General features: G+C 43.7%; 5 protein-coding genes and 4 long non-coding RNA genes across 21 annotated transcripts; 3 read left to right on the top strand and 6 right to left on the bottom strand.

The window, feature by feature from the left end:
• Positions 1-89,329: 89,329 nt before the first annotated feature.
• Positions 89,330-118,266, bottom strand: LOC310690220. 2 transcript variants are annotated; one of them, XR_014517993.1, is made up of 3 exons: positions 117,537-118,266; positions 113,619-113,716; positions 89,330-89,519 (listed from the first exon to the last, which is right to left on the bottom strand). It is a non-coding gene; the product is annotated as an uncharacterized lncRNA (long non-coding RNA). The 2 variants fall into 2 exon arrangements; XR_014517994.1 differs by lacking the exon at positions 89,330-89,519 and adding an exon at positions 112,876-112,962.
• On the bottom strand, positions 94,277-95,081 carry LOC310690219. The gene is made up of 2 exons (XR_014517992.1): positions 94,966-95,081; positions 94,277-94,935 (listed from the first exon to the last, which is right to left on the bottom strand). It is a non-coding gene; the product is annotated as an uncharacterized lncRNA (long non-coding RNA).
• Positions 118,267-172,464: 54,198 nt separating the features above from the next.
• LOC310690251 (uncharacterized protein) lies at positions 172,465-175,690 on the bottom strand. The gene is made up of 2 exons (XM_083468939.1): positions 175,281-175,690; positions 172,465-173,182 (listed from the first exon to the last, which is right to left on the bottom strand). The coding sequence occupies exons 1-2, from the start codon at positions 175,550-175,552 to the stop codon at positions 173,077-173,079; spliced, it is 378 nt and encodes a 125-aa protein (XP_083325065.1). The 5' UTR covers positions 175,553-175,690; the 3' UTR covers positions 172,465-173,076.
• Positions 175,691-227,273: 51,583 nt separating this feature from the next.
• On the top strand, positions 227,274-480,420 carry TPK1 (thiamin pyrophosphokinase 1). 9 transcript variants are annotated; one of them, XR_014517943.1, is made up of 10 exons: positions 227,300-227,431; positions 231,403-231,468; positions 272,660-272,734; positions 321,175-321,244; positions 347,559-347,631; positions 379,927-380,022; positions 399,664-399,810; positions 428,141-428,252; positions 461,906-462,048; positions 479,465-479,588. XR_014517943.1 is itself a non-coding variant. In XM_083468889.1 (10 exons), exons 2-9 carry the CDS (start codon positions 231,426-231,428, stop codon positions 446,851-446,853), a joined length of 696 nt encoding a protein of 231 aa, XP_083325015.1. In that variant the 5' UTR covers positions 227,300-227,431; positions 231,403-231,425; the 3' UTR covers positions 446,854-446,858; positions 479,465-479,591. The 9 variants fall into 9 exon arrangements, 7 of the variants coding, with proteins under 7 accessions (XP_083325013.1, XP_083325015.1, XP_083325012.1 ...); XM_083468889.1 differs by lacking the exon at positions 461,906-462,048 and adding an exon at positions 446,774-446,858 and having other exon boundaries at positions 479,465-479,591; XM_083468887.1 differs by lacking the exon at positions 461,906-462,048 and having other exon boundaries at positions 227,274-227,431; positions 479,465-480,420.
• LOC310690210 lies at positions 374,674-403,327 on the bottom strand. 2 transcript variants are annotated; one of them, XR_014517981.1, is made up of 4 exons: positions 403,062-403,327; positions 384,491-384,593; positions 376,231-376,520; positions 374,674-374,821 (listed from the first exon to the last, which is right to left on the bottom strand). It is a non-coding gene; the product is annotated as an uncharacterized lncRNA (long non-coding RNA). The 2 variants fall into 2 exon arrangements; XR_014517982.1 differs by lacking the exon at positions 403,062-403,327 and adding an exon at positions 386,001-386,356.
• Positions 393,025-396,386, top strand: LOC310690156 (zinc finger BED domain-containing protein 5-like). Its single transcript, XM_083468815.1, has 2 exons — positions 393,025-393,358; positions 394,260-396,386. Exon 2 carries the CDS (start codon positions 394,438-394,440, stop codon positions 396,316-396,318), a length of 1,881 nt encoding a protein of 626 aa, XP_083324941.1. The 5' UTR covers positions 393,025-393,358; positions 394,260-394,437; the 3' UTR covers positions 396,319-396,386.
• Positions 445,686-455,213, bottom strand: LOC310690213. 3 transcript variants are annotated; one of them, XR_014517984.1, is made up of 3 exons: positions 454,581-455,213; positions 453,616-453,777; positions 445,686-446,006 (listed from the first exon to the last, which is right to left on the bottom strand). It is a non-coding gene; the product is annotated as an uncharacterized lncRNA (long non-coding RNA). The 3 variants fall into 3 exon arrangements; XR_014517985.1 differs by having other exon boundaries at positions 454,938-455,213; XR_014517986.1 differs by lacking the exon at positions 454,581-455,213 and adding an exon at positions 454,174-454,535.
• A 1,122-nt stretch (positions 480,421-481,542) lies between the features above and the next one.
• On the bottom strand, positions 481,543-485,304 carry SEC61G (SEC61 translocon subunit gamma; the record flags this gene model as incomplete). Its single annotated transcript, XM_083468903.1, has 3 exons — positions 485,156-485,304; positions 483,957-484,056; positions 481,543-481,649 (listed from the first exon to the last, which is right to left on the bottom strand). The coding sequence occupies exons 2-3, from the start codon at positions 484,048-484,050 to the stop codon at positions 481,543-481,545; spliced, it is 201 nt and encodes a 66-aa protein (XP_083325029.1). The 5' UTR covers positions 484,051-484,056; positions 485,156-485,304.
• A 3,402-nt stretch (positions 485,305-488,706) lies between these two features.
• Positions 488,707-496,172, top strand: LOC310690272 (uncharacterized protein). Its single transcript, XM_083468972.1, has one exon. The coding sequence runs from the start codon at positions 489,271-489,273 to the stop codon at positions 496,048-496,050; it is 6,780 nt and encodes a 2,259-aa protein (XP_083325098.1). The 5' UTR covers positions 488,707-489,270; the 3' UTR covers positions 496,051-496,172.
• The last annotated feature ends 80,544 nt before the right edge of the window (positions 496,173-576,716 follow it).

Here is a 576,716-nt window from a genome sequence, read left to right as displayed (position 1 = left end):
TGCCTCTGAAGATGGTTTGTAAAATTCAGTTTGTGTAGAATTCGATGGCCAGGTTGCTCACTGGGGCAAGACGGTTTGAGCATATTACACCAATCCTAGCCCAGCTGCACTGACTGCCAGTTAGTTTCTGGGCCCCATTCAAAGTGCTGACTTTGACCTACAAAGCCTTAAACGACTGAAGATTGCAATACCTCAAGGATCGCCTCTCCCCATATGAACCATCTTTGACCAGGTGACATAGACCCCATTTCTGAACACAATTCAAAGTTTTGGGGCTGACCTTTAAAGCCCTAAATGGCCTTGGCCCTGTATACAAGAAGGATGTTGGAAAATTCCGACAAAATCAAGAGTGGAAATTGCCAATGTTCACTTACTCATTCCATGTCCAGGACAGAAATCCATTCAGTGAATACAGTATTATTGCTTTCAGTCCACAAGTGATACGTAATTGATTACACCCCCCCCCCCCACCATTTGCATTGTGTTCCTTTTGCTTCAAATGCAACGATGCAATGACAATGCAATATTTGTAATATATGTAAGTAATTATGTAACTTACATAAGTTAGATGATTTCACTCCAGTGGGCAGCAAGATGAAAGATGTAGTTTTGGGTGGAAGACGAACTGCAGTGGAGCGTAGACAGTGCTGCAAGCAACAAATACAGGGTAGAACAGAAAACAATGTCTTCTTGCACCTTCACTCTCCAATGAGATGAATTACTGAAGAATTTTCTTATATTTATGCCTTCAGTGTTTGATGGGTCTGGGAAGCTTGCATAGCTGTTTGGGTAGAAAGCTCTACCTTATTTCGGGGTAGCCTGTTTCACTTCTAAATTGTTTGTGGGATTGGTGATTTCATACAACCTCTGATACCTACATTATGTGCTGTATGGATTACTCTGCTGCCAGTGGATCTTCTCTTGCCCGCTCTGTGAATACAGTGGTACCTCATGTTAAGAACTTAATTCGTTGTGGAGGTCTGTTCTTAACCTGAAGCTGTTCTGAACCTGAAGCACCACTTTAGCTAATGGGGCCTCCCGCTGCCGCTGTGCCGCTGCTGCCCGATTTCTGTTCTCATCCTGAAGCAAAGTTCTTAACCTGAGATAATATTTCTGGGTTAGCGGAGTCTGTAACCTGAAGCGTCTGTAACCCGAGGTACCACTGTATATACATTCCCCACAGAAATTGCCCAAGTCAGAGTTTTGCTTCCATAAGTAAGCAGCTTAGTTCTACAGAGCACACAACTCCCTTGTTATTACAGCTGTCTGTTTCCCGGCACAATTCAAAATGAAGCCTGACATGGCTTGAGTCTAGGCTGTCTGAAAGACCATATTCCTTTGAGATCTTTGGGGGAAGCCCTTCTCTCAGTCCTGCCTCCAGGCATGCTTGGTGGAGGCGTGGGGAAAGGCCTTCTTGGTGGCTGCTCCCAGGTAACTTTGGAATTTCCTCCCTAGAGAAGCCAGACTGGCTCTCTCCTTGTTGTCCTTCTGCTGGCAGGTGAAGACTTCTTGTTCTGCTTTTGTTGTGATTGTCTACTTGTTTTTAATAGATCATTTGTGTGTGTGTGTAGTATTGATTCTATTAATCTTTAATTGTCTTTTTCTTCTATTGTTTTTAGCTGTTCCTATTTTATCTGTAAGTTATCTTGCCAGTGACAAAGGCAGGGAATGAATGAATGAATGAAAAATCAATGAATGAATTAAAATGAATTAAATGAATTAAAAATCAATCAATCAATCTACCGTATGTGTATACTGCTTTTCAGGCAGACCTCACAAAGCAGTTGAACAATAAATAAGCTTTTTAAAAACAATAAAAATTAAACAATAATAAGCTTTTTAAAAAAACAACAACAATAATAAAATGGAAAAGGCAACTTGCGTTACTGCTCCCCCCCCCCCCTTCTCTCACAGCAGGGTGGTTCTTAAGATGCCAAGGCAATGCATTGCAAAAACCTCTTTTTCTTTCTGCCAAGAACAAGCTCTAGAAATACCATTCATTCCTTTTTTTCTGTCCTTTTGTGGCTTTGATATGTTAAATACATTGCAGCCATGCCTACCCAGACATTTTTGTTTCTGTGTGAATAAACACTGGAGTTTATTGGATTATTTATTTGTGGAGGGACTTGGATCCCCATCGTGAAAACCAGAGTGAAAAAGCAGGAGCCTGACACTTTATTTATACTCCGCTGTATGAGGCAGCGGGAGCCCCCCCCCCCCCCCCCCGCAGAGGCAAAACTCTTGCAGGTCTGGCATCTTTAGCAGTGTGTCAATGAAACTCTGCATATCCTCTCGGAAATAAAAGTCCTTCAAAGAGAGAACAGCACAAGCTCTGTCAGATTTCATTTCTCTCAGTTAAGCTTCTGTGCGATCCCATCCTTAAGGTTCAGGCGCATAGAGTTCAAAAATGAAAAGTCAGAACTAAATATGTAACCTAAGGTTTTAACTTGTTCACAATTCATCACGTTCTTTCTATGAAATAAAATAGCTTTCAGTGAGATTCTAAAGTTGGCAGCTTTCTCAGTGCCAGTCTCTTTCAATTCTATGGCCCTTATTATTGACAACTGGTTTAGTTGAACATCAGATGGAACTGCTGTTTCTCTAGCAGATGAAGGATAATGTTCTCAGATCCGATGCCTGTTTGAAACACTTATCCATCATCATAATAATCACAAAGAAAATAATGGATATTCACAATGCCCTAATCCATTTTTTTAAAACTCTACCTAAACTAGACTTTGTTTGTAGGAAGCTGTAACATCATGAGCCTCTGCTGCACCATTATGTGTCATGAGCCTGGGCTCCTGTTTGTGTGCTACTCTTCACTGATCATGCACAGGGTGGTTGTTTAAACCATCTCCTCATTCGCTTAATAGCTCAGATAAGCACTTTAGCTCAGATTCTTGCTATGTTTTTCTTAATAAGCAAAGGACAAGATGGCTGGTGAGCAGAGTTGGACATATAACTTGCTTTAATGTGCACCTTATATTATTTGTGCTTTATTTGTGCATTGTAAAATGTTTTAGAAATCACAGGGAAGAGCCTTGTGAGGCCTTGATGGGCTTAACAAAATTAACAGTGCTTTTAAAGGCCAAAAAATACACCTGAGCTTAATATCTCTCTAAACATATTAAACGGATAATGTTCTCTCACATTAATTTTTAACAGCAACTACCAACTCTTTAGGACGCGGGTGGCGCTGTGGGTAAAACCACAGAGCCTAGGACTTGCCGATCAGAAGGTCGGTGGTTCGAATCCCGCGACGGGGTGAGCTCCCATTGCTCGGTCCCTGCTCCTGCCAACCTAGCAGTTCGAAAGCACATCAAAGTGCAAGTAGATAAATAGGTACCACTCTGGCGGGAAGGTAAATGGCGTTTCCGTGCGCTGCTCTGGTTCGCCAGAAGTGGCTTAGTCTTGCTGGCCACATGACCCGGAAGCTGTACGCCGGCTCCCTTGGCCAATAAAGTGAGATGAGCGCCGCAAGTCAGTCACAAGTGGACCTAATGGTCAGGGGTCCCTTTACTTTTACCAACTCTTTGTCCTATTGAATTAGATCCACTGTGGTGTCTTATCGTACAGCATCAAAACAGTTGCCCACATGATGGCATTATGGTATGAATAGTGTATTTCAGATCAGAAATCCTGATATCTATAGGGAGAAGTAAGATGCCCTGCAGGGGATTTCAATTTCAGGAAGCCATGAACCTTCCTTTGGGCTTGTTCTAAGTTTTTTTGAAGGCTGGCAGAGATATAAAGACCTTTCCAAAATTTGTAATCAGTCCAGTAACGTGGAATTAATTTCCTGGTTGTTCACTGAATGGCTCCCAATTTATCTGATTGTTTTTGTTTTTGTTTGTTCTTTCTTGGGTTGATCATGAAGTCTCAGGCCTTACTCATGTCTTTTCGTAATTAGATGAGGGAACCAGGGGTTTTCTTTCTGCTCCTCAAAGTTCTCCAAGGATCAAGCGGGAGGTGGGGGCTAATCCATGCTTGGAGGATGCACAACACCTTTGGAGACCTCTGGGTGACACCACTGGATATGCAAGGATGTAGAAGTGCAAGGAAAAGCCTTGCAGGTGCTGTTTTTGACTCTCAGCATCTCTCACACACACACACACCCAATATCAGTCTACAATGTGGAAAAAGGCTGATTCCACACCCTCACTCCTGATTGGTGACTGGACCAAATAGTTCCGGAATTTGATGCTAACTGAACAAAAACTGTGTTGATACTGAGTTATCCAATGAGGTATCAGCAAAAGTTGAGAAGATGCCTCCACCCTGTTGCCTCCCCTACTACTTAGTGTCAGCAGCCTCTGTTCAAACCAAGCATCTTACTAAACTTGCTGTGAATGTGTGAGAATTGTTGGTGAATGAATAGTTTTCACTATCTGCTGATTTAATTCAAGAGCAGGGATGGACAAATCAGTATAAGTTCGTTCCATTCCATCCAATTTCTGTTTTCCCAAAGTTAAGTCCCAGGGGCATCACAGAAAGCTCAAACATAGACAAAGGCTTGTAGGCAGCATACAGGTATGTTTAACCATATATCTAGGATTATTAGGCAGAAATAAGGACACACGGACCTCTCAAATAATAATCACCTTTAAATAGATATGATTTTCATCCTTTCGTTTCATCAGTTCCAAAAGGAAAGCTGTAAGATGGCACTGAAATAATTGTGAAAGGCACTCAGATTTTGTAGAGAGCTTTTGGCTGCTTTGATCTTGTTTCCTTTTTGAAAAGCAGCAAAAAATTTACTTTTGACAGTTTGCCGGCAAAAAATGATTGAACAGTTGGCTAGTACAGTCTGAATGGCCCTGCAGGAGTTAAGACTTGGCAGCATTTGCTGGGTTTAGGAGCTCCTAATTTTGAAATCAGCTTAGAACATCCATTAATCCCTTCCTTCTATATGCAGATGTAGACTTAATCTTCTGTTATCAGAGGCAGAATCCAGGAACCACTGTCTCTTTGAGAAGTCTTGAAGGAACAGACTTAATACAAGAGCTGAGCCAACATTTCTCAGAATGCATGATTTCTGAGGGGAAATGTCTGACATATTTCTTTCCTTCCACCACCACCCCTAGGTGGAAAGGAAAAGAAGAACAGTGTGAAGAATTTTCTCCAAATATTCCCCACAATTTGGGGGGGGCAGCCCAGTATTGTGAAGGGTGGCCAGGCTACCAACACAGTTGGAAAAATATATGAGGAATTCTGAAGGAAGCTGTAATGTATGCATTAATAGGTAATACTGCTAGGTTGGCAGAAGCTGGGACAGAGCAACGGGAGCTCACCCTGTCATATGGATTCAAACCGCCAACCTTCCGGTTGGCAAGCCCAAGAAGTTCAGTGGTTTAGACCACAGAGCCACCCGCGTCCCGTTTGTATGTATTAATACGGCTCCTTTAAGAGAAGCAGCTTTGACCCACAAGGCTAGCTGACTCAGAGGTATGATCTGGCTGGAGATGTTGGTTGTCCAGTTTCCTCAAGAATGTTTATCTAACTACTCACTCAGCTTATACAGTAGTAAGTTTCTGCATGAACAACGGAAGACAACACAGAAGCCAAAAGAGTCTGGATAAGATTTGGGGGATGTATAAAGGGGTCTTTATACATTCCTAAACTGTAAGGATTCTCTGGTGCGTATAAGAAATATGGAAGTATTGATGTATGTATATTGCAGAAATATTTGTATTTCTCATAAAAAACATTCTTAATTTGAATGCATGGCAAAAGTCCATATATTGGACTTTGGGTTAGCCCAGAAGAAAATGAGAATTGGTCTAAAACATTTGCAAGAATTCAAATGAGAAAAAGTGGGGTAGAGAAAGAAAACCGGGGGTGGGGGGAAGGAGGTTAAATGTGATTATGGAATCAAGAAAATTCATGAGTTGAATGTCGCCAAGGGGTGCAGTACGAGTCAAAGGACAAGGAGGAGAAAATAAAGCAGAACCTGCTAAAGAAAATATGCTTTCAAATTAGAAAATAATGTTCCCTGAAATCCTTTGTTCTGCTTGCCATATTCAGTGTGATGAAAACGCTGCCACTTTAATGAGTTTCAAGTCTTTCAAAGGGAAGTATTTAAAAATGAAGTCAACATATGGGGGAGGCAGGTGGTCATTTTCTTCAATAATGGGCTATGATATGAGTTCATTTAGAACACTAAATTGAATAGAAGAGATTCCAAACACCATAAGCAGAGGAAGCAAAACCATATCCACGTTTTAAATGGTATTTGGAGGGTGGTGTTTTGGCTGAAGATGCCGGTCAATAGTTATTAACTATTTCAACAGGATTTTTGGCTTTTAAAAGTGTGTGAGGTTTTGGTTTGTTTTTGTTCATAAAACATTTCAGAACTAGAGTCTCTATGAGGAGAAAAATGGAAGAAGAGAATCTGCTTGTTTGATTGACAAGCAATTGAGGGGTTGGGGGAATGAACAATAATTTTCAGACACCAGCTTCCATCTCGCCGCATGGGTCTCAGCAGGTAACCGAGTAAAGTGTCTTGAGAAACGTATCTCATCAAATGTACCACAAAAGTTTATGGGTGTCTGCTTTTTAGCATCATTTTCAGGAGGGTCCAAACAGATAACATCTGACAAGACTTGTGGCATTTACATAGTATTCAACATATAATATTATTTCTTTTTGAAGGGAAGTAGATTTAAACGTAGCAAAGTATCCAGACTATGAGAATGATTGGGCAATGTAATCAGTTGCTGCTAGAGAAGTTGTGGAATTTCCTTCCCAACAAGTTTCAAAGTTGTGTTAAAGAAAAGTCAAGTGGCAATTCTGAAAGATGCATTCCCAGTGCAATCTCACTCATGGCTACATGGAAGTACGGTAAGTCCAATTAACTTCAGTGAGGTTTACTCCCAGGTACTATCAGTGACTTTCATATCAGCTGATGACATTAAGAGTGTAGAAGAATTTTTAAAGTTTATTGTTCCATTTATTTTCTTCATAAAAAGCTTTACTTTGTTCTCCATTTGTTAAAATCACATTTCTTGCATTATTCATTTGTTAGAAACCACGTTGCTTTTCATTACTCACATTCCTTTAGAGTGTATGGGTTTCTTTTTCTTTTGATCAAAAAGCAAGGCAGATTACTAGCCCATTTGTATAGTTCATTTGTCCAGTCTGACTGAATAATGCTAGAATTGCAAAGCACTTCACACCTTTTTTTAGAATCTAGCCTCACTCTTTTGCCAAGAGAAACCCTGTTTTAAAAGTGGCCTTAGCTGGTTCAGGAGTCATTGGCTCAGACAATGCAAAGTAGTCCATGTCTCTGCTGGGAATTCTTGGCTGGAGTTTTGAGACTCGACGATAGTAACAGGACCTTCCCTGGCTGTGGAAGCAGTAGTGAGAGGGGCTCGTGATGCAGTGGGGCTTCTGGTGAAGTTAGTCCATCTGTGAGTTAGTACTGAGGGCAACCCGCTCTCAGAGCCTTTTCTGAACCCCCTGAACATGTGGGCTTCATGACAAAGTGCTGCAGAAGCAATTGCAAGCAGTAGCTCCAACATTATAGAATCATAGAATTGTAGAGTTGAAAGGAAGCCTGAGGGTCATCTAGTCCAACCCCTCTGATTAAAAACTCCAAAGAAGTAGAGTCCACAAGGGATTCCACTCCACTGTCAAACAGCTCTTACTATCAGAAAGTTCTTTCTGATGTTGAGTCAGAATCTCCTTTCTTGTAACTTGAAGCAATTGGTTCGAGTCCTACCCCCCAGAGCAGGAGAAAACAAGCTTGTTCCCTCTTCCATGTGACAACCCTTGAGATATTTGAAGATGGCTATCATATCTCTTCTCAGTTTCCTCTTACCCTGGCCAAATTTGCGCAGCTCCCTCCACCATTCCTCAGAAGGCTTGGTTTCCAGACCCTTTATCACATTGGTCACCCTCCTCTGCACATGTTCCGGCTTGTCAATCTCCTTCTTAAATGATGGCACCCAGAACAGTTGGGGATTTAACCGAGGAAGAATAGAGCAATATTATTAACGTATTTTTTGCCCCATAAGACGCACCTGACCATAAGATACACCTAGTTTTTAGAGGAGGAAAGGGGAAAGCCCTGTTTTGGGGGGGATCAGCTCACAGTGGTGCAACTTCTTTTGCAAAGGGGAAAAGCCCCATTTAAAAAAAAAATCAGCTCAAAGTTGTTGAGCTTACTTTGCAAAGGGGAAAAAATCCTGTTTTTATGGGGTTCAACTCACAGTTCTGCAGCTTCTTTAGGAAAGGAAAGGGAGCCATTTCTACAGTTTCCAGACAGATAATCTAATCAGCCAGTCCCATGTCGCTGGGGAAACAAACAGCCTCTGTCTGCAGAACATTCAACAATGGAGGCCTGGGCAAGGGGCTGGGGCAGGAAAGGGAGCCAGTGATCAACCACATATTCGCTCCAGATATTTCCCCTTACTTTTTAGGAGGAAAAAATGTGTCTTATGGAGTGAAAAATATGGTACTTCCCTTGGTTAGCACACTGTACTTTTGTTGATGCAGTGTAGAATAGCATTAGCTTTTTTTGCTGTTGACTCATGCTAAGATTGTGGTCCACTAAGACCCCTAGATCCTTTTCATATTAATCATAGAATTGCAAATGTAGGTTGGGGGCAAGCCAGGTGTTCCCCCATCCTATATTTGTGCATCTGGTTTTCCTGCCTAAGTTCAAAACCTTGCATTTGTCCCTATTGAAATTCATTTTGTTCGTTTGGGTCCATTTTGCCCATCAGTTAAGGTCATCTTGAACAAAGTTTTGTCTTCTGTCACATTAGCTCCCTCCCAGTTTAGCATAATCTTCAAATTTGATGAGTATTGAACATTATCAAGTTCAATATATGTGAATGGGTAAATCCCCAGGAAATCAGGGTGAACAGCCCTCCCCATTTTTAAAGTGGCCACCCCTTCCCCCTTCCCACCCCTTTTCAGTTCCAGTGACACTGAGGGAGCTCTGGTGCTCTCCCATGTGGAGAGTAGCAGGGCTCTTGTGGACTCTGGATACCTAAACCTGTCTGGTGATTGTTGAGAGGCATGAAGGCGTGGGGGGTGGGGGGAAAGAGACCACATGATGCAGTGAAATCTTCCAGTAGGAATGTCCCTTGGAAGACTCACAAGACTTCTCTCTGGGAACTGTTTTTTGAAGGCCGCTGTCCCACTTCTAACCCTCACTCCTTGGTTTCTATTTCTATTTAAGCCACCATGATTGCAACTCCCCCAGAAATGCCTCAGCTGTGGCGCCATCAGATTTATTTCCACAGAGGCAAAGTGAGAGAGCAGCAGGAATACAATCCATTGAGCCAAAGCTATTACGGCTTTGAAAATAGACCCCTTTTTTTGCCAAGACAGTGCACCAAGCATTGCATGGGGCTTGTGTTGCTCTTTCACAGAGGGCTTATTTTCCTCCTCAGTACTAAATAACTCAAAACCTGATGACTGTTTGATGGTGGGAGGCAGAGAATGACTCCACTTTGATCCTCATATTAACCCAGACAAGAATTTAGCTTGGCAAGTTCTTTTTGCCCCCTGCTAAAAATTAATACTCACCATTGGCAGGTATGCAAATGGGACCTATCACAAATGTTGGCGTGTGTCCTTATCGCCTACCAGAGGTGCCAACCAGCTGCATTGACCTCTTCTAAGATACTAAAAGTTACATTTCCCCACCACACACACACTTTCTGCTTTTTCCCTTTTCATCTGATATTCAATATTGCATGTCCACTGAGCATGCCCTGACCCCACTGGATAAACAGAGGAGGATTGTACCCTTAAGTTTTAAAGATTGTTCGGGAATATCTCAAAAATCCCCATATGAGTTATGATACAGCATGTGCTCAAAGTTCTTCACATACATAATCTCATGAATCCTAACAACAACAACAACCATGTAAAGTTACCTCCATTACAGATGGAAGGGGACTGAGAATGAGTGATTTGCCAATTTCCCCTTATTTTGCTGTGTTAGTAATTTAATGCCCACACTATAGCAAACACATTAATAACAGTACTGATAATGTTGTTAGTAGAGGTCCCAACAAAAGAAGAATGGCTACAGAAACTAATGGAGGATGCAGAAATGGTGAAACTTACCAGAAGAATAAGAAATCAAGATAACAAACTTTTTAGAAAGGAATGGAAATGGTTTATTGAGTATTTACAAACTGTAAACAAATCAAGACATTGGCAGGATTATTGTAAAAACTGGCAGTTAACTGTGTGTGCGTGTATGAATAAAGGAATAAGTTAAGGCAATTTGGAGTATGCAGGAAAGGATGAAAATAAATGTAAGGAAGGGAGTCAAAGTTGAAAATGTTAAAATAATGGTTAAATAATTGTTGTAATGTATATAATTGAAAACTATAAAAAATAAAAAGAGATAATGTAAGCAACAAATGCCAGTGAGTAAAAAATAGATATTTCAACACTTTAAAGTCTCAGCATAATTATTAATGTAACAGTAGAATATGATACAATATGCACCCTGTTGGATCCCTGCAACATGAAGCATACTTAGAAATTTATTTCATTCTCACAAGCAATGCTTTCTGTCAACCTCTTAATGAAGGAGCAGCTTGTTGTTTTGTTGCCATATGGAGAGGGAAAATTGATCGACCTAATTTCTCAGCAAAGTCCGCATACGCAGCCAAGAATAGGGAAGGGAACCAGTCATACAATGCAAACTTCCTTCCTGGCTCAAGGCAGGGAGAAGACTTCAGAATTGCAGCAAAAAGCTCTGCTTTTTAGGCTGAGAAAACAAGAGCCAACATCTCTGTGAAGAGGTGAATATAAGTGGTAGGTTTGGTATATTCTTCTGTCCATTGCATATTATGGTGATGCTTTTGTAGTTTTCATTTTGATGTAGAAACTGCCCACTTTGGTGCTCTAGGCAATTTTAACTCTAACCACCCCATTACAAAAATAAAGTATTATGCCACTCCTCCTAAAATTATGAATAAAATGGAGGCCAATGCTTAGACTAAAGAATACAGAGTCTTTGGCAAATAATATTGATGGAGGATTGCCACAAAATATAAAGCTGGAGGCCATAGATGATGAAATGGAGAGGGCCTTCACATGGGCACCTGGAGGAGTGAAACAGCCAGAAGCTGGAGCTCTGAAGTTGGAGGAATGGAATGAAACCATGGACAGAAAGATTAAGAAATAACATGAGCTTGCAGAGATAGAGCTGAGAGAGAAAGGACTCTGCGTACAATTTGGAGTGAATTAAGAGGGAAAACTGACAAGCCTCTGACAACACTCCTGGGGGGAAATGGAGGAAACAGTACGTCTTTTTTCTTTTCTAAATGGGTGGAAAATAATGGCCAACAGAAAATGGGATTGGAAGCTATGGAACTGAGTGTCAATTAATGATTATAATCATTATCAGGATATATTATAGTTGGTATGCCAGCCTAAGTTGGCAGAAAGCATTCTTTGCCAGAGAGGACACCTGAGTACTCCTAAATGGTGGAGCTGATCTTTCAGGGTTAATGCAGCTCTGTCCAAAACAGGCTGAACAAAAGAGGCTAGTGAAATCTTAGTAGCATCCCTTTTGAAAAAATTTATATACTGTAAATTGTTTCTCTCAGAATTCTACCAATGTTTTGCCTGGGCAGGACTCTTCAAATTCCCCTCAGATTTACCAAGAACTCTCATCACACTTAACTGGAGCATGAGAGTTGACCACTACTTCAAAGTCAACTCTGGGTCTATGGGTATAATATATTCCATGCTCTTAATGCCTATCATGATCAGGGATTGTATTTTCACACATCCCTTGCTATTCCAAACATTATGAACCTGTACAAATAACTCCTTTTGTCACCTCTCCCTTCTACCATGCTGTTCCCTATGCTTGGAGTGCTACCCCTTCCACAAGGTCTCCAACGGTTACTGTTTAGCAAAGCTTTCTCCAAATTATCCTTTTCTCGTTTGGACTAGATGACCCTCCGGGTCCCTTCCAACTCTACAATTCTGATTTCCTCTCTTGCACTGCCACCACCTGACTCATCTCCCCACGCCTGCCATCTGCCTTTCTCAAATCCCATATGCTGAAGTTTCAGCCTGAGGCAGGAACCAGTGGCAGAGCTTCATGCTCCAGCACCGGGGGGCGGAGAGGAGGCAGGAGTGGAGCTGGCGCGCATCCTGGGTGCATGATGTGCCACCCGTAGGGGCGTGGTGCACGTCCTGGGGGTGTGGTGTGGCGCCTGTAGGGGCATGGCGCCCAGCACAAGGGAGGGGCAATCGCAATGGCATCCCGCCGGGATCACACTGTCGGGGGCGGTGCACTTTCCCCCACGCCTCTTCCTCCACCAGTGGCAGGAACAACAGTTATTTCTGAGTTGCCAACAGGATTTAAATAAATGTTAAGATGTAATTGTGACAATGCTTAGTGCTGGTTTTGTGCTACAAAGCTCCATTTAAATAATAGAAATGGTGACGTTTAATTTTCTTTTAATGTCAAATGGATGGATAGACGAATGGAGTGGTGTGTTTCTCACCTTGGATAGGTCAAATGATGTTGCTTTATTTTGCTTATTGATTGTCAGATGCTAGCCACGTGGTATCTCTTGCTGTCTGACTGAACCCTTAGAAGCAGGAAGCCACAACACAGTTATATAGAACTTAAATAAACTGCTAACCTTCTTCCTTCACCTTTTCTTCTCTCAATGAAGACCCCTATGTTTAAACATACTGTATAATAGAACAGGTCATAAAGTACTACTCACAGTTTTGGTGAGCAGTAGATCTAGGGGTCTATTGTATGTTTAAGCCCCTCATCATTACTAGCTAGCAGGATATCACCACAAGGCAGGGGAGGTTTAGGACCAGAGTTTTCCTTGAAAGACAGTTGCAACTGGATCCAAATGCAGTCCCAGGATTTTAACTGGGACAGCTTGTCACCCTGACAATGTAAAATATTTCTACACTGGTTGCCAGTTCGCTTACAAGTCCAGTTCAGTGTGCTGGCTTGTTTGTTCTTGTTTTTAAATTGATTTTTACTCATTTTATTGTATATTTTATTGTTGCTTTGGATTTTAAATTACACTGTACCCTGCCCTGGGATAAATATTTATGAAGCATAATTCAAGATCAATGAAATTTCTTAAGAGAGACTTTGCCCTTCTCTAGAAAAAAAAAAATCAAACTTTTCTACTGATGTGTGTGTGTGTGTGGTTTGCTTATATTTTATATTGTTATGGTATTATCTTGTTAATAGCTATGAAATTTCATGAATAGTGGCATACGGCATCCACCCCTGCAAGCAAGTGAATAATAATAATAATAAAATATAGTAAAATATATCATCTCTGTCTGATGTCTCGTTTATCTCAGCTGATGGTAACAATGAACTACTTTCCCCCTTAACTCTTATCAATAAGTGCCCTAATGCTTATTTTCTCAATTGGGATTTTAAAAAGAAAGGAGAAAGAGAAAGAGAAAGCAGGGTAGGGGGACTTATTTGGTAGTACTTCAAATTCCCATCAGAGTTTCATTTTAATGAAAGAGAAAATTAGAGGACCGCTGGAAGCCACAGGTGAGCATTATACAAAGACATGGCTGAGCATCAGTGATCAAATCCAAAGCAATTACAAGGGGTGGATATGGAGCAGAGTGCCTGCCAAGGGGCGACTTATGTTGATTATCCTACTTGGCAAATGTAAACTCTGCCTCGTGTTTGCACATTGGGCGGCTAAGGATTGAACTGATAGCATTGCATTCAAAGCCCCCTGATGCTCTCCTGCCCCCATAATGCTTTGGCTGGTTTCATATGGGATGAAGGTTGCACCATTGCCCACAAGATCATTTCCAGCCAGAAACTTTGAATTATGACAGACCTTGATAAAAAATATATGTAGGAAGGCCACGAAGTGTTGTGCCATTGCAGATATGTGCCATAAACAGGCAGCACACCTGAGAATAAGTACTGTCAGTTCATCGGAGGGAACAACTGGGTGTACAACTGTGTGTGTAAGATGAACAATTTGAATATGCAGTCTGAAAACTGCCTATCTGCTTTCATCAAAAACTATCCTGAATATATGACACTTACTGAAGAAGGTCACTGTTACTCTTATTTGACAGATGAGGGACATAAGCAGTGGACAGATGATAGATGGAAGCTAAGTATGAGTTTCCCCCAAAACTTGAGGAAGAGTTGACATTTGAACTAGTGTCTCTCATCCAGCTTTCTGTTCCCTTGGCCACAGTCATTACCAATCCCTTTTCTAGGGTTTAAAAACATTTTCCTAGCTGGAGGTCTGGAGCAATTCCCATTCACCAGAAGAGAACCTTAGACTTCAATATAGGCAAGGTGCGACCACCCATGTCCTGGGATGATATAAGAGACAAGTAAAGTTCTCTTCAAGGGGCCTTCAAGGGGCTCCTGAGGTGGTATGGTGGCTTTTCACAGTGTTTTTGAATTGAATGAAATGATTGCCTCCTCTTAGGCAAAGATCCAAAGCTCATTTCTTGGAAGTAAATTCCTTTGAAAACACTGATAAGATAACAGAGTATTACAAGGCTCTGTGGTATTTCAAGCTGTCCATATTGTTAGTAGATTTGTAACCTGTTCAGGATAGCATACATAGGATCAACCAATTTTGTTTTATGAGAGGTTATGCTGAGAGATGTAATTTGCTCAAAGTCATCCTGTGAACCTCCTGGCTAAGCAAGGATTTCATTCCAGGTCTCTGAAAGTCACACTGAACATCCTGGAAGAAACAGCAATTTTTCATCCATTTGGGAATGGAAACATGCAATCTGATACAGTGAAACAATGTACAAAATAAACCAAAATTTAAAAGTGGGATGGTACGGGTATATACATTTGTTATTGGAATAAGAAACCATATTGGAATTTGAAGATATTTGAAAAAGCAGCAATGGAAGTAATTTAAAGGAGACATATGAATGCCCTTAGATAAGAAAGCAGGATAAATATTCCTGTAAACCCTCTGCAATATGTTACTAAGAATATGGATTTGTATGTATGGGGAGAGCATGAACTACCAGTGTAAAGACAATTTTGTGTTTGCTTTTTTAAAATGATTTTTAAGGAGATTTTTTTAAAAAAAAGAATTAATGTAGTTCTAATAATTAGACAGTCTGGTGACACCTATGTATTGAGTTCTAATAGTGCCTTTTTGGGTCCATCTGTTCATTTCTCATGGTATGTAATGTCTTGATGATGCACACACTTCATCACCAGAAGAAGCGCCTGAGGACTCCAGGGGTGAGTGGGGCTGCCTACCTGGACTATGTTGGAAAGCAGGCTTCTATCACCACCTCTCAACCAAAGATTTCCAGGGACCATTGCTCAAAGCTCCAGAGGGAACCAGAAGAAGCCACAGAGTTAGCAGGTGAGGGCATTTCGGTATGAAATGTACATATTACAACTCCTTTGCAATGCAGGAATATGCAGCTGTCTCATATGGGGATTGAACCTGCAACCTTGGTGTTATCAGCTCCATGTTCTAACCAACTGACATATTTTAAGTGTTTCTAAATGGTCCTTTGTTGTTTAGTCATTTAGTTGTGACTGACTCTTCATGACCCCCTGGACCAGAGCACGCCAGGCACCCCCATCTTCCATTGCCTCCTGCAGTTTGGTCAAACTCATGCTGGTAGCTTCGAGAACACTGTCCAACCATCTCGTCCTCTGTCGTCCCCTTCTCCTTGTGCCCTCCATCTTTCCCAACATCAGGGTCTTTTCCAGGGAGTCTTCTCTTCTCATGAGGTGGCCAATGGTTCTTAGGCTGAGCAAAATAGGTGATGCTGTTATAAACTTTGAGACAACAAATCCTTTGCTTCTCGCTTCAAAATGTGATTATTGATCTCACCAGTTTTGCCCTCTTGTAATTACTATTCAGATGGGGTAGTAAAATAGACTCATTAAGCTCCACAAAAGGAGTTTTGTTTTAACTCAACATTTCTTTATGGAAGAAATGACTAGAATATGGCTTGAATGAAATCAATGGAAGTGCTTGAGATGAACTGATGGCATCACCAAATGATGGGAACTGGGGCTGTATAGAATTAGAGCCAGGTCAATTATTTAACTTTCATCTTGAACTCATTTTTAACAAAACAAAAAAATCCTTCCAGTAGCACCTTAGAGACCAACTAAGTTTGTTATTGGTATGAGCTTTTGTGTGCAGGCACACTTCTTCAGATACAAAGCTTTAAGAAATGAGGATATTTTGTCAAACATTTATCCAATCATAGTTATTAAATGGTGATAGGCCCACTGTAAAATATGAGTCCCAAATAACATAGAGTGCTACATACAGCTGGAAACATGATACAAATGAGCAACGCACAACTTTACACACATCCCAAAATCACTTTGAGATAATCTGAGCCCTTATCTCTGTTACCTTTTTGTAAAAAGAGGAGCTTCCCTTCTAACAACAACCAGCTGAACTCCAGAGAGGATACGTTGGTTTTCTGTGTGCTATCATGTTCCGTTTCTCTTAATGTTTTGTTGTTGTTGTTTGCCTGTTAATAACTCTGAAGAGTTATTAGCATGGAAGCAAAGTTTTTTGGTCATGCTTTCATATTTGTCAGCTTCTCAACATTTCTGAATGGCCAAAGAAAATGTCATTCCTGTTTGGCTTTTCTTCCCCTGCCCCATAAACACAGCTTCTTGATTTATGATCAGAATTAAGGTGTGCAAAAGCATGGAACAAATCTTGAAAGAAGAATAAAATGGAGCTGTCTCAGAAATGCCCCAAACTGAATCAGGACCTCTGAAGCACTGTGGGAGATTCAGGTATTTGGGTATATTTTTTAAAATGATGCAGACAGCATTGTGTGCAAAACAGTGAAACATCTCTCCCCAGGCACAAGTTTTTATGAACTTATGTTGTCAGTTGTATTCTTTTTACTGTCATTTGTTCTGGGCCTTGAGCTTTTGAATGGCCTCATCCTTCCTCTAGCCGCCAACATGGTGTTAACATTTGTTTGAGGTACTTTGCTACACAATGTATGTGTAAAACTTGGTTACATGAATGTGTGAACTAACTCAGCTGACAAGCAATCATCTGAAATTTCTGTTGGTTTTATATCTATGCTGGTTCATTCATACACACACACACATGCAATCTATTTAATGTATGATGTCCCTATGAAAGTACTATTGATTTTGGATTTCATCCTGCATTGATATTTTTAGTATTGCTATGATTTATGGCTAAACAAATAAAAATATTTACTTGCAGGTCACTTCTTGACACTGCAATCATCAAATAATGGGCATGCATGTATGAGTTGCTGCTAAGTCTAGCTCAGCTGATTACATAGTGATATTTCTTTCAGGGCTAAGTTACTTTTTTAAAATCCAAAATGTGATGCTAAAATCATAATTTGTTTCTTAAAATTAACAGTATAAACAATTCTCTCTCCTCCCCCAAAGTACCTTTTATTTCATGTTTAAAACTTGTTGCAAGAAACTTCCTTGCGATATTACTTCTTTCTAATATCACTAGTAGGTTTGCTTATACCTTAGAACTTATCATCCATGGAAAAGATAAAACCTCTGTAAATAAATTTGATGTAAGAAAATAATGAGGTCTGCTAATTATGTTCACCCCTGTAATTTAATAAAACTGTATCCAATAGATTTTTAAAATTAGATTTTGTTTGCCTGCATGTAGTGTTTGTGCAGATCATTAATTCTGAACCTCCTGACACTATGGGCACAGATGAGATCTAATAAATTATTGTACTACTAAAGTAAATTGAATTTTGAATAAGTCATAGCATGGTTTTAATCCTATCACCATGTCAGTTGCGTCTACTGTTTAGTTTATTAACCTTTAGCAATTAATGTACATTTTAATGCATTGATAAGGTCTACTGTCTTTCAAATCGCATCTACCTTAAGACAGGTTCATGTTGGTATTATTATTCACAATTGTGCATCCCATTGCTCATCCTAAAGTGCTTGCAGCACGACACTTCTGAATGTGTGTTGCTCATCACATGTGCCCCTGGCTTCCCTGAGCAACTGCATGTGCAGTTAGGCCACAACTGCACCCCCAGCCCAAAGAGTCCCCTCTCCAATATCCAAGTACAAATTAGGAAATAAGAAAAACAATAAAATAGGAGGTAGAGAAAATGTAGAGCAGAATAACCAAAGGCAGCAGATTTATCCCTGCAAAGCAAAAGAACCATATTCTTATTTCCCTTTTTAAATAATGTTCTTTTCCTCTATTGACGGTCCAGGTAGCTCCAACAGCCATATTTCACAGCTAAGTAGAGAAACAGTATAATTTTTAAAACAATATTTGTACATTAGCAGCCCTTACCATTTAAGAATTTAGTTTCACAAAAGTTTGGAGCATTTCCCCCCTTTGCACAAGTAGCCAAAATAACTTTTAAAAAATACTTACAATGCTCACATATAAGGAGAGTCAATAAGCGTTTGAAATATTAAGTATGTTTGCCTCCATGCTAACCACACTTTCCCCTTTCTTTCAGATTTAAGGCCTTTATCGCTATCTTAACTCCATGAATAGGTATAGGAAATATAACGCTGACTGACTTTCTTTCATAGAATCTTAGAGTTGGAAGGGACCCCAAGGGTCATCTAGTCCAACCCCCTGCAATGATGCAGGAATCTCAGCTCAAGCATCCCTGACAGGTGGCCTTCCAACCTCTGCATATACACATAATCTTACTTGCATGTGGCCTTTACAACCAAGGCTCAAGGCAGATTACAACATGAAAAAATACATAACAACAACACAACCAAAGTAGTCATAAACAATAAATAAAACATTAAAAAATACACAACCAAATTGAACAATTTCCACAAGATCTAAAATAAAGACACAAAACAACAGCAACAACACACACACACACACACAATAACAAACCTAATCAACACCCCAGCCCAACAGTCTGTTCAGAAGCCTCAGGTTTTGTAGCTGGAGAATATGAGTCAACTCCTAGGGGCCGGGGTCCCTTTGGCTCCCTTCAATCCAATATTTGAGAGGGCCACTCCCCCCAAAAAGTTGATGGGCATTGCCATTTAAGTGGTGTGCATGTGCAATGTCATGGGACTGATTATGCACAGCGGGGCTTACCTGCCCCCAATATTTTATTCAAGTTGGCACCCATGAGCTGGAGTCAATCAGGGCCAGGTAGAAAAAGGCCTACAAGGCAGGGAGCGGATCTTCCAGGACCCACAGTCAAGATGGTGGTCTAGCATCATAGGTCTCCAGTTTTCTCCTCCTCCCCACCACTAGCAGAAATCACTGGAGGAACGCTGTCTTGTATACGGCTGCTGCAGCATTGGCACATCCTCAACATTCTCATGCCCATGCAAATGTTCCAAAACTGGGACCCACCTCCAGTCCCACTGCAGAAGTAGCAGCAACACTTGTTCTCTGCTGTATCATAAAACTTCGTGTCCTAGAGGGACATGCTCATAGATGGACCTCTGTACATAATCCTGGAAGCCCTTTAGCTGTTCAAGGGTCGTAACCTTTTCAAAACATTATGAATCTTTCAACAAGCTTCAGGGTTGCATTTAGCCATTGTGTTGTTTTTCCTGGCAATCGGGATGTAACATCCTATAATCAGATCATAGGATTATGCATTAACAAATCACACCTTTCCATGTTTGTTTGGTTACATCATTATAGATGACTGGTGTGTCATTGATTCAACATTTTTTTGCTTGCAAATGGAACTGGCTCAAGTTCATTAAACCATTGCTTGCAAAGCTCTAAAACATGGTGGTAGCAGGAGATGGGCAATTTTATCAGCTGCATAAGCTTTTGTAAATATTTAGTTCAGCTTTGTGCTTAAGTGATCCCAGGATTAACTTTCTCCAACATGTGAGTTTTAATATGCAGCCCAAACTGCAATGCAGTTCATTGAAGAATCTCAGACTCATTGTACTGAACCATTTCCCCCATCTATTTAGAGCAGGATGAGCAGCTAGCTAGAAGCTCATGGGAGAAATCCCTCAAAGGTGCCACTTAGGAAAGACAAGAGTGCGGTCCCTTCCCAGCTTCAGATGGTACATGATCATTTCGGTACATTTCTCGGGAGCCCTTGTATCCCTGATGCTTACATTGAACAAGCAACCAGAGTGAACTCTCTCTATATATATATGTGTGTGTGTGTGTGTGTGTGTGTGTGTGTGTGTGTGTGTGAATGAAATTTAACCAGGCTTATATCCAGGAGAAGCACTTTGATCCCAGCTGTGAATCTTGCCCACTATCAAAACCTTGTTGTTCCTCTCCTGGTGTCCCTTCATAGTCAATCTCAAGAGGGAGAACAGCGTGACTGAAAGCCAATCATTCTGGAGCTTCTCCCCTACCTTCCATTTAAGTGGCAAAAGTACTTGCAAACCAGGAGTTTAAAATTTCCTCATTTCCCCTTTTCTAAAATGAATATTGTTCATATATTTTTTAAAAAATTGAGGGGAATGTTTTTAAGAAGCTATTTCCAAAACTCTTTTTTCATCCTCTTTTCACTTTGTTCATTGTTTATCCTTCCTCTTTTTATCTGCTAAACCTCCGTGCACTCAGTCAAAGAGACGGATTAACCTGCAGCATAATAGGCACATGATTCAAAAACCATCTGATGTCAGGTTTGAAAGGGGGACTGGAGAAGTCAATTTATATTCCCAAATAGGAGACCTTGAAAAAAGAAAATCAGAGTCAAGAAAGGGAATGATGTCATCCTGAGATAGCGTTTTTAATCCAAATTCGGAGCAGGTGTGTGGATATGCGAGAAGAGGCATACAAGAGAAGGTTGCTGTGCCACGGCTTGCTTTGAAGCCTAGCAGAATGATAGAAGCAACTTATTTGGCATCACCGGGATCTTGAGCTCTTAATTCCGATATGTGTGCTTCAGGCTGATCAAGAGCGGCCATCTACATCCAATTGTTCAGAGGAGAGGGATTTAGCTGGCAATCACCACCACAAGATACAGCCATTTTATTCACAAAAGCAGAAGAAAAATGAGTTTTCATCACACAACAACTATGTCTTTAAAAAAATATATTTTTATTATTATCCTAGAGCTGTGTGTTAGCTGGCCAAAAGCAACTCCGATGGGGCATCATTTTCCAACACAAGCATGGCTTCTGCTGTGTGGGGAATATCATGCTGTGAAAATATGTGTCAAGTTATAGATCCGGAGCAGGATAAATCAGGGATTACCAACTTCTGAATTCTCAGGGAGATAATTCAATTCTCAGTGGTTAGGGAGATGGATTATCCGGAAGTGTATTCTCTTCACCCAGCCTGGTTCTTTGCTGGGGGTCTCAGGCCTTTTAATAAAGACAAGACCACCTAACGGAAGCTGCTCCATTTTTACTGAGCACGTGGCCTAGGCAAGTTTGGAGCCTTGCATACAAAATCCAGAGCAAAGAGATAACTTTAAAGTGCAAAGAATCTGTCTCTCACACAGTTTTTGAATATTTTATGACTATGGACAAAATGAAATTTATTTGTGGTCCAGATCTGGCCCAAATGCCACTGGTTACCATTCCTGGCATAAATAATAGCAAGAGACTGATTTGTGCTATCTCTTTAGAATGGAGCAGACCTGAAATAGTAATGGCCTTTACTCTGCCATAGACCTGCTCTATGGCTTCAGTTTCCTCATATGATCCCCTTTGGGTTGATCACTTTTGGCTAGCAATGTGATTTGTGGAGCTGGCATTGCACTACCCAAAATCCTGTCCGAACATGTCTCTCTCTGCCACCCATCCATCTCCATCTTTACCCTTGAATTGTCAGCCATATTCTTCAAGGTTGTCATTAACTTCTTTTCTGCACAAACTAAATCTCTTCCAGCTTGTTTTTATGCATGAAGGAAGAGCTCTCATCTTACATGGACTTTCAGCTCTCTGTACCACATCAGCCTTTGGAATATATATCCTTCAAGATGATAGTGGTTCACCTTTACCAATATATAATAAATCCCTTCTGCTATCAAGCTTTGGATTACTGCTGCACTGGATGCTCCATGTTCTGACTTTTATCTCACTACTTCAGCTCTCAAAACCTGGAAATGATTAGACTCTGTCCACTCCTAATAAATCTCCAAGGACCTAAACAATGGCATGTTCCCTTTGCCAAAATGATGTTTTAACCCAGGATTAGGAACAGTAAAAGGACATGTTTGTGTCTCCCATCTCCAGAATTCGCACAGTGCATTGCATGATAATTAACTGTTTATATACTATTTGAAGCACATTGTGCTGTTGGCCCTTTTATAAAAATGGCTGTGATGCCAAAGGTCTCCAGAATACATACATATTGGTAGTGGTAGGGTTTCCCCCCATTTTCTTGTTTCTATTTCTTGTTTCAAGCATCCTATTGCCACTACCATCTTCAGTGCTCACCTTCCCCCTGTCCTATCATGCTCTCATTTAAAGATATGTAGGGCTGATTTATACATTACATGAATACTATTGTTTCTGTTATGTGCCCCCCCCTCCCCATGCAAATCACACTTCTGCCTTGTGTAGTTAAAGGGAAAGGGAAAGGACCCCTGACAGTTAAGTCAAGTCGCGAACGACTTTGGGGTTGCGGCGCTCATCTCGCTTTACTGGCTGAGGGAGCCAACGTTTGTCCGCAGACAGTTTTTCCGGGTCATGTGGCCAGCATGATTAAGCCGCTTCTGGCGAACCAAAGCAGCACACGGAAATGCCGTTTACCTTCCTGCCAGAGTGGTGTCTCCTTTTCATCTAATTGCACTTTGACGTGCTTTCGAACTGCTAGGTTGGCAGGAACTGGGACCAAGGATTTGAACCACCGACCTTCTTATCAGCAAGTCCAAAGCTCAGGGGTTTACACCACAGCGCCACACCTTGTGTAGCTTGGGCAGAGTATATTGAAAGACACCATAGCTGTGACATAAGCTGAGTCATATGTATTTAAACTGTGCCACAATCCCTTATTGCAAGGATTCTGTTAAGAGATTTACTGCCTTTCTTCCTTTATCACACCCCACCCAGTCTTCAGATGCAGCTGCTAATACTATTTCCTTCTTATCTCTGTATCAAATTTCCTTGCTTTGCTAACAATCAAGCCTTTCAGTTCCATTAATCTTCAAGGCTACCTTGATCTCCTGCTATTGAGTGCCTCTGGAAGAACTCTAAAGAACAGGCAGATTTACTTAACTACAAGTGAACTAGGCTTCCCCCAGACCAAGACTGACCGTATCCATAATGTGGCATTGATGTTTTGGTATCGTTCATGTTATCCTGCCATGCAGAGTCCTACAACTTTCTTGACTTGTTAAGACACTCCATAAAAAAACTAAAATAAACCCTCTTTTCCTGTTCATACCATTATGTGGGCAAGAAGGAAAAATAACAGCATATGTTAATGACAGGAGTTCAGAAATGGGGTGCAAGTGTGTGAACAGCAGGTTGTGGGGGGCACTGGCCCCACCTATGGAGACAGTGCAGTTAAAATAATAAAGGCCTTACAGGCACGTAGGCAGCAGGCTTCCCACTTCCGCAGCATCCCAGAGTTTGAGGCCCTTTCAGTTTATTTTCTTTTTCTTTCTGCCTGTCCGCATCCCACTTCATTCCTTTATTTCCGTCTTCTCTCTCTTGCTTCATCTGACCTTCTTTCTCCCTTTCTCCAACATTCACTTGCTTCCTCATCCCCTTTTAACCTGTCTCTGCTGCTTTACCCATATTTCAAAATTTTTCAATGTCAAATGTTTTACAATTGTTTATCTATGCTGTAAATCGCCCAGACTGGCTGGGTTTCCGCAGCCAGATGGGTGGGGTATAAATGATAAAATTATTATTCCTTTGATGACTGCTGCTGGACTGGGGCATTGGCCAAACCAAGCAGCAAATCTCGCATGGTGTGGAACAGGTGGACTAGGAGGGCAGCCAACGGACATGCAGGAAAGGGAGTGGGTGAGCAAGCTGGCTGACTCGAGGGTGAACAGCTACTGCTGTGCTCAGGGTCTGGCCACCCTGTTTTGCCACCTGAGGTGAAATGGGAAGGTGCATCCCCTGCCGCCACTGCCACTCCCTGCCACTGCCACCGCTTCACTTGCCACTGCCCCTCGACGGAAGCCTTGCTCACTGGGGTCAAGGGGTGGCAGTTCCTCCTGCTTCTCTGGTGCTGGCAGCAGGGGCGGGGGAGGTGCCTGCAGGGGCACCACCCCTGGGATTCCACCACCCAGGCAGCTCCTCCTCTTCCTTTGGATGTGGCTGCACATGGTTGCCAGCCTGCTCTGCCCCCTACTTTCCTTCCAGGCCAATTGGAGGAAGCAGTGCACCACAATAATGCTGCACAATCAGTTTTGGGTAGAAAAGGAAGAGGAGGAGGTGATGGCATCAGCAGAGCGCTAAGCAATGATGGTAGCTGATCAGCAGCAGCAGCAGCTCAAAGATTTAGGGTGAGGCTCCAAGACTTTGGCCACCTCATGAGAAGAGAAGACTCCCTGGAAAAGACCCTGATGTTGGGAAAGATGGAGGGCACAAGGAGAAGGGGACGACAGAGGACAAGATGGTGGGACAGTGTTCTCAAAGCTACAAACATGAGTTTGACCAAACTGAGGGAGGCAGCAGAAGAGAGGAGTGCCTGGCGTGCTCTGGTCCATGGGGTCACGAAGAGTCGGACACGACTAAATGACTAAACAACAACAGAATCAAAAAGGTGATTGGTCTTTTAGTGAATGTTCCATTTTAACTCCTTAAGACCAATGAAATGTCTGCTGGTCAGAGGGACTAGTTTGATTGGGTAAACAGTTCTGACTGAAGTATATAAAAAGGGAAGTGCAGCATGGCTGAGAGGGAGTCAGAGTCTGTGGCGCCAAACTGAGGATGACAAAGAGGCTAAGCCAGAGCAAAGTGGACAGTTGCTGGTGGCAGCAGGCAGCTGTTCAAGGGAAAAGAAGCTGAAATCGCTGAAGGCTAAAGCTGAGAAGATCTGCAGGGAGAAAGAGACTCCAGCAGCAGTTCTCTAGGAGAGTGGCAGATGTTCACAAGAAGCTGGCCAAAGGAAGATTCCCATGGGAAAGAGAACTGTTTGCTTAGAATAGGGAAAATAACTACTGTACCATTTTAATTTTATATTAAAAAGTATCCTTTAACATCTAATTTGCAAATAACCTTTTTGCATGATATTATAAATATGTTAATAAAGTATATATTGGTTTGAATTTTAAATTTCAGTCTCCTATTCTGCTTGTCCTAAACTCAACTGATCTGTGTGCACACATTTGTGTATGTGCTGCTATGTGAATAAGAGAATGTTTAGAATTTAATAGCGACAGAAGAAACTAAAGAGTTGAGATATCTAAGCAGGTTTCATTGTGGTTTGGGAGTTCTACCTGTGGGAACTGTAAAACTGATCTCATCACGTGCCTTGAAGAGCAATTCTTTATAGAGAAAAATATTTTCTGAAATGTCTTGAAATTGGGTGGTAATGAGCATGACTAAGTTACTCTATTTCAGTGGTTCTACTCTGGGTAAAACTTAGTTGAACTTAGTTGAATACCACACCTTTTCCCAGCCTCCTGCCTTTTGGGCCTAGTTCTCATTAACAGCAGTTAAGGTGGTCAATTTTAGATAAAGTGTGGACTTTGTCATTTTGGACCACAGGCTACTGGATGTTCCCTCTACATGTACATCCTTGGTGCCCTGACCTAGATGCTGAAGAGGTCCAGCTCAAAAGTTCTGGAGACACTGGCCCCAGTATCTGCCAGCAGTCTTGAGAACTAATCTACTGCACATTTTACCTGGCAAATGACCATGTTTAAAAAGCTCCAGCTAGTTATTCACAGTGTTAGCTGTGGCTAGAAAACATTTAGTCTCACCAAAATCATCTATGTATCATTTAAATCACCTCCCTGCCATATACCTGTTTTAATACTGCTCTCTCTCCATCAGTACCTCCATGCAGTAAAACCAGGGAACGCTCTTTCGCTTCATCTGTTTAAGGAAGCTGTGGTTCATTTAATACAAAGGGGGGTGGGGACACGCTTTCAAAATGTCTGAAATAAGCATTGTGTAAATATATATAACCAGCAGTTGTGAAGCATTTCCCCCTATTAGTGGATAACAAGAATGGGACTTTCTGCAAGTCTTCAATTCATATGTTAAAACAGAGCTTTATTCTGGCAAAAGTACCGTATTTTTCGCTCTATAACACGCACCAGACCATAACACGCACGTAGTTTTTAGAGGAGGAAAACAAGAAAAAAATATTCCAAACGAAATAGTGGATATATGATTTTTGTGGTTCATGCTATGGCCACAGACATGTGATCTGACAGTGAGTTTGGAGTAGCCCAATGCAAAAATCCTGAGGATCCATGTGGATCCATGCTTTGTAACCACGGAGGAGGGAAGGAAGGGGAACCATGGATCCTCTGCTCACGACTGCAGCAGATCCCCCCCCCCCGCCACCTGTGCTCCATAACATGCACAGACATTTCCCCTTACTTTCTAGGAAGAAAAAAGTGAGTGTTATGGTGCAAAAAATACGGTAACTGGCAAAAGACATTTCAAAAGACAAATAAGCTAACTGCATGAAATGCACAAGGAGACAGGAAATGAAGACTAGGTCACCTGATCAAAGTCTGAAGTTACTTTTTGTTTATGTACGATCTGCCTTTGCTGTGGGAGCGGCGCCATTAAGGCAACCGGAAACTGGAAGCCCTGTTGGTTTTCTTTTCTAATATTGCCTAACACTTTTACTCATCAGCCCTTTGCCTGAACCCCATGACAATAGATTTCTGCTGAGCAAAACAAGGGGTGCCATGGTCTATGAAAGAGGCTACTTTTTACCCCAAAAGGCAAAGCACTTCTTGGATTTTTTAAAAAAATGACTTTCCAAAATTTCAACAGAAAATATACACATCCTTGGTAACAATTTACTGAAGCAACCTAAATAGAAGGCAAGCATAGTTAAATATGTCCAGATGTAGGTTGGGAATCTTAATTATTAATTATATTTATATCCCAACCTTCCTCCAAGGAAGGTGCACATGTCTATTTTGTGCTCACAGCCATGCTGGGAGATCCATTAGGCTGAGAGAGAGAGAGAATGGCCCACGCTTTCATGACTGAGTGGGACTTTGAATCCAAACAGCTGATCCCTGCCCCCTGAAATGATGGGGGAAAGTGGAGCGGAACACCTGAGGTTCGCACGGATTTTTGAATTTCAGGGATGGTTTGAATTCCCCACTTTTTCTAAAAATAATAGGGAGTTCTGAATCCCTAATTTCTGTCCTTTGATGTCCACACACAGAAGGTACAAGTTCAGAAATAGGATGTAGCTCCAAAGGAGCCCCTTGAAGCTTCTGTCGTCTTGTGGGGAGAATGTCTGGCTGCAGCTAACTATTTGTCTCAAAGAATGTTATTTAAAGGTTCCTCAAGGTTTTTTTTAATTGAATTCTAAGATTACTCACAAACATTTCACAGATGTGGAGATGAGGCCAGAAATTGCTTCTGGTTTTTCACTCCCTCCTTAGGAGGAACATGAAGGAGGCACTTTATGATCCAATTAGTGTCTCCAGGAACTCTCTAATTGCTTTGTAAAGCAGTACGGCATAGTGGAGGGGAAGGAAACAGAGGATGGTTAAAATATCGAAAAATATATGTAGATATTGTTTTCACTGTGCCTTCATCTCACAGCAATCTCGGGGGGGGGGGTGGATCTCAGCTACTGTTTTGTGTAAGGCACTTTTTTGACAAGTGTGCCATTGAGATTTGCTCAGGAATATGGGGAACAGCATTATTTATCCCCACTGGAGAACCCACTCTCTTCAAGTTTCTTCAGTGAACTCTTTCATCTTCCCAAATAAGTTTCTTGACAAGAAGCAATATTCCAGTATGCAAGAAAGGTGCCAGAAACTGCAATCATGTCACATGAATCCCTTTTAAATTAGGGTATTCATTACCAAACCAAATGTTCATTTTTAAATGTTATTTTGCAAGCTAGGTTGTTGTGCTATTTTGCCCATTATCCCAGGCATTGGATGCAAAACAGTTTTGTTATTGCAGTAGTGAGGCCAAGGACAATCAAAGAAACATTTCAACATTTCAGTGCAGTATGGTATCAAAGTTGTAATCTATTTATTTGTGGAATAAAGATAGATACTGAAGACAATCCTAGTGGTCATCCAGAATAGCCGTTCAAACAGAAGAAGAAGAAGAAGAAGAAGAAGAAGAAGAAGAAGAAGAAGAAGAAGAGTAGTAGTAGTAGTAGTAGTAGTAGTAGTAGTAGTAGTTTGGACTTGATATCCGCCTTTCACTCCCCTTAAGGAGTCTCAAAGCGGCTCACATTCTCCTTTCCCTTCCTCCCCCACAACAAACACTCTGTGAGGTGAGTGGGGCTGAGAGACTTCAGAGAAGTGTGACTGGCCCAAGGTCACCCAGCAGCTGCAGGTGGAGGAGCGGAGACGGACGCGAACACGGTTCACCAGATTACGAGTCTACTGTTTTTAACCACTACACCACACTGGCTACTTTAAAGTTCTCCATGACATATTGTCATGAATAGGGATTTTCAGCTCTAACTAATATGGAAGATCAGAAACAAGAAAGCCTTCTTTGTGTTGATAAGGAGATGAGAGTTTGTTTGTCTCAGATTAGACTTAATATAAATGAGATTACCCGGCAAAAGCAAGCTCACACCTCTCGTTGAGTTTGTGTAGATACTTAAAGTACATATGTAAGAGGCTCATTTATAATTATATTTTGGGGATGATTCGTTTTCTTATGTAACTGCATTGTTTTACAATTTCCATGATCATATCATAAAGCAGTTGTGTTCCATGTTGTAAATCAAACACTGCTAGGAGTTGTTTCTTTTTGCTTTGCAATGTGTTTCTTATGAATAATAAACAAATCAGTGTGGCGTGAGTAGATTTTTATTCTGAAAAATGCTTGAGAACCTCTGGTGCGATGTGTAAATGAGACATGTTTGGAAATACATGGGCCATGCAGACACGTTCAGCAGAAAGCCAGGCTGGGCTGTCGTTTCCTCCTAAGTGCATACCTGGTAGCAACCTGGTTTGTCAGGCAAGACAATGGGTCTAACTGCTACCATTTTTGAAATGCAATTTGTTTGCTGGTTGGCTTTAAAAGTATATATTCTGCTCCATTGTTTCAGTGTGGGCAATTACTTAATGCACACTAGTCACTAAAACGTCAAAAAACCAACCTATCTAAAAAGGCTAGGTGAATAGGAACGTCTTAATCTGATACCTAAATGGTGACAAAGGAGGTGACAGTCAGTCTTCCTGGGGAGGAAAATCCACCAAAGGAAGGCAGCAGCCAAAAAAAGCCTTTCCTCTGGTTGCCACCCAGCCTACTTCTAGAGACATCTGGAGAAGCGCATTGACTGCTGACCTGCGCATGCATGTAGGTTAGTTAGAAGAGCAGACTTTCCTTGAACGACCTTTAAAAAAACTTTGCTCCAAGTTGGCAATTTCTTGCTTTTGATTGAAACAAATACTTTTAGTTCCCCAAGGTTTGGTTTGGTTTCTATTGAATTGTGCTGGTATCATATCAAACCTGACATCGCAATCCACTGACCCTCTTGAATATTCTAAAGTAAACCAAATTCAAACGTACACATTTGCTGCAGGAGAAGCACATAGCAGTAATTCAGAGCTAAGTAAAGAAGAAAGGTCATTTCCAGTTCCATTAAGTAGAAACAAATTTTGTCTGCAAACATGAAACCTAACACTAAATTAACTTCTGGCAACTTTTAACATTCTTCACGCATATCTTTCACATTCTATTTGATAGACAGTACTTGAAACCAGCCCTATTACTGAACTTGCTCTCCATTTTCTGTCAGATGCCCCTTGACATTGTAAACATGGGTCTATGAGCCAATTTAGATGAAGCATTCACCAGCTCTCTTTTTATTTTGATCAAAAAGCTTGACCTCTGTTTTATAATTCCTAAACCTGTATCAACTGCTCCTTTGAAAAACAAAAACAGAAAACAAGCCCACATACAACTCTAAGAGAACAGAGCTCTTTCTATTTTAATACAGATGTTTAACATACACCATCTTTCCCAGTGATTTATTGCATTGTCTTCTGGGCAGAAGGTCTGATCAGTAAGCAAACCGCATTGCCAGGATTCATGGCCCATGTTATAATGAATGCAGAAAGAATCAGTGACAAGCAAATCAAAATGAAAGGGAAGGGGGCAGGGGAATCAGTAGCATGTGAAATAACAGCAAAGTGGCCAAATGCTTAGGACCTTCAGGTAATATTTTTTATTAATAATAATAAAATAATAATAATAATAATAATAATTATTATTATTATTATTATTATTATTATTATTATTATTATTATTTTTTTAAATTTATATCCCACCCATCTTGCTGGGTTTCCCCAGCCACTCTGGGCAGCTTACAACATATATAAAAACATAACAAAGCATCAAACATTTTAAAAAAAAATCCTATACAAGCAACAAACAAATAGAAACCAATAATAACAAAAATAACAATAATTGTGTGTTCAGACCCAGAAACCTCCCCCCTAAATAAATTCACACATGACTCAAATTTTAGTTTTGGTTTTTGGCAGAATTTAGGCCACAAATTTATTGATTACAGAAGGTGAGTGATTGCATAGGCTCTGGTTCAACTAGCTCCCTGCACTCTTGCAGGCGGCGCTGACCCAGGGCACCAGCATAGGTCAGCCAAGGGTGAACACCTGGGAAGGTGAAAAGCCAGGAACAGACTATGTTCACCACCCAGATGCCCCCCTGGACTCAGGCAAGGGCACAACCCCCTCTCGAGGGTTGACCAAACCAATTGAGTCCCTGGATTCCTTTAATGGAATACACTTCCTATAGGGATGGCAAGACCGCTCTCCCATCCCTACCACCTGAATCAATGCCTATCCACCACACGAGCACCGCGCTCACCACCAACTACTCACACCTGTAACCAATCCCTTAACCCCGCTGACACGGCGGTCAGCCACAAATCATTCCCAATCACAGACAGATGAACCCCATCAAGCCTGTAAAGGGACGCATCATGGAAGGTAATGCCCTGGTGACGGATCACTGTCCCACCCAAGGCCAGAACCTTCTTGGCCACTGTGCTCTGCATGCGCCTCCTGGCTCTCTCCAGCTGGGCATTGGCTACCTCGCCACACACATCACTGCAACAGCTGCAACCAAAACATTTTGAGTCCAGAAAGAGCTTCCTTCAACTCTTCCAAGTCCTCCTGCATGCGGGTCCGCAGGCTCAAGCTGGGAGCTTCCAGCAAATTGTTCTCACCCAGCTGCACCACCATCGCCGCAGGCGTGCCTTCTGCAGACACCTTCGCCCACACCATCAGGAGAGGCTCCTCCCAACGCATTCCTCGTCTGGACACCCAGGAGACACACACGCGGTCAGGGAGCCCGAGCCTGCATACAAATCAAGACTCCCCCCGCTCCTGCCAGCCCAGTGGACAATGCTGTGCCTGACTAGCCAGGCGTGCAGGGCAGGCGAACCTAGGAATGAATAAAACAACATTAATAACTGCACCTCAGCGCCGCATCTGAACATAACCCCTGTATGCATCAGATTTCCAGCGGCCCAGATCCTTGATCCTTTCGACGGACAGGCCCCAGTGCGCAGCGGTAGTAGCTGCACAAATGCAGAAAGAATGAGGTGCAAACTTACTGGCCAGCAGGCCCAGAAGGGTCATGAACCTCGCACCCTTCGCTCACATCTGAAGGACCATGAGCCTCAAAAACAGTAGAAGAGATGGAGAGGCCAGGCTGCCTCCCAAATTGCTGGGCCAGCATCTCAAGTTCTGTATTAAACCTAGTCATGGCAGCAGGGTCTGAACCAATATTAGCCATAATTGCAGTCAAGCGATCTAGTGTAAGCTGAGGGACCACAGGGGCTGGAGCTGAATGCAGTGACTGAGATAGACCTCTAATCACCCTCTTAGAAGGGAGAGCAGGACTGGGATTCCTTTTAATAGGCATCTTGATCCCTTCCTTAACCGGGGTGGGGGGGGGTACTAAATCAACGTTCACACAATGCCAATGGGACCCACACAGACTAAGATGGAGCTCCAGCCAAAACTAGGCAGGGACGAACCTCTCTTTGCAAAGGAACCCAAAATGGCAGCCAGAATGAAAGAAAGGGGTTTCCTGCCCTTAGACAATACTCAACCAGCCTTTACTCAAAAGGGGGACACAGAAATCAGTATTGAAATGGAAAGGGATCTCTCAATGCAGCAAAACTACTCAAAGCGCCGAACAAAAGCGCCCAGAGAGCAACAATCACAAATTGCCCAAAGTCACGTTAGCTAAAAAAAAAAAAAAAAACCCAAAGCTGGAGCTGCAGCCAAATTAGAGGGACACCAGCTGAATGGGCAGAGATCAAAGGGCAGCGGCAAGCTCCGCAACCACGAGCACCCAGGGGCCGGAGCCCCCGTGGGGCAAAGCCCTGCTAGAAAGAAGGGAAGGAGAAGGGAGGGAGGGGGAAGAGGACAACTCAAAAGGGGAACAATAAAGAAAGCATTAACAAAAGGGGAAGAATAACGGAAAGAAATCACCAAGACGATCCGTTTTTAGCCAGTTGCCCCAACCCAAGAGTTGTTGCAGCAATGTCCCTCCAGCCTCCCAGGAGGACACAAAGTGGCTTCAAATTAGTATGAAGGTAAGTACAAATATGCATCCATGAATACAAGGGAATAATACAAAAATGAAATTAAAGCAACAGCAACAATGTAAATTTTAAAAAATGTACTGCATATTTTGGGTCTATGGACTGCAATAAAGTTTTGTGTATGTGTGTGTGTGTGTGTAAATAAAAAAACAATACAGTGACATGCATTCCAAATTCTACCATAATAGGATAGTGGATTTTTACTGTGGCCCTTATTGCTAACATAAAAAATATGTGAGTGCCAAGTCAAAACAAATTTATTTGATTTTTTTAATACCGTAAAGAAATATCATTTTGAGTCACTATTTCCATGAGGGCTAAATATCACAGCTGTAGTCCAATGGCACACAGTGTAAGTCTCTCCAGTGTTTGGGCAATGTCAATGTGGCTGCAATGAACAAATGGCCAATTAATTGTTTCGCTTTTATTTTTGATTTCAACATCCAAGTGTTTTTAGTTAGCTTGGACAAAGGGAAGCAAATGCTTCAGTAAACGGAAAGCCACATGATGATTCCAGACAAATCCACTAAAACAACAAACTTTGTTGAAAAACTTTAAAATATAATACATTTTAAAAATAGAAAACAAATCTTAAATGTATGGGTAACCCTGGAAGGCATTGGGAGAAGGAAAGACATTGCTTTGCTGTCAACTCTGGAAATCTTCAGGCAACATTTGTATGGGGTTTGCAGTTTGGTAATCTCTATTGGCAGTCTGGCTCCTTTGTTCTGAAACTAGACCTAAAGAGAAGAACTGAGAGCCTGAACCACTTCCATCATTGTTCAGCATCTGTACAGGATTTGCAGCTGGGTAATTCCCCATTGCATGACTGTTCCCCACTGCACACCAGGGAATATTACTTCTTGATGCAATGCAGAAGTTACCAGCTGGTGATGGAGGCTGCCTCATCATCTCCCACCATAATATGGAACTGGGCAGTTGCTTACCTGGGACGTCTCACAAAACCCAGTTCCATCAACAGCAGCTTGCTGGTAATGAACTGGATTATCTCCTGGGAGTTCTGGTACTGCGAAGTATAGAGGTGCTCTCCTGGTTAAGTGTTGCTGAGAGGTGGCTGCCAGAATAATCCTCCTCCTTAGCTTTCGGGATAATGGAAGTTGTGTGGCTAGCAGCTGCATGTTGATACTTGGGCTGCTCCCTGGACTGTTTCTTGGGCTGCTGCCCAGGCTGCTTCTTGGACTTCTTCTTCTGTCACAGTGGCTATAAGGAGCTGTAGCACAGTTCCTGATCATTATCTTGGAACCAGTCCTCTTTCTTCTAGCTCTTCTGTTCTGAAATCAGGTGTGCACGCGATCTTCCTCGACTCCGATGCACCTTGCCTCTCTGGTCTCATATCTGGGGTACACAATATCTTCAAATGCCTTTTTCAGAAGCTAGACATGGACTTCCTTATAAGTGGTCCTTTGTTGCCTCTCTCCTCTGACTTTGGGGCGGCTTCCTTCTTGGTTGGGGCTTTTCATCCTGCAAAAACTTTGTTGAATTGTCTCTTTAAATTTGAAGGTTCATTATTGTTCCACAAGATGTGTATTTCTTTAAAGGCCAGAGCAAATGACGTGACCTAGTTTTACAGCTGTGAAGCAGTACAGCAGGTGCTGTTAAGTTGTGGCAATTAAGCTGTTGGGTGTGGTATATAAAGAGCAGCATGTAGCTTTCTCAGTACCCTGGTGAATGGGTCATACTTATTGATATATTGTAATTTAGTGTAAAAGGAGTTTTTGTTATTAAAACCTAGCAAAAGTTACTTTTGCGTTTCTTGAATGTGTGGTCTCCCTAGCATGCCTTCTGCAGCGCAACTAAGTTGATTTTCCCTTGAAAATGGATACTTGTTTGCCCAGGATCACTCTATTGGCTCAGTCATTTAGTATACCACTAAATATGCAACTTGAGCAGTAAGACTATCCACAGAGGAGCAGCAAAGAGGAAGATGGGTCAAGTAGGGTCAAAGGATTACAGCTTCAATGTATGAAGAGCCCTCCACAACTGTTCCACAGGTGGGCTGGGAGTCTGATGGCATCTTCCCCCATCCTGATTGCTTGAGGCACTGGGACATGTAATGGTGATGATGAGAAAGTATAAGTTGGTGCAAAACTCACTGGAGGGGTGTATGAAATCCTTTCCTGCGTTGTAGCGGGGGGAGGGGAGTTCAGCAATTTATGGTGCAGCGGCTCTTGCTGGAAATGACTGCTCTCAATCCAGCTCCTCTGTCTTTGCACCATAGGCTATATTATAGCTTAAGCTCCAAAGTAATATATCCATTAATGTCAAATCATATCAAACATTAATATCAAAATGTGCACTTTGACAACCCTATTTCATATAATTAGATACAGATGGCAAGAGCAGGAACCACACAGAATAATGGTGTCAGACTACAAGGTAAAGTTTTCTGGGGGGGACGATAAGAGTATGCATACCCCTAAACATTTTGTGAATCTAAGTTTGGCCTTATTGAGGGGCAGTATTTCAATATGAGTAGGAAAATGAGAATACTACACCTCTGAACAAAACTCTTGGGGGGGGGGGAATCCACAGCTGTAGGAAACAAAACTTTCATCAGATTTTAGTTTTATCCAACATGCACATATTTCAATCTCAGACCCTCCAAGTGTCCCTATTTTCCACGGACAGTCAGTCCTGAATATACAGAAGCTGTCCCAATTTCTGATTTGATCCCAGAATGTCCTGCTTTTCCTTAGGATGTCCCTATTTTCATCAGAGAAACATTGCAGGATATGGAGTTATCCTACACTTGAGCCATCTAAAGGCAGTCCTGTATAGGGAGGTTTTTTAATGTTTAATGTTTTATTATGCTTTTATATATATTGGAAACCTCCCAGAGTGGCTGGGGCAACCCAGTCAGATGGGCGGAGTATAAATAGTAAAATTATTATTATGGAGTAGGGCGTCCCTATTTTCATCGGAGAAATGTTGGAGGGTGTGCAATCTATGTTGAGTAGTTAAAGAGAGTGAAAACCTTCAGTAAATATGTTGTTTTCCTGCAGCTCTGAATTCTCATCTCCTTTTTGTGTTACCATGAGATATATATTTTTCTTGATGTGGGGAGAGGGTACTCATAACTTTTAAATGTAAACCTCTGTGAAAGAGACTGTGTGGTATGCATCTAAAGGGAAAACACATTGTCCTTGATGACTTGTGATCCTTGAACCCAAAAGAACAGCAATTCATCATGATGGTCTCATTGCACTTTCTTGACTTTACCTGTGCCACTTGTAAACTATGGATTGCACAGGCTGATCTATGTAGGGAGCTGGTGCTGCTGCTTAGGAATAGGGCAGTCAACCAGCTGACCTTTCCAGCACCGTACAGCAAGGAAATAAATTTCAGCAGCCTATCCTTTTGTGAAACTGAATGACCTGAATATGTTTTATGTGACTTTAATTTGAATCGGGGCATATCTCTTCCCCCCCCCCCCATAATCATACTAGCATTTTGCAAACATATTTCAAGGAATGCTTTCCCACTCTATAATACCTCCAGAAATAAAGGCCTTACATTTGGGAATGATAAAGGTGAAAGAAGACCTGCCTCTACGGTAAGATATCCTTTCAGCAAATATGCAGCTGCTGATAAGCAATATAGGTAAATGATATGACAAGGAAGCAAGAGGCTATTATAGTCGGTGCCGTATTATTACCTATCTGGAAGATTTATTTGGCCAATATACTGACACTGAGGAAGCTTGAAATAGTGCAGTGGGCATGCCGCAAAAAATATAGCACAGCGTACGCTTCATTAGTAGAGATGCTCCATTTTACTAGTGGGGATTGCAGAGGGAAGCGAAGCTAATGATTTAAAATGACAAATCTGGTTGGGAGGTAGACCCACTCTGTGCTTGTGATTTGTCACAGCTCCACATGATTGATGGGACCATCTAAAATTAGTGATAAGAGAACCTATAAAAATTTTGGAAGCGGCATTCACATTTTTTACCCTCCAAAACCAAATATATTTTAGATTGCTATGGGTCCTTTCTCATTTGTAGTGTCCTCTGGGTTTTGGTCAGTTTAGAGGCCAAGATCCAAATAATGACCTTAGGCCTCTTTGGTCTAAAATACCTTTTCTATTTTGAATCTTTCACACACACACCCCATACATTGCTTTTGAAAATCTCCATTGCAAAAGAATATTGTCACGCATAGTTAGGCACTGCTCTTAAAGAAACACGAGTTCAAAGTACCCCTTAACCGTAGGTTTCAAGAGTGCCAAAAGGATTTTCTGATTCTGGTACACTTAATGGGTCCTGGGCCCTCTGGCTCTCAGCCCCACCTGAAATCTATTCACAATAATTCATTTCACAAAGGCAAAACTTGCTGGAGAAGCTGAGTACAAGACAGAGGTGGGGTCTGAACCACAAAGCTACTCCTGCTGCAACCGGTACACCCTGCTTCAAACTAAGCTCCTATTTCCCAGACGGGAAATCTTGCCCAAGAAACTAAGTACAAGGTGTATAAGCCCCAAAACACAAAACCATGCCTTTTAACCCCCAGTCTTCTGCTGCAAACCAGACAGCCATTTCACAGAGAGCAAGCAAATTAATTTCTTTAAATCACCTCTGAATAAAATCTTCTAAGATCAGCAATTCCCCCAAATGAAACAGAAAACAACAGAACAGTTCAACAAGGTTTCTGATATTAGTGCTGCACAAAATAATTATTCTGCTTTCTTTCTTTCTTTAACCGTTGTCCTTCAATTAACAATAAAAGAAATTACACTAGAAAATTATCATCAAGGCGAGAGAAAATTCCAGTTAAATTCTCATGGGTCAGGTGGCGGGTTTTTTGTTGCATTTACCATTATTTCAAGGTGGTTTGGGGGTTTTGTGAATGCTCTTTCATTTATTCGACAAATATTATGATGTCCTTGGCTAGGCATTCTTGTAAGCTCAGGAATTCATAGGGGCTGCTTACCATGTTCCTGACAACTGTTCACATACTTATTTTAAGTGGAGGTCTTTTTACTTCGAAAGATGATTTTAAAAGGTAAAGGGAATTTTTGTCCTTAAACACTTCCTGGCTTCCATGCTTCAATTAAAATCCAGGGGTCACTTCTCCCTTTGGGCTTTTTCAGATCAGGAAGCATGGGCAACAATTAAGGATGCAGAGCTCTGGAAAAACTTTTTTTTGGGGGAGAACAAACACTACTCCTCAGCTCTCTTGTAAGCTCAACCCAACACTAAGGCCCCATACACACTATATATTGAAACCAGTATTATACCAGTTCAATCAGGCATGGTTTCCCCCAGAGAATCCTGGGAACTGTTAGAATGGGGTGGAATGCCCATGGAAGCTGAAACTCTTAGACTAGCCATGCTTTTCTGGTTAAAAACTATTTTTAAGCAGGTATCAGATTTTCTCCTGACAATTTTGGAAGAGATGGACCCAAACTCATGGAGGCATGAAATACAGTCACCTGCCACGAGTTTGGGGTTCTCTACTTTTCTTTTGATGCAAGGTTTTGAGAGAGCTGAAGAATGAATACTTCAAAAGCTTAGGGACTTTAAGATGCAATCACGACCTGCTGTAATCAAGACTTGTCAATCCAGTAATTTGTATGCTTCCTTTATTCCATTGAACTTATCTCTTTCAAGATATCTGGTAGACCTACCAAACATTAAAATGAGGGTAGCCTTCACACAGGCAAGATTAAATGTCCTTCCACTAGCAGATTGAATGGGCTGGAACAAAGGAATTCCTGAGAAGGAGAGAGTTTGTGGTTGCAACTCTGTGTCCATAGAAGATACAACTCATGCACTCCTTGAATACCCTTTTTATAATGATCTTAGAAATAACTATATTTACCAATTGGAAGGTCATCCCTAGAAAGACTCTTTCTTTTTTTTTGCTGTCCAATGTAGAGAAGTACACATCCTTCAGAATATCAATTTTTCTTGCTAAGGCTCTACAAATCCATTGTATTAAACTTAAAGGGGGATATGGGAAATATAAATCTCTGTTGTTGTTGTTGTTATCATCATTTTCATATGTATAGTGGCTGTCTGCTAAAACACAATAAACTGACTTGACGTCTTTGCTGATGTATGCTTACCAGAAATGGCTTCATGTTGGGGGAAGTGGAGGGATGAGAGAGTTGCCGATTTGGGCCTCCACCACCACCACCTTTGCTGCTGCTCCTGGGAGTCGCAGACGTCAGGGTGGTGGGGGAAGAGGGAAGACTATTGTGCTGGGTCCAAAGGAGGGAGCCAGGCCGGCCGGCTGGCTGAGAAATAGCGGCAGCACCAGCAGCAGTAGGGGGGGGGCAAGACAATGGGGTCACCGCCACCACCACCACTTGTGTCCCTGTTGAGGGAGGCTGTGACTCTTCGGCCTGGTGGGCCCCTAGCCATACATGCCAAGTAAAAACAAGAAGGAGGCTGCCTTATGCTGAGTTAGACCATTAGCCCAAGTAGCTCAGTATAGTCCCCACTGACTGGTAGTGGGTCTCCAGGCAGGGGGTCTCTCTCAGCCTATTTGGAGATCATTACCTGTGATATATGTGCCTTCTTCTTCTTCTTCTTGTCTCCTGCTGCCACTTCTCACCAAACATTTATTTGCTAAACTTACTTGTTGTGAGTTTAAACTAGAATAATTCCATGTATATCACCTTTAGCTCATTCGAGCAAAAAATAGAATACAAATTAGACACATATATAGATGCTGAAACTACTGGCCTAATTATCTGAATGAGAAGAGGCTCATGCAATATAATTGGTTTGTTGGACATGGAACTGGGGGTATAACAGTTCAAGTTTTAGGATTCATTCTGGAAACTACCTATTTCTTATTGTACTTATTCTGGAATTAGATTGTTGTATTGAACCTAGGAGGAATGATGGAATCATGGATATATCTGTGCATTTAAAAAACATTTGAGAGGCTGTCTGGAGTAAGAAAAGTCTAATTGAATAAATGAAATTAGAACTCTGAGGATGAGTTCAAAGAGTCTTCGAAAGAAAATTAAACCCAGCACTGACATGTCCTTCTGTTGTGCATGCAAATAAGTATTTTGGTATAGTAATTCCATATCTATAAGAGACAATGCTGACACATTAGAGTATAGGATCAGGAGGGTGATATTAAATTACCTCCCTTTCAAAAAGTACCATGGAATTAGCCAAGTTTTGCAAATTTTCATTTAAATAGTATTAGACACACATTTTAAAATAGCAAAGTCTGTTCGCTGCGTGCAACTGATTAAATGGAAAATATAAATCCTTTTGAGCCATATTTGAGAGGGGTTTCTTTTTACACAATTTTGGCACATCATTAGTCCACTACTGCTCTCAGAAATTCACAGAAAAACACAGACAGTTGGAATCAACAGACTGGAACCAGATTCTAGGGTAAACAAGATCTTAATATTTCCTTTTGTCAGCCGCTGTTTCTTAAAGTTGTGTCAGCAAAACTGTTATTTTCTTTCATAGAGGAGATCTGCACCACAAATATAAACTAGCTTAATAGTACAGTACTAGCTCCCAATCTAAGATCTGAAAACTTCCTAAATACAGAAGACAGACAGACAGACAGACTCTGTGTTGCAACTTTTGACACTTTCATATTATTGGAACTGCAGGGTTTGTCTGTCTGTCTACTGCCCTTCATCCAAAGATCACAGGGCACTTCACAACATAAAAATACAAAATGAAAACACAAAAGACATTAAAAAAACAAAAACAAACCAACAACCCATGTATCATAAACACATTTTAAAGGCCATTGAATGTTAATCAGCCAAAGACCTGGTTACAGAGAAACAATTTTACCTGGTTCCTGAAGATATGTAATGAAGGTGCCAGGTTAGCCTCCCTGGAGAGAGCATTCCGCAAAAGGGGAGCCACCGCAGAAAAGGCCCTGTTCTCATGTTGCCACCCTCCAGACCTGTCGCAGAGGAGGCACACAAAGAAGGGCCTCAGATGATGAGCACAAGGTCTGGGTCAGTTTATATAGGGAGCCGCAGTCCTTGAGGTATTATGGTTCTGAGCCATTTAAGGCTTTATAGGTCAAAACCAGCACTTTGAATTGGGGCTGGAAGCTAACTGGCAGCCTGTGCACTCAGGCCAGTATTGGTGTAATATATTCAAACTATATTGCCTCAGTGAGCAACCTGGCCACTGAATTCTGCACCAGCTGAAGTTTCTGAACGTCTTTAGAGACTGCACCACTTACAACACATCACTTATAACCTAGATGTTATCAGAGCAGATATGTGTGCAGCTGGGCTGCCAGTTGAAGCTGATGGAAGTCACTCTGCACCACTGAGGCCACCTGAGCCTCAAGTGACAGCAAAGGATCCAGGAGTAAGCCCAAACTACAGGCCCACTCCTTCAGAGGGAGTGTAACTTCGTCAAGAGCAGGCACCCTCCCATTCATCTGGTCTAGGGAACCACCCACGAACAATGCCTTAGTCTCATTATCTGGACTGAGCTTCAGTTTGTTGACTCTCACCTGGCCCATTATTGAGGCAAGACAACAGTCCAGCACATCCATTGCCTCACCTGCAGCTTTAAAGGAGTAGAGCTGTGTGTCATGAACATATTGCAGAAGCATAGAAGCCACCCACCATTTCTTCTCCTAGTCCTCCTCCCCCATTCACAAAAATAAATGTAAATGAATAAGTTTAAAAATAGATATTATAGAAATATACTCACACCACGCCTCTCCCTTAACATTTTTTAAAAGGTACTCAAACAAGCAACCACACTATTCTCCTGGCAAAGAATGAGATTTGAGGTATGCCTAAGGAAACAGCTTCCAGCCTGCACAGACTGTGCTTCAAGTCAGTCCTGCTAGACCAGTGTTTCCCAACCTTTTTTGGGCAAAGGCACACTTGTTTCATGAAAAAAATCTCGAGGCACACCACCATGCCAGATGGGGAAAGGTCACTTTTTACTTATGTAAAAAAAAAAAAAAAATAGTAACAGCATAGAAGGTAATGGTTATCTCTTTGATGTCTGATGGGAGGGCATTCCACAGGGCGGGCGCCACTACCGAGAAGGCCCTCTGCCTGGTTCCCTGTAACCTCACTTTTCACAGTGAGGGAATTGCCAGAAGGCCCTTGGCACTGGATCTCAGTGTCTGGGCTGAACGATGGTGGCGGAGACGCTACTTCAGCTATACTGGACCGAAACCGCTTAGGGCTTTAAAGGTCAGCACCAACACTTTGAATTGTGCTCGGAAAGGTACTGGGAGCCAATGTAGGTCTTTCAAGACTGTCGTTACGTGGTCTCGGCGGCAGGTAGCAGCGCTCACAGCTTACGGACTGCACCGTGTAACAGGTGTCTGGCCCAGCAGCCTAAGGCGGACAAGCCACTGAAACAGGCATTCAGAATCCATTCATTTCATAAAACCTGCAGGGCTCAATCTCTGTGTTTGTGTGTGTGTGTGTTTCTGTTTTGCCCAAGGGTCTGGGGGTGGGAGAGAGCTCTTTAGCATGATGCTTTTAAAACAATTAAATTATCAACAAACAAACCTGATGATACGAATAGCAACGTCAGGTGCTACCGGGGGGGGGGGGGAGAAGGGGGCCTACTCGGAAGTAAATACTGTGTCCAGGCGCAATTAGCACTGATTTAAGGTGCACCAAGACTGCCTAAAAACCTCACCAAAGATATGCAACAAAGCGCTTCGTTGCAGAGGGGAGAGTTTGTGCACCGTGGAGGCTGGAGGGCTTCTATTCTACATGCGGGGGTTGGGGGGGCGAGGAAAATGTGCTCCGTGGGGCGTGGGGGGGCGGGGAAGGCAAGAAAAGGAGCTGAGCTCTAACTATAGGCTCCCACGCTTGAGCAGGCCCGACTCGGTGGGGCGGACCACCCTCTCTCCTGGAGGAGGAGGAAGAGGAGGAGATTCCCATCCATGGCGTGGCCTCCCGCGCTCCTGAACGGGAAATCTCTGCAGCCCAAGACTCTCCGCAAGGCAGCTCCTCCCTTCCTGCCTTGAGCCGCTGCCAGCCGCGCCCCCCTCCCCAGTTATCTGCTGCCTGCCAAGCCCCGCCCCTCTTCATTGTCCTCCCCTTCTGTTTATTCCCCTTCCTCCATCCCTCGCTTTTTTCCCTCTCTTTCCTTTTTTTTAAAAAATATTTTCTCTTCCCCTTCTTTTTTTCCACCCTTTCTTTTTTCTCTTTCTCCCCCCGCCCTCCTGGGTTAAAGGATTTGAGCAATGGGTCTGGAGGTGGAGCTCGTCGGAGGATTAGCCCGACTCGCCCGCCTCCCTCCCACGGCACACTAGGCAACGTCCGGCGGCACACTAGTGTGCCGCGGAACACCGGTTGGGAAACACTGTGCTAGACCAAGTCTGAGACTCTTGTTGGCCCTCATAACTACAGAGGGCTGGAAGTAGTTCCCAGAAGCCTTCCCAGAAGGGGATGGGAAAGAAGGAAAGTTTCTGTAGTTTCCTGTTGTCATCATTGGAATTACCCACAGGAGAAGGGGGAGGGACAGTAGAAAAAGGAGAAAATTGTGTCTAAGCAGCAGCAAAGGGAGACAATTGCACCTAAAAGAACCAAATTAGGGTAATAGTCTTTCAATTAAAGCAGAAAAAAGCCCTCTCCCCCTCACCTTTTCAGCTGAAATTAAAAATCATAGAATCATAGAATCCTAGAGTTGGAAGAGACCACAAGGGCCATCGAGTCCAACCCCCTGCCAAGCAGGAAACAGCCATTCAGAATAGTCCCCAGAAAGCAGATTTAGTGGGTGCTCTTTTTCACACTGATGAAAGAGCATGTGTGTCCCTTCATTCATTTAACAAAAAATGATTGTGTACATGAACACAATTTTTCGGTTTTCATATGAGGCCAAGTTAGACCACCGGTAGATAGACCAGAAACGTTGCTTTTGCCAATTCATCTTCACTCACTCTTTCTTCATTCAACCTGTCAGACGTTACTGGGAAACAAAGGCAACGCTGGGGCATGACAAATAGATCCTGTGATTGGTTCCAACATGCCACAAAAAAGTAGAACAAAATATCTTAATGTTTTCCTCTTTCCCTTCATCCTTCATTCAGCAGAGACTTACTGTCATTTGTAGAGGTCACTGGCCTGTAGAGCATCCAGGGGAAGTGGGGAACTTTTCCCTGATTCTTCAAGTGCGACTTGAAAAGGCTGTAATATTTAAAGAGGAGGCATATCTGCACCACACATGTAGACTGGTTAATAGACATTTCTTCTCCCTGGGGAACCTTGGAAAATGTAATTTTGTCATGTCTCTTCAGAATCTCTAAAAGAGAATTCTCACCCGCCCTTTTCATCAAGGTACAGTTCCCAGGATTCTGTGTGGTGGGGGGGGGTCATATCAGTTATTGGTTTTATTACTCATAAAACCAATGTAAGGTCTCTTCCAGAGTGTCACCATTTGGGGGTGGGATTCAACTACAGAGCAGCAAATTGAGGTTGTGCAATATTTGATTTGGAGGTTTTACACAACAAAACCATTTCTCCGAAAGATCATACTTTCTGCAGTAAGGGAAGTGGTGGGGAAATACGCTACCTAGAAAGGGTGTGGTAATGTTTGATCCATCGTCGAAACTCCATACTAACAAATCAGAAAAAAATCCTTGGTAAATGCCAAACTTCTTCTAACCTCGCTGCACACAAATCAGGATAAATGCTCATCTTAAGAGTGCCATACTATAAATGTCTGCTCAGAAGTAAGTCCAATTTAGTTCAATGGGGTTTATTCCCAGGAAAAGATGTAGAGGATTGCAGCTTCAGTGTCTGTTAGCGATGATAGTTTTGTTGTTGTTGTCCAGTATATATGTGTGATATCAGGGAGGACACCAGAGTCAAGCTTTGACTCTTCTTAGCCCCAAGTCTACATTTTTAGCATATTGTTAAATGTGCTACATATTGTTATAGATTTGGGAGAGGGACCCCCCTAAATCCTAGAAATTAATAAATGGTGGGATTTTGATGATTTGGGATGTGAAGGGAGAAATACAAACTGCAGAGGAATTCCTGGGCTAGCCTATGCAAAACAACCTGGCCAAGCGAGGGCCAACAAGGAACAACAGAGGGCCATTGAGGGCCACTGGATATGCAAGAGAACTGTCCTTCCCCCATGCCCTGAGGTGTGAACAGGGACAGGGGTTTGGAAGGTTGCCAGAGTAACTGTGTGTTTGAGATGACAGGAAAAAGGAGTCTGGTAGCAAGGGGTTCTGGGAAGGAGGAGGAGGAAGAGAGGCTGGGATCTATTTGGGGGCAGGCTGGCTGAAGGCTGGCTGGGAGAGATGCCTTGGACTCCAGGGCTGCACTGCTGTAGGGGACAACCCCTCTCGAAGGGACCAAGCTGTGACATCTGGACTCTCTCCATGCAGACGGAAGGTGTAAATAGGTGAATAAACTATATTTCTTGAAGCTAGGACAGTCTCTGCTATGTCTCAGTTCTCCAAAGGAGCACAGACCCTGGGGAGTGACTGAAGCCCCCCGGGCAGAGAGAGAGGGAGGCACCCAACTTACGCCTTTGTGAAGCCTTTCATCTCTTTGTTCTAAAAGTAACTACAGAAACGGGAAGGAAAAAAGGATATGCTTAAAATTATACTCCCACCAAATTGATACAAAGCAGAGAGTGTGGGAGATGCAGCTAAAGGAAGATAAACTGTCATGTAGACATAGATAAGGTTCATGAAGCTTGACATCATAGTCTAAAGGGTATGACAGGTTTTCTGACCCAAATGTTTTATAGCGCAGGTCCAAAGCCATAACTTACTGTAGTTCCAAAGGTGATCAGGCAGAGCAGTGAGCAATATAAAAACCAATAAATTGTTTGATAATGTCTTTGCTAGGGTAAAGGAGAATTTTGATTCCATTTGCATTTAAAGCCAAATTTAACAACTCCGCATTTTCTGAAACAATATGAAAAGTGAAAATGAGTCATCCTTCAAAATTCACACATCTGAATGTTGTGATAGCTTTCGCCATCCAACCAAAAAACATTTACAAAAATGCATACATATGGGGAAAGTGTACATATGCATGTGCAGGGGAAAGAAGACAAATATACATCTGTCAGAGCTGCCCGAGGTCCCAGCTCACAAAGGACCAACGCCAGTTCGTTGTTATATACAAAAGTCTTTATTGAAGTTCAGTTTCACTTCCACAGCCGTAGCGTGCAGCTCTACGTCTGAAACTCTAGACCGCCGAAGCTCCGTCTGAATCTCCTCCCCCCAGACACCAGTTTAAGACTCTAGCCTTGCTCCACCTCTTCCTTTGCTCCTTCCTCCTCTGGTTCCGCCTGCCAGCTGGGGTCTCGCCCTTCCTAGACTCTTCTGACGCTGAGTACCCTGAGTCTTCCCCTGCCTCCAGCAGGCTTTAGGACCTGGTTCCCAATCCGGGTTTTCTGCTGTCCCACGCGCCTGTACATTCGAACTTGGCGCGCGCGCCCAGCCGGCGACCTTCCTCCTGACCGTTACACTGCTCCTGTCACTGCTTCCCCCTTCGGGGGGGGGCTAGCTGGACCCGACCGCCCCTCCGATAGAGGCGTGGTCAGTCCTGACTCATCTTCTCCCCCTGCTGGAGGAGATGCTGGCCCTGACACATGGGACTCTTCCCCCCCACTACGCTCTGGTGGGGAAGCTGGTCCTGATCTCCCACTGCTGCTTTGGGAGTCCCCGCTGGCCCCTTGTTTCTGGTGTGTCCCCCCTGGGACCCCCCTTGCCCTGACCATCGGCGCCTCCTTCTGGGAATCTTCTGATTCGCTGGAGAAGCTCATGGAATCTCTCGGGTCACTGTCATACTCCCCTACGCTGCCCTCAGATTCTTCCCCTTCGCTCTCCATTTCCTCTCTCCCCTGTGCCTCTGTCCCTGAGCCCCTGACAACATCATATTGGGGGAAATTGCTTATGTGTATGTTAGTCAAAACAGCACACAGAAGTGTGTTGATTGGGGGGGACACACTAAAATTCTGAAGAATTTTGTGGGAATTAAAAAATGAATTTATTGTGTATAGACAAAGGCCTTTACAATGAACAGCAGAGGGCAAGAGCAAGGCTGTCCTCCGAAATCAATTTTTTTTGCAGAAATGTGGAAAACTGAATTTAAGCTTGGGGAAATGAGAAACTGAGAGAAACAAATTCTTCCATCTGAAGAAGTGTGCATGCACACGAAAGCTCATACCATGAACAAACTTAGCTGGTCTCTAAGGTGCTACATTTTTTTTACTTTTTTATATATTTATTCCATCCCTAGTCAGTAGTGTAGCATGAGTTGTTGGTGCCTGGGGTGGGGCAAGTGTTGCGCCCTCCTGATGGGCTGGGCAGCTGGGGGGAGGCATGTGTGAGGGGGGGGCTCTTCCCTCCCTCCTCAGTGAGTGGTGGTGCCCCCTCCCCTCCCAGTGGTGAGGCACAGGGCTGGGGACACACTGGTAGGGCACCCATGCTGGGAGAGCTGGGAGTTGCCTTCGTGCACCCCACTGTTGCCCACTAGCCATGGCCCCCACTACTGGTGAGGTCAGCACCAGGAACACTGCATGGAGGTGCCATAGCTCCGCTTACAGCAACCGCTGCGACCCTGGCTCAGCTTCCACCGCAGCCTCCCCCTCCCCCTCCATGGGAGCAGACCCTTCCAAACAGTTCTGTAAATTAAAAGTTCCTAGTTAATCACAGGAAGGATCCAAGCAAAACAGCATACTTGCTGTACCAAGCAAAACAGTATACAATCAGCAATACCTGGCTGTGAATGTGTCCTTGGGCCTAGATTAAAGCACCTGTGTCAAAGAAAGGATAATCCAGAAGTTACTCATTCCTGAACACAATAAGTATAGAGAGAATAAAAGTGTTGTAAAACTGAAGTTAAAAACAACTGTAAGCAGGAACAAAGCATTCTGCCAGAAAGCAATGCTCCAGAGATGGGGAGAAAGCAATGCTCCACAGTAAATACCATCAACTGCAGGAGTGAAAAATGCACACCATGCACTGAAGAATCAGGGGAATGATTTGATTTGAAAAGTCAATGTGAGTACTGAGGAAAAGAAAGCAATTTTGGACACACTGCAGAAGGATGACCACATAGGGGGAAATAACAGAGTCTTGCAGCACATAAGACTAACACAGCAATCCATACTATAGGAAGCCACCAGCTCAAAAACCATTTCATCCAAACCCCACTCAGCAACAGCTAGGAGGGGAAAGCACCCAAGGAGAAGTGGCACCCATAACAATACCTTTGCCACCATCTAATATGGACACCCCCTACCCAAACCAGGCATATCCCACCCCACACACGCTCTGCCTCTTGCAAGTTCAAGGCATTGACCATGCGCACTTCTGAGGAAGTCATGTTTACGAAAAGACTTTCAATAGTACTTTGGTGTTTCACAGCTGACCATGTAAATCTTGGTCTGATCAGGAGCAGGTACTTATGCAGTCTGAATTTACATATCTCTTGGTACATGTCCTTTTCACATAAAAAAGAAGTTAGTATTTTATTAGAACTCTATCTTTCTTGTCTCAGAACTATAATAATCTTTAATCCCTTGCTTCCAAAATGGTTATAAACTGTGGTGTGTTGCTGGAGTTGCCCATTAAATCTAGATGTTAAACATCAACTAACTTGGAACAGCTCTGAGAAAAAGATGATATGAGCAAAACTGAGCTCTATTCATATTTTATATTAAAATGAAATATTTCCAGATGAATTATGCCAAAAATTAGCCCACCTGAAGGTTCTCAAAGATCAGGACACTCAAGTGCCCTTTGTAAAAGCACTGTGCTCTGAAGGCACCCTGATGCAACGATGGAAGAGTTGCATCTAAGAACAGAACAATTTTCTGATGAACACACAGTCCTATGCCTTATGAAATAGCCGGGATTAGGCTAGGAGAGAGGAAATGTCAGTTAGATCTCTTATGTATTTAACTCTAAAAAATAGTAAGAATGGAAAAAGCATGTAATTATGGTGTTACAAACAGTGATGGGTTGGAACTGGCAAAAGCAGGTAAGATTCAACTGTATTGTAGCATCAATGTGCTGATTTTCTATTCATTTACTTCTGATTTATGCTGGTTGTACTGTGTCAGAATGAAGCCTACAGTAACATGATCTGTGAGAGATGATTTAAAATATCTTGACAAATGCTCAGGAGTGTATTAATAATTTAAAAACATATCTTTCTTCTCTCTTTCTTTCCCAGGCTTACAGAGCCTGAAACTCGCAGACTTCCAACATGCTTTTGGAACAGACTGGTTTTAGCATAGATCTTCCATGGCCATAAAAGCCAAGCATAACACCTGCACCCCCATATTCCTGCATGCTGTGCAGTGCGTGGGAAGGTGCCCTAGCCTCACAGAGTCCTGGCAGGGAGGGAGATAGATAACACACGACTCATTTTCTGACACACACACACCTGCAGAGTTTTCAAGGAGCACTGCCCCAGCTGTCCTGCTCTGGAAGATTGTTGCTGTAGGGCAGACATCCCCAAACTCGGCCCTCCAGATGTTTTGGGACTACAACTCCCATCATCTCTAGCTAACAGGACCAGTGGTTAGGGATGATGGGAATTGTAGTCTCAAAACATCTGGAGGGCCGAGTTTGGGGATGCCTGCTGTAGGGCTGGGTAATTCCCACCCTTTCCTTGGTGCCATGCTATTTTTGTTGTGGCGGAGGCCTCATTAGGGAACGTGCACCTCAGTTTAAGAACAGTTTCGGTTTAAGAATGGATTTCCGGAATGGATTAAGTTTGTAAACCGAGGTACCACTGTACATATATGTCTCTATGTTTTCAGCTGTTCTTATTTTTTCCTGTAAGCAGCCCTGATTCCCTGTCACGGGAAAGGTGGGGTATAAATAAATAACCAAACACCAGCAAAAACAGCCTTTGGCCCCCAATGCCCTGGCAGAATCCTGAGGAGAGAGGGAGGTAACACTTGTGGCTCATTTTCTGACACCCAGTTGCAGACTCTTTAATGCCTAGTGTCACATGTGATGAGCCACCAGTGGGCTGTCACAGACCAAAGGCTCCAAAGGAGACGCCCTTTGAGCGGCTCCTTCCTCAGGGCTACGATGCAGACCAGGAGTCTTTTGGGACAGCCCTTCATTACTGCAAGGAGCATTAAGGCGCCACCCCTTTTCTTTTATTCTTAATGCGTATTTATGGGAGAGCTGGCAGGGAGTGATTGATGGAGGAACCTTGGGAAAGCGGAGGAGCTCCTGTAGGGAGGCTGTGCTTGACGCCAAGACGTCTTCTGGTGAGGGCTGAAATTAAGGGGCAGCAACTTAGGTAGGAAAAAGCTGTTAATGAGGCAGGAGAACTAGGAATTGAAACCAAACATTTTGGGGAACCCAGAAACTACTCAGAATACACTGAAATTAAGGAAGGGGGACCTGGACCGCAATGGGTATTTTTTATATTAAAAAATCCCAACCCTCTGCCCCCTTGTATATTTGGTCAGGAGCTCATTTAGAGAGTGATTGAAGAGATAATAATAATAATAATAATAATAATAATAATAATAATAATAAATTTTATTTATATCCCGCCCTCCCCAGCCGAAGCCAGGCTCAGGGCGGCTAACAACACTAAAATAGTGCAACATTATAAAAACATCGTAAGAATTAATTAAAATCAAAATTGATGGCAACCATAAACTAAAGTATTGTAAAGATTGCCAAAGGAGGGAGTCAGGCTGCGCCCTGACCAAAGGCCTGGTGGAACAGCTCTGTCTTGCAGGCCCTGCGGAAAGATGTCAAGTCCTGCAGGGTCCTTGTCTCTTGTGACAGAGCGTTCCACCAGGTTGGAGCCGCAGCTGAAAAAGCCCTGGCTCTAGTTGAGGCCAGCCTAACCTCTCTGTGGCCTGGGACCTTCAAGATGTTTTTATTTGAAGACCGTAAGTTCCTCTGTGGGGCATACCAGGAGAGGCGGTCCCATAGGTACGAGGGTCCTAGGCCGTATAGGGCTTTGAAGGTTAAAACCAGCACCTTAAACCTGATCCTGTACTCCACCGGGAGCCAGTGCAGCTGGTATAGCACTGGATGAATGTGATCCCGCAGCGAAGACCCCGTAAGGAGTCTCGCTGCGGCATTCTGCAACCGCTGGAGTTTCTGGGTCAGTCTCAGGGGCAGCCCCACGTAGAGCGAGTTACAATAATCCAGTCTGGAGGTGACCGTCGCGTGGATCACAGTGGCTAGGTCAGGGCGAGAGAGGTATGGCGCCAACTGCTTAGCTTGGCGGAGATGAACAAATGCCGCCTTTGTTATAGCTGCAATCTGCGCCTCCATGGAGAGGTGCTTAACGGACGGTGCTGGCACTAATTGCACCCCCGCAAGAGATGGGAGTTGCCCCCTCAATCCCATATCGTCCCGTCCCAGCCAGAGGACCTCTGTCTTCGAAGGATTTAACTTCAACCGGCTCCCACGTAACCATCCAGCCACAGCTTCCAAGCATCTGATCAGTGTGTCTGGGGCCAAGTCAGGATGGCCATCCATCAACAGATAGAGTTGGGTGTCATCAGCATACTGATGGCAGCCCAGCCCAAAACTCCGGACAAGCTGCGCGAGGGGGCGCATAAAGATGTTAAAAAGCATCGGGGAGAGTATCGCACCCTGGGGCACTCCACACACCAAGGAGTGGCGGGATGACAGTTCCCCCCCAAGCGCCACCCTCTGTCCCCGACCAGAGAGAAACGAGCGCAGCCATTGAAGGACTGTGCCCTGGATCCCCACGTCGGCAAGGCGGTGGTCCAGAAGTTCGTGATCGACCATGTCGAAGGCTGCTGACAGGTCTAGAAGAATCAGCAGCCCCGACCCGCCTCGATCCAGCTGCCTGCGGAGATCATCTGTTAGGGTGACCAGAGCCGTCTCGGTCCCATGACCAGCGCGGAAGCCGGACTGGAATGGATCCAGAGCCGATGTTTCATCTAGAAACCTACCAAGCTGTTCAGCAACCGCTCTCTCAATCACCTCACCCAGGAATGGAAGATTCGAAACTGGGCAGTAATTGGATAGATCTAAGGGATCTAATGATGTTTTCTTTAAGAGCGGACGCACCACTGCCTCCTTCAGTTCCCCTGGGAATGTCCCGGTGCCAAGGGACAAATTGATGATATCCCCCAGGGGGGCCCGCACCTCGTCTGGACACGCTCTAATCAGCCAAGACGGGCACGGGTCGAGAGGACAAGTGGTGGGCTTTCCAGCTCGGAGGAGTCTGTCCACATCGGCTGGGGATATCCAGTCAAAGTGGTCCAATACTGGACCCGAGGACAGTCGAGGGGCCTCCAGTTCCTTTATTGTATCCAAATTGGCAGGGAGGTCATGGCGGAGCGACAGGACCTTCTCTGCAAAAAAGCTCGCAAATGCCTCATGCATCACACTTAAAGATGGCAACATGCATCACACTTAAAGGTGCCAATACTCTGTTCTGGTGAGTTCTCTCAGGAAGAAAAAGCACAGCCCCATATCAGATTCCATACCCACTTTTCTGGCACTGCTACTTGCAGCCATTACTCAGTTCTACAGAAAGAGAAACGTTATTGTATCTGTCTCACAGAACAGTTACATGCTCTCTGCATGTTTCCAGTGCAGCTGCTATCTGCTTGTGATCCTCTATGGTTAAACGGATTGCACTGGCTGATCAGCAGAAGTGCTGCTGGGCTAACGGCCATGCAATACATGGCAGTGGGCTCATCGTGTCTTCCTGGGCTTACTTGACCATCTGCAATCCACTGTCTGTATTTTGCAATACACAATTTGCATTAGACATCAAGGAATAAATTGGTATTGCTAATAATAATTTATATATATGATTTGCCTTTTTCCTTGGCAGGGACTCAAGGCGTCTTGCAAATGAAATATGAACAGCTAAATACATAATTTAGGCAGGGAACAATCATAAAAAAAAATAATTCAACATCATATACACACACACAAATAACTACAATAAAAACAGCACTGCACCAGACCCTCAATAAGAGCAATCAGTCCTCAAAAGCCTGTTGGAACAAGAAGATCTAAGCACTGTTGAAAGGCAGCCCCACAGAGAACATGTTACAGTAATCCAAACTGGATTACTGGCCCACCCATGAGGCAAGGTCAGGCAACTGCCTCAGGCAGCAATATCCACCAGAGATCCACCAGAGCAGCAGATCCTAATGTCAATATTTCTCTCCCCCCTCCCCCATTCCTGATGTAGATCTTCCCTCACCCCTTCTTCACTGGTAGGGACGGGGACACCATTTTGGGGTCTGTTTCAGGTTCCAAAATGTATTGAGCTGGCCCTGGATGTAACGAAGGTTCTCAGAATCTCAGGGGAGGGTAAATGGGGTGAACAACTTTATGCTCACAATTGCTTTGTGAGATACAAGTTAGGCTGAGGGATCGTGATGAGCAGAAGATCATCCAGTGAGCACTGCAGCCAAGTACTGATTTGAATCTAAGGCTTACACAGCTCACTACACTAACCTGGCTCTGAAAAAGACAACAAAAGTAATTACTCTTTAACTGAACAAATAACTGAGATAAGCTTTGGACCTTATTTCCCATGCAAATGGAAATCTCACAAATTTAATACTATATCTTTAGTTCAGTACACATATCAGACAAAAGGTGTGGTCATCAAGTTTTCTTCCTGTTTCACCATAACAGAAGTCAACGAGGCACACTTCCAAGGAAAAAAGGCTACCTCTGGCTTCCAATTGCTGGTGACTGTTATTGTTAGTGAACATTTTATGACCATTTATTTTTATATACTGCATATCCCAGTTAAATTGTGGAAAGGAGGAAAAGGAATTATCTCTAACTTTTACTACGTATTAAGCAGAACATGGAAGTTCTCACAAACATGGTAGGCAGATATTTATGCTTCTTGCTGAACTGGTCACACAACTTTGTAGTTCACTCCCATACAGAAGGGCTCCCGGGCTTCTATGTCACAGCTGAGTGTCAGACAGCCTTAGAATCTGGAGAAACGAGAAAATAATTAAATCCAAAGTGAGCTTGTTTTCTAGGCAGGCTTCCCAAAAGTCACTCAATTCTACAGTCATAACAAGTAAATTTACTGTCCCATTTATCACTGCTGGCTTAATCCAAGCTGAGCAGTATTTCAACAATGGCAGAAATGCAGAATTGGCTACGACGTCCTTAAACTTCCACACAACTTCTAAAAGTTGTAATAAGTGAAGGTCTGGAGGGCAAAAGAAACTATCAGAATGCAATTTATCCTATGTATCTCACTTTGGAGAACAACAAAGAGAAGTCCATGTGTAGCAACCGGGAGATCACCAACCATTTTGCACCATCAACCCCATCAGCCCTAAGCAGCAAATGGCAGGACTGCAGCCCACAACTACCCGGAGGACACCAGGCTGGGGACGTCTGCAGTAAATATTGGTGCTAGAGTTGCCACTGAATGTTACCTAAAGTAGAATTTCAAGGTAAATCTGGAGATACCTTTTTGGCAAGACATTTGAGGGACACTGGTAAACAATTATTTAGTAAGGCTAGCACAGTTTCCCACTAGGCTTTGGTGCATCTTGAGATTACCATTGGATCCAGCCTGATGCAAAATTCAAGGCAAATGCAGATATCTCTGCTGAAGAAAACATGGGAGAATTTTGAAGGAAATGTAACACATTTTTTTATAAGGGCAGCAAAATTTCTCAGGGGACGGAAGGAGTCCATTTATCCTTGATATGTCAGATCAGCAGTGACTAATTCTTCTGAGGTCTGTTGTTGATTCTGTACTTTTTAAGAGCTATTTTTAGTTGTTTTTATGTGAATTGCCTCAAGACTCCTGTGGAAGGCAATTAAATAAATTAAATAAATTAATAATGCTGTGGCTTCACCTACTGTAGCAGAGGAAAACTACACACACACACACACACACACACACACACACACACACTTCTTCAGAATCTCTCTTTGGTCAGATAGAAATGGGCAAAACATGTAAACACTTTGGATAATCCACAAGACCAAACTGGGATGCTAAAGTTGTCTAGCTAAGGGAAGGGGGTGTGGCATCTGGATTTTAGCAACCTCTTTAATATGCAAAATGGCATTTACTTCTTGTTTGGGAAGAAAACATTTTATTCATTCATTTATTTTTATTTTCATAACTTATATACTGCTTACCAAAGCAAAATATCTAAGTGGTTCACACGAATTACAAGCAAAATCACAAGTGAAAAGCCAGGCCTTAATTTCAAAATACCATAAGAATCTGATAAAACATTAAGCAAAACACTGGAACAGAAATATGGGCATGCGTATGAGCAGTTACAGTACTTTGAAGAAAAGACATTGTGAGTGACCTTGTGGTGAAGATGATCTCTGCCCCCAGGTCTGGTCTTGACCGGAAGGATACAGTGGTACCTCGCAAGACGAATGCCTCGCAAGACGAAAAACGCGCAAGATGAAAGAGTTTTCCGTTTTTTGAGTCGTTCCACAAGACGAATTTCCCTATGGGCTTGCTTCGCAAGATGAAACGTCTTGCGAGTTCTTGCGAGTTTGTTTCCTTTTTCTTAAAGCCGCTAAGCCGTTAATAGCCGCTAAGCCGCTAATAGCCGTGCTTCGCAAGACGAAAAAACCGCAAGACGAAGAGATTCGCGGAACGGATTAATTTCGTCTTGCGAGGCACTACTGTACTGGAATCAGCAAGGGAGACCCACATGACCTGAAGGTGCTGCTGTGCAATGCCAGGTCAATGATTCACAAGACAGCTGTCATCCACGACTTGATCATGGATGGAGGACTTGATCTGGCATGTATGACAGACCTGGTTGGATGAGACAGATGGGCCTGTTCTTGCTGCTGCTTGTCCACCAGGTTTCTCTTACGCACAGCAACCCAGGCCTTGTGGGCGGGAAGGGGGTTACAGTGATTTTTAGGAAGTCATTAGCTTGCACCAGGCATCCTATTGGGAAGACCCAGTTTTCTGAGTGCATTTTCTGAAAGCTGGGCAATAGGGGGCAGTACAGGATTCCTTTTGGTGTACCAGCCTCCCCGCTGCACCAAGGATAACCTGTCTGAGCTGCTTCAGGTCGTGGTGAATGTTCTCCTGGAGACACCTAGTTTGGTTGTCCTGGGGGATTTTAACATCCACGCCGACATGACCTTACAAGGGGCCGCTCGGGACTTCGTGGAAAGCATGGCCTCCATGGGGCTGTCCCAAAATAAGTTTTGCCCAATTCACAGACATGCCTTAGACCTGGTGTTCATCTCTATGAATGTGGGTGATCTGACACTAAGTAAAAGCAAAACAAAAGAAGTGCCATGGTCAGATCACTTCCTGGTGCAACTGGACATCTCTGCGACCCTTTCCCTCTGCAGGGAGGTGGGACCAATTCAAATGGTCTGCCCCCTGGACAGCCCCATGGTTTTCCCCAGAGCTGAGGATGATGAAATAATTGCTGAGACAGCCAGAGCACTGTTGACAGAAAACTCATTCTGAATTGGACGGGACATGGGTTAGAGCTCAACGTTGAGCCTACCAAGTGGCGACAGCGATGGTGAAGAGGACCTTCTTCGCCGCCTCTATTGCATCTGTAAATTAAAAATACAGCTTTTGAACAAAGTAGTGATTATTTCTCGTCTTAATTTGGACCTTCTCCCCCTGGAATTGTTTGTGAATTTAGCTTTCCAAGTCAACACTATTTGGAGTGTATGAGAACTCATCTTCCTCCAGGGAAAAGCAACTGAAAGTTTATCATTTGAAAACCATCTCTCTTGCCAAGTTTTTAAGAAAATGTGTAAAAACAATTTAGGATGGATATTGTTCAGTGAAGGGACTGATTCAATGCCAATTGAATAAGGAATTTTGCATGTCGGTTTGTTCTTGTTTTTTTGTTAAGTATTCTGTGCTCTCATTTTCTTTTTTCCTCCTTTCTTTCTTTCTTTCTTTCTTTCTTTCTTTCTTTCTCTCTCTCCTGTAATCCACCCTGTGGTCTTCAGATGAAGGATGGTATATCCAGCCATTGCGCGGAGTGTAGCCAGCCAGCAGGGACATTATTGAACAACATGGGTCCTCAAGCTGAATTCTGGTATCTCCACATAGGACCAAGGGAGACCTCTCCCTGAAATACTGGAGAGCTGCTATGAGTCAATGTACACAGCACTGGTCTAAATGTCTGTCTCAGCTCCATAGGTCCCTTCCTAGGCATGGGGCCCAAAGTCAATGGTAGCACATCTGCCTTGCATGCAGAAGATCCCAAGTTTCAGCCTCTGGCAGGTGCCCTTCTCTCTTAGCCTGAGACCCTAGATAGCCACTGCCAGTCAGAGAAGGAAATATTGGGTTTGATAGGCCAGTGGTGTAAAACAGCTTTCTTTGTTGGTAATATTATGGTGAACTGCCCAGACTAATGGTCCAGCCAGTGATAAACCAGCTTCCTATGCCCCTTCTCAGTCATGTATTAAGGCCATTTGGGTGTATATTGCCAGCAGCAACAGCAGCAAGAGGGGTGGAAAATAATAATAATAATAATAATAATAATAATAATAATAATAATAATAATAATAATACTGCCACAAACTGGCTGATATGCCCACAAGGTTTGGCTGGATGGTTATATAAAAATAAAATTACATAACCCCACAAGGCTGCACCACTCAAGCTGGCTGTTTCTTATTGTTCGTGGTTAGCACGTGGAAATAATAATAGTAATAAATCCTAAAGTCAGAAGCCTGGCTGATATGGTCTCTCTTTTTTTAGGATGGCTAATAAATACTAGTACTAATAGTAATCATTTTAAGCAATGAGAACAGAATGAAATTGTTGTATTGTATAACTAGGCTGTTGTATAGCTTGGTGGTTGGTGGCTGCCGAGCAACTGGGCTGTGTGCAATGTACTCACAAAGCACACACACAAGACAAAGTACGAAAAAAGACAGATACAGAAAACTGAACACAGCTGTAAATATACCTTGCCAAAAACTAGAGCCAAAACTGGAGGATTGGAATACTAAATTGCAGAGAATAAACATTTTATTTCAAAAAAATGAAAAGACTTGGATTGATTGGGAAATGATAGGAAGCAAACACGAGCAGAACAAATGCCACCAACCCCATCAAACACTTTCTATGAGACAGAACTTACAAAAGAGTTCTCCGTTTTAAGACTTCACCACTTCCCCCAACCCAAGAACTACAGATGAGAGTGCTGTGTGGGGCGAGATTGTTCTTAGCTCCAACTCTCCCTTGCCTCATCCTGGTGTTCTTCTTATACAGTGTTGCAATTAAAAAATGTGTCAAATTAAAAATTGGCACAAATTGTTACATACTGATTCAGAATAACCCAACTTGCTCTGAGGGGATTTATAACTGCTTCAACCCAATCTGAACGGGGCACAAATTGACCCAATCGAGTGCACAGCATCCTGAGTACAAACAATAATAAAGTCTCCTTGTGTATAACTGCATTACTTATAATTATTTATTCACCCATAATGTATTCTGGAGTGTTCACTTGATCCAATCAGTTGGCCTCTATCTTTGACCTATAATATTTTGTCCAACTTCAACCAACCAAGAAAACAAATTGCATGCAATAAATCTGTGCAGGATCAAAGCTTTTGCTGACTAACCCAATGGTTTTCACTGAGGTGCTCACCATTATAAATAAAGCAACCCTCTGAAAGACAGTTCTTCCAGTTTAGAAAGGTGTGGCTGAATTGTTGGCAGATTTTTTTTTATCATTCACAATGTAAAAAGCTTTCAGTCTTATCAGGTGCTGAAGGGCCTGAAAGCAAAGGCTGGGAAACATGAGGAGGATCCCTGACTCAGAAGAGTAGAATGAATTCCTGGAACAGCAGAGTGAACAAAAGGAGACAGGAAGAACTCAGTCTGGGACTCAGTGGAAGACAAAAGACCTGGAGAGAGAAAAATAAGGGAGGAGAGAGAGAATGAAGCATATAGGGGCTATTGCCAGTAATATTCTCACCTGAAAAGAAGCCCTTAGGAAGTTACCTTGAACTTCAGACTCAGGTTATCTGTCGAAAATGAAGACTGTTAGTCTATTACCTATAAGGTAGTTTTTGTTTACGTGGAGTCTTGTTTTAAAGCTCTTTGGCCTTGGAACTGTTTAGATATATGGGCTCCATATATTAGCTTCTGCATTGCACTTGAAAAGCAAAGTTATATTGTGTTCTTTCCCTCTAAAATCAATGTTTTCCTTTATCGTGGAAAAAAATAGAAGTACTTTGAAGACACAAGGTTAGACAATTATACTAATGCATTCCCACAAGCCTAGCAGTAAAGCAACAATACTTTTTCCCTAGTTTGCTCTTCATGCCCCCACTCAGAGTATGCCATTCATCTTTACACAATTTACTAGAAAATCTCTTTAAAGATTTACTAGGAAATCGCTTTGCAGTCGCTTTGAGAATGTCACCACCCCTCCTGATGACAGTGAGGAGCACATCCATGGGCTGGGCTTCTCTGGCTCAGTTTGTTCTAATCCCATTCTAACCATCCCATTTCTTACATAGCAGCAACCAGTTTCCCACTGATTGACTGGTGTGATGTGTCAGAAGCCTCCTGAGAAACAGAGGGAGGAAGGCTTTGCATCAAGAGACCAAGCTGCCTCTCCTGATTTAGATCTCCATGTTGCAGTTCAGTATTTTTAGATTCTGGTCTTAATAATCTTATGAGAAGCCTCTTTCAATGGCCATATGAATTAACTTTGAAATGTGGTAAGTACCCTGGTGTGCTCAGGGGACCCCTCTGCCCATTGTGCTCAGCGACACTGCAGACGTCCACCCTGAAAAATTATTATGTCCATCTTCGGACTGCTAGAATCATCTTTGAGATGCTGGTGCTGTGAATGTTGGGCCAGCCAACAATTAAATGAGGGAGAGAAACTGCTTTCTCATGGCCTAGGCCTTACCCTCAAGTCCAAGCTTCTTAAATTTGAAACCTGAAATTTCAGGTTAGGCACCAGCCTGCCACAGGATACAAAGATCCTGACACCAGGATCATATAATGAAGCTGACAGTGGGACATTTGGGGACAGACTAGAAGAGGTATTGCTTCACACAATTTTTATTGTGTTTTTGTTTATTGATATGGTATTTTTGTGTTTTTATATTGTACACTGCCCTGTGATCTTCCGATGAAGGGCAGTATAGAAATTTAATAAAGAATAAAAGAATACTACACATAGAAATGCCATGTCCTTGTTTTTCAGCTTCCCATTGGCATCTGGCTGGCTACTGTGAATACAGGACGCTGCACTAGATGGACCTTTGGTCTGATCCAGGACTCTCTTATGTTCAGTTCAGTGAGATGTTTCAGGAAAGGGACCTCCAGTTTTGTTTTTTCTCCCCAAAAGATTTTGTACTCAAACTGCTGGGTTCCTCCAAGCCTGCTGTTGTCTGCCTATTTTGCATGGATAGTGTTGCTTTAAATACATATGTTTCTATGCTTAGAGGATGTACTTACGTAGGTTAGAAGATTGTTTCTTGCTTCTTTCCAAATAACTCTGGTAGTGGCTTTCTGTGGCTTGTATCAGCCACAGAGGGGGGCCTTGCTGTGTATTTTCGGCACAACTTCAGGAGAAGTCACAAAGCTATCTCCAAGCTGCCATCCGTGTGCTTGAAGTCCCGATTCACTCATAAACCCAGCAAGCTGCCAGCACTGAGCAATCAGAGAAGAGGAGTAAGTCCTCAACACTGACTAGATCTCCAAGGGAAGAGTGATGCTCCACAGGCAGCATCATAAGCCTACTGGGGGAACCAGAAAACCATGTCTAAAGACATCAAAACACAACACCGCAGGTTACATCCTTCCTAGGGATTGTGGTATTGACCCATCTCCGAATGGCTAGGAGTATCCAGTGGAGAACAGGCACCCTATGGAGAGCAGAGCATAAAGCATGCCAAAGTTCTTGTAATTATCTTTTTGATTGCTGAAGCACATAGAATAGTTTTCAGTGAGCGACTTTAAAAATGGCTTGCTAGTTGACAGCAGGTAGCTCAGGGCACCACTATTGAAGGAGCTATTGAAGGAGCTGTCGTGAATGCTTTGTCTTACAAAATATAACCCATGAAATAGACTATACAGTGGGGGGGGGGTCTTTAGGAGTCAACACTTCTAGGATGCCTAGAAACCACAGAGCCAATTGTGTCACGATTTGGGTATCACTGCAGATATCATATGGGTGGCTGCTGAGTTTCACCCATTTGGTCTATCAAGCTGCAAAGAATGGTGGGGCACGTTCCTCTTGCCTCTTTTAAGAAAACCTTCTGATTCTTACCTAGGAAAACCAAAGGACAGAGTTTGCAGATGTACACCAACTCAGGTAGGAGATGGGGGGGGCTGATGTCATCACGATGTCATGACTTTGCATGTGAAGTCATGACATCACATGCAGGCGTCATGTGGCAGCCCAGTTTCCATGGCCAGCGATGCTGACAGCTCTTCCTCCTGCTGTTGCTGCCATTGGCAGAGGGCTGCTTCCCCTCCATGGCAGCAGGAGGAGGTGGAGCTGCCATGAGCCACCACGAGCCATTGTGCCCGCATTTCCAGAAGCCACCAATGTATTTCTAGAAGTGCACTTCTGGTGCCAGCTTCCAGAAGTACATTGGCGTCAGTGGCCTAGCAGGCCTGCTATCAGCAGGCAGCCTAGTGGCGGCAGCCTAGCATGCCTTGTGGTGGTAGCCTGGAGGCCTTATGCCAGTGGTGTGGCAGGCCTTGTGTTGGCAGTCTGGAGGTCTCATGCCAGTGGTGACTTGGCATGCCTTGCGGCAGCGGCATCAACTACTGCCCATCAACTTTGGTGGGGCTCAGCCCCATCAACTACATGGGGGGGCTAAAGTCACTTCAGCCCCTTGGATTTGGTGTCCATGGTGATAGAGGAACAATATAAATTTGTTACTGCCTTTAAGGAGCAACTAAAAGTCCTGCTCCTTAAGGAAGGTGGTGAAAAGAGAGGGAACTCCTTCTTGTTATTTCCTCCTCCTTAAGGATCTCTCTCACTCAAAGGAGGTATCTCCCCAAACTTCCCCACTCTAGGCAAGGATCATCATTTATGGAGGGCAAGGGGCAGTCCCCTTCTACATTTATAGGGAGCAGACTTGTTACAACATCTCCTCTGGCTACTGGTCTTTTTCTGGACACAACTGAAAGTGTTGGTTGTGACCTATAACACCCTACATAGCTGAAGCTCAGGGTATCTGTTAGCTGCTCCCTCCTTGTTCTTCCACTCGCAGGTGAAAACCTTTTTGTCCCAACAGGTCTTTGGGAACTGATTGCTTTTAATGAAAGGGCTGGTGCCAGGCATCTTCTTGTAGTCATCATTTGTATGGTTTTAAAAATATGTTTATGCACATTTTAGTGGCTCTTATTTTATCTGTAAACTGCCATGAGTACCTGTTAGCTAAAAGGTGGGGTATAAATTAACAACAACAACAACAAATCTGTGAACTGCCCTGAGACCTCCAGGTATAGAGTGGTATATAAATTCAATAAACAAATGAACAAATAAATAATACATTTCAGAGAACATGTGGTTACTCCTTAGTAACAACTATATCTATGGCCAGCTGTCTGTTACTACACAGAGTGGCTCTAGTACAGAACAGTGGCAGACCTACATTTTGTGGGCCCTGAAGCTTGAACTGTCACAATCAACATCAAGGTCTAGGTAACCCCTGTTATCTTCTTCAATGTGCTACTGACTCTCAAACTCTGGGAATGTTGAAATAGATACAAGAACAACAAACTCAAATTGGGTCTACTATACCCAAAACTTTTAAGCAGTGTCAATTAAAGTTGCTTCTGGGTCCCTCTAGGTTTAGGGGCCTTAAAGCTTAAGCTTCAGTCGTTTCCTAGTAGAACTGCCCCTTAAAGAGGCCTATGTCAAACGTATGCATGCAAAAGTCTTGCATTGCTTTAACTGCCAAAGAGGGGATAGCTCTTCTTGTGCTGATACTGCTATAGCTTTTGGGAGGTTTTATATATAGAAAAAATAAACCTAGCAAGTGCTCTTAAAAATTGCAGTGCTTTATCCTTTCATCTTTGCATGTAGTGCCTAAGAGTGGGTCTTTGACTTTGCCTTTCCCCTATCAAATCTCTTTCCCCGCTCTTGATCTAAAATAGTAGCCCTGCCTGAACCCAAGCTGCCTTCCCTTGAGTGCTTTGAAATTTCAGCAAGTTGGCACATGACTTGCCCCTTTGCCACTGTGCCACCTGCCCATCTGCTTGATGTACATCAACCAACTCCAGGTAGCAGCATATCAGAGGTCTTGCTTGGTCTGCACTGTTGGACAGATACAGACATGTTTAAAAGCTGGAGAACAACAGCTAACAGCTGTTGGCATCATGCAGTGGAGAGGCAAAGTATACTTTATATATGTCCTATACAGTGCTATTTTTCTAGAAAAAGAGGTGCTGGAACTCACCATGAATGCCTCCTTCTTTCTCTTAAAATGGCAATGACACCCACCTGAAAGATGCCAGAATTGAGTTCTGGTGAGTTCCCCTTGGAAAAAAGCCCCGATTCTATAAATGTACCTTAGCTTGACCTGACGTTGCCATCTGCTGTGCAGCCACTATTTCCCCCTGTGTTCACTGCTTTCGTGCATCATCAGAAGGGCTCTGAAGTCCACGCATTGCTCTTGCAGGTCACAGCATATAGAAGGAGCCCAGGCAAGTACATGCTGCAGAAAATCAGGTCATAACCTTTTGTCAACATAGCTCTTAATTAATTATCCTGAAAGGCTCCTTCCAACTCAGTCGCATGCTTAATAGTTAGCTTGGCCAAATTACGAGAACACACGTTTCCCAATTTATAGGGAGCTGGATTTATTGCAGAAAGCGTGACTGGCTGACTTTTCAGTCTGCCAATGCAATTGCCACAGCTGTTGCATCTCCTATTTCACAGGAAGCAGTAAAAGGAAAAGAGGGACTTGTGTCACATCAGTATGCACGGAACGATGCCTTCCTTCCTTAAACTTCCAGGTTACCCACAGTGGAGAACAGAACAAACAACAAGTAATAGAATGTAGAGCTTTAGCACACAAGCACCTAGGCTCCACCCTGACAGAGAAAGAGTCATGGGCTCACATTTCTTCCACATTAAAACTTGCTATATTATTCCCTGCCTAACCATACCACACACAGAATGAGTTTTAAGGCAAAAGTCTTTTTCAGGCCTTACCATTCTGAGAGAAGGAAATGCATGAGAAAGGGGCAGCAGTGAGAAACTCACTCATTCTGCCCCCTTGATCTTCCTAGCACAACCATCTCATGCATCCATGGATGCTCCCAGCATGTCTTAGAACAGTGTGTTTACTGGGGATGGGAACAGCAACAAGAGGGCGGAGCTCACATGCTCCTCCCTCCTCTCCTCTCACATTATCTCTTGACACAAAATGCTAATGCCGGAAGAGGGCATTACAAGCCACCCCAATCTCTGCTGAGTGGGGCACAAGATTCCTGGGGTCTGGGCCCTCCACCAGGGTCTGTGTTCCTTTAGGAAAATAGGCATAATGGAGACTAGCACATACAATACAGTATATGGTTTATTTTACACATATATACGACCTTTAGTCTTCAGTGAAGGGGTATTCTGCTCTGGTCAGACCTCACCTGGAGTACTGTGTCCAGTTCTGGGCACCACAGTTCAAGAAGGACACTGACAAACTGGAACGTGTCCAGAGGAGGGCAACCAAAATGGTCAAAGGCCTGGAAACGATGCCTTATGAGGAACAGCTAAGGGAGCTGGGCATGTTTAGCCTGGAGAAGAGGAGGTTAAGGGGTGATATGATAGCCATGTTCAAATATATAAAAGGATGTCACATAGAGGAGGGAGAAAGGTTGTTTTCTGCTGCTCCAGAGAAGTGGACACGGAGCAATGGATCCAAACTACAAGAAAGAAGATTCCACCTAAACATTAGGAAGAAGTTCCTGACAGTAAGAGCTGTTCGACAGTGGAATTTGCTGCCAAGGAGTGTGGTGGAGTCTCCTCCTTTGGAGGTCTTTAAGCAGAGGCTTGACAACCATATGTCAGGAGTGCTCTGAAGGTGTTTCCTGCTTGGCAGGGGGTTGGACTCGATGGCCCTTGTGGTCTCTTCCAACTCTATGATTCTGTGGTGCACAACAGAGTGACAACAACAATGCCCATTTACACCACAAAGAACTCATAACCCACCTACTTTCAGCAGGCAGAAACACCATAACCAGACACTGGAGAGACCTGTCAGGAGTAAGCATGGACCAATGGTACGAAATACTATGGGAAACAGCCCTACTAGAAAAATTAACCAACAAACTGAAACTGACACGGGGACAAATAGAAGAAGACACCTTTACCGGGGTATGGCTCCCCTTTATCACATACACAGCCCAACAAGACAATGACAAATTAGAAACTGTGACAGTTGCTCAGATCATTTGGGCAGGATTATACTTCCACTGCTGTTTCTGGATAGGACTTAAAAAGATATGCAAGGAAGCCTCCTGTGCCATGTTAGATGGAGAAGCACTGGCTTTTAGGACACACACTTCCAGATGTTGAGCTATAACCCATTTTATATGAACACAGGAATCCTGTGTGTAGAAGAATTTATAATAATATTCATTATTCACTATGTGTGAACACAATGAATAAACCTCCCTCCCAGAATGTTATTATAGTGACACCTCTGCCTTCCTTGCAGGGGCGGTGTGGTGGGGGCAGGCCGCCCCGGGTGTCACCACTGAGGGGGGTGACAAAATGCCGGGTGGCACTCACCATGGGGCCTGCAGTGTGCCTGAGTTACACGTCTCTCCTGGGAGTGACATGTTGGCTTGGGTGCCCGCCGGCTCTGCACTGCCCCCAACGGTCCGCCCGCCACCTCCCCCTTAGCTGTAGGGCAGCTGAGTGAGAGGAGGCAGGCAGACTCCTCAGATGCGTCCTGCCCCGGCTCACCCCACCCCGTGGGCAGCTGGCCCCACTCCTGGGCACAGGGCAAGCGCGCCTCCCCAGGCACTCAATCAGCTTGCTCCACCGCTGCTTCTTTGAAATACCCCTTCAAAATCCATCTTCCGGGGTGGCGCCATCGGCAATGGCGGACTCCCTCTGAATTGGAGGGACTAGCTCCGCGCGAAACGGGTCCTTTCCGCTATGGCGAAGCGGGGACCCTTTTAAAAATCACAGGCGGATGAAGCCTGTGACCATGGGACTCGGCGGGCACCCTTAGCGCCCCTCCCACCCCGCAAAGGAACCCACTGACGGGCTCCGAAGCGAAGAGGGGGAAGTGTACTCAGAAGCTCTGTTGTGTGCTTTTTATGAAACAAATGCCCTACTGGAACAGTTACATGAGAAGATGAATTCGATGGCTGATTTGGTTAGAAATTTTGAACAGACAGTGGGAAATTTTGAACAGGCAGTGGGAAATTTTGAACAGACAGTGGGAAAATATGTGGAGCCCACCCAGGAATTAAATCAGGAGTGTGCCTTGACAGAACAAGCCCAACAGGAATATGAACTTTTGGATTTGACAAATGAACTTGGAAAAAGCCAGATTTGGAAAGAAAAAGTTTGGTTTGGTCTGGAAATGGGGGGTTGGATAGACCCTCCTATACAGGGATGTTTGGGCCGTGAGATGTTTGGGATTGTGGGGGCTCTCAAATTTGGAGGGATTTTGAAACATGTCTTTAAATACCACATGGAATTTAGTGTCGATTATGGAAAAGGGGTTGATCTGTCGAGAAGGGTCAAAAATATTGCTAAGCTTGAATTCCCACGAGTGAAACGAGCAGGAGACAAGGGAAAATACAGTTACAAATATGAAGAAGAGCTGCGGAAGGGACATGGAAGAGACTTAAGGGCCTCGGATATTAGGATACCAGGTTAATGCGCCAGACTGATGGGATAATGAGGACTGACAAAACCTGGGACCAGGAGGAAGGGACGCTGGATGAAGATTGGATTTGTTTTTATTTCTTTTTTTATTACTAGGACTGTTTTACAAAATTGATGAATGTTAGAAAAATGTTGGAATGAAATTAATCGGCTTTAGTAAAAATGTTTAAAGAATTATGCAAGAATATTATGGTTATAAGAAGTTGGTAAAAATAAGATTCAAGTTTTAAGTTTCAAGGTTTTTTATAGTAAGACAAGATTAAAACAGTTTAAGGTAATGTAATGACAGAATATTATAAAATATGGAAAGGATTTGCTGTGACAATTAATAACCAAGATACAAGGAAAGGGAGGAGGAGGTCAAGGAAAGAGGGTAATGATAGCTGAGGAGTTGAAAATAATGGATTTGTTTTTAAATGTTGGAGGTGTGTTTTTGTCTTTTTTTCTTTTTTCTTTTTTTCCTTTTCACTTATTTTGAATTTGTATATGTATAGCTGAAAGTGGCTTGTTTTCCCCCCCTTTTTCTACTTTGTTTTGCTTTTGTAATTCTAAAACTCAATAAATATCATTTTTTAAAAAAAAATAAATCCATCTTTGCTATTCATATTGCTTAACCTCTTCATGTTTGCTCAGGAAACGTGGGGCTCCCCAATGCATATGTGCCTGTTGTAGGGAGCATTTGTCAGAAAGACTAAGTGGGAGAAGCTGTGGCTTAACCCTTTGCCTGCCCATTGCTTTTCACATGGAGCTCTTTCCACTATACAGTTTTTCCCAGTCCATATATACTTCTGGTATTGGAATTTACCTTTTGAAAGAGGGGAGTGGAAGAGAAGCAGATGGGAAGGGGGTTGGGGGCAAGATTCAGCAGACAGAGAAAGGGTTAAGCATTCCTTTTTAAAGAGGTTTAATAGCTATCCCATCTCCCCAGGGAATCCTGGAAATTATAGTTCATTGGGGCAGGAGCTAGAAATTTCTAACAGAATTCCCAGCTTCCAAACTACAATTCCCAGAATTCTTTGGATAAAGTCATGGCAGTGATAGTGGCAAGTGGCTACTGGTGGCTTCACCAGTCAACTGTCCCAGTATGCAGCAGCAGCAGGAGCAGCAGCAGGAACAGCAGCTAGTGAATTATAGAAAGAAAGGGGCAAATCTACCTGTAATGACTTCTCATCACACATCATCTATAACAGTACATGAGAAGAGAGATGTGGGGAGAAGATGCAAGATTGCTGTGCTTGGTGATCCTTTCTCATGCATAGCTTGGAACTCAAGAGGGAATTTTCAAGGTGACGAAATTTTATCCCCCTTTTTTTACCTGCTCTGAGCCTTCAGGATGCAGTGGGCTATAGACTGAAAAATAAATGTGAATAAATTCCAGTGTGAGAAATGTAAACCACAGATAATTAGAAATCTAAGCATAAAAGTGGCACAAAGTCACATTTCTTATTTATTTTCTTTCATTATTCCTTTCCTAACTAAGAATGAAAGAATTCCCACAGTGCTCAGGTGCCTCATAGTTTGGGCTAGGCTGTTTTATTTATTTTCCAGACTTGGTTGCAGCACAGCATTAGCATAGTCACATGTATCTCTCTCCCTCTTGCTATGATCTGAATGTATAATATGCTTGTAAACTAATATGGAAAGTCTTGTGTTGAAGAGAAAGATAAGACTGCAATATATTCTGGGTACTATGTAGGGAGGTGGAAAAAACAAAGCCACTTTAACCTAGATTGTAAAAGTTTGAACGTTTATTTATAAGGCAATCCATGCGCTAAAATGGGCTTGCAATAGGGTACTAAAATAGCTACCTTAAAAGCATTTCATCTTTCTATTTAAGGGTGCATGAAAATGTCTGTGTAGCTGCAGGAATCTGCTACCCAGTGCAAAGGAAACTAACACACAGCTGAAGGAGCCAATTCACAATAACAAAGCATGCCATTTTTCTAACAACAAGGCAAGGACTCTGGCCAGATTTGAGAAACAATGGAATTTGAACAGCCACATTACCCTGAACTGTATATATTTGCATTTGGATAAAGAGTAAAAATGTGCTTTGTCCTTCAAATTATCTTGGGATCCTCTGTTTTTTTGGCCTGCACAACTTGCAACCCCCCAAGCTAAATGCATTCCTCTACCACCACGATCCATGTATGGCAGCCCATCTAACCAGAGCCTGGGGGAGGGGGAAGTGGGGGGGGGGGAGAATGGCCAAGTCCCTGGCCAACCACAAAACGTGGCTGATGGGATGCATTCAGTTTGGTGGAGTTTGGGTTACACAGGCCTGCCTTTGGGCTTACGCATTTCCATGGGCTCCCTGTTCGGATATAATCTGAAAGACAGCGGCAGTAACTCTCTTTCAGTGGGACTTACGTGAGAGAAGTTTTTTCCTGGATGCCGTATGCTTTTGTTTGTTACTATGTTATGTATTTTTGTGTTTTTATATTGTAAACCACCCTGTGGTCCTTGGATGAAGGGTGGTGTAGAAATTTCATTATAATAAAAATAATTGCCAGTGGTCGCGTGCTCTGTCTTCTTGAGTGTACCCACAATAGTATTAGAGACACACCTCTGATAATTCTCCATAGTTAAAATGGAAGCACTACATTGTGTTTTCCCATACATTTTATTATGAACCAAATGGAGATGGAACTCAGTGTATCCCTATCCTACCTTTAAAAAACATGAAAAAGGTCAGGCAACCAAAGATCGGCGTTGGCTGCCATGCTGACGATGATACAGAGATCATTGCACAGAAAAATGACAGGGTTTTACAGGTTTAGCACAGCTTTACACCAGAGATGTGGCGTGCGGGAGGGGCAGTGGCCCTGGGCGCACAGTCTTGGGGGGCACGTGAAGCAGCGCAGGCACCTCCCACAGAGATCCTCATCATGCCCTGCTGGGCTCTGGCAGCGAGGGCGGAGGATGCTCTTCCCCCTCCGCTCCCCACCCACCGGGCGAGAGAGCGCCTACCCGGGGCGTCAGCGGCGAGGGCTGGGCACGCAGACTGTCCCCTCCTGGTGCATGTGTGCCTGCACCCACCCCAGGCACTACGCCCCTGCTTCACAGCAGCTGCATTTGGTACTTGTGGAGCCACAGCAGTACAGTAGCCTCTCCATAGAGTGAACTCCTTCTCCCATGTGGACCTGTGTGCAGCCAAAATGGCACCATTCACACAAAAGAAGGAGGTATTGGCAGACTCAAGGGATCCCCAATCTTTGCAGAAAATATTGGGGGGGGGGTCATAGGCCCCTCCAAAATTGATGGGCATAAATAAATAGCACCGGGACAGCCCTGCTGGCCGACACTCACTCGCATGCTTCCCAGCCTCCGTCGGCTCCCTCCCCGCCCCAAACCCTTCAACAGAGCGGCGCCGAGCGGCACATGCACGCGAGAGGTCCAGGGGGCAACAGGCGCAATCCACTCTTCTCCCTATCCCACCCCTGCCCCTCCGTTGCAGGCCTGCGGGTGGGCAGGGAGCCAACAGAGGGGAAAGGGCTGTGCGCCGCAACTCCTCTCCCAGCGCAGCTCTGCTGCTGGGCAGGGCAAGGGCTCAAGGCAGGGCAGGGCAGCCGGCGCCCAAGGTCCTCTCGGTTCTGGGTAGGTATTGCCTGACGTTCCCAAGTCACCCACCTCAGGGCTTTTTGGATTCTTCAATGACTGTAGTGCCAAAGATAAACTTCCCTTCCCTAAGCACTTTAGTCCTGCTGTAAAATAGCCTCCCTCCCCATATCAGCTTAAAAAAAACAACCCCACAGAGAACACTACACACTTAATGTGACATGCAGTTAGGTCCTCAGAATGTGTTTAATTTCAAGAATATTTTATGCAAAATTTCTTTTGCTGGTTTCCCCCCTTTCATTTATATACAATCTTTCATCTTCCAGGGACCATGGTTCTCCTCCTGCCCATTTCATCCTCACAACAAGCCTGCAAGGCAGGTTAGGCTAAGAGATGGTGCCTGGCTCCAAGGTCCCCCAGGGAGCTCCATGGCTGAATGAGGGTTTGAACCCTTGTCGCCCTGGTCCAAGTCCAACACTAACCATTAGGCCACCACCTGGAAGTGGGGAAACTGTGACACATTTTTACACAATCAAAACAACTCCTTGCAATGTTTTGCTCAGTACCATTTGTGTCTATTTCCAGCATGGCCTACTTTTTAAATGTTTCAGTCTAAGCCCTAACATTTCATCCATGGTATCATTTAATGTCACTCTGCATTATGCACCTTCAAACAGCATTCTTATACATGCACACGTCTCTCACTGACCTTTTCTCAGAATGTCTGTGGATCCCACATGAGGCCCATAAGAAAGGAAGAGGGGGCAGGCAAGCTAGAGGCATAAGGTGCATAGGATCGGAGCAGGTAAGTCCCACAGCCCCCGCCCCCATATTTTATTCAAGTTGGTGCCTCTGGGGTGAGTGGGGGGAATCCTAAAGGACTGGAGACACCAAAGACAGCCAGTGAGGACCATGTTTATTGGCCAGAGAATGCTGGCTGGCTGTGGGGGGGGGGAGGAGGGGCAGAAAAACAGCAGGAAGGGGAAATAAAATAGATTATCCCGGAAAAGGGCATGGGTGGGTGGCTGGAACTCTGAACAGGAGCACACTCACTGCAACATTTCTTACACACTCTACTTGTTCTAAACAAATAAACAAGCAAGGTTTCTAATCACGAGGTTTCGAAAGGGTCCCATAAGGAATTCCACATGAGGAGGCATTCCCTTAAAAAAAAAAGTTGTTGCACTACTGAACAATTTTCTCTATTTGAAATAAAATAGCTGTTGTTTTCACCCTGCTAACCTCCTTGCTTCAATATTATGTTTTTAAGGATTTAAAGTTGTAACTTGGTCTAGCATCGCTTTGTAGGCATGAAAAGTGGCCTATAAATAGCTGTTAGTCTGTTGCAGCAGACATACAATCATGCAATTGTAGGGTTGGAAGAGAGCCCAGTGGTCATTAAAGACTAACATCTCTCCACATTAGAAAACAAAACAAAACACAAAATGGTCCTGTGTTATGATCATTAGATGGGGCTAAGGCAGAATTGTGTGTGTGTCGTCGTCCCCCCGGCCCCCCGCCCCTCACCCAGCGTTGAGAAGATTGCAGCCGTGTGTGCCATTATTCTGTTTGGTATTGTGGTGAGAGGGTAGATGCTGTGGGTTGGCGCATTGAAACTGCGTGAGGCAGTGGAAGACAGGCGTGCCTGGTGTGCTCTGGTCCATGGGGTCACGAAGAGTCGGACACGACTAAACGACTAAACAATAACAACATGGTGAGGTGAACACATTCCTTGAGTCAGAGGCAGTCAGCAAGCCCATACCATGACTGGGATGGGGTGAGGTGAGATGGGGGGCTTGCCTCCCTAACTTTTCTTCACCCCTCCCCAAATGTTTTACAAACAAATAATTAAATCATCAGCAAAACGTTTGTTTAAAGGGGCGTTTGTCATGCTTCTCTCTCTCTTTCTCAGAGGCCAAGTAAGAGCTTCATCAACCTCATGAACCCCAAAATTTCAGATCCCCTCCAGGATTCAAAATTTTGGGGTTCATGAGGTTGATGAAGCTCCAAGCAAACATGCAGGTATCCTACCTAAGCCAGTCAGAACCGTGCATTGTGGCAGTTTGCTGTTTCAAGTCTGCAAAACACAACCATGCCCACTTACCTATCTAGCTTGCAGCTATGGGGGGGGGGGTGTCTTTTTTTGTATGTTCTGATTTTCACCTTTTGAAATATGGCAACCTTAAATTATGCCAGACTACGTACTGATAATAATAATGGGAGGGATGGGGAGAAAAGAGCATTCTGGAGGCTTCTGTTGAACATAAGGGCTGCTTGGGGAGAGGGGGAGATTTATTAAGCTCTTTTCTCGTGTTTGTCTCCCTAACTTCAGCATATTCCAAGGCAGCCTTCCTCTGAACCTGGAGGTTCCACCTAAGAATCAATTGCCAGGTGTCTTTCCTATTCCAGGTTCAGAGTCAGTCTATGTGCTAAAGGAGACAAACAACAGAAAAGCATCGCTGGCCTCAAACCCTCTTTGTGGGCTTCATTCTGCGTCTGGAGGCCATTGTGGGTAGCAGGGTGCTGGACTTGATAGGCCGTGTGCCTGGTCCAGCACAGCTGCTCTCATATTCCAGAATCTTCCTTTCTGTCTGATTTCTTGAGACCAGTTTACTTTTTCTAACTTGTTGACACAACTGAGTGCTTCAAGAACTGTAGCAACCCCCACTGTTCTGACGCAGGAAGGTTTTTCTTCTGCATATAATACTACTGACAGAAAAACAAAGCCTTAGATTGTGGACCATGCGCTATGCTACGTGTCAGTTGCAACCCCACTGTACTTACATTCTACATCTGGCTTTGCGATGGACTAATGCCCCTTGGGGGCTGCATGTAGGACAATCTGCAGATCCCGCTAGCACTCTTTCCTGTCCCAATTTTGCTTTGCAAAGCAGCAGCATGGCTGTGGGGCAATCTCTGCTGCTGCACAGCATGGGAAGGAAAGCGGAGGAACTGCTTTGCATTCAGAAGGTCCCAAATTCAATCACCAGCATCTCCAGGTGTTGAGATGGATGTGGAAGGTAGGATAGGGTGTGCTATTTATTAGCTACCCTTCCTTTTGCTCACTTCTGTGAGATTAATGTCTAGTTAACAGAGTTAAAAGTATACCACCCCTTGCAGCATTAACATGGAAACATGGGACAAAGCTGTGAAGCTTTCTCTAATTATTCAGGATGCCTTTGGAAGACTGGATCGTTCCCTTTATTTATCCCCCTAAACAAAATAACAACACAGAAGCCTGTAGTGTAAGAATAGAAAAATATTGTTTACTTACATAAAGTTGCTGACTCAATTCAAGCCAAACCTAGCAATGAAATAAGTCAATCAGAATATACTTCTTGATTACAAAATACCGTATTTTTCGCCCTATAGGGCGCACTTTTTCCCCTCCAAAAATGAAGGGGAAATCTGGGTGCGTCCTATGGGGCGAATGCAGGCTTTTGCTGAAGCTTGGAGAGCGAGAGGGGTCGGTGCGCACCGACCCCTCTCGCTCTCCAGGCTTCAGGAAGACATCCACAGCCTAGGCAGCCCTGCGGGAGGTCCCGCGGGGATGTCTAGGCTGCGGATAGCAGCCTGCTTCCCGGAGCGTCGGGCGCCCTGAAGCAGAGCACCCCCCGCGCCAGGCAGACATCCGCAGCGTGGGGAGCCTTGCAGGAGTTCCCCGCAAGGCTCCCCACGCTGCGGATAGCAGCCTGCTGCCCAGCGCGAGGGGCGCCCTGAAGCAGAGCGCCCCCCGTGCCAGGTAGACATCCGCAGTGTGGGGAGCCTTGCAGGAGTTCCCCGCAAGGCTCCCCACGCTGTGGATAGCAGCCTGCCGCCCAGCGCGAGGGGCGCCCTGAAGCAGAGCGCCCCCCGCGCCAGGCAGACATCCGCAGCGTGGGGAACCTTGCAGGAGTTCCCCGCAGGGCTCCCCACGCTGCGGATAGCAGCCTGCTGCCCGGCGGGCGGGGCACCCTGATGCAGAGCGCCCCTCGCGCGGGGCAGACATCGGCCAGCCCCACAAGCTCGGGGGACAGCAGGGAGGCGCAGCGCCGCCATCCCGCTGTTCCTCGACCTGGTTCTGTTTCCCCGACCTGCTTTTGGGGAGAAAATAAAGGGAATTTTTTCCCCTTTATTTCCCCCCAAAAAAACTAGGTGCGTCCTATGGGACGGAGCGTCCTATGGGACGAAAAACACGGTACATGGTTAAGATCAGGCATGTCCAGCTCCCTAGAGACTGTGATCTACTCCCACTATAAAAAAATTGGCAGTGATCTACCCATTGGATTGACCGAAATTTTTGAGGTTTTGGGGGGGAGCCTTCACCAAAGTTGTTGAGCCTTTTCCCCACTGTTGACCAGTTGGACATGCCTTGTTTAGATCAGAGAGGGTGCCTGTGCTGAGGTGGACACCAGATCTAGTCCATCTAGTCTAGCATCCTGTTCTCACAGTAAACAACCAGGTGCCTATGGGAAGCCCATCAACAGGACTCCCCCCGCCCCGCAGTTTCCACTAAAGGTCTGACTTGATAAAAGACAGCTTCCTATGTCTCTGCATGCAGTCACATGCAAATTCTGATGCCATGCCTGTGCCAAAACGAGCCTTCTTATAGCTCACCCTACAGGCACATTTTCCAGGACAAAAGAAACAGCGCTGTCTGTTTCCCCCCAATCCATGGCTGATAAATTCATTTGGAGAAGCAACTGTTCCTGGCCAAACTGCTAACTGGGGTAGGAGGGAGGTCTCACTCCTGTTCATTGAGTTAGATGTTGAGAAGGAGTGGGAGTGATTGAGGCATTTTTCATCTTCTACCAACTGGAGGGCTTTAAAATGTTTTCATTCACACTCAGACATTAGTCTACTCTACTGCATTTGATAATTTTGCTGCATATCATCCAGCTACTTCACTTTTTTGGTCAGAAGTGTGAAATAAGAAAAGGTGTAGGAGGGCATAATTTTGAAGGATCAACCGCTAATCTTCAATGGTCCATAGAGCCTAGAGTCCTTGCTGTCTGCTACCCCAATTATTCTGCCTTATCCAGACAACTGAGAAGACATTTAATATCTCAGTTAATGCAAAATATTTGAACAGCAAAATTTAAGGGGAAGAGGTCAGTTATTTTTCTTCAGGCAAAAAGTGATTAGCTTCTATTTTTACTCAAGTCAGTGACATCTTTTCTCCTGACTCCAGGACAACTAACCACAGTGAAGTCTTCACATCAGTTAATTAGTCTGCATTTTGCTATGTACTGTACTTGTGGCACCTCTGTTGTGTTCTCATTCCTTAGATGTTTTTACGGAGGGGAGCAATGCAATAAATTAAGGCAGAAGTCTGTCTTGTTCCTATAATGCCAGGACTCCATGAAAATTCATGGGGATCATGTAGCAACATTTGACAAGTTCTTTGAAATACTGTAACGGAATCTAGAAACACCCTCTTGTTCTGAGGTGAGCACTACAAACTTCCAGACAAAGCACTATAAATCTTCAAAAGAAGTGGGGGGGGACCCCAAACACTGGGATTCTGTTGCAGTGATGGGATTAAAAGCAAAACAGTCATGTTATAAATCCAGCTAATGTCAATTTCCAAACACTGTTAACTGTGGGAAGGCTAGACTGTGCTGTTCATTTTACAAAAGAAAGGACCTGCATATTGCAAACTGTCAGCAACAGACCTCATGAAACCTGTAGGGCACTCTCTTTGTACAAGGCAATGTTTTTCTTTTTAAAGTTTCAACCTTCAGGGTGCACTTTCCAGATCAACCAGGCTGCCAAGAGAGCCCCAAGTGTCTGCAGCAAAATGATTCTGTGCTGCAAAGAACTCTGGGGCATCTTCGAGGGAGAACATACCGTTCATTTAGACTGCAGTTGGCAACTGCTCGGGAAGAAAACAGTCTGGATTGAGTTTCTTGTTTATCTTGCTTTTTTTCTTGCAGCTGTCTTGCAGAAAAGCTAGAAGTAAAGCAAATTTGCAGCCTCAGTTGCATATTTCCCTCCCTTTAAATGTACACCTTAGGTGAATAGACAGATTGACTGTGCACTGAGATTCTCTCTCTCTCTCTCTCTCTCTCTCTCTCTCTCTCTCTCTCTCTCTCTCTCACACACACACACACACACAGAGAGAGAGAGAGAGAGAGAGAGAGAGAGAGAGAGAGAGAGAGAGAGACAAACCATCAGAACTGTTGAGCACCACCCCCTGAATCTACCATCAAAGCCATTCTCATACCTCTCTGGGCTCCTTTGGAAAGTTGCTGGGAAATAGTCAATAACACCAGTCCTAAGGGATCTGTACTGGCTCCCAGTACGCTTCCGAGCACAATTCAAAGTGTTGGTGTTGACCTTTAAAGCCCTAAATGGCCTCAGCCCTGTATACCTGAAGGAGCATCTCCACCTCCATCATTCAGCCTGGACACTGAGCTCCAGCTCCATGGGTTTTCTGGCAGTTCCCTCACTGCGAGAAGTGAGGTTACAGGGAACCAGGCAGAGGGCCTTCTTGGTAGTCATGTCTGCCCTGTGGAACACCCTCTCAGCAGGTGCCAAGGAGATGAAGAACAACACAACTTTCCTAAGACATCTGAAGGCAGCGCTGTATCAAGAAGTTTTTAATGTGTTTTATTGTGGTTTTATATGGGCAGGGTATAAATAATAAAATTAATAATAATAATAATAATTCTGACTGAGGCAGCTCTGTCACTGTGCCCCACTTAGGACTTTCCAGCCCTGCTTTCCAGGCCACTTTGGCCTTCTTCTTATCCAATAAGAACTGAGAATACAGCCAAAATACATTCAGATACCCCCTTCACCTTGGGAACTGGTTATACAGGAAGATTAGTAGCAATGGCCAAGTTCAGGATCAAAGTTACCAGAATCTAAAACTTATTTCGCCAGACTAAAGGAAATTATTTTGGCTTGCCTCCAAATCACTCATATGTTCTGCTTGAGAAGAAGCTTCCAAATTTTGCTTTAGTGAAATTTTGGTGGGAACTCTATTTCCACTTTTCATCTAAGTCCGATAGGTCAGCCTGAAGCCAGCATCATAAAAAATTGTGAAGGCTGGACAAAATAATTTTGCAGGTCTTATGCTGCTCCAACACTACCAAATGGCCATCCTTGATTTAAATGCTGGCTTTAAATGACACAGGCCACTCAGTGCTGCCCAAGGTCCTTATCTTAAGGGAACATCAACTTTTAGCAACAGAGGGAAGGGTTGAGGCCATTTATCATTTCTCCCATGAGTGCTGGGCATCTTCAGATACAAGCAGAAGAGCCAGAGACAGCCCAAGGACAGACCTCAATATTCTATCATATGGTTATGACTGCTGTCACAACTGAAGCCTTTATATTAATTATGATTATTTTATATTAATTTGGTATAACTGTGCAATGTTGATTTTTGATGTTTGTCTCAAGCACATCACTGAGATACATGCAATAAATAAATGAACCTTTTATTGACAGTCTCCAGTGGCCAACACAATGGCCTTTTTATTATTAATTAAAAATGGCCTTGATGCTACAGTGGAGCAGATCTGGAGGAGACATTCAGAGCATCATCTGCTGGTGCTCTAGAAGGTGAATTTCAATGAGACACTGGACCCGAAAACCAAGAACCCTTGTGGCATTGGCATTAGGCCATGCTGAATGAGGGCCAGCACTGAACCAAGAGTCTGAGCCTGTGGCCTGGCCAAGTCAGCTACTTTGGCTCTCACATATGCAGGCCTCAAGGAAATGGAGTGTGAAACATTGAGCCATGAGATTGACAGGTGCTATGAAGCTTCTTGCTATGAAGCTTCTGACAGGACAGTCCTGATATAAACCCAGTACTGTGACCACTTGCCCTTGCCTTGGCAAGGCAACATCATGTTCAGCCTTCTTCACCCATGCCACAGCTCCAGCTCCACAGCTAAGGATCAACTGTAGCTTTTGGCAACAACCTCCAGCAGCAGGTGAAGACTTCTGCACTACCAGATGGCCTCACAGGTGTTGTGCTGGAGAAAACACTTTTCTGTGATGGGGTTTCATTATGTAAAGAATGAGATTAGTTGAAACATGTGGGTGAGAGTTCCCTTATCTTTCCCTCACCCCTGCTAGCATGCAACAAAGGAACAGGTCTGCCCAGTGCTAATTTTCCAGCGCTACAACCTAGCCAGACGATGCCCAAGGTAAACTAACCCTGCTCAGTAGGACTGCCCCCACCCCTGAAAAGTCCCCCAGACCTGAGGCAGGAACACTTAGATATGTTTCTGGACACGCTTGGGATTCACCAAGAGCCAAAGATCCACTTCTTGTCCTCTGAGCCCCAAGCCTAGACGTTACTCAGTACTAATAACCAAGAAGCCAGGCAGCAGATTTGGAGGCAACGGTTCCTGTAAGGGCTGATGCACACTTACCTGTCTAGGCACAGCCTGTGTCCAAGCCCTCACCCCCCCCTTACTGCTTCCCCCAGGAAAACCTGGTCTTTAATGCTGAATCAGAACAAATGGCAATTCAGATTTTCCACAGATTCCTGTTTGCTTCAATTCAGCATTAAGGAATGGGTTTTTGCAGGGAAAGTGCTGAGACAAAAAAAGGGGGGCACTCTGGCAAAGAGCTTTAAACTGAGGAAAGGCAAGTGTGGATGAACCCTAATAAGCAACACCAACAAATAAATGCAGGTACTTTATTAAGAGATAACAAAGCTGGACAGAACCCCTTTTATGTTAAAATTGCACTTTAAGGAATGAAGGAGCCTTTGAGAACAAAGCCATTAGAGTCCTGGACCCCACCAGCAAGCTGCATCCTGGCATATGGGGTTATGGCAACAAAACCCTTCCGTTGAATCGGATCAAAGGCCAGTTTTCATACAGCAAAGCCGGGATCCTCCCTCGCCCTTTATCCAATCCAGGCCTTGGACCCATTTCCCCCAGCACTGGGAAAGGTGGCAGCAACTGAGTGGATTTCTGCCCAGCCAGGGTGACCTGGAGCAGCCTTGCAGCAGACTCTCCCCACAGGTGGCGAGTTGGGCTAATTAAACGGGAACTTTTTCCTCAGGAAGACTGCCTCCAGAATCCAAAGTAAAAAGCCATTAAAATGAGCCCAAGTAAGGATGGATTCTTTACAGCTGTTACCTGCTCTCCTGACAGTGACAGAGTTCAACTTTGAGACAATCAGCAAAATTTAAGCAGGATTACTAGAGGATCTATTGTTCACTATTTAGATTTTCAAAGCCCCTGTGCCAGCTGGAATCACTGGGATTCACTGCTATTTGAATAGAGTATAATCAAAAGCCACCTGCAATATTCCAGCTGTGAGCTGAATTTATGTATTTTACGAGTCCCAGTGCAGAATTGAGGACAGCCTTCGTACGGAAGGGCCGCACTGGTTCCTTTTGATTGAAGTGAGGGCCGCAACCTCGCCATACTCTAGCTAACACAAAGATCAATGCAATTTTGATCACATGCCCATTTGTCAAAAACTCTGCATATTTAATCTGTTCCAGAAGTCGCTGCACAGCCTGGTTTGTATGGGCAGAAATAACTGCCCACCCTCTCCTTTTCTGCAATGACAGCAATGCAAATAAGTATTCTACTTCAGAAGCAAATAATGTCAGAAGCAAATTTGATCAAGGAAATTGTCATTCACAGAGCACATTCTTACCACCAACTCTCTGGTTGTTCAAGCAGGCTTTTAAAAATGTAATGTCAGGAACTTCTGCAAAACTCTGATCTCCATGGAACAAACAGAATATTCCGTGGCTTAGTAACCAACTGTATGAATGGGCTTTTAATGCGAAAGCTCTCGTAAAAATGAATCCCATCAGTACCTCTGCATTATACCGATCTCTGAGATAGTGAGCTTTATTGGGTTTTTTGGGTTTTTTGTAAAATAACTGGCAGCACTGAAGAGCAAAGCAAACAATTATGCCCTAAGCAACCAGTATGACTTGGAATAGAAAATAAGGCACTACACTGAAAAAGAAGAAGACAAAATAGGCTATTATTTCAACCACTGCAGGAAGGTATGCCCAGCTACCAGATGGAGAGGGGGGTGTTTATATTACTGTGCAGATTATAGTGCTTGAAGTGCTAAAAGTACTGATGTGGGTAATGCATCCACAGCATACATTCCTCTACAGAGCTGGGATCAAATGCTCCGTGGGGCAGAGGGAACTGAGCTCTCTGGTGCCACGGATATACAGCCCCCCCCCCCACTTTCTCTTCTGAGAGTTACAGGCATAATCCAGCCAAAGGTGCATTTTTAAAGCCCTGCTGGTTTTGATGGAAGCTTATAATTAATGTGTTTTAACTCTCTCCCATTGTATACTGTGGGACCAGAAAGAGCAAACTGCTGGATTTCTGTGTCTGCTGGATTTCTGAAACATGGTCGGATCATTTTAAATTTTTATTTTTGCATTTTCCATTTTACAAACCATAACAACAACAGCAACACAGATATCATATCCCCCTTGACCCCCTTTGTGGATCCTTATGTTTACATTTTCAGTCTGCATTTTATTGCTAACTCCAGTTATTATACATCCTTAATCAGTCCATGGTTCAGATTTTTGTTACAAGTCTTCTGTCAGACCTACTAATAAGTGTAATTGTTTACAATATTTTTTCAAATATATTTTATACTTGCCCCATTCTTTGTTAAAGTTTGATTCTTCCTGGCTCCTGATTCTTCCTGTAAGTTTTGCAAATTCAGCATAGCATTGTTTTACCTGCCACTCCTCCTTGGTCGGAACTGTATTTTCTTTCCATCGCTGGGCCAGCAACATTCAGGTAGCTGTGGTTGCATACATGAACAATTTATTCTGGTCCTTCAGGATCTCTGCACCTAAAATCCCTAAAAGGAAAGTTTCTGGTTTCTTAGAAAAGGTTATTCTCAACATTTCCCCCCAAATCATTATATATCATTTCCCAGAAAGTTTTTACCAAGCTTTCTGGTCCTGTCCTTACACCCACATCCAGATATGGCGGTTGTCATTTGCTGGCCTACATATTTAGTGCAACCCCTACTCTCCAATGCAGGACTCAAGCCCACAACCATGAGATTAAGAGTCTCATGCTCTACTGACTGAGCTATTCTGGCTGTGATCTAACGCATGCGCAGAGCAGGGTTGAGCTCTAGATAAGCTCAGTTCTCACTGGGCTGCTTGTGGGGAGGAGTTCTTCCCCTTAGGTTTCCCCCCCCCCATTGATTTTTTGTACATTTTGGTTTCCCTCCAAGCTTACCAGTATTTTTCTCTTATGGTGGCCAGTGCAGTTTTCACTACATAAGCGAAGGCACTCACCCCTCAACATCAGAAAGACAGTGAATAATATGAATTTGGCCCGTCCAAGAAGGGATCCCCCCCCCAAATCAGAAGTTGAATGTGGGGGGGGGGGCTCTAGATGGAATGTTCAGCCCTAACGGGAAGAAATGTGAACTTAGCAATTCAGCAATACATTTGCTTCAGAATGCAAGATGCTTTATATGGGGGCAAGGGGACTCCACAAGATTAGTATAATGTTCATCCAATTGGGCACTTAGTGAGACTCCCTAAGCATTTTATCATTCAGGTCATAAGGTTTAATTAGCATATTACAGTTTGGCCAAATGAACAGCACAGAGATGCAGAAAAATAAAATAAAAAATCTTTAAATCCTAAAAATAGAATCCCATAAATCTTCCCGCTAGGGATGGAGCACACAATCTGTTCCACGATGCTCAGTGGCTGGAAGATGTTGCCTGAGCGTCGCATTAGGATTCTAAACAGCCAAGGAACTCAGCTGAATATATTTCACACAACAGCAGAATATCCTTCCCTCCTTGGTTCTTGTCACTGGAAGTCACATCCTGGCACTGAGATCTCATAAAGAAGCCCATGGAAAGCAGCAAAAGGGATATGTCACATCCAACAGGAGCATGATGAGAAGGGGGCATCAAAGGTGGGAGCAAGGTTTGGCATACCACTTGGTGTGGTTGCTGTGGGTTTTTTAGTCAGCCTTTTGTGTGCGAAAACCATGAATCCCTGAACCTCAATCCTCCTCAGCGTAACAGACATTGTGGCTGCACTGGATTATTGAGAAGCAGCTCATAAAATCCACACAGCACCTTCACAGCTATTGCTGTTTCTAGGACACCAGCCAACAGAAACATTTTTTTTCCAATTCAGAAAAGCACACCATGCACTGGAACCTTTAAGCTCTTGCCTTTATTGAATCTGGATGCCATCTGAGAGCCAAGCTAGGCATGAAGTTAACTGTGAATGCAACTGATGAGTGCATGTTTGTTATGTAAATGGCAGCCACAGGGAGGTCTGGGCAGCCTTGGTCCCATGCTAGGGGTGTGTGTGTGTGTGTGTGTGTGTGTGTGCGCGCGCGCGCGCATTAGCAGCCCGCAAAAAATCTAGTAGCCTATGAGATGTGCAAATCCCTCATGAGAAATTTCACAAAACTTTTTGAAACTTGTTTGAATTTTCCATTAGATTACTGACCAATATTCCACCTAAAGTTGCAGGGTTTCACCTGAGTGGAATACTGCAAATTCTCCTTGAATTTTGTTTTGGTGAAATTTGGGAGTGACTTCATAAGAAGATGGATTACTCTGGGATCTCTGTCAGTTCAATTATTAATCTGATGCCAAAGCAAGATAGGCACTTTGAAACATCCATTCCAAACTTAGCAGGGGAATTGGGGTTGATGTAGAAATTTGTATATTCTGCATGCTGCCTTCATGCCATTTTCAGAGCTGCTGCTGAGGACAAGGTGCTGTTTAGGGGTGATATGGAAGCTTAGCCAAACAGCTCGCTGGAGAGCTTGGAGTCAGTCATAATCACACAGCCTAACCTGCTGTGTGGTTTCTTGCAAGGATAACATGGAATTCAGATCTCTACATGGGAATTCTATTTCAATCCTCACTATTGGAATTCAGACAAATGGGATCTGGAGAGGTGCCAAGTTGCCACCCACCCAACAGCAGGATCACCGCCTCTTAACTGGGACAGGATCAAGGCAGGAAAGGCAGGAAGGACAGGGCAGCAGCAAGGTTGGGGCTTTCTCAGCTTGCTTCAACCAGTGTACAGCCCTGACCTGGACGCCACCCTACCCATCCCCCAGGCTGCTAAGCAGGGATGGATCACCCCTTTTCACTGTGCCAGGCATGGCTGCCAACCTTCCCTTTTTTTTGCGGGAAATTCCCTTACTCCAGCGCCATTTCCTCCCTGCTTCCCGCTGCCATCCCAGATTGTTAGATATCCCCTAGACTATCCTTGGGACAGGTGAGGCTGCTGATCCCTTATTTTCAAATCTGAAACTTGACAGCTATGGTCCCAGGCAAAACACTGCCTCCTCCCCACCACCCACCAAAGCCTGTCTCGCCAAGCTTGTGCGGCTTTGTCACCGTGGCTTCTGGCCAGATCTCACCGGAGTCTGTTGCCAGTGACACCACCCCACAGGAGTCCACCGCCCCAAGAGGCTGCTTCTGTCTGCCTCGTGGGCAGGCTGGCCCTGTTGCTAAGCAGGAAGGACAACTCTGCAGTTGGGAGGGTGATAGCACAACTCCATTTCACCATGCCAGCCACTCCTGGGGCTGGGGAAAGCCAGTCAATGTGCCTAGCTATGAGCAGGGTTGGCCACAGTAAGTCTTTGCTTTCAGGCAATGGACACCCCACCCCCACCCCAGCTTGTCCATGTTGCCACTCCACACCCACAGACCCATTGTTCCCCCCAATCTGCTGTGGAGCTGTCAGCAGTGACCACTGCCTAGTTTGCTATTGCTATCACTTTATTATTTGGATAAATTTGCATCTTGGAAGGCAATAGGAGGCATTGCTGCGGGGATCGTCAGCAGCAGCAGGTCCCCTCAGACAGCCCTTGCAATGCCGCCACTTTGCTCCAAAGGCAACAGAGAAGGTTTAAGTTTAGCAGCAGTTGGACTGTTAAACACAAAGCAAGATTTTTCTCCCCAAAGTGCTTTTTGAGGCCAGTTCACCCCCAGTGCCTTATTTAGGAAGGATCCTAGGCCACAACATCGGGCACTTCTTCAGAGCGAGACCTTGTGGGGTGAGGAGAAAAAGCAACAACCACCACATGGTTGATATGGAGGTGTTAGTTGGCGCACAAGAGGGATGGTGTGGCGGTTGCTTGACTGCTTGGCAGATAGCAGAACATCTTTTGGTGGCCTGGGGTGGGCATGACATGCCCACAGAGAGAGGCAGTGGGGTATTCTGGAGGAAGGACGAGGGCAGAGAGCTCATTTCTTCTTTTTGCAGAAAATTGCCAGGGCATGCAGACATACCCTTAGACTCTGGGGCTATGCAAGGTATACACAAAGGACCACAATGTATGATATAACACATCTTTAGAAAAGTGTGTCTGAGTGGATTACACTTAAAGAGCAATTTGCAGGAGGGCTTCCTGGAAAAGCAGGTTATTACAGAAAGATGGTTATTTATGTAGCATTTTAAAATGTATTGATTCATCTTGGTGAGAAAAAAGAAAGAAAGCATTAGAACCCAATCTTGTCAATAGGAAGTCTTTATTCAAAAGATTTTTTTAAAAAACCTGTTTTCCTGGAATACTTATCAGTAAAAGGAATGAAAAATGACAGATTACACTCTTGTTTGATATAGCCCGTCATTACTTCAAAATTACTGAAGGACAGTGGAATTTCTGGGAACAAGGATTAGCCCGCATGGCATGTACTGCCGGTACATAAATTGCTCCCTGTGCTGAGAAGAGAGCCTCATCCCTGACATCACATCTTCGTCCCTCTACCATTCGCACAAACAAGAGACAATGGAGTGTGCCTCCAGGGGTGAAGTCAAGCTGCTGTGTTAGCAGCACCAAAGTGACCTTCCTGGGGTGCAAGCCTGGGCCATGTGTCTGGAGGTCCTGGGCTGTCCAGATGGGCCTCACTTGGGTGTGGTTCAAAGGAAAGCAGAGCAAGACATTTGGCACCAGCTGGCTTCAGGAGCTGCCAGAAGGAGGTGTACAAGGTGCCATCCAACCGCCTTAGGGACTCCATTCAGGATTTGTGTAGAGTTTACTCCTTAGCCTTTTCTCCTTCCAAAGATGTCCTGCAAGGCAGCAGAGATTTAACACCAGAGTCTTCCTTCTCCAAGATGGACTACCTTCCCAGGTGGATGAGCCACAGAAGCCCCTCACTTCCCTCTACAACATGTGCAGAAGCTGCCTTCTTGACTGTCGGACCCACTATTGGTCTTGTCTGCACAATCCACCAGAGCCTGTCTTGACATGCAGGCAGGGACGCAGTGGGGGGGGGGGGACCAGGGAGGCCATGGCACACAGTGAAGATGCTGGCTTCTGTGGGGATCCCCATCTGACCCAGATACATCCTGGCAGGCCCCGTCCCCAGCTCCCTGCCCTACCTCCAGGGTTCTCTGGGCCCCAGAGCCTGGCCTGGCCTCGCTGCCCCAGCCCTCTTGCTGAATGGCTGCCCAACCAGTGCTTGCTCGCGCCTCACTTGGCGTGCTCCCTGAAAAATGAGTGGGCATATAGGGACATTGTGAGTGGGCACAGAGGGCAACCCCAGTGCAGCCTGGCCTGGCACTCCTTTCTGCAGGTGCCTGGGACTTTTGTCTGCCAAGGGCCTCATTGGCTGGCTAGGCAGTGCGGCCCCGCTTGACTCAAGGGGTCACTCCGGCAGCTTTGGTGTGAGGGCTGGGCTGGCACAGCAGACCCCATTCACCATCCATGCCCCAGGGCACACACCTGGTGCCAGAATACCACACTGTGTCACTTCATGCAGGGAAGTCCCTAAGTCACTGAGGGTTTGAGACCCTCACTTGGTTTAGCCAGCCAGCCGAAGCTATTTCCCAGGGTGTGGCCACTGTCTCATGTTGACAGCTTCTAGGAGCCAATGTTGACAGCTGAGTGCAGGGTGAGGACCAAAGGTGGACAAACTACCCGAGAAGGAGCACAATGTGTCCCCCATCAGAGGTACTACCCCTCCCCCAGCACCCCATACACCACGTTCCTCTAATGAAAGACTAGCTAACTGGTCAATTGATAATATGCTCCCAGGCAACCTCAGCTTCCTCCATATAATGAAGCCTCAGCAATGCATAATATCAATTTTGGCATAATAGTCGGCCAGAACAAGACTGAAACTCCCTCACTGTGGAAACTTTTACATGACCAATGTCTCTTGACAAAACAAACAGCAGAGGGAATCGTTAGCTAGGGTTGCCATACATCCAGAATTTTCTGGACACGGCCAGTATTCATATCTCGCAAACAGCGTCCGGGGGGAAATTGTTGAAATGTCTGGGAAAATCCAGGTGTATGGCAGCCCATGTCAGAAATGTAGTTTTTGGTGAATTTCATTTTTTTAAAAAAATCAAAACTCCTTGCCAAAAAAAAAGCTCCATTACTTTTGTGTCCAAATTTTTTAAATATGGCAGCCCTACTTAGTAGAATCATCACATTGGCAAAGGAAGTTTCTTGTTCGAATGCCATAATTGGTATACTGGTTTGGTTAGGGGAGACAAGAATTCAGGCTGTAGCCCTGCCAACTGACTGTGGATGAGTGTGCTGATAACCTACTTGTTATGATCTCAGAGAAAGGGAATTGCAGTCTGGAAAAGGCAACTTGAGTGGAAGGAGCAGGAAGTTGTCGAGTCATAAGACTCCCGACTTTGCCATCTATCCTAATAATATTGATATACACTCCAACAGACAAGAAGGGAAAATTCATTATGTTAGCCCAAATGCAGGTATTGCAAAAATGTTCCCAGGTTAGAGGCCAAAAACTCATATCCTGCTAGCAATCTGTTTTCCAAAAGAGCAAGGACAGCAGTTGTAGACCTCATAGAATCACAGAAGTGTAGAGTTGGAAGGGAACACGAGAGTCGTCCAGTTCAACCCCCTGCAATGCAGGAATCTTTTGCTCAATCTGGGTCTGGAACCCACAAGCCTGAGATTAAGGGTCTTGTGCTGCACCTACTGAACCATCAGAGCACACTGAGATGGTTGGGGAAAGTACAGTCTACTGAACGATTCCTGACACTCCCCAGAGGAGGAAGAGACATGTGGTGGTGGGAGGTGACTCCCTACTGAGTGGGACAGAGGCAGCATTGTGCAAAGGTAGAAGGAAGTCCTGGAAGGTATGATGTTTTCTAGGTGAAAAGATTCACAATTCAAGTAGTACTCATGGGAGACTTCAACTACCCTGATATCTGCTGGAACTCAAACTCTGCCAAGAATGTAAGGTCCAACAAAGTGCTACATTGCCTTGCTGGAAATTTTATTTCTCAGAAGGTGGAAGAAGCAGCAAATGGTCATCTATCTTGGATCTGATCCTCATCAACAAGGAGGAACTGATTGACAAAGTGGAAGTACTCAGAAACTTGGGAGGAAGTGATCACGTCCTCCTGAGTTTGATGATATGCAGGCAAGGGAAAGCTGATTGTAGTTGGACATACACTCTGGACTTTAAGAAGGCCAATTTTAAAAAGCTGAAGGAGATGCTGGGTGTGATCCCATGGTCAGAAACACTCAATGAGAAGGGAGTCCAAGAAGAATGGGAGTTTCTGAAAGGCAAAATATTGAAGGCCCAAATCTTCTTTGCCAATGACTCGTAGCCAAGGAAGATTGTCGGGATGGGTTTTTGGAAGATGTCTGTGCGTGAATTTGCTTTATGTGTGTAGATCAGTGTGCACTGACTTTGCACTGTCTTTGCAGCAAGTCTTTGCAGTAAGGCTCTATTCCAGTGGTATGAGGATCACGACAACCGGTAGATTTTTATCTGCTGCAGCCTTAGAGGCCCCAATGCAGACAATTCCAGCAAGCAAGAAAAGTGGGAGGCATCTAAAGAAACCAGTGTGGTTGCATAAGGAGCTGTATTATGGGAAGATCTCAGTGGGCTGAATCAGTGGACAAGACCATGGTTGTTAGGTGGTTAGCTAAGGTGAGTGGTGGAGGGATTGTGTCACCATTCTACATTACTTATTGTTTTGAAGTGGTATCATTTCACTTTCTCCCAATTACATTCCCTCAGGGTTATGCTGCTGTTGGTGGCATTAGCCACAGGATCCCTCTAACAGTATATACATAATAATCTCTCTCTGTCTAAAATGTTCCCTGAGGCCATCTTTGAGATCTAGAATTATTCCATTTAGAAAGTACTATACAACAGAAATCACTGCTGTTAGAAAAGAAAAGTGAAATGTGATCAGATTTCATTCATGCATTCTGAAAAGCAGAAGTACTGAATTTGTTTTGACATGTTTTGTAATTTACTGTTCATTGAATTTTCACAGTTGAGCTTAGATTTGGGTGTTGATTTGATGTTTATTATCAGCTGCTTTGGCACAATCCACCACGGAAAAGTGGCACAAAGATTAACTCAACTACAGCAGGGAATGGAGGGAGTTGGTGTGGAAAGGAACTACCTGATGCAAGAAGCCTTGCTGGCAGTACTTCTTGTCTACCCTCCCAACATTTATCCATTTATGACTCTCATTTATTTAGTGGAATAAAAAGAGAATTGTGTTATTTACCAGTGAACTCAGGACAGTTTACAACCTAAAAGCCAGAACAAGCAAAGGTGGGAAGGAACAAAAGAGAGAATTATCTCTTCTGAAAGTTCTGAGCTCCTCTTCTCTTGCCCCTCAAGGCCCACAGGGCTTTATGTGACCCCTGGGAAGATGGGAATACTGAACACTTTCTGGTTGTCGTTGGCTGTCTTTGGGGAGAAATGATGGCATGAACCCCTAGGCCTTTTCCGCTCTGAAGCGCTGCCCAGTAAGTGGAATTCAAAGTGACTTTGGAGGATCCTGCTTGCACTAAACATCTGTTAGAAAATCAAAAGAAGGTTTGCTCCAGGTTTGGGGCAAGTACTCTTCGGTGAGAGAGCTTCAGCAGAGAATTAAAATCACAAAACATGCAGGTTCTGTCTCATAACACTCTATGCAGCAGCACCTGAACATACCTTAACAAGCACCTCTTTGAGTCTGCATGTGCCTTAAGATCAATAAGAAAAATCCTCAGCTGGGCCCCACAACCGCCCCCGTTCATGGAGGCATTGTGGAGCAGGGCTTTTTCAGGTGATGTCCCACTGCTATAGCATTTGCTTCCTAAGCAGGCTCACTAGACACCCGTATAGTCATCGCAAATCTCCTCAAAAGTGTTTTCTTCTCTCTTTTTTTAGAAAAGGCCATGAGAAAGTAGGCTTTTCATGTCTGAATTGGGAATTGTAAGGAAGCATTTTTATTGCCTTAAGCTGCAGGGTTTTGATTAGAGGGATGTTAAGAAGAGGGATCTAGATGGCAGTGCCTGACTGTGCTGGTTGAATGGTGCACTTCAGGAGAAGATTTGAAAACCAAGCATTTTATCTCCTCAAGGCATCTTGCTGCACCTAAAAGCCATTTGCAGTCTGGTTTGTTTCTTTTTTGGGGAAATATAATTGAACTTCCTCTTTAGCTCACACCTGAGATGATTCCCTCTGCTGTGCCAAAGCAGGTGGTGGTAGTCTCCAGCTCTTCTAATAGTTTTCTCCTGCTCAGTCTGCTCTGTAGAGATGTTTCAAGCAAGTCTTGGCCATTTCTGTTTTTAAAAGAACAGAATTACAATTCCAGCTTATTTATTTTATGAAAGGTCATTTTTGTATACCTTTAAGAAAGAGTTGTCAACACTTAATACATTGTTCAACGGGCATATTGAGCTGCAATCCTAACCACACCTATTCAGAAGTCCCATTATGATTTCAGGTAGGGTGAGGCAAGAGGCTATGAGTGTTATTTCTTAGGTTACTGGAAAACAGCCCAGGTATCAGTAGTCCAGGCTACGGGAGGGCTGGGTTGCATGATCACAGGAATTTCATCAGAGCTATTGGAGCACATGCAGGGGCTGCGGTTCAACTGTGCCCCCTTTCATGGATTCCAGGTGACCAGGTATGGATCTGAGCCCCATCCTTGTAGCATCCTCATCGTTAGCCATGGCCACACTGGAAGGTACTGCTTTCATTAAAGGGGGCCAGCCCTCTGGAGTGATCTCCCGCAGTGGATGGGCGGGAGCATCTCCACACTGGAGTGGAGCCCTGCAAACTGTCATTGCCAAATCCTTGGGCCACTGGTCCCCCGGGGCTATCTAGTTCTTGTTCTGGCTTCATCACCTGAAGAAAAGGAATCTTGACTCCTGGTCCCTAACACTTAGCATCAAGCTACATATATCTCTTTCTTCATCTGTATGATTTGGACAATGGAGCAGGGGGCTGTGTAGTATTCCTGCTGAGAATCACCCACCCACACACAAAAGCTTTTATTTGTCTTGAATGAAAAAGTTGCAGACTCTGGGCTTGCCTGTGTCATCACATCTCATATGACATGCGGCACCATTGAAGTGTTTGGAACAGTCAGTGTACAAAACTTTGACTTTGCAGTGTTTAGTTACATAGCTTAATTGAACTGAATTGGACCTCTTTTAAAAATGAAATATATATCTGTATTATCCCCCAATGAAAATGCACAAAAGTAGAGTTTTATATCCATGCCTGTATCAGCTGACTGACACTAAACTAGTCAAAGGAATTAAAGATGAAGGTCTATGGAAATGTTCAGAAATCTGCTCGCCTTCATGGCATGGCAGCGTCGCTCAATGGTGGAGACTCCTCCTAGGCCTGGATGTGGGATCCCAAGATTGGCCTCCTGTCTGGATGGGGGGTGCGGGCATAAGCCCACGCTGCTTATCAGGACTCGGGTCCTAGCCTGCACCCAAGATTGGTGAATGGGGGTGCAGGCTTGGATGTGGGCTGGGCTGGGGGGAGAGCTGATGGAGCAGGAAGGCATTCCTCAGGTCCGTGCCCTGACTATTTAAACAACTCGCACCTGGAGCCCCTTACCTGTTCCATTCCTTGCTGGGTCCCCTACATACCCTCCCTCAGTTCAAGTGCTTACTTTATGACCCGGCTCTGGCTAGCGGGGTCACCATATTCTGGGGCCAGGTAGGAATTTGTCCACCAGGCAAATTGCTTCCAGCCTGGTGGTTTTGCCTACCTCAAAGCAACCGTCACAACTTGTTTGGGCATTGGGGCAATCTCATGCTTGGATGGAGGGGAGGTTGGAGTCTGTGCCTGCCCCTCCAAATGTGGGTGTCCTGTTAGAGGGATCCGGGCAGAGGGCCTGGGCCAACAGCACTCCCCCAGATGGCGGTTACTGCGGGTGTTGCCCTATTTAATGCAAGTCTTAGGAATCCCTGCTTGGATTGACCCGAGGGCAGGCCATTGCCCAAGCCAAACCTCTTTCAACTGTATTCAATAATGTTGTGGCCTGTTTGAATCCAAAAAACTAGTCTCTGTTATCTTTGATTTGCTGGGGGTTGGGGCCTGGGGAGCACTACGCCTAGGCCTGCAACTGTTCAGAACTGAAACACATGTACAAGATGCCTTGATTCATGATCACACTGCAGAATAATAGCTGCCAGTTACTGAAGCAGAAACAAATTGAAAAGAAGATGTAAAATTTGTTTTGAAGAAAAGTATATGATTGCTACATCCAGGACCAGCCAAGGCATTTTGTTGCCCAAGGAAAAGGACAAGATACCCCCCCCCCCATGTACAGAAACCAACCATATTGATAGTTGACTTATTTCAGCTCCAGGGACGGTATTGTAGCACCCTGCTTGTGGTTAACGCTTAGCTGGAATGAAATATTCAACGCAGCAACAGAGAAATTAAAAAAATAATTTATTTGTCAGACAAATAAATAAGAGGCACAGTGGTATATGATTACCAAGCTCTGGCCTGGCCTCCTGCCATTATGGCCAGCACTTATATTTCCTTAATCCACCCCCCTTTGTTCCTCCTGTGGCTGCCTCTGTTCAATCAGCCTGCTCGAATTTCCTATTGGCTGATTGCTATAACCAATTTTAAGATACACCCATATCCTTCTGTCCTTATATGGAATACAAAGAGCTATATATATTGTTACATCTATAAATGACAAATAAGTATTAATATATCTTACATGTGTCTCAACAAGGAATCTTAATTACCAGCTCACCTCTTGCCCTCCTTGCCCTATTGCCTTCTAAAACAAATGGTTAATAATTTTAAATTTTTATCTTGAACAGATATCAGAGACCTTGGGTTCATATTCTCATGCATCATCAATGAAATATCTCCTTTTGGAGGTCTTTAAACAAAGGTCTGACAGCCATTTGTCATAAGTGCTCGATTGGCGTCTCTTGTCTGACAGGGGGCTGGGCTCAATGGCCCCTGTGGTCTCCTACAGCAATATGACTCTATGAAATAAGAATTTAACATTTCTTTCTTTCTAGATCCTTTGCATAATTACATTTAAGCCAGGATATTTCATACATTATCATAGATAGCTTTTTAGAAGGATAAACTTCCTAAAAGTAACAAGGAAGGAACAGTTTACAGCCTCAAAATAAAATAGGAAAAAAAAGCCTCTTCCCCTGTTCACACTTCCCCCCTTCTCCAGCCGGTTTGTTTTCCATGTGCTCTTGGCCTTTTGACCTTAGGCTCAAGTTTAAGGCACATGGTTTTATTTTACTGTTTACCAAACTCTTAATTATGTAGGGTCTGTGTAACCTTGGTCTTCAGCCTGTAATTCCAGCTTTTACGACTTTGAGAATTGTTTTCTGCTATCAATCAAAGGGGGGGCCCCTTGTCTAGGAGGAAAAACATTGCCTGTGTCCTTTAAACAGCTGGCCTTCTTGCCTGGCATGAAAACTTTTGAAAATCTTTAAACTCTCTCTTTAATTTAGGAACCTGATCAAGATATAAGCCAATATATGCCTTGATTAAAAATGCAGTCTATATTCAGATGCCACAATCCCCCCTTTCAAGCTCAAGGACCTTGCTACCAAGCGTCCTTGATAGCTTGATCTTCCTGAGTTAAAGCTCTGTATAGGGCCATGATATGAGGTAGAGTTTCATTCGAAATCATCTTGCTAATTGTACTTCTAAAACATGAGATGATACATGGCATCATACATAAAACCATTACTACTACCGTCAAGAAAAACAAGCAAGACAATAGTATCCCTTTGAGTCCTGTGACATTGGGTAACCATCCCATATCCCATCCTTCCCATGTTTGTACTGGGACATGTGCTATATTCTCCATCTTTGTGGCCAACACACGGATTGCCTCACCATTATCAGAAATGTTAAAGCAACAGGCATTCCCTGTCAAGTTCAAGACTCCACACAGGCCTCCCTGCCTGGCAAGTACATAATCCATTCCCATTTTCAGCTGCAAAATGGTGGCTCTACTTTCATCCAACTGTTGTGCAATAAGTCTCAAACTCTGGGCCGTTGCATTGGTTACAAGTTCCACTACTGCTTGCAATCGAATTATTCTGTTTAGATTATAAATAGGATCCCATGCCCCTTGTATGAGCTCACCAGGATTCCAGGAGGCAGGATCATAATAGGCTATAATGCGCTCTGGTGGCCAATCATCAGTATCGCTCCAACTTTGGGTACTTCCTCCTGCTATATGAGAAATATACTAGTGGGCAAAATCCACATTGGTGGTAATACCCATCCCAGGAAACAAGTCCCACTCCATTTGGAAGGGAGTTTCTTGTATGCCCATTCTCCACATATCCACCACAACCATCGGGTCTGAGGGTTTTGGTATGTGGAGTACAGAAGGCGAAATATCAAAAGAGGTATAGAGTTCACAGTGCAGTATGTTAGATTGCCTTTTTCTGTCACAGTTATGTTCCATACCACTTTCCATGCATGAATAAAAGGAGGTGCACAGGGCAAGGTATTCCGAGTTCGATAGGTAGTACCGTGTGCCCAGGTATTCTTAATATAATCCCAAGTATAGTGGCAATGAGAAGAGCCTACCATGGTAGAATCAGCTGCATCTGATGATTTATGTACACAGAATTCCCCTTGTACAGGTATAACTCGTAATGGTTTTGTTGAGTTCCATCCGGGGAAATTCTGTACTTCTGTTTGGTGTAGCATTTCGCTTACCATACCAATGACATTTAATGGTATTGGTAATAAGGGCATACCTCCCTCTGAATCATCTGGCCCAAGAGAGCAAACAAGGCAATCGGTCCTATTTGCACATTGGCTACCTTTTCGGCTAAACCTACCCACATATTGTGGTCATGACGGAATCCATATTTAGTAAATTTGGTCAGATTCAAGGACCCTTCCCCTTCCCAAGGGATCAGGATTAATAATAAAATCATGTTGATGTCTAGCATATGCATTCCTTCCACAAAAGATTACCTTATTGTGATAGCATAAATATTAGTCCCAATATAATTCCCCCAGTGACAGGAATGGGGAACCACCAAGACCAAAACATATATCCCAAGGATCCCCAATGTGTAATATCTCTGATAATTGTTCCACAAGGGGGCAGTCAATCAATTGTATAAGAGAATCTTCCCTTTCACAGTCGCTGGTTCAGACGCTCCTCAAGCTTCAGGCGTGCGCAGGTCAGCCAGCTTCCAGGTTTGTGGCTGCAGCAGGCCGGTCGTCTAATGTTGCCCGTGACCTAGCCCGTTCCCCGTAGGGCTAGATACAGGGGTTTTTGGAGAGAGTCAATTTTAAAGGATTAGAGGGGTCACCTTTGCACGTCCAACTGCCTTCGGACTTCTTCAAACGGGAGTGATGAATCCAGGGGGTCACCTCAGCTACCTTCACCGCTGTTGGAGTAAAGAGCAAGACGGTGTAAGGTCCACGCCACTTAGGTGCAAGTGGATCACGTTTCCACTCTTTCACCCATATGCTATGCCAGCCTGGAGCTGATGAATCGGCTTGGCAATGCTGCACGGCGTGCGCTCGAGGGCCCACCTGTTAAGATAAAAAAAAACAAACAAACACGGGAGAGAGACAAAAACACGGGAGAGAGATTGCACTTATCCCTGTGTCACATGGTCTCCTATTTGTTTGAGGTCAGTTGGAATATCCTGAACAAAGGAGGGCGGCCTCCCATACAGGAGCTCAAAAGGTGACAACTTAAGTCTTTTTGTGGGTGTGCACCGAACACGAAACAGTGTTATGGGTAACACGTCTACCCTCCTGAGACTTTAGACATATTAGTGGGCTTCTGGCATGCCCTGCAGATACCTTGCACAAGCGTCTGGCGATAGGTGGTAAGCCTGGCCAGGTGAATTGCATTGTTTGGATCCCAATTAGGATCTTCCAAGGGAAAGTTGTCCTGGAGATGACGGTCAATATTATAAATATTTCCCACTCTGGCCTGCTCACGCAAATATATCTGTGCCTTTTCAATTATGTCTCTCCTTTCCTCAGTGGTGAAGAGAGTATTCAGGAGCTGGCGACAACCTGTCCAAGTAGGACTGTTAGTATTTACTATTGAAGTCACCAAGTCCATCATAGCCTGAGGTTTTTCTGCGAAAGATGGGGTGTTTTCCAATTCATCAGATCCGTAGTTGTGAATGGAATATACTGGAGGATCGAAGTTCGAGGTGGCCGTGGTCCGGGTTGCCCGTTAACCAGCACAGGCTCCTCAAGTGCATCAAATACTCTTCTAAGAGGGGCTACTACGTGACCTTTTTCTTCGCTTTGCTCTAGGGACCTCAAATCATAGGGGATGGTATCTGTCCCAAGGCGTTCTTTTAGCAGCTTTATACGCCTGGCTGTATTGCTTGCTGACCGATTAAGGTCTCCCTGTAACTTCTGTAATAATTCTCTAGGACTTGGATGTACAGGGGTTTGGGGTAGGCAATCAGTTGTTCCACTAAAGGAGACTGTAGATGGAGTTCTACTGGGACTCACAGGTGGAATAACCACTTCTGCTTGAGCTTCATTATAGGACTCCAATGCCTCCTGAAGATATTTTTCATAATCTATCAAGGAATCAAGTTCTGTGACTCCACCCCCATTATTCATTCCACTTTCTTGCCTTGGGGTTACAACTGGTGGAGGGTTTGGATTAGGCTCCCTTCGATGTGGAGCATAGGGTGGAAGCACCTCTTCCTCTGGTCCCTCAAAAATAGGTTTGAGTTTATTTGGCAAGATTCCTTTCCTAGCTTCGGCTTTTACAGCCAATAATTTGCATCGTTGGACTTTGCATTCCCTTATCCATGGAGGATTTTTATTTAATGTGCTCAGCCAAGAATCTATATATGAAAATTGTTCTGGGCACCCTCCAGTTTCTTTGGCGATGTTAGACCAAAGTTTGCTTACTAAATTTATATCAAAGGTTCCCTGAAATGGCCATTCAGTAATTTCTTTTGGCCACTCTAGTTCACATAACATTCTCAAGCGTTCTGGCGTCATTTTGACTCCATATGCCCCTGAGAAGGCTTTCTTAAAATTATTTAACATACATTCAAAAGGTGTATTTCCCCCCTTTGAACCCCCAACTCCCATTGTATGGCCCTGTGAAGTATCCACTCAGTCACTCACACACACACCTTACTGGGAAACGAAGTAGTACTCACTCCACACTTAGGTCAGCTACACATTGTACTTTCTCACACATGCAATGCGCCAGATACTTCACCACACACTACCTCCCATTCTTCCCTTTTCCCTACACCAGATCACCATCTGATGTACCCAGCCACCTAGCGTACTCAGTTCCCCTTTACTGAGACGCAGAAGTTTGATCAGGACTTCTCTTCCTCCCAATTAATTGGAGGGCCAAAACCCCTTAGTGCACTTACCCTTAGCTGGTTCCCTGTTTATTTCTCTGGTCCCCCCCGGTCCGTCGCCGTCAGTGGGCAGGGTATCAGACAGACGAGACTGCTGCGTTCCCCTGGAAAAATTTTTCCAGTGCGCGCTGGGTAGGCACAGTTGTCCTCTCTCTTGTACCCCGCTCAGTGAGGCGAAGGGGCTGCGTTCCAGCAGACCACTTATCCGAGTCGCAGGCACCATAAAATGTAGCACCCTGCTTGTGGTTAACGCTTAGCTGGAATGAAATATTCAACGCAGCAACAGAGAAATTAAAAAAATAATTTATTTGTCAGACAAATAAATAAGAGGCACAGTGGTATATGATTACCAAGCTCTGGCCTGGCCTCCTGCCATTATGGCCAGCACTTATATTTCCTTAATCCACCCCCCTTTGTTCCTCCTGTGGCTGCCTCTGTTCAATCAGCCTGCTCGAATTTCCTATTGGCTGATTGCTATAACCAATTTTAAGATACACCCATATCCTTCTGTCCTTATATGGAATACAAAGAGCTATATATATTGTTACATCTATAAATGACAAATAAGTATTAATATATCTTACATGTGTCTCAACAAGGAATCTTAATTACCAGCTCACCTCTTGCCCTCCTTGCCCTATTGCCTTCTAAAACAAATGGTTAATAATTTTAAATTTTTATCTTGAACAGATATCAGAGACCTTGGGTTCATATTCTCATGCATCATCAATGAAATATCTCCTTTTGGAGGTCTTTAAACAAAGGTCTGACAGCCATTTGTCATAAGTGCTCGATTGGCGTCTCTTGTCTGACAGGGGGCTGGGCTCAATGGCCCCTGTGGTCTCCTACAGCAATATGACTCTATGAAATAAGAATTTAACATTTCTTTCTTTCTAGATCCTTTGCATAATTACATTTAAGCCAGGATATTTCATACATTATCATAGATAGCTTTTTAGAAGGATAAACTTCCTAAAAGTAACAAGGAAGGAACAGTTTACAGCCTCAAAATAAAATAGGAAAAAAAAGCCTCTTCCCCTGTTCACACTTCCCCCCTTCTCCAGCCGGTTTGTTTTCCATGTGCTCTTGGCCTTTTGACCTTAGGCTCAAGTTTAAGGCACATGGTTTTATTTTACTGTTTACCAAACTCTTAATTATGTAGGGTCTGTGTAACCTTGGTCTTCAGCCTGTAATTCCAGCTTTTACGACTTTGAGAATTGTTTTCTGCTATCAATCAAAGGGGGGGCCCTTGTCTAGGAGGAAAAACATTGCCTGTGTCCTTTAAACAGCTGGCCTTCTTGCCTGGCATGAAAACTTTTGAAAATCTTTAAACTCTCTCTTTAATTTAGGAACCTGATCAAGATATAAGCCAATATATGCCTTGATTAAAAATGCAGTCTATATTCAGATGCCACAGTATAGCCAGATATGTTTGTGGGTGAAAAAAGCTCTGTCCCCCCCCCCCCCAAGCATCAGATCCCCAGAGAGGGATGCCTCCTTCTCTCAACATGGGAATCTCCCCATCTAAATTACTAGAGCAGGACATAGTTCCAGCTAAAAGAACAGTAACCTGTAAACTAGAGGAGATGGACTTGCAGCAGAAAATGGTGTTGGGCAATGGTACCTGCTCACGTCAAAACCTTGGCTTATTACCCCTCTTAAGGATCCCAAATTATTTGAATTCCTTAACTTCTTCGGCTCATAGATATGCCTTTATAAAGGCAAGATTCAACACCTTCCCACCGAACGTGCTGAGAAATAGATTTTCCAATGGACAGATATCGCTCTTATGTGATTGTAATTGTGGGGCACCGGAATTGTTGCATCACATAATTCTTGATTGTGCTTTTCACTCATCGGCCAGGAGCAAGTTTCTTGCTCAATATCTAAAGGGAATCGCCGGTGATTCGAATGAAGCCAAACTGAGATATCTACTAAATGATGAAGACCCCCTAAGATCACTCACGGTTGCCAGATTTTTGATCAGCGTCCTATCCCTAAAGAAGAAAAACGGACTCCTGTGCGGCTCGGATAACCCTTTTAAACCATGATCTATGTTTTAGGATGTAACTAGGTGAATCACCATTGATGTCTCTTATTAATTTATGAGCAGAGGGCGATGTTTATGTTGCAAATTTATTGTAATGTATGTGTTGGTCCTTTGCTTATTTTGCTTTGGTTCTCATCTGCTGCACTATAAAGTATGAAATGACGATTGCTTGATGCAACACAAGTATAACTTTCCAACATAACAGAATGAATGCCCATTAGAGAGTGGGCACTGTATACCCTTCTTGCAAATTTTGTGCAAGCAAATCAGGATGAATGCTCAGAAAACCGGCTGTGTGTAAGAGAAGTGACCGGCTATTTCTTTTGAAAAGAGTATTTATCAGAACAAACACAAGAGCTGAAAAACCTCACACAGGCCATGCTTGCACAAAACCCCAAGGCAAAGCATGGCTTAGTGTGAACATACCCAGTGTGCAGGCTTCAGGGAAGGAGAGCACACTTGCATGGGTCTTCTTCCCCAAGCCCTTCAAGTCAGTGTAGCATGGCAACTGAGCCAAGGTTTGGCTTAGCATGACATCTGTTGTACAGAAGGAAAAGGGGGGAGGGGGTTGTTTTCCTAGAGCACCACCTCAGAAAGTGCTTCTTTTAAAAGTGAAAGTTACCAGCCTGGTTTCAGATATTTGCTGTAACGTTTATTCTGCTCAGAAAAGAAAATGGGTTATACTTGCATTCACTTTGCATTGCTGGAATGAATAAAAAATATCTTTGCTCACAAATGGAAACCAGTTCCAAATATATTAGACTTCCTCTGGATGAAAGGTTCCTATACTCCTGATCTGATGGTATGCTATTAGGCTGAAAGCATGGGAAACAGAAATAACAGGCTGTCAATCCTTCCCTTTGTTTGGTGAGAAAACAAGCAGAATAATATAGCTTTCCAATGAACAGGTAACAAAAAGCTAGCGTATGAGTGATTCACAAATGTGCAGCTAACTGATACAACTCTTCGCACTTTGGACTAATGTCTGAAGGGGTCATTGCATCTCACACACCTTCCTAATGCACCATTTTCCCCTGTGGTCATTACAATGACACTCTGAAAAGCAGTTGTGTGAGCTGCTCTCATGCCCTCTCTTGCCTAAGAATACATGAAACCTGTTCTTTTTATTTCTGTGGAAAATTCTGCCTTCTCCCATGCATTCAAGGCATTTACTGGCAGAAGCAGATATGCCTGTTTACAAAACCAATCCAAATTATTGTTGTGCATTGTGTTATCATCTGCAATTGACTTATTTACACATCATGTCCCCTATTCAAAAGCAGCAACTTCTCTGTAAGCAGGAGCTGAATCATCGTTGTGCATCACATGTGCAATTGGCTTATTTACACATCAGAATGCACATTCACTCATTGTTTCTTTTGTGCATCTGTTAACAATATTCTCGGTGTTCAGGACCTTTGACCACAACTGCAAATGTATGAATTTCACTTTGGGATTAGAAAATCATACAGCATTTGTCTCTTCTCCCTAATATCTTAACCCACCTTGAATCACTCATATCAGGAGCAATATACTCCTTGTTGCGTCTATTATTTTTCCAGCCAAGCAACTCTGATTCTGTTTAATACTCATGGTTTTAAATGTTACTGCTTTGTTGCTTTCAGCCCACATACTTTGTCAGAAAATGTCTTCATCTTCTCTTTTGCCTTTATTGTTTAACAATTTTGGGATGTTCCAAAAAAACTGAGAATCCACAAATGTTGAAATATCACAAGAATGCAGATATGTATAAAGAAGGCTGATCGCCAAAGAATTGATGCTTTTGAATTATGGTGCTGGAGGAGACTCTTGAGAGTCCCATGGACTGCAAGAAGATCAAACCTCTCCATTCTGAAGGAAATCAGCCCTGAGTGCTCACTGGAAGGACAGATCCTGAGGCTGAGACTCCAATACTTTGGCCACCTCATGAGAAGAGAAGACTCCCTGGAAAAGACCCTGATGTTGGGAAAGATGGAGGGCACAAGGAGAAGGGGACGATGGAGGACGAGATGCTTGGACAGTGTTCTCGAAGCTACCAGCATGAGTTTGACCAAACTGCGGGAGGCAGTGGAAGACAGGAGTGCCTGGCGTGCTCTGGTCCATGGAGTCACAAAGAGTCGGACACGACTAAACGACTAAACAACAACAACAATACAGTGGTGCCCCGCAAAACGAATGCCTCGCAAGACGGAAAACCCGCTAGACGAAAGGGTTTTCCGTTTTTGAGCTGCTTCGCAATACGATTTTCCCTATGGGCTTGCTTTGCAAGACGAAAACGTCTTGCAAGTGTTCCGATTGTTTTTCACTCCCCCCCCCCTTTTTCTAAGCCGCTAAGCTGCTAATAGCCTTTTAGCTGCTAATCCGCTAATCCTTTTTAAGAAATACTACAAAATTGATGAATGTTAAAATGTTGAGGTTTTTGTAAGAAAAGGTGATTACAGCGACAAAAGATTAAGTAAAAGAAAAGAACAACAAGGGATAGATTTGATAAAATTAATTTAGGATTTGCTGAAATAATTTTGGAAACTGGGATGTAGAAAGGGGAGGTTTGGGGGAGTCCGAGAAGTGAGGTTTATGAAAAAAAGGAGAGGAAATTATACATGTTTGTTTGTTTCTTTATTTGTTTGTATTGTTTATAAAAATTTTGTAAAACCAATAAAAAATATTTTTTAAAAAATCCGCTAATCCTTTAATAGCCGCTAAGCCTTTAATAGCCGCTAAACCGCTAATAGCGCTAATCCGCTAAGCCGCTAATAGGGTTGCTTCACAAGACGAAAAAACCGCTAGACGAAGAGACTCACGGAACGGATTAATTTCGTCTTGCGAGGCACCACTGTATGTATTGTGCTGTTCTCTAAAAGGAAGGAAGGAAGGAAGGAAGGAAGGAAGGAAGGAAGGAAGGAAGGAAGGAAGGACCTCCAGAATTTTCTGAACAAGATTTGCAACTGATAAAATTGCACCATTTAAACAGAATTTCACTTGTGCTTCTTGTGATAACTGGCTTTCTATTGCAATTATAGTAGCTTGCACTGCCACTGTTGTGAGCTGAGGTATTTTAAATGCAGAGGTATTTCATGGATCTACTTAATATCTACATATTGCCCTTGATATGTAGATACATGATGTATTTTAAAGCATCTGCTTAATTGGTGTATGTGTTTTGAGAGCAAAATAGTGGAATAAGCATGCATTCTAGTACCCCAATTGAATCCCTGGGTTTGCTTAGATGCACAAAGCTCTTGCCCATTTAGTTTAATGGAAAGGACAGGACCATGTGAACAACAGAAACAAACAGGACAGCCAATTGGGTAGGGCACATCACATCTCTAAAAGAACTGAGTGGATCCAGCTATAATAGAAAAAATTGAGGCATTTGCCGTGCAAAAGAGCATTCTGGGCCATGTAGAATGTACCTTCTCTTTTCATTTGTAAAAATACCATCAGTTGAAAAGTCGTGTCCTCCCTAAAAGAGGGCACGTGTCGCGGTGAGACCTGGAGACTGACCTCCTGTGTTGTGGGTGGGTTGGATTGGTTAGCCACAACACCCGATTGGTATGTCCCTCAACGTTGGATTCAATCTGGCCAATGGGGTGCAGTCTAAACGGATCGAGGGACCTATATATACCCATGCATGTGACCCAGAGCTTCTTCTTTCAGCTCATGCATTCGGAACACCTGCCCACCTCTCCCTACTTTTAGGGCTTGTTGCGCTTGACCTTGCTATGCCGTCGTGTGTTGTCTCTCGTTGGGACAGGGGCACGGCAGGAATTTTCCCCACTTGGCTGATTGGCTGTTGCCATTTGGGTTTCGCCTGCCACGTAGCAAATTGTCACAACTTGTAAGGTTGCGGATAGGCTCTGATTCAGGTGATAGGGGTGGGGAAGTGGTCTCCTCATCCCTATGTGAAGGGTATTCCGTTAAAGAAATCCAGGGACACAACTGGTTTGGTCAACCCCTGAAAGGGGGTTGTGCCCTTGCCTGAGTCCAGGGGGACATTTGGGTGGTGGACATAGCCTGTTCCCGGCTTTCCGCCTATCCAGGTGTTCACCCTAGGCTGACCTATGCTGGTGCCCTGGGTCAGCGCTACCTGCAACGGTGCAGGGAGCTAGTCGAACCAGAGCCTATGCAACCATTCACTTTCTGTAATCAATAAAGTTGTGGCCTAAATTCTGCCAAAAACCAAAATTAAAATTTGAGTCATGTGAGAATTTATTTAGGGGGGAGGTCTCTGGGTCTGAACACGCAAAAAAGCTGTTCATCTTTTTTAAAGCAGTATGTTGGCATAGCCTTGTCTGATAAATAACAAGTTCCTATTTCTGCTGACTTTCTGATTGGTATTTTATGGGCAGTGGCTTTAATTCATAAAATGGGTAGATAGAAAATCTTCACTTTGAAATAAATGTTTGTTTTCAGTGTCAGCTTGCCTTTCATAACACCACACACTTGCAGCGGGATAGCTTGGCATAATTCTGGAAGGAATCTGCAGCGACTGACGTCTTCTCAGCCAGAAAAGAAATGAATGAGTTGCAACCTACACATCTAATTAAAAAGAAGAAGCCTAATAGACACAGAAAAGTTAATCACAAGCACAAAGAAGCCACCTCAAGCCTTGTTTCTTCTTGGGCGTGGCCATGCCTCCCCTCTCCCTTCTCTGCCTCTGGTGCTGCTGGTCTGACAGGGTCCTGAAACTATCTTCCATTTTCCCAAAGAGCTTTGTTCTGATCCCATTGGAGCAAGTTGAAGGTGTTCTGGCTAGTCAATGCCTTTTCATTAGATTTTGAGGTTTGAGCTTTTTTCAAGTTTTAAGACCTCTCTGTCTTTAATTTTGTTGTGCAATGTGTGTTGCCCTGTGTTTTGCTTTGTATTTATATTTTAACCATTCTTGTGTGTGTTGCTCACAGAACTTTGATTATGGGGTGACAAAGGGAAAGTGTAAAATCACAAATGCTTATTTAAAGAAACTGCAAAGCATGTTTAATCTATTTTAGTATTTTAATTCTTGTATGTTTTAAAGTAGGGTTGTAAACTGTTCTTGATTTTACTATTTTATCTTTTGTAAACTGCTCTGAGTAGTTGTTGTTTTTACAATCAAGCAGTATATACATTTTATGAAATAAATTAATAAATAAACCTCTTGATGGGTGTAGATAACTGCCCATCAAAGCCTGTTAGCTCACAATGAAGTTATGCAAAAGATGGTTATAGCTAAAGAAGAACATAAAATGACTTTCTGGATCAGGCCAATTGCCCATCGAGTTCAGCCCTGTGCACTTGCAGTGCCCAGACAGATGTCTGTGGGAAACCAGGGAGCAGAACATGAGCGCAATGACACTTTCTCCCCTCCTGTGGTTTCCAGCAACTGGTATTCGGAAGCCTTGCTGCCTCCAGCTGTGGATGGCAGGGCAGAGCCATCCCGGCTAGTAGCCATTGATCCTCCTCTCCTCCTCTCTGAATTCCTCCTCTCTGAATCCTCCTCTCTCTGATCCTCCTCTCCTCCTCTCTGAATCTAATCCTCTTTTAAAGCCATCCAAGTTGGTGGCCATCACGGCCTCCTGTGGGAGGGAGTTCCATAGCTGAACTGTCTCTTTACTTGACGCAACCTAATTGCGCTTAGGTTGCAAATAGAAGGTACTGGTGGCTCCTGAGTATTCCAGGAGACCTGTAGATGGCTGCAGAATCTTATTTTCTACTACAGGGTAGGGGAACATATGGTCCTCCAGATGTTGTTTGTGTCCTGACATCAGTCACTACAGTTTATAAATGTTTTATTTATTTCAAGTTTTAAAGGTTTTATTTAAAAAAAATAAGTACAGCATCCCAACACGAGTCTATGGGCTACAAATCCATAAGGCATAGCAGAGATCTACGATACATGTCTAGATGTAAACTAGGTTGCTGTTCCAAGAATCAGCACAAGTACCTACACTCTCCTTTTGAAGATCAGGGTGGGCATGTGCTTGATGTCCCAAGCCTTGGCACTGAGCAAGCAAGTGGGCCATAGAGGCTGCATGTGAAGGGTGCGCTCACACTGGTGCCGTTGTCTCCATGTCTTGGAGACATGCCAGAATCAATGGAGCCAGACTTATCCCTAAGCACCTCCACAAAAGGGGATAGCTCAGAAGGAGAAGGTGCCTGAGAACTTCAGCAGTTCCTCACCCCTTCCTCCAGATCCAGGTCTTTCCCTCCTAAGCAGCTAGGGCTCTCCTGTGGGCCAGACTCCTTCTGGGGTCCCCAAATCCCACCCCCAGCCAGCCTGCTACCACCTCCCCCAGGGTTAAACTATTCCAAATCTCTGGTTGCTTCTCACTCCTCCTCCTCATCTAGCCAGCCTCTCCCAGACATCTCCAGAAGGCTCATACCAGAATGATACTAGTTTCCCTTGACTCCATCCACTATGGCTTATGGTTAGCAATGATGGAAGCTACAAACCTGTGGCATCCAGAGAGCCACAAGTTCTGCAACCCAGGTTGAATAGTTTAAAATGCTGGTTTGCTTTCTCAGGTTCTACACAAAGGGGGTAGTGCTGCCAAAGGAGATTTTCTACGTTGTTTGTAATACCATTCGGATGCTTCCATGTGTGCAATCAGCTTTCATCTGATCAGTTTCATAGTAAGGCTTCAAACAGTGCCCGTGGCATACTTTCCCTTGTTATATGAAGTTTGGTATACCTTTTTTTGGTTGGAGAACTGCATCACAGATTTGGAGAAGGGTAACTTTTTAAGGATAACTGCATTTTGGGAAGTTCAAATTAGGTCAGCTTGCATTAAAAGAGACCTGAACCTACTGACCTCGTTATCCCTTACCTTCAGTTTGGAGAGTCATTGCATGGGGCATCGGCCTGCCAGTCTAGTAGTTCATGACCACGACACATTTCAGAAGCATTTCAAGTTTACTGTTTGACCTTCGGGGCATGGAGTTAACCTAATGGTGGGTGGGAAGAGTTTCAGTGCCCAGCACACACGTGTGATGTCACACGGCAGAAGCAGGTCCAATGGGACCCACTGTGGCCTCCAGAAGGCCTGCCGGAGCCCTCCCTAGCTGCAGATAGGCTGGATGAGGCCTGTTGTAGCCACAAGATGGCCTGGCGGGCCTGTCATGGTCTCAGGAAGGCTCCGCCTGCAGCAGACGCAGAGGCTCCAGCTCAGTCACCACCACGGCACCAGCATGGGAATAGCAGGATTTTTGTGGGGGGGGCAGGCTTTTGTCAGTGGGGGCAGAACCTCATATTTGTATTTTTTATTGTTTTTTATTTATTTAGGGGGGCAGGTGCCCCCCCTTGGCTACACCCATGGGCACCAGAGAGAGGAAAGGAGTGGTGGGTTGGGGCTGGGCACCCACAATCAAAATTGCATGGGTGCCCAGGCACCCAGGGGCCCCCAGAGATGGTGCCAGTGATTTCTGGGATTAGATGCTCTCAAGCAAAATTTATGCTCTAGTTCTTGAATCAGGTATACAAAAGCCGTCTCTAAAACATGATTCTCCATGTGAAGGCTAAGGAAGACAAGCAATTGCTGGAGATTCTGATGTGAGCATGACAGACATGATAGAGAGCTTTCCACTGTCCTTATCGTTTCCGACCTAGCTGTTCCTAACTGTTCCTAAAGTTCCAAAGCAGGACATGCTAGGGACACACTGTGACATTATCTCATACAAATATCTGTACTAGGGGCCCAAGACAGTTGACACAATCATTTTGGGTGTATGTGCAGTGATGATGGAGCATATAGAAATTGCTTTTCTGTTCACTGTCCATCCCTTGCTTGGCATTTGTTGAGCCTGGTGGATTAGGAAGCATTTTAGCTCGGTTGCGGGTGGGATCTGTAATCTGCAGTCAGCAGCATCCACTCTTATAACCTATTGCAACTGGGTCAAGAGACAAGTTTCTATTTCTTGTGATACATGGCTTCTTCACAGATGTTCTCCCTCTCTCTTTTTCCCCTTTTAATGCTGTTTAACATTCTGGTATGTATTCCCTGGCCTATTTGTTGGATTAAATATATAGCCTTAAGCAACAGAGAAAAAGCCGACACATTTCTCAGTGTAACCTTAAGATGTAATGTGCATTTATCCAAAATCGGTACCATTTTTCTTCTTTACCTGAGACATTTGTCATCAATCTTTTGAAGTGAGTCAAGTGGAAATCTAAGTTGTCATTCATGCATAATATTATATCCACAGCTTACTAGCAGCAAATGTTTCAAATCAGCTAACTGAAGCCTTGAGCATCTTGCTCTTACTAATGGAACTTTCCTCTTGTGCCATGAGTGTCATGTTAGTGAAGAATAAACTTAAAAACCTACCTTCCAGTCCTAATGCCTTGGCTTGGGGAAATGGTACACTAAGTAATATAGTAGGAGGAACATGGGTTAGCCTATAGACCTAAAAGATTAAAGCCACATCCATGTGCAGGACTGCTGTCAGCACCTGCAAAGCAAGAGCGCACCACTGAGGCCTTTCCCAGCCTGGCCATCTAAGCAGAACCAGCCAGCTGGATCAAGCCACCATTTTAATTCCCTACAATGTGGTGGAGCATTGTGGAGTGAGCATTGCTAGTGTCTGTTGCTGCCTTCTGTTGCCATCAGGTGAGCCTGCCAAGGCCCACCTGAGGGCACTTTGCCCAGGGCCCCCTAAAACTTGGATCTTGCTTAATCCATGTGCTTAATCCTTGGATAATCAGATTTGCTTGTTTGTTTATCTGGTTCCTGCAGTACTTGTACACCCACTCGGATCTTCCACACATCGTGGTCCACAAAAGTAAGAATTTAAAAGCAGGAGAGCAGAAACAACTAGCTCACTTCGTCTGGTTCAATCTATCTAGTTCAGCATGGTCATGGCCCAGGATTTAGATCCAGGAACTTGTGATCCATAAATGAATCCTCGGACCCTGAAGATCAGGAAGACCTTCTCTCCCTGGATTTTTTCTTCAGGAATTAGCCCCCGGGGCAATCTCTCCGCTACTGAAGGTGAAGATGGATCATGGTGCCTCCAACCCCTGCTCCCAACAATGTTTCCTTGCCCATATCCTCAGACACTAATCACTCCTCCCCAGAAACTCCCTCTGCTCTTGAGACCCTACCTTCACGACCACACCAGTCCCAGAGGTAGCACAGGACAACACACCCTCAGTGGAGCACACACCACAGGAACAGAGCAAGCACCATTTGGCCAAGACCTCCACCTCCCAGGACTGGGCACCTGCCTCCCCTAGGGGTGAAACCAGGCTTTATTTCACCTGAGTCAAAGACCCAGGTGCCTCAGTTTGGCACCCCTATGCACATTTGCGTGCACGCACGCACGCACGCACACGCACAGGCTGGGAGCCTCAATGGCGCCTCTCTGGAGGCTTCACCTGGGGCAAAAAACCTGGCTACCCCCCCCCCAATAGCTACGGCTCTGTATCTCCAGCTGGACTATTCAGCTAGAATAGCGGTCCAGGGCTCTGGCTCCCTAACTAAGGCCCTGCTGGTTGACCTACTTGTGTCTCTGGTTTCCACAGTTCTGTAGCAGAGGTGCTGACTATAGATCTCCACTGCCTGCTGCTTGCCCACCTGTCTTCAGAATCCTGAAGTCCACGGAACCCCAGGGGCTTTCTAGCACCATCCACTTCTGCCTGTGGGCATCAAACATAACCAGGAGAGCCATTCTATTTCTGGGTAGGGCCAGTCAGGTGCCTCTGGGAAGTCTGAGGAGACATGGCAGTGGGCAGTTGTGAAACTGGCAGGCATGTTTCCAGTCCACATGCATAAACAGCTCCTTTGCATACCACTTCTTTTTTTTACATTTGGCAGCTACGGAGAGTGGCCAGGAATAAGAAGTAAACAATGGAGTTACAATTGTTGCTTCCAAAATTGGGTGTGCATAGGAGCTGAAATCACCCGAAACCTCACATTTAGAGTTGTATAAACAGGGACTATCCGTTTCTTTGCACAGTACATATGAAACTGTACAATAATGTATCAGGTGCCCAGTGACAAAGCATTGCAAAGGTAATCCAAACAAGTACCAAATTGCTGTGGGAGACATAGATGATGAGGAGAGTTTCATATATAAATTCATATAGTCATAACTGTAGAGTTTCCCCTCCTCTTCCTCAATATGAGGTTGTGATATGCCTCTGGGGAACTGTGGGATTCTACCTGTGTGAAGTCAAATTGCTGAACAACAGATATATCAGTTTATGAACACTGTCAGAGAGAATCTGGTTTTTATCCCATAATCTAGATGCCAATGCGACTTTTCATTGTGCTTGGACAATTGCCTCACCATCATTCAAACAAACATCCTTGCTGTGGCTTTTGTATTTTATATATCGTTGTGATTTGCCATGATTATTGGAGGACCTCTATCATCTTCACCTTCCATTGTGTACAGAAATATCTCTTCTGCTTGTCTATCATTTACTCTTTCATCCCTCTGAGTTTGCAGAGACTAAGTAAAGTGATGCGCCACAAGACATCTGAAAGAAACAGATAGTGTTTCTGCTTGGCAGGTTTAACTTCCAAGACAGCATGCATTTTGCCATCAATGCAGATAATTTTGATAGGTGCCCTTGTGGGTAAAAATGCTTCCCGATACTGCTAATATCAGACTGTGTTGTACTTTAAACATACTTCCGCTCTTTGAATGACATTAGACCCACTGTGAAGCAACAGGTACAAGCAGACTTAATGTGTGACACTTATATTCAGTTGCAGTTTCAGCACAAAAGGTCTTTTATCTTCATGAGTAAACAGTACTTTTTGGCTCCATAATAAAATGTGTTCTTCAGAAAAAGAAAGAGAAGAAAGAATACAGAGGGATAAACCCCCAGCTTTGATTAAGAACTACTTTATGGACACTTTTCTCCTTGTCAGCTAAAATAAAGGGTTTTGCAGCTGAAATCAGTGGTGCCAAAGTGAAGAGGAGACAGGGAAAATCAGACCCTGTGATGAAAGCATATTTGTTCTGAGAAATGTGTGTTATTCTAAGTGAGCCAGTATTATACATGAACCGTAACAAACATTATGATATCACTAGAGACAAAAATCTGCTTGGGTGGGATGTATTATTTATACTGCCAATGAAACTGCTGGAGTTAGTCGACTTGCACAGTTAGATATATTAGGTGTTCTGAAAATACTACTATTAATAAGCAGTTTGCTACACAAACTTACTATACAAGAGGGAATAAGTCTTTTATGCACCATGGTTTATTGGGAATGCATGGTGGATTAGCAGTTCTCTCTCTCTCTCTCTCTCTCTCTCTCTCTCTCTCTCTCTCTCTCTCTCTCTGTACTGGGTGGCATAGAGACACTCTTGAAAATGGCTACCAAGTTCTTGAAAATGGTACCGAATTCTGCCCTGTCTCCCCGCCACATTTACAAACAGCTGTATTCTTTTTTGTCATCTTCATAGGATGTGCTTCCTTGCCTCTGCTCACCAACACTGGCTGCTGCCATCAAGAGCAGGGAAGTCCACCCCCATGGCTCCCAGAACACATGGCTCCCTCTTTACTGCTTCAACCTGAATTGCTTCTCTGAAGATTAAGTCAAGCACCACCTCATTCCCTTGTACAAAGCTTCTGGGCTCTTCCAATCAGCACAGTTTTTGTTGTGTAGAAATGATATCCCTACACCAAAGAGAATCTTTAGGATCAGATTGCCAGATCCTGCTTAAGCACATGACCTGAAGACTTTCCTCTTCCCACCTATAGCAACTGCAAGAGGTCTTCATCCAAGGCCCTTTTCAGCTACCTCAGATGAAGTACAGCTGGTGGCTGTGAGCAGAACGAAGTATTCAGTAGTGGCACAATTATAAGGGTACCCATGAGCCATTGGGTCTATAACTAAAAAGCCATTGCGATGCACCCAGGGAGCAACAGGTCGTTCTGCATCCATGTGGCTCACGTGAGAACATGAAACTGTTTTGCTATTATTATTAAATTTATTTATACTTGCCTTTCCCCCTGACAGAGACTCAAGGCAGTTTACAGATAAAAATAATAAGAACAGCTAAAAACATAGGGGGGTGGGAATCATTTAAAAACAATTAAATGAAAGAATTGATAGAATCAAAACTATATACAGTAGAAATATAAACATATATTAAACCATACAAATAATTACAATTTTAAAAAAGCACGGCACCAGTCCTTTCAATAAAAGCAGTTGGTTCCCAAAAGCCTGTTGGAAAAAGAAAGTCTTCACCTGCCAGTGGAAGGAAAACAAGGAGGGAGCCAGTCCAGCTTCTCTAGGGAGTGAGTTTCAAAGCTGGGAGCAGCTCAGTCAGTCTTGCAGGTACCACTCCTCCCACCTCAAACACCGCTGCCAGATTTATAGTGATTGACAATGCAACCCTGTTATCAGGGTACCTAGTGTTAGGGGTACAGTTATGTATGATTGAGGAATCCACACAGCAGTTTTTGAACTTTATGAATTTGCATGCTATCGAATGATTCAAAAACGAGTATGTACATATTTCATTACAGTACACGGTTTGCATAAACAGTACATATAATTAAAATTATTATATGTAATTTACTTAGCCAGATGCATCGAAAGATTGTAATGGAATCAACTTTCATTTGAAAACTGTGAAACACGAGTGAAATGGGTGCGGGGGCCGGTATGTGCACAGAAATCTGCCCATCCCTCAGTCTGATACATGTCAACTGAGAAGTAAGTCCCCTTGAGTTCAGTGGGACTCACTCAAAGGTAAGTCTGTACAGGACTGCAACCTTTACAGGTGCTCCTTATCACTTTCTGCTAATATTACCTTCATGGTAAAAAGAGCATTAATATAAACTTGTTTTTACAGTAGTTGAACTTACTGCTCTTTCTCCATCTAAATTCTCCATCTATACAGCATTACACACCAAAATTATAAATGTTCTAGCACATTTAAATTGTGAATAGTAGCCATGGATGTATGGCAGCAGGCAGTGGAGTTGACAAGCCAGTATTTCATTAGTTGTCCAAATTCATCATACTATATGCATGAATAAATTTCACTTAAAACAGTAAAATTTCATGCACGTTTTAAAAAACACCTTTAAGATGGCTTAGGGTAAACAGAGACTGCTAAATATCATTTTACATATGTCCTTATATCGGGAAGGGTACATTTTTCACAGTTGCTCTGAATTTTGCATCAAAACAAGATGGATATGGAGCCATCTGATGCTAAATCTTGTTCAGGTGTTTAGCATCTAATTTAATAGAACAGCATGTGATATTCCAGCAGAAAACTCATTAAGGAAATTTAAGATTCAGAGATTTGAGAATCCTTAGTGCCTGTCAGACAGTGAGATGCATTCAAGGGGATATTTTGGTCAGGAAGCATTCCTTCCTGCCACCAGGGCGCTATTAATTTCACCATGAAATTGTTGCCTATCATTCTCAGCATGCATCGCATAAAGAAACTTCCCCTATCTTACTGTTGGGGAGGAAATTTAGACTTAATCTGTAAGCAGTTCAAAGAATGAAGAGAATAAGAGAGCATCTAAAGGCCCAGTTTTAGGCTCCTGTCAGGTAGTCCAGCCCATCCCTGCCCTGCCCTATGCTGGCAATACTCCAAATGCAAATCGTGTGGGTAAGGCAAGGACAAAGTTGGTATGGGAAGGAAGGAAGCCATTCTCTTGGCCTTCTGCTTTGCAGACGTTGCAGCTGTATGGTAAAACCAGAGCGCAGGGAAGCAGCTGCCACACTGCAATGGCAACATGCAAATCAGGCTAGAGAGAGATTGTCACATAGGACCATAGCCACATCTGGTTATGTGCATTCGTGTACATTTAGAAACCATTACTAGAATGTACATTTCACAGAGAGCAACCAATCAATTGCTCAACCAAATCACCTCAAATACATTTTTTCAATTAATTTGCCTTAGATCACCCAAATCAGTTTAATTAATTTAGCCATTACTCTGCTCCAATTAGTGGCATAGGAAGGGGGGTGCAGTGGGTGTGGGCCGCCCCAGGTGTCATCACTGAGGGGGGTGACAATAAGGCAAAAATATGTGTTTTATTTTTTTTTTAAAAAAAACACATTTTTTGGGTTCATGACACTTTTTTGAAAAACAAGTTTAATAACTTCGTCTGACAATTAATTAACTTCAACAAGTCAACATAATACGTATTGAAATTTTTTAGTTCAGTCAACAAACACAACAAAATGCAGCAGAACTCGACTCTGTGTAGTGGAGAGCGTATGGATAAAGAAGAGAAGGTGTTTCTTTCCGCCGATTCGCCGAAGTCTGTTTCTGCAGTTTGTACTCAAGTGAGACGTAAACAACCGGTGACTCATCATCATTCAACCCGCAACCAATCCTATCTGCGTCATTCTGTTGAGTTAGTTGTGAATTATTACTGAAGCTTATAAGTGTTGAATTTATTTTTGTTACATTTTTTAGTTCATTGATTCATTGTGATCATCCTCTTCTCTATGATATTGAGTTTGGTAAGTAACGTAAACATTACTTGCCATGCTATTTGTCTGTATACTATTTGTTTGTATTTGGGTGAGCAATTGATTGGCTTGCTTTCGGTGAAATGTAAATTCTAGTAATTCTGCATCACTTCTCCTGAAGAAGGCCACACCAAGCCACCTGCTCCTCCAGAGGCAGGCCACGCTGGCCTCCACCATCTCCAGAGAGGTTGTGCCACGTCTCCTGATGTGCTGCAGACAGGGCATGCCTCCTTCTGTTTGTGGACCTGCGCCGCAGTAGAACCAAAACACACCTGTCTCTTGGTCCCTCGCTCTGACGTGACCAGTCCAGGGGAGCAAATTCAGGACATTCATGATTGGGAACAGAAGCCGGGGCAGCTTCTCCCAATTCGTGATGTCTTGAAAAAATTGGAACACTTGAGGTGTCTTAGTGCCTCAGTCTTTTTTTTAAAAAAAAAATAATAATTTTTATTGAATGATTTTATGTTACAAAAAAAAGACCAATACAACCATACTACCACTAAATATAATTAAGAAAGAAAAATTACATACATCAATATCAGTCCTATCTGGATTGCCTTTCAGTTTCCTGGCTCTCATTCAGTCCATTACTGAGGCAAGACACTGGTCCAGCACATCCATTGCGTCACCTGCAGATATAGAGGAGAAGTAGAGCTGTGTGTCATCAGCATATTGCTCCAGAAGGATGCCATGGTCGAGTGTGTCAAAAGCCTCTGAGAGGTCAAGGAGAATTAACAAGGACATATTTCCTCTGTCCCTCTCCCAACAGAGGTCATCGTACAGGGCAACCAATGTAGTTTCTGTGCTAAAATTGAGCCTAAACCCCAATTGAAATGAATCTAGAAATTCAGTTTCCTCCAAGAGTGCTTGGATCCAGTTTGCCACCACCCGCTCAAGAAATTTACTGCATTGATGAGCAGAAAATATGTCTGGTTTGAAAAACGTGTTAAAAATCAGATTTTGAGGAATCTGGCTGAAAGTATGAAATCTCAACCTATTTGAAAATAATTATGTTAAATTGTGGAAGGAGGTTAAGAAAGAGTTGGAGATATGGGAGAGAATGAAGCTTTCCCTGCTTGATAGAATTTCAGCCATTAAAATGAATTTATTGCCTAGGATGCTGTTTTTATTCCAATCAATCTCAATTGTAAACAATTCAAGCTGCTTCAAAGAATGGAAAAAAGACATTTCTAAATTTATCTGGAGGAGGGAAAGCCAAGAATTAAGCATAAAATTATTATAGATATAAAAGAAAGAGGAGGCTTTGGTCTGCCAGACTTGCAAATGTATTATGAGGCAGCTTATTTGTGTTGGTTAAAACAGTGTTTTTCAACTAGTGTGCCACGAGATGTTGCCTGGTGTGCCGTGGGGAAAATTTAAAAATTCGAAAGATTTTTTTTTTAAGTCAAATTTTCGATTGGGGCGCCGTCCCCAGAGGGAGGCGGGCGAGTCGGGCGGCGAGAGGCGGGGCGGCGGCGGCGAGGAGAGGCCGCCCAGCGCGGGGCTCTCGCCGTCTGCCTGCCTGGCTACCTGCGAGCTCGGCGGGCAGCGCCTCCATCCGCAGCGCCCGCCTCGCGGCTCTCATTCCCTGCCCCTGACAAAGCTCACCCAGCCAAGCCGTGCTCTCCTTCCTGCCTCGCTTTGCTGCCTCCTCCCCCCCCCCAAAAGCTTGGAGGTTCCCCGGCGCCAACCCGCAGGTTTGACCCCCTTCTCACACCTGTTCGCGCTCCTTGCACGGAATGGGGCGGATGGGGAGGAACAGGGCTCACCGCTGCCTCCGCTCGCCCTCCCCCCCTCCGCCGGCGGTCCCGCGATTCTTGGTTTTTTGGCGGTTGGCACAGAAGGAAGGCAAGGGGGAGGGGAAAAAATTGAAACTTACACTTTCGTGCGTCCCTCCCGGCGTGACGCTGCGCGCTGACGTCACGGGGCTGTAATGGTGGTGCGCCTCGAGATTTTTTTCATGAAACAAGTGTGCCTTTGCCCAAAAAAGGTTGGGAAACACTGGGTTAAAAAACGGGTTGCATTGGACAATGCAGACATCCTGGATTTAAAATGAACCATGGAAAGAGAAGAAGGGAAGCCATTGGATATTTTAAAGTTTGTAAAATGTTTATTTGAAATTGTAAAACAGAAAATTTAATAAAAATGATTATAAAAAAGAAGTTTACTGCATTCATTTATTGCTTATTTGTAAATAAGAACTTAAGAAGCCCACCCTCACACTGGATCAAAGACTTGCCAAAGTTTAAATGATATTAGGGTTGCCCTGCATCCTCTTTTCCCCAGACATGTCCTCTTTTGGGGGGGGGGGTAAAATTTCAATCTGGGTGACTTTTTAAATTTGCCAACATGTCCTGGTTTTTGCAAACAGAGCCAGGAAGTGTGTGTGCAAGTATCACTCTTTACCTTTCCTATCTCTATGGTGGATGCTGGGATTGAACTCATTATCAAATGGTGCCGTGGAAGGTGAGGGGCTTCGTGTCCTCTTTTTTGCTCTAAAATGGCAACCCTAGATGATATATAGTTGGAAAGATGCTTACACAGCCTGCTATTGTTTCCCCCTTTCCTACAGTATTTCTTCTAACTTTTCATAATGAACAGCAGCTACTTCTCTTCACTATTGCCTGTACTCAGTTTGGCTGCCTTTGCAGTTTGCTGCTGGATTCTCTTTAATTCAATCGTACCCCCTCAGCAAGGACTAATTGTCCAATTAAAAGCTACATCTTAATAGAAATCACCAGGCACCCGCATTTCAAATCACAACATCTTAAACTGCTAATTGTGGTAATTACTATCATTGGAAACATTGCTGGTTCTTGTATCTGAGGAGCCTGGTCCTCTGCGTCCTCATGTCAATAGCAGCATTCTCAATGTGCTAATGTACATTAAAAAACCAGCCTGCGTCAGGATGTGTAGCCAGATCTTATGCACATTTACACAGAAGTAAGTTGCCTTGGATCTAGCAAGACTTCCTGTATGAGCCCACAGGACAATCGCAGCAAGCAGGTCGGATGCTGCTCCACTTGCCTTCGTTAATGGAAGTGCCAATGTCACTAGCAAGAAGCAGGACTTTTACAGTTGTTGGCCTCGGGCTCTAGAATACCGTCCCGGGTGATGTGTGGCCCAGCTCCAGTCTGGCCTTCCTTTAGAGAGGCTGCAATACAACTGTGGGTGCTTATTTGATTTGATTTATTATATTTCTATGCTGCTTTTCATTCAAATGAATTGCAAAGTGGCTTGCAAGCAACAAATAATAATTACATAATAGAACATTATAAATATTAAATCATATAGAATGATTAACAAATCATCAGCAAAACAATTACAATCTATAAAGCACTATTGGTAACACAACTAAAAAAATAAGCTAAACAGCACAATTACAACCAAAATCTTATTACAAGCATTCATGACCTATAAAACAATGCTAACTTTAACAAAATAACAACCAAAAAATAAACCAAGCAATGTTGAATTCATACACACATGGAAAATTTAATAAATACTATTTTTAAAAAAAGAATTCATATACACATTCTCCCCACCACATGGCTCTTAATCTTCCACTCTATTCAGCTCATTAAAATGGCACGTTGTGTCCTTTTTAGGTGCATGCACATGCACTGGGCGGTGGCAAGGTGTGCAAGGCCAACAGAATCCACTGTGCCCGGCCAGCCCTCACCACCAACGCTGCTGGGCGCACATACACAAGGCAAGGCAGAGAAGGTTCACAGAGCCCACGAGCCAGCTCAGCCCTGGCCACCAAAGCCAAGCGGGGCTGCACTGTGCTCCTGCCCGCCCCTGCAGGGAAGAGCCTGGCCAGCCAATGTAGCCCTTAGCAGGCAAAACTCCCCACCACCACCACCACGCTGGCCAGGCAGCCATTCAGTGAGGGGGCCAGGGATGCGGTGGCGAGGCCAGGCCAGCAGGGCGGGACAGGGATCCCTGGGGGGGGGTGCCTGGCTCACGAAAATCATGCACCTGCGCTCTGGCTCCTCTGCTCCTCCATGCTACGTCCCTGCATTGGAATATACAGACACACAATGCCCCTTCTAAAGGTTCCTTAGGCTGGAGGTGGGGCAGGACAGGATAAACCAAGCCCCCCATGATGACAGACGAAGTATCTCTCCCCTCACTGTTCTACCTCTGGAATTAGCTCCCTTATGAAGATGAAGCTTACTTTCCCCCAGTTGTATTCACTGCATACTGTATTGGTGGATTTACATTTCTGAGCACAGCTCTGCACAAGATTAGCCATACCGTACTCCTTTTTTCCTTCTACAGACTGTCTCTCTTCATCACAAAACGGCTGGAAGCAATTAGTGCTACTCACCTGCCTCAGCTCCAGTGTTTCCTTTACAGCTTAAGTGTTTTCCAAATATGTAAACAGTTATGACTTCTGCAGTGATTTAATTACAGGAAATGAGAGTGATTGCCATCACATGTTACCTGCGAAGATTTGAAGGTGTGATATCTCTGCTGTGGGGAAAGAAAGGCAGAGGCCATCCATCACACTGGCTGTCCCTATCGCCACCTTCCCTGCTTGGTGAATATTTTAAAGGTAGTGCAGTTAAATGGCCTTTGAAAAGAGTTATGACTCGGCGCTCTTCCTAGTTTTGTACTGAACTGTTATCATCATAGTTAAGTAGATTTTGAATAAGGAGGCAAAATAACTCAGGGACGGACTTTTAAGGAAGTCGTTTTTAAGCTTTCCTCCTCTGGAGAGTCTTTCCAAATCAAGACCAGTCTGCCTAGGATGATAAACACACAATGTAAGCCAACACATAAACTCTGCACACATAAACTCCTGGGTTTCAGAGGCTTTGGGGGTGTGGTGGGAGGGTGCTGGCCACCCTTAGGATGCTCATTATCACCAGGCACAAAGGGAGAGGGCATTCAACGGTGGGGGAATATTGACTGCAGACAGCAACATGTCCTTCTGAGAAGCTTGTCTGCCATTACTTGTATTTTGATTGTTAAACCCCCAAGAAGCCTCCAAGAAGCTCCAAGTCTCTTCCAGCTTCCTTTTGTAGGGAGGCTGTGTGCAAAATATATGTTTAATGTGCATAAAATGTTTGTGGAGGTTTACATTTGCAGAATATCTGTTTTGCAGAGATCTGTAGGAAGCATTGAAGGTGCTTGTGCAGCTAAAGCTGCAAAAAGGGGGTGATGTCTTTATTTAAGTGTTTCTGTTAATTGATGACTATCCACTAAACACAACAAAATACTTTGAAATGTTTTAAAATGCATTGCTTTTTTCTGTTTAACCTTCAAAGCAGATCAGGAGTTGGATGCTCAGTGAGATTCCAACTCCTGATCTGCTTTGAAGGTTAAACAGCAAAAAGCAATGCATTTTAAAACATTTCAAAGTATTTTGTTGTGTTTAGTGCTTAATATAAGTTTACCAGACGTCCCCGTTTCCTGGGGACAGTCCCTGGATTTACAAATTAGTCCCCTGCCAAAATCCATCTATTTAATAGGAAGTTGAAAAATGTCCCCGGATTCATTGAAAAAAATCTGGTAAACTTAGCTTAACGCCCCCAAATAACTACACAACTATTCAACCCACCTTTTCATTTATAAGTACATGGATTTGTGTTTTTCGCATGTATCCAAAGACCCATTTCATTGTGATGATAATAGTCGCAAAGAAAAAAACAGAACCTGCCATGTATTGCTGATGAATAATCACAAATAGTTTGAAATAGAGGATGCCCCCCACGCTCCTTAAACGTTTGCCCCACCCCTTCTGAGAAGCAAGGATGTCATTGCAGACACCCCAAAGGCCAGACTGGTATAAAATATAACACTCACCTTGGAATACTCTCTGCATTTGTGAAAACTGCATGCGCAGCTCAAGCAGCATGTAGCTTCCCTCCCCTCCCACCATCTCATGGCCTTGTTATCAGTGTTATGCAAGCAAGTGTGAGGATTATCATTCACCAACATGGAGCTTTGCACCGGTGTCTCTAAATTGGTTCCAATTCACAGCCAGATGCGGCTTTTGACAAATTGGCAAGCCCCAACGGAAAGGATACTTTGGACCGAAAGATAATGCATAACAAGTCTAGAAGCTTAAGATGAGCTGAGTTATGCATCTCTACACAAGAGCCAAAAATAATGTTTTTCAAGGTTCTTGATCTAAGCTTCCTAACAAGTATAAATTGGTGAATTCTAATTAGTAATTACAGCATTTGGTCGTCCTTTCATGTGTTTTAGATTAAAAGACTGCCTTATTTATATATATATATTTGAAGAACTGTAACACAGTAGTTGCACACCTGCTAGAGACCTCGTTCCTTGCTACTCTGGGGGGGAAATTAATTATATTTCCTGCCTATTAGAGGAAATGCTCTTTTAGATTTTGGCATCCTTTTCAGTCATATTCTTTACTCATGATCTCAATGTGGCTTGTTATGTCCACCGTGTTGAAACTCTTCTCAATCTGCTGTGGTTTTATATCAAGTTAGAATGATGATCAGATCCTGATTTTTTTGAAGGCCTGTGGGGGCCGTAGAGGCCAACAAAGAGCAGGAAGGACTGTTGGCTTATCTACAGTACAGACTTAAACTTACGCAATTGTCATCCCCTGTGAACTGAAGTTCTGTACAGTACATATCTGTACAATAATCATTTGTACACTCAGTCACAATTTCCATGACTCTTTAGGTAATTTCTGACAGTTTAGATGCCATTAAAACGCATCCCTTTGTAGTGCAGATATGGCCTTACGAACATGTTTTCACATCTATGTTGCAGCCTATGCTGCATAATGTGAGGTTCAGTGCACATCATGGTTCAATGCACAACATAATAAGGAAGCACATCTCATCTACACATGTGGTTTGTGGTCTAACACAGCCCACCCATGAAAGACACTCCAACATACAGGATAAAGGATATGCTCTCAAACCATAAACAGAGTGGTCATTCTATGATTAAGATCTTGCAGAACTGAGATACAGGCTAGGACTTGATGTAGACTGAACTGACATCAACAGGAAGCTATTTGAAAGCATCGAGTCAGAATAGGCAAGCAGATCAAAGTCAAAACAGAGGTCAAATCCAACATGTCCAGAGATAAAGAGCAGGACGCAGGCAGAGGCCACAACTGTTGGCCAGTCTACTGGAAGCCTCTTCCGGCTCTTTTTGTAGGGCTGCAGGGAAGCTGGGATCATCTTGGAAAAAGGGGTCTGCTTTTAATTAAAGGGTTGGTGCCATGCTGTTTTTATTGTGGTTGTCTTTATGTTTTTAATAGAACTTATATGTGTACAGTTTTAATTCTATTAATGTGATTATATATTATATATATATATATATATATATATATATATATATATATATATATGCAGGTTTTGGTGTCCTCGGGTGTCTTCCCGTGTAAAAGTTGGGGTGTCTAGGCGACGTTTCGACGAGGTCTCACTCGTCATCTTCAGGCTGGTGCTTTCGGCTTCTTGTTACTGGAACAGAGCGGGATCTCAGTGTTTGAGTTCCTATAAATACTGTAGAGGGGTGTGGTGTATTGCCTCAAAAGTTCTGGGCAGAGGGGAAGTTCCCAGGCTAGTGTTCTTTTCTTCTTTTGTTCCTTAATTACTTGAGGGATATCTTGAGTGATTTCTTGAGTGATATTCTGAGTACCACTTAGGTGGGTCATTAGGTGTGGATTAGTTGCTAAAGCCTTCGTGTCTTGACCTCTTGAATTTGTGAAGAGTTTTTCTGGGAAGATGGCTGTACTGCACTTAGTTGTGCTTTGGCTTGGCTTCGTGTATAGGGGCGAGCTGTGGTTTTGTGCCCTGTGCCAGCCAGATCTGTGTAGGGATTGCAGGGGGGTGCAGCATCCGGAGGTGCCACTATGGTTTGGTTACTGGATGGTGTCTGTAATTTATCTGTGGAGAGGGTCTGGGTTTGGGTCTGGTGTGGTTGATTGGTGGTGGCGTTCTGTGTGCCTCTGGATCTGGTGTCGGTTTTTGTGGGGAGGGCTAATTTCCAGATGTCTGGCAGGCGGGACGTGTCGTCACGCTTGTTCATGTTGTGAGGGTGTTTCTCTATCTCGATGGCTTCCATGATTATTCTCTTGTGGTGATGTTCCATGTTAAAGAGCAATTTGGAATCTGCAAAATTAATTTCGTGTCCTGTTTCTTTCATGTGTTGGAAAAGAGAGGAAGATTTTTCTTCTTTTTTGACGGCATTCTTGTGTTCTGCGATACGTGCATTTATTCGTCTGTTTGTTTGTCCAATGTACGTGGCTGGGCAGACTTTGCAGGGTATTTCATAGACCCCTTGGTTTTCCAACTGGATTTTATCTTTGGGGTTTCTGAGGATATTGGCTATTTTTTGGTTGGTGCAAAAGGCTGTTTTGATATTGTGTTTATGGAGGATTTTGCTAATTTTATCTGTAGTGCCCTTGATATAAGGAAGGAGGGCCATGCCATTGTTTTCTTCCGTGTCTTGGTTTTTGGGGGGTGTTTCTTTTTGGATTAGCTTCTTAACCCTGTTTTTCTGGTATCCATTGGCGATTAACACATTTGAGAGATTCTGTAACTCAGTTGTCAAGTGGTCTTTGTCAGCCAGGCGTTTGGTTCTGGAGATGAGGGTCTTGGCTACGGAGTTTATTTGTGCAGGGTGGTGGTGTGATTGAGCATGTAAGTAGCGGTTGGTGTGTGTTTTTTTCCGGTAGATAGTGTGTCCTAGGGAGCCATCAGGTTTTTTGTAGATTAGGACGTCAAGGAAGGGAAGCTGGTTGTTGGCTTCTATTTCCATAGTGAATTGTATTTTGGGGTGTAGGCTGTTGAGATGTGTGAGGAAGCTATCTAGTTTTTCTTTCCCGTGTGGCCAAATTACAAAGGTGTCGTCAACATATCTGAGCCAAAGTTTGGGTTTGTGTTCTGACTTGTCTAAAGCATTGGTTTCAAAGTGTTCCATGTACAGATTTGCGATGACCGGTGAGAGGGGTGATCCCATAGGTGCTCCTTCTATCTGTTTGTATCTTTGTCCATTGTGGATGAAGTACGTGTTGGTTAGGCAGTGGTTGGTCAGGTCCAGGATGTATTCGGGGGGATTGTATTTGTTTTGAATGGCTGTCAAGGCTTCATTAATGGGCACTTGTGTGAAGAGAGATACAACATCGAAGCTCACAAGTAGGTCATCGGGATGTAGGTTTTGCTTCTTTATTGTTTCTATGAACTGGAAGGAGTTTGTAACGTGTGAAGAGATGGATTCTGCATAGGGCTGAAGTTGCTTAGCGAGAAATTTAGCGAGATTTTGTAGAGGTGAGCCTATGGAGCTGACTATTGGTCTGAGTGGTGTTCCTTCTTTGTGTATCTTGGGGAGGCCGTAGAGTTTGGGGCATCTGGATGATTTTTCTCTGGGGATGATTCTTAGCTGGATTTCTTCACTGATAGGAGATTTTCCAACACATGAAAGAAACAGGAAACACCCCCCAAAAACCAAGACACGGAAGACAGATAAAATTAGCAAAATCCTCCATAAACACAATATCAAAACAGCCTTTTGCACCAACCAAAAAATAGCCAATATCCTCAGAAACCCCAAAGATAAAATCCAGTTGGAAAACCAAGGGGTCTATGAAATACCCTGCAAAGTCTGCCCAGCCACGTACATTGGACAAACAAACAGACGAATAAATGCACGTATCGCAGAACACAAGAATGCCGTCAAAAAAGAAGAAAAATCTTCCTCTCTTTTCCAACACATGAAAGAAACAGGAAACACCCCCCAAAAACCAAGACACGGAAGACAGATAAAATTAGCAAAATCCTCCATAAACACAATATCAAAACAGCCTTTTGCACCAACCAAAAAATAGCCAATATCCTCAGAAACCCCAAAGATAAAATCCAGTTGGAAAACCAAGGGGTCTATGAAATACCCTGCAAAGTCTGCCCAGCCACGTACATTGGACAAACAAACAGACGAATAAATGCACGTATCGCAGAACACAAGAATGCCGTCAAAAAAGAAGAAAAATCTTCCTCTCTTTTCCAACACATGAAAGAAACAGGAAACACCCCCCAAAAACCAAGACACGGAAGACAGATAAAATTAGCAAAATCCTCCATAAACACAATATCAAAACAGCCTTTTGCACCAACCAAAAAATAGCCAATATCCTCAGAAACCCCAAAGATAAAATCCAGTTGGAAAACCAAGGGGTCTATGAAATACCCTGCAAAGTCTGCCCAGCCACGTACATTGGACAAACAAACAGACGAATAAATGCACGTATCGCAGAACACAAGAATGCCGTCAAAAAAGAAGAAAAATCTTCCTCTCTTTTCCAACACATGAAAGAAACAGGAAACACCCCCCAAAAACCAAGACACGGAAGACAGATAAAATTAGCAAAATCCTCCATAAACACAATATCAAAACAGCCTTTTGCACCAACCAAAAAATAGCCAATATCCTCAGAAACCCCAAAGATAAAATCCAGTTGGAAAACCAAGGGGTCTATGAAATACCCTGCAAAGTCTGCCCAGCCACGTACATTGGACAAACAAACAGACGAATAAATGCACGTATCGCAGAACACAAGAATGCCGTCAAAAAAGAAGAAAAATCTTCCTCTCTTTTCCAACACATGAAAGAAACAGGAAACACCCCCCAAAAACCAAGACACGGAAGACAGATAAAATTAGCAAAATCCTCCATAAACACAATATCAAAACAGCCTTTTGCACCAACCAAAAAATAGCCAATATCCTCAGAAACCCCAAAGATAAAATCCAGTTGGAAAACCAAGGGGTCTATGAAATACCCTGCAAAGTCTGCCCAGCCACGTACATTGGACAAACAAACAGACGAATAAATGCACGTATCGCAGAACACAAGAATGCCGTCAAAAAAGAAGAAAAATCTTCCTCTCTTTTCCAACACATGAAAGAAACAGGAAACACCCCCCAAAAACCAAGACACGGAAGATAGATAAAATTAGCAAAATCCTCCATAAACACAATATCAAAACAGCCTTTTGCACCAACCAAAAAATAGCCAATATCCTCAGAAACCCCAAAGATAAAATCCAGTTGGAAAACCAAGGGGTCTATGAAATACCCTGCAAAGTCTGCCCAGCCACGTACATTGGACAAACAAACAGACGAATAAATGCACGTATCGCAGAACACAAGAATGCCGTCAAAAAAGAAGAAAAATCTTCCTCTCTTTTCCAACACATGAAAGAAACAGGAAACACCCCCCAAAAACCAAGACACGGAAGACAGATAAAATTAGCAAAATCCTCCATAAACACAATATCAAAACAGCCTTTTGCACCAACCAAAAAATAGCCAATATCCTCAGAAACCCCAAAGATAAAATCCAGTTGGAAAACCAAGGGGTCTATGAAATACCCTGCAAAGTCTGCCCAGCCACGTACATTGGACAAACAAACAGACGAATAAATGCACGTATCGCAGAACACAAGAATGCCGTCAAAAAAGAAGAAAAATCTTCCTCTCTTTTCCAACACATGAAAGAAACAGGAAACACCCCCCAAAAACCAAGACACGGAAGACAGATAAAATTAGCAAAATCCTCCATAAACACAATATCAAAACAGCCTTTTGCACCAACCAAAAAATAGCCAATATCCTCAGAAACCCCAAAGATAAAATCCAGTTGGAAAACCAAGGGGTCTATGAAATACCCTGCAAAGTCTGCCCAGCCACGTACATTGGACAAACAAACAGACGAATAAATGCACGTATCGCAGAACACAAGAATGCCGTCAAAAAAGAAGAAAAATCTTCCTCTCTTTTCCAACACATGAAAGAAACAGGAAACACCCCCCAAAAACCAAGACACGGAAGACAGATAAAATTAGCAAAATCCTCCATAAACACAATATCAAAACAGCCTTTTGCACCAACCAAAAAATAGCCAATATCCTCAGAAACCCCAAAGATAAAATCCAGTTGGAAAACCAAGGGGTCTATGAAATACCCTGCAAAGTCTGCCCAGCCACGTACATTGGACAAACAAACAGACGAATAAATGCACGTATCGCAGAACACAAGAATGCCGTCAAAAAAGAAGAAAAATCTTCCTCTCTTTTCCAACACATGAAAGAAACAGGAAACACCCCCCAAAAACCAAGACACGGAAGACAGATAAAATTAGCAAAATCCTCCATAAACACAATATCAAAACAGCCTTTTGCACCAACCAAAAAATAGCCAATATCCTCAGAAACCCCAAAGATAAAATCCAGTTGGAAAACCAAGGGGTCTATGAAATACCCTGCAAAGTCTGCCCAGCCACGTACATTGGACAAACAAACAGACGAATAAATGCACGTATCGCAGAACACAAGAATGCCGTCAAAAAAGAAGAAAAATCTTCCTCTCTTTTCCAACACATGAAAGAAACAGGAAACACCCCCCAAAAACCAAGACACGGAAGACAGATAAAATTAGCAAAATCCTCCATAAACACAATATCAAAACAGCCTTTTGCACCAACCAAAAAATAGCCAATATCCTCAGAAACCCCAAAGATAAAATCCAGTTGGAAAACCAAGGGGTCTATGAAATACCCTGCAAAGTCTGCCCAGCCACGTACATTGGACAAACAAACAGACGAATAAATGCACGTATCGCAGAACACAAGAATGCCGTCAAAAAAGAAGAAAAATCTTCCTCTCTTTTCCAACACATGAAAGAAACAGGAAACACCCCCCAAAAACCAAGACACGGAAGACAGATAAAATTAGCAAAATCCTCCATAAACACAATATCAAAACAGCCTTTTGCACCAACCAAAAAATAGCCAATATCCTCAGAAACCCCAAAGATAAAATCCAGTTGGAAAACCAAGGGGTCTATGAAATACCCTGCAAAGTCTGCCCAGCCACGTACATTGGACAAACAAACAGACGAATAAATGCACGTATCGCAGAACACAAGAATGCCGTCAAAAAAGAAGAAAAATCTTCCTCTCTTTTCCAACACATGAAAGAAACAGGAAACACCCCCCAAAAACCAAGACACGGAAGACAGATAAAATTAGCAAAATCCTCCATAAACACAATATCAAAACAGCCTTTTGCACCAACCAAAAAATAGCCAATATCCTCAGAAACCCCAAAGATAAAATCCAGTTGGAAAACCAAGGGGTCTATGAAATACCCTGCAAAGTCTGCCCAGCCACGTACATTGGACAAACAAACAGACGAATAAATGCACGTATCGCAGAACACAAGAATGCCGTCAAAAAAGAAGAAAAATCTTCCTCTCTTTTCCAACACATGAAAGAAACAGGAAACACCCCCCAAAAACCAAGACACGGAAGACAGATAAAATTAGCAAAATCCTCCATAAACACAATATCAAAACAGCCTTTTGCACCAACCAAAAAATAGCCAATATCCTCAGAAACCCCAAAGATAAAATCCAGTTGGAAAACCAAGGGGTCTATGAAATACCCTGCAAAGTCTGCCCAGCCACGTACATTGGACAAACAAACAGACGAATAAATGCACGTATCGCAGAACACAAGAATGCCGTCAAAAAAGAAGAAAAATCTTCCTCTCTTTTCCAACACATGAAAGAAACAGGAAACACCCCCCAAAAACCAAGACACGGAAGACAGATAAAATTAGCAAAATCCTCCATAAACACAATATCAAAACAGCCTTTTGCACCAACCAAAAAATAGCCAATATCCTCAGAAACCCCAAAGATAAAATCCAGTTGGAAAACCAAGGGGTCTATGAAATACCCTGCAAAGTCTGCCCAGCCACGTACATTGGACAAACAAACAGACGAATAAATGCACGTATCGCAGAACACAAGAATGCCGTCAAAAAAGAAGAAAAATCTTCCTCTCTTTTCCAACACATGAAAGAAACAGGAAACACCCCCCAAAAACCAAGACACGGAAGACAGATAAAATTAGCAAAATCCTCCATAAACACAATATCAAAACAGCCTTTTGCACCAACCAAAAAATAGCCAATATCCTCAGAAACCCCAAAGATAAAATCCAGTTGGAAAACCAAGGGGTCTATGAAATACCCTGCAAAGTCTGCCCAGCCACGTACATTGGACAAACAAACAGACGAATAAATGCACGTATCGCAGAACACAAGAATGCCGTCAAAAAAGAAGAAAAATCTTCCTCTCTTTTCCAACACATGAAAGAAACAGGAAACACCCCCCAAAAACCAAGACACGGAAGACAGATAAAATTAGCAAAATCCTCCATAAACACAATATCAAAACAGCCTTTTGCACCAACCAAAAAATAGCCAATATCCTCAGAAACCCCAAAGATAAAATCCAGTTGGAAAACCAAGGGGTCTATGAAATACCCTGCAAAGTCTGCCCAGCCACGTACATTGGACAAACAAACAGACGAATAAATGCACGTATCGCAGAACACAAGAATGCCGTCAAAAAAGAAGAAAAATCTTCCTCTCTTTTCCAACACATGAAAGAAACAGGAAACACCCCCCAAAAACCAAGACACGGAAGACAGATAAAATTAGCAAAATCCTCCATAAACACAATATCAAAACAGCCTTTTGCACCAACCAAAAAATAGCCAATATCCTCAGAAACCCCAAAGATAAAATCCAGTTGGAAAACCAAGGGGTCTATGAAATACCCTGCAAAGTCTGCCCAGCCACGTACATTGGACAAACAAACAGACGAATAAATGCACGTATCGCAGAACACAAGAATGCCGTCAAAAAAGAAGAAAAATCTTCCTCTCTTTTCCAACACATGAAAGAAACAGGAAACACCCCCCAAAAACCAAGACACGGAAGACAGATAAAATTAGCAAAATCCTCCATAAACACAATATCAAAACAGCCTTTTGCACCAACCAAAAAATAGCCAATATCCTCAGAAACCCCAAAGATAAAATCCAGTTGGAAAACCAAGGGGTCTATGAAATACCCTGCAAAGTCTGCCCAGCCACGTACATTGGACAAACAAACAGACGAATAAATGCACGTATCGCAGAACACAAGAATGCCGTCAAAAAAGAAGAAAAATCTTCCTCTCTTTTCCAACACATGAAAGAAACAGGAAACACCCCCCAAAAACCAAGACACGGAAGACAGATAAAATTAGCAAAATCCTCCATAAACACAATATCAAAACAGCCTTTTGCACCAACCAAAAAATAGCCAATATCCTCAGAAACCCCAAAGATAAAATCCAGTTGGAAAACCAAGGGGTCTATGAAATACCCTGCAAAGTCTGCCCAGCCACGTACATTGGACAAACAAACAGACGAATAAATGCACGTATCGCAGAACACAAGAATGCCGTCAAAAAAGAAGAAAAATCTTCCTCTCTTTTCCAACACATGAAAGAAACAGGAAACACCCCCCAAAAACCAAGACACGGAAGACAGATAAAATTAGCAAAATCCTCCATAAACACAATATCAAAACAGCCTTTTGCACCAACCAAAAAATAGCCAATATCCTCAGAAACCCCAAAGATAAAATCCAGTTGGAAAACCAAGGGGTCTATGAAATACCCTGCAAAGTCTGCCCAGCCACGTACATTGGACAAACAAACAGACGAATAAATGCACGTATCGCAGAACACAAGAATGCCGTCAAAAAAGAAGAAAAATCTTCCTCTCTTTTCCAACACATGAAAGAAACAGGAAACACCCCCCAAAAACCAAGACACGGAAGACAGATAAAATTAGCAAAATCCTCCATAAACACAATATCAAAACAGCCTTTTGCACCAACCAAAAAATAGCCAATATCCTCAGAAACCCCAAAGATAAAATCCAGTTGGAAAACCAAGGGGTCTATGAAATACCCTGCAAAGTCTGCCCAGCCACGTACATTGGACAAACAAACAGACGAATAAATGCACGTATCGCAGAACACAAGAATGCCGTCAAAAAAGAAGAAAAATCTTCCTCTCTTTTCCAACACATGAAAGAAACAGGAAACACCCCCCAAAAACCAAGACACGGAAGACAGATAAAATTAGCAAAATCCTCCATAAACACAATATCAAAACAGCCTTTTGCACCAACCAAAAAATAGCCAATATCCTCAGAAACCCCAAAGATAAAATCCAGTTGGAAAACCAAGGGGTCTATGAAATACCCTGCAAAGTCTGCCCAGCCACGTACATTGGACAAACAAACAGACGAATAAATGCACGTATCGCAGAACACAAGAATGCCGTCAAAAAAGAAGAAAAATCTTCCTCTCTTTTCCAACACATGAAAGAAACAGGAAACACCCCCCAAAAACCAAGACACGGAAGACAGATAAAATTAGCAAAATCCTCCATAAACACAATATCAAAACAGCCTTTTGCACCAACCAAAAAATAGCCAATATCCTCAGAAACCCCAAAGATAAAATCCAGTTGGAAAACCAAGGGGTCTATGAAATACCCTGCAAAGTCTGCCCAGCCACGTACATTGGACAAACAAACAGACGAATAAATGCACGTATCGCAGAACACAAGAATGCCGTCAAAAAAGAAGAAAAATCTTCCTCTCTTTTCCAACACATGAAAGAAACAGGAAACACCCCCCAAAAACCAAGACACGGAAGACAGATAAAATTAGCAAAATCCTCCATAAACACAATATCAAAACAGCCTTTTGCACCAACCAAAAAATAGCCAATATCCTCAGAAACCCCAAAGATAAAATCCAGTTGGAAAACCAAGGGGTCTATGAAATACCCTGCAAAGTCTGCCCAGCCACGTACATTGGACAAACAAACAGACGAATAAATGCACGTATCGCAGAACACAAGAATGCCGTCAAAAAAGAAGAAAAATCTTCCTCTCTTTTCCAACACATGAAAGAAACAGGAAACACCCCCCAAAAACCAAGACACGGAAGACAGATAAAATTAGCAAAATCCTCCATAAACACAATATCAAAACAGCCTTTTGCACCAACCAAAAAATAGCCAATATCCTCAGAAACCCCAAAGATAAAATCCAGTTGGAAAACCAAGGGGTCTATGAAATACCCTGCAAAGTCTGCCCAGCCACGTACATTGGACAAACAAACAGACGAATAAATGCACGTATCGCAGAACACAAGAATGCCGTCAAAAAAGAAGAAAAATCTTCCTCTCTTTTCCAACACATGAAAGAAACAGGACACGAAATTAATTTTGCAGATTCCAAATTGCTCTTTAACATGGAACATCACCACAAGAGAATAATCATGGAAGCCATCGAGATAGAGAAACACCCTCACAACATGAACAAGCGTGACGACACGTCCCGCCTGCCAGACATCTGGAAATTAGCCCTCCCCACAAAAACCGACACCAGATCCAGAGGCACACAGAACGCCACCACCAATCAACCACACCAGACCCAAACCCAGACCCTCTCCACAGATAAATTACAGACACCATCCAGTAACCAAACCATAGTGGCACCTCCGGATGCTGCACCCCCCTGCAATCCCTACACAGATCTGGCTGGCACAGGGCACAAAACCACAGCTCGCCCCTATACACGAAGCCAAGCCAAAGCACAACTAAGTGCAGTACAGCCATCTTCCCAGAAAAACTCTTCACAAATTCAAGAGGTCAAGACACGAAGGCTTTAGCAACTAATCCACACCTAATGACCCACCTAAGTGGTACTCAGAATATCACTCAAGAAATCACTCAAGATATCCCTCAAGTAATTAAGGAACAAAAGAAGAAAAGAACACTAGCCTGGGAACTTCCCCTCTGCCCAGAACTTTTGAGGCAATACACCACACCCCTCTACAGTATTTATAGGAACTCAAACACTGAGATCCCGCTCTGTTCCAGTAACAAGAAGCCGAAAGCACCAGCCTGAAGATGACGAGTGAGACCTCGTCGAAACGTCGCCTAGACACCCCAACTTTTACACGGGAAGACACCCGAGGACACCAAAACCTGCATTCCTGTACCCGTGAAAATCTACGAAAACAAATATCTCACCTCTACGGGGAGGAAACCTTCCAGCTGACAAGAACCTACGAGAAACTAGAAATCCGAAGAGCCACCATCTTATGTGATCTCTTGTTCCTACGCAACTGCCGAGACAACAACTTAATTCCCACATGCTTCCAACTTAAATTCCACTCTAAAACCCCAGCTACCGAAAGGATCCTGAAACGAACTGAACTATCCCTAATCAGAAACGAACTACATAAGAAAAGATACCTACTAAACCAAACCAACAAAGATCTGCTCACTCTTCACCTCAAACTCTGTAACAAAATCCACCCTGCACTCTGGGACAAATGCAAACAACTAGCCGTCTGGAGAGCTGAAACTGAGACCTCACATAAGACAGACACACACACCAACAAACTCCACAAACTAGAGAGACGCCAGAAGCCCAGCCACCCTCCACAACAACCCATGAAACAAACAGTACATAACATATCAGACAGGATCCTCACCTCAACTGAAACCAAAGTACTCTCCAAAGGTTTCAACTTTGCAGTTACCCCGAGACGCATCCCCACGGAAAACATCATATGCGGAGTCGAAGCTAGCCTAACCAAAATCAACCCAGATGAAGCCAATAAAATCAGACTTGAAGTCACCAACATCCTCTGCTCCAGCAAACCACCCAGAAGCAATTTACACAAAGAAGAACAGAAAGCACTCACCAACCTGAGGAAAGACAACAACATAATCATTCTCCCAGCAGACAAAGGTAATGCCACTGTTGTGATGAACACATCGGACTACCAAGCAAAACTATCAAATCTACTCCAAGACCCTACCTACCAACCTATAAAAACAGATCCCACCACCTATCTGGAAAAAACCACCAAATCCAAAATAAAAGCCTCTCCTATCAGTGAAGAAATCCAGCTAAGAATCATCCCCAGAGAAAAATCATCCAGATGCCCCAAACTCTACGGCCTCCCCAAGATACACAAAGAAGGAACACCACTCAGACCAATAGTCAGCTCCATAGGCTCACCTCTACAAAATCTCGCTAAATTTCTCGCTAAGCAACTTCAGCCCTATGCAGAATCCATCTCTTCACACGTTACAAACTCCTTCCAGTTCATAGAAACAATAAAGAAGCAAAACCTACATCCCGATGACCTACTTGTGAGCTTCGATGTTGTATCTCTCTTCACACAAGTGCCCATTAATGAAGCCTTGACAGCCATTCAAAACAAATACAATCCCCCCGAATACATCCTGGACCTGACCAACCACTGCCTAACCAACACGTACTTCATCCACAATGGACAAAGATACAAACAGATAGAAGGAGCACCTATGGGATCACCCCTCTCACCGGTCATCGCAAATCTGTACATGGAACACTTTGAAACCAATGCTTTAGACAAGTCAGAACACAAACCCAAACTTTGGCTCAGATATGTTGACGACACCTTTGTAATTTGGCCACACGGGAAAGAAAAACTAGATAGCTTCCTCACACATCTCAACAGCCTACACCCCAAAATACAATTCACTATGGAAATAGAAGCCAACAACCAGCTTCCCTTCCTTGACGTCCTAATCTACAAAAAACCTGATGGCTCCCTAGGACACACTATCTACCGGAAAAAAACACACACCAACCGCTACTTACATGCTCAATCACACCACCACCCTGCACAAATAAACTCCGTAGCCAAGACCCTCATCTCCAGAACCAAACGCCTGGCTGACAAAGACCACTTGACAACTGAGTTACAGAATCTCTCAAATGTGTTAATCGCCAATGGATACCAGAAAAACAGGGTTAAGAAGCTAATCCAAAAAGAAACACCCCCCAAAAACCAAGACACGGAAGAAAACAATGGCATGGCCCTCCTTCCTTATATCAAGGGCACTACAGATAAAATTAGCAAAATCCTCCATAAACACAATATCAAAACAGCCTTTTGCACCAACCAAAAAATAGCCAATATCCTCAGAAACCCCAAAGATAAAATCCAGTTGGAAAACCAAGGGGTCTATGAAATACCCTGCAAAGTCTGCCCAGCCACGTACATTGGACAAACAAACAGACGAATAAATGCACGTATCGCAGAACACAAGAATGCCGTCAAAAAAGAAGAAAAATCTTCCTCTCTTTTCCAACACATGAAAGAAACAGGACACGAAATTAATTTTGCAGATTCCAAATTGCTCTTTAACATGGAACATCACCACAAGAGAATAATCATGGAAGCCATCGAGATAGAGAAACACCCTCACAACATGAACAAGCGTGACGACACGTCCCGCCTGCCAGACATCTGGAAATTAGCCCTCCCCACAAAAACCGACACCAGATCCAGAGGCACACAGAACGCCACCACCAATCAACCACACCAGACCCAAACCCAGACCCTCTCCACAGATAAATTACAGACACCATCCAGTAACCAAACCATAGTGGCACCTCCGGATGCTGCACCCCCCTGCAATCCCTACACAGATCTGGCTGGCACAGGGCACAAAACCACAGCTCGCCCCTATACACGAAGCCAAGCCAAAGCACAACTAAGTGCAGTACAGCCATCTTCCCAGAAAAACTCTTCACAAATTCAAGAGGTCAAGACACGAAGGCTTTAGCAACTAATCCACACCTAATGACCCACCTAAGTGGTACTCAGAATATCACTCAAGAAATCACTCAAGATATCCCTCAAGTAATTAAGGAACAAAAGAAGAAAAGAACACTAGCCTGGGAACTTCCCCTCTGCCCAGAACTTTTGAGGCAATACACCACACCCCTCTACAGTATTTATAGGAACTCAAACACTGAGATCCCGCTCTGTTCCAGTAACAAGAAGCCGAAAGCACCAGCCTGAAGATGACGAGTGAGACCTCGTCGAAACGTCGCCTAGACACCCCAACTTTTACACGGGAAGACACCCGAGGACACCAAAACCTGCATTCCTGTACCCGTGAAAATCTACGAAAACAAATATCTCACCTCTACGGGGAGGAAACCTTCCAGCTGACAAGAACCTACGAGAAACTAGAAATCCGAAGAGCCACCATCTTATGTGATCTCTTGTTCCTACGCAACTGCCGAGACAACAACTTAATTCCCACATGCTTCCAACTTAAATTCCACTCTAAAACCCCAGCTACCGAAAGGATCCTGAAACGAACTGAACTATCCCTAATCAGAAACGAACTACATAAGAAAAGATACCTACTAAACCAAACCAACAAAGATCTGCTCACTCTTCACCTCAAACTCTGTAACAAAATCCACCCTGCACTCTGGGACAAATGCAAACAACTAGCCGTCTGGAGAGCTGAAACTGAGACCTCACATAAGACAGACACACACACCAACAAACTCCACAAACTAGAGAGACGCCAGAAGCCCAGCCACCCTCCACAACAACCCATGAAACAAACAGTACATAACATATCAGACAGGATCCTCACCTCAACTGAAACCAAAGTACTCTCCAAAGGTTTCAACTTTGCAGTTACCCCGAGACGCATCCCCACGGAAAACATCATATGCGGAGTCGAAGCTAGCCTAACCAAAATCAACCCAGATGAAGCCAATAAAATCAGACTTGAAGTCACCAACATCCTCTGCTCCAGCAAACCACCCAGAAGCAATTTACACAAAGAAGAACAGAAAGCACTCACCAACCTGAGGAAAGACAACAACATAATCATTCTCCCAGCAGACAAAGGTAATGCCACTGTTGTGATGAACACATCGGACTACCAAGCAAAACTATCAAATCTACTCCAAGACCCTACCTACCAACCTATAAAAACAGATCCCACCACCTATCTGGAAAAAACCACCAAATCCAAAATAAAAGCCTCTCCTATCAGTGAAGAAATCCAGCTAAGAATCATCCCCAGAGAAAAATCATCCAGATGCCCCAAACTCTACGGCCTCCCCAAGATACACAAAGAAGGAACACCACTCAGACCAATAGTCAGCTCCATAGGCTCACCTCTACAAAATCTCGCTAAATTTCTCGCTAAGCAACTTCAGCCCTATGCAGAATCCATCTCTTCACACGTTACAAACTCCTTCCAGTTCATAGAAACAATAAAGAAGCAAAACCTACATCCCGATGACCTACTTGTGAGCTTCGATGTTGTATCTCTCTTCACACAAGTGCCCATTAATGAAGCCTTGACAGCCATTCAAAACAAATACAATCCCCCCGAATACATCCTGGACCTGACCAACCACTGCCTAACCAACACGTACTTCATCCACAATGGACAAAGATACAAACAGATAGAAGGAGCACCTATGGGATCACCCCTCTCACCGGTCATCGCAAATCTGTACATGGAACACTTTGAAACCAATGCTTTAGACAAGTCAGAACACAAACCCAAACTTTGGCTCAGATATGTTGACGACACCTTTGTAATTTGGCCACACGGGAAAGAAAAACTAGATAGCTTCCTCACACATCTCAACAGCCTACACCCCAAAATACAATTCACTATGGAAATAGAAGCCAACAACCAGCTTCCCTTCCTTGACGTCCTAATCTACAAAAAACCTGATGGCTCCCTAGGACACACTATCTACCGGAAAAAAACACACACCAACCGCTACTTACATGCTCAATCACACCACCACCCTGCACAAATAAACTCCGTAGCCAAGACCCTCATCTCCAGAACCAAACGCCTGGCTGACAAAGACCACTTGACAACTGAGTTACAGAATCTCTCAAATGTGTTAATCGCCAATGGATACCAGAAAAACAGGGTTAAGAAGCTAATCCAAAAAGAAACACCCCCCAAAAACCAAGACACGGAAGAAAACAATGGCATGGCCCTCCTTCCTTATATCAAGGGCACTACAGATAAAATTAGCAAAATCCTCCATAAACACAATATCAAAACAGCCTTTTGCACCAACCAAAAAATAGCCAATATCCTCAGAAACCCCAAAGATAAAATCCAGTTGGAAAACCAAGGGGTCTATGAAATACCCTGCAAAGTCTGCCCAGCCACGTACATTGGACAAACAAACAGACGAATAAATGCACGTATCGCAGAACACAAGAATGCCGTCAAAAAAGAAGAAAAATCTTCCTCTCTTTTCCAACACATGAAAGAAACAGGACACGAAATTAATTTTGCAGATTCCAAATTGCTCTTTAACATGGAACATCACCACAAGAGAATAATCATGGAAGCCATCGAGATAGAGAAACACCCTCACAACATGAACAAGCGTGACGACACGTCCCGCCTGCCAGACATCTGGAAATTAGCCCTCCCCACAAAAACCGACACCAGATCCAGAGGCACACAGAACGCCACCACCAATCAACCACACCAGACCCAAACCCAGACCCTCTCCACAGATAAATTACAGACACCATCCAGTAACCAAACCATAGTGGCACCTCCGGATGCTGCACCCCCCTGCAATCCCTACACAGATCTGGCTGGCACAGGGCACAAAACCACAGCTCGCCCCTATACACGAAGCCAAGCCAAAGCACAACTAAGTGCAGTACAGCCATCTTCCCAGAAAAACTCTTCACAAATTCAAGAGGTCAAGACACGAAGGCTTTAGCAACTAATCCACACCTAATGACCCACCTAAGTGGTACTCAGAATATCACTCAAGAAATCACTCAAGATATCCCTCAAGTAATTAAGGAACAAAAGAAGAAAAGAACACTAGCCTGGGAACTTCCCCTCTGCCCAGAACTTTTGAGGCAATACACCACACCCCTCTACAGTATTTATAGGAACTCAAACACTGAGATCCCGCTCTGTTCCAGTAACAAGAAGCCGAAAGCACCAGCCTGAAGATGACGAGTGAGACCTCGTCGAAACGTCGCCTAGACACCCCAACTTTTACACGGGAAGACACCCGAGGACACCAAAACCTGCATTCCTGTACCCGTGAAAATCTACGAAAACAAATATCTCACCTCTACGGGGAGGAAACCTTCCAGCTGACAAGAACCTACGAGAAACTAGAAATCCGAAGAGCCACCATCTTATGTGATCTCTTGTTCCTACGCAACTGCCGAGACAACAACTTAATTCCCACATGCTTCCAACTTAAATTCCACTCTAAAACCCCAGCTACCGAAAGGATCCTGAAACGAACTGAACTATCCCTAATCAGAAACGAACTACATAAGAAAAGATACCTACTAAACCAAACCAACAAAGATCTGCTCACTCTTCACCTCAAACTCTGTAACAAAATCCACCCTGCACTCTGGGACAAATGCAAACAACTAGCCGTCTGGAGAGCTGAAACTGAGACCTCACATAAGACAGACACACACACCAACAAACTCCACAAACTAGAGAGACGCCAGAAGCCCAGCCACCCTCCACAACAACCCATGAAACAAACAGTACATAACATATCAGACAGGATCCTCACCTCAACTGAAACCAAAGTACTCTCCAAAGGTTTCAACTTTGCAGTTACCCCGAGACGCATCCCCACGGAAAACATCATATGCGGAGTCGAAGCTAGCCTAACCAAAATCAACCCAGATGAAGCCAATAAAATCAGACTTGAAGTCACCAACATCCTCTGCTCCAGCAAACCACCCAGAAGCAATTTACACAAAGAAGAACAGAAAGCACTCACCAACCTGAGGAAAGACAACAACATAATCATTCTCCCAGCAGACAAAGGTAATGCCACTGTTGTGATGAACACATCGGACTACCAAGCAAAACTATCAAATCTACTCCAAGACCCTACCTACCAACCTATAAAAACAGATCCCACCACCTATCTGGAAAAAACCACCAAATCCAAAATAAAAGCCTCTCCTATCAGTGAAGAAATCCAGCTAAGAATCATCCCCAGAGAAAAATCATCCAGATGCCCCAAACTCTACGGCCTCCCCAAGATACACAAAGAAGGAACACCACTCAGACCAATAGTCAGCTCCATAGGCTCACCTCTACAAAATCTCGCTAAATTTCTCGCTAAGCAACTTCAGCCCTATGCAGAATCCATCTCTTCACACGTTACAAACTCCTTCCAGTTCATAGAAACAATAAAGAAGCAAAACCTACATCCCGATGACCTACTTGTGAGCTTCGATGTTGTATCTCTCTTCACACAAGTGCCCATTAATGAAGCCTTGACAGCCATTCAAAACAAATACAATCCCCCCGAATACATCCTGGACCTGACCAACCACTGCCTAACCAACACGTACTTCATCCACAATGGACAAAGATACAAACAGATAGAAGGAGCACCTATGGGATCACCCCTCTCACCGGTCATCGCAAATCTGTACATGGAACACTTTGAAACCAATGCTTTAGACAAGTCAGAACACAAACCCAAACTTTGGCTCAGATATGTTGACGACACCTTTGTAATTTGGCCACACGGGAAAGAAAAACTAGATAGCTTCCTCACACATCTCAACAGCCTACACCCCAAAATACAATTCACTATGGAAATAGAAGCCAACAACCAGCTTCCCTTCCTTGACGTCCTAATCTACAAAAAACCTGATGGCTCCCTAGGACACACTATCTACCGGAAAAAAACACACACCAACCGCTACTTACATGCTCAATCACACCACCACCCTGCACAAATAAACTCCGTAGCCAAGACCCTCATCTCCAGAACCAAACGCCTGGCTGACAAAGACCACTTGACAACTGAGTTACAGAATCTCTCAAATGTGTTAATCGCCAATGGATACCAGAAAAACAGGGTTAAGAAGCTAATCCAAAAAGAAACACCCCCCAAAAACCAAGACACGGAAGAAAACAATGGCATGGCCCTCCTTCCTTATATCAAGGGCACTACAGATAAAATTAGCAAAATCCTCCATAAACACAATATCAAAACAGCCTTTTGCACCAACCAAAAAATAGCCAATATCCTCAGAAACCCCAAAGATAAAATCCAGTTGGAAAACCAAGGGGTCTATGAAATACCCTGCAAAGTCTGCCCAGCCACGTACATTGGACAAACAAACAGACGAATAAATGCACGTATCGCAGAACACAAGAATGCCGTCAAAAAAGAAGAAAAATCTTCCTCTCTTTTCCAACACATGAAAGAAACAGGACACGAAATTAATTTTGCAGATTCCAAATTGCTCTTTAACATGGAACATCACCACAAGAGAATAATCATGGAAGCCATCGAGATAGAGAAACACCCTCACAACATGAACAAGCGTGACGACACGTCCCGCCTGCCAGACATCTGGAAATTAGCCCTCCCCACAAAAACCGACACCAGATCCAGAGGCACACAGAACGCCACCACCAATCAACCACACCAGACCCAAACCCAGACCCTCTCCACAGATAAATTACAGACACCATCCAGTAACCAAACCATAGTGGCACCTCCGGATGCTGCACCCCCCTGCAATCCCTACACAGATCTGGCTGGCACAGGGCACAAAACCACAGCTCGCCCCTATACACGAAGCCAAGCCAAAGCACAACTAAGTGCAGTACAGCCATCTTCCCAGAAAAACTCTTCACAAATTCAAGAGGTCAAGACACGAAGGCTTTAGCAACTAATCCACACCTAATGACCCACCTAAGTGGTACTCAGAATATCACTCAAGAAATCACTCAAGATATCCCTCAAGTAATTAAGGAACAAAAGAAGAAAAGAACACTAGCCTGGGAACTTCCCCTCTGCCCAGAACTTTTGAGGCAATACACCACACCCCTCTACAGTATTTATAGGAACTCAAACACTGAGATCCCGCTCTGTTCCAGTAACAAGAAGCCGAAAGCACCAGCCTGAAGATGACGAGTGAGACCTCGTCGAAACGTCGCCTAGACACCCCAACTTTTACACGGGAAGACACCCGAGGACACCAAAACCTGCATTCCTGTACCCGTGAAAATCTACGAAAACAAATATCTCACCTCTACGGGGAGGAAACCTTCCAGCTGACAAGAACCTACGAGAAACTAGAAATCCGAAGAGCCACCATCTTATGTGATCTCTTGTTCCTACGCAACTGCCGAGACAACAACTTAATTCCCACATGCTTCCAACTTAAATTCCACTCTAAAACCCCAGCTACCGAAAGGATCCTGAAACGAACTGAACTATCCCTAATCAGAAACGAACTACATAAGAAAAGATACCTACTAAACCAAACCAACAAAGATCTGCTCACTCTTCACCTCAAACTCTGTAACAAAATCCACCCTGCACTCTGGGACAAATGCAAACAACTAGCCGTCTGGAGAGCTGAAACTGAGACCTCACATAAGACAGACACACACACCAACAAACTCCACAAACTAGAGAGACGCCAGAAGCCCAGCCACCCTCCACAACAACCCATGAAACAAACAGTACATAACATATCAGACAGGATCCTCACCTCAACTGAAACCAAAGTACTCTCCAAAGGTTTCAACTTTGCAGTTACCCCGAGACGCATCCCCACGGAAAACATCATATGCGGAGTCGAAGCTAGCCTAACCAAAATCAACCCAGATGAAGCCAATAAAATCAGACTTGAAGTCACCAACATCCTCTGCTCCAGCAAACCACCCAGAAGCAATTTACACAAAGAAGAACAGAAAGCACTCACCAACCTGAGGAAAGACAACAACATAATCATTCTCCCAGCAGACAAAGGTAATGCCACTGTTGTGATGAACACATCGGACTACCAAGCAAAACTATCAAATCTACTCCAAGACCCTACCTACCAACCTATAAAAACAGATCCCACCACCTATCTGGAAAAAACCACCAAATCCAAAATAAAAGCCTCTCCTATCAGTGAAGAAATCCAGCTAAGAATCATCCCCAGAGAAAAATCATCCAGATGCCCCAAACTCTACGGCCTCCCCAAGATACACAAAGAAGGAACACCACTCAGACCAATAGTCAGCTCCATAGGCTCACCTCTACAAAATCTCGCTAAATTTCTCGCTAAGCAACTTCAGCCCTATGCAGAATCCATCTCTTCACACGTTACAAACTCCTTCCAGTTCATAGAAACAATAAAGAAGCAAAACCTACATCCCGATGACCTACTTGTGAGCTTCGATGTTGTATCTCTCTTCACACAAGTGCCCATTAATGAAGCCTTGACAGCCATTCAAAACAAATACAATCCCCCCGAATACATCCTGGACCTGACCAACCACTGCCTAACCAACACGTACTTCATCCACAATGGACAAAGATACAAACAGATAGAAGGAGCACCTATGGGATCACCCCTCTCACCGGTCATCGCAAATCTGTACATGGAACACTTTGAAACCAATGCTTTAGACAAGTCAGAACACAAACCCAAACTTTGGCTCAGATATGTTGACGACACCTTTGTAATTTGGCCACACGGGAAAGAAAAACTAGATAGCTTCCTCACACATCTCAACAGCCTACACCCCAAAATACAATTCACTATGGAAATAGAAGCCAACAACCAGCTTCCCTTCCTTGACGTCCTAATCTACAAAAAACCTGATGGCTCCCTAGGACACACTATCTACCGGAAAAAAACACACACCAACCGCTACTTACATGCTCAATCACACCACCACCCTGCACAAATAAACTCCGTAGCCAAGACCCTCATCTCCAGAACCAAACGCCTGGCTGACAAAGACCACTTGACAACTGAGTTACAGAATCTCTCAAATGTGTTAATCGCCAATGGATACCAGAAAAACAGGGTTAAGAAGCTAATCCAAAAAGAAACACCCCCCAAAAACCAAGACACGGAAGAAAACAATGGCATGGCCCTCCTTCCTTATATCAAGGGCACTACAGATAAAATTAGCAAAATCCTCCATAAACACAATATCAAAACAGCCTTTTGCACCAACCAAAAAATAGCCAATATCCTCAGAAACCCCAAAGATAAAATCCAGTTGGAAAACCAAGGGGTCTATGAAATACCCTGCAAAGTCTGCCCAGCCACGTACATTGGACAAACAAACAGACGAATAAATGCACGTATCGCAGAACACAAGAATGCCGTCAAAAAAGAAGAAAAATCTTCCTCTCTTTTCCAACACATGAAAGAAACAGGACACGAAATTAATTTTGCAGATTCCAAATTGCTCTTTAACATGGAACATCACCACAAGAGAATAATCATGGAAGCCATCGAGATAGAGAAACACCCTCACAACATGAACAAGCGTGACGACACGTCCCGCCTGCCAGACATCTGGAAATTAGCCCTCCCCACAAAAACCGACACCAGATCCAGAGGCACACAGAACGCCACCACCAATCAACCACACCAGACCCAAACCCAGACCCTCTCCACAGATAAATTACAGACACCATCCAGTAACCAAACCATAGTGGCACCTCCGGATGCTGCACCCCCCTGCAATCCCTACACAGATCTGGCTGGCACAGGGCACAAAACCACAGCTCGCCCCTATACACGAAGCCAAGCCAAAGCACAACTAAGTGCAGTACAGCCATCTTCCCAGAAAAACTCTTCACAAATTCAAGAGGTCAAGACACGAAGGCTTTAGCAACTAATCCACACCTAATGACCCACCTAAGTGGTACTCAGAATATCACTCAAGAAATCACTCAAGATATCCCTCAAGTAATTAAGGAACAAAAGAAGAAAAGAACACTAGCCTGGGAACTTCCCCTCTGCCCAGAACTTTTGAGGCAATACACCACACCCCTCTACAGTATTTATAGGAACTCAAACACTGAGATCCCGCTCTGTTCCAGTAACAAGAAGCCGAAAGCACCAGCCTGAAGATGACGAGTGAGACCTCGTCGAAACGTCGCCTAGACACCCCAACTTTTACACGGGAAGACACCCGAGGACACCAAAACCTGCATTCCTGTACCCGTGAAAATCTACGAAAACAAATATCTCACCTCTACGGGGAGGAAACCTTCCAGCTGACAAGAACCTACGAGAAACTAGAAATCCGAAGAGCCACCATCTTATGTGATCTCTTGTTCCTACGCAACTGCCGAGACAACAACTTAATTCCCACATGCTTCCAACTTAAATTCCACTCTAAAACCCCAGCTACCGAAAGGATCCTGAAACGAACTGAACTATCCCTAATCAGAAACGAACTACATAAGAAAAGATACCTACTAAACCAAACCAACAAAGATCTGCTCACTCTTCACCTCAAACTCTGTAACAAAATCCACCCTGCACTCTGGGACAAATGCAAACAACTAGCCGTCTGGAGAGCTGAAACTGAGACCTCACATAAGACAGACACACACACCAACAAACTCCACAAACTAGAGAGACGCCAGAAGCCCAGCCACCCTCCACAACAATCCATGAAACAAACAGTACATAACATATCAGACAGGATCCTCACCTCAACTGAAACCAAAGTACTCTCCAAAGGTTTCAACTTTGCAGTTACCCCGAGACGCATCCCCACGGAAAACATCATATGCGGAGTCGAAGCTAGCCTAACCAAAATCAACCCAGATGAAGCCAATAAAATCAGACTTGAAGTCACCAACATCCTCTGCTCCAGCAAACCACCCAGAAGCAATTTACACAAAGAAGAACAGAAAGCACTCACCAACCTGAGGAAAGACAACAACATAATCATTCTCCCAGCAGACAAAGGTAATGCCACTGTTGTGATGAACACATCGGACTACCAAGCAAAACTATCAAATCTACTCCAAGACCCTACCTACCAACCTATAAAAACAGATCCCACCACCTATCTGGAAAAAACCACCAAATCCAAAATAAAAGCCTCTCCTATCAGTGAAGAAATCCAGCTAAGAATCATCCCCAGAGAAAAATCATCCAGATGCCCCAAACTCTACGGCCTCCCCAAGATACACAAAGAAGGAACACCACTCAGACCAATAGTCAGCTCCATAGGCTCACCTCTACAAAATCTCGCTAAATTTCTCGCTAAGCAACTTCAGCCCTATGCAGAATCCATCTCTTCACACGTTACAAACTCCTTCCAGTTCATAGAAACAATAAAGAAGCAAAACCTACATCCCGATGACCTACTTGTGAGCTTCGATGTTGTATCTCTCTTCACACAAGTGCCCATTAATGAAGCCTTGACAGCCATTCAAAACAAATACAATCCCCCCGAATACATCCTGGACCTGACCAACCACTGCCTAACCAACACGTACTTCATCCACAATGGACAAAGATACAAACAGATAGAAGGAGCACCTATGGGATCACCCCTCTCACCGGTCATCGCAAATCTGTACATGGAACACTTTGAAACCAATGCTTTAGACAAGTCAGAACACAAACCCAAACTTTGGCTCAGATATGTTGACGACACCTTTGTAATTTGGCCACACGGGAAAGAAAAACTAGATAGCTTCCTCACACATCTCAACAGCCTACACCCCAAAATACAATTCACTATGGAAATAGAAGCCAACAACCAGCTTCCCTTCCTTGACGTCCTAATCTACAAAAAACCTGATGGCTCCCTAGGACACACTATCTACCGGAAAAAAACACACACCAACCGCTACTTACATGCTCAATCACACCACCACCCTGCACAAATAAACTCCGTAGCCAAGACCCTCATCTCCAGAACCAAACGCCTGGCTGACAAAGACCACTTGACAACTGAGTTACAGAATCTCTCAAATGTGTTAATCGCCAATGGATACCAGAAAAACAGGGTTAAGAAGCTAATCCAAAAAGAAACACCCCCCAAAAACCAAGACACGGAAGAAAACAATGGCATGGCCCTCCTTCCTTATATCAAGGGCACTACAGATAAAATTAGCAAAATCCTCCATAAACACAATATCAAAACAGCCTTTTGCACCAACCAAAAAATAGCCAATATCCTCAGAAACCCCAAAGATAAAATCCAGTTGGAAAACCAAGGGGTCTATGAAATACCCTGCAAAGTCTGCCCAGCCACGTACATTGGACAAACAAACAGACGAATAAATGCACGTATCGCAGAACACAAGAATGCCGTCAAAAAAGAAGAAAAATCTTCCTCTCTTTTCCAACACATGAAAGAAACAGGACACGAAATTAATTTTGCAGATTCCAAATTGCTCTTTAACATGGAACATCACCACAAGAGAATAATCATGGAAGCCATCGAGATAGAGAAACACCCTCACAACATGAACAAGCGTGACGACACGTCCCGCCTGCCAGACATCTGGAAATTAGCCCTCCCCACAAAAACCGACACCAGATCCAGAGGCACACAGAACGCCACCACCAATCAACCACACCAGACCCAAACCCAGACCCTCTCCACAGATAAATTACAGACACCATCCAGTAACCAAACCATAGTGGCACCTCCGGATGCTGCACCCCCCTGCAATCCCTACACAGATCTGGCTGGCACAGGGCACAAAACCACAGCTCGCCCCTATACACGAAGCCAAGCCAAAGCACAACTAAGTGCAGTACAGCCATCTTCCCAGAAAAACTCTTCACAAATTCAAGAGGTCAAGACACGAAGGCTTTAGCAACTAATCCACACCTAATGACCCACCTAAGTGGTACTCAGAATATCACTCAAGAAATCACTCAAGATATCCCTCAAGTAATTAAGGAACAAAAGAAGAAAAGAACACTAGCCTGGGAACTTCCCCTCTGCCCAGAACTTTTGAGGCAATACACCACACCCCTCTACAGTATTTATAGGAACTCAAACACTGAGATCCCGCTCTGTTCCAGTAACAAGAAGCCGAAAGCACCAGCCTGAAGATGACGAGTGAGACCTCGTCGAAACGTCGCCTAGACACCCCAACTTTTACACGGGAAGACACCCGAGGACACCAAAACCTGCATTCCTGTACCCGTGAAAATCTACGAAAACAAATATCTCACCTCTACGGGGAGGAAACCTTCCAGCTGACAAGAACCTACGAGAAACTAGAAATCCGAAGAGCCACCATCTTATGTGATCTCTTGTTCCTACGCAACTGCCGAGACAACAACTTAATTCCCACATGCTTCCAACTTAAATTCCACTCTAAAACCCCAGCTACCGAAAGGATCCTGAAACGAACTGAACTATCCCTAATCAGAAACGAACTACATAAGAAAAGATACCTACTAAACCAAACCAACAAAGATCTGCTCACTCTTCACCTCAAACTCTGTAACAAAATCCACCCTGCACTCTGGGACAAATGCAAACAACTAGCCGTCTGGAGAGCTGAAACTGAGACCTCACATAAGACAGACACACACACCAACAAACTCCACAAACTAGAGAGACGCCAGAAGCCCAGCCACCCTCCACAACAACCCATGAAACAAACAGTACATAACATATCAGACAGGATCCTCACCTCAACTGAAACCAAAGTACTCTCCAAAGGTTTCAACTTTGCAGTTACCCCGAGACGCATCCCCACGGAAAACATCATATGCGGAGTCGAAGCTAGCCTAACCAAAATCAACCCAGATGAAGCCAATAAAATCAGACTTGAAGTCACCAACATCCTCTGCTCCAGCAAACCACCCAGAAGCAATTTACACAAAGAAGAACAGAAAGCACTCACCAACCTGAGGAAAGACAACAACATAATCATTCTCCCAGCAGACAAAGGTAATGCCACTGTTGTGATGAACACATCGGACTACCAAGCAAAACTATCAAATCTACTCCAAGACCCTACCTACCAACCTATAAAAACAGATCCCACCACCTATCTGGAAAAAACCACCAAATCCAAAATAAAAGCCTCTCCTATCAGTGAAGAAATCCAGCTAAGAATCATCCCCAGAGAAAAATCATCCAGATGCCCCAAACTCTACGGCCTCCCCAAGATACACAAAGAAGGAACACCACTCAGACCAATAGTCAGCTCCATAGGCTCACCTCTACAAAATCTCGCTAAATTTCTCGCTAAGCAACTTCAGCCCTATGCAGAATCCATCTCTTCACACGTTACAAACTCCTTCCAGTTCATAGAAACAATAAAGAAGCAAAACCTACATCCCGATGACCTACTTGTGAGCTTCGATGTTGTATCTCTCTTCACACAAGTGCCCATTAATGAAGCCTTGACAGCCATTCAAAACAAATACAATCCCCCCGAATACATCCTGGACCTGACCAACCACTGCCTAACCAACACGTACTTCATCCACAATGGACAAAGATACAAACAGATAGAAGGAGCACCTATGGGATCACCCCTCTCACCGGTCATCGCAAATCTGTACATGGAACACTTTGAAACCAATGCTTTAGACAAGTCAGAACACAAACCCAAACTTTGGCTCAGATATGTTGACGACACCTTTGTAATTTGGCCACACGGGAAAGAAAAACTAGATAGCTTCCTCACACATCTCAACAGCCTACACCCCAAAATACAATTCACTATGGAAATAGAAGCCAACAACCAGCTTCCCTTCCTTGACGTCCTAATCTACAAAAAACCTGATGGCTCCCTAGGACACACTATCTACCGGAAAAAAACACACACCAACCGCTACTTACATGCTCAATCACACCACCACCCTGCACAAATAAACTCCGTAGCCAAGACCCTCATCTCCAGAACCAAACGCCTGGCTGACAAAGACCACTTGACAACTGAGTTACAGAATCTCTCAAATGTGTTAATCGCCAATGGATACCAGAAAAACAGGGTTAAGAAGCTAATCCAAAAAGAAACACCCCCCAAAAACCAAGACACGGAAGAAAACAATGGCATGGCCCTCCTTCCTTATATCAAGGGCACTACAGATAAAATTAGCAAAATCCTCCATAAACACAATATCAAAACAGCCTTTTGCACCAACCAAAAAATAGCCAATATCCTCAGAAACCCCAAAGATAAAATCCAGTTGGAAAACCAAGGGGTCTATGAAATACCCTGCAAAGTCTGCCCAGCCACGTACATTGGACAAACAAACAGACGAATAAATGCACGTATCGCAGAACACAAGAATGCCGTCAAAAAAGAAGAAAAATCTTCCTCTCTTTTCCAACACATGAAAGAAACAGGACACGAAATTAATTTTGCAGATTCCAAATTGCTCTTTAACATGGAACATCACCACAAGAGAATAATCATGGAAGCCATCGAGATAGAGAAACACCCTCACAACATGAACAAGCGTGACGACACGTCCCGCCTGCCAGACATCTGGAAATTAGCCCTCCCCACAAAAACCGACACCAGATCCAGAGGCACACAGAACGCCACCACCAATCAACCACACCAGACCCAAACCCAGACCCTCTCCACAGATAAATTACAGACACCATCCAGTAACCAAACCATAGTGGCACCTCCGGATGCTGCACCCCCCTGCAATCCCTACACAGATCTGGCTGGCACAGGGCACAAAACCACAGCTCGCCCCTATACACGAAGCCAAGCCAAAGCACAACTAAGTGCAGTACAGCCATCTTCCCAGAAAAACTCTTCACAAATTCAAGAGGTCAAGACACGAAGGCTTTAGCAACTAATCCACACCTAATGACCCACCTAAGTGGTACTCAGAATATCACTCAAGAAATCACTCAAGATATCCCTCAAGTAATTAAGGAACAAAAGAAGAAAAGAACACTAGCCTGGGAACTTCCCCTCTGCCCAGAACTTTTGAGGCAATACACCACACCCCTCTACAGTATTTATAGGAACTCAAACACTGAGATCCCGCTCTGTTCCAGTAACAAGAAGCCGAAAGCACCAGCCTGAAGATGACGAGTGAGACCTCGTCGAAACGTCGCCTAGACACCCCAACTTTTACACGGGAAGACACCCGAGGACACCAAAACCTGCATTCCTGTACCCGTGAAAATCTACGAAAACAAATATCTCACCTCTACGGGGAGGAAACCTTCCAGCTGACAAGAACCTACGAGAAACTAGAAATCCGAAGAGCCACCATCTTATGTGATCTCTTGTTCCTACGCAACTGCCGAGACAACAACTTAATTCCCACATGCTTCCAACTTAAATTCCACTCTAAAACCCCAGCTACCGAAAGGATCCTGAAACGAACTGAACTATCCCTAATCAGAAACGAACTACATAAGAAAAGATACCTACTAAACCAAACCAACAAAGATCTGCTCACTCTTCACCTCAAACTCTGTAACAAAATCCACCCTGCACTCTGGGACAAATGCAAACAACTAGCCGTCTGGAGAGCTGAAACTGAGACCTCACATAAGACAGACACACACACCAACAAACTCCACAAACTAGAGAGACGCCAGAAGCCCAGCCACCCTCCACAACAACCCATGAAACAAACAGTACATAACATATCAGACAGGATCCTCACCTCAACTGAAACCAAAGTACTCTCCAAAGGTTTCAACTTTGCAGTTACCCCGAGACGCATCCCCACGGAAAACATCATATGCGGAGTCGAAGCTAGCCTAACCAAAATCAACCCAGATGAAGCCAATAAAATCAGACTTGAAGTCACCAACATCCTCTGCTCCAGCAAACCACCCAGAAGCAATTTACACAAAGAAGAACAGAAAGCACTCACCAACCTGAGGAAAGACAACAACATAATCATTCTCCCAGCAGACAAAGGTAATGCCACTGTTGTGATGAACACATCGGACTACCAAGCAAAACTATCAAATCTACTCCAAGACCCTACCTACCAACCTATAAAAACAGATCCCACCACCTATCTGGAAAAAACCACCAAATCCAAAATAAAAGCCTCTCCTATCAGTGAAGAAATCCAGCTAAGAATCATCCCCAGAGAAAAATCATCCAGATGCCCCAAACTCTACGGCCTCCCCAAGATACACAAAGAAGGAACACCACTCAGACCAATAGTCAGCTCCATAGGCTCACCTCTACAAAATCTCGCTAAATTTCTCGCTAAGCAACTTCAGCCCTATGCAGAATCCATCTCTTCACACGTTACAAACTCCTTCCAGTTCATAGAAACAATAAAGAAGCAAAACCTACATCCCGATGACCTACTTGTGAGCTTCGATGTTGTATCTCTCTTCACACAAGTGCCCATTAATGAAGCCTTGACAGCCATTCAAAACAAATACAATCCCCCCGAATACATCCTGGACCTGACCAACCACTGCCTAACCAACACGTACTTCATCCACAATGGACAAAGATACAAACAGATAGAAGGAGCACCTATGGGATCACCCCTCTCACCGGTCATCGCAAATCTGTACATGGAACACTTTGAAACCAATGCTTTAGACAAGTCAGAACACAAACCCAAACTTTGGCTCAGATATGTTGACGACACCTTTGTAATTTGGCCACACGGGAAAGAAAAACTAGATAGCTTCCTCACACATCTCAACAGCCTACACCCCAAAATACAATTCACTATGGAAATAGAAGCCAACAACCAGCTTCCCTTCCTTGACGTCCTAATCTACAAAAAACCTGATGGCTCCCTAGGACACACTATCTACCGGAAAAAAACACACACCAACCGCTACTTACATGCTCAATCACACCACCACCCTGCACAAATAAACTCCGTAGCCAAGACCCTCATCTCCAGAACCAAACGCCTGGCTGACAAAGACCACTTGACAACTGAGTTACAGAATCTCTCAAATGTGTTAATCGCCAATGGATACCAGAAAAACAGGGTTAAGAAGCTAATCCAAAAAGAAACACCCCCCAAAAACCAAGACACGGAAGAAAACAATGGCATGGCCCTCCTTCCTTATATCAAGGGCACTACAGATAAAATTAGCAAAATCCTCCATAAACACAATATCAAAACAGCCTTTTGCACCAACCAAAAAATAGCCAATATCCTCAGAAACCCCAAAGATAAAATCCAGTTGGAAAACCAAGGGGTCTATGAAATACCCTGCAAAGTCTGCCCAGCCACGTACATTGGACAAACAAACAGACGAATAAATGCACGTATCGCAGAACACAAGAATGCCGTCAAAAAAGAAGAAAAATCTTCCTCTCTTTTCCAACACATGAAAGAAACAGGACACGAAATTAATTTTGCAGATTCCAAATTGCTCTTTAACATGGAACATCACCACAAGAGAATAATCATGGAAGCCATCGAGATAGAGAAACACCCTCACAACATGAACAAGCGTGACGACACGTCCCGCCTGCCAGACATCTGGAAATTAGCCCTCCCCACAAAAACCGACACCAGATCCAGAGGCACACAGAACGCCACCACCAATCAACCACACCAGACCCAAACCCAGACCCTCTCCACAGATAAATTACAGACACCATCCAGTAACCAAACCATAGTGGCACCTCCGGATGCTGCACCCCCCTGCAATCCCTACACAGATCTGGCTGGCACAGGGCACAAAACCACAGCTCGCCCCTATACACGAAGCCAAGCCAAAGCACAACTAAGTGCAGTACAGCCATCTTCCCAGAAAAACTCTTCACAAATTCAAGAGGTCAAGACACGAAGGCTTTAGCAACTAATCCACACCTAATGACCCACCTAAGTGGTACTCAGAATATCACTCAAGAAATCACTCAAGATATCCCTCAAGTAATTAAGGAACAAAAGAAGAAAAGAACACTAGCCTGGGAACTTCCCCTCTGCCCAGAACTTTTGAGGCAATACACCACACCCCTCTACAGTATTTATAGGAACTCAAACACTGAGATCCCGCTCTGTTCCAGTAACAAGAAGCCGAAAGCACCAGCCTGAAGATGACGAGTGAGACCTCGTCGAAACGTCGCCTAGACACCCCAACTTTTACACGGGAAGACACCCGAGGACACCAAAACCTGCATTCCTGTACCCGTGAAAATCTACGAAAACATATATATATATATATATATATATATCAGTTCCCTTAACCCCTATGTTGTTTTTAGCTCTTCCTATTTTATCTGCAAACCACACTGAGTCCCTGTAAAATGTGATCTAAAGGGTATAATCTAAAGGGAGTGTTAAGCTGCTTGCCAGACCTTTCTAATCGCTGGATTCAACAAGTGTTAAAAGCTAATAAAGCCTTCTAAAAGCAGGAACAGTCAGGCTAGCTTCCTGGTGAGGTGACGAGGGATTAAGGCATTTGGTGCAAGTAGCAAGTGTGTGGGACCCCCCCCCCAAAGTGGGTGGGACCCCTCCCTCAACAGACAAAGCCAGAACTGAGAGCAGAGTTTGCAGTGATGTGGGCCAGATGTAAAGCAGCAAGCTGGGGGGAGACAGAGAGACGCAGCAGTGTTTGATGTCTGCGAATCCAAGGCTATGGCTATGGGAGAAGCAAGGGTTCTGTCTTGGGCCCGGTCTTATTCAACATCTTTATCAACGACTTGGATGATGGACTCAAGGGCATCCTGATCAAATTTGCAGATGACACCAAACTGGGAGGGGTGGCTAACACCCCAGAGGACAGGATCACACTTCAAAACGACCTTGACAGATTAGAGAACTGGGCCAAAACAAACAAGATGAACTTTAACAGGGAGAAATGTAAAGTATTGCACTTGGGCAAAAAAAATGAGAGGCACAAATACAAGATGGGTGACACCTGGCTTGAGAGCAGTACATGTGAAAAGGATCTAGGAGTCTTGGTTGACCACAAACTTGACATGAGCCAACAGTGTGACGCGGCAGCTAAAAAAGCCAATGCAATTCTGGGCTGCATCAATAGGAGTATAGCATCTAGATCAAGGGAAGTAATAGTGCCACTGTATTCTGCTCTGGTCAGACCTCACCTGGAGTACTGTGTCCAGTTCTGGGCACCACAGTTCAAGAAGGACACTGACAAACTGGAACGTGTCCAGAGGAGGGCAACCAAAATGGTCAAAGGCCTGGAAACGATGCCTTATGAGGAACGGCTAAGGGAGCTGGGCATGTTTAGCCTGGAGAAGAGGAGGTTAAGGGGTGATATGATAGCCATGTTCAAATATATAAAAGGATGTCACATAGAGGAGGGAGAAAGGTTGTTTTCTGCTGCTCCAGAGAAGCGGACACGGAGCAATGGATCCAAACTACAAGAAAGAAGATTCCACCTAAACATTAGGAAGAACTTCCTGACAGTAAGAGCTGTTCGACAGTGGAATTTGCTGCCAAGGAGTGTGGTGGAGTCTCCTTTTTTGGAGGTCTTTAAGCAGAGGCTTGACAACCATATGTCAGGAGTGCTCTGATGGTGTTTCCTGCTTGGCAGGGGGTTGGACTCGATGGCCCTTGTGGTCTCTTCCAACTGTATGATTCTATGACCCTTTGGGGGTGTTAATGCTGTGAACCCCTCCATTGCAGGTTCAGGGCTAAATAAGCCATGTATCCTAAAGACACCACAGTCTCTGCTGTGTCTCATTCCAAGGAAACACAAACCATGGGGAAGTGCCTGGAACCCCCAGACTCTCGCTCAGCAGTTGGGATGCTTTGCCACAATACTAAAAATACTAATATTATTAATATTTATACTAATAAGCTGAGCCTGCTTCCAACAACATCATTCAACATCCTTCAAGCATGAAAAGAGCCAAAAATCAGCTATGGTTGATTCTTGACTCTGGGCAAAGGAAGCATACCCCCCCAACATTCCTCATATGAAAATAGAGACATTTCTCTCCCCCCCCCCCAACAACTGACCCATCTCAAGCCTCCATTTTTGCCCCCCCCCCCGCACCCACAGAGCATTTCCTATCAGAAGAAGGGTGAGTGCCCCCACCCCCACCCCAGCAGGACAAAGGACCCACAGCCTCCACGATCCTAACAAAACCCTCAACCCCGATTTTACATTATTTTATTCTTTGCTAGAATTACAAAAAGAAAAACCACCAATAAATAAATTGCAGGAAGGGGCAAGGTTAGATGCAGACACACAAAGCATTTAAAATAAAACGGGGCACTTGGAGGAAGGGTTTGGAGGAAGCCAGATATATTTTGAAAGATGCAATAGCATAAAAGCATTAAAAATGGTTGGGATTCCCTGCTGCACATTCACATTTTTCATGAAACAACCATTCAAGATTCACACATGTATCAAACCATCTTTGCCCCCAAAATGTGGGAAGCAGGTAAATGTGCAGGATTGAGAAGGGCCATTCAGAATTGAATCAAGTTATGGAAAGACTTAGAGCAGGGGAAATGAGAGAAAATGCAGAAGTCTAAGAAAAAGACAGGTAGATGCAACAATCCTCTATGATAGCCGTCTTGGGGGCCCACTTGATGATTTTTCTGCCCCTTGTAGCAATTGTAATTTGCCATATGATTTTTAATTGTATTTTTACAGACATGCCACAGGCCCCCTGAATGATGCTCAGGGCTTTTTTCCAGCCAGAACTCACCAGAATTCAGTTCTGGCCCCTCTCAGGTGGGTGCCATTGCCATTCTAAGAGAATGAGGGAGGTGTTCTGGCACCTCTTTTTCTAGAAAAATAGCACTGATGATGCTCATGAACCACTGGAAACCTGTGGGCCACAGTTTTGGAATCCCTTCTGTATGAGACACAGGAAACTTGCTTCAAGCCAAATTGTTGGCAACTTTTCCTGCCTTCAGGGACTCCTGAGAAGAGGCTATAACCAGTGAGGTCAGGGTGATCATATTATTCCTCATAGTTCTTTCTTCAGGATGCTGCCATTGCGGCTGGGCCTCAAGTGTCAACATGCAAACACGCAATATTATGGACCAAGATGGAAGTTTGTCCTAATGAAGTACAGGCCACAGTCACAAGGTTTGGAGGTTGGGTGGGGAAAAGAGCATAGTTTAGAAAGGAATGGATTTGGGATCAACTAGCAAATAAAGGGGAAGCGGGTGGCACTGTGGGTTAAACCACAGAGCCTAGGACTTGCCGATCAAAAGGTTGGCAGTTCGAATCCCTGTGACGGGGTGAGCTCCTGTTGTTTGGTCCTTCTCCTGCCAACCTAGCAGTTCGGAAGCACGTCAAAGTGCAAGTAGATAAATAGGTACCGCACCGGAGGGAAGGTAAATGGCGTTTCCATGCACTGCTCTGGTTCGCCAGAAGCGGCTTAGTCATGCTGGCCACATGACCCAGAAGCTGTACGCCAGCTCCCTCGGCCAGTAAAGCGAGATGAGCGCCGCAACCCCAGAGTCGGCCACGACTGGACCTAATGGTCAGGTCAGCAAATAAAGAGATAGGAGGCAGGAGATATATTTATTTATTTTATTTTGTATATCGAGGGGGGGGTGTTGAGAGAGTCTCTTCCTTTAAATTCCTGGGAGTTTACCTTAGGGAAGACCTCACTTGGAAAAACAATATAACTCAGGTGGTTAGGAAGGCCCAACAGAGACTCCATTTCCTCAGGGTCTTGCGAAAGAACCATGTTAAACAACAGTTGATGACCTCCTTCTCATATTGTATCCTCTCATATTGTATCACAGTGGGGTGCGTTGGCTTGACAGCCACGGACAGAAAGTCTTTACAGAGGGTGGTGAACACAGCACATGATGTCATGGGCTGTCCCCTGAGCCCGCCAGATGACATTGCAAGGGATCGATGCCTTAGGAGAGCGAGAAAAATTCTCAGGGACGATTCACACCCCGGCCAGCACCTCTTTAATCTTCTACCCTCCGGCAGGAGATATAGAAGGAGAATCGGTCGTACCAACAGGCTAAAAACAGTTTCTATCCATGGGCTGTTAGGCTGCTGAACGGAAAATAATATAGTGCAACTGACTTTCGGGGTTGGTGTGTTGTGCGACAAGCACACTGAGTGCAATGAGACTGAGTGTTGGGGGGGAGGGGGAGGCTCAGTTAATTTCATTATACACAGGTTGTACATTGACAATAAAGGTATTATTATTATTATTATTATTATTAAACATTTATACCCCAGTTTTTGAGAGACATCCTCCATGAAGAACCTTACATTAAAACCAGCTCCACGAAATAGTAAAATGTAAAAATATTAATACAGTACAACCAAACAATAAAGCAGCATAAAAACTGGAGTACAGGAACAGAATATAACACCTAATACAGATCATAAAAGCAGCATTCCAAAAAATATAAAAAACAAGATTAATATTTTTAACAAGTACTTGTTATTTTTGGTGGCTTGTTCTTTTCAGTGTTGCCTCCTAGCCTGACCTACCAAAATCAAAGTTTAATATATTATTGTTATAACTTTTACGACTTCCTCAAAATCAGTGCGTATACTGCATTTTTCTCCTAAGTCTGAAACCATGATATCATTCAAGGAATGTAACAGGCATAGCTTGATGCATAACAAGGCCATTGCTTGCTGCCACTCACAGTACTGCTGGTTGACCTACTCTTTGGCAAGGCAGCATGGATGACTTACTTCATTAAGCAGGGATGCTGAAGACTCGGCTCTTTAAGATATTTTGGCATATGATGTCACCATGGAGTTACTTAGATACTTGCCCAGAGGAGGAATAACAACTTGACAGGAGACATTCATAGAAGCAGACAGGTTAAATCTGTATTAGCCCTATTAGCCTGCTGAGATGAATGAAATTTCAGCTCTCATCTTTTAACCTTAAACAAAATTGCTATAATGGAGGGAAGCTATGAGCACTGCAAAAGAATTCATGCTATGGAAGAGGAAAAGAATGACATCAGACTTCTGGTGTTGGTGCTGTGCTTCTGGTTCCCGGTTTGTAAATCCAGGCATTTATTAAAGGGATATAACTGTGTGCTATGTGTGCTTAGAACCCTGATGCCTTTTTTAAAAAGCCAAACTGAAGGGGTGTTTGAGAGTGATAAAGTGACAGAGAATTGATTTTATTACATTTATGACCACCCTTCCTTCATGGAGCTCAGGGTGGCATACACAGGATCCATTTGAGAAAGCTTAGGATAAAAGACAATGACTGGCCCAAGAATAGTAAAAGTAGTCATGGACCACCATAAGAAAAAACTCTAAAATCCACAGTGGTTAGTACCAATGCAAAAAAGTGTGTAGTACCACAAAAGTGTGGAAGCTTTTGGGCGCTCCAGAATTCTTCAGGTAAAATGTTACACAAAAAAGGGGGTGATGTTTAAATTAATAATGATAATAGTACAACCATTAGGCTGATCAGAATGCAGCTCTCCCACAGAATGTGTAGTTCCACTCTCATTCTGTTGAATATTTTGGTCATCTTCTATACCTGTGGTGCTTGTTCCTAACTTTGTGTCATCAGGAAATTTCAGTCACATCCTCCCTTCCTGAGAATTCAACTGAAGAAAATGCTGGAAGATGTGCCTAGATCAGGATGGGCGGGGAATCGCCAGCCTGTGGGCTGCATGTGCTCCTTCAGGCCTCTTCAGGACTGACCCCAGGCCAAACCCCTCCCTCTCAGTGGGGCATGCCCCTCACAAGTCCTACTTCACACCCACCACATTCTGACTAGATTGAGTCCTCAAGCTGTGCCAAGGCTTCTTGCTTGCATGGATGGAGAGAGGTGTGTGCATTGTGTGGGTTTAAAAACCTCTGGCTCTTCTGTGGCTGGAATGCACTCTATGGTCCGAAGAGTAACGTTGGTTGCTTGGCCTGCTCTGGCTTCTGGCCCAGACCACCACTAGCCAGATGACCCCGTAAGGTTGGCAATGATGGACCGTGTCCCTCGGCAGGAAAAAGATTATCTACCCCTGACCGCCCGGTCATTGTCTTGACCATCCAGCAAACCATTTAAGCATGTTCTTAAAGCAGTGTCATTTGCTTGAGTGGGCACATACTCTGTTCATCTGCCATTGACAGATACAAATGTTCTGTTTATGATCATGAGTGAAAATCAATACATAAAATAAGTATTAGCAAATGTAATGTATGAAAAAAGTTTAAAAGCTGCCAGATGACATAAGTATAATACAGTGTGTATTCTACTATGTAGGATAACAAGAGAAATTATACATTTTTGTTGTGCAATCCACAATTTTGGCACTACATTGTGGGATTTGTTCTTCCTTTCAAATGTTTGATTTGTTTACAGGAAATGTTATTGGCTCTCAGACCAAATTTTTGTTCACATCTGGGAAGCCAGGTAAACATGCAATCCACAATTCTGGCACTCCGTTAATGGATTTGTTCTTCCTTTCAAATGTTCTTATTTGTTTATAGGAAATGTTGTTGGCTCTCAGACCAAATTTCATGTTCTGAAAAGCATCCAGCGGAAGACAGAGGAAATTAGAAAAGAAAAAAAGAAAAAGCTTTAGGAAATGAAAGCTGAGAGGCAGCGTGTGGCACAGCAGGCTAGTAGAGAGAAGTCCAAAACAGGAAAAAAGTCTTCCAACAATTACATACTGTATGTGGTTTGACTGTATCTCAGAAATGGAGGAAGGCGGAGATTGGACAAATCAGATTTTCCGTTGTCCCTCCTCTCTCTTTTGCCGATTGGCTGCAACCATTTTAGGAAGAAACCGTGGTGAGAAATCATGGATTAGAAATGTTCCCAAAGAATATTGCATAAGGAGTGGAAATTGTCCACTCCTTATGCAAACACTCACCTAATAAACAATTTTCTGGGAACAAATTGTGCTCAGAAACTGGGACCTGCATGCATAGGCTTCTGTACATGCCAGAGTGTTAATGTGTGTGAGGGGGGGGGTTGATACAGATCTTTTTTGTGTGCTTTTCAGCTCTTTCTCAGTGTTTTCCTTCCACACTGGTGGGTGGTGCTTGACAAGAGATATTCACATGTGAATTACTATGTCTTGTTGCCCCTCTTGCCCCACCTTCCCCAAGTTGCATTGTGGACATGCACAAAGATATTGTTTTACCCCTGCACAGATATTAATTTTTATTTTTGAGATACAAATTTTACAATATACCAAACTTGTGAAAACAGCATTTAATAAGTACCGTATTTTTCGCTCTATAACACGCACCCGACCATAACACGCACATAGTTTTTAGAGGAGGAAAATCCATAGGCATGCCACCCGTAGCCATTTCCTCCATAACACGCACAGACATTTCCTCTTACTTTCTAGGAGGAAAAAAGTGAGTGTTATGGTGCAAAAAATACGGTACATGCGTGACACACATGGCCTCAGCAGCAGCATGATGTGGGGATCGATGGCACCCAGAAAAATGTCACCACACACAGCTGGGAAACAGCAGATTCTGTGCTGGTGTTTTTCCACATCTTTATTTTCTTCCCTTTCTGCATTTTCTGAAGAGCAGGGAAATCTGAATTCAATGGGGGCAGAGAGGTGTGGGCTGTGATTTGAATGAGGATACCATTGTGCAGACAACATGAAAAACTTGCACCCATGAGCTGAATCAAATCCACTTTAAATTGCCTTGTGTAAATGGCCCAGGGCTGCTAGAGCTTAGCTTGCTGTTTTCTTCATAGCAGTTCCCTGCATCCAGATGCATAAGTGGCTTTATAGATGGAATTTGTTGTTGTTGTTGTTGTTGTTGTTGCTGCTGCTGCTGCTGCTGCTGTTCTTGCTGTTGTTATTACTATTATTGCTATTATTATCATATTTCTACCCGCCCATCTGGCTGGGTTTCCCCAGCCATTCTTGGTGGCTTACAACATATCTAAAAACATAATAAAAACAGCAATCCTTAAAAACTCCCCTAAACAGGGCTACCTTCAGATGTCTTCTGAAAGTCAGATAGTTGTTTCTTTCCTTGACATCTGATGGGAGGGTGTTCCACAGGGCGGGCGCCACTATCGAGAGGACCCATTTTGGCAATGCAAACCATTGTGACAAAAATAACTAAGATCTCAGCCATGGTCTTCTTCTAACTGCTACAATTGTCAGTAAGAAGAAGAAAAGGGCATAGTTCAGACTGCTTTAAAAACCAGACTGGAGTAGAGAGCGCTTTGCATTCACATTCTGCCTGGGTGCTTCTCACAGGTATCTGCTTGGCTACTGTGAGAACAGGAATTCTGGACTAGATGGCCTTCGGTCTGATTCAGCAGGGCTCTTACATATGTTATTCTACATATTTTTTTAACCTGGATCTAGAGCTGTCCAGACGACAAGACCCCCAGCCTCACTGATGTGGTTCAAAGGAAAGTAGAGCAAGACATTTGCCACCAGCTTGGCTGCAGGAGTTGCCAGAAGAAGGCATACAAGATGCCATCCAACCACCTTAGGGACTCTACGTCAGTGACCTCATTTGAACTTTGGCATGTGCCAATCATCTGAAATTCTGATGTCATATGGCCCCCAACCACCTATTGGCTTGCAGATATTGGGGGAGTTAAGGATGTGGTCTGGCTCCCCACCCTAGGGTTAGAGGTTCAAAGTATACTACAAGAGGTAAAGGTAACAAGTTCCTTGGGGGAAAGTGCAGTGTGGTAAGAATGTCTATTTTTTTAAAAAAAATGGCCACATGCACAGGTAAGCTAATGCATTCCCCTCAAGCACACCCACTAGCATTGAATGGGAAACATTGAAAACTGGGCTTAAGATCTATCATAATATGAATTAACATACATTTTTTATTTATATCCCTTTGGAGGAACAACATACCAGTCCACATTCAAAGTTCCTTGCAAGACATTATTGACATGTACTTTTAAATTTCCTTTAAACATTAATCTACTATGATCCCAAACCGTTTCTCATTACAAATGCCCAGTTATTTTCTCATTCTTATTTTACCTGTATAGAATATCCATACTACAGAAGCCCTGAAACCATATGAAAAGAATTAACATCAGGCTGGGTGTTGTGACTGAATGTCTGGCAAGGTGATTTAAGTGCAATGAAGTTGACTTTGGTCAGACAGGAAGATGATTTGCCGAAGAAACTGCTGCATCTGATTCAAAATATTCCCACAGACTCCATCCTAGTTCCAAAATGACTGCTCCAAAGCATTTATTATTTTGGAAAAGAAGATCAATAGCTGTCTACTAGAAACAACAAAGTACTCAGTTCAGAGTTATGTATTTCAGCTTGACCACTTAAAGGATATAACAAAAGGATATTCAACCATCAGAAGAAAAAGTCCATTGGAGCTATTATTTCTTCAGAAACATTTCCTGCCATATGAATTCTCATGCACACTGAGCTCTTCTAGAGAGGTCCTTCTATATGCTTTAGCCATTTGGAAAGTGTACTTAGTAGCTGTCTGTAGCACAGTCTTTTCAGTGGTTGCTCCAAAACTCTTTGGAATTCCCACTGTAAGGAAGACCATGTGTGTCCATCTCTTTCACCACTGAGCCTCTTGGATTTGCAGATCAGAAGGTCAGCGGTTTGAATCCCCATGAAGAGGTGAGCTCCCGTTGCTCTGTCCCAGCTCCTGCCAACCTAGTAGTTCGAAAGCACGCTAGTGCAAGTAGATAAATAGGTACTGCTGCAGTGGGAAGGTAAATTGTGTTACTGTGTGCTCTGGCACTCATCACAATGTCCCGTTGCCCTAGAAGCAGTTTAGTCTTGCTGGACACATGACCCGGAAAGCTATCTGTGGACAAACACCGGCTCCCTCTGCCTGAAAAGCGAGATGAGCACTGAAACCCCATAGTCGCCTTTCATGGGACTTAACCATCCAGGGGTCCTTTGCCTTTTTTTCTTTTTGCTGGTTCATAAAATCATAGATCCTGAGAAAGTGGGGGGGGGGGGAACCTAGGGTAGGTCATCCTGAGAGAATGTATTTGAGTGATGACTCTGGGAGGTCAAAACGTGGACTTATGCTTCAAAATAGCCAATCAAATCAATCAATCTTTATTACAGTCAAAGACTAGACAGCAAAGTTAACGACAACATATGCCACATCAGCATGAAGAAGTGGATGTAATTAAAAATTCCCTATAAACTTATTTACATGAAATCATCTAAAATATGTATTCCAGAGATTAAAATCAGTACTCATTCGCCGGCTATCACTGTCACCGCAGCCTGTCTTGTCCTCATTGCCATAAAACAGAACTTCACAACAGGCCTGATGATATCCAGATCTTTATCGGCAAGAAGGTATTTAACATAAGTTTCCTCTGAGCGGTCAGGTAATTTCCTTAATAATGGTAAAATTAGCTCTCTTCGGGTATCACAATACAACGGGCAGTATAGAAGAATGTGCCCAATGGATTCAATCTCATTACAGTGGGCACAATCGTTGTTCAACTGGGATGTCATGATATCTGCCCTCAAGTAGTGCTGAAGGGAGAACATTGAAACGGGCTCTGGAAAATTCCCAACAATGTTTAGGGTTATCCAGTGCACTTAAGTAATTTTCTGGATGGGATCTTTGAGGTTTGTGTAGAGATTTATAGATTTTAGAAGATTGGTTAAAATCATTTTGGAATTCTATGTCCCGGATTCATTCTTTAATTATATTTCTGGCCCTTCCCATTTACAGACTTAAAAGATATTCAGGAGAAAGACCATAAAAGGACAGCCAATCAAATTTAGTGTTTAATTTTTTGTAATAAATAAAACAAAACAGTTATTAGGTCAACTCACAGGAGGATTTCTCTAGCAGTATTGCAAGGTTCAGAGGCTTCAAGGCAGTACAGGACCAGGACAACGTAAGACACTTTTTCTGGTTCGGTCTTGCCCAACTGGATTTGAGCCTGGAAGACCAGGGAAAGCATGTGCATTGTAAACAAGCACAATTTGTTACATAGGACAGCATCATTTCTGGCCACAGGGCATGCCTGTTAAGGCATCAGCCTTAGTTTCTGATTTACTCCCAAGCTTTGAGGAGCTTGTGCCAACGTGAGATAACAACTCTAATCTTAAACCAGCAGGCTTTAAACAGTTGAATGCCTTGTAATGGCCATACTGTGAGTTTCCCCATCTCTGCTCAACATGGTGTGACATAGTGACTTGCAGTAGATTTTACTGAGGGCAGAAAGATTTTATTGAGGGCAGAACTGGACACTGGGATGCCCTTTTCAGTGGAAACTCTGTATCTTTTTAATTTCTAAAGTTTAAAAGGACATTTAGAGCACAACCATATGCATGACTACTCAGAAGTAAGCGCCACTGTGATCATTGGGGCTTATGTCACCTGTGATTTAAGGCTGCCACATTGCACATTATTAGACATTTTATCGTCTGCCATTTTACATACCATATTTTTCCATGTATAAGACTCTTTTCTAAAAAGTTTTAGTCAAAAATTCGGGGTCGGAACATGGGCATCCGGGTTAGGTTTTGACAATTGCAAAAAAAAAGTTCAACATCTTGCTGCTGATTGTCCAAATTTTCACTTCTATTTTAGGGTTTTGGCAACCCTAAAATATTGTTTTCTTAATTTTAGGTTCAGAAAAATAGGGGTCAACTTATACATGGTGATGTCTTATACAGGGAAAAATATGGTATTTATTTAGAGTATTTATTGCCTGACTACCAACCAGAGTTATTGAGGCAGCTTCCAAGATTGTTGCACGCCACCCCCATCTCCGGGTGGCCTGAAATTCCAGGTCTCCAGGTGAACACCCAGGGTCTGTGTTTGCTTTTGGAAATGAAGCACAGCAGAGACTGTGGGTTATTTATGCATATATACAACCTGAGCCTATGATGGAGGGATTCACAGCATCAACCCTCCAAAAGTGTATTGTTTCTCCCATAGCCACAGCCTTGGATTCCAGCAAAAATCAAACAGGGTGCTTTGCCTCTCTGGCTTTTTAACCATCCAGCTTTTTGCATCCAGCTTCTAGCTCACATTCCACACACACCAAATCTACACTCAGAAATTCAGGCTTTCAGAGAGTTGGAGGAGGGGCCCCATGCATTTGTTTTTTTTTATATATAAAATTTTTATTGGTTTTACAGAGTTTTTTTAAAAAACAAACAAACACTTAAAAAGACAAACATACACGTATAGTTTCAAACATATTTTCATAAACCTATTTTCTTGGACTTCCCCATACCCCCCCTTTCTGCATCCCAATGTCCATAATTTTATAGCAACTCCCAATTGTTACCTTCCAACCTCTGTCATCTTAATCCTCTTTATATTCTGACCTTATATCACTGTATCCCATTGTTTCTGAAAAACCACAACATTTTAACATTCATTAAGTTTATAGTAGTCCTTAAGATAACTTTTAAATTTTCTCCATTCTTCTTCCACCGTCTCTTTTCGTTGGTCACGGATTCTGCCTGTCATCTCGGCCAATGTCATATAGTCCATCACTTTCATCTGCCATTCTTCCAGAGTGGGTAAATCTTGTGTCTTCCAATACTTTGCGATGAGTATTCTTGCTGCTGTTGTAGCGTACATGAAAAAAGTTCTATCCTTCTTTGTCACCAATTGGCCGACAATGCCCAAGAGAAAGGCCTCTGGTTTTTTAGGAAAAGTACATTTAAGTACCTTTTTCATTTCATTATAGATCGTTTCCCAGAAGGCCTTAATCTTCGGGCATGTCCACCAAAGGTGGTAGAAGGTACCTTCAGTCTCTTTACACTTCCAACATTTGTTATCGGGCAAATGATAAATTTTTGCCAGCTTGACTGGGGTCATGTACCACCTATAAACCATTTTCATAATGTTTTCCTTTAGGGCATTACATGCCGTAAATTTGATACCGGTGTTCCATAACCATTCCCAGTCAGCTGACATAATGTTATGTCCAACATCCTGTGCCCACTTAATCATAGCCGATTTGACTGTTTCATCCTGTGTATTCCATTTCAGCAACAAGTTATACATTCTGGATAAATTCTTAGTATTGGGTTCTAACAGTTCAGTCTCTAGTTTTGATTTTTCCACCTGGAAACCAATTTTCCTGTCCTGTTTGTAAAATTCCATTATTTGACGATATTGAAACCAATTTTGTACTTTATGTTTCAGTTTCTCATGACTTTGTAGTTTGAACTTATCTCCATCCTGTTCTAAAATTTCCCAATACTTCGGCCATCCGACCTCCATATTGAGTTTCTTCACTGCTTTAGCCTCCACTGGTGACACCCATCTAGGGGTTTTGTTTTCCAATAGATCTTTATATCTTATCCAAACATTAAATAATGCTTTTCTAACAATGTGATTTTTAAAGGCACTATTAACTTTGTCATACCATAGATATGCATGCCAGCCAAAAGCATTATTAAAACCTTCCAGATCCAAAATGTCCGTGTTCTCGAGGAGCATCCATTCTTTCAGCCAGCAGAAAGCTGCTGCCTCATAGTACAATTTTAAGTCCAGCAGGGCAAAACCCCCTCTTTCTTTAGCATCTGTCAATATTTTAAATTTAATTCTGGGCTTTTTGCCCTGCCAGACAAATTTCGAAATGTCTTTCTGCCACCTCTTGAAACATTCCATCTTGTCAAGAATCTGCAAGGTCTGAAACAGAAATAGCATTCTAGGCAGTACATTCATTTTAATCACTGCGATTCGGCCTAACATTGACAATTTCAAGTTTGACCATATTTCTAGATCTTTTTTAATTTCTGACCAACATTTTTCATAATTGTCCTTATACAAATTCACATTTTTAGATGTTAAGTAAACCCCTAGGTATTTCACCTTCTTAACCACTATCAACCCTGTCTCCTCCTGGAATTTCTCCTTTTCCATATCTGTTAAGTTTTTCCCTAAGACTTTGGTTTTTTGTTTATTCAACTTAAATCCAGCTACCTGGCCAAACTGTTGTATTATTTCTAAAACCTTTTTCGTACTAGTGTTTGGCTCTTGCAGAGTCAATACTAGGTCATCTGCAAACGCTCTTAACTTGTAATGTTTAGCTCCGACCTGCACTCCTTTAACCTGCTGGTCATTTCTTATCATGTTCAGCAATACCTCCAGAACTGAAATAAAAAGTAATGGGGAAATTGGGCACCCCTGTCGTGTTCCTTTTTCTATCTTAAGTTCCTCAGTCACTACATTATTTACAATCAGTTTAGCTTTTTGTTCAGAATATATTGCAGCCATACCATTCTCGAAGCCCTGGCCTACCCCCATCCCATGAAGATTCTTCTTCATAAAACTCCAAGAAATATTGTCAAAGGCTTTCTCCGCATCCACAAAGATCAGTACTGCTTTAGTGTTTATGTTCACCTCTAACTTTTCCAAAATGTCTATTACGTTCCTTACATTGTCTGCTAGGTGTCTTTTGGGGAGAAAGCCTGCTTGGTCCTTATGAATCTTCTCCATCATCACTCTTTTAAATATTTTTGCCAAAATGTCTGCAAAAATTTTGTAATCCACATTAAGCAATGATATTGGGCGGTAGTTCTTAAGTTGGGTCTTTTCAGTCTCTGACTTTGGTATGAGTGAAATATATGCTTCTTTCCACGATTCAGGTGCTCTCTTTCCCTCAAGGATCTCGTTACAAACTTCTTTTAGTGGTTGAGTCAGCCATTCCTTCAGCGATTTGTAGTATCTAGAAGTCAGTCCATCTGGTCCTGGAGATTTGCCCAATTGCATATTCTGAATGGCAGCCTCTATCTCTTGTTCTGAAATTCTCTGGTTCAGATCCATCTTACTTTGATGAGAGATGTTTTGTAGACCATATTTTTCAAGGAATTTGTCTATATCTTCTTCATTTTGCGGGCCTTGAGTGTAAAGTTTTTTAAAGTAACTCAAAAAGCAATTTCTAATTTCATTGGGTTTAGATATATTTTTTCCATCCACCTCTAGGCTTGTAACTGTATTTAATTTCTGCCTTTTCTTCAGTTGCCATGCCAAAAGTTTGCCACATTTATTTGCTGATTCAAAGGTCTTTTGCTTCATTTGCTTTATCTTCCATTCAATCTCTTGGTTCATCAATTCCATATATTGTGTTTGATATAGCTTGATCTCTCTTAAAATCTCCTGAGACTTTGGTTTTGTTCTTAATTTTCTCTCTCCTTCCTTTATCTTTTCCAAAATCTTTTCTTTTTTCTCATTTTGTTTTTTCCTCTTTATTGAATTTTGTTGAATTAAAAATCCTCTCATCACCGCTTTACTTGCGTCCCAGATCACTCTTTTCTCCACGTCGGCCCTCAGATTTATTTCAAAATAGTCTTTTAGAGTCTTTTGGGCCTTCGTGAGGATCTCCTCATCTCGAAAGAGGGTGTCATTCATTCTCCATCTAAATTGACCAGTTATTGTAAGTTTCATCTCCATCCTCACGGCATTATGGTCGGAGCAAGTTTTTGGGCAGATTTCCACTTTCTTAATCTTTGGAGCCATACCACTAGTAATCCAAATTTGATCGATTCTGGTCCAGGTCATCATTGCTTGAGAGAAAAAGGCCCCATGCATTTGTCATCTGGCCCAGAGCCCCCTCTATTTCATTTTCTTAATGGCCCACCACCCCAGGCGATTACCTCATCAGGAAGCTATCCTGGCTCATCTATTTTAACACTTGCAGAGTCCAGGAGCTAAAAGGTCTGGCACCCACAAACTCATGCTACTATGTTTAAAATACATTACAACAGTGAAGTGTTACTAGGGTGAGGCAAGCGTTTAAGCTTTTCCCTAGCGCTCAGAGAGGACCAGCCTGCCCATGAGGTGGTAGAAGCAGCCACCTGGGGGAGTGGAATACTGAGCACCCCTGCGCTGGAGGGGGGGGGCTTCCAGTGAGATCTCCACGAGGTTCTGCCACCGTAAGCCGCAGCAACAGGCATGTGACCCCAGTAAGCAAAGGGGCAGCAGGGGCAGCCCCTTCATTTTCCTCCAGAGGTGACAAAATGCAATGAGCCCCCCCCCCCCCGTTATCCACTGCTGAGCCTCTTAGCCCAGGAATGGCTGATGAAGCAGCCGGGTGTGAATCCCTCATAGGCCAGAGCTTTTTCCCTGGGTGCCCAAGGCATTTTGCTGCTCTAGGCAAAACAACCCCCTCACCACACATTCAGAGCCCCACCTGCTCCCACTGTTCCACCTGCGCTGCCACCACAATGTAGCAGCGGCAGTGAAGGTGCGGGGGGGGGGTGATGAGGGCAACGAGGCCATACCCTTCAACATTTCTCAGATGAAAATAGGGAACCCTATTCCATAATAATAATAATAATAATAATAATAATAATTCCATAATAATCAAATAATACTTTTTTATTTATACCCAGTGGCGTAGCGTGGGTTGCCAGCACCCGGGGCAAGGCAAGTAATTTGCGCCCCCTAACCCGTGGATTTGCGCCCCCTAACAAGTGGATTTGCGCCCCATAACCCTAACCCCCAGATGTTGCGCCCGGTGCGGCCGGGCCCCCCTGCACCCCCCACGCTACGCCACTGTTTATACCCCACCCAAATGACTGGGCTGTCCCAGCTATGCTGGGCGGCTTCCAACATATATAAAAACATAATAAAACATTAAAGATTAAAAACTTCCCTCTATCCCTTCAAATGTCTTCTAAAGGTGGTATAGTTACTTATCCCCTTGACTCAGGGGTCGCTTAACTCCATACCCTCCAATGAAAATAAGGACATCCTACCATCATAGCTGTCAACTTTTCCCTTTTCTAAAGGGAAATTCCCTTATTCCAAATAGGATTCCTCACAAGAAAAGGGATAAGTTGACAGCTTTGCCTACCATACCCTCCAACATTTCCCTGATGAAAATAGGGATGTCCTAAGTAAAAATTGGGACATTCTGGGATCAAATCAGAAACTGGGATGGCTTCTGTAAATCCAGGACTGTCCCTGGAAAATAGGGACACTGGGAGGGTCTGCAAGGCTGTGCTGGCAGGATGGAGAAAGCATCAGCAAGGCTGGCAGCAATGCAGCCTCTGAATACATTTCCCCATATGTGTGTGTGTGTGTGTGTGTGTAAAGAGTAAAGGGGACCCCTGACCATTAGGTCCAGTCACGGACGACTCTGGGGTTGCGGCGCTCATCTCACGTTACTGGCCAAGGGAGCTGCCATACTCTGTGGTCCAGCATCATAGCCGGCCACCTTTGCAGGTGAGGCATAAAAGAAAGGATGGGGGGGCAGGAACCCAGTGATTTTTTCATAACTAACACAAATTTTATAAGCCTGTTGTCAAGCCCAAGCATATATGTGTATTTCATTGTCTATGAATTATTTAATGCCAGAAAAGTATACGCAAAATAAGGCCAGTTATGTTTATGTTCAGAAGCTTTTCACTGCTTATAATGTTGAGCGCCTTCCGTCAAATAAACAATAACTTCCTTGAGTTATCTTCCCTTCTTTCAACACCAGAGTAGCTAAAGAGAACTGCTGCTTTTCAAAGATAACATAAGCATAAGAAGTGTAGTCTTGAAAAACCAAGATCTAAAAAAATCTTGGGTGCGTCAAAAATCTTGGGTGATTTTGAAAACTTGAAAATGCATCTCTTGGAGTACATCTTGTCTTAGCTGTTATTGTGAAATATGTCCTAGACCTAGAACATACCACAAATCTTTTGTGCACTCACACTTCAACCCAAGACAGGTTGCTCTCTTTTTTTAAGAAGCGCAGCTACAGGCTGACCTGCAGAGTCTACCTGGGCATCTAGAGGGAAGGCCAGATCCTCCTCCTTTTGCTCAGCCCATTGGAGACCCCTAGATCTACAAATGCTGGATGCCTTGCTTTTGAGCAGGGAGGACAAGAGGCCTGGCTTTCATGGACTGGCTGGATGCAGAGGGGTGGAACCCCCCCCCCCCGCCAGAGGAAGAAGACTCAGAGCCAGGGGATTGGTGGTGGGACGATGGCGAGTGGTCGGAGGGAGAAGAGGGAGCAAGACCTACTGGGAAGAGTTGCTGTGATCACTGGGCCTGTTTTGGTTTATTTGAATTGACACCGGGTGTTTTATTGCTGACTGTCCTCTGGCTTCTGACTAGGAATGACCTAATGATCGGGACAGGGTAGGGAGCCTGCAGCAGCAGAGGTTTAACATAGCAGCCACACAAACTGCTATGCCAGCCTCCGAAGCTGCAGAGAGACAAGAAACATTTGGGAGTATCTGGCCACAAAAACTTCTCCCCTACCTTCTTTTCGTTAGAGTTATATGAGCAGAATTCTCTGATCTGACCTTGTGCAGTGTATGGGGCTTGCCCCCACTTACCTTTTGCCCCACTCTTTCCGGGCAGAGGTCTTCACTTTAATGCACTGTGTCCAAGCAGGTGTTGTTGGTCTCTTCTTGAAGCTTTACCTGTGGAAACTTTAAAGCTGAACTGGGGCAACCGTCAGTCTGAGTTTTCTGTGGGTTGCTATTTGTTCCAACTGAAAAAAGGGTGCTTGGACACAGAGCTTTACATCACAGACTGTGCCGGTAAAATGCAGAGGTCAGTGTGAATAAGCCCTGAATCAATAAGCTCTCCATGCCAAGAAGGAGGTCCATAGTTTTACTGCAACCTTGTTACAAAAAAGCGTAATATAAATCAGCATGTTGCTCTTAAACAACAGGCAATGCAGTCTAGTTTTCTTTAAGTTCTTACTTGTTAATATAATCCAAGAACTATTTTCTCTCTGTTCCCAAAGAGATTTAGAAAAGCAACTGCCCCAATATTTGCTGGAACGCAAACTCTGCCAAGAATGTAAGGTCCAACAAATTCCCCCATTGCCTCCCAGAAAGTGGAAGAAGCAACAAGGAGATCATCTATCTTGGACCTGGTCCTCACCAACAGGGAGGAACTGATTAACGAAGTGGAAGCACCTGGAAACTTGGGAGGAAGTGATCATGTCCCCTGGGTTTCATGATAACAGAGGCAAGGGGAAGCTGAGTGTAGCCAGACATGTACTCCCCAGGTTAGTGTCCCAGTCCACAGATCCTTATACACAGTGCTTTTTTAGGGGTACTCTCATTTTCCTACTCATATTGAAATACTGCCCCTCAATGAAGCCAAACTTAGATTCACAAAATGTTTAGGGGTATGCGTTCCCCTGCGTCACCCCAGAAAAAAAGCACTGCTTCTACACACAAAAAGCAACTGTACAGCTACAGCAGCAGTAGCCAAGATTGCGCCCTCCGTATGTTGTTGGACTACAACTCCCATCAACACAGTTATGGGTTATGGGGCTGAGGCTGATGGAAACTGAATTCCAGCAACATCCATAGGGCACCATGTTTGCCACTCCTGGGCTGTGTGACTGCTGTGCCCTCCCCTGCCAAGTAGATAGCTTGTTGGTGTGTTGGAGGTCTCCAAAGGTAGATTAAGATAGACTATATGGGGTTCAGTGCAAAACCCCAGTGCAAAATCAGGGAGGGGGCATTATTGGATTGTTGTTTTTATTTTTATTACAGTGGTACCTTAGGTTACAGATGCTTCAGGTTACAGACGCTTCAGGTTACAGACTCCGCTAACCCAAAAACAGTACCTCGGGTTAAGAACTTTGCTTCAGGATGAGAACAGAAATCATGCACCAGCAGCGCAGTGGCAGCGGGAGGCCCCATTAGCTAAAGTGGTGCTTCAGGTTAAGAACAGTTTCAGGTTAAGAACGGACCTCCAGAATGAATTAAGTTCTTAACACGAGGTACCACTGTATATATTTTGTGGCTGTATATTTTGATTTTGTTTTGTGAACCACCCTGACACCTTCAGGTATAGGGTGGTATATTATTATTATTATTATTATTATTATTATTATTATTAGGCTGTGGAATTTTAGTGAAAAGATAAAAGGAAAGGAAAAGTAGGCAACAAAAGACAAAAGTTGTTGCACCTCTGAAATACATATCTAAATGTTCCTGTGTCATCTTTACTGGCATAGACTTGGCAGGGGAATATACCAGGCTTAATTTGGACTTAGCGACAGAACTTGTTCCCAGGATTCAGTACTGGAAAATCAAAGCCAATAAAGAAAAATGCATTCCTGAGTATGTGCAAGGTGTCCTTCTCTCATCTGGAATTTTCGCAGCGGCATGGAAGGGGTACAAATTCACTGTAAAGAGAGAAAGCCTTGGACACATTTTATCTGTAATATTGACCAACTTGGTCTCCTGATTCCAGATTTAAAGTAATTTACTGCACAAGTCACTGTTGTGTTTACTCACATATCAAGTGGATTGTAAAGAGGATAGATGCATCATTAGCCAAAGCCATTTACAAATAAAGCAAGCAGGGAGTAGGAATCATTACTCACTATTTATGGCTGCCTCCAGAGTGGGCCTGAGCTTTTCAAATTGGACTCATATAACAGTAACTCTCAATGGCAGACGCATATATTTTATCAAATAGGTAATTTCCAGGTTGGTCTGGATTTAGATGAGTGTAAGTAAAGATCAACTTATCAAGCAATATTAAACAGAAGCAGCAAGGCAGATTATCTGGAATGGGTGACTCAGCACCTTCTCTTTATTAAACAAGTGCAGTGGCTGAATCTTTTAGGTGGTATCTTTCACATATTGATGTAGGATTTGTTGTAAATCAGGTCCTTGCAACGTGTGACCCCTCAGGCTCAACATAGTTATCAGCTGTGTATGGGGCCCTACCTGGTGGAGTTTGAGAAGTCTTCTCTTGAAGAACCTGTCCATGACATCAAAGCCAAGAGGATACCCACATGTCCAACAGGTCACAATAAATGTCTGGTGTGTTGCCTTTGTGCAGAACACAGTTGTGTGGAACTAGCTTGGTGTGTCAACCTTTTGTGCAGTCGCATTTGCACTGTTTCCTTGACTCAAAAATTGTACCACAGAGCTGGGAAAGGTACAGAAAAGGCAACTGAAAGTATCAAAGGGATTGAAGTATCTCCTCTGTTGTCTTTAGAGGCTCTTAGTTTTAGGGAGGGAGAAGGCAACTTATAATGTGTTCTTATACACGTTTACTTTGAAGTAAATATACAGCCTTCACAGTGTCCCGAATAGGAGTGCAGTGACGGAAGGGATAAAGGCTGTCAGTTTGGAGAGAATGGGGAGAGAGGAGTGTTTCTCCTTCATAACACTGGTCAGCCAACAAAGCCAATTTGAAGTAGGTTCAGGACAGTCAAAAGAACATGCCTTTTCATGCAATGCATAATTATGGAGTTTATTGCCACAAGATGGGGCAATAGTCACTAGTTAAGAAAATATGAGGGAAATGTAGCTTTAGAGATGGGTATGAACCATAAGGTACAAACATCTGGAGGCAGGGTCAGATTTGCAGAGGCTACACTGGGCATGTTAAAATGACACAATTTCATTTGTGCTGTTTCCCATGCACCCAGTTGTGGCATTGTGGAGGATGAATTGCCTACTGGGGTGTGTAGCTAAAGCACACCCTCCAAGTCCCAGAATTACAAAAGCCATGCCAGTTTCTGATTTGATCCCAGAATGTCCCTATTTCCTCCGCCAGTGCTGCTGTGGCCAAGCTTGGGGAGGAGGATGATCCGGCGCTTGTCCCGAGGGGCTGTGGCTGAGAGGGAGCATCCCGTTGCCTCTCCATGGCCGCTGCTTCCCGCCTCCTCCCTTCGGCAGCTCATAGTGGCTGCCGGAGAGCAGGCGAGGAGGAGGAGGAGAGGCTGCGGCTCTCCAGTCCCTCGTGATGCGTCAGATCTGAGGGGCAGGCAGAGGGCAGGGGCTCCCTGGGCAGGAAGAAAACGCAAGAGGAGAGGGGTGCAAGGAGTCATGATTTCTTTACAACATGCTTTGTGTATCTGCATCTAATCTAATCTTGCCCCTTTCTAAAATTGATTTATTGGTGTGTGTGTTTCTTTTTGTAAATCTACCAAAGAATAAAATAATATAAAATCAGGATTAAGGGGTTTTCTCAGGGCGGTGGAGGGCGTGTGTGCTCTGTCCCAGTGGTGCAGGGGGGCAGCACTTGCCCTTCTTCAGACAGGAAAGTCTGGGGGGGGGCACAAAAAATGGGGGGGGTCAAGGAGCGTCAGTTGGGGGGGGTATTATGTACTGAAGTTCTCACCCTGGGCCAGCAAGGGGATACTGTAGATAGTTTTCACTCAGGTCCACATATGCAAATAAGGAATTGAAAGTGACGTTCAGTGATTGGATAGTTACAGAAAGTTGTTACTGTTACGTTGTAGTGGGGCTCTATATAAGCAGGCTGGCTGAACCCTTCCGTTGAGTTCTGTTCTGGATCTGTGAATAAAGAAGAGCTGTTTGAAGAATCGCTGTGTCGTCTGATATGTTCACCCACAAATTAACAGGGGGGGTGAGTAATGTCCCTATTTTCATCTGAGGAATGTTGGAGGACATGCTAAAGGCACAATAAGGAACTGGAACGAATATGAAAGAAAGGCTATGACTGGGCAGGTGATTGGCTATGACATTGGGCAGGTGATTGGCTAGCATGAAAGCCAAGCCCAGGAAGTGTGCACCCAGCTTTTCAGGGTGGCAGCTGCTGCTTCTGGGTCTGAAACTGACCTTGGCCCAAGAATAGCCCTTGAAAATCTCCTTGCCACCCTTTGCAGTGGACCTGTAAAATGCACATCTCCCATATCAGTCCAGGCCATTTTATTTTTTTGCAATTGTTTCCTTAGAAACAGCAAATCTAAATTGGGGGCAGTGATGAAATATCACCTTGCTGGCAGTTTGACTGTTTGAAGCGTTAATTCACAGTTCAAGAAATATAGCGCACACAATTCAATCAGCTCTTGTTTCTTCCCCCTCAAATTATATCCAACTTTGGAATGCTTAATTGCTGTATTAAACCGGCTAACGTTGGCAAAGTGCTTTGCAGATGTAGAGTGCTAAATAAATACTGAAATATCGCTATCACAGAATGTATTTGCCCTTCTATAAGTCAGGTTCTCGTACTCTGGCATTAAAAAATGAGTACAAAATAAAAGAAACAGGCTAAGCACAGAAACTAATGATGTACAGGCAATGTCAAGGGGCTACATTAGCAGCGAGCACATTTCTAACTTACTATACCTGGGAGAGTCTGTTGTTTAAAAACACATCTGCAGAAAAACATTTAGAGGGCAGAACAGGACACATTAGCATGATCTGGCATTCAATCAGCTGTGCATCAATTCTAATAGCCAGCAAATGCCAAGAGGAAGTACCTTGGACTAAAAACAATCTCTGTGCAAAGTGGAAATATTACACAGAAAGGCTTTAATGCATCCAAGTGAAGGGGCAGCATTCAGTGTCAGTAGGATATGTCCACATAATTGGAAACTGAATTGAGAAAATAGCACCTTTTATGGAAATGCCTTTCATACAAGTCCCTGTCAGGGGAAGAGGTAGGGTAGAAATAAAGAAATAAATAATATATGTAAGGCATTGTGAAAGCAATGGCTTGATCTGTTAACTGGAAATAGTTTAATATGTGATCCACAACAGAAAATCAGCTGCAAAAATGTGGTAAGACTCCCTTCACCGCTTGGCAGATGACTAAGATGAATTTGTAGCTGCAGACTGAAAAAAAGGGAAAGTGTGGGTGCTGTAGAGTTCTGTCCGGGGCCCATAGTTGTTCAACGGCTTTATAAATGACTTGGGTGAAGGATTGAGGGTGTGCACATCAAAACTGCAGATGACACCAAACTGGGAGGGGAAGCTAATGCTGCAGAACACAGACTAGGGCAGTAATCAGCAAACTTTTTCAGCAGTGGACCAGTCCCCTGTCCCTCAGACCTTGTGAGGGGCCAGACTACACTTGGGGGGGGGGTGAACGATTTTCACCCACCTGCAAAGAGGCCTGAAGATGCCTCACTTTACCTGTCCCAGTTGTCATCCCAATAGCCGCAGTTGGGCTTCTCCAGCCAGCCGGGCGCCATGGCGGGGTAGGAGGCTGCGTTGGTCGGCAAAGACAGAAGCAGCAGCCCCGGTGGAGGAGCCACAGATGGAGGTAGGAGAACCGAGGCATTGCTGGAGCTTTTACCCACCACCTGCTGCTGCTTCCCGAGAGGCACCATGGAAAGGAAGACAGAGCCGCCCGCCAACCAGCAAGCAGCGGCCATGACCACCGCAACAACCCGCCTGAACGCCATGGGAGGAATGAAGAAGACAAGCAGGCAGGCGGTGATGAAGAAAGCACATGAGGAAGCGGCGTGGAAAAGGGGCGAGGAGAAGGAAGGAAGGGTGGACTGAGGGAGAGGGAGGAGGAGCGGGAGGAAAACGTAGTCAGCAGCAGCGTCACACGCCCCCTTCACAGGCAGGCGAGCCAACTCCCGTCATCAATGGCACCCAGCGTGGGACAAGATTGCTCTGTCCCTGAGGAGAAAAGTGCCGCTGTGTGAGGGAGAGGGAGGGAGAGGGAAAGAACACGTGAGCTGGCGATCCACACGGGGATTCCAGGACCATCCGCAGGCTGGATCTAGAAGGCAATTGGGCCTGATCCAGCCCACAGACCTTAGTTGCCAACCCCTGGAATAGGGATTCAAAATGACCTTAACAGATTGGAGAACTGGGCACAAGCTAACAAAATGAATTTCAGTAGGGACAAATGTCAGGTTCTGCACTTAACCAGATGCACAAATATAAGATGGGGGACACCTGGCTTACTAGCAGTACCTGTGAAAAGGATCTAGAGGTCTTGGTGGACCAGAAGCTTAACGCGAGTCAACAGTGTGATGCAGCAGCAAAAAATGTGAATCCTGTTTTAGGCTGCATCAGTAGAAGTATAGTGTCCAGATCAAAGAAAGTAATAGTACCACTCTATTCTGCCTGGAATACTGTGTCCTGTTCTGAGCACCACAGTTTAAGAAGGATATTGACAAGCTGGAACGTGTGCAGAGGAGGGCAACCAAGATGAGCAAGGATCTGGAAACCAAGCCTAATGAGGAACGATTCAAGGAGGAACGATTCAACCCTACTATAGTGCTGTCTACTATATTCGCCCTCATATTTTTTTCAGCCAACAGCTCCATGTGCCCCTAGGCATTGTGGGGTGAGAGTTTTTTAAGCTTCTGTGAAGTTGGAACGTTCATATATATTCCATAATACCTCAGTAGGTGACTTCAATGCTAGGGAAAGGTCATTTCAATAAACTGAAATCAGAGCTGCCATAGCCAGTTGCTAAAGAGGTTTCAAACAGTGACTGTGTTTGCCAGATTCTTTATTATTTAGTCAGGTTTAGCTGCTCTGGGAGGTAATCTCACTATTTCACTATTTTCCTGTAAATCAATGTCTTCTGTGCTTTAACTTGATGTTTTATAGGCTCCCTACAAACATAGAAAGTGCTTTATCTGAAGTTTATGTTCGTTTTACAAATATGGATATTATGCAGATATTTTTCATTCGATGTGGTAGCATATTTATTTCATATATATTTTTCTACATTGCGAAACTATAAATAATGAAATAAATACAATTTGGCTTTAATGCTTTAAACAATGACATCACTAATACATTCAGCCCTGAGTGCTCACTGGAAGGACAGATCATGAAGCTGAGGCTCCAAGACTTTGGCCACCACATGAGAAGAGAAGACTCCCTGGAAAAGACCCTGATTCTGGGAAAGATGGAGGGCACAAGGAGAAGGGGATGACAGAGGACGAGATGGTGGGACAGTGTTCTCGAAGGTACCAGCATTAGTTAGACCAAACTGCAGGAGGCAGTGGAAGACAGGAGTGCCTGGCATGCTCTGATCCATGGGGTCATGAAGAGTCGGACACAACTAAACGACTAAACAACAACAACAACAACAAACTCTGCTGGCATTTACTTTAACAATGGTGTCAGGACAGCAGCCTCCAATGCACCTGAGAGCAGCGGGTTAGCTTAGAGAGTTTAGGACAGGTTGCGTGGCACACACAACTCTGTCCTCAACCACCTTGCCACCACTCTCACGCACACACATCTCTGTTTGGTGCCTGCCTACTGTCCCCTCAGGCAAATGCTTCAATACAGTTGTAGCACCAGCGTGAATCCATGTGATCAAAAAGGCATACATGTGCATGCATGTGTGATGCCTTCTGCAGCCTTCTGGCCCAGAAGAATAAAAGAGCAAGCATCACAGACACTGTGGCAGCAGCTCAAGAGGACAAGAATGGACAGGGGACTCCAGAAGAATGGTGGGAAGAGGCAGCTGCTTTTTCAGCATCCATCATCTGAGGAGGCCAACTCATTCTGCCCAGTGATAGAACTAGCCCTGGCTTAGGGGAGGAAAAGTAATGTCAGGTCGATGATAAATACTCTGAAAAGTTCCTGGGGAGAGGGAGGAAAGTTGGCATAGAATATTATTTGCAGCAGCATCCTTGCAGGAGTGTTCAAATGGTGGTCACATGAGAAGGGCAGTGGCAGGCTAATGCATCTGTGGGCAAACTGACCAGCAGGCACACTTTGGGCATTAATGAGAACAGGTCCTGTGTGGCTGCAGCTGCATTTGTGAACAAGGACCCTGATGGCTCAAGGATTCTGATTGCATGTGCGCAGGGTCCTTTCTCATTAATGCTGTAATACTGGCTAGCAGGTGCATCTGCATCATATGGGTCAAATGTTCACCGCTTGTGCCTTTTTAATATGCAGGTCAGCTCTGAGCGAAACCCACAGTTTAGAAGGAGCGTGCTGCTCTGATCTTTCCGTTGAAAACTGAAAGTGGTTTGCTACATATGCTAGAAATTCTGTGTTGACGCCAGTCAGATTCCCCCCCCCCCCCTTAGCAACTGCTCTCCTGGTAGTTGCTGCCGGTTCTAGAGTCCCATGGGAACAAGAGCATACAACCAAACTGTTGGCCATATTTCAAGTAAAGCACTCCACTTAAAGCGGCAGAACATGGTCAAATGTCACTGCTGCTGAAGTTGAAAGAATTATGTGATGCCAGTACCTAAAATTAGAAATACTATTCCAAGCAAAACTTTGTTTCCAGCATATGTTCCATCCTTGCTCCTGCAGAAAAGAAGTTCTACTAATAAAACAAAGATTCCATCACAACATTATGAACAGAATGCCAGTGATGGACAATAAACCAAATATATTGTGCATTTCTTAAAGCGCTGCATGACAATAGGCTGTAAAGATAACTTCACACTTCACCTGTTCTTGGAAAATACTTTTTAAAAGCCACTGAAGACAGAAGCTATGAATAAAACAAAAGCTTCTCCCTCCCTCTCTTTCTCTGCTTCTGAACAAAGTTTAAGAATTAAATGAAACATACATCATACTTCAGAAATATGCTAGAGATGGAGCCATCTGGCTTTTTATAGTGGGGTAAAATTAAAGCTTATTTTCACTCTAAGGAATTAAGTTATAATCGTTCGGATTGTTTCATTTTAGCAGAACAATGTGGATGCCCCTGACCCTGAAATTTATTTTCAGAATTTGCATGCTACCCTTCAATAAAAATATTTTCAGAGTGCCTTACAAATGAAGCAATAAAATATAGAGTAAAATAACAATGAAAAATAAAGCTTTAATGTTTTATATTCTTGTATACATTTTGTTAAATAGAATATTTAAAAAATTAAAGGCAGATTAAAAGCAGAAGGCAGACAAAATTGAGAGTTAACAGGTCTAAAACATCAAAAGGTCTTTGCACAACACTAAGACATCAAAATTGGTACGAGGTAAACTGTCTTGCCGGTAACTTTCCACAAGTGAGGTGCCACAACCAGAAAGCTGCACAACATAAGGCGTGCAAATAAATTTACGTCACTGAAGTCAAGAATTATCACCATCACCTGACTACAGTTAATTTAGCAGATTATGGTGATAGGGACATTTCTCCCTCCCCCACAACTGACCCTCCTCAACCCCCCATTTCCGCCCCCTCCCCGCAGAACATTTCCACTACCCTGCTGCCTGGCTTGGCACCGGTGTGTCACATGGCTGGGTCTCGGCGTTGGTGCAGCCTCTCCTGCTCCTCACTTGTTCTCCAGCAGCCATTACCAGGGAGGAGGCGGCAGCAGCAGCAGCAGCCATGGAGAGGCCATGGAGAGGCAACGGGGGCTCCCTTGCAGCTACCACTGCTGCCACCACTGTCACTCAGGGTAAGCACCAAACATTTAGAAGTGTGCACAGGTTGCCAAGGAAGAGCTACCTTCAATATTTCTCATTTTGGAAGTGAAAAGGCCAGGTATAAATTCATCAATAAACCTAATATTCACCAGGTTTTGGATATTTAACATGTTACAACAATGGCTCCATTGACTTCAGTGGAAGAGAAATAATCAATAGGGCTTATAAAAGGAACTGCTGTGTGGGGGACAATTTGATTTGCCATATTCATTTCACATTACAACACTGCAGGTTTAGTTCTCCCTAGAGCTACTGTATGTCACTTCAGAATGCACTGGGGGCTCACAGCATTGAATGGTTCTCTACACGACAGATTTGAAAAAGAGGAAGCATGTGGGAGAGAAGCATTCTGTGCTGGCCTAGCACACCTTCACTAGTTTATGAACCATTATTTGACCTAACCATTGTAGTGTGACTTAAACAATATGTTTTGCTAATTCCTTCCATGAGGAACAACACAACCATTTGAAGTTCCAAGGCAGATTGATTTGATTTGATTTCCATTCTGCCTTTCTGTCATGGTATGAGGCACCCAAGACAGCTCAGAACAAGAACAATAAAGCAATCAGGCACAAGAAGTCCGCCAGAAGAACTTACAAATTAAGAGACATGGGAGGACAACAAGAAGGGAAACATCAGCCAATGAGAGCAGGTATCATGCAGGCTGATGGCTTGCCAGGCTAAAAAGTCTTCAATAACTTGGGTTTAAGTTTAAAAATGGGTGGAGGGGAGCAGCAGATTTCAAGCAGAGGTTGGATGGCCCTCTGCCATGGACTAGATGACCATAGGGGTCCCTTCTGACTCTACAATTCTGTGAAGATTTTGAGAGTGGTGGCAGTTTGTTGAAACTTGAGGCACTCAGAAATGCAGTTGTGGCCCAGGCATGATGGAACCAGTGGCAGGGTGGGTGCACATACAATCAGACAATAATAGACACAGGACAACCATGTTGGAAATGAAATAAGGCCACAACTTTATTTATTACAGATGTCAGATGGGGGGGGCAGAGACAGGAGTATCAGCATATTTGGGGAAACTCCTGTGTGCAGAAGTACAAGAACACTATGGGGAGAGTAGAATGCTCTGAGAAGGTTGGAATGGTTGGCCGAAGAGGCTCACTGCTGTGAGGAAGAAGGATACACTGCAATATATATTTTTTATAATCATTACTGATATCCTTTACAAATACAAGGAATTCAAATTCCCTGAAGTGGCTGCTGGAATTCAGCAACTTTTCATGCCACAAATGTTTTTTGGGAGTTGGGGAGTTGTCCCATTTTTGTTGTACAATAGCCCCTTCTGACAGCAAGTGTCTGTAAATCAAAGCTTAGATATTTGTTTGTTGTTTGTATGACATGGAGAAGGGAGTGCATGCAGGGCCGGTCATTTCGCAGGGTTGGAACTGCCATTTGGCAGAGGGAGAAAGCCACCTTGGGTTGCTGGTGCTGAGGGGTGTGTTGGAGCTCACCATGAACTTCTCCCTTGTTCTCTTGGAATAGCAATGATGGCCACCTGAGAGGAGCTGGAGCTCAGCTCCTGTGAGCCCTGGTTGAAAAGAAAAGGAAAAAAAGCTCTGGATGTGGAACAGGCAATCTACCCTGCACCCCCTAAGCTCACCCGATGCCCTCAGATGAGTCACCACCACATGTCCTCCCCTCCACACACACACCCCTCTGCTTCCAACCAGGGTTTAATCAGTAGCTTACATTTAAAAGGGCCAACTTTAATTGGTGGGGTGTGAGATAATGGCATATCACCTTTGTTTCTAGGCTAGTTTGATTCTGGTATTTCAAAAAGGAGCGCTAGTTTAGAGGTGCTGCTCGTCTGCCTGTACTAAATTTAAGCAGTCCTACTTCAAAGTCAAATTCCTTTCAGCAAAAGCCATTCACACATTCACATCAGTCATCAAACAATACATCCATAATGGAAATGGATGTATGAATCAGTCTGTGAACAGATTCTCAACTGAAAAATATAAAGTCGAAAACTAGGAGAACACACTGGGTTTATGTGTCATAAGCGGAGAAAAGAAGCCATTGTGGAGTAGACGGATTCAGAACTAGAGTCCATATATGCAAGTGAAGAGAGATGGTTGATGGATTCCATCCAAGACAAACCACACAGAACTCTGGTAAGTAAATTTCTAAAACTACAGTTCCTGCAGAATATGGAATGTGGCATGTGCTTGGCTCAGATCCTAAGAAAGTTCTCCTTTGACATCTTGCTCTGCCCTAGATAAGCACATTTATTGCCAATTTGAATAAAATAAAAGGCTATCAAATGTATTTTCAGATTTATCATTCTGGAGAAGCTGTCCTATGACTCATACATTTTTTACATAAATGGAAGGAAACTGTTGATCAATATTTAATAATTGCTCAGACCACCCAGCAGCAGCACACATAGATTTAAATGAAATGAAGGCTCTTTCTGCACCAAGGGCTTTTTTAAATAAAAAGAGAATGTTGTAGCATTGCTGGTAATTATCTAGGGATTTTGCCTGTGTGATGGCAGATCTGAATTAGATTTTGCCTCTGAAACTGCTTGAGCTGTTGAAGCTTTGTCAGCTTCTTCATGTACTGTCCCAGAGACCTACAGCAGGGTGCTGCATTTTAGAATAATAGAGTTGGAAGGGACGCCAAGGGACATCTAGTCCACCCCCCCAATGCAGGAATCTCAGCTGAAGCATCCATGTCAGATGGCCACCTGACCTCTGCTTAGAAACCTCCAATGAAGCAGAGTCTACAACCTCCCGAGGGAGTCTGTTCCACTGTCAAACAGCTCTTACTGTCAGAAAGTTCTCCCTATATAGTCTGAATCTCCTTTCTTATGACTTATGAAGCCATTAGTTTGGGTCCTAGCCTCCATAGCAGGAGAAAACAAGCTTGTTCCCTCTTCCATGTGACAGCCCTTGAGATATTTGAAGATGGCTATCATATCTCCTCTCAGTCTCCTCTTTTCCAGGCTAAAGCTACCCAATTCCCTCAACCATTCCTCATAAGTCTTGGTTTCCAGACCCTCGATCATCTTTGTTGCCCTCGTCTGCCCACGTTCCAGCTTGTGTCAACATCCTTCTTAAATGGTGGTGCTCAGACAGGGCTCCAGATGTGGTCTGGCCAAGGAAAAATAAAATGGTAGTATTATTTCCCTTGATCAGAACACTATACTTCTGTTGATGCAACCTAGAATAGCACTCGCTTTTTTTGCTGTTGCATCAGACTGTTTTCACATGTTAAGTGTGTGGTCTACTAAAACCCCAAGATCCTCTTCACATGCACTGCTGGCAAGCCAGGTGTCCCCCATCGGATATTTGTGCAGCTGGTTCTTAAGTTGCCAGTGATCACTCTGAGCATATCTATTACTAAACAGTATGTTTTTAAAAACAAAGAACGCACCATATTTTATTTTACTATAAATTTATATTGAGTTTTTGAAGTTAACATTTTCATAACAATAGCAATCAGTTGTCCTAAACAGGTGAAATATTCTGCATATATCTCTTGATATTGTTAACAACTTATTATACTGTATTGAAATTTATTATATTGACATTTTCCATCTCCATTTCATAGGAAGTTCCAGTGGATGCCTCTGTATGGAGTCCTTTTGATATGAGTGTGCACAGGAGACATGTTATTCTGGTATTTGTTTACAAATGCATAAGCAAAGCCAACTGAAAGCAAGTACACTCTGTCCCAGCTTCTGCCAACCTAGCAGTTCAAAAGCAAACCAGGATGAGTAGATAATTAGGTACCACCATTGCAGGAAGGTAAACGGCATTTCCGTGTGCTTTGGCACTCGTCACAGTATCCTGTTGCGCCAGAAGCGGTTTAGTCATGTTGGCCACATGACCCGTAAAGCAAGAATGAAGCAAGATGAGTGCCGTACCCCATAATTGCCCTTAACTGGACTTAACCATCCAGGGGTCCTTTGCCTTATTTTTAACTTTACACTCCTAAAGCAGACAACAGAGCTGCTAAAGTCAGGAAATAAGAGTTACTCTCAGTGTTAGAGAGCTTCCTTTTAAAAAGACCTGTAAGACTTTGTCAGACTGCTCCAAATTCAAATTGCAACTGTTGTTTCAGTGCTCCTCCCATTAGTTTAAGACTGGGACATAGCAAAAGGTTGATCGCTCACCACACTGGTGTCCAAACTTTTTAGGGTTGAAGTTGTTGAGGTTTTTTTTAGAATTTTACCCCAGTAAATAAACTGCCGCAGGGGCCGGTTTAAACCAACCGGCGAGCCAGATTAGGCCCCCAAAATGGACTTTGGACATGCCTGGCTCACCAGATGCCAGGAGATGGGCCACAAGTAAGGCAGCCAAAACTTGCAACCCAATCTTTGTGCTTTTTGTGCTGAATCTGCTGGCACTTGATTGGTTGAGTTGGTGTGAAGGCTAACAGTGTTCATGGAAAGCTATTTCCAGTCCAACTTCTATGAAGTGAAGAGACGTCAGTTTGGCAGAGATCTCAGAAGAAGCCCCAAATTTGGGGGGGGGGGAGAGAACCAAGGCAGAAGCAGCATGGAGGAAACTAGGCTGAAGAAGAGAAGAGGCAGTGGGTGGAGGCTGCGTACACGTTGCCGGTTTAAGACGCAGCTAGATTGTCCTTTAAAAATGGATCAAAGCTGGTTTGCAGGGAAAACCCATCAAAACACAGTATTTCATAAGAAAGAGCAAGATAAATGCAGGGGAGATATGGATTGTGGCTAAGATTCCCAACCCAGCACTTGGGACACAATGGGTGCAGAGTAAGTGGGAGTGTGGGCAGCACAAGAGGAAAGGCTGAGGTGAAAGGTAGAGGAAATGGGGAATTGAGGTGAAAATGGACAACCACCATAAAAGCAATTATAAAAGTCAACTGATAATTCAAACAATGGGTGGAAAAAGGATCAGAAGGGGGGTTGCTAGTGGAAGCAAGTGACATAGGCAGGGGCATAAAATGCAGGGATCTGAGGAAATAATGGATGCAGAAAACATGGACTTGCAGAACAGAGAAAGCAAAACTACAGATAGGACTTGGAGGCAGACAGGCAAGCAGGCAGCTGTGCTTTATTGTCAGGCCAGGAAGGTGTGGAGGTCTAGGGTCAGGGATCGTGGGCCCAGCAGTTTAGAAACTGATGGGATTTCTGCAAGTTCTGACTTCTGGTATTACCGCAGCATTACAGTGGTACCTCGGGTTACAAACACCTCAGGTTACAAACACTTTGGGTTACAGACTCTGCTAACCCAGAACTTTGATTCAGAATGAGAACAGAAATCATGTGGCGGCGGGAGGGCCCATTAGCTAAAGTGGTACCTCAGGTTAAGAACACTTTCAGGTTAAGAACGGACCTCCAGAATGAATTAAGTTCTTAACCCGAGGTACCACTGTATAACCAGCAACCTTAAACGTATGAGTGTGATGGGACTGAATTTCACATGATGATTTGAACTAACCCGCCAATTAACTGGCTGCAGGTTTCCAGTGTGCTGTTCAAATTTATGTACCCTTCTGTTCTGAAGGGTAGGTTCCTCATCTGAATCCTCCATGCACATAGATATGCATGCAAATACTGGCAAGATGCTGAATATTTGCAAAAAGAGAAAGAACTTTAGCATGCCCCAGTGATGTTTTCTGAGCTTTGATTTTCACAGTGAAGCAGTCAGTATTTCCAAGAAACTGACAGCCAGCTCTGTTCAAGCCACAGAACACAATGGCAGCTGTGAGTACATTTGGGGCTCAACTTTTCCATTACTTGTTCTTTGCAAAGCTATTTGTCTGAAAGTTAGCAAGGGTTTTATATTCAAGCTGCCAACTGAAATTAAAATACCACACGATTTCACCTGCAGTAAAATTTGGACCATATTTGGAGGCTCATGAGAAGTATCTGCAGGAATTGCAAGGTTGTTAATTTTTCTCTTTACTGGCTTGCTTCTCTTTAGTTCTGTGCTCTATCTTTCTTTTAAAACTTCTTATTAAGATTTTCCCATAATACAATAAAATTACTACTACAGAAGATACAAATCAAATAAATAGAATACGAAGTCCTCTCTTAAAAGTAATTCCTAGCCCTTACCACCCACAGAGGGCAGAAGTTCTCACCTGGGACCTTTCCATTCTCTCCCAGCCTCTCATCCCGGGTCCTCCACCAACCTTCTCCTACCCCTATGAGTGGACAATCTCTGGACCCTAATAAATGTCCCAGAGGCAGGACTCCAAAGAAAGAAAAATGAAGGAGAGAAACAGAAAAGGAAAGAAATAGAAAGAAAGGAAAAAGAGAGAGAAGAAAACGGGGGGGGGGGGGACATTAGAAAAAAAACCACAAAAGAACAACTTCCGATTTTCCATCTGCCGGTTACATAAAAAAAAGAAAACCTATTTTGCAGTTTGGAGGCCATGTAGTTGCCTAAGCTGTACTTTGAGTTTTAAACTACTTAATCTGTTGTGACATGACAGTAGCCCTTCAAATAATATAAGCAGGTCCTTGCATTCTAAACATCCTGAAGAGATGGTTTTGTTTCCAGGTTTTTCTCTCCATTTGTCCCCATAAAATGCAAGGACCATAATTAAAGCTGCCGCAGCCTAGAGACCCCAAACTGATTTAGTACCTCTTGTTAAGTGCAGCTTTGCAAAGGGAAAAGATACTTGTAAGGCGACAAGAATATATTCTGTGATTATGTGCTCTGGGGGTGATGTTACAACTGTAGTTCACACAGAACACATGAGGTAGATTACTAATTTGTTTGCTTTGGCAGGGAGTGTATATCTATTAGCTGCATCCAGCTGTTTGGGGATAAAGGTAATGCCAGAACAGACAAAAGATGTCTTGATTGAGATTTGGGTCATGATTTTTCTCTGCTTCTGGAGGTGAAGCCGCAGCACCGGTCACAAAATACTGGCTATTCTTTGTTCCCCAAGGCCCTTCAAGAGCAAAGAATGACACGTGGAGACCTGGACTGGCCACAGCTTTTATTGATTACAGGAATAATAAGTGTAGAATAGATCCTCAGGGTCCCTTCCAACCCTGCAGTTCTCTGATTCTAAGGCAAGGATCCTGCTGTAGGACAGCCCGCTTGCTGGCCAATGTCTCACTGCCTCCCCCACCCCAACATGGAGTTTCTGGCCCCTGGGTGTGGGGTGGTCAGCCTCAGCTCCCCTTGGACCTCTTATTGTGGTCTCTCTGTGTGATGGTGGATCCTGACCACCACCACCAAGTAAAGTTCTGACAGAACCAAACTCCAAAAGAAAACCCTCCATTTTGCTGTGGGGAAAGGGAAACCTCACTGCCTCTTGCCCGTGAGTAAAGTTTGTTCCCAGCGCTATCAAGCAGCAACAGTCCATTGTCTGCAGCAGGAATGCCTGAAATGGGGGGGGTGAATTCGCTGAAGGCACTACAGTGCCACAGGGATATACAAAATGTAGTTGTGCGAGTTTACCTGGTTTGCACTGAAATGCGTGAATTTTGTGGTAGTGATGATGAACCTGTTGAAGTGATTGGCTGAACCTTGTAATATCAGACGAGGCAGAATAACATCTTCTGTCACTGGTTGAGATGCTCCTGCTGTAGAGTGATGGGCACACTGGCTAGGCAGAAGAACCCAGGGAAGGAGAAGGAGAGCAAGCCTTGACCTAGGAAATGCGGCAGGCCAGGGGAAGGTGCATAGGAAGTGGGAGAGGGAGACAGCCAAAGGGCTGAGTGGAAGAGGAGAAAGGCAGTGGTAGGAAGAGCTGGAGAAGAAAACAAAGGAGCAGAGAGAAGAGATGCACAAGGCCATGAGCTACCTGTGAGGACACATGTGTTGCTTTAAGATAAGCCAAGAGCCACCATCTCCCTATGTGCAACAGTGTTCCCTGCCCCTTCTATTGCCCCTAGTATGAAAATGCATTCTGCGTTGGCATAGGGACCAACTCTAAGGAGCCCAGGTCCCTTCAGCCCCCACCACTAAAATATTTATTGCTACCCCATGTTGAAAACAATCAGTTGCAGAGGAGGCCTGTCGTGGAGAATGCATGCCCCACAGCAGGGATTACTGCAAAGTTGTTTGTGTGGGGCAAGGTGGGGAGAGCCCATTGCAGAGGCATTGTTGAGGTGATGGTGATAATAGTCATCACCTTTTTCCCAGGTTGTTACCAAGTTGGGGGGGGGGAGCCAACCCCGCCCTTCAAATTAGTCAAGAGATAGTTGCGTGCAATCAGATGTCTAGACCTCAGCTACCGCAAAGGATCGCTGCCCCTTTGACATCTCCATTCAGGCAGCAGCACATGCCGTAATGTTACAGTCCCACTCCTGCAGCAGTTTCATGCTTGCAAAGGTGGAGGCTGCCATATCTGGAGATGCAGGTGCCCTGGTGACTGGTGCCCCACCTCATGCCCCACAGCTGTAAACACATCTATACATGGTTGCTGTCTACATGTCTTTGGCACAGGAGCTCAACCCTCCTGCGTTTGGACCTCTTTGAATGGCTGCCATGCCCCCTGGACTTTCAGCTCAGCTGAGTTCTGACCCTCCCACTCTTTATCAGGACAATTGCTATGGGGTGATTTATCCATAACTGGCTGCTCAGCAAAACTGGCTCTTGTCTTTCCCCTTGGTGGTCATTTTAAAAGCTTCTCTGCCACCCTTTTTTATTTTAAAAACAAAAACTTGGCACAACCAAACATATTTCCCATTTAAAGTTTCTACACTGCAAGTCTTTTTATGTACTGAAAACAGGACGGTATATTCTGATCACAGTATAACAGCAAAACAGCTACACTTCTCAGTAAAGTAGACCAAAACCTGTCCTACTGGCAAGTGGGGTAATTGGACTGGTAGCCCTCTGTGATAGCTATGGTATGCTTCTGAAAGGCCAATCCCAAAGGATTTAGACCTTCTTCCCTTTTTTAAGAAGAAATAAAGAGGCGTCTAAGAAACCTTTGCATTATGTGAACTTTCATACACCATCTCATCTTTCCTTCAAACTCAAGTGGGAAAGATCAAAAACATCTCACCTGCTGTTCAAGGCTTCCTCTGTTACCCTATTGTACCAAGTGAAAAGACAGGCAGGAGACGGAGAAAAATACCCTATTCATAATGAGCTTGTATTTCAGTGTGGCAGAGGCTACACACTCATCAACTCTCATTCCTATTTAAAAAGTCTTTCTTTTTCCTGGGCTCTGTCATTTTCTGAAAGCTTTTTATAGCCCTAGCTATTATATCACTGTACATTCGCTTCACTCCAGCTGGGGACAAAGAGGGCACTTTTATTAGCAATAATGAGCACAGGATTGAAAGATGCAACTAACTTCTCCCTAGCCTGCTCATTCCCTTCACCTGATTCCTGATACTTTTGGCCTGCCAAGTCAACCACATTATCCCCTTTCTTGCATGCTCTTCCAGAATTAGCGCTGCCTTTCATCACCAAACTTGGTATTTAAACAATGAAAAAGCCAGTTCCGAGGCCAGGGGCAAAGAAACTGAGTGAAGGGGTTTCATACAGTCTGGAGAATTATTCTGCCTTGCACAAAGTGGCCAAGAATACCTGCAAAGTGGCTCAGTGCTGTACTCACTCACAAGAAACCAAGGAACAGATCTCATGATAAATTCAGGAAGGAAAAGAAAGAGTTGAGGACCGAGCAGCCAAAGGAATGGATGGAATCAGAGTAGCCCCAGTTGACTATCTCTGTCAGGAACAAGGAAGCGAAAGTGTGTCCCTGCTGGTTCTGTTGAACCTCTCAGCAGCTTGAATACAGTGGACCAAAATCCCCCAGACTGTCTTGCTGGGCTAAGGATTGGAGTGGTTGTTCTGCCAACTCTGGCCCCTTCTGGTGGTCAGGTTGAGGAGGTGGTGGGTGGCTTGTGCTTGATCCCTTGGCCTCCCACAGGGCTTTCAAACCTCTACGTGCAACTTCAGGGAAAGGTACCGTAATCTGAAGTTACTGAGCGGATTGTCACTGGTATGTAGGTGACATCCATGCCTATCTTGCTTTGCCTGTTCACTCTGGGGAAGTGGTTTGGAGTTTGTGATGGTCTAGATAAGAGTAAACAAGCTGGAATTAAATCTGGACCAGGCAGAGATGCTACGAGTCAGGATACCTACCAGACCAGATATAGGATATCAGCCTGTTCTGAACAGGGTTGCGCTCCATCTAAAAAATCACATTCGTACTCCTGGGCTTGGCCTTCCTACTGGATGGCCAGCTGATGGCTATGAACAAGAGCGCTTTCACTTAACGTCTGTTGGTGTATCTATTCCTGACCCACTGAGACCTCACGACACACACAAAGGCTGCATCTTGACCAAACCTCAGAAGGTGGTGGCCTCTCCTTCCTTGGAGGTTTTTAAGCAGCATCTGTCGTGGATGCATTGCAGGGGGTTGGACTAGACGACTCTTGGGGTCCCTTCCAATTCTACAATTTTATGATTCTATGAAGGCTTTCCCCAATGGCCATGCCATGTGTGAGATGAGTCCCAGAGGGCTTCCCAAACCACTCACCAAAATTCTCCTCTGTAGATGTCAAAAAGGGATATTTATCTAACATCCCCAAATGTGAGAATGTTTGGGAAATATTTTATATTCATTGGATATTTGATATCCAATGTCAATCTAATAGTGTCAGCATTTCAGCTGACCCAACAACTAATATGCAGCAACAGTGACTGTCTATGGCCGTCATTCAGTGAACCAATCAAGAAATTCCCTGAATAGGGGAAGAAAACTAAACACCCTAAAAGCACAAAATATTAGTGGGCAGGAATGATCTTTTTATAATTGACAATATTTCCTCCTATTTTTTATTATCATGTTCCATCTGCTGTGTGGGTCTGTGTGTAGAAAGATATATATAGCTATATTGTGACCCCCAATAATACAAACCTAAGAGACTAGCTCCCTTGTTTAAATGGAGAAGGCTATCAAAAAGGGCACAGATTTGCCCTGCTCAGTGTGTGTTCTACACAAGAAAAGCAGCAAGTGCTCTGGCCTCTTCAAGGAAACCCAGGACTCCTGGTGAGTCCTAACAAGCACATCTGCTTTATAAGAGTTGGCGTTCTCTAGGCCATGGGCTTGGCATCCTCCTCCCCGGAAGGTGCCAACCCCTGAGAGGAGAATAGGGTGCCCTGGCAGCAGGCTTCCCTTGCCTTTTCTGAAGCCACACAAAAGGAAGCCCTTCGGGGTTTTCCAAATCACTGCACATATTGCAAAGGTTTGGCCTCTGTCATGCAACTTACCTCATTTGGATGCCTGGTTCATTGTGCATTAGGAGCTAAATTGTAAAAAGAAGAAGAAGAAGAAGCAATACAGAAAATGGATTTTTGTCTTGTTTCCTGCCTGCTGTTAATGGGTTTTATTATGATTTATTTCCGTGTAAACAGTATTGTACAACTGCTGTCACTACCAAAACGTGGCTCCTTTGCAAAAGCGCTTGTGCAAGGGGTAATCACAGCATACAAATTTCTGAGATATTTGCAAATTGCTGTGTTAGGAGAAATCTGGCCTGTAGCTATTGCTGAAATACTTCCTACCATGAGTGAAACCTATGGAGCCTTTTAACACCCTTATGGCAAGCAGCTTATAATGGCAGGTTTAAAAAGCACAATAACGGGCTCACCTAAAATGCAAGGTCTGGATGGCTGGCATACCTAATTCAACTGCACTTTGCATCATTATTTGTGGGGAAGTGGGGGCACAGGGTCTTTTATTTCAGGTGAAGAACAGCCTTCTTCAAATAAATGCAAGCCGATTGGTAAGTGGAACCCAGTACAACACCCACCGGAAGCAGAAGCAGATGGGAATCAGGAAGGCTCTCTGTACAGGAGGATTTACCAACTGCTTGGTTCTGAAGGTCCAAAGAGCCTGGGAGGGTCCAACAGGCATTCGCTTATCCCTCTCCTCTATCACTGGATGCAGGACCAGTCTCACCATTAAGCCAGCTGAGGGGTCCCAACTCAGGCAGCAGATTTTAAAGGACGCCATTGGAGAGCAATTGATTGTCAGTTAGTTAATTATTTTATTTTTTACAATAATGGATGGTGGGAGGGATTTATTTATTATTGTTTTGCTCATGCACCAAACTGGCTTTGGCTATTTCTGATTGGTGCATCTTTGCAAGTCACCAAGATTCCTTGAACTACTCCATTAAAATAACAGTGACCTAGCTCATGAGTAGACTTGCTGCTTTGCTTCTGGCCCACTTAGTATGCCTTACAGCAGCCTGTGGCAAAGAAATTAAGGTGGCAAAACCTTTCTTGTCACTTCCTTGAGTGTTTTAAAGATCCCGGGCTTAGGCTCCTAGTCACAAATGAGCATTAAATGTGCATATGTTAATTTACTTGTATAGCTACATATTTAGAAATACTTACTATTATTTACAATTTACAGAGGACAAACCAATTAATTTCCCATCCAAATCACCCCAAATAATTTTTCAATTAATTTTACCCTTCCCCGCATTACCCAAACCAGTTCAATTAATTTACCCATTAACCCCAATTACAGTAATATCCTACCCTGATGATCCAGATCCTGCTCTAAAATCAATTTCTCTTCATTTATCCTCATTCAATCATCATTGCATCATTACCTCCTTAAATGAAAATATTTTTAAATTCAAAGTAAGTAGGAAGTGAGGGGGCTTCTACTTGGAAACAAGATTGCTGCTTCTCCTTTTTCTTCTGAAAGAAAATGCATTCTGTCTCTGGCTCCAGGGGAATTTGTGGTGTTCTGGCAGACAGAATAGAATGCAAAAAAGATGGTGCAGTGTGAGAAAAGCAAGCAAGTCTGCTTATTTTATAGAATGCCCATATTCACCACCTATGTTCTTATCTATGGCTGTTCTTAGGCAGAAGCCACTGGCCAGTAACTATAAGTTTAAGAACTGCAGCTGACATGAAGGGGAGCCATTCAGCCTTGTGGGAGGTCAGACGTTGAGTGGCTACTCAAATCTCCATAGTCTTAAACTGATTAATATAACTGTCTGTTGTCAGGATCCAGAGAACCATGACATTTTAGTGAGCAAAGGGGCTTTTGCACGGCAGTCCCTACGTGTGTCTGCTTGGGAGAAAGTCCTGCTGAGCTCAGCGGAACTTTCCAGGAAGGTTTGTACAGTATAAGACTGCAGCCTTACTAGAGATGAGGAAGAAATTCAATTCCATTTATAGCTGAGGCTACCTAATTTTCACTTTCACAAATGACATGCAAACCCAAACACAGCCAACTGTTGAAATTTGAAATGCAGCACTCCAGCCAAGGATTATGTACAAAAATGCATATGCTGAGACGAAGAATGTGTATGTTAGTGAAAAGAGTGTGTAAAATGCACTATTTAGGGGGAAATAACTTTGCAAAAATGTCTATACTTTTGGCAAAATTGCATATGAAGATCTATATGTGTGTATGTATATACCATTTATATGCCAAAATACAATCAATGCATAATTCAAACACGCAATTACATTGTCTCATTAAAACATATTGATTTATTTTTTTTAAACAACTCTAAACAGTTAAAAACAGTTAAAACAATAAAATCAGAAATATAGTTCAATGGAATGCTTGCCAACACTGATGAGCATATGATGTGCATATGCAGAGAAATTCACGCTAAAATGCTGCTGGATTTTCAAGATGATTTGTTGTTTTTAACAACTGCAAAGACATGCAATATGGAGTGGGAAAATGAGAAATTGAGAGAAAACAAAATTGACAGAGATTCACCCATCTCAAGTTGCTTTGGGTAACAAGAGAAAAAGGGTGGATTGCTCATTTTGATGTGAATGGATCCAAAACAGGCTTTATTGTAAAGGTTTCCAAGAAGGTAAACATGCAGATTTCACGCAACCAAAATATACTAGACAAAACTTGAAATCCTGCTGCTGGCCCAGTCCAGATAAGGAGTGCAGGAGCTGGCAGAACACCTGCTTTGCAGGTTCCACCCCTGGCATCTCCAGAAAGGGCTGGGGGGGGGGGAGTTCTGCCTGAAACCCTGGAGTGCTGCCACCAGTCAACAGAGACAATACTGTTCCTAACTGGGTGCTTCAGCAGAGATTTCTGTATTGCAGGGGGTTGGACTGGATGACCCGCGGGGTCCCTTCCAACTCTACAATTCTATGAGTCTGAGCTGGCTCCGGAACCACTGACAAAAGTTGGATATACAGGCACACCTCGTTTTCTTGCGCTTTGCAGGTGATGCTCCTTACAAGGACTCAGGTCAGCTGCCTGGCCACTTCCAGGGGAAGGAAGCCCCCCCCCCCGCCCCCCTTCTGGCCAAGAGAGTGGAGCTGGCTGGAGCCAGGCCTCCTCCCCCCCCCCCCCCACCTCTGCAGCCAAGCAGGCCTGGCTTAATAAACTACAGTATACTATAAACATAACTTTTATATGCACTGGGAAACCACAAAAATTCTGTGACTCACATTATTACAATATTCGCTTTATTGTGGTGGTCTGGAATGGAACCCGCGATATCTCTGAGATATGCCTGTACTTCTAAACAAGGGTGTCTAATTGCATAGCATTGCTTTTGATAGGATGTATGGATATGCAGTCAAACTTCATAATCCATCTACTTCCTGGTACAACTAGTTAAACACACACACACAGTTTTTTACATGCAGCTAAATCTGGATAGGGGTACTTGTGAGTTTGTCTGAAAGTTTCCATCAGATTCACTCAGATTTAGGGCACACTTGTTTATTTTTTAGGCTATTTTTGTTCTGATGGGGAATGCTCCACTTTTTGTTTTTGGCAATATGCAAATTAATTTAAATTTAATTATTTAATCGGTGATTATCAACTAAAAATATTCAATTCCTTTTCAAGATATCTGCTTTTTCACAGAGTTCCTTGGATGCCCCCTGCTTCCCCTCATATGAGACTAGAAATGAAATATTAAGACTAAGAGTGAAATACCATCAGCATCACTTTTTCTTTCATGGGGTCTTGAGTGAGCAGTTGGCATAATATATCCATAAACAATGTTTACTTTCGATGGAATTCCAGGCAGATGAGTAATTTCTGAAAAGCAACTGTTGGAGATGCACTTTTGCCTCTTCATCAAGAATGTACAAAAAACTAGTATATTGCAATATTTATTGCAATGTATTGCAAACCTCTGCCATGATGCAATCAAAGTTCCTCTTCAAAGATTCCATGCACCTTCAAAGATGATGATGTGAAAAAGCCCTAGATTTTATGGCAGCTTAACTCTGAATATGTTACAGCCTCCCTATTAATATGTATTTCAAGCCCTGCTATAAACTTTGAATATGAAGAAAAATATGTTTATATGGGTAAAAGCAGGTTTTGACAATATTTATGGTAAATCGTGTGCCTTCTCTGTCGTCATCCACTGAAGGCATAACTTATTTTGTATGTTCCATAAATTTGACATTTGCTAGATTTGTAAATCGAATCATTCACAATATAAGGGCCACACCAGGAAAATGATATATTAGGGAACATCGTCATAAAATTACTAGCTTCTCATAGTTCCATAGCCAATTGGTATTCATAGTTTAATTTGGAAAAAAAATTCTGACATCAGTCTTTGTGACTGCTGCTCCTTCTCAGTACTCTGCTGTCTCTGTTTAAGTGGATCTAAATGCTCTTTTCACATTTATAGGAAAGGCTTCTAGGTCAGGCAGATGGTTGCCAGTAGATCAAACTTATACTGTCCAGATTAGAATATAATCTTCTTGCCCTGTTACCAGGATAGGAAGTTGTAAAGGAGAAAACCGTGTTTTCATTATGTTAGCATACATGGTGTTTGTATAGAAATGGTCTATCCAGCAGTGAGCACTAAACCTTTATTCATGGATACGGTTTGGGTGGGCACTTTGCACATGCTCACAGGAACTCTCCATATGTCATTTTTTTTAAAAAGAAAGAAATTGGCTCCCTTCACAAATGAAAGGTACCTTGGACATCATGGGAGGTCATGGCTTTGAGTCCTTAAAAATAGAATAAAAAGGATTCCACTTGGAAGAAGGCACTTTACAAATGCCAGACATATGCCATCTTTTGGACCTAACACTAGTCAGGAAATAGGGGAAAGATGTCCTTCTTTGTCCACAACACCCTTCCCCCACCCCACCTTCACTTTTTCCATTCTTTCCCTACATGGAATCCTCTCACTACATCCAGAATTTGTGAGATCTGGGACAAAGAGAGGAAGGAAGAGATCTGCAACTGAGCATCATGGGGAGCCAGCTCAGCCCAGCGGTTCCATCGACCAAAGCATTAGTTAGATCTCCTAATCTCCTCCAGTGGTTTGACACCAGCGGGCGCTGCCTGGCTTTAAAAACAAAAACAAACAAAAAAACTGAGCATCGTGGAGTAGTCCTAATTTTGTGGCAAAGAATCTGACACCCATAAAGAGAAAGAAAAGATGGAGTATCAAAAAGTCTGAGCATCTGTCATCAGTTGAGTTGAAGCTATTATGCAAGGCAATTGGTGGCTCTTGCAAGGACCCGACAGCCACCAGCTATATGGCAAATGGCCAGCAAAACAATGAAAGATGCAGATTGGACAACATATCTATTTACTTTATTTAAATGTTTGTTTCACATCTTTTAATCTGAAGATCTGCAAGGCAACTAACAAAATTCATAAACCATGACACAATTCACACATGCAAAATAACACCACAATGGATACTAACTGAACCAACAGAATGATTTGCACCAAAAGAATCATCAGTAATAGTCAACTGACAAATGAATAGAGGTAGTACAGTCAAAGGAAGTGGGAAGCAGCAACTGATTTAAGGGAGTGCCCACACTGCGCCCCAAGCCAAGGGGGCGCCACAGGAGGCACTGCAACAATGATGAATAATGGAAAGTGAGAGGTGAGGGGTGATGGATTTGGGTGTTGCACAGGGCACCGCTGGGATTTTAAAACCCAAAGTCCGCCACTGTTCAAAGCACACACAAAAGTAGACTCTTATAAACAGCATCAGATAGAAAGATGGGATAAATACAAAGAAGCGAGCTATGGAGACAGAGCCCTGAAGAAGTGACTTGTTTCATTGTCCCAGAAGGCTGTTTAATCTTATATTTGCATGTTCCTTCAAAACCACTGTGGGAAAGTAGGGAATACCAGAGTACAGCCCTGCTCTCATGTGAAGAATAGAACACTCCCTATGAAAGCAAGCTTTTGCCCAGTCGCAGCCAATTTCAATGGGTTTCAGCACCTCTAGCTTTAAACTAGACTGTGGTTCAATCTAGATTTGCAATATAAGGTTACTTATATGTTGACTTAGAAATAAGCCCCATTGAGTTCAGGAGGGCTTTCTCTTGAGTAAATGGATGTAGAATTGCAGCCAAAATTAGCTGCACTTCAGTCTCATTTATTTGGGAGGCTATGTTTCTCCATTGATTTCCGTGGGACCTGAATGCAACTAAATTAGCTTCAAACTTTATTCCTCCCAATTGCATATTCTTTTGTTGTTTTTAGATTTCATTTAGTTTACAGTATATTTCTAAGCATCAAACATATTGCATGTTGCTTCATACATCTTTAATGGTTTCTTCCGTTAAATGAATTAATTTGGTTTAATGACTTCATTGTGTCTCCTTTTTGCCACCAAGCCATAGATATGAATCTAAAAGATAGCAAAAATCACAGTGTGAAGTGAACCAGCAAAGAAGTGTTTATCATTAAAATGACCTGGCTAAAGTCAGAAAACTCTCTGTGGTTTGTTGGAATGAGATATTTAACTAACAGAGGTCTCATTTAAAATACATGGTGTTAATGAAATAATTTCAATCTCACCACCAGACAATCAACAAAAACAGCAGGGAAAGAATGGCAGAGGAAGCTACAGGAATCCTAAAGGCCTTTCATTCAAATTAAACTCAACAACTTTTAATTTTCTTTGCAAAACTATATTGGTGTCAGAAATCTACTCAGGCTTTCAGTTAAGCTCAGCTGGGACATTTGATTTTACCAACTTTGGGCCCCAGCAACCCTTGCCAAAGGAAGCTGGAAAAGATTTCTGGAGGGCAGATTTGGTCTATAGAAATGGAAAGCGTTAACCAGCATAAATATTGATGGTCTTTCCATTCGACTTGCAGTTTCATTTTACCCTTTGTGTAGGATAAAGACACAGCATTTCTACTGGAACTATAGCTGCATTTGCATGTGAGTGAGTACTGGCTGTGGACTGGGATGAGTTTCAAGGAAGGAATTTAAGTTGAACTTTGCTGTCAGTGGCGAATCTTCATGCTCCGGCATGGGGGGGTGGAGAGCAGGCGGGGAGGGGCTGGCGCGCATCCTGGGGGCGGGGGGCGCCACATGCAGGGGCATGACATGCGTCCTGGGGGTGGGGTGCTCTGCCTGCAGGAGCGGGGCTCCCAGCGTGGGGGGGGGCAGCATCGATGGCACCCTGCCGGGATTGCGCTGCCAGGGGCGGTGTGCTCCCCCCTCACTCCTCTTCCTCCACCAATGTTTGCTGTAACCTGAAGTGTGTTCTGTTTGGGGATTTTAATTTTTTGCACAAAATCCAATGGCTACCAATAGAAAAGAGGCTGTGGTTAATAGTATTGAGGGCTGAACTTTGCAGGACACCAAGAGAACCATGACTCAGTGGTGATTTTTTGTGTGGAGGAGGGAGGGAGACAGAAAGGTGAGCTTTCCTTTGTCAAAACCTCCTTCTCATAGAATCATAGAATCATGGAGTTGGAATAGACCACAAGGGCCATCGAGTCCAACCCCCTGCCAAGCAGGAAACACCATCAGAGCACTCCTGACATATGGTTGTCAAGCCTCTGCTTAAAGACCTCCAAAGTAGGAGACGCCACCACACTCCTTGGCAGCAAATTCCACTGTCAAACAGCTCTTACTGTCAGGAAGTTCTTCCTAATGTTTAGGTGGAATCTTCTTTTTTGTAGTTTGGATCCATTGCTCCATGTCCGCTTCTCTGGAGCAGCAGAAAACAACCTTTCTCCCTCCTCTATGTGACATCCTTTTATATATTTGAACATGGCTATCATATTTGAACATGGCTATCATTTAAACCTGCCAGTAGGAAGTGTTCTAGTTTAGTCTTTTCCCTGGTGTTTCTTTATTTTTACATGGAGACCAGTCATAATTTATATCATGCATGAAGGAATGAAGGAAACAGTAGTAAAATTGTGACAAAAGTTTGACTGGGTGCTAGTTAAGATCAAGCAAAAGATGGGAATACGGATAATCCTAGTTTTCTAATGAATATGAATATGAGCACATTTTCTTTCTGTTCTAGTCATGATAAACATTTCCTAGATGAACTATTCAACAGATACTTTCCTGAAGAATGTATGTACTGAAGAAAAACCAAACCAGTTATAATATTTGTGTTATGCATAATTAATTCTATTTGCAATGCTCAACATATAGCTCAGAACATTAAGTTGCTTCTCTTTTCAGTCCTGCTGTGGGGATTCTTAAAAGTCCCTGTGGAAGCAGCCATGAAAAGCCCTAAGGGTTGCTTCTCTCTCTTTTTTTTCAATAATATTTTTATTCATTTTCCACAAAAGAAAAAAAACCCATTTTTTATACAATCAATTCACATTTTATCACACATTCATCTCTTTTTTTGACTTCCCTCAGCTCCTCTGCCGATCTTTCGTTTGCGTCAATATTATTAACGCATTTCTTAACTTAGTATTGCCTTTAGATATCTCCTTCCCTCCTCTTATTTTCTTTTTAACAATATTCCTCTGTTTTTCACAGAGTCTCTTGAAAACCAATAAACATTATCTGTTCATCACATATGCCTTTCAGATAATCTGTAAATCTTCCCCAGTCCTCGATGAACTTTTGGTCTCGTTGATACCGAATCTTCCCTGTTAGTTTGTCCAATTCTGCAGAATCAGTCAATTTCAGTCTCCATTCTTCCACCGTCGGTAACTCTTCCTGTTTCCATTTTTGGGCCAGAAGTATTCTCGCTGCTGTAACTGCGTATTGAAAAAGTTTACAGTCTTTCTTACTTATCTCATTTCCTACCAATCCCAATAAGAAGGCCTCCGGTTTCTTAATAAACGTATATTTCAACATCTTTTTCAATTCATTATATATCATTTCCCAGAAGCCTTTTTACACTCCCACCACATATGATAGAATGTCCCTTCTTTTTCTTTACATTTTCAACACTTATTACATGCTTTATACATTTTACCTAGTTTTACTGGCGTTATATCTAAGGGTTGCTTCTCAAGCTCCCTGACAACGCACGGAACAGACAGTGCAGAGAAACCATGCTCTAAACCCAGCTACACTCAAATATACACCATAAACAAAGGGTCATTTATGTGCTTACACCAGCTGCAAAAGGTGGTGCTGTAATAGCAGAAATGGCTGCTGCTTCCTTGGGTGGCCTTGCATGGCTCCTGTGGGGGTTTCTTCACACACTCTCAGACATTGAAGAAATCTTGCTTGCAGATATGAACTGCTCCCAAAAGGTCATGAAAAGTACAGCCTCTCCCATTAGCCTCATTTAGCAGCATTTTAGTGCATGGGTACTAGGCCCATAACCAGAGCTCGCCCACTCAAGAATGGCTTGGCCAAACCCTCCAAGGGTCCTGTGGTAAGCAGGGCATCCTGGATTGACGGAAGCCCCTTGCTTCTGATCCCAATTTGGCTCCCAGTGCAAGACCCAAAATGGGCACGGGTCAGTTGGCTCACACCAGAGCATGCAACCAAAAAACAGGGGGGGGGGAGCACTGACCTTGTCCTCATGCATCCCCACTCCTCATCCTCCTTCTGCCATTGCACTTCCAGAAGCATGTCTGCAGCGCCAGAGGCCTGGCTGGTCTACACAGCATCTACTGGTGCTATACAGGCCAGGACAACCTTCTGCCAGGCTACACCAAGCCGTGTGGTATCTCCTGAGACTGCAGAAGAGGACATGGAGGGAGGTGAGTGATCAGGTTGCAGCAGCAAGCAGGTGGGTGAGTGGTCAACAACAGGGATGTGTGAGTGATGTGGTCAGTGGGGTCGTGGTGGGTGCCCCAAATTGCCCCCCCCCAAATGTTTTGGGATATGCTTATTTCCTTTGGCTTCCAAAGTCAGCACTAAGACATGGCTGTACCTATAGTTTGTGGCATGAGAGACATGTGCAGTGCCACAAATATCTGAAAGGATATTTTACATATCCTTTCTGTCCCATGGGTAATGCTCAGCTGTGAGTGGATCGTTGATTCCCTGGACTGCGCTCAAAGAACACAATGGAAAGCTCAGGCCTCTCCCACCAATTGCCAAGCAACCCCCTCAAGCAGCCTCCTTCACAATCTGAGCATTGTGATGAACGAGCATGAATTCCCCTCGAGAACTAATTTAAGCAAGACTTTAAAATCCTTACTGGTTCTTTATTATTAAACTAATGAGTTTTGAAGTTTCTCACTGTAGGTCCTTCAGAATATTTCCCCCATGACAATGTATTTTGTGGTGCTCACCCCTCCTCTTGAACAAGGGCATGAAGCCCTTGACCTTTCTCACCCCCTGGCGGATGCCCCATCATCAGATGACAGCTTTCCATATACTTTGCCCTCTGAAAAGGTTACAGCAAAATAACTGTTTAACATATCTCCTGTGCCTCTCATGGCCTCTACTTCTTTGCTATCATTTTTGGTGAACCAATTTTCTCCTTTATGTCAGCTGGAACTTTTATATATCTATATCTATATCATCTATATCTATATCTATATCTATATCTATATCTATATCTATATCTATATCATCTACATCTACATCTACATCTACATCTACATCTACATCTACATCTACATCTACATCTACATCTATCTATGAAATAGCATTGTTAGCTGAACATCCGCTTGGGAAATCTGAACTTTTCCTTGTTATCCTACTAATTTTGAAAAATAAGTGAGGGAACAGCTGGTTGGGCCAGGGAGGTGATCAATGCCTCTTTACAAGAGGGGGAGGTCCCTGCCTGTTTGAAGGAGGCAGTGGTAAAACCACTCCTTAAGAAACCTTCCCTGGGTTCAGAAAACCTAACTAACTACTAGCCAATTGCTAACCTCCCTTTCCTGAGCAAGGTTCTGGAGTGAGTGGTCGTGGACCAGATCCAGGCGCTTTTGGAAGAAACTGATTTTCTGAATCCATTTCAGTTAGCGTTTAGGCCCAGTTTTGGCACAGAAACTGCTTTGGTCACCCTGTATGATGACCTCTGTCGAGAGAGAGACAAGCGAAACACGTCCCTGTGAATTCTTCTCAACATCTCAGCAACTTTTGTTACCGTCGACCATGGTACCCACACCCACCTGCCCAAAACTTGACTTCAAATATGTTTGTACTTTTTGTTGAACAGCAGCAGATAAAAATTCTAAATAATGAGACATGGCTTCTGATGTACAGTCAGGAGCCTTAAAGTGGCACCCCAACCGTGCATTGGAAAGGGAGGACGGCTGTCTCTGCCAAACAGCCAATAGGCTCTGGATGCAAGCTCTGCTTTTTTCTGGGATCCACTGTGCGTCAGAGTCCCGCCAGCCGCCCTGGCCCCCATTATTGAAGGGGTTTGCAAAGAGCTGAGCCTGGCTTGCCAAGAGCTCTCCTCAGTACATTGACACACGGATGATCAGCTGATTGGCAATGCCTTTGAAGTCCCAACAATTGTCTGGACTTGAAAGCGCCCCGTCACCTGATGTCCTTCTGACGTCAGGTTGTGCCAATTCCTACCAGTGAAAAAAAAACAACCAGTTTAAAAGGGCTTTCTAGCTGCATTCTTCTCGTTATCTGTAGCAGCATGTGAGGCTTCAGTTTTTGTTTGCTTTTTAAAATCAATAGTAAGCACTGGAGGATCCAGTCTGTTTTGATTCAGGACTGCAGCACATGAGGAAAGGAGGCTCAACCCACAATCGTGGCGAGAATCACCTCCCTGCCCTATGCTGCAATTAGCAGAGAGAAAGACTCCCAGTGGTGACAAAAGGGGGGAAACCTTGATGGGTGGTGTAATCAGCAACAGACTGTTTTACACCTACAGGTTGGAGGTGGACCATGAGCCCAGAGCCTCAGTTTATGGTCTGCAACATTGTCCAGAAGTGTGGAAAGCATGCATGTTCTGTGGCTGCAATTCTGGCCAAAGTCTGTTCAGAGAACTGTTTCTCTCTCCTTTCTACAAAGTTACAATGGAAAATCAGTCTCATTTCAGTAGGCAGACTCTCACAAATAACTTTTTTTAAAAAAAAACAATCTCAGTATTGTTTCATCCTTTCAAAGTTCAGGCTCTTTATCAACAAGGGCATATCAACCTTTTAAATAAAACAATAGAAGTCGCTTCTTCCAAAACTATCATTATAGTCTTGAGTTCTTGACAAACTTGATTGCAGCTGTAAGGACAGCTCATTAATTTAATTAGCAGCATAGGGAGTTCACTTTTAAATATTTCTTTAAATTTAAGTAGGGCTAGATTTTATAAATAAATGATAATAGTTTTTTTATAATATCGGGAGCTCCTTTGTGATTCAATTTATTCAGATTAATTTATCCTTAAAACTTCAACATGAGTGTCATTCTGATGCCTTTTATTGCCATCTCTGTTCCTCTAACAATTGCCTTTAACAGCAGCATTAATAGCACAATCCAATCTGGGTCTGAGGCGTTGCAGAGTGCTGGATGCATCACTGCAACTTTATCCCCACAGGCCAAGGCAGAAAGATGAGGTGGAGTTAATTCACCACTTTTTCACTGTGCCAGATCTATGTTGGCACATCAGAGATGTCAAAATCAGGCTCCTTTAGGACCAGAGGCCACTCCCAGTCACCAGTCTAGCTGCCATATTCTGGATCAGTTGTAGTTTCCGAGTCACCTTCAAACGTAGCCCCACTTAGAGCGTGTTGCAGTACAAGCAGGAGATAACTAGAGCATGCACTACTCTGGCAAGACAGTGTTCAGACAGGTAGGGTTTCAGCCAGAATACCAGATGGAGCTGGTAGACAGCCACACTGGACACAGAATTAGCCTGCGCCTCCCTGGACAGCTGTGGGTCCAAAATGACTCCCAGGTTGCGCACCTGGTCCTTCAGGGGCACAGTTACCCAGTTCAGGGCTAGGGAATCCTCCACACCTGCCCACCCCCTGTCCACCCAAAAGAGTACTTCTGTCTTGTCAGGTTTCAAAGTCAAACCATTAGCCACCATCCACTTTCCAACCACCTCCAGACACTCGCACAGGACCTTCACCACCTTCATTGGTTTTGATTTAAAAGAGAGGTAGAGCTGGGTATTATCTGCATACTGATGAACACCCAGCCCAACCCCCCGATGATCTCTCCCAGCGGCTGCATGTAGATGTTGAAAAGCATGGGGATGAGGATGGAACCCTGAGGCACCCCACAAGTGAGAGCCCGGGGTCTGAACACTCATCTTCCAACACCACTTTCTGGACACGGCCCAGGAGAAAGGAGCAGAACCACTGCATAACTGTGTCCCAGCTCCCAACCCCCTTAGAAGATCCAGAAGGATACAGTGATCAATGGTATCAAAAGCTACTAAGAGATCCAGCACAATCAGGAAACAGCTTTCACCTCGGCCCCTAGTCCACTGGAGATCATTGACCAGCACGACCAAGGCAGTTTCAGTCCCATGATGGGGCCTGAATCCTGATTGGAAGGGATCCAAATTGTCTGCATCCTCCAGCCATGCCTGGAGTTGCCCCATGACCACCTGCTCAATCACCTTGCCCAGGAATGGATTGAGACTGGGCAATCATTGGCCATAATGTCCGGGTCCAGCAGATTGATATAGAGCAGTAGATTGGTTTACTAGTTTGGACAGGATGTTGGGTTTCATGTAGTAACCTTTCATACATGTATGCATCCAGTCCCAAATCCCAGTCTACGCTAGGATGTACATGGAACTCCTGTGTGGGCAGGCTCTCTCATTCACATGACAATGGAAGGGACATTCATTGTGGCTGGGTGCACTAGAAACTGTGCATCTACAGCAGATTGCTAACACAGCGTGTGAAGAGGCTGATTTGCACATGCAGTTGTATCACCTGTGAAATGACTTAGGCCCTGCCTTGAAGTCTGAGCCTTTTTGACATCAGAATCTCAATCTTCAGCCCCAAGGAAGCGCTATGAGTGGTGGATAAAAGGAAGAGAGAGCAGGATGAAGAAAAGGTGAAGGAACCGCAGAGCTTGAATTATTTCCATCCTCTCAGTTGCTGTTCAAGTGGGGAATTACAACTTTTATTGCTATGTTTTTGTCTCTTGAAGACAAAACTGTATTTCACAACTACAGAGTCACCCTCACCGTCCTTTAAAAAAATGAAATCACCTAACCTATTTTGCATGGCTCAGAAAAGAAATGGAGGTAATGAAAAACAGAATTATAGTAGCTTCCTCTTCGTTCATTTTGTGCTTTCTTTTGTCATTTTAAATTCTGGAAGATGCTTAGTCAAGCAAAGGCTCCAGTCACTGCAAACTTGTAACTAGGCCAATTTGTTCCAAACTCACCAGGAGAGGATATGTTTACCCATCTGGGATTATGGAAAGCTGATCTGCCCATAACTCATGTCTGGTTTACACAAACACATTTCACTGAGTGAGGCAGAAGGTGGTGGGATGGATTGCACCACATTAGATGATAGTCCTCTACCTTGGGCTTCCTATTTTGAATGCTCCACCACAAACTTTCTAGAAACAACAACACACCAGGAATAAAGATCCCAACTCTTTGCTCTGCTTTTCTTCTTTGGGAGTGTTTTTAAAAATGTGACTACCCACCTGCAGTCAGAAGTGATACAGTTTATTCTACTCACCACCTCAATTTGCTGCATGTGTAGCAGTCATATGGGCTTTAGTGACCTGTGCTTTTAAATTGGTGAATAAAGGAGATAGATGTGCGTAGACAGCCTGTATCTCCTGTACCTGTAAATACCTATCTTAATAATGACATTTAAATCAAGATGTCACAACATTTCAGAAGCTTGCAGTGCCACACTAAGCTGTTTGATTATGACCCCCCCCCCTTTAGCTTGGCTGTAGCCAAAGTCACTCCCAGACATTTGGCCATCCAGACGCTGCTGATGAATGTGGTATTCCTGATATGTCCTGGAATACACGGCACTAGCTGCCAGTGAACTATGAGGACCAATTCAAGGTGTTAGTACTAGTGTAAAGGTAAAGGGGCCCCTGACCATTAGGTCCAGTCATGGCTGACTCTGGGGTCAGCGCTCATCTCGCTTTATTGGCTGAGGGAGCCGGCGTACAGCTCCCTCCCACATGCTGGTCATGTGGCCAGCATGACTAAGCTGCTTCTGGCGAACCAGAGCAGTGCACGGAAATGCCGTTCACCTTCCCGCTGGAGCGGTACCTATTTATCTACTTGCACTTTGACGTGCTTTCAAACTGCTATGTGGGCAGGAGCAGGGACCGAGCAATGGGAGCTCACCCCGTCGCGGGGATTCAAACCGCCGACCTTCTGATCAGCAAGTCCTAGGCTGTGTGGTTTAACCCACAGCGCCACCCGCATCCCAGTACTAGTCTAGAAAGCCCTAAACAATTTGGGAACAAAATACCTAATAGAGTGCCTCTCCAAATATCAGCCATCTTGGGTCCTAGCATCAGCAGCAGAAGCCTGGTTGTGGCGATGCTGCCACTAGGTGCTAACCCAAGACAGGGCCTTCTCAGAGGCAGCTCCCTCTGTGTGCTAGTCCCATACAGGAGGGATTTTAAAATATACCTGTTAACCCAAATAATTTGATGGCTAAAATATATTGTTCCCAACAACGTTGAAGTTAGTAGATAAGAGGGTTTGTGACTGTGTTAAGATTTTTTTGATGTTTAAATACATGTATTTATTATTGTATTGTTCTACTGCTTCATTGTTTGCCACCTTGGACTTCTTTGGGAAGAAGGATGCAATGGAACCACAACTGATAAGAAGGGAGGAGGAGCTTCTGGAAGAAGAGCTCAGGGAGGGGACCAGAAGAATGGTATCAGTTAAAGTAAATCTCCTGTTCTGGCATCTCTAAACTACTAATCCAATTTGTTGGAGGGGGTGTGGGGAGATAGGAGCCCATTCTTATATTTGATGGTCTTGTCCCATTATAAAAACCTTCCGGAGAAGAGTGTTTTATGAAATTGGTTTAAGCATACCTCAAACTTTAATATTAGATCACTGATGGCCCTTCTATCTATACATATTCACCTTCTCAGATTCTTGTTGCAGTAGACAGAGCAACCAACGGCTATTGGACATTTTTGGATAATAAAATGATGAGCTCTTAGGACCAGGAATTTTGGACTATTGGCTTAGTGGGAAAATTATCAAAACAAATGTGAGCATTCCACAAGACACAGACTAAAGTCACATTTCATATCGCCACACATGGACTTGCTCCTATGCTTGCTCCTATGCCTTGCTATGTGTGGAGCCAATATGGAAATGTAGTGTGCCTTGGGTAGTAGATTCAATAGAATAAACATGTTTGGGATGGAACAGGAGGGGGAGGGACCAATCTGCATGTGTATAAACAATAAGCTTCTTAGGGAGCAATTCTGTGGCAAGACCCGCTGGGATAAACACATTAGGATGCAGCAGATCTCTGGGTAAGCCAAGAAGTTCCCAGCACAGCTGAGTTCCGCTGGCCCAAGTCCCCATCCCATCCCAGCTCAACCAGAGGTACACCTGTGTCTCCACCTTCTCCTGGCACTGGTGGAGCTAGACCTTGTGAAAGCCCCACAAAATGGCTGCTATATGCTACACCCTAAGTCCCTTCAAGTCAGCTAAGTGGCCCTTGGAATCCTGCAGGAGTTTAGGGTGTTGTAACAGAAATAGCCCCATAGAACTCAATGAGGAGGGCCCAATCCTCAGAGGAGGAGGTGGCAGTGCAGCTGCAGGTGATGGGGGCGACCATGCAGGATGCCCAGCGTGCACTAGATGAGAGTGCTACTGCCCCCATGGTCAATGAGATGCCTTCATCTGGAGCATCCTCCAGACCCACCAGGATATGGTCACTGCAGCCCCCCAGGTCCATGAGGTTTCTCCATTCCACACAACCTGATCCGGGGGGTGGGGTGGGGCTCTAGCAGCGGCTGGGCCAACCAGTCAAGAGAGGCACCGTCATCTGGTGCCACCATTGCTGCTGCTGGGAAGAAGGGGATGCCTGCTGTCCATCGCCAGTCCCAGAGCTGACCCTGCTGCTGCTGGCATGTTGTTGGGTAACTGAAGCAGACCATGGGCATGTTTATTTGCAGCCCCCTCTTGGCCTGTGCTCTGGCAGTCACCATGCATATCATGTGGTGCATTTTCAATAAAGTGCCATTTTTGCATCTTCTCATTTTTGTTGCAAGTTCTTGGGTAGCAGGTTGGGTGGCGGCTGCCTGTCTTTGTGAGTTTGGGAATGCTATTGATGCCCAGGTGTGTGTTTTTCACATGGACCTAATGTGCCAAATGGTTGCTGCATGTGGCTATATGATTCGTGGAGCATCTGGTGGGCTTGCCCAAAGTTTGTGACGCATGTGGCAGATGCACATTTTGGGGGATGCCATGCAGCCCCCCTCCCATGTTTACTTTCCTGAGCTGGTGTTTTCCAGTGGCATAGCGTGGGTTGTCAGCACCCTGGGCAAGGCAAGTAATTTGCGCCCCCTAACCTGTGGATTTGCGCCCCCTAACCCTAACCCCCAGATGTTGCGCCCAGTGCGGCCGGCCCCCCCTGCACCCCCCACGCTACGCCACTGGTGTTTTCTCACAGTTTCCAGTGGGTTATCTCTATGTCGCCTCTGTTTGAGTTTTAGAAGTAGTTGGCCCATAACCTGTTCTACTGAGCCCACAATCTGTGGTTGATACTACTCCACACAGTGTATGCACAGTGTCAGCAAAGTCATCAAAAAAAATTCTGCTCTCTAGTAGTGAGTCTTTTCCAGAGTTCCCAATTAAGAAATCTCCTTTCCCACATAGTTCAGTACAAAGTTTAAAGTGCTGTTATTGTCTCATTGCACAAGACAAGCATAAACACATTAGCTACATAAACTTTAAAATATGCTGATACATCATGAACTAGTCTACTATGATACAGTTCTTCTGGTCTTAGAATTAAACCTTGTAAAGATCCAAATTTACAGAGAGATCCACTAGCACTTTACCAAGCAACTCACCATGCTGTACCCCCCAAGATGATAAAGCTGAACACTTGGCAAATGCCTCAGGCTAATGCTGCTTTATAGCTGCCAGTGCACATACATACATACATTCCTTTGAGAAAGGGAGGGCGGATGAGTCCGCTTTGGGCCCTTTCACCTTGAACTTTTCTCAGCAGCCACTTGCAGCTGGGTCTTCCTCTAAGCTGAATCCAGACATGTGGATGGGCTCCTTGAGACCTGGCCCAAGCGCTTTGTGCCATTTCACCCTTTCCCCCCAAATTACACCAACAGTATATAGTTGGCTAGGGACTTGGGAATGCCCCTCTGTGCATATCAACAGTTAGCCACGGTTCACATGTTAACTTCTCTTGGTTCCACGCAGTGCTTATTCCCATTCTGCTCAGCCGACATGCCCCCTTCCTGACTGGGCTTCTGACTGGGCTCAGGATCCAGCCTCATATGTGCCAGTGCGCTCTGCACCAGCATCTTGTGCATAGGATTACGCCGTCAGTCTCCAGATCAGTGGAATCACTCTTGAATAAAGTGGAGCTGAAGTTTATGAAGACCAAACAAACATGGGAGAGTGGTGAAAATGGATCACCTACATCTAAGCTAATCCCTGTGGTATTTATTTATTTAAGAAATTTTATATCCTGCTCTTCCACAGTAAAAATTTCACTCGGGGTGGCTTGAATCATTTATAAAATAGATGACATATCATCAAAACGGTATATCACATATTTTTATGACAATACATAATAAAAACAAGGGCTTCTCTTTCCCCCTTTTAAAAAAACTATGTGTTTTTAGCAGAAAACGGGGATAACAAGACATAAGAACAACAGAGGCTTCCACTGGTTCAGAAAAAAGGATGTACATAAGAAACAGAGTTAAAACATCCAAGTAACTAAGGATCTACAGAACAAAGCGGTAAGGGATCAAAGGCCGAACCAGAATTATGATGAAACGTCACAATAATTTTCAAATAAGTCATATCTTGGAGTTTACAGAAACTCCCATTCATTTCAGTTGGGTTTGCAGAGAAAAACCTTTCAATGGATTGCACCCAAAGCGATTTTATTGTTTGGGAGACTACTATAGAAATGTTGGAAAATGACCAACTGAGATTTGGCTGTGGAAGAAAGCTTTACGATGAATCAGACCTTTGGTCCATCCAGCTCAGTATTGTGTTCACTACTAACTGACTGATAGCAACTCTCTGGGATTTTAGAAGGGCTCTTTTCCAGTACTACTTGGAGAAACTGGTGACTGAACACGAACTGCAGCTTTCCTCCAAAGCTCACTGGTGCCCTTGGATTAGTTGCTCTCCCTGAGCCCAACCTGCCTCACAGAGCTGTTGTGAGGACAAAATGGGAAAAGAACTACATGTGCCACTCTAAGCATCTAGGGTGGGATAAAAATCTTATAAAAACTGTAGATGCCAAATATTGAACTTGGGAACTTACTCAAGGAATTCAGTGCTCTATATGGACTGAAAATTCAACGTCAGTGTTATCAGACAGATCATGCCTCTTCTTAATGATCTTCAACAGTATATGTATGCAAAAAAGCCAAGCTTCATATATGACCGAAAATGTTACATTTCACTGCTGATATGAATTCTAATTTTGGCTTCATTTTACTGGAAAACTACTGTGCTTAATTTTTTTCAACCAAACTGGAAGGCAAATGTTATATATGTCAGTATGTTCTATTACAAATTCTTATTTCAAGAAATTTAATTCAAAACCATTCAATTCTCTCTGGATTGGTTTGATAAGGACAGGCACCCATTTATACAAGTGCATTTTTGTGAAATGCCTTTGCTTCCTATATGCTAAACACACCTCCCATTAGTGCATTTAAGGGAAATGGAAGCAAGATGGTAGATAACAAAGCTGGCATTTGTAGTTTAAATTTGAATAGCACAGCACTTTGAAAATTAACCTCATGGGAGATAATGGGAGTGATCCATAGTTAGGATTTCACTTGTACGGCCAGAGGTGACAGGTTATTTGGTGAACAATTTACTGAGTGTCTCCCTTCCTAACATGGGCATTGCAGGCTCATTCTATTAACCTTAATGGGTTTGCTTTGAAAGCGCTTTACTCGGAAGATTAAAATGTAAACTCCATCATATGTCAGTGGAGAGGGAACCTAAACCACTAAAGTGAAAAGTGAATGCAGCACATTCATCAGGCTCGCATTTGGAGCAAACAACGGAAGCTCCTGCAAGAAGCAGACGATGGCTGAATTTATTACCTGCCTTTCACCAGCAGCTCCCTGGGCGGGTTACAACAATTTAAGACTGTGAAAACAAAGTACAGCCCGAGCAGTAGGTGAGGCATGCTTCCTTTGTTTCTGTACACCAATGGAAAGCCAGCACAGCTATTAGGCCAGGCCAGGCCAGGCCAAGCCACAGGAGCCTCCAGGTCCATGGGTGCCCCACTGCCTCCACCAGCGGCACAGATTTTGGGCAAGATTGCTTCTATTTGAGGTGAGATTTCATCCAAATTCACACCATGGTTTGGGGGTGAGATCTCTCCCAAGATCAGCGCAGTCTTGCCTGAAATTGGTGCCGATGGTGGCAGTGCTTCTCTACCAGCAGATATGCCTCGGCTGAGGACATATTTGGCAGAAGGGTGATACAGCACAGCCTCCCTCCCTCCCTCCTAATAAGCAGCCGCCTTCCACCTGCCCACAGAGGGTGTAGGCTTGACTATGTCTGAGAATAGGATATAATGGAAAAAAATAAGCAAACGATGGACTCACAGGCCAAAAAGATACACAAACTGAATGGAGATTTGTCTGCCTCTTCCCACATATGCAACTGCTAGAGTGTGAGCTGGCTGAGCAATGGTCATGACATGAGCATACATGTGGAGGAACCGAATAGGCATAGTTACTCTGCAAGGACTGTATTAGTTCCTGGTCAGTTCTGGACCTGCAAGAGGAACACTGCAACTTCTCTGATTCCTAATTTGGCATGGGAATACATATTTCATATTTTCAGGAGGTTCCACTTGCCCTTTAAGAATAGGAAAAACAAATTATTATGCTAGAACTACCTCCCTCCCATTATAGGATACTGCACAATTTATTTAATGAAAGTAGACCACATTTAGAATTTGTGGTCATGTTTCTAATAAATTGTTCTATTAATACTTAGCTAATTTTGCTAGAATTATCTGGTTAATTTGTGCAGAATGCAAGGCTGTCATTAACACTCTATTTTAGCATTACAAAAACAATTAGGCAGGAGGAGCTACAGGAAAATTAGCAAGGAAGAAGGATGTACTTTGACATAAATGAATATGCAGTAATCATACAATGCTGCTAAAATGAATTCACTGTGAATAGCATCTGGATTTAGAGCATTTTAAGTCATGAAATTTGCCAATATGCAACTATTTTATCATAATCAGGCATAGATCATAACTCTTTGTTCCAAGTATACAGACCAAATCAAACATGACTGAACAATATCTATTTCTTCCTTAACAGTAGCCCCAAGACTATCAGTACCCATTGTTCATCACCCATATAGAGGCACTGAATTCCCATTCACAGATTTTGCAAAGTATAATACTATCCCATGATTTATAAAACTAGAATCGTGGATGGAGGCATGTTTGGCAGCCACATACACAGGAAAAAACAAAGGCCCCTGCCCTAAGGAGTTATAGTCTAACTTTCTACAGTGGGGAAAATACAAAGGAAGGAGAAAAGAAGGGGTCAACTGGAATCCATGTGATTCCATCGACACCACCTGGCAATGACTCTCCAGGGTCATTCCCAGCCCTGCCTGGAGATACTGGGCACTGAACCTGGAGGCTTTCAAAGCAGATGCTCTTCCACTGAACTATGGTCTGGAAGATGCAGAAACTGGAGGAAATAAAGAAGCACTAGAAAGGCAACTACAGTTGGTCTGTGTAATGCACAACCCATTCTATGCACACTTGAATTCAGCCACTAGTAGAACAAGAAGAGGGCAGAGTTGGACATCTCCCTCAGACTGAACCAGAAGGAACCTCGGTGGTAAGTGACTAATATTCCAATGTCAAAAGATTGAGACTCTTTTCAACTGGGCACCATTTTTTAATACAAAGGCTTGATGCCAATTACATAATAATCATTACTATAACCGTGCATTGAACATCTTCTTCTTCTTCTTCTTCTTCTTCTTCTTCTTCTTCGGTGATCAATCGTAGCTGAGTAAGATTGTCTTCCATAAACACGGTTTTAACAATGAGTCCGTAAGTGACTGTGGAGGCCAATTCTTGACCCACACATCCTTCCACAGTGGGGACATTGGTTCCCGGGCAGGAGTTGATCACGGTGTGGATTTGCCTAGCATGCCTTCATCCTAGCACGTTTCTCTCTTGCGTTCTGAGTGTCTTGGAACTTGTTCCTCTAGGATAATGGCTACCAAGTACCAACCTGGAGCTTTAAAAGAGGATTGGACAAACTGAAGCAGGAGAGGACTATCAATGGCTACTAGCCAGGACGGCTCTGCTCTGCCTCCAGGTTAGAAGCAGGAAGGCTTCCAAATACCAGCTGCTGGAAACCACAGGAGGGGAGAGACACTCTTGTGCTCATGTTCTGCTCCTGGTTTCCCCCAGGCATCTGGTTGGACACTGTGAGATCAGGATGCTGGACTAGATGGGTCATTGGCCTGACCCAGCAGGCTCTTATTCTGTTGTTCTGTTATGTTCTGATGTCACATATGACACCAGGTGTGGGACAGGTAAGCCTGGTTTGTGGGTGAGGGGCAGCCGCCATGAGCCCGGTCTTGGCTGGGGAGGGCGGGATATAAATAAAAATTTATTTACTTACTTTGCTGGCCAAATTGGGACAAGTACAGACCCAGCCTGGGAGTTCTCCCCGATGAGATATATAGGCCAAGTATTCAAAGTACTTCATGAACACAGCTGGACTTCATTTTATATCAATATTGCACAGATGAAATACAGAGTTCCTTGTACCCTTTTATCACCATATTCTCACATTACTTATAGCTATAGTGCTGTATTCTCACATTACTTATTACACCTTACTCTCACATTTCTTCAACTTTTTTCTCTCTTGTTTCTCATGCTGAGGATCCCTGCCTGAGCTCCCCTCCTCCATTCACATATTATTAAAGGTTCTTCTCAGTTTGCTGTATGCTGCATTAATTTACTTTGCAGTTGTCTGTCCTATACTGAGCTTTGAAGCAGGCTATGGTAATTAACCAACCATAATAATTTTATTTTTAAAATATATGTTAGTTTAATAAAATGTTCTATCTCACAATTGATTTAGTGGTATTTAGGATAGTCTTCTTCTTCATGGATCACTGTCTTGTCGTGGCAAAGGGGCTTGAATAACTCAGAGAAGCTATGAGCTATGCCATGCAGGGCCACCCAAGACGGACAGGTCATAGTGGAGAGTTTTGACCAAACGTGATCCACCTGGAGCAGGAACCGGCAAGCCACTCCAGTATCCCTGCCAAGAAAACTCCATGGACAAAGACAATAGGCATATAAAAGTTATGACGCTGGAAGATGAGCCCCTCAGGTCGGAAGGTGTCCAACATGCTACTGAGGAAGAGCGGAGGACAAGTACAAGTAGATTCAGAGCTGATGAAGCGGCTGGGCCAAAGCCAAAAGGTCGCTCAGTTGCGGATGTGCCTGGAAGTGAAAGGAAAGTCCAATGCTGTAAAGAAAAATATTGCAGAGGAACCTGGAATGTAATAACCATGAACCTGGGTAAGTTGGATGTTGACATCCTGGGCATCAGTGAACTAAAATGGACGGGAATAGGCGAATTCAGTTCGGACAACCATCATATCTTCTACTGTGGGCAAGAATCCCGTAAAAGAAATGGAGTGGTCCTCACAGTCAACAAAATAGTGGCGAAAGCTATACTGGGATGCAATCTCAAAAATGATAGAATGATCTCGATACGAATTCAAGGTAGACCTTTTAACATCACAGTAATCAAGTTTATGCACCAACTATCGGGGCTGAAGAAACTGAAATTGACCATTTCTATGAAGACTTACAACACCTTCTAGAAATGACACCAAAGAAGGATGTTCTTCTCATTATAGGGGATTGAAATACTAAAGTAGGGAGTCAAGAGATAAAAGGAACAACTGGCAAGTTTGGCCTTGGAGATCAAAACGAAGCAGGGCAAAGGCTAATAGAGTTCTGTCAAGAGAACAAGCTGGTCATCACAAACATTCTTTTCCAACAACACAAGAGACGACTCTACACATGGATATCACCAGATGGGCAGCATCGAAATCAGATTGATTATATCCTCTGCAGCCAAAGATGGAGAAGCTCTATACAGTCAGCAAAAACAAGACCTGGAGCTGACTGTGGCTCAGATCATCAGCTTCTTTGAGCAAAATTCAAGCTTAAACTGAAGAAAGTAGGAAAAACCACTGGGCTGGTTTGATACAATCTAAGTCAAATACCTTATGAATACACAGTGGAAGAGAGGAACAGGTTTAAGGATTTAGATTTGGTGGACAGAGTGCCTGAAGAACTATGGATGGAGGCTCATAACATTATATAGGAGGCAGCAACGAAAACCATCCCAATGAAAAGGAAATGCAAGAAAGCAAAGTGGCTGTCCAACGAGGCCTTACAAATAGCGGGGGAGAGAAGGCAAGCAAAATGCGAGGGAGATGGTGAAAGATACAGGAAACTGAATGCAGATTTCCAAAAAAAATAGCAAGGAGAGACAAGAGAGCCTTCTTAAACAAGCAATGCAAAAAATAGAGGAAAACAAGAGAATGGGAAAAACAAGAGATCTGTTCAAGAAAATAGGGGATAGGAAAGGAACATTTCGTGCAAAGATTACCATAATAAAGGACAAAAGTGGTAAGGACCTAACAGAAGCAGAAGACATCAAGAAGCGGTGGCAAGAATACACAGAGGAATTATACCAGAAAGATATGTATGTCTCGTACACCCCAGGTAGTGTGGTTGCTGACCTTGAGCCAGACATCCTGGAGAATGAAGTCAAATGGGCCTTAGAAAGCACTGCTAATAACAAGGCCAGTGGAAGTGATGGTATTCCAGCTGAACTATTTAAAATTTTAAAAGATGATGCTGTTAAGGTGCTACACTCAATATGCCAGCAAGTTTGGAAAATTCAGCAGTGGCCAGAGAATTGGAGAAGATCAGTCTACATCCCAATCCCAAAGAAGGGCAGTGCCAAAGAATGCTCCAACTACCGCACAATTGCACTCATTTCACACGCTAGCAAGGTTATGCTTAAAATTCTACAAGGAAGGCTCAAGCAGTATGTAGACCGAGAACTCCCAGAAGTGCAAGCTGGATTTTGAAGGGGCAGAGGAACCTGAGACCAAATTGCAAACATGCGCTGGATTATGGAAAAAGCTAGAGAGTTCCAGAAAGACATCTACTTCTGCTTCATTGACTATGCAAAAGCCTTTGACTGTGTCAACCACAGAAAACTATGGCAAGTTTTTAAAGAAATGGGAGTGCCTGATCACCTCATCTGTCTCCTGAGAAATCTCTATGTGGGACAAGAAGGTACAGTTAGAACTGGATATGGAACAACTGATAGGTTCAAAATTGGGAAAGGAGTACGGCAAGGCTGTATATTGTCTCCCTGCTTATTTAACTTATATGCAGAATTCATCATGCGAAAGGCTGGGCTGGATGAATCCCTAGCCGAATTAAGATTGCTGGAAGAAATATCAACAACCTCAGATATGCAGATGACACAACCTTGATGACAGAAAGTGAGGAGGAATTAAAGAACCTATTATTGAGGGTAAAAGAGAGCACAAAATATGGTCTGAAGCTCAACATCAAAAAAAAGGAAGATCATGGCCACTGGTCCCATCACCTCCTGGCAAATAGAAGGGGAATAAATGGAGGCAGTGAGAGATTTTACTTTCTTGGGCTCCATGATCACTGCAGATGATGACAGCAGTCACAAAATTAAAAGATGCCTGCTTCTTGGGAGAAAAGCAATGACAAACCTAGACAGCATCTTAAAAAGCAGAGACATCACCTTGCTGACAAAGGTCTGTGTAGTTAAAGCTATGGTTTTCCCAGTAGTGATGTATGGAAGTGAGAGCTGGACCATAAAGAAGGCTGATCGCCAAAGAATTGATGCTTTTGAATTATGGTGCTGGAGGAGACTCTTGAGAGTCCCGTGGACTGCAAGAAGATCAAACCTCTCCATTCTGAAGGAAATCAGCCCTGAGTGCTCACTGGAAGGACAGATCCTGAAGCTGAGGCTCCAACACTTTGGCCACCTCATGAGAAGAGAAGACTCCCTGGAAAAGACCCTGATGTTGGGAAAGATGGAGGGCACAAGGAGAAGGGGACGACAGAGGATGAGATAGTTGGATAGTGTTCTCGAAGCTACGAACATGAGTTTGACCAAACTGTGGGAGGCAGTGGAAGACAGGAGTGCCTGGTGTGCACATGGGGTCACGAAGAGTCGGACACCACTAAATGACTAAACAACAACAGGGTAGTCTTAGCACTCCGCCTTCCAATGCAGCATCTCAGAAGCTTCAGTCACAAGCTCTAATTTACACCTTTGTGCCCCCTCTTTCTTCTTCCCCCCTGCTGATGTGCTTTCCATACTTTCCAATTTATTGTTTATCTCCTCCTGAAAGTCACTCACAGGCCACAAGGTAACCTGTGGACCAGTGGCTACTTTGAATTCCATACCCTCTTCCTGACTTTGACGATGATGATCACTGTGTGTGGCTCCATGAAACCTCACTCCCCCCGAGCCTCAGCCTGTGAGGAGTGAAAGATTACAATTCTAGGGGTTTTGTCTGCAAATATTCTCAATGTTCTGTTTTGAAGCATGCGCCTACCCCAGAATGGATTCTGATCACCAGTAAGTTAATGTATGCAACCTGCTCATGGGAGGTGAACGAATGTTTCTCTCATTTAATATGAAAAGCTTGGGCTCCGTTGTGAAATGGTCTAGAAATGAGCCAATCCTTTGTAGGGAAAACCCAAACATTGTCCTCGTGCAGGAGATCCATCGAAAACCTCAACTTTCTTACAGCTGAAAGGCAGATGGATCAGGAAATGTATTTGCTCCCCTATGGCTTTCAAATCCTACAAACTGGCAATTTTAAATGTGAAAAAAATGTCAATTTCTCCACAGGCCCCAGAATGAATGGCAAACCTGCAAAAGTATGTTTGCCAATGATGTCTTACTGTTCTTAGACAAACCTGCAAAGGTCAGACCAGCACTCCGAACCCAGTTAAACAGGTTCCAGGAGGTGGCAGATCTGGAAATTCAATTCTGTAAAAGTGGAGCTTCTCTGTGTTAATATTCATCTTGCTGAACAGAAACATCAGCTATCCAACCCCATACTAGAATATTGCAGCTTTACATACTTAGGAATTCTCATTATAAAGGAAGTTACAAGCATCTTTGTAAGGTTAACTTTATTCACTTGCTGCACACTGTGCAAGAAGATCTCTCCTGCTGGAAGAAATTGACTCTTTCTTGGCTAGGCTAGAATGTGGCACTTAAAAGGCCTCTTCTCCCCAAGTTTCCTTTTCTGTTTCAGAGTTTACCTGTTTTGTGGAAGAGGAAAATACATGCAGATAAATAAAGGACTTTGTGCAGAGCAAAAAAGAAGGGGGGGGGTTGGAATTCCAAACTTAAAATTATACTTTGTTGCTTTCTAAATAAGGCCACTAATCAAATCACTAAGGAATGAGGCAGCTGTAAAAGGATATGATTTGGCTTTTGTTATTGCTTAAAATCATTTTGCAAAGGAAGGAGAGGGGGAGGTGAAGGGTGAGAATTCAGACACACTGATCTCAGCCAAGGTCTAAGAATGGAGAACCTGGATCCTTGCCAAAGGGGTAGGATCAATTGTCTTTTTCTTTCCAAAGTCTCTCTCACACACACCTTTACCAGTTCATAATCAGGAGCAGGCAGGCTGGAGATAGACTTCTTGTTTGCATTCTGCTGGGATCCAAAGCTGTGGCTATGGGAGAAGCAAGGCCTCTTGGGTGTTAATGCTGTGAGCCCCTCCATCATAAGTTCAGGTTGTATATATGTGTAAATAAACCATCTATCCTAAAGACACCACAGCCTCCGCTGAGCCTCATTCCAAGGAAACCGGACCCTGGGTAAGTGCCTGGAACCCCAGGAATCTTGCACTGCTTGACTATTGGGGTGGCTTGCAACAATATCCTTCCACCTTATTCCACATTCTTGAAAATAAGATGCGGACAAGAAGCAGCTGGACAGCTTATTATGTCCCTTGTTAACAGTTCTGTGTCGCACATTTAAGACTAACCAATTTAGGCTGCAATCTTATATACACTTAACTAGTGTGAGGGAGAAAGCCCCACGGAATTCAGTGGGCCTTCCTTCTGAGTGGACATGGGTAGACACTCCTGTCCATATAAGACTATGTCACAATAAACATGCTTGCTGGTTGTTGCATTTAGTGTAGCCCTAACAGACAGAAATGCAGTCCCTGAAAGTGTTTAATATATTCTGGTGGAGTCCAACCCTATAAATGTCTTAGAATTATGTCTCATTGAGTTACCATAGAATCATCATAGAATTGTAGAGTTGGGAGTCTGAGGGTCATCTAGTCCAGCCCCCTGCGATGCAGAAATGTCAACTAAAGCATCTATGTCAGATGGCCACCCAGCCTCTGCTTAAAAGCCTCCAAGGAGGGAGAGTCCACAACCTCCTGAGTTAAATGAGTAAGTGTGTAATACTGAAGATTAAGAATTTGGGGTTTATTATGAGAAGTTTGTTTTCTACAGCAGATGGGTGCAAGTCCAACATTTTATTCCTCCCTTCTGCTCATGAACAATGACCTTTCTTGCTGCACTAGCAATAATGGAAGGTCTCCTGCATGCCAGGAGCACTGGACAATGTAATTTTCCTAGTGCTATTATAGTGGCACTTAGAAAACTCCATGTCTCACTGCTCTTGATGCACAGCCATAATGGTGCGCCAGGCGACAGAGGGGGAGGGGGGAAAGCTCTGGCCCTCCTTGTACATTCCCCTGGAGCAGCAACACCACCTACGAGGGAGCGGTGGGAGGGAGGTAAGCAGGGGAGTTGGAGGCTTACCAGGAAGGGAGAGGGGAAAGAGGCAGGAGGGCCTGGTAGTGACACAGGCATGCTCACCTCTGGCCAAAGCAAATGCTTCTGGGGCACAGTTAAAAAAATCCAATTATAAATAAACAAATAAAGCCCCCCCCCAAAAAAACCAACCCAGGCATTTCCTATAAAATGCAAAAAGCCCCCCCAGATGGGGATGTGCCCCCCCAAGAGGACATTTCTGGGATTTTCTGGCCATATGACAAGCCTAATAAACAGAGAGATATTGTGAGTTAGTGTGAAAATACTTTTTTATTTTTCTGAGCCCAATTCTGAATCTGACTGGGGATGTTCTTCCCATTCCTAGCAGAAACAAGGAGGGTGGACTATGAAGATAGGTAATTGTTACTCTTACACATTCTAAAAGTAAAACTTGTAGGCAGTGATTTTTTTTCCTAGATAAATAGGTGTCGGTACTGACCATGAAGTTGTTACAGTAAGTGTTACACTTCATAACCAACAAAAAAGAGAGATACTGGTACAGGACGGCCTGCTCTTGAGGAGCCCCTGAAAAAAAGCCCTGTTTGTAGGAATGTGTGTGGGTTCCTCAGCTATCAGAAGTTTGAGAAACACTGTGCACAAAAGAACTAGAAGGAACATGAGAAGGTTCTTACAGGAAAGCCCAGCAGCAAAGGGACAGGTGAAAAAGAGAGAGACAGGTTCCTTATCTTTGTGAGTTTATTAATTCAGAAGCCCTTGTTTGTACCACAGGCCTTTTAAGGATCCTTCTGTCAGCCTGCTCCCCCCTGACTGATTTCCAGCGTGATGAATCTTGCACTACTTTAACTAGCTGTAGTAAGGATACAAATTGCACTCCACAAAGTAGCTGGCAGCTCATCAGCCACTGCACCCAGGCTATATTGCCCAAACCGGAAAAGATTTCAGCGGAAAGAAGTAAAGCATGCAAACAAGTGGAAGGACAAGGAGAAGGCAGCTTCTCCTCTGAGGGAGCAAGACCTAAATAAAACCTCCAAATTCTAGTAAGTTGACACTGCTAAGAAAACACAGGCAAGGCAGGGGGAGGTTTTGCTCTCCTCCTAGACCCCCAAGTCCTTTGGTGTAAAGTGAACATGTGTTTCATTCTCCTTGCTTGGAGGTTTTTAAGCAGAGCTTGGGTGGCCATCCCTCGTGGATGCTTTAACAGAGATTCCTGCATTGCCAGGGGTTGAATTAAATGACCCTCAGGCTCCCTTCCAACTCTCCAACTCTATGACTCTGTGATTTGCACTCAATCACCCCACATTTCTAATTTGGATTTAAGATGAAATGGAAGAGAGAGGGAGGGTGGAGAACAGCCATGCTCCTCTTTCCCTGTAGCTTTGGTGCAAAATGAGTCCAGTCCCCACCCTCACCCCCCAGCCATGTATAACATCACCAATATTCCATCGTAAACAGAGTGCAGATTTGGCCTTTCTGCCAGGCTTGCTTCTTTGAGACTTTTTCGTTAGTCCTAATAATAGCAATACCGTTAGCTTGGATGTTTTCTTTTAGACAGACAAGGTTGCCTGCAATTTTGGTTTGCTAGCAATAACAGCTGCCATTTGACTCCACAAGCCATGCTCCTCTGCTGCCCTCTGCTGCAGAGCTCTGTATATTTCCCCTACTTTGCAAAGAAAGGAAAAAAGAGAGAAGCTTGTTGGCTCCCCATCCCCTAAGACAGAGGTTTTCAATCTTTTTCAGTCCACGGCTCCTTTGACCAACTACATTCTTTCTGCAGCTCCCCTGGAGGGCTCAGGAACTCATTTATGTCCCCCCTTGCCTGCAGAGCTGGCAGCCTCTCAGCCCTTTTCAAAGACCCTCCCTTGTGGAGGGTTCCCTCAGCCTCCTCTCCTCTCCATTCTCCTCTGGGCAGCCGCAGCTGCTGCACCTGGCCTCTGAGCTGCCCCTCACCCGAAAGAGAGGTGCCTCCCCACACTGCCCCCCAGGGGCCTGGGAAACACCCCCTGGCCAGCCCCAGAGGCACCATTCGCCCATGGAGCTTGTAGCCAGGGCTGCTGCAACAAACAGCTGTGCAAGTCTTTGGGAGGCAGAGACGCAAGAGGGCATCAGAGGAGGGAGGGGAGGAAAGAGGGACAGAGGCCAGGGTTGCCACGGCACACTAGTTGAAAACCCCTGCCCTAAGAAGTCATTGCTATGAGAAAGGGAACAATCAAATCCTGGCTTCATAAACTGAGATTTGCACAAGCTTCCGGCAGCCAGTTCACTCCTCCCTTCTCACAAGTAGCCACACAAGCCAGGAAACCACAGTGAAGCAGAGATTCCAATATGAACTGGGAACTCTGCTTAATGGCTTCTGAACAAGACAGGGTACGGAAGCCAACTTTAAAGTATAACTTCATATGCTGCTTGCTAGGAAGCCGGATACCATCATTTCTGGTTCAGACATAACAAGAGGCTACGGTTAGCTGCAGCTTCCGGGCTTGACTGCTCCCTTGCAGGAAGGGAAGAAGGGAGGGGAAGAAGCAGTTGCCCTGCAGCCTGTGCATAGCTCAGCTTCTTCTTCTCTTTTTCTTCTAAGTGCTTTTCATTGGTTTTTCAAAAGGAAGATGAGAACATAACCACCCCTCACCCAATGTTTTCCCCTTCCCACCCCCAAACACAGAATCCTATGGGGAAATGTGACCCCAGAGCTCAGTGGCTGCCACTGTAATTGATGTTCTGATGAGTAAGTGATGAAAGGGTACCATTTCTTTACATAACTCAGTTTATTAAGCCCAAATGTAGTTTTCCAAACTTGGCCAGAGTTTGCAAAAACTTGTAAAGTAATGGACCACAGGTCAAATCCACATCACCCAACAGGTGAAGAGGGAATCAAAGGCCAAGGTGGGAGGCAAGGGTTCCCCCTCTGAATCATGCTGGGAGGGTGCAGAGCTTAGGAGACCCCACCGCTCCCTCCCCAGGAATGGGGGGCACAAGCAGCGCCTCCGGTTTGCAAAGATACCACACTGCTGCTGCGGCAGGGGGCAAGGCACTTCTTGGAGGCCAGATCTGCTGCCTCTGTGGATCCTGCTGCCCAAGTCACCTCAGCTTGCCTCCTGGCTGGGCCGGCCCTGCTTTCTGCTGTGAAAAGCTTAAAAGCAAACCGCTGTCAATGTCACAAAAGCAGACCAGTCAGTTTCTTTTCCTGGTCAGCTGGCAACCAATGAGGTGGGGGTGGGGGTGGGGGTGGGACTGAGATAGTGGCTTGCCTAATGCCACCTGGTGAGAGAAGTGATATTCCTATTCTTTGGCTGCAGTCCTATCCACTTCTTACCTGGGAGTAAATTCAATTGAACTTCTGAGAAGACGTGGTGGGATCGCACGGCTACCCACCAGACACATTAAAGACATTCAAAGATGCTGCCATTGTGAAATAGACTAGGAAATGCATTGCAAAATTAAAAGGAATATTACCTGTAAATATCCCCCTTGTTCTTGGAAGCAGTAACATTATCTTTGATTAATGTGTACTACATGTGTGAACTAGCGTTTAGAAGCCTCTGTGTTACAGTATGAATAATTGAATAGAAAACAACGGAGTTGGTGGATTAGATCTTAAAAAGGGTTTACTGATCTAAAGCAATGACTCTTACAATAGATAAAAGTGTTGTTGTTTTTAAAGCCAAAGGCACGAAAGCATAGATGGTTGTGAATGAATAAAATGTGAAGTAAAACCTTGGAAACATAAGTAAAAGGCAAACTACATTAAAATAAGTGAGATGAAAAACTGAAGTGACTCCCATAACTTAACATGCAACTGAACCATCTGAGTGGGGCAGAGTTCTTCACTTGCAAAGCCTAATTATCTCTGACTGAGTAGCTCCCAGACTGCATGGTGACTGGTGAAGCATATTAGACTGTCAACAAAGTACTACTAGCATGTCATTAGAAATAAATATGTAACTGAAGACACCTGTGACCTCAAAGCACTGATCCACAGAGGAGCCTGTTTGCTGCATCTCTGCATGATATATTGCTCCGGCTTTCCTGCATCTCAGCCTCCACCAGGGGCAAGTAATTCTGCCCAGTCTCTGCATCAGATGCAATTGGAGCATTCGGTCACTTTTGACACAGAGACTGCACAATTACACACCCTTTGAAGAACATGCCTGTTGTGTTCCTGCATGAATCACCAATCTCTCTTGGCCTCCTTCCAGCCCCCAATGGGGCATTATAAAGAAGTTCTGTTGTAAGCTGATTTTGTTCTCTTAAGCACCCTGAAAGTATACCTTTTCATGTGTAAAGATGAAGGGGGTTCCAACATTAACTCAGAAAAAAAGTATTTTAGCTATCACATACCCGTCAACTGTCCCAGAAAAAAATGGGATGTCCTTGTGAGAGGATGTCGGCCAAAAAGGCTGCTGTGATTTCTGGCCGCATTCTTGCCCAAAAAAAGTGCTTTCTTTGAGGCAGCGATCTTGCACGGCCCTCAAAACAAATGTTTTGGGGTGCTGTGCCCAAAAACGTGCTGGGGGGGGCTGCAATCTTGTGCAGGTTATGGGACTCAAGGGAGAGTGAAGCCCCAGAAGATGGTGTCCTGGTTTGGGGCCGCTTCGTATTGGAGGGTATGCAATTAGACATTTGGGGATTTCTGAAACAAGCCATGAGCCCCAGTTCAGAAGTAATATTAAGTCAGGATTGTGGTTTATGGCTCCAACTTACCAGAGGGCAGAAGTGAATCAGGTGTGGTTCACACATTGAGACTACAATGCTGCAGCTGTCCAGATGGCCCTGCCTGTGGAAATGGTAGCATTTCAGAGAAAGCCACCTTGGAGGTCTTGGGTTTCGGCATCCTACCTAGCAACCTAAATTTGGCTTCTAGGACCTCACAAAAACATTTCCCATGCCACTGGTGCTGACATGATTCCGCTCCATCACTGTCTACAAGACTGCCTAGCCAAGAAGCCACATCTGCCACCTTCATGCCCTCTGCTCTCTGTATGCCCATCACACACCTAACTATCCGTGTTCCTAATGATCAAATCACCCATTGCCACGATCCCTCCATCCACTGGAGAAGTACACCCACCCCTCAACACATTTGGTTTTTAAAGGGCATAACATTAAGCAATATATTATTTGAATACAAAGTTTTATATAATATTTGTACTGATTCCTTGTGTTTTCTTTTTAGCCCCCTCCCTCTTACGTTTGGAAGGCAAGTATAGAATCATAGAATCCTAGAGTTGGAAGAGACCACAAGGGCCATCGAGTCCAACCCCCTGCCAAGCAGGAAACACCATCAGAGCACTCCTGACATATGGTTGTCAAGCCTCTGCTTAAAGACCTCCAAAGTAGGAGACTCCACCACACTCCTGGGCAGCAAATTCCACTGTCGAACAGCTCTGACTGTCAGGAAGTTCTTCCTAATGTTTAGCTGGAATCTTCTTTCTTGTAGTTTGGATCCATTGCTCCGTGTCCGCTTCTCTGGAGCAGCAGAAAACAACCTTTCTCCCTCCTCTATATGACATCCTTTTATATATTTGAACATGGCTATCATATCACCCCTTAACCTCCTCTTCTCCAGGCTAAACATGCCCAGCTCCCTTAGCCGTTCCTCATAAGGCATCGTTTCCAGGCCTTTGACCATTTTGGTTGCCCTCCTCTGGACACGTTCCAGTTTGTCAGTGTCCTTCTTGAACTGTGGTGCCCAGAACTGGACACAGTACTCCAGGTGACGTCTGACCAGAGCAGAATACAGTGGCACTATTACTTCCCTTGATCTAGATGCTATACTCCTATTGATGCAGCCCAGAATTGCATTGTATGTATGCAATGTATTAAAGTATGGTTAATATGCACAGAGACAACCATCCACCTGCAACAGAAAAGTAGAAAAGAGCATGCCAACTTCTCTGAGCCTCTGAAGTGACTCTTACTTCAGACCTCAAACTCGGCCCTCCGGATGTGTTTGGACTACAACTCCCATGATCCCTAGCTAGCAGGACCAGTGGTCAGGGATGATGGGAACTGTAGTCTCAAAACATCTGGAGGGCCGAGATTGAGGAAGCCTGCTTCAGAGCATGTTTTTGGTAGCACCCTTGAGCTGGAGAGACCAAGTGGCTTGAGAACAGGATCAGGCTGTGTCCTTCCTTGGGTGCGGATTCCCTGCTTCACATATTGCTAAGGAAAGGCACTTTTCCCCACAGACATTTCACATGTCAAGCACTTCCCACAGGAAAGGCATCAATATATAACAACAACAACAACAATAATACAATGAAAACTGTGAGAATGATCAGTAACCTGAGAGTGAACACAGTGGAACTTATGAGTAAAAATACTTAGGATTGCAGTATAAGACTGCACAGTCTTTACCTAGTTACCTGGGAGCTTACTCCATTAAATTGAGTAGGACTTACTTCTCAGTATACATGCAAAGGCTTGTAGTATATGACTCAATTTACAATAATAATAAAAACACTCCATGGATTTTCTTTAATTAAAGAATTTAAAGTGGACTGGAGGGGGAGGTCTGATCTCTCCAACACTTTTCACTGATCTCTGAGAAGTGAAGGGGAGAAGAAAGGGAAATAATAAGATAAAAGATATTCTCAAGCCCTTTCCAATACCCCCCACACACCAGTGCATCAGAAAGATCTCCCGGAGGCATACTATTATTATTATTATTATTATTATTATTATTATTATTATTATTAATGCCCCGCCCATCTGGCTGGGTTTCCCCAGCCACTCTGGGCAGCTTCCAACAAAATATTAAAATACAATAGTCCGTCAAACATTAAAGGCTTCCCTAAACAGGGCTGCCTCCAGATGTCTTCTAAATGTCAGGTAGTTGTTTATTTCTTTGACATCTGGTGGGAGGGCGTTCCACAGTGCGGGCGCTACTACCGAGAAGACCCTCTGCCTGGTTCCCTGTAACTTGACTTCTTGCAGCGAGGGAACCGCCAGATGGGATTGGACTAGATGACCCTTGGGATCCCTTCCAACTCTACAATTTTATAAATCTGCTTTTCCAAGCCTGGGCACCAGTTGCTTTAAATCCCTCTGCTAGCCGCTTTTTAGTGCACGCTGAGAGCAGGGCCACATCCACAAACCACTTTTAGTGCACATGACTTCCCCCTCCAAAACATTCTTGAGACCTTCAGCTTCCTCCTCACCAAGCTACAATTCCCAACACCCTGAAGATGTATATGAGAACGGGGCCTCGGGGAAGCCTCTCGCTTTAAGAGCTGCGGCTTGGCAGAGGCGCCTCTCCCTCCCCTTCCTGCCCCGGGCTCTCTCTAGAGGTCCCCAGGCAGAGGAGCAGCCGGGGAGGCAGGAGGAGCTGCCATTCTCCTCTTGCAGAACTTGCTGTCGCATTTGGCTGTGCTTTCGCGGCGTTTCCGTGCAGCAGATGCCGCCTTCTTCGCTTGCACAGCTCGCCCCTCTGTTGCTGCAGCGCAAAAGGCAACGCAGCTCTTGGCTTGCAGGCAAAACAATCCTCCTCTCTTTTCGCCTTTCTCCACCTGTGGGATGTTGTTGAACTACAACTCCCATCACCCCTAGCCAGCAAGGCCGGAGCTCAGGGATGATGGGAGTTGTAGTCCAACAAGAGAGAATCGCGGGGCTGCTCAGAAGTCGACCGCCGAGCCATAGATTAGTGTGGCGATCGGCGCGATCGTCCCTCGGCGCGTCTCCCCTGGCTCCTGGCGCGCCGGTCCTGGAGCCTCCAGGGGCAAAAGGGAAAGCGGCGGCGGCGGAGAGAGAGAGCGAGAGCGAGCGAGCGGGTGTCTCTGGGCAGCAGCACCAGGTACCCCCCCCCGGCAGAAATACTCTCCTCTGGCCCTTCCTGGTTGTGTTAATCAGATCCCCCCCCCCACTTTCTTAAAGGGAACAGACAGTAGTGAGCAGCCCAACTGCCCGGCTCCTGCTCTTTGCAAGTTGCAGCTCCTCTCCCAACTCGCCCGGGACTTGGAGTCGAGTCCGGCATCCTCTTCCCACGCCGGTTCCTCTTGCGGGAAACGGGAGCGCCAGAGCCCTGTCTCCGGGGGAGGCAGAGGGGGGCCGCGTGGCTGGTGGCCACGGATCGCTGCCTCCCGGTCCGGCGTGGTCTCTGCATCTGCTTCCTTGACTAGTGAGAATAGTATTATTAACTTATACCCCGCCTTCTTTAGCTGAGATTCCTGCATTGAAGGGGTTGGACTAGATGACCCTTGGGGTCCCTTCCAACTTCCACCTCTACAATTCTGTGATTCTTCCCTGACAGGGACTCACACACACTCCTTCACACTCCCTACGCACCCTCCCATCCCGACATGGCTTGATGTCCACACAGAGAGGTGGAAGAGGGAGGGGAAAAGGAAGTCTCTTGCTTCAGTGCTCACTCTTCCAGAAGAGAGAACTTTGCAAAGAAGCACATGATCTTTGCAGATGTACAGGGGCTAAGGACAGTTGTTGAAGAGACTGCACTGCATTCTGAATAGAATGATGGGCAGCCTGTTTGTCATCATCATCTTCATCATTTCATTTATTTATTTAATCTTAGGGATACGTCCTGGCTCCTTTAAGGAAGGATTCAGGATTCTAAAGGAGTAGTTGTGCCTCCCCATCTCCTAAAAGCTGTTAGCCCCCATGGGAGGTTCAGGAACAGCAAAACGCAAACAAAAAAAATCAGGAGAGCCAACCTCCTACTTGAGAACTGAGGTTTAAGAACAAAGGTTCCCCTGTGCAAGAAGTGTCTGGACCCTTGGAGGGGCTTGCATTAAAAAACAACAACAACAACAATGGACAAACAAGCTGTGTTAATAAAGTGGCATCTGTACCTGCATTCTCTCCCCCCCCCCCCCCCGGCTCTAGACTAAGACTGGGGAGATTCAGGTTCAAATCTTCATCCAACCTTGTGGTTCACTGGACAGCCTTTGAATTTATTACCTGGGCTTTGCTACAGAGTCCCAGGGTAGGTTAAAACCATTGATTCGGTTTTATATATTTATATTGTTGCAAACCGCAGTGATATATTTTTATGATGCAGCAGTACATAAATATTTTTATAAACAATAAAACAAACAAACAATGTAATATGGAAAAACAGATTAAAACAAATTACCAAACAACAAACAACAGCAAGGTTGCTTTGATGTTACAATGGATAGGGGCCGCGCTGAACTTCTTGGAGAAGGGCTGGGATAACATGGCAGGGGGTGGGGAGGTAGCTTTTGGCGGGTGTGGGGTCCTATAAAGCTCTGGGCCTGCAGTTGATTTTGCTTTTCCAAAGCTCTTTTCATGCTCTTCTCCCCCCCCCTCCCCCATTGCTTCCCCCCATGCTCACATACTTCTCTTTTAGCTCTGGAGTTGGCTTGGCAGCTTGAGGAATCACTTGGGCAGATGTCACTGTTGGGCTTCTAGCTGCCGGCATGTTGTATTCTGCATTGTGTATTCTGTTATGGACAAGCCCCCCACCCACATTTTTTCGGCATTGAGTGCCCCCTGCCCACATCTTCTCTTCACACATTCCCTTGTGTTCACAGTTAAAATGCTAAAATTCAGTCCAGCTGTTTTGCTTTAGGGCGCTGGACCTTGTTGCATCCACAGTATCCCTGGCATCGTGCATTTGTCCCAGTTGCAGCCTTGGAGAGACCAGGTGTTTATTGGTGGACATGCTGATATTTCACAAGTTACAGCATGTCAACTCTGCTGGTCTTGTTTTCAGAACTGTGATAGGCATATACGGTCATACCCTGGGTTACAGACGCTTCAGGTTGCTTCTTTTTGGGTTGCGGACCACTGAAACCCAGAAGTACCAGAACGGGTTACTTCCGGGTTTCGGCAGTCGCGCATGCGCAGAAACGCTAAATTGTGCTTTGCGCATGCGCAGAAGCACCGAATCACAACCCACGTATGCGCAGACATGCTGCTGCGGGTACGTGCATCCCGCACAGATCACGTTCGCAACCCGAGCATCCACTGTAATTCTACTGTCTTGTGCACATCTTTGAGGTTGGATAAATACAGGAGTTGGTTTATTGTCCCAAGGAGCATAAGGTCTGCACCCTCCTGTCACTGCTGTATCTGTTCAAAAAAATTGTAACGCTTTAGAAACCTATTTGACCAGAGGAGACGACAGTAGAAATTAAGATATTATAGACCAAGGGTCCCCAAACTTTTTAGGGACCAGGAGCACATTTGGAAATCTAAGAAGCTGTCAGGGACATTAGAAAATACCAATTTAACAAAAGTAAAACTGGTATACTCAGCCCCACCCCCACCCCGCCAAGCCACACACAACAACAGCAACAGCAGCAGGAGAAGCACTTACACACAACCCAGAAAAGAGACAAAAAGAAAAAGCAGGCCATCACCCCAAATGCGGCCCAAAGAGTGTTTTAAACCTAAATTTAAAACAAATAGGAGGAGCTGGGAGACTTGGGCATCTTTGTTGGATTGATGCAGAAAGATGAATACAGTTTTGTTCATAGAATCATAGAGTTGGAAGAGACCACAAGGGCCATCGAGTCCATGACTATAAAAAAGATTGTAGTCATCTTCATTTCAGTCAGTCTCATTTACTATCTGAGTCAATCAGTTAGAATCCATGTTGTCTAGTAGATTAAAAATACATTTTTATTTTAAACCTAGAACTTATTAATGTGCTTAATTAATTAATTAATCAATTAACTGCTATTTGTACCCTAGCCACTGGACTGGTGGCATTTAAAAAATCCCCCAAAACATAATTATCCATGAAATAATAAATAAAGTGGGGCTTTTACTCAATAGATATTTTTAATAAATAAGTTTAGTAGTTAGCAACTAAGTGCCTTTTGTATTCTTTTCTTTATTGCACATATCCCAGAGTTGAGCATTAGCATTCAATCTATGTTCCTATACTGCATGGCTGAAGGATGGTGCAGATTAGGTCCCACTTTCCCCAGCCAGCTCAGACTCTCTTTTTCACCTCGCCTAGCATTGTCTAATCAGCCTGGGAATGGCTCTCCTGGGACCTTCTGCCTGCAGAACACCTGCTCTGCCATGGAGCTATGTTCCCTGCCTTAAATTGGGCCCAGAAATTCAACTGCCTGGGAACTGGCGTGCGCAGGGCTGTGTACCACCTGTGCCCCTAGACTGCCAGTGGAGCTGCACACCAACGGCAAGCTGTGCTGAGTGCCCACCTCCATTCATGGCATGCTTCCTAACCCAGCAAACAGGTTGATTTGGAAATAATGTCTCCTCTACAAAAATCACATCTGCTTCTGTAACGTACTCTGTTTTAACAGAGCTGTAAATATATTGCTCATGCAACCTTTATTATTTTGCTTATTATTCAGTTTTGCTTTCAGGTGGCAAGTTACTTCTATAAAAATCAATATTTACCAATTAAAAATTGAACCCTCTCAAGCTTGGCTCGTTCATTTCGCTGCTTCCCTGCTCCTCCAGAACTCAGATTTTCCAATCCCTTGAACTGTGTGTCACACTATCTATCAATCTGGCTGATGCCAAATGTACTTATAGATTAATCTCTTCACACTGGAATGGGCTTCCTGCCACCTGCTATATGTAACGGTCCATGGTTCTGTGTAAATCAACTCTAAATGTATTTATTTTAAAATCAATATTTGTGTGTGCCTGCAAATTTGTGGCTATTTCTGAACTGAGCTTTTTTACCCTGTTCATTTTCTCATGAATATTATGCTTAGGGTATAGTTTAACTATAATTAAAATATTGAATTAATAAGTGAGGTTCATGAACTGTGGTTTTTAACAGGCTTTTTTGTTTTGCTTTAGTTTTACAACATTAATAAGCAGCTATGGATCCTGTGTTTACTCCACTGGAATGCCTGCTTCCCACTGGTATTGTATCTACTGCTTACATTTCTTTTAAGAGTGTTTTTGTTGAAATGCATCCAGAATGCACCACATTAAAAGGCTGCTTTAGTGTTACGTAATATTTGAAGAGACTCAGCCTTGCAGCCCTACCACAAATGCAGAATCTGGTAGAATCAGTGTTTCATTTTAGTTATTTGTTATGAATCTCTGCACTAGCACTAATGCAGTTACAACGGGAGGCTGTGCAAATGGTTTGGGAGTAGACTTTAACAATTATGATTTGCCTGGGTAGAAATGGTTGGGTAGACTGTCTTTCAAAAGCAGTGTTCATGCTCCCATAGCCATTACAAGGGAATATGGGATAACTATAATGATTCTTCTCAACTTCAGGAGAAAACAGTCATTTATTCCCCATTCTGTGATTTGTCTTTCGCTCCATGATATTAAAGTTTAAGAGCTGCTTTGAGATCAGAGTGAGCCTATCCAAATGGCTGAATTACCCAACTAATAAAAATCATTGCTCTTATTTAAAAATTTTAATTGGGGTGATGTTATTTCAAGATGGTTAGACTTTTCCCCACTAGATTCAACATGAGTTAAATGAACATAGACGCTCTGAGCATCCCATTGTAATGCTTTGGGTCTTTAACTGAAAAGCATTTAAAACAATTTATTTTATTTTCCAAGTTGTTGGCCCGTCTCTGCTACTTTCTTTTATAGAGGCAATAACACACTTCATTTAAGTGCGGCTATTTCACCTGCCTATGCATTTCAGGTAGCTGGAACTTCATTCATGGGTCTTTAATCTGTACCACATGTTTGTTGTGCATGTCTGAATTAATTAAACTTACTCATTTCAGTTTATAGCTTGCTTGGTGCTTACAGGCTGTCATCCTGAAGGAATTGCAGCCCCTAAAAGTTCTTAATGTCAAATTATTTTTGACATAATTAGCTACATTCTTTCTATTGCTTGTAATGAACCAACTAATAGATGGCCAATCTGTAGCACGTGTGCCACAAATAACAAAAGTAGGGGTTTGCGGAATACGTGAGGTGGCCTGATTTGCCAGAGAGTAAGGTCTCCATCCTTGACAACCTCTTGTGTGCCAATGCGAGAGGGGGGAGGGGATTATTGCTTTGTTTTTGTTTTTATTATGTATTTTGCATTTTCACTTGTATTTTTATGCTGTGACCCACCCTGAGGTCTATGGATGAAGGGCGGTATACAAATTTAAACAAGAAGAATAAGCTGAAGGTCACCCAATGAGCTTTCTGACAAAGTGTGGGTTTGAACCTCCATCTTCCTGATCATGCTTGAACATGCTAACCGCACCAATGTTACTGCTATGTGCTGTGGGCAGAAGCTTTGGGTGAAATAGACCCAGGACACTTAGTACTTTTGCCTGTGAGATGAATGTCAGCCAGGAACTGGCACTTGCCAATGAGGAGGCCTGGTGGGCCAAATTTTGCTCATGAACCAGAGGTTTCCGACTGCTGCTGTAAAGAGATGGTTGTCTCAATCCAGGTTTTGATGGGATTTCTACTTCTGCCCCTTTTTTGTTCTTATAATTCTTATAATTACCTGCCATTCATTTGCTTTGATTTTGGGTAGGGGTAACACTCACTATTTGCACTTTCGGGGACTGAGCAGTGAATTAAAACAGCGATTGATGTATCTTAATTTTGTGAGAAAACTATGTATTTTTGCCTGCTTCCAAAAAGGTGGTGTGCGTGACAGCAAAAGCTGCATTTGCAGGACCTGAAGGGAAGTAGGGAATTTTGCTTTTTGTTTGTCAGTGTTGAACTGCCAGTTATAAATGCCATTGAAATAATCTGACATCCAGTTGTTTTTAAGGATTTTGCACAAAACTGTATTTTGTAATGCAGGTTGCAGAACTGAATAATTAATGGAGCCAGGCTTTGGGGTGATTTGCAGTTGCACCCCATAAACCTTTCTAGATTGCAGTCTTTACAATCGCCGGTTTACTTGGTGGTTGAGTTGACACTGAACAGACGACTGCTCAGGCCATCCTTCTAGTGGTCATTCTGCACCAGAAGGGATGGTTCACAATTTGCAAATGGTATAGTAAAGGACGGATAGGTAGCAGACAATGTTCCCTGCCTTATTTCAACCAGAAGAAAATGACCTCTTAAACCCACCAAGAGTTCTGTCCTGCATATCACATACTCTTGAACTCGTGTCTAATATGTATTGAAGAATCCAGAGGTCCGTGGGCCAGATTTAGAATTATCTATGTGGCCCATGTCAGATGTGGTCTAAAACTGGGCTCTGTCCAGACCGAAGGTGGATTGCATCTGTAGTACCACCATCATTTCCTGTGTGTGTGTATTTCTCCTTCAAAGACACACAGAGAGAAATAGAGGGCGGAGGGGAGAGATACAAGGGACAAAATGAGAAAAAGTATTAAGAAAACCAGCAGCGGACAGAAAAGGAAAAGGAAGAGAATGACTGTTATAAGGTGTCAGTTATTAACAGTGGATCCCATATTGCAGGTTATACTTAAAGCTGAGCTCCCTTCTAGTATCTCCCTTTCCTTATGTATGGGTATTGAGATGAAAACAACTTTAGCACCTAGACTGAGCACCAAGGAACTTATTCTCTCCTCCCCCCACCCCCCCTTCCCTATTCTTTATGGAAATTGTTCTGAATAGAGTTATACAGAGTCACTGACATAGCTTTGGGGTGAAAACAAATTCCTTGCTTTATTGCCTTATGAAAGTGCTTCAAGTAGTTTGATGCCGAGCGTTACAGCACTAGTGTTATTAAGTTCAGAATATCAATACGAGTGAGCTTCTGTGACATTTAAAAAGATCTCTGCAATACTGTTAATTTTGTGTTATTGGTGGTTGTACAACTCTTGATAGATTAAAGGGGGGGGGACACCCTGACATTCTCAAAAGTGGTTTGCAGTGATTGAAGCAACACTGAAGACCAAATTTGAGACAGCCAGCCATGTACTCAGAGAGTGATCCTGTGGACATGAGCAGGGCCTTCATTCACACTGCAACCCTTAAGTGTCGTGCATGTTTAACACCTCTCTCAGGCAAAGTCCCTTAAATAACAAAGGTGCAAAGGTGACTTGGTTAAAGTTAATAGCAAAACCTTTTGATTATATTATAGTCAACTTGCATGGTGAATAATGCAAGCATGCATTCCTTGCCCCTGTTCCCTATTAGACGTTTCAGCTGTGTGTCTGTGTGTAGTTCTCACTTCAGAAATAGTGAGAATAATACCAACTTTACAGTGCCCTTGTCTGAATTCTGTAGAATGTTGGGGTGTTTAAGAAAATCTCAGTACTGTACACTCTTCTCTGAAAAACTTAACTGTGAACATACGGTGGGCCTGATGCTTACTAGATTCTGCATTATGTTTCCCAAAGTGTTCATATATTTTGGAGCAGTCATCGCCAGTCTTTTGACAAGGCATCACTTTTCACTCCAACCTGCCACATGGAACCCACTTTTCCATTGTGTGCCGTTCTGTTTCTCCCTCTCTGTCTCTCTCCCGCCCTTCTTTCTCCTGCTCTTTGCAAAAAAGCATTTTTTTAAAAAAAGGCAAAAGAAGGTAATAATTGTGTGCCTCATGCAACACACTGTAAGTTGGTCTGTAACTCAGTTTGGGGTCTCAACCTAACAAAACCCCATAATGTGTAATGTTTCTCTGCATAGTCACTTGGAAGTGATCTCGTAGGTGACTAGGAAAATAGCTACTGTATCTGCATTACTAGTTTACATATAACTAGTTAATTACTGGTATAATGTGTTCAGCCTGTGCGTTGTAGTACAGCATAAAGTGTCTGCACCTAGATTTGTAGCCCATCCCTAGCCAGAGTTTAGATATTCAGAAATAATACCCAGCCATGGCTAAGGAACACAAATAGGGCTTCTTTGGGGAAATGAGTGCAGCTAAGCTAATTCATCTTCTCAGCTAGTAGGCATAAAAATTTGATCGGGAACACATTAGGTCCTTTGATTTTTCCCCATTTTCTGAAAACTTGATAGTGTCTCCAACGTTGCCGTAAGTTTCATTTCCTCCCCCAAAGAACTGTACTGCTTTTATCAAATAATCGGGGGGTTTAAAAGCATAATTTTACTCTGAAAAGTGATTATGTGAAAATAGAGTCTACCCTTTTTACTGAATACTGAGTCTACATGTGTATACCCATTGTCAAAAACCACTTTCTTGAGAAATGAAACTAATCCGTTTAGAGCTTAGTGAATGGGTGCTACTAAATGAGGAGCGTTATCTCACATGGAGCAACATGGTGTTGAGTTGGAACATTTGCCTGCCTTTCACTGCCTCTCACCTCTATCCATGACCTTCCTGTTCCTCATTCTTTCACCTGTTAATTTTTGCCACTTTCAGTCTCCATTACAGTTGCTCCTTATAGGACCTCTCCAGCTCTGCACCTGGGCTAACAGGTCTTTCTCTGCCTGAATGGACTAGCTTCTCAGCCCCTTCTGTATCTAAATTGAATGTTGAGTCCTCAAGAAATACATACTTGGGGTGAAAGAGGGAGAGAGGCATAGGACTGAATCCTGAGGGTTAGTCCCACCCGTAGAAACAAAGTAAAAAATTAGCGATGACTGACTTGATGCCCCATTGATTTCAGCAAAGGCTCTTGCCCTACTTTGGTCTAAGGAGAGGTCGCACTGTAAAATTGGTACCATACACACATAGAAACTGAACATCAAGTTCACAGTTCTTTTCTCTGCTAAGTCTGTAAGTCGATTTTTCAAAAAAAGCATTATCAGTGATCACATTTGTCCAGCCTTTCTCCAAGGAAGTCAGGCTGTTATTCATTTGCACGCAGGAATCTATTCCTGAATTCAAAGCTCATCATTTTATGGATCGTGCACATGTGACTTTTAGTCACCAAGCACAAGAACAAAATGGCCCAGGAAGAATCGGACTCTTGCCAGCAGAAGCTGCCGTATCTTGATGTTCCTTCTGTTCGTGAATGACAGGGTTCAAGTGTTCTCAATAAGCAGTTCCCTTGTACTTGTACAACCTTTTTTTAAACTCTGAACAAAATCCCTGGCCGAATTCTTCAGCAGTGGCTGAGATCATCTGTACATTATGGAAGGAATTCATAAAGCCATTATTGTGGTCATTCTTCTGAAAACAGGGAGGACAATCTCAGGAATTTCATTGTTTGCGTAGCAGATCTTCTCGGCCGGTGGCTTTTTGCACTGCTTCCCCGTCTGCAGTCTCCTGCTTTTGGTCATGTAGATGTTTTGCCTTTTATTGTGCTTGAATTTGTTTTCATATTCATGTCTTATTTTTCATTTCACTTTTAATTAGTTTCATTATATTTGATGGCAAATGTTTAGTTTATCTCCACTGTTAATAGCCTAATTGTTTCTCTTGCCTTAAGTAATATCTCGTTAACTTTATATGCCATCTTTTCCACATCATCTGCAGAATTAATTTCCTGTGCATGGAGTTGTATTTAGTCTGCAGCGTTTTTTCCGAAACTTTCCTAATTAGCATTTTTATAGCTGCATTGGGTTTTTCTGTTAAGAATTAAGCTTCAGAGGAGACTTAATAAAATAAGTATTATCAGTTGATTATCTTTTTTAACACCTCTACAAAGCTGGAAATTGGTTTTGGGGGAAATGTTTGCAGAATTAATAGACAGTTTTTAAAAAATGCAGTAGAGAAATATTGGAAATGCGAAAATAATTATTTTTAATATTAATATATTCTGGTTGTCTGATTCAGTAACATACGTGTTTTCCAGGGAAATTAGATATGTTTCAGCATTTACATCTTTGTAAGTATTTTAGGGCCTTTTCTGAATTGAATTTACAAAAGAAATGATTTTTCCTAGAACAGCAAACAGATGTTGCTAATGCTTAGGCTTCATCCTTTGGATTCCTCTCGGTTCTTAAAACCTCGTGGTGCACAGACACAGAGCAAGTGTTGGCTTATAGCCCCACCATCATGCTGCGCATAAGCTGGGCTCTGTGGGTGCCAACTAGCATTGATGGCACATTAGTTCTTAATGGGTAAAGGGACCCCTGACCATTAGGTCCAGTCGTAGACGACTCTGGGGTTGCGGGGCTCATCTCGCTTTATTGACCGAGGGAGCCGGCGTTTGTTCACTGGCAGTTTTTCCGGGTCATGTGGCCAGCATGACTAAGCCGCTTCTGGTGAAGCCAGAGCAGCTCACGGAAACGCCGTTTACCTTCCCGCCAGAGCGGTACCTATTTATCTACTTGCACTTTGATGTGCTTCCGAACTGCTAAGTTGTTAGTCACCCATTTCCATAACATGCGTTGTGTGAAGAAATGCTTTCTATTGGTTTTCAGCCTCCTGCAAATCATATTCACTGGGAGACCCCTTGGTTCTAGTGCTTATGGGGTTTTCTCCATTGAACTGGAGAAGGAGGCACCATGCAATCATTTTTAAAAACCCTCGCTTTTGAATTTCTCAGGGGTGAGATTGGCAGGCACCGTGCCAGAAAACAAAAAAGAAGATTGCCTTTGAACCAGCCTTGTTGTGTTGGATAGCAGGTTGCCTTGGCACTTCACACTGATATTTTGCTTCACTTCAGATCTGACGTAGAGACTTCCTCTGGTGCATTTTTTGAAGCTTTGCATTACTTCTCTACTAACTATAGTGGGAAAAAATCAACAAATGCCTATGGCATTTTAATTTTGGGGCAGAATTGGGTGAATTTTGTATGCACAGTAGCCACTTCTGAGGAGAGGAAGCCTGCCAAATTTCAGACAAAGAGGTGTGACCCTCTGCTTTTACCTGTGGTGAAGAGGCAAAGGCTTGGGTGGGTCGGAATTGATTTGTCTTTTCTTGCTGTCTGTAGCATGTTCTCCCAGAAGCTGCATTGGAATGCTATATTTACCCTGCTCCCATTTCACTCTTGATAGAGTGGGTAATACTTCATGGAAATGTATGGAAGTATTCACTAATGTACTGCTTGGTACATGCTTACAGCAGTGTGTGTGTATGTTGTCACATAGCAAAGAACAGAGAGTTGGAGAGATGCTATCTGATTGCGCACATGCACATAAACACTGCAAATAAGTGAAACATTAATGCGAATGAAACTAGGGTCAGGTCAGGGTAGGGTGGGGAAGAAAAGTGACTTACCTAATAACTAGCAAAACAGCTGTGAGACGGCTGTGGACAAAAGCAAGATTAAAGGAGGTGTGTGCGCGCGCACGCAAGAAATCAGAAATAAAGAAAAGAAAGGAGAAAAGAAAGCAAGGCAGTAAGTGCACAACCAACCACTAGCTCCACAAAATAGAGTTGTTCCTAAGAGATTCAATTAGCAAAGAGCAGTTTAAACTCTTTCTACATCCCTTCCAAGTCCTTTTCAAAGGCATTTTAACATTAGGTAAAGAAGGATAGTTCTGGTAAAACCATTTACCTGATTGGAAGCTAGAGCTGTCAGTCACAGAGCTATACTCCCTGCTGCTGCTGCTGCTGCTGCCACCACCACTGCTTGCCTCTATCCACTTTTCTCAGCTAGCATTTTCCATTTATAGAAAATTTGGAGACACTTACGGGAGATTTTTAAAAAGATATCAAATGGGACAGAAGAGAAAGCAAGAAACATCCATCTGAATCTCAGAGATGCTTCCAAGGCCTCAGGACCAGCTCAAGGCCTCCAGCTGCTTTGTGCCAGAGTCTCTTTGGACTCCCAAGCAGGGCTATTCAGTGGAGCCCTAGTTCTAACCTTTGGCATGGGGGTGACGCAGGATTCTGCCTTGTCTCCCATAATGTGTGACCTCCACATTTAATCACCACATGAGGCTGTCCAGAGATTTGGTGAAAAGTGTCACCAGTATGCTGATGTGTCTTTTTCATTTGATCCAAGGGAAACAGAGGAGGTTATGACCCATAGAAATTATGAAAATGATGGGAGGAGATCTGTGACCTTACACTTTCTTTCTTTTTAATTCAATAGCAGCCACAGGGTCCCCTGAAGCCTGTCAGGGCTGCAGCACCAGAGAAAGGCGCTTTAGTGCTCAACGGTTAGGTTGGTCATGGGCACATGGGAAGCACTGAACGCAGAGGGTACTAAACACTTTCCACTTTCCAAATGCCTGATCTGTGCTTTCACTTTTTGCAAACAGCTTTGGATTCCTTTCACAGAAGTTTCTATAGAATGGAAGGAATGGAGTTATAAGCAAAGGAAACGGATGAGCCTTTTTGCTGAACTCATACATGTGTTAGCAGCTGTCTTTTCAGTTGTTCAAAAGAGCAGAAATAAATATAGAAACAAAGAAAGCAAATCTTTTTGGAAAGAGTGAAATGTGATGTGGGGAAGAATGGTTTAATTTCCATTCCCTCTAATGTATCCATTCCTGAGCTTTGAATATTCAGAGCTTTTGTGTGTGTGCTATAAATACTGCCAAAGATTTCAACACCAAGTTTAATACACATATGTATAAAATAATTAGACACCTCTCATTTCAAGGTTTCGTAAGAATAGTCAGGGTGTCGTTCACTTTGCATCTCACACATTTCTCATTGGAGGGAGCCAGTGACACTTGTTTACTGAACATCCGCATAGCTAAATGAAAATGAAAATGTATTCATAGCTGCATATGTCACCACGATGGTCTGGATCCACAAAAAGCTTATATTAAATATGCATCACAAGAGAATTAACAACAGAGTGTGGAGCTATGTGGTCTCTAGGTTAGTTACTGTTTGGAGCACTGCTTAATGAAGGATTTACCTGGAACGTGAGTAGGATGTGGGATATTTAGGAAGTGGTGTGTGTGTGTGTGTGTGTGTGTGTGTGTGTGTGTGTGAGAGAGAGAGAGAGAGAGAGAGAGAGAGAGAGAGATCCTTTCTTCTGGTTTCCCATGTTGTTGTCAGGGGCATGCTATCAGGATCTAGAGCCAAGCTAGATGTGGACATTAGGTGTGTTTGCTTCTTTCATATAACAATCTTTCTTTCTTTCTTTCTTTCTTTCTTTCTTTCTTTCTTTCTTTCTTTCTTTCTTTCTTTCTTTCTAATGCAAGTAGATTTGCTTTGGGAGGAAAGCTTCCATTGGTGCCAAAACTATGCCCCAAGAATTCTGACTGAAGAAATCAAGTCCAGACCTGGTTCCAGCGATCAGGCAGAACATGTCAGTCAAAATGGCCTAGCATTAAGAAGCCAATTCAGGGGGCTTGTCTTTGTGAAATCTGAAGCTTGGAAAGAAATCTCTCAAAAGCAACAGGGATTCTGAAATGTAAACCCCAAATATAGGCTAATTAGATGTACAAAGTGAAGTTGTTACACCTCTAGATGGTACAGAAGTAACAAATATTCTCCATGAAGTGAAACACACTATAAAGTAGCCCTCTGTCAGGTAATTAGGAAACTGTAGAATCCATTGCGTAACTATTGTGGGTGCATTTATTGTGTGTGTATTTCACTATGATATGGAAAATGTATTGCTGGTGAAGGTGATGTAGATCAGAGGAGACCAACCAGCGTTCAATAAACAAATAATTCAGAGATGCCCCATATCGAGAATAGTGATAGAACTACAAAAGTTAGCAACACTTGCTTAAAAATATAAATCAGACCTCTGTTGGGGAAAATGCTTAAAAATATGGGGCAAAATTCAGCCTTAGGCATGAATAACCAAATCTCCCCTTTGGTTTCCTTGCTTGTAATGGTGCTGAGAGCATGCCCCTGGAATGGTATTTTAGCATTTTGATTAAGTGATAATGAGGAGAACAAAATGTAGCACAATAACTTTTGAGTTATAATACAAGAAAATGTATTCCGAACAGGCACTTCTTGTTCTCAAAGATCTGAAACTTATGTTTTATACATCAGAAATAATTTCTAACATGCATATATACTGGCCTTTAATGGCTTGGCAGAACCAAGTAAAAAGTTCAATTTTCTTTTTAATTGGTTCAAATAATTCACTGGGAATGATTTAAAGAAAGAGACAAGGTGCAACTCACATCCTATTGAAGTCAATAACACCTTTTTAATGCAAAGGCTTGGAAGTTAATGCCTTTACAAGTTGAGGGACCACAAAGATTCATGTGGGAACCATGCGGAGGGAGCTGGTTGTGGTGGGAGAACAGGGAGTGTGGTCCCCAGACCAGAGCTGCATAGTGTGCCAGATGCTTGTGTGTTAACTTCCTTACTACACTGTATTTGTGAGGGTTTGATTAGCTGCTTGTGCGTGAAAACGTGCTCCCTCAGAGTTTGTGCGACCCCACAAACCTCCGTGTGTGACGGAGCTCCTCAGACATGTCTGCTCTAGTCACTAGTAGAGTCCGACAGTGGCTGTCTGCGGAAGCGTTTCCAGCAAAGAAGTTCCTTAACGGAAACGCGTCTCCTGGACTCACGGCGTGACAGTTTCCTGCGAGGTGTGGGTCTCCCTATGGGAGACTCCGATACCTCCCCACTGTTCTCGCTGGAAGCCTCCCTGAGCCCTCCCTCCTGCTCGCATTCCCTCAGAGACCCACTCCTCCCCCTGCTGGTTCCTGCTTCAGCAGTTGAGTCTCTTTCATCCTGCCTGAGTCCCTCCACCACCTGATGCTCTGATGGCAGTTCCCTGACATCCACCTCCCCTCCAGGGCCCCCCTCACCCCCTCCCAATTCCTCCCCCCTGGGAGGTGAAGGGCTAAAACCCCGAAACGAATCTTCCTCATCTTCTGACGTCTCGAACAATTCTCTCCATCGATCGTCGTCCTGGCCAGCTGAATCCTCCTCCTCTTCAGAATCTGGGAACCCCTCCAACTCCTCTTCCTCGTCGGTGGTGGCAAAGTATTCCCTTCGGAACCTCGCTACCGGCTGAGGTTTACGTGGGAACCTCTGATGAAAAGTCTCTATTAAAACCTCGTCATTGACATCCTCTGCCCTAACCCAGGTGTTTTCCGACTCCGGTTCCCCTTCCCACATTACCAAATACTCTACTTGATCTCCCTTCCACCTGGAATCGAGGATCTCCGCTACATGGTAGCTGTGTTCCTTCTCCTCCATTGCTGGTCCCCTAGTGACCCTCCCCTCACTGTCTCCTCTATACGGTGACAGCAACGACCTGTGAAAAACTGGGTGCAGCTTCATGTGGTTCGGTAACCGGAGCCTGAAAGCCACTGGATTGACCTGCTGTATGACTTCAAACGGACCCAGCCTTTTGGGTCTTAATTTCTTACAACCTCCTTTGAATGGCAACCCTTGGGTTGACAGCCACACCTGGTCCCCCACCCTGATGCTTTCACCTTCCCTTCTGTTTTTGTCTGCCTGCCTCTTATATTCCTCCTTAGCCCTGTTTAAATTGAGTTGGAGCTGGCGATGGATCGCTTCCATTTCTTCCACGAACTGTTCTGCAGCTGGAACGCTCCAGTTCTCCCCCTCCCCCCCTGGGAAGGCTCTGGGATGGCACCCGTGATTAGCCAAAAAGGGGCTCATCCCCGTGGACACGTTCTCTGCATTGTTGTAGGCAAATTCTGCCAACGCCAACTTCTCCACCCAATCATTCTCTCTGTCATTAACATAACACCTCAAATATTGTTGGAGAACCCCATTTGCTCTTTCCGCCTGCCCGTTGGTTTCAGGATGACGGGCCGTCGAGAAATTAACCTCTACATGCAGTAAGCTCATGAGCTTCCTCCAGAACCTGGAAGTAAATTGTTTCCCTCGGTCTGAAACCACCCTCAAGGGGGCGCCATGCAACCTAAACACATTCTCTACAAACAATTTGGCGGTTTCTTCTGCTGTAACCGCATGTGAGCAGGCTATGAAGTGGGCCATTTTAGTTAACAGGTCTACTACAACCATGATGGCTGTTTTCCCTCTAGACCTTGGCAGATCAGTCATGAAATCTATTGCCACTGCTTCCCACGGTCTTTCAGGTGTGGGCAGTGGTTCTAATAAACCAGCCGGCGCCCGCCTCTCCCCCTTGGCTCTTTGGCATTGTTCACACCCTCTCACATACTCCCGCACATCTTCCCTGACCTTGGGCCACCAAAATTCCCTGGTAACCAGCCACATGGTTTTGTGTTGCCCAAAGTGCCCTGCTGTGGGGCTATCGTGCAGCTGCTTGAGTACCTTCTCCCTCAATTCCCCTTCAGGTATATATAACGCTCCCTTATAATACAATGCCCCATTTCTCTCCTCAAAACCACCGGATTTGTCTTCCTCCCCTCTGAGATCCCTGAGTTTCCCCTGGGCGTATGCATCCTGCACCGTACCCTCTACCAATTCCCTTTGCCCCACCAAAGTCGCCCCACACACCCAGCGGTCCTCTGGAATGATATGGGTTTCTTCGGGTGCTCCCTCCCCCTCCAAATATTCAGGTTTGCGTGAGAGAGCGTCCGCCCTAACATTCTCTGGGCCTGGCACATAACAAATCTCAAAGTTAAATTTGGAGAACTCTTGGGCCCATCTCAACTGCCTTTGGTTGAGCACTCGCGCCGTTCTCCAGTACTCTAGATTTTTATGGTCCGTGCACACTTGCACTTTATGTTGTGCACCAACTAGCAGATGCCTCCATCTCCGGAACGCCTCATGAATAGCAAGCAGTTCTCGGTCGTACACCGTGTAGTTCCTCTCGGATTTGTTCAGCTTCCGCGAGAAGAAGGCACACGGACGCCACTCTGACTCCTCCTTCCCCGGCTGCAGAAGAAGCACCGCCCCTATGGCTCTGTCAGATGCGTCTGTTTCAACCCTTAGCTTCTTTCGTAAATCCACATGCAGAAGTTGTTCTTCAGAGGCGAAGGCCCTTTTCAGTTCCTCAAACGCTCGCTCCGCCTCCGCCGTCCATACAAACTTCTTTTTACTGCTGAGACAGTCAGTGATGGGCGCCGTCAGATGGGCGAAGTTGCGGATGAACTTACGATAAAAGTTTCCAAACCCTAGGAACCTCTGCACATCCTTCTTGGTTTTGGGTGTTTTCCATTCCAGCACTGCCTGTACCTTGCCGGGATCCATGGCCAATCCCTTGTCTGACAGGCGGTACCCCAGGAATTCCACCTCCTTGGTATGGAACCGACACTTCTCCAGTTTGACCCACAGCCTGTTGGCTTGCAGTCTGCTCAACACTTCTCTGACGTCTCTCACATGTTGCTCCTCATTCTCAGAATACACCAACACATCATCTAGAAAGGCAACGCAATTCTTGTAGAGCAAAGGGCCCAGCACGTGGTTCATAAAAGATTGAAAACACGCGGAGCCTGCTTGTAATCCAAATGGCATAACGAGGTATTCAAACGCCCCCAAAGGGGTAAACATGGTGGTTTTCCATTCATCCCCTTTCCTTATGCGTATCAGGTTGTACGCCCCCCTTAGATCCAGCTTTGTGAAAATCTTTCCCTTCCTCACCCTGGTCAAAATATCATCAATTCTGGGCATAGGGAACGCCACCGGTTCAGTCACTGCATTCAGCCGCCTAAAATCACATACAAGTCTCGGCTTGTCCGCATTTTTTTTGTCCACAAAGAACACTGGGCTCCCCCCTGCTGCTTTGGACTCTCTGATGAAGCCTCTCTTCAGGTTCTTGTCAATGAACCCTCGCAACTCCTGCATTTCCCTGTCTGACATGGCATACAACTTGCCCACGGGAAGCTGTGCTCCTGGGAGTAAATTGATCTGACAATCAAAGGGTCTATGAGGTGGTAGTTGGTCAGCTTCCTTCTCGCTGAACACGTCGCTGAGATCTGCATACTGTGGTGGTACCTTCACCTTCCCCATTACTTCAGTCCCTGCCAGGGTGGCTTGGGCCCCTGCTGAACCCTTCTCCCCTTTGCAGTGTTCTAGGCAATGTGCTGAACCAAAGGACACCACTCTTTGATGCCAGCCAACCAGCGGATCATGTAGAGCTAGCCAGCTCATTCCCAAAATAATGGGAGCGCCTCCCAGGGTGGCCACATTAAACGCTATCAGTTCTGTGTGCCTTGCCACCCTCATTATCATTGGGACAGTCTGCAAGCGGACTCCTCCTCCCAACAACTCCCTGCCATCAATCGTGGTCACCTGCAGGGGGTTGCTTAAAGGGATGGTCTGTATCTGGTGTTCAGCAGCAAACTCCTTGCTCATAAAATTGCAGGAGCTGCCTGAGTCCAATAGCGCCTTTATTTTTAGGGGGTGCCCATTCTGCAGCTCTAGCGACACTTCAATCACTAGAGCAGGTCGAGGAGCTTCTGGCACGGGCACTTTCACTGCTCTTTGGCCTGGCTGCAGTGCCCCAATTGTGGCAACCAGGCGTTGGCTTTTACCTGCTCCGCTCCCCCTTCTTCTCCCCCCTCAACAGCTCCCACCATCCCTTGCCATTCCTTCCTCTGGGGGCAGACTCTGGCAAAGTGGCCTGGCTGTTGGCAGAGATAGCATTTCCGGGGGCCCTTTCCCTCCTTCTTAGCTCCCTCGCTGGTTTTTGAAAATGCGCGCGCGCGCGCTGTTCCGATTTCCATCGGCTCTGCCGGCGGGAAAGCTGGCTCAGGAATGTCTGGAATGCGGAACTCCTTCCAACGTTCCCCTCTCCCTTCCCGCCTCTCCAAGGCTCTTGCCTCCTGCCGCGCTCCTATGGTCAGCGCAGATTTGGTCAGCTGATCCATAGACTCCGCCCTGGGGCTCCGTGCCAGCTCGTCTTTCACCCCCGAAGAAAGACCTTCTTCAAATAGCATTTGAACGGGTGCCGCCGATAAATCCCAACTCAGTCTGTGAATCAGCATGGTAAACTCAGTCCAGTATTCACGGACAGATCGACTTCCCTGCTTACAAGCCATTAGCTGTCTGCGCACCACCCCTTCCTCAATATCGCTGGAAAACATGATATCCATTGCACGAAAGAACTTCATTGTGTCCTTTAGTATGTCATTGTGCGTTGCCATTAGGGGTCGAACCCAGTCTCTAGCCCCTTTCTCAAGATGCCCAATTACAAAAGCAACTCGCGATTCCTCATCAGGGAACTCATCGAACTGCACATTAAGGGCATATTGCATCTCTGTCCTAAAAGCATGGTAGTCCTTGGGGTCCCCCCCAAATTTCTGCACCAATCCTGGTACCTTTCTGGGGAATTGCGTGGCTCTCCCCTTCTTGTCTGCATCCTGAGCCCTTCTCTCCTCCAACCTCGCCGTCTGCAGGGCCAGTTGAACCTCCAACGCTCGGTATCTATCTTCCAAGCTTGGACCAGCTCCAGCCCCTGCTCCTCCGGTTCCGGTTGGTTCGCTCATGATGCCTTCTCTTGCACAGGCAGCGTACAAAGACTGTCGGACTGCTGTGAGGGTTTGATTAGCTGCTTGTGCGTGAAAACGTGCTCCCTCAGAGTTTGTGCGACCCCACAAACCTCCGTGTGTGACGGAGCTCCTCAGACATGTCTGCTCTAGTCACTAGTAGAGTCCGACAGTGGCTGTCTGCGGAAGCGTTTCCAGCAAAGAAGTTCCTTAACGGAAACGCGTCTCCTGGACTCACGGCGTGACAGTTTCCTGCGAGGTGTGGGTCTCCCTATGGGAGACTCCGATACCTCCCCACTGTTCTCGCTGGAAGCCTCCCTGAGCCCTCCCTCCTGCTCGCATTCCCTCAGAGACCCACTCCTCCCCCTGCTGGTTCCTGCTTCAGCAGTTGAGTCTCTTTCATCCTGCCTGAGTCCCTCCACCACCTGATGCTCTGATGGCAGTTCCCTGACAGTATTGTCCCCCATAAACCTGAGATCTGTGGCGCTCTTGTCAGAGTTTTGGTTGTTGGCAGCGGGGCAGTGACACAGTCAGACCCAAACTGAGCACGATTGTGTATCAAGGAAGCCACTTCCTCTCAAGCAGTAAAACAAGGTTGAGAGGAAGTCAGCCCCACTCTTCCCTCCACTTTCTGGAAGAGCCCCTTCCTTCCTCTCCCGCCACTTGTTAAAAGCTCATTTTTCTTTTTTTCATTTTTTTTCATGCATAATTTTTATTAATTTACATAGTACAAAATACAAAATACAGAAATTCAATTCTCATTTTCACAGGTTTTTTTATATAACTTCCTTCAACCTTTCCACAAATCATCCGTAATAATTTTTATGAGGTTTCGCATTTCCTATTTTGTATTGCCATTGATCATCACAGTTCTTCCGTTTCTCTTTAGACAATACCCTTTTCTTTTTACAGAGCTCCTTTAAAGCCCACTAGTGTTATTTGACCATCACTTAGGTTTTCCAGATATTTCGTAAAATTTTCCCAATCCTTAATGAACCTCGGGTCTTTTGAGTATCTAATTTTCCCCGTCATCTTATCCATCTCCGCATAATCTAACAGTTTTGCTCTCCATTCCTCAATTGTCGGCAAGCCCTCTGATTTCCAGTTTTGAGCTAGTAAGACTCTTGCTGCCGTTGTTGCATACTGGAACATCTTGTGATCTTTCTTCTTTATCTCGCTTCCTACCAATCCCAGCAAAAAAGCCTCGGGTTTTTTAACAAAAGTGTATCTTAGAATTTTCTTCATTTCGTTATATACACTCTCCCAAAACCCTTTAACTTTTTGGCATTCCCACCACATATGGTAGAAGGACCCCTCCCTTTCCTTGCACTTCCAGCATTTATTACAAGTTCCGTACATTTTGGCCAATTTTACAGGGGTCATATACCAACGGTAAAACATTTTCATTAAATTCTCCTTTAGTGTCACACAAGCTGTGAACTTAAGATGTTTTTTCCAGAGTTTCTCCCATTCTTCAAAATATATATTATGACCAATATCTCTAGCCCAGTATGTCATCACCGACTTTACTTCCTCATCTATTAAATTCCATTCCAGTAACTGATTGTACATTTTGGATAGAATTTTATAATTGTTATTCAATATCTCAATCTGGAATCTTGAGTCTTTGTCAGCATATCCTTTGTCTTTGATGTCTTTTCTAAACATTCCATTTATCTGGAAATAGTGCAGCCAGTCATAGACTTTCTCTTTAACCTGATCATACGGCTTCATTTTCCACTTTCCTTCTTCTTTCATTAACAGTTGTTCGTAGGTAGCCCAATTATCTCTCATGTTAATCTTTTTAACGCTCATGACTTCTAGTGGCGATAGCCAATGGGGTGTTTTAGGTTCTAACATATCTCTATTCCTCTCCCATACCTCAATCAGCGGGCCTCTGAAGATGTGATTTTCGAAGCCCCTGTGTACTTTTCTCTTCCCCTGCCACAGATAGGCGTGCCACCCAAAGCTGTTGTTAAATCCCTCTAGGTCTAACACTTCCTTATCTTCCAATTTTATCCATGTTTTAACCCAGCATAGGCATGCCGCCTCATAATATAATTTCAGATCTGGCAGGGCAAAGCCCCCCCTTTCCTTCACATCTGTCAATAGTTTAAATTTTATTCTTGGTTTCCTGCCCTGCCAGACGAATTTTGAAATCACTTTCTGCCAGTCTTTAAATATCTTAGTACCTTTAATTACAGGAATGTTCTGAAATAAGAACAACACCTTTGGGAGCACACTCATCTTGATTGTGGCTATTCTGCCCCAGAATGACAATTTTAGCTTGCCCCACGTTTCAATATCTCTCTTGATTCCTTTCCATACTATCTCGTAGTTATTTTTGTATTAATCTATATTTTTTGGCGTTACCCATATTCCTAGATATTTTACCTTCCTGGCCACCTCTATCTCCGTTTCTGTTTGTAGTTCTTCAATTTTATCTATATCCATATTCTTTACTATAATTTTTGTTTTCCTTTTATTTAGTTTGAAGCCGGCCACTTTTCCGAATTGGTCAAATTCTTCGAGTACCTCTTTTATTGAGTCTATTGGGTCCTCCATTGTTACCACCAGATCATCTGCGAATGCCTTGATTTTGTATTCGTTCTGCCCAACTGTTATACCTTTTATCCCCTTATTTTCTCTTATTGAGTTTAGGAGGACTTCTAACACCATTATAAATAAAAGCTCATTTTTCTTCCTTTGCGATCATCAGGACATTGAACTATTTCTGATGTTCTTATGGGACGGCTTTTTGCATGTACAGCGTAGTCGGAAACTTTTTGCTTCTTAAGCCTCTCTCCGGCTTTAAAAAATAAACTAGCAATTTTCTGAACATTTAGAAAATCTGCCCTGGAATTAGTTTTGCTTTCTTTTTTTATATTTGGTGTGGTTTGAGCTGCATTGCTGCAACCTGCTAGTCTTTTTGCATTGCGTATTCCTGGTGTGGTCTTGGGAGAGCTAGAGAGGATGCAGAAACAGGCTTGTGGATAAATGTCAATTTGAAAACAAAAGCTTTTTTCCCTAAGCTTAGTAGCAAGGGCCAGGGCAGGGGGAGGGTTTCATACTTTCCTCTCCCTGCAAGTCTGCCTTGTTCTGCTCAGTTGGCAGGCGAACAGCTGAGGATAATGAAAAGGAGCCTGAACTGCAGAATCAGTTAATTTTACCTGGAGGTCCTCTTTCCTCCTGCCTTGACTGATCAGCAGGAGGATGTGTTGTGGGTCATGGAAGATTGGGTAGTGGGGCAGAAGCAGTCCAGGGGGTGCAGATTGCACACTTCTGAACCAGAAATAGAAAAGAAGTCATGTTTTGTGGAGACAATGCATACCGACTGAAGAATGTCCATATTGGCTAGAGCAGTGTTTTTCAACCACTGTTCCGTGGCACACTAGTGTGCCGCGAGATGTTGCCTGGTGTGCCGCGAGATGTTGCCTGGAGGGAGGCGGGCGAGTCGGGCGGTGAGAGGCAGGGCGGCGAGGAGAGGCCGCCCAGCACGGGGCTCTCGCCGTCTGCCTGCCTGGCTGCCTGCGAGCTCGGCGGGCAGCGCCTCCATCCGCAGCGCCCGCCTCGCGGCTCTCATTCCCTGCCCCTGCCAAAGCTCACCCAGCCAAGCCGCGCTCTCCTTCCTGCCTCACTTTGCTGCCTCCTCCCCCCCACCCCCAAAGCTTGGAGGTTCCCCGGCAAGGGGGAGGGAAAAAAATTGAAACTTACACTTTCGTGCGTCCCTCCCGGCGTGATGCTGCGCGCTGACGTCACGGGGCTGTAATGGTGGTGTGCCTCGAGATTTTTTTCATCAAACAAGTGTGCCTTTGCCCAAAAAAGGTTGGGAAACACTGGGCTAGAGAACGTACAAAATTGTCAAGGTATTCACATTCCCAAAAGGCCTAATGGAGATTATGTATATTGATTGGGAAATATGAACAGTTATTTCTGGAAGGATTCTGTGCACATTCTCCATGAGGCCAGGTGAATATACACATTGGCTAGTTGTTATACACATGAACTGCTCAACATGCCTTCCTACTCACACAAATGTGTGTGTGATGCTATGCGGTAGTGGTGGGAAATAGAGAAAAACTATTTCATGAATTGAAAGGCTCCATTAGTTCAATCAAGTTTTACAGGCGTGCCAGCATTGTTGTTGGCTTTTATAATAATTCAGATGTCAAAATATGGCTTCTGAATTATGAAGCCCACATTAGACATCTAATACATGTATTCTAAAGTTTTAGGAAGAGAAGGAGAAGGAAGAAACCCCTGCAAATTCACCGTAAGCAAATACAATTGATGCTTTTATTGAAGGATAAAGAAAAGGTGGTGGAGTTAATTGCATACGCTTCCAAGTCACTTTAGAACTACCAGCAGGAAATTAGCTGTTGTGCAAAAACAGCATGAAATGTAATTCAGAACAGCTGTCTAATTTATCAGCAAGAACAAACTGCTCATGTTCTTAAACTGTACTCAATTACTCCATCCACCTTTTTTGACCTGTTCTGCCAGCTAATATTTGCTTAAATCTCAAAGAAAGTTTGTCAGGCTTTTTTGAAGTAAGCCAAGAAGCTCTGAGTCGTTTTTCTCCTGTAATATCCAGTTCATTCATATTTGGATTTATTTCCAATTTTGCACCTCTAGAATCTTTGCTGTGGGATATGTGGAATTCTCCACTTAATTAAATTTTCATCCTACCCTTCCTCTAGGGTGTCCCACCCTACAGCACTCCCCCCCAAGACGGATTGGGCTCAGATATAGTGGCTGGTCCAGGGCTGCCCTGTGACCTTCATGCAAAGTATGGATATGATCATCTCTTAGGCAGGCAGAATCAAGACATGGAGGTGTTCCAGAGCCTCGGCACACCTTTTCCCCCCCTTTGAGAAGCATCACCACACATGTGGAAGTTCCTACCAATGACCACTTCCTCCAGCGACTCCTGCTCACGCTACACTAGACATGCTCATTGCTACGTGCAGCGGGTGGTCTGGATTATCCGCTTATTGTTTGTAGCAGAATTGAAAATATCCTTCCGTTGGCCACATGCAACACCCTTCTAAATGACCACAAAACATTGAGATAAAGCTGTATCTCTCACTTGCGGTCAACCAAGGAATGCTTATTGGGTGCTAAACTGGAATGTTTTCATTTGCTCTGACCCCTGACTCCCTTCTCAGTGTTTTGCTTTAAAGTTGCCTTTATTTTCACTCTCTCTGGCACTGCGACAATGCAAAAGAAGACAATGAAAAGTGGTTCCTTCTCAGTGAATATGTGGATCTGTGTATGTTAATGAGCGAGAAGGTTCGGGAAAAGTTCCAATTTAAGGATTGTTCTTTCTAAGGGATCTTTTAAAAAGAAAATTAAAGCCTCAAAGAGACTGTTTATACAGACAAATTAAAGGAGTATGTTATATTGTTGCTCTAAAAGTGCTAATAAAAAAATAATTTTTCCAAAGATTTTTCTTAAGTAGCAGGCTTAATTCAGAATAGAAAGCAGTGGAATAATATAGCATAAGCAGGATAAAATGCTTCCTCATTCAGTTATCAAGAACTCCAGGGAACAATATCGGAGTATGCAGCACCCTCCCTGGCAGGGAGGGCCAACGCCAAAGGTCAAAACCTTCAGGGAGATTTATATACCTTAGACCAGTATTTCTTAAACTAGGGTTCCAGCTGTTCTTGGCTCCCACTACAACTCCCATCATCCCTCATCACTGGTCCTGCTACCTAGGGATGGTGGGAGTTGTAGTAGTCCAGCAACAGCCGAGGAGCCAAGTTTGAAAAACATTGCCTTAGACCAGCAGTTCTCAATCTGTGGGTCCCCAGATGTTGTTGGACACAACTCCCATCATCCCTGAGCTCTGGCCTTGCTAGCTAGCAGTGATGGGAGTTGTAGTCCAACAACATCTGGGGACCCACAGGTTGAGAACTGCTGCCTTAGACGCTTAGAGGCGACATGCTGACTGGCCTGATATCTGAATACCTCAACCTGTTTCAGAAGCCGTTTTTGAGATGGTGTGAGGGATGTTACATCACCTCCAAGGTGAGATAGGCCAATAGATGGGGGCCGGCATTAGGGCTGAGCGATACTCCAGTTTATTGACATTCAGCATATTGTGGTATTTAGTTGCTGATATATCTCAGTGTTGAAAACCAGGTACAGCCTAGCCCTACCTGGCATATGTAGTTAACCTTCCACTGCACTGCTGCTGGCAGCTTCTCAGCCTTCATCTGGCTCAGCTCTAGATCCTTCCACATCCTGGTCTCTTATCCCCCAAGCACAAGCAGCAAATCAAGACAATAAAGCAAACCAAAGAGTTTAACCCTTTGCCAGTAAGCAAGGAGGAACAACCGTAAAAACCAATTAACCAATCTCCTCTATATACAAAATTCTTCTGCAGTAGGTTTTCCTCAATAGAAAAGTTGCTAAAGATAAGCCCCCCCCCATCACATTAGAGCTTGGGGTTATACAGTGACTTTGGGTGGCTACATTTCTCTGAGGTCCCTGGTTCTAGACAGTGTAGACTTCAGATCTGATAGATAGGTGAATTCCAGGTCAGTGAAGTATTAAGATAAGATTTTGGATTTAAATTTGATAAAGTCTGTTTTAATGGGTATTCAAAAAACCCCACATAGGATTCATCTTCACCACTTAGAAATAATGGATTTCATTCTCTTTGAATGAAGGATACAGATGAGCTAAGTAAATACGGTCACACTACTAGGTTGTTTATAAAAGCAGCATCTTTTATAAAAGCAAAGGCATTTTTGATAGAAAAGCAAAATGCAGTGCATTAGAAGATATGAGCATTAATTTTGAATTAGGTCTGAGTGCAGTAATCATGACATTTTGAGTCCCTTTAAGACTTACGTTTTCCAAACACTTTTAGGTGGGCCTCAGTGGCATCGTCTCCCTGGTGCACCCTCACTTGCCTGCCCTGCCCCCTGGCCATGCCACAGCCCTTTGGTTGGACCAGTGTCAACACCAGCAGCTCACTGGCTGCTGTATCAAGGTGGGCAGGAGATGGGAAAGTTTGGAAGTGGAAGGAAGGAGGGAAGGTGCTCTTCCTCTGAAGGAAGCTTTGAAGGAAATTGGAAAGAAAGATAGAAGGTTAATATTTATTATCATCACTACCAATAAATTGGGAATAGAGGGGAAGGGGATAATAGAGGAAAACTGTTAGAGGAGGAAGCAGGGAATATAAAAGGACCGGGGAGGAGAAATGAAAGAAACTGGCAGTTTGGGCAGTTGAGCATGATAAGAGAATAGGAGAAGAAATTACAGGAAATGGATACTAATACTTTGAGAGCTGTGTGGGTGGGAAGACAGAAATGCAAAAGAAAAAAGCTCCACTTGCAGTCTTTGGATCAGCAAATTCTACTTAAAATGGGGAGGCTGAATCACAGTATTTCCAGAAAAATACTTGGCTTGAGGAAAGCTGAGCTATGCAACTCCTTGCTGCAAGGAAAACTCCATGGCCCCAAAAATTAGCAATTTCTAAAGATAAAGACCAGTAGAAAGTAATCACCAATTGGTGATTGATTGCATTTCTATCCCACCCTTTTCTGCCAGCTGCTGCCATTTTGTGAAGTAGGGATAGCAGTGGAATCTGTTGAAAAAGAACCACCATGTGGATTTCCGCCAGTTGGTTGCAGGGGCTTTTGCTGGGAATGCCTTTCACCTTTTGCTTGCTTGTTGCTAAAGATAACTAATAGGCATCAAGGCTGTAATCCTAACCCTGTCTACTCAGAAGTAAGTCCCACTGAATTCATTGGGCTTACTTCCAGATAAATTAGGTTAGAATTGTTGTCTTAATCAGCTTCTGACTTTGAATTTTCAAAAACCTAGTGAAGGGCATCATTCATTATTGTTCCTTTCACATGGAAAGAAGTGGTCACTTTTGTTAACTTTGGACTCTTTCTGTGGTCCTCACTTAAAGTCTGGGAATTTGGAGCTGTCCCGTGGTTTCTCCAGCAGCTGGTTTTCAGAAATATTGCTGCCTCCAGCCGTTGAGGCAGAGCAGAGGCCTTGTGGCACATAGCCGTTGAGGGCCCTTTTCTCCTCCATGAATTTGCCCGGTCCTCTTTTAAAGCCAGCCAAGCCGGTGGCCCTCACGGCCTCCTTAGAGAGCAAAGGCCATAGTTTATCTAGGTGCTGCGTGAAGAACGCCTTTCTTTGATCTGCCCTCAATCTCCCAACATTCTGCCTCATGGGGTGTCCACAAGTTCTAGTATTCCCCCCTCTAGAGAGGAGAAAACTTTTCTGTAGTCACTTCCTCCATTCCATTCAAAATTTTATAGACTTCTATCATGTCATCCCTTACTTGCCTTTTCTCTAAATGAAGAAGTGCCCAACGCTGCAGCCTTTCCTCACAGGGAAGTCGCTCCACCCCGGGATCGTTTTGGTGGCCCTTTTCTGAACTTTTCCCAACTCTACCAGAACTGCACACAGTACTCTGAATGTGTTTGCACTATAGATTTGTATAATGGCATTATGATATTGGCAGTTTTATTTTAAAACTGTTTTCTCATGAAGTTGGCTAGAGCATGGTGCTGATAATGCCAAGGTTGAAGGTTCCATCCCTGCATGGCACAGCTGAATATTCCTGCAATTCAGGGGTTGGACTAGATGATCCTCAGGCTCCCTTCCAATTCTATGATCCCTGCCATGGATTTTGCCTTTTTTGCAGCTGCTGCCTGCTGGGTTGACATCTGCATCCAGCTATCTGCTATGACCTCAAGGTCCTGCTTCTGGTCCATCACCTCTAGTTCAGACTCCATGAGGGCACACATGAAATTTACTTATTTTGCTCCAACATGCATCACTTTACACTTGTGTACATTGAATTGCATTTGCCATTTTGCTGCCCATGAATTCATGGAGACTTTAATTTTATGGCAAGAGCGATTCCTTCACCTTGCAGAATAGAAAAAGGAAGCTCCACTCTTAAACCATGCACACCTGCATATTGGAGCATTTCAGTCACAGCCTTTATATTTCACGTACAAGAAACCTAAGGTTATTGTGGGAACTGAAAAGTGCCTCCCTGTGTGGTGCTGTTTTCGTTCATTCCCAAACTTTATTTCTCAGAGAACTGTAAATAACATAATATTTTTCAACAAAAACATAGGAATCATGATGAGTTGGAAACTGTGCCAGGAAGCAGATAATGCTGTTTTTTGGTTCTCCATTAGCGTGTGCTAGAGCTGCTATCATCTTCTCTGGCAACTATCAAGGAGCTAGCTAGAAGCAACAGAGACAGTAAACAAAGGATGTTGGAGGAAAATCACCCCCTATGGGAGATTGTTTTAAAGTCACTGGAAGTGCTGTCTTCAAAAGACATCTTCAGCTCCTCCTAGATTGCTGGAAACAAGAAGTTGCCTGTGGGAGTGGAAGCTTTGCTTTGGAAGCACTTGTGCAACTGTTATTTCTTGCTATAATCTTTATAACTAATGTTCAGCTGCATGCATCTCTTTTCTCATGCATCATCACATACACTCACAGTTTCTTCTTTCCAGTCAAAAGACCACTGTTGTTGTTTTTTATCCTAACCTATGGCACCAGAATAGCTGACATAGGCAGCAGGACCCAACGAGCTGAGTTAAGACATACACAAGTACCTGGGCTTTTGAGCTTCCATGACATAGCACAAGTCCAGTTTCAGAGAATTGTTTGCCGTCTGGCATTAAGAGTTTGATTCCTGAGAAACATAAGCCCTTAAAGCTTTTGTCCATGTGGAACTAGATGTATAACTCTTTGGATCCTGGCTATACATCATGATAAAAGGTAAAGGTAAAGGACCCCTGACAGTTAAGTCCAGTTCCAAATGACTCTGGGGTTGCAGCGCTCATCTCGCTTTACAGGCCGAGGGAGCCGGTGTTTGTCTGCAGACAGTTTTTCCGGGTCATGTGACCAGCATGACTAAGCCGCTTCTGGCGCAGCGGAACACCGAACGCAGAGCAGCGCACGGAAACGGTGTTTACCTTCCCACCACAGCAGTACCTATTTATCTACTTGCACTGGCGTGCTTTCAAACTGCTAGGTGGGCAGGAGCAGGGACAGAACAACAGGAGCTCACCTGTCGCATGGATTCGAACTGCCGACCTTATGATCGGCAAGCCCAAGAGGCTCAGTGGTTTAGACCACAGCGCCACCTGCATCCTATACATCATGATAAAGATTACTTAATCATGACCTGCAAAATATCTGGCTCAAAGAGATTTGCATGCGCAGGAACGGGTAGGGACCATGGCTGCTTGACATGGCTGCTTTCGCCTTGCATGCGAAAGGTGCCTGGCTGAATCTGTGGCATTTCCAGCTAACAAGGATCAAGTGTTGGGAGGAAGTCTGCCTGGGACTGGGGAGCCACTGGCAGGCAGAGGAACCACCTTGGCTCTGGAAATGTGAGAGCTGTCACATGTCCCTGCCCTTCCTGGCTCATTAGAAAGGCCAGCGCCTCCTTCAAACAAGGCAGAGTTCCAGCATGCCTAAAGGAATCTATCTGTATTTTAAAATATTTGTTTTTATAATGTTTTGTAATAGTTTTGAACTATTATCTCTTATATGTTCTTAGCTTTCTGTGTTTTATTCATGTTCATTTTAATTTTTTGAACCACCTTGAAGTGGGATATAAATATTATAAAGCTAATACTAATAAATAACTTATTAATGCACAGGGATTTCTCTTCATAAGACCATAAGACAAGCTTGGTGGGTCAGGTCAGCGGTCCATCCAATTCCTGGAATAGCCAGGCTACCTTCCTGGTGAGGTAACGGGCCATTAAGGAAACAAAGGAAGTGGATCTGTGCTAGAAAACCATGCTATGAAGCCCTCCATCGTAGGCTCTGGTGGTAAATATGTGTAAATAAGCCATCTATCCTGAAGATACCACAGTCTCTGCTCTTCCTCATTCCAAAGGAAACACGAACCCTGGGAAAGCACCTGGAACCCCTGGAATCTCGTACCACTCAGAGAATGGGTGGTGCGCAACAGTGTTTTAGTTTGTAAAAATGGTTCTGGAAGGGAGAGACACCAGGCTGATGGAGACAGGTATCCTGTTAAAGGCTATTACATGTGAGATGCTCTCACAGAGAGTGGGGGGAAATAGCTCAGACTGGCATTGGCCAGCCTTGTCCACCTTGTATTGAACAAGTGGTCTGCTGATCTTCGAAGACAGAAAAATATTTGGGATAATTTGTAGTGTCTGAAGTAGTCAGGGTAGTCAGACAGCAGCTGCATACCAGAGCCCACTTAGTAATGGAGGTGCTCTGATCCATGGAGACACAAAATTAACAGGATTATATTTGATTTACACATCTTAATGCATTATGATCATAATTCTACTTGAAACTTCTTCACCTTGTATATGAGGGAAATACCTTGCTGCTTTGGCATTATTTCTTAGGACGACTCACATATTGTATTGAGCAATTCTGATTCTTTGTAATCCATAGCTGTCCCATTTAGTATAAGAAAATCCTGATTTAAATCTGGAATTCATGACCATTATATCTGCAGTGGGTATCTGAGAAAATGGAAATGTTTCAGGTTCCTATATTTGTTTTTATTATACTAGCATTTGGTGCCAAATTAGGCATTTAAATCACTTTTTAAATGCTGAAATAGCTAGATTTTTGAGAGAAAGTGAGATAATTGGATTAAATGATTCATCTGTGCATCTGCAAGATTGCAGTTAGCAGTTTAGCTGATCTCTTGCAGAATTACAGATTTATTTGTTTATAACAAAAAGGTTGGGAATTTTTTTCTGGACAGTACAATATTTGGTTATTAGGCTGTTTGCTACTCTGATGAAGAAGAAATTAGAAGCAATAATTTTGTTTTAATTTTTTGCTCTCATCTGTCCCCTCCGTATCATTTCTACCTTTTTTGGCCGAAACTGTAGGCAGAGTAGCCCCACAAGAGTGAAAAAGGCCCCCTAAGTTGTAGGCAAATAGATATAGGGGGATATGTACAGGGCACATTAATAATTTAATGTTTATTTTCTTTAAAATGGAAATGCCTGTAACTTTTTTTATTTGGGGGCAGACACTACAGCTCTGAAGAGGGTAAAACAGGAATCGCAACCGCCCATAGTGTTTTCTGGGCATTTGGTTTGAAAATTGTAGACATGAGAGAGGTTTTCCTGGGTAAGAAACCTGCCAGTTTGCAGAAAAATTGACCTTGGGACTTTTAAAAGTTGATTTTTTGAGGTGACAGAGAATTAAAAGGGATTTGATTCCTGGGTCAAGGCGTTCCCTCCGATTACAGGCTGTCAGTCAAAATGGAGCTCTTTCTGGTTCTTCTCATCTCCCTGTCCTGACACCTTCCTTCTGCCAGGATAGGGAGACGAGAAGAACGAGAAAGAGCTCAATTTCTCTCTTGCAAAATTGAGAGTGTCGGTAAATTAATCTCCTCTTATTTTAACTAGCCTTGACTGTTGAGAAGAATCTCCCTATCTGATCATAGCATGATCTTAAGTTTAAGCTTTTCAGGGTTGTTCCATCTCTCTCCCCTCCCCCCATTTATGAGAAGCATGGGGACATCATTTGCTTTAAGTGCAGATCTGCAGTGATTTTGGGATGCCAGGATCCCTGAGGTGCCACAGAGCAGCTGAAGAGTCCCTGTTTTCTGCATGCAGCTTTGTCAGGGTATCACTTTGCCTCAGGCAAGGCAGCCCAGCTCAGGTCAGGATTCATCTGAATCCAAATCTCCATCAACAGCAATGAAGCAGTGGCTAGTTCTTTCATCCAATTTTAGCTTTTTCGTTGGACAAGTTAATATGAACTCAGCCTGAATAAATAAGCAAAAGTGTTTGGAGTATGTGGTCTTAAGTGTCAGATGAGGAATTTATAACCAAAAGGAACACTTTTCACTGAAGGATGATGAACAACAAAGACACTGACAGTATTAAGTGCCAGAGTTTTTCTTTCCCGCATTGATTTTTATTGTGTTTATTGTTTGGCTCCCAGGCATATGTATTTTCATTTTCCATTAGCACAACCAATACTCTCTCTGGAGAGTTGAGCTGACATAAGTAGCACCCATTTCATTAAAAATGGCTCCCTCTTCACATAACACAGCCTGTGATTATTAAAAAATAAAAGTTAAAAAAGGAAGCTGACATTTGTTATTAGGCCTCAGAGCTATTAAGTTTTAAATGCCATTTGTTTTTTCTTTTCATTAAATAGGCTTTTCATTTTTAAATCCTTGGCTCGAGTTTTTCTCAGCGATGCTTTTTCTTCATGGCTTTGGGGGGGCGGTGGCGTGTGTGTAGATTCAATATAAGTTTATTTTTACTTTCCTCTTCAGGAGCTCACACACACACACTATATTTAATCAAATGTGAAATTTTTCAACAGTCAAGTGAACTTTTGTTACTCCTCAAACCTCAAGTTGTATCTGGGGAGAGATGAGGGGGAGAGATTGGGAGCAGCCCTTGACCCATCTCTTCCTCCTTCTTTGTTGCTGGGGGTGCCAGATACTCACACAATTCCCCCCCCCCCCATGGCACTGTTGGAAAAGTGATTCTTCTCTCCCCAGGTTAGAGGGTCCAGGGTCCAGTAATGATGAAATCTCCTGGTTCAGCTGTTCACTTATTTCCAAAGGAAGGGAAGTCCTAGAGTCGCATGGAGTGTGTCGGAGGCTTGCACCCATCACTTTACTGAAAAGCAATGCATTTGATAACCAGTAGATCAGTGTTTCCCAACCTTTTTTGGGCAAAGGCACACTTGTTTCATGAAAAAAATCTCGAGGCACACCACCATTAGAAAATGTTTAAAAAATTAACTCTGTGCCTATATTGACTATATATAAAGTAATTCTCTTTAATAGGAATCAAATAAACACAAAGAAAGTATTTTACATTGTCTGGTTTTGTTTTTAACAGAAATGATTGTGCGTGTTTTTGGTACTCAGATACCTGTTGGAGCACCCCTCCTGCTATGTGCCAGGCTGGCAGCTAAGATTTATGGAGGGGTCCCTCCTCCTGGTCCCACTCCTGTGCAGTGTGTGTGTGTGTGTGTGTGTGTGTGTGAGAGAGAGAGAGAGAGAGAGATTTTTATTTCTCTGCATTTTATTTTATATATTTTGTTATTAAGAAGATAATAAAAACTGAGGTATAAAAATGTCAGAATAAATAAATAAATACAAATCTTGAAGCTTGTCATTCTAAAACTTAAAATGGTCACTTTTTCCAATAGAACAATTCTTTCCACTCTTACTATTTACTAGGTACCTTTGCCATTGCACTGAGGATCATAAGAGACTGAGTCAGAACGAGGAGTGATGTGACAAGAATGAAGCAAAGGATATTTACCATATTTGCACCAGCACCGCACAATACCTGCCAGGCTCAACGCCGGTCTCGCGCTGCCGCTTCCCGCGCTCTCAAGGCCCCGGGAGGAGGAAGGCGTGAAGGGAATCCCGAAGGCGCGAAAACCTCGCGCATGCGCAGGCCTTCCGCCTGTGACAGCCCAGTAGGCCGGCCGAAGCGAGTTAGCGTGCGGCAGAGCGGCGATGGGATGTGGGAGGGAGCTCGCTCGCCGCCCCGCGTGTGCCTATGTGGGGCACGTTACAGCCCCGTGACGTCAGCGCCACGCAGGCAGCCAGGCAGGCAGATGGCGAGAGCCCCGCGCTGGGCGGCCTCTCCTCGCCGCCGCCGCCCCGCCTCTCGCCACCCGACTCGCCCGCCTCCCTCCCACGGCACACCAGGCAACGTCTCGCGGCACACTAGTGTGCCGCGGAACAGCGGTTGAAAAACACTGCAGTAGATGATCCAAGTTTCGTTGTTCTGGAATAAGGTTTCATGTGATTAGGAAGTATCCTGGCAATATAGTATGAGTTACTACGGCTTTATTGAATTGCATTAATGGTTTTCATGAATTTGTTGTTGTTGCCTGCTTTATATGCTACTTTGTTTTATATTACAGTGGGACCTCGGGTTAAGAACTTAATTCGTTCTGGAGGTCTGTTCTTAACCTGAAACTGTTCTTAACCTGAAGCACCACTTTAGCTAATGGGGCCTCCCGCTGCTGCCACGCCGCCGGAGTACAATTTCTGTTCTCATCCTGAAGCAAAGTTCTTAACCTGAAGCACTATTTCTGGGTTATCAGAGTATGTAACCTGAAGCGTATGTAACCTGAGGTACCACTGTATAGTGCTTACAACATTTTGTTGTCTTCTAATGCTCTTGCAATTGTTGTGAGCTGCTTTGAGCTCAACGTTTGTTGTTTGAAAAGTGGAATACAAATACTGTATTAGGTTAACTCAACCCAACAGATGTGTGTGGCTACATGAGGCTGAGACCCATTCCTAATCTATCCCAATCTATCTAACTATTTGGAGCTTAAAGTAACAGAATACAGTGGTACCTCGGGTTAAGAACTTAATTCGTTCTGGAGGTGTGTTCTTAACCTGAAACTGTTCTTAACCTGAGGTACCACTTTAGCTAATGAGGCCTCCTGCTGCCGCTGCGCCGCACAATTTTTGTTCTCATCCTGAAGCAAAGTTCTTAACCCAAGGTACTATTTCTGGGTTAGCTGGACTCTGAAACCTGAAGCTGTAGTTACTTGGCTTTTGAAGGAATACAGTCAAACCTTGGTTCTCAAACGGCTCCGTTTTCAAATGTTTCGGCTTCCGAATGCCAAAAACCTGGAAATACCGGTAAATCATCCATTTTTCGGAACCCAAACGGTGCAAGTGAGTCTTGGAATGGTGAGCTTTAGGGAATAGGAGCCAAATATCAGTGAATGTGCCAAGCCACTCTGAGATCCCTGAAAAAATGATGAATTGATAAATGAAACAAGAAATATGTTTGTTTGTTTATTTATTGTTGGGGGATGAGTGTTCAGACCCCTGGACTCTCACTTGTGGGGTGCCTCAGGGTTCCATCCTCCCCCCCATGCTTTTTAATATCTATATGAAGCCGCTGGGAGAGATCATCAGGGGGTTTGGACTGGGTGTCCAGATGATACCCAGCTCTAACTCTCTTTCAAATCAGAACCAGTGAAGGCGGTGAAGGTCCTGTGTGAGTGCCTGGAGGATGGATGGCGGCTAACAGATTGAGGTTGAATCCTGACAAGACAGAAGTACTGTTTTGGGGGGGCAGGGGATGGGCAGGTGTGGAAGACTCCCTGGTCCTGAAAAGGGTAAGCCTAGGAGTCATTTTGGACTCACAGTTGTCCATGGAGGCACAGGTCAATTCTGTGTCCAGGGCACCTGTCTACCAGTTCCATCTGCTACACAGGCTGAGACCCTACCTGCCTACAGACTGTCTCGCCAGAGTGGTGCATGCTCTAGTTACCTCCATCTTGGACTACTGCAATGCGCTCTACGTGGGGCTACCTTTGAAGGAAACTGTAGCTAATCCAGAATGCAGCAGATAGACGGGTGACTGGGAGTGGCCACTGGGACTATATTACACCAATCCTGAAAGACCTACATTGGCTCCCAGTACGTTTCCGAGCACAATTCAAAGTGCCGGTGTTGACCTTTAAAGCCCTAAATGGCCTCAGCCCAGTATACCTGAAGGAGCATCTCCACCTCAATCGTTCAGCCTGGATACTGAGGTCCAGCTCCGAGGGCCTTCTGGCGGTCCCCTCCCTGAGAGAAGTGAGGTTACAGGGAACCAGGCAGAGGGCCTTCTTGGTAGTGGTGCCCTGTGGAACGCCCTCCCATCAGATGTCAAGGAAGTAAACAACTATCTGACATTTAGAAGCCATCTGAAGGCAGCCCTGTTTAGGGAAGTTTTTAATGTTTGATGTTTTATTGTGCTTTAATTCTGTTGGGAGCCACCCAAAGTGGCTGGGGATACCAAGGCAGATGGGCGGGGTATAAATAACAACTTCTTCTTCCTCTTTTTCTTCTTCTTCTTCTATAAATCACCTGATAAACCATAAATAGATATGCCTTAGTGCTCTTCAGATGTTTGGTACCTTTGGTTACGGATCCCATAACTATTGGGAGCTCCTGCTAGTCCATATGCTAGATCAGAGCTTTCCAAACTCTGTGTCATGACATGTTAGTGTGTCGGCTGCAGTGTGCAGGTGTCCTCCTGGGGCTGCAAAGGTGTTAGTTTAACTTCTGGTTTACTAGTAAAACTGAATTACTGCATCACAAAATGATGCATGTCTAAAAAGTGTGTCATCGACATGAAAAATTGGAAAGCTCTGCTCTAATACTTGACTCCATTCATTAACCATGCAGACAACCTCTTGGCCCTGGTGGTATCTTTCTTGATCTGCATTACAGGCAGTGACCATTTTGCATGCATCCAACTGATGTGCGACACCAAAGCGTGGGTCCTTTTGGACCCAGAAGAGAGCAGAATGGGGTCGGAATGAGTCAGGCTTATGTGCTCTCCACTGGAAGAGACCCCCATGCAAAATAGTTGCCACATGTATACATGCTAGCTGAGTTTCTAATGTAGTCGTTTTAAACAACTCCCAAGCAATTTGGAGAAATTTGATTGTCTTGATTTTGCCTTTCAACTTCCTTTTTACCAATCCCCTCAATTTTGGGAAAGTTTCCTCATTTGAAGACAAATATGGCTGTGTCAGATTTTCCTGCCAACTTTACATTTCAAAACATATTTGCCTGCTTTTTTCCAAGATGACTTTACCACAAGATCTCAATGTCTGGAACTATTTGCTTCTTTGACAACTAGTCCTAGAACAATTCATAATTCTTTAAGGTTAAGACTTCTGACATTGGCTCACAAGTAATTAAACCATTTGTGTAGAATATACTTTTTTGTATAATTTTGTTGTAAACTTACCACCAGGATACATAATCTGAAGAGTGGCCAATGTGTTTTAACCTTTTTTTAAAAACATTTTTTAAAATAATAATTCAACCACTCCATCTAAATTTAAACAGAATCTTGAAATGGACTTTTCTGAAACTTCTGCAAACTTATGCCTATCATCTTGCCTTTAGCCATTATTTCCTCTCTCCCCAAAGAGTTGCAACTTATGCGGAAAATACAACAGCACTCAGAAAATTTTCCCTGCTTTGTCCCCATTATGCTGAACAACTCTGGGTGTTCTATGAATATTTACATCATTATTAATGTTTCATATATTGTCCCTTACGGTAAGGGTCTTACCACAGATGCGTATTTAGTCTATATGGATCTTTAAAGCATGTTCAAAGGCAATATATATGTGCATATATTTAATTCCATCATCTTTTCTGAAATGCAGGGTAAAATTAAATAATTCATTATCTCATGTTTCCTCTTATAAAAATAGTTTCAGAGGTACTATACCTTCTGTGACTTACTTTGCAATGTATTTTGTAGACAGAATTCCCCACCCTCCAGTGAATTGAAACAAAATTAAAACTTCAGGGAAGGCTATGTCTACTTGTCTTTAATGGAATAATGCATTGCAAGCTTTAAAAAAAGACAGCTTGTGAAGTGCTAAAATAGTGTCCCTTTACTCATGTGTAAATTCAGTGGCAAAGCAACTCCAATCACATTCACAAATGCACACACGTCAGTCAGCAGGGAGCAGTGTTTGATTGTTCACCTGAAGAGCAAGAATGTCTTTACCACTCCCAATGATCCCACAAAAGTTAGTAATTAGGTGAAGGAAGTAAGAAAAGAATACTCATTTCAAAAAAGAGGATTTTTTTTCAAATCTAGCAAAATTCTGTATTAAAGGCTTAAAAACTAGAAATCACAATATCAGAATAAAATTACCATTAACTCTCAGAATACTTTCCAACACGCTATCTGTCTTTCAGAATCAGTTTGCAACACTTTGTCCTACTCCAACATGACCAAGAAATAGAATGCTGGACGGGATATGGCAGGCAAAATCAGGCCTGACACTGAGACAACTCCTCCCTTTCCTAGTTTTCTGGACTATTAGGAGTCCGCCTTAGGTTGTAGGTGGGAGCTAAGAATGAAATTCTCAGGATTATTTTTTGGGGGGAGGGGGTCGTTCCAGAAAGAATACCCACAGCCATTAAAACAGGCTTGCAGGAAATGCAGAATGACTACGCACCTGGGAATAGTTGTGGGAAGTAAAGCACCACTACAGTAGGGGGAAATGCTTCAGAGTAAACACATCTAGGATAGCACCATAAAACCTTGTGCAGTACCTGTGGGCAGTGATTGTGTGAAGGGGCTGTTGAGAATGTGCCAGCTGGCTCTCCTTCAGATGCCAGTGCATCTTGCCCCCCAGTTAACACTTCATTGGCATCCCTCATGCTTAGACCCCCCTTCAGACTAATGCAGATCAGCTAGGGGTATGGCCAGGGCCTGCACACCAGCATCTAGCACAGAGGTTTCCACACTTTTCATTTCGGTGATGTACTTAAACCAACCCCTTTCCAGCCCCAGGAGGCGCATGGGGAGTGTTCGTGCAGCACACCTACACATGACAGTCGATACACTAACGTGTCATGACACACAGGTTGGAAAGCTCTGCATTAGAGTCAAGAAGGCCTTTTTTAGAAAATGAAAGTCTTCTCCAAGACTCCAAATGAGAACAAAAGGGAATACAGACTTTGGCAAAAGTAATGCAAGCAGAGGCGCATGTTGCAAAAAGGAGAATAGATTATTTAAATACATTAAGAGCAGAGAGGTGGTTGGACCTTTGAATGACAAGGGAGTCGAAAGTGTCCTGAAGGAGACTAAGGAGACTGTGAAGCTCAGTGAATTCTTTGCATCTGTCTTCACAGTGGAAGATGTATGGTAGATTCCAGTGTCTGAATGGGATTTGCAATGAGCTGCCTAGAACTTTCTGGTTGCTGGGATTCTTACAAATAATTTTTGATTAAGTGCACTTTGATTAGCTACACACCCTTGCTCTGTAAATAGAAGCACATAGATGGTTAAGGCTTCACAGGATCTCTAACATTAAATAAGGGGCAACTGAAGGGACAAAAATACTTTTAAAATAAGAGGGTATGTTGAAATATGCCATTGTTGAGGGAAGTGTGTGTGTGTGTGTGACATTTGTGTGGCATGTGTAGCCAAAATGTAAAAGAGAAAGACTCATTTTAGATTTTATATCTGTTCCCCTTGCACTTAAGATTTATTATTACCTCCTCATGCTGCAGATGACTGGATCTGCTCGGTCGGCAAAAGCTGCAAGTAAAGCACATCATAAAAATGAAGCAAAAATGCACTTAAAACAGTAAGAAGTTACCCGAGGGAACAACTCTTTCCCTGTATACCTCAGCAATTGTTGAGGTCAGAGATACGTTATCTCAGAAGAATTTCACATACCTGAAATTTCAAGAACTGATTTTGTGTTATATTGTTGAGCAACTCAAAAAGAATTTATTGTTGCTGAGTGTGGGTGTTTGGTAGTCCTTCAGCTGCAGAACATAAGCAGAAGTAACTGAGCTGGGAATACCTGGAAGCCAGGGTGTTTAATGTGCTTTATCCTTTCCCTGTTGGCTCTCCTTTCCCACTTCCCTATTACTCCAGGGCAGGCTCAGGGCTGATTTTCCATTTCCTGAGCCATGGGTCAGTAGGCCCACATACTTATCTTTCCTGTGAATTTCTCCTGCCTCCCCTCTTTCAAACATTGGTATAAGCCTAACCACAATTAGCATTGGTGTTGGTGCAGAGATGAAGTGCTAAATGTGCTTGATGTGGAAAGGGAAAAGAAAAGAAGAATTCACCTGGGAAAGAGAATGGAGCACATAGTCCTCTCAGGGTGTACCTCATTTCTTAACCTTGATTTTTTAAAACATGAAAACTTACTTCTACACCTGATGTTAGGGTATAACATCATGTCTTTGCTCTTCTCCTGAGATAAACTGCCAATAACCATATAATCAATTATAATAATAGCCTTCCATCCCAGCAACCATCTTGCTTTTTTCTGTACTTCATAATCACCATTTTTCATCACGGGTGATTAAAGCTCAGCACATCATTCAGATGTGGTATCATCAGTGTTTCATACAAGGTACCTGTATTCCCTACTTGGCTAAAAATACCTTGACTATGCATCTGATATTTGCATTTGCCCTCTTTGTGGCCATGTGACATAGACCACTTATAGTTATGACAGTCAGGTTCTGTATCCACAGCAGTGACCAGAGGAGGAATGACTACAGGGAGGAGTGCAGAGAGAAGAAATGCCATGGTCCACCTGTAGTAGCACAACCGGATGCCTTTATCTGCCCCACCTGCAACAAAACTTGTCTCTACAGCCACAGCAGGCACTGTAACTCTCCAGTGGTTTGGCTTTACCCTCAAAGGCACACTTTTCTGACAGCAAGAGCTGCTCAAGAGTGGAATGGACTCCCCTGGTGGTTTTTAAGCAGAGGTTGGATGGTCATCTGTCATGGATGCTTTAGCTGAGATTCCTGCATTGCAGGCGGTTGGACTACATGACTCTTGGGATCCCTTCCAACATTGTGATTCTACGATTCTGTGGTTCCATTTTCTTCTGACACAGCCAACAACCATTATTTAATCTCGGGTTTCCTCCTCTGTAGTTTTGAGCAAGTCATCTCGGGATATGAAACCCAAAATTCTGACTGTGAGACAAAAGACACTCCCTATTTGTTTCCTTTGTACGCCACCCATTGTCCAGAATGCTCAGTGAAGCATTTTTACTGCAACCATGTGAAGCAGATGAGAGAAAGTGACTTGTCCAGTTCCACCAGTTGCATTTCATAGTTGCATAGGGATGTCAAAACCAGGATTTCACACAGACGGGGGCATCTGGCCTGCGGAGATGCTGGCTAGGGCAGCTGAAGGCACTTCCTGCTCTATTTGGCACATAGCAGAGCAAGGGAACAGATGACCTTGAAGGCGAAAGACAAGGCAAATGGGAAATTGCTTGAATGACAAGAGGAGTGAAATTAGCTCTGAGAGCAGAGGAACAGAATTGTGAAGGGAGGCATGCAGAAGGACAATAAAGAAACAAAGGGCACCCCCTACATTGTACGTGGGGCTGTCTTTTAAGGGTGGTCCGGAGGCTTCTCTGAATGCAGAATGTGGCGGCTAGGTTGCTCAGAGGGCATTCTTGCTGCATTTATTGACGGCCAAGACACACACTGAAGGGGTCGGATATGGAACAGGCTTATGCATGCCCAAAACCAGGAATTCAATCACCCCACCCGCAAATGGGGAGTTGCCGGTAATGCCTGCCTGTACTTAACTAGCTGCACTTGCTGCAGTTTGCTACTCAGCCTAAGTTTAATGTTCTTTTATTGGTTTAGAACAAGCTTGGGACTAGTATATCTAAGAGAAGGCCTCCTCCTGGGGCACTAAGATGTGCAGAGAAGGCTCTACTACCCATGGCTTGGAGAAGTGCAACTCATGATTGTACAGAGAAATGCCTTCTTTGTCAGCACCTACCCTACGGAAGACTTCCCCTTGGATCTTAGGGGTGCTTCCAGCATGCATTGAAAGCTTACCTGAAAGCAGGCCTGATTACTGCAATTGGTGCTAATATTTTACTATGTTATGACTTGTTGCTGTTTTACTAGTTAGAAGTCAGCTTTGTACTCTCTGGAGTGTAAGTGGTATGGAAATAGTTGTATAAATAAGTTTAAAAGTTGCAGAATAAATCTCATCAGCTCAAACACTGGTTTCTTAGGCTTCAGTCCTGTGTATGCTTACATAGAAGTAAACCCCACTGAACACGGTGGGCCTTACTTCCAAATAAATGCACATCGGATAGCACTGCAAGTGCACACAGGAGATGAGGCGCTTCTCTTCCCCTCGCCCCCCTTGGGTACTTGAAGATGGGGCTTCTGGATTCCTGAGGGAAGGACTGTTGCCAGCAATTCACACCTAACGTCTTTTCAAACCACCAGGATCTCATGTCCTATGTGACAGGGAAAAATAGTGGTGAAATAGAGACTGATTTATCAGAGACAGGACTACAAATAGGGACTATCTGAGGGAAATGGGGAAAACTGGAATGTATGCTAAGATGATGGCCTGAGGCGCTGAAGAACAAGAAGAAATTTTTATACAACACCTTGGGGTAATTCGGAAATGCAAAGTCCCATTACATGCATTCCCTATTAAAACTAAGTGTTGTATTTACTCTGTGGAATTGAAGCATGAAATATCAAGTATCCATTTGGTATATTGCATTCTCTGACTTCTTTTTGTAATGTAGATACTGTTATGCACTCCCACTTCCCAGAGCACAGGGATGTTTCGGGGCAGGACTATCTGAGAAAACACTGGAGACCTTTTTGTATTATTTGCTTCATTTACAAGAAGACCGTAAAAGAAGGTAAACAGCCTCCCTGCTTACTCCTCTGATTTCAGCTAGATTTCTGCCCCTCTCGCTGGGGTTCTGAACAATATTTTAGAATGGCTTTGCAAATGTAAAACACACACCTGAAATCTTCTATCAACATGACATTTAGATGAAAGCAGGCTGCTTATGTAGTGCCAAGCAGCCAATTTGCGAATGTACCATGGTTGGGATATATAACATGAGCCGTGTTCAGTTCTGAGTTATTCCTGGGACCTGCCTCGTGTGGGGAGGGGCTGCTGTGTAAGGTGGAGGCGGGTCTCATGGAACCAGTTTTGTAATTCTCCAGATCCAGGCTGATCCAGGTTGGTAACTTACAGTGCAATCCTGTGGTGCTACTCAAAAGTAAATCCCACTGTGTTTGGTGGGGCTCACTCCCTATTAATCATCACCATCAAACTTTATTACGGTTGCAGACCAGCATAAGATAAAAATTAAGCACATAAGACTTAATAAGGAAAGGGATAAAAGTTAAAAGTGATTATAACTCACATGAAATTAAAACAGATAGAAGCAAAAGACGAGTGGTTAAATGCGACTCTGAGTCCTGATTTGTGGCACAAACCATCCTTCGACAGATGTCCATCATGGCAGCGCAAAATCTAGCAACAGAGGATGTGATATCTAGGTTTACAGCTTGGAGTAGTAGGGAGTTATAGAGTTGTTCTGTACGTCTTGGGAATTTGTGTAGTATAGGCAAGATGAACCTAGCTCGTAGATCTGTATAGTGTTGGCAGTGAAAAAAGGCATGTTCCGTTGTTTCCACTTGCCCAGAGTCATATGGCCATTTCTTCTTCTCGTAAGGAGTCTTCCTAAAACGGCCTTCCTGGGTGGCTGAAGGGAGGCCCTGGCAAGGGGCCAGAGGGAAGGCCCGTCGCTGTTTGGGAATTTCCAGGTTGGCTATATATGGCATCTAGGAGATGAGGTATTTTCTGGTTACCCTGATTAAGAATTTTGGGAACCCGGCTAGATCTGCTTGGCATTCTGTGTCTTCTGCGTTCTGTTTAATGGTTTTTCTAGCTTGTTCACACCCCATGTCAAGTAGAATCTGTGGGGTGGAGCCTAGAGTTGTTACGTTGATCGCTGCGTGTTTCCATGTCGTTTGGAGATCATCCTTAAGAGTTAAGAGATCAAGGCCACGCAGGAGGAAGGATATTCTCAGCCAATAATTAAGTGTGGGAAGCCATACTCTGGCCTCAATTCTTAGGAACCCAGTTTCAAGACGTATGGTAGCATTGGAGACGTGTTTAGGCACTTGTAGGGCTGGTCTCAAAACATTCAATTGAACCAGTTCTGAGGTAAAGGTAAAGGGACCCCTGACCATTAGGTCCAGTCACGGACAACTCTGGGGTTGCGACGCTCATCTTGCTTTATTGGCCAGCATGACTAAGCCGCTTCTGGCGAACCAGAGCAGCGCACGGAAACGCCGTTTATCTTCCTGCCGGAGTGGTACCTATTTATCTACTTGCACTTTGATGTGCTTTTGAACTGCTAGGAGCTGGGACCGAACAACAGGAGCTCACCCCATCACAGGGATTTGAACCGCCAACCTTCCGATCGACAAGCCCTAGGCTCTGTGGTTTAACCCACAGCGCCACCCGTGTCCCTTGTAGTACCAGTTCTAATGGTGTGCAATAGGCAGAGGGACCTTGTTGAGCACCATATAAAAGCTGTACAGTCTATTTGGCTTCTAACAGTTTGATGGCTGCAGGTATATTATTTATTTATTTATACATACCCACCTACCTGCCCATCTGGCTGGGTCTCTCCAGCCACTCTGGTGTCTGCTCCCTAATAAGTGCATTGTGCAATCCTTTGCTCTTAAGTTGTAGTAAATCCCATTGAACCTGGTGGGACTTCTCAATAAACATGCATTGAAGTAGTGTCTTTCTTTCTTTCTTTCTTTCTTTCTTTCTTTCTTTCTTTCTTTCTTTCTCTTATGTCCTTCCCTTTCCTCCATAGAGCTCAGAGTACAGTTTGCATCTCACAGCAATCCTATGAGGCAGGTTTGGCTGAGAGAAAGAGATAGTTACTTGCCCAGGGTCACTTGGTGAGCTTTCTAGCTGAGCAGGGCTTTGAACCAGAGTTCCCCCAGTGGCACAGTATACTTGCGTAGCCAATAGGTGCTGATACCTGTACTGGGTTCATCATACCCACCTACCTTTCCTTGGGGTTTGGTTTGTAGCAAGATGCCACCATTGAAAATATCCCACTGTATCCTGGAACAATGCTACTTTGGGTCATTGCAAGAAATCTAAAATGGCTCACTACAGATCATTGCGCTGTTGCTTTCTCTAGATGATAGCGAACCTTCTGGTTGGGGGTAACGGATGCCAGGGGCTACCCAGAGGGACACTTTATTGGAGGGACCTTCAAATCTGGAGTCAGTCCTGTCCCCAAAGCTAAATCTGGCACCCCAGCACTGCAGCACACCGCCCAATTTCACTGTAAATCTAGTAATTTGAAAGCTCTTATCATTTACCCTTCATATGATGAACACTGGTCTTCTGCACGTTGTATTAATGGAAGTACAATGGATCCCTGTTTTAGTTTTAGACTGAATGTCAGTAGATTACTAAAATGTACCCATGAAGCTTTTTACCCTGCTTTAAAGTGAGCATAGATACTTACATACACACAAATAGATGAAACTTAAAGCAAAGTGGTCCTCTTCAAAATATACACAATAATGTTGCAGCTTTTCTAGGTTTCTGGCTGTACAGTATATTAGCTAGAAATGGGTTGTAGGAGAATACCAAGTAGTGCAGGGAATTAACAATACAATCTTTTCTTGCAGGAAACCTGAAGATTTGCCTTCTGATTCTGAACCAGCCTTTCAACAAAGGTCATTTTCATCATCTGTGGAACAGAGGTAATAATAACTTTGCACATCTCTCCACTTGCTTATACGCTGCCTGGCTTGAGGTACTTTCTGCCCACCATTTCCCATACAGCAGTTTCCATTAGCAATATCACATGTTCAGGGTCTGGTGTGAATCCAGGTCCTAGACCTCACAGAGGTGGGAAATCTCTTGTCTGGGATGTATTTTTTTTCAGGCTGTAGAGGGGGTTCACGTGATGGAATGGCTCTTCATTCAAAAGAAAGGATCTGCACAGATAACATGAGGAGCATGTCAGAAAGGAGGCTCGGCTAGAGCGCTTCTCCCCATCACCTGGTTTTCCATGGTGAGGAAAGCACTCTGTTATGTGAACCTACACTCTGAAGTGGTATCGCTCTGACAAGAACTAGGCCAGATAAATATTTCCCTTGCCGCCCTGTGTAGCAAGTGAGCTGATTATGCAAATTCGGCATTTCTTATTCCAGTGGGTTCTTTATGGACTGATAAGTTACAAATGCACTTATGTGATAAAAAGATTCTCAGGAGCTTTTGATTGCTAGTTTTGTAATAAATGATAGTGGATCAATGTTCCATTTATAATTTAGGGAATATGTGTTTCTGAAAGGTCACCAGCAAACTCTGCTGGTTTAATTACAATAGAAAAGAGAGCTTGTAATCTTTATCATCAACACTAGGAGCTGGTTTCTCCCCCAATTCCCTGTTGGAGATCTGTATGATTTGAATAAGCAATGTAGAGCTCAGAGTCTTTGGAGATATATAAGTCATGGGATGCTTGAAGCTATTTCCTCTTTCCATGTGAAAATCAATGCTTGGTAGGAATTCTTGCCTTCAAGAATTCTTACAATATTTCAGAGCTGAGCCCAGAACCTATTTCTAGCAGTCATTTATTGAGTTTCCAATATCAGGACAAAATTGAGAGTGGGGCACAGCAGGATTTTCAGTGAGATTAAAAAAGAAGTTGGCTTGTTGCAAGATCCGTTTATCAGAGCTGTTTATGAGAGCTGTTACAGGCTGCAGACACTGCATTTACTTAAGAAGATGCCCTGTGGAACTTGGTGGGGCTTACTTTTGAGTAAATGTGTATGATCAGGAAGCATCCCATTCAAATTTTGAACTCACCAGGTCAGGGTTGGCTCCATGGAGATCTGCGGCTGAGAACCTGCCCTGGCTCCTTATATATCTCTGTTACAGAAGCCTGGCCCTCTGAGCTGGGCAGCTGGGTTTCCCTGTCACAGACTCCCTCGGAAGGTGGTGGACCCTCCTGCCTTGGGGAGGTTTTAAGCAGAAGTTGGATGGCCATCTGTCCTGGATGCTTGAGCTGAGATTCCTGCATTTCAGGGGGTTGGACTAGATGACCCTCGGGGTCCCTTCCAACTCTGTGATTCCATGATTCTATGCATATTGAAGAATATGAGTAATATAATGCATAACTTGGCCCAGAATGAACAAGGGATTGCAGCTCAAGACAATTCAGAAGCACAATGTTTTTGGTTTGTTATTACATTTCTATCCCACTTTCCTCCAGGGAGCTCTAGGGACACTTGTGGTTTTCACTCTTCCCACGTTATCCTCGCAACAGCATGGAGGTGGATCCCCTGGTGAGCTTCCTGGCTGAGGGGCTTTGGCCTCCCAATTTCTAGTACAACACGTGATGACTCTCTTGTTAATTAGCCTCTGTTGCATTTTAATGTGGTGTTTGTTGATTTAAAGCAGAGTCTCGTGCCCAGCGGAAGGATGAGGAGTACGTGCTGCATACTCTATATTGCTTTTATTTATAGTTCAAAACTGGTATATTACAGAAAGACATCTTGCCTCTGCCGGAGCAGAGAAAATGCATCCTCTCTCCTCAACAGCTCGGAGAGAATCACACAGTGAAAAACAGGAAACCAGTGTACGTCACATCCAGCCTCCCTTTCCCGTGAGAAACTCCAACAGTACAGACTGTGGAATGTAAACACCTGTCTCGTGACAAGCCCTTTCGCTGCACAGTGAAGGAAAGCAGAAACCAACATCCTCCCCCTTTCTGTGAACATCACTGGGCAGCGTGTTCGTACATTATCAGTACAAACCCAACTTCTGCACATAGGTACAGTGTTGATCCCTTGATACAATCTTGGACAATACATCAGCAGGAATTTCATTACCTGGCATATAGGACACCGTTACGAGTCCCTTCTGAATACATTCCCTAGCATGCTGCAACTTTAATTGTAAGTGCTTCGTGCTTTGCTTACAACCTTCAGACTTCAGCAAAGCTAAACATGCTTTGTTGTCCTGGTAAACCTGGATTGGACATTTGACAGGAATTTTCATATCTTTGCACAATTGTACTAACCATTCACAATCCTTAAGTGAATAAGACAGTGCATTCAGTTCAGCTTCACAAGTACTTAAGCTAACTGTTGTTTGCTTCTTGCATGACCAATCAAACAGACCCTGATTGTACATGTAGCAAACTCCAGACGTACTTTTCCTGTCTGTAGTGTCACTTCCAAAACTTGCATCTGCAAATATTTCAAGACCACCAGACTTCTGATTGTTAAGTCTCAGTCTGTAATGCATAGTGCCTTTCAAATACCGCGCTATGCGTTTCAGAGCTTTCCAATCCTTGACAGTAGGATTGTTGACTTGTCTGCTTAGCAAATTACAGCTAACAGCAATGTCTGGTCTTGAACATCTGGCAATGAAGTTTAACTTGCCTAGCACACTTCTGTACAGTGTAGTGTCAGAAAATGCTTCTTCAGTGTCATCTACCTGATAACCTGTTGTCATCGGTGTGTCTACAGGGTTAGCATCCATCAGGTTTAGTTTGCTTAACACATCAGCAATTTTCCGTGACTGGTGTACTAGAATGTTACCATCTTGATTTCTCTCTATTTCCAGAGATAGGTAGTTGTTTACCTCACCAAGATCTTTCATGTCAAAGTGCTCTTTCAGTTGAGCTAGGGCGTTATTGTACATTGCGACATCTTTCCAAAAGAATAATAAATCATCAACATAAAACAAACAGTACAGTTTCTTTTGCCCCTCCTCTTTGACAAATACACATGGATCAGCTTTCCCTTGCTGAAAACCTAGAGAAAACAATACTTCAGTGAGTTTTGTGTGCCAACACCGTGCACTTTGTTTGAGACCATAAAGGGATTTCTTCAGAGCACAAACAAATCCCTGTTTTACCTGTACGCCATCAGGTGGAAGCATATAAAGTGATTCATCTAGAGATCCGTACAGAAAAGCTGTATTAATATCATGGTGACTAATGTGTAGATTTTCCTCTGCAGCTAGCTTGAGCATAAGCCTAATGCTCTCATATCTCACTGTGGGTGAGTAGGTCTCGTGATAGTCTTCACCTGGTACCTGTGCAAAACCTCTGGCTACCAATCTGGCTTTGTGTCTGACTATCTTGCCATTTTGATCTGTCTTCGCTTTGAAGACCCATTTGCTTCCAAGCAGTTTCATTCCTGGAACTACTGGAACTAGTTCCCATGTTTTGTTCCTTTCTAAGGAATCAAGCTCAGCCTTCATGGCATTTAACCATGGCTCAGCTTCCTTTGAATCCAAACCCTGGATTTCTTGGAAACTTGAAGGTTCAAATACCTTCTTGGAGCTTTTAACAGCTGTTACTGCTATCGTAGCAAACTCATCAGCAAATCTCTTTGGAGGTTTGCCTTTTGTGGCTCTCTGTGACCTACGAATTAGCCTTAAGTCTTCAACACTCTCCTCTTCCTTCTTAGGAGAAAAACGACCTATTGTGAACAATGGTTCCTCCAATTCTTGATCAGAGCTTTCAGAGGGTCGCATAGAGGCTTTCGCACTCTTGAAATCCTCTGAATCACCCGATTTAGTTTCAGATTCAGACTCAGAACCTTCATCAGTGGGTGTGGGTTGTTGTGGTTGCTTTTGACTATCCTCAGTCTCATCACTGTCATCAGGATAACATTGGAAAATTCCCACATTCTCCCCCCACTTTGCATTGTACTCAACACTTCTCGTGAGCTTAATTGTCTTAGAGTCAGTCATCATTATTCTGTAAGACCCTTTCTGATAACCTAGAAAGATACCATGCAATCCACGCTTGTCTAACTTGGAGTTTTGTGGTGAGTGAACCCACATGTCAGAACCAAAAATCTTCATGTGTTTGATGTATGGCTTCTTGCCAAACATCTTCTCATAGGGGGTACAACCAATCGCTGAAGATAACCTGCGATTGTAACTGTAAACAAAACACGAGAGAGCTTCGGCCCAATAACTCTCTGGAAGATTGGCATCATGCAGCAAGGTTTTTAACCCTTGAAGCAATGTCTGATTTGCCCGTTCCGCAAGTCCATTCTGCCATGGCGAGCGAGGACTAGACAAATCGTGTTGAATTCCTTTCTCAGTCAGAAAAGCTTCAAACTGCTGAGAAGTGAATTCTCCCCCGCGATCACTGAAAAGAGTCTTTATCTTCTTACCATGCACATTTTCCAACCAAGCACAGAATTCCTTGAACCTAGGAAAAGCCTCTGATTTCTGCTTGAGATTGTACACAAAAATATATCTAGAAAATGCATCAATGAGAACCATGAAGTACCTATTGCCACCCAAAGAGGGCGCTAGTGGTCCAACCAAATCTGCATGAACAACCTGGTATGGTTCTGTAGCTTGCCTACTACACACCTTACCTTTTGCAGCCATTTTCACCTTGTTTGCTGCGCATGCTTTGCACTTCATGTGGTACCTGCAGGGTTTAATAGTCATACCTTCAACCAAGGCAGGCATTTTAGATACTGCCTCAAAATGCAAATGACCAAATTTTCGGTGAAAATCATGAATACATTCTGCATGCAAACTTTTGTTAGAACCTGCAATGCAACAAGTGTCATCCTTTTCAACATCATCATAATACAAAACATACAAACGATCAACATATTCAGCATGCAATACATAATCATTTTTCTTTGTGATGATGCACTTCTTGTTCTTGAAGGACACGTCAATGTTCCGCTCATTCAGCTGTCCAACGCTGAGCAGATTATGTTTGGCGTCTGGCACGTAAAGCACATTCTGTATCGATAAGTCCAAACTGTGAAGAACAACAGTTCCGTAGCCTTTACTGGGAATAGTGTGGTCATCCGCCTGGTGAATCGCACCTTCCTGCGGCGTAAAAGACACAAACAGTCTCTTATCGTTGCACATGTGGTGAGTTGCCGCTGAATCAACAACGAAGAAAGATCTAGACGTCTTCTGGACCTCTGCAACCTTTGGAGTGAAGCGTGAAACCATAGCCTTGTGCTGCGTTGTCCTAGACACCGGACCTTTGCCTTTGCCTCGGCCTTTTCCACGCGATGAGCTTTCGCTGCGCTGCTCTGTCTTGGCCCTGGGATATCTGCATTCCCTCTTCATATGGCCTAGACGTCCACACGAGTAGCATTTCACTGCCTTCAAAGCTTTGGCGCCATCTGGTGGTTCCACTGCACTATGGGATGACGTCTGTGAAGACTCCCCCTTGCCCATGCAGCTAGCACCCCGGCGATCTGCTTCATTTAATATCACGGCAGTAACAAAGTCCACTGTTAGCTGAGCGGTTGGCTGCACAGCAATCTGGGTTGCAACAGACTCCCAACCTGAACCCAAAGATTGTAGTACCATGAAAGAATACACAGCCTCTGGAAAGTTGAGTCCTCTCTGTTGCAGCTCATGTCTCAGATTTTGCATCTCCATCAGATGTAAACGCACATCTCCACCTTCAGCAAGAGCCATATTATGCAGCTTGTTAAAGTAAAACATAGTAGATCCAGCTTCTGTCCTTAAGTGAGCCTCTCTCAAAGCGTCCCAAATTTCTCTGGCTGAGGTCTTATCACGCAATAGACAGAGCTCTTCTGGGGATACTATCAATGTAAGAGTTCCCCTTGCTTTGGAATCTTTAGCTTCCCATGCATCTGTAACTGGAACTGGGGGGGTGTCTGTAATCACCTCAAACAAACCCTCTTTCCGCAGAATTGCCTCTGCATACAGAACCCAGTCGTGGTAGTTTTTCTTGTTGAGCTTAGGAATCCCACAAGCATCCTGAAGGGCCATCATGACTCTGGCATTAGCCTTCAGCGTCATATATGCTGCTTTAAATCTTGCTGCGTCACTGCTGCAGCTGCTTTATTCCAAAAGCACACTTAAAAGTTACTTTCGATTTCCCCAGCATAGTGACTTGTGCCTGGGAGCCTTTTGCCTGTTCCCGGCAAAACGGCTTTAAAAGTTCAAAGTCCAGCCATAAAGCAATTAACTAGAAGCTGGCAGGCTGCCCGGAGCAGTAGCACATACCTCATCAATCACTTTTACGCGCAGAGCAGATTCCGTTCCGATCTGTCCCTCTGCATTCCGATCCTTTGCCGGCACTCCGATTCGACTTCTGGGCCCATAACCACGTGTTGATTTAAAGCAGAGTCTCGTGCCCAGCGGAAGGATGAGGAGTACGTGCTGCATACTCTATATTGCTTTTATTTATAGTTCAAAACTGGTATATTACAGAAAGACATCTTGCCTCTGCCGGAGCAGAGAAAATGCATCCTCTCTCCTCAACAGCTCGGAGAGAATCACACAGTGAAAAACAGGAAACCAGTGTACGTCACATCCAGCCTCCCTTTCCCGTGAGAAACTCCAACAGTACAGACTGTGGAATGTAAACACCTGTCTCGTGACAAGCCCTTTCGCTGCACAGTGAAGGAAAGCAGAAACCAACACAGGGTATAGTTAGCTCTTATTCTCAGATTTTTCTGGAGGTTTGATAGGCGTTTTGTAGAGTTCTCTGAAAGTGGCTGTGGTGGTGAGTTGAAAAACAAGGGACATCTAGTGGATCCCAAAGAGGCTGTAATAAGTGACATTTCATCTCCATCATATACTAACCATGGTTATGTTTGAGTCATATTACACACAGCAGTCTAAGGGCAGGATGTTTGTTTAATTAGTCTTCTGTATTATTATAAAATGAGGAAAAATGAATAATTAATCATTCCCTTTCTGGTGTTTTGAAGTGCTGACCCCTGCTGATCCTTAGTTCATCGTTACAATTGCAGCAGAGAATTGCTTTGAAGTGTTTGAGAAAGGGGCTAATGAATGATTGCAAGTAGAATTTTTTAAAAAGGAAGACCGTTGCAGTACTTTTTACTGCTGAAGTGGGACACACATCCTATGAAGGACTTGCATTGTTAAAAATGCTTTTGCTGTATGGAAGTGTTGGATAGTAGCCTGTATTCTGCTGCCACCAAGTTTTATTGAAGATATTTGGAACATTCCGCTGAAGTGACTGCTGTTGGAGGGATATTGAGAGGCATCCGTACAAATAGGGAATAGAGAAAAATCAACATACCAACAACAGCAATACCCTTCATCTGAGGATCACAGGGTGGTTTACAATATAAAAACACGAAAACACATAACATGTTGTTGTTTAGTCGTTTAGTCGTGTCCGACTCTTCGTGACCCCCTGGACCAGAGCACGCCAGGCACTCCTGTCTTCCACTGCCTCCCGCAGTTTGGTCAGACTCATGTTTGTAGCTTCGAGAACACTGTCCAACCATCTCGTCCTCTGTTGTCCCCTTCTCCTTGTGCCCTCCATCTTTCCCAACATCAGGGTCTTTTCCAGGGAGTCTTCTCTTCTCATGAGGTGGCCAAAGTACTGGAGCCTCAGCTTCAGGATCTGTCCTTCCAGTGAGCACTCAGGGCTGATTTCCTTAAGAATGGAGAGGAATGGAGAGGTTTGATCTTCTTAATACATAACATAGAAACAAACAAATTTAGAAGGCCATAGATCAGGGGCCAGCAACCTTTTTCAGCTGTGGCCCCCTGCTGAAAAAGGTTGCTGACCCCTGCTCAAAAATTTAAAATTTATATCAAGAACATCACAGGGGAAATGGAACATCAGAGAAGTGTTCATGATGCAGATGTTCTGGACCATACCCAAAAGCAACCCCATTTGGAGTGCATTGCAGTGATACAATACTGAAGTTACCAACGCATGACTTACAGTGGGGAAGTGATTCCTGCGCAGCTGACATACGAGCTGAAGCTGATGAAAGGCACTCCTGTGCTTCAAGGGACAACAGTAGTTCATGGAGCACCACCAAACTATGTACAGGGTTACAGACGCTTCAGGTTGCAGACTCCGCTGACCCAGAAATAGTACCTCGGGTTAAGAACTTTGCTTCAGGTTGAGAACAGAAATCGCACAGCGGCAGGAGGAGGCCCCATTAGCTAGAGTGGTGCTTCAGGTTAAGAACAGTTTCAGGTTAAGAACGGACCTCCGGAACGAATTAAGTTCTTAACCCGAGGTACCACTGCACCTGCCCCTTCTGAGGGAGGGTGGTCCCATCCAGCACAGGCAACCAGCCTGCCTCCCAGAGCTGAGAACCACTCACCCACTTAGAGGCAGATTTGCAAACTTTGGGTTCAGCTAACCATAGTTGGCAAAAATGCTGATGCTTACAGTTGAGGTGGACAAAGGCCCACTGCTATCTCTTTTACTTTTGCTAATTCTAATTCTTTAATTGCATCTTGAAGCACTTTGTTTCCATAGCCAAAATGTCTGGCGGGTCTTCTGCAGTCGCTGGAACCTATGTGAGATAGACTGCATACTTTCAGATGTTCATTTATTCCTGACCTTGAGAAAAGCACAAAATATCTGCATTTATACCACCACAGCTTGTTGTATAGTGGTTTTATCTGTATCTTTAATAGCTTTTTTGATCATGGATTGCTATTTTATGGCTTTTTTCCTATGCTGTCAACACCAGACTTTTAAGAGGTTTGATTGTTTTATAGCTTTGGTTCTAATAAATGAAGAACTTAATCACGGAATGTTTAAGTAGGCCATAATAGCTGCAACTTTATTGAGCTTATTGATTGATGTAGAACCTTTAGTTTCTGTGCTCCCTCAAGGAAACCTCTCATTAGCGGCTTCTTTTTCTTTCTTTTTTACTCAAGACAGCTGACCACTGCATGTGGAAAGCCTGGATGCACCAGACACAGTTCCTCCGGTGCTGCTGAACTGGAAAAGGTTCAGCTGCTGACAGGAACACCCATAGGCAATGTAAGGTGCATTTTTGAGCATTCCAATAATATACCAAAGACTTAGCTAAGTAATAGACATGGGAGGAGGGGAAAGAGCAATGAATGATGAGTCCAACAAAGGGGACGCCGTGGGAAAGGTTACAGCTTGTGAAGAGAGCTTAGCCATGAGTCTGGTTTGGACAACACGCCTAGCTAGTGAGGTGAGTAGGCATGCACAGGGTATTCCTACTGGAGCCAGCAAGACAGCTGACAAGTGTGAGAGAGTCTCAGACGCATCCCAGTTTCCGTAATTGGGATAATATGAATGCACAGGAGAATAAAAGAAGCTGAACCATTGTGAGAAAGCATAGTTCTATTCCTAAGACCTGACCAAAGTTTGGGTGGTGCTGGGGAGGCAGTAACAGCTGGGTTCTCCCACAGTTGCAGCAATGAACCCACCCATTTTTCTGGGAGTGGTCAAGAAATAATACTCCCCTGCCACCCTTTTAAGTTTAAGAGAATTAAGTATGCCTGCAAATTCAGTCTGGAAAAATGTGCTCCAGGTATCAGAAGTTTGAAAAATACTGATCTAGACTTTGGTATGCTAATGTCTTCAGCCCCGTTGACCTTTTCCTTGGAAAGCAGGGAGCAAAAACGGCTCGGCAGGAGACATTAAATAGATTTTTTTGGTAGTGACTTTTGTAGCAGATTCCCCCATCCCACTTTCTTCTTGAAAAACTCCAGCTTTCCAAATCTCTTTAATTTCATTGTCTTCTTTGTAGAACAGAAAGAGTGAGGCTTTGCCTGTATTTTACCCAGCACTTTTATAGTACCCTGACACTCCTAGCGTTCACCTTCTGAAATCTTTCCTAGCAGAGGGAGGGGCAGGAGCTGGAGCTGGATAAAGTGTTGAACTGCGTTTGGCAATTTGGCTGACACAGTTCATCATCTCAAACATGTTCATTGCAAATCCCGCTCTCCCCACTCTGGTAATTTAAATTACAACGCATAATTAACTTGAGGAATTCACTACCACAGAAACGAGGAGATGGCAAATAATTTAGATGGTTTTAAAAAAAGGATTAGACAAGTTCATGGACGAGAGGTCTATCAACAGCTATTAGCCATAATAGCTAATTGGAACTTCCATGCATGCTCGGTGGCCACAAAACTGATTTACTTTTGATGAAAGAAACTGAAAGTTGGGTGAGAAGAGGAATGGAATGGAGCATCCTTGACGAGAGTATGGAACAGCAACGCTCCACATTGCAACACTTCGTTGCAGGTCCCACTTGTATACTTCTGAATACCAAATCTTGGGGGCATAAAGCATAGTATGACCTTCATGCCCTACTTACAAACTTCCCTAGAGACACCTGACTTGAGACTCTTGGAAATAGAATATTTGACTAGCTGAACATTTGTTTGATTCAGTTAGACAGGTCTTCTCTTCTTATGCATATATAGTATGTTTTCTGGAAACGATGCCTTATGAGGAACAGCTAAGGGAGCTGGGCATGTTTAGCCTGGAGAAGAGGAGGTTAAGGGGTGATATGATAGCCATGTTCAAATATATAAAAGGATGTCACATAGAGGAGGGAGAAAGGTTGTTTTCTGCTGCTCCAGAGAAGCGGACACGGAGCAATGGATTCAAACTACAAGAAAGAAGATCCCACCTAAACATTAGGAAGAACTTCCTGACAGTAAGAGCTGTTCGACAGTGGAATTTGCTGCCAAGGAGTGTGGTGGAGTCTGGTCTCTTCCAACTCTATAATTCTATGATTCTTTGTCATATGGTGTTGTATTGTGTGGTGTTGTCAAAGTTTATGAAAATGACCTATCTTTCTACATCCTTAAATCACAGTTCATATGTTGCACCTGCAGTTTTGTTACCATTGTCAAGCTACTCCTCTTTAGTTGACTTGCATATACAGGTGTTCTGATCATGTGAGAAACTTTGACTAACTGACTTAATCTCATGCAAACATCAGCCACTTTGATTGTGGGAGAGTGTATTCATGTAGAACCGCCACATAAAATCATAGAATTGTTGAGTTGGAAGGGATCCTGAGGGTCATCTAGTCCAGCCCCTGCAATGCAGGAATCTCAACTCAAGCATCCGTGAGAGATGAACATCCAACCTCTGCTTAACCCCCCCCCCCCCCCACGGAAAGAGAGCTCACCTCCTCCTGCAGGACTCTGTTTCACTCCTGAACGACTCCTACTCTCAGAAAGTTCTCTCTGATATTTAGTTGGAATTACATTTCTTGCAACTTGAAATCATTGATTCGTGTCCTACCCTCCATAGCAGGAGAAAACAAGCTTGTTTCCTGTTCCATGTAACAGCCTTTCAGATATCTGAAGAGGGCTATCATATCTCCTTTCAGTGTTCTCTTTTCCAGGCTAAACATGCCCAGCTCCTTCAACTGTTCCTCATAAGGCTTAATTTCCAGACCCTTGATTATTGTGGTCACCCTCCTCTGCACACATTCCATCTTGTGAACATCCTTCTTAAATTGTGGTGTCCAGAATTGAACACAGTATTCCAACTGTGGTCTGACTAAGGCAGAATGGAGTGGTACTTTTACTTCCCTTGATCTGGACACTAGACTTCCGTTGATAAAGCCTAGAATTGCATTAGCTTTTTTTGCTGCTGCATCACACTGTTGACCCATGCTAAGCTTGTGGTCTACTAAGACCCCGAGATCCTTTTCACATGTACTACTGGTAAGCCCGCTGTTCCCCATCTTATATTTGTGCAACTGATTCTTCCTGCCTGAGTGCAGAACCTTATATTTGTCCATACTGAAATTCATTTTGTTAGATTTGACCCAGTTCTCCAATCTGATTCATCTTGAATCCCGATTCAAGGCTTACCTGTGTAAATTGAACATAACATCTTATTGATCCAGCATGGGACTAACTATTTGGGGGGGGGTGGAGAGCTTTATAGTGACACTATCCTACAATATACAGTTACAGACTGGGCCCCAAGTTAGTCTTCAGTTGAGTCTAGTGTGGAGCCAAGTCGGTGCTGAGTAGATATGTCAGGGTGGCAGAAAAGCTTCTTTCCACAAGATCTAAAGTATCCTTTGTTCACCACATGACAGTCACTAACACTTGCTTACAAAAGAAGGTGAGATAAGCAGCCCTTGTATGTGCTTTCCATTTGGCATGGAAATAGTAACAACAGGAGTTTCTGCTTTTTCCAGATCTTCTGGGGTTGCCTGTGATATTTCAGTTAACTGTATTTCACACTATGGTTCCTGCTGTCTCCATTAACTTGGCACTTTCCAGCAGGCATATTCATCCTACAACATTTCTACGATAAAGTACCCAACTATAAAAGTATTTTGCGGGGGGGGGGGAGTGATATTTAACTTTTTGGCAAGTACAACAGAGCCGGTCCATATTGTCTGTCAGGAGAAAGAACTTGGAAATGTTTCACATATTGGAAGTTATTTCCTGGAAGTTGTTTACAAAAATAAAAATCCATTTTAAAACAATTAAAATTTAAATCAAACATACTTTTCAGTTGGAAAAAGGCAGAGTTATCTGGTAAAATACCCCTTTGTTTGTTATCTTGACATGACGGCTTTAGAAGATGGAACGTTAGAGCACTTAAAAATGAGCTGACAGTTTTGCATTTCCCTTTATGAAGTGCAACTCTTCAAAGGTGTACAGAGAGAAAAAATTGAACTTTCTTAAGGTTGGACAGACTCTCACGCGCAAACTACACATTCCCCCTCTGCTTCTTCCAGGTAAATTAGAGTTGGGAGGGAGCAATTTATAGCAAAGAAGCCTTGGGAGGAAAGTGCTGATGTCTTCCCTTGCCCAGCTTCTCACCACCTGCCCTTCAGCCATAACACATTCCAAACCTGCCTTTTCATTGCATGTACAGGGCTCCAGCCTGTAACCAAGAGAAGGGTCGTGTGGAGAGGGCACACTGCAAGAAGAAGCCAGCAAAGAGATGAAGGGGGGAGTGCTCACCGCCTTCTCAGAGTTTATCCCGCCCAGTTCCATTTAACACAGAAGAAACAGCAGCCAGTTTTCAAAGATAAAAGCCTAGGCTAGAACTTGTAGCTCCACCTCTAAAGGCATCATTTTCCAGGATTCAGATGGGACAGGCTGGCATGTTTTTGGTGTAGGCATTCCAGCTTTGGGGCACAGGGACTTCATTAGATTTTCCACAGCCAGAAGTCAGAGACTCTGAGGACTAAACCTCATGCTGGGAATTCACCTAATAAGAAACTACTAGGTTAAAGGTAAAGGACCCCTGGACGGTTATGTCCAGTCAAAGGCGACTATGGGGTTGTGGCACTCATCTCGTTTTCAGGCCTAGGGAGCCGGCGTTTGTCCACAGACAGCTTTCTGGGTTATGTGTCCAGCAGGACTAGACCACTTCTGGCGCAACAGAACACCGTGACGGAAACCAGAGTGCACGGAAACGCCGTTTACCTTCCCGCCACAGCAGTACCTATTTATCTACTTGCACTGGCGTGCTTTTGAACTGCTAGGTTGGCAGGAGCTGGGACAGAGCAACGGGAGCTCACCCCGTCACGGGGATTCTGGCGACCTTCTAAACAGCAAGCCCCAAGAGGCTCAGTGGTTTAGACCACAGCGCCACCCGCCCTCTAATAAACTTGCCTTTACCTTAATAAACTACTATGGACTTTGGAACTGAGTCCCAGAGTTCTTTTCCATTCTGGGGTTCTAGATCTTGTTGCCTGTTAACTGAGTAAAGTTTCCTGTACCAAGCATCTCATCTGGTGAAGTGGATAGAAGGCCTTGTACTGGTGAAGCTTTAACATTGTTCTGCCTCATTGTTTTTATTAATCTTAGGCAAATTTCTCTTATCTAGATGGACAACATATTTTATCTTTTTCAGTTATGACATTTCTAAACTGAAAGATCTGGCTGTGAGTGGGTCACCATTTTTCAGCCATCTAGTTTTTGAAATATAAGCCAATATGTCTGCCCCTTTTACATAGCTTACTTAAAAACAAATGGGCAAATATATAGAATGCTGTTTCTGCTTTATTCTTACTGTCTGTGCAAAAAAAAAGGCATAAAGATGTATTTTCCCTTTTATCTGCTCAACCTGACATCAAACCTAAGTATGTTCTCATTAGTGTTCAGCTGTCATGTACAGAAGATGAACTTATAAACTTCATTCTGTGCATACAGACAGTAATGATTTCAGCAGCATTCCTCATTCACAGGAGCTTGGCAACACATTTGCATCCCAGGCACATCACGAAAAGAGGAACAAGCATTTTAAAAGCACCAATGCAGAAAGTGGGTCTGTGTGTCCATTCAGATCACAGAATTTTTGTTTTCCTGTTACAGGCTCATTTTTATTTTTATTTTACAAAAATGAGACTTGTGCCACTTTCCTTGATGTGAAAAGTTCCTTCCACTGATGTTTGTTTCTTTGTAATGAGAGAAAGCGAGCTCTGCAGAGTATTTTCATAATCTATCCTCATTTATAAATATGCAAGCAGAGCAATTCAGGCTTTGGGCTGCTTGTCCATCATCGTATCATCCGAGGGGAGCACCATGAACCTCCTTAGCAGCATGATGCCAGCAAGGTAGAATCTCATTTACCCAAACTCCAACTCTCTCTCCCTGTCCCCCAAGCTGTGACATGTGGGAGCTTTGGTAGGGGAGGGGGGTACCCTTGCAAGAACCAAAAGCCAGTGTCCCCCTTTTCCATTGTTAACTATATTAGGATAATCCAAGGAAATTGGAATTCTGAAGGCTGGTTGGGATTACTTGTGTGTCACAAATACCACTACCTTATGCAAGGAAGTAAGCAGCATTCAGCAGTAGATCTGTGACCCCTTAGGTCAGCATGAAGATCCCAGTTCAGCTGCTTCCATTTATTTCAGGAAAAGCAACTAACCATAGCATCCCATCTTTCTCACTTCTGTCTGCCTTTCTCACTCATGAATCTTGTTCACCTACAACTTTTGCAAGTTGTGAACCCTCAATATTTGCATGTGAACTTTCCCCCTTCCTGTTTTGTTTCCCACAGTTCTGCTGGACTCCTACAGCACAAGCCTCAGTACTCCATATAGGGCAAAAATTCTACCTATCTTTATCTCTATGTTATGAAGAACTGTATTAAACTCATGGTCAAGGAAACGTGGCCTATGTTTTTGCCTTACGTTGAACTAAACACCTTTACCATTCTGTAATGTTGCATATTTAATACTCAGTGTTGATTATGTAATATATTTAATATTTAATATATTTAATATTTCTCCCTGTATAATAAATATGTAAGAATGACATGACACAACTCCCGCTGGTGGATTTGTAGTGTCTCATCACAATCCTGAATTTGCATGATAGGGAAGCAAAAGTCAAGGCATGTTGCACCAACGGCAGTGACTAGAGCATGAGAGCTAGAAGGGAGAGCTACTGAGAGGGAAGAAGTGGTAACTTAAAACAGCAGAAGTTTGAGTAAAGCATGGTTGGAGTGAAACCAAGAAGAAAAGGCCAGTTTAAAAACACAATAGAAGTTTGAGTCAACAGGGACAGTAACTTTAGTGTTAATCAGTTGCCTCCAGTAAAGATTCCCAGAGTCAATTCCCAACTCTGAGAACCCATGTGAAAGGTATGAGTTCATATGTATGTGAACATATAAGCAGATTTGGTGACAGAAGGTGCTGTTCTTGCCCCCCCCCCCCATCCCACCCACAGACCAGCATAGTGATCCTTCTGGAATTTGTCCATGGAAGAAACTTTCCAGTCAAAATTATTTGATTTCACTGTTTTTATTTGTTTAAGGTATTGACCAAAGTCCCAAAAGTGTATTAAAGAATGATGCTTAAATCTTTCATCAAAGTGTCTTATGAATTCGTATGCAGTTGGTATATAAAGGAACCCACATTTGTGGATTGGTAGATAAAATAATTCATTTCAAGAAGATATGAGCATCTTTATAAATCTAATATGCAAAATGCTCATATACATTTTCATGCAGTATACAAGTGTTGGAATCTGTTTTGATTCATAAACTGAAAGCTGATTCAGCTCTCCCATCATGCTAAGATACGAGTGTCTCTAAAGAGAACTGTAGATTTCTTACTGATATGGGTCACTGATCACTATGTAAGTTTATGTTTATGCTTCACACATTGCAGGGGGTTGGACTAGATGATCTCTGGGGTCCCTTCCAACTGTACAATTCTATGATACAATGTTATTCAAAACAATCATACTCTATAAACATACCAAGTTGGTGGACTCCCAACATCCAATGCACCAAAGTATGTAAGCAAGCAAACAAAGGATGAAAAACCAAGCAATCCAGTTGATTTTCTACAGAGGAGATCCACGCACACAGACACATTTTTCAGAATACATTTTTCAAAGGAGCAGCATTCTAAGAGTGCTTTTTCTATCTCTGGGGTTTCCTCTGCCAGAATCCTGTAAAATCCATGTAGTGAATAGAATTTATTTGAAGCCTAGTAGCAAAGGGCATTTGCTGAGTATTTTTTTAAAGACCATTGTGAGTTTCTGATTTTGTTTTGTGCCTTTGTAAAGTAGGACAAATGATTCTTTCTATCAAAAGTGTCAATAACTAGACTGGGACTGTTAGAAAGCAGTTGTACTAAGGAGCCCCCAAAGTCCCTGGACACCTCAAAAGCCCTTTTAGAGAGGCATCACCACAAATTCTGCTCAAGACTTTTGTAAGTCTTTTAAAAAGAAATTGAAAAGTAAGACCTTTCGAACTAAAATGAAGGCAGAGGAAGGTAGATCAGGTTTGGTACAGCCAAATTTCTATCAATAAAGGACTCTTTTGACAAAAGAGAGTAAACAATAGGCCACTTTAACACAGCACATTTTCACTGTAGGCCTAAATTAAGTGTATATCTAAAAATGTTAGCTGTCAATGAAATAAAGATGAGTTGCCCCTTGTATGGGACAGCTGCATATTCCTGCATATCCCCTTCCAGCTCTTCTATTAGTATATGCCTGACACAGAAGTCAGCCTGTCTCTCAACTGAACCACTTCAGGCTGCGAGGGCACAGAACATAGAAAGCCAGTAGTTCAGTGTTCCTTTTCTTTCAGGTTGGAACCCTTCTCTCTGGTATCTATGTTTCTAAGTGCAAGGATTTTAAATATTTTTAAATTTTATTTGCTCTTTTGGAGACTTAGGCTGAGCAACAAGGGTTGGGCTTGCACATTCTCATTCTTCATGGTGCTGTGGGCAGAATTGTGCGCCTTCATCTGCAGTGGGTAATGCAAGTAAAGGATGCACTAGAAACCTCATGTTCAAAAAGACATGCTCTTGTGCAACCCGCATTATAACGGCTTCTGCACGTCTTTATTGAAGAAAATCAATGTGTAGGAGCTTATGCCACTGCTTGTCGACTATGTCTGAGGTGCTAAAACCTTTTATTTTGACCATACCTATACAAGACTGCTCTTCTAGTAATCCATTTTTTATTGCTATAATTTCCTATCAGAATACTTAATTTGTTGTCGGATTGGCTGATGAAATACTTAACAATGTTGCATGTCTCTTTACCTGGCCTTGAGGAAGATATAGTATATGAAAACAAAATACAAAAGCTAGTTCTCCTTTTCAGAAGATGAGTGAAAAGCAGCTATATTCACCAAAAAATGAAGGAGCACCATCTAAGAGAGCTTAGTTTTGACTGGATTGCGTCTAGGATTTTTTGGTTGTAAGAAACCCAGGCTTGTGCTAGGAAATGACTTCTCTTTCCTTATACCTCCTAAGAAGGCAATGTATTTGGCAAAGGAGTATGGGAGACAGGCAGTTTCTCTTGAAAATAAAAGGCCATTTCAGATATCCTTGGCTAAGAAAAGAATCTGGAAAATGGTTATGTGAATTGTTGAGAGGGTGAATGAAAGAAAAGGCTTGTAAATTGTAATTCAATAAAAATTCAGAAAGCTTCACTTGCAAAGTCGCTTTAATGCTGGCACTCTTATTAATAATACTTAATTACTCTCTTTGGCATTTACACACTGATTTTTTGTTCTGCTTCCTTGATTTCATTAGTGCTTATTTGCCATAATTAAAACCCTTTGCAGAGGATTATAAGGGAAGTGAATGCAAAAGATAATATAAATGCACCTAATAATGTAGGCTTTCAGCTTCTATTTTCCAGTACACAGGATTGCTTTGTTATTGTGTCATGTAGATGGCGTTAGTATACTACACTGAAGATACTGCTCGTTTGTGGGACCACGTTTAATGAACGTGCTTGCACAAAAATTGCAATTCAGATCACAGGGTATGAGCAGGAACACCTGGGTGAATAATGCTTGACCTAGTTCTGCAAGCGAGAATCAATGGGGTGGGAGGTTGTGTGTGTGTGTGTGTGTGTGTTATTTAATGGGGATATGAAGTCTGGAGTATTGAATCTCATATTCGATAATGCTTTATGTCAGATGAAATATATGTAAAAACTGACATGGTGGGAAGATCTGAGCTCCACCCCTTTCTGTGTGTGTTTGTGTTCTTTTCTTATTACTTCATCACTTAACATGGTTGGCTATTTTGTCGTTAAGACAGCAGAACTCTTTTTTTAATTTCTATATTGATAAAATTCAGCATTATAGCTAAGCAATACTTAAGGGGGCGGAAGTTCCTTTTCTTTTTATCAGACTGTGCCTGATGTGTAAGAGATCTGTGATCTATGGGAACGTATTTCAACAGCCCTATAGATTTAATGTAAAATATATTTGAGGTGCTGTAGAGTAGAGTGGCTCTATTCAAGTTCTCAAGTTTTCATTCTCCTCAAAACTGACGCATTTTTTAAAATTCATGATTCCAAGGGCACATAATGCAGCCACCATTCTGAAGCAAAGTAGGTTTAGGACTGGGAAGTCAATGCAGGCCACATTGTGTTCCATCAGGAAAGAAAGGTGGGATTAGTATATGAAAATAGGTAAAATAAAAGCAAGCCACCCAGTTCTGTTGTGGTTCTGCCTGCTGTGGATCCAGTTCTCTGGAACACCAGACCAAAAATGGGTAGCACACTTCTTGAGCACGATTTGTATCAGGGCTGCTAACTTCTTTTCCTGGCCAAACCTCCCAAGCACTGCAATCTAGGGGTGGACATGGCCAAAATGGGTGCGCTAAGTCTGGCACACATATCCCCACAGCACATGCATACTCCACACACATACAGCACATACACATCACAGGTGCAAACCACACATTCCTGTTACCTGCTTCCGATTCATACCATTGAAGGTGGCAGCGTGCCATGAGCTGGCAGGACACTGAGGAAGGAGAAGAGAGAGGATCCCAGTGAGGAGGGTAGCCTCAACTGGGACATATTGGGACAAGCTGGAGATGGGGAAGGGTGGTGGGGGACTTAGGAGGTACTCATGGGACATGAGGGGATGTGGCAGGGGCAGCTGACAGTTCAGGGGAGCCAGGGGAGGGGGCATCACCAGAACCAGCGATGCCCCCGTCTCTGTGGACACGGTGGGCTCTGAGGTGCTGGGAACAGTGGGAAGTGCACTCCAGGAGGCTGAGGCAGGCAAGGGAACACAGCCCAGATCGCTAGTGGACCCGGTGGGGATTATGGGAGGAGGTTGTAGCCACTCAGATGGATTTGGCTCAGGGCAGGTGAGGATCCCATGCATTGTCAAGTGGAGAGCCACAGATGTTCAGCTAGAGCAAACTCAGGTGCATCAATCTGTATGCTTTTTATTATGCTTTTAGCATTGATGTTCTGTAATGTGTTTTTAGCATTGTAAACCGCCCTGGAGTCGTCGTCGTCTTCTTCTTCATCGTCTTCTTCTCATTATTTACAGGTGAAACTCGGAAAATTAGAATATCATGGAAAAGTTCTTTTATTTCAGTAATTCAACTTAAAAGGTGAAACTAATATATGAGATAGACTCATGACATGCAAAGCAAGATATGTCAAGCCTTTATTTGTTATAATTGTGATGATCATGGTGTACAGCTGATGAAAACCCCAAATTAACAATCTCAGAAAATTAGAATATTAAATGAAATCAGCAAAACAAGGACTGCAAATGGACCAGTATTGGACCTCTGAGAAGTAGAAGCATACATATGTACTCAGTGCTTGGTTTGGGCCCCTTTTGCATCAATTACTGCCTCAATGTGGCGTGGCATGGATGTTATCAGCCTGTGGCACTGCTGAGGTCTTATGGAAGACCAGGATGCTTCAATAGCAGCCTTCAGCTCTTCTGCGTTGCTTGGTCTCATGTCTCTCATCTGTCTCTTGGCAATGCCCCATAGATTCTCTATGGGGTTCAGGTCAGGCGAGTTTTCTGGCCAATCAAGCACAGTAATCCCATGGGCATTGAACCAGGTTTTGGTACTTTTGGCAGTGTGGGCAGGTGCTAAAGTCCTGCTGGAAAATGAAGTCAGCATCCCCATAAAGCTCATCTGTGGAAGGAAGCATGAAGTGCTCCAAAATCTCCTGGTAGACGACTGTGTTGACCCTGGACTAAATGAAGCACAGTGGACCAACACCAGCTGATGACAGGGCTCCCCAAATCAACAGACTGTGGAAACTTCACACTGGACTTCAAGCATCTGGCATTGTGTGCCTCCCCATTCTTCCTCCAGACCCTGGGTCCTGGGTTTCCAAATGAGATGCAAAAGCTGCTCTTATCAGAAAAGAGATTTGGGGAGCCATGTCATCAGCTGGTGTTGGTCCACTGTGCTTCATTGAGTCCAGGGTCAACACAGCCGTCTACCAGGAGATTTTGCACATTAATCACTTAATAAGGCGTGTTCCGTAGTGCTTTAGCAAACACTCTGAGACATTGACAGTTCCTGATTAATTATATTTTATTAGTGAGAAAGCTACATCAGTCGCTAGGTTGCAGCAGGTGTTCCAGCTCACAGAACCCCTGATGGATTGTGGGTAGGGGCTGCCTTGGGTCTAACTGGGAACAAAAGCTGGAATATTGTAAAGGGCAGCAGAGCCTTGCAGGGGACCAGCGGAGGCTGGCAGGGTTGTGGCAAACACAAGCTGTGTCCAATTTACCGTTTATTCCAGCTCCAGTGTGCTCCCACTCCTGGTGTTTGAAGTTGAGTACAGATGGTGTTAGCCACAGTCTATATGTATCCCATAGTTTCTTGAGAAATGCTCCTGTTTCCCTCAAAATGAGCTTCTGTCCAATTTGAAAAGTTGCTCCGTTGTTAAGCCGATGTGCGTGCATCTGAGGCAGCTGTTGAGCATGTGAAGATAACAGCTTCATGGAACAGGATTGGGGGGGGGGGAGGCAGCATCGCAGGCATGGAAGAACAAATCTTGCAATGCACATTGGGTGAAGACATCCACTCTCTGGTTTGTACATTAATGTAGAAATGCAACTTGAAACATACTGGGTGTTTTAAACCTGTAGCTCAGTTGGTAGAGCAGGAGACCTTTAATCTCAGGGTTTGAGCCCCATGTTGGCGCTATGGGGGGTTTGATCCTCATGTTCCTTTCCACGCCTACAATTTTATGATTCTATTAATCTGTACATAGTCTCAATGATGCTGGCATCCCATTGGTATCTTGTATTTTTGCTTCAAATGAATTTTACATTTCTGTGAACCTTTTAAGCCTGGGAGGCTTAAAATGTTTTAATAATAAAACTGAATAAAATAAGTACAAGTAGTGTAGCTATATAGTGTTCTGTTAATTAGAACCAATTAAACCAAATAAAATCCCAGTTTTACATTTTTATCTAAGTATGTGAAAGCATTTTATGCACTTTATCTAAAATGCTTGGAAACTCTTTCGGTCCGGTGGCATAAGACAATTTGAGCTGCCTCACAGAGCCTTAGAAGTAAAATAACAAAATACGTATCCACTGTAATAATAACTGTGAACCAAAGAAAGAAAAACAGGAAAATCATTAGCTCTTCTATACAAACCCATTCTTCTGTATCAGTGAAGCATTAGTAATTCAACAGGCCCAACATTGTCCACTTGCAGCTGTGAAGGCTTCGCTTTGTAGACTAAAAAGGAAAGACAACGGAGACCAACTACGGTCTGGCCAGACTGCCATTTGTGGTGCCTTCACGCAGCACATGCACTGAGAGGAGCTGGTGAAGTAGATTTTGTTGGGCTTTTTTGTGTTCTGTTATTTAGGAGTGGTGAAACTGACATTTGCTCAGAGCTTTTCGTCTCTCAAATTTATGTTACTGTTATATTTATTACGGTTATCAATGTGTACAAATGTTTAGTTTTGTACCATTGTATTGGATATTGTGTAATTGAATGGCTGCTTTCTTTCTTTATTGTTTTAACCAAAGGCAAATCTTCTTTCCCTGCCTCCTCTCTTGTCCTAACAATAAATGTCATTAATCCTTTATTTATTATATCTTTTGGAACTGCATGTTCAGAAAGCATATCCACTTGTTGATACACATCCATCTTGAAATTCATGTACTGTATACAATATCTTTATGGGCTTTGTACCATTCTATAAATACTTTCTGCATGGATTCCCATCATATCTTCCTTTATCTCCATCTTTGTTATAGTCCTTCTTAATGGCTATAGCTGATTGATGTCAAAGTTCGCCGTCTTTTCATTATCTTTATGCAGATATTCTGTAAATGCTTTTCTACAATATTTTCTCTTCCCTTGCTGTGTTTCTCCCTTCCTGGTTAGAAGTAGACTGTCTTCAGAAAGTGTTTTAATGTGAATTTTGTACAGTATTTTCAGAAAAAGGAAATCCAAGATGCACTGGGGCAATGTTGTGTTTATGGAGGATTTTTTGGTGGGGCCATTTTAAATAGTCTTGTTATGTCCACACACACACAAATCAATAGTTCACTTGCCTCCATATACCAGTTTTGGTATATAGAGGGGCGGGGAGGGGGACCTGGCATCTCCCAGTATTTTTGGAGATGATGTAAATAGGAGGGGGACAAATCTACCCGCTCTTGCACTTTGATCCAGAGACATCTGTCTCTAGATTTGCAGCTGCTTTCTTCCTGTAGTTTCTTGCTCTTCAGCAGGTTTCTGGAGCACCACCTCGGTTTCCTGTGCATCAATGAAGCTGTTACCCCCAGTGCCAGGTCTCTTTTGTCATTCGTATTGTTTTGTCCCTCCCCCTCAAGATCTAGTTTGAAGTTCTCTTGATTCTCAAGACTCTTGGCAAACACATTCTTGCCAACTGCTGTGAGGTGCAGCCCATCTCTCGCCAGAAGTCCTGCCTCAAGGAAGCAGAAACCATATACAGGAAGCCAAATCCTTCCTGATGACTACACCTGCACAGCCAGTGGTATATCTCTCTCTTCTTGGGCCATGTTCTTCAACAGGAAGGGTTGAAAAGACTACCTGTGTTCCAAGTCTCTTCAGCTCCCTGTCCAGTGTCTCATAGTACCTTGCTGTATGTGGCAGTATTATTTGTACCCTCATGAATCAGAAAGAAGGGGTGGTCAGTGGGCTTTATAAGACTTGGCAACTTCTCCATCGCTTCGTGAATCTTTGCACCCAGAAGACTTCATACCTCCCAGGACATCCTGTTTCCTCTGCACACTACAGCCTCTGTTCCCCTCAGTAGGGAGTCCCCTACCACCACCCCTCGTCTCCTCCTCCTCTGGGGAGTAGCAGGAATCATTCAATGGGCTGTGCCTTCCAAGGATGCTTTGAGTGTTCTGGTGTCTGCTTCTGTTTTTCTGAAGTCTTCCCTTCTTGTTTATTGGAGCTTATTTTGATATTGTTGGGATAAGTTACAAAGGCCTGAAACTTAAGGTTTGGGTACTTCCTCCTCCTTCCTACCAGCTTGTCATCTCTAGGCTGCAATTCTCTTTCTCTAATGTCATCTCTACTGAAGGTAGCAAGTATGTTATTATATCAGTTTGTTATTTCTTTTCAGGGTGAATCATGTTGATAGGTGTGTGAGTGATCAGGGGCAGAGGCAAAATTACTGCAGGCTGGTTTCTTTATAAAATGTGGTAATAACTTTCAGTCCTTCTATTTTAGATAAAGTAATAGCGCGCACACACACATACACAAACAGCATGTATGTTTACCTTTCTAAAAATTTCCTGCCCAAAGTTTGTGTGCATTTCCTTAGGCTTGGTGTTTCTGCTTTTGGAATAATTCAGAGATGTATAATTGTTACTAGAAATGAGTGGCTTCTTGCTTTGAGTGTGTTGTTTTTTGTTGAAATGACTAGAAAATATTTTTTACAATGCACTTAGTATTTCAAAATATAACCAATTATTACATAAACTAATAACAGAAGCTCTCTTTTATGTTTCTTTTTGTGCTAAGAGCTGCATATATTATATATGATGTTGTTAGGCTAAAGAGAGCTTATGTTTTTCAATGGGGAAAAATATTATTACTGTTCACGAGTTTCAGAATTCCTGTGTTCATTGTAAGCTAAGGCATTTCCACACGTTCAACGTGATGGTGATGTCGATTGGTACTTGCCTCCCTTTCTCCCTAATTTTTACCAATTTGTATAAAACTTTATTAACTGATGATCTTAGAAAGCTAAGTCATCACAGTTGATTTTAAAAACAGGTTACATTTTTGTTCTTACTGGATTATTTTTGTTTATTTTAACTGCAATGGGGAGTATTCTTTATTTGCATAGTAATATAATCTTTTTGAATATCTTTCTATTATACATTAGCAGGAATATAGGTAAACTAACATAAGATTCTCCAGTCAGCAAAACTATAATCTTTTTCAAATTGCACAGTTTTTGCTAAAGCGATGCAGTAGTGGCAATCAATATTGTTTCCTTTCTTCCAGTGTAAATTTACACAAAATACAAGGCAGGTTTCATCTTACATTTAAGCAAGTTGCTAATCTTAAATATATATTAAAACTTAATTGTGTTTTTCTTCTGAAGAGCTCTGCAGAGTTTATTTGCAAGCAATTTTATTTTGGACACAGTAATATATGAAGCAATAAGCACTTATGAGCGCGAATTGAGGTCTAGGTGGAAGTATAGAGATAGAAAAAATAATGTTAATGTCCTTCAGAGGACCAATCTTCCTGTATAACAATGAGTTACAGTAAGCCTGCAACGTACGTGCACATTCAGCTTTATGCACGTGGCAAAAAAGGGGTGGTGGAGAGGGGACAGGGTTCTGGGGAAATGACTTTGGCAATCCCACCTGCCACTGAAACCAATGTGTTTTGATTATACAGTATTTTGGCTTTGGACCCAGTCCCTGGAACGTAACCTCCACATAAGTTTCAGGCTTACTGTATTGGTCATTGGTTGACTAGATCAGCTAAAGTTAGCAGGATGGACACTTGACTGTATGTGGAGGAACCACAAAAATGGAAAGCTAGTCAATCTATAATCATTGATGATCTCCCAGAAACTAAGGAGCTGATCAGTATTCGGGGGGGGGGGGGGTTGGGCTGAAGGTCTGTTATTTAGATCTGGTGTTCACTACCACCTTCTAGCATGGTAGCAGCTGAAGGAACTACACCAACATAGTCATGTGAGGAGCAGCTGTGGGTGCCTTGAGCTTTGTGCAACCTTGCAAACAACCAAGTCCAGCGCACACCAGTGCTTGCGCATACTGGCATCTCTCACATGACCACCTTCATGTTAGCAGTATTCCCTCAGCACACCCAGCAGTGACTATCAATATTGTTTCCTTGCTCTACTGGTGGTCATGAAATTTGCCTCTCAGTGATGACTTCTAGTTTCCTTAAATGACAAAGTGTTGATGAAGAGCTAATCTTTTTGACTTGCCCATGAATAATGAGGGGATCTTTGTATATCGCATCTGGAAATATGATCATGTAGACTACAGTGGTACCTCGGGTTACATACGCTTCAGGTTACAGACTCCGCTAACCCAGAAATAGTACCTCGGGTTAAGAACTTTGATTCAGGATGAGAACAGAAATCGCGCTCCGGCGGCGCGGCGGCAGCGGGAGGCCCCATTAGCTAAAGTGGTGCTTCAGGTTGAGAACAGTTTCAGGTTAAGAATGGACCTCCGGAACGAATTAAGTACTTAACCCAAGGTACCACTGTATATTTGTAGAAATGGCTAGAATTCAGAAATTTCTGTAAATAAAAGTGGGCAAGCCTGCAGAAGTGGAAAAAAAACCTCCTGAGATTTGTTGTTTGTATGGGTCAGGCTTACAACCCTAAATAAAAAACCTCAGAAAGAATATTGAATAGCTATGGTTATATGGAACAATTATTTAGAAATTGTGAAAGAGTATCCCTATGGCTAAAAGCCCGATAGACTCTGGAGTCTGCCACTGGTGATGCCTTGAACATAGCTTCTGACTGAGACATAATATTCAGTAGTCTGTGATTCAATTCAGGAGGCAGAGAAAGCTCATCTCACAATCCTCATGCAGGAAGGACTGTTCCACCCTAGAAATGTTCAGGAATGCAATTTCCAGCTAAAGAAGCTGCACCTTTTGCAGCTTCCTCCACTGTCAAATGGGAATGGGGATGGCTTGGGGGGGGGGAGCTGGCAGAGGAGAGGGGGTCAGGTAAATCCTGTTTCCAGCCTGAGCAAAGCCAGAAAACATCTGGGCCATCCTAGAAAGGGACGAGATATTTCAAATGGCAGAAATTCCCATTCTTGAACTTCCATTCAGCTAAATGAATGCACTAAGCAAAATTGTTCAGAAACCTATTTTGAAGTCTGCTGTGCACTGGAAAGCTTCTTGGGGGCCAGACCCCTTTCTCCACCCCTGGCAAGTGTTCACTGTTCAGCTTTCATTCAAAAAGGTAACTCTGTAGCCTTTTCACTCTGTCATTTAAAGCAGGGATAACTAGCTTAAGCCCTTTTTAAAAAGTCATTAATTTTTTAATGCATTTATATCCTGTATTTTATGCCCAAAAGGATCCCTATGCATTTTCCATAAAATGCAAAGATCAGTAAAAACAAGAAGAGGTGCTCTGCAAGTGCAGCAGCAGTGAAACAACATAAACATTAGTAAAAACCATGATAATTAAAATACCTAAAATGTCCAGGCAAATAAAATAATGATGATTTTTTAGCATGCTAGAAGATGAGGACATAACAGCCATGCAGAGTCAGGCCAGAGGCATATATAGTCCAGAATCCTGTTCTCAGCATACCTGACTCTTCCCCAGGTGAGCATCCCTGCAGAGTTTCTGGTCACTGTTCACCTCACCTCACCTCTGAAGGTGGCAAGGACCTGAAGGTTGCACAGTCTCAGATAGTGCAATCCTATGCATTTTCCCTCAGAGGTAAATCCCACTCCAATTCCATGGACCTTATTCTTGTGTATATAGATCTTAGTATTTGGAAAGGTTCATATTAGGCTTTTGGGATTTATTTTCTCAGTGTTTTTTCATCTCTCTTCCCCCCACCCACCCCTGGACCCCTCATAACAAAATTTCTGGCCACGGGCCCAATATCTGATACATTTGTCAGTAAGGATAGTTTGTACCAGGGCTAGATGGCGAAGCTGTGGCCATACAGCTCTTACCATCCTTTCCCACTGGCTCTGCTAGCTGGGGCTGATAGGAGTCCAACACTGTATTTCCCATCCCTGATTTATTGAGATAGACCGATTATTTTATCCGTTCCTGTGCGGGTTAAAGGAAGAAGGAGTGGGGAATCTCTGGTCCTTAAAGCATTGTTGGAGTCCAATGGCCATGCTAGCTGGGGTTGATGGAAATTGTAGTCCAGCAACCTCTGGAGACAGGAGGTTGCCCGTCCCTGCTGTAGACCGTCCTAGCTGGGACACTGTCAGAACCACCCCTAGTCCTGCTGGTCACCCCAGAGACCAAGATGGTGGCCTTGGCTTCCAGATAGGCTGGCTTCTTTCATTCTGTGCAATCGGTGGCAGTGCTGTCTGTCTGCTTTTGGAGTTAAATATGGTTCTTTCTTATTCCATGAACCTGTGTGCTCATGCTGTGCTTTTTCTAATTCCCTAATTCTAATTACTTCTTCTAATATTACTTAAAATTCAGAGGTCTTTGAGGAAGGTTTACAAATGGACCCCAAAGGAAATGTAGAGTTCAGTTTTGTGTGATTGTGAATGCTTTCTGTTAAACTTTCCTAGTAGCTTTGTCCTTCATTCTCTGATTAATTTTTTCATTAGTTAATGCTGACTCTGCTACATCTGCACTATGTTCACTGTTGCTGTTTATGGGAAGCAGAGTTACAGCTGCCATAAATATAGAGCTTGCAGGAGGAGGAAGTGGTTGTGGAATAAACAATTTATTTTCATGTGTTTGGGATTACCACATAACTCACAAGTGTCAGAGGAGAGTGGAGTTTAATGGTCATCCTTAGCACATTAAAAGCAGATAGAATTGTGTACTGAGACTCTCTTTGTGTGGTTATTATGCTAATGCCACCTTTAATTTAGAATTATGATGAAGTATCATCTCTTTATTACTCTGACTTAAATAATCAGATAGGAGTTTTACAAAAAACATTTGCATGAAATAATATAAGGATAATTATTAGCTGAGGTGAAATCAGGCATGAATTGAATGCTCAACATCTGCTTTTTATTGCCTTAACGGGAATAGGATTGTTTACAGTGAGAGAGTGATCTTATATGCTAGTTAGGAGTTTGCTCTAATCTTGAGGATGGTTTGCGTTCAATATTGATGGCCTGGTTCTCACAAAGTGCAGGTGAGACCTTTTTTTCAACTCTTGTCATTTCACACTGCAGGAAGAAGCACCTGTGATTAAATTCCTTCCTCCCGTCCATCCGAAAAGCCTCCCTGCATACTTAAAATTAGAGTCGGCTAGGCTGGCATCTAGCTTTTTATGTGTGTAGATTATTGATTAATTGGACATGGAATAAAAGGCAAATTACGCCCTTCTTTCTTTTCTACCTTCTCCCTCTTTATGGCAGGTTTAAAGACACAATTGAAAGAAACAAAAGTATTCATTTCTAAAACAGTAATACATATTGCTTGATGTCAAGATTATTAATATAAAATATTTTTGCATAATCAACTCCCATCACAATAGTATGTTTTAAAAACAATCAAACATGAACATGCTAAGTTCAATTTTTATTAAAGATATACTGCAACAGTGATCAAGGTATATAATCTAAGATAGCAACTAAATTGGAAAAATATGATAAATACAAAAGCAATAAAAGAAATTTGAAACAAATTGCAGAGGAAGAAAATAGTTCTGATCTCCACGCAGTTTAATTTAGATCTTTGTTTAGCAAAGTATGATTGAACTTGCTCCTTTTGGATGGCAAACTGCAACAGAGTTGAAATAAGAAAAAAATAAATCCTTCTAGTTCAGCTTTTCTGGTCCAGCATCCATAAAGTGTTTTCCATTTTTTGCATGCATAGCAAGGATGTTCTATGTATAATGATTTTGGTAACATATTGTTACAACATAATATCAGTAAAATTTATTTACAAAGAAGAATAAAGAAAGAAATATAGGGACAAGGTAAGTAGATGCCGTGAAACAAATTTCTTAAGTCTAACTTGTGATTCCCCTCATCAGACTCTAGCCTTCTCCTGAGCTGCTCTACAAATTTGTCACCGTACCATAAGAAAAACGAGTAACCAAAAAGCAAGTGCTGCCATGTTTAAAAAGCAGGAGAGCAACTAGCACTCAGCTAAAATACAACTTTATTGCTATGTTTCAATGCCCTTTCCCACCATTTGATATGCATTGCCAAATATGAGCTTGGTTCAGATTAGTGCAAGGCCATGAAGCTCTTTCTTTGAATTTGGATCAGCTGCTACCTCTCAGTCCAACTTACCTCACAAGTAGGGCTGGGCGATACCTGGTTTTCAACATCATGATATATCACCAGTTAAACATTGCAATATACTGATATATCATAACGACTGAAATAAGGATGGAGCTATGTAGAGGCATCATCTGGCTAGACGAAGAGACTCACAGAACGGATTAATTTTGTCTTGCGAGGCACCACTGTACAGACATGTGCAGGATGAAGGGGACAAGATTACACACTGCCAAGTGAATCAGCTACTGGGTTGCAACATTTTGAACTGGAAATAAAATTTCCTTCATTGAAGAATAGGTATGTGAGGGGGGAGGGGAGCCTTTACCCTTTTAAAATTATACTATATTTGTTATACAGTGGTAATTCGAGTTACAAACGCCTCAGGTTACAAACGCTTCAGGTTACAAACTCCGCTAACCTGGAAGAGTTACCTCAAGTTGAGAACTTTTCCCCAGAATGAGAATGGAAATCGTGTGCCGGTGGCGCAGCAGCAGCAAGAGGCCCCATTAGCGAAAGCAGGCTTCTAGTTAAGAACAGTTTCAGGTTTAGAATGGACCTCTGGAATGAATTAAGTTCATAACTAGAGATACCACTGTATAAATGATTTGGCAAGCCTCCCCCCTAAACGATAACAAACAGAGAAAAAACAAGAAGAGAAAAAGAGAACAGAATTATATTTATGGATTAAATAAAAAATAGAACCATGTGAGAATATTGAAATTATTTAAAGCATCTAACTTCCATTGGATGGTAATTTGGATTATGGCCTTTGAAAATCGTTAGAGATCTAAGAATCGGAGTGTTTGGACTAAATGTTATGACTTTCTTTAATATCTGTGTGGAATTGATGGAAAACTTCTGTTCCAATATGGATATAGCATATACCGTGGTAATTCGTTCTGGAGGTCTGTTCTTAATCTGAAACTGTTCTTAACCTGAGGTGCCACTTTAGCTAATGGGGCCGCCGCTGTGATTTCTGTTCTCATCCTGAAGCAAAGTTCTTAACCCGAGGTACTATTTCTGGGTTAGCGGAGTCTGTAACCTGAAGCATCTGTAACCCGAGGTACCACTGTATCCTGTAACCATGGGGCAGCCTGGAAACGTCTAGCATGCTGATCACAAATTGTTATCATATAGAGGGACGCAGGTGGCGCTGTGGGTAAAACTTCAGCGCCTAGGACTTGCCGATCACATGGTCGGCGGTTCGAATCCCCGCGGCGGGGTGCGCTCCCGTCGTTCGGTCCCAGCGCCTGCCAACCTAGCAGTTCGAAAGCACCCCCGGGTGCAAGTAGATAAATAGGGACCTCTTACCAGCGGGAAGGTAAACGGCGTTCCGTGTGCTGCGCTGGCTCGCCAGTTGCAGCTTCGTCACGCTGGCCACGTGACCCGGAAGTGTCTCTGAACAGCGCTGGCCCCCGGCCTCTTAAGTGAGATGGGTGCACAACCCTAGAGTCTGTCAAGACTGGCCCGCACGGGCAGGGGTACCTTTACCTTTACCTTTTAGAGGAGAGGAGGCATCATGCAGCCTGAGAGAGCTCCATGAGGTTTCTCCAGGCTTCCTTTCGTTTGGTCAGAGGTCTCTGATGTCCCAAACTGTACGTGACTGTAGTGGATTGTAGAATCCATTGTGGATGCCAAAGGCCACTCCGGAGTTTTGACGAAACAAAATGGATTCAAAACTTTTCAGAGCACAACCTCCTTCGACCGGATAAATGCTGAGCATATTAATAAAGGAAAATGCAAGCTACACTGTTGACAAAAATTCCCTTGGTTTCATTTCCCATAAAAGTACAGTTAGCTCTTACGTTGTAAATGTGTTTTCTCCCCTTGAAACAGATAACTTATTTTAGTAATAGAAAAATAACACTGTTTGTCATCCAGGATGGAAAATAATCTCAGCAGGGCTACACATAGTGTATCATACAGTAATTGAATTCTCGTTTAATATAGAGTAGAAGCCTAATACTGTTCTTGAGATGTTACTGCTGGGTTATCAAAAACACATTTCAGACAGAACAAGTTGATGAATGCGGTTATAAAGCATTTTATTAACGATTTCATTACAATATCTCCATCAAGCCTTAATAATCACAAGCAGGTTCCTTTTAATTATGTTTAATGTGTTCCACTCATAATTTCTTTGTTATTTCTTGGGATGACTATGATTTCCTTAATGTATTCTGCCCCCCCCCCCAAGTAGGTATGAAATTGCAATGCCTTCATAGTTTTGGTTGCTCTTGCAATATCAGCAGATTCTAATGACTGCAATTAGCACCTCTTCCAATGCCCTGCTTAGTAGAATGTACCAATGGATGTTTAAAATTTAAAATGTTTCCTGCTTGGCAGGGGGTTAGACTCGATGGCCCTTGTGGTCTCTTCCAACTCTATGATTCTATGATTCTATGAAATTCCTCTTACCACCCAGGCATTACCCACCATCTCCTGATAACTGATCTTGCCATGTTCTTTTCTGGGATTGAGGGGACTTGAGCTACATGCCCCCCCCCCCGTGGACTCCCCTTGTGGGCTTACCCTCCATGCAGGTTTCCTGGGTCAGACAGGTGGAGTTGCCACTCTCTGACCCTCCCCCCTCAAGGACCTGCTGTTACAGAAGACCTTTGCCAGTCAGCCAGCAGGAAGGCAGGCCACCATCGTTTAGCAACCTGACTCGACTGTGGGCATTGTTGCTCTTCTGATTAGTTTCTAGATTGACCCCTTTGGCACCTGACGTAATAAAACAGAGCTACACAACCAGCAGAATCCTAGGAGTAGTTCTCAGTGATTCAGACAGTAAGCGGTGTGTGCGTGCATGCAAGCTTGCAAGCAGGGCTTTTTTCCAGCCGGAACTCAGTTCCAGCGCCTCTCAGGTGGCACCATTGCCATTCTAAGAGAACGAGGGAGGTTTAAGGATCAGTTCCAGTACCTCTTTTTCTAGAAAAATAACACTGCTTGCAAGTAAATGAGAAAAACGTTTGAATTACTCCCCATTTGAAAAACAAACACTGCATATGTTAGAAGGATTTTAGCATTACTGCTGTTCAAGGGTGCAGTTTTAGCTAGATTCATTTAATGATGATTGTATTTATTATTATTTCTGCAAAGTGCCTTGAATGTTTTGTTGAAGGGAAAGGTGGCCTAGAAAGGTTTTTAAAATACTAAATAAATGAATATGCTGCCCCCCAGAAACTGTTGCCTAAGGAGTTACCTTATGATAAAACTAGTCCGTGACCAAGTGATGCAAATCCCGACATACTATTTCCATAGCCTATCAGATATTGTTACATCTCACTGCCTCTCATCCACTGGACCAGCTGCAGCAGGAGCTGATGGATGGATGCCCTGCAAATCCTGTCAGGCTTCACTAACTCACACCTGTTCTTCTACTCAGGAATAGGATAATATTCTTGGCAGGTCCCATAGATCACTACCAGATCTTTCTTTCTTTCTTTCTTTCCACTTTTTCTCTTGCCCCTTCATAGTTGATTGTACAGTATTTGATTGTGGTAACACCTGATTGCTGGCTTTTCAGACATCTGCCAGAGCTTATAGCTCCCATTCTGCATTCAGTATCTGTTCCCCATAGAGACTGAGGGAGACATGTAAAAAAATCATAAGAACTGCTTCAAATGTGTAATTGTTGTTTGTAACTGCCTACATAACAGGTGAAGGAGACAAATGTGGGTTTTGTAATATGTATCACACAGGTATGTTTGGTGGAGAACGAGAATTAGCCGCATGTCTCTGTATATAGTCAGTGACAAACTTGAATCCCCCCCCCCACATAATTTGTACATTGGCCTCAAAACATGTTTGTGTAGTTTTGTTGCTAAAAATGGTAAAAATCAGATTTCTGCACCTTTTTTTCAGAAAGCCCTAGATTCTGTGTTGTGGCAAAATAAGCTGTTTAAACTGGGGCAGTGGGGGGAAGAGAAGGAGCTGTGGTCAGCCCAAGACATTTTGGTACTGTAGAAGGAAAGGCTGGAAGCTCTGCATTGTGTTCTCCACTCTAATTCTTCCTAGTTGGTGTTTTGCTTGTTCCTAGCTGGTCTCCCTCCTCTAAGGGGAAGGAGCCAGAGATGCTGAAGGAAAATAGAATGTGAGATGGGCTGCTTTGGATTACTACTGTGGCCAATCCTACCACTACTATTAGTATTTTAAAAATAAATAAACTAGGAATAGAATGGCAGGGGTAAGAGACAGTGAAAGGAAGTGGACTAATGAAAGAAACTAGCAGGCTGGGCAAAGAACATGTTGAGCGTGAAAGGAGAATGGGAGAAGTTACAGGAGATGGGTAAAAATACTTTTAAGAGGCACGTGGGGAGTGGGAGAGGATAAATAGAAAAGTGTTTTTTAGCCCACTTAGAGGACCAGCAAATTCTGCCTAAAATGTCACAATAACCTTGAGACATACACCTGCACTTAGCTTGAGAAAAGCTAAACTGTGGAACTGCTTGCTGCAAGGAAAAAGCTTTGGTACATAGTGTAGCCATTTCCAAAGATGAATGAGCTAGAAAACTTCCAGCTCATTATGCCACACTCTGCCTCCATCTGCCACCTGCACTTGGTAATTTCCAGCTGTCTCAAGTAGTCCCATAGGATGGAAAGTATGACTAATCCCTGGTGTATTGGATAGTGAATTGGAGTTAGGTGTGTAAACCTAGTTTTCAGACCATCTCAGGTATGAAGCTCACTGAATGGCCTTGGGCAAGTCTCTGCCTATTTGTCTAGCTTACCGCACAGGACGGTTGTGCAGCTAAAATGCATATTGCTCTGAACTCCTTGTATTAAAGATTGAGTAGTACACAAATGAAATATATAAATAAATAACTGGAAAGGACACCAGCAGTTTCCACTTCACCATAATCCAAAAATGTATAAACAGAAAGAAACCTATGTACCCTTTTCACTTTTTCAGAAAAACTATAAATAACTAATAAATTGTAGGTAAAGGGGAGTGCTGTCATTCTTCATTGCTGCAATACATGCGAGCCTCCAGGAGTCTAGGGGAAGAATAAATAAGGACTTACCCACCTCCTTCACCCCAGCTATTGATTTTGATTTGCTGAAAGAGCACCAAGGAAAAGAAGTTCTTCGGCAGAAAGGGCAGCTGTTCAACCAAATTTTTAAAACTCTTATTCTCTGTCATGGGAAACAGTGATAGATTGAGAATTGTGGCTTTTAAAAAAAAAGCTTTTACGAAGATGGGAATATAGCATTTGTATTTATTACATCAGAAATATAGACTGTTTACCAGAAATATAAAAAGGAGCTAGTCTCAAATATTTGAAAGAAGAATATTTGAAAGAAGGTGTTTGTTTACTGAACGATGAATGCTAATGTGAATTAGGTGCTGTGTGCCAGATCCTGCAGGGAGTACAGATCAAGGAAACCTTGTTTACCGCAGTCACCTGCCCATTCCATATTCAGAGATGCACGTCTCGCCTTCGCTTGCCTTCCTGATTAGTGCAATAAATACACCAGGGTAACGTAACGGCAGCCTCAGCCGCAGCAAACACCAGCGCTATGTAGAATGAAGCGACTGTAAAACCAGCCACACTGCTTCTCCCAGGATGTTTAATTCACAAGATGCTGGTGTTCAAAAATATGCAGGGTTCTTATCATCCATTGACAACCAGCATGATTAATTGTTCATGGTCTTTGAGCAAATTCTCTGCAGTGGGCATTAAGGAGCATGCTCCACAGTTGATTGTAATGATTTTATGTGATGAATTTCATAACAGGCTTGTTGCTTCTGACGGGCATGATGTCTTCCTTCTTTCCAAATTGCTAGAGGAGTTTTACAAATATCATGTCATTGAGCTGCATAATTAGGAATGTCCTGAATATTTATTACATTTATATACCACCCTTCATCTGAAGATGGCAGGGCGGTTTGCAGTAATGAAGGCACCAGGCATGCCTCCCTGGGGAGAGCATTCCACAAGTGGGGAGCCAGAAAAGACCCATTCTTGTGTTGCCACCCTCCGGAGCACGTGTGGAAGGGCCTCAGATTGTGAACACAGGGTCCAGGTTGGTTTCTATGGGGAGCGGCAGGACATTTCAAGAAAATCCTTACCCTGTGATACACATTCTCTCAGTAGCAGCAATTTGTGGGTGACAAAATGACGACAACTGTCCACTCCGATTGAGGCTAGGAAACACTGCCTTCTGATTTGACTTGGTGATGCCATTGGATCTGGCAGCATGACACTGTCCTTGATTGCATGGAATGCGAAGCCAAACCATGGATTGCTTAGCATGAGCAATAAACATGAGGCCCTCATAGAGGAGATGGCAGCCACTTGCCCAGTTATTTTGCCATGGCAGTGCTGATCTGCCGTGGTTTGGTGTGTTGTCTGAACCCAAAGCTGTGGTTTAGTGCTCTATTAATAAACTTTGAACTGCAGACCTCATGATAGCCCTTGGCTACAGCTCATGGTTTGTCTGGAGAGAGCTAAATCACAGCAGTGGAATAACCAGGGAGGACCAAAGTGGTTGTGATTTTCCCTTTCATGGGAGAGTGGGCTGCCCCCACCCATTCTGCTTTCCTTTTGGTGGCAAGCAAATGCCTTCATTGGTTAGACAGGCCTTTGGCCTCTACTGGCTGGTGCAGCAGGGTCTTCTGAGGGTGGGTGTTGTACATTTTCTTTTCTTTTGTTGTCATTGTTGTGCTTTTAAATGGTTTTGAATGTTCAAATTCATCACTGTTTTAGTAGGGTAACAATGTTACCCTACTAAATTTCCTATTGATAGATTAAATATTGATTTTGAAACATATTTTTAATTGGATCTGTTATCATTCCTGTTGTGAGCTGCTTTGGGACCTATACTGGGAGAAACATGGGATATTAGTAAATAAATATTCTCTCCAGCAGTCTGCTCATTCACATGAAGCCATGGTTTGGTTTGGTTTGGCTTAGCATAGTGTGCAAACTGAGCCATTGTGCGTTCTCTCGCTCTCTGTGTGTGTTTTTTAAAAAAAGACTATCTAGAATAAGAATGATGGCTCCTGCCCTGACTTGGACTCAGTATGTCTTCCCATGAACAGATCTGTTTGGCTGCAATTTGTGATTGGCTGAGATTGCTTCTGCAAGAATCAACATGTTGCAGCTGCTGTGACCAGGCAGTGAATAGTATTTGAAAAAGGTAAATGGGCAAGGGGAAAATTATGAAACACACACACACCTCTCTCTCTCTCTCTCTCTCTCTCACACACACACACACACACACACCCTGGTGCAGTACTATTTATACTTCATTATACTTCTTACAGCAGAATGCATAGGGGTGTATGGTTGTAGGCACCAATATTCTTCGAGTGAGTTTCTTGTAGCTCCAATACATAGCAGCCTGGGGTATTCTAAATATATTTTACTTAATGAGTAATGATGGTCCAATCTGAAGACCCCAGAAGAGGAAGGAAAGCTCTCCTCAATATTTAACACAGTTGGATTGTGGATCCAAAGCAATGAGAACATATCAATGTTGAATATGCCTGGAAGGCAAAAGCATACAGCCATGTATTAGATAGTCACAGATTAGCAGTTGTCCATGAGGAATCTTCAAATTTACCATTTTCAAATGGAACCAATCTACAGAGTAATTGAAATAAGCAGTTTCTGAACTGGCAGAGAGGGTTGGGATAGTTTGAGCTTGACTTCACAGGGCTTTGAATAATTGTTTCCTTACTGAGCTGAACTTTTGAGCCTGCAAGGACATGATAACATTTAAGAGCTGATCTAAACATTATGCAGAATGAGGTGGCGGACTAGGTGGTGAAATTCTTCAGATTACAGGTGTGTGCCCTATTTTTCACTGTCCCTATAGTAAAAAAAAAATCCTGCATATCATAGGCTCAGATATCATGGAGAGGGCCACTCTAAATCTTTCTCCTTGATTTGCTACTTTATTACTTGCAAGGAATTGGAGAGATCCCCACTCCCAGAATAGTATAATATAGAAAGCTACAATTAATTCTTCATAATGTGTAGATTGGCTTTTGATGATGTTTCTTTGCCTGCATGAAATTCTCCATTTAGACTACTGATTGGATTTCTTTGCCTTGGGTTGATTGAGACTACCAGAGAAGGAATTTTATCTTCCTCACACATATATTGAAACCAGGCTCAGTTTTCTTTAACTGCCATTGAAAAAATAAGCTTGAGAATTGTTTGTTAGAAATCTTCAGCCGTATTTCAGTGCCCAGTGCCTTTGGCCAGTAAACACCAGTTGAATAGTTCCAAAATTGGTTTATATTTGTAGTGTAGTCTTGCCCTTAAAGAGAGGTGCCAGAATCACAGTAATAGGAAGATGCAGCATCAGTCTTTAACAATATGTAATTTCTTTTGTGAAGGCTAGAAGGTGAAATTTGGCCATTTTATTCTGTATCTGCACAGCTTAGCAAAGCAATTGGTATATATAGGGTGCATACATAAAACGTTAGTATCAGTACAGTCAAGCCTTGGTTCCCAAATGCCTCCGTTTTGAAACATTTTGGCTGCTGAACAGCGAAAACCTGGAAGTAAGTGTTCCGGTTTTCGAACGTTTTTCCGAAGCCAAACGTCCGACGCAGCTTCTGCTTGAGTGCAGGAAGCTTCTGCAGCCAATTGGAAGCCGTGCCTCAGTTGTCCAACATTTTGGTCTCAGTATCAGTATCAAACTTAATTTTGGTCACAGACCAGCATAAAGTAAAACATATGGATAAACTAAACACATAAGACTTAAAACAGGTAAGGGATAAAAACTAATGATTAAAAGGTGATTATACCATACATAACTTTAAAAGATTTAGTTACAGATAGGTAGCTGAAGAAGTGTGCATGCACACGAAAGCTCATACCAAGAACTAACTTAGTTGGTCTTTAAGGTGCTACTGGAAGGAATTTTTTTATTTTAAAAGATTTAAAAGGGCGGGACATAAAGGAACGCAAGTCTTGCATTTGGGGCCTTCAGTTTGGGCCTAGTTTGTGGCGCAAACCATCCTTCAACGAATAGCCATCCTAGTGGCGCAGAATCTAGCAACTGAGCATGTAACAGCTGGGTTTTCATCTTGAAGTAGCAGGGAGGAATAAGGTTGTTCTGTGCGACCTGGGAATTTATGTAGTATAGGCAAGATGAACCTAATTCGTATATCTATAGTATTGGCAGTGATCCAAGGCCTGTTCCGTTGTTTCCAGGCGGGCATTTCCCCTCCTCGCACAGGGTCAGGGACTGGACCGAAGAGGGGGGCTGGGGGTCGCCCCTCCCTCTCCTCTGCTTCCCGGGGGGGAGCCCCCCTTCTCCACTAGTTTCAGGAGAAGAGGGAGACAGGATTGAATTACAGCAGAAGCCAGAGCTGCCCAGTTTTGAGGTGTTAGGAGGAGGGGGAGGGGGAGAACTGCCAGCAAAGACGTCCTTGGAGAGAGAGCACAGAAGCGCCATTCCCTGCGCATTCACCGCTCAGTTAGAATTCGAGAGCAAAGGGCTCAGTGACAACGGACTCCTAAGCCCCTCCGTAGGGCCACAGGCTGGAAGAGGAGGAGCTCCCAGGGAGCAACGTGCCTCTGGCATTAAGGACTGGCTTCTTTGTCTGAAGAAAAACTACAGATACAAACTTTCCTGTTTCTTCCTTGATCCTTGATGCTGCCTGATAGCAGCCTTCCTGGGTGGCTGAAGGGAGGCCCTGGCAACGGGCCAGAGGGAAAGCCCGTCGCTGTTTGGGAATTTCCAGGTTGGCTATATATGGCATCTGGGAGATGAGGTATTTTCTGGTTACCCTGATTAAGAATTTTGGGGACCCGGCTAGATCTGCTTGGCATTCTGTGTCTTCTGCGTTCTGTTTAATGGTTTTTCTAGCTTGTTCACACCCCATGTCAAGTAGAATCTGTGGGGTGGAGCCTAGAGTTGTTACGTTGATCGCTGCGTGTTTCCATGTCGTTTGGAGATCATCCTTAAGAGTTAAGGGATCAAGGCCACGCAGGAGGAAGGATAAAATGTTTGTAATTTATAAGAACAAATGAGAATCTTATTTATCAGCTGTTTATAATATTTTCCCAAGGAGCTCATGATTGTGTAATAGTGTTCTCCCACCTTAGTTGTGGCTTCACATAACCTTGGGAGGCACGTTCTGCTGAGAGAGGGAGACCAGCCCAAACTCATCTAGTAAACCTCATGGTGTAGGTGGGTGTTTTGTTTTAACAATTCATTTAAAAGGCAGGGAGTGGCATTTATTGCAATCCTATACTTATCTACTCAAACATAAATCACATTGAATGCAGTGGTACTTGCTCCCAGGTAAATGTGTATAGGATTACATCCTTAAGGCAACTGTTATAAACAAGTGAATTAGACAAGATTACGGTGGTACCTCAGGTTACATACGCTTCAGGTTACATACGCTTCAGGTTACACACTCTGCTAACCCAGAAATAGTGCTTCAGGTTAAGAACTTTGCTTCAGGATGAGAACAGAAATTGTGCTCCGGCGGCACGGCAGCAGCGGGAGGCCCCATTAGCTAAAGTGGTGCTTCAGGTTAAGAACAGTTTCAGGTTAAGAACGGATTAAGGACTTAACCCGAGGTACCTCTGTACTGAAATCTTCTGACCGCCAACACTTATGGTAACTAAAGCACCAAGCTCTCCGTTGCGGTATAAACCATTCTGCAGAATTAATAAATGGCAACGAGTTTACAGTAAATCCGTCTCAATTTTATCATTTTTCCTTCGCCCGTTGTAATATGTAAATTTCTCTATAAGTATGAAATCACATTTCTTGTCTAATCACTCTTTTAGGGAAAGAAGGACTGACAGGCCTGCTATCTTATGCACAGCATCCCAGCTGCTGTAAAGCTGTTAGTTCTCCCATGGGTTTGTGGATTTGGGGTCTAATGGATATCAAAAACATTTTCCAAATAATGTATAAATTTTTCAAAGAAACATTCCATGTGAATGAGCCCCTTCCCCCTTTTTTACACTTATAGCAAGTTGTGAGCTTTTTCAGCCTTGGGAATAAGTCTGAATAAGTCTGCAAAAGGGGCTTGGCAGAAGAGGGAGGGAGAGCTCTGTCCCTTTGGTAGCAAATACCTTCTTTTCTATGCCCGGGGGGGGGGCACCCTCTCCCACCTCTGCCAGTCAGCCCACTGCTGCATGGGATTCTATGTCTTGTCTGTGGCTAATGCTTATATGCAAGGCTGGGGTGGTTGTGATCTATTTATTTATCAGTACAGGTGCCATGCACTGCCTTTATAACAATTTGTCCAAGGAAAAATGTCCTTTATTCCATACATTTTCTCATATCTGCAAAGATATGTGTGGGGATTTGAGCCCAAGGCTCCCAGATCCTAGTCTCACACTTTAACCAATATGCCACAAAGAGGACCATCAGAATATTGGGGTAGAATATCCTCCATCAAGAAAATCATGTTGAGATTTATAAAATCTTTGTAGACGTAATCTCAAAATGTCAAAAATATCTGATGAGTAGGAAATTGCCAGGACCTGTCAGCACTCAAGGTATCTTCCTATCATATTCAGAAATGCACTAATTCCCATATACAGTATTTAGAGGTTGGTTGTGATAGCTGAAGAGATAATTGCCCAATGCTGATGTCTGACTTTCCTAGTGACCTTCCTAAGAGCATAAAAGTTGTATCTGAGTTCCACTTAAAACATTTTCTACATTATTCTTAAATAGTTCAGATGTACTGGAGAATCTGGTTTAATACAAGTCAGGAGGTTCGTGGCAAAGCCAGAATGTGAAGGGAAGGGAGTGCTTCCCTAACCATGGTTTAGGAAGGCAGGAATGGTTGTCTGAACTGGGTAACAGTGAGTCTATGAGGGCAAAGCGTGGTAAAGAAAGTCTTGATGCCCATTGATGCCCACCCTGCAGTGGAGTGGATGGGCTGTTAGAGATATTTTGTGTGCATGCCAGTACTCAGCACTCCTTACCACTCTCCCAACACTTGAACATCATGAAGAAACAGAAAACAGGACATTTCTATGCAAATAACATGGTACTTCATGATCTTCCAGTGTTCTAAGGAAGCAAGGTTTTAGTGCCTTTCATTGCGTTATCTCCACACACAGATGTTTCTTCTTTGTATCCCATCCTAGGAGCTTAGTTTTGAGGCCAAATGAACAGCAAGCCAAGACCATAAGCAATCTAAATTGATCCTGGAATATTCCTCCGTATATGTCAAATATAGAAAGCCTTCCTATTACATTTCATTCCTTGACACAGGATTTTGTTTTGTTTTTTACATTTGTGCAATGTTTGAATTTTGTCTCTTGTTACCAAGAGTCACACTTGTATATGACAAAGAACCAAAACTTGAAACAGAGCCGTGCAGATAAGGTGAAGCTGGTTCTTAAGGTTTAGTGGCACATACATGAGGTCCCTTACTTTCACACACATTTTGCCTGTTGTAGTGACAGGCATTTTGTTAGTTTATTCTAAAGAGGAAGTTGACAATTTCAAGCACGTTCTCTTCCTTCGTATTTCTCCAGTTGCCCGTTTTACCTTCCTTCCTTTTTATTTATATACCTGTTCTTTTTTCCGTGTTCTGCCTATTTAGTTCTCATATTCGTTCACAAACTAATGATGTGTCCTGGGTGCGCTGCCATGCATCGAAACAGACTATGTGCATATGAGAACTGAATGAGATCTGAAAGGAGAAATTGCCTCCTTTGACGTGCTCTGCAAGAGCATACCAGCTCAATAAAGACCATAGATGAGAAAAAATATACAGGCATATGTGAGGTGAACTATGGAGTAGAATGTACCCTGTCAATGAATTAGAAAATATATTCTAGAAAACAATTCTGTGCTGGCTAGAATATTCGGCTTGCTGTAGTATATGTTTTCTATCCATAGTTTGCATAGTAGCCTCTTGCAACTAAGGTATCTTTTCAGGTTAAAATTCCTCATATGAAAAACAGGTTATTTTGGATTATTTTTCAGCATAATATCAGTTGGGTTAGATTTATGTATTATAATATTCTAATCTTCTAAGAAAAATGGAACAATACGATTTTGTTACGAGTTTTGAGAGTTCAGTGGAAGAAAGTCATAATTGACAATAGAGTTAGGGGAGAGTCCTGGGGTAGGAGATTTGTAGTGAAATGTAGTCTATGGGGATAAGAAACTGTCCCTTTCAATCATTTGTAGTAGAGTTAATGCAGTCTGCATTATTAAATGAATACTGCATAAACATACAACAGCAGAAGCTAGATTTGCCCGTTTTTCTTAGTTCAATTTATGAAAACAAATAAAAGTAGGAGAAGCTGCCAGAGCTATTTAAACAGTGTTCACCTCCCCTTTTCTAGGGGGTGGGGGGCGAGATCACACTTTTTAATCTGCCTGCAAAATGTGTGTTTGTTTGACAGCCTGAAGGGGGGGGGAGCAGGGGGGGTATATTCTCCTGCTATGCTGCAGTCTCTCTTCAGGTTGCCACCATCACTGGGCAAGAGAAGAGAGGAGCTGGCCACAGACAGGCTTGGCTCTGCCAGAGGCGGTGCCAGCCTGCAGAATGGACCATGAGACCGACTGGGGGAGGCGCTTTCCCCACTACCGCCAACCTTCTTCCTCCCCAGTTGTCAGGAGCCGTGGTGTAGGTGGAGATAGTGCATCCCTTTGTGTCCTGCTGCTCCCATTTTCTGTTCACATTTTTGTATTTCCATGAGGTAGAAACCAACATAGGACTTCTGTATGTGTGATGTTTTGACCTAGAATGCAAACGGGGCAATTCAGGGTCTGTTTGCTGCATGCATCTTTCAAGGCAATACGGCACATAGGCTGCTGTTTAGAATCACAGCTTTCTGCTTTGTGTCCCAGCAGCCAGGGTTGTAAAGGAGGGTTTGGGTGAATAAATTCTGAAATATAAGAAACCAGCTGCCAAGGAAATAACTGTATACTTAGCCCTACTACTGGCTACTGAAGCAGAAGTTGATCTTACACAGTCACTTTAAACCAGGCCTGCATCAATTGCGACCCCTCAAGCTGAGAAAAGCCCACTAGCCATATATTGCAGCCTGCCAGAGAGATGACAGCCCACTTCTTTTTTACAGTCCCAGCAAAAAAAGGAAGTTTATGAAGCCCCTGGTGAGCCACCTTAAATGGCAGGTGAGCTGCAGTAAGTGGAACTGAGTGTACTTTTTCCTCTACAACATTCACAGTGAACTACCAAATACTGTACGTCTGATTTCTCTGATATTTTCCTCTTTAATTTCTTCTCTCTCTTTCTCTTTTTTTAACAAGTTGCATCAGTGCAACATAGACAGGTTTCTTCAATTTTAAAATCTGTGTGATGGAAATTCTGAATCGCAATTAAAATCACTTTTGGCAGGGGGCATTCTATCATACTCTGAATTGCTTGTCTTCCTGTTGTCAGAAATCAATAAAGCCGCTTTGGGGGGGAAACAAAGAATCAGGCAACGAAGAAGGAAAAAAGCCGTGATCAAAACTTGGCGTTTGTACACACTCAAACTGAATTATTAAACAACCTAATTTTAAAACTTCAGAAATGCTGTCAGCACACGGGCATCTGCATCTCACTGACAGACTTAAATAATTGCCTTGGGGGGAAATATGAATCTGCAATTCACATTTTCAATTGGCTTTTTAAATTGTCATTTGATTTATATGTTTTCTTGGAATGACTTCGTTACATGTACAATAGAGCCCTTACACCTCTTTTGTTAGGTCAGGAATTAACTGTTTAATAAAATGTCTAAAAGTTCAGATGAAGGAAAGTGACACCTTTGAGTTCAGAAAAAAGGCTGGGGAGACAGGCATGATAGAAGTCTATAAAATTTTGAACTTGGGAGAGGGGGGGTAATTACAAATTTTAATTCTTTTTTCTGGAAATATCTGAGCACAGTGGAATTGACTGACAGTAGTAATTTCAGTATTAACAGAAGTACTTCTTCACACAACACACAACATGAAATTTACCACTGCCTGTTGTCTTGAGGCTGAATTGTGTCTCGGGAGTCTTTTGGGGATCCCTCTTACTGTCTTGGAACTTTAGGAGGAACATTAGGGAAATGAATTTAGATTAGTGTCTAGTGGCTCTAGTTTTACTGCTGGAACAAAATTTATCCTCAGCACCCAAAGAATCGGCGTCTGTCACCACTTGCTGGCTATAGGACAGTCAGGTGTTAACGGGGAGAGGTTGAAGTGCGTTTCCAAGTTACAACTTATGCTGCTTCCCGTCTCTAACTGCCTAACTGCTCACAGAGGGTTAGCATTGATTGATTGGTTGATTTTACATATATGCCACTTTTCCACAATGAGCAATGCCTAAAGTGGCTTACAAGCAAACATTTGAAATATTAGAATATAGGACATTGGAAATTCAAGCATAAAAAATGCAGAACATGTCAGTAAATTCAAAATAACAAAAACCAACAATTTAGCAAAGACATAATAAATTCAATATTACAAACACACACACACATACAGTGTAAACTTAAGTACATAAATACAAAGCAAAAACGATAGTTAACCAAGAATAAAGTTTCTGGTGCCAGTTTTGCTGCAGCCCAAGGAGTCTGGCTTAAACACAGTTCAGAGGGGAGAGTAGATGACATACAGTTGAGTCCTGCACCTCTCTTCCAGAGAAGGCTGACAGCAGCAAAAAGCAAATGTGGGGGAGAGCAATGCTGGTCAGTCTCTTCTCCTGGAAGTAGGAACGGCTGGCGCAGGTCTTCCTGCATTTTTGCAGTAACTAGGCTGGAGAGAACCAAGGTAGCTGCTGCCTTTCCCTTTTGTGAAGTAGGATTGTGGAACTGGCAGCAACAAATAGAAATTGAAGGCAATACACTGAAACTCGTTGGGTAACCATTTCACGTATTGCTAGCTTGCCATGGAGTATGTACTCAACAGGAATCTGCAGCCAACCGTTGTTCCTTGATGAGTGAAGCTTATATGATACTTGTGTTTGCAGGTGCATGTTTTTCACATTGATCCGTTGTATTTTTAGCTAAGCACTTAAGACTTAAAGTTCTCAAACTTTTTTCTCTGGACCACACTTTTCACAAGAAAAATTTGCTGAATGCCTCACTGATTGTTTTTTTTATTGATAAGAAATACATTGGAAAACAAAAAGAAACAACTCCTAGCAGTACTTGATTATTAATTATTATTATTATTATTATTATTATTATTATTTATTATTTATACCCCGCCCATCTGGCTGAGCTTCCCCAGCCGCCACTCTGGGTGGCTTCCAATCGAGTGTTAAAAACAATACAGCATTAAATGTTAAAAACTTCCCTAAACAGGGCTGCCTTTAGATGTCTTTTAAAGAGAAGATAGCTGCTTGTTTCCTTGACATCTGATGGGAGGGTGTTCCACAGGGCGGGCCCTCTGTCTGGTTCCCTGTAACCTCACTTCTCACAATGAGGGAACTGCCAGAAGGCCCTCGGCGCTGGATCTTAGTGTCCAGGCTGAACGATGGGGGTGGAGACGCTCCTTCAGGTATACTGAGCCGAGGCCTTTTAGGGCTTTAAAAGTTAGCACCAACACTTTGAATTGTGCTTGGAATCGTACTGGGAGCCAATGTAGGTCTGTAGGTCTAGCTGCCACATTCTGGATTAATTGCAGTTTCCAGGTCACCTTCAAAGGTAGCCCCACGTAGAGTGCATTGCAGTAGCACAAGCGGGAGATAACCAGAGCATGCACCACTCTGGCAAGACATAGAACGCAACTACTTTTATAATATGATCATGGGACATCCACAAAGTATAAAGCAATGCAGATATAGTAACATGAATTATTCCAAAAATATAATTATAAACAAGCCTCTTACAAACTCAGTGTGAGGGGTGATCTTGCTTTTGCCTGGTAATCTAGGTCTAATTTGAGACAACTCTCATCTCCTCATTAGTTCAAAGAAGGCTTTCTCTTTTCTGATCTTTCATATTTTTCAGAGTTGAAAATCCATATTTACAACAGTATGTCATGGAGAACTTTAGAACAGCCATTGCTATTATCCAGCCCTGTTCAAACAGCTATTCTGGATGACAGCTCTGATTGTCCTCAGTATCACCTGATGTTCTTGCTCTCATTTTGAAACGATATCTTATCCATATTCCACAGATTTTTTTAAAAAATATTTTGATACTGTACTACACTGAAATGTGTAAATAGTTCTTTGACTGTCCTTGAATCTTTCTGCCATACTTGCCATCCCTACACCCTTTGCGAACCCCTGGCTTAAGGCATCTTGGGAGAACAGCTAAAATGCAGTGTTTGAAGTGCTTCTTGACGTCCCATGATACTTAATCATGTTAACAAGCAATGGAAGCATTTAGTGCCAATGGAAGATTGTAAGCAATATAACATCCAAGGCACGTGTATTTATGCAATCTTCTGTCTTGGCCAGCAAACTTCTACATCACAGCACTATTGTAAGAAATAATAATAATACACATGTATGAATTATTGCTGAGTTTCCAAAGACTCTAACTCTGAGATCATTATTGATAATGCAGCCTCATCTGTGGAGTTCTAAAGGGCATCGAAAGTAATCACTTTCTATATTCTGTTATTTTCCCTTTCTAGCTCTCATTTGTGAAAGACTTCCTATTTATAATACTTGCTGTTTAAGAAAACCAAGCACAATTTGAGCCATAGCTATGAAAATAATACAGTTATTGACCCTTTTCCCATCAGTTAACTGCCTCTATTTAGCGAGAAAACCTTTGGTTCTAGTTCATACTGATGTGAATCATTAACATTCTAGGAAAAGATCAGTACCTTGGATAATTACCGTACTTGCTAAGTAACTTTTAAAGTATAGAGAAGCTGAAGTGCTAAGAGCAAAAATATGGGAGGAAATCCAGTTAGCAAAAAATAATAATTTCTGGCTCTCCTGGATGAGCAGCCTATATGAGCTATCAGACTTTATTATGCTGCTTTCAAGAATTAAGATGTTTCAGATGACCTCATAACTTATAAAAGGAAATGGCCCCAGCTGTGCTGTTTTTTTTATATAAAATATTTGAAGTTTGATGTGTATTTTAACTATGTTTGGTGTAGGGACAATTATTACTTTTCATTATCTGTTGAAGGTGGAAATGAAAGCCTTAAGGACTGCCAAAGCCTTAAGGCAGAGCTTTCCAAACTTTTCATCTTGGTGACACACTTTTTATCATTTCGCAAAACAGTAATTCACTTTTACTAGCAAACCAGAGGTTAAACTATCCCCTTTCCAGACCCAGGAGGAGCATGGGGAGCCTTGGCGCAACAAACCTACACACTGCAGCTGACACACTAAAGTGTCGTGACACACAATTTGGAAGGCTCTGAGGCCTCCTAGCCAGGTTGTTCCTGTGGTATATTGCCAGATCACAATGTTTGGCTGGTGAGACATTGCAGTGTTGAAAGCTGACATCGCCCAGCCTTAACTGGCGCCATGCTTCCCTTTACAGTAATGGCTGGTGATACCCAGCTGGTGTAATTCTCTCATTCTTTTTCTTTTACCACCAAGGTTCATTATCCTTGTAGTGACTGATACTGACTGTATTTTAATTTATTTTTCTTTTTAAGCACGTTGTTATGTTTTACTTGTGTTTTTCATCTTGTTTTTGTAAACAGTCCTGGAAGCCCTGCTGACGGCCAGTGCGTACATGGTTTAACGAAATAAGTATTTCTGTCACTTTGGCACAGAGCTATGCTGTGCTGTAGGAAATATTTCCGTGTAAATAAATTTGTTACTTGGTGATGATGTCAGGTTCTTGACAGCTTCTCCCTTTCCTTCCAGCTGTTCTGAGAGCATGTGCTGATGGAGGTGCTAATCGTCTGTATCATATCACAGAAGGAAACCATGAGAGGTACATCCATAATAATCTGTGCAGATAATTCCCCCCTTTTTATCTTCATGAAGAGCACTGATGAACTTGCATTTGCAGCTTTCTAAAAGCTCTTGGCTCCATTGGGTTGTTTCCCCCCCTCTCTTTTTTGCGAGGAGGGGGGGTCAGAAACACAGGTCTTGTTCAACATGAGGCTGCTGCTGCTGCTGCAACTGGCATCTCTTTGTCAAGGCCTTCTGTTCTCTCTTGTAACATGTTGGATCACTAACCCTCTGTTGTGATGCTGTCATATTGTGTGTTTTCCTGTCCTGCCAGCAGCACTCAGTGATGTGGAGCAAGGGACGCAGAGCACACAGTGTGATGATGTCACAACACAGAAAGGTTTTACTACACATTATGTGAAAGAACTCTCTTTGGGGTGCCATTTTTTGTAGCTCTGCCTTTTGATTCAAGAAGTAGGTTAAATCTGTACCAGAGTATCTTCCTGTGCTAACAGAGCCCAATGATAAATGCAATAAGTTATAACTTCAATAAGAGGACTCCAGATAATCCTTTTCCTCCAACTACATCTGAAGCTGACAACAGCTGTCACGGACTTAACAACCTTGCCCGCCCATCCCAAATGGGTTTTTTAATGTATAGTTCTGCGTAAGTGTTGATAGTTTATATACAATGAAAGAGGCTTCCACCCATTGTAGTGTTGCAAAACAATGCGTTTGATAACCATAGGGCACAGCTAATCCATTTTTATTGTTCTAGTCTAGAGGAAGGTTCCACATGATTAGCAAGTATCCTGATAACAGTATGAGTTATTGTAACTTTATTTAATTGTATTAATTGTTTTGATGAATCTGTTGCTCTTGTTATTTATATGCCATTGTGTTTGATATTATAATGATTGCAATGTTTGAGGTTTTAAAAAATGCTATTGTGATTATTGTGAGCATTTTTGAGCTCAACATTTATCGCTGGAAAAGCAGAATGCAAATATATATCTTCATCTGAAGATCTCAGGGCAGATTAATATGCTGTGGCATATTAAAGCAAATAAAATCGTATCAAGATTCACCTAGCAAAAATGAAGCGATACTACAACTCTTAATTTTTTAAAAGCACAAATTATTATCATTATTATGTATTTATTTATACCTCACCTTTTTTCCTGACAAAGGCCCAAATATATAATTGATTGTTTTTGAAGGAGCTTTTTTCTAGAATTGAGAAAGGATTTGTGTAATTTTCTCTTCCATAATTGCTTGTGAGGTTGACAAGTTGCCCTTTTCTCCAGAGTTGTATGTTTCTTCCTTATAGTCTCACTCCTTCTCTTTCAATCTTTATATAGTGATACATTAACTGACAGGCTTAAGGCACATGGAGGAGGCATCATAGATGATGAGTGGGAATGTTGCTTCTGAGCCCAGCTCTTAACTGCTAACCAATTTTGTTATACTATGCTAACCCTTTAAAGTGGTATTTAAATCCTCATAGAAGAATACAGGTAAGGAATCATGGCTCTTATCATTCTGCTACTGTGTTTTGCATAATAGCTCTCAGTGTAGCAATTATGGGAATGATTTGTGCAAAAGAAGCACTGTGCCCGTGAAAAAATCTTTCCCCTTCTGCATTTAATAATTCAGAATGTCTGTGTAATATTGCGACCTCTAAAAGCATGGAGAAGTGACAGCTGATTTCTTAAGCGGACCCAGCTTTTAAACTGAGCTCATCGCTGAATGGCCAGTAACATCCACAAATAACGACAGAGGCAGAGGGCTCTTGTTTAAAGCTGCCTTATCATTGTGAATGGCAACACAGATTTTGGCAGGAGCCTCCCCTTATTTATTCATTAGAGTTCTAGACTGTGGTATCAGAGTAGCTTGAAGCAATTTTTCTGAATGTTGATCGTCCTCACCCCCAGAGTCTCGTGGTTTAAAGGGTTCTATGCAAGTCGCTCCATTACAATCCTTCCCTTACACAATCCTATTTGCATGAAGTGCATAAGAAGCGAGTTTTGGGAAAGTCTCTGTCAGAGGAGGCAAAGCTTAAACTTAGGTTACATCCACACCAGACATTTAAAGCACATTTATACCACTTTAGTTGTCATGGCTTCCCACAAAGAAACCTGGGAGTTGTAGTTTAACTCCAACAGCTGCAACTCCTGGGATTCTTTGTGGGGAGTGGGGGAGCCATGACTTTTAAAGGTGTTTTGAATGTGTGGTGTGGGTGTGACATCAAATAACTTCAACTTCTCCCCGCTTCTTGTTTTTAGCTTCATTAACATGTAATTCTGAAATGTTGGACCCCCTTCAAACTGGTGCCAAAATTTTGTGATTGCTTTTGTACTGCAAACTCTGTGTTTGGTACCTCATCCCAAACTGAGTAATTGATACTCAAACCGGGGGCCACAGGTATCCCTCCAAAAGCCAACGTTGTTTGATTCACTCCAAAACTGTGTCAAACTTTGCAATACTCTTCTGCATCACAAATCCTGCTCCCAAAATGAGGAATTGATACTAAAAAACTGAGTTCCTAGTTCATGCCACTGTAGCTAACTGCACTCAAAATCTGACAATGTCTGATTGGCTCCAAGCAGTGCAAAAGTCTGGCACCGCTTTGAAGTGAATCAGACAATGTTGGCTTTTGAGAGGGTACCTGTGTCCCCCGGGGATACAGTAATTGATACTCAGTTTGTTGAGAGCTTTAAAACACAGGGTTTGCGATACAAAATGGCACAAAGCAAGCACACAACAAGCACACAACTTTGACATTGGTTTGGAGGGGATCCAAAATTTCACAGTTACACGTTAATGAAGCTCTCATTTTTCTTTCTTTCTGCAAACCTTCTTTGCTTTCTGAGGCCTTAAATTCTGGATTTAAAAAAATGTGGGGGGGGGGGAGCCCTTAGCTTTGTTTTGATGGGGGTGAGAGAGTTCTTCATGTCCTGACATAATGATATAACATGGTTTCTCTGCTAGCAGCAGACACAAAGGTGAGGTTTGGGGCTCTGATGATACAGTTTAAGTTTGACATGTGTGTCATATAAGTGAGCCAGAAGTGCATGATGTGCTGTGAACCCTTTGGCCCTCAGCCCCTGTGCATTTTCCTGGCCACAGAGACAATCTGCTTTCCTGCATCTGGATTTTGTTCTGGTAGTCAGCACTTCTTTGGGACAGACATAATGCATTCTGCAGACAGAATCAACTGGGGAATAATGTTTTAGATAGCTCATTTTATTTTCAAACTCTTTAATGCACACTATACAAATACCACTCTTATGGAATAAACATAATTATTTTAAAACTCATTAATGCACACTATAAAAATACCGTTCCTATGAAAAGAATGTAATTATATGTTAAATGAGTTATCGTAAATGTAAATAGGTAATTCAAGAAAAACTAGATGGTTGTATCACAAGTGAATAGAATTATTCAGTCTTCATAGACTTGGCCCTTTAAGTATTCTTACCTTGGGATTATATTATATCATCAAAGTTCAATTTTTGTACAACAAATCCAGCTAGATTTTGTTATTTGCCTTTAAGGAAACTAAGCCTGCTGAAAAGATTATTAATTTACTTTTTTAACATGTTCCCCTTCACTCTCATTTCTCAATGCAGTTTTATTAAGGGCTTGTCTTCTCAGAGAACACTGACAAATTAATTAGATTTTTTGAAAGAAAGAAAGAAGATGGGGAAAAAACCTCAGCTTAATCTCATCTTCTTTAATTTTCTCCCCCAATTCAGAGACCTGTTACTTTGATATTTTTGAAGCAGGCAAAAATCCACATACTATTTATTAAATAGTACCCACTGTTTCTTTTGGAAGGCAAAGTGGTGCTCACAACTAGGAAGCTGCAACTCTTTCCTCTTGACTCCAGGCCAATATCCCCTCGCTTTACTGGAAAAATCCTCCTTCTCCGACAATTACCTAATGTTTTGGAGCAGAAATACATTTTGATTTACTACTAATTAACTGTGTGGGTACAGCAGCTTTGGAGCACAGACAGATAACTCCTCACGGGCAGAGGCTGCTACATTCTGTTTAATATTACAGAGCATTGATATATAATGGGGATCGGGGTGCCAGCTTGAATAACATATTGGAGGGGAGATATGCCCCACCCCACAAAATTGATCACATGACACAGTGCACACATACCATTTGAATGGCAATGGGGGGGAGGAACCCCCCTCAATTGTTTTATTGGGAGGACTGAAGTGTGTGTATGTATGTGTGCATACTTTGATATGGCAATTCCCAGTTCAGAAAATATTAAGGATGAAAAATAAATTAATTTGCACCTCCTTGTCTAGTATATGAATTGGAATGTAATTATCCTCCAAAATTTAGAGATGTGAAAAATGTAATATAACGTAATTGTCCTTTGGATTTTTCACATCTCCAAATTTTGCAATACAGCTCTCAGCTCAAAAGAAATGAATGAAAATATGTAAGAAACATTTAGAAATGTGTACCTTGTGATAAAAACAGGCAAAGTAGATGTAGACCTCTATGTATAAAAATGTTAACGTTGGTTGTAGCCAGGTTTTTTATGTGTGTGCACCTGATCAGTGGAATGAGGGCTCTCCGTGTTCCCTTAAGTGTTAAAATAATTGGGGAACCTTCATTCAGTCTAGATTCTAGCGAATACTCTTCCATAATGGTTGTCAGCAAATCAGTCTCATTCCCACTTATCTGTAAGTAAGGGCTCATCCATACTTGTCCTGCCTCTTCCCCTCAGGAAAAGCTGCAGTTTACCTGCCAAATTGGAGTTAACAGCAATTGGGTTCTCTGCAGGTTGCTGTTTGTTCTGATTCAGTAGTAAAGAGCGTGTTTTCTTGAGAAAAGCTGCAGGGCAAACGCAAAACTGCTTGGACCTGTACCTAGAAAGCACAAGAGAAGAAAACCTCTTGGACTTGTGCTTTCTAGGCTGTGGGTGAGCCTTAAGACTTACTGAATTCAGTGTTCTTACTGGTGAGTAGTCCTGTATAGGTTTGTGCTGCTTCCCACTTACTAGGTCATCCATGGGGAAAGCTCTTGACCAAAAACTGGCAGAGGTAAAATTTCTGTTTTCAGTCACTCTTGCCCGGGGCTTCTGTTCCTGGAAATCTTCTCTTTGACCAGAACTAAGAACACCCAGTTGTTATGGCCTTGCTTATGGGAACAAGTAACTTTCTGCTCATGATTTGCTTCCTACTTCTACGTAGTTTATTATCACTCCCTCTTGACTGTATAAGAATAAGTGGGGTAAATAGAAACATACTGCACGGTGTTATTGATTGTAGATTTCCTGGTTATAAAATGGAGGATGTGAAAGCTGAAGGCTGTGAGAAATGCAATTACTGTCACATAATTCTCCTTTCTGTGTCTTCTAAAAAGAGCCTTATTATAGCTTTAAAAGGCAGGAGTCCTGGTGTTTGAAACCCATCTATGAAGCTCCCTTACTGAATCACCCTGACCTTCTTCCGGATAAATGTTTGAATAAATGTTCATTAAGCCCAGAATGTATTTTATTATTGGCAGTAACATGCATTAGTGGGATGTTTTTCTTTTTACAGTTTTATGCTCCCTTTCCAAAGTTCATGGTGGTGCACAGTCAAACAGGTAAAGACAATTGTAGATGCTGAATAAAATAACACACAGTACATAAGAACGACTCTGCTGGATCAGACCAGAGGTCTGTCTTAGCACAGTACTCTGCTCCATTCTGGCCAATCAGATGCCTATCAGTTGCCAAAGCAAGAAATTATTTGCCACATCATGTTGATGAGTTGGCTAATAGGTTTTCTGCTTTATGTATGTATGATCTGCTAATGTTTTAAAGGGTGCTGGAAAAGCACCCTTAGATGATGAAGTAGCTGAACCCCGGGCAGGACTGTGCACATAAAGGAGCAAGGTTTTGCAGATGGGACAGACTCTTATCTCAGTGGCTTCTATTGAACTCCAGAGATCACAATCTGTGCACTTCCAGAGATCCGTTTCAGGCCTTCCAACACTTTCCAGTTCATCACAATGATCAACTTTTACTAAATTAAAATGAAAGTGGGATCACCCCGCTGTTTTCTGAATATGTGGTTTCCCTTTACTAAATATTATGAAATTTCAAGTGTTTATTTCAAGTGCTAGCAATTTTTAGAATCTGATACTATTTTTCTTGGCTTTTTATTAGGTATAGCTTCTTAACAACTTATGTAACTTCAAAGTGAGTTGTATTCATTAAAAATACCAATGTCTGCCAAATCATTGAGCTTAAAAACTGCAGACTTAAGCAAAGGTTAGTGCTTGGCATCAAGTGACATTTATTAAAGGCAGTAGGTCAACAAAATTGTTAAGCTGTGTGAGCATATTAGACATATGCAGATTCAAAATGAAATAAATTTTTGAAGAGATTATGGAAGGTAAGATGGAAGGTACATTTGCTAAGAATTTACTGTGGGATTCTTGATATTAAAAGGCAATATAACAAGCAATCCAGAAGAATGCATTCACTGTGGGTAAAAGCCTCAGCGCCTAGGGCTTGCTGATTGAAAGGTCGGCGGTTCGAATCCCCATGGTGGGGTGCGCTCCCGTCGTTCGGTCCCAGCGCCTACCAACCTAGCAGTTCGAAAGCACCCCCGGGTGCAAGTAGATAAACAGGGACCGCTTTATAGTGGGAAGGTAAACAGCGTTCCGTGTGTTGCGCTGGCTCGCCAGATGCAGCTTGTCATGCTGGCCACATGACCCGAAAGTGTCTCCTGACAGCGCTGGCTCCCGGCCTATAGAGTGAGATGAGCGCACAACCCTAGAGTCTGTCAAGACTGGCCTGTACGGGCAGGGGTACCTTTACCTTTACCTTTAAGCCAAAAATTATCTATTTCCAGTCTGGTAGTCATCAGCTGCCCTGAACCAAAGAGCTAACAGTTATGTCCGATTTATTTTAGGACTGGTGGAAGAGCCAAAGTCTTGTAGGGTTGCCCCCCTTCCAGACCACATAGCACATATATAAATTCTGAAGGATAGATCAAACAGCTGAGTTTACTCAGAGGCACTGTTGATTATAGTAATAATATTCCATAAAGAATGTTCATAACAAAACGAAACCTAAACCAAAAATGTTAGAAACTGTTCCGGGTTAGCACCTCCGGCAATGGCGGATTTCCTCTGATCGGGAGGAACCCGCTCCATGGAAATCAGGGTCTGGACCGCCACGGTGACGCGGAGACCCACTAAAAACCACAGGCGGGAGAAGCCTGTGGACGTGGGATTCAGCTAGCACCTTTTGCGCCTCCCCTACTCGCGGGGAAACCCGGTTTCGGGGATCCAGAGCGACGTGGGGTGAGCGGCGCGGTGCTTCGAATCGACTGCTTCTTTCACGGAGTGAAGCTGCATTGCTGTTGCCGGAGAGCACTGACTTTTTCCTGTGGACAATTGGACTTTAAACAACTACCCGTGAGTAGAACGGAAAATTGGATCTTTAAACATCTTAATTTGGCACCGAAACAGGAAGGTTTCAAACAGGAAGTCCGCCTTCCTCTTTTGTAAATAGATTGAAGCAAAGGCGCTGCAAGCTAAAGTCTTGGAAAGCCTCTTCTAAAGGATTAAATTTCCATCGGTTAAAACTACTAAACCCCCCTTGGAAGCAGGAGAAGAGGGGGGAAATTTTAGATTGCCTAAACCTGCAGGAGAGAGAGTGAAGAAAGATAAATTACCACCGTTTTGAACCTGGGAACGGGCTGCCAGTAAGATCGACGTTTTGGGAAAGTTCATTGACTGTGAATAAAACGTATGTTGACAGACAGTTAAATAAGAGAAATATATTGTTTCCATTGTTTCCTTTTGCACTTAAAAAGGAGCAAAAGGAGCTGAAAATTGAAACTAATTTTGTTGCTGGATCTGCGTTTAAAAGGACGGATACAAATAGAAATTGTTTCCTCTAGAGGGAGCTTTTGAAACTGTTGCAGGAGTGGAGCTGGGGAATTTTCCAGCTGCAGAGATTAAAGACCATGAGAATCAGAGATTGACCTTGGACAAGAATGTTGACAGAAGAAGCCTTAGTGATTGCATTTTGCAAGATAAGTGCTTTATTAGAACAGCTTCATGAGAAGACAGATGTGATGACTACTAAAATTGATAATTTGAGACAAAAAATGATTGATTTGGGACAAAAAGTGAATACCTATACAGAAACTACTCAGGAATCGATTCAGGAATCCACTTTGACATGGCAAGTTGTGGAGAAGACGAGGGAGAAAGCTGTTGTTGAACCTCAAGTAATACAAGTGGAGAGAGCCCCAGCCGTTCAGAGGCAATTTGATGAATATAAGCTGTTGCCTTCTACGATTGAATTTAGAGAAAGCCAGATTTGGAGGGATGGAGTCCCGCTTGGATTGGAGAAGGAAAGTTGGATAGATCCCCTTATGTAGGGATGCTCTGGCTTTTGGGATCTGGATTTGGGTCAGGGGGAGATTGGAGTTGTGGGGGCCTTTAGCTTCGGAGGGATTTTGAAACACGCTCTGAAATATCTTATGGACTTTAGTTTTGACTATGGAGAATGGGCTGACCTGTCGAGAAGGAATAAAGACATTGTTAGGTTGGAGTTTCCCCGAGATCTACTCCTCAGCACCAAAGGAAGGAAATTAAGAACAAGATCAGCAGAAGATAAAGTTAAGTGCATGTATAAATATGAAGAAGATCTGCAGAAGGGACATGGAAAAGAGTTAAGAGCCTCGGACAGAAGATCACCAGGTTGATGGACCATATGGAATTGATAGAAAGGACTGACAGAATCCGAGACCAGGGAGAAGAGACGGTGAAAGAAGATTGGAAAAAAGTTTAAAATTTATTTAGAGAAATATTGTAAAATTAATGAATGTTAGAAAAATGTTGGAATGAAATTACATGGCTTTAGTAGAAACGTTATAAGGAGTTAAGTTCAAATAAGTTTTAGGGTTTTAATGGTAAGATAAGGTTAATTAAATCAAGACAATTAAATGACAGAAAACAGTGAAAGATGGGAAGGATTTGCCGAAATAATCACTAGAATACAAAAAAGGGAGGTGTGAGGAGGTCGATGAAACAAGTTAATGAAAGACAAAGATATGGAAATATTGAATGTGTTTTTAATTGTTTTTGCTTTTGTTTTTGTTTTGATGTATTGTGTCTTTTGTGTTTTTTATGTATTTTTTTATGTATTTTATGTATTGATTTGTATTGTTTACTTTTTCTCTTTTTCTATTTCTTTCTGTAATCTTTAAACTTTTAATAAATATTGTTTAAAAAACAACAACAAAAATGTTAGAAACTGGTGTGTGTGTGAGAGAGAGAGAGAATAGTTGAGGAAAATAAGTCTTGCATGTTATTAGTTATAGTGTTGTCTATGCTCTGGTAACCTCTAGGTTAGAATACTAGAACATGCTGGGAGAAGAGACAGTGGAAGAGGACTGGAAAAAGTTTAAGGACTATCTACAAAAACATTATAAACTGTATGAATGTTAAGAAGATGCAGGATAGAAAACAACATGGCACCAGCAATTTAAATGAAAGAAATATGAGAATAAGTGATGTTTAAGAAAAAGATGAAATTTGGAGTAACATTATGTTTAAATCAAGTATTTAAGTATTTGATAAAAATATCTAAAGTTGGAGACATAATATTTGAAATTTACAAATTAAGATTTGAAATAAGGTGATAAATTGCTGCTTATAATTTTATAATTGGGAACACAGGAAAGGGAGATGTGAGGAAGTCCAAAGGGTTATGGAAATATGATTTACAGACAGTTGATTTCGTTCTATTTTTTCTATTCTATGCTTATCTTTTTGCTTCTTTCTGTTTATTTCTGTTTGTTGTAATAAATATCTTTTAAAAAAAAAAAGAATACTGGAACATGTTGTATGTGGGGCTGTGTCTGAAGACGGTTCAGAAACTTCAGCCAGCGCAAGATGGTTTGAGCATATTATACCCAGGGCTTTTTTTTCCTAGAAAAAGAGGTGCCGGAACTTGTTGACCTTTTCTTAGGGGAGCACCCACCCAAAGTTGTTGAGCATTTGGGGGGGTAGCCCCTAAAAACCTTCTTATGCCACTGCCCTCTGCCTCACTGCACCAGTCGCCGTGCTGCCCACAGCCTCTGCTGCACAACATAAAGCGCTGTGCCACCCAAAGCTGCCATCACCAAACACAGAAGAGTGCCATGCCGGCCGCCTTTGGCCCACAGCCCCGAACGATGTGCCGATGTGCTATAATGCTACAGTGGTGCCGGAACTCAGTTCTGGCTGAAAAAAAGCCCTGATTACACCAATCCTGGCCAAACTGCACAGACTGCCAATTAGCTTCCAGGCCCAAGTGCTGGTTTTGACCTATAAACCCTTAAACAGCTTAGGGCCACAATATCTCCCGATATAGACAGACCTGGACTCTGCATTTACCATCTCAGGCCCTTCTTCGAGTCCTCTTCCACAAGAGGTCTGGAGGGCAGCAACACAAGAAAGAGCCTTTTCTGCAGCAGCCCCCTGTTTGTGGAATGCCGCCTTCACTATACATCTTTAGGCCCCAGGCAAAGCATTCCTCTTCAACTAGGCTTTGGCTGATTAATATTCTTCGGTCTTCTAAGTGTGTTTGTGGGAGGGGGATTATGTTTTGTTTTTGTTTTAAGTATTAAATTGTGCTTTTATTCTTTATTGTTATCTTGTGAACTGTCCTAAGATCTTCAGATAAAGGGCGGTATATAAATTTAATAAATAATAATGATAACATGAACTGCACACCTAAATTAGATTCACATCCTGTTGTACATTCCAGCACAAATGCTGTCTTTTCTGAACCTCGTTGCTTTCAGAAGAATGCACACTCAAAACACATCCCATCTATATCAGGATGCGCATCCTCATATGTATTCCTGTCAGGATCCCGCCTGACCCAGAATCTGGGGAGAACCCCAGTGCAGCTGCAGAACTGAAGGAGCCTGGAATCTTATGACTGTTATCACCTGCCTTGATCCCCAGTGGAGTGAAGGGAGGCAGCAGACCTGGTGGGTGTCGTGTCCAAACTGGAGAGGATGACTTGAAGCAGCCTGTGTCCAGTGGTTGTGAGGTCGGCCAGGGGCCAACACTGAGCCCTAAGCAGCAAAGATCCAGGCTGAAGGTGTAGGCTAAGTCAGCCACCAGCCTGAGGAATAAGGAACTCCTCAGGAGTAAAAGAATACTCATGAGCAAACTGCTTCTCGTGAATAGACTACACCTGCAAGCAACACCTGTGCCTTGTAACAATGTTCTGGGTGGGTCTCTGAAGACTCCAGTTTAAAAACATTCAGTTTCAGGCCCATGGCCCTAGCACAGGATTTTTACATCAGCTCCCTGACTCGGGTTCCCCTGCCACCCAGCTGGTCCCCCTCGCCCTGTATTTGGACCTGGGGCTGTTTTCTGACCTTGCCCCTGTGTTTAGACTTTGGACTGCTATAGCGCACTGATTCTGGGACTGCTCTTGCTAACTCAGCTGCTGTGCCCATGCCAGTGGCGTAGCGTGGGGGGTGCCAGGGGTGCCGGCCGCACCGGGCGCAACATCTGGGGGGGGCGCGAGTCCAGAGGGAAGGGACAAGTTCCTTCCTCCGCCGGGCTCCCCGCCGCCACCGCCAGCCTTGCGCCCCTAGCGCGCGCGCGCCCGCCGCTGCAGCTGCGCTCCACTCACTGCTCGCAGGAGGAGCAGCCGCTGCAGCAGCGCCGACGCTGCCACCGACGCCTGGCCGGGCACGGGCAGCCTCCGCACCCCGACGCCGACGCCATCCCCTCGGCCCAGCCACAGGCAGCAGCTGCTTCTGCCGACTGGGAGGGAGGAGAGCTCCAAGGGGCCTCGCTGCGCCTAAACCCTCCAAGAGGAAGCCGGCGGGCGGGCGAGGGTCTCCCGGCAGAAGGGGGCGCCGCTGGCTCCGGCTCTCAGTGCTGGCTCTCCGGCTCTCTCTTGACTCATGGCTTCCCGGGGCTGAGAGAAGCAGGCTCAGCCTGGAATAATATTGAGTTGGATAATGGCTGGTGGGAAAGGGGTTAGGCAGGGACCCTCTCCTCTACGCTCTGCTGCCCCCCCCCCGCCCTTCAGACTGCTCAGGCCAGGTAGAAACCTCCTTCTACTAAGTAAGACGTAGGAAATGCCACTAAAACAATTTTGCTTTATCCCAAAGCTGTGGAAACTTTAAAGATATTGTACACTTTATCCAAAAACGGTGTTTTTCTTGACTGAAAGTTACTCTGGCTGCTACTTCGTTCTGCAGCTCTAGCAGCACTTCTTGCAAAGAAACAGCAACGTCTTTTTCTTGTTTATTTCTCTAGGTCACTTCTGTTTTCTTCACTTCTCACTTCTCTCTCTGCCCCCCCCCCCCAGTCTCGTGCCGTACCCGCCCCATTTACACAATTTTCATTTGTGGCCCCCTTGGAATATCCTGGGGGGAGGGCCCAGGGAGCCATATGGCCCCCAGTTGAGAAACACTGCGCTAAAAGATGGCCAGAATGCAGAAGCCTAATACAAAAAAGTCATAAAAATCCAAATCTGTCAGGAGCACCCATCCCTCTGCCCTTCAGCCTCACTGGAGGCACCTGGCGCACAGAGGGAATAGACACCCCCCTGCGCAAAGCCCGGGTCTGGGGTCTCTCCTCGGTAGCCGGCAGGCATCGTGGGGAGCGCGGAAAGACCCGGTGCAGGATGTGAACGGCCATGTTTATGCTGTGAAGCGCCCTGAGATATATGGATGAAGGGCGGTATACAAATTTAATTCACCTCCACCATCATCTTCGAGGGTGGGGGCTGGGAAAAGAGAGGGGGGTTCTCCCTTTCTAGACCTCTTTAAAATATGCTCGCTATGGCTCCTGGCCACAAAGGCTAAGCGTGGCACTCAGTGGCGTAGCGTGGGGGTGCAGGGGGGGCGGCCGCACCTGGCGCAACATCTGGGGGGCGCGCTCCACGGGTTAGGGGGCGCAAAATCCACGGGTTAGGGGGCGCAAATTACTTGCCTTGCCCCGGGTGCTGACAACCCACGCTACGCCACTGGCCCATGCGCCACCTAAAGCAGGACAGTGGAAAACCCGGGATCTCTGTAGGAGTGCCTGTTCTGCTGCCAGGAGGGTCTGTTGCTTGGGATAAAGCATGGCCCATCGGGTGGCCAGGAAGAGGAGAAGCTGACAGGGAAGATACAAGTCTCTCTGTTGCCTCTAGGCTGTTACTGGCTTAACAGATCCCTGTTGAGTTCAGTTGCTGAATTTCCTTGCTCAGCTCCCCAGCCTCTCCCCCCCCCCACACACACACCTTTTTGCTCTTCAAGGGCAATTCCATGATGGATTGGGATGTACTTTTGAATGTGTATTCAATTACGTATTCCACTGAAGACAATGTTGTGGTGATAGGGAGCTTCCATACTCCTGTGCACACCTGGCTTCGGACTTGCAGTCCTTTTTACTGGGAGGGGGCATTTTCCTTGCAGGTTAAAGGATCCTGTGGTGAAACCAGGCCCTGAGAGGTCCTACTCCCATGGGTTTCTTAAACTGCAAGGGGGCATTCCCCATCCCCGTTTAAAGGACCATATGGAGGAAGAAAACCAGAGAAGGAGGCACTTAGGTTCCTTCAGCCTGACTCCCAACAGGAGACTTGCAACTTTGCACTGAACTTATTTGCACTGTGTTAAGTGCACCACTCAAACCTCACTGATCGGTGAAGCAGGATTTTTTATCTATAAAGTAGGACTTTCCTGTGAGATCTCCCCAATCTATAAGCATCCTCTCAATTGCATAGGAAGTAGCCCAAGTACAAGCTGTAATTATGAGAGTACACATAATTCAGATTATTTAGAGTTTTATTGCCATGTCTGTATTAAGAATTTTTAGAGTACATGTGTATGTGTGTGGTTATGTGTGTGCGCGCATTTGCATATATGTATATATGTATCCATTCTCCTCAGCCATTTTTCCTCTCCCAGCTCTGCACAGCTTTTTGCAAGAAGCAAAAGCGTTTTAGTTCTGCCTTAAAGAATCTACATTGAAACACATAACCTCATTTTGAGAATCTGCTTTGAAATCTGTTAAATATATTGTTAATAAAGTCAGCATCTTGCACATTCAGATACAAATGAATTTATCTTTAAGCCTTTTGCAAATATTTGTTTTTAATCTGATTTTGTTATTTCAATTTTATATATCTCCCCTCCTTTGGTTTATTCATTTTTAAATGTTGTATATTGCAATTCCCTTGCTGAAAATAACCTCTAGAACGAATAAATGACACTTTTATCTCTCACCAAGGTTGTACATTGAAATTGGTAAATAAGAGCTCAATAAAAAGTGACGCTTCCTTCCCACAGATTTTTCCAGTTAAAGGAATTGGTCCTTATGTCTGTATATTTATTGTTACACATTAAGCTGCAAACTTTTATTCATGTATTCAGTAAAGCTTTCATAGTGTGCACTATGGGAAATATTGTTTCTAAGAACTTTCTGTTCTGGAACTTTGATACAGAAACTAAGTTTTAGCTGGAGGTGGTAAAGGACTCCTGGATGGTTAAGTCCAGTCAAAGGCGACTATGGGGTTGCGGCGCTCATCTCACTTTCAGGCCGAGGGAGCCAGCGTTTGTCCACAGACAGCTTTCTGGGTTATGTGAGCAGCATGACTAAACTGCTTCTAGCGCAACGGAACACCATGACAGAAAGCAGAGCGCATGGAAACGCTGTTTACCTTCCCGCCACAGCAGTACCTATTTCTCTACTTGCACTGGTGTGCTTTTGAACTGCTGGGTTGGCAGAAGCTGGGACAGAGCTCACGCCATCGCAGGGATTCGAACCACTGACCTGATTGGCAAGCCCAAGAGGCTGAGTGGTTTAGACCACAGCGCCACTTACGTCCCTGGTTCAGCAGTACTAACTAGACACCATTGTACCATTAGATGGCTCTTTTATTATAGAATAGCAAAATGTCCATCCTGGAGGGTGGGCAGAAAGGGCTTGTATAAGAGTCTATATGAAGACTATTAGAATCTCATGGGTTTCTAAGGCACAGGAACTCACTGGAGTTTCCCTCAGTCAAATGTTGTTTCCAAAACACTGCTTTTCTTTCCCCATATGAATCAGTCAGATGTTAATTACAGCCAACCAGCAATTAAAGACAAAACATAAAATAGTACAAAATCACGGCATTAGTAGAAGGGATAGGAGCCTGACACAAATGGGTATAAAAAGCTGTTTGCAGATCCATATCTGTCTTTTGCAAAGAGTAGTAAATACATGCGCATGAATGCTAAGAGCATTCCTGTGGCTTTGAAAAGGTCTCTTACGCCAATTCCAGCCTTATGCATGCGTGCTTGGAAATGATTTCCAGTAGAAATGAACGAGACCTTATTTCCAGTGAATGTGCTTGGAACTGAACTGTTACTGTTAATTTGGCTTGTATGCTACATGCTTTAAACCTTGTTTATTAAGCAGCAGTGTGTGTCTCATTACACACTTCTACATTTCATTAAATCTGAGGCAAAATTTCCCCATGGAACAATATTGCTAATATTCCCAATGGCTTTGCAAATCTGCAGAAAGGCCCCAAGGTCAGAATTTCTTTTGGAAAGGTTAATTAAGTCTGAAAGAAAGATATTATGTGGTGATTAAATAGTAATGAGCAAGGAGCCCGGTACAAATGTGGTGTGTGACACAGTACCAAACGGGAAAGCTGAAAACACCTACAAATTTATTATTTTATTACCTCTTCTATTATAAAATTACCCCTGGGTGTCCAGAGTAATTTTTATTCTTTCTCAACTTGCTTCTGACAGAAAGGGGATTGAGTGGTCAGCACTCTGCCATACATATATAAAATCATAATGCATCTCTGGAGGAGTTCAAGGAACTTTAATAACATTCCTGACATATTTAAGAGAACTTTCATCAAAATTGCCATGGCTCTCAAGCTGGGTAGCACCTCATTCCAAATCACAGTGGAGTGTGCTGCTTAATGCAGGCACATATAGGAAGGATGTCTTGCGATTTTACCTTTATTAAAAAAAAAATCACATGAAATTATAGCATCTTATTCACGGCTTATTTTAAGAACTTCCAGAGTATTGACTTCACAGTCTCTGATGCTTTGGGATTTAATATTTCAGTATTTAGAGAGTTCATCGGGCACACAAGCTTAGCAAAGGGGGAAAAATGTTAATCTAATGTGGGTTTTCGTTTTCCCAAATCAAGGGTGTAAATCAGATCTGATTTGGTTCACTGCCTAGTGCCCAGACAACATATTTCATTCTGTCTGGAGCTGTTGGGCTGCTCGAGCTCTCCTTTAGCGTACTGTATGTGAAACACTTGCGTTCATAGCACAGAGATCTTCCATTAAATAGTAGTTTAAGCTTTTTCACTGGTAAAAATTAAGACCTTGGGTTAATTTTAAGCATTTGCTTCAAAATATATAGCATTAAGGACAGTTTTACATGCACCATCACATAGTAGGCCTTAGAGTGGATCACTCAGTTTGCAGGATTGATTGGTGCAGTCAAATCCTATCCCACTCCCTATTTTTCCAACTGAACCTTAGCCCTATCTTTTCTCACATCCACCCCTATCTAACTCTCCCTCCGAAACTGCCCCTTTTATTCTCCCCCCCAAAGTGCTGCTCCTCCCCTTCCGTGGCTAGCCAATCAGATAGAGGCTCCAGCCCTCTGGTGGCATTTCAGGGGCACTGCATCGCCAGACTCTGGCCTGGCTCTGCTGTCCGTCACACGCCTTAGGCCAGGCCTTTGTACAGTCAAGCGCTACTATAGATGGTCCAGTTCACGGTGAAAGTTAGCAGCGCATAGCTCAGTTACTTCAGCCCTCCTCACCCGAATATAGGAACCATGGCAGACACAGTGGCAATTTCTGCCAGCCAGGAAGCAGGGTTAAATAGCAGAGGCTGATACTGAGAAGCAAATGGATTAAATAATGGATTAAGTAAATAAAATAAAAACAAAAACTGTACTGTGCACTGGCATCCTGGGTGTCAAATTTCAGATCTACCAATCATTGATGTGTCAGCCCTTTAACCAGGCCCTGAAGTTTTTATGGTAGGGTTTAAAACCATATGGGTGATCTCCTAAAGGTCTTGATAAGCTTCTTGGGATTTGCTAGACATCTTTGCTTTACATAATATTACTAGAACATGAGGAGCAGTCTCTCATATTTTTTTTAAAAAAAGCAAAAACAAAAAACCAACAACATGCAATTGTATACTCAAAAACCTTAAAAGAATCAAACCATTTTTGGGATTTTTCCAACATGCTGCTACAGAGGTGCCAACTTGAATAAAATATGGGGGGGGGCAGGTAAGCCATGCCCTGCATGATTGATCACATGACACAGGGCACGCACACTGAATGGCTATCAGCTTGGGGGGCACCTCACTCAAATAATTGGGAGGGGGCGAAGATCCCTCAGCCCCTAGGAATTGGTTCCTATGTGCTGGTAGTTTCTTTGACTAGAGCAGTATCAGTAGACATAAGAATAAAAGTTGATGTAGTAGTCAATATTTGCATTTGTCAAGCAAGCTAATACTGCATACCAGCTCCTCAGTGATTTCTGCTTATTCCATCCCAAGGCAAGAAATTCCAGCAGAGGCTTTGAATTGACCAAATTATACTGTGTTATTTTCTTAATCTTCATACAACATCACAGAAACTTGGGTCACCAGTTAATAATGAACTGCAAGACAGGATTTGAGCAGAAAGTACAACCTGCTAACAGATGTGCAGGAGTGAGCTACTCTATTCTACTTTGGAAAATGCCAACACACTAAATAAATTCTGTCATGTATAACCTATATATTCCCATTTTGTGAATGTAGCTAACTCAATGCTATATTACTAGTGGAAAATAAGAATATCCTAGTTTTTGGAAACATTTATAATCTCGCAAAATCGAAAATATGATACAAGAGTGGTTCTCCCTGCGAGAAAGAAGCAGTATTGTTTACAAATGTTGCAATACATCATTAGGTTACTTTATGCAACACATTGCAACACATTTTATTACACAGGTCTTGATGTAGAAAATTCCTGTACAGTGGTACCTCGGGTTAAGTACTTAATTCATTCTGGAGGTCCGTTCTTAACCTGAAACTGTTCTTAACCTGAAACACCACTTTAGCTAATGGGGCCTCCTGCTGCTGCCATGCTGCCGGAGCACGATTTCTGTTCTCCTCCTGAAGCAAAGTTCTTAACCCGAGGTACTATTTCTGGGTTAGTGGAGCCTGTAACCTGAAGCATCTGTAACCCTAGGTACCACTGTAGTTGGTTTTTTCCAGCATCCAAACATCCAAAAAAAGTATCCTACTTGCACATCTCCAGTAACAAACTTGCCCAAATGAAATAGGTATACTTTCTAAATCTAGTTATAATGTATCATTGAGAAAAAGGCAGACTCTTGCACTATTTTTGTTATTTTTTTCTTTACCTACTGCATAATATTTCTCATGTCGTTTTATTGCTTTTTATTGTTGTGCACTGCTTTGCATAGAGCAATATAAACATTTCCCTATTAATAACCATCCCCTCTTCTCAGTGATCCTTGGAAATTGAGTTATGCAGTACAAGAGGGAGGGGCTGCTGGGGCCGTCTTTTCAGCCCTTCAATCTACCACAGTTAAATTCCCAAAATGCTTTGGGGGACCTAATGACCGTTAAAAGGTGTAGAAATAGCCATCGTCTCCTGCTTGTTGCAGGTCAGAATTGACCCAATAGGACCTTTTGAACGAGTGGAAATACTTCGAAATATAAGTTTTTCCTAGTAAGTCAGCATTTATATTCTCTTTAGCAGCACTGATGCATATTGATGTACAGTACTAAAGAGTGCACTAAAGAGTGTACAGTACAATAGAGTGACAGTTATCACTGCATTCATGAAGAAGTGGTGATTCAAGACTTGGATCAATGGACCTTTGCTGCAGCATAATAGCATAGTTCAGAAAACCTTGATAAGGTTATTTAAATAATTCTCAGTCAGCAAGTGAGTTAAGCCCATCCTTATCTTTAAGCACAAGGTTAAGTGTTACTTAAGTTAGTGGAAGTAGCAGTTTTCATTAAGCAAGTGTAAAGTTTGTATTTTAATTAGAATCTAGCATGCTGAACTAAGCTTGAGTGGAGAGCCTTAACTAATTAAAATGAAATCTGTCTAAACCACAGAGCCTAGGGCTTGCCGATCAGAAGGTCGGCGGTTCGAATCCCCGTGATGGGGTGAGCTCCCGTTGCTTGGTCCCAGCTCTTGCCAACCTAGCAGTTTGAAAGCACGTCAAAGTGCAAGTAGATAAATAGGTACCACTCCGACAGGAAAGTAAACGGTGCTTCTGTGCACTACTCTGGTTCTCCAGAAGCGGCTTAGTCATGCTGGCCGCATGACCAGGAAAAACTGTCCGCGGACAAACGCCGGCTCCCTCGGCCAGTAAAGTGAGATGAGCGCCGCAACCCCAGAGTCGGCCACGACTGGACCTAACGGTCAGGGGTCCCTTTACCTATATAACTGAAATCAGGTATTCAAAGCATTTCAGTAGACCAGTGAATATTTTTTAATGAACAAATTTAAAACTGTTCACATAACATTACAGTTGTCCGTGTTTGTTCATTTGCTTGTTCCTTAACAGCACTGTAAATCAGGGTCATTCATTTTATCCTCACAACAGGCCTATGGGGTTGGTGAAAGATAGTAGCTGGTCCAATGTCACCTTATGAGCTTTGTGGTTGAGTGGGGATCAAAGCCACACACAATTCACTGTCTTGGCCTATATTCATAATTTAGCATATTTGACCTTAAAAGTCGAATGTCAAATTGAATTAGTTATTTGACTGCTTATGACATGCCCACCAAGTGGATGTTTGAAATCTGCAGCCTGGTTTATCTTGGAGTTAGGGGAAAGAACAAGAAATGATTGATGTAATGGCTGCTGGAATCACAATGACCTTTATCTCTGCATTGAGAAAGACTTTTCCTTACTGCTGCTCCTGTGGAAGAGGAGAGCACGAGGGCACTCCAACAGGTTATCTATATTAGAAGGTCCTCAAACATCATATTTTACCTTCCCCTTCTCATCTTCTAATGCTATCTCTCCCGCCTCTGCTGATGGAGAGACTTACTTGTATGTGGAAACCTGAGATTCATTTTAGAAATAGCCCTTCTGGAGGGCCAGAGATATTGCCTAGTATGGCAGAGTTAGTCAAGTGCACAGTGTTGTAATACCTATTGATCTACTTGCACTTTGACATGCTTTTGAACTGCTAGGTTGGCAGGAGCAGGGACCAAGCAACGGAAGCTCATCCCGTCCCATCCTGGGGATTCGAACCGCTGACCTTCTGATCAGCAAGCCCTAGGCTCTGTGGTTTAGACCACAGCGCCACCCGCGTTCAGTCTGAGGTAGCACATCAATGAATGTAGCTAATCACAGAAGTGCAAGGTTAAAACCTACCATGAAGGGTTTTTTAGTCTCGTTCACGGTGGAATTCAGATTGTCAGACTCAAGGCTGCTGCTGCTTATAGAACTTTTCTGTCAGATTAGCAGGTGGTCTCTTAGCTGGACATAAAACAACAAGATTTGGGGCCTCTAAAAAATGTAAAAAAATATATTGCTTCATAAAGAAGAGCCTATTTTCACCAACCATTATGTGGACAATGAAGACAAGGGATTTTGTACAAAGGTGCATAAAGTGATTTATGGTCAGGGAACTGTAATAAACAGATGCCAGGAGCCCAAGAGATGACATTCCATCCCTGGGTGTGGACAGGTCCCTAAATGTAGATTGGTCCAGGTAGACCAAACCCCTGCATGTCATTATGACGGATGGCAGTGATTTAACCAATCTTCACCTCTATTCGTGCCAAGTGGAACTGAGTCCAATCTGATTGTGAACCTTTGCTCAAAATCCTCAAAACACAGATAGCCTCATTTAACATGACTATTCTTTTAGAATTTGGCTTCAGCTATAACAATTAATTTAGGTAATCAGTGTGATTAAGTGATTGATATTTTTGCAGAAGTGAACTTAAAAAATACCCACTGTGAAAGACTGCAACGATTGAAAAAATAAATCATCTTTCTGCATCTCTTGATTGGTTATGTGCATTTAAAGATGACCTTCCAAAAAATAAATGAGATGTCTGTTACTTAGTCAACTGTTACCTTCATTAAGGAACCACAAAATGGCATCTATATATTTGATAGCATGATATTTATTCCAGGGTGTGTTTGGAATGATTAACTCATCAGTTAAAAGCATGGGATTAAAACATACTTAACCATTTGGTAACCCCACTACAGTTTTTATACTGACAGGAGTGGTTTGGTTCCCGGTTGGCATCCACCTGTCTTGGGAGACAATGGAAGAGTGCACTTTTGGGTAGGGAGAGCCAAACCGTTGAGGAGTTACAGTTCCTGCTATGGCTGTAGAAACCAATGTGGGAGAGACATGTTTTGTTGCCGCTGGGGTGGATGAAGGCGTCCAGTTGTGCTATTTCAGATGCACCATGGTGACCCTTCTCTCTGCGCTCCTCCCAGTGGTCATTCCTCCTTTGGTCACTTCACTGCTGCAGATACATGAGTGATTAAACAAAATAATAAAATAAAATGGTCAAAAAAACTTTCAGTTTAACATGTTGTGTTAAGGGCTTCCCATGTTCACTCAAGCTGCAAAATGCTAATAAATTACCTCTGCCAAGCTCCCCCATGCTTAACAAATGCACTATTTAAGGAATATTGATGTGGTATGCTATGCTATCCTGTGGTAAATTGCAGCTTCATCACTTTCTTGGAGGTGAACGGCTGTCAGCGGCAGAGCATTGGACCGAAGTCCCAGATTAGACATTCACTGGACTATACGCATGTACAACTGAAGCTATCATTCCACGTTGGAAGCATGCAACTAGCAACTAGCAACCAACACTGACCACACAGAATTGGGAGGAACCTTGACAGTCATGTGACACAGCCTGCTGCCACAGTGAAGCAGTGATTTCCTGGCTTTTGGGGAACCTTCACTAGACTTATACCTGGTTATACATAGTTGCATGCCTCATCTTGTCATTGATTTAATCAGGAGTGGAAACTGACATTTACCCAATACAGCTATTTACCTTCCCGCCGGAGCGGTACCTATTTATCTACTTGCACTTTGAGGTGCTTTGGAACTGCTAGGTTGGCAGGAGCAGGGACGGAGCAACGGGGATTCGAACTGCCAACTTTCTGATCGGCAAGACCTAGGCTCTGTGGTTTAGACCACAGCACCACCCGCGTCCTTACCCATTACAGTACCCTTCCATTATAAGCATTAAATGTGAAAGGGAAGTCATAAAGCAGGACTCCACTTCTAGAAGCGGGAGTTTGGCCTGTGTCCATTGGCTGTAATCCAGATTTGTTTGTTTGTTTGTTTGTTTGTTGCATTTATATGCTGCCCTTCCTCCAAGGAGCTCTGGGCATCATGCATGGCTTTACTCTGATTTTAGACTCCCAACATCCCTGCAGGGTAGGCAATGCTGAGAGATAGTTACTTGTCCAAAATCACCCAGTGAGCAAGGATTTGAAGCTTGGTTCAAGCCTGTTGGGCAAAAGATTCCTGCATTGCAGGGGGTTGGACTAGATGACCCTTGGGTCCCCTCCAACTCTATAATTCTATGATTCTATCCACCACCCTGCACTGACTGTATGTGCACAGTAACAGTACTGTGACTATCCCAGTTTTCCGACTGTAAGTGCAGTTGCCACGCCAAGGAAACAGAGTCATGCAGAATCAAGTACATAATACTTGCCACATGCTTTCAACTGTTTCCGCATACTCACTGCAGTATTCCGTGATACTTTCTATAGACTGTGCCATGGATCATTGTAACTGCTAATTGGGAGGAAAATAGATTGTACAAGCCATGCCAGCATACATAAAATTTATAAGCTGATATAGAATACCAAGTGAGGTGATTAAAGTAAATTAAATACCCCAGCAGCACAGTTATTGTGTTGTTTACTGCAAAGATGACATATATTCAGGAGATATGGCATTGAAGGTTTAAAACAGAATAAAATGCCCACAGGTCTTGAAGAAGGATTTTGTTTGCTTATAGGCTTTATGAGTCCCAAACATGATGTTTTGTTAACTTTTAGGGATACTTATTACTGGCATCAAGAAAGAAGTAGAAGCAGAGTAACATAATACCTGTAAGGTTTCACTCCACTCCTGACATCTCAAAGGCCAGGTTCCACAGATCCGCACACCATTAACTGCAGATGTGCAGACTATTTTCAGTCTTCCAGCCATAGCCACACTGGAACTTTTCATAGAATCATAGAATCATAGAATCATAGAGTTGGAAGAGACCACAAGGGCCATCGAGTCCAACCCCCTGCCAAGCAGGAAACACCATCAGAGCACTCCTGACATATGGTTGTCAAGCCTCTGCTTAAAGACCTCCAAAGTAGGAGACTCCACCACACTCCTTGGCAGCAAATTCCACTGTCGAACAGCTCTTACTGTCAGGAAGTTCTTCCTAATGTTTAGGTGGAATCTTCTTTAAGGCGTAATAGGTATATGTTATAGTTATGTGGAGGGGATGCGCTTAAAGTTAAAATAGTTCATAATAAAACGTATAGTAACCCAACCTTTCCTTGTTCTGAATAGTTCTTGTCCAGAGAGTCATTAAGAAAACGAAAACCAAATAAAGTGCTCAAACACATAGCATATTATTTGAATGACTAATATATAAAAGACCGTGTAGCTAGGAAGGGAGCACACAAATTATTCCCTTTCAACAGAATGAAACATAAAAAACCTTGATAACTGTTGGCTCATGGATGATCAGCAGTTGCATAGGGCTATTCAGGATTTTTAAGGGAACTGTAGATGTTTATGATGCTTGCTTTTGAAAGCTATGATAGGAGCCCCACAGTATCCTGTCTGTTACTTTTTCAATGTTCCAGTCAGATCTCGAATCTCATTCAATGGCAAGAAAAGCTTAATGGAAAAGATACGCCATTAAGTGAAGAATCGAGGCATAATTGGGACAATTAAGGTGCCAAAAAAAGCCCTGAGCAATTACTGAATTGCTCACTTTTGCATTTCCTTACTACATGGGGCATTTTGATGATCTTAATCTTAAACCTTACTTTAGCATTAACACCAATGTTGAAATCCTGTTTTTTGGAGTTTCAGAACTTAATAATAAGAGGACACACTATGCTAGGAAGTTCTGTCTTGCCATAGAATATTTCTGCCAGTTTCCTGTCCTGAAATTATGGTGTTAGTTGCCTGGAAAAGCCAACAAAATGCTAAAAAGAACAAACTACAATGCTTATGTTGTAGTCTTAACACCCAGAGAGGGGCATAGGTTCCCCATCCCTGGTCAGCTACTGTGCATTGAAACATATATTCCCAGCTTAAAATTCCAGCCCAGCCAAAGGTCTGTGTCTTCTGCATGGAAAGTTCTCCAGAGGAACGAGCAAGTCAGGCTGGCTTTGCAGTCCCTCTTCTGAAGAAGTGAAGTGAAGAATAAGACTTGCCTGGTTTAAAGCAGGAGGTTCCACACTTCTTCCCATTTTATATTTCCGAAAAGGAGGCAAAAAGATGAAGGTGGTTTGGAGCACTGGCGTGGGGTGGGAGGGGACATGGGCCATGCCCCGCCCTGCATGCAAGCTCTTTTCCATTAGCAGCAGGGGCTGGGGAGTGCGGAGGGTCTCTTCACCCTCCACTCCTCGGCGCACCAGTGCTCACCCGTTGGTAGCAGGGGCTGGGGAGGGGGAAGAGCACCCTCTGCCCCACTCTACCTGTGAGCCCCCACCTGGCAGCGTCAGTGGCGAGGGCTGGACAAGTGTGCTCCGCACCTGGCGCTGATGAACAGCCACTGGTTTGGAGACACTTAAAAAAAAAATTGCCGAAATCTACACTCCCAACATTTCCCCTGACATTCCAGTGATTTCCACCCAGACACTGTTTCCGAAGGCCGAATCCCAGCTATGTCTGGGAAATTCTGGACATATGGCAGCCCTAATTTTATGTATTGTGACTTGCTGTTATTTTTATTGATTATAGTTTGGTTTAGTAAATATTGTAATTGCTGAGAGTGGATTTCAGTTCACTTGCTATTCTGAGAGGTAATTTTATTATGTCCTATTATATTCTAATCAATTATTGACTATTACTTTATTTGGTATAATATGTTTATTTTAAAGTCATATTTTTATTATGACTTTTTTGATTGGATTGTTCTAAAATGTGTGATATTTGTTGTGTATTTTGTTATTCCTTCAGCTTGCAAACCACCTTGTGAATAGCAATATAGAAAGGTGGTATACAAATTAAAAGTGAAAATGAATTAAAATATTGTGAGGTTCAGATTTAATGCCCCTGGCCTGGTGTTACAAGAACAGGATCTGAGATTGCGGTTGGGTGTGCATGTAGTGGGAGCCACTGAGACCGGCAGATCCATGCTTTGTTTGCTGAGCGTGGCACAGCTTCTGGACTTGGCAGCAGTGCATTAAGGGCTCATACATTACATTTCAGTCTCCAGGATAACTGCTGCCTTTCAATCTCTAGGTAGCTGTAAGCCTTTCTGTGAGCAGAAATGTAAGTCACTGCAGGTTAACATTCACCAGAATACACATTCAACTTCAATTCCAAATGTTCCATGGCAACAAAATAATATTTTCCAAAACGTGTTGAAAAACTACCTTTCTGCAAGTACACAGTGTGGGGTGGGAGAAAATAGGAATATACTACTCTAGATTTTCATATTCATGTAATCAGTGATGCTTCCTGTGCTATACATATGTGGGGGAACTCTTATCTACGGTAGTTTCTTGCAACCCTGGAAACCCAGCATGGAGAATAATCTCTGCAGACTATGCTGCTCATCCATGGTAGAATTATAGGAGAGCTGTCTCCTCTAACTGGATGGATTCTTTCTTTCCCTAACCATTGCTGATGAATACACAAACATGCCTAGATGCTATGAATTATAAAAGAGACAGAAAATCAGCCCATTAATAAGATTCTGAGTGACTTTGTAGCAGAAGAAGTACCAAAGTTGTGAAATGAATTGTGATACGTGCTATAATTTTCACTCATTTAGTATCTTCAAGGATAAATGTTACATATCTGTGCATCAGTCGGGCTGATCTCAGTCCAGTAACCACAAATTATTGTAGTCCAAGACATTAGTTTCTTAGAAGGGAAGATTGGAAATTTCAATCCATTTTATTGATGTTAACTTTGGAAAAGGACACCACTGTTTCAGTCTTGCATCCCTCTCCCCCCCCCCCCAACACTCTCTTTTTTAAATTCAAGAAATAAAGTGTGAGAAGGTTAATAAAAAATATCTAACTAAGTATTACTTCTTTTTCAGCTTTTTGCCTGATTACATCAGTGGGGACTTTGATTCTATTATGCCTGAAGTAAAGGAGTATTATACAGTCAAGGTAAGTTTTTTTTAAATTAAAATTTCCTAGAAATCATCTTTAACACTCATTTTGCTGCTCTATCGCCTGGCACACTTGGGAAATGCTTCCCCCTGTAGCAAACTGTTCTAAATAAGGAACCCTGGGTTACTGGGTCTCAGGCAGAAGCAAATCAGTGTATTTCTGATATATATCACTTTCTTGTGATCCATAACACCATTCTATCCTTTTCCTTAATCTGTGAACTTAAAAAAAAAAAAACCTTACAAAAATCACATCTTAAATATGTATTTTCTCTCAAAACACATGCTTCAAAACATATATTGATAGGCCTTTTTTTGATCCAAGAATTGTGTTGGAATGTTTGGGAAGTAAGAATCTCAGAGCAGATCAGTTTGTGTTAGAATTCACAGTATCAAATTCCTGAAGCATCCCTAGTCAGGGCCGGCCCTACGATGAGGCAAAGTTAGGCATCTGCCTCAAGTGAAGGATGCTGAGGTGTTGGGAGTGACCAGAGCTATGAGTGCCATGTGGCCCCTATGTGAGCCTGTCCTTCTCACCAGTATTGGAATAAGATTCAACTACTAGTCCTGTTGGCTTCTGTATGTGCCCCAGGGGAGGGCACCATCTTGTCCTTCGCCTCAGGCAGCAAAATGTCTTGAGCTAGTCCTGTCGCTGGTCAAGCGTTCCTCAGTGAGCATACTGCAGATGACAGACCAACATCCCTTGAAGCAGTGTTTCCCAACCTTTTGCGACCGTGGCCCCCTTCCCACCTTCTTTCCTTCCTGTGCCCCCCACCCTCCCCCCCCACCAGCAGAAAGGTAGCTATTTAAATGTTTTGTTTGTAAATAGAACATGTTTGTTTAGAATTTTATAATATATACAAAATACAATTACATAAAATGGTAAGAACATGATGAAATATTGTTGAAGCAGAAAAACAGATCTGAAAGGGACCCCAGGGGTCATCCTTCTGGTGCAACCCCCTCAACGTAGGAAACTCTGCTGAAGCATCCATGGCAGATGGCCATCCAACCCAGTAGCGTAGCCGGGGGCAGGGGGGCGCCCCCGGTGGCACCTACCTTGGGGGTGGCACATCGGAGCCCCAGGCAAACAAGCAGGTCCCCTTGCCCAGCCCTTCCCATTTCCACCCCACCCCACACTTACCTGACCTGGGGGTTCTGGATCTCGGGCTCTACAGGTCAAAACAGAAGCCTCTGCAGTCGCCCTCTCCCCCCAGAAACAAACCAGACTCTTGGCAGAGTTGGAGTTCCAACAGATATTGCAGCCTTTCTCAGCCTGTAGGTCCCCAGATGTTGTTGAACTACAACTCCCATCACCCCTAGCTAGCAAGGTCAGAGTTTAGGGATGATGGGAGTTATAGTCCAACAACATCTGGGGACCTACAGATTGAGAACCGCTGAGAAATTGGGATGTTGAAGTCTCCCATGACTACTATATCTCTCCTTTTTGAATGTTTGGTAATCTGCTTTTTGAAGTCATAATCCAGTCTTCAGGCAGTCATCCTGACATCCACAGTAGGGTCACTGTTGTTTCTCTCTCCTACACTTTTTACCCATATTCCCTCAATCTGCTTTCCATGCTCCAGGTCATGGATTTCTTCACAAGTGTAGACATTCTTTACATATAATGCTGCTCCTTCTCTCTTCCTGTTTGGTCTATTCCTTTTGAACAGGTTATCCCCCTCAATTCCTACATTCCACTCATGAGTCTTATCCTACCAGGTTTCGGTAATGCCTACCTGTACTAAAAGCTCCAATTCATTTTGCTTGTTTCCCATACTTTGTGCATTTGTGTAGAGACAACTGAAACCATGAGTCACTCCCTCCAGCTGCCTTCTTCTTGTGATATCTTGCCCTAAAGCAGGTTTCAGGAGCACCACCTCAGTTTCCTGTGCATCAATGAAGCTATTATCCCCAGTACCATGAGTTCCTCTGTCCCTCCCCCTGAAGTTTAAAGCTCTCTTGAAGCGGAGACCTTGATTCAAGAAGCCAAACCCTTCCTGAAAACACCACCTGCACAGCCAGTGGTTTACCTCCAGTATTTTCCTCTCTCTTCCTGGACCACGACTTTCAACAGGAAGGAGTGATGAAAAGACTACCTGTGCCCCAAGTCTCTTCAGCTCCCTGCCCAGAGTCTCATAATCCTTGAAGCCTGGTATTATTTGTACCGACATGAGTCAGAAGGAAGGGGTAGTGATCAGTGGGTTTTTTATGACTTGGGAACTTCTCAGTCACATCATGAATCTTTGCACCTGGAAGATAGCACACCTCCCAGGACATCCTGTTTCCTCCTCACACTACTGCCTCTGTCCCCCACACATCTCCTCCTCCTCTGTGGAGTGGCAGGAATCGTTCTGTACACTTCCAAAGCCTGCTTGGAGTGTTCTAAGGTCTGCTACTGCTGTTCTTGAGTTTTCCCCTTCTGTCTGTTGGAGCTTATCTGAATATTATTAGAATAGGTTACAAGGGGTGGAACCTTATGGTTTGTGTACTTCCTACTCGTCCCTCTCAGCTTGCCTTCTCTACACTGGAATTCCATTTCTCTGATGTCTCCATGGAAGGTAGCAAGTGGGTTATCAACATCCTCATCTACCATCAGTAGCCTAGGAATTGAAGGACTTAGGTCAAGAATGGAAAAAGACTCCTCCAAGTCCATCCCCTCCTGTCTCTTTCACTTCTGGGGCATGGCAGGAATTCTGCACACTGTACCTTTCACAGCCACCTTGGTGTATTTTGAGGTTGGCAACTGCTGCCTAGCTTTTCTGGACACCAGAATCTGTGTCCAAGGTGAGAGCATGGAAGCAACTTTGCAACTCTAAAGACAAAGTGTGGTTTGTGACTGTCCCACTTCCGTGTGTCACATTCCTCCTGGCGTTTCATCTCTTGCACTGGGTGATCTTCCTGCTCCCTAGGGGCACCCAACCTGTGTTGCTGTACCATCACAGTCCATTCAGCTCTGTTGAGAAACTGCATGTTGTCCTATAGCTGGAGGTATGGCTAGGCGGGCCTCAAGTTCTGTGCCTTCTCTTCCAGCAAGACAACCAGTTTGCACTCGCTACAAGTGTACTGCTGCATGTTTTCCAGCAGAATGACAAACATGGCACAGGTGGCACAGGTCACTGCAGTGTAATCCAAGTAAATTCACTTATAAAAACATGATAACTTGCCGGAAAATGTAATATTCCAAAGATACTTTCACTGTGTTTACAGTCTGAAGGGAATAGGCACCAGAAGTATCAAACCTGCTGTGTCATTAATAAATACATTAACACTACAGATAGCTCTGTCATTAATCTTTCTCTTTTGAAGGCCCCCAAAGATACTCGGTAGAAATAGGCTTTCAGTGAATCTTTATGTCAACTTGCTTTTTATTCAAATGTCAGCAAGTTTACATGAAGATTATATAGCAGCTACTATTAGTCCTTTGACAGAGTATCAATCATTTGGCAAATGGTGTAGAGGGCAAATGGTGTACACTTTATTTTTCTTGATTTCTGCTTATCTTTTCTGGTTATTATGTGAAGAAACAGACTGAGAGTGTAAAGCTGCTCAACTATGAAGTTTTATGGGATATTAATTACTGTTGAGTGACTTTCAACGGAATGTACAGTGGAAGTATGGAGTTTTTTCTGGAACAGAAACATGCCTTTTCACATATTGAAGAAAGTCTGTGGTGGCCTTCAATTTAATAAATCAAATTTGCTATAATTTACAGGGAAATATCACCTATAACATTTTCTTTTTAAATTTCCTGTTGTTGTTGTTGTTGTTGTTTAGTCATTTAGTCGTGTCCGACTCTTCACGACCCCATGGACCAGAGCATGCCAGGCACTTCTGTCAATACCATATTAAGACAGAGCTTCACAGATTCTAGCTAGGGTTTTTAAAAATGACCATTATTTCCTAGTACCCAGAAGTAACACCCCACCATGAATATATCTACACTTAGCAAAATGCAATAAACTATTTTCATCAGGTTAAGAAATAGATAGAGTTTTTTATTTTTTAAAAAAATGATGTAATTACTTAACTTTCAAAATTTTCATCAGAAACAAAATGTTTATAAAAAGTTGAAATGCTATATGTAGCATTTAAAGTTGCTGATTTTAAAGCCAAAAAAGTGAGAATGTATGGATCTCAGCAAATGATGCTGCAGCAAAACCCTCTAATTACTTGTTTCCCTTTCAGCCTTAGGGGAGAAGTCACACCTTCCCTTTAGCACACAAAGGACTGATAAGTGCTGTCTGGCAAAGACATGGTGAAATCAAGAAGTAATTATCAGTGCGATAGATATCTCCCCAACTTCCACAGCCAGCTCTCAGTCAGTACCCACCAGGCTCTCAACTCTTAAAAGTGGACTATAGCTTTATCTCTCACAGTCCCTCATCCCACTGCTGCTTTACACATGAGGAGACCAGATACATGTTTGTAAGTAGCTATAATAGGCTAGAACAAGGGTCCCCAAACTAAGGCCCGTGGGCCGGATAAGGTCTGAGGGACTCGTTTATCCAGCAAGCGGCAACACCCCCTGCCGCCACCTGCTCTTCCGGGGCTGCACTTCGGGGTCAGAGGAGCACCCGAAATAGCTTGTGCCCAGAATAATTCCTGGCCAGGATTTTGAATTTGATTCCACAGTTTAACACATAATATAATATACTGAAGCTTACCATTTTTACAAATTATTTTTGTCCAGACCTTTCTTCCCCCCTCCCCTACAATAAAACCTTCTTTGTTGTTGTGGACCTAATGTTTTGTATATTCCTATTTTAGTTCCTTCATTTTCTTTTTAGATATCTAGATATTGCTAATGAATATGTTTTGTAGTGTATTGATGAAGAATTGGTATTTCATTCACTTCGGAGCAAATTCACATATTATTAGATAGTGTATCAATGTTGAGATCTATTCACATGTGTGTATTAAATTTCTCAGCTTGCAATATTTCTCATGTACACTTTGGCCCCTAAAGCAATTCTCCATCATGAAGGAAGACAAAAATAGAATTCAGTAGAATAAATAACAATATAGTTCCCTGTCCATCAAATATTATAATCTTCCAGTGCACAAGAATGTAATTTAAATACTTTCCCCCATTTTATATAGTTATCTAACTATCCAAAAAAGAAAGAAAAGAAGCAGGCATTTGTTTCTGCAGTTGGAACTAAAGGTAACTTCATTTTACATACAAAAATCTTCCAGAGCAGCTGTTCCAACTGAATTCAAAGTAGTAGAATAAGAAAACAGGATGAGAGGATCTTTAAAAGTGTAGCATTCACATTTTGTAATGTCAGCTCCTCCTGTTGCTACAAATGGGCTAAAAGCAGATGCTTACATAAATGGTTATACAGTGGTACCTCTGGTTGCAAACGGGATCCGTTCCGGAGGCCCCTTCACAACCTGAAAAGAATGCAACCCGCGGGTCGCGATTCACCGTGTCTGCACATGCTCATGATGTCCTTTTGCGTGTCTGTGTGTGTGTGAGTGGCAAAATCCGGAAGTAACCCTTTCTGGTACTTCTGGGTCGCCACGGGACGCAACCTGAAAAGGCGCAACCTGAAGTAAACTTAACTGTATAACTGTTTCTCCTGCATGACAGAAGCACCCCACAGGATGGGGGCTAAGCTTACAGCATGTCACAGACTGGGTGGACGCAGAGGAATGGTGGGAGGAATCATCTGGGGAACTCCCAAGGGAAGAAGGCTCAGAGTCCAGGGCCTGGTGGTGGGATGAGGGAGAAGACTGGGAGAAGGAGGTGCCAGAAGCAGGAGGTGGCCTGGTGAGCTAGAAGAGCCTGTGACAGAGAGAAGTCCAGAAGGAGGGGCTGAAGCTGAGCCAGGAGAGGAGGAAGGCCGAGGGCAAGAGGAGTCTGGCAGGTGAAGAGTCACAGGTACAGCGAGCTCCTCTCCCCACCTGGTCTCGCAGAACCTGGAGAGGAATGAAAGGGGCAGAGAGGAAGTTAGCTTCACGCAGGTGCAGTCTCAGATTGCTTAGGGAAAACCTTGGCGAGGAGGGGACTTGGGCAGCTGTGGGGACCTTCCTTCTCAGCAACTGCTTCGTGAGGGCAAGACCTGCCTCAGAAGAGTTGCTTGTGCTCGTTAGGCCTGACACTCCTCTGCGAGTCCTGTTTTTGCTAATAAAGAGTAAACTCCAAGTTGCTTGGTGTGATTTAGTGCTGTCTCGCTCCTTTCACAGCACTAGTGTGTTGGCAGAGAGGGATGCCTCATTCACTTGGAAACCAGAGTGTTTTTGTACATTAGTACATTAGTTTCTCCTGTACTAAATGTACTAAAAATTAGTACATTTTTGTACATTTTGTACATTAGCCTCTGGTGTGACTGTTCCAGTATTGGATGGTCTGTGCGAACTGGAGTTGGGAGCCATATCCGAAAATCCTTGAAAACCATCTGACAAAACCACTCAAAACATACCACAAAAAATATGTGAAAGCAGATGAAGAGCTGGTCCAGAAGCCAAGAGGACCAGAGGCCACAGTTCGGCTACATTTGCTTGTTGTGGGGTTTACTGTCTTGTGTGCTTGTACTGCAACAGCGAATAAAACTGTGTATCTGAAGAAGTGTGCATGCACACGAAAGCTCATACCAAGAACTAACTTAGTTGGTCTTTAAGGTGCTACTGGAAGGAATTTTTTTATTTTGAATAAAACTGAGTTACTCATTTTCAGTGTTTATATATTGCCATTAAGATTTGAGATTGGGGTTTTCAGGGTGAAGTAAAATTTCTATTCAGCTTCAAACATGACATTTCATTCTGTCTTTTAGAAAATGCACAAACTTCTCAAGTTCTCAAAAGTTTGGTTTTTATGTCAGCCTGCCTCCAACTGTATGTAAATCCTTCCTCATTTTAAAACTTCTAAAGGTTTTCCCCATTTCTGCATTGGGTATGTCTTCCTAGCTCTTACGCCTGTGCCATTTCTCCATTTCCTCTCCACCCCAATCACCCTGTGGGTAAGTGGCCCATGAAAGATTTGCAACCCTAGTTTTCCTTTTCAGGGGCCTCAGAATCTTTGGGAATGAAACTTTGGGAAACAATGCTTCCTGACAGTTTATAGGTGCTTTCTAGTAAAACACCATCTCATTTAATACACTACATTTTTAAACCTCCCAATGAATATCTATCTGACCAAATGTAAACATCTCTATCTACTTAAATGCATACAGTATTGGCAGCAAAATCAGTGACCGTCCTGGGTGGCAAAAGCCCTAGCTATTCCACTGCCTGGCTGGATCAGACCAAAGAGCCTATCTAGCAGCATCCTGTTTTCACAGCATCCTGTCGGATGCCTGTCAGAAGCTTGCAAGGAAGACCTGTGTGTGACAGCACTCTCCTTGCCTGTTCCTAAATGAGAAAATACAGTTTCCCTGATCATCAAAAACTGGTTTGGGTCTTGCAAGGTGTTCAGATAATATTTCTGTAGCAAGCTGATGTAAATTGGATACTTACACATTAATCAACACAAACTGAACACTGTTGAAATATATAGAGACCAACTTAAGTTTGTTCTTGGTATAAGCTTTTGTGTGCATGCGCACTTCTTCATGAACACTGTTGTAATTACTAGCACATAGCCAAAAATCACTCATTGAGTGCTTTTTTGAATATGAGTTCTGAAATATTCTGCTCTTTGGGACCAACCCTGGCTGCCTGAAATTTAACTAGTTTTCACTCAACTCCACGGAACAAACCAATTTGCATCCCAGGTCTTGAGCACCTTGCATGGCTGTCTTTTTGTATTTGAAGAGGCTAGTCATGAACTAATTCCATTCAGTTTCCCTTTTCAGATTAGGCTGTCACTGGTTAAAGCACTTCATGTATCTAATTTGCTTTCATTCTAATGCATTTCAACTTTTTCTGTACATCCTGTATCTCAAACTGACAGGGGAAAATGTATTTTTAAAAGAAGACATGCAGCATGAAAGCTCTCTGTGCAAAAGAAACTTGGTTGAAGCTGCAATCCTGTGTATGCTTACCTGTGAGTAAGGCCTGTTGAACACAGTGGGAGTTCCTTTTGAGTAAACATGCTTAGAAATGCCCAGTGTATATAGTTAATCCTTTTGGCCTCTTTTGCCTCAAGCTGTGCCTGATCTGCACAAACAGAAGCTAAGTTGCAATAGTAAACAGTTGTAAAACTTTCCCTTGATTATACAACTAGAAACAGCAGGTAATTACATGACTGAATGCTTCTCCATATTAAAAGTTTGTGTGTGTGTGTGTGTGCCACACACACACACTGCACATGGAAGAACAGATGTCACAGCAAAGGGTTCTCAGAATTCTTGATTTTTTTATGGAGCAGCATCCAGTCATGTAACCCAAACTCTTCTTCCTGCAAAGAGATATGCTGTCACCAAACAAATTTACCCTTCACCTCATGGTTGTGAGAACTAAGCCTACTCATTAGAGGGGGGAAACAAATTTCCAGTCACAAAAGTACTTAATTCATCACATCAGCAGGAAATGTTGATGTATAATATATTATTTCTAAGCATACATGTACATAGAAAAGTCATTGTTTTCAGCATAAAAATACATAGAAGAGTTAAACCCAATGGCATTTTCAGAAATAATGCTGATTGTTCCAGTAGACCTTACTCTACAGTTCTAGATTTACCTTTGAGCTTGTGAAAATCACCTTTCATTGAGCTACCATTTAGTTGCTACTGGGAATTGTAGCATGTCAATAGATGCCTCCTGTCTCCATTTTATCATTCCAAGCATGGATTCAGCTTCATTAAGATATGAAATAAACCTGTTCTCAGTTGGACCTTTCATTCCACAAACAAGTAACTTACAGTTTTTCCATTGATGGCAGTCTTTCCCCATTGAACTCAGTGGAGCTTTGTAAGTGCAAAGGCAGATACAGTGGTTTGAGGTTGCTGTCCTGTACACACCTTTCTGGGAGTAAATTTCATTAAACTCAATAGGAATTACTTCTGAGTCAATGTGCATAGGATTCCATTGTTACATCTCTATACAGGCTGCTGCTTTAGAAGAAAATTCTTTGCTTTTCTATAATGCTAGTACAGTAAACCTGTAACTTTTGCTTACATGATCACAGCTTTGAGTGTGTGCATGTGGAGGGCAATAAATAAATAAAGGGGGAGCTGGGGAAACCCACCCTTCCCTGCTCTCTGTTTATTTACTACACCCTTGCACCCACCTGGTTTTCCTTGCTCAACTGGGCTTTGGGAAGGTGACACAAGGGCTCCTCTAGCAGCATCCCAGAGCCCTCATGCCTCTTTCCAAGACCCTGGTAAGCAGCCCTCCACCTTGGGGGGCATTTCTGGGGGTTCCTGACTTTGCACAATTTTGCATTTGCACATGGACCCCCAGAACCATACTCTCACAAAAACTACATTCCCACTGTAGTCTAAATCCAGTAAAGTTGCTCCTGGAAGGAGCCTGTCTGACTGTAGAATTTATCCTCATGTTAGTCCGTGAACCCCAAAATCTGGGATCCCCTCCAAAACAGTGCCAAAATCTGGCAACAGTTTTGCAGCTGTTTTGCAGTTTTGCACTGGAAAACAGTTGACACACTTTGGCACTGTTGTTGAGTGAATCAGACAGTGTGAATTGGGGTCATAGCAGTTGCTCAGTTGGTGGGGTGCTGCAAAACACGAAGTTTTTGCTGCAAAATACTACAAAACAACTGCAAAACTTTGGCACAGGCTTGGAGGAGATTCCAAATTATGGGGTTCATAGTTAATTTGCCTCCTTGGCTCCACTAATGTTAACAGATATTACTAGTTTCATTACTGTAACAGTTAATAGCTACAATATGCAGTGCAGATATGATTCATTTTGAAATAAGAATATAGTGAAGAGGCTGCAAAGGAAAAGATACCTGCAACAACAGCAACAGCAGAAGCATCTTCCAAAAGCAATCCCCAAATTTGGGTGTGAACATAAGACCATGTTCCTGTTCACTTTTACCTCTCATTTCATTGTGGTGTTTATAGGCAGCCCTAGAAAAATCGAAAACACAAGCCCATGAGCTGATGAGGTTCTAAAGTTATTTGTGGTCTGGTTTTTTACTCAAGAAATATTTGCAGTATTTATCTGGTGGATTGTTAGTAGGGTTGCCATATTTTAAAAAGTGAAAATCCAAACACAATCCGGATTTTCCTGGCCATTTAAGCTATTTTCCGCCTGGACGTCTGAATCCCCGCCATGTCGTGGCAACCCTACGTTCGACAACCGAGCTTCCACTGTATATGGGTTTGTTCTTTATTTTATTTTAATGTACCTGTCTATTGGAAATATTTAAGTTGCGCACATTATTTTCATGTCTGAACATCTGTTTGCTTGTGAGTCAGAGTTTGACCTTCCTTCCCAGGAGATATGCCTTCATGCTTTAAGATGCAAAGGTTTGTTTGTTTGTTTCCGTAAAATGTATACGCCACTTGATTGTAGTTAAAAACCACAAAGTGTTTAGATGTATATTTAATATTTTACGTATTTCATAGAATCATAGACTTGTAGAGATAAAAGGTATCCAAGGGTTCTCTAGTCCAACTCCCTGCAATGCAGGAATCCACAACATGGTAGGTGGCCATCCAACATCTGCTTAAAAGCCTGCAAGGAAGGAGAGACCACCACCTCTCGAGGGAGTCTGTTCTCCTTAACATTTTCTTACATTTTGATTTTCATCATGACCAATCCTCGTCAGTGAGTTTTTATGGATGGTGGGGCAGGTTATACCCGTCCAAGACGACACAAGTCTGTATATGGATCTTTGCACACGGAGGTGCTGCAGATGTGCAAAAAGCAATACAGAAAAAATAATAGAATCATAGAGTTGGAAGAGACCACAAGGGCCATTGAGTCCAACCCCCTGCCAAGCAGGAAACACCATCAGAGCACTCCTGACATATGGTTGTCAAGCCTCTACTTAAAGACCTCCAAAGAAGGAGACTCCACCACACTCCTTGGCAGCAAATTCCACTGTCAAACAGCTCTTACTGTCAGGAAGTTCTTCCTAATGTTTAGGTGGAATCTTCTTTCTTGTAGTTTGAATCCATTGCTCCATGTCCGCTTCTCTTGAGCAGCAGAAAACAACCTTTCTCCCTCCTCTATGTGACATCCTTTTATATATTTGAACATGGCTATCATATCACCCCTTAACCTCCTCTTCTCCAGGCTAAACATGCCCAGCTCCCTTAGCCGTTCCTCATAAGGCATCGTTTTCAGGCCTTTGACCATTTTGGTTGCCCTCCTCTGGACACGTTCCAGTTTGTCAGTGTCCTTCTTGAACTGTGGTGCCCAGAACTGGACACAGTACTCCAGGTGAGGCCTGACCAGAGCAGAATACAGTGGCACTATTACTTCCCTTGATCTAGATGCTATACTCCTATTGATGCAGCCCAGAATTGCATTGGCTTTTTTAGCTGCCGCGTCACACTGTTGGCTCATGTCAAGTTTGTGGTCAACCAAGACTCCTAGATCCTTTTCACATGTACTGCTCTCAAGCCAGGTGTCACCCATCTTGTATTTGTGCCTCTCATTTTTTTTGCCCAAGTGCAATACTTTACATTTCTCCCTGTTAAAATTCATCTTGTTTGTTTTGGCCCAGTTCTCTAATCTGTCAAGGTCGTTTTGAAGTGTGATCCTGTCCTCTGGGGTGTCAGTGAGGAAATTAACGTAATGAAAACTGACAAAAAGGGCTGGTGCAAGTACACCCAGAGTGTGTTTTCCTGTTGAAATGAACCAGGACACCTCAGGGCAGTATTGCTCTCGCACAGCTCCCATTCACTGCATTTTGGCATACACAGGATAATTTTTTTAGTGAATCCTTTGTTGCTGATTGCTGATGCCTTACTGTGCTGTCTCCAGCTATGGCTGCAGCTGCAAACAAAAAACGACAACCTCGTAGATAATTGTTGTTAAAATTGGAGTAGTATGGTAACATAAGCTAGGATGTGTCGTATTAGATCTATTATTTTGAAGAATTCTACTGCTTCAGTCTTTGATTTTAAAAAACGAAAATTAAAGGGACTTGTTATTCAAACCAGGAAATTGTGGGTGAGACTTTTAAAAAGAAAAGAGAAAAAAAAATTGCAAGAGGAGCAGGGATTAGCAAAAAGTGAAGATTAAAGGCACAGTTAAAATGAGCAAATAGCTCAGAATTCAAAGGAGACAAAGTGGGTGGTAAATGAGGGAAATGTGTAGGAGTATCAGAGTCAAGGGAAGGAAGACGGACCACTTCATTAAATCCAGAGCATCCGACTTGGCTCAGATCACCAGGTGGCCACCTAATGCAAGGGCACCCAGACCACAACTGCTGTTAGGGAAATGTGCAAGCAAGGGCTAAATCTCCCCTGCCTGCGCAAAATTGTAGAAATTTAGGATTAAAGGGACCAGGTATGGGTCATCCAGATGTGCTCCAGTTGCAAGAGATGATGACAATACGTGATGTATGCATTTAACTTTTTATTTCTTTATATATTTCTTTATATAAATAAATCTAGATAACAGGACTCAAGGTGGCTTTTATTTATTTACAATGTTTGTATTATGCCCTTCTTTACCGACTGCATTCAGGTTTCTTAGTTTTGGCATTATTGGGGATTCTTGTGAGGGAATTGCTGACTTTTCCCTGGTTTAGGTTATTTTGGGCGCAGACCTTTCGGGCCGTCTGCTGCTCATGCCCACTGGCTTACAAAAAAGAATGCAAATAATAAATGTAAATAAAACAGAATCACATTAATTGTGTCTCAGCTGGATCCAGAGGGCTGTTCTTTCATGGCTTTTTGTTTCTTTGGGCTATTGGAGAAAATGATCAGTACAGAAGCACAGCCTTTTGTGTTGTGGATGCTTCCCAAGGCAGGCTGGTAAAGCACACAATTCCTTTGTTAAACACAGCTAAGTCTAACTTCCAGGCATCACAGACAAGGAATTCTTAGTAAGACATCATAAACTCTTCAGAAGGGCATGTCACAGGTCTTGCCTGCTTGCTGTGGTGTTTGTTGCAGGTTTATGTATGATATTTACAGAGTTTAGGGATCTCACTGAAGTATAGAATTGATAGTCCTGATTATATGCTTAGGTTGGTAGCAGTTAGAGCTTTTCTATTAGTTCTTTTGGGTACTACTTCATCACTTTGAAATAAATTTGCATTTACTTCTATATGATTGATCAAGCTGAGTTTCTGATCATTGGGTATATTGGGGAAATGAATTAATTAATAATTATAAATTCTAATTTCATATCTTTTAAATCAATTAATTGTTGATTGGTGAGTGCATTGGGGAATTCAGTGGATTTATATTTATGAATAAATACAGTTCTGCTTAATTCCTTTTGGAATTAATTCATTGGGTTATTGATTGGCAGGTACATTGGGAAAATAAATGATTTGTGCTGCCTTCTTTGATTCTGGCACATTTGCGAATTTGTTTAAAAGTGTTACCAAGTTCATAATAGTGTTTTGTCATAGTGGCTTCTCAATTAATGGAACCTAAAATTGCAACAATTATCAAGGGGGTGGTGGTCTGTGATTTTTTCTGTGGTTATACTCGTAAGGGTTGGCAACCACATCTTGTGAGAGTGAAACAGATGCTTCCCCCCCCATATATGCTATGATACAAATGATAAATAAATAATAAATATTTATAATGGTTTGATTAAAAAACCAATGGTTGTCATAAGCCAAGCCGCATCCGTTCCACATATGATGTCAAAACAAGTACAATTTGCTGAAGGGGCAGTGTGATATCTTCTCCAAAGGACAACATGAAATTGTCAGGTAGTTCTTAATTCTTGAAACTTTGTTCACTTTTAAGTAATTAGAAGAATAGAAAGACTAATGCAGCCTCACTGTCAAATTTTGGGATGAAAGTTGGCAGTGAGGAAGAAAAACATGGCTCAGAAACTGAATGGATAGGCTTCGCTGTAAATAAATATCTGCGTCATCCCACCATTTAATTTTTGTAGGGATGTTTTAGCATATAAAATAATGTGCCATTTCAGGTTAATTTCTGCCCTGCAGAACTCCATGAAACACTCTAATGTTGACTAATAACAGCAATTTGTCATGTGAACCTATCAAAATAATTGGCTGTGCTTCATCGGCAACGGCTGATCAGTCTGCGTAGCAATACCTTCTGTCACCAAGATGATATACAGTAAGTGCACAGATGTTATTTACGGTATCTCACTAATTCTTCTTGTATTATGGGCTGTATTTCTTCTTGTGCACAATCAGCTTGCCATTTTTAAAATGAGCCCTGCACAAGATCTTCAAATCATTTCCAAATTTATGGGAATAAGTGGGTACTTGAACGATGCTTTAGATGCTTTAAATCATGTTTCCTTTTGAAGTGTGTGGGAATTAGCAAAGTTTTTAATAATGTTGGATTGAGTGATAGGGACAAAAGACCCTTCTGAAATGTAGGTAGTTCCTATTCTAATTATAAAAGCTTCTTAACAGAATGCACAGAAACACACAGTTGCAGCAATGTCTGGCAAATTATTGAACCCGAAGGCTGGAGCCAACTTGTATGCTTTATACATACAGAATTAACATCCTTTGTACAGTGTAGATGAGAGTTTTGCAAGCACTGGTGTGTGCAAGCAATACTATTCTATTCCAACAGTGAGTTTCCTGATGAAAGTCCTTGCCTAGTCTGCACTTGTATTGGAATGAGATTTTGGAATCTTGAGGTGATTAAATGGATTTAAAATAGCAGATGGGGGGATTCCCGTTTTGAATGCTACCCTGCATTTTAAAAAATCCCAGCAATTAAAATACAAGCAACACAGCAGGGTGGGGGGGGGCGAAGTTTCCATCCAGGAAAGGGGACAAAGAGAAATGGCCAGATGAAGTCGCTTCCTTCCCCCTAACAATTGTTATGCCTTGTGTCCTGGGACTCAACCAAGGGAAACCAGAAAACATCCATAGAAGTATAAATGACAAGAAAATCTGGTTTGGCTATGGTTTGAACTGTTTCAAAAATAGCTTCAAAAATAGTCCCACACTAAAGGGGGAATTATGAATCTGACCACCTTGGTGCACCCTTTGCAAGAAGCGAGAGAAGGACAGATAACAGGACTTTTATCAGTGAATGTCATTTTTTCAATTTTTCTTCTTTTAAAGCAGGAATGAAAAATGTCTATATTTTGCAGTCCATTTTACTCTCCAGACCAGTGGTCAGCAGGGGGCTGTCACTCATACCTTGGGGGGGCAGACTATATTGGGGGGGGGGAGAGAATGAATTCCTTTGCCCCACAAATAACCCAGAGATGCATTTTAAATAAAAGCACACATTCTACTCATGTAAAAACACCAGGCAGGCCCCACAAATAACCCAGAGGTGCATTTTAAATGAAAGGACACATTCTACTCATGTAAAAACACGCTGATTCCTGGACCGTCCACGGGCCAGATTTAGAAGGCGATTGGGCCGGATTTGGCCCCTGGGCCATAGTTTCCCTACCCATGCTCCTGACAGTGATCTGGGTAATGGGAGGTGTACTTTTTAATACAACCAATGAACTTCTTATAGTTTCTATAATAAAGTTGACACTGTCTAGGATAAAGGTGACTCCGTTATTAGAGTGTCTCCACCCTCATTGTTCTACCCGGACACTGAGGTCCAGCGCTGATGGCCTTCTGGCGGTTCCCTCACTGCGAGAAGCAAAGTTACAGGGAACCAGGCAGAGGGCCTTCTCGGTAGTGGCGCCCGCCCTGTGGAACGCCCTCCCAGCAGATGTCAAGGAAATAAACAACTATCTGGCTCTTAGAAGACATCTGACGACAGCCCTGTTTAGGGAAGTTTTTAATATTTAATGCTGTATTGTGTTTTTAATATTCAGTTGGAAGCCACCCAGAGCAGCTGGAGAAACCGAGCCAGATGGGTGGGGTATAAATAATAGATGATGAAGAAGATGATGATGTCAGGTATGCCAAGGCCTTCTGAGAGAGATGTGACATTAAAACATGGAATAGTTCAATTTCCTATTGCTTTTGAGAACTTTTTAATAAGGAAACTATAGGAAAACCTTTTACCAAAATGGGGAAACATTTGATTAAAATTTGGTGGGTTTACTGGGTGCTCTCTGTTGCGCAATGGGCCAGTCCATCTGGCTGTTAACCAGAAGTTTGGTGGTTCAAGCCCCCCAAGGGATGGCTGTCGGCAGGATTCCTGCATTGCAGGGGAGTTGGACTAGATGACCTTTGGGTTCCCTTCCAACTCTGATTCTGTGATTCTGCTAGAGGCTTGCTATGACCCATGGACTCCCTCTTTAAAGCAGAGTTGGTTCTATTAGGAGAAGTGCACAGATCTTTTGGGGAACATAAATCATGTACAATTCTTTTTTTTTTTTATTTCCTTTTCATTCTCATCTACCAACCAAATCTTGTATGTGGTTTGAAAGAAATGCTCCGTTTCTATTATTATTATTATCATTATTGCTCCTCGGGAGGTCCATTACAATAGGATATATCATTTTCCATTTGATTAGATTGCATTTAGCTAGCAATTTCGATAGCTAGCTGTCACTTTCAAAATACTGTCAAACTCTTGTCTTCTTTTATTGTTGCACTTCTGTTATTACAACAATAAGATTAGGGAAGATCAAAATATAGAAGCAGAATGTAATTGGTATCAAGCAGAATATTCTGTAATGTCATAGAATGGTGATTGATGGGTATGCAAACATAAAATGTTAATATCTTCAATTTATTGGGATGTTTGCTAGAAATTGTAACAGGCAAAAACTAAGCCTTTCTAAGCCCTTTGGTGGAACTCAGCTTTGGCCACGTTATGCCCATTTTTGGTTTATGGCTGCCCTGAAATGCTTCCATTAAAAAGTGAAGAGTTTGTTTTCTCTTAAAGTTGCCAGAAGCCCTTCTCAATGTAAAAAAGGGTAAAGAACCCCTGGACAGTTAAGTCCACTCAAAGGCAACTATGGGGTTGCAGCAATCATCTTGCTTTTCAGGCTGAGGGAGCCAGTGTTTGTCCACAGACAGCTTTCTGGGTCATATGGCCAGCAGGACTAAACCACTTCTGGCGCAACATTGACAAGTGCCAGAGCACACGGAAATGCTGTTTACCTTCCCGCTGGAGCGGTACCTATTTATCTACTTGCACTGGCGTGCTTTCGAACTGCTAGGTTGGCAGGAGCTGGGACTGAACAATGGGAGCTCACCCCAATTGCGTGGATTTGAACCGCCGACCTTCGGATCGGCAAGCCCAAGAGGCTGAGTGGTTTAGACAACTTTCTCAACACTAGTAATGTACAGTGGAGCTTGCTTTGTTTTTCTTTGTTAGAAAATAACTTGAAGCATCCCAGTTCTTTAGAAAAATCAATGGTGGCACCTTGTTTTAAGACAAGCAGGTCTAGTCCTAGTCAAGCTCCTGAATGGGACACCAGTGGGAGCCCCAAGTAAGAACAGTATGTGAATATTTTTTAAAAGTTCAACAGTCTGATATTCTGTCTTTCTGAACACATTATATTCTTTCAAGAACCTTGTGAGGCATGTTACATGGTGAGAGCTGGTGCCTTAGAAAGCCCTTTTATGCCATGTTAGACAATTTGTCTTACTGACCTAGTGTTGTCTTCTCTGAGTAGCAGTGGCATTCCTGGGTTTGGAGGAGAGGTCTTTCACATCACCTACTGGATCCTTTTAACTGCTTCATGGCTGAGTGGGCATTTGAACCAAAGTCCCAGTCCAATCCACCACTCCACCCGAGCAGCACAACTGACTTTCATGCCAGCAACAGAATAAATTAAAATATTGTATCAAAAGACAAGACTCATGTATGTGGTGGCACCTACCCTTCATTGTTGTTGTTTTTAAAAAAATTCCCTGCATATTGAAATTTGACTCTTTTAAATTAACATTTTAATTACTGCTTATGTGTCTTGATTTCATAATGTGTGGCTAAGTTAATAAGATGAAAAATTGTGAAAGAACAGAAGTCCACTCATGGTGATGTTTCCCTGAAAAGTTTGTTCAAAAATACATTGAGCTTGATTTGTATGCCCACAGTTAATTTGCATTAAGTATGTAGAGAATTCCAAAAATGCAGCATTGAGAGCGGAAGATGAAAAGATTAGTAATAGTGAATGCAATGCATTGCTGTGCAACTCCTGTCCCAGCCCTGTCTTCATAAGGAAGCCCTTTCAAGGATTACACTGACACAGATTTTTCAAGTAATTACTCTCATGGGATGGAAGACTTCAGCTAGCTCAAAAGGCATTTGCTCTTGAAATTCATTCCTGTGGATTTGTTTTTCAGACATATGGCTGCTCAAGTTGTAAGATCAGTTCAATATTTTGGTTACACTCTAAGAAATAGACTTTGATGCCAGTCAGGGGCTTCATTTTCTTTTTATAGTATAATAGATTACATTTCAAAAGGTGCAGTAGTACGGCCGTAAAAAAACAAAAACAAACCCTCAGCTCACCCTGTTTCTTCCACCTAAAAATCAAAATCAAAATTGCTCTTTACATAGTAATGCACTCACACAAAGAAATATTAATGATAGTCCAGAAAGATTAATAGTCCAAAGAAATATTAATGATAGTCCATTAATTAATGATTAATGATACTGTTGAAGTACCGCATGAACATCAGTTGTCTTTTTTTTCCTTGTCCAGTTCAAGAACATATTTTGCTGTTGTTTACACAAATGCAGACACAAAGCAATAACCAGGCAACCAAAGACACCATTAAATACCTCAGAGTCTTTTAAGGCGTGAATCTCCCATTGACACCAGAAGAATTTGTGCATATTTATACTTCACAGTAATGTACTCCACACTATTTATCTTTTCTTGTTTCATGTACGGTACACCAAATTCCATGTGGAATCTGAGATCTGGCCTATGCAGGCATTTCAGCTGTACCAAAACATATTTATTCCATATACATATGTACCACCTAATACTTCAGCTGCTCTGTATTATATTATGATCCCTATGTTGCCAGCAATCTTCTATTGAGTTAATCTAGTATGAGTAACATGCCAAGAACTCCAGGGGATAATGGTATGTAGATTTGTATTGGCTTGAGTTGAAAGCCCATTTTTAGCTTGGATTGCTGTATAGCTTTGGTCAAGCCTCTCTTGTAGCCTCTGTTCCTCGTATGTCAGATGGGAGAATTAAACACCTCCCTCACAGAGTTTTTATAAGGATGAACTAGAGAAGGACTGTAAATTATCAAGCCCATCCAAAGAACTATAGTAGTAATGTGGAGACCCATGGAATTTTACAGACATTTGGTAGGCCAAAGGCATTAGAGAACCATGCTCATGCTTCACTAGGAGTGGATTTCCATCCTGTGTTGGGGAGCATCCAGACATCACTTTCAGAATCAAGGTAAAATCTGTGCTAGCATACATTCAGCAGGAGTTCAGTGAAATGATCCAAAGTATAGAATAAGGGAAAATGCAAGGGAGAATGGGAGCTGAAAGCAAGGAATACAGGGGGGGTACGGAAGTCCTGATTTGTAGGCAATAGATCCCTAACATCTTGGTGTTTATATATGACTCCTAGCAGATTTAGAGATTACCTTGGGAACTAGTCACAGCTTGGGAAATAACTGACAGAAAGTGGAGAGGTTTCCTACTTCCTAAAGCTGTGAATCACATTTGGATGACTTCTGTACCTAACCTAGGATTTTTTTTAAATCCTGAAAGCCAACAGACCCAGATTTCTAATGCCAGGAACACTTGCACTTCAGAAATAATTTTAGAAATCTCGTGTGAGCCATGGAAGAATAACAAGAATGGAATAAACAAAGAACAGTACTTAAATTAATAATAATAATAATAATAGTAATAATAATAATTTATTACTTATACTCCGCCACTCTGGCTGGGTTTCCCCAGCCACTCTGGGCAGCTTCCAACAAGAGATTAAAAAAACATCAGTCATTAAAAACTTCCCTAAACAGCATGCAGCAATCAGTGTGACTGGTACAGAGCCAGCACATGCTCTGGTTGCATTGCCCCCACCAAAAACATTATGCATCAGTTGAAGTTTCTGAACCGTCTTCAAAGGCAGCACTACATTGAAAACGTTACCGTAGTCTGATCTAGATCTTAGTTGGGCATGCATTGCTGAGACAAGCTCCAGTTGTCCTATATAGTGTTGTAGCAGGCGTATTAGGTTGTAAAAAGAATACCTTGTTGTTGTTGTTGTTCTTGTTGTTGTTGTTGTTGTTGTTGTTGTTTAGTCATTTAGTCATGTCTGACTCTTCGTGACCCCCTGGACCAGAGCACGTCAGGCACTCCTGTCTTCCACTGCCTCCCGCAGTTTGGTCAAACTCATGTTGGTAGCTTCGAGAACACTGTCCAACCATCTCGTCCTCTGTCGTCCTCTTCTCATTGTGCCCTCAATCTTTCCCAACATCAGGGTCTTTTCCAGGGAGTCTTCTCTTCTCATGAGGTGGCCAAAGTCTTGGAGCCTCAGCTTCAGGATCTGTCCTTCCAGTGAGCACTCAGGGCTGATTTCCTTCAGAATGGAGAGGTTTGATCTTCTTGCAGTCCATGGGACTCTCAAGAGTCTCCTCCAGCACCATAATTCAAAAGCATCAATTCTTTGGCGATCAGCCTTCTTTATGGTCCAGCTCTCACTTCCATACATCACTACTGGGAAAACCATGGCTTTAACTATACGGACCTTTGTTGGCAAGGTGATGTCTCTGCTTTTTAAGATGCTGTCTAGGTTTATCATTGCTTTTCTCCCAAGAAGCAGGTGTCTTTTAATTTCATGACTGCTGTCACTATCTGCAGTGATCATGGAGCCCAAGAAAGTAAAATCTCTCACTTCCTCCATTTCTTCTACCTGTGCTGCTGCAAATTGCTGAGTTCAGGAGGACCCACAAGCTATGAACTTAGCCCTCTAAGGGGAGTGCAAGCCCATACCTTAGCCACAGCAATTCTACAGCAGGTCCCAAATGCACTCCTTTCTCTCCTGTTTCAGTGGTGTGATTTTCTGTTGGTTGGTATCAGCCTGTCTCAGGAGACAATCTTCAGGGATGAAGTCAAATGGTTATAGAGAGTTGCAGTGCTTGCTGTGCTGAGACCAATGTGGGAGGGACACATTTTGGTGGAGTGGGGGCAGATGAAGGAACCCGGTTTTGCTGCTACAGGTGCACCATGGCTTTTCCTCTTTCTTTGCTCCTTCCAGCAGTCATTCCTTCTCTGGTCACTGCTGTGGATACATGACCCTGACTGATTGTCTCCAGGCGCTGTGGTTATCTGCAAGGGATTCCCAGAAGGCAGGGTTGATGGTGCCAGCGTTCATGTCAAATATATTTGTAACACAGAGTTGGTCTACCAGCATGCCTGTTGCTGGAAGCCAGCTCCCTATAAAGCACGTCCTTTGGGATCCTGCCATCTGGCCAAACTAGGTCACCACATTCTCCTCCTGTAGCACCAGTGGAACTTATTTGGGCCCTTGGCACCACCTGCCTGTGGCAATTTCTCAATCTAGCCTGGAGCTTTCTTGTGCATATCACTGGCTGAGAAAGTGGCACACATGATTTCAAGCAGAATGTATGTGGCCCCCTGTGAAGTTTACATTGCAAGAATTACATTGTTTTGCTGCCCTTCATCATACAACAGAATTTTCAGAGGAAGCATTACAATTAGAGACTTCATGTTGCTTGAACACACTATCATTGGAAGGCTGCTAGAGTTAACATTTCACAGGTGGGGTATAATTGACCCTTTGGTGAGAGTAATGGGAGATTTTCAAACAAGTTATTGTACTACTGTGCTACTGTTTGGTGTTTTCCAAAGTTAATAAAATTGTGTCCCCTCTCCAAGCATACTAACTCTTCCATGCCTTTTCCTAGAAATTGTTGTGGGTACACCTGCCCATCTCCTACATCTTCTTCACCTGCCCAGCTCACTAACCAGGTGTGTGCATCATTAATCCTCAGGCTCTTTCACATCCCAGTCCCCACACCATTTAATCTCCCACCTGAAATAACTGGGGCTACCACATTTGAGCCAGGCCCAGCATTAGCTCCAGTAACCCCAGGTCAGGTAGCTGCCAGGGCTCCATTGCCACAGGAGTGGACCTCAGCATGCACACCTGAGCCAGCCTCTGTGCTGCAAGCCAACAAGCCAAGTAAAATGCTTCACCCCACCACCCCCACTCCACCCCAAATCTTGCTGGTATCATAAATGCATCTCTTCTAAGAGAGGTGTTATTTGGTTGTTGCTATTTTGGTTATATAGTGGTTTTTATGTTGACTTTTTCTGTGAACCGCCCTTTGGTGGTATATAAATTCTAATAATAATAATAATAATAAGAAGAAGAAGAAGTGATATAAATTGTTCAGAAGGTTTGTTCCATCTTTCTGGTCCTTTTTTGCATTTTGAAAGCTTATGCAATAATTACAGTCTTTTAAAGAAAGAAAAGGTAGTATTAAGGAAGAGCCCTTGAAAGTGATGTGGAAAAACTCTTTTGCTGCTGCAACTGTCATAGTAAATATATGTTGTAAAAAATCCACAGTCAACCAGAAACCAGATGCTGTCTCAGAGAGTTAACTACTTTGAAAAATAACACTTCAAGATAGGGAGGAAGAGGGGCGAAGGAACCAGCATCTGCTGACGTTAAAAGTTTCAGCAGCAGAGGGGCTGGGAGAGCAGTTGTCAAATTTGACAAGTTCATATAGCTCTTGGTTTGAGGAGGTGTGCAGTGTTTCCTTACGTTTTGTGCCTTATGCCAGTAGCCAGGCCAGCCCAGCCATGAGGCAAGGTGAAGAACCACTTAAGGTGCAGGGTCCACATGGGCAGCAGATTCCAATGTAGATCTTTATTCTGGGCTGACCCACCCATGAAGCAAGGTAAGGCGACCGCCTCAGGCAGGACCAGATTCAAGCAGCCAGAAGCCCTGGGCTGGAAGACCTTGGGAAGCCCAAGCTGAATAGCCTTTGATCATGAGAAACAAAAAAATCATTCTCTTCTTTATCTACTCATTAAAAGTAGAGCATTGCTGAAACGCTAGCATTGATAAAAAGATTGTTTATTAATTTATAACCTTTAATAAGTTTATAGAAGTAGGGAAATAATTAAGACATTCACACGGAACATTCACAGAGGAATCATAGCTATGTTATAACATTATACTATATAAGAAGTCAGAACAGTTTCTTTCAAGCAAACTTATCAATTATATCAATAAAATCAGTAAATCACAGTTCATCATTTTCTATGCAGACAATGCTTAGATCAGGCAATTGGTCTTGGGACATTGTTGACCATGGATCATTCTTTATCCTCTAGTCTAGAAAATGATATTTCACCATTAAACACAGGAAGAATCTGAAATTTGTTTCCACATTTGGAAAAGCTGTGTGAACCTTCTCCTGGAGTATTATTTGATACATGTTTTGGTGGCTGAAATTTTATTTTTCAGGGTGAGCTTCTTTGATGTACAGGTGGAAGTGTAGATATTAAACAACATGGGGGATAGGATTGAGCCCTGCGAAACCATTGAAGGTTCCACGGGGCTGAAAAGCATTCCTCAAGTAACACCAAACTGACACCAAACTGGGAGGGGTGGCTAACACCCCAGAGGACAGGATCACACTTCAAAATGACCTTGACAAATTAGAGAACTGGGCAAAAACAAACAAGATGAATTTTAACAGGGAGAAATGTAAAGTATTCCACTTGGGCAAAAAAAATGAGAGGCACAAATACAAGATGGGTGACACCTGGCTTGAGAGCAGTACATGTGAAAAGGATCTAGGAGTCTTGGTTGACCACAAACTTGACATGAGCCAACAGTGTGACACGGAAGCTAAAAAAGCCAATGCAATTCTGGGCTGCATCAATAGGAGTATAGCATCTAGATCAAGGGAAGTAATAGTGCCACTGTATTCTGCTCTGGTCAGACCTCACCTGGAGTACTGTGTCCAGTTCTGGGCACCACAATTCAAGAAGGACACTGACAAACTGGAACGTGTCCAGAGGAGGGCAACCAAAATGGTCAAAGGCCTGGAAACGATGCCTTATGAGGAACAGCTAAGGGAGCTGGGCATGTTTAGCCTGGAGAAGAGGAGGTTAAGGGGTGATATGATAGCCATCTTCAAATATATAAAAGGATGTCACATAGAGGAGGGAGAAAGGTTGTTTTCTGCTGCTCCAGAGAAGCGGACACGGAGCAATGGATCCAAACTACAAGAAAGAAGATTCCACCTAAACATTAGGAAGAACTTCCTGACAGTAAGAGCTGTTCGCCAGTGGAATTTGCTGCCAAGGAGTGTGGTGGAGTCTCCTACTTTGGAGGTCTTTAAGCAGAGGCTTGACAACCATATGTCAGGAGTGCACTGGTGGTGTTTCCTGCTTGGCAGGGGGTTGGACTCGATGGCCCTTGTGGTCTCTTCCAACTCTATGATTCTATGATTCTATGATTCTAAGTAACACCCTCAGATACATAACGTCCATGTTTACAAGTTGAAGAAAATGAAGTAGACCACACTGGGCAGTCTGCACAGACTGAAGTACAACTAGCTTACATACAAAACGCCACCTCCCAAGAACATCAAGGAGAACTGTTGTCAGTAACTACCACTAGAAGTACAGAAATGTCTGGAGAAAGTGACAATGAAAACCAAAAAACCAAAGAATTAACACAAAGTGCTGAAGGAACATGTCACAAGATAGTTACACCAAAAGAAGCAGTTCAAGCTCATTACTGTCCTAAAAGAATTTGAAAGCAAAGCGAATGATTTCAGCAGAAACTTCAGGTAGTGCAGAATTCAGCAGCCAGGTTTTGACCAATTGGTTTTGACCAATAAAGCCTTAAAGGGCTCAGGACTGCAATACCTCAAGGACCCCCTCTTTCCATATGAACCTACCTGGGCCCTGAGATCATCATCTGAGGCCCTCCTTCGTCAGCCTCCTCCTCGAGAGGTCCGGAGGGTGGCAACGCGAGAACATGGCCTTCTCTGCAGTGGCTCCCCGTTTGTGGAGTGCTCTCCCCAGGGAAGTTAGCCTGGCGCCTTCATTACACACCTTTAGGCGCCAGGCAAGAATGTTCCTTTTTAACCAGGCTTTTGGTTGGTCTATTTGATATCCTATACCCTTTTAAAATGTGGCTCTTTTCGGGGGGGGCGTGTTATTGGGTTATTGTTTTTATTCTGTTTATATACATTGTGATATTTACTGTGAACCACCCTGAGACCTCCAGGTATAGAGCAGTATATAAACTCAAATAACAACAACAACATAGGGCTGTTTCTGCCTGCTGTACAAAGCAATATGACATGGTTGCCTTTAAATGTTGTGTTCTTTTTGTCACTTTCATTTACTAGCACCACTTTCATATTGCTTACTCATTATTAGTTTCACAAAAAGTCAAAATTAAATATTATTGTGATTCACAATGATATAAAAGAATACTCACTTGTTCTCAAAATGCACACTATAATGATAGACAGTAATCTGAACACTTATTGCTTCATACCTTAACTTTATAATTTGATTCTAAATAGCTTTAAAGCCTCTGCAAACTTTACTAAACAGTAATATGCACTTTTGTAATTGTTATGCAGTCATAGGCTCATATGTCATGTGCTTAATGTTACTAAGCAACTGAGCCTAGGTAGTAAAATCTGCATGCTTTAAAAAAGAAAATTGCAAGAGGCCGAGGCCATTCTAGATTATGAGGCCCTGGGCTACAATCTGCTCCGAATGTATGTAAATCAGGCACTGGTCCTTCTGGAGTTGTAGAAACCCAGCTCCCATCAGCCCCGGGCAGCGTGGCCAACAGCCAGGCATGGTGAAGCCACATCCAAGAACCACAGATTCCCTGTCGCTGCCACAAAGCATCATCATCAAACAGCTCTGTGCCAAAAAATTTGACAAACAGTTGTTTTTCACTGATAAGCTTTACTACCTGTTTAGTCCTAGCAATGGCTGGCTGGTTGGTTGGTTGGCTGCTTTAAAATGTGCTCACAATTACCCTGCTGATTGGACTCCATGTCTAACAGCGGCTTGTAAAACACTTATTTATGTGGTCACTTGTGGTGAGCAGGAATCAGTAAGAGCAGCTCAGCTGTCAGGAATGGGCCAGCTCCTAGTGGAACTTTACAGCCGGCTGCAGAACAAAGAGGTTTAGATTTGACGCAGCCGGAACAGCGGCCAGTGCCCAGTGTGACTCCCTTGGACATTGGAATGCCGGTTGCCAAGAGAACAACTGAGAGCGGGCTGGAACACAGCCAAAGCTCTCAGGAAGCTCAAACAAGTGCAAACAGACACAGAGACAGTCTAGATCAGCAGTTCTCAACCTGTGGGTCCCCTGATGTTGTTGAACTACAACTCCTATCACCCCTAGCTAGCAAGGCCAGAGCTCAGGGATGATGGAGTTGTAGTTCCAACAACATCTGGGGACCCACGAGTTGAGAACCTCTGGTCTAGAGGAACAGGAAGAGGTTGGAGCTGATCCAATAAGTCCAAAGAGTTGGCAAATGGGAGGGCCGCTGGACAGGAAGCAAAACGAGATGTAAGGTGCAAAAGTTCAATATCTTCTGCAGGAACCGGAAGGCGTCTGCAGAAGGGTCATTTTGAATGATAATGTCGGCAGCTTTGTTAGAGCCGCCCAGAGCTATCTGTTTGTTTTTGCAATAAATCCTCCTTTTTAATTACCTATGCTTACTGTGTTATCAAGCCGGAACCTGGACTCCTGACATCGACAGAGTGTAATTTCTTTCATGGGGGGGGGGGCACCATTGTGTCAGAAAAACTAACGATACATACATGTGGGCAAGTGGACTAGTAAAATTACTTGTCGGCTAATAATTTCTGTGGACTTATTTCCAAGATCAATGAAATGGTTTTATGTCAGTTCAGCTTTTCTGAGTGCTGAATGCCACTGTATTCTGCCTACAGATACCAGATCAAATCTGCAAGGAAATGGATTTTAAAATGTCAGCTAGTGCCAAGTAGTGAAGCAAAGAGTGCTGATGGTGTTTTATATCTCTTATTTATAAACCAGTATCTGTAAACTGCTTACTTGTCTGGTACTCTGGAGCAAAAAAGAGAGAGGGAGACCCTGGGGGAAAACAGTCTTTATTTTTTAATCTAAGAGTAAAAGTGTGACCTCTTTGTCATTCTTCTAGTTCCAGCAGCTTATGTTGTTCCTGAAACACCAGCTGTCCTCTTGGTTTCATTCTTTCAAGAAAAGCTGTTACAGACAATGGGCTGTTGAGATTGAGAGCCTAGAGGTTAATTTCTTAGCAACAGCAAAAGATTGTATTTAAACAGTCGCCATATATTATAGATTCTCTCTGCAACTACAAAGACAGCGCTTTTCTTCCATAAGAAGGCACCTCATGTGGACAAGCATAAGCACAGTAGTTGTTCCATCTGGTTGTTCCTTCTGCATGGTCACATCCCATGCTGCTCTGGATGTAACGTTTGAGATGCAACAGTCGTGTGGATGTATGTATGATCCAGTTCTGTCCCAGGCCTGCACCACCTCTTCCTGGAGCCCTCAGCATCACCATGAGGAGTTACCTATATCAATTTGCCCTTCCCATGTGTCAGTAGAATTTGGGATGTTCCTGAAGCAGTGTGGTTGCAAAGCACGCAGAAGTGGCAGTCACGCTTGCCAGGCAATCAGTAACATGTGGACTTGCAAATCACAAATTCTCCCACAAGCAGTAGTTGTTATTTCAGTAACTGTTACCGAACACATTACATTTTCGCACATGAACTTATCTACATGCACAGGTCAACAAGTAGACTGAGGCCATATTTATATGTAAGAGAAAAATACTGTGTCATTCCTCAGTAACTTACCAAGGAATTTATGTGACCCTGAGAATCTGAGAATTCTAATAAATATCCTGTGATCCCAACAGATAATTTCTGTATTTACTCAAATCTAATGCTCACCTTTTTTGGCCAAATAATGTTGCGAAAATTAAGGTGCGCATTAGATTTGATTGCACACTTACATTCGCCAGCAAATACTTTTTGGTTTCAAGGTTTTGAAAATTGAGGTGCACATTAGGTTCAATGGCACATTAGACTCGAGTAAATACGGTATATTTGCAAGTCTGGATTTAGTTATCTTATCTGCTGGCAGATGATGCTTTACTTTTTGAATTTCTGGACCTATATTTTTTAAAGCTGTCGTCTTTTGTTTTATTAGCCTTTCCTGAGCTTTAAATGGTATGTTCAGACTCATAAAATAGAGGGGCTCACTGGTGAGGACCTAATTTTCTTATCAGTCACTACAGTACAAGGTAAAAGTATGAAATGAATCATATGTGGATAGAGCCACAAAGCCTTTAAAGAGACCTTGAAGTAGTGGGTGAAGGAAACTCTAAATCTAGCAACTGTGGTCCTTATTATAATTTATGACGCTATATAGGTATTTTGTATTCTTGAAACCTCATTGAATGGCGACTTTATATGGTGGACATACTTCACTATTCCTTACTCAGCTCTTTAGCAGCAGCTTAGGAACTGTTTGAGCACTGAATTAAGAGATGCGAACTTGTGTATTGCTCCATTTTAACATAATCTTGACACCTATAACTTAGTGCAGTATGTAAGGAGTCTTATTTTTTAAAAAAGAAAAGAAATACTTAAAACAAACTCACCAAGCTATAGGAAAATGATGTTTTTGCGCCCTCTGATTCAAGCATTCCATAATAGGTGAGCTATAGGTAGGGGGCTAAAATCAGCAAATGGTTCTATGCAGGGTGCTGAGCTTCAGAAACTTAGCTTGCTAAAAACCTTGGAAAGTCATATGAGAGATGGAGCTTCACAAGCTTTCCTCCATTGTAGGTTGTCCTTTTCATCATGATGCCATGTTCAGGGTCAGTGTCCACCACCTCAGCCATTCGCTGGTCTCATTATGAGGTGGGACCTGGAAAGAAGCTCCCCTTTTCTATAGGAAAACAATGGCAATTATTGTCAATGATGGCAGCCTTTGGGAGTGGCTTTGCTGCTCCTTTTCTTATAGTAAGGCACCAGCAGTTAATTTTCTTCATTTAAGACCTTTTGCTGTTATTAATATTTATTGTGGAGGAAGTATAAAATAAGAGGAACAGAGTTAAGAAAGTGTATTTGATATGAACACCTTTGTTTATGCTACAGTACAGTGGTATACAATACAGTGGATACAGTGGTACCTCGGGATGCGAACAGGATCCATTCCGGAGCCCTTTCGCATCCTGAATAGAATGTAAGAAGCGACGGCGCATCTGCGCGGGTAGTGTTTTGCCGCTTCCGCGCATGTGCGTGACGTCAATTTGAGCGTCTGTGCATGTGCGAGCGGCGAAACCTGGAAGTAACATGCTCTGTTACTTCCGGGTTGCCGCGGAGTGCAACCCAAAAGCGCGCAACCTGAAGCACATTCAACCCAAGGTATGACTGTACACATCAAAGCATCATTTTTTATGGCAATGCAATTGTTTGTTGAATTTATATACTGCCCTATACCTGGAGGCATTAGCATTAGTAAAAAAGTTATATATACATTTACTTTTTTTAAAAAAATTGCTTTTCTGGCCTTTTTTGTGAAATACTTAAAATCACAGTATGAAAATTAATTGTTTTGGCAATGTTGAATTCAGTATTTACCCTGGCCAAATCCACAACAAGTTCCTGAGACACTGTAGTCCTCAAATGATTCTTAATTAACTTGAGTTTGCTAAATGACCTCTCTCCAGAATTTACTGTTGCTGGAATTGTTAGTAGTATTCATATGCTAACACAAACATTTGGAAACAGGTCACCACATCTGTACTCCCTTAGCAAGTTTAATGGCTTCAACTGCATTTACAAAAATTGCTTCATGTACTGAGGGTAAATGTTGCATTTCTTTTCCAAAACCATCACGTTAAGGTCAGTAGGGTGTTGTTATGATAAATATAAAGCTTTTCTCTCCACATCACTTTTACATGTTGACAGAAGAGGAAGCGGGTGTGGGGAGTATTGTGGTATTATATGTTGTTGACTTCCATTTGTCAAACCGCTGTGTTAGATGCACCATAGTGACACACACACCCCTTGACCTCGCTGATGTGGTCTGAAGGAAAGCAGAGCAAGTTGTTTGGCACCAGCTTGGCTGAAGGAGTTGCCAGAAGGAGGCGTACAAGACGCCATCCAACCATCTTAGGGCCCCCACTCCAGATTTTTGTAGGGTTTACTCCTTAGCCTTTCTTCTTCTGAAGATATCCCACAAGGCAGTGGAGGTTTAAGATCAGAGTTTCCTTCTCCTAGATGGGCCACCTTCCCAGGTTGGCAAGCCCTGTCTGCCACTCACTTTTCTCCACAACACGCACAGAAACTGCCCTCTTGACCCACTATTGGTCTCATCCACCCAATCCACCAGAGCCTGTCTTCTCATGCAGGAGAAGTACCTCACTCACTGTCAGCTCATCTGCTTAGCCAACCAGTCAGTGAGACCCATCGGCCACCCTCATCTGGTTTAGCCGGACATTCAAAGTGTCCTGGTGCGTGGCCTCTGTTGCATGTTGACAGATTCTAGGAGCCACAGGTGAAAGCTGAGTGCAGGGTGGGAACAAAAGGTGGAGAAACTACCCCAGAGGTACTACCCCTCCCCTAACACTCCATACACAAAAAGTAAATGCTAGTCTTCACACAATATACATAAGCACACATCTTCTGAGGTCTCAGAAAATTTCTGGCTCCCCACCTCTGGCTCCCAGACCCCACTTTTGACCCTTGGCAGGAGTGTAAAATACCCTCTGCTCCCCTGTCTGCTGAGCCCTGTTTCATTGTTGTTGGCAGTCATTATTTTGCTCCTACAGGTGCACCATGGCATTTCTTCACAGACTCAAATCTGTGTCCCAGTAAGATAAAGAGAGGGAACAGGGTTGGCCCACCCATGAGGCAGCATTCACAGGCAGTGGGACCTTACAGGGGCAGTGCTCCTGCTGCTGGAGAAGCAGTGGCTTCTGCAAGATCTCACTGAACACTTGTGAGTTCTCATTGCTGCTGCTCACTTCTTCCATGGCAGAGGACAGCCAGCCCAGTGCCACCAGAGAAGCAAGGAGAAGCAGCTGCAGCTTCCAGAAGGATCATAGATCTCTCACGAGATCTTTGCATCACAGAATTGCACATGCCCTTCTTAAATTTCAGCTTGTCTTCCACCACCTTATGCAGTGGCACCACTTTATTTGTGTGCCTCCTACTTTTCTTTCTTGTTTGCACTGCCTTTGTGCCTTCAATATTTCACCTTTGAAAAACTCCCATCCATACTGGACTCTCTGAGTATTTCTGACCCTGGGATCTCATCCAGTAGCACCTTAAGCTTTTTGAAATTGGCCTTCTTAAAGTCCAGATTGTAGGTCTGACTATGCTCCGCTTTCCCTTGCCTCTGTATAGTGAAACTCAAGAGGACATCTTGCTGGATACGGGGAAGCAAGGCTTTTGTGGGTGAGGGCATCTTTCTGTTTCACCTCAGGCGGCAAAACAGGACAGACGATCCTGAGATTAAAAGAATGGTCGTTTATAGAATTCAGAAATCATTCCAGGGATCCATTATATATTTCCCTCTCTCACACACAGACCAATGGTGGACCTTGGCATCTCAAATTTAAGTAGTGCCCTCTGTAACACCAAAATCCAGCATTCCCCTGCTTCTCACTTTCCATTGGCTGCCATAGGTGCGGCGACCCAAAGGCTTTACACCAACGTGACCACACCAATCACGCTCTCCTAGATTACACACACAACGGTGTCAGATACCTTTCCTCAATTTCAGAGATTACATGAGAGTGATAATGAGGGTGAGCCCTGTCCCCTGATTCCCCTGATGGCTGTGTTCAGCGTTCAGCATAAGAATGTTTACCATCCCTCTAATAGGCCACAATGCATGCCTTATCTTACAGCATCATACACAATGTTTATAAATATTGATTGCTTATGTATTTAAGGTTATGGGTTAAGGTTAAGGTTATGAGGTTTCCAGTGGTGCTCCTGAATTTAAATTCATTGAATCTTGTACATCAATAACAACCAATTAATAAAAAAAACACATGCCTTCATTGGGTGGGTTTCATTGGGTTTGGTAGGTCACAAGTAGCAGAAACCTGTTTCTGATGTCACAACAGCCACAGAATTAGAGACTTCATCATGAAAAATACATATTGAAATGTATTTGTAAAAGCTTGTCTCTAAATAGAGCTGGATTGAAGTCTGTATTTTGAAAAGAGTTCTTTCTATACCGAGACACAAGTATCAAAGCAGCAAAAAGCAAGGAAAACAGTTGTGCTTGATCCTGAACACCTGCCCTTTTCTTTCTGCTGTTTTATTACCTCCCATAGGGGTGTGAACTCATAGAGACCCCAGATCAAGACTTAACAGACTTCACCAAGTGCCTTCAGATACTCCAGCGGAAGATAGAAAAGAACAACTTGCAGGTAACGGTAGCAACTCTTTAAATACACATTTTGTGACAGTGAATCTTTCTCCCAATGTTCACGGAATGGCATAGCCTTTCGAGAGTCTCTTGATGTTTTTCCAAGTCTAAGGCTCATTTATATTGTGTTGAGTCATGTTGTGTCATGTGGCTTGAGGTAGAAAGCAAAACAGACACCAGCTACCTAAAAAAGATTACTCTTTTTATTATTTATTTATAATATTTTATTAATACATTAAAATAAAAAATCTAATCTAAACAAAAACAAAACAAAGAAGAAGAGAAAAAGAAGCACACCTCTTTCAGAGGTAAATCGTAACTTGACCAACACAGAGAAAGGTGGACCCTCCCAGTTCTCACCTGGGAGCTTCCCTTTCTTTTCCCAACCTCCCATCCTGGGAGATCTTCCTTTCCTTGCCCCTCACACAGGGTCTTTCATCAACTCTCCAGCACCTTCATCTGCAAGTTAACCCTTAAACCCTGAGTAGAGGACCGTAAATAATACAACAGACAAAGCACAAACAAAAACAAAACAAAAAATAAAAGGGAAAGAGAAGAAAAAGCTAAGAATATTAAAGGAAGTAATAACAATAAAACGTTAAAGAAAAAAGAAGAAAAGGGGAATAAGTAAAAGGGACTGCTAACTATTTGTCAGTCAGTTCCTCAAAATAGTCAAATATTCAATCCAGAGTAATATCTAGCTGTTCCTCCATCTGCTATACAATGTTTTCCCAGTTTTCTTCAGTTTGGGCATCTCGTTCATTCTTTTTTCTTTCCAAACAAGAATTCCAAAAGAAGTTATCCAATACTTATTACAAGTCAGCCAGCAATAGTCTTCCTCCAACCCAACTTCATCTCCAATATTTTTTTAAAAAATCATTCTTTGTTCTTTATTCTCTCAAGAGTTTATTTGCTGTGGTTATGTAATAAGACAATGATCCATACTTGGTTACTCATTTTATAGTCATTAATTCACACCCAAATCCATTTCTTTCCAATCCCATTTCAGATTGGCCATGATTTCCTGTCATTTTTTAGAAAAATATGATTTCCATTCCTTCTCTTCCATTCTTTTTCCAAAAATGTTGCAAGAGACTTGGTTGCTGTTTCCTCTGAATTCAATCCAAACTGTACACAGAGACCTTTCTTTCTCAACCCTGTCTCTGCTGACGCAGAATATTTCTTAATTTCTCCTTCAGCATCATAGCTCCAACATTATATTGTTCCTGTCCTTCAGACATCTGTGTAAAGCCATTCTCTTGATGTGGCAAATCATCATTAGTGTTTTCCCCTGAAAGCTGTAAATCTTCTTCAACCTCTGCCTCATTTAATACATTTCCATTGTACATTTTCTGTTTCCACTCTTAATTCCTTTAATTGTTCATCAAATAATTGCTGTACAGCCCTTTAGTGGTGTCTCCCTTTAAGCCAGCCATTGGGTTGTATTTTCAATGAAAAAGATGGCTCTTGTGACAGAGAATGAAATTGGAAAGACATCCACAGTAGAAAAGTATAATGGTTGTGGACCCCTTTAGTCACCCTCACGTAGCCTGAGCATGTTCCGGGCATGTCAAAAAGGTGAGATTTCTTACTGTGTCCTGGAACTCTAATGCTATATTTATTTATTTCATAAAATTTATATATCACTTGATCATAAAAAACCCTCAAAGCAGTTTATGAAAAATAAAACAATAAAATCAAGCAAAATTCACAACTGTACTTTAAAACAAAATTCAAAATACTGAATCAGATTAAAATTACCTCAACTTTTAAAGCATCTGGGTGAGCTTGTCTAAACAAGAATGTTTTTTGCAGATGCCGAAAAGACTCCAGTGAAGATGCCTGTTTGATATCAATAGGCAGGGAGTTCTATAGTGTTGGCACTGCTACACTAAGCACTAAATTGTGTTACTGTTGCTTTTCAGCCAAAAAAAGCACGACACCCCCCCCCGGCAACTTACAAATAATGAACACCACAACTGCAAAGAACAAACAATACAAAATGATAATATTTCCAAACAAAAACTTAACATTTCAAAAGTCTCAAAATGCCAAATAATAATAATAATAATAATAATAATAATAATAATAATAATAATAATAATTTATTATTTGTACCCCGCCCATCTGGCTGGGTTTCCCCAGCCACTCTGGGCGGCTTCCACAGAAACCAAAAAACACTAAAATATCATACATTAAAAGCTTCCCTGAATAGGGCTGCCTTAAGATGTTTTCTGAATGTCAGGTAGTTGTCCATCACCTTGACATCCGATGGGAGGGCATTCCACAGGGCGGGCGCCACCACCGAAAAGGCCCTCTGCCTGGTTCCCTGTAGCTTCGCTTCTCGCAATGAGGGAACCGCCAGAAGGCCCTCGGCGCTGGACCTCAGTGTCCGGGCAGAACGATGGGGGTGGAGACGCTCCTTCAGGTATACTGGGCCGAAGCCGTTTAGGGCTTTAAAGGTCAACACCAACACTTTGAATTGTGCTCGGAAACGTACTGGGAGCCAATGTAGGTCTTTCAAGACCGGTGTTATGTGGTCTCAGCGGCCGCCCCCAGTCACCAGTCTAGCTGCCGCATTCTGGATTAGTTGTAGTTTCCGAGTCACCTTCAAAGGTAGCCCCACGTAGAGCGCATTGCAGTAGTCCAAGCGGGAGATAACTAGAGCATGCACCACTCTGGCCAGACAGTCAGCGGGCAGGTAGGGTCTCAGCCTGCGTACCAGGTGGAGTTGGTAGACAGCTGCCCTGGATACAGAATTGACCTGTGCCTCCATGGACAGCTGTGAGTCCAAAATGACTCCCAGGCTACGCACCTGGTCCTTCAGGGGCACAGTTACCCCATTCAGGACCAGGGAGTCCTCCACACCAGCCCGTCCCCTGTCCCCCCAAAACAGCACTTCTGTCTTGTCAGGATTCAACTTCAATCCATTAGCCGCCATCCATCCTCCAACCGCCTCCAGGCACTCACACAGGACCTTCACCGCCTTCACTGGTTCTGATTTGAAAGAAAGGTAGAGCTGGGTATCATCTGCATATTGATGGACACCCAGTCCAAACCCCCTGATGATCTCTCCCAGCGGCTTCATATAGATGTTAAAAAGCATGGGGGAGAGGACGGAACCCTGAGGCACCCCACAAGTGAGGGCCCAAGGGTCTGAACACTCATCCCCCACCACCACTTTCTGAACACGGCCCAGGAGAAAGGAGCGAAACCACTGTATAACAGTGCCCCCAGCTCCCAACCCCTCTAGACGGTCCAGAAGGATGTTATGGTCGATTGTATCAAAGGCCGCTGAGAGATCCAGCAGAACTAGGAAACAACTCTCACCTTTGTCCCTAGCTCGCCGGAGATCATCAACCAGTGCGACCAAGGCAGTTTCAGTCCCATGATGAGGCCTGAACCCTGATTGGAAGGGATCCAAATGGTCCGCATCCTCCAGGCATGCCTGGAGTTGTTCAGCAACCACACGCTCAATCACCTTGCCCAAGAATGGAAGATTTGAGACTGGGCAATAGTTGGCCATACTGGCCGGGTCTAAAGATGTTTTTTTAAGAAGCGGTTTAATGACCGCCTCTTTCAGCGGATCTGGGAATGTTCCCTCACAGAGGGAAGCATTCACCACCCCGCAGAGCCCATCGCCCAGCCCTTCCCGGCTAGCTTTTATAAGCCAGGATGGGCAAGGATCAAGGAGACAGGTGGTTGGTTTCACTCGTCCAAGCAGCCTGTCCACATCCTCGGGGGTAACGGATTGAAATTGATTCCATGCAACTTGACCAGACAGGGCTCTAGCACTCTCCCGCCCCAGCCCTGCTCCCACGGTGGTGTCTAGCTCCTTCCGAATATGAGTGATTTTATCTGCAAAAAACTTTGCAAAATCGTTGCAGGAGATCTTGGGGTCTTTACAAGGCCCCGATGGTAAAGGTGGTTCCGTTAAATTGCGGACCACCTGAAAGAGTCTCCTGCTACTATTTTCTGCAGATGCAATAGAGGCGGTGAAGAAAGTCTTCTTCGCCGTCGCTATCGCCACTTGGTAGGCTCGACGTTGAGCTCTAACCTGTGTCCGGTCAGATTCGGAGTGAGTTTTCTGCCACCAACGCTCTAGCCGTCTCAGCGATTGTTTCATCGCCCTCAGCTCCGAAGAAAACCACGGGGCTGTCCGGGCTCCATGCAATCGGAGAGGGCGCTTCGGAGCCAGACAGTCGATAGCCCTGGTTAACTCCGCATTCCAGCGGGCCACCAGGGAATCAGCTGAAAGGCCATCAACATGGGATAAAGCATCCCCTACCACTCTCTGGAAACCATTTGGATCCATTAAGTGGTGGGGGCGGACCATCCGAATTGGTCCCACCTCCCTGCAGAGGGGAAGGGTCGCGGAGAAGTCCAGTTGCACCAGGAAGTGATCTGACCATGGCACTTCTTTGGTTTCAACATTTGAAAATGTTGAGAGAGCAAGAATAAGCACTTACGCAGAATCTCCTCTTTAAAAGGGCTCTCCAGTCATGGAAGTGGGACAATGAAGGTGGAAAATCTTGCCCTTGCTGGTTCTAGCAGTCTCTCCTCTGTAGATGGCTTTAAAAGGAAATTTGACAAATTTAGCTGGTACCAGAATCACCCTACCTGTGAAAAAGGGATGCAACAGGAATATGCAGAATCCTGATTAAAAAGCAGACTCACCCAATTTGATCCAGGTGGATCATGTCGTGGATCAGATCACGGGCCTATATTAGAACCTGCAGTCCTGCAGATCCGTTTGTGTGGCAATCCAAGGCCTGCAGGGTCATCTCTATCCCTTAAAAATATCCTTTTGAATAAGCCCAGAAAAGGTTGTCTGTCTCCATAGCCTGGAGCAGCTATGGCACACACCTCCAATTCCAATAAAGCGAATCCCCCTGGGAGGAGCAGGACTTGGTGATGTTCCATTGCTCTCAGAAGAATCCTACAGAAAGAAGCATGTCTGTTCCCAGGCTGTGGGTGGCTGGGTGATGTATTTTGGAGCTTTTTAAAAAGGACCCCAACAGCCTTCAGACTGCCTCAAGGGATCTGCAAAACTTTGCAGCCCAATCTTCACTATACATTTAAACCCCTTTCAACAGTCATGGCTTCCCCCAGAGCTTCCTGGGAACTGTAGTTTCTAAGGGTGCTGAAAGTTGTTAGGAAACTTCTTATTTCAGTGTGGTATAACGGTTAGAGTGTCAGCCTATGGGAAGACCACAGAAGGGACAAAAAGCAGTAGCCCTCTCACACCGTTGTTGCTCAGCGACTGACGCTGACAGTTTGGAATGGATGGACCCAGTGAAGCCCAGTCAGGCCAGTTTCCAAAACACTCTCCCAGTCTCCTCAGAACAAACTCTTCAGTCCCCCATGACAACTCACAGGGACAAAAAGGGCCGTGCTGCAGATATGCTCCACAGGGTCACACGTGATCATAGCAGACCCTCATTTAAAGACATGAGGCTCACCCGTGATTCTGACTTTATCTACTGGTTCTTCCATTCATTTTGCACTATATTACAGAATCAAATCGTCAAATCACAGGGCTTTATGCCACAGAGCAAAGGTTTAGAAGAGAATTTTTTTAATTGCCTCCATTAAAATCCTCCCTGGGAGCAATTGGCAGAGTTTTCATTTTTTGTTTCTCTGCTCCCTTGGCAGTTCTGGACTGGAATGCCGTTCTTTTCACTTTGGTTACAAAGCCTGCAGAATCTCATTGGGCCTAAATAAAGGTTGATGAGGCTTTTCGTGGTATGTTGCTTTACAGACAAAAGTCAACTTAGTCTAAATTTAGAGCTTTGGCTGGGGTGGGGGAATCTTTGGTGACAGTCAAAGCCTTTGACGTTATACAAAAGATTCAGATGTATTCCAAGTCACAAGTATATTTTCATGCAGCTTTGCTAAGAAATAATGAAATGCTAGAACCACAGGACATCTTATAAAATAGTTCATTTTAAACTTGCTGCATTTTATATTTTATATTACATGCAGGAGTCCTCCATTTAGTTGATCCCATCTTTCCTTGTTGGTGAAAGCTTTCAAGAATAAATCAGTTAAGGCTTGATTCCCAAGTCTTTCTTTGTATTGTTTCTATTGCATTCATACATACATTTTAGGCTCTGGTTTTTTGTTTGTACGGTAATTCTTCCTTCAATCTTACACGCCCCCATACACACACACACACACCCTTACAGAAACTGAGGCTTGCACTTATATTAGACTTACTTCTATTGCTTTCTGTGGGGGCACCTTGGCAAAAATTTACTATTCTTTAATTTTCTCTCTCTACATTGTTCTACAATTGCAGTACAGTTCCGTAAAAGAATTGTATGTGTGTACAGGGGTTTTAAGGAGGACGCGGGTGGCGCTGTGGGTAAAACCTCAGCGCCTAGGACTTGCCGATCGCATGGTCGGTGGTTCGAATCCCCGTGGCGGGATGAGCTCCCGTCGTTCGGTCCCAGCTCCTGACCACCTAGCAGTTCGAAAGCACAATTAAGTGCAAGTAGATAAATAGGTACCGCTTTCTAGAGGGAAGGTAAACGGCGTTCCGTGTGCTGCTCTGGTGCCGGTTCGCCGGAGCAGCTTCGTCACGCTGGCCACGTGACCCGGAAGTGTCTGCGGACAGTGCTGGCTCCCGGCCTCTAGAGTGAGATGAGTGCACAACCCTAGAGTCTGTCAAGACTGGCCCGTATGGGCAGGGGTACCTTTACCTTTACCTTTTACAGGGGTTTAAGTGTCAAACTCTTTATACACATACTCCGTGTTAGAAACTGAAATATGAAAGCTAGGAGCTAAATGGCACCTTAAACCTAGGTTATGGGTGCAACAACGGAATGTCTCAGTGTGATTTTTTATAACAAGAATACAAAGCTGAAAATGAATGAACTGCAGCTAAAATATTATGTTCATAATATTATTTTTCACATGGTCTAGTCCTTCCCCCTAATATTTTTTAAGAGGGTCTCTTCTCCAATATTCAGAGAGTAGCTAGAGGTGGGGAAGCAGAAAAAGGTCCTCCTTTCCTTCCACTTCAGTTTTAATCTGAAATATTCGGTGCTGTATTGCGCCCAGAGCTCAGAAACGGCTCGCGCTAATGAAATTCCCTGTCGCAAAATGTGCCTAGAACAATGGGAGTTTTGAACACTGCACTCACTGATTCCAAATAAAGTGTTGACCGTAGGTAACTTAGTGCCCAATCTGGGGTTTTAGCCATCAAATATCCTTCACTCTTGAGTTTCATTGATTTAGTAATTTACAAGTTCACTAGTAAAGTTCTCCTTTCTTCTTCCCATGTGAGGTATTAATTTTAATCAATTGTTCCTTTATGTCTTTATCAATTATTATGTCCATCTTAGTTATTCCTAGTCTCCTGTTGTGTCTTGCGGCACTGTTGACTTGGTGTCACTCTAGAGAGATCTCTCCTTTTTGTTATCCAGCTCCTCTGATTACAGCTGTAAAATTCTATCGTCATTACTTTCAATCCCAGGAGGGGGGGTTGCCTGGTGCCCTGCCAAAGCCCTGGCAAGCCTCCAAGTTCTCCCTTCTCTGTCCAACTGAAGAAATTAGCTTTATTACTTGTAGATCTGGCATCCCGCCAAAGCCTTGGCAAGTCCTCAAAGTCCAATCCATCCTCAGTCAAGGAAAAAATAAGAATTAACTCTGTCAAGATTCCAAGTCTTTTAAAAATTATTCCATACTATTATGTTTTCCTCACACAGCTCTGTTTGTCATCATAATCCATATCTGTACTCTCGTCTTCCTTCAACTTCACTTGCTATATGGAAAAAATAATAATGGCATTCTCCATTGCTGAGTCATTTATGTAACAAAGGATTCATAATGAAGCCATTGCCCCCCCCCTCGACACATACTGTCTTTTAGATGGAATGAAGTCATATTTCCTATTTAAATCTGTACAGCCTTGTAGCTGTTTCAATTCGGCAGTTTTTGATCTTGTCCCATCATTACTAGCACATGTCTGTACATTAATCCTAATTAAAATCTTAATGAACAGAAGAACCGCTGCTTCTTAATGAATGGCAGTGTTGGCATTCATTGGCATTACCAAAAGGCAAAGTGCTTTTACACTCAGTGCCTCCCTACCTCCCACGTTCCATGTTGGAGTGAAAGCCAGGTACTGAGACGAACTGCGAGTGAAGCTCGTTTTCTCCGACCCTGGGGTGGGGGTGGGGAGTTTACAAAGATAATTACCTTCAGTCATCTTTGTTTATTCCTTCGCCAACGATCTCTCAATGTCTTGGGAGCTGTGCCATTAAGGCAACCGGAACCAGAAGCCGGTTTAAATAAAATAAAATTAAATAAAAAGGTTTAAGATTGAAAAAAAACAAGCATGGAAATTAAATTCAGGGAACAATTTTAAGTGCTTTTAATCCCCATTTACTTCATGAAACACATGTTGAAAATTCTGCAAGAATCAGTGTGACTTAAAAGTGCTTGAACAACAACTAAATCCTGGCATTTTTAAAAAGTGAAAACTTGATTTATGAGCTAGACATGATACCTTCAATGACCATATGTCACTGCATGCTCTGTTTGTCCATTTTCTATCCAGATGTAATGATTTGTAAATCCATCAAGGAGAATATTCCATGGAGTTTCTCAGTATCAAACATAATACAGTGGTACCTCTACTTACAAATGCGATTCGTTTCAGGGTGCCGTTCGCACCCCGAAAAGTCTGTAAGTAGAGTGCTGCTATTGTGCATGCACAATAGAGAGCTTCTGTGCATGTGTGAAGCATGCAGATCACTTCTGCGCACGCGCGGCAAAACCTGGAAGCATACACTTCTGCGTTCACAACCCGAAAACCTGCAACATGAAGTCAATGCAACCAGAGGTATGACTGTATTGGACACAATTTTATCAAGATTTTTTCACTGCCGTATCATTGTAGGATGCTAAAAAGTAGTCATGCCTTAGGGCTGCAAAACAAAGTCAGTTTCCTACTGTTCGTTGTGTGATTCATAATTTCTGTTAGTGCCCGTTAATAGCAGTGATCAAGCATGTTAGAAATACATAGGTAACAGTTTCTTATCCCATTCATAATTCTTTTCGCTACCTTTACTCCATCTCTTCCTCATTTGCCATATATCCGCACATACTCTTTCCAGTTGTACCACTAATACCTTCTTCATTATTAAGTTATCCACACAAGAATGAGAAACGTCTGCTGCACCAATTAGCACAGAAGCATATTGTTTAACAAGCTTATAAACTATTTAAAATTAATGGTCCCTTCCATTAGTCCCAGTAGGAAACAGAATTTAGAAGATGTGTGATTTTTATCATGTGCTATAGCTTTTGTTCCCAAAGGGTAGTGCTTGTTCCTTACCTAAGACCCCCCCCCCCCGTTTTTTAGGTGAGTGCCATTTATGACACAACAGGTGGGGTATATAACCAATTAATGTAGCTTCTCCCTTTATAACATTAGAAAGGACACAGCCCTTCTTTTTTGTCTTTTCAGCAAAAACTCTGCCGCATACCTTGGTTATCTCTCACCTTGACTATGATAATCTTCTCTTAGCTGCTCTTGCTTTCTTTCATCTTGGCCAACTCACATCAAACTAGTACTGTGTTCTCAGCATTATCCACCTTGATTGTTGCCTTGACTGTATGAGAGGCAGACCTCCTTAAATCCCTTCATTAGCTTCTTGTCCTCAACCAGATGGCCTTGCCCTCTTTTTTTCTTATTGTCTCTTATATCTTGACTCATAATTACCAGCTCTGCCATCTGACGGCCTCCTGCTCCCAGAAACAACTCTGCTTCGTTTGATGCCCCTGAGGCCCGGGGCTGCCTCTCAGAACACTCTCGCGGTGGAGCCACTCTTGCTTCCAGGAGGGCACCATTCTTTCTCCCTTAAAATCCCTTATAAAAATTCGGGGAAGCTTTTCAAATGGCCCCATGGTTTCAATATCTAGCTATAACTAAACCAAAGTATATGTAACTGAAATAATCACATATTCTTTCCCTGTTTTCTCCTGCCTTCATTTCCCTCTCCTTTTTTTTTGACTGGGCTTTGGCTAGAACAATAAACTTTTAAAAATTATTATAATTATCATTTGGAAGCTTTTTAATGTGCAATATTTGATTATGTTTTTATATATGTTTGAAGCTGCCTGGAGTGGCTGGGGCAAACTTGTCAGATGGACAGGGTGCAAATAATAAAATTATTATTACTATTCTTCTTCTTATCATCATCATCATCATCATCATCATCATTATTACCAGTGCTACTACTTTTACTATTTATTCAGTTTATTAGTTGCTTGCCACATAGGACTCCTCAAGCCATTTGTAGTATTTAAAGATAATAACATTAGTGATAATATAACAGCATTTAATTCATAGAATCATAGAATCATAGAATCATAGAGTTGGAAAAGACCACAAGGGCCATCGAGTCCAACCCCCTGCCAAGCAGGAAACACCATCAGAGCACTCCTGACATATGGTTGTCAAGCCTCTGCAAAGTAGGAGACTCCACCACACTCCTTGGCAGCAAATTCCACTGTCGAACAGCTCTTACTGTCAGGAAGTTCTTCCTAATGTTTAGGTGGAATCTTCTTTCTTGTAGTTTGGCTCCATTGCTCCGTGTCCGCTTCTCTGGAGCAGCAGAAAACAACCTTTCTCCCTCCTCTATGTGACATCCTTTTATATATTTGAAGATGGCTATCATATCACCCCTTAACCTCCTCTTCTCCAGGCTAAACATGCCCAGCTCCCTTAGCCGTTCCTCATAAGGCATCGTTTCCAGGCCTTTGACCATTTTGGTTGCCCTCCTCTGGACACGTTCCAGTTTGTCAGTGTCCTTCTTGAATTGTGGTGCCCAGAACTAGACACAGTACTCCAGGTGTGGTCTGACCAGAGCAGAATACAGTGGCACTATTACTTCCCTTGATCTAGATGCTATACTCCTATTGATGCAGCCCAGAATTGCATTGGCTTTTTTAGCTGCCGCGTCACACTGTTGGCTCATGTCAAGTTTGTGGTCAACCAAGACTCCTAGATCCTTTTCACATGTACTGCTCTCAAGCCAGGTGTCACCCATCTTGTATTTGTGCCTCTCATTTTTTTTGCCCAAGTGCAATACTTTACATTTCTCCCTGTTAAAATTCATCTTGTTTGTTTTGGCCCAGTCCTCTAATCTGTCAAGGTCGTTTTGAAGTGTGATCCTGTCCTCTGGGGTGTTAGCCACCCCTCCCAGTTTGGTGTCATCTGCAAATTTGATCAGGATGCCCTTGAGTCCATCATCCAAGTCGTTGATAAAGATGTTGAATAAGACCGGGCCCAAGACAGAACCCTGTGGCACCCCACTAGTCACTCTTCTCCAGGATGAAGAGGAACCATTGATGAGCACCCTTTGGGTTCGGTCAGTCAGCCAGTTACAAATCCACTGAGTGGTAGCATAGTCAAGACCGCATTTTACCAGCTTCTTTACAAGAATATCATGGGGCACCTTGTCAAATGCCTTGCTGAAATCAAGGTAGGCTATATCCACTGAGTTCCCTTCATCTACCAGGCTTGTAATTCTGTCAAAAAACGAGATCAGGTTAGTCTGACATGACTTATTTTTCAGAAATCCATGCTGACTATTGGTGATCACAGCATTCCTTTCTAGGTGCTCACAGACTGTTTTCTTAATGATCTGCTCCAGAATCTTCCCTGGTATTGATGTCAGACTGACTGGGCGGTAATTATTTGGGTCCTCTCTTTTCCCCTTTTTGAAAATAGGGACAACATTTGCCCTCCTCCAGTCTGCCGGGACTTCGCCTGTTCTCCAGGAATTCTCAAAGATGACTGCCAGTGGTTCTGAGATCACATCTGCCAGTTCTTTTAATACTCTTGGATGCAGTTCATCTGGCCCTGGAGACTTGAATACATCTAAACTAGCCAAGTATTCTTGTACTATCTCCTTAGTTATTCTGGGCTGTGTTTCCTTTGCTGAATCATTTGCTCCAAATTCTTCAGGTCGGGCATTGTTTTCTTTATCGGAGAAGACTGAGGCAAAGAAGGCATTGAGGAGTTCAGCCCTTTCTGTGTCCCCTGTTTGCATTTCACCATCTTCTCCTCTGAGTGACCCCACTGTTTCTTTGTTCTTCCTTTTGCTACGAACATACCCATAAAAGCCTTTTTTGTTGCTTTTAACCTCTCTAGCAAGCCTCAGTTCATTCTGTGCTTTAGCTTTTCTGACTTTGTGTCTACATGTGCTGGCTATTTGTTTGAATTCCTCTTTGGTGGTTTCCCCCCTTTTCCATTTTTTGTACACATCCTTTTTTAATCTTAATTCAGTTAAAAGTTCTTTAGATCAGCGTTTCCCAACCGCTGTTCCGCGGCACAGTAGTGTGCCGTGGAACTTTGCCTTGTGTTCCGTGTGGAGGCGGCCAAGTCGGGCGGTGAGAGGCGGGGCGGCGGCAGCGAGCACATGCGGGGCTGCGAGCGAGCGAGCTCCCACCATCGCCGCTCACTACCGGGCCTGCGCATCCGCTCGCTAGTGAGCGGGGAATCCCATCCGCCCCCACGTGAGGGGGAATCCCATCCCAGCCCCCACGAGAGCAGGGGAATCCCATCCGGCCACGCCTCCTGGCCAGCCAATCGGCTGGCTGGAGGGGGCGTGGCTTACCCTTTTTAGGGCCGGAGCAGAGGGGGCTCGCCCTCTCTTCTCCGGCTAGCCCCATCGCCGCTCGCTATTGCCGCTACGAGGTGCCGCTACTGGGCCTGCGCCTGCTCGGCAAGCACACGTGGGGCGGCGAGCGAGCGAGCTCCCACGTCCGACGGCACCAGGCAGGGGCCCTTGGCCGTGCCGGTGCCCACCGTGCCCGCCTCCGCCCAGGAGGGCGGCAAGCAGCCACCGCCACCCCCGCCGCTGCCCGGCAACCGTGCCGCCACCCCCGGCTCCCCGCGGCGGGTGATCGTGCAGGCTTCGACGGGCGAGCTGCTCCGCTGCCTGGGGGACTTCGTGTGCCGCCGCTGCTACCACATCGCCGCTCGCTACTGGGCCTGCGCGTGCGCGATCGCGCCTTCGGGATTCCCTTCAGCAGGCATCAAGCAGCCTGCCTCCCTGCTTTTTCTAATTAAGGGAACCTCCACTCTCCTGCCCCTCGGTGTTTCTCACCCCAAAGCCTTGTGGGCAGCAGGAAGTGGGGCTGTCCTGCCTCTACCCCACGCCGGGTGGCTGCTGACACGTCCCTTGGGCAGGAGAGGCATCCGGCTGGATGAAGGCAGCGACGCCGGGGGAACGGAACAGCACGGCAGGTCTGAGTTGGCGCCTGGAAGGACACAGACTGCTTCATGTAGCTGCATTCAACAGCTCCGAGGCTGGCAGGTGAGTGCGTGCACTCCTCTCTCTCATTTTATTTAATGTGCATTTTAGAAGCATGTGGAAATATCCTGCGTCATCAACCACTTTGGGGAAAGTGTGCGTGTGTGTGTTTGGGGCTAGATTTCATGCATGCCTTTTTTTTTAAGTTCTCTTCCTGCTTCATCCACATTCACCCCCCAAAAGGCCATTTTCTGTGTGCTGAATAAATTCTGCAACTCAAACGGCACGAGGTGCCAATGCATCGGGGCTGAGGAATTTATTCTGCTTGCATTTTGATGTCTAAATGTTGTATTTTAATCTTGTTTTTAAGTTATATTTCAATCAACTTGTTTTTTATTATTGTTTCTATTGCAATCGACTTATTTTTTATTATTTATTATATTTCAGTCGACTTGTTTTTTAATTTGTTGTTAGCCGCCCTGAGCCCAGTCTTGGCTGGGGAGGGCGGGGTATAAATAAAATTTATTTGGGAAAGATGGTTTAGGTATGTCCAAGCAGGCTTGATAGCAAAAACTGTTTCTCACAAACTTAACAGCGTATACAGCCATTAAGTGACAGTGGCCTTATTACAGTCTTTTTCAACCGCTGTTAGTGTTTTTCAACCTTTTTAGGTTTTCTGTAAACTGGGGAAGACATCCATGTTGGAAGTTCAATTCCTTGCTTAGCCATGAAGCTCAATGGAAATTGCCTTGCTCTTGCCCTCTCTAATCCAGTGTTTTTCAACCGCTGTTCCGCGGCAGTGCCTCGGGGACCTCGTGGCTTCCGCTATTGCGTGTGCTGCCATCACTCTTCCCGCCATTCCCATGTATAATTCGTGCCTGTAGTACAGGCAGTAAGAACTGTTCTGTATAACGACCACCCCGCCTCTCCCACCCCATCTAAGCCCATTTTTTTTCCTTTGCAGAAATGAGCCGCTGAATTGAGCTCACACAGTATGCATGTTTTTGCCTGGCTGTGATTGGTCCGGACTCAAGCCTTGACCTATCACAGTAGGACATCATCTTCCGACTTCCTTCCCGCCCGAGCACATAGACCAGGACTCAGCGGGAGTCGGCACTGCAGAGAGGCCGGATACTGGAGTGATGGAAAAGTTTTTGAAAAGAAAAGAACTGGACTCTGAACAAAATTTGGAGCCAGATGAGAGGCCAAGTACGAGTGGGCATGAAAAGAAAGCAAAGATGGTTAGCTCAAGCAAATTCTCTGTCACAAGGCAATATAGCGAAAGCTATATTTCATTTGGATTTACTTTCACCGGAGATGCAAACCAACCAACTCCACTGTGCGTGGTGTGTGGTGAAAAGCTAGCTAACAGTGCTATGGTCCCAAGCAAACTTAAACGCCATCTCCAAACGAAACACCCTTCGCTTAAAAACAAGAATGTGGACTATTTTGTTCGCCTGCGTGAAAACACGGAGAAACAGGCAACTCTCCTGAGACAAACCTCAAAGGTAAATGAAAGAGCTCTTAAAGCTAGCTATCACGTTGCTGAACTTATAGCCAAGACAAAAAAGTCGCACACTGTGGCAGAGACATTAATACTTCCCGCCTGCAAAGCTATTGTAGAGGAGATGCTCGGACCTGAAGCAGCTAAGGAAATAGCCAAGGTCCCTCTCTCAAACAACACAATTTCCAGACGTATTGATGACATGTCTGCAGACATTGAAAGTGTGGTTTTGGAAAAGATCCATAGCAGTGAGAAATTTGCATTACAACTGGACGAGTCTACTGATATCAGTGGACATGCTCAACTCTTGGCCAATGTGCGTTTTGTTGATGGTGATGCAATTAGAGAAAACTTCTTTTTCTGCAAGGCATTGCCAGAAAAAGCAACAGGAGAAGAAATTTTTCGGGTCACATCAGAATACCTTGAACAAGGAGGACTTAAGTGGGAAAACTGCATAAGTGTCTGCACCGATGGAGCTGCAGCCATGGTCGGGCACACCAAAGGCTTTGTAAGCAGAGTGAAGGAAAGAAATCCAAATGTTATTGTTACGCATTGTTTTTTGCACCGTGAGACCCTCGTAGCCAAGACTTTACCAGCAGACCTAGTTCATGTGTTGGATGATGTTGTGCGCATGGTAAACTTTGTAAAGTCACGACCCGTGAAAAGTCGCATATTTGCAGCTTTGTGTGAGGAGATGGGAGCGAAGCATAAAACCTTGCTGTTTCATACGGAGGTCCGGTGGTTGTCGCGTGGCAAGGTCTTGGTTCGTGTGTATGAGCTGCGGGAGGAACTTAAAGTGTTTCTGACAAATGAGAGGACAGATTACGCAAAACTGCTTGCAAGTGATGAGTGGTGTGCAAGGCTGGCATACCTGGCAGATATATTTCATCATCTGAATGAACTGAACACACGAATGCAAGGCCGAAATGAAAACCTGCTTACAAGTACAGATAAAATAAATGGATTCCGTGCAAAGCTGCAACTCTGGCATCAACACGTGGAAAGTGGCAATCTTGAAATGTTCACACTCACCAAGCAATGGCAAGGTGTTCACACTGCTGCACTGTGTGAGATAATAGCTAAACATTTAAAAACTCTCGAGGGGAAGTTGTCATTTTATTTCTCTTCAGTCTCCACTGAATGCCTTGACTGGGTTAGGGACCCTTATAGCTCAGCATCAGTTGGTGGAAAGGACATGACTTTACAGGAGCAGGAGGAACTAACTGAACTGAGACAAAATCGTGGTTTCAAGCTAAGATTTGCTGATCTACCTTTGGACAGTTTTTGGTTGGAAACTGCCAAGGAGTTCCCCCTTCTGGCAAACAAAGCTATTTTGACATTGCTCCCATTTTCCACTACATATCTCTGTGAGTTGAGCTTTTCAAGCATGATTGCTATAAAAACTAAATACAGAGAGAGACTGAGAGCTGTTGACGAAGAGCTACGTGTGTGTCTTTCTTCGATTCCAGCCAGAATATCAGCTTTGTGTTCAGCCAAACAGGCCCAGGTTGCGCACTGAATCAAGTATTTTATAATTTTTCATATTTCTGTTTACTTACCATTTCATAATAAAGTAATTATAAAATACTTTCTTTGTGTTTATTTGATTCCTATTAAAGAGAGTTACTTTATATATAGTCAATATAGGCAAAGAGTTAATTTTTAAAACATTTTCTAATGGTGGTGTGCCTCGAGATTTTTTTCATGAAACAAGTGTGCCTTTGCCCCAAAAAGGTTGGGAAACACTGCTTTAGATAGCCACCCTGGCTTCTTTAGGCACCTTCCATGTTTCCGTCTCATTGGTATTGCCTGACGTTGTGCTTTTACTATCTCCCTCTTAACAAACTCCCAGCCATCATGAACTCCCTTTCCTTTTAGTATTGCTGTCCATGGGCTCTCGCCCAGCACTTCCCTAAGTTTTATGAAGTCGGCTTTCTTAAAGTCAAGAAATTGAGTCCTAGTATGCTTGGCTGCTCCTTTCCGCTGTATAGTAAACTTCAGAAGAGCATGATCACTCGCGCCTAATGATCCTTCCACATCTACCCCACTAACCAGGTCATCAACATTGGTTAGGACCAGATCTAAAATGGCTGTTCCTCTTGTTGCTTCTCCCACTTTCTGGACAATGAAGTTGTCTGCAAGGCCAGTGAGGAATCTGTTTGACCTTATGCTCTTGGCTGAGTTTGACGTCCAACAAATATCTGGGTAATTGAAGTCCCCCATTACTACTATCTCCCTTCCTTTTGCATGCTTGGCCATCTGTTCCAGGAAGGCATCATCTATGTCCTCCGTTTGGCTTGGGGATCTATAGTAAACTCCCACAATGAGGTCTCTGTTATTCTTCTCTCCCTTAATTTTGACCCAAATGCTCTCACTTTGGCTTTGAGGTTCTAAATCTTGGATCTCTTCACAGGTATACACATCCCTGACATATAGCGCCACTCCTCCTCCTTTCTTGTCTGGTCTGTTTCTTTCCCACTCGTATATCTTTGAGTTCCTCTTTGATATATTCATCTTCTTTTTTAAATATATTCATCCTCTCCTTTGATATACAATATGTTCACCTTTTTCAATGTAATCACAGAGTATAATATACAGTAGCTGTAATGTTAGTACTTTATGATTTCGTTGAAAGAAAACAGGGCAGGGGAGTGAAGGGTGAAAATCATGGATGTGAAGAAGTGTTTGTCATATATGAACCTGCACATGTGGAAAATCAGAAACTGGTACTGGGCCTTTAAAAAAGATCATGCAGCAGAGCATAAACTCAGAAGAAGAATGATTCATTACAACAAAAGCCAGAACAGACCCAATAAAACAGCAGCAAAAGCATACTGTCAATATACAGCAAAATCATCACAATCCATCAAATGCCCTGCAAGAAGAGATGAGTCCTTACTTGGCATGGAAAGGATGTTGATGATTGGGCCAGGCATATCTCACTGGGGAGAGCATTCCACAAGTGGGAAACCATGGCTGGAAAGGGATCTCTCGCTCCTCACCACCCTCCAAACTCCCCTCAGAGGGAGCACCTGGAATACAGCCTCAGATCAAGATTGAAGGGTCCAGCTAGCTTTACACGAAACCATATTAGGACAAGTTATATTCCATTTATGGGTCAGGGAGGTTCTCTAAATTATCATAAATAAATATCAAATTTCAATATCTAAGAAAATTGCACATTACAAAATACCACAGTGAGCAGCTAAACAGGGTTTCCTCTAAAGCATCAGAATAAAACATTGTGCATGAAGATCACCTACAAAAATACTATGAACATTCCATATTTTAAACAAATACCCATTAAAGCATCAGAATAAAACATTACAAATTGAGATCAGTTGCAAAAGATACCGAGTAAAAAGTCCACTTATTTAAATAACACAATTAACAACCAAGCAAAAGAAAAGTAAACACACTGCCAACATATGACCAATGAACCATACAGTTAAGCAAGCCAATCCAATTAAGTTCCCAATCCCCTGTAGAACAACAAACACAACTTAATCTAACTACTGCTAAAAGTGCCTTCCATTCAGTTTCACTCCAGCACACTCTTACATAGTCAACACACAACGTAAATACAATAAACAATACTCTTAAACTTCACTCTCCTGGTACACACAGTATCCATACTCTGCAACCACTCTCATAATTCAGGGCTCATCCAGACTTGCTTTGTCCCACCACTTTCCCTCAGGGAAACCCTGTCCTTACGGCTGAATCAGAGCAAACATCAGTCGGGTTTTCCCCAGCTTGACTTTCACTCCTATTTATTGCTAAAGAGCGGATTTTCTGGGGGAAAGTGGTGGGGCAAGGGCAAAACTGCAGGACAAACAAAAAAGCGCTTGGACACATGGCTTCTAGGCACAGAACAAGCACAAGTCAGGATGAGCCCATAGTCTTAAATTCTTACTCAACAGCCTACTCTCACGTATACGCCGTGAAATCCTGATAAAGCCGGACAAATGCTGATGAACAAAGGCCGCAGCAATATACAAACATTCTTATCAGGTTTCTCCCTTTGCGTCTCACTGAGTGGGCACAGGAGGGATCTACCCCCAATAGTGGGCTCTCATCTCAGGGGTATCAAAACCTCCTTCTCCAACTTTATGACAAGCAGGCAATCACACTTGAGCCTTATGTATCTGTGTTTAAATGGTAACACCCTTAGGTCGGAACCTGTCAAAACAATTTTGTAAAGCACCATGTGCATAGATGGTGCTGTATTATATTACCATGTTGTTGTTAATTGTAAGAATAAGAAATGCATAATTGGTATCTGGAGGAATTTTTTGATAATATTGTGTACACCTCTGTGTGCTCTGCAGTATATCTCATGCAGAAATAGTACACTGAATCTCCCTGCAGGATTGCCACCAGTTGAACACTAAGCCACTCAGTCTCAAGAGGTGAAAGTGCTATTTTTCTAGAAAAAGAGGTGCCAGAACTCACCATGAACACCTCCCTCATTCTCTTAGAACAGCAATGGCGTCCACATGACAGGTGCCAGAATTGAGTTCCAGCAAGTTCCGGCTGAATAAAAGCCCTGCATCCAAGTACAGTGCTTTTATTTTATCCATAGGAGTGACTGGCAGACATTCACTTGTATGGAGGCTAAGGGCTACACTCGGGGAAATCATGCAGGTGGGGCTAAATGTGCCCAATCTGTTCAGCTCCCTCTGCATCTTCCAGGTTCTCCGAATACTCTGCAAATAGCATGCTAGATATTTCTGTAACCTCTTAGGCATCCCCTTAAACTGTATTTCTGCACTTTGTACATATGAGAGAAAGTTATCCAAAGGAAAAGTACAGCAGATGCTCTCAGTGATATTTACCAATGTTTGTTTTATGTCTCTTTTAGATTGACATGATTGTAACGCTGGGTGGACTTGGAGGTCGCTTTGACCAGATCATGGCATCTGTGGAGACACTCTTTCACGCAGTTAAGATAACACCCTTTCCGGTCATAGTTATTCAGGAGAGTTCCCTAATATACTTACTTCAACATGTAAGTAAAATGAAGCAACATTTTTTGTTTTGAAAAAAACAACAGTCTAAGAAGACTGATGATGTTGGTCTTCTAAAATTATTTCACCTTCAGTAAGACTTATGTCTATTCCAGCCTGGAAATCAATATGTATCATCAAAGGCAACCAATGTGTTGTTTCTATCTATTCAAGTTTACAATGCAGTTATTGATTCAGAAATAAAAGACCAAGGGCATGATTCAGCCAAAGTTCAGTTATTTTTCAGTCCCATTAATTTCAGGGGAAGAGATTTAAGCTCCTGTTGAATTCTTCCACTGATACTGATATCAGACTTTGAAAAAGCTTAGCTCCAGCTGGATGTTAACTGGATTGCGCTATGCAACATTTTCTGTTTGGTGCTTAATTTAAAATCAGAAGTTAGGGTCACTCAGGTCTTGCAGCAGCTGCCTCTGTGCTTCTGGTTACTTCTCAGCTTGGTGGCCTAGAATGAAAACTCCAAGAAGGGAGTATGTACAATAATGCACACTAGAGTAGCATTAGCTCATTCTTCAACTATTTGTCTCCATGGAGCTTGCAAAAAGATTGGCCATGTGTTTGAGACAGGTGACAGTTCTCCTGCTTTATTCTGTCTCAGACAACCACTGAGCAAATAGTGAACTGGTTTCCTTTGAGTCAGATTCCCTTCCTGCCCCTGATGGAGACTGTCTGAGATACAACTTCATCTGTGAAATAACGTGCTTGGAAGAGCCACAAGATTTGCACAAGTAGAAAAAAAAGTTTTAGAAAAGAAAACCTAAGGGGTGACTATCCCACAAAAACAGCCCAATGAAGACTGGCTGTACACAGTGGCCATTATTGGACAGTAGTGATGGAAAAGAAAAATGGAGCATGGTGGGGGGAAGAGGGATAGTGGAATACCCTGCTTGGAAGAAATGGCTGGCTGGAACCCTGAGCAGGAGCCCCCCTTTTAGACAGGAGGATACACTATAGTATTTTTTTTGTTCAGTATAGTTGCTGACCAGAGATAATACACTGAAATTCAGCAGTAAATAATGTTTCCTCAATTTATGAGACCCTCAAAGTTTTAAGAAGGATGCTGAACATAGGAAGTCATTGGCTATTACAGTGAGAAATTACTATTATGGCTATTTGCAGAGCAGAAAAATCTTGGAACATTTTTATGCAAATGAAGGTCTGAAGGGGAATTGTGATGCAATTTGAAATTAGGGAGTAGTTTACAGGGAAACAATTTGCACACATTGACACTAAATTAAATTTAGGTGGCTTTGAGGGGAAGCTGGTTAGAACCTTTCAAAGAGTCTCAACAAGTGAGTGCTGCCCCATTCAGAACAAAAAATGGTTGGCTTCACTTCAGTGTTGTATTAAGGCACCTAAATGGGTTTTGAAATGCCAAGTTTGTGAAAAGGGATCATGTGAAGCAATAATGAAACCACTAACAATTTTGCAAACTGCTTCATTATTAATAATTGAATCTTATGTGTTACTGCTTAACTTCAGAATGCCAGGCTGTTATTATGTTTAGCTGGCAGTTATTTACCATCCTCCACTTTACTCAGTTGGTAAATATGCTAATAGGGAATCTTCAAGTAGAACTTACGATAATCTTATTTCTTCTCAGTGGTCATCCTTTTTAGGGGGGAAATTTTTTTTTATCCCTCAGTTGCAAAGTAAACCTAGAACAAGGTGGTACAATTCTATTGGGTGACCAAAATCAGAAATGAGCCTTAAATGACAGCCGTATGAGTGATGAATTGTCACAAGTTGTAGAATCTCAAGTGCCACAAAGCAGACTCAGGTAGTGGTAGTAAAATACTGGAGCACTGTTAATCCAGCCAGTGGATGGGCAGTCTGGGATATATAAATCCAGAACAACTAATAATCTACTAAGATAAATACAGCTCACCATCCATGCATTTATTATTTCTTCATATACTACATTTAGATACTCCCTTTCTCCTATGATGATAAGGGAACACCTAGCTACTTTAAATAAATTCAGATCTCCAGGCTTTGATGAGCTGCACTCAAGGGTACTAAAGGAGTTTGTGGATGTAATGTCAGAGCCTTTGTCCATAATCTTTGAGAATTCAGGAGAGCAGGTGAGGTCCCAGCAGACTGGATGTGGGTGAATGTTGTCCCCATCATCAAAAGGGGGAGGAAAGAAGATCCAGGTAACTACTGACTGGTGAGCTTGACATCAATACCAGGAAAGGTCCTAGAACAGATCATTCAGCAGTCGGTCTATGAAGTCGTGATGCTGTGATTACCAAGACCCAGCATGGGTTTGGAGAACAACTGTTCCCAAAGTAACAAAATGAATTTCAGTAGGGACAAATGTCAGGTTCTGCACTTAGGCAGTAAGAACCAGCTGCACAAATATAAGATGGGGGACACCTCGTGTAGTCGACCTACCACTAAATGCAATTAAATGTAGCAGATCCCACCGCTGACTGCTCCCAATTAAACCGGTAGTGAACCAATTAATTAAAATTCTAAGTTACTGCAGGTTATCTTTTTGGCTTTTTGTGTGAGGGAAAAATTGATGTTTTGGAGTCTTAGGCAGAAATTGAACAAATTAGAAAGGTTTTATCTACAAAACAAAGTTGGTAAAACAAAGGTGGGTGAGGAGCTGTGTTCTTTCATTCAGTAGAAATTAACTTATTACTTAAACTAAATCTAAAGATGTTGCAGGCGTTAAAATAAAGTAGTAAATGCACAGCTTCTCCTAAACTACAGTTGCTAAAAAAATTCAGTTGTTGCACTTCAGGTAGATGTTCAGGTTTCTAGAATAGATAGTAAAATACTTAACTCAGTTTCTGTTCCTTCCCTCTCGTTCCTTTACTTAGTTATGACCGGTATTACAGTTAAATACTTTTAACACAGCACAGCTTCCTTCACAGTTTAGAACTTTGGTTCATGAGCAAGGGGCACTTTTTGTCAGTTACAATCCCATTCCTGAGGTATTAGTCTAACAGACCAGGGGATCCTCACGCCCCTCTTAACAGGCTTGGGAGTCTTCTCTTTCTAGAAGATCTCCCAGCTCCTGGCTGAAAGGAGACCCAAGAGAAGACTTCATCCTCACAGCTTCTACTTCTATTTCTCCTGCTCAAACTCAGCCCTGCACTTCACTCCTGTCTGAATACTCTCCCAAGACACTCAACCCCATCTTCCTAGTTAAGCTACAAGGCTTCTTCCTCTAGCTGTAGATATTCCCCTCAGAGCAAATTTGAACCAACTCTCTCAGACAAACCCTATCCTATGTCGGGATCTCCGCTCAGCCAAGCTGATAGAGCTCATCCTCCTCTGGCCAAGTCGGATGTGATTAATGACCTGAGCCTTTGATGAGGCCTCAGGAACATTCCCATTCAGCAGAGAATCCAGCAGCATGCGGAAGTGATGAGATTTATGGCTACATTGCCAAGAGTTTTATTTTCCTAACTACGTAGACAGAAAAGACATCCTCTCTCTGTGAAAGCAGAGAGCAACTGAAACAAAGGAATAGGAACCAGTAACGTCATATCCATCTCCCATGAGACTTCCAACAGTATGGAATGTGTGGAATGTAAACAGAGTCTTGTGACTCCAAAGCACTGCTCAGTGGCAAACAGAAACTAACATCCTCCCCCTTTCTGTGAACACCACTGGGCAGTGTGTCAGTACAATCTCAGTACAAACCCAGTTTCTGTACATAGGTACAGTGTTGATCCTTCGGAACAACCTTGGACAATAAATCAGCAGGAAGTAGGACACCGTTACGAGTCCTTTCTGAACACATTCTCTAGCATGTTGCAGCTTCAATTGCAAGTGCTTCGTGCTTTGCTTACAACCTTCAGAAGTCAGCAAAGCACGAATCACTTGCAATTGAAGCTGCAACATGCTAGAGAAACATGCTTTGTTGTCCTAATAAACCTAGATTGGACACTTTATAGGAATTCTCATGTCTTTACACAATTGTAACAACCATTCACGATCCACAAGTGAATAAGACAGTGCATTCAGTTCAGCTTCACAAGAACTTAAGCTTACTGTTGTTTGCTTCTTGCACAACCAATCAAATAGACCCTGGTTGTACATGTAGCAAACTCCAGACGTGCTTTTCCTGTCTGTAGTGTCACTTCCAAAACACACACCAGCAAATCTCTTAAGACCACCAGACTTCAAATTATTAAATCTCAGTCTGTAATGCATAGTGCCTTTCAAATAGCGTGCTATGTGTTTCAGAGCTTTCTAATCTTAACAGTAGGATTGTGGACTTGTCTGCTTAGCAAGTTCGTGCTAACTGCAATGTCCAGTCTTGAACATCTGGCAATGAAGTTTAGTTTGCCTAGCACACTTCTGTACAGTGTAGTGTCAGAAAATGCTTTTTCAGTATCATCTACCTGATAACCTGTTGTCACTGGTGTGCAGAGGAGGACGACCAAACGTGTGAAGAGGAGGCTGACCAAGATGATCAAGGGTATGGAAGCCAAGCCTTATGAGGAAAGGTGGAGGGAGTTGGGGGATATTTAGCCTGGGAAAGAGGAGGCTGAGAGGAGATATGATAGCCATCTTCAAATATCAAAAAGGCTGTCATATGGAAGGAGCAAGCTTGTTTGGCCATCTGTCATGGATGCTTTAGTTGAGATTTCAGCATTGCAAGGGGTTGGACTAGATGACTCTCGAGGTCCCTTCCAACTCTACGATTCTTTCTTCTTCTTCTTCTTCTTCTTCTTCTTCTTCTTCTTATTTATTTATTTATTTATTTATTTATTTATTATTGCTTTCATTTTACATGAAACTCTTTAATTCTATGAACTTCTGAGTACCTAATGTTGAAGAGCACTGATCTAGTGCACCCAGCTGCTGCTTTGACTGGCAGCCGCTCTCCAGGGACTTGGACAGGGGACTTGAGGGCTGGGAGTGCCAAGGAAATTCAGAGTCTTCCATTTGGATAGCACATACTCTCCTGCCCCTAAATCTAAGGCCCTTCTCTAGTAACCCAGTCAGATTCTGAGCAAGAGCGATTATGTTTTGCTGAGAGAATCTGAAGAGGAATGAAAGACGCAGGTGGCTCAAACGTTTTGTTCTATTCTCTTTTAAAATGAAAGCCAGAATAACAAAAAAGGGGAAAGAAAAAGGCAGGAGCAGATCAGAAAGTGGAACGAGCCCCATGGAATGTTAAAAGTGGGAATTCTGAGAAACAAAATGCTATTTTTAACTTTGAAACTTTCAGCTATTAATGTAACAGCCCGAAAGGCAGTTTAACACTTTGACCATGAATTGCAAGGAAGCCTTTGATGAGATGCACTTTTGGAAGCTGAAGGCCAGGGGTAATATCTTATGATTTCTTAGGTCTTCCTCTCACCCCTTGTTCTCTGGCACAAGGCTCAATTTTTTAAAAAATGGGGGATGGGGAGAGAGAATTGCCAGTTTCTTTGATGAAAATTGCCTGAGGAAAATACCATGCTAATAAGAAGCAGGCGAAGCTTTATGCAGTAGATGTGAAAATTGCTAAGACTGCAGAGAGGAAAAGAATAATTTGTTCTCTCTGTTCCAAGAAAACAAAGCTTCACATATAAAGTTAAAAAAGATGTAACCCTATTCTTTCCCAAATGTATTTTGCACTCCACCCCTAAAAGATGGACAGAAGTGGACCCCGAGTGCATTTTTCACACAGGCAGTTGAAATTGATCCTCACCCAATTTATGGACTTTAAAAATACAACCTTTGAGGCCTCTTGTCCCATTTAAATATGGGTTTTTATGCTCTGGGGAAGCAGTAGACTATAATTCCAGTTTCATATTTTGAGAGTCCAGCAACCCTGGAGCAAAAGAGCAATGGGAAGGTAATTTCTCTTAACCATACATGCATCCGCTACCTGTTCTGCCTCATCTTGACTGACTGATTGCTCGAAGCAGCAGATGCTGTGGGCATTCTGGTGCATCATGAAAATAAATGGAAGACTTGATTGAAGAGTAGGTAGATGCCTTAGTTGGCCGTGGGCACTTGATCTAAGGACAGACCCTCATGAACTGACATATTCTGTGCATGTGAGGGCTCAGGGGACACATAGTCAGGGACACCTGAAGTATTCTTGAGGGGTGGGTGGGAATGCTCCCCTGTACAAAGTGAAAAGCCATCTGTGTAAGCTGCACAATATAATTTATTTGTTGCTTTATACAAAATAAAGGTCTTAAAGTGACTTTCAAAAGGTTAAAATAACAAAACATTCATGACACGCTGGTCCTGCGACCTATGCTGCGTACAATGTGTGCTGATGGAACCAGGGTAAACCGATTCCTTCTGCGCGTGTCAGTGCAGTTCTAAAGCATTGCAATAGATCTCTCTTAAACTTCAGTGTGCATTTGCACTAAGACATGTGCACAACAAAACTATTCATTTACTGAAAGCATTTTTAATCCCACTCTTTTATTATAAAAGGCTCTCAGATCATTATTCAAAGTTCAGTAGCAAGCCAATCTTTGCTCTCAGGCAAAAGTCAAAACACACAAGGAAAAGGGGAGCAGACAGGTAAAGAAAGCTCAGGCACCAGTTCTGAAAGTGACAGTTTTAAACATGACTGGTTGGAATGTTAACTGCTTAGGTAGTCTGATGGAATAGCCATTGCTATGTGACGTTATTCACTGCAAACATAGGAACTTAGGAAGAGCCCTCCTGGTTCCAACCCAAAGACCTGTCTACTCCAGCTTCCTGTTCTCTCAGTAACCAACCAGATACCTATGAGAAGCATGCAAGCAAGACTTGAGTTTAATAGCACTCTTCCCGCTCACGTTCTCAAAAACTGGTATACAGTCGTATTGTCACCAATTTTGGAGGTACTATTGCCATTGTGACCAGTCGCCATTTATTGCTTTGTACTCTATGAAATATATATTGTTCATCCCCCAATGAGATAAGTGAGAGTTTTCCCCAATTAGGGCTTGTTCAAAAATGACCATAGAACGGACTCATAACCTCTTTGCTAAATTATTTCTCTGGTTCATTTCAGAAAAAAGCAGGTATGTAAATTATATATACAGTGGTACCTCAGGTTACATATGCTTCAGGTTACATACGCTTCAGCTTACAGACTCCGCTAACCCAGAAATAGTGCTTCAGGTTAAGAACTTTGCTTCAGGATGAGAACAGAAATTGTGCTCCAGCAGCACAGCAGCAGCAGGAGGCTCCATTAGCTAAAGTGGTGCTTCAGGTTAAGAACAGTTTCAGGTTAAGTACAGACCTCCGGAACGAATTAAGTACTTAACCCGAGGTACCACTGTACATATATACTTCCTAATAGTCTAACAGAAGGACACTGGCTATATATCCAACATTAAATAACAGGGCTCCCATAGAAGGACTGCAATACCCTGACAGCCGTCTAATCTTGTTACAAAAATGTACTACACTGAGCAGTATTTAAAAATATAAAATATAAGAACACAAGGCAGGAATGATTTAACTTTGAAACAGTTACAATCACCAGCTGCATTCCTCCCCTGTAATCTCAAACCCCACAAAGTTCTTCAAAAGACACGTCAAATAAGTATATATATGCAAAAAAAACTCCACAGTGGGTATGCAATTTTAATGAGCAGTTTGCTCATGAATTTGTTTGAAATCCATGTGACTTAGAAGCAGAAACAGGAGCATGCTCTGAAATGCAATATACAAAGGCTGCTCTGCTCAGCAGGTGGGAGTGAGCTCCAGAATTGATAGCCTCTGTGCATTATGTGAATTGAAGTCCATGTGCTCCAGTATATAGGCACCCTAGCGCTACCCGCTATGGCAAGGAAACCATATGGAATTCGAAGTACCTATCGCACTGTGTTTATTCGTAGATCCAGAAAGATCTCAGGAAACAAACTAGTCCCAGATGTGTGCAGGAGCAGTGAGGAACAGCATTCAGTGATGAAGCTCATCTGATCTGCATTTTGTATTTATGAATTTTGATGTTTTTGAAGGTTTGCTGTAAGCCACTTTGGGCACAACTTGTGGAAGAAGCAGCAGTCAATGTACAGTTTCCTGGTTCACTCCCCTACCCTACCATAGAATAATAGAATCTTAGAGTTGGAAGGGACCCCAGGATTCATCTAGTCCAACCCCCTACAATGCAAGAATCTCAACTAAAGCATCCACAACACATGGCCATCCAACATCTGCTCAAAAACCTCCAAGGAAGAGGAGGCCACCACCTTCTGAGGGAGTCCATTCCACAGCTGAACAGCTCCTACTGTCAGAAATTTCTTCACGTTTAGTTGTAATATCCTTTCTTGTAACTTGTAGCCATATGTGTGGGCCCTACCCTCAGAGCAGGAGAAAACAAGCTTGCTCCATCCTCCATGTGACAGCCTTTGAGATATTTGACGATATGGCTAGCATATCTCCTCCCAGTCCCCTCTTTCCCAGCTCCCTCTGCTGTTCCTCGTGAGGTTTGGTTTCCTTCCTTGATCATCTTGGTCAGCCTCCTCTTCACATGTTTCAGCTTGTCAATATCCTTCTTAAATTGTGGTGCCCAGAACTGGACACAGTGGGGTGGGGTCTGACCAAGGCAAATAGAGCAATGCTATTACTTCCCTTAATCAGGACATTAGGCTATAGTTGTTGGGTTACCTCTCCCATCACCATTGGCTAAGCTGGCTGGGGAAGGCAAGAGTTGGAAAACAAGAACATGCAGGGGCCACTGTGCATGATACATCGCTGATATCACTCAGCATAAGGAAGCTCCTTAAGTTTATATCTAAATAATGTGTATATAATATTTATAACTAAAAAAGGCTAATGGCCCTGGGTATTTTATTAGCTTCTCCTACAACTTGCTTCATTTGATGGAGTCCTCTGGAGCTATTTGCTCTGCCAGCCTCTTTTGTGGTCCACTTGCTGTCTCCTGGTGTCACACTGTGGCCTGGATTGTGTAGGCTGAGTTGTGGGCTGAGTAGATAGATGAAGGCGAGAATATCCTTCCTACAACAGTGGATGGTGATACCTTTAAGTCCCTTACAACTCCATGATTCTGAAGCCTGCCAGACAGTTGTTGGCATCTGTGATGGGATGATTAGCTGCTTGTGCGTAAAATCGTGCTCCCTCAGAGTTTGTGCGGCTCCACAAACCTCTGTGTGTGACAGAGCTCCTCAAACATGTCTGCTCTAATCACTCGTAGAGTCTGACAGTGGCTGTCTGCGGAAGCGCTTCCAGCATAGAAGCTCCTTAACGGAAACGCGTCTCCTGGACTCACGACGTGGCAGCTTCCGGCGAAGCATGGGTCTCCCTATGGGAGCTTCTGACACCTCCCCGCTGTTCTCGCTGGACGTGTCCCTCATCCCTCCCTCTTCCCTGCTAGTTCCTGCTTTGGCTGCTGCGTCTCTCTCAGCATTCATGAGATCCTCCTCCAGAGTACCCTCTCTCCCCCTGCTGGTCCCTGCTTTAGCTGCTGACTCCCTCCCAGCCTCTGTGAGTACATCCACCACCCCTTCCTCCGATGTCAGTTCCCTGACATCCACCTCCCCTCCAGGGCCCCCTTCCCCCCCGCCCATACTCTCTCCTCTGGGCGGTGAGGAGTTAAAACCCCGAAAAGAATCCTCTTCATCTTCAGACGTCTCGAACATTTCTCTCCATCGGTCTTCGTTCCGGCTCGCTGAATCCTCCTCCTCCTCGGAATCAACGAACCCCTCCAACTCTTCTTCTTCGTCGGTGGTGGCAAAGTATTCCCTCCGGAACCTCGCCACTGGCTGAGGTTTACGTGGGAATCTCTGATGAAAAGTTTCTATTAAAACCTCGTCATCTACCTCCTCTGCCATGACCCAGGTGTTTTCCGACTCCGGCTCCCCTTCCCACATCACCAAATACTCTACTTGATCTCCCTTCCACCTGGAATCGAGAATCTCCGCTACATGGTAGCTGTGTTCCTTCTCCTCCATTGCTGGTCCCCTATTGACCCTCCCTTCTCTGTCCCCTTTATACGGTGACAGCAACGACCTGTGGAAAACTGGGTGCAGCTTCATGTGGTTCGGTAACCGGAGTCTGAAAGCCACTGGGTTGACCTGCTGCGTGACTTCAAATGGGCCCAGCCTTTTGGGTCTTAACTTCTTACAACCCCCTTTGAATGGTAACCCTTGGGTAGACAGCCACACCTGGTCCCCCACCCTAATGCTTTCACCTTCCCTTCTGTTTTTATCTGCCTGCCTCTTATATTCCTCCTTAGCCCTGTTTAAGTTAAGTTGGAGCTGGCGATGGATCGCTTCCATTTCTTCCACAAACTGTTCTGCAGCTGGAACGCTCCAGTTCTCCCCTTCCCCCCCTGGGAAGGCTCGGGGATGGCACCCATGATTAGCCAAAAAGGGGCTCATCCCCGTGGACACGTTCTCTGCATTGTTGTAGGTAAATTCTGCCAATGCCAGCTTCTCCACCCAATCATTCTCTCTGTCATTCACATAACACCTCAAATATTGCTGGAGGACACCATTAGCTCTTTCCGCCTGCCCGTTGGTTTCTGGATGCCGGGCAGTTGAGAAATTAACCTCTACATGCAATAAGCTCATGAGCTTCCTCCAGAACCTGGAAGTAAATTGTTTCCCTCGGTCTGAAACCACCCTCAAGGGGGCGCCATGCAACCTAAACACATTTTCTACAAACAATTTAGCGGTTTCTTCTGCTGTGACCGCATGTGAGCAGGCTATAAAGTGGGCCATTTTGGTTAACAGGTCTACCACAACCATTATGGCTGTTTTCCCTCTGGACCTCGGCAGATCAGTCATGAAATCTATTGCCACTGTTTCCCATGGTCTTTCAGGTGTGGGTAGTGGTTCTAATAAACCTGCCGGTGCCCGCCTCTCCCCCTTGGCTCGTTGGCATTGGTCACACCCTCTCACATACTCCCGCACATCTTCCCTGACCTTGGGCCACCAAAATTCCCTGGTAACCAGCCACATGGTTTTGTGTTGCCCAAAATGCCCTGCTGTTGGGCTATCGTGCAGTTGCTTGAGTACCTTCTCCCTCAATTCACCTTCAGGTATATATAACGCTCCCTTGTAGTACAACGCCCCGTTTCTCTCCTCAAAACCCCCGGGTTTGTCTCCCTCCCTCCTGAGACCCCTGAGTTTGTCCTGGGCGTATTCATCATGCACCGTTCCCTCTACCAATTCCCTTTGCCCCACCAATGCCGCCCCACACACCCAGCGGTCCTCTGGAATGACATGGGTCTCTTCGGGTGCTCCCTCCCCCTCCAAATATTCAGGTTTGCGTGAGAGAGCGTCCGCCCTAACGTTCTCTGGGCCTGGCACGTAACAAATCTCAAAGTTAAATTTGGAGAACTCCTGGGCCCATCTCAACTGCCGTTGGTTGAGCACTCGCGCAGTTCTCCAATACTCTAGATTCTTATGGTCCGTGCACACTTGCACCTTATGTTGTGCACCAATTAGCAGGTGCCTCCATCTCCGGAAAGCCTCATGAATTGCAAGAAGTTCCCGGTCGTACACCGTGTAGTTCCTCTCGGATTTGTTCAACTTTCGCGAAAAGAAGGCACACGGTCGCCACTCTGACTCCTCCTTCCCTGGCTGCAGAAGAAGAAGCACCGCCCCTATGGCTCTGTCAGATGCGTCTGTTTCGACCCTCAGCTTTTTTTGTAAATCCACATGCAGAAGTTGTCCTTCAGAGGCGAAGGCCCCTTTCAGTTCCTCAAACGCTCGCTCCGCCTCCGCAGTCCAAACAAACTTCTTTTTACTGCTGAGACAGTCCGTAATGGGCGCCGTCAGGTGGGCGAAGTTTCGGATGAACTTACGATAAAAGTTTCCAAACCCTAGGAACCTCTGCACATCCTTCTTGGTTTTGGGTGTTTTCCATTCCAGCACTGCCTGAACCTTGCCGGGATCCATGGCCAATCCCTTGTCTGACAGGAGGTACCCCAGGAATTCCACTTCCTTGGTATGAAACTGACACTTCTCCAGTTTCACCCACAGCCTGTTGGCTTGCAGCCTGCTCAACACTTCTCTGACGTCTCTCACATGTTGCTCCTCATTCTCCGAATACACCAACACATCATCTAGGAAGGCCACGCAATTCTTGTAGAGCAAAGGACCCAGTACATGGTTCATAAACGATTGAAAGCACGCTGAGCCTGCTTGTAATCCAAAAGGCATAACGAGATATTCAAATGCCCCCAAAGGGGTGAACATGGTGGTTTTCCATTCATCCCCTTTCCTTATACGTATCAGGTTGTACGCCCCCCTTAGATCCAGCTTTGTAAAAATATTTCCCTTCCGCACCCTGGTCAAAATATCATCAATCCTGGGCATAGGGAAAGCCACTGGTTCTGTCACTGCATTTAACCGCCTGAAATCACATACAAGTCTCGGCTTGTCCGTGTGCTTTTTATCCACAAAAAACACTGGGCTACCCCCCGCTGCTTTGGACTCTCTGATGAAGCCTCTCTTCAGGTTCTTGTCAATGAACTCTCGCAGCTCCTGCATTTCTCTGTCTGACATGGCATACAACTTGCCTACAGGAAGCTGTGCTCCAGGGAGTAAATTGATCTGGCAATCAAAGGGCCTATGCGGGGGTAGTTGGTCCGCTTCCTTCTCGCTGAACACGTCGCTGAGATCTGCATACTGGGGTGGTACCTTCACCTTCTCCATTACTTCAGTCCCTGCTAGGGTGGCTTGGGCCCCTGCTGAACCCTTTTCCCCTTTGCAGTGTTCTAAGCAATGTGCTGAACCAAAGGAAACCACTCTTTGATGCCAGCCCACCAGCGGATCATGTAGTGCTAGCCAGCTCATTCCCAAAATAATGGGAGCGCCTCCCAAGGTGGCCACATTAAACGCTATCAGTTCTGTGTGCCTTGCCACCCTCATTATCATTGGGACGGTCTGCAAGCTGACTCCTCCTCCCAACAACTCCCTGCCATCGATCGTGGTCACCTGCAGGGGGTTGCTTAAAGGGATCGTCTGTATCTGGTGTTCAGCAGCAAACTCCTTGCTCATAAAATTGCAAGAGCTGCCTGAGTCCAACAGCGCCTTTATTTTTAAGGGGTGTCCATTTTGCAGCTCTAGCGACACTTCAATCACTAGAGCAGGTTGAGGAGCTTCTGGCACGGGCACTTTCACTGCTCTTTGGCCTGGCTGCAGTGCCCTGACTGTGGCAACCAGGCGTTGGCTTTTACCTGCTCCGTTTCCCCCTGCTCTCCTCCCTCAACAGCTCCCACCATCCCTTGCCATTCCTTCCTCTGGGGGCAGACTCTGGCAAAGTGGCCTGGCTGTTGGCAGAGATAGCATTTCCGGGCGCCCTTTCCCTCCTTCTTAGCCCCCTCACTGGGTTTTGAAACTGCGCGCGCGCGCTGTTCCGATTTCCATCGGCTCTGCCGGCGGGAAAGCTGGCTCAGGAATGTCTGGAATGCGGAACTCCTTCCAACGTTCCCCTCTCCCTTCCCGCCTCTCCAAGGCTCTTGCCTCCTGGCGCGCTCCTATGGTCAGCGCAGATTTGGTAAGCTGATCCATAGATCAGCTCCGGGGGCTCCGGGACAGTTCGTCTTTCACAGCCGAAGAAAGACCTTCTTCAAATAGCATCTGAATGGGTGCCGCCGATAAATCCCACCCCAATCTGTGAACCAGCATGGTAAACTCAGTCCAGTACTCACGGACAGATCGGCTTCCCTGCTTGCAAGCCATTAACTGTCTGCGCACCACCCCTTCCTCAATATCGCTGGAAAACATGATATCCATTGCACGAAAGAATTTCATAGTGTCCTTTAAGACGTCATTGTGCGTTGCCATCAGGGGTCGAACCCAATCCCTCGCGCCCTTCTCAAGATGCCCAATCACGAACGCAACTCGCGATTCCTCATCAGGGAACTCATCAAACTGCACATTAAGGGCATATTGCATCTCTGTCCTAAAGGCATGGTAGTCCTTGGGGTCCCCCCCAAACTTCTGCACCAATCCAGGTACCTTTCTGGGGAACTGGGTGGCTCTCCCCTTCGTGTCTGCATCCTGAGCCCTTCTCTCCTCAAGCCTCGCCGTCTGCAGCGCAAGTTGGACTTCCAACGCTCGGTATCTTTCTTCCAAGCTTGGACCAGCTCCAACCCCTGCTCCTCCGGTTCCGGCCGGGTCGCTCATGATGCTTTCTCCTGCACAGGCAGCGTACAGAGACTGTCAGACTGCTGTGATGGGATGATTAGCTGCTTGTGCGTAAAATCGTGCTCCCTCAGAGTTTGTGCGGCTCCACAAACCTCTGTGTGTGACAGAGCTCCTCAAACATGTCTGCTCTAATCACTCGTAGAGTCTGACAGTGGCTGTCTGCGGAAGCGCTTCCAGCATAGAAGCTCCTTAACGGAAACGCGTCTCCTGGACTCACGACGTGGCAGCTTCCGGCGAAGCATGGGTCTCCCTATGGGAGCTTCTGACACCTCCCCGCTGTTCTCGCTGGACGTGTCCCTCATCCCTCCCTCTTCCCTGCTAGTTCCTGCTTTGGCTGCTGCGTCTCTCTCAGCATTCATGAGATCCTCCTCCAGAGTACCCTCTCTCCCCCTGCTGGTCCCTGCTTTAGCTGCTGACTCCCTCCCAGCCTCTGTGAGTACTTCCACCACCCCTTCCTCCGATGTCAGTTCCCTGACAGCATCCATCTGTCTCAGGGCACAAGTCAGACCCCTGTGTTAGCAGCATCGAAGTGACCTCCCCTGGGCGCAGGCCTGGGCAGTATGTATGGAGGTCCTGGGCTGTGCAGATGACAAGACCCCCTTCTTGGCCTCACTGATGTGGTCTAAAGGAAAGCAGAATAATACATTTGGCACCAGCCTGGCTGCAGGAGTTCCCGGAAGGAGGCATGCAAGACTTCATCCAACCGTCTTAGGGACTCCACTCTGGATTTGTGTAGGGTTTACTCCTTAGCCTTTTCTTCTCCTGAAGCTGTCCCACAAAGCAAGTATTCACAGTATTGTACACCTATATGAGCAACCAGTAGACAGAGCAATGGCATAATTGATGGTTAATGTAGACTTTCTCCAAGACTGGATGCAGAGCAGAATTTGCCATGTACCATCTTTCTTTCTTTCTTTCTTTTCTTTCTTTCTTTCTTTCTTTCTTTCTTTCTTTCTTTCTCTCTCTCTCTCTCTCTCTCTCTCTCTCTCTTTCTTTTCTCTTCAAAAAGATAGGGGCAGCTGAAGAATAATTATAATTATCATCATTATTTATCTCAATTTAAATTTATTTGTTGCTTCGCATCATTTACCGTATTTTTTGCACCATAACACTCACTTTTTTCCTCCTAGAAAGTAAGGGGAAATGTCTGTGCGTGTTATGGAGGAAATGCCTACGGGTGGCATGCCTACAGATTTTCCTCCTCTAAAAACTACGTGTGTGTTATGGTCGGGTGCGTGTTATAGAGCGAAATATATCACACATTTTGAAGTACTCAAAGTGCTCCCTCACATTATTTTTTTTCAATATTCATTACAACATTTCTATCAGGTAGATATTAATCTTATCCCTTTGTTGCAAAAATTGAGATAGTGGTTTGCCTATGGGCTCAGGGTGGTAAGTTCATAGCGCCATCTTTCTTGACTACTCTGTTGTCTACTAGTGACCCAAATCTCACCTTATCAGTTCTTTGGGTGACCTTTGGCAAGCCATTATCTCTGTTCCTCATCAAGTTGTTGTCAGGATTGCCAGGTGTGGAATGCTGTAAGCAGTGGTTCCCAATTGGTGGTTCGTGTACCCCAGGGAGTCCGTGTAACCCACCCAAGGAGTCCGGGGCACCATTCACATAGCAAAAACTACCATAGAGATATCAAAATTTTCAAAAGTCTATGGCTTGGCTTTGGAAAAAGTTTAGTGCTCATTTCCTGGTTAACTGCTTCCCGGGGGGGACGGGACATTTGCAACCCAAAAAATCATAACGGGTTTGCACTGTAATCATGGATTGTGCTGCTGCTGCTGCTGCTCACACAATTTGGGGCCATAATCCAGCATGCAGTTCTTTTCCTCATGGGAGAATCATGGGAAAACAAAAATGCACATGCACATAAAAGGTGGCAACCTGTCTGGTGATGTCTGCTGCAGTGTCACACTCTGCCCTTTGGTGTGAAATTTAGCTTAATATGGTGGCATATTGATCAAAAAATGATCAACAGGTAAAACATTGTAAAAGGAACATTAGAATTGGGGCAGAAGCACTAGCGTTATAACCAGGGAAACGAACATAATCCCACATCTGAATGCCCCTTTAAGTATGATTTTACTTCCTTGAACCTCAAATGTCTTTAAATTCCTTCCAGGACAGATCCTCCCCCTAATTAACTGATGTGGCATCATCAAAGGTACTTTTACATAATATACTGCAAATTAATACTCCCATATGCAATTCAAAGAAATGTGATTGAAACTTTTCTTTTGATTTAAGCACAAAAGATTTCAAGCTATATAATGATTATCACGATATACACTGTAAGGCCGTTAATCAGTGAGCTGTTGATATTGAAGTTAAACAAGTTCTTGCATAAACTCTGTAGATAATGACTTTCAAATTATTGGTGTAAACTTAGACACAGCTTGATTGGAACAGTCTTGTATATAATTATCCAGCACAACAATTTAAAACATGCTTTTGGAGGCCAAATATCGCTTGCATTGAGTCATCTGAGAGAGCAGGAGAGCATCAGTTCCACCTATATAAGTTTTCTACCTATATAAGGCCTGCCTAGCAGTCATGGGCTCTGCCACCGTACGCTGCCCTAGCCAGAGTTTCCCTGTGTCTTACACGACCCTGTTTGTAAATTACTGAATTTGACTCGGCTCATAAAAACTGCTTACATTGTTCAAACAGATATGCTCAAAACCTAAAGGACAAAACTATTAATAATGATGAACCAAGAATGTCCTTGCCACGTGTCCAGGTAAGCCCCATCTCCTGAAAATATCCAACTATTTTTCTCCCAGCTGGAATATATATATTTCTTCCCACCTCCCCTACCTGCTTTTCAGAGAAAAGGGCTAAGTTGAGAAGTAAACATGATACATTAAGGGAGAAATTGTGTGACATTTGCTATGTGCTTTGACGTAGCTGGGCGTCGGGGGCAGGGTTGAGCTGGAATCGGAACATGACATGGGAGAAGGAATTTGTCTGCATTGTGGTCCCCATTGCATTTGCTAGGCCCCTTCCCCCAGCACCTGCTATCTGTAGTGCCCTCTCCTCTCATACCCCATGTTCCTGAATCTGGTGCCTTCCTTTCTCTGGAATTCAAGGGGTCCGACATTTGCCCTCCCAACTTTCCTACTACTGTAACTAGAAATTGAGGCAAGGTTCCAATTTTTGAGGTTTTTGAGCCCAAGTAATAGTTATTATGCTTTTCTTTATTCCTAGGATGTGCCCCAGAATCCTCAGCAGACAATGTGGAAAGGGTTGCCCTGAATGTAGAAAGCTTGAAAACTACAGTTGTAATCTATAGTGAAGTCTGCACTTTTCTGTGTCTCATGCCACAATACCCCACAAATTAAATATGATGAAATGGAGCCACCTTTTAAAAATATTATGAGCATTGATCATTTTGGCAAGGGCAATCATTTAAATGAAGGAGTACGTAATAAGCAGTAGATATCATTATCTTGTTTTTTCCTAGAACAGTAATAAAAGGGTAGCACAGGTTTCTGTTCCTGCATGACTTATAGCCATACTCAGTGTGTTCCTTTCCAACCATCCATTTTATTCCTTCATACAGAATAGTTACAACTCTATGGTTAATAAGTTCCTCTTCAAAAATACATGTTCATTTCTTGGAAACACATTATTAGGTATATAATGAAACAAGTTAAAATGTTATTTCTTTGCTGGATAAGATGTGCCCAGGAAAAAAAGCTAATAAGCTCATTCCATGCATTTCTGAATATAACTGTGGGAGGTTGGGAGAAGCTGGCTTGTGGGGGAATGATGAATATTGTTTTGTGAACCTAACATCTAATTTGCCAGGAAAGGGTTTTGTTTCATTCTTGGAGGTTTCACTTGGCACAAAGCTAGCTGTAGTGTGTGATCTATATAGATTATGATGCTTCTGTAGCCACATGCAGCAAGTAGGAATATTCATGAATATATAACTAGAAAATACACTCATCACAAATTACAGCTTTCAAAAAGCGTGGCTTAGCTGATCCTCTGCTCCTTTACTCTGAAGTCAATCCTACTATGTTCAATGGGACTCCCTTCAAGGTAACTGTGTATAGGATTACAGACCTAGTATTGTCGGCATCTGTGGGTTGAAAGGCCAGTTGGCTATCCCTCAGCTGGATCGTCTCCTTCCAGCCGTGCCGCTGCGAAGATCCATTGACCTCTGGCTCCGAAATAAATCGGTAACCCAAGCCTCCCAGACTTCGGCACACTATACTTAGCAGTGTAAACTGCACAACAGAAGAGGCTGAGGCTTGTGAATACATACTATGAACTACGGATTTATTAAACATAAATCAAGACAAAGAAACATGTTGTCTCTCCTTGCCATCTCCTCAGAGAGAGAGTCAAAAACAAAAGCAATACAGTGGAAGTTCCACTTATGCCAGCAAACTGTGCTGGAATGTAAACAGACATGTGACACGTAACAATCCCATGACTGCAACAAAAGGTGGAATAGCATCCTAGGATGCAATTCTGCTATCAGCTGTGCGCAGTCAAATCCCCCTAACCTGAAAGACAACATTTGGACAAAAAAACTAGGCACAGAATTTATAGTTTATTATTGATTTCCTCTATGTGTCTTTAAGAAATAACATTACAGACTGTTTTAGTTTCCTTACAATATGTTTCCTTTTGTGTTGATCAGGTTGGTATCTGATTATGTATTCACATCTTCATGGCCCACCATTTAATTTCCTTTAATCTGTTTCAGAAGTAACAGATTTAGAAAGCATAAAGGATCCAATGGACCAATGCAACTAGTTCCACACACAGAGCACAATTTTGGACTTGTGCTTCTCCATAAACAGCTTTTTTGCACATAACATGTTATTCCTGAAACAGAAAACCTTCAGACACTTTTTATGATCTGGCAGTGGTTTGGAGGACAAAGCAAAAAAAGTCCACAGTCCTAAGCTAGTGCTAGTGAGAGCCTCTCTTCCCATGCAAATGGTAGGCACAAAGGGGCTGATCCAGTATGGATTAAAGCACACACACCCCTCAACACTGCCACAAAGTTACTGCTATTTTCAGGGGCTGCACACTTGATTACTATTTAAATGCACAATACACAATACTTAATTGTGTATTAATCTAGTATGGCCCTTTGCCATAGGGGTTTCGGTTGCTTTGGGCATATACACATACACCACCACACACACCTTAATGATGGCCACTTTATAACAATAGGAGTAACAATGTTTAGCATTTATATACCACACTGACATACTCAAAGCAGATCACATATATTATTTCAGCAATCCTTACAGCATCTCAAAGATGCCTAATATTGTCTCCATTTTTTAAGTGGTGGTGGAGGGGCCTGCAAGAACAGTTGCCACCACCTAGTGAGTTATGAATGAGGTAAGATTTGAGTCAGGGACTTTCTTAGCTGCTGTGGGCCACCAGATTTGTGCAGTGAGGCAAGTGGGATGTTCCTCACAGTGAGAGTTGAGCCAAGGGTAGACAAAAGGAGGCACATGCAAGTAAAAGGGCTACCAAAACATTCCATAAGTCCTTTCTGCAGCATTAGATAACTGACAAAAATGTACTTCCTTGATAGATTTTAAAGTGTAAGTAGAAATATCTTCCTCTTCTAGCACTATGCTGAAATCTTACATGGGTTACACTAAACTCAGCTCAATGTAATGTAAAAGTCATGCCCCATTAATTCTTGGACATCTTCCTATTTCTTGGTCATAAATCCTACTACCTTGTATTACAAACTGCTGTAAAACTCACAGATAAAACTCACAGATAAAAGATAATTTATGTTCCATGTGTAGCCTAATGTTTCTGTACTCCTGAGAAACACAGTATCAGAAAATGAGAAAGTACATATATGAAATATTCAGCTATTCATTCTGACCACGGCTAGCAATGATAAACATGACTCTGAAGGGACCAATGTTCTTCAGAGGAGGTTTAGCCTAATGGTAATTGACACTACACTAAGTTCCAGCTCCAAGAGCCTTCTGCCAGCTCCCTCACTGCCAGAAATGAGGTTACAGGGAACCAGGCAGGGGGCCTTCTCGGTAGTGGAATGTCCTCCCATCAGATGTCAAGGAAATAAACAACTATCTGACATTTAGAAGACACCTGAAGGTAGTCCTTCCTGTTTAGGGAAGTTTTTAATGTTTGATGTTTTATTGTGCTTTTAATTCTGTTGGGAGCTGCCCAAAGTGGCTGGGGAAACCCAGCCAGATGGGCAGGGTATAAATAAATTATTATTATTATTATTATTATTATTATTATTATTATTATTATTATGGGCAGGGTATAAACAAATTATTATTATTATTATTATCATCATCATCATCATTAGAATTTCAGGCATAAAAGGCTATGGGTTGTATAAACTTCAATTCCATTATTAATGATAATTTTCATCACCCAGAAGTAGCCATGATTATTATTTAGTGATGGTACCACATAATTCTGCTTTTTTACAACAACAAAAAATATAGTCTTAAGTGGATGAGCACATTATGAATTCCATCAAAGAGAATGTCTCTTTCTGGGGCTTAGGGGGGCAAAGATCATCTGCATATGCAGTACACATTTTGGGGATTTCCTTGCTTGTGCAGTAGAATATGACAAAGTTGGGAAACCCTCACCACGCACTGAGTAGGCTTTAATCTGAGCAATTTAAAATGCTTTCTAAGGTCCAATTCCAACAGGCTCCCAAGACAAACAGCTCATCACAGAATAAAACAATTTCTGGATCTACATTAGATTTAAGGTGGGTAACTCCTTGATTGAAAACTGAAGTTTTTACCATATCCAAACCGTCGCGCACAGTCTAGCTTACCATTTATCTGACCATTAAGTTTTCTATATGTGGGATTTGGGAGTCGGTGGGGGAGACTATTTGGTTGTGATTCCTGCACCTCCAATGTAAAAATGGTGTAGCCTAATAAAAGTTTAGGGACGTGGGTGGCGCTGTGGGTAAAACCACAGTGCCTAGGACTTGCCGATCGCATGGTCGGAGGTTCGAATCCCTGCGGCAGGATGAGCTCCCTTCGTTCGGTCCCAGCTCCTGCCCACCTAGCAGTTTGAAAGCACCCCTAAGTGCAAGTAGATAAATAGGTACCGCTTTCTAGCGGGAAGGTAAACGGCGTTTCCGTGTGCTGCTCTGGTGCCGGTTCACCGGAGCAGCTTCGTCACGCTGGCCACGTGACCCGGAAGTGTCTGTGGACAGCGCTGGCTCCCGGCCTCTAGAGTGAGATGAGCGCACAACCCTAGAGTCTGTCAAGACTGGCCCGTACGGGCAGGGGTACCTTTACCTTTAATAAAAGTTTTACCATGTTTTGAGCAATATGTCTAGAAAGCCTCAAGTTATCAGCCTGCTTACAGCACTACACTATATCAAATTTCACATGGTTGGGTGGGGGTTGACACTTGTGAGATACCAGGCCAAAATTGTGACCCCTAGATAAGAGCAAAGACTTCAGCCCACCTCCGTTCAGAAACGAAACTCTGTGAAAAGGAGGATTGACATGCAAGTTTTTGGCTCAGAGGCCAAAGCAAGCTAAATCTGTAGTTTTGGGAGGAGGATATTTTTGCACTCCTGCCATTTCTTTGCAATTTGTTCATTTGTAAATAAGTCAGATATGTTTTAGGTATGGGAAAAGTCACTGTACTTCATTTCTTCATAAGGAACCAACTACACAAAAGCTAACTTTACATTTTCCACCTCTCAAGAAATGGAAGTAAAAGGAGGACTGTGCAGCCTCTGACCCACAGAGCCAAACACAACTGCAGTCATGTATGGAGGACTCCAGACCTTTTGCTTTTGCTGACTACCTGGGATTGCAAAACCAAGGGGGCCTGATATAGCAGCAGCTGTTCTACAATACACCAGCTCCACTTAACTGATTGCATCAAAGGGGAAGATGAGATAGCAAAGATCTTCTGGCTGGGCACAAATGCTGCTTAGTTCTTGAGTCCCCACCTGCTTTCTCAACTGGTGCAGTCCAGATGCAGCCTCAATGAGAAGTAGGCCTGTGCATGGGAGTCCTAGAACAAAACCTTGTAATTTGGGGGAATCCTGTTCCAGCTAGTCATGCCTGCCTTTATGCTATCCTGTTCCCTTCTCACCCACCCACAAAAAACAAGTCAACATTCTGAGCAGGCTCAGTCCTCTTTGAGGCATTTTTGGATTTCCCCTTCCCCTGTGATTTTTATTCCTAAAGAATTTTTGTACTTCGGCAAATCTCCAAGCCTGTTGATACTTCTCTCTTGTTTGTAGTTAGTTCCATTTTGGATCCTCCCTTGGAGAATTGAGATTTCTATAAGTGTGCAGGATTAATTCTTTCTTTGCTGTGCTTTAATTTGTATCCCCATATCGCCCTTTGTAGTGAGAGGACAAAAATGAAATGGACCCAAGAAATTAGCTTCATCCAGAATACTTTTCTGAGATTTTGTATGACTGCAGGACTTGCTCTTGTGTAATCCATTCTGTTTTGTTTTGTTTCCTTGTGCTGGATTACAAAATAATTTCTGATAGCCTTTGGTGATCTTCTGATATTGCAGTCTAATTCTGTAGGGATAATTCATCAGCATTATGGCTATGATGATAAATGAGATGCCAGAAAGAAACAGATTCTGCTTTAGGAGGTTTGTGCATTTTGAGAAAATGGTCTCTGCTTGAGCTACTGTAATACATCCAGCAGGAAGTCACTATGAATGCAGTAGGGTCAGAAACATTTTACATGGTTGTGATTTCTCCCCAAGCATCCTATTCCATTCTTGTTGAAATATATGACTTAAAATTACTAGGGGTCTTATATGACTGTGCTGAAAATTCCTGATACTGCATTCTCTTACTTGAAAGTAAATGCTATAAATATTATCAGGACTGATTTCTAAGTAATTTGAAATCCAAAACAAATTTCAGTCTTGCTCCATCTTCCACGTGGCAACCCTTGATCATCTTGGTTACCCTCCTCTGCACACTATACAGTGGTACCTCAGGTTACGGACACTTCAGGTTACAGACTCCGCTAACCCAGAAATATTACCTCGGGTTAAGAACTTTGCTTCAGGATGAGAACAGAAATCGTGCTCTGGCAGCGCGGTGGCAGCGGGAGGCCCCATTAGCTAAAGTGGTGCTTCAGGTTAAGAACAGTTTCAGGTTAAGAACGGACCTCCAGAACGAATCAAGTTCTTAACCCAAGGTACCATACAAGGTAGGATAAGCTTTTTTTGCTGCTGCATCACACTGCTGACTCATGTCAAGCTTGTGGCCCACCAAGATCCCTAGATCCTTTTCACATGTACTACTGACAAGCCAGATGTCCCCCATCTTATACTGGTATAGCTAGATCTTCCTGCCTAAGTGTAGAACCTGACATTTGTTCCTATTGAAATTCATTTTCTTAGTTTTGGCCCAGTTCTCCAATCTGTTAAAGTCATATTGAATCCTGATTTGTCTTCTTCGGCATTAGCTACTCCTCCCAGTTTGGTGTCATCTGGCGTTGGAACAACAATGGCCCGTTCCATTCAGTTTGGACTGATTCACAAGTAACACTAAGCCAAACCAGGAGAGGAGTGCATCAGTCACAATGTCCTCTCTAGAAACCCTTGTGTTCACACTAAGCCAAACCATTTTCATATGGTTTCTAGAGAGGACATCGTGACTGATGCCGTCCTCCCCTGGTCCTGGTCCTGCTCCAGCTGCACTGCTGTAAGCTAAAACATGGTTTGGCTTAGCATGTAAGCTGATGGGGGCTCATGGTTTGTCTCACTCTCTAGAGCTCATAGGATTGAATGCTCCTCCATGCAAACAGTTCCCTCTATACAGAAAACTAGATGTCAAGAGTAGAATCCTGGTCTAGCCAATCACTTGGCATCTAGTTTTCTATATGCAGGCACTGGGGATGGCGGGGTATGTGACAGCATTCCGTCTTCTGAGTTCCCCACGTGCTCTGTGAAATGGTATGGGCTTGCCATAAGAATATATTGTTTTTGCTAGAGAATATTCAAACAGGAGGCATGAAAAGGAAAGAAACTGAGGTTTCGCTGGTGTCCAGCTTAGGTCAACGCAGGCAAGCACATTTTATATTCATAGTGGTGCTTCCAGGTCCCATGTATGGGAGAGGAGGTGCCCTGCATAGAAAAGATGAAATTCAGGTATATCTTTATCAAGAAAACCTCCAAAGACATTTTTATCATTCAGCTTTGTGCCACAGTGTGGTAAATGAGTTATGAATTAAAGACTTGCTTCCATTGCCACAAGGCTGTTTCTCCAACCCCTGTACGGTTTTGCTAGTCACAAAAGCCACATTTAATGAATAACTCCTAATCCTTCAGGCTTTCTAGTCAAAACTATACGTTAATGTGAGCAAAACATAAAAATGAAATTATATGAACAAAACCATATGAAAAGCTCAGTCTCATTTTGGTTAAAATGCTTTTAAAAAAAAAAAAGCACACACAAACACACATTTGGATGTTTTCCTCAAAAGGCTGAACTTAAAAACTGATCTTTATTTTCCATCACCAGCGATGAAATGAAAACGGAAAAAGAACTGAATCAATTTTTCTGATTGATCAGAGTTTTTCAAAAATGGTTTAATAAGACAAAAATCAATGGAATCTCATTATATAACATGATTTTTATCAGCAGTTACATTAATTAAAGCACGGTCAGACTTGGATCCAGAAGGAAAAATGTTAAAGCTCTGTTCAGGTTTTTTACTTTGGTGGTGGTATCTCAGCAACTAAAGCATAAAAGGGAATAATTAGCCACCTTGGCATTGGGTATTGTTTTGCTTTTAATGTTAAAACCTTGAGGTGCTTCTGCTCCACTTTATCCTGACTGACTTGTGACCCCCTGAGATATTAAATCAACACTACAACCAGTTGGACACCACAGTAGACTTGATGCCCAACAGCAGGGGTGGATCTAGATTGCAGACTATGGGTACAATTGCACTGTAGTTAATTAAGCTACAGTCCAGCAATTTTCTCCATTGCAACTGTGATGCCCCTCCTCACTGCATTTCACTACTTCTGCTGTCCCATGAGATTTTTCTCTAGGTCCCTAACCAGATTTGAGGCTCTTATCTTTAAAGTATTTGGGAGACAGATAAGAAATGTGAAATAGATGCTAAAACATGGAAAAATCTGTAGACTAGGAAACCAGTGAGATCCATTTTAGCATATGAGAGAGAATACAATTAAAGGGTATTGTCAGTGGTATATAATTCTGGTTCAGCTATCACATATACAGTGGTACCTTGGGTTAAGTACTTAATTCGTTCCGGAGGTCCGTTCTTAATCTGAAACTGTTCTTAACCTGAAGCACCACTTTAGCTAATGGGGCCTCCTGCTGCCACTGTGCCGCTGGAGCACGATTTCTGTTCTCATCCTGAAGCAAAATTCTTAACCTGAACCACTATTTCTGGATTAGCGGAGTCTGTAACCTGAAGCGTATGTAACCCGAGGTACCACTGTAACTTCTGGCCCAGACTGGCAAGACAGTCTGAACACTTAGTACCACCTTTGGCAGGAGTGTCTAGTAGTGAAGGACTCTCAACGATAAATTGCTAATATAATTGGGGATCCTGTGAAAGCTACATCACAGCTATCACTACTATCTGTCTCTAAGGATTCAAATGTGCGTATCAAACCCAGAGAACTGTTAACCTTTTGGTCAATGACCACCAGACTACTGATTGCCCAGAAATGGAAATTGCTACATGATTTAAATATTTTGTCATGGTACAATAATTTATGGAAGATTACCATATCTGAGAAGTTTACACACAGGTTAAATGGTGTTGAAAGGTACTGAAAACGCAAACCTTTTCTGCCATTTGGTGGAACTTGGTTACATATGCCGATAACAGTAACCTACATACTGTATTTGTTACCAACAACATCATGTGCAGGATTCTGTTTTGTGCCCCCCCACCTTTGTTTTTTTTTAAAAAAAGAAAGTCTACAGCTCTTGCTGATATACCTCTGAGCCACAAAGGCCAGCTGTAGCAGCTTGCCTTAGCAATACTTTAAAAAAGTGTTCATTCTTGGACTCTTGTGAGTTGATGACAACAAGGAGTTAAGTGGGAGACTGAGAATGCCTCCCTTTGCACCCTTGCAGTCTAAAACGGATGCCTTTGTAGCTCATTTGAAGGTTTCGCTTGATGGATCCTAGAAACTGTAGAAGGTGTGTTGGGCCTCTGCTTTTGAGTACTGTAGTTTATTATGCATAATAACAGCTCTCTGCTGGCATGGCCCTTGCTTGTTAACATTTTAAAATTCTGAATAATTTTTACTAAATGTATTATTTAAAATACTAAGATATGTGTTAATTACTTGCTAACCTTTTCTTCCAGTGACTTTAGAAATGAGTATTCTGTCATTCTCTTCTTTTTTAGCAGTCAGAATCACTATGAAACAGAAAGAATATCTCAAGCTATGTAACAAATGTCACCAAGCGTGCCTGCGTGCGTGCGTGTGTGTGTGTGTGTGTGTGTGTGTGTATTTTGTACACAAGGGTTGTTGTTCCCTCTTCAGCAAATTTAGACTTTCTCAGCATAGCAAAAACAGAGAAATTTTCAGAACAGCACCTCAGTGACTTTTTTGATATGGTGCTTATAAATGATGCTTAGCATCTATACAACGTTCTCTCCCCTACTCCCAGCACTTCATACTAAAGCAACCCAATGTGTATATTATTATTATTATTATTATTATTATTATTAATATTATTATTACATTTCTATACTGCCATTCATCCGAAGATCACAGGGCAGTTTACAATATAAAAACATAAAAATGGATACTGTATGTGTATGTGATCAACATAAGATTGAAACCAGGAACTTCCCGGCTACAATCCAAAACTCACTTGCTAATGAATAAGACCTGCTGAACTTCAACGCACTTTCAAGCAGTCAAAGATGAGCTTGTGTGGCACAGCACTATGGTGCACTGGATTCCATGGCGTTCCGTTGCACCGCAATCCTATGCATGCTTATGGAAAAGTAAACTCCAGTTGGCTCAGTGATAAGAATACAGGTAAGCGTGCATAGGATTGCAGCTATAGCCGTGTACTTTGCCTTACTGCAAAATGGTTCTAGGAAGGTAAGATTCACAGGACAAGCATGTGGCAATGCCGAGACCTTGGGCTTAAGTGCCCCTGATGTGCCTGCGGCTCTGCCATTCCCATTGTAAGCAGGACAACAATGGGCAGAAAAGAGTCAGTGGGCAGAAGGTGAACTGGGTGCTTAAGCAGGCGCAATATGTGGGAGGAGGAAGATGCAGGAGGTATGGATAGGGGAAGGAGGCATGGACTTGGGTGTGCAGGTGAAATGGGTGCAAGCAAGGCTTCAGAAGAGAAAAGAGGCAAATTGAGAAATGGGGTTGGGAAGATGGAAAGTGAGCTTCATAGTTGAATGGGGTGGGAAATGGAAGCTCTAAGGGTGGCAATAGCTGTGGGTGGCAAGCAGATTGAGCAGCGGTGCAGCCCTTAGTAAGATATAAGGTTATCATTTCGGTTTACATTGCATCATCGTTCACAATAATCTCTGCTTCAGAGAGATACCTCCGGTTTCCCATGAACTCACAAGCTTACAAACTCTAAGCAAAAACTAACAGAAATAACAAACTCTCATCAGCTTTCCACTCCAATTACAACCCATTATCACCCCAAAGGGATTGTCCTAAAACACAGAGTAGAAACTAGTATCCCTCCTATATTTTAAGTCATACAAGGGATTTCTATTGCAGCCATAAATTAAGATTTATTTATTTTTTAAAAAAAGGCATAAACAGTGTTTTCTCAAACCCTGGAGAATTTTAAAATGCTATTTATATGACTTCATTTGACATCCTTAGAATTGTACTGATCCTTCAGAGCCGAGTTTATAAATATCTGTAAAGCTAAGCTTTTAGTCAAACTTATAAGAAAACATAAGAAATGGCCTCCTGGATCCGACTGAGGCTTCCTCTAGTCCAGCCAGGTGCTTCTGGAAAGCTCACAAGCAGAGCTGTACCCAAATCTGCCTCCCTCTTTCACAAGGAGGGTGAAAATCTTGATGATTTTTTTCAGTAGTGTTGTGGGTCCTCTTTCTTACTGCCTTAGCGGCAGTGATGTGCCTAATCTGTAGCTTCTTTTGTGCCTAAAAATGTGTTGTTTACATAACCATGTGCTTCCTGATCAGTGGACACTAAACCAAAGTTCTTTCTGTGTTGCAGGGAAAGCACAAACTACGTGTAAACACAGGACTAGAAGGCAACTGGTGCGGCCTCATTCCCATTGGGAGCTCTTGCGACTGCGTCACGACAACAGGCTTGAAGTGGAATCTCAGTAAGGAAGGCATTTTGCTACCAGACATATTTTTTCATCCTTTCAGGACAGTTTTATAGATTCTTGGGGGGGGGGGGTGTTCTGCTTCAGAAAAGAATATGTGGCAATGATTTACTTCTAGTTTATTATGTAGGTGCAGAAACCACCCTATCAACCCATCATTGCATTGTGAGGAAATTGCATTTAGCCTGAAAACAAAAGGTCAATTAATAGTAATTGAAATAGTACCATTCTTCTTCCTGCAAGCAAATCTAATATTACTTGTGAAGTACTATGTGTAATTAGGCATATCTCAAACGTTTTCCAACCCCCGTGAAGCACACCATTTCTGCCATGGAGAAGCCTTCTTGGGTTTCCAGTCACATAGAACAGGCCTACAACATACAGCTGTGTGCACATTACTGCTAAATTTGTGTGGCGGGGGGTGTCTTGTAAGACCTTTGCGTGCTTGCTGTTCGTAGGTTGAGGATAGGAAGAAATTTGATCTTTGATGGCATTTCCAGTCATGAGAGGACAGGGGGAGGCAGAATAAGGTTCTGGAGGTCCGTTCTTAACCTGAAACTGTTCTTCACCTGAAGCACCACTTTAGCTAATGGGGCCTCCTGCTGCCGCAGCGCCGCCGCACGATTTATGTTCTCATCCTGAAGCAAAGTTCTTAACCTGAGGTACTATTTCTGGGTTGGCGGAGTCTGTAACCTAAAGCGTCTGTAACCTGAAGCGTCTGTAACCTGAGGAACCACTGTATATAAGCTTGCATCATCACAGAGAGAAATGTGTTTGCTCCTGAGAATTCTATTTTTTCAGTAAAAGGTTTGTTGAGGTCATAATACAGTACCCTCTCCAATGCGTTACTCTTCAAGGAGAGCAGGTTTCTAAGGCCTAAATCTCATACTTTATAAGCCATAAAATTGACAGGTAAATAATAGAACAATAGAGGTTATTAAAAGCCCCCTCCCCTTTTGCCCTGAACTGCTTGTATGCCATTTTTTTCTCAGTTCTGGAAAAAAGTATATTGCTGGAGGTCCTTTTATCATAGATAGTTCGTTGAAAATAAGAAAGGCAAAATAGGAAAAATAAGATGCTATCTTCCCCTCTCATTTCTTCTCTCCCCCCCCCCCCCCGTGCGCAAAACTGCAGGGAATATATTTGTGGTTTTCTGCTCCTTATCCAAAAACTCCATATTCAGTATTGCAGATAGCTATCCCAAACAGGCACTAGATTTCAGTATATTATTTTCAAAAAGATGGGTGAAGGAGGAGGAGGCAAGTTCTGCAAGTTGATACACATTTAAACCAGTTGTGCATGTGAACTGCAACACTGATTCTGACCTGCAATATGCTGCTTTTGAATGGGGGGTGTGTGGTGTGGAGCTTAGCCAGGTGTTGATGGTGACACACATGCAATGTACAACATTGTTTCTACAGATCCTGGAATGAAAGGACTAGGCAGTAAATGTGTGGAACTATGAGTCACAAGCTTGTTGATTTGCATGGATGATCTGTAGCATTTTATTTAGTTGAAAGACAGCCATTCCAGGCTCGGTGCAAGTGTCCTTGTTACCAGAATACTAGGAACCACCATTCCTCCCAATCACTTAGGATGGGAAACACTTGTCTGGCTGCAAACACTGGGGTCCGTGCTACACCAGGCCCTCTTCTTCATTTTCAACACACCTGAGAGGTTTGCATGACCCATCCCTCAGCAGATATAGCTTTTGGAGTCAGTGAGACTGCCAAGGAGGCATCTCGCTCCCAAGCTCCCTCTGGCAAGTAGGCCGTGAGAGTTTTTTATGGGTAATCCAGTGCCCACCAGTCCAGTGCTCAGGGTGCTTACCATTTGTTCACTGCTTCTCTCCATCCTTCAAGACCACTCTGAACCTGCTTCTTGTGACCTGTTGATGTGGGGGAAAGGATTTTCCAAGATGAAGTCCGTCCTTTGCATAATGGGAATGTGCTGAGTCTGATTTCCAAGTAATATGTGGCAAAACCCCTTTTCTAAACCACAATCATCTGGCCAGTTCACTCTTTTAGGAGATTTGTTTAAATCTTTTTTGTCCAGGATACTGTTGGTGGTGCTAAGAGGCAGCTGATGTTTGACGTCATCTATTTTTCCTCTTACTTTCAATATCTGAATGTTGCATACTAGAACTGCAAATATCATACTGTGGTTTTTAATAGAGATAGATAATATAGTTAGTGTATATATAGAGATCTCATTTGAGAGCTTGCAGACTAGTAATGCAGCAAATACATTTTACAAATAAAAAATGTACTCTGACCCTTTAGAAAGCAATGGAATACTAAATAGAAATAAAGAAAATACAAGTTGATGAGAATATTAATCAAAAGTGAAATCTATGCACTCTCCCTCCAGCAATAATACTAAATGAAACTGCGTGTCTTGATTACATGTCCAACTCTATGGAAATCAATGAATGTTAGTTCAAACTAGACTTCTCTGTCTCTTTTTTTAAAAAGGTGTAATGTGTGTGTCTACAGTGGGTTTCCCAAGCTTGACTTTGCAGGAAGAATCTCTTGAGTGCAAAGACACTCTATAGAAGAGAGAACTTCCTTAAACATGTTTTGATTTTGTGACACATTTGTTTTTCTCTTTCTTGGCAAGTATATTTGGTGAGTGCTTTATATTCTTGAAAACTTGTTTCCTGGGAGACGCTATAAAATGATCTTGAAAATTTGTTTCCTGGAAGATGCTATAAAGTGATCTTTCCAACACATAGGGTTGCCATATTTCAAAATCCGGACACTAAAGCTTGGGGGGGGGGGGTTGGCAAAATCTCCAAAAATCAACATTTTCAATATGGGCTGCCATACACCCAGGTTTTTGCTGCTTTTCAAAAATTCTATCCAGACACCATTTTTGATGGGCGAATCCCAGCTATGTCCAGAAAATTCCAGACATATGACAGCCCTACAACACAGAAAACAAAAATTGCACACTGAGAAGAGGCATTGTATAGATGAGATATTACTATTCAAATAAGAGCTTGAATTTTGATCAAGAGCTCATTGTATTATGTTTGGGTCTTGGTTACATAATATGCAGATATACGCCAATGTTTCACATTTTCAAGAGACAGAATGTTTCCTGGTAGACACAAGTCCCCATTTCCTTTTTGATCTTGACATACTTCTGGTTTCAGCACTGTCCTCCTGGTTTCTAAAAAATTAAGCTTCTATGTGAATGACAATTGCAAAGTATCTCTAGGGCACATTTGGAAGGGCATGAACATCATAGTGAAATGTGCTGTGAAGTCTGCCATTTCACGTTTTAAGCCGGTGATGTTCATTTCGAATTGTTACGTATGATAGGCAATTGTGTTTTTTGAACATGTCCTTTAAACTGAATAATAAACACTCAGGTGTGTCTAAGTCCTTCTGAGTAAACAGAAAATGTCAGGGTATTGCATCCTTCCCCCTGCTCTGTTCTGCCTATATTGACCTACCCAAACCATTGCTAAAGAATGGATTTGAGTGGTAGCTCAGTGGAGATCAGATCCATTATATGGTTAAACACTCTATTCCACATACTTATTTTTAAAAGGAAATAGTTATGATCTGTTTACTATCATGCCCTGCTTTTGCTCTGGTGAAGGACAGAAGATGATTTAGTGATGCGAAATAGCAATGGGAGAAAGGTTCAGATGGTAAACTTTGGTTTGTGGGGATGGAGACCAGTGGTCAGTGAAAAAGCACATTCTTTTCATGAAGAAGTCCTGTCACCAACCTACTTGGAATTGTAAGCAGTAACCAACTTACCGTAAGTGAAAGGTTCCCTTAGCAGCTACTTGATCCAACCTGCCCACCATCTGTATTTGATTTTGTTTTGTTTTCAGTTCATTAGTCAGAACGCTTTGTTTCAAATCCCTCATGGCAGCCATTTGCTGCTCTCTCGGCCACAGTTGTTCTTTAAGTAAAAGGCAGTCACACCTGATGCCACGGCCATGCTCTCTTTGGGCCCTGGAACTCGGCATTAGAGCAGCTGCTTCAGCTGCAAATATTTTGCTATGTGTCTTTTGGGGATCAGTCAGTTACTGCATGGTGAAGCCTATTTGAAACACACTTAAGCAGGGCAGATGTTGCAGTCAAGCCAAGGCTGGTGCTGTGCAGAGCAGTTGTAGCATTCAGAAAGCCAGATCTTTCTCCTCTCCCCCCTACAAATGCAAAGTAGGCCTAAGCCTAGAATTCAAGGCATCAGACACAGGGTTGCCTAGTGGTCTCTCAGCTAGCAGTGGGCCAGAACTTACATAGCTTCAGCAGGACTGTTGCTTCATGTGCCTTTGCAACATGCTCTAAGACAGACAGTGGTATTAAGGATAATAATGTAACCTTATGCTGCATTGCGTCGTGTGGGATACCTGGGACACCACCCTTTTTGGCCCTTAGGCATTGCCATAGGAGTTTCCACTGAGTAGTTTGGGGTGAAATGGAGGATACTCTGAAGGAAGCTGACGACCAGGAGATTGCAGAAAGGATGGAAGTAAAAAGAAACCATGCAGAGAAGCTTATGGAGGACAGAGCAGCCACTGTCTTCTACAGTCACACAGCAGGCTTACTGACACCTGCCTCCCAGGACCATCTGGGTCAGAGCAGGTCTGAGAGACTCTGGGTGCCTTTGTTTGTTTGTTTGTTTGTTTGTAAGTGTGTAAGCAGCCTTGTACCCAGCATTGCTTAGGATTTCCAAGAAACCAAAAAAGTGCAGTTTTGAAAGGTTCAGTCCCCCATCTTGATTCAAAATGGCATCCAATTGTATCCAAACATAGACAAAACTTGCTCCTTGATCTCGGGAACAGTTATGCAAAATTTGGTTAAAATAAGTGCAGTTTTCAAAATTTCAGTTCAACATCTTGATTCCAAATGGCGTACAATTGTATCCAAACTTGCTTCTTGATCTCAGGAACCATCAGTCAAATTTTGGTTATGATATCTTAAGAGGTGTCCAGATGCATAGCAAATGGGCAGACAAGCAACTTTCCAAAATATATAATAGATTTTTTATTTATAAACCACCAACTCATAAGAAAAACATGTTGGTACAATAAAATCATTAAAATCTATTTTAAAAAACGAAATCATAAAATACAGAGTAAATGGCCAACACTGAATCAAATGAATTCTCTAGAAATGCTTGGCCAAACAATGGGGCTTTTCTAGACAAAATGTTACACCCACTAATTTTGGACTCCATCCTCACTTACTGTCTTGCTTAGAAACCTAATGAGAGTGGTATACCAACCTCAGTTGTTCCTCTTGCTTCTTCCCCTCTTTTTTCCTCTCTGTTAAATAAATCCTGACAATCAGTTTGTTCCAATTAAGTTTTCCACTGATTCTTTCCCCTAACTTCTTTTAGGAAAGTGGGCTATTTTTGAGGCTCATCTTTCCTCCCTCCTTTGCTGACTTGGAGAAAATCTCAGGGGGAAGTGATGCACTCCTTGTATCTGTTCTGAGCATTGCAAGTCACTGAGGTTCATATTCAGAGCCAAGGAATTACAGAAGCTTGGTGACATCTTCAGTGAAAATGTCCCCTGAAGTTGGAAAGTATGAAAGCCACTCTGCCTGGAAATTGTTGGCTGGTAGAACGACGTGAGTGTTTGAATCCATGCAGCCCAAATTTATCTCATGGGGCTTCCTAAATAAAAAAAATAAATCCTCTATAATTTTATCCTTGCATTTGCTGCTTTTGACACATTACTAAACCTGCTGCAGATGGCCCCTATTTTGAACAGAAACATAACTATGAAAATATAGTAGGGTTGCCTTATTTTAAAAAGTAAAAACCAGGACACCAGAAAGTTGTTGAGCTTTTTATAGGAAGACCCCAAAATTGTTGAGCCTTTTTTAAGGAAACTACTGAAATTGTCAGACAAACCCCAAAGTTTTTTGATTGACTTGCCAAAAATCCAGGACAAAGTGCCACCTTTCGGAAATTCCCACCCCCATCCCAGATGTCAATTCCGCCTTTGAAATCCCGGTAATATCCAGAAAAGTCCAGGTGTATGGCAGCCATAAATATAGTAAATGGGACCAGTTTGTCTGCGGGGAAATCTTCTGCCTCTGTTAGTCACCTTTCTGACAAGTTTCTTCCATGAAATATTATGGAAATCAACTCCTTTAGACAACTGCAGAAGCATGGCCGAAACAGTGTTCATGAAGCCAGGCCAGTAAAAAATTAGCCAGTGTAGAGATGCTCATTTGTCTTACTCTTGCAAATGCATTGCATTATTTTCATATTGAAAGACCCAAATCAAGCATAATAAATGGATGGTGTCTTGTTATTGAAACCTTTCCAAAAAACAGGTTGTCTAGAGCAATGGCTTGCTGCTTCCCATTAATTTCTTCAAAGGCTCTGAGCCATTCCACATCTCCCGCTCTCCAGGGTCCACTGCTAGGTGTAAAACTATGAAATGGGCAGGATACATAAACTGTCAGTTTGCATTTCTTGGTGCAGAAAGTATTGCTCTGATGAGTAGAGATATTTCCTATTCCAATTAATTCAAGAGGGTTCTGGAGGCTTCTCTGTGTGAAAGAAACAAGCAGGAGGTTCATGGTGTTTGGGTTATTCCTTCAGAGAAGCCGAGTACAGCTGGCTTAAACTGGTTCTCTTATCTCTTCTGTCAAGGTCATGCTGACTATATAAGTAGGGCCAGAAGGAGCCTGAGTTTCACTTTCACTCTCCATCTCTCTTTCCTTCTGGTGTGGTGTTCTGTACATAGTATGCTGAGTGTTGAAGTTTAAACTTATTATAAGTTATTGTAAGTTTATGTTAAGTCTGCTGCAACTGGATTTCTTATGGACTGCGCCAATCCTGAATGTATTGGATTTGTGACCATGATGCTCATTTGCCTTCAGTAGCAGTAAAGCTCTGCTAGATGGAATATAATTGCCTCTGGTCTATTTTTTGAGAATCCTGCAACGTGTTTTAAGTTTTTACTCTTCTAACAAATGTTGGAGTTCTGCTCTGGATCAATATTGAATAGAATTTCCATGACATAAACACGCCAACCTGCAAGAAAAAGCCATTTCTAGAGTCACAGCATTGTGAGTAGACATGTAAACATCCTTACTACACTGTGACATTATTAATCATAATGTTTTATTGAGCCCTCTTTGGAGAAACGAGACAAGAAACGAGATAGGTCAAATATTAAATATGAAATTAAATTGCAGTTTAAAGGTAAAATATTTATTTGGCACTCATATGCAAATGGCTGATATGGTTGTTGTTGTCATATTTATATGTAGAAAGAATCTTTGAGGGGCTAATACACTATTACATTTAAACATTTAATGCAAAAAATGATAATAAAGCAGAACAATAATAGCCTTGCCTCCCTATGAATTAAACAACCACAATTCACATTATTCAGTTCTGTGATAGCAATCAAAAACCTTGGTTTCTCAGCCTAGGTCAATGAAGGAATCATTGGAAAAAACCAGGTGCCACATTCCCTCTAGGAAGCGGTTGATTCCAAACTGACATGAAATGAAAAAATAGCAGTATTTCACACTGAAATGCTGCTTCCATATTTTTTCCTTGAGTCTTGAAAGCATTAGGAATGGTGAAGCTGTAGCATTTATGATCCAATACAATGCAAGATTATTTACCGATTATGAAAAAAATATATTATTATTACTGTAAATTTGATTTCTTACCATTCCTTCACCAGAAAAGCCTAAATCAGGTTGCAGTAATTTAAAATTCAATGTTAAAAGCAGTTCAAAACAAACACACATATATGTTTCCTGGCATTTTACAACAACCCTACTTTCCCTCATTCTGGAGAGCCAGTATGCTGTAGCAGATTACATATCTGACTTGGATTGGGACCCCTGTGTTCAAATCCCCATGAAACACACTGCAGGAGAAGGCTGGGAGGAAGAGACAAGGAGGGGTGCTTTGAGGAGTACATCTCTCCAGGTACTCTGGCCTGAAGCACCTTCCATATCGAAAGATAATCCTTACTTTATAGATGTAGGATTCCATATTCAGATATTGATTTATTCCATGCAACGTGGCTAAACTCAAGTTAAAAAAATAAAATGCAGTGCCTACAGTTTACATCTTTATCAGGTTACAAGGGATACACCACAACAGCATTTAGTCATAGCATGTTTTCCTTGTAAACCAGAAGTGTAAAATCTGGCTTTGGGGGGAAACAAGGCTATTCTATCTAAATATGGAAATGCAGGTACATGACAGCTCCTAAATATTGCTTTTCAATACTGAATTTTCTTTTGGCTAGAACAGAGCAAATGACACTATAAATCTTAAGTGAAAGCCATTAATCTTCAGGGTTTTTTCTACTCGTTTACACTAAGTCTGAGCTGAATATTCCCTTTTAAGAGACCATTCATTCATTAAAAATATTTCTTTTAACAAATATTCCTCCACTGTGAAATGGGGCGGGGGGTATTCTTTGTGGGGGAACTTGGCTGCTCACCGCAGGCCAGAGAACACCCTGCTGCTTTGGGAACAAGGCAAATGAGAGCCCTCGCTTTCTTTCCCAAGATCACCCTGAGACTGATGCTCTTAATGATGTCGCATTGAAGGGTTCACTGAGAGTGTCGGCAAGCCTATAGACAGAGGGGACCCAACAGAACCATTTTTGGCCCAGTGGACCAGATCTTTTCCCTGCCACCCCGTGAGCCAACCTTGAAAGTAGGCAGCACCACCCATGTGCCAGTCATCTGACACATCGAAGTTGGGTGAGGGAAGGCAGTTTGAAGAGCTTACTCAGCTCTTTGTGCAGCTTCGCAAACCCCTGACGACCAGCTGCGTATGAAAAGCGCTAGGCATGGGATTTGCAAAGCATTCTGTGTGGTGCTTGCCAAACACCTATCAATCACTCTTTGGGAATCTGTGCACAAAGTGCTTTGCAAAGTGACTTTTCTTTATCGTGCTGTCACTTCGCTAGTTTTTAATTGAGAACAAGCAATCCACTATTTCAAGGTGGGTTCCTGTAAAAATACGATTAAAAATCATACCGCATCTGGCACAGCACATTACAGTTTCTGCAACCGGGATAAAAACCATCAAGTAGGCCGCCAAAACCTTCAGCAACTTTCAAGTGGTCCCTTGTGGTGGTGGCAGTTTGGGAACCACTGTACTATTCTAATTTTTGGTCATAAGTCACCAATCAAGCCTGCCAAACAAGTCTAGCAAGCTTGCTTCACCTTTGGCAGGGGGCTGGGGAAGTGGTTCCCATTTGTCCTGCATTTCCTGACATTTGTCAATGGAACTAGATCAGGGGCGCCCAAACATTTTTTCAAAGAGGGCCAGATTTGATGAAGTGAACAATTTACAATTTTACCCCAAAGTTGTTGAGCCACAGGGGCCAGATTAAACCGACTGGCAGGCCAGATTTGGCCCCCGAAACAACAGACTTTGGACGTGCCTGAACTAGATAGTCTTTGGCGTCACCACATTATTGTCACCTACACAGTGGCACAGTTGTGAATGACTGCACAGCCTGACAATAAAAGTTTCGTACAGGGGGTGAGGATTTGCTTTTCTCTTGGTTTGGGAAGGCTTCCTTGCTGCAGAGCATGTCCCTTTGGGAGGGGTGGAGAAGTGCATTAGAGGGTAAAAGCAGCCCAGTTCAGCTTAAGAAGTGGGCAAAGGCATATGCACGCACACATCCTCCCCGTGAGCAGCATGCACAGTGCTTTGAGGCCCTTCCCTTAAAGAAGAAAGAGGAGGAGGATGGAAAGGTCATCTGAACTCTGGGAGAAGATTTGGGAAGGCATCCAGGCAGGTGCTTTCCTCTGTTGGAACTAGTGCAGTGGCCCCGATCGGCCTCGGTCTGATCCAGAAGGTCCCCTCTTACATTATGTGGTATCTCTCCTGATTGGCTTTCTGCTCAAGGGCTCTGTTTGTGAGGCAATTTTCTAATCAGCTGCATGAACATTCATCAAAGGGAAGGCTTCTAATTTTGAAGCAGAACAGCTGGAAATCAGGCACATAAGGAATGTTGATAAAGCTGATATTTGAAAAGAAGCAGAAGTTTGACAGAGGGGGGAAAATAAGATATTCATTGTACAAAGCAAAGGTACGTTGTCAAAAAATGCCATTCACGCATTATTTATCAAAAGGTTTTTCCACATCTTGATTATGCCCTTATTATCACATTGTAGTCCCTAATCAAATGCTGATTTCTGAATGTGAGTGAGTCAGTTGTCCTTTTATTCCATAGTTAACAGCTCTGAAATTTGCTAGCAATTACCTTCAAATTAAAAACTCCTGTTTGCAAAGTATTGCTCTATTTGTAATCATCATTCTATTTCACAGCAATCATAAATTAAATTATTCGATATTCCAGAAAACAAGATAGACACCTCAAATCCTTACCATTTTCAGATACCCCCCCCCCTCACAAATTTAAATCTTAGGAGTGAGTTATGCATGTTTTTGGTATAGTTTCATTGTAATGTAGGGTGAATCTACACATGGGGGAAGCTATAAATAAGTCAGAAATTAAATCATTGTAACAAAAGAAAAATGCTTTGGAAAAACGCAAATACATTTTTTTTGCTCTCCAGTGCCATCTGGTGTTGCATGTTTATAACACATTCAAAATGCTGTTTTTCTACTAACGTAGTTCCTTCCTCTAAAAATTTAATGGAGGGAATAGATTCAGGACAGACAAAAGGATGTCATTCATTCCTTGCCCAAGAAACGTGATGTTGAGTAAGCTTAGGTGGCTTTTTAAAAAATTAGACAAATTTGTAGAGGCTAAGTCTGTCAGCAACTATTAGCCATGATGTTTTTAGCGGTGCCCTTAGCATATATACCTCTCAGTACCACATACTGGACAACAGAGGAAGGTTTTCACCTTCTTGTAAGCAGTTCCGAGAGGGAGTAGCTATGCAGTAATTGCTGCTCCCCAGCCAACAGAAAGGACCTGGCTGTCTCTTGACTCCCTCTGGTGCAGAGGAGGAAGATCTTCTGCTTTTCTCTTTGTCCCTATCTGCCTAGGTCCCTACAGATGCAGCAGTAGCCTTCCACATGTGATTCCCTCCCTGAATAAAGAGTGACACAACCAGGTTCTTGTGTTTCTTATCCAGAGGCAACCACCAATCTCTCTGATCAAGCCCTCTCCCTTCTCTCCTTCCCTTTGGATTAAATGATCAGCACTGTAAGATTAGGTCTCTCTGTTACTTTTGTAGAGACCTGACATCCCCAATGCGGACACTATGGGGCCCACCAAGTCCTTCTGCCCTTCCCTTTTTTAATCTTTATTTTAAAATGAGTGGCTGTTGGGCTAGGTAGGGGGGTCTGCTTATTTTGTTCATGTTTCAGTTAGTTTGGGGTGAATGTAGGTGATTTGCTTGTTGAAGGAGCAGGGCTGAGCAGTTTTTCTTTGCCAGAGTTAAGTGTGAAACAGGACATCAAAGAACATTACATGGTGTGCAAGGCTATACACGCATGGCAGTGTTACTTTAAATTCAATACTTAGCCTAATAGGTCCTGCCATAAAGTGTCATGTGTTGTTGGAGGAGCTGCTGCATTGTATGAGTTAGAAAGCCAAACCACTTCTCTCCAAAGTCGTTGGCCAAACCTTTTCCCCCTTGTCCCATATGTTTTTCTGAAATAGTCAAGGCTCTGTGACCACCCCATTCCCTAAGGATTAAATAACTAGACATTGCACCGCATACTGGCTTTATGGGATCACAACTTTATTGGTTACAGATGTGAAACTTCTGCCAATGGCATTGGGACAAGTAGCTGCATAAAACACTCCAGCCCACTGCTGGCAGTGACATTAAGGGCAAAGGGAAACCAGGGAAACCAGAAGGGATGCCGTATGACCCACATCAAATCTGGGCACCCCCTAAGTGGTTCCCATTGGAAATGGCCATGGCCTCCATCTGGACCGGACAGGAGACACTCTTCTTGGATCCTTTTAACAGGATACCCTTACCCATGGAGGGGCAGGCAGAGGCTACAACCTCTCCTCCAATCAATATCTAAGTTTACCCAATGCCTATCCGCCTTTCAAAGTTGTGAGAATTGCTATGAGGTAGGCGAAAGCCAGCTGGCTGGTGCCAATTTGCCAGGTGTAAAAATTCCTGCCCGGCCCCGAAATATGGCGGCATTGCAAACCGTCCACGAAAGCCCTAAGCTAGGGGAGGGAGGGAGAACCAGTGTGGCGAAAAGAGGCTGAGTGGCCAGGCAGGCCTGGAATTTATCCTGGCCCTGGGCAAGGGACCCAGTTCTGCCATTGGACAGTTGGTCCTACGCCCAGGGGAACTCCCTCAAAGTCCTGCCGCCATTGGCCAATTTGGTGGCAGGCAGACAATCTGTCCTGCCCATGGCCCTCCTGCAAAGCCACCCACCAAAGAAGGCAAAGAGACTTGCCAAAGATTTCTCATACCTTCTGGTTAGGGAAAGGCTGCTCCTAGTTTTCTACTGTTGACTCACTGTCTTTCTGCAACTGTACAGAAAATTAGCATGCCCATCACAAGATAAACTTGTCAATTGTTTGGACTAGTCCAATAAGGTAGTTCTTGGGTTCGCTTGGTCTTTCACGTAAAATGGCCATGTACAAAATAGTTCTGCCTTCCATTTTCTTTATATGCACGGCTACATTATAATCAGACTTCTCAACTTCGCCAAAGAATGGCCAAAAACTGCTTTTGTGTAGTGACTTCCAAGTTTGTGCCAAGCACAATAATCTGTTCATCAAAAGGCCTCTCTCTCTTTCTCTGTCTCTTGGATGTTGTCATGGATGCTTGAGCTGAGATTCCTGCCTTGCAGGGGGTTGGACTAGATGACCCTTGGGGTTCCTTGCAACTCTACCATTCTATGATTTTATTATTCTTTCTCTTTCATTTTATTTTAGAAAAATTCTGTGCTGCACCACTACATGCCTGGTATTAACAATAGGCAATTAGTGATGAAATCACCAATTACTGGTAGCTTTCCATTGTTGTTTTCAGAAGCTTCATAATGTGAAATGATCTGTGATTCTGAGTGAGCATTCTTTACATATTGTGTTAGATGCTCTATTTAGATTAGTTTTCACTGCCTATAAGACTTCTGGGGGAAGAAAACCCCATAGTTTGACATACACTGCCATCTACAGAAAAAGCTGTGCAGGCCGTATAGTATGTCTGCTACTTTTACTACACTACAAGTGACATCTGTGGTCACAGTGTGTGATGAACCTGCACAGTCAGAACATTTATCAGCTGCATCGTCATGGTCAATAAATGCTAAATTAGAATCTATAAAGTGTGTTTGTCAGTGTACCCATGCACACTGTGGAGCTATTTCTATACTGTTGGGAACCAGAATGAAAATCATTAATTGTTTCAGTGCACCCCGAGGCCTGACCTTACAGCTGTAATGATGTGTTTAATTGTAAACGTATCCCCTTTATGGAGGAAGGTCTGGCTATGCTGCCTGCATCGCTTAGGGCCGACATCATTCCTGAGCAGCTAGGAGCATGGTTTCATGGAGGGGTGCTTTCCATCTTGGGCGTGCTGGCAGGGGAGGGAGCGGTAGAGGGCAGGTCTGGCAGGGAAAGCTTGAAGAGAAGCTTATTTACTGCAGTGATATCCCACTTTCCTCCAGGAGCTCAAGGCAGCATCCATGGTCTCTTCCCCCATCCCCCTAATTTTCTTCTGAGTACAATCCTGTGAGGTAGTTATGCTGAGAAATAAATGACTGATCCAAGGTCACTCAGTGAGCTTCATGGCTGAGTGAAGGTTTGAACCTGGGGGGCCACAGTACTCAAACCCAGGAGTTCCCCAGAGGACCACCAGCAGTCCCAAAGCTCCATTCAGTTGGTCCACAGTGTTGGGATTTCTGGTAGTGCATCCATCACATTAAATATTAATGTTGATGTTAATTGTATTTTATTGCTTGTTTTATTTTTATATTGTAATTATAAAAAATGCAATATATAAGAAATCAGAGAAGCAATAAAAAGACAATTAAAATAAAAAAGCATCTAGCACAGCACATTACAATTGGTACAAAAGGCAGAAAAATAATTAAGTGGCCTGCTAAGACTCAACAATTTTCAAGTGGTCCATGGGGGGGGGGCAGGAGCTTGGGGGCCTCTGCTCTGACTGCTGCGTCACTAAGCCACCGTCACAAATCCATGCCTTGAAAGGTCTGCGTACTTCTTCAGTGACATTTATTTTTTGCAGCTCTACAATTTAAAACCCACATTTTCTTTGTTTGGGTAAATTGCATCTGAAGAGCTTCCAAATCCCCCCTTTTCTTTGGTTTTTATTTCCTAATCAGTGGTGTTGGGCAGTTGGGATTAACAATATATACTTTGCAGGAGCTCATTTGCATATTACCCAAATAGGCTGTGTACAGATTGAGCTGCTAGATTACTATAGAACTCTCTCACAGCTGTTCTGAATAACTGTGATAACTTTAAAGCATCAGTTATTGTTACATATAGAAGTTTGGGTATTTTCTCTATTTTTAACGCACCAGGATGTCTAAATATCTGGCCCTAGCTCCAAAGGGAGAACTGTAGGCAGTTTTCCAGAGACATTGATGCAGGACCCCAAGATTCTCTTGCCCCAACAACTCAGTTGAAGCTCCCTTCCCACCGCCAAGTTTCTTCAGCGGCACTGGCTAATACGAAGCTCCTGAATATAGTGCATTTTCCTTTGAAATAGACAACTTGCTGGTGAATGAAGCCCACAGGCTTCCGTCTTTGCCAGCTGACGGTCAACATTTGGTCTTTCTGCCCACACTGAGTTGCTGAGAAGATATTGGCAATATTGGTAGTTCCAGTTAAAATGGATTGATGATGATGAGCTGTCTTTTTTGTTGCTGAGTCTGCACTTTTGTGATATTCTTAATCAAAATTAAACCTGAAAGGGAACACAATTAAGTATGAAGTGCAGCAGTGTTTTAGGATAATTAGGTTGTGGTAATCACCAGCATTTTGATCTTTTTATTAAAGTAGTTTGGAACTACTTAAGCATGGCAGTTCCTGTAGCCTGAGATTAGATAAATGGATGCAAATGGGAATTGTAACTGATGAGTGATTGATGATGGCTCTATATGTTTGATTCTGTAGACCCTTGTAAATGATTCCTTCCCCATGGAGGACAGAAACCTGTAGGCAAAAATTGGAGTGTGAAGCACAATCCCTTTAACAGCATACAGGGTATGGAATGCAGCCTGGGAATATTCTCAGGGAGAATCACGATTAATTGATTAAGTCAAGGTGTTCGGCACCACATCACATCAAGATAAGTGTTCAACCCCAGAGGAGCTTGGAAATCAGGTGACTTTTGAAAATTCAGGACAGAGAGGTTATTAAACTCTGCTGAATTTAATAACCTTTATGTACTTAGTGTCTGATAGTCATCTTACCTATATATCTGGAAAATCTGCCTAGTGCAGAGAGAAGGAGAACTTAAGATTCACAGGCTATATTCAGGTCATTCCACATCAAATCAACGCAAAAAACAGGGGTTTTGTCACACACCATCTCAGTTTTGGATGAAACATGGTGTACACTCTTCCCTTATGGTTGAAAGAAACCCCCTTGAATTTCCCCCCTCTATCTCAAATGGTTTTAATTTTATAGCACTTTGAAGTTTCGTTAATCTGTGTTGTTTGTCCCTCTTGAGACCCTCCGCACAAGATACCCTTGTGTACATTTTATTTTTTTCCTCCATAACCAACGATCAGATCTCTTTGAAATTTTACACAGAGCTCAATAAAATGACAAGGATTTCAGAAAAAAATACATCAGCACTCAAAAGATTGTATAAATCCCTAAAAAAAATTATAAATGCACTTGTAGCCTAGTTTTTTTTGGTTGAAAAACGTGTGAACATGATGTGACCAAAAGATTTGATGTTGAAAATTATTGCAAAGAGATGCACTTTCTCAACAAAGAATGAAATTTATAGTTGAAAATTTTATGTTTTTTGGACATCATGGAGGGGGAAATGGCTACAGGGTAGCCATTTTGTACAATTTTCCTACAATCCATAGCTGTAATAGAAAAAAAATAATGAAACAAAGTTGTTCATCTTAAAAATTAAAATAATATTGGTTATTTTAGGGGGGTTTTCAAAAGTTCAGACTTGTTTTAATTTTGGAATATTTGAATTTGAAGTTATGAAAATTGGCTATCGGGAATAAAAAGAAAAGAAAAAAGAATTTACAGTCAGTAGAGCATTAAACGCTGACCTGTAAGGAAATAAGACCTAGCAAGAAATATATTCCAAAAAAATTAAAAGTTGAGTGTTATATACATCAAATTAGGCTTAAATTATTAAAAAAATAATTATTCATTTCAGAAATATTAAAAATATTAGACATTTTAAAAGTGAGGAGGCTGCTGTTTTACTCGGGTCCTTCCTATGCTGACTCCCTACGGGCAGCCGCTTGGCCACTGCAAAGACAGGGTGCTGGTGCAGGTGGGTTTTCTTAAGTTTTGTGTTCTGATCAGAAAATATTAAAGAGGCGAGTAACAGCTTTAAAACACAATTAAAGTCTTGTTAATAAAGAACAGTAGAATATCTTAAAGCGCAAGACCCAAATGCAGTAAACCCAAATTCTGCAACATTCAAAGATCAGCATTAAACATGAATAGCCCTCCTTAATGTAAATGCTGGTGTGATGTGCTAATGTAAGGCTCCTTTGCACCCTTGGCAAGGAGATGTATTGGTGCACCTGAAGCTGGGAGAGACCAGAAACTCGGAAGGTTTGTTTTTCATCACCTTTTGTGCTCCGCCAGTGACTTCCTCCGTGGTCACTGAGTGTCAGGGACTGGACTGAAGAGGAGGAGGAGGAGTGGTGGAGGTCGTGTCCGTCCATCCCCCCTTTTGTCTGTAGCTTCCAGGGAAGAGGAAGGCAGTCTCAAATTGCAGCAGGGCTAGGAGAAAGATGACAGCTCAGAGACGGGAGAACAGCAGAGCTATGCGGTGTTAGGGGAAGGAGGAGGGGAGACAGAGCAGCCAGCTGACACATCAGCCTGCCTCTGCTCACTGTTTTCCCTTCTGCCTCCTTCCTCATCCTGCAACTCTAGCCTGCTCTCTGAGCCCTGCTGGGCACTCCCTTTGGAGCCCGAGTGTCTTGCCCGGCTGCCCAGAGCAGTGGAGGAGTGGCCCACGGAGCGTGTGGGCAGGTGGGCAGGCTCCTAGCCACTCTGGGGCACAGAGGAGGTGCACATTTTTTGCGCCACCCTGGACCTGCACAGTGGACAGAATGTTACACATGGCCCAAAATGATCCAGATTTGATCTCTCACTGACCATTTGTGCCACATTAACATTAAAACCATCAGAGCACTCCTGACATATGGTTGTCAAGCCTCTGCTTAAAGATGCTTGTGAGCTTTCCCTGCCCCTTGTTGGTTATCTAATAAACCCTTTAGCAGTGAATATTAGCAAATAGTGTTCATGTATAATACAGATTGCATTCAAGCTGACTGAAAGCTTATTGGAATTTCACATTTTTTATATTTGTGTATTCAAAGTAACGGTTCCATATTTGTCTAGAAAGCTTTCATGGACAGAACGTAGCTGAAAAAAAGCACACAAATTGGGGTGAAAACAAGCTTTTGCTTCAAAATCTTTTAATATGCTACATTGCTGCAGAACAGGAACCTGAACTCTTTTTCACATTTTCACTGTGCCCTTGAAGACAGGAATGGGGAAGCTTGTTTTATGTGCTTTTTGGTTCCTGGTTTTGTATTTCCACAAGGTTCAGCTTTTTCACACATGCAGCAGGAAGCTCAGGTTTGCCACTGAAACAGGAAGGAAGCACTGTCAGTCTTATTTCTCTGATTATTGTACCCATATAATTTGAATGCTTGTGAATGTGTTTTCTGCATTCACACTTTGTATTTTTAGCTGTTAAACTGCTCTTCTTTAAGGTGCTACCAGACTCTTTGTTGCTGCTGAAACAAGGTGCATTGAAAAGTGTTAACTTGGCAAATCAGTATATTTCTAGTCCCATTTGCTTAGTCAAAATAAGTTCAACAGATGGCTTCTAAATTTGAAGGAGGAGGACTATTTGGGTATTTTCTAATTGATATGGTTTAGTACTGAAATTATTTTTAATTGAAACAAGGAAGGTTCTCCAGTCTCCTTATGAATACTAATTGCAAGTGTGCCGTTTCTCTATACTACAGGCTCAGGGTTACCTGCACATTTTAACTAAAGATTCGTTTACATTCTGATTTCATGCAGTTTTCCATTTTTTGGGATAAGCACCTACAAATCAGCCTTTTAAGGTCACCTTTGCACTTTGCCCTTCCAGCTGCCCTAACAAAAAGAATGGGTTTCCCTCCCTTCTATTTGAATCCAGAGAAAGAAATACAAAGAATGGATGGGAAATCAGAAGGTGCAGTGTAGATGCCTGCACTATGAGAGAAATTTCTGTTTGTGGTTCTCCGGAATTGTCTCTGTGTTTGGCTCTGTGTTCCTATTTTATACTGTCATTGTGTGAAATTGGTAGCTCATTAAGTCTGAAAGACTCATCTTACATTATATCTTCTGGCACTTCCAACAGCATCGCCTCACCCTCGATTCTGTTTCTTAGAGTGCTTGGAAAGGGTGTGGAGAGAATCTCCAGATTCCCAGCTTTCATGAAAAGAGTAAGTTCCTAGAAATTATAGAACCAATGATATGAAGCAAGGTTTGCAGATACTGTTCTCTCCCAGGCTAGATCTACACAGCTATTAAAAAAAACTGCTCTGAAAACAGTATGGGAAAAACGTTGTAAAATTCACAATGGAAAATGGGGTAGATATGGAATGGAATGGAAATGGGAAATTTCAGCTCTACAACGCCATCTGGTGTCACATTGTTATAACACATTTATAACATTGTTACTTGATTAACGTAGCTGAGTCCCTACTTTGTTGTTTGTTGTTTGAGAAACAATTGTAGGTGAGCCCAAAATCTAAAAATTCCCACCAGACTGCCATAAAGGAGCCTGGTTTAGCTTCAGTAAGTTTTTCCTGAAGAGCAAAGTTCCAGACACTATTCCACCAGTTTGTAATACCAAAACCAGAATGTGTTTCGTGCATCAAATTATAGTCTTGCTTTTTGAGGGGTAGATTTTTTTCCACCTTTGGCGGCCTGGTGTTGGTTCACTGCATCCTCTACTTGTTGTTGCTGTTGGGTGGGTTTCTCTCTTATTGACTTCTTGGGTGCTGGCATTCAAAAATACGACATATTCCACTTCCAGCCTGAAGTGTTACCATCCAGAGTTCTAGCAGCTTAGGCTACTGCTTCACCCGTATGGGCCACCTCTCATTAGCAGAACTTTTCCCATTTAGAGGGGGGAACTCTGCTCCCAGGAGTGTCCTCTAACTCTTGGTTAGTTGTTGCATGTTTATCTACCCATTTAATGTAATCTGCTCTTTGCATATGCCTGGGCTCACTGCTTTGGCAAATTCAGGTGCCATTAATCTCCTTAATTTTTTTAAAAAAGGAGTTAAAGTTTTGTTCCAAACATAGTAGACAATGTAACATTTTTGTGGAGAAAAACTATTTGTTAATGAAGTGTTCTCTGTAATTAAACATCACAACTTTGCTTTATTTGTACTTAATAGGTGTAATAATGTTTGCCTATTGCTTTTTGTGGAAGCATCGAGTGTTTAATTAGTCTTTATAAACTGTGTTAAGGTCCCAGGATATGACACAGCACCACAACCAGCAACAGTTCCTCTTAGCATTTTATTAATCCGTGCTGGGTATGGGCTTTGACATTTGCATTGCTTCAGAATAGCCTTCTGTAGTTCTTTTAGAACACATCTTTATTCCTTGCAAACTTTATTGGCTTTAATTTGTCTTCCTAACTCTCTGAGTTTAGTTTTGCTTTTTTCCCATTAATATGATTTGCATTTCGGAAAGCTAAAAGCATTTGGCTTTTAGAATAATTTTAATGTGTGCTAAGTATCTTGTGCATTAAATGTCTCCTGGTTATGCAAGGTAAAGAAATAAACCTAAAGCATTAGAACTCTCCATCAAGTCCTGAACAGGAAGAAATAATTTCTTTGGCTTTCTTGAAGACAAGTGTGGGGCTTAAAATACAGCATGGAATTGTATTTCTGTTAACTTTTGTGAACTGTGTTGAGGGCTGTTTGGCTGAAAAGGTGGCGTAGAAATAATCTATAACATAGCATATTACATTACAATATATTCAGCATTTGCCAATTCCTCCCTTTTGATAACAATTGCAGGAGTTGAGCTGCAGTTCTTGAGATGCAGAACTGAACTTGGTTTCATAATGATGAATCTTAACATCAAATGGGCTATCTTATTACAAACAAACAGAATGCAAAATGGGAAAATTAAAGGGCTCACTTCTTCTGCAAAACCAAAACCACAATACCAAAATGCCACTTCTGTCTTCAGGATTTGCATCCATGTGAGTGCCTATTGATGAGCACAGTCCACAGGACGAACGGTGGCCTTTATGCCTTTCTTGCAGTTTGATCCAACAGGGCAGTTCTTACACTCTTTCACAGCTTGCATATGAGGGCTTGTCCCTACAAATAAGGGTTCTTTGTAAACCTCATGAACTGCTGAAGAAGTTCAGTCCTCCTCTGGAGAATGGCCTCCATGGGGGTTGGGTGCAACTTTAATATTTCATATCATTTTAATATCATTGAAGGAAGCAATGGGTTTCACTTCTACTCCTTCTAGTTGGTTCTTATCCTGTTGCTTCCTTTATCCACTGTGCTGGAAAGCTCTGGTAGACCAGAGTTTGGTGATGCTGTGCAACGGGATTCCACCAGAGTGCGGGACTGTAGCCTCCTTCTGATTGGCTGCAGGTACAGCTAGTCAGAGGGACTGAAGTCAGCACTTAGGGAGGGAAAAAGGAAGACAGTTGAGGGTTGGGGTACGTAAGATCCACTCTGAGGAACATCTCCATCCAGAGAAAGAAGTCTCTGGGCTTAGTTTGAAGCTCTTAAGTCTTCTTAGGATTATACAGACAAGAGAAAAGCTGGGAAGCTGAACTGGGGGCAGGAGTAGAGAGGTGTGAGGGAAGACTCTACTTGGGTCTCCGTTCAGTAAGGAGGAGAGTGATCTTCTGGAAAGAGAAGAATCCCAAACCAGTTATGAGGGGTGTGGTGATCCCCTGGGTCTGCTATACTACTAGAGGAGCCTCAGGAGTGAGAGCTATAGAAGGTTAGGAAACTGATAGAAAGTACCACCTGGTTTAAGAATGCAAGTATTAACACCTAAGCTGTACCACCCCTGCAATTAGTTTAAGGAAATGAAGAGAATATAAGCTGTACGTTTCCCATCTTGTTTAGAAACCTATAACATCCATGGGGGGGGGGGGTGGAGAGAAAGTTTACTGTTTCTTGAAAAAAATCTGTCTCCTGACACATCTTTTATTTCAACAGTTTTGTTGTAAAATAAAAATCTTTTTCCTTTTTAACTTCCCTAAGTCTCCAAGTGCCAGAGTTTTCTTTTAAAAAGTTAAAATAACTAGTAGTAAGAGGGGGACTGCCTCACCCACCAACATGAACTAGCAAGAGAATTTCATTCAACATTAAATGAGTCAAAATTTCTCATTGCACTTGTCCTACAATAAAGGAATGTTAGCAATGACTCATATAGAAGGCAGGACAGATTACGTATAAACTCCTTTTAGACCCATTGGTGATTCTTTTTTGGTATCTTAAAACAAGAATCTTTAAGGAACACCAGAAAATGATAATTAATCTTCTGATGGCTGCCATAATGAGTCAACTAGAAAAAAGGAGGTAACAAGCTTTCAATGCCTATTAAAGTATTTTAAGTATGATAAAATTCACTAATTTTGTTAAAATGCGAAAAAGGAGGCTTTTACATTTATTGAAAAATTGAGTGGGTTAATTGAGTGGAATATAACACAATCCAAAATATAAGCCCCTCCCGCCTACACTGAACCTGTATGTTGTCACCAACACATGCTAACACAAAACCAGATTATACAGTACCATACACCAAAACATTTCTGCAGTGTGCAATAGATCAGTGTTCCCAACCTTTTGCGACCGTGGCCCCTTCTGACCTTCTTTCCTTCCTGTGCCCCCCACCCCGTCCTACTGGTAGAAAGGTAGCTATTTAAATGTTTTGTTTGTAAATAGAACATGTTTGTTTAGCATTTTATAATATATACAAAATACAGTTACATAAAATGGTAAGAACATGATGAAATATTGTTGAAGCAGAAAAACAGATCTGGAAGGGACCCCGGGGGTCATCCTTCTAGTGCAACCCCCTCAACGTAGGAAACTGCTGAAGCATCCATGGCAGATGGCCATCCAACCCAGTAGCATAGCTGGGGGCAGGGGGGTGCCCCCGGTGGCACTTATCTTGGGGGCGGCACATCGGAGCCCCAGGCAAACAAGCAGGTCCCCTTGCCCAGCCCTTCCCATTGCCACCCCACCCCACACTTACCTGACCTGGGGGTTCTGGATCTCGGGCTCTATGGGTCAAAACAGGAGCCTCTGCAGTCGCCCGCTCCCCCCGGAAACAAACCAGACCTGCTCCAAGAAAATGCACCTGGAAAAAGGAGTGCTAGGTCCTGGAGGGCTGCCCCTTACCCGCTTCTGATTGGCCAAGGGGATAGCCAGCTAATCAGGATTTTTTTTAAAAAAACCTCCACTTCTCACTTCCCTTTGTGGCCCCCTAGCCTCATGCTGTGATCCCCCATTTACACAATTTTCACCTGGGGCCCTCCAGGGGGTCACATGCCCCCAGTTGGGAAACAAAGGGGGGAAGGTATTCTTTAGCTTCCTAATGACTGTTTTGGTTACAACTGGAAAAAGAAGGGACTTAATAACTGCAGAAATGAAGTTTGTTCCCAGGCTTGCATCTCTATTTAGGTGGCCTAATGTTGTTGGTGAGCAGGTGCTTCAAGAACAGTCCTACCAGCCAATGCCTGTGTGAGAGAGAAATCATCTCCCCAAACTGGATGTAGATGATTGATGAGCTGAGCTGAGCTGGAGAGGTATTAGCTGAGGGCTGTCATTAAGAAAAGGCAATGTTCTGCTATGGCTTTTTCTGCTGTACCTGTCCCATATCCTTAAGAGCTGATCACCTGTGAAAAGTTAGATAAGTCCGTCCCCCCCTCACCTTCCAGGTGCCTCACAGTGCTCACAGTATCTGTATGCTGTGAATAAAAATAAACAGCAGCCATGTTAATTGTTCCCACTGATTTCTTTGTTTTCAGCAAAACCTGCTAGGTGAGAGCGGCTGATATGTGAGAGTAAAGACCATTTTTAAGAACAAGGTGTCTCTGTGTTGTGAGGTACCAATGGATATGGACAGAACCAGCCCACCCACGATGCAAGGGGAAGCAGCCCCCTCAGGTAGTCTAAGTGCAAGAGGCAGTGCTCTGCCCCCCCTTCCACCCCCGAAAGGGAGGAGTTCTGGCACACAGTCCCCAGCCAGAGAACCTAAGTGGGAGGCAAGACTTAGAGGAGTTCCTTGGCTCCCGCCAAGTTTGGCAAGAGCTGGGGCTTTGCCCCCCCCCCCCCGTGGTGCCCTGGTAATCGCTGAACTCAGTGGGAGAGAGGGCACTCTTCCAAGTGCTGACATGTTTTCATACAAGGCAATATAAACAGTTACTACTGGATCACTTAAGCCAGCTGTAAAAAGGGCTGCATGTGTAGAATGGGGATTTAAGAAAATACATTCCTGCCAGCCACCACAGAATTATGATAAAACTGTTTTGCAAGATATTAAATATCTGAAAATGTGAGGCAAAGCACAACAGCTTGGATTGCCTTCTGTTTCCTTTTCTATTTATTTAGCGTATGCACTTTGTCCTTAATTTAATAACTCTGCATTCACTTCTGTGTTTCTAACGCAGTGTTGCCTTCTGCAGTTACAGAATTCCATTTTCCCTTGGCTCTGGTTTGAGCCAGTGACAAGGAACAGCAAAGAAAACCCAAACCCAAACTGAAAAGGTCCTAAATAATCTTAAAGTGAATTAAGTACTTATCTATATGGCACCATCAGGGTCCCTCTGGGTATCACCAATGTGGGTGCCTGCTTATACCTTCTATGGTGCCCACAAAGGCCCTCAAAAGATGGCACTTCAAAAACCCATGATGCGCAAGACAGCATTTGCTCTTCATGCTTAGTTCATATTTGTACCAATTTAGCCTCTCTTACATTGAACATGAATTGATGCTTTTGAATTATGATGCTGGAGGAGACTCTTGAGAGTCCCATGGACTGCAAGAAGATCAAACCTATCCATTCTTAAGGAAATCAGCCCTGAGTGCTCACTGGAAGGACAGATCGTGAAGCTGAGGCTCCAAGACTTTGGCCACCTCATGAGAAGAGAAGACTCCCTGGGAAAGACCCTGATGTTGGGAAAGATGGAGGGCACAAGGAGAAGGGGACGACAGAGGACGAGATGGTTGGACAGTGTTCTCGAAGCTACCAGCATGAGTTTGACCAAACTGCGGGAGGCAGTGGAAGACAGGAGGGCCTGGCGTGCCCTGGTCCATGGGGTCACGAAGAGTCGGACACGACTAAACAACTAAGCAACAACAACAACAACAACATTGAACATGTCTAAATATCATTGGATGCCAGGATTAGACACCCATTTGGCCTTCTGTTCTGAACAAAGGAGAACTACAGAGATCTCTCTGGGAGCAAATGCAGCAGTAGCTGATGTCGGTAACTTTTCTGCCCCCTGGTGGCGTGGCTGAGGGAGGAGCATATCCACATCATTTTGTGGTCCTGTTTCTTTTTCGTTTCTTTTGGACATGGCTGCCATTTTGTGTTTTGCCACAGCAGCCAGTTTGTGACCGGTGCCCATGACACTGACAGATGTGACCACTTGCCCATGTAAGAAAAATACAGTGGTGCCTCGCAAGACGAAAAGAATCCGTTCTGTGATTCTCTTCGTCTAGCGATTTTTCGTCTTGCGAAGCAAGCCCATTGACAGATTAGCGGATTAGCGCTTTTAGCGGCTTTTAGCGGCTTATCTGCTGATCGGATCAGCTGATAAGCGGCTTAGCGGCTTAGAAAAGGGGGAGGGGGAAAAACCCGCAGGAACTCGCAAGACATTGTCGTCTTGCGAAGCAAGCCCATAGGAAATTCGTCTAGCGAAGCACCTCCAAAACGGAAAACCCTTTCGTCTAGCGAGTTTTCCATCTTGCAAGGCATTCGTCTTGCGGGGCACCACTGTAAACAGGTCCATGTCCTAAATAGAGTGCAGTTGAAAATAGACAGTGGGGAAAACAAACGCGAAAGGGGGAGAATGGGAGGGATGACTATGGAGCTCAAAGGGAGAGAAAGAAAAGTTGGCACTGCATCCCTGTTCAAGGAGAGAATTCCATAAATAGGGAAGAAAAAGAGAATTCACTTTGTGAATTTGGAATTTACCAGATGGAGGGGGACGCCATTCCTGATAGGGATGACTCCCCCTACTGGAGACAAGAAGGGTCTTCAACTTGCAGCGTCCTCTCCAGAGAAGAGGAGTCATCCTGTCTTTCCAGACTGACCCTGCTTGCTGCAAGGGGTGGTTGGGTCTTCGTGCTTCTTTCTCTGTGTAGAGAAAAATGCTTGCTTGAGTGCTTGTTTTATGTGGATTTTCCCTTTGTCTAGTCCTCTCCTTCATCCTGTTTGCTAGATCCCCTTTCTGAGTGAGTTTTTTCACTGTGTTTTCCTGTTGGCTGCCCCCCCCCCCAGCTTCTTCATTTCTATTTCAATCTCTTCGTGTTTCTCCCCCCCCCCATCCCCACTCTGTTGTGTGGGGAAGGGAAGAGTATAGGGGGCAGCTGGATTCTGACCTGATTGTCAGTCAGGCACAGGAGGAATTGTCTAGAGGCGACAGGGCCAGGTGCTTGTGTTTCCCCGCCCCAAACGGAACACCATTTTGTTTCAACAACTCAGCATTTCTTCAGGAGGCCCCAACAGCTCCTAGAGACGTGATTGCTGCACCTGTTGGTCTAGTGACTTTCACGCTCTCTGTGCTCTCTGCCTGCCTCGAGTGGCTGAATTGTTGCTGCACCTTCAGGTCCCAGCACAAATTGGGAGTTTGAGCAACAACTGCAGTGTGTTCAGTTGCATTCATTTCCTGCGCACAGAATGACTTTGCCCCAGTAGGGCAGCCTCTCTCCTCACGATGTTGGCACAATGGAGGAGGCCTAGACATTTTGAGATCCCAGGCAAGCAGCCTTCGGTGATTCTCCAGGTTCTTTGACAGAACAGGCAGGGATGAGTATGGCAGGCGCCCCCCCCCCCCCCAGTTCTGAGGCCTTCCTTAGTTCAACAAATTTCCCGACTGCTTTCTTGGATGAAGAGGTTTATTTCCACAGAGATTAATTATTCCCTCCAGGGTTTTGCACCTGGACCAGCTTGCTTCATCACCATAACAGTAAATGCAAGTACAAGCAGTCCACACGCAGCCACAGGGCAAAGAGGGGCTATTCACCACACAAAGCCCCCCTCCTGCCCCTCGCATCCAAGGTCCCAGGAGTCCTTTCTGGTTGACCCTCCCTTGCCACCAGAACAGGCTAAGACATCTGTTCCTCAGGCAGTAGTTCAACAGGAGATGTCGCTTCTGCTCCCCGGGTCTCAGGGTGCCACTGCAGCCCAGTGGGTGGCCTCTGGGGAACTGCCTGAATTGGGGTCCTCCCAGCCCAACCCAGACATGAAAGAGAGGGAGCTCTCAGAAGAGGAAGTGATTGAGGTTAAGAACCAACCGAGGGTGTTCTCTGCTGAGGTTTTTATGCCTTTCTTAAAAAGGCTTGTCAGGTGCTGCAATTGCCAGAGGAAGAGACCCCCCCCCCCGAATCCCCTACGGGGCCCTTGGAAGCAACCAAAGCTCTTCCTGCCACAGCAGCTAAGCCTGTCTCTGTTCCCTTCCCCAAGGCCTTTGAGAAACCTTGGGATGCGGAATGAGGAACCCCACATAGAGCTTAGGCTCCTTGCAAATGGGGAAAGAAACATTCTATTGCATCTTTCCAGATAAGTTTATGAATCACCCCAGAGGTCCAGTGATTATCCACCATGGTGGTCCTGGCTTCATCCTTGGTACTCCCTTCAGAAGGCGAAGGGGTCCCAGGTACCCAGGTGGGAAACGAGTGGAAGCGTCTCTGAGGCCTACGATTGAGGCCAATGCTTTTGCCTTTCAGGCTTCCACCACCTTCTCTGTATTTATGTGTTTAAAGCAGTGAGCTGTAGAGATGAGATCACATGCAGACATTCCCAAGTTTATTAAGGATCCCTTGCATTGGCTGCAGACCCTTCCATGGACGCTCTGCAATTAATGCATGGTCCTTAGCTACTTCCACAGTGGCCTACAAGACAATCTGGTTATGACAGTGGGGTGCTGACACTGCGTCACAATCCTTTATGATCTCATTACCTTTTCAGGGTCCGAACTCTTTGGGGAATCTCTGGAACCTCACCTGGTGGATACTAGGGATAAGAAGAAGGCCCTATCTTCCGCCAACAAGCCTAAGGAAAAGTCATGCCAGACTCAGTTTTTTCATACTCCCCAACAATTTTCCAAGTCTTGCCCCTTCTTTTCCATTCAGAGTAGAGGGGGTAGGCAGGATGGGGTGCTCCCTTCCCCTCCTCCTTCAGATCAGGAAAGTCTTCCTCTGCATCCTCAAGGCCCCCAAAAGAGGGGAGAAAAATACTTCCGCCTGAATTAGCTCCCAGTAAATCTGCCTCCCCAGGGGGTGTAATGCTGCCAGCCTTTATTCACCGGTGGGCAGGTGGATTCTGGATATTGTATTGATAGTATGCTCTCGAGTTTGCTTCTTGTCCACAAGACATCTTCATCCCTTCTCCTTGCTTAAGGCTTCAAGAGAAAAATCAGATACTCCTACTGGCGATACATCATTTGTTGAAAATAGGGACAATCGAACCAGAAGGTCACTCTCAGAGCAAGTCAGGGGTTTATTCAGTCTTCTTTCTAGTGCCATATTATAAAATATATCAAGGATACAGATAGATCAGATGACTGAAAATTAAACAGCTACAAAGCTACAAAGGACTGCCGGAGAGACCTGAGAGTCAAGCTGAATCTCTGCTTGAAGACTGTTCCTCAGCCTTGGACTTCTAGTTGAGGTCGGTTGGGCCTCTGTGAAGCAGGGGGAGGGGTGATCTCAGTGACCAGGCTGGGCCATAAGGGGTCAGGCAGCCCTAAGGTATCCTGGTCCCAAGTTATTCAGGACTTGGTAGCATCTAAGCAGCTGGTGCAGATGTTTTTGCAGAGGTGTCCTGTGCTGTTGGCAGTCTGCCCCCATCTAAAAACTGTTCCAGTTCCCTGACAAGTTGTTTCCTTGGTTGGAAAAATGATAAGGGAGAGTTGTATTTTGTTTTATTTTGAATGTAGGGGATCATTCAGAAATGCAGTTCATCAGCTGCTGTCTGAGATGGCAGAGCCCAGCCGCTGCTGCATTGCACAGCTCTTCCAGCCGCACATTTCAATTCCACGTCTGATGTGGCCGGTGCACCCCTTGAACTGGCCTAATCTCTGTGAGCAACCTGCTTTATTATGTTTACAAACATGGTTGTAATGTAATTAAAGATTGAATTACAGATTGTTTTAGAAAGTTTTTCATTAATTTGTGCAATTCTGGAGACCAAGCAAACCAAAATAAAACATGCCGTGGACATTTCCCATGTAGCAAAGAGAAAGCAGTCCACAACTGGCTTTTTTTATTTAAAACAATTGTCTGGAAATCAGTGCAATCAATTATGGATGTTTAATATAATTTCAAAGGTCATTTCTGCAAAAGCCAAGATAATGCTGCCTTTAACTGCTGCTGTGATTTGCTAGAGAAGGACAATTAACAGTCCGTGCTTAATAGCAGGCCTGTTTGGACTCCCCTCTGTTCAGAAATCAGTGTTGTGTGTTGATTAAAAAGCTTAAATCCACTCCTGGATTCCAAAGAAAATGGACAGGAACCGGGGGAGGGGGGATGGTAAAAAGTTGAGTAACTAATACTGTATTTAAAATGGAAATGAGCTTCCCTTGCTTATTTCCCTGCTTTCTCTTCTTCCTTTCCTCCTTTTAAATGTTTGTCCTTCTCCATCTTGTGGGATGTACCGTATTTTTCGCCCTATAGGACACACTTTTTCCCCTCCAAAAATGAAGGGGAAATCTGTGTGCATCCTATGGGGCGAATGCGGGCTTTCGCTGAAGCTTGGGGAGCGAGTGGGGTTGGTGTGCACCGACCCCTCTCGCTCTCCAGGAAGCTATCAGCAAGCCTGGGGAGCCCGCGGGAGTTCCCGCAGACCTCCCTAGGCTGCGGATAGCAGCCTGCTGCCTGGAGCACGGGGTGCACTGCAGCAGAGCGCCCCGCACTTCGGGCAGACATCCGCAGCCCAGGGAGCCTTGCGGGAGTTCCTGCAGGGCTCTGCTGCAGCCGCGGCTGGGGGGGATAATTTTTTTTTCTTTATCCCCCCCCCCAAAAAAAAACTAGGTGCGTCCTATGGGCCGGTGCATCCTATAGGGCGAAAAATACGGTAATTGCATGTGATTTGTTTGTGTTATTCAGTAAATCCATAAGGAGCATTTAGATAGAGAAAACAAATGACCTGGATGCATGCAGCGTGTGCCACCAAAGAGTTTGTGCTCCCTTGCCCATCATTTTTAGCATTGTATGAAATAATTAAGCAACTTCTGTATGGCAGACGCACAGTGGCATGTGACCCTCCAAGCAGATTATAGCCCCCTAGGTGTAACTTGTATCAAATGCTTGGACAATCATGCTGTCTACTACTGGAGCCTGTCTTCGCATGCAGGGAAGTCCCTCACTCACTGAGGATTTGAGACCCATCAGCTACCCTCACCTGGTTTAGCCAGCCATTCAAAGCTGTTTTTAGGGTGTGGCTGCTGTTGAATGCTGACAGCATCTAGCGGTACTACCCCCTCCCCGAACACCCCATATTGTAGAGGGAAGTGAGGGGCAAATGGGGCTTGTCAACCTGGGAAGGTAGCCCATCTTGGAGAAGAAATACTCTGATCCTAAACCGTCACTGTAAACCCTGTGCTAATCCAAAGTGGAGTCCCTCAGATGGTTGGATGGCGCCTTGTATGCCTCCTTTCAGCAACTCCTGCAGCCAAGCTGCTGCCAAAAGTCTTGCTCTGCTTTCCAAGGCCGAGGGGTGATGGTCTTGACATCTGGGCAGTCTAGGACCTCCATATGCACGATTCCGGCTTGTGGGCTGGTGAGGGCACTTCAGTGCTTTGAAGTCACCCCTCCATTGTCTCTCAAGACAAATGGGCGTCAACAACAGCAGGAGGGGCATCATGTAAGGCAAAGGGCTATGTTTCAATTTGTTGGATCACAAATTGGTTTGTTGGTTTGCTCATTATTATTTAGATAATTTATAGATCACTTGATATTTCAAAGAAATTATCTAAGCAGTTTACAACATACAAAAAATATCAAAAACAGAAGTAGAATCAAAAGAATACAGTAAGTAAAGGTTAAGGACCCCTGGACAGTTAAGTCCAGTCAATGGTGACTATGGGTGCAACGCTCATCTCACTTTCAGGCCGAGGGAGCCGGCGTTCATCCACAGACAGCTTTCTGGGTCATGTGGCCAGCATGACTAAACTGCTTCTGGCGCAACAGAACACCGTGACGGAAACCAGAGTGCGCGGAAACGCCATAAGAAACATACATTTTAGAGCATTTTAGAGCAGACAACAATTAGATAACTCCATGTGGTGTGTGGTATGGCTAACTGTAGTTAACCAGATACAGTGGTACCTCAGGTTACATACGCTTCAGGTTACATATGCTTCAGGTTACAGACTCCGCTAAGCCAGAAATAATGCTTCAAGTTAAAAACTTTGCTTCAGGATGAGAACAGAAATCGTGCTCTGGCGACGCAGTAGCAGCAGGAGGCCCCATTAGCTAAAGTGGTGCTTCAGGTTAAGAACAGTTTCAGGTTAAGAACGGACCTCTGGAACAAATTCAGTACTTAACCCGAGGTACCACTGTATGTGAGTTCCCTCTGTCCCTTAGCAGAGATTATGAGAGAGTTACAACCTCAGTGAACATTAGGTTGTTTTTTAAATTCAACTTTTCGGTTTCTTTGACATTGAAAACAACCGGAAAGTGAATGTTAGCACTAATGAAAGGTTCCACACAGTTTTTGCCTTGTAGCACCTTCATTTCTGTGCCAAAATTTCACAATTGTGAATTGGAGATGAAGCCTAGGAACGAGAGCCGTAGTCTTGCTTCTTAGCCGTTGGCTTTTTAGTGAGTTTGCCAGCTGACAATTAATTACAATGTCTGATGCTGGGAACTGGCTAAGGACCAAAACCTCTCATTGTACATCAACCACCAACGGAGATTTTCAGACGGAAACAAAGTTTTGCCGCTGCTATAGCTGTGAGCCGATATTCTTTTTCCTGCCTTTCTTTCCTTTTTTCAGTAGCATTCTTTTCTCACAGTCTAAACAGTATTGATGCCTGACAAGAGGACATCTCAAATGATAGAAAAGCATTGTGCTTGAGTTTATATGAACATTCTATCTGTGGAGGAAGCTACACAATGCGCCACTCGCACAAGCAGGCACTAAACATGACTGCATGAACTGCCCTGTGGATTCTCCCATGTTGCGCATCGCCCAGGTGAACCCCAGAGCAGCATGGCCCAAGTTCAGCAAGCACAATCGTTGTGTTAGTATGGATTTGAGCACACAACCCAAACTATTTCAGCTGTTGTTCTGGCTGATGAAGCTACATCTAAGACAGCATTTCTCAGACTATGTTCTAGCCTCATGACTCTGTATGATTCATGACCCCTCTTTGAGCACCCCAGATTTAACAAACCAAAGAATGGCAAGGCAGTTCAATTGACAGTACAGTATCATTTCCTGAGATTTGTGTCAGAACTTATGAACACAGCAGGTCTTGGAGCCAAGGAGCAGTTTGAAGAAGAAGAAGAAGAAGAGTTTGGATTTGATATCCCGCCTTTCACTCCCCTTCAGGAGTCTCAAAGCGGCTAACATTCTCCTTTCCCTTCCTCCCCCACAACAAACACTCTGTGAGGTGAGTGGGGCTGAGAGACTTCACAGAAGTGTGACTGGCCCAAGGTCACCCAGCAGCTGCATGTGGAGGAGCGGAGACACGAACCCGGTTTCCCAGATTACGTGACTACCGCTCTTAACCACTACACCACACTGGCTCTCTAGTTTGCAGCTAGGGCTTATTTCACACAGTATGCTGCTTGATTAATCCAAAACGTGTTGACTTAGTTATCTTCATTGAAAACATTGCTATGAAGTGATATGGAAGTTCTCTGCCTCATGATTACACTGCTAGTTAGCACTTGATGGATGATGGATGAGTGATGCTTGTAGTCATGTGCGCACTAAGCACAAAGGTGCAGTTGACACTTGACTTAATAGAAAATGGGTGGGGTTTTCTGTTTTTGTTTTCATTTAAGCAGCATGATCAACTGCTTACCTATTGCCATAGGTCACTCCAGACATTTCTTATATCTTGATACCTACTAGAGGCAAAAGTGGATTTAGCATGGTGCAGTAAGTAGACTAGGACAGGCATGACCCAGGTTCATATCCTCAGCCATGAAGCTCACTGGGCAACATTGGGCCTGTTGCTCGCTCTCTCAGCTTAAACTGAGAGTTTTGTAAGGTTAAAACAGGGTTTTGTAAGGTTAAAATGGTGGAGTGTGAGGAACCATGCATGTTACAAAAGTGGGATATAAATACATACAATTGGACAATATATTCTAAAGACTTATATCTCAATAGTTGACCAAAGGTTCTTCAAGGCAGCTTACAACATGTTAGCAACCCTGTGCACATTTACTTGAAAGTAAATCCCAGTGTTCTGAGGTAAATTTGTTCAGGACGGCACACTAAAATATCCATGGAAGTACTCTGTACCCTTGTGCTGATGGCAGAGGTCAAGATGACTTCTGTAGTTATGTTGCAACTGTCGGTTACTAACTGGGGTGGGGCAGAGCTGGAGCAGAGGCTTGACAACCATATGTCAGGAGTGCTCTGATGGTGTTTCCTGCTTGGCAGGGGGTTGGACTCGATGGCCCTTGTGGTCTATTCCAACTCTATGATTCTATGGGGGGGGGGCTAGCCAGAGTTTTTCCCCCGGGTGAAGCCTCCAGAGGGGCACCATTGAGCCTCCCATCCTGTGTATAAAAGGTACACAAATGTGTGGGGGGGTGCCAGACTGGGTCTTTGACTCTGGTGCAATGAAGCCTAGTTTTGCCCCTGGGTGTGGGGTTCGCACAGCTGGTTCTTCTCTGCCTGATGACTGTTAACAGGCTACTTTTCCTCTTTCCACATTGTTCCTGGGAGTGAGGGCATAGAATTTCCTAAAGTTCCTTGGGACTGTGCCTAGGCCAGAATGTCCTTCCGCTTGCTTAGCTAGTCTCCAGTGCGCTCATTGTTGCAGTCCCGATACATATTTCCATAGCAAGAAAACTTTCTTAGTTCTTTGCTACTTAAAAAGGAAATTGGGACAATGTTATTCATGTGCTAATGACTGCCTATTCAGCTTGACACTTACTTATTCCAAAACTTGACATTTAGTTTAATGGGCACTGATGGGCATATCATCTCTGCAAGTACCGTGAATTGAAGATGTCTATGTTGGCCAAAAGTCACGGTGATGAGCAGAAACCTGAGTATACACTTTTTTCCTTTCACCTCTTAGAAACCCAAGTTTTCTCCAAGGCAGCCTCCAGTGAAGGCAAGGTTGGGTTTTTGCCAGAACTCCCATACTGACAAAGTACCCAGCACTCCAACGGAGCAGCTATTATGATGTTTCCTGAGAAAGTTGGATCTCACCAGCAGATGGTAAACCTGTGTCTGGACCGTACCACCTTAATCGTGAAAATATGATTGCCAAATCCAACACCTGACAAGATATTAAGTCACATGAATGGGGAAAGTACGGTAGCCCTCTTAAATTGGGGGGAAATAAGAAAGCATTTGAGGTTTTTATGTTTCCGAGAGGGGCAGGCAGGGAGACACGATAGATGTTTATGCGGTTATAAATTATCTCCCATAATACTGGAACTTGGGGCTAACCCAATGAAGATGATTGGCTGAAAGCTTCAGGTCAGACAAGAAAGAAGTATTTCTTCACAAGAATGTAATTATTTTGATGGTCACTAGCTTAGATCACTTTTTGAAGCAAGTTAGGGGAGAATAGATACAGCTGGTAGTGCACTTCCAAATACTAAATGCTTAGTGCAAACAGAGCAAGCCACCACCTTTATGCCCTGTCTGTGCTGGTTGCCTTTGGCTTGTTCCAGCAAGGCAGTTCTTAATAAAGAAAGTCCTCTGCTTTTGTATGTAGGGCTAAGAATGTATTAATTACATTTTTGTACAACTCAGAGCTGCATTCATGAGGGCTAACCATTGATGTATGTCAAGCAACCCCACGTTCTCCACAAATGGAGCAGAGCAGCATTTCATCCATACCAAATAATTGTTGGTATTCTGACACATAGCATCACATCATATCTGCAAGAATGATGGGCTGTAGCATAAAACATGACAAGACTAATGGAACATAACATGGATTATTACAATTTTTACTACTATGGTAAGCTCAAAGAATTGTCTCCTCTACATGCACATGGTGCTGTTTTATTGGGGAAAGGGCCTGGCTGAATGGTAGAGCCCATGCTTTGCATTCCAAAGGTTTGAGTTTCCTTCCCCCTCCATCTCTGGGAACAGGCCAGGCAAAGAGCTCTGCCTGAAGATATTCTCACAACATTCATGAGAGGATACCAAAATGTGTGAGAGAGGTAACAATAGGGATGAGAGCCCTGATGTGGGATGGGATTGTGTGGCAATACGATGGAGAGAATAGTGGGAGAGAAATAAATTTCCTGGCCCAGCCTTTGAGTATGAACTTCCAATTCCTCCTCTGCACATAGGTATGAACTGCTGACTCTTAAATCTATCAGAAGGCTAGCACTGAACTGGCAGGTTCTAAATCCATGATTCATATAGGAGTGGGAAGTCTTAAGTGGAATCATTTTTGTGATTTCAGAAATTGTATTGCTTATAATTTTCCCTGCTGTTCTAGCCCTGCAGAGGTTTCACTGCTGGGGGATGCAATGTGCTACTGGCAGGCACAGGAGTGATAAAATATATTAACTAAAGGCATCTATAAATTTTTGGAAGGCTCCTATTTGTTTAATCGTGGCTCAGGTGTACCAGGACTGCTATGCGCAATACAGACATAAGAAAGAATGATGAAAAGATTATATTAATGCCATGATGAATTATCCCTGTTTTGTAGATGCATAAAATAAAGCTACATGTTGTCATAAACTTGCACATTTTTCCAGAGAGCCCTTTTAGAAGGAGGAGTTCAGCAGCCTATTCTGGCCCTGTACTCTACCATCATCCCATTGACACAACACAACTGTTACTCCCTCCACACCATATCACTATTAGTACAGTCACTGGGGGAGTGGGGAGAGTTGATTTAAGGCCACTTTTAAATCAAGAGCTGGTAGTTGTTAACCTTTTCCTCTGTCCCCTGCAGGCACCAAGTCTTAATAGATGCAGGTAATACTGTAAACATTACCATGGAACATACATTGTTTGGGGAGAAGACAGCATCATGTCTGATGCCATTCCGTAGGGCTATAGAAGAGTCATGTGTCATTTGGTACTCAGATAGCATGGACTGAGTAAGTCTGTTTCTCATGGCAAAACACAGAGAAATGTATAAGAACCCAACAGGCAAAAATAATTTTATATGTTGATGCCGAGACTATGAAGGTTGTGAGAATGAAGAGGTTTCAAGATTGGAACATAGGAAATTGCCTCATACCAGATCAGACTCTATGTCTGTATAGCCTATAAGTACTGTTTGCTTTGGGTGCAGGTGGCTCTCTAAAGGCTCAGGCAGAAGGTCTTTCCATCACCCGCCGCCTGATCCTTTTAACTGCAGATGTCAGGGAGTGAACTTGGGACTTTATGTATTCAAAGCAGATGCTCCACCACTGAGCTACAGCCCTTCCTCCAATATGGTCTGCCTCTGAGCTATCGTCCATCACTGAAAGAATGGCCATAGTGGCTAGGATGAAAGCCAAATTCACTTCGCACAGCAGCTTATGTTGAGAGTCAAGCTCTCTTCTTCTTATGATAACTAAGATTGTTCTTGCTGCTGCATCTCCAATAGAGATAGACCGATGTGGTTTATTTTTCTTTCTTTCTTTCTTTCTTTCTTTCTTTCTTTCTTTCTTTCTGCATAATGTTTTATTGAATTTTTTCATCATACAATACAATAAAGAACAAACTAATCTAAAAGCAAAAGAGATGGGATTACAAAGCCCTTCTCACACAGAAGGGGGTGGACCCTCCCAGCTTTCACTTGGGAGCTTCTCTTACTTCTCCCAGCCTCCCAGCCTGGGAAATCTTCTCTTCCCTGCATCTCACACAGGGCTTTCACCAGCCAGCCATCGCCTTCATGTACATAACCTCATTAATTCAGAGGGCATCAAAGAACAAAACAAACCTTAAGCAAAAGCAAAGTAGTTAAAAGAAGAAAAAGAAGGGGGGAAATGAAAAGAAAAAGAAGAGAGAAATAAAGAAATAAAGAGGACTTCTGATTCTCTGTTAATTGTATTTATAAAGATTACTCAAAATATTCAAAGTGCTCCAGGATGCTATCCAGCTGTAGTCCAGAATAATATCCAGCTGCTCCTCATTCTGCTAGGTGATGTTTCCCAATCTTAAACCAGACATCTCAAGTTCAAACATTTCCCCTTCCACACATTTCCCTTACACAAATGTCAAGAACAGCCTCCCTCCAGTCCAATATAACAACTTTATCACCAAAGAATTCCAAAAACCCTTCCTCCAAGCAGCCAATCAAAAGCTGTGTTTTGGTTTTCAAATGTTTTCTAAGTCGAATGGACTTCTGGAACGGATTCTGTTTGACTTCCAAGGTATGATTGTATTTCATTGATCAGTGTTCCGTTAAAAGTCAAAATAAGTTGTATGTCTTCCTTCGTTGGTCAGTTAGATGAAGAGATTTCTGCTGTAATAGCACAATGTGCAAGAAATCCCCCTGCAATGTGTTGTTGTGATTGCCTTAATTTTAGTTTACTTAAATAAGCTAGGATCCGGCAGATCCCTTCTGCTCCTATTGGGGGGGGGGTGTTGATTTTAGCTGATGTCCTCTTCCAGCTCCCCATTACTCAGTGTCTCGCAATCCTCAGGAGCAGTTTTCAGGGTGGTTTTAGGGAGCAGCCACAGATCCAGACTGTATTATCATTGCTGTTTCTAATTACCTTTCAAAGAGTTCCCCTCACCTCACCCAGCATGTTATCCTCTCAACAACCCTGTGAGGTGGGTTAGGCAGAGAATGAGTTCCCCAAAGTCATCCAGGGAGTTTCATGATAGAGTGTCCACTTGAAGCTGAGTTTCCCAGTTCCAGTCCATCCTGACAGTGGGCTTCTAATGCTCTTATCGCATGGGCTGGAGCACTACACAGGTCTTCAAAGCACAGAGGTAGTAGAAAATGCAGAAAAGCCGCCTCCATACAGGAAATATAAAGTATGCATTGATTAAAATGAAGAAGATACATAAAAGACAGGCTTGCTTACTGCTGCACATCCTGTCTGATGCACCCTCACCAATTTCTCCCTTTAAGTAATGCACTGTGACATTTTGGCTGAACAAATGACCCTCATCTAAAGACTAATAGAGCTATGCATGGGTATTTCCGCAGATGTACAATGAGATCCAAGTTCTTCTATTTGTCTATGGATTGAGATGTCCTTTATCTAGGATATCTATATCTTTGAAAACTAAGATAATTATTGAAGAGGGCACTAGGCAATTTAGGAGGATCACTGTCTTCATATGACAGAAACTTTGCAGCAAAGCACAGTAATTTATGATGATAAATTGCAGCTGTCAGAATGTCGAGATCACTTCATGGAATTTATTTCCAAGCTCACATTTTGAGTATATGTGGTGGTGGGATTTCCAACTCCCACCCCTACCTCCTCCTGTGTGAATTGCACAGGAAAGTAGCACGAAGTCTTGATAGCCTTCTTTCCAAACTGCCATAGCACAACTGGGGGCAAATTAATTCCACTTTGCCTTAATGCAGAAACAAAATGACTTCTGTCCTTCTGAAAGACAGCTGCAGCCAAAGAGGATGATGGGTGTGCTGGTGGGTTTCGAAGCCCAGTTAAGCACATGAACTAAAGTCTCATCTGGTCCAGCACTCTGTGCTCACTGCAGTCAACCACGTGGCCATGGGAAGCCCACAAGCAGCACCTGAGTGCAACTTTGCTCTCACCATCTGCACTTCCCAGCAAGTGGTGTTCAGAGGCATAATACCTCCATACCATCTGCCTTGGGAGAAGGAAAGGCTAAGGAGTAACCCTACACAAATCAGGAGTGGAGTCCCTAGGAAAGTTGAATGGTGTCTTGTACGCCTCCTTCCAGCAGCCAAGCTGGTGCCAAACCTATTTCTCTGCATTCCCTTGGTCCACATCAGCGAGGCAGGCTGGGGTGGGTGTCTTCTGGGCAGCCCAGGACCCACAGCTCAGGCTTGCACCCCAGCAAGGTCACTTCAGTGCTACTAATGAATGCAGTAAAAGCAACACTGGAGGCAGCAGTTGCTAGGTACCAGTCTCTGCAGCTACAGCGGGCGCTGTGATACTCCAGAGATATGGCTTCACCCTTGGAGGCACACTCCATTGTCTCTCTAGAAAAACGGATGCTAACAGCTACTCCAACAGTACAGGTGGTATAAAACCAATGATAGCCTTATCTTCCCTGAATCTGTCTAATCCTAAACCTTCTGAGTCGGTGGCCATCACTACATTTTGTCAGCTGGGTTTTTAGAATTTTGTATATGTTTCAGAATGTTTTTGCTTTGTTTTCATTTTTAAATTGTGGTTTTGTTTGCTGCCCTGCGCTCCTACAATAAATAGTAATAAATGTCATGCAGGATGCTAGGTGTAGCAGGTGGGCATGCTGTGGGGATTGGTCCATAAGGACAAATAGGGCACTGGCCCACAAGCTCAATCTGCCTTCATCCAGCCTCCTGCTTCCTCGTCCATAGTATCAGTGTAGAAGATGGAGACAAAATGAGAATTAGTTGGCTCTGCCTGTCATTGGGTCTTGCTGCTGTCTGGCCTACCAGTGCCAGTGGGCACCAGCCAACACTGTGGCCTGGCAGGTCAAATGGGGAAAAACAGAAGAGCATCTAGAGTTCTTAGATATACTGGTAGAATTTCCTGACACAGGACATTTTGGGAAACTGGACACAGCCTGGCTCTTGGTGCTGGGTGAAAATATAAAGATTGGTTCTGTCCCCTGCATCCTGTGCACTCTTACTGCTGGTTTGGGAAGCAGTTGCACGTAATGTTAGTCACAATCCATATATATCCTGTCAGAAAATACTATGTTTTTATGCATTTTCCCTCAAGACCATCTTTGAGCAAAATTGAGGAAAAGAATGAGCTAGCTGCACTTTAAGCTGGTAGTGCATGCCAGCAAAATCTAGGTGAGCAATGCCCTGCTCTTCAGCTGCTCCTGCGGTTCATGCAGGGCCAACTAGGCAGCTGGCTCAGGAGCAGACCTCAGAGGGGCACAGTACTGACCTTTGAGGGGCAGTTTTATATAGGTTAGTTTTTCTTATAAATTTCTGATATTACCTTCATACTTTCATATATTGGGGGAATGACATTTAGGTACCACAGGGCGTGTAGCAGCTGGGTGGGGCAGTTTTTAATCAGGAAAGCAGTGGGGGGAAGGGGTTAAGAAAAGCTTCCAAACAGATTGCCTATCAGGTCTCCTCTCCTGTGCGATCAGAGCTCCCGTCATGTCCAGTTGAAACTGCAAGTGATAATAATGGAATCATCAACATGCCCAGTTTTGTGTTGTTTCCAACAGTTTGCCTGTTATCAGTGCTCAGGTGTGTGTGTATTCTTGGGCATTTAGCAGGTGCCTGAAGAGAAGGAATGGGGGTGGGAGGGAGTTTTCAGGAGAGATGATGAAGAGCCTGGTCTGCAAATCAGGCCCACTTGGCAGGCACTCGCTAGGGGCCAAGAAAGATTATGCCTGGGGAGTTTATTTCATTGCTTTTCAATTGCACATGTCACTGCCTTTTCACCCCACATGTCTGAAATTAGTCAGAGTTGACAGAAATCCAACTAATTTCAGGCACTTGGGGTTAAAAGACACTGAAAGACTGGAATGCATTTGATTCAGCCTGTCATTGTTTTTTGCACTTCTATTGCCTGATTTCTGGCTTGCCAATTCCCACCCCCCCCACCCCCCCGGTTTTACTTAACAGTTTCGGAAGTTTAGGTCGAAGCTGAATTTTTACACCAGGTTTATGGTTAAACTGGAAGCCAACCTCATGTCCTCCGTATCCTGAAAGGGCAGGCAGAACCCTGGCATACGGTTGCACAGACTCTCCAAGTGTCCCTGTTTTCCAGGGACATCTCTGATTTAGAGAAGCTGTTTGATTCTGGAATGTCCCAGTTTTCCTTAGGGTCTGGAGTTATCCAACCCCTGAACTGTCTGAAGGCAATCCTGTACAGGAAATATTTTTAATGTTTAAATTTTATTAAGTTTTTATATATGTTGTGGTTAGAGCAACCCGTGGGGTATAAATAGTAAAATTATCATTATGGAATGGGAAGTCACTATTTTCATAGGAGAAATGTTGGAGGGTATGGTTGCACCACTATGTGACTGCAGCCCTTCATCTTGAAAGTGTTTGGCTCTTAAATCTTTTTGCGTTTAAGTTGTAAACCACAGTGTGACGAGAGGTGGTGGGTGAGCACCCAGTGAGCCATGGAGGTTTGCTAGAATAGGCTGCTGCAGCACTCCAGCTCTGCTGGGTCCTCTGCCTGCCAGCCTTGGGCCCCCTGCCTCCAGATTCAGAACCCCAGGCTGGCCGGTACTGCCACTGGCCACCTTTGGACCTTTGGCTTCCCTGTCCAGCTTGAGGATCTGCTGTTTTTGCTACCACCCAACCATTACAAATAATAAAAAAGTCTCTTTGGCTATGTCCAAAGTAAGAGGAAGAACAAGCCAGTGGTAGGTGCTCTGCATGGAGAAGACGGGGAAATGCTATTGGGTGACAGAGAGAAGACGGAACTACTTAACACCTACTCTGCCTCTGTCTTCATCAAAAGGAAAGTGATGCCCAACCTGGTGATAACACAATACATGATGTAAGGAGGGAGCTGCAGCACAAGATAGGAAAAGGTAGTAAGGGAACACATAGCTACTTTAATTGAATTCATATCTCCAGGGCCTGATGAGCTGCATCCAAGGGTACTAAAGGAGCTTGCAGATGTAATTACAGAAGCTTTGTCTATGATCTTTGAGAAATCTTGGAGAACAGATGAGGTCCCTACAAACTGGAGGCAGGCAAATGTTGTCCCCATCTTCAAAAAATGAGAAAAAGGAAGACCTAGGTAACTGCCAACCAGTGAGCTTGACATTAGTACCAGGGAAGGTCCTAGAACAGATGATTCAACAGTCGGTCTGTGAGCATTTCAAATCAAATCAATTACCTTTATTGGCATCACAGTATAAAACATTTCAGGTCACTGGGATAATTAAAAGGACAAGGCTGAAGTGAGCATTTAGAAAAGGATGCTGTGATTACAAAGAGCCAGCATGGGTTTCTCAAAATAAGTCATGACAGACCAATCTGATTTCCTTTTTTGATGGAATTACAAGCTTGGTGGATCAGGGGAATGCTGTGGACATAGTGTATCTTGATTTCAGTAAGGCTTTTGACAAAGTCCCCCATGATATTCTCATGAGGAAGATGGTAAAATGTGGGTTTAACGAGATAACTGTTAGGGGGATTTGTAGCTGGTTGACTGACTGAACCCAAAGAGTAGTCATTATGGTTCCCCGTCATCCTGAGAAAAAGTGACAAGTGGGGTGGCACAGGGTTCTGTCCTGGGCCTGTTGTTGTTCAACATCTTTATAAACAACCTGGATGAAGGAACTGAGGGGATGCTCATCAGATTTGCAGATGTCACCAAACTGGGAGTGGTAGCTAATGCTGTAGTGTAGAAGGAAGAATCAGAATTCAAAATGACCTTAACAGCAAGCTAACAAAATGAATTTCAGTGGAGACAAATGTAAGGTTCTGCACTTAGGCAGGAAGAACCAGATGCACAAATATAAGATGGGGACACCTGGCTTACTAGCAGTACATGTGAAAAGGATCTAGGGGTCTTGGTGGACCACAAGTTTCACATGAGTCAACAGTGTGATGCAGCAGCAAAAAAAGTGAATACTCTTTTAGGCTGAATCAAGAGACGTCTAATGTCCAGATCAAGGGAAGTAATACTACCACTCTATTCTACCTTACTCGGCCCACACTTGGAATACTGTGTCCAGTTCTGGGCACCACAATTTTAAAAAGGACATTGACAGGGCTTTTTTATTTAGAAAAGTTGTTGAGCTTCTTTTAGGGGGAGCACCCACCCAAAACTGCTCAGCTTTTTTTAGAAAGAGCACCCACCCAAAGTTGTTGAGCTTTATAAACGTTCACCGCAGACCTCTGCCGCCATGATCGCCCTGCCTCAATTCTATGATTCTGTGATTTAGAGCGGAGAGTTGGTCCATCAGAAGGAGCGAAACGAGGAGGAGGGTAGCAACCAGAAGTGGTGACTGGCCAGCCTGGTAATCTGCTGCTGCGGCTGCCCTGATCCCAGGCTGACCTCCACTTTCTGTCCTCTTCCCTTCGCTGCTGCTCCTGCTGGACCCACTCTTAATCCCACATGGCTATGGTGGTGGCAAAAGGGGAAAGGAGAAGGCCTAAGTCTTTTGCAACCCTCCTCTCCTTCTGCATTACAACTTTGGGGGTGCAAAGGAGAAGTGGATTTATGACCCTCACTGCCGTTTTCTCTTGTACCACTAAAGTGGTGGAGAGGCAGAGGGAAAGTGGGGGAAGGGTCCCAAAAGCCTGAAAGGATCAGCAACCTCTGTTGCTGGGAGATTGGCAGGTGGGCTGCCTCACACACCAGTCAAGTTTGGCCCACAAAGTGGGAGCTAGAAAAGCTCTTCACCCCTGGTCTGAGAGGTTATGGGGGTGGGGGTTAGCAAGGTCTAGGGGAGGAGTTTGGCAAGAGCTGGAGGGTGTTTGGCAAGAGATGGTGGGTTGGCAGTGCTGGCAACCAAGGCGAACATGTGTACAGCCCCTAGTAGTTCATAATCATTATACACAACAATAACATATCTGTGTTCATTTCTCCATTTCTTTTTTATATGAGTAACAAAAAACATATTTGCCCCAATCCATCTGCATGCGCCCTGTTGAGTGCAGCAATTAATAGTTTGGGATGAGGATGTGGCTCTCTGTTGGCAGCAAAACATTAGCGGAAGGAGCCTCCACCCAAATCTGTGGGCTCTATCTAAGCATCACAATACAAATATGGAAGCTGTCATAGACAAGCACCTCCGCATTTGTCTGCTTTCAGGGTCAGTGAACAAAGAGTGTTTCACTGTCCCTTCAGCCACCATTTCTCTGGTCCAAATCACCATGCCAGTGGCTTTCCTTCTGTGGAGTTCGAAAAATGCCTTTGCAGGGTGGGGGGGGGGGGCTGCTTTGGGGCAAGGGCAACTGGACCACATGTGTGGCACTGCTGCTCCAATCCTGATTGCCCTTCCCCAAGTGGCTTCTGCTCGTTTTAAAAGGGAACTTGCATGTTTGTCATGCAGATGATGGAAGGTGAGGTGCTTTGATGCCCATATAAATGATCCCAGGTAAGTACTGACACCTTACAAGTGATAAGGATACTCTGCTTCTGAGGAGGATAAAGATAGGTGCAGTTTCTTTCCTAACAGGAATGTAATGGTCCTGCGTACGCCAACAGACATTTTAAAGAATAGATCTGTTGAGAAGAGAGGAACTTCAGTGCTGTTGGCAGTATGCGCCAATCCATTTCTCCTTCTCGTACTCTAGCATTCTCCAACTTTAGGCAGAACAGTCTATAAAATATAGATCTGGTACTTGGGTGGTGTGCATGTATTTATTCTTTTTACTTTTTTAGTGAGAATATAATGTCATGTTTCCATAAACACCATTATCTTCTCAAAAGTAATGGCACCATTTATTCTTAAAAGCTTTGCAATAAAGCTCTTGGTTATGAGGTTTAATTTGATCAGAAGCTGTTGCGCATAATCTGAGCTTTATGAGCCAAGCAGCAGAAAGTGGCTCTTAACCTCCTGTCCATCCAGCGCCCACAAGGCAGAAACAGCCAGCCAATGTAAGCTTGGCCAAGGGCCAATTTGTGCCCCTTGTAAACCTGTGACACGATGGCAGTTGGATGGTTGGCAGGCATTACAAATTTCTTCCACATATATCCAGAATATTTTCCAGGGATCTTACCATTTTGTGGCTGTGATTTGAAAAACTGTGTTCTAAAGAACCTTTGGGTCCTTTTTGGAAGCTCATCTGGGATTCCTCAGTGAACGGATTGATACTTGTGGACAAGCTTCTCTAAAAAACAGCTTGTCATCCTTTGCAGTGGGCAATAGCAGTGGAGCACTAGGTGTGCCCACAGAGTGATCAATGCAATCTAGAACAGTGTTTCCCAACCTTGGGCCTCCAGCTGTTTTTGGACTACAATTCCCATCATCTCTTGCCACTGGTCTTGCTAGTCAGGGGTGATGGGAGTTGTAGTTCAAAAACAGCTAGAGGCCCAAAGTTGGGAAACACTGATCTAGAATGCACTTTGCCACAAGAGGAGAACAAACACACTGCAAGGGATTCCTTTTCAACAAAGAACTTGCCACTGGTATACTTTGGTCACATTGTGCCTTACCATAGCGTTGAAGATCCAACAGGACTGGCATAATTTGTTTGTTTTATTTACAGTATTTGTATATCACCCGGGGCCAGCCCAATATATTTTGGCACCTGAGGTGAACCATAAAATGACGCCCCTGCCAGGGAAGGAGTGGGGAGTGAAGATCTACATCAGGAACAAGGTGGAGGCAAGGGTAAAGACTGACTTGCAGTGTGTTCCTTGGAGGCCAGATCTGCTGCCTCTGGGTAGGCCAGCCCTGATATCGCCCAATAAGCAAGGTTCTCCAAAGTGGTCTCTGAGTGAGGCCACTTCAACTAGGTTTCCTCTGAACAGTGTCCAACACACCCACAAGTCTGTTTTCATTCTTCTAAACTTTGTGAGCAGGAGAAGTACCCCCAAGGAGCAGGGAGGAAAACTTGCGCCTTTTAACCTGGGAAGAACTCCCTAAATCCCCCTTCTTGGGGAAATGCCACTGCCTTCTCTGATTTAGGAACCCTCAAAGACTTTTAACAGTCCACCACCCTCAGGCCTATAGTGGTACCTTGGGTTACAGACGCTTCAGATTACATACGCTTCAGGTTGCAGACTCCGTTAACCCAGAAATAGTACCTTGGGTTAAGAACTTTGCTTCAGGATGAGAACAGAAATTGTGTGACGGCAGCAGGAGGCCCCATTAGCTAAAGTGGTGCTTCAGGTTAAGAACAGTTTCAGGTTAAGAATGGACCTCCAGAACGAATTAAGTTCTTAACCCGAGGTACCACTGTATGCGCATGCATCCCTTTACTGAGTTCCACAGAAATGGATGGTTTCCACTCTCTTGTGTTGAGGACTGTAAAGTCTTATGCTTGGGGACTCACTGGCAAGGATCCTGGATGAGTGTTAAATTCATGTCCATTCAGAGACACACTGTAAATGCGCACACATGGAATATGCAAGCTTTTGCTCCACACACATAATCATATTGTGTATTTTGATAGAAAATAAAACGGTTGAGTGTTATTCTTCTGGTACCCAGTGCCTACAAAGGCAAGCTGGTGCATTGCTAAAACATCCCTATTTAAATGCAGATTTTGCTCCTTCCATGGGGACTCTCCGAGTAAATTGAAATAGGCAAGCAAAAAATTGTAATTCAATATTTTCACTTTACACATTTCAGCTTATTGATTGTCATTTTCTGTCATTTTATAATGCCTGAGTTCCCTCATGGGAAAAGATGGAAGTTGTGTTCATTTCACTAAAAGCTTTTAATTACTTATTAATAATATCAGATATTTCAAATGTCCAGACTTGTAGAGATTCTTCTACCTATTTATTCAGTAATGGAAACGACCAGAGTTTTGACCTTATGTGTGCACAGGAAGTACAGGAGACAACCTAAGGGAGAACTGAACCCTTAGAACAGTGTGAGGTTCTGTGCTCTGAGGTCATTAGCATAATCCTGAAGACACGAGTCTTCAGAACTACGAGGTTCTGTACTAGTTCACCACCGTGTGACAGGAGTGGGGAACAGGTTCCATTCTTCCTTAAAAGTTGCTTCATTTTGTTTTCTTTTTACTTGTTCACCACAAGAGATGTGGTCATTGAAATCGCATGACAGTTGTAAAACAAATCATTTCTCCTAACCCAGAACTTGCATTCAACTCCATTGAATCTTTTTCTTTGAGCAGCAGCTGGTCTGGTAATAGCAAGGCATTGTCGCTGGTAATGCACCATTTACTCTGCAAGGCTGGTGGGCAAAAGGGGGGGGGCGGGGGGATTGCCCTGCTAGAAAAAAATTAGCAGACAAAAGTAGGATAACCGGAGGTGGGGGGGGGAGGATGGAATATATATTCATTAGCATGTATACAGCATACAGCAGTTCAAACTGGAGCAGTTAAGCCTCCAGGTGCTCAGAAATTATTTCAATATGATTTGTTACCTAAACAATTATTTTCACAATCTCCATTGATTTGGTTATTGAAATGTTTTATGCTTTCTATACATTAGGTGTGTAATACAATGATGGTATGTTTATATCTTTTCCTCACTCATTCATTCATTGTTGGCTTCTGTTATTTGGTGTTCAGTTTGGGATATACTTTTGTGACATCTCAAGTTATTTTGCAGTCAGTGTACACATTTACATGTTGAAATATGAAAAACTTTCAATAAAGGGTTGGTTTTTTATTCATATTGTAAATGAAGGGATCACTTTTTTACAATTACCCCATTTTTTTAAAAAAAAAACCCAACACTTCATGTTGAAAACTAGTACATCAGGCAGAAAAGTTCTACCTTAGCCTTTTTCCTGATAGCCTAACTTTCTATCCACAGGAAGCCTGTTGTTTTTGACTTCAGGGAGCATTCAAAAAAAAGTTTTGCAGTTGGTACTCCAGCTCAGGAAGGACTCTTACAGACCCTCCAAGTGTCTCTATTTTCCAGGGACATCCCTGATTTAGAGAAGCTGTTCCTGTTTCTGATTTGATCCTGGAATGTCCCACTTTTCTTTAGGATGTCCCTATTTTCATTGGAGGAATGTTGGAGGGTATGACGTTATCCAACCTCCAAGCCATCTGAAGGCAATCCTGGATAAGGAAGGTTTTTTAAAAATGTTATTTTTTTATTATGTTTTTATATATACTGGAAGCCATCCAAAGTAGCTGGGCAAGCCAGTAAGATGTGTGGAATATAAATATTAAAATTATCATTATGGAATGGGATGTCCCTATTTTCTTTGGAGAAATGTTGGAGGGTATGCTTTTAGCACATGTAGATTTCATGTTTCTTTCCTACCTCTATTGCTTTTTAAAAGATAGATTCATGCCAGCAATGCTCTTGTTAGATACCTCTCTTCCCAAATCACCTAGCAGCCCTGTCACACCAGTAGGCTTTGCCTCATGGGTTCCTCCCTTTTCATTTGTTCCTTGTTGATCTCATATGAAATCTCATCATTGGAATCAGCAATGTGCTTTTGCTTTAAATTCAGCCACCTCGTGTCCTATCTAGCCACCATGGCCTTTTTTGAGAAGCATTGCTCAAAAGATATAAGCGTGTTCTATTCAAGGCATATTTTCACAACCTCTCCACCTATGTGGGCTAGAAATTTTGTAGAAGATTGTAAACATGGTATTCTAAATAATAAATCTCCAGTCATCCATGGAAACCAGTAATTTGGGACTGCTAAACTCAAAGATAGTCCAAATGGTGCAAGCGCAGTGAGCCTTTCTCCCCCTCCTCACATACTCTGAATGCAGAAAGGAGTTTTGTTTCTTTACTTTTTTTGGTAAACTACCATTCCATTTTCATTGCTAGCAGTGTGAGCAATTACGTTCCCAGTTCAAATGGGGCGCTGGTTGTGAACTTGCTGGGCCACTTAACACAAACCAAAAGAATCCTATTTTGCAGGGAGGGTCGTAAGAATTTGTTAGATAATGTATGCAGAATGCTTTGAGCACTCTGAAGGTTTTAATACAAATCCTAAACATTATTAATTTATCCAGTTACACTACTCAGGGTTGATATTGTGCTGCCACACACCCCGTAAAACAAGGGAGGGAAGCTATGGCCCTCCTGATGTTGGGGGAGCCCAGCTCCCCTCAGCCTCTGGCAGCATGGCCAACAGCCAGGGATGGTGAGGATGCATCTGAAAACCACAGATTCCCTGTTGCTGACACAAAGCATCACCACCAAACAGCTCTGTGCCAAAAATACTAACAAACCATTGTTTTTCACTGGTAAGCTTTGCTACCTCTGCTTAATCCTAGCTACAGTTGGTTGGTTGGTTGCTGGCTGGCTGGCTTTAAAATGTGCTCACAATTACACTAGTTAGACATGTTTGCTGAGCATGAAAACACTTGTTTACATGAATTATATGAATTGATAGCAGCAGTTATTTCTTGTAGTGTTTCAGTAAACTGCCCTTGCGAAAGAAAAACTGCTTGGAGGGAAAGATGAAAGGTGCCACCTACTGTTCACTAAGAGCTATTGCTGCAGGAAACTGTCTGAATCTTAGCCATAGGGAGAGGATGGTGCTGCAGAACCTATTGTTTGGATACCCCACCTAAAGTAGATATGTAGAATCAACTGTAACCATTCCTTCCAGACATTGCCCCACGTCAGACATTAACACTTAGGCTAACTTAAACATGTCGTTTATGTAGATGACTCTAAACAGCACCATGCAGATACTTTCAGCTGGCTGACTGAGGAACCATGATGCAGTGGGACAGTGAGACCACAATGTGGGATCCTTAAGCATGTTGACAAAGGACTGCAGCGCAACAGCTCACTGTCAGGGACTGAAAGAAAGCACTGCATTGGGCTGGATTTGAGCCTGTATGGAGGGGTGGGGCAATTCGTTCAGTGAGCAATGTGGGACCTATAGGCAGAAGAGTCCCTATGACTAATGGGCAGAACTCCAGCTGAAGGACACGGGTAGACATGTCATTCCTCCATCCATCTATGCCTCTTTCCCACCAGAATTCATCAGCCTCACTCTCACATTACATGCGTTTGTAATCTGCTTTCCCTCGCTTTCTTGCACTGTCTTTTTACCACACTAATCAGCCTCCCCCTTACTTCCTATCACTAAATCCCACTGTTTCCCCGCTCCACAGTGTCCGTTCCACATCATTCCCTTTTCTCCATCACTTACTCCTATTTTTCAGATATAGGCACATATGTTCTTAAAGCTCTGTAGAGCAAAGCCTTTTTATATTATATCCAACAACACATTAAAAAATTAACTGGTGTCACTTACCACGCTGAAAGGTTTGTTACTCTTATAAATATGTCTCATCTCCTACTTGAAGAAAGGTAATATCCCGGGAAGTGTGTTAAGTCAGTAGTCCATAGTATTATCCTTTAGTTGGTTACATAATAAGTTCCACATAAAAGAGGTCCAGCCTCAAATAGTTACCCTACACGTCTTCATGCAAGAAGGCACAACCTTTTCCTCCACTTTTACAAGACATGGCAAGGAAATAAAATGCTATTTAATAAGACACAAAGTAATGGGGCTAACAAGATCTTGCAGCATGTTTTTATAGACCCTTGTCCTCTGGTTAGCAACTATTTTTTAGCACGGACAGTCTTTTGAATTGAGTAGGACTGAAGGGCGAGCGACATTGACTTCACCGACCCACTTCCACATAAAGCTAGAAGATTGTACCGCACAACAGAAAAACAAAAGGACAAAGCCCACTAGTACAAAAATCTTCCGCGAGTCATTTTATTGCACTGATTGCCTTTGTCCTTTTCTCCTTCACTCTCAAATGAAGTAGGTGAAAGCAAAGGCTTTCTTTCCTCTCCCTTTCCCCTGGGAAGCAGCCACAGATGGAGCCCTCCCTTCACCCACTTCAGTTGCTGCTCACTCGGCCTCTAACAGACCTATTTACTTCTTGCTCTGAAATAGCGGGAAGATGCTTTGCCTACATTTCGGTGCCAGCAGAGGGCTGCCATGCAGAAGATTGAGACTAGTTTTCTTCTGTTCCAGGGGCCAACGCTGAAACCAGTGGGTAGAAACTGCATGAAAGCAGATTTCTGTGAAGCATTGGGATAAGCTTCCTAACAGTAAAAGCTGCTTGGCAATGAAACAGACTGTCAAGAGTTGCTGAAAGCATTGAAGCAAAGACCCATTTGTCAGGGATGTTGTAGCTACACTGAGAAGGGAGTGGGTTAGAGATGACCTCCAAAGTCCTTTCTAACTTCTGTAAAGGAGAACTTTGCCAAAACCTCCATCAGATGTACTGGTGATGTACAGGGAGTGAGTGGGTGTCATCAGGAGCCATGCTGGAGGCTTCGAATGGGAGCCCTGGTGTCCGATTCATCACTTGAACTGCCAGTTGCCTATCCCTGCTATAATTTCTGTGGCTAATTATCTCAGGGCAAAATAAGTGTCATGGAATTGTAGAGTTGGAAGCGATCCCCAAGGGTCATCTAGTCCAGCCCCATGCAGGAATCCTGCCCATAACCATCCCTGGGTGTGTTTGGACCAACTTTCTGGTTAACAGCCAGACACACTGACACATTGTGCCACTATTATGCTACTTTAGATGGGCTAAGAACCGCCCCCCAAAAAATGAAGTTCACATGGGTAGATAGGCAAACCTATCGTAACAGCATGTTTTCAGCACTCAAAAAACTAGTGCCTGGGACTCTTTGCAGGAAGTCGTGACAATCAAAGCGCCACCATGTGTTGGCAGTACTGATCAGACACACTTCTATACTTTCAGGGGGCTGTGGGGAGCTTTTATTATCATGCCGTCATAGCTGTTGTCTTCTATGTCCCATTTATGTAGGAGTAAATTCCATTGAACTTTGACAGCCTCACACCTGAATAAACATGTTCAAGATCAGGCTTACACTGCACCAGTTCTACTGACTTTATCCTTATTTTTGTGTTGGTTCAAACTTCAGGAACTCTTGTGCTAACCCTTCTTTCTCATTGCTTACAGATAGAAGCATTCTAAAGTTTGGGACACTCGTCAGCACTTCAAACACTTATGATGAGTCTGGAGTTGTGACCATTGAAACAGACAAACCTTTGCTTTGGACAATGGGCATCAAAGATAAAGGATGTGCATAAACTCTCAGCAGCTATTTTTGTTCAGCTCAAGCCTTAAAGCAATGCTTTCTGGGAAAATGTCATTGCACTATCAAAATCTAGATTTCATGCAGTAGCTGGTTTCTCCAATTCAAGAGTTTATGATTCTATGCAGTTTCAATCTATAGAATGCCAAGGATTTTAGTTTTTTGCTATTTGAGCAATGCTGTATTGTAAGCTTTTTTAGAATTCTGAACATTGATGTGTTTTTTATATATACTGTGCATAGGATTTTTTTAAAGATTGGAAGGGCTGATAAAGTGATATTTATATCACTTGATGATATAAATAACTTAGAGACTAGAACACTGTATAATTTTGTGTTCTGAAAATTTGATAGCTCTCTTCAGCAGAACACAATCAACATGCCAGTGGGCTGGAACAATTAGTGCGCACCCCAAGCCAAAACCCACAAAATAAGTTGCCATGATAATATAATAACCATGCATGCAACCTCTGTTGCATTCATCTATATTTAGCGCATAGTGTGTGTCAGGGGCCAAATACAAATGGATGCTCACTGATGACAGCTTGGATGCATACATCACGGGCTCCAGGGACCACTTTTGCTTGTATTAAAAGGGGATGGGGAGAGGCAGGCACACAATGAAAATGTGTGGAGTGTCTCCCTGGTAATTACAATAATCTATAAGAAACAAAAACTACTCTTGAGCTAAAACACTTAATTATAATTGCCAAAGTTTAAATGAACAGTCTGTTTTTAAAAAGGGAAGATGGCCTAATGTCGCATTTTAAACAAGTGTTATGCAAATTCTTGCATTTAATAAAGGCTATATTTAAATATCAGACTTGTTATGATTTTGCTTCTGCTATTACATGAGGGAATTAAGAGAAAAGGGCTCTGTCAGTGCTGAACATCTTAAGAGGCAATCAGAACTATGTTTGTATGCAAAGGTTATACAGTGGTACCTCGGGTTACAGACGCTTCAGGTTACAGACGCTTCAGGTTACTGACTCCACTAACCCAGAAATAGTACCTCGGGTTAAGAACTTTGCTTCAGGATGAGAACAGATATCATGTGGCGGCAACAGGAGGCCCCATTAGCTAAAGTGGTACTTCAGGTTAAGAACAGTTTCAGGTTAAGAACGGACCTCCAGAGCGAGTTAAGTTCTTAACCTGAGGTACCACTGTAAAGAGTTTGGAGTGTCCATGCGCTGCTCAGTTTATTCAACTATTGATGCTCCCCTCCCCAGACACTGAAGAGATTGAGCATTCAGTTTACTAAGCATAAAGTTTTAAGTCTTAAGTCAGTGGCCGACATTGGCCTACACGTGCTTGTATTAACCAACTAAGAAGCCACACCAGTTTTACTTTAAAATCTGTTTATAATGACAAGTAGCAAAAGATGATTTAGGAAGATTATGCCAGAAAGGCCAGAATGTTCTCTTTTGTTACCACAAGCAAAATCAAGTTACATGTCTTCTTGATGCAGCATTCAGCCACCCCTGTAAAAAAGAAAAAAAAGACAACACAATCACAGAGGCACTTAATAGCATTTTACTATTTTGTTTTTAAAGTAATGTCCCCACCTTTTTTTTAAAATCGAAAAATCTTTACTTAAAGTGTATCATCCTATTTGTTTTTAGCAGCATGCCTTTCCCTTCTGTAAGCAATAGAAAAGTAGCCTGCACATACTTTAAATAAATAAGGCAAAAAGGTAAAGGACCCTTGGATGGTTAAGTCCAGTTGGAGCGTGGCGCTCATCTCCACTTTCAGGCCAAGGGAATACATAGTGCAGATTCCAAGTAGATATCTATGTTATTTAAGTATGCCAGTGCATACAGGATTATAAAGACGACATCATGAGAGCCAGAGATCACAGCAGAGTGCACAAAAATCCAATTTTAATACATTGCTCACAAGTTGTTGTTGTTTTATACCAGCAATATCAATTATGATGCATGTACTTACACAATGATGTTGTTGATTGGAATATGGATCAGTTTTACAAAGAAACCAATAAATCCCATTATTGCAAATCCTATTGCTGTTGCCATAGCAATCTTCTGGAATTCTGGAATTAAAAAAAATGTATTTTAAAAATGTACTCTTAAATGAATTTTGAATAATTACAACCAAATGTGTTACAACCAAATATTTAGCCAGGAATACTTGAACAATTGGAGGAGAATATGAAGTTTTTCTAATTTAAATCTGGTTATTATTTGAAAATAAGTGTGTGACCATCACCACCCTGCCTACTCACTGAGCACATGCTGGCCTCCCCCTCCCCTCCCCAACTTACAAAATGCCTACACTTTCCAAATTAAAGGGCCCATGTCTCCCATAACTTGCTAAGTTAGAATCATAAAATCATAGAATTGTAGAGTTGGAAGGGACACCAAGGGTCATCCAGTCCAACCCCCTGCAATGCAGGAATCTCAGCTAAAAGCATTCATGGCAGACGGCCATCCAACCTCTGTTAAAAACCTCTAAGCAACAAGAGTCCACATCCTCCTGAGGGAGTCTGCTCAACTGTTGAACAGTTCACACTGTCAGAAAGTTCTTCTTGTAACTTGAATCTAATGGTTCTACCCTCCCATGCAGGAGAAAGCAAGCTTGCTCCCTCTTCCGTGTGATACCCCTTCAGATATCTGAAGATGGCAATCATATAAGCTGCTCCTTATATGAGCACCCTGAGCACAATTGCCACCTTGTATCCTTTAGTCTGTCAAACGACTCCTGGACCAAATATGTATATTGCTGCAGGCAAAGACATTTTCACCCACATAGCATAATTGATGTGGCAGCTAAGAAAATACAAGCCAGGTTCAAAAAAACATAGGGGGGAGTGGGATGTGTTTTTGTTTTATTGCATTTTTAACACCTGTATATCTGATTGAAGATATTGCATTGATTAAATTAGGGAGGTGTTTTTCTTTTTCTTTTTTCTGTATTTGTGTTTATGTTTGCTAAATACATCAAAATGACAGCTTGCTGTATTTATACTGTGGTGACCTATGGCATCAATAATAAAGCTTATATATTGATTCACATTGGTTCCTGAATGTAATTGGGGATCCAGGGATTATCAGAATTCCTCTCGGGGTTAGAGGTTTGAGTCCCATGTTGGCCAAAAGATTTGTGCATTGCAGGGGGTTGGCCTAGATGACCCTTGTGGTCCCTTCCAATTCTATGATTCATGATTCTATGCACACCATTGACAGTGATACTGAATGCCCAGAACTTTTTTTGGGGGGGGGGGGGGGATCTCCCTCTTGAGCAGAGCTTTCCAAACTTTTCATGTTGGTGAAACACTTTTTATACGTGCATTATTTTGTGACTAGCAAACCAGAGATTAAAGTAACCCCTTACCAGCCCCTAGAGGACCACTGCAGCTAACACACTAACATGTCACAACACACAGTTTGGAAAGCTCTTCTTCTCTACAGGCTAAATATGCCACATGTGATGGCACCTTAAGTAATCATTAAATCTTCAAGAATTTATGCCTATGCTGCCACTATTTTCCATCTTGTAACATATTCAATGATCTGATGTTACAGAAGAGCTAGGCAAGGAAGGAAGGGAGGAAAAGACCCTAAAAAAGAAGAGTGGTCCACAGGAAATAGATGAAAGAGAGAAAGTCAAGGAAAGAGGTCTGCAAGACATCATAATCACCCACATCATGGGCTTAATATCTCTAACCAGATTCCATAGTGTAACTATACACTTAATCCGAAGAATTTTTTGCAGGGTCTACAATTTTGTCAATTTGTGCTCACTACAACCTTCCCTCACCAAACCTGGGAGGGTCAGGGTGTTGTCTAACATCACATTGAGCTTGAGGCCCAACACAGCTGCATGGAGTGAGCTGGGTTGGGGAGGCAGAGTGGAACTCTACCCTGTCACACCAGGACTAAGAAAGCCTTGTTCCTTTCCAAGTTACTCGAAGGCTCCAATGACAGAGAGCTCTCTCGGCTCAGGAGGATGGGCGCTCTTGCTGATGCTGTGTTCCCAGAATATGCTCATCAGGGACAAGATGACAAGCACACTTCTAGACTCTTGCTCAGAATCACTATCTTCACCCCATTCAAAAGCAAAGCCTCTAGCCATCTATCAGAAACCACACTGTTGCATAGCTCTTAGGCATATGAGCTCAGCTATATATTTTAGATTGTTGGGGGTTTTTGCCTGTTAAAAATGCAGCATTGATCTCCTCTTTAAAAAACCTACTAAATATTTTACCAACAAAATGAAAATATATTAAACACAGGAACTTGTGTTTATTGTCATCTACAGGAATAACCTGTTTATTACATTTTATTCTACTCTGCAATGTCACAAAAACATTCAGTGTTTTTCTTCTTGGTGGCTTTACCTTTCCTATCTGGCTTTGTGCATCGTTTAACAAGCCTGATGGAATCTTTCACAAACTGACGACTAGGTTCCACAAACTGCATTACTTGATCCATGATATTCTGCAAGAAAAAGAACCAACATACCAACTTATTAGGATTTTTTTTCATATGCAATCATTCCAAATCAGGCTTAGAAATTGCCTTCAATTCAAACCACAAAGCTCCTATACAGCAAATAAAGTTGTTCTTGCAAGTTCCCAATTTTTGTTAGCATTTTTTTATTTAACTGGTAAAAAAAAGACATTATATTGATGTTCACTTAAAACAATGCTAATATACCCCAGCATCTACGGTGTCATTTTAGAGATCTCCAACATGTTCCTTTAATATTTTTTGTTGCACTAGTGAACGATAATGAGCTCAGGGAATTTGGTCATTTGTATGAAGCTATAGTGCAACAGTAATGCACTCATTTTACACCATCACCAATTATGGTTAGCCGACACTGAGGCTCCCAAGCTTCATAGCTCCCCCGCCCCCATTCAGTGTAGGAATATTCAGTTGCTCAAAAGGAGGCAAATCTGCAATACCTTTTAACATTTGGGAGAACTCGGAAGTACAGTTGACCAGAGTGGAGGATGGGGGAGCAGTGACATTGAAAAAAACCTGGTGGTAATATAATACCCTAGAGGTAAGTTAAATAAGTTTCCGCCCCTCTCTCCCCACCGCCTTATTACACGCGGCTGTGTCCTGAAGCCAATGACAAAGTTTAGAAAAAACACTGCAATTCGTGATTTAGGCGCAGAAAGGGTTACAAACCTTCAGAAGTGCTTCGTATCAAACCTCCTATTTGGCCAATATTTAATTAGGAACACAGTGAGCACAAGTTTCCAGTGTGTGTGTGACGTGATCAGATGTGCCCCCCCTTTCCTTACCCCCCTCTTTTTTGGGGGGGGGGCGAAGACAGCGATACATGAACCGTCGCGTGGCCTCTGCCTGGGAGACACGCGGCATTTCCAGGCGCAGAACTGGGGCAGCAACCCCCCCCCCCGCCTTCCCTCAGCCGCGGAGACGAGGAAGGGCCCCCGAGTTCTGGTCCCGCCGCTGCGAGTCAGGGCTGCTCCCTCCGGCGCCCCCGCCTCTCGCTTCTGGGCTCCCGTGACTGCGCTGCTCCCCCCCGCCGGCCCCCCCCCGAAACACGACTCCCCTCGAGACTCACCGCCTGGTTGGACACGTAGCAATACCAGCAACGGGAAAGGGAAGCGGAAGCGAGAGAAAAAACTTGCGCCGGCGACGGGGAAATGGCGTCACGGAGCGGCTTCCGCTCGAAGGGGAGGCGGCGCGATCGCTTTCCGAGGAAACTTCCGGCTCCCAAGCGGCGCATCTTGTTGTCGTCGCCGCCGCCGCCTCTGTCGCCGAGTGGCAGAATCAGGGCGCCCTGCAAAATTGCCCTTTGTTTTGGTTTGAAAGCAGGTAAGGACGCCTGCTTTGGCCTAGGAGGTTTATTACACATTGGCCGAAATCTAAAGAAATTTGGCACAGGGAATTCCCGTGTCCAGTGAAGAAGGGATGTGCCTTATTATTATTATTGCAATATGTTTATTTTAAATGTTTACTCACCCACACAGCTTTTCCCTGACAGTTAAAAACATAATGGGGAACAATCATTTTTTTAAAAACAAAAATAAACATTAATAGAATTAAAATTATATGTGTATGTGTGGATTCCTACCAGTTATATGTAGCTGTTTGAAAAGCAGAGAAGGTCCGAGCGCAGCTCTTAAGAATTACACTTAAGGCACTTGCCGATTTGTTGCTATTTTCTGGTGAGGTTCAGTCACATACAGGCAAATTCAGGTTGCTCAGTTAAAGTTGATTTGGAGGTCTTGCAGCAACCCCCCCCCCCCCGAATACATGCACAATTCAGACTTTTTGTGGTAGCAGAGACAGGGAAATATGCTGGAAACTGTCAGATGACATTTGGTTGATGTAACATTGTGTAAACTCTCTGCAAACAAATCAGGATGAGTGCCCCATTTTATCCGTTTTGCAATACAGATTAAAAATAAAACAAATATAGTCTATTCTAATGGTAGCTCATCATTAGCATATCAAACCACATGAGACAAGTTAATTAAAGATACAAATTATTTTTGTTTGAGTAGAATATGTAAGAGCGGAAATTCAGGCTTAGTCTCCTAAACCAAGCTTGGGTTTGTTAAAACAATCCAATGTCCCCTTTCAGAGGTACCATCACTCTATTATATACTTCTTATGAATTTTGAACCCCTGTCAGGGACTGGGCAGAGGAGGAATGGTGGAGACCACCTTCCCAGTCTGAACCTTCCACAGAAGAAGACAGTATAGGTTTACAACAGTGGTTTGCAGAGGTCACAGTTCAGAGGCAGATGAGGGTAAAAGTTGGGAAATGATGGGAGAGGAGGAGGCATAGCCGGGGCAGCTGGCTGACACGTTATCACTAAAAAATTTTAAAAAATGTCCAGTAGAACCTTAAAAGGTAAAGGGACCCCTGACTGTAAGGTCCGGTTGCGAACGACTCTGGGGTTGCAGCACTCATGTCACTTTACTGGCCCAGGGAGCCGGCGTACAGCTTCCGGGTCATGTGGCCAGCATGACAAAGCCGCTTCTGGCAAAACCAGAGCAGCACACGGAAACGCCGTTTACCTTCCCGCTGGAGCGGTACCTATTTATCTACTTGCACTTTGACATGCTTTTGAACTGCTAGGTTGGCAGGAGCAGGGACTGAGCAACGGGAGCTCACCCCGTCAGGGGGATTCGAACCACCAACCTTCTGATCAGCAAGCCCTGGGCTCTGCGGTTTAGACCACAACGCCACCTGCGTCCCAAAATGTGTCCATAGCACCTTAGAGACCAACTAAGTTTGTTCTGGCTATAAGCTTTCGTGTGCATGCACACTTCTTCAGATACACTGAAACAGAAGTAACCAGTGGGAGGGTGGGGTAGGGTTTTTCTCAGAAGGGTAGGAGGAGATGGGTGATTTTTATTTATTTCAGCTGCGTCAGACCAACACGGCTACCTACCTGAATCACTTTATCACTAGAAAGCATTCTAGACCCCCCCTTCTCCCAGAACCTGGCAAGCCTTAAAAGTAGGAGAGCAAAGGGCTCGGAGACAGGTGGCCCTAAGCAACAACCGTAAGGTGGGTGGTGCTGTGGAGGAAGGAGAGAAGGTGGGTGGAGATTTATTTGGAGCAGCACCAAAAGGCTGCATTTCTAAGACTCTCTCTGTGAATATTGAATAAACAACATTGTTAGGAACTTTCCTTGTGTTATCCATTCCTGGCAATCTACCATGGGGGGTTGGATCCTCTGAAGCCTGACACCCACTATTTTTCAGTATCCTTAGACATTCCCCTTCCTGAGGAATTATTCACAAGCTTATTCATAAGCTTTGTTGTATCAGTTTATTCAAGAGTCACTTTGATCAAATTGATAGTTGTAATTGGATCTCTGAAAATTTTAGACCTAACCATAATTCTCAATATGTTCAGTTTTGTGAGCCCCAGTCTGAATCAGGCCACCGAGATTCAGGTTTCTGATGTCAAACAAGGCTTCTTCCCATAGCTGTCAAGTGTCCCTTATTTGAAGGGACAGTCCCTTATTCCAGCGCCATGTCCCGCCGCTTTTCCCTTATTGATGGATGTCCCTTAAATGTCCCTTAAAATAACAGAAATAACAGAAATTTTAGGCAAGTCAAATATTAGGGTATTTTTGATAATTTATCTTCATTTAACAGTCCTCGCATCTCCATGCATCTAAAAATTTGCTGCAAATAATAGTGCTGCAAATAATTTAACAGTCCTCGCATCTCCATGCATCTAAAAATTTGCTGCAAATAATAAAGACCTATAGGCCTAAATATGCCCTCAAAGACCAAATCATTTTTTAAAAAGTCTTTTAAAACAGACACAATTGCTCCAAATTGTTTTAGGCCAATGTCCAGCATTGCAAATTTATTGTTATTATTATTATTATTATTATTATTATTATTAGCCACCCATCTGACTGGGTTGCCCCAGCTACTCTGGGTAACTTCCAACAAAATATTAAAAATACAATAAAGATCAAACATTAAATTTAGGGTTGCCTTCAAATGTCTTCTAAAAGTCCAATAGTTGTTTATTTCCTTGACATTTGATGGCAGGGCATTCTACCACTATCGAGAAGGCCCTCTGCCTGGTTCCCTGTAACGTCACTTCTCCCAGTGAAGGCACTGCTAGGAGGCCCTTGGAGATGAACAATGGGGTGGGGCAAGGCTGTTTAGGGCTTTAAAGGTTAGCACCGACACTTTGAATTGTGCTTGGAAACGTACTGGGAACCAATGTAGATCCTTTAGGAATGGTGTTATATGGTCCTGGTGGCCGCTCCCAAACACCAGTCTAGCTGCCACATTCTGGATTAGTGGTAGTTTCTGAGTCACCTTCAAAAGTAGTCCCACGTGGAGCGCATTGTGGTATTTCAAGCGGGAGATAACCAGAGCATGTACTACTCTGGCAAGAGTCTTATTGTTTTCCAAAATGGCATTCAATTCCTTGGGTCATCGATTATTTATTTATTTATTAGCCAACCGTCATCCTAAGGTCCCAGGACAGGTTACAGAATTTAAAAACAGTATTAAAAACAATTTAAAGCAATGCTTTAACAAACAATCTAACAATGCTCACCTAATGTCAAGTAGATAACCATGTACACAGTATATTCATGTATCATTGTATAAAGCATACCAGTTCCTGAGTTACAATGAAGTCAGAAATCAGTGTCTCATGATTTTTCAAGAAGAGAAGCATGATGCTGATGGGATATTCCAGAAAGTGAGCAAGCTGCAGTTTTACATCTACGTAATGATGTAAACAACTTCCTCTTTTTGATTGTAAGCATTTTTGTGCAGGTGAAAAATCAGTAAAAACTACTATTCATACATAGCATATAAATGAAAAAGACATAGCATATAAATGAAAAACATAGCATATATGGTAAATGAAAAAGAAAGGACTACAGGCGATTGTTGGCATTACATGACCTTAAGAACTTGCCTCAAAATTCCAGTGATGATGAGACTGATGACATCACAAAATCTCCCTTTGTTATTGAGTCTTTAAAACTCAGTTTTGGCACATTAAGAAATAGTTGTAGATATAGAAGTAGGGCCATGGCAGAGAGGAATTATGAGGGCCTTTTTCCATCAGGCCACTCATAAACTTAATAACTAAACTCTCAAGCCAGCTTCCATAAATTCTTCCTTCCTTTCTAAGGCCAAACTATCTCCTGCCTCTGTTCATCTTTTCCCCTCATCATGGATCCAAGAAAAGTTCACAGTGACACACATGACCAGGTCAAGCCTTACTTGAACTTAGCTAATTCTGAAGATCGAGTCTTCCTTCGGGAATCATTAGGAAACATAAATAATTCCTTACTACACACAACAAACAACATTTGTGTAGGTGAGGCTGGTGATAAGCTTCTGAAAGATCCAAGCAAGGAGAACAATTTTGAGACTTGTAGTGAGGAAATGGAACAATGTCAGAACAATATCCACGAACTGGGATGCAATAGCCTGAAAGTAACTGAAGAGATGAGGAATCAAATCAATGAAAAGTGTAAGGAGGCATTTGAAGTCCTAGCTAAAGGTGAACTTCAGAAAGCAGTTCATTTGTTCACTGAAGCCATTGAGTTGAATCCACATATTCCTAGTTCCTACATTAACCGGGCCAATATCTTTATGCAGTTGCAGGAGGCACAGGCTGCCATTAAAGACTGTGACATAGCCATTGAACTGAATCCCAAATCAGCAGAGTCATACAGACTGCGAGGGAAAGCATTCCAGAATTTGGGGCATTGGGAAGAGGCAGCCTGTGATCTTGCTTTAGCTTCTAGACTGGAGTATGAAGAAGAAGCCAATGCTGTGGTAAGAAGATTGAAGTTAGGGTTTCAAAGAATATCTGAGACACGTGCAAAGTGTGCCTTAAGATACAAGGAATCTGAGTTACTGGAGCAGGTTAAGAATGTAGAGGTAACTTCAAAGGATGATGCAGAAGATCAGAGAGAGAAAGATTTTAGCCCACTATTAGAGAATAAAACAGCAAATGGCAAACTAGATCATGAGGATGAGTTCCAATACATGCTAAATGAAAATGTGGAGACAGTTGAGATGTGGAAGCAAACCAATGAAAAAAAGAAAGAAGCCTTTGATGCAGTGGATAAAGGTGAACTGCAAAGAGCCATTGACCTGTTCACTGAAGCTATTGAATTAAACCCCCAGTGTGCCAACTTGTATGTTTGCCGAGCCAGTACCTTTCTAAAGCTGCGTATGCCACATGCTGCCATAAGCGACTGCAATCAAGCTATAAAAATAAACCCTGATGCAGCATTACCATATAAGTGGCGCGGGGGTGCATTTCATCTGTTAGGATACTTGCAGGAGGCCGCTAAAGATCTTTCTTTGGCCTGTCAGTTGGATTATGATGAAAATACATATACCATGTTGAAGGAGGTAGAAGCAGAGACCCAGTCATTCACTCAATGTTGGAGAAAGCATGAAGAAAAATGTAATACAGAATCATTTACGGAAAAGATGGAAAGGATGAAAGAAGCCCTTGTGGCCCCAGAGAGTACACAGACAAAGATTCCATTGAAAACACCAAAACACCAAGATACCATTTCAGAAGAACAAGAAAGGAGTAAATTTAAACTCTACCAAGAAAAGGAAGTTCCATATGATCATGCCCAAGAACATGAACCATTTATTCATTTTCCAGAGGAACAATGTAAAGCCTATCCTCAGTATGCTGCAGAACAGGAAAAAGGTCAACTCATAGCATATGAAAAATACGAAACATCTGACGTTCAGGAACTAGAGATTCAGAAGGGAACTAAGAGTGATTCTGAATGCATTAAATCAGAGAGTGAGGAGAGTGAATTGGAAATTGATACTGAAGAGGTGATTGAACCAGATGAAGATGTTCCTCAAGAGATGGGAGATGAAAACTTGAAAGTAACAGAGGAAATGCGAAAACAGGCCATTGAAAAGAAAAGAGAAGCTATTGATGCAATCAATAAAGGTGAACTTCTTAAAGCTTTAGATCTGTTCACTGAAGCTATTAAGCTAAACCCACACCTTACGATTTTATATGCAAACCGAGCCAAGGTCTATATGAAGCTTCAGAAACCAAATGCTGCAATTAGGGACTGTGACAAAGCCATACAGATCAACCCTGATTCGGCTCAGCCCTACAAGTGGAGAGGAAGAGCATTGCAGCTACTTGGTTACTGGCAGAGGGCTGCTAAAGACCTAGCCTTGGCCTGCCAATTGGATTATGATGAAGAATCCTATGCCATGTTGAAGGAGATACAGCCAAAGGCTCAGAAAATTGCCAAATACTGGCGAAAGCATGAGCGGAAACTTGAGAAAAAGAAGTACAAGGAGCTTCTGGAAAGCCTTCACAAAGTTTGTGAGAAGCATGGAAGACCACAAAGTATACTTGCAGGATTAGAAAGTGATGACAAGGTAGCCACTGAAGACCAGAGAAGGGCTTGGAAGGAAACCATGAAGGAATGGCAGGGAGTCAGACACACCGTCCTGAGGAAACAGGAGGGAATGTCCCAGGAAGAGGTGGGAAGAAGTCTGCAAGAAAGTATATGGATACAATATAGGTCTTTTGAAAAGGAGACTGATGAACAAGAAAACTTTCAGCAGAAGCTACTGAAGGAGCAAGAAAGTGTTCAGCACAAGGAAGTAAAATACCAGGGAACAGTCCATCAGAAAGAGCTGGAGGAACAGTTAAGAGCCCTTCAGCAGGAACTTGAGGAAAAGCTTCGAGCTTATCAAGAAGAACTGGATGAAGAGGAGAATTCTCTGAGAAGGTTATTAGAAGAACAGGAAAAATCACATCAGAAGTTACTCTGTCAGCAAGAAAAAGCTTACAAAGTGATCCTAGAAGAGCAGGCAAAAGCTCAGCTGCTAGCTCTGGAGGAACTAGAAAGAGCTCAGCAAGCAGCTCTGGAGGAACTGGCAAAAGCTCGACTGACAGCCCTGAGGGAACAGGAAAGAGCTCAGCAACAAGCCCTTGAGGAAGAGGAGAGAGCTCTGAAAGCTCTGGAAAGTGCTCATAAGCAAGCACTGGAAGAACAGAAGAAAGCTCATGTGGTTGCCATGGAAGAACAGAAACTGGCACACAAAAAATCTCTAGAAGAAAAGATGATGGCTGAGGCAGCTCTGGAAGAACTCCAGAGAACTCAAAGGAAGTTTCAAGAAGAGCGAGAAATGGCTGAAAAGAAAACAATTGAAGAAAAAGAAAAAGCTCAGAAGACCCTAGAAAAAATACAAAGTGCTCAAAAGAAGGCTGTGGAGGAACAGGAAAGAGCCCAGAAAGCCCTAGAAGCTTTAGAATTTGCTCATAAACAGGCTCTGGAGCAGCAGAAAAAAGCTCAGATGGCTATCATGGAAAAAGAGCAAGCACAGAAAAAATCTCTAGAAGAAACAAGTATGTCCGAAGCAGCCCAGGAAGAACTATCAAGGGCTGAAAGAAAGGTCCTGGACAATCAGAAAGCAATGGAAGAAAGAAGGATGCTTCAGAGAGGCCTAGAAGAATTAGACATTGCTCAGAAGAAGGCTGTGGAGGAACAAGAAAGAGCTCAGAAAGCTCTGGAAGCTCTGGAAAGAGCTCATAAGCAGGCACTGCAGGAACAGGAACAAGCACAGAAAAAAGCTCTTAAAGAAAAGAAGATGGCTGAGGCAGCTCTAGAAGAACTCTCAAGGGCTCAGAGAAAGATCCAAGAAGAGCAGGAAAGGGCTGAAAAGAAAGCAATGCAAGAAAGAGTGGCACTTCAGAAAAGACGAGAAGAATTAGAGATTACTCAAAAGAAGGCATTGAAGGAACAGGAGAGAGCTCAGAAAGCTCAGAAAGCTCTGGAAAGAGCTCACCAGCAGGCGCTGGAGGAACAGAAGAAAGCCCAAGTGGCAGCCATGGAAGAGCAGAACCGAGCCCAGAAAAAAGCTCTAGAAGAAAGGAAGATGGCTGAGGCAGCCATGGAACAACTCCTGGGGATTCAGAGAAAAGTCCAAGAAGAGCAGGAAAGGGCTGAGAAAAAAACAGTGGAAGAAAGAGAGGTACTTCGAAAGAGCCAAGAAGAATTAGAGTTTGCTAAGAAGGTGGCCCTGGAAGAACAGGAAAGAGCTCAGAAAGCTCTGGAAGCTCTAGAAAGAGCACATCAGCAAGCACAGGAGGAACAGAAGAAAGCCCAGGCGGCAGCCATGGAAGAACAGGAACTAGCACAAAAGAAATATCTAGAAGAAAAAAAGATGGCAGAGGAAGCCCTGGAAAAACTCTTGACTAAGGTTCAAAAAGAACAGGAAATGATTGAGAAAAGAGCAATGGGAGAAGAAGAGAGAGCTGAGAAGACTAAAAAAGAATTAGAATTTGCTCAGAAGAAGGCCCTTGAGGAGTTGGAGACAGCCAGAAAAAAGGCCAGGGAGGACGAGGAAAGAGCCCAGAATGCTCTGGAAGCTCTTGACAGAGTTCATAAGCAGGCATTGCAGGAACAGGAGCAAGCACAGAAAAAAGCTCTTAAAGAAAAGAAAATGGCTGAGGCAGCTCTAGAAGAACTCTCAAGGGCTCAGAGAAAGATCCAAGAAGAGCAGGAAAGGGCTGAAAAGAAAGCAATGAGAGAAAAAGGAGTTCTTCAGAAGAGCCGAGAGGAATTAGAGATTGCCCAAAAGAAGGCACTGGAGGAACAGGAAAGAGCTCAGAAAGCTCTGGAGGCTCTGGAACGAGGTCGTAAGCAATCAGTGGAGGAAAAGAAGAAAGCCCAGGTGGTAGCCATGGAAGAACAAGATCAAGCCCAAAGAAAAGCTCTAGAAGAAAAGAAGAGGGCTGAGGCAGCCATGGAACAACTCCTGAGAATGCAAAGAAAGTTTCAAGAAGAGCAGGAAATAGCTGAAAAGAAAGCAGTGGAAGAAAAAGAATTACTTCAGAAGGGCCTAGAAGAATTAGGGATCACTAAGAAGAAGGCTCTAGAGGAACAGGAGAGAGCTCAGAAAGCTCTGGAAGCTCTAGAAAGAGCACATCAGCAAGCACAGGAGGAACAGAAGAAAGCCCAGGCGGCAGCCATGGAAGAACAGGAACTAGCACAAAAGAAATATCTAGAAGAAAAAAAGATGGCAGAGGAAGCCCTGGAAAAACTTTTGACTAAAGTTAAAAAAGAACAGAAAATGACTGAGAAGAGAGCAATGGCAGAAGAAGAGAGAGCTGAGAAGACTAAAAAAGAATTAGAATTTGCTCAGAAGAAGGCCCTTGAGGAGTTGGAGACAGCCAGAAAAAAGGCCAGGGAGGATGAGGAAAGAGCCCAGAATGCTCTGGAAGCTCTTGAAAGAGCTCATAAGCAGGCATTGCAGGAACAGGAGCAAGCACAGAAAAAAGCTCTTAAAGAAAAGAAGAGGGCTGAGGCAGCTCTAGAAGAACTCTCAAGGGCTCAGAGAAAGATCCAAGAAGAGCAGGAAAGGGCTGAAAAGAAAGCAATGAGAGAAAAAGAGGCAGCTCAGAAGCCCCTAGAGGAATTAGAGATTGCCCAAAAGAAGGCATTGGAGGAGCAGGAGAAAGCGCAAAAAGCTCTAGAAGCTCTGGAAAGAGCTCATCAGCAGGCACTGCAGGAACAGAAGAAAGCCCAGTTGGCAGTCATGGAAGAACAGGAACTAGCACAAAAAAGGTCTCTAGAAGAAAAGAAGATGGCAGAGGCAGCCCTGGAAGAACTCTTAAGGACTCAGAAGACATTCCAAGAGGAGCAGGAAAGGGCTGAGAAGAAAACAATGAGAGAAAAAGAGGGAGTTCAGAAGCTCTTAAAAGAATTAGACATTGCTCAAAAGAAGGGCCTGGAGGAAAATAAAAGAGCTCAACACAAGGCCTTAGAGGAACAAAGGCTAGCCCAGCAGGCTATGGAAGAGCTGGAGAGAGCACATGCTAAGTCTATAGAGGAACAGCAGAGAGCTCAGATGATAGCCTTTGAAGAACAGCAGAAAACCAAGATGATGCATATTGAACTGGAGGAAACTCGGAACAAAGTGTTGGAGGAACAAGAAAGAGCACAGAAGAGAGCTGTAGAGGAACAAGTGAAAGCTCAACATATTATAGAGGAATTGACAAAACTTCAAAAGTCAGCTCTGGAGGAACAAGAAAGAGCTAGGAAGGCAGCCCTAGCAGAGCAGCAGAGAGCGGAGATGATGCTTAAGGAGCTTGAGGAAAGACACAGAAAAACCTTGGAAGAACAGGAAATCATACAGAAGAAGGCCCTTGAGCAACAAGAAAGAGCCCATCTTGCAACAGAGGAGTTAGCAAAAGCTCAAAAGTCAGCTCTTGAGGAACAAGAAAGAGCTAGGAAGACAGCCCTAGCAGAGCAGCAGAGAGCCGAGAAGATGCTTAAGGAGCTGGAGGAAAGACAGAGAAAAGAACGACAAAGAACACAGAAGAAGACTGTTGAGCAACAAGAAAGGGTTCGTCTTGCTCTGGAGACATTGGCAAAGGCTCAAAAGTCAGCTGTGGAGGAACAAGAAAGAACCCGGAAGGCAGCCCTAGCAGAGCAGCAGAAAGCTGAAATGATGCTTAAGGAGCTAGAAGAAAAACAGAGCAAAGAACGGCAAAGAATGCAGAAGAAGGCCCTTGAGCAACAAGAAAGGGCCCATCTTGCTATGGAGGAATTGCCAAAGGGTCGAAAGGCAGCTCTGGAGGAACAAGGGAAGGGTCTGAAGAAGGCCCTGGAAGAACAGAAGGCAACTGAAAAGGGCACGGTAGAATTGGAGGGAGCACAGAAAAAGGCCCTGGAGGAAACAGAAGCACAGAATAAAAATCCATCACAAATTCAGGAACCTGTTTTTAAAAGGATTCATGAGGCGTGCAAGCTCATACAGAAACTGGGTGCCATTGAGCCAGAAGGAGCTCCTAGAAAGCTCTGTGTTGAGCAAGGAAAGGCTCGCAAGAACCTAGAACAGAAAGAACACCAGCAACCACAGAAGGGCCCGGATCATGACAAGAGTTCACGAAGGCCATTCTCAGACTCTGTTTTGGACTTTTTCCAAACAGATTAAATTCCAGAACTCTGATCCTGAATGAGGGTTAGGGAGGGGAAAAGATGGACTGAATCTGAAAGTCATCTGCAGGTACTGTGTAAATGAAAGTAAAACTGGGAAGGAAGGAAAAAGAAGAGAAATGTTTCTATTTTTAAAGTGTTCCCATACACACAGTATTTTTTTTAGGATTAAACCATTCCTGTCCACACAGCAGCACTGGGTCCTCAAACAGACAGATAGTCATGAATGCACAATGTTTTTTCATATCATCACGAGTGCCTCAGGGCTTAACTCCTGAGCAGGAGTTGGTTGGTTCCTCCTCAGTCACTACAAATAGCATCTAGGAAGCACCTGACTGCACACATACTAAGTATTTTTGACAGTTGATCAGATTTTAAAAATAAAAGATTCCATTTTCTACCCAGTGTTTTAAACATTAGCTAATATTTTTCAAAATATTACAATATTTTCCCCTTCTCAAATGCTTCCCTACCACCCATGACAGATTTATTTTTTTATTTTAGAAACACAGAAATATTAGATACGGGGGGGGGGGGAACGATGTTCGTTTAGATGCAGATGAACAGAATATTTAAGGCACAATTAGAAAATGGGTAAAATAAAACATTTGGCTTCTTAGTTTGAGTATTTTCAAGACTCATTCTGATTCAAATAAACATTTCAACCCCTTCTCTGAGTGGGAGCCTCATTCCCTTGCTCCTTTCCTCAGTCTATGAGGTAAGAAATCTACAAATATTTGGTTAATCTCCAGCTTCTCTCAATGCTGTTTCTACAATGAAAATAAATGTGTTGGTATTTTCATCCCATCCTATCCCATCCTAACATCCTATGTTAAGGGGACTGAATGGACAGACCGCTTTGAAAAGGGCCATGTTGCATAATAATAATAATAATAATAATAATAATAATAATAATAATAATAATAATATTTTATTATTTATACCCCGCCACTTCCCCAGCCACTCTGGACGGCTTCCAAAAAAATATTAAAATACTGTAATACATCAAACATTAAAAGCTTCCCTAAACAGGGCTGCCTTCAGATGTCTTCTAAAAGTCTGGTAGTTGTTGTTCTCTTTGACATCTGGTAGGAGGGCGTTCCACAGGGCGGGTGCCACCACCGAGAAGGCCCTCTGCCTGGTTCCCTGTAACTTGGCTTCTCGCAGTGAGGGAACTGCCAGAAGGCCCTCGGTGCTGGACCTCAGTGTCTGGGCAGAACGATGGGGGTGGAGACGCTCCTTCAGGTATACTGGACCGAGGCCGTTTAGGGCTTTAAAGGTCAGCACCAACACTTTGAACTGTGCTCGGAAACGTACTGGGAGCCAATGGCCTCTAATCTAATGTGAAGACTGGTTGTGGGTTTGGTATCAACAAAATTCAAATCCCCAATGAACAGACTTCAGATTTCCAGCCTCCAAACCTACTCTTATCTGTCAGGGAATCATAGAATCATAGAACTGTAGAGCTGGATGGGACCACGAGCTCATCTCGTCCTTGCCCTGCAATGCAGGAATCTTTTTGCCCAACGTGGGACTCAAACCCATATTCCTGAGATTAAGAGTCTCATGCTCTATCCACTGAGCTATAGAATTTGATAATAAAACAATAACTGAATGTAGTGCTTTTTTCGGGGCAGACTCAGGGAGACGCATACCCCTAAACATTTTGTGAATCTAATGGGAGAAGAAACTAATTTTTTAAAGAAAAAATTAGTTTCTTCTCTAGCATGGTGAATTGTCAGTTCCACTGCTACCCCCGATGGCGGCCTCATTTCACAGTGTTTCCTGAGTCTCAGATGGAAACGAGCATTTAATGTGTGAAGCAGCTAGGTGGCAGTCTTACATCAGGCAACCTACATACAGATGAGAGCCTTGGAACTGTTCCTTTGTGTTACAAATCCACTCCTGTCTCCAGCCAGGCAATACTGAGATTTTAGGATTTAACTGAAAATGTTTACCTGATTTCCTTTAGTCTGCAGAAAGACAAAATTCAGTGATAGTTTTCTCATGCTAGTATGAAATTACAGTGGTACCTCGCATTAAGAACTTAATTCATTCTGGAGATCCGTTCTTAACCTGAAACTGTTCTTAACCTGAAGCACCACTTTAGCTAATGGGGCCTCCTGCTGCCGCTGAACCGCCAGAGCACGATTTCTGTTCTCATCCTGAAGCAAAGTTCTTAACCTGAAGCACTATTTCTGGGTTAGCAGAGCCTGTAACCTGAAGCTTCTGTAACCCGAGGTATCACTGTAGTGTGATGTGTGTGTGCTATAAGGAGGGATCTAAAAATAACTGAAAGTGAGGAGCATCTTTTGTGTTTCTTTGTCCTTCTACCCCTCCCCGCTCTTCCTCTCCCCCCCCCCGGCAACCCCCTTCTTCCTTAACAGTCACCCAGCATTATGGGCACAGGGGGAATGTTGCAGGAAAGGTCATGTCTGCATGTGTGTCCTGTGTGTTTCTCGCTTTCCTTCTTCGCAATAACAAAATATTTCTGCTTCTGATCTTTATTTTATTTTCCCCCACCCCATCATGCGCACACTAATTTCAGGAAAGGCAGGCTGGGCCTGCCAGGTGGCGTGTGTCAGAGCAGGGGCACTGCTTAGGTTCCTGTCAACACATGCGCTCCCACTTACACACATGCAAAAAATGGTGCCAAAAAGGGGACTTCCGTTTCTGTTCTGCACCAGGAATGGACGCCTCACTCGACAAAGCAGGGAGCCGCAGATGAAGATAAAGAGAATGGTGGGGGTTAAACCATTGCGCCTGAGAGGTCTGGAATGTGAGGAGAGGCAAAGGCACAGGAGGCAGAAGCACCTTGTCTGCTGGAACCTCCCACACACACTTCTAATTGGCTTGAAAGTAACAGCACGTGCAGAGCTTTGCCGCTACTGAAGGCAAATGAGCATAATGGTTAGAAATCCAATACATTCAGGATTGGCACTGTCCATAAGAAATCCAGTTGCAGCAGACTTAACTTAAACTTACCATAACTTATAATAAGACTAAACCTTAACACTAAGCATACTTTATACAGAACACACCAGTACTAGTCAAGAACCTCTTTTGGAATCGATGTTTATATGGGGGCTGGATTTAACATAATCTGCTCATTTCTACTCATTTCCCAAATGCTCCACTGCAAATAAACAAATACAGATGTCTGGCAACCGATAACTGTTCTTCATTCTTGATCAAGTAGTCATGGACCATGTGTATTTGAAATACAAAGATTCCCAAACGAGGTCTGGATCATAAGTGTCAGAATTGAGTTATGGGGACAAACATTTCAATGTTTCATTACCCATTCTTGCTATATGAGAACGATTGATGATGTAAAACGTAAATGAAAAACTAAAACTTCAGGGGAAAACGGTTTGCTTAAAAGTCCCACAACTGAAGCAAATCCTACATGCACAGAGTCATAGAGTTAGAAGGGACCACCAAGGGTCATCTAGTCCAGCCCCCTGCAATGCAAGAATCTCAACTAAAGCATCCATGACAGATGACCACCCAACCTCTGCTTGAAAACCTCCAATGAAGGAGAGTCCACCATCTTCCAAAGGAGTCTGTTCCATTGTCAAACAGCTCATACTGTCAGTAAGTTCTTTATTTTTATTATTTTTATTATTTATTTTTATTATTTTTATTATTTTTATTATTTTTATTATTTTTTAATACCCCACCATCTGGCTGGGTTTCCCCAGCCACTCTGGGTGGCTCCCAACCAAATATTAAAAACAATACAGCATTAAACATTAAAAACTTCCCTGAAGGGCTGCCTTCAGATGTCTTCTAAACATCAAATAGTTGTTTATTTCTTTGACATCTGATGGGAGGGCGTTCCACAGGACGGGCGCCACCACCAAGAAGGCCCTCTGCCTCGTTCCCTGTATCTTCGCTTCTTGCAGGGAGAGGAGGGAACCACCAGAAGGGCCTCGGCACTGGGCCTCAGTGGACTGGACTGAACGGTGGGAGTGGAGATGCACTTTCAGGTATGTTTAGCTGGACTCTCCTTTCTTTCTCCTTTAAGCCATAAAGATTGCCTGCTGCCTTGAGTGTTGAAGCAAAGGCTTCTCCTGTTGCCCCAAAGCAACCTGCTGTATGTACTATGATTCTTTATTATGACAACAGAGGCTGTGACATCACAGCAGCCCAACCACGCGCAGCCAGAAGCCATGGCATGTGGGGACCTTCCTCATGCACACACAACTACACTTGCAAGAGTACAGTGGTACCTCAGGATGCGAACGGGATCCATTCCGGAGCCCCGTTCGCATCCTGAATGGAACATAGGACGTGATGGCGCATCTGCTCGTGCGCGGGTCGCGTTTTGCCGCTTCGCGTTTTGTCTCAGTATGCGTGAGCGGCGAAACCTGGAAGTAATGCACTCCGTTACTTCCGGGTTGCCATGGAGCGCAACCCAAAAGTGTTCAACCTGAAGCAACTTCAACCTGAGGTATGACTGTACTTATTTATCAATCAGCTTTTAAAATGGTATGTTTCTTTTCTCCGATACTTGACTTTCAAAGACCTACTGTGCATTGAAGAGCCTTCAAACAGCTGGTAAGTTTTACTTTTTGCTTTATGGGCTCATGGAAAAGTCTGAGGAAGATATTGCACTTTCTTCTGAGGCCATTGTACTTTAATTGGGCCCCAGATCAAACAGGTAGAGGCTAAAAGGAGGTGTGATATGTTGAACTGCATGCCCAAAAGAGTTAAGGATAGTTGGAGGAAATTCTGTGTCTAAGCAACTAGTCAAGAGTGAGAGTTGTGAATGATTTCTTTGGTTAATACAAATGTTTTCTTTGATCCATTCTGTGGGTGTCAATATTTGTGAGATATGATGAAGATGGGCAAGAGAAGCAGGTGGAACAGAGGAAGAGGAAGGAGAAAGGAAGCAGCACACCAGATCCAGTATTCATAACCTGCCCTACTGGCTGGGAATCATCTCGTTACTCCACAAACTCGCATCAGATTCGTGGCCACATAACTATCATTGTTTATTTCAAAGAATCATAGGCATAGTGGGTCAGGAATTCTCTATTAGAGCCTCACTACAGATACTACACATCATGCAGAAAGAGGTGGAAGATCCAAGAGATGGGGCAGACAAGGAGAATTCTGGGCTGCACCATTCAAGGCTGCAGGTTTTTCAGTCTCCCCACGCCACATTAAACAAAACACCCCTCAATGTGTCAGGGCACTACATGAAAGAAGCTTTATACAAGAGGGTAGAAATGTAGTGTATTATAGTATTCCTTGCTGAGGGTGAGTGGCCCATGCTGTACATTTTAGCAGCTTTTGTAGTTTAATTTTGGCTTTTAGCTGCTTGCATTGATACGCATTTCATAGTTGTGGCAGTTTTTAGGGATTTAACATACTTTGTGTAATGTCCCCAACTCTAGGATCAACTGTAAATAAACAACACCCCTGCTCAGAGGCAGAGCTAGCTGCTCCGGCACAAGGAATGCTGTGCACCTGGGGGCAGGGCCAGGGGGTGGGGCAAGCGTCCCAGGGGGCAAGATGCCCATGGGGGCAGAACGAGCCACCCATGGTGGGCTGCTTCCTGAGCAGGGGGGAAGGAGGAAGGAGCCATGCCGCTGTGCCAGCAGCCTTCCTCCCTTCCCTCTTCCTTTTGACAGCTCAGGGGAGGCCTCCCCCCCCCCCGCCAGGAAGCAGCCCAGGAGCAGGGGGCAATGGCGCACCGCCCACAATTCCCAAGCCTCCCCCAAGGTGTCGAAATGAAGGGGGGAAGGCCGCTGGCAAAGCACGCAGCTCTGCCCCTTCTTCCAATGACTCAGGGTAGGCTTGGGAGTCGCAGGCGGGCGGCGTGCCGAATGTCACCCCCCTCAGTGATGACATCCGAGGCGAAGTGTCCCCCCTCCTTCACCCCTGCCCCTCCTAAAAGAAAAATCTTCCACCTCATTCTACATAAGTCGTAAGGTGTAGAATGGCATTCAGAGATTTCCAATCCTCTCTTTCAGAACTACAGTTCCCAAGGAGTGTGACCAGGAGGACTGTGTAGTGTCAATATGTCTCAAGCTCCAAGGCTGCGCTGAGCCTCTAGAGCCCAAAAGCCCTTCTCAATGTGACCGCAATGCAACTGTCCTACACGCTGTCCCTCCCTCCCCACCCAATTATTGCTGTGCCTGTCCTCCGTTTGCATATGGCTTCAAGCCTCCATCCGATGTGTGCATTTCAGCTTAATTCCATTTGGACCTCATGACTGGGCCTTAATTTGAGCCACAGCTCTAGCCCTGGAAGCTGTTTTGAGTTCCAGAGCTCAGTCCTGCGAAGTAACAAGAACCAAGAGACTCTTTCCCCCGCACTGCTGAGTAAACCACAAGCAGCCCCACACATCTGGGATTCACGGTACGCTTTCCAGAGCAAAAAATGTGTCTTCCAGGGAACCTTCAGCTTTGGCACCTTTTGTATTAGAATATAAGCACTGCTGGAGACTCAAAAAACACTTTTCAAGTCGGACAGACTTCAAATCTGTTAATGATATTCAACAGCCTGAACATTAAGTCACTCTTGTCGTCTTGGAAAATGAGTGTGGGCTGATAAACATCTTAGAAAGCTCTGAGTTTAGTACAGTTGCATTTGTGCCATGGGCATAGCCAAGGAGGAGCAGCTGCCACCCCCCAAAATCAATAAAAATACATAAAAATACATAGCTAACTGAGGTTCTGCCCCCCAACCAAAGGCCTGCCTCCCCTAACAAAAGGCCTCCCCCCACAACAAAAATCCTGGCTACACTCATGAATTGTGTGTGCTTTTAAATTGCAGGTCAGGGATTGTTTTCATTTAATTCATTTTTTCAGGGAGGTGTGGGTTTTTTTAACTGTAAAATATTCCCATTTTTATATTGGATAAGTTCTTGAATGTTACGTAACAACCAAGTCTGTGTTTGTACCACAGAAAAGAGAGTTTATCCTCAGTCTCTTGTAAAAGAAAATGCTTTCACAAATGTGTCTTAAAATTAGCAGCTGTTCTGGAAAGGTTCAGGAATTTAAAACTCTGATTTATTTATATTTGTATTTATAACAATGTATTAGTTGCTTAATTCACTGCCTTTTAATTGATTAAATTGAATTATTCATTAACTGAATAAACATTTGCAGTTTTGTAAACTGCAGCATACACACTATTTTGAGATGTAGAAAGAAGTGGGGGGGGGGATTTATAATCAAGGCCCGCCATTCATTGTTAATTGGGAAAAGTGATCTTAAATATTCATGTCACCTCCTATTATTATAAGACATCAGAACCAAAATAACCTCAAAACAAATGTGGACTTAATTCATACTCATTGATTAAAATTTGCTCTTATTATCAAATTGCCATTATTAATTAATAAACTAAAGCTTTAGTTGATTGGTGTATTTTGAACCACTGTGTGTATCTACATTTTGCCTAGGCTTTTGGAGAGGCTCAAGGTGTCTAGCATAGTTGGATTTTTGCCCCTGCTAGCGCTGTGATTTGTAATTGAAGTCTGCATTTTTGTGTTTTGTCATTTTAATCTTATTGTTTCATTTTGGTTTAGGTTGCATATTTCTGTCCTAGCACCTACAAATGAAGGTAGGATTACCAATACTTTCAATAAACAATACATCTCACACATACACACCACTACTATTCCATAGACCTGGGCATGTTTCCTCAGTCAATGCTACCATATGCATCACTAAGGTTTGCCTCTTCTCTTCCCTCCCCTCCTCTCTCTGCCCAACATCACAAAACTCGATATATGTTTCTAGCAAGAAGCAATGGGTGTGAACTTATTCCTCCATCTGCCATGATTTCCACTGCTGAGGTCTACCAAGCCTGATCCACTTTACTGAATTCTTTGAATTCAGGCTTCTTTCTTATTGTTACGGTTGCACATCTCTTGCTCTTCAAAAAAAGGAGTGCATGGGCATTTCTCTGACTACAAGCTACACGGAATAAAGTGAAGACCTGAAGGGCATTAAGCACCAGGATTCTGCATTTTGAGTTTACATAAAAATGCTCATGAGAAAACATTGCCTTTCACTCAGACTGTGGCAATTCAGTGGTGGTGGTGAGTTTATTTTAAACAAAACACGTGTTTAGATTTGAACATGAAACTTTTCATGTCCTGGTATCTGATACAGGACTGCAATATATCCAGCATGACCTGCTCACCTGGGAATTCCTTGGACAGTCTCAGGCAGCTGCCACCAGGGCTGATTTATGCTTTGAACTTTGGTGCAAAAGTTATCTAAATTTAGACAGCAAAATAGCAGTTGTGCAGGGTTTTTTGCAAGAAAGCAGAGAGACTGAAACGGAAGAGTCCGAGCCATGGGTGCAGCCAGGATTTTTGTTAGGGGGGCACAGGCCTTTTGTTGGGGGGGGCAGACCTTTTGTTAGGGGGATGCAGAACCTCAATTTGCTATGTATTTTTATTTATTTAGGGGGGACAGCTGCCCCTCCCTGCCCCCCCCTGGCTTCACCCATGCTCAGACCTCTACTTTTCTATGCATTTCAGGTCAACCCAGCCGTATAAATGGGTGTATGTTATTCCAAAAGAACAGTGCCACATATGCACATTAAAGCTTAAAAAGCAAGGTGTGAATTGGCCCTCAACATCTGTATATAGAATTATGAATTTGTGGTGTTCATTTTTCCACTGCGAGACAGAATGCAGTTCTGCATAGCTTAAAGCACCAATTGCAATGTCTCCTATTGATCCACTTTTTAAAAAAGAACTTTCTACTATTGTATACTATTTTTAAACAAGTATTAGTACCAATTAACTAGCCTAGTGGGATTGTATTATTTCATCAAATGTCATTATTGGACATGTCATATTAGAATATAAGTTTTGACATATAGATTCAAAATAACAATAGGGAATTGAGGGTATTTATTATTCTATAGTTTCTTAAGAAGCAAATGTCCACAGAGCTAATTAAGAAGGAAAGACCTTGACCCAACAGCTTCCAAGCTAGCTTTCTGTTTCCAAGCTGTTTTAAAATATTAATTGTATTTTGCAGTGAATGTCAGAAAGAAAGTAATGAGCTAGCTAGCCTTGAATTAGTTTTCACTTTAAATTGGACCTTAAACATGATACAAGTTGCTACCATTTTTGCTAGCTGAGAGTGCAATGTTCACAATCATTGGGGTTGGGTCCCTAAACATAGAAACATATTTACACTATAATTTTGGCACAACGGCTTGGCCCCGGGACACGCCCGCCAGCACGCCCACAGCGGCCAGGGTGCATTTTGGAGAGGGGGTGCAACTTGGAGCCTGGCTCCGGCGCACAGTTGGGGCTGCGCTCTCAGGTCAAGTCTGACCCGGGGGTGGAGTGGAAAAGAGGCGGCATCAGCGTTGCTGCCCCTCTCCTGCACTTGGCTGCCCAAGTGCAGCTCCGCTCCAGGGTCAGGTCTGACCCAGGAGGCAGAGAGAGGAAGGAAAGTCCAGGGCAGCATTGCTGCTCCACTGCTCAGCTGGGCAGTGCGCCTGGCTGGGCTGGGCACCGCGGGCTCCCTTGGAGGGGCGCTTGGTGGGAGCATACGCTCCACTGCTGGGTGTGCTGACATTGAGCACACAAGCCCCTGTGGCGTATGCAGCCCCACGCAAAAATTTGTGGGTGCCCTGCCTCTTCATGGGGAATGTTGTGGGGTCCCGCACACTCAGCACCTATGCTATAATTCAGGGGTCAGCAATTTTTTTCAGCAGGGGGCCAGTCCACTGTCCCTCAGACCTTGTGGGGGGCTGGACTACATTGGGGGGGTGAACAAATTCCTATGCCCCACAAATAACCCAGAGATGCATTTTAAATAAAAGGACACATTCTACTAATGTAAAAACACGCTGATTCCTGGACCATCCACAGGCCAGATTTAGAAGGCGATTGGGCCGGATCCAACCCCTGGGCCTTAGTTTGCCTACCCATGCATAATTCAAAACTAGTTCAAAAGTAGTTCAGTTGTGGTAGTGAATACTGGGAGCTTCTTAAATATGTACATTTGTTATAGTCCTGTGGGAGAAAAACTACATAGGAGAACCTCTGTAGCAACAACAGCAGACCACCAGTAATAGTTTTCGGACACACCCTAGTCAGAGGGAACATTTTCAGTCCAAGAGCTGCATTCTCTTTAGGGAAACTTATGGGAGTCACATGCCAGCGGGAGATGATGCCAGAATTGAAGCAGGTAAGGAAGTACAAAAAGCTAGTTTCTACCCACACACCCCTCTTTATCCATCAATGCAAGCAAAAGTGATTGGAAAACCCTCAGGAAGAGTCTGGACCTGGGTTCGTTGTTTGCCTCTCTTCAGACTAACCATGAGCTGTAACAAGGCTTGTTCTTGATTATGGCTTGTGGTTAATCCTGCGAGATTTAAACCATAAATCTGGTTTCCAGGAAGTACAACCGGGCTGGAATCCAGAATGCTGAGAGCTTCATGCTTCCACAAGTGTGAGCAAGGCTCCAAAACCTTTGAAAGAGCAGAGGAATAAAGACCCCGTGGCCATGTGCACATTTAATAAGTGCAGTGCAAAATCCCTTCCCCCTGAAATGTTTCTGAAATATTCTCTCTCACAACCATTTTGAGGGCATGTTCAGTTTGCCCACCAGCAGTCAACTGGGGGGAAAGGCATCAAAGATTCATCCCAGGACCAGTCTAAATGCAGAGTAATCAGAAGCACTGACTGCTACACAACTTTAAACTATTCTGTTACCATCAGTTTATTCTTCTGGTGCCCAAATGTTTCTAAAGGTGAGATTGGTTGGCTAGATTTCTTTATTAGAGAAAATCAGATAAGTGCATAGTGTTTGCATAGAACAGGAAATGCAAAATAAAGAATGGATTCAGGGGTTAATCCTGCTATATGTTGATCATTCATCTCCTTGTAACTTGATCATTGAGCCCCATCACCAGGTGTTGAATCACTAAAGAGGAAATGGTTGCGATGAAATAATAGTACAAGATTTCAGCTGGAAGCGAAAGGAAAACAAGGATTTATTTCTCTGTGGGCTAATAAAATTGGCATTGGCTCTTCATCATATGAAAGTGTTTTTGTCTCCCTGCCTCTTTTTCTCAATGGCTGGTTTGATCTTGTTTTATATAAATACTTCTCCTATGATTGCTTCCAAGTTCTCATCGTTCTCTTTGCCATAGCACACAGGTTAGCTAAGATTCAAATTACCTTTTCATGGCTACATTTCATTCTAAAGCACTTCTGCAGATTTCAAGTCTGGATTTGCCATTCAGTGTAGTGTCTGGTCTTGCGTGTAAAAAAGCTCCCCTGAAGAAAGAATCAGCCGTCACACAGGTTGTTAAAGGCTAGAGACAGAGGGAAACTGCAAAAAGCCTGGTTTTTTTAAAACAAAAACAAAAACTCCAACACCAACATTTTTTGAGCTGGTGATGGAAGCAGATTTGTTGCACGAGAGCGCTATTTAATCATTGCTATTCATCTGCTATGTATCTGCTTTTATCATCCTGGGTTATGCACAGTGGGGGCAAAGGAGGCACTGCCCCACCCAGGTCAGCCTGCCCTTAGAATATTGTCCCACACCTACTTGCCTTCTTGCAACAGGTCCAGAGGGCTGACAAGGCCTGAGTGCAACTAATGTTGGAAATCCCTGTGTTTGTTTTGTTGTTGTTGTTGAGTCGTTTAGTCGTGTCCGCCTCTTCATGACCCCATGGACCAGAGCACGCCAGGCACTTCTGTCTTCCACTGCCTCCCGCAGTTTGGCCAGACTCATGCTGGTAGCTTCGAGAACACTGTCCAACCATCTCATCCTCTGTCGTCCCCTTCTCCTTGTGCCCTCCATCTTTCCCAACATCAGGGTCTTTTCCAGGGAGTCTTCTCTTCTCCTGAGGTGGCCAAAGTCTTGGAGCCTCAGCTTCAGGATTTGTTTTAATTCTAGTACAGGGGTGGGAATGCAGCCCTCCAAACCACTCTGTCCCACCATTATGACTCTACCCAGGCTAGGCCCCTCACCAGCCTTACACCAAACCCTCCTCAAGTGCTTTTGCCTGCTTGGGGTGTTTCCTTCATGGAATTGTAGAGTTGGATCCCAAGGGTCATCTAGTCCAACCCCCTGCAGTGCAGGAGTCTCAACTGGCTCATGCATGGCAGATGTGACTATGCTTAATAAACTGGATGGAGAGAGGAGCGGTGGTGTGGAAATCTCTAGAATGCAACCTCCTGTACAAAGATGAGAGTAACATTCCTTGACCTGTTCCTTTTTTCTTCTGGCCCCAACACTACTAGCCTGTGGCCTCTGGGACATCGCCCAGAGAGACATACAGCCATCTGGCTGGAAAATGTCCTCTACCCCCGAGGTTTATGGTGTGCATTTCCCTGGTATCAGCACTGATAACGTGTGACCTACAAATCCATTTAATAATAACCAAGCAAAAGAACAAATCACTGCTGAGCTGCAGCACTGAGGAGGTTAGGATGATGCCTCCTCAGCTGCTACCATTGGCTGTAGACTCCCTGTGATGCCACAAAAGCATATAGGAGCTGAGTGGACATAAAGATGGGTCAAGGTGAGAACCAAGACAGAAGTATTGTTCCTTCCCAAAGAAAATATGATGGGTAACAGCTGTGGAATGCCAGAGGGGTCTCCTTCTACATGATGTACAAACAAACTGGAAGGCAGAATGAGATAATCATTTGCTCATAGCATAACTGGTTTTCCTGGCAGCTGGTATTTTTTATTTCTCTTTCCCTTTCCCTTTCTCAAGTGCACACACCAATCCGGTTTCTAGCCTGGAGTCACAGTGCAATGGTCTTCATGCAACCTTCCTTTCTAGGAATAGTCTCCTGGTGAGGTGATAGCCTGGGTGATGAGATTAAGGGGGATTAAGGGGCTCAGTGCAAGATAGCAAATGAGTGGGCTCCCCTCTCTCAACAGATAAAGCCAGAGTTTAAAGTTGAGAGGAAGTGATGTGACCTGGAGGGGAAGTAGCAAGCTGGAAAGAGGGTCAGAGCACCATGTCTGATGTCTGTTTAGATCCAAGGCTGCAGCTGTGGGAGAAACAAGATGCTGTGAACCCCACCATCACAGGCTCCGGTCGTACAGATGTGTAAATAAACCACCTATCACCAGAGTCTCCGCTGTGCCCTGTTTCCAAAAGGAAACACAGACCGCTTGGAATCTCACACCGCTCAGAGATTGGGGTTATTTTAAAAAGCAATCAGATTGGCTTATACACACACACACACACACACACACACACACACAATGGCATGGAGTTCTTATGTCGTTCCTGTTGTATCCCACCCTTCTGTCAAGGAGCTCAGGATTTGAACTCAGACCTAATCAGGCACTCTAAGCCACACTCCACACTGGCATTTGTGCACCATGTGCTGTCAAACTCTAAATTAAGCCAAATGCCTCTATTTGTCAATGCCATGTGGCATCTCTAGGTTGGGCTAGGAGCATCCGCTGTCTGAAAAACCCTGGAGAGTCAGCATAGACAACACTGAGCCAATATAGGGAAGCTTTCGATGCTCTTCCTATGAAAGCTGATTATGTATACCTCAGGACAGATCTGCTCATCAGAGTATCGTTGGGGGACAGCATGTTTGAATGTTTCTCATATCAAAATGTTCATGCACAGAAACACAGAATGTCCTGAAAGGATTTGTTGGTTGGTTGGTCAAACCTTTCTGACCTGCTGGTTTTAGAAAAACAAGGAGGTTGTTTCTTTCTTTATTTTTTTTAAAATATAGTGTGGTATTCAAAAAGCAATCCCTTGGCTGCAACCTGAAATAGTATGCTCCTAGAAGCTCTGTAAGATATAGCGGCTGCACCACTTTCTGTTGTATAATGTCCACACTCCAGACATAGGCATTTTATACCAGTTTAACTGCCATTGACTTCTCCAGTGGATCTTGGGAACCACAGGTTGGTGAGCAGCTGAGAATTCATTGTTAAGAACACATGTGCACGTGTGTGTGTGCGTGCGCATGCACACACACACACACACACTTTAGAAGTATAGTGTGTACACAGCCAACAAGTCTTGCATATTTCACAGAAAACAGTCCAAGGACTAGGCTGTTCAGTTTTGTTAAAAGTGCAGAAAGAGTTAATATTCAGAAATGGTTGCAGTCATACTTAGTTCTCAGTGCTTTCTTTTTATATATATAAAAAATCAAACTGTTCTAAGAATCCAGTCATGTTGAAGCTTGTGTGCACTGCAACAACATCTGGCAGCATTACTTTGTAGTGAATGCAATCCCACACCTTGGAATGTAGTTAACGGAGTAAGGAGAATTCTTACCTGGTTCCCACACTCAACAAAAACAACCCAGCCTTTGGGGTAAAAAGAGGGGATTTCCATGTGAACCGCTTTACCCTCACATTGCAGCAAGTTAGCAATGTACCCAGCCTGTTTAAAACAGAGGAAGGAACATTATTGTTATTTTACAGGGCATGAATTTGTAATAAGGGTGTATGAACTGTAGATTAAGGGTTTACGTTGAGAGGCAATGTGCTATAGTGGCTAGGGTGCCAGACTTGGGTGGGGAAACTCAAACTGGGACGGGTAGCCAATGCTGCTGAAGACAGAGTCAGGATTCAAGATGACCTTAACAGATTGGAAAACTAACAAAATGAATTTCAAGAGGGACTAATGTAAGGCTCTACACTTAGGCAGGAGGAACCTGATATAAGATGGGGGGGGCACCTGGCTTACTAGGAGTACATGTGGAAAGGATCTAGGGGTCTTGGTGGACCCCAAGCTTCACCTGAGTCAAAGGTTCATAACTGAACCCTTTCAACAAAAATGTTGTTCGCTTCACACCTTAAGAATGAAACCGCTGTGTATGTTTGGCACAGTTCTTTTCAAATGTTACAAAAGCAAGAGGGTTGGGAAGAAGAGGAAGAAATCAGGAGAAGAGTGCAAGCACTCTGCTTACATAGCACACCTCTGTAATATTTACAGAATACAATGGGAAATAATTCTCTATAATCCCTAAAATAACACTCAGTGTTTGATTTACAATGCATGCTCTCTGGTTTGCTCTTATATCATGTCCAACTCTTTGTTGTGTGTACTCTTTGAGTTCAAGGCTTAAACTGAATAAACAATACAGCCTGCAGAACAAAAGGAAACCTGAACACTCTGCTCTGTACAGCCAGATTTGATGTCATGTTACAATACATTTCAGGCACACTTTTACTTGTACAGGGCCTTTGTTTAGACATAACCTACTGCACGCAATAAACTGTAAAAAGTATAAAAGTATAGCAAACAATTCAAACCACTTGCAAAACCCCAATCAATTTAATATAAAGATATGAGGGGGGGGGTCCTGATATTGAATCACAACAGGCATCACACATGACATCACAATGATTTATAAAAATAGTTTTTATTAAATATTTTATTGTTTACAAAAGTACGGGCATTGTCTCTTTTTCAGGTGATAAAATCTTTTCTACAGATCAGTTACAACTGCTGTGAGACATTAGTGTAGAGTACAGTATAAGGTCCTGGAAGAAGAGAGGGGAGAAGAGTGGTGGTGGTGAAACTTACATTCTTTTTTTATAGTGTACATGTGGGGTTTTGTGTCAGCATCAGCTGGACAGATTCTCTTTCTAGTGAAGTTCTCCCTCCCTCTAGGTCCTAGAGAGCCAGTGTGGTGTAGTGGTTAAGAGCGGTGGACTCGTAATCTGGTGAACCGGGTTCGATTCCCTTCTCCTCCACCTGCAGCTGCTGGGCGACCTTGGGCCAGTCATACTTCTCTGAAGTCTCTCAGCCCCACTCACCTCACAGAGTGCTTGTTGTGGGGGAGGAAGGGAAAGGAGAATGTTAGCCGCTTTGAGACTCCTGAAGGGGAGTGAAAGGCGGGATATCAAATCCAAACTCTTCTTCTTCTAGAGAATCAGCTGAGAGTTAATGCAGCTCTCTCCCGCCTCCCCAGATAAAATAAAATGATAATAAAACAAAAATTAGAGGGGAGGCAGTAAAAAAAAAGTTAAAAATGAGGGGTGGATCTCAGCCCCACAGGCAGCCAAACAGATCCCGGAGGCCTGGGGGGCCGAGTGGATGAAGCCACCCCGCTCTGAAGCGGAGGAAAGCCAGCCTCCCTCGCCTGCTGCCACTGCAGGAAGAAGGCTAGGGGCTCCGGGAGAGCCAGGGCGGCCTCTGTGGCCTGATCCAGGCCCAGCCCCGATGGCTGGCGCGCCTGCGGGCATCATCTCGGGAGGAAGCGGCTGCCGCCCGAGCCTTTTCCCTTCCCGCAGCAGCCCGTGACGGGCACAACGTCCACCGGTGGGCAGCAGGTGGGCGGGCAGGCGAGTGGTGGCACCGAGGAACGCGGGGCACTGGGTGCGGTTGGAGGCCACTGAGGGCAGGAGGAGGAGGAGGGAGGCTTGCAAGTGCGGCTCCTCCTCGCCCCATGGCCTCCTTCTCCGGCCAGGGGCTCCGTCCTGTCCTGGGCCTGGAAGGAAGGAGGCGGCGGGAGGTCTGGCGCACTGACTGCTTGCTCTGGGCATGATTTCAATGCTTAGAGCAGGAGTAGGCAACTTAAGGTCCGGGGGCCGGATGCGGCCCAATCGCCTTCTCAATCTGGCCCACGGACGGTCCGGGAATCAGCGTGTTTTTACATGAGTAGAATGTGTCCTTTTATTTAAAATGCATCTCTGGGTTATTTGTGAGGCATAGGAATTTGTTCATCCCCCCCCAAAAAAAAATAGTCTGGCCCCCCACATGGTCTGAGGGTGGTGGACCGGTCCATGGCTGAAAAAGGTTGCTGACCCCTGGCTTAGAGCTAGTGACCGGTTTCCATTTACAAAGCAGCATAGCAAACCTCTCTGCTCATACACAGGCAAAAACTTTGAGGATCCCACGCTGCTTCTTCACTTGGAACAAATTGTCTGATGTTCCCATTTTAATCCTAGGGCATCTTTGCCCAAGCATTGCTTTCATGCTCCATCAAGTGGGGCTGAGTCCAGTACCTAACTACCAGCTTGGTTTTGTTTGCCTGCCAATTCATTTTGGCATAAATAGGGTCTAGTTTTTCTCATCTTCTCACTAACCAAGCTTAATACTGTAGAACGCTGTGCCATAGCCTCACCCCAAGACAAGTTCAGCCTCCTCATTCTGAACTTGGGAGCTACAAAGTTTCCAAATTATTCTATAGGCATATATGTGAAATGATCTAACTTTCTCTCTCCCTTCTCAAATCCTCATTGAGCTTCCTATTCAAATTATAAACTGAGGTCAGTCATTATTTATCTCTCAGTCTAAACTACCTCACAGAGTTGTGGTAAGGATAAATGTGGTAGCCCCTTCATAAGCACTCTGATCTCACTGCACAGTTGTGTTTAATACCAATTCCTAGTGGAAATGTCCATCACAATGGGGGTGGGGTGGAGTACAGACACTGAGTACCAGGCTATCCAGATTCAGCAGTAGAGGATGGCATGTTTGGGCACTGCCTCAGGGCAATAGTTCATTTTTCCCTATAGGAAAAGCAAAGCATTGTGCCTTCTTCTTTCTGCAAAGTTCCATCCTAGGGTTGTGTTTCTTGGTCACCCTAGTATGACCAAACATTAAGAAGCAGCTTTTACAAATACCATATATGAAAGACACTTTTGCTACTTTTGTTCACCTTTGAACAGAAAGCGGGGGGCAGAGGTGCAAAGAAAAAGAAAAGTTCTATATTATTACTTCAAAGGTTAAAGAGATGTGAACTTCCCCCCTTTATGATATTATGAATTATTCAGAAAAGAAAATGAGAGACTCAGCTTTATGTGAATTATGCAAAGCTCCCTGTGGTTACAGAAAAGCTTCTTTCCTAGCAGCAAAGCTTTCAAAATTGTACAGAGTGCCAGTGTGGAAACTGAAGCAATACTTATTGCCAGGCAAGGTAGTTTCTCTTTCTAGCTCTCCTGCTAACTTGGCACCGTACTTTCCTAATTTGGGTTCTGATTATTATTATTAACCACCAAAATGCTTCAAACTTAATAAAACCCCACACTGAACAGTATGTGTAATTTATAGACAACCCCTGACTTATTTGTATAACAAGACCTCATTCTTGTTCTGGTCACAATTTGGTGCATGTCACTTGTGCATAATAACAACAACCTGTGCACTCATGCGCGTACACCTCTTCATATATATATTTTTTAATCCTCTGCAGTAGTCACTAGCTCGTTCCCATCTGCATTAGATGTGCTGATAAATATAAAATAAATGTAGATATATCAAGTTCATCTTAGGGACAGCCCAGCCAGGCACTGAGCTCAGGGGCATCCAAATTCACTAGTTCTCATTATTCCCTTCTGAACACCCCTTTCACACATTCTACCCTAGTTCCCATTTTCCTTACCTGTTCCATTATTTTGCACATGATTTCCTTGTTCATCTTTCCGCATCTCCCCAAGACACAGACACTTGCATACAATTATTCAAGGTGTTTGTTTGTTTGTTTGTTTGTTTGTTTGTTTGTTTTTAATGTTCCCCTTCCCTTCAACTTTAGTTGCATGGGAACTCAGAAGGGGCATCTGAAAGGTGAACTGCAAATTAAATGCTCTGTTGCTTCAGTCTCTGGCACTGTCTTTATCCCATAGCTTAAACTATGGGATATTATGCAATGAAAACGTTTACAGCATAATAGGACTTTTGTCTTGTATGGGGTGTTAGGGGAGGGACAGTACATCTGGTGGGGGACACATTGTGCTCCTTCTGAGGCTCCTTCTGGTCCCCAGCCTGCACTCGGCTCTCTCACCTATGGCTGTCAGCATGCGACAGCAGCCACGCCCTGAGAAAGTGCTTCACCTGGCCAGCTAAACCAAGTGAAGGTAGCCGATGGGTCTCAAACTGGGATATCTTTGGGAGAAGAAAAGGTTAAGAAGTAAACCCTATATAAAAATAACTAACCATGCAAGGCTGAAATCAGCCAACTCCTTCAGAAAGTAGCATAAGCCCCTGCCCACCCCCCAAAAGACAGGTCACTTCAACTCCGAACTCCCAGTCTGAATTTCAGCACATGGGAAATGTGGTGGAGTATGATTTAAGAGATGTTTATCTTTTCCTTTTACATACTGTCTTTATTCTCATACCAGAGAGCAGTCATAGGGAGAAGAAATACAGAAGTTACAGTAACTACAGTATTAGTTACGGTAATAACTAATACAGGGGACAGCTTATATTCAGAACCAACTACTGCGCGCCCGCCTCCTGGCACTAGCGCCCTGAACGGGAGATGGCCGGCACTGGCTTGGGGAGGTAGTGCCGGGAGGCGTGCACACAGCATGCTCAAAGCCGGCGCCAGCCTCCCCCATCCCCCGTTCAGGGCGGTAGTGCAAGGAGGTGGGCCACACCCACAAATAAGCCTTGAATTTTAAAAGTGCAGCTTATTTGCGGATACAGTATGTGCCACCATTGTTCCATGGACCATTTCATTTATGGCATGAATCCTCAGGGCAAAGGAAGGTGTTTCTCTTCACACTTAGGAATGGGACTGAATGATGCATTGGGGAAAAGGTGCCTGAAGCGCCCCAGAAAGCATAAACATTAGTCAATCATCAGTTGCTCCTCACAACGTTTTACCACTTCCTGTTTCTCTTTTGTTAGATTCTTGGTAGCTAGCTTAACCTTTTCCTGGGAGAAAGTATTTTAAATAAAGTTCTGGAAATTCAAAAGATGCAACAATCTATGCTTCTATTTATCAATCTCTTCTTTTCAATAACTCTCTTATTTATTGCATGCCTGAATTTTTCTTAATTGGACTTTGAGGGATTATCAACTCTAGCTTAACAATCACTAGAAGATGCTAAAAAACTCACACAGAATAACACCCCACCACCCTCTGTCCTCACCAAAGCCTAAAGCTTGTTAATGTTTAAAAGGAAAAAGAAAAATCAATCCAAAAGTTAATAAGGAAAAAGTGCTTGCTTGCCAGGTCTTCATATCAATCACAAGCAAGATGAAGGTATCTCTTCCTCTATTAAAGTCAGTTTTTAGAAACACGCATGTGACTACAAGTACATGAAATGAATGAGCCTAATGCCTTGGAAACAAGAAAGTCTCCAAGGTCTTGGCCACTTATTATTGATAAAAGTGACCTCCTCTTTCAATTGCAGGTAATGTAAAGCTATGAACTGTCTTGTCAACTTCTCTCCAGCCTCATTTAAAGGTGTTAACTTTTCAAATTCATTACTGCAACGTGGTGCATTGGCCACTAGTGTAGAATTTGTTTTTGTTATTTTTCAAGATTGATTCATCAATATTAACAAGCGAAATGGAATCTTTGTGATAAGAGGCAGGGCAACTCAGATCTCTAGATATTGGCATTGTATGGATAGTATAATATGTCTTGCCATGTTGTTTAGTCATTTAGTCGTGTCTGGCTCTTCGTGACCCCATGGACCAGAGCACGCCAGGCACTCCTGTCTTCTACTGTCTCCCGCAGTTTGGTCAAACACATGTCAATAGCTTTGAGAACACTGTCCTACCTGCCTTTCATGCCACCCTCCAGAGTGTGAGCACAAAATAAAGCATACTTTCTTTAGAAGGAGTTTCTGTGAATATGCTCACATCCTAACATATATCATTAAAGGTGAGGTGGCTTATTTAAAATTGAAACAGATGCAAATAGAGACAAATATTTAAAATAAACTTCCCACTCTTTTTTTTTAAGGGTTTTAATTGAATCTCAGTTTCCCAAATGTTCTCTCCTCCTAGTGCTAAAATTTAGTATACCCTTCAAAGGAAATGCATTGGTCTGACATGACCACAAACCATCATAGGTTTCTGCATCTGTGCCTATGACTGCAGTTCAAAAGTTATCTGGAAGGAAATTCCCTGGACAAATAAGTAGATTACTCTTGCTTGCATTGCACAACAATAAGTACAACTCAGAAACAATTATCCATTTTCAGTAAGGGAGACATTCCTCAGGAGATAAGCAGCAGAAGCGTCTGAAAAGACCACATGAATTAGGTCATCAGGAACAAGAAGAGGGTGAACTGAGCTTCCCATCACAAATCCATTTCTGCTTGGTCTGCTCTGTGTGAGAAGCTAAGCCAAGCACATTATTTAGACAACAAAACTTTTTCTCATGGAAGACAGAAAGGCATGGTCAATATTCTCATTATGATAAGTTTATGCACCCTGATGTGACCTTCATTGGGTGCAACTCTATGAGAGACCCGTTTTCCCATTTCCCCAAACAGTTCAATTATCTGTTGCCTTAAATGGTCTATAAATGTTGATTACTTACCTCATTTTCTAGTTATTTATACTAAATGTCAAGCTCCATAGCTATGCTTCTTATGCTTCTTATGCTTCCCTGAGCCCGGCTTCGGCTAGGGAGGGCGGGATATAAATAAAATTTATTATTATTATTATTATTATAGTTAAACTTGTTTATTAGTGTTCCTTAGCTAGGAGTAGCGGTTACCTGCTGGTGACTGCCTAATGGTGATTGAAAGGCTTCTCTGGCTTAATGAATCTAGACTAAGGACCACCTTGCTTCAGTTTTCACCTACAGAAGGCATAGGCAAACTTGGCCCCTCAGATGTTTTGGGACTTCAACTCCCATCGTCCCTAGCTAACAGGACCAGTGGTCAGGGATGATAGGAATTGCAATCCCAAAACATCTGGAGGGCTGAGTTCATGACCTACAGCTACCCCAGATTAGAATTCCAAACCCATAGATTTCATGGAGTTACTCTCAGATTAGTTTATAGATGTTTGTGTTCATGCTTTAGTTTGGTACAAGAAACCAATGCAACTACTGTTCTGGAAAGCAAGTGAAAGGAACTGTCAGGGGTTTAGGAGCAGAGGCAAGGGCAAGGGAGGAAACAGAGAGCGAAGGGGAGGAGGCAGAAGAAAAGATGAGTGATGACGACAACCCGAGATCTCCGAGTCTTTCCAGTGAATCAGAGGATTCACAGAAAGGAGCACCAGTGGCCAGGGCAAGGGGGGAGTCTAGTGGGGCACCCCAGGAAGATAGAGCCAGAGGGGACTCAGAGGAGAGCAGTTGGAAATCGGGACCAGCGTCACCGCCAGAGAGCAGGGAAGAGGAAGGGAGCCAGGGGGCAAGCGCTGGCAGCTTACCACAGGAGGGAGGGCACGAGTCAGGAGTGGCCACACCTCCATCGGGGAGCGAAGAAACGGTTAAGCGGAAAGTGGAAGGTTGGGCGCGCGCGCCAAGTTCAAATGCAGAGGAAGGTGACGCAGTAAGCAGCCCGGAAAGGGAGCCAGGTCCTAAAGCCCGGCGCAAGGAGACAGGAGGGTCCGGGGGGTCAGCGTCAGAAGAATCCCGGAAGGAAGAGACCCCGGGGGGTAGAGGGACCCAGAGGAGGACAGTCAGGCGGAAAAGGTGGAGCCGGACTAGGATATTAAGTTGGTGCACACGGGGCGGAGACTCAGACGGAGCTTCGCCGATCTAGCTACTAGACGTAGAGTTGCGCGCAGCAGCGTGAGAATGGAAACTGTAACTCAATAAAGACTTTTACTTAATGATCGCTGGCTAGCGTGATCCTCTGTGAGCTAGGATCTTCAAGCAGCTCTGACAGTAAGCTCCGTCGGACAATTGTGGGCATCTACAGCCTCGAGGAGGGGAGAGAAGCAGGTGCCTACTAGCGAGCTCACGAACGGCAGACGACATGACGGCTGAGCAGCAGATAGAGGAACTCAGAAAAGCAGTGTCACAACTGAATGCCGAGGCTCTCGCATCCAGGAAGAGAGAGGAGGAGGCAGCTGCCGCCTGCAGGGATCTCCAGGTCAGGTTAGACGTGCTGACAAAGCAGACACCCAGGCAGGAGGGAATTGGGTTGGCGAGACGAACAGGCGGTCTGGTCTCTCACTTCAATGGGAACCTGCAACAGTATCCCAACTTTAGAGCAGACGTACTGTGCGCACTGCAACTGCTGAATAAAGACTTTAGAGATGAGCAAGAGAAAGTGGGATTCATCATGTCCCATTTGCATGGGGATGCTAAAGCATGGCTGCGCAATTTATGGAGAGATAAGGATCCGGCGCTCCAAAATGCGGATGCCTTTATTAAAGCGATGGATGGGTGTTTTTTATCAAGCATTGACGTGGATCTTGCCCGGAAGGAGGTGCATGGACTAAGGCAAGGGAGGGCCAGCGTGAGGCAGTACCATGCCCGCTTTTTCGCTTTGGTCAGTGCCCTGGAATGGGACAGAGATTTGGCCCCTGTAAGAGACCTCTTTTGGGAGGGGCTGCACAGCTCGATTAAAGATGAGATCGCGAGGGGGGAGAGACCCCGGACCACCCAGGAGGTCGTTCAGAGGGCACTGGCAGTGGGGGTGCGGCTGGAAGAACGTCCGTGGAGCAGGGACGAAGGGCGTGGAGGGCGCGAACCAGCCAGGGGCTCCTCCTTCCTTCCCAGAGAAGCAGCGCGTGCGCAAACCACGCCTCCGCCAGGAGGAGGAGTGGAACCTATGGAGGTTGGAGGTGCAAGGGCTCAGTCAGCAACCAGAGCCCTAGCACTGGCAGCAGTGAAAGCGAAGCCTCCTAGAGGGAACAGGAAGTGTTACGTCTGTGAGGAGCCAGGGCATATGGCGAAAGAGTGTCCCCAGAGGCTCCACAAGCTCACTGCAGCCTCAGCAATGGTGACTGCAGCAACGCAGCAAGGAGGACCACAGCAGGGAAACGACGCAGTCTGGCTGGAGGAAGAGGCCCTGGGGCCCAGCCAGACGTGTTAGTGAAGCAGTCCCCAGAGATTTTACAGCCCGTGAACCCCCTCCCGCCCAAACCAGTAGTGAGGCTCACCGCATCTCTCCAGCTGCCCAATGGAATCACCATGGACGTGCCAATCACAGTTGACTCGGGCAGCAATGCGGACTTTATAGGGCAGGACTTTGTCGACAAACACGCTATACAGTTGCTGCCGGCCACACTGCCCCTGCAGGTTGTCACGGTGGATGGCAGGGAGTTGCTAGGGGGGCAAGTGGTGAAGCAGACGCCACCGATGGCGATGCGACTTGGGAATCACAAAGAAATCATCAGCTTCAATGTCACTCAACTATCGGATACGCCCATTGTATTGGGAATGAGTTGGCTGGACAAGCACAGCCCAACGCTGGCTTGGTACCAGAGGCAGCTGATCTTCGGCTCTTCCTTTTGTGCTGAACACTGCATCGTGCCCCGGCAGGAAGGAGAGGAAGAGGAGTCACAGCTGCTGCTAGGCACGCTGCAAGCGATTCCCCACAAGTACGCAGAATTTTTGGAAGTTTTCTGCGAGAAGGAGGCAGACAGGCTACCCCCTCACAGACCATATGACTGCAAAATTGACCTGCTGCCGGGGGCGGCGCTGCCTAAAGGGAAACTGTATTCCATGTCAGAGGACGAACTGCAGGAACTCAAAGAGTTCATAGATCATAATTTGGAGCGCGGTTTCATCCGAGAGTCCAAGGCAGCGGGGGGCAGTCCTGTATTCTTTGTTAAAAAGCGAGACACGCCCCAAAAAAGACTGGTAGTGGACTATCGCATTTTAAACAATGGGACCAAGCCATCGGACTTCCCCATGCCCCGAATCGACAACCTCCTCGCAAAGGTACGCAAGGGAAAAGTGTTCACCAAGTTAGACCTGCGAGGGGCGTACAACCTCATTCGCATGCGGGAGGGAGATGAGTGGAAGACGGCCATGTTCACGCCACTGGGTACCTACGAATATAGAGTTATGCCTTTTGGATTGCAAAATGGCTCCCACGTTTTTCAAGCTTTCATGCATCACGTGTTGGCGGGACTTCTCTACAAGACGTGCGTCTGTTTCTTAGATGACATCCTGATCTTTTCGGAATCGCAGCAGGAGCATGACGGACACGTCAAGGAAGTGCTGAGCAGGCTAAAGCAACATAGGCTCTACGCCAAGCTGGAGAAGTGCCAATTTGACGTGACGGAGGTGGATTTTCTGGGCTACAAGTTGTCTGACAAGGGGCTCGCCATGGACAGCGCCAAGGTTCGAGCGGTATTGGATTGGAAGAGTCCACGCAACCGGAAGGAGGTCCAACGGTTTGTCGGCTTTGCGAACTTCTATCGCAAGTTTATCAAGGGCTTCGCTATGCAGACAGCGGCCATCACAGACACGCTTAGCTCCAAGAAAAAGAAGTTCGTTTGGACAGAGCAGGCGGAGCAGTCCTTTCAGGCACTCAAGCGTCTCTTCGCGTCGGAAGAGCAGCTGCTTCACGTCAACCCCAGCAGGCCGATGAGGGTGGAGACAGACGCCTCGGACAGAGCCGTGGGGGCGGTCCTGCTGCAAAAGGACCCGCAGGGGGTGTGGCGACCGGGAGCGTTTTACTCCAGGAAGCTCAGCAAGTCCGAGCAGAACTACACCATCTGGGACAGGGAGTTGCTGGCCATTCATGCAGCGTTCAAAGCGTGGCGGCACTTCCTGATCGGCGCCAAGCACACGGTGCAGGTTTGCACGGACCACAAGAATCTGGAGCACTGGCGCACGGCACAGTTCCTAAACCAGAGGCAGATACGTTGGGCTGAGTTCTTTGCGAACTTCGACTTCCGCATAGAGTATGTCCCGGGGGACACCAACATCATGGCGGACGCTCTCTCCCGTAAGCCGCAGTATCTGGAGGACGCAACGCCAGCAGCCGCCATGCACATCTTCGCACCAACAGTGTGGGCGTGCGCCGCGGCAACCGTGGACCTGGAGGCGGTGCGACGAGCGTTGCAGGATGACTCATTCGCGCAAGCAAAGATGGCAGAGGTGCAAAGGGGCAAGGCAGCGGCCGACGGTTTCCAGCTACGAGATGGTTTGCTCATCCGTAAAGGGGCCATCTACGTGCCAGGAGACGACCTTCGCGCCAAGGTGCTGCAGCAGCTGCACGACGCGCCCACTGCCGGGCACTTCGGCAAGGAGAAGACGGTGGAATTAGTAGCCAGGGATTTCTGGTGGCCTGGAATGAGAGGGGAGGTCGCAGACTACGTGGCGAGGTGTGACACCTGCCAGAGGGCCAAGCCAGTGCACAGACCACCGGCCGGACTGTTGGAACCGCTGCAAACTCCGGTCGAACCTTGGGAAAGGGTGGCCCTGGACTTTGTCACGGATCTGCCCAGCTCGAGGGGCAAGACGGCAGTGCTGGTGGTGGTGGACCTGTTTTCCAAGATGGCACATTTCATTCCGTGTGCTAAGGTGGCCACGGCGGAGCAAACCGCCAAACTGTTCATAGACCACGTGTTCAAGGTTCACGGTCTGCCACGGTCTATTCTGTCCGACCGGGGGCGGCAGTTCATCTCGAATTTCTGGCAGAAGCTGATGGGCTTCCTGAACGTCAAGATCAACCTGGCGTCGGCGAGACACCCGCAGACCAACGGGCAAGCGGAGCGGGTCAATGCCATCATGCAGCAGTACCTGAGATGTTATGCAAATCAACAGCCTGCGACGTGGGTGGATTACCTGCCGCTTGCCGAGTTCGCCTACAACAACACGAAGCACGTGTCCACGGGGGTCACGCCGTTCTTCGCCAACAACGGGAGGCACCCCAGAACCTTCCCGGGACTGGAAAGGATGGGGGAGGGGGAGCCGCAGACAGCAGATGCGTTCGCGTCGGAGCTGCAGGAAGTCCACGATCAGCTGAGGCGCCACCTGGAGCTGGCCAAGCACGCATACAAGGTACAAGCGGACAAACACAGAAGGGTTGGCGAAGAGCTCCACGTGGGAGACTGGGTCTGGTTAGCAGCCCACGCAGTGCCGGCCAGGTCGTTGGCCAAGAAGAAACTCGGGCATAAACAACTGGGGCTGTGATGGCCTGGGATTCCGATTCGGAGGATGAAACAGAGGAATCCCAGCCTGCACAGGAGTCCCCGCCTCCAGGGCCGGCTGAACTGGGGCAAGGCCTAGATGCTGAAGAGCCTGCACCTGTGGCAGTGCATCAGGAGCTGGCCCCAGGTGAAGCCCTTCTGGCCCCAGAGGGGCTTGATGACTCAGTGGCCACAGGTGAGCCTCCTCCAGGGCCCAGTAACCCTTCGGCCTCTCCTGATCTGCAGAGGCTTAGGGCAGAGAGGCGAAGGGAACTGGTTGCCCCCAGGAGGAGTGCTCGCCTTAAGGCCAGAGGAGGCGGGGCCCCTGGGGGTCGGGACCGCCCCTGACCTTAGAAGAGGATAAAAGCCCAGTCAGCCCGGCCCCAGGTTGCGGGAGCAACGTCGTTGTTGGCTTCGGACCTTCCTGTGTTCTTGATCCCTGCTCGGCCTCCTGTTCCTGACTATCCGGTACTCATGTTCCCTGCTCGGCTTCCTGTTCCTGACTATCCAGTACTCCTGTTCCCTGCTCGGCCTCCTGTTCCCGACCATCCGGTGTTCCTGTTACCTGCTCAGCCTTCTGTTCCAGCGTTCCTGTTCCCCGCCCGGCTCTCTGCATCGGACCTCGCCCCTCTTCGTGTGGACTCTGCTACACCCACGGTACCTTACCCCCGGGACCAGCACAGTTTGCTCCCGCCACACCCGCACTCCCCCTTCGTAGGGGTGCGTTCGGGAAGAGCCAGAGGCCATGGCTGACCAGGCGGCTGCACTGGTGACTTTGGCCCAGGAGAACCAGGCCTTGACTCACACCGTGCAGCAGCTCAGTGACGCGGTCGTGGCACTTCAGCAACGCTTGGAAGCCCTACCGGCTCCTGGGGCCGACGCCCCGGCTCCTGGCAAGTACCCAGTGGCTTTGCCTGAGAAATTTGATGGAGCCCCGGCTAGCTTTCCCATGTTCCTGGCCCAGGCCAAGTTGTATATTCAGGGGCGAGCCCGGAACTTTCCTGACGACCGCACCAAGGTGCACTTTTTGATTAGTTTGTTAAAGGACCAGGCGGCCAAGTGGGCGTTGCCGCTACTCAGGCAAGACTCCCCCTTGCTGGCAGACTATACGGGGTTTTGCAATCGTTTGGAGGCCGCGTTCGGCAACCCCCAGAAAGGGAGCCAAGCCAACCGGGCGATTCGGCGTTTGAAACAGGGCAAGTCCACGGTGGCCGCATATACCACGGAGTTTCGGCTGTTGGCACAGGATTTGACCTGGAATGATTCGGCACTGCGGGACCAGTATCTCGAAGGGCTTTCGGACGAGGTACTGGACCAGTTGGCCACAATGGAACGCCCCACCACGCTAGACACTCTCATTCAACGGAGTCTACAAATAGACGACCGGTTGGAGGATCGTCGTCAGGCCCGGGGTCGCCGACACTTCCAGTTCACAGCACCAGCTTTTTCCGGCAGTCCCACGGTCACAACTGATTTAACGGAGGAGCCTATGCAGCTCGGGGCAGTGCGGCCACGCCTTTCCCCCGCAGAGAAGGCGCGGCGTCGGGAGGGAAATCTCTGTCTTTACTGTGGCGGAAGTGGACACTTCGCTCGGTCTTGCCCTGAGAAACGCCAGCCGCAGGGGAAACCGCCAACCCCAGTAGCTGATGGCCCTAGCTACCGGGGGTCCCAAACCGCGCAGAATGGGCCTGCACCAATGGACTTGCAACATCTTATGGTTTCGGTACGTTTATACCCTCCAGGTGGGCCCTGGATCCACACCCATGCTTTGGTTGATTCAGGGGCAACCCGCTCCTATATGGACGCTGCTTTTGCCGCCCATCATCAGGTGCCACTTCGGAACAAGCCAGTACCGGTCCAAGTGGAAGCGATTGACGGACGACTTCTGTGTTCAGGTGCTGTTACTCAGGAGACCCAGCCCCTGGTCCTGTGTTTCCAGCAGCACCGGGAGTTGCGAACTTTGGACATTGCCTCTATGCCCCGCTTCCCCCTGGTGCTCGGGATGGACTGGCTGGAAGCCCACAACGTTCAGATTGACTGGGTCAAACGGACCGTGCACTTCCCAGACCCATGCTCCCATGCTCAATCCGGGACGCCGGCGGCCGCGCCCTCAGAGGAGGCAGCACCCACGCTCCCAGCCGTGTATCAGGACTACCAGGACGTGTTCGAGGAACGGGGGGCAGACCAGCTGCCGCCGCATCGGCCTTTTGACTGCGGCATAGACCTCCAACCCGGAGCGCCTTTACCAGTGAGTCGCTTATATTCTCTAACAGAGCCAGAGCGCGAGGCTTTGCAGGACTTCTTGCGTAAGAACCTGGAGCGTGGGTTCATTAGGCCTTCCACCTCGCCTACCGCGGCACCAGTGCTTTTCGTTAAGAAGAAATGTGGGGAACTCCGCCCTTGCCATGATTACCGAGCCCTGAACAAAATTACCGTCCCAGACCGGTACCCCTTGCCCCTTATCTCGGAGCTGCTGGAGCGGGTGCAAGGGGCACAGGTGTTCACCAAGCTGGACCTCCGGGGGGCCTACAACTTGATTCGGATCCGAGCCGGGGATGAGTGGAAGACAGCGTTTGGGACCCGGTACGGGCAGTTCGAATATTTGGTTATGCCTTTCGGTTTGTGCAACGCGCCTGCTGTGTTCCAACGCTACATCAACCACGTGTTTCAGGACTTGTTAGACAAGTACGTGGTGGTGTATTTGGATGACATACTGATTTACTCCCGTGACCCGGCTCGCCATGAGGGACATGTCCGGACCGTGCTGCAACGCTTGCGTGAGCACCGTTTGTACGCAAAGCTCAGCAAGTGCGAGTTCCATCAGCGGACTGTGGACTTCCTTGGTCACCGGCTCTCCCCGGATGGGGTGCAAATGGACCCGGGGAAGGTGACAGCGGTTCAAGAATGGGCGGCACCCCGGAACCGCAAGGACCTACAACGTTTCCTGGGGTTCGCCAATTACTACCGGACCTTCATCGCTGATTATGCTCATCGCACCACCCCGTTGACCCGGCTACTGCGCCCAAAGACGCCGTTTTCCTGGGACAAGGAGGCAGAGGAGGCGTTTCAGGGGTTGAAGGCCTGTTTCCAGAGGGCACCAATCTTACAACATCCTGACCCCTCTCGACCCTTTGTGGTGGAGACCGACGCCTCCAGTACGGCTCTCGGTGCCGTCTTGTCTCAACAGATTGGTCCTGAAGCGCCACTCTTACCCTGTGCCTTCTATTCCCGCCAGCTCCTACCAGCGGAGCGTAATTATACTGTGTGGGAGCGGGAACTACTGGCCATCAAGGTAGCCTTTGAGGTCTGGCGCCACCATCTTGAGGGGGCACGACATCCGGTGGAGGTGAGAACCGACCACCGGAACCTGGAGTACCTCCAGACCACCCGCAAGCTGAACCAAAGACAGATCCGGTGGGCGTTGTTCTTTTCCCGGTTCCAGTTTCGGATCCGCTACATCCCTAGCTCTCAGAATCAGAAGGCGGATGCCCTGTCCCGGAAACCTGAAGACAACGCAGACACGGTACAGCAAGCAGAACCCACCACGATCCTACCCACGGCTGCATTCCTGGCCACCCAGGAGGCGCAGCCACTGCAGGTTCGGGTGCGGGAACAGCAGCGGGTCGACGCTTGGGCCCAGGATCGTCTCCGGGAGCTGGCTGAAGGGTCCAGCCCACAGTATCCGGGGCTGGTCCTGCATCAGGGCCTTCTGTTGCACCACGGTCGTCTGTACGTCCCGCCAGGGCCACTACGGCTGGAGGTTCTCCGGATGGCCCATGATGCCCCAGCAGCGGGGCACTTTGGACGGTATCGGACCACCCATCTGGTCAGTCGGGAGTTTTGGTGGCCCCGCCTGAAGGCTGACGTGGCTCGCTACGTTGCTGGTTGTGATGTCTGCCGTCGCGCCAAGGGACCTACCGGGCGACCCCCCGGCCTACTTCAGCCATTGCCAGTCCCACCGCGCCCTTGGCACACGGTTTCGTTGGACTTTGTAGTGGACTTACCCTCGTCTCGTGGCTGTACCTGCCTTCTGGTTTTCTCCGACCATTTCACCAAGATGGTACACTGCGCTCCCTGTCCATCTGTACCCACAGCCAAGGAAACTGCTCAGCTGTACCTTCAGCATATCTTCCGCCTGCATGGACTACCTGAGCGCGTGGTGTCCGACCGGGGCGTTCAGTTCACATCCCGGTTCTGGCGAGCATTACACCAGACCCTCGGGACAGAGGTCTGCCTCTCGTCAGCCTACCACCCACAGACCGATGGCCAGACGGAACGGGCGAACGCGGTGCTGGAGCAGTACCTCCGGTGTTACTGCAGCTACCAGCAGGATGACTGGGTCGACCACCTGGCATTGGCGGAGTTCACCTATAACAACGCGGTGAATGCGTCCACCCAGCAGACCCCGTTCCAGGCCAGTTATGGTTATCATCCACGGCTGTTTCCAGAGGTGCTGCCGGCATCCGCGGTCCCGGCGGTGACGGAGTGGCTTCAAGAGCTCCAGTCCCAGCAGCAGCTGTTGGTGGAGCAACTGCACCAGGCCAAGGAAGCGTACAAAGCCCAGGCCGACCGCCACCGCCAGGTGGGGCCGGAACTTCGCGTCGGTGACCTGGTTTGGCTCTCCACTCGCCATCTCCACCCCTCTCGACCTTCGCGGAAGTTGGACGCCCGCTTCACCGGCCCGTTCCCTATCATAGACCAAGTCTCTCCTGTGGCATTCCGTCTCCGGTTACCCGCAACCCTGAAGGTTCACCCGGTCTTCCACAGGTCCCTTTTGAGTCCGGTGGCCCCACCCGACGAGTTCCACCCGAACCGTCCCCAACCGCAGCCAGTGTTGGTTCGGGGAGAGCCTGAGTACGAGGTGGAACGCATCCTGGACTCCCGATACCGCAGGGGAAAGCTGCAGTATCTCATTGACTGGAAGGGATACGGACCGGAGGACCGTTCCTGGGAACCAGCGGCCAACGTCCACGCACCTGCCTGCCTCCGAGAGTTCCATGCGACGTACCCCGGCAAGCCGGGTCCGGACCCTCGGTTGAGGGGGGGGCCTGGGAGGGGGGATGGTGTGATGGCCTGGGATTCCGATTCGGAGGATGAAACAGAGGAATCCCAGCCTGCACAGGAGTCCCCGCCTCCAGGGCCGGCTGAACTGGGGCAAGGCCTAGATGCTGAAGAGCCTGCACCTGTGGCAGTGCATCAGGAGCTGGCCCCAGGTGAAGCCCTTCTGGCCCCAGAGGGGCTTGATGACTCAGTGGCCACAGGTGAGCCTCCTCCAGGGCCCAGTAACCCTTCGGCCTCTCCTGATCTGCAGAGGCTTAGGGCAGAGAGGCGAAGGGAACTGGTTGCCCCCAGGAGGAGTGCTCGCCTTAAGGCCAGAGGAGGCGGGGCCCCTGGGGGTCGGGACCGCCCCTGACCTTAGAAGAGGATAAAAGCCCAGTCAGCCCGGCCCCAGGTTGCGGGAGCAACGTCGTTGTTGGCTTCGGACCTTCCTGTGTTCTTGATCCCTGCTCGGCCTCCTGTTCCTGACTATCCGGTACTCATGTTCCCTGCTCGGCTTCCTGTTCCTGACTATCCAGTACTCCTGTTCCCTGCTCGGCCTCCTGTTCCCGACCATCCGGTGTTCCTGTTACCTGCTCAGCCTTCTGTTCCAGCGTTCCTGTTCCCCGCCCGGCTCTCTGCATCGGACCTCGCCCCTCTTCGTGTGGACTCTGCTACACCCACGGTACCTTACCCCCGGGACCAGCACAGGGGCCCTACCAAGTCGAAGAGCAGGTCAACCCGGTAGCTTTCAGACTGGCACTTCCGGAGGGTTCCAGAATGCATCCGGTATTCCACAGATCGGTGCTCACTCCCTACAAGGCACCGCACAGGTTCCAGGAACCCGGAACGGCGCCGAGTCCGGTCAGAGACAGAACAGGGCACGCGGGAGTGGCACAGAAGGAGCGCATCAACGAAGTCACGGAGATTTTGGACTCCAGATGGGGGGAAGAGGGGGTAGAATACTTTCTCGCCAAGGAGGGCACCCCGGCCAGTGCGAACAGCTGGGTGCCGGGCTACGCCTTGGACGAACCTCTGCTCAAAGACGAGTTTCATGCCCTCTTCCCACATAGACCTATGCCAGCAGACTTTTTCGACGACTGGCTTTTCACGCCCACGCTTTCGGCCAGCACGTTCCGGGGGTTCGACTCGGACGAGGACCCGACACGAGACGTCCGTTCCCCGGAGGGGTCACCCTCGGGATCTGCATCAGAACCCTCGTATTGGTGGGACGATAGGCCAGAGGAGCAGTTCCGCAGAAAGTGGCTGGAATGCTCAGGACGAGCAACGCCGCCAGGAGGAAGTGAGGGAGAGACGGACATGGACATTTTCGGGGACGACCCTGGTTTCGAGCACGGCAGCACAGAGATGGAAGCGGAGGTGACCGTCGTCGACGAGAGCAGGGAGGAAGACCCGGGAGACTTCAGATGGAGACCCGCCACGGGAAGCGAACGATATCCGACGTTCGTCCCTTTGCAACAGCAGCACCCAGCTCCAGCACCGGAAGGAGGGGAGGGGGGAATGGGGGGCTTCGCGGGGGGGATGGATGTCAGGGGTTTAGGAGCAGAGGCAAGGGCAAGGGAGGAAACAGAGAGCGAAGGGGAGGAGGCAGAAGAAAAGATGAGTGATGACGACGACCCGAGATCTCCGAGTCTTTCCAGTGAATCAGAGGATTCACAGAAAGGAGCACCAGTGGCCAGGGCAAGGGGGGAGTCTAGGACTTCTCCGCTGTCCGGGGCGATTTAAAAGCCCCTGGGAAGGCAGGCAGGGGGGACAAAGACTTTTGCCCCCCGCCAGCCTTCAGAAGAGGTCCTGGACCTCTTCTGAAGGCGGGCGGGGGGCGAAAGTCTTTGCTCCCCCCCCCGCCTGCCTTCAACAGGTGTCCCCGCGGCGGCGGGAGGTGTCCCCTGCCCCCCGCCCGGCTTCGGAGCACCAGGAGAAGCGATCTCCCCGCAGCCCCTTGCTGCAAAAGACGTCCGGGGGAAGCGGGGAAGAAGCGCTTCGCTTCCCGCTGCCCCCGGACCTCTTTTGAAGCAAGGGGCTGCGAGGAGATAGCGATCTCCCTGCAGCCCCTTGCTGCAAAAGACGTCCGGGGGAAGCGGGGAAGAAGCGCTTCGCTTCCCGCTTTCCCCGGACCTCTTCTGAAGCAAGGGGCTGCAGGGAGATCGCTATCTCCCCCCAGCCCCTTGCTGCAAAAGACGTCCGGGGGGAGCGGGGAAGCGAAGCGCTTCTTCCCCGCTTCCCCCGGACCTCTTCTGAAGCAAGGGGCTGCAGGGAGATCGCTATCTCCCCCCAGCCCCTTGCTTCAGAAGAGGTCCGGGGGCAGCGGGAAGCGAAGCGCTTCTTCCCCGCTTCCCCCGGACGTCTTTTGCAGCAAGGGGCTGCAGGGAGATCGCTATCTCCCCGCAGCCCCTTGCTTCAAAAGAGAAGACCCGCTGTCCCCGGGGCAAGCTTCGTTTTGCGAAGCAAGCCCATAGGGAAATTCGTCTTGCGAGGCAACTCGAAAACGAAAAAACCTTTCGTTTTGCGAGTTTTTCGTCTCGCGAGGCGTTCGTCTTGCGGGGTACCACTGTATGTCTGTAGCCTGCCTACTTATTCTCAGTCACCTGTGTGTGGGGGGGAGACTTAACTTTTCCCTAAGCCTTACAACAAGGGGAAAGAAACCATCAGATAAGCTACTGCCCTCTCCAATTGCTCTGAAACTACGTAGAAAAAGGTGCAAAAAAACACTTTTCAAATCCAGGAAAAACAATGAAGAAATGAAGAACTCAGATGAGATGGAAGAATGGGCCACTTCATGAATCACTAGTGGTCACATATAATGAGGTGTTCCCACCCTCCCTTCCAGACACAGTTTATCCACCTGTGCCTTAGCCCTTTCTGGTGACTAATAAACATGTGGAAGGAGGTTCCTGAGCATCACATGTTCCTGAGCTCCACATGTTCACCAGATTTTCTATACAAAGCAGCCCTCATACTTGCCCAAGAAATACATATCTCGGGCTTTCGGTTCCGGTCTGCCTAAATGGAGGCAGCTCCCATGACAACGGGAGATCATTGGCAAAGGAAAAACAAGCATGATTGAGCATAATTATCCTTGCAGATTCCCCCCAGGGATGGGGGGGGAATGGGCTTCACTTGCAGTTCATCTCGGTACCTGGCTCTCGCTCCAGCATGGAACACAGCAGGCAGTGAGGTGCTGAGTGCAAAGCACTTCCCCTGCTGAAAACCCTCCAATGCTGCCAATAAGAAGCAGAGATTCTCCTGTTAATTAGAGCTTAATTTGGACTAAAGTACAGGTGCATGCTGGAAGAGATGAGGTCATAAACTGCGGAATAGAATCAGCTGCAAGGTCATTAATTTTTGAACTTGAGAGAAAACTTCATTCGGTGCAAAAGACGGGGGAGAGTGGAGTCTATGGCTTCTTGATATAAAGTCCCCCCCTCAATATTTATGATTTGGCAACCCTCCCTTTATGTATTATATGTATGTACAAGTGAGGAGGGATGAAACTGGATTAGAGATATGGCATATAACATTAAACGGAACTGCATGTGTAAAAAAAGGGGGGGAAGGGAGGGAAGCTCTATTTTGCAAAAGGTTTATGGTAGAAACTTAGAGCTGACTCTTCCCCGTCCTTTTTTATCTACGGACTGAACTAACACTAAAAGGACTTGGAATTTAATTTAATTGGAAGTATAAATTCTCATATATCTTCAGTTGGAAGGAAGGATGAAAGAAGTCTGTGAACTTGCCAAGGAACTGATAAGATTCATTACTGAGTCGTCTGCAGTTCGACAGACCACTCTTCTTCCCAGGCTGAGAGGGGAAATGGTGAAAACAGGTTATTTATTGGGATAGAGTGACTTTTGCAGCTGTTGTTGAAGTTACAAAACAATGAAGCACAGGATGGAGCAATGGAGAAATTTCTGAAACTACAATGGAATGCCAGCTCCGCCGAAGGCATGATGGAGAACAGCAACAACCAGGAAAAGATAGGCATAACCTTTTACAAGGACAGGAAGAAACACCACGGACAGAATAATTGCCACACAGAGGAAGAACAAGGATATAGTTTGAGTGCCTCACTTGTAATTTTATAAATCATTTAATTTGTTAACACAAATAGAAGTTATTAATATTGTAGCTGTTGTATAAGGGATTATTATTATGACCAGAATGTAATTGAAATTAATAAAATTTTAGAACGCAGAAATAAATAAAATCATCAAACCATCAAATCTTGCATGCGGGGGGCCACCTGAATTATAAAATTCGGTATTTGAATCCTTGGTATTAATTGTATTATAATTTGGCATTGTTATAATGGGACTATTATCGGACTGTAATTGAAAATTAATAAAAATTATTATTAAAAAAGAAAGAAATACATATCTCCTCCAGGCTTTCCTTCCAATGCAGTACAATGCCAGTGGAAAGGAAGAGGGTCTCCCTCCTCTTCTTGCTTTCTAAGCCAGAAAAGAATCTAGGGGCTTGTAAAGCTCACCTCTTCTTTGAGATGGGCTTTGACAAACCTCTGAAGTGCTGAGCATGAGTTTGGAGCGCTACACTAGCACTCCTAAGCATATCAAATTGCAAACAAATAAACTGAATGCTTGACAGAAGAGAAGGCACGTTAGACCTCAACCTGACTTGGCCTACTACTACAACTACAACATATACAAGGCATCTGATTCCAAGGAATATAGCCTAATTTCTGCAAGCTGTGCTGAAGTTGACCGTGTATTTTGTGCAGGTCATCTTTTTCCATTCAGCCTCAGTGTCACACTGCCATCTGCCTTGAGTCAGGGAAATGCACAAAGGGAATAAAGTGTTATTATAGACCTGGCACGCTGCCCAGTGCATTAGGTCAGCTTGAAATGTTGCACTTTTAGATACTTACAAATTCTAGAGGAATGATCCTTTGGAAACATCTGTTGTGCACAAGACCCACAAAAGTGAAGAGGAGTTATACAAGAGCACAGCTGCGCACTTGAACTCTCATTCATTTGGATGATGCTTGTAATAAGGCAATGTTCCTTGCATTTTGCACCAGATGTCTTTTGTTAAAGGTCTTTTTCAGTAGCCACCCAAACAGATTTGTTTTGATGAGCATTCTAGGATGAAACTTTATATTTGCCCATTTTTAGGGAGAAGGTTATAATCTGTAGGTTGGTTAGAGTCTTTCCAGTTATATCAATAAAGTTTAATAAGATATGGACGAGAGTGAATGCAAGATTTTGGATTACAGTAAACTGTTTTACTCTACATTTCCCTAAACGTTGGATTCAAGCAATTTGTGTGAAAGAATGCAGCTTTCCCCTAAAATCTGGCAACCACTCTTTTAAAAATAGTTTGAAAAACTTGCTATGGCCAAACTGTTGCCCTCAAAGGTTCTAATTCAAAAGCTATTCATACTGAAAATCAAATGTTTCCAGATGAGTCTGTAAAAAGTCAAAACCACCATGTGGCTTGTAAATATAGTCTAATGTTTTGTCCAGTGTAATAATGTTTAGACAGGAGAAGAAAACAGTGACTGCTGCTTTTTATTATTTTAATTTATTGAAAACCTTGGCTCTGGAGGACAGACTCCCTTCTGTGGCAATGTATCAAGAACAGAGGAACAGGAATACATGTGATTTGTTCATGTTAGACAGATCTCAGGAGGTGCTGGAAGCTCAAAAGGCCCATTCATGCGGCCTTTGTGCGGAGCCTGGGGGTGGGGCATACACCCCACATTTTGTCCAGTTGCTAAACAGGCTAACTAGAAATCTGCACAATGTTATTTCACACCTCCAGTATAATTGTGGGTCTTCCTGGATCATATTGCCACACTGTTATTTGCCACTAAAGCATTCAGACATCTGTTTATAGATGATTCGGGCAAGAATAATATTAACTTCACATCAACATGAGACCCATAATAAACTATTTAGCTAGTTTCAAAATGAATGTGTGAAACCCAGCACTTTTCACATCTCTGACTATTCTTCACCAATAACACTTTCCAAATGATATTTTCTGGTACATAAAGAAGTTCAATTTCAGTGTAGCAAAGAAGGGCATTAAAACAGCCCAGATATTAGCCATACTTGTTCTAAATCTACAAATACAAATCAGATCTCACAAAAGTCATACTGGGGTTGGAGAAAAACTGAAGTAACCTCTGAAATTACTTCCAACTCCATGCAGCTCTGCCTGTTATCTGAGTCAAGAGAATTTCACTAATACCTCACCCTGTAAATTCTGAGATTTGGGATGGTCAACGCAACACAATGTCAGACAATGCGGTTGAACACAGAAAGCGGCCTATTTCTTACTAACATTTCAAAATATGTCACACTTATTTTGTGAAATTCCATCCTTCTTCCAAGAACAGACATTGTGTGCCCCTCCCTCACACAAAAAACCCACCACTTTTATCACCCCAACTACTCGGGGGGGGGGGGGGGCTGAGCTTCATGGCTAAGGAGGGACTTCAATTTAGGTCCTCCATTTCCTAATCTAACACTCTAACTGCTCCACCAAACTGGTTCCACAGCATAGTATGGTGCCATTTCTATGATTCTGTCTTACACAAAGCTAGGCTAATTGTTCATATTGACCAATGCACTCTACTCCTCACTGACAGCAGCTTTCTAGGGTCTCTGGCTGTTTCTGGGGTTCCCTCTATGTTGTTTGAATTCCTTGTTTGTGGTTTGAGATCCATGCCTTGAAGCTGGGGTCTTCTTCTGGCAAACTATGCCCACTACCATGAAAGTAGAACCTTCCTGTAATATACTGTTATGGAGCCAACCAGCAATAAATCACACGGAGCAACAAGGCTTTCTCAGGGCCTAACGAGCACAACTCTTCTCAGTTGATGCAGTTGTGGAGGTTGAACATCCCTGCCTTCCCACAGCTGCCTAAATCCCCTCCTCCCCTGGGTCCTTCCCTGCAATCTAAACTAAGCAGTGCACCTGTCTTTGTTTCTCCCTCTTCATACCTCTTCTGGTTCTGGGAGAGTGGGGAAAGAGGAGCTGGTCGAAACAGGATGGGGAGACACCCTGGCTTCTTTGCCCGCCTGACTCATCTCTGCCTCTTGGCCTCCCTCCTCTCCTTCTTCAGCTCCTGCCTCTGATTCTGGGCTTCTCCCTGGCTGTGCCCTCTTCTTCCTCTGACCACTCATCATTGTCCCACCACCAGTCCCCGGCCTCTGAGCATTCTTTCCTTTGGGGTTTCCCAGCTGGTGCCTCCCACCATTCCTCCATGTCCAACCAGTCCATGACATAAGCATGCCCATGGCCATGTGCTCTCTCTCTCTCTCCTTCCCTCCCTCTCTCCCTCCCTCCCTCCCTCCCTCTGTGTGTGTGTGGTGGGGGAGATGACAACAGCTCTTCGTGAGAGAGCAAGACAGCAGCCGTGAGTCCTTTAATACACTAAATTTTTGAATTTTGATGACAGTGCAATAAATCGAACTGTCAGACACAGCACCCTGTGCCCCGTGAAAAAGAGCACCGAGAAAGTTGCTCTAATTGAGAATCTTATCAGAAGATATTTTAGCACCACCAGCCTGTCAAAATCCCAGTTTATCGCAAAGTAAAAATGACTGCAGTGTAACAAGACTGTGCTACAAACTACTATCGATCCCAGCTCTACCTTACTTTTGCAGATTATTTGAAACATTCTGATTTTAGCGTCTTTGAACACTTCACAATGCCAGTGGCTGCAGATGGAATCAGGCACCTACATGTTGTGAGTGCACTGCTGACTTATCTCGCCTTTGTAAACTTCATTCATTATAGTGTGCAAGATGTTTTTCTAGTTCATTAAAGTGCTCTGAAAACAAGTACAAGCAGGTTTTAAGGCTTGAGCTCAACTTTATTATCCTAGTTCTTATTTAATAGTCAAGGGAGGGGAGAGCTTCTTGTTCCCTCCATTGAAACTTGATTATGTAGCAGCTGGAAAAAACAAATCAGCCTCAAGGAGACATTTTCACCTGCACAAGCATGTACACATCTGACCAAAAAAATTTCCAGTGTTGATACAGTGTTGATTATTTTCAGCACACTGTGCCAGGTTGCTTCTAATGCTCTCAGTCTTCGGACCTTGGAGATATTTCTGGGGGGAAATTGCAAGTGTTCTGATTGTTTAGCAGTATCTATGTGAATGTTAATTGCATTGCACAGATAAGTTTCATTTTTAAAGACAGTTAAAGCATCTAGGATTTTTTCCACATTCCATTGCACAGCACCAAGGCTTATGTTCAGTTTTGGGCACTGCAACACTGAATAAAATTCTCCTCTTAAAGATTGCATAACATACCAAAAAGCCTCCACCATATTTCATGAGAGCAAATACTCTCACTGCCCATCAGCTTAGGGTGTCTTCAAGCTATGAACAGAGAGCCTGGTCACCACCATCCAGCCCTGTTGGTGCTGTGATGTCATGCTGCCCAAGGAATTCGAGCTGTGAGCTTGTTTAAATTGTGCTTTTATTAGTTATTATGAATTTCATTGTTGTAATGATTTGTTCTGTGCTTTACTTTTTTTAAAAAAAGTGCCCCCCCCCAAAAATGTGGCTAGCTAGCACATCCAAGAGAGTACACTGACTCTCTCTAAATATAAAATGAATATTATTGAATAAAATTGATGACTGGCTGCTCAGGAAGAGAATACAGAAAAGGCTTAAATATCAAGCACATGGCCACTAGCATTGCCACCAATATCTAATGACAGGAGAATGACCAGGGCCACAATTTTTTCCACTACCACTTCTGTGTTTTTTCAATTTCATTTGTATCCTGCCCTTTCCCCAAGGACTTGAAGGCATCATATGTGGATTTCATTCTCCACCACTCTGAGCAAGGAATTTGTTCCACTCATGTCTAGGCAGGAATTCCCTTATGCCAGCCACTACACTACAATGGCAACATCTTCAGACTCTTGAGGTGCCAGCCTTCCCAGCCATGATGCTTCCAACACCTGCACACACTTGCCACATCCAGGGACAAAAAGAAGGACATGCCCACTTTCCTAAGCTCTCATTTATGGTAGACCTCCATATTGATACCCCGCCTTGAGGAAGAAATTAGACTGCATAATTAGCTGATAGACTGCATGAAGCAAGTAAAACAAGGAACTCCATAAACTCCACTAGGGAACCAGTTCTCAAGATGTATATTGCGGGTTCTCTCATTTTCTCTCCCTCTCCATGGGAGTAGCGGGGGGGGGGGGCTGTCTCCTGCAAATCAGCTAAATAAATAAAAATGCTTAACTAACTGACCAATTATGTTGCAGATAACTCAGTTCTGCCACCCCCTAACATAAAGCCTGCCCTCCCCCCCAGAAAAATTCTAGCTACGCCCATGTCCTTCTCCTTTTTTATTTATTATATTTGTTAGTGTTTTTTTCTTTCAAAGTAACCCAAAGCGACTTAAATTAATATCAGTTGTGAACAGCAATAAAAGCTGCAAAACACAGCAGTACAAATAAAAGGCTAAAAACACAGTCAAATGAAAAACCAGGACTACAGGCCGGGTCCCACTAAAAGAGGCAACAATTCTACCCTCCAATTTAAGGGCCAAAAGTCGCAGTGACATGCTCCACTTCAGTGGGGAAGAGCCGGTTTTCCCGGGGGAAAGGAGCAGGGCGAGTGGAGTGTGGACAAGCCCTCAGGTCCACAAAAACAGCTCCAACAGGAAGTATGTGGGAGTGGCTATGCCATGGCTCTATAGTGCATCAAAAGTGGCAATAAACAGAAAAAACTGGTATGAATAGTTTCTGGATATTTGCTGGAAACTACAGACCATGCACATATTTGTAACTTATGCCATGTTTTTAAACACTGATTAAATAATCTGAAATTTTCAAAGAGTGGGATCTGAAGGTATCATGAATCACCATGAATGTAAAGTTACACCTTACACTGAAGGCTAATGCACACTTCCCTTTGTGCTGTGTCTCTAGGCAAAGGTCCAGACTTCCCAGGTCCGTGTCTGAGTGGTGGCTCCTTTTTTATCACAGCTAATTCCCAAGGAAAATCCACATTCTGCCCCTGAATTTGAGCAAACAGCAACCAGGTTTCCCCACGGATTGCCAGTTACTCCAATTCAGTGGCAAAAGACAGGCGCTCCCAGGGAAAGTGCTGTGATCAAAACACAAAACAAAAACCACATTTTGGACATGGAGTTTTAAAGCGCATATCTGAGCCTGGAACGTGCGGTGCAGAAGGAAGCCTGGATGCGCTCTGAAAAGGGGGGGAATCTTGAAGGCACCCTCTCACTAAGAGACCGATAAAGCAGCAGGTGTCCTGCAACGCTGTGTTCAGAACGTGCGCTTGGTTCCAAGACATTTGCTCATAAAAATTCCAAAGTATTTTATTTCCTTTAGGAACAGCAGAGGGAAGGAAAGCAAACTTGGCAGGTACACAGAAGTATGCTTGGTAATAGTTAAAAGAAAAGCAAGTGAAATAGAAAACACAAGACTCTTTGAGTTAAGCTGATTCACTGTCATCCAAAGGGTGGTGATATGCCAATTGCTTCCCCGTGTTTTCCTTGTATGCTATCTTCCCATTGAGGAGGAGAAAAGGAAAAAGCCTGTTGAAAGATTCCAAAAATAGTCAGATCTATGGGACAATTTGCACCAGCTCTCCACATTTTAATCCTTATTATTATTATTAAAGCCAGCTGTCCTTTCTACAGTCACACCTCATAAAAATGTTTGAGCATTTTCCCCCTCAGTTACTTTGATTAAATAGGAAAGATCTGAACACATAAATTAACATGGACACATTTCCATCACATGACAACAAATTGCTGTTGTTTGCAAATCTCTTCCCTGCCATGACTATGTGGTCTCTGAGGTGCTACTCTCTTCAGCTTCAGACCCATCTTCAGTGCAATATTATCACACACGAGCATTCCTTCTTTCAGTCCAAAGACCCACAACAACATTTTCAAAAGCAAAACAAAACAGAAATACAGGGAAAGGGTTCCAAGGCAGTCGCTATGGTTTAGCCAGAACATGTAGGCTTCTGTTTCTTAATACTTCTGAGAGGAACTTAGCCACGGCTAGGGTAGTATCATTTGACATATTACCAAGGAGGTACTCAAGGTGGAAGGTTTCGGATTTAAACAGTTAAGTTTACCAATAGGGGTTTAATTAATTTGCTCGCAGTGTAGTAGGATATGCTTCATAGAGTCAACACCCTGAGAGCATAAGCAGATAGTATATACCAGACTGCCGTTTAGCACTTCTGATGGAACTACATTTAGTCTAGCTTTAGTAAATAATTGGTAATAGTTAGGTACAGACAGATTCATGAAATACGATGGTAACTGAAAATCATGGCCATAGTGGATTCCAGAGGCAAACGTTCACAGGTTACATAGGATCTAGAGCTAAGATCGCTGTGTGAAATATCCCGTAACTTCTGCCTCAGGGATTTAAGGGCAATATCATAGCCCAGATAATGTAGTGAAAAACCAGATGATGGTGAAAAACCAATTGAGGAGGCTTTTCGGGCCATAGTTTTCAACCATGAGCTAATAGACTCCTCATTGGTTAGATGTAAAAGTAATCCCTTCCCCAGGCCAAATATCAAGATCTTTAGCCAGTTTGATATCACAGGAACTTAGCTTGGAACTCATCTAACTTAGAAAACAGACCATTGTACCAGATGTTTGAAGCATAAAGGAGTTGGGAAACAGATTTTGTTTTAAAGACTCTTATGGCTGATGGAACATAGTGACTTCCCTTTGTGAAAAAGAAATGGAGTACTGTATAGCAAGTTTGTTCATCTCCGCCTTCTGACAGATAGTCTGCCAGTGGCAATTCCAGGACTTTTTGGGGTGAAACAACAGCCCTAGGTACCAGAAGCATTAGTATGCTCCAGATTATGGCCATCTAGTACCCATTTACAAGGGGAATATATTTTCTAATATTATCAATATTTACACATTTCTTTCCCACTCTTCCTCCAATAAGCTCAGGTTGACATACACTTTTCCCCATAACCTTATCCTTACAACAACTCTGTGAAGCATATTAGGTTGATAGCAGGTGAGGGGCTCTGTTTGTTTGTTTGTTTGTTTGTTTGTTTGTTTTCTATACCACTCTTCATCCGAGGATCACAGGACAGTTTACAAGATAAAAACACAAAAATACTTAACATATTAACAAACAAACAAAAAACCCCACCACACACAGACATCTTTAGATGCAAGGCAAAATATTCCTCTTCTCCCAGGCCGTTAGCTGGTTAAACAATCTATGGCCTTTTAAACTGTGTGTGTGGTGGGTTTTTTTGGCACCAGGCAAGCTTTCCTTGGGAGAGCATTCCACAAATGGGGAGCCACTGCAGAAAAGGCCCGTTCTAATCTTCCCATTCTCTGGACTTCTCATAGAGGAGGCACATGAAGAAGGGCCTCAGATGATGATCACAGGATTTGGGTAGGTTCATATGGAGAGAGGCTGTCCTCGAGGCATTTAAGGTTATATAGGTCAAAATCACCACTTTGAATTGGGCCTGGAAACCAATTGCCAGCCAGTGCAGTTGGGCCAGGATCAGTGCAAGATGCTCAAACTGTCTTGCCCCAGTGAGCAACCTGGCCACTGAATTCTGCACTTGCTGAAGTTTCTGAACTGTCTTCAGAGGCAGCCCCACACATAACACATTGTAGTAATCTAGCCTAGAGGTTACCAGAGCATAGATAACATAAATTAGGCTATCCCTCTCCAGTTAGTCCCTATCCTGGGCCACCAGCCAAAGCTGATGGAAGGCACTTCAAGCCACCAAGGCCACCAGAGCCTCAAGTGACAGCAAAGGATGCAGGAGGCCCCCAAGCTGCATGCCTGCTCCTTCAGAGAGAGTGTAACCCCATCAAAAGCAGGCAACCTCCCATTAATCCGGCTTAAGGAACTACCTACTAGCAGTGCCTCAGCCTGATATGGATTGAGCATCAGTTTGTTGACTCTCATCCAATCCATCACCAAGGCAAGAAAACAGTCCAGAACTTCCATTGCCACACCTGCAGAAGTAAAGAAGAAGTAGAGCTGTGTATCATCAGCATATTGCTGACAACATACTCCAAACCTCTGGATAACCCCACTGAGCAGTTTCATGTGGATGCTAAACAGCATAGGGGATAAAAGCGAACTCTGAGAAACCCTACATTTAAGGCCACAGGGCTGAAAAGCACTTCCCAAGGGTCACTCTTTGGAAATGGTCATCTAAGTAGGACCAGAACCGCCACAAAGCAGTGCCACCCACCCTTAACTCAGGCAGCTGCTCCCAAGTTTCATGGATTACTGTTTGAACCCAGATCAACCTGATCCTAGCCTAACACACTGACCACAACACTACACTGACTCTCAGTAAGGAGATAATAAAACTGATTTATTAATTAATTAGCAGGTGGCTGCATGGGCTTGGCTGGAAGCTGAGATGAGCCAGGGTTATTGTTTCCTCAGCACTGAGAGGAGATCGCCCTAGAGATAAGGAGGGGAGATGATGAGAAGGTAATGTTTTTCACCTCACTCAAGAGCAAGTTACAGTAATCTTCAGGATTAGGGTGTAAGGTGTACAGTGGTGCCTCACAAGACGAATGCCTCGCAAGACGGAAAACCCGCTAGACGAAAGGGTTTTCCGTTTTGGAGGTGCTTCGCAAAACGAATTTCCTATGGGCTTGCTTCGCAAGACGAAAATGTCTTGCGAGTGCCTGCGGGGTTTTTTTCCTCCCCCCCCCCTTTTCCCAAGCCGCTAAGCTGCTTATCAGCTGATCCTAAGCCGCTAAGCCGCTTAACAGCTGATCCGCTAAGCCGCTTATCAGCTGATTCACTAAGCCGCTTAACAGCTGATCCGCTAAGCCGCTAAGCCGCTTATCAGCTGATCCGCTAAGCCGCTAAACCGCTTATCAGCTGATCCGCTAAGCCCGCTAAGCCGCTAATAGCGCTAATCCGCTAATCCGCTAATGGGCTTGCTTCGCAAGACGAAAAAACCGCAAGACAAAGAGACTCGCGGAGCGGATTCTTTTCGTCTTGCGAGGCACCACTGTATTTAAAAAACAACAACAACAGTTTACATATATAATAGACAAATTCATGGAGGGTATGTACAGATAGTTAGAACATTCATGCTCTGAAGCACTGTTCCTCTGCCAATGCTGGCGGCAAATAACAGGAGAGGAGCAAGTCTATCTTGTCTCATCAGGGCTGTGTTCTTCTCAGAGACATGCTTAGTACATTTATACAGAACTCAAGCTGGTGTGCAGGATGTTCCCAAGAGATCTCCCATGCAGGCACCAGCCAAACCCAGACCTGTTTAGTTTCAGCATGTGTCAGTCAAATTTATTTGCTAAAAAGTATTAATCATCACAGAAATTCATTTTAACACAGATGATCCCCAGAACATTGAATACCATTTTGTGTGATAAGTCTTTCTCTGACCTGTTGGACTACTAGAGCAAACATAGTGTTACACATCACCCCAATCTCCAAATGGTGCAAGATTCCAGGGGTTCCAGGTGCTTATCCAAGATTCGTTTTCTTCAGAATGAGGGATAGCGGAGACTGTGGTGTCTTTAAAATATACAATTTATTTACACACATATATAACTTGAACCTACAATGGAGAGGCTCACAGCATTAACACCCCAAGAAAGCCTCACTTCTCTCGTGGCCACAGCCTTGAAGCCCAGCGGAAATCAGGCCGGCTTCTGTCTCCCAGCTGCCCAGCCGGCAGTTGGCAGCTTCTAGAGTGTAGCTCCACCCCTTGTCTGGCTGCTCCAGCAATTGGGTCCCTGTTGGATCCAGGAATTGGAAGGTACCCAGGAACACAGCCTAACACACCCCCCCTCAAAAAAAACACCACCTCACAACAATCAAAAGATATCAACCAGTAAGGAAGATAACTTCTCCCTACTGTTAAAAATAAAATAAAAACTTCCTGAAGAATCTATTTTTTAATTAAAAAAACCCTGTATCTAAATAATAATAATAATAATAATAATAATAATAATAATAATAATAATAATAATAATTATACCCTGCCCATTTGGTTGGGTTTCCCCAGCCACTATGGGCAGCTCCCAACAGAATATTAGTAATAATTAATCATAAAAGTGATAAAAGATTAAACATTAAAAATTTCCCTAAACAGGGCTGCCTTCAGATGTCTTCTAAAAGTCAGATAGTTGTTTATTAAGGATTTTGCAAGTGGGCCTTCAGACCAGAGCTCTAGCTGTGTGAATAGACCATATTGGGAACAGAACACAAGTCTGCTCCAGCACTGTTCTTCTTAGGTTGTGCACAACAGAATTTCTGAAATGGCATAAAGGTTTCAAACAGTGGCTTTTACAGGGAAGATCATCTGGTGTATGAAACAGCTTGCACAAGGCCCAAATAGTTCTGGTTCTCATCTCTGCTTGGTGTAACATTTCCTAAATGACCTTGCACAACAAACTAGGAATGAACAGTAAGTACTGTAATTGTATGACCAAAGCATGGTAGTTTGGAAAGGGACAGTAGCCCTCCAACACTTGTTGCAGAATTTAATGAACAACTGAAGCAGAGTTGTTCCCTGGTGAAGCCGAGGACAGGAAGAAATTGCATGGTGTTAGCCGAGCAAAAGCCCTCCAAATGTGTTTGAGGATCATAGGTTATTCAAACCGTGGAGATTAAAAAAGCTAAACAGCCCATCTGCATTATTATGCGCAGGAGTATTGTAATGGGAATCGGGGAAAAAATACTAAATATTTTAAATAATCATCGTTCTATATAATAATAATAATACCATTATTGTCATTGTACAAACTGTGTACAGTGAAATTAAATGAGCCTCTGTCCCCCTCACACCCAAAAGTGCACAAGAGGACAGGCCCCAGCGCAAAAGTACCAACAACCTAAAACTTGCTTTGGGTTTTGTGATGGATGATAGAAAAGCAGAATATAGGTGAAATAAATAAAATATGCAGGGGTAGCACCATGGGCGAGAGTAATAAACAGGGGCAGGGGGAGTAAAGAGAGAAATGATGTGCTAATATTTCAGAGTACATGTGCTTGGGCTTAGTTGTAGGCTTAGCTGCCCTAGGGCATGGGAAATAGAATCTATCCTGTGTTTTAAAGGGTTTGTGGCCGATATTTCCACACTCTTCATTGCTGCACGCTTTGCCATGCAAAATCTCTGTTGGTGTTTTCTCACCAAAGAATGCTTGCCCCAAATGCAGACCCTCCAAGTATCCCTATTTTCCAGGGACATCCCTGATTTACAGATGCCCTCCTTGTTTCTGATTTGATCCTGTAATGTCCCACTTTTCCTTAGGACATCCCTATTTTCATTGGATAAATGTTGGAGGGTATGGAATGATCTGACCCCCAAGTCATTTGAAGGCAATCCTGTATGGGGAAGTTTTTTAAATGTTTAATGTTTTATTATGTTTTTATATATGTTGTAAGCCTCCCAGGGTGGCTGGGCAAGCCAGTAAGAAGTGTGGGGTATAAATAGTAAAAATTATCATTATGGAATGGGACGTTCCTATTATCATCAGAGAAATGTTGGAGGGTATGCAGATATGGGTCTGGGCTTCCAGGATTCCAACAGTGCAATAATGGAAGTGGGACACAGAAAAAGCGTGAATAGCTGTGGGCAAGGATGTCTCCATTTATCTTATCAGCACTGAGTTTATGGCCCTCAGCCAGACCATTACCATTCACAGCCGTGGTTCAGCATTTTCACTGTACAACCTGAAATTGATGAAAAGGAGAAGTAGGGCTGGGTGCCGTCAGGTAACTGATGAAATTGCACCACAAATCTTCAAATGATCTCAATCAGTGGCTTCATGCTAATGTTAAACAGCATATGGGACAATTATATAGCCCTGCATTTTAAATTGTTTGTTTATTTATTATTTAAACCATCCCCACCTTTCCGCATATAGTTCATGGAGGTTTTGTTTCTGATCACACATACAGGACCTGCATGCATATCATTTGAGCACACATAGAATATGTGCTAGCAAACCGGTAGAAGTAAATATGAGAGACACTCTAAATCAAAATGGAATACAAGCAAAGCAGGGCTGCAGGGTGGTATTGAAGAGCCAGAGAAAAACATCTGTAGAGAAAATAATCCTATTCCACAAAATTCAAAAAGAAGAGTTGCCAAATTATCACCGGAACAAAACAGCAAGAGGATTTTTAAAAAACAATGAAAACCTGCGCCCCCGCCATAGATGGGAAAGACAGCTGATGTAACTGTGTCAGAGATCCAGGTCTCAGTCCATGGCAATGCTCAACAAAGGAAGAAATGATTAAACCATGAGCAGAAACAGAATTCCAAATGGAAGAATAATTTAGTGGGACACATAAAACAGTTGGGGGAGGTAAATCGCCGACAGAAACAAAATCTGAAGCACAACAAAACTAGAATGAGCCACTGGAGCACCCATTAGAGACGAAAGATCAGATGAACCCATTGCACACGTCCACCATTGGCCAACAGAGAAAGCTAGAAAGCATTGAATAAGCAGCCTCCTGAGTAGCCCTGGGGAGGCTCCTCCCCTCTCTGGGGCTGCAGCTTGCAGGGGTTCCATTCTGGGGTGCCGCACATGTCACCAGGACACCCACAAGTGGGGATTCAACTGTTCTGCCCCCACCACTTCCCCCTTCAGCAGGAGGGTGCACGCTGATTGTGTGCAAGTGGGGAAATGCCTGTATAGTGGTTGCTACACAGAGAAGCTGCAGGTGAGCTTTGCTCCACCCATGAAATCCATCCTACAGCACAGAAAGTAGCCACATCTGTTAATTATTCTTTTATTTTACTTTTTTTTACATTTATAACACATCTTTTCCTACAAGCAGCTCAATGTTTTTTACATTATTTCCTACTCACGTGCTTTATCTGCAGTCATGCAACCCTCTGAAACTGAGCAAATTTCATGGCTGAGTGGAGATTTGAACTTGGGTCTCCCCAGTTTTAGCTCCCATCCCAATTTCACAGTCTGCAATTTGCACTGCAAAAAGGGGGTATTTTGCTACGGCCCTATAATGAACCAAACAATGGGCACTTAGCTCCCCTTCAATGGTGCCCCAAAATTGGCCATCTATGGTGGGTCATCTTCCTCTGGGGCTGGCTCTGATGGCTGGGTTTCTCATAAGCGCCTCCTTCCAAAGGGGGCCTTGTTTCTGAGGTGATGTGAAATATAGAACCTTAGAATTGTAGAGTTGGAAGGGACCATGAGGGTCATCTAGTCCAACCCCCAACCCCCAACCCCCCGCAAGGCAGGAATCTTTTGCTCAACGTGAGGCTCAAACCCACAACCCTGAGATTAAGAGTCTAATGCTTTACTGACTTAGCCATATTAGACCTGTGATGACTCATTCACATATGCAAGTTATCACATGATGAACATATGAGATTCATATAGTGCTTGAAAATGGAACTGTGTAGAGGCGGGCTCACATTGCAAGCAGATTACTCTAAGTAACACCTCCAAGTGATTTTTTCCAGCTATTGTAATCATGCCATCAAAACACAAAAGCTAGAAAAAGATGCATCAACAGAACATAATTTTAATTGGCCAAACGTCATGGTGGGCCACCTCAAAAGCAACTTGCTGCATGAAGCTACCTCCATGCAGTTGCAATTCCATGTCTGCTATGCACTATCTGTATCAGATAATAAAAAACAAACACCACAGGGTAGGTTTAGGCCTAAGGATTCTCTAAATTTAAATAACTGCTCATGTGACTGTACCGCAAGCGGGACTTAGGAGGCTACTGTGCTGACTTCGAGGGGGGAGGGATCAGGGACCAGCTGTTTTATTTAAAAAAGAAGATTCATTTGAAGTCTGGGTGCCCAAATCATTTTACTTGCTAAGTTCACAGAGAGTTCCAAGAAAAACAAGAGCACTGCCAAAGTACAAAGACTTGGAGGGAGTCGCTAAAAAGAGTACAGAAACAGGAGGGCAGGCAAGTGTGGGCTGGTGGGAAAGAAAGCCATTCGTTTATCTAAAGGACAGAGACAGCAGCTCCTTTGAGTTTCTTCGGTAATGAGCTTTCAATACCATTTTAAGCTTCAAAGTAAATAAATTTGTTTGCCTCAATACTTTAGTTGAGATTCCTGCATTGCACGGGGTTAAACTAGATGACCTTCTAGGCCCCTTCCAACTCTACTACAGTGGTACCTCGGGTTAAGTACTTAATTCGTTCTGGAGGTCCGTTCTTAACCTGAAACTGTTCTTAACCTGAAGCACCACTTTAGCTAATGGGGCCTCCCAGTGCCGCCGCCCCGCCAGAGCACAATTTCTGTTCTCATCCTGAAGCAAAGTTCTTAACCTGAAGCACTATTTCTGGGTTAGCGGAGTGTGTAACCTGAAGCGTATGTAACCTGAAGCGTACCACTGTATTCTGTGATTCAAACAGGTGCATGTGAAAGGTCTAGCCTGGAGACAGAGGCAACACTCTGAACAACAGTAGGACTGTACATTCTAAACACCTCCCTTCCTTGAATCCAGGTTCAGTTTGCTTTGTAGCTAGACTGCTTGTAACCTGACTGCTGAAACAGGCCTTCATTTTGTCCTCCTTTGTGCCATCGGCCACTTATATATATTTGGCACATGCAGCCCAATTTAACCCCCTGCTCCCAAATGAGGGGAAAGGCATGTTGGTGATGTCATGGGCGCTACTCAATAAGAACCCACCATAGGTGGCATTTCCCTGAGAAGATTTAGGCTTGCCAATCCATTTTTTGCAATTATAGCTCCAGAGCATTGAAATGTACTGAAAAGTGCTGTAGAGGTACTTGGAAACTACCTCTGCTACACCTGAATGATATATGACTTCACCCTCAGTGTGAGAAGCGAAGGCTGCCTACGCACTAACCCAACATGGAGCAGACAAATGTCGTTTTTCTCAGTCCAGAAGCAGTCTTGCTTGTCCTCAACATTCTGCTTTCAATCTAGATTAATTTTAGATCCTCCACAAGGGTGAGTGTAGTTACTTGAAACACGTTTGAACACCCTCCCCTTGATTACGTTATCCATCCTTTTCCTCCATGCCCCTGGTGAACAAAGAAGATGTTGGTGACTGTAAAAATCTTGGGCTGGATCTAGACATGTCAAAGAAGCGATTCAGTTAAACAGGTTGTAACCTCATACAGGGAAACCCGGTAGGGAAAGATGGGACTCCCCACCGCCAATGCCTATAAAACACTATTTCTTTACCAATCTAGCTGAGTCAATCTAGCTGATGCCCACCCACAATGTCACTGAGCAGGGGAGGATAATGCCCCTCTTCCCATTGCTGGGACTGCCTACATCTCTTTTCAAATGCTCACACTGCGGGATAATACAGAATCAAACTGCAATGAGCTTTACTTTTCAAAATGAAACCAGTTTCTCAAGAAATATTTTTCAGGGGCAAGAAACCAAAAAAGCAAGAGGTCTAGATTGAGTGTGGATTAGGATAATCTGGAAAGCAAAGCAATAGTGCATTCCATGCTAAATCCTGGCCAGTGCACTAACATTTGTTGGATTCACTTTTACTCAGTAGCAATTTAGCAGAACAATTTAGCAGTAAAGCTTGCACATTCTTAACTAACGTGTATGGGGGGGATGTACAATTACTGTATAGTCCTTTGGGTCCTGCTAGACCTGCATACCCACCACACCCAGCAGTTACAGTTATGTGCACAGTAGAGCACAGTAGAGCAACCATGGTTACATTTTTGTGAAAAAATAATTAAACGGTGAATTTGGGTAGTCCAAATGCCTATCAGCTTTTGACATGCATAGGGGACTCCTTTCCTATGCAGAAGAATAGTCATTTGTAAATTAAGGAGAAATAAACCCTGCAAATTATCCCACAAGGACCAAGTATATTGAGTGCCATCCAGTAGTCATGGAATATCAGTGAAAAAAGGATGAAGGGGGAGAACTGGAGAATAGATGGAGGGGAATGATGAGAGTTATGATCCAACGGGTTTCCCATCCCTGACCTAAACGATGCTTCAGGTCAGTAAAGATGTACAAACTTGTTTGGCATCACTGAGCGCTGAAGAACAACTGACAAAGCTTCAAAGGACCCAATAGGAAAATAGTACAAAGTCCTTTCAGCTACATCTTCTTCTGGTTGTGTTAAACTGACCTGGGCTGCACCCTCACACAGGAAGAACAGGACAGCTTTTCATATGAAAACGACACACGTGTTTGTATTTGTAATGGTGACACAGCTGATCCAGGCTGGTCAGTGTGACATTCACTGCAGCTGTGCAGAGCAACTCTAAGGTGATTTTTATGAGCAGATGCAATAGTTTAACAGTTTGTAGACAGCAGGCCTAGTTGTTATCTGCCAGTGACATTGAATCTAGCTTTTTTTATATTGTTCATCTCCGTGAATGCCTTTATGTCTGGAAAATTCCACGCACTGCATACAAGTCCTCCTTCACCACCACCTCTCTCCCCCCAAACCCCTCCTCCCACAAAGGGCTCTTTCTGTTCAGGAAGTTGATGCTTGCTGATGGCTCCTGGGAGACTTGGATCTCAGAAATGCTCATCCCTTGGCAAACACAGCTGAGAGTAATCGAAATAAGATGTCCCTGATATCTATTGTTTAAGGTTCCCAGTTAGAGACTCGTGAAATACTGTGCGCTACACACTTCCTTTACAATGACAATTTTATATACGGAATACTATGGTGTGTGTGTGTGTGTGTGTGTGTGCGTGTGTGTGTGCGCGCACGCACACACAACATGCTGTTAAGTTTAGGAATGTTACTGCAATATTCAGTGGGCTGGATAATTCAAATATGATCGAAAGTAAAAGTATGGTAGATCAAAACCAATGATTTTTTAAAAAATTAAAACTAGTTTTTCTGTTTAAATCTTATAGGTTTAAAAATTTCAACTACAATCAAAGGTGGATCTAGAGGAGTGCAACCGATTGGTTGCACCGGGCACGGAGCTTCTGAGGTGCCACTGCTGCAGACGCCACAACTATGAAGACCAACAGGAGATGAGAAGCGGCAGGAGCAGGAGGCGGATTTTGGCGTCACACAGGGCACCGCTGAAATTTGAGGTGCCAAAGTCTTCCCCTGCTACAGTGTCTTTTAAAAGAAATATAACCTGGTGTAAAATGAAGTTGGAAATTAATACAAATACATATATGAAAGTTTACACTCTGTTCAGCTCAGTCACATGGCCTAGTAACCTGGCAGAATTTACAACGGTGAACGGGTGGTGTGAGTCAAACTCTATTTTAAAGTTTTGTTTTACGTGTGCCAGGCTTAGGCCAGCTCCTGAATGGAGTTTGGATCTGCTGCACTTAACTCTGGTTTAACTTAAACCAGTGTAATGTGTATGGGTTGCTCGTGCGTAAGTTGCCGCCTCTCCAGGATTTGTTGCCTTGCTAAACCTTTCAGTCTGGGCAGCCCTTCACTTCGTGGCTGCCTCAGTCGCTAGCAGAATCCGTCAGTGGGCGTTTCTTAAACCTTTTCCAACATAAAAGTTGTTTGACGCCAAGTCTCCTCCTACTCTCTCTGCACGGAAGTCTTCTGCGCTGGGAGGACGTGGGTAGCGGAGGACCCGTGCTCTCCCCGCTGGTGTCCGGTGAAGAGTCCTGGAGCCCCCTCGCCGATTCCCCCATCAGCCCCTCTATATCCCTGGTGTTGCGCTGATTTGCTTCCCCATCTGCGGAGCTGCCTCTCTCCCTGCTGGGCCCTTCTCCAGCATCATTTGAGAGCCTTCCCTCCGCCTCTAGCTCCGATGTCAGTTCCCTGACAACCAGCCTAAAATACGCTGACTTCCCATATTTAGGAGTCATCCTTTAGACTCTCTTAAATCTTTTAGCAGGTGGCAGGCTATGTAAAAAGAATCATGGGGATGGAACCTGACTTCTGATACAAAGCACTGTAAATGACAGAGTGTCCCCCTGGAGGGTTCTGAGAAGGATGCAGCAGCTCACGACTCAACAGGGTGCCATGATGCGCTCCCCCCCGAAAAGCTGCCCAGGGTGATGACCCCCTCAGCCCTCCCACGCTACACCACTGTGTTGTGTATTGTACTAATTATTGTGGGTTTTGAAGAGGACCCATGGTCTGCAATCCATCATATTTACCAGGTTCCACAAGAGGTCATCAATGTAAGAAGCAGAGAACAAAAGAAGAGACTTGCTGGTTCAGACCAAGATGCTCTCTAGTCTATCTTCCTTTTTCCACAATAACCAGCCAGATGCCTTGGAGAAGCCCACAAGCATAGCATGGGAACCATCCATGGATCCTATATTGTGCTCTTTAATATGGCTTCCAGCTAACTGGTATTGATTCAACTCTTACACTGTAAATACGTATGGCTCTGTCACCCAAACATCATGTGTAGGTGATATTTGGGGTTTTCTCTGCATGCTTGGAAAGATACCAAACAAAAATCTGTCTCTTGTCTCAAAGCATGTGTAATTCTGCAATGTATGTGGACTGCATGATCAAAAGTTTCAGATTTTAATGAATTTCAAAGCAGGAAACTTGATTATATTACTTATTCAAAATAGATTATTTATATCACCAAGAAAAAAATGATCTCAATTTAAATCAATCTGCCCAGAGGCACACTTTGGCTTTATGTATGATAAAAGATGTACCATCTATGAAGAGTTATGCAACCTTGATTTTCTTCAAAGCTTTCTTTGGCTTGTGCCTCCAGGATGACTGGGAGAAGTACATTCACACAGAATGAATATTACAACGTGGCAGCATGAAATGTATTCAAATAGCTTGCTACAAAACTGTATTTTATTCCCTCTGGTCAGACTCTGATGTTGAGAAAAGTTTTGGGTTTTTTTGAAAGGGCAATATTTAAGAGCCAAACTCGACACTGCAATAAACATTTGGCAACTGCAAAAAAACCAGCAGCTACATATCAGTGTCCCACACCCTTTCATTTTCTGTCCTTCCAACATTCATTGGAACTTACTTCATGTCATTTTATCATGATACAAAGTGAGGTGCTGTGATACAGAATGAGATATATCCTGGTATGTATTGAAATCCCACCTGCAGCAGAAGGAGGGGAAATGGAGAGGAGAGGTATAGAGCAATTTCAGGGTAGGTTTGAACATACAGGTCAGCAGTTAAGTTAACACATGTTCTTGTGAACATTTCTACTACGTAGGATATCCACCAAATCTGCTGTTGTTCCATGGTAAAAGACATTCAGAAGGTCTGAGGCTCAATCCCATCTCATACCCTCAAATGCTGGAGGGTATGGTAGGCCTCTCTGCCAATGCATGTAACCAGGCAAGGTGGGGCATTGCCCAAGGGACCAGGAGCTCAGAGGGGCCCATTGCTGGCCCCAGCACAACCCCACCACCCTCCCTTTGCAGGTTGGAAAATTAGGGTGACAGCCTGGGACCTGTGCTCTGGGAGGCCCAGAGGTGATAACAGCCACAGTTGGCTCATGTGTATGACACTAATGAACATAAGTGCTGAGTGTGCGGGGCTGTGGGTACTCCAGCCCTCGCAACATTCCCCATGAAGGGGCACGGCACCCACAAATTTTTGTGTCAGGGCCGCACATGCCACAGGAGTGTGTGTGCCCGATGTCAGCACACGTGCTCCTAAGGGCCTGCCGGGCCTTCCGTGGGCCACAGTGAGCCTCATCAGACCCTCTGGAAGCCACAATGGGCACCATCGGACCTTCCTTCCTCAGGCCACGACAGACCTTGTTGGGCCTTCCAATGCCATGAGTGAGACCCACAACCTGGGGCAGGACCTGGCACCCCTGTGACTGGAGTGGGCAGTCTGTGAGAACTGACCATACAGTGCGCATATTGATGTATCATGATGTTTAGCTGGGGGTATATTGTGATGTTGAAAACCAGATATCGCCCAGCCCTAACCCTGAACATTTTCTTTTCAAAAACAGTGTGAAATGATCCACAGCAAGATTATATGTTCATTTTATGTTGTATTTTGCTTCATCTACAATATACACAGTTTTGTGTTAAACAGGCATTGATGCAAAGCCAGATGGTGAGGTAAAATAACAATAACAACAATAATAATAACAATCATAACAATATCTACCTTGTTAGATTTGCATTGCACATTATTTATTTCCCTACTTCAGTCTGAAATTAATCCCATTTACCAGAAATAAGTGCCACTGTATTCAACAGGACATATTTCTGAGAATACATTGTTAGGATTGCACCGTTATGTATCTTCTTCATGGAAGAACAAACAAAATTGTTTTGCATATACTCTGCTGCAATACTCTGGATCGCTAACTCACACTTCCCAAAACAATACAAGAACTGAAAGACAACCATCTTTCAAAATGCACACTTGCAATGCAGCTCTCTAGTCAATTAATAAGTACAAAGGTCTGTATGCTGAAATATGCATAGAAGTGCATACATTTGTGAAAATAATATACAAAATCACATTTTAGTAGGATAACTTTTTGTGTTTGCGTTTTTTGTCAATCTATGTGCCCTGTGTTTGGGATGCGTCTAGCTGGTTGGTTCTTATGGCAGCAGCATACATACGCCTCATGTATGCACATTCTTCACAGAATCCATACAACATTGTTAGTGGCCTATAGTCCACACTCTGCCCCCCCCCCAATCCACCATTTCCCAGTAAAAATCCAGTGGTGTTTTTGTTTGTTTGTTTTTTAAAAGGTTGCCGACAACCCATTTGCTCCATGGTGCCTTTGCAATATTCAGCTACTCTCTTCTTTTAATATTTCCTTCACTCTCTAAGCCCCTGTTCAGTGCCATAATAGAGAGTTGAAAGCTGGCTTTGACATCTGAAAAATAGTTTTATCATCATCATCATCATTTTTTATTTGTATGCTGCCTTTCCACAGTTAAAAAACAATGCTCAAGGCATGACAAGATTTACATAATTACAAAAGTCATAAACAATAAATAAACCACATCAAAAAATTACACAACCAAATGGAAAACAATTTCCACATAAATCAAAATCTAAAACTAAGAATACAGCATTAATATCACAGTTTAAAATGACATAGGTAAAAAAAACAACCAGCAATTTAAACAAAAAACAAAACACAACGGAACCCTCTCTGCCTAGTGGCAGCAGTCCTTTCTAGAGCCCATCAGGCCCCGCCCTGGGCCAGGTGGTGAGTGGCAGGACTGGGGCCCTCAGTCTGTAAACTTTGTAATTGCTACTAAGCTTACCATCAGCCGCATGCAGTTGTATACACAAGCTCTTCATAATGTTGGTAGGCTGCTATGCACACAAACTTTCATTGCTATCATTAACACATTACTCTTTAAGCTAGCACTGGGCCACTAGAGTAAAGCAAGTATGCAGGTGTGTTAGGTCAATGTAAAAATTGCAAGAGAGGGGAACTTACTGTGGGTGTCTGCTATAGACAGCCAAGCCAGACTGAAGACTTGGATGATGCCCTCCTAGGGTAGATTACCAAACATTAAAATAGGAGAGATATAGAAGTCAAAGGAGGCTTCAACTACCTTGATGTCTATTGGAACACAAACTCTGCTATGAAAGTCCCACAAATTCTTCCATTGCTTCGTGGACAATTTCATTTCCCAGAAGGTCTATCTTGGACCTGGTCCTCACCAATAGGGAGAAACTGATCAACAAAGTGGATCGGAAACTTGGGAGGAAGTGATCATGTCCCCTTGAGTTTCATGATACAGAGGCAAGGGAAAGCTGAGTGTAATTGAACCTGCACTCTGGACTTTAAGAAGGCCAGTTTCAAAAAGGAGCTACTGGGTGAGATCCCATGATCAGAAATACTCACGGAGAAGGGAGTCCAAGAAGCATGGGAGTTTCTAAAAGGAGAAATGTTGACAATTCCAACCAGAAAGAAAAGTGGGAGGCATCTAAGGAAACCGGTGTGTGTGGCTGCATAAGGAGTTTACAGATGTTGTTGTTCAGTGTGTTTATAAAGCTATTGAGGGGATGCTAACCAAATTTGCAAATAACACCAAACTGGGATGGGTAGCCAATACTGCTGAAGAAAGAATTGGGATTCAAGATGACCTTAACAGATTGGAGAACTGGGCCAGAACTAATAAAATGAATTTTAATAGGGACAAATACAAGGTTCTGCACTTAGGCAGGAAGAAGTAGCTGCACCGTTATAGGAGGGGTAACATCTGGCTTGCCAGTAGTACATGTGAAGAAAATCTAGGAGTCTTAGTAGACCACAAGCTTAACACAAGTTAAACTTCACAGCAGCAAATAAAACTAATGCTATTTGAAGGTGCATCAACAGAAGTATAGTGTCCAGAACAAGAAAACTAATAGTAATACTCTATTTTGGGCAGACCCCACCTAGAGTCCTGTGTCCAATTTTGGGCACTGCGATTTAAGAAGGATCTTAAAGTATGTGCAAAGAAGAGCAATCAAGATTATCTAAGGCACAGGTTCCCAAACTTATTTGACCTGCTGCCCCCTTTTCAGAAAAAAAAATACTCGTATGGCTGTAGTCCAGAATAGTTGGATTTGGGGGCACTCCCACCACATGTGGAGGTATGTGTCTGTGGAGGTGCACCCTCTCCAGCATTTTGGTGAGGTTCCTGGGCGTATTAGCGCTAGTTTTCTTGGTGTTAGGTACCACCTGTAGGTGAGTTTCAGTGTGAGTTCTTTTCTTTTCGTTGATATGGATTTAAAGGGGGGTTTAGACCACATTCTGGTCCAATGAGTGGGGTTAATCTCATAGCCTATCTCATTCTCCCATTGTTTTTTGATTGCATCTAGGGGGTTTGTGGGATTTTGGAGTAGTAGTTTGTATATTGCGGATACCATCCCTTTACCGTTTCCCTTTGTTGTTAGGAGGAGGTTTTAGAAGGTTGTCAGAGGCCTAGTTGCTGCTGATTTTACTGTTGGGTTGTTTAAGAGGGCATGTAATTGGTGTTGTGTTAACCAGGGCATTTGGGTGTCTTCTAGTTTGTCTTGTATTTCTTGTGTTGACAAAGGTTTGTTATTTTTATAAAAGTCTATTAGACGATATAAGCCTTTGGTTTGCCAGGTTTTTATCTGGAGGTTTTGTGCTGCATGGTGGAATAATTTGTACCCCTAGGTATCTGAACTTGGTGTGGCAAAGTTTTATTTTGGTGACCTTCTTTTTGGGTGAGAGGAGGGGTGTTGAAGCACATAGCTTCTGACTTTAAAATTTACCTGTAGGCCTGACACCGTTGCAAATGTGTTGAGTTCTCTGATTAGGGAGGTTGCTGTGCTTATGGGGTCTGGTGTTGTGACCATTAGGTCATCTGCAAAGAGCCCTAATTTGTAGGTTCTGCCTTTTATTTCCACTCCCTTGATGTCTGTGGCTGCTCGGATTTGGATTGCTAAGGGTTCCAGAGCCACAATAAATAAAGAAGTCATGTTAGTTAGTACTGCTAATATGTATTTCCACTCTAAGCAATCATACGAGAAATATGCAAAATAACTAAGCAAGTATTAGACATCACCCCAGAATTGGCCCTACTAAACATCTTCCAAGACAACAATGCCCATTTACACCACAAAGAACTCATAACCCACCTACTTTCAGCAGCCAGAAACATCATAACCAGACACTGGAGAGACCTGTCAGGAGTAAGCATGGACCAATGGTACCAAATAGTATGGGAAACAGCCCTACTAGAAAAATTAACCAACAAACTGAAACTGACACGGGGACAAATAGAAGAAGACGGCTTTACCCCGGTATGGCTCCCCTTTATCACGTACACAGCCCAACAAGACAATGACAATAATCCACCAACAGCATACAAATCAATATGGCTAACCTGATCCAAAACACCCACCCACCCCACTCTCACACGAAAACAAAGATCACCACAGCCAATCACAAACAAACAACCACACCCTAGGCCATTCCCAACCTCTCTCACCACCAAAGGAACCCAAGTGAACAGCAGAGAACCTGCACAAGCAACGCTGACACCAAACGCTACATACATTAAGCAATATAGAAATATCGCCACCTGACCCCACCCACCCATCTCCACCCCCTCCACCCCTCTCCCCCTTTTCTTCCTAATGTCTCAAGAAATGAAACTGATTTGTAAAAATGTTACATGGAAAAATACGAGAGACATTACACATACTTATGTAAATCAAGAAAATCTTTAATAATAATAATAATAATAGGGGGGAAACTCAGCACCACCCAGGAATTCTACCTTCTTTGTTATTCCACCTAGGAAATCTACCTATTACCTTCTATGTTACATCAGCGAGCGCCATTACACAATTGATGAAACTCGTATGAACAGTTTTGCAAAACTGGACGAGGAGATTAAAAACCCATGGGGAGACCGGTGTGAAGCCTGCCAGCTCAGTCTGATCCGCCTCGGGGGGGGGGGGTAGTACCGTGGTCTGCACTCCACTTCCTGGGCCTGGGTGAAGCTGAAAAGGGATCACCCAAGTCCGGGAAAACCCCTCACCCCCAGCACGACCACCAGATCCAGGGGGGACATCGCCATCCCAAAACGGCGCCTGACCTGGCGGTAAGCCTCATTCAATAACAGATGAAACATGTACGAATGGTTTTTCAAAATTTTATTCTCTTCTTTTGTTATGCTTCCACCACCCCTTATTAATAATTCTGCATTATTGTTCTCTTCTTTTAATACACCATATTACAATTACCATCTGGGTTAAATTGGATCTGAATTTTAGAAGCCTACATCTCCTCCAACTGTGTTCTATGCACTCATGACCACATATATAGGTGAAAGAAAATGGGACATTGAGATGTACAACGCTAACCCATCATGTAAATTAAATATGCCGCCCTTGTTATTTCACTTGTGTCAGTGTATTTCCTCAGCTTAGGCTTCAATGCTTTCAAAAGTGCAGACCTGCTGCTTTTTCCTTCTACTTGGTGGACCCTCTGGGACTTGAACTCTGCTTGCTCCATGTGAGTTGGCAGCTGTTTAAATCAGACCAGGCATGTGGCTGATTGAATCACCTGTCATGTTGATTTATGGCACTTAGAAGGTCATTCGCTTCTGACTCAAGAGGATTTCATTCAGATGTAACATGTTACAAATATATAATTTTTTATCTGGAATAATAATAATAATAATAATAATTATTATTATTATTATTATTATTATTACTTAAATGGAACACCATTGCAAAGGTAAAGGTAAAGGACCATTAAGTCCAGTCGTGGCCGACTCTGGGGTTGCAGTGCTCATCTCGCTTTACTGGCGGAGGGAGCTGGCGTACAGCTTCCAGGTCATGTGGCCAGCATGACTAAGCCGCTTCTGGTGAACCAGAGCAGTGCACGGAAACGCCGTTTACCTTCCCGCCGGAGCAGTACCTATTCATCTACTTACACTGGCATGCTTTTGAACTGCTAGGTTGGTAGGAGCTGCGACAAAGCAACGAGAGCTCACCCCATCGCGCAGATTCAAAATGCCAACCTCCGATCTGCAAGACTCAGTGGTTTGGACCACAGCGCCACCCACTCCCCTAGCACACATTCAACCCCGTGGCAGGAGAAAAAGTCCCACCATGCTTAGACAACCAAGCAAATCCAGACTGGAATACCTTGTCACTTACTAGGGAGGTCATTTGTGTAAAGCCATGCTCACAATCACTTCTGTTTCCCTTGCCTCTCACTTTTCTCCCCTCTCTTTGTGATATCTCCCCTCCACTGCCCACCAGTAGAAATTTCTGTTGGAAGCTCCTCAAGGCAGCAAGCTCCCTTCTGTTTGCCATGCTACTCTCTATAACGCTTCATGCGCATAGATGATGCTCCACATGTGTCATCAAAACAACAAATTCAGCCCCTTTGAATATGTTTCTTCTTGAAGGCTTATTGTGAGTGACAATGCCATATCATTTATCACTGAAATCACCCTGTGAAGTTGTTTAGGTTAGGAGGCAGAGGGTTTTCAAAGGTCCGACAGTGGGTTTTATAGCTCATCTAGGATTTGGACCTGCCTTCATACCAAACTGACACTAGCTCAAAATCACCTCTAGGTGCACACTGATTCCCACACTGTGCAACAACAATGTCAGGTGTGAAAAGGCTTTTTAATACTAGTGATCTGCTATCCTCCTCTGACTTAAATGATTGAGCCCAAAGCAAGAACAGGGCAGAAGGGGCAGATATTTACTATTTATGCCACTTTCTTTTTTAACCAAAAAGGACTCCCGCCCCATCAGTGATTATGCTTTTATTGAAGTTCTGTTGGATGGCAAAGGAATAGGATGGGTAATGAGAATGGGAATAACAAATTTCCCTGCAGAAAATAATGGAAACAAGTTAGAAATTATATTATAATTTGTGGGAAAGACAAGCAAGTTGTATCAAGGATTTTTTTCCCCAAACCTCAGTCACAAATAAGGTGAAAGTGGTCAAGTTCACAGTCAGAAACACAAATGGGATTGAAGGAACTAGCAGGACGTGTAGTAAACTGGGAGGAGGTGAAGTCAAAATGCCTGCATTGGAAAAATCAATGCAAGGTGGCCGTGGGACTGATTCTCTTTTTGAATTCTCTGCGCATAGAGGAAGTCTGGTTTTATGGAGGGCAAAGTGTGGGATATCTACAATTTAAGGACGACATCACATGAACGAGGAGGATTTGAAGAGAGCACATGGGGTACAAAACCCACATTTTGCCCAGATATGTATGTGCCCAGCAAAACTGCATATCAGGAAGATTTTTAGCCTAGCTTTCTCCTAATCATACTAGTTATCTATGTGCTTTGATTTTTTTCTTTAATGGAATGCTTGTATTCGGGACTCAAATCAGTTTTGCCAAATAATCTGCTGCTTATGTAGCTCAGGCCAAAAGAGAATTTCTGAAGCAACAGTGCACCTTTCTTCTACCTTGAGTCCCAGGAGTCACCTACATCAAATAAGGTTTCTATCTTTTGCTTGAAGTGGAAAGCAGATTACTTGTCACCCACAGAAAAGAATAAAAATGGAAAGGGGGCCGTGTGGAGGCACCTGAGCACTGGGAATTCTCAGAGAGCCCCATGGGAGGCCAGAAGCAGAACCAGGAGCTTGGAGCCTGGAAGGCTGAACTGGCTGGCTGGCAAAAGTGCAAAGAAACTGAATAATTTACTAATGTGACCTGGAGCTATGTTGGGAGAGTCAGAAAAAAATCCTTATTACCATTTTTGGTAACACCTATTAACATTCTGAGGTCCTTACCACTAACTGAGATTCACACTGCAAAGCCAAGACCAGTGGATCAAAAGGCTCCACTTGTTCTAACAGACAGAAATGCTGCAAGCTCAAAGACTGACAATTAAACGAAGAACCCTCCCATACAAAAAAACAAGTGTGGCATTAAACTGTAACAACTTGCATTGCAAGATAAACAATACATTGTAACTACATTGCTACAATCAGTAAGTAGTGTAATAGTGGTGGTGTAATTTAACTTATAAAACTGAGTGGTAAGTAGAGTCATATAACATATAAGACAACCAAGAACAGAAACTGGAAAGCTTCTAAGGGCTTCTGTGTGACTAGAACTGGATTTGGGCTGGGGTATACACTCTCTCTCTCTCTCTCTCTCTCTCTCTCTCTCTCACACACACACACACACACACACACACGTTGACATCCATCTGTCTCAAAATTCACTTAGCTTATTAGTTACTTAACCAACTATTAAACTGAACTTCTGCCAAGAATCAGTTAATGATATCCTAATGGTACCTCTATGCACAAGGTCACAATGGTTCTTGCTTTGGCCATAGCAGCATTAGAAAGAATACTGAACATCCTAAAAAAATCAGAATTTCACTCTACCTAATAGTCACACCAACACCAGGAGGTGTGATAAGTGATGGAAGAACAATGCAGCAACATAGTCATCATGGCAGCTGTGGGCATTGCTTTGACATCCATTTTCTTGCCTGGCTCTTAACTCTGTACTAGCACTCAACCAGACTCTACTCATTGTAGCTATAGTCACTGCCACATGGCAGTTTATTGTCGATTCAGTGCTGTTCATGCATGCAGTTTTTTTGCAGCACCCACACAAAGCTGTCTTCATTAAAATGCCGTCCCATATCCACCATTTAATCCAGATTTACCATCTCCATTAGATTTTTTTTTCTTATTGCATTTTCTGTGATAACAGTAAATAGAAATTAAATGGGAAATAGTATGGGGCCATTTTGATTAAGACTTGATCACTGCAAAAAGCTTGTATGCCTGAGCAACAGCAAGTTGGTATTGAACTGGCGTGTGGAAGCTATCAGCATCCATCACAAGAGCAGATGGAAGGCTCTGTCCCTGCCAGGCTCCAGGCTAGGAGTGTTTAGCTTACACACACTTCCCTTATGCAGGCACCAGAATCCTTTCAAAACCAAAAGCTAGCAATCCTATTGATGTCTATGTGCAGACTCGACACTGTTTGTCCCATAAGACCACATACTGTTAGGAGGAACATAGAATATGCTGTGATAAATTTGTGGGTGCCAGACTCCCCTAATTTACTGGGTGTTACAATTTAATCCAGGCTTGGGGAATTCAACTGGATTCCAGACTCCTAATCTCTGGACCCAGCTTCCCATGTTCAGGAGATTGCCTGGGAGATGGACCATTAAGATAGCAAAGGAAAGGTAATGAGCCACAAAGAAAGCAAAGGCTCTGAGCCAGATGAAAAACAGGTGGGGACCCTTCTTTAACACAGTTAGTTAGAAGACAAGGCCATAGTTTGAATTAGAGTCTTTAGGGTTGGTAGAAAGAGAAAAAGGTTGCAGGCTGATAAAGGCAGCAAGCAACATTTTTCTCCTTCAGCTGGTCAGAGCACAATGGTTTCTTGTTTGAATCCAAGGCTGCAGAAATGGGGAAAACATGGCCGTCTTGGAAGATTAATGCTGTGTGAGCCTTTCCATTGTAGGCTCAGGTTGTATATATGTGATATATATATCATAAGAACATCACTGTGCCTCATTTCCAAAAGGAACAAGGAACCCTGGGTAAGTGCCTGGAAGACCTGGAATCTCACACCGCTCAGAGACTGGGGTGGAATGCAACAAACAAATTTTCCCAGGTTTTCAATCTGGGAAGCAGCTTGCTGGGACAAAAGCCTTACAGCTCCACCCTTGTCCTTTTCATTATCCCAGTGACCTGAAATATTTTATACTGTGATGCCAATAAAGGTATTTGATTTGATATATCTTAATTTCCTTCTTTGGGTTGTTCTGTTTTTCTTGGGCCTCTCAGCTCCTCTGTGGCTGCAGGCAACCGTCCGAAGGTGCTTCTTTTGGTGTATGCACAAGGCAGGTGAACTCTGGTTGAAAGAACCTTATAATGAAATATTCTGTATGTAATGAATTAATCAGATTAGAATTGTGCCCAAGGTGCTTCTTAATAAATTTGTGAGGGGGGGGGGCTATTTCTCCCTGCTACCGCCCTCCCCTCCAGCTCCCTAGTTAATGCTTTTAAGTCTTACTTAATTTTTGTTGTTGCTTGGAGACTTTCTTGTGCTCTTTCATCGAGAGAACCATGAAAAACTTTCATTTACTGTTTAGGGGGAGGGGGTTCTAGCAGTTTCCAATTATTAAAGGATTAATCTTCTTTTCTCCCCTCTTAGAAACTCTTTTAATGTTAAATAGTGTAAAAACTGGCTGCAGATTTGAAAGTGGTAGAATTTTTCTCATACACTCAAATGATTCTAATGATTAACAAAAAGGGTAGCTTGTCCCACCTCCCCAAGATTGGGCTGATCCAAAATGAAGTGTGTGTGTGTAAGCCCCTTAACTGGTTTTAAAGGAACAGCATTGAAACAGAGATATACAGTCTGTACAGAATAAGGCCAACATAACAAACAACACACATAGCCCACAGTCTCACCTTTGTTTGTCTTCAGTGATATCATCTAAACCACATGGTATGATGCAGTCATCACATTGCCTGTATGATCCCTGGTCTGGGACCATGTGGGAAAAGAGAAAATGGGGGTGGGAATTAATTGGCGCCAGAGCAGCAGCAAAATCATAGATCATATGGTCATAGAATAAGTAAAATTAACTTTTTTTAAATAAAAAGCTCTGAAGAAAAAAATGTCCCTAATCCTAAAGCTGACCCTGACCCTAACCTTATACCTATTACAAGCCCAACCTCAACCCTGACCCTAACCCAACCCTAACCCTAACCCTGACCCTATACCTGTTATAACCCTAACCCTAACCCTAACCCTAACCCTAACCCTAACCCTAACCCTAACCCCTAACCCCTAACCCCTAACCCTGACCCTGACCCTGACCCTGACCCTGACCCTAACCCTGACCCTGACCCTAACCCCAACCCCAACCCCAACCCCGACCCTGACCCCGACCCTGAACCTGACCCTGACCCTGACCCCAACCCCTTCTAATGCAGTTCAGAGGGTTGAAGCTGAAAAAATAGTTCCTTTCCTAGGGTTTATCTAAGACCCAAGTACATCCTAAGGGTTGGCTTTACATTTTAGGAAATAGGCAAGTCATTCTCACTTTCACGTGCTGAGATCTGACACTCTCTATCTTAAATAAATGATGAGGAAGATACATTGTACCACTTTGCTTTAATTCCTTCACTCTTTTCTTTTTCTGGACTTTTAATTCTTTTACTCTTTTTAAAGCTGTGTGAGCTTTTGTCCGGCAGACTATTTTGCATTATGCTGTTTTATTGTTATAATTTTAAAATTTATAAGTTTTCCCCCTTGTAATCCACCCTCAGAATTCAAACTGGCATTGAAGAGTGGGAAATGCATGTTAGGAAATAAGCCCTTCTCATGGTCATGATTGTGAATTTTATAAAAAGCAACTCACATGCAATTTAACCTAGGTCCCCAAGAACAGAGCAAATAAATTTGACACAGTGGCCAGAAAATTGAAGGGCACTTTGACATGTTTGCAGGCAATTTTGAGATGTGCAAGGTTATGCAATTAAGAAACAAATTCTGCACTAAAAATAAAACAGGGCTAATTTTTAACCGTTGGATTTCTCCACATATTCACAGGTGTTTGCATGAACTAGACACAATAAGCAAGGAACTGGCAATTGTCTCTATGACTAGGAAGAGTCATAGTACAATGGCAATGAGTTTGTGTCGTACATGCAGAAGGTTCAAACTATCTGAAAGATGACATAACCTCATATGAACCTACCTGGGTTTTGAGATCTTCAGGAGAGGTCTTTCTCTGAGTCCTGCCACCCTCACAGGCACACTTTGTGGGGATGCAGGAGAGGGCCTTCTCAGTGGTAGCTGCTCTCTGTGGAACTCCCTCCCTGGAGAAGCCAGACTGGCTCCCTCCCTGCTGTCCTTCTGGCAACAGGTTCCAACAGGTTCCTTCTTGTTCCAACAGGATGTTGGGAACTGACTGCTTTTAATGAAAGGGCTGGTGCTGTGCAGTTTTTATTGTAATTAATTATATGGTTTTAATAGTGTGTGTGTGTGTGTGTGTTTTAATTCTTTCAGTGTTTACTTGCTTTTTAATTATTTCCCCCCTACATTTTTAGCTGTTTTTGTTTTTGTCTGTAAGCCACCTTGAGACTCTGTGCGTTCTGCCACTCTTCACGGTGTCCTGTTGCACCAGAAGCGGTTTAGTCATGCTGGCCACATGATGTGGAAAGCTGTTCGTGGACAAACGCCGGCTCCCTTGGCCTGAAAGCGAGATGAGCGCCACAACCCCATAGTCGTCTTTGACTGGACTGAACCATCCAGGGGTCCTTTTACCTTTTTGTTTTTTACATTTTACAATAACATCCACCACCACCTTGGAGAGTTGCTGGCAGGCAGAGTAGACAGTGCTGGGCTATATTAACTAGTGATCTGATTCAGGGTAAGGCAACCTCCTATGTACATCAAGCAAATGAGGTGTAAATGATAAAGGTATAAGACATTCCCCTGCTGGGAATGTATAAGTCATACAAGGCAGTAGTTCCTTTTCTCCTGAGTAGGCATATCAAAAGGCTGTTCCCCTTGTACTCCAACACCTATGTTTGTACCAAAGTACAGGCAAGCACATGCAGAGTGCTTCTGTGGAAAGTCAAGAGGATGGTTGGTCCCTTAGGCCAAGAAAACAGTGTACCAGGGAGCCTGTGTTCATGGCAGTTTCTGGGAAATTACCAGTCCCTAGCATATAATTTCTGTGTCAAATAAGATGCCATTTAATCTTATATATGTATCCTATTATTTGACTGGTAGTTGGTTCAACTTTAGGTGTAACTTTTAAGAAGTCTTGCACAGCTGTAAAGCAAAACTATTTCTATATGAATAAATGTTTAAAAGGGGAAAAGTTGTTCCCACTTGTCCTACAGGCATGCCTCTTATAAAATGCCTGCTATTCACCACCTGCTGAATAAAGTGCATCAATAAGGTATAGGAATTCCTGCTGGTGGGCTGGGAAACAGTTTCCATTGTGCTATCAAACTTTTGTTGCTAAATGGCTACATCTTTAGCTTGCCTTTTCTGAGGCCCATGGCTTGTCATCTTGATGACAACATGAGCTGGATTCCCCATAACTGCTGGAATCTCCTTTGTTTTGTGCAGTATCTCCAGATCTTATGGTTCTGTCTCAACAGAGAAGGGCCCCCACAGGGACAAATGTACCAGCTCTGTCTTCCTGTTGCTTTTATTTCCATGATGAATTGGAGGGCAAAGGTCTGAAGTGGGGAGGACTTCCTGTGTTCACAGATTCTCCTCACGCATATTAGAACCCTGATTTTCCCCTTATAGGGAAAGTGGGCTGCCCATTGTGAAAAGCAAGAAAGAAAAATTAGGGGAGCCGAAGCCCAAGAATAAAGCACATTGAGGCCAAACTAGACCACAATCTGAAGCTAGAATACAAAAACTATGATGGTGTGACTTTGCGTAAACAAGGTAGAAGCCATTAATTCCAGGTCAAGGCTTGTATGTCTGGGAAAGTTCTATACCAGAGAAATTAATAAACTCAAAATTGGAGGGCGCTGTCAAAGTATCTTCATTTTTCTGATATTTGACTTACATTCTTTGCATATTTATAAGAGAGTCACTGGAGTCCCAGCCCTCTTGTGTCTCATTTGACTTTTGGGAGAGACCTTCTCCTGGTTATAACCATCCAAATGCTTCAAAAGAACTTTGCTGACAAAGCCAACAGAGGCAGTTAAGCCTTGTTTTTACTTTATTGTGCACTACTTGTCATTTCACTGTTACAGGGTTTTTAGTAATTGAAAACAATAAAATCATATTTTAAAAAGATAAAGAATGGAGGCAGAAGAAATAGCAACAAGAATAGGAAGGACAGAGATCAACCTTCGTTTTAATGTTACTAGGTAAGACCTGTATTATATTTAGAGTTCTGGATTGAACGCATGAGGAAGCATTGTAGATAAGTGGGAAATTGTGCTCACATCATGAAGTCAGTGGAGCTAGTAATTGCAAACATTTGCTTATCTCTGACAGATATATTGATGACTATTCAAGTTCATGTAAGCTACTGACTTTATTTTACCAGAGGCTAGAGAGAATAACTTAATGGACACATTGTGAACAATGCAATGTCAAAGGGCAAAAGCATTTTGTGTGTGCATGGCTGTGATGAAAACTGAAATCACGCACACAGAGTGTCAAGGTTACAGGTGTGTGTGTGTGTGTAAATGGATGTTCCCCATGGTTTCAACCTGTGTGTCTATGAATCCTGGGATTCCTTGGAGCCTTATAATAGTTTCATCAGTGAGATGTTTTCTAATAGCCTACAAGCTAGTACTCCCCTGAAAAGCACAGCCAGTGGGTAGCACTGTACATATTTTAACAGGACCCAATTCTCACAAGATGACAGCATAGCGAAACAAGCCTAACTAGTACTCTGCATAACCTAAGATCACCCCTAGAATGAGCCCTGGAGTTTTAATTTTTTCCCTGCAACACAATGGATCAGACATAGGCAAACTCGGCCTTCCAGGTGTTTTGGGACTACAACTCCCATCATCCCTAGCTAACAGGACCAGTGGTCAGGGATGATGGGAGTTGTAGTCCCAAAACATTTGGAGGGCTGAGTTTGCCTATGCCTGCAATGGATTCTTAATCAGATGCATGTGAACTTGACAGAAAAAAATGTGTAGGAAGAGTTACTTGAAGAGAGGATGAGGTGGTTACCTTTGATAGGAGTTGTAGTCCTACAGTGCCTACAAGGCATCATGTTTAGGGTTGCCATATGTCCTCTTTTTCATGGGTAGAGTCATCATAGCAATCCATAGGTAAATGTAGAAGTCGGCAAATGTATCCTCTTTTTTGGTCTTCAAATGTTGGCTATTCCTGCTGTAAATAACATCTACAACAATCTACATAGTTCTTCCCAGTTGAGTCTTTGGAGGCACTGCATACATATTGGGCAAAAAAAAAAATCTGTGGAACTGGCAAACATATATATGTGGAGCTGACATTTTCTGAGTTTCTGATGCCTTGTTATTTCTTTGCTCTGAATATAAACTATCCCCAATACACAAAGTGCTATGAATCTCTCTCTCTCCAGTATGTAGCATATACCGTATATTGTGTGTGTGTATACAGTTGCAATTGAAATTATTCAACCCCCATTGCAAACTAGGTTTATTATCAAAATTTACAGCCTTCAGCTGTTTGCAATGAGCAAATCAAAGAAAAGCAAATCAAATAGCTCAACACAATGGATGCTTCAAGTGGTCTACTCAAATTGAGCTGAAATTGCAACTTATACTGGCTTCTCCAGTCTCACTATTATCCAACCCCTTCATGGCAAGCATATTTAGTACTTAGTAGAGCAGCCTTTTGCTGCTATGACCTGCTGCAAACGAGATGCATAGCCGGACAACAGCTTCTGGCAGCGTGTTCCTGAAAACTCTTAACCCATTCCTCATGAGCAATGGCCTCCAGTTCAGTAATATTATTGGGTTTGCATGCTGCAACTTCCTTTTTCAGATCCCACCAGAGATTTTTCATGGGGTTCAAGTCAGGTGACCCTGATGGCCACTGTAGAACCTTCCAGAACTACTTCAATCAAGTCTTGCTGGAATTTGAGGTATGCTTGGGATCATTGTGCTGTTGGAAGGTCCAATGACCCCCAATCTTCAGCTTCCTCGCAGATGGCGTGACGTTTCCTCCTAGGCTTTCCCGATACTTCAATGAATCCAGCCGGCCTCCCACATCACCGAGCCACCATCATTCTTCGCTGGAGGCCAGAGGTGCCCAAACCTTTTCAAAGAGGGCCAGATTTGATGAAGTGGAGTTTACCCCAGAGTTGTTGAGCTCTTTTAAGGATTTAACCCCAAAGTTGTTGGGCTTTTTCTTGGATTTGGCGTCCCAGAGACAGTTGGCTCACCACCGCGGGAAATAGGATCCTGGACTAGATAACACCTTTTGTCTGATCCAGATAATACCTTCTGTCCGTCTTATGAGTTAACGCAATCTTGAACATATAAGCTCATACTGTCTAGCTGGGAACTGTAATACTATTCTATGCTACAAAATTATATTGCAGCAGCTGCCTCTCCTTACATGAATCAAAGGGCAAGGAACAAAGGTCAACTCCTTAGTTAATTTTTTTATTATTATTAACATATATTTTACAGGAGAAACATTGTACTGGATCACATACCACTTTTCATTTCCTTCTATAGCATGCATAAAATTATTTATTTAACTCATGAGGTGTCCAAGGCAGTTAGCATGAAAACCCAAAACATAAAAGTTATAAAAATAAAATGTTTAATAATAATCAACACTATATAAAGCAGAGGAGGCACAAGCTGAAAAGCAACACCAAACTCTGAACTTATTAAAAATCAAGCAAATGTTTAAAGATGGAATAATAACCATACTTGCTGTTATCAGAGATTATCTCCAAAACACTCGATTTTTTGCTGTATGCAGGGATGTAAAGGGGCAGCGGATAGATAAAAATTTTGGTAAATACTGAAGGATGTTAACTATTGATTAACTGAGGACAAAAAGCAGCAATAGGGGGTGATCCTGGACATATAAGGAGAGTGGGAAGCTGGTTTTGGAAAATTGTATTAAATAAAATTAAAGTGGTACCTCAGGTTAAGTACTTAATTCGTTCTGGAGGTCCGTTCTTAACCTGAAACTGTTCTTAACCTGAAGCACCACATTAGCTAATGCGGTCTCCTGCTGCTGTTGCGCCGCCGGGGCATGATTTCTGATCTCATCCTGAAGCAAAGTTCTTAACTCGAGGTACTATTTCTGGGTTAGCGGAGTCTGTAACCTGAAGCTTATGTAACCTGAAGCGTATGTAACCCGAGGTACCACTGTAGTTTGATTTTTCAAATTATTACAAATAATTACCAATCAAAATAATTGGCAAAAGAATAATAAAGAAAGAAAGAAAGAACAGCTCTTTTCTACAGTGGCTCCCTATTTGTGTATCTCCAGCAATACACACCTGGCAACTTCATCACATATCTTAAAAACTTTCCTCCTCACAGGCCTTTGGCTGATTAAACAGTCTATCGCCTTTTAAACTGGGGCGGGGAGGCGGGCAGTATTGTTGTTGTTTGTTACATGTTATAGGGGGCGGATAGCCCTGTGTTGTTGCTGATCAGAAGGTCAGTAGTTCGAATCCCTGCAAAGGGGTGAGCTCCCATTGCTCTGTCCCAACTCCTAGCAGTTTGAAAGCATACCAGTGCAAGTAGATAAATACCGTAGGTACCGCTGTGGTAGGAAGGTAAATGGCGTTTCCATGAGCTCTGGCACTCGTCATGGGGTCTCATGACGACGAACAGTTTAGTCCTGCTGTCCACATGACCTTGAAAGCTGTCTGTTGACAAACGCCGGCTCCCTCGGCCTGAAGCAAGAGGAGCAACACACCTCATAGTTACCTTTGACTGGATTTAACTGCCCTGGGGTCCTTTAACTTTACTATGTTATATATTTTTGTCTTTTTTATTGTGAACCGCCCTGTGATTACAATTCCTTGTTTAAAACATAATAGAGTCTGCAAAAATGTTGACAGCAATACTGGAAGTTCAAGAGGACTAGCATGCTTTAATTTGGAAGGTGTTTTTTTAAAACCTATTGCAATAAGCAATTCTGTAAAGAATTTGGGGGGGTAGATAGTCTATGTATTTTGCTGAAGTTCCTAGTGTTTATTTAGTACTATGAAACTATGTATCTTTTTATTAAGTATCTTGTTTTTAAGATTTCAATTTTTTGCTAATATAATATTTACTTTGACCCCCCACCACACTTTTTCTCTATATAATCAGTAGCACCTCTCTTTGTACATTTGTTTTTTGACAACCTTTTCTGAAATTGGCTATGTAGCCATTCAAATATACAAAGAAAGGGTGCAGGACCTTAAATGTTGCAGGCTTGTTAAAATAATAATAATACCTTTATTGTCAATGTACAACCTGTGTACAATGAAATTAACCGAGCCTCCCCCTCCCCCCCCAACACTCAGTCTCATTGCACTCTGTGTGCTTGTCGCACAACACACCAACCCCGAAAGTCAGTTGCACTATATTATTTTCCGTTCAGCCCACAGATAGAAACTGTTTTTTAGCCTGTTGGTATGACTGATTCTCCTTCTATATCTCCTGCCGGAGGGTAGAAGATTAAAGAGGTGCTGGCCGGGGTGTGAATCGTCCCTGAGAATTTTTCTCGCTCTCCTAAGGCATCGATCCCTTGCAAAGTCATCTGGCGGGCTCAGGGCCCATGACATCATGTGCTGTGTTCACCACCCTCTGTAAAGACTTTCTGTCCGTGGCTGTCAAGCCAACGCACCCCACTGTGATATAATACGAGAGGATACAATATGAGAAGGAGGTCATCAACTGTTGTTTAACATTGTTCTTTTGCAAGACCCTGAAGAAATGGAGTCTCTGTTGGGCCTTCCTAACCACCTCAGTTATATTGTTTTTCCAAGTGAGGTCTTCCCTAAGGTAAACTCCCAGGAATTTAAAGGAAGAGACTCTCTCCACACAACACGCCCCCCCCCCAATATACAACAGGGCTAGTTCCCCTCACTTCCTCCGAAAATCTAACACCGTAGATGTAACAGGCCCAATCCTCACTGTTTGTGGGGTTATTAACTCTTTAGGTTATTCTAGTGCTGCAAATCTCTCATGCCTGTCAGGGGCTGGGCTGGGGCTTAATGTTGCAAATGGATGGGTAACAGGTTTTTTTAAAATATTTACGTAATTTTTCATGGAAAGGCAAAATCTTCAAATGAGAAAAGATACTGGCTGGTATTTTTATACAATTGATGCCATGTGGACTTTGCAACAAAAGGGGGGGCATGTATGAGGAGTGCCCATCCTAGAATAAATACTAGTATTGAAGCACCTACAATTATTAGGCCACTCTTACTGATTTGCGGCCACTGCTGCAATAGCATCAAGGAATGCTTATATCTATAGCTGGAGCCCCAGCCTAGTTGAGCGTTTTATTTTGTAGGATATTTAGCTTGCTACACTAGCCCTGAATGCCAGACTAACAGCCCTGCAATATGTCCTGTTTTGAGTTATTTATTTCCTATCATATGTGTTCATTTGATAATGATGTAGTAAATGAATGCTTTAAATTCTTTTTGAGTGAAGACTTTGCAGAAGGATTGATATATAGATTTTATTTTACTGGAGACTGAACACTGATATACTAATAAGCATGAATCCAATAACATTGTAACTTCTTTGGAAGTCCTAATTTGGAAATACATTCAACTTAGCTTGCTCAATTACATTCTTTAATATTGGCTAAATAGTCAGGAAAAGCCATTGCTATGACTCTTGCAACATGGGACTTTAGTCTATGTTGAGTTGTATTAGAGATTCAATCCCAATTACTTGGTTTCCTCTAGGAGCCTGTGGCTTGGTCTGTGGCTCATGTTCACTGTTGGTGGTCTTGCTGTAAAAGCACATTCTTTGTGGAAACAGATTGCTGACTGCCGACTTTCAGTTTTTTCTTGTGCTGAAGGCAGGTTTGTTTTGAGGGCTGATACAGGTCCCTTTGAAGCAAAAAAGGGAAAAAATAGTCTTTTTCCCCTTTTGTATTTACTTTAATATACATTTGATTGACTCCTTGCTGATACTGTCAGTAAGACTCTCTGTATACAGTTGAAATCAAAATTATTCAATCCCCATTGCAAATGTTTATTATCAATATTTACAGACTTGTTATTTATTATTATTTGAATTTATATACCACCATAGACGCGGGTGGCGCTGTGGGTTAAACCACAGAGCCTAGGACTTGCCGATCAGAAGGTGTTCACAGAATCCCCGTGATGGGGTGAGCTCCCGTTTCTCGGTCCCTGCTCCTGTCACAGCTAAAATGGCCGCTGTTTCTTTAATGCGAATAAAGCTGGGTCAGCATGACTCAGCGGCTTGCAGCAGGTTGTATATATATAGTGAGAAATGTTAGTTTGGGCTGTTGGCTGGTGTTTGGGTTGGTTGGTGCTGGTGTGTATTCAGTCGTGTTTTGCACAAAGACTTTTAATAAAACTCTGCAAGGATATTCCCGTGGACTCTTTTTGTTTCAACAAGGAGACTGAGAAGATAAAGGGAGGTCAGAACCCTTTCCTTCTTTTTTTTTTTGCTTTTTACAAACACTGACAGGTTATGGGCCCAGTGTTTCTGAGCATGTGCAGAGTGCAAAACGACTAACAGCATTTCAGCAAGAAGCTGGTGAGTCCTGGTGGTGTATGGAGCCAGTGGCTGTGCGTTGGAGCAGTTGGTGGCAAGCTGTAACTGTCTGCAGTGACGCTGGAGCGGCTAGGATCTGAGGATCAGGAAAGCACTCAGCGTCGGCTACTGGAACAGTTTGAACTGCTAGAGGACCACAGTAGGCGACTCACAGAGCGGCTACACCAGTTGCAGAGCCAGGCGGGACCTGAGGGTCAACAGAGGCAGCAGCTAGAAGCCGGTGAGTGCCAGCCAGGACCATCCAGTTGGACTCTAAAGAGAGAGTCAGGAGAGATTGCTGGAGGCCCCACAAAAGGGGCTCAGCAAGCACCAGCAGAGATGGCAGATTTCCAGTCTTCCCAAGTTGTAAATATTGGGGGAGGCATCCCTTTTGAACTTCTCTCAGAAAGCAACTGGCTGAGTTGGTCAATTAAAATGCAGCAGTTGTTAAGGAGAGATGGACTATGGGACTGTGTTGAAACTGAGGTTTTGAGAACTGACTCTGCTGAGAAAAAACGGCTAGATGAAAGGGCCCGTGCCCAAATTATGCTGTGTTTGAGCAACTCTCAGTTATTGCATGTAGCAAATGCCAGCACAGCGTTTGAGTGCTGGAATTTATTAAGGGCAATGCATGTCAGAGAAACTGCTGGAACTATAATTTCTCTGACCAGAAGGCTGTTCAGGACTGTTCTGAAGGAAGGTGAGAGTTTGGCAACTCATCTTCAAACGCTGAAATCTCTGTTTCTTCAACTACAGCAGAGAGGTAAGCGTTATGATGAGACTGACCAAACCTACATTATCCTTTCAAGTTTGCCTGAAAGCTGGTTGCCTGTGATTAACAGCATGGAGAGTATGCGTCCCCGAGATCTGACCCTTGAGTATGTGGTTGGCAGATTGACCGAAGAAGCAGAAAGAAGGTCAGATAGACAGGCTGAACTCCAAGAGCAGAGGAGTTACAGCAGAGGGGGGCAGCAGCAGAATCTGCCAATGGAGCAACGCCAAGGTTTGGACTTGGCCATGGCGGTGAGGAGGTGCTATAGATGCAACCAACCCGGGCATCTCCAACGTCAATGCAGGGCAAGACTTCCAGGAGACGACGTGGAGCAGAGACAGCAATCGACGCAGAAATGTAAGCAGAAGGGGTTCTCTTCAGGGAAGAAGAACACGCGTTCTGCTCAGTTTGTGTCTGCGTTTTCTCGAGAGGAGAGAAAGATACCTCGGGGAACATGGTTGCTGGACTCTGGGAGCAGCAGGATTATCTGCAATAGTCGGGAGGACTTTAAGACCCTGGAGAAGCCAGCTGATGGAAAAGACTCAATTTATCTTGCTGATGGTCGTAGAAGCAAGATTGATGGCCAGGGAACATGTTTCCTACAGTGCTTGAACACAACTCTACCAGAGACTCTGTTTGTCAGCAGTTTGGACTATTGTTTACTGTATGTAAGCTGTTTGATTAATGCAGGGTATAGTGTTAAGTTCACGCAGGATGGCTGTCTGATAAAGAATGGAACTCAGGTATGTGGCCATGCAAAGTTGGAAAATGGGTTATATGTAATGCAGGACAAGCCTGTTAAAGCAGCCCAGGTGGTTCAGGATAATTTGCCAGTTCATAAGGGGTGTATACATCAACTGCACAGAAAACTGGGTCACGCCAATTTCCGTGTGCTTTCAGAAATGCAAAAGGTGTGCAAGAACCTAAAAGTAAATAGCTGTAACTGTTTCCTAGATTGCAATGTATGTAAAATGGCCAAATCTAAGAGGAAGCCTGTGGCTTCTAAAAGCGACAGAGTATCTAAAGAGGTTTTAGAACTTGTCCATTGTGACGTGATAGGCCCTTTTCCACAGAAGACTGAAGGGGGCGCCAGATATGCTTTTCTGGTAATAGATGACAAATCACGTTTTAGTTGGCTGTTTTTGTTAAAGCAGAAATCTGAGTGTTTCCCCACATTCAGAGAATGGGTTGCCCAAGCTGAAAAGCTCTTCGCTCGGCCTGTTGTGCAACTGCAAACAGATAGGGGCGGAGAATTTCTGAACAAACAATTTGGGACATGGTTGCGACGTAAGGGGATCACTCATCGCTTGACTAACCCTTATAGCCCTGCTGAAAATGGTCTGTGTGAAAGACGTGGGGCTGTGATACAGTCAGTAAAGGACTGCCTGCTAGTGGATGCAGGATTGGGCCACAACCATAGGCTGTGGGGCGAGGCTTTTCTGACCGCGAACTTTTTGATTAATAGAACCTGGTCTAGCTCTATAAAAGATATACCATATCGTGTGTTGTTTGGGAAAGAACCAGAGTGGACAATGCTCCATAATTGGGGTTCTTGGGCACATGTAAATATTCCCAAAGCTCAGCGCCAGAAAGGGGGCGCTAGAGCGCAGAAACTGCGGTTTGTGGGATACCAGTCCTATGGCAAAGGGTGGCGTTTCAATTTACGCCCAGGACGCGTGGTTCTGTCACGAAGTGCAGACTTCGCTGACCAGGACAGATGGACTGCGATCCATGCCAACCCTGATTGCCTACTGCCCCTGCAAGTAAGAGAAGAGGCTCCTTCTCAGCCATTGGCAACACAGGAGCAGAATGAGGAGGAGGCACAGATTTCCCCAAAAGATGTGACAATAGATAATACTTCTTCTCTAGAGGAAGAGGAAGAAGAGCCAGAGATAAGGGGGGAAGAAGAAGTAGTTGTGCCTAGGCGCTCCCAGCGTTCAAACAAGGGTGTACCTCCTCAGCGTTTGACCCTAGGAGGAGTGAGAGTATGCAATGTGAGTTGTGTGGAACCACAAAGTTATAATGAAGTCTTAGACTTACCCCCTGGGGAACGTGCTTTGTGGGAACAAGCTATGAAAGAAGAAATGGACTCTTTTAAACGTAACAAAGTGTTTGAGGTCATAATGCCGCCACCTGGTGGCAGAGTGGTGTCATGCAAGTGGGTTTACAAAAGGAAAACCCTTGCATCTGGGGAACCACGTTTTCGAGCCAGATTAGTAGCCAGAGGGTTCACTCAGATTAAAGGGGAGAGTTATGATGAAGTGTTTTCTCCCACGGTAAAGAGTGAAACTTTTCGTTTAATGCTTTCCATTGCTGCTGTAAGACAACTAGCAGTGCACCATTTTGATGTTGATGCTGCATATCTGCATGCAAATTTAGACCATGAAGTGTTAATGAGACAACCCCCTGGGTTTGAAGAGGAGAATGGTGCAGTCTGGTGTTTGAGAAAGGCTGTTTACGGTCTCAAACAAAGTGGAAGGTGTTGGAACCAGTGTTTAAATGAAGCCCTTGTAAAACTTGGTTTTAAAAGGAGTGTGGCTGATCCATGCTTGTACACCAAGGGGACAGGCAACAAATATCTAATGCTCTTAGTCTTTGTTGATGACTTGCTTGTGGCAGGGAGTTCCACAGATGAGATCCAGAAGCTCACAAGTCAACTGGAAAAGAGGTTTAAGCTTAAAGCCTTGGGGCCTGTAAGCAATTACTTGGGAGTAGAAGTAAGGCAGGAAGCTGATGGAAGCTTCCTATTGAGTCAGAAAGAGAAAATTCTTCATTTAATAGAGCAGTTTGGCATGGAAAACTGCAAGCCAGTTCAGACTCCCATGACACCAGATTTCCCAAAGACACTATGTGATGATGAATTTGATCAGCCTGAGTTGTATCACTCAAAAATAGGATCACTGTTGTATTTAAGCCAGTGGTCAAGGCCAGACATTGCATGTGCTACAAATGTTCTGAGCCAACGTGTATCTAAACCCAGTACCGCCGATTGGTGTGCTTTGAAAAGGCTTATCAGATATCTAAAGGGGACATTAAATGCATGTTTAAAGATATCTAGTACACAAGATGAAAAACTAGAAGTATTTGTTGATGCGGACTGGGGAAGCTGTGTAGCTACTAGAAAATCTACAAGTGGAATGGTTATGATGTTTGCCAATTCCATAATTGGATGGAGGTCAAAGAAACAAGGATTTGTTGCGACCTCATCATGTGAGGCAGAATATGGGAGCCTGTCGCTAGCATGCAATGAAATCATGTGGTTTATACAGATGCTAAAAGATCTAGATTGTAAAGTAGATTTGCCTATCCAAGTGTATGAAGATAGTCAATCGTGCATTGCATTAGCGGGCTCGGAAATAATGAAATCCGCATCAAAACATATTGCTATCCGTCATGCGAATGTGAGAGATTGTGTACAGAATGGGGTAATCAAACTGGAGTATTGTCAATCACAAGATAATATTGCTGATTTGTTTACCAAGCCTTTGCCAGCAACATGCCATAATGAACTGATGACAAAA

This window comes from Podarcis liolepis (genome assembly GCF_965112155.1).
Source record: "Podarcis liolepis genome assembly, chromosome: 12".
Lineage (NCBI taxonomy): Eukaryota > Metazoa > Chordata > Lepidosauria > Squamata > Lacertidae > Podarcis > Podarcis liolepis.
Note: the sequence above shows the minus strand (reverse complement) of the source record. Positions and strands in the feature narration are given on the sequence as shown.

Excerpts from the sequence above, each read along its gene's own strand:
- LOC310690251 (XM_083468939.1), bottom strand. The coding sequence starts at position 175,552 with ATGGCGTTCAGGCGGGTTGTTGCGGTGGTCATGGCCGCTGCTTGCTGG. Across the intron at positions 173,183-175,280 it reads TGGGATGACAACTGGGACAG|GGAGCCCCTGCCCTCTGCCT; the intron begins GTAAAGTGAGGC and ends CTTCCTGCCCAG.
- TPK1 (XM_083468886.1), top strand. The coding sequence starts at position 231,426 with ATGGATCCTGTGTTTACTCCACTGGAATGCCTGCTTCCCACTG. Across the intron at positions 321,245-347,558 it reads ACAGAAGGAAACCATGAGAG|CTTTTTGCCTGATTACATCA; the intron begins GTACATCCATAA and ends CTTCTTTTTCAG. Across the intron at positions 428,253-475,520 it reads AGGCTTGAAGTGGAATCTCA|GATGTCCCTATTTTCATTGG; the intron begins GTAAGGAAGGCA and ends ACTTTTCTTTAG.
- LOC310690156 (XM_083468815.1), top strand. The coding sequence starts at position 394,438 with ATGGAAAAGTTTTTGAAAAGAAAAGAACTGGACTCTGAACAAAATTTG.
- LOC310690272 (XM_083468972.1), top strand. The coding sequence starts at position 489,271 with ATGGATCCAAGAAAAGTTCACAGTGACACACATGACCAGGTCAAGCCT.